General features: G+C 47.6%; 6 protein-coding genes across 18 annotated transcripts; 4 read left to right on the top strand and 2 right to left on the bottom strand.

Annotated features, from left to right (window-relative positions):
- Nucleotides 1–53,330: 53,330 nt before the first annotated feature.
- On the bottom strand, nt 53,331–85,072 carry ABRAXAS2 (abraxas 2, BRISC complex subunit). Its single transcript, XM_053584157.1, has 9 exons — nt 84,962–85,072; nt 80,761–80,851; nt 73,983–74,019; nt 70,577–70,643; nt 64,270–64,460; nt 62,533–62,652; nt 61,364–61,448; nt 59,251–59,365; nt 53,331–55,486 (listed from the first exon to the last, which is right to left on the bottom strand). Exons 1-9 carry the CDS (start codon nt 85,058–85,060, stop codon nt 55,017–55,019), a joined length of 1,275 nt encoding a protein of 424 aa, XP_053440132.1. The 5' UTR covers nt 85,061–85,072; the 3' UTR covers nt 53,331–55,016.
- A 5,536-nt stretch (nt 85,073–90,608) lies between these two features.
- On the top strand, nt 90,609–168,370 carry EEF1AKMT2 (EEF1A lysine methyltransferase 2). 10 transcript variants are annotated; one of them, XR_008378823.1, is made up of 10 exons: nt 90,609–90,739; nt 92,000–92,065; nt 92,850–92,964; nt 104,309–104,416; nt 109,482–109,698; nt 115,789–115,976; nt 124,257–124,412; nt 124,560–124,642; nt 125,995–126,076; nt 126,890–127,226. XR_008378823.1 is itself a non-coding variant. In XM_053584160.1 (6 exons), exons 1-6 carry the CDS (start codon nt 90,630–90,632, stop codon nt 115,881–115,883), a joined length of 711 nt encoding a protein of 236 aa, XP_053440135.1. In that variant the 5' UTR covers nt 90,609–90,629; the 3' UTR covers nt 115,884–118,312. The 10 variants fall into 10 exon arrangements, 5 of the variants coding, with proteins under 5 accessions (XP_053440135.1, XP_053440137.1, XP_053440139.1 ...); XR_008378824.1 differs by lacking the exon at nt 124,257–124,412; XR_008378825.1 differs by lacking the exon at nt 125,995–126,076.
- On the top strand, nt 168,357–244,647 carry FAM53B (family with sequence similarity 53 member B). The gene is made up of 4 exons (XM_053584159.1): nt 168,357–168,495; nt 178,176–178,230; nt 189,882–190,660; nt 240,456–244,647. Exons 1-4 carry the CDS (start codon nt 168,418–168,420, stop codon nt 240,816–240,818), a joined length of 1,275 nt encoding a protein of 424 aa, XP_053440134.1. The 5' UTR covers nt 168,357–168,417; the 3' UTR covers nt 240,819–244,647.
- Nucleotides 244,648–246,653: 2,006 nt separating this feature from the next.
- Nucleotides 246,654–373,950, bottom strand: LHPP (phospholysine phosphohistidine inorganic pyrophosphate phosphatase). Of its 2 annotated transcripts, none has more exons than XM_053584155.1 (7): nt 372,113–373,942; nt 356,146–356,333; nt 352,589–352,742; nt 345,430–345,493; nt 344,509–344,601; nt 330,578–330,669; nt 246,654–249,896 (listed from the first exon to the last, which is right to left on the bottom strand). In XM_053584155.1, the coding sequence occupies exons 1-7, from the start codon at nt 372,235–372,237 to the stop codon at nt 249,800–249,802; spliced, it is 813 nt and encodes a 270-aa protein (XP_053440130.1). In that variant the 5' UTR covers nt 372,238–373,942; the 3' UTR covers nt 246,654–249,799. The 2 variants fall into 2 exon arrangements, with proteins under 2 accessions (XP_053440130.1, XP_053440131.1); XM_053584156.1 differs by lacking the exon at nt 246,654–249,896 and adding an exon at nt 257,212–257,766 and having other exon boundaries at nt 372,113–373,950.
- An 11,674-nt stretch (nt 373,951–385,624) lies between these two features.
- On the top strand, nt 385,625–391,079 carry NKX1-2 (NK1 homeobox 2). Its single transcript, XM_053586539.1, has 2 exons — nt 385,625–386,689; nt 388,218–391,079. The coding sequence occupies exons 1-2, from the start codon at nt 386,476–386,478 to the stop codon at nt 388,874–388,876; spliced, it is 873 nt and encodes a 290-aa protein (XP_053442514.1). The 5' UTR covers nt 385,625–386,475; the 3' UTR covers nt 388,877–391,079.
- A 21,436-nt stretch (nt 391,080–412,515) lies between these two features.
- On the top strand, nt 412,516–439,834 carry OAT (ornithine aminotransferase). Of its 3 annotated transcripts, none has more exons than XM_053584151.1 (11): nt 412,516–412,608; nt 419,235–419,321; nt 421,359–421,586; nt 424,330–424,554; nt 424,658–424,753; nt 427,614–427,741; nt 428,896–429,018; nt 429,329–429,457; nt 431,534–431,647; nt 435,129–435,273; nt 437,656–439,834. In XM_053584151.1, the coding sequence occupies exons 3-11, from the start codon at nt 421,388–421,390 to the stop codon at nt 437,814–437,816; spliced, it is 1,320 nt and encodes a 439-aa protein (XP_053440126.1). In that variant the 5' UTR covers nt 412,516–412,608; nt 419,235–419,321; nt 421,359–421,387; the 3' UTR covers nt 437,817–439,834. The 3 variants fall into 3 exon arrangements, with proteins under 3 accessions (XP_053440126.1, XP_053440128.1, XP_053440127.1); XM_053584152.1 differs by lacking the exon at nt 412,516–412,608 and adding an exon at nt 413,853–414,728; XM_053584153.1 differs by lacking the exon at nt 419,235–419,321 and having other exon boundaries at nt 412,546–412,608.
- The last annotated feature ends 35,791 nt before the right edge of the window (nt 439,835–475,625 follow it).

Genomic DNA, 475,625 nt, shown 5'->3' with positions numbered 1-475,625 from the left:
CTAATGTTCTCACTGAATTGTGATGGTTAATCTAGAAGGATTATTTCATTGAAATTTATTGTATTCTTTTATTAAACATGTTTATTTTAAAAATGAAATAAAAATATAAAAGATGAGGCTGGGTGTGGTGGCTCATGCCTGTAATCCCAGCATTCCAAGAGGCCAAGATGGGTGGATGGCTTGAGCTCCGGACCAGCCTGAGCAAAGTGAGACCCCATCTCTACTAAAAATAGAAAAACTAGCTGGGTGTTGGTGGTGGGCACCTGTAATCCCAGCTACTTGGGAGGATGAGGCCAGGAATTTGAGATTGCTGTAAGCTATAATGGCACAGCACTCTACCCAGGAAAACAAAGTGAGACTTTGTCTCAAAAAAAAGAAAAGGGAAAAAGAAAGAAAAGAAAAAAAGCTCAACTTGGTGGTTCACATCTGTAATCTCAGCACTCTAGAAACCAAGGAAGGCTGAACACCTGAGCCCATGAGTTTGAGACCAGCCTGAGCTAGAGCGAGACCCCACCTCTAGAAATAGCCAAGCATTGTGGTAGTCACCTGTAGTCCCAGCTACTGCGGGGCGGGGGGGGGGGGGCGAGGGTTGAGGCAAGACAATCACTTGAGCCCAGGAGTCTGTGAGCTATGACTCCATGGCACTCTACCCAGGGCTACAAAGTGAAACTCTGTCTCAAAAAAAAAAAAAAAAAGTAGATATATTGATATGACTAACAAAGAAGTTTTTTTTTTTTGAGACAGAGCCTCAAGCTGTCACCCTGGGTAGAGTGCCATGGCATCACAGCTCACAGCAAGCTCCAACTCCTGGGCTCAAGCAATTCTCCTGCTTCCACCTCCCAAGTAGCTGAGACTACAGGTGCCTGCCACAACACCTGGCTATTTTTTGGTTGTAGCTGTCATTGTTGTTTGGTGGACCCGGGCTGGATTCGAACCCGCCAGCTCAGGTGTATGTGACTGGTGCCTTAGCAACTTGAACCACAGGCACCAAGCCAACAAAGAAGTATTAAATAAAGAATTTGTTCTGTAAAATTTGGATTCAGTTAAATGGTTGTACTTTTTTTTTTTTTTAGAGACAGAGTCTCACTTTACCGCCCTCGGGTAGAGTGCCGTGGCGTCACACGGCTCACAGCAACCTCCAGCTCTTGGGCTTTGTGATTCTCTTGCCTCAGCCTCCCGAGCAGCTGGGACTACAGGCGCCCGCCACAACGCCCGGCTATTTTTTTTGTTGCAGTTCGGCCGGGGCTGGGTTTGAACCCACCACCCTCGGTATATGGGGCCGGCGCCCTACTCACTGAGCCATAGGCACCGCCCTACTTTTTTTTTTTTTTTTTTGAGACAGTCTTACTGTGTCACCCTCAGCAGAGTGCTAGAGTGTTACCGTGTCACAGCTCACAACAACCTCCAACTCTTGGGCTTAAGAGATTCTCTTGTCTCAGCCTCCGAAGTAGTTGGGACTACAGGCGCCCGCCACAGCGCCTGGATATTTTTTGGTTGTAGTTGTTATTGTTTGGCAGGCCCGAGTTGGGATCAGACCCGCCAGCTCCAGTGTATGTGGCTGGCACCTTAGCTGCTGAGCTATAGGCACCGAGCCCAAAAGTTTGTACTTAAGGAACTAGAAGGCCACAAGTTCCCACCCCGGAATAGACACAGAAAGTAACAAGAACGAGGAAAAGGTTTTGTTTTGTTTTTTTTTTTGTAGAGACAGAGTCTCACTTTACTGCCCTCAGTAGAGTGCCGTGGCGTCACACAGCTCACAGCAACCTCTAACTCTTGGGCTTATGTGATTCTCTTGCCTCAGCCTCCTGAGCAGCTGGGACTACAGGCGCCCACCACAACGCCCGGCTATTTTTTTTGTTGTTGTTCCAGTTTGGCCGGGGCTGGGTTTGAACCCACCACCCTCGGCATATGGGGCCGGCGCCCTACTCACTGAGCCACAGGCGCCGCCCGAGGAAAAGGTTTTGTTTCCTTTAAGTATTTCTTTTTTTTAATGGACATATCCCAGCACTTGTATAAACAGAGGAGAGAAAATGAAGGCATAGGGGAATGACTCAAATCTAGGAAGAAGGCTCAGTGCCCATAGCACAGTGTTTACGGCGCCAGCCACATGCACTCAGGCTGGCGGGTTTGAGCCCGGCCCGGGCTAGCTAAACAACAATGACAACAAAATATATAGCTGGGTGCTGTGGTGGGCTCCTGTAGGCCCAGCTACTTGGGAGGCTGAGGCAAGAGAATCACTTAAGCTCAAGAGTTTCAGGTTGCTGTGAGCTGTGATGCCACAGCACTCTACCAAGGGTGACATAGTGAGACTCTGTCTCAAAAAAAAAAAAAAATCCAGGAGGGAGGTAAAGTGCACAGTGATTCGTGTTGACAAGCAAGAGCCCTGTCTTTCTCGGAAATGAGGAAAGGAAGCCATGGAAAGCAGATGGGAGAGACAGATGATGGAGTGGCCTTCATGTCCTTCCTTCTCCCTGTACCTCAAGCGCAGGGGTTCCTGCTGGGAAGTGGTGTGAGAACTGGAGAAGGGAGGAGATTTGGGACAGGGAAGCAAACCAAGAGGAGTTTTAAAAAAGATCAACAAGGAACTACTTTCTCCACTAAGATTTGGTTGCCCATAACCACTAAGAACAGGGAGATCTTACTGCAGAGGCTCCCCGAGTGGACCTTCCAGATACGGAATGTTCAAGACCCTCTGCTAAAGGAAATGATAATGGGTCCAGCTACTTAGAGTCTTTGGGTGTTCTGTGCTTTTAAAAAGAACGTGTTATAGAGTGGATGCATTTCCTGCAAAAAAAATGGTAGAAATGTTTAATTGTTAGAAGAACAAATTCTCAGACATGATGCATTGCAGAAAATGTCAGCTGTATAAACTACAAGATATTTCTCACTTACTGTGAATGATCAGCATAATTCCTCAGTGGAAAAAAACTCCTTACTGTAGAAAATGCAACTTAATGATGCTGCCTAGTCCAAACCTATACAGTGAAGAGCACTGGGTTTTTTGGGGTTTTTTTAATTTATTTATTTTTTGAGACTCACTATGTTGCCCTTGGTAGAGTGCCATGGCATCACAGCTCACAGCAACCTCAAACCCTTGGGCTTAAGCGATTCTCTTGCCTCAGCCTCTGGAGAAGCTGGGACTATAGGCACCCGCCACAATGCCTGGCTATTTTTTGGTTGCAATTGTCATTGTAGTTTAGTAGGCCCAGGCCAGGCTTGAACCTGCCAGCTTTGGTGTATGTGGCTCGCGCCCTTACTCACTGAGCTGCAGATGCTGAGCTGAAGAACACTGTTTTTTGGAACATGGTACCAATTTGTGAGCCTCCTGGATACTAACCACAAACCTGCCTGGGAAAAAAATCCTTCATGAAGGGGCAAAATATGCTTATGAAGCATCAGCCAAAATACATCTCATTTGACTTGCCCAAGTCCTAGTTTGTGGTAGGACTGGTCTTATCTCGATGAGTAGTATTATGCTCATAAGAACACAATCACCCTACATCTAGACTAACAAATTTTGATAAATCTTCAACTAAGTACCCCTGTAAACCAGACTCACTCATTTATTGAAGAATTATTGAGGTTTTATGGAGTCTTTTGAGAAGTTTGGAAACATCAAAGTACCTAAAACAACTTCACTTGTGATATTATCTGTACCTCGAAAAGTTTTTAGGAGGCAAAGCTGTGAGCAGAGAGAGCATGGACTTTGGAGTCCAACAGCCCTGAATTTCAATTCTGTTCTGCTCTTGGGGTACCAGTGAAATCAGCAGTTAAGGAGATAAGAAGTGAAAGGCCTGGCAGTTCTCTTAATTGTTTGATAAATGTCAGTTTCCTTGCTTTGTGTTTCATTTAATCCAGATAACATTTATTGAGTAATGACTCCATATCAGGCACTGTGCTGAGTATGGCAATTCAGAGCAGATAGTAGGGGCCAATTCTCTAGGAGTCCATGAACTCAAATGAGAAGAAAATACGTCTGTATTTCTCCTAACCTTTAACTGAAATGGAGAGCTTACGCCAATTAACAAAATACTCAGCAAACCACAATAGTATTAACAGACCTATGGCTTTGGTACCAAATCACAGATTTTTTTTGCCATTAGTGACTCACACCTGTAATCCTAGAAACTCAGGAGGCTGAAGCAGAAGGATCCCTTGATCCCCGGAGTTTGAGAAGTTCAAGGCTATAGTGAGCTATGATTGTGCCCCTGCACTTCAGCCTAGGCAACAATGAGAGACCCTATCTCTAATCTGTTTTTAATTCACAGATTTGTTTTAGATCCTATCACAATTACAGATATCACGATACACATCTATAAACACATAAACAAAATATATAGTTTGTGTTCATCACTACTGCAAAATTGTAGCGGCTATTAGACCTGCCACTGGGTCTTGTTACTTAGTAGGTTATTAAAGAAGTACTTAAATTAATATTACAAATTTGTTAACATTTTGGTAACTGTATTTCAATGTAATTGATTTCTTTATAATTGTGTTTATTTTGTGCATTTAAAATTATTTTGAACTGGCCATGACAAAAAAAGTTTAAGAAACCCTAGTCTAGTTAGTGGAAGGTTGAGTTCTGTTCATTTTCAGGGACCCAGAGGTAAATTCCATATCAATCAATCAAATTACTAATGTTGTAGCATAGCGCACGGAGGAAGCCATGTAACCTTGGAAAGTACATTCCGGCAACAAAGGCTGGTTTACAGGCAAATTCGATTCACTGAGCAGGGAGAGACCAGAGAGGGCCTAAAGGGAGCAGGAAAGGTGAGTGACCCCTTGAAGGACAAGACTTCTCCCAATTAGAAATTCCTGAAAAGGTATAAAGCAAGACTGAGATCTAATCAGCCTCAAATATGCTTTGTTTTAAATTTAACCCACATGAGCAATCCCAAAGGGAATGTCTACCCCGTTTATTGATTTTATAAACAAACCTCTTCTCATTTTTCTCATTTCAGTGCCGACAAGATGGCATTCCCACCATCCCTAACACACAAACGCACACTCACGTACACGTATACCATACACACAGACTACATATAATACATAACACACATTCAGCACACACATGCATATACATACACACACAAAGACATTCTCTCTTACACTGATCTAGAACCTAATGCTTCATTATATGTTACATCATACAATGCTCATGGAATTAAAAATATTCTGCCATTTTGCCAAGGACTAAAGTAATAACTTAGCTAAAAGTAATTCCAAAGTAGTAAAGTTAGGAATGACAAAATATTTCTCCTTCCAGTCATTTCAGGGACCATATAGTCTAAAAATATTTCACATTTTTAATGATGTCATTTGAGTATTTCTTGAAGTGATTCATGCAAATTATTTCATTTGCTTCAAAAACAATCTACTCATTCAAATAGAAAACCAAAGGAAATAATCTGCATGACAGCTTCATAGCTAAGATGGAAACACAAAAATCATAATCTTTAGGGTGGCACCTGTGGCTCAGTGAGTAGGGTACCAGCCTCATATACTGAGGGTGGCTGGTTCAAACCCGGCCGCGGCCAAACTGCAACAAAAAAATAGCTGGGCATTGTGGCGGGCGCCTGTAGTCCCAGCTACTCGGGAGGCTGAGGCAAGAGAATCACCTAAGCCCAAGAGTTTGAGGTTGCTGTGAGCTGTGACGCCATGGCACTCTACTGAGGGCGACAAAGTGAGACTCTGCCTAAAAAAAAAAAAAAGAGTCTCTGTGCCTATTGCTCAGCGGCTAGGACACCAGCCACATACACTGGAGCTAGTGGGTTCAAATCCAGCCTGGGCCTGCCCAACAACAATGACAACTACAACCAAAATATAGCCGGGTGTTCTGTGGGCACCTGAAGTTCCAGCTACTTGGGAGGCTGAGGCAAAAGAAGGCTTAAGCCCAAGAGTTGGAGGTTGCTGTGAGCTGTGACGCTACAGCACTCTACCCAGGGCGACAGCTTAAGACTCTGTCTCAAAAAAATAAAAAAGAAAAAGAAATTGTATAAGAAAATCCTCTGGACAACTTAAACTTTTCTGGAGACAGGCTCTATAGCTGTCATCAATTTGGAAAGGGCATTCACGACCCAAGAAAGGTTAAAAAATCACTGGTTCAGACAGTATTTTATATTTTTAACCAACAACAACTATTTATATTTTTAGGATATTTAAAATAGCTGCTTACCATCCACTATCTCATTTTCTTCTCCTCAGTGTTAATCACGTAGGTGTTATCTCTGAATGATTGATGGGAAAGGCAAGAACAGCAAAGTTACGGGCTTGCTTTCTAGGAATTAGAGCACAGGCCTGCAAGTTCTAACCCAGGACCCTTCTCCCACGCTTTTCCGTCTACATAGCTGGGACCCAAAAGACACATAGCTAACAGACTTATTAAAGAGCTGTGGACTGGCTCGGCGCCTGTAGCTCAAGCAGCTAAGGCGCCAGCTACATACACCAGATCTGGCAGGTTCGAATCCAGCCCGGGCCTGCCAAACAACAACAACAGCTACAACCAAAAAAATGGCCAAGTGTTGTAGCGGGCACCTGTAGTCCCAGCTACTTGGAAGGCAGAGGCAAGAGAATCACTTGAACCCAGGAATTTAAGGTTGCTGTGAGCTGTGATGCCACAGCACTCTACCCAGGACAACAGCTTGAGACTCTGTCTCACAAAATAATAATAATAAATAAAAAATCAATAAAGAGCTGTGGATTAAAACTAAATATTAGTGTCCCATCTCTAATTTTTATTTTTAAGACAGTGTCTCCCTCTGTTGCCCTGGGTAGGGTTCTGTGGTGTCATACCTCACAGCAACCTCAAACTCTTGGACTCAAGTAATCCTCATGGCTCACCTTCCCAAGAAGCTGGGACTACAGGCACCTGCCCAATGCCTATCTAGTTTTGTTTTGTTTTTTTAGTAGAGACAGGGTCTTATTCTTGTTCAAAGCTAATCTCAAACTCCTGACCTCAAGCAATCCACTTGCCTCAGCCTCCCAGAGTGCTAGGATTATAGGTGTGAGCCACCGTGCCTGGCCAGCCCTCTCTAATTTTAAGACTGGCTTTTCAAGAAGCTAGAATTTACCAGAAGATCACAGATTACAGACCTTACTGCACTTTTGAAATAAGAATCATCTCAATGGGGCCTGGCGTGGTGGCTCACGCCTAGGAGGCTTGGTGGTGAATTGCCTAAGCAAATGGATTCGAGACCAACCTGAGCAAGAACAAGACCTCGTCTCTAAAAATAGCTGGGTGTTATGGTGCGTTTCTGTAGTCTCAGCTACTGAGGAGACTGAGGCAAGAGAATCACTTGAGCCCAAGAGTCTGAGGTTGCTGTGAACTATGCCAGGGCACTCTACCCCAGGGCGACTGAGTGAGGTTGCTGTGAACTATGATGCCAGGGCACTCTACCCCAGGGCAACTGAGTGAGACTCTTGTCTCAAAAAAAAAAAAAAAAATCATCCTAATGGTGGAGAAAATAAGAAATAGCATAATCCAAGTTTAAACCAAATTTAACGATTGATAAACTCGAAAAAATAAACTGAACATACTGAGTTTCCCACCCAAACTCTTAGGATAGCCTTACAGCACTTTTTTTTAGGAGCCTGCCATGAGTTCTGTGGAAATGTTAGGCTCAACACATAGTGGGCAGGGTGGTAATTGGGTGAGAAGCCAGTAGATTAACTGGAGCCTGTGCAGAGAGGTGGGGATATAAGATGCTGACAAGATTAGGGCTCACTCAGTACCACGCTCATCTGTCTCACCCTGCGTCACCGTAACGCTGGGCAGAACTCAGTTAACTCAAGTCTGGACGCCCTAGAAGATGTCAGCACCCTGCCTTGAGAACTGGTCGAATTGCACAAATACCTTGCAGAATCATATCCTTCCTCTTTTACATTCTTGTGAAAACGTGAACAGTTTATAACTCTGGTAGGGGTAGGAAAAACAAACAGCTGAGAAAACTTAAATACCCTTAAAATGCCCAGTTCATTGCCTTCAATCCTGTTCATGACAAACATATTTCTAGAAACAAACCATAGGCAAAACAACCACTATCCGCTGTACTTCGAGGTTAACAGAAGATTTGCATATCGGTCAGGGTCTCAGACAGAAACAGGTACCATTCTTCCAGGGAATAATTAGGATTCTTTACAAAGGTGTGGAGCAAATTTGAAGAAAACCAACAGAGATGGTGAAACAGTCCTGAACTGGCAATAATAGGAGCCATCACCAAATCCTACAGAGAGAGCAGCTGGTGTTGGGGAGGGCCACCTGGCAGGAGCAGTGTCCTTCTTAGAGAAGCACAGCAGGGAGAGAGCCAGAGTAAATATCCTGACTCTTTTCTCCTCCCTCCAGTTTCTGCCAGTTCCTCCTGTTGGCCAAACCAAACTGGTGACCACAGGACTCCCTTCGACCTGAGGCAGGTCAGGCTGCCCCAACGAACACAGAGCGGGGAGGGAACAAATCGGGAGGGACAAATGAAGGTTCTCCAGCCAACAGAAACAGCAGAGCAAATGGAAAAGAAAAGAAATTTCTAGGGTTTAACTTGGAGGACACAACTACTGCCATTTCGAATCCCTTCACCTAAGGAAAGAATACTTTACCCAGAGATGATGATGTATTTTGGGGACATCAGAATGTTCCTTTTTCTATGATGGTCATATGCCATAAAATAAGTTATGCTAATTCATTCTATTGATGAAACTCAGAAAAGACAGCTGTCAGAGGTGGTACAGAAACAGAAGAAACACTACAGTGAAATAATGGAGAGTCATCAAGAAATGGCCTCCTGGCTAGGCACCCATAGCACAGTGGTTCCCGTGCTACAGCCACATACGCCGAGGCTGGTGGGTTCAAGCCTGGCCAGGGCCAGCTAAACAACAATGACGATTGCAACAACAAATAGCCAGGAATTGTGGCAGGCGCCTGTAGTCCCAGCTACTCAGAAGGCTGAGACAAGAGAATTGCTAAAGCCCAAGAGTTTGAGGTTGCTGTGAGCTGTGACACCATGGTACTGTACCGAGGGTGATATAGTAATACTCTGTCTCCAAAAAAAAAAGAAAGAAAAGAAAAGAAATGGCTTCCTAAAGCAATAGGAAAAAAGTTTAAGTCCACAAGCAGAGAGGTTATCTATCCAACAGTGTCTCTCTGGAATAAAATTATTCATCACAAAAGGTAAGACTTGTTGAAACCTAGACTGACTTTTTTTTTTTTTTTTTTTTTAGAGACAGAGTCTCACTTTGTTGTCATCAGTAGAGTGCCGTGGCATCACAGCTCAAAACAACCTCCAGCTCTTGGGCTTAGGCGATTCTCTTGCCTCAGCCTCCTGAGTAGCTGGGATTACAGGTACCCACAACAACACCAGGCTATTTTTTTGTTGTTGTTGCAGTTTGGCCGGGGCTGGGTTTGAACCTGCCACCCTCGGTATATGGGGCCGGCACCCTACTCACTGAGCCACAGGCGCCACCCCCTAGACTGACTTTTTATTATACTTTGTCTTCTAATGTAGTTTTGAGTCTGTCTGTGGTACTTCCCACTGAAATCAGGATTAGAGACAAGGAATCTTCCTTATGTTATTAACTAGGAAAGAAACCTTTTAAGAAACCAGCCCCCTAACTCAGAGATAAATATATTTTAATTACACAAAAACATTCATGAATGAGATGTAGATTTGTGTTTATCAGAATATTCCTGATGTTTCTATGATCCTGAGCGGAAAGCCTCCACCAGCAGTTTAATCACTTCATGCCCATACACAAAAGATAACAGGTATCATCATGGCCGCAGTCATCATAACTGAAGCATGATGTTTTCCTTGTGTGGCTATGCTGGCACACAACACCTGTCACTATTAGAAAAAAGAAAACGGATCTTTAAGAGGAAGGCATACAAGACTCTTACTGTATAAAAACTGCCTGTGCAGATCCTGTATTGTGGCATGGGTCAACGAGAGAGAGAAGCTTTCTTTATTGAAGATGATTTTCAACAGAAAAAAAAATTTAAGATGTCCACTTGGAAATGGAAATGCTTGCTTGCTTTCTTGGGTTTTTTTTTTTTGTTTGTTTGTTTGTTTGTTTTTGAGACAAGAGTTTTACTCTGTCACCCTAGGTAGAGTACCATGGCATCATAGCTCACAGTAACCTCGAAATTTCTTGAGCTCCAGAGATCCTCTTCTCTCAGTTTTTCATTTTTAGTAGAGACGGGGTTTTGCTCTTGCTCAGGCTGCTTTTGAACTGATAAGCTTAAGCAATCCACCTGCCTCAGCCCTCCCAGGGTGCTAGGATTACAGGCATGAGCCACCAAGCCCAGCCTTGGAAATGCTTTCTTAAGAACCCAGAAGTGAATCTAATATTGTAATCAACCTATCATTATTATTATTTTCTCAAATGCATGCTCTAAAAGTTATTTTAGGCCTGGCACTGTGGCTCATGCCTGTAATCCTAGCGCTCTGATAATCTGAGGTGAGAGGATTGCTTGAGTTCAGGAGTTCGAGACCAGCTTGAGTAAGAGCAAGACCCTATCTCAATTAAAATAGAAAAATTAACCGAGTATGGTGCTGGGTGCCTATAGCCCCAGCTGTGTGGGAGGCTGAGTGAGGAGGATCACTTGAGCCCAGGAGTTTCAGGCTGCAGTGACCTGTGATGATACCACTGCACTCTAGCCCAGGAGACAGAGAAAGACTCTGCCTCAAAAAAAAAAAAAAAAACACAAATTCTATATGACTATACAGTGAAATCCTTGAATCATTTGACTCTCTACCTATGCAACTCAAGAGTAAGTGAAATCACAAACTACTAAAGTAACGTATACACAGATAATAAAGGTGAGAGAACCTAAATTAGTTTCTCACTGGAGTTTTTCATCTGATTTTTAGAAAACTAGAATGAGAACATTTTAAAATGGAGCTTCTCTTGGCCAGCTGTAGTGGCTCACGCCGGTAATCCTAGCACTCTGGGAGGCCCAGGTGGGTGGATTGCGTTAGCCCATCAGTTCAAGACCAACCTGAGCAAGAATGAGACCACATCTCTACTGAACATAGTATAACTAACCGAGTGTTGTGGCAGGCACCTGTAGTCCCAATTACTCAGGAGGCTAAGGCAGGAGGATCGCTTGAACCCAGGAATTTGAGGTTGCTGTGAGCTATTTCACCAGAGCACTGTAGCCTGGGACCACAGAGTGAGATTCTATATCAAAAAAGTAAAAATAGGCCAGGTGCAGTGGCTCACACCTGTTATCCCAGCACTTGGGAGGCTAAAGCCAGTGGATTGCCTGAGCCCACAGATTCAAGACCAGTCTGAGCCAGAGCAAGACCTCATCTCTAAAATTAGCTGGGCGTTGTTGTAGCGGGCACCTGTAGTGTCAGCTACTTGGGAGGCTGAGACAAGAGAATCACTTGAGCCCAAGAGTTTGAGGTTGTTGTAAGCTGTGACACAACGGCACTCTACCAAAGGTGACAAAGTGAGACTCTGTCTCAAAAAAAAAAAAAGGTAAAAATAAATAAATAAATAAAACGGAGCTTCTCAAGGTCCCAGAAGTTAAGTATTTTCAGCCTCCATAAACTTAAAAAGAGATGAAGTCAGTGACTGTGGTAGAAACTCTTAGAAACTCTTCACAACTCCCATTGTCCTTTCTCTCCATAGTAATGGAACTTCAGTACCTAAGAGTTGTGGCCCAGCTAAATGCTGTTATCAGATTTCTAATTCTCTGTGACAGCTAGGAGTGGCTGTACCTGTGACTAGGTTCTGGCCCATAATGTATAATGTATCTGTGTGTGTGTGTGTGTGTGTGTGTGTGTGAGAGAGAGAGAGAGAGAGTTATTAGAGAGATTTTACTTCTTTTTTTTTTTTTTTTTTATTAGAGAGATTTTATAGAATTTTTCTTTAAAAGAGAGGAAATAGGCCATTCCGTCCACCCCACCTTCCTCCCTGGAATATGGATGTGATGACTGGAGTTCCTGTGGCTATCCTGAACCATGAGGTAGCTTTGTGGATGATAGATTAGAAGGGTGGGAGCCTGGAACCTACTCTGCCTCCTGCAGAAAGTTGTACATGAGAAAGATACATCGACCTTATTTAAGCTACTGTAATTTGGGAATTTTCTTTTTCAGATGGCCTGGTAGAATAATATGACACTTCCTTAGGTGGAGGAATCTCTGTTTTTCCTCATCCTGCAGCTTTCCTGTCTTGTTATTTACCATGACTTTCATTTGTGGAAAGAGCAAGAAGGGGAAAGATCATTGCAGAAAGCATTTCATCATTAGAAGATGTCAAAGATGATGTTCCTGAGTCTCTAAAAATATGACAGTAAATAAAGTATCTGCTTCAAGACAATTGAATCATAAACAGTACAGAAAAGGGGGGGAATCTAACCAGTATATTTTTTATATGCTGTTTCCAAAACTTAAAATAACTTGTAACTCAAAACTGAATGTTGCAAAGGAAAATTCTGACTAGGCAGATATTGATATTGTACAATGCTCACAAACTTGTGATTCTGTAAGGCTATTTGGTAGTATTTATAAGGAAGAGAACAGAGGATAAAAGACCTGATGTACTGCCTGGTGTGCCCCTCCCTAAACTCAGGATTTTGCTCAATATTCCCTCTCCCCATAAAGCCTTCCTAAGCCCCAGTATCTAAAATGTCAGCGTGGGCTGAGCGTGGTGTCTCATGCCTATAATCCTAGCACTCTGGCAGAACGAAGCTGGTGGATTACTTGAGCTCAGGAGTTCAAGACCAGCCTGAAAAAGAGTGAGAACTTGTCTCTTACTAAAAATAGGAAAACTAGCCAGGCATTGTCATGAGTACCCATCGTCCCAGGTACTAGAGAAGCTGAGGCATGAGAATCACTTGAGCTCAAGAATTGGAGGTTGCTATAAGCTAAGACACCAGGGCACTCTAGTCTGGGCAACAGAGGGAGACTCTGTCTCAAAAACAAACAAACAAAAAATCAGATTCACGGAAGGCACCTGTGGCTCAGTCGGTAAGGTGCCGGCCTCATATACCGAGGGTGGCGGGTTCAAACGCGGCCCCAGCTGAACTGCAACAAAAAAATAGCCGGGTGTTGTGGCGGGCGCCTATAGTCCCAGCTACTTGGGAGGCTGAGGCAAGAGAATCGCTTAAACCCAGGAGTTGGAGGTTGCTGTGAGCTATGTGATGCCATGGCACTCTACCTAGGGCCATAAAGTGAAACTCTGTCTCTACAAAAAAAAAAAAAAAAAAATCAGATTCATAAAAAATGTTAAATTTCAAGTTTTGGTGAGACACATAACTGTTGGGAATATAAAACTGTGCAGAGGCAGCGCCTGTGGCTCAGTGAGTAGGGCGCCGGCCCCATACGCTGAGGGTGGCAGGTTCAAACCCAGCCCCGGTCAAACTGCAACAACAACAACAACAAAAATAGCCAGGTGTTGTGGCGGGCGCCTATAGTCCCAGCTGATGGGGAAGCTGAGGCAAGAGAATCGCATAAGCCCAAGAGTTAGAGGTTGCTGTGAGCCGTGTGACGCCAGGGCACTCTACCCGAGGGCGGTACAGTGAGACTCTGTCTCTACAAAAACAAACAAACAAACAAAAAAAAAACTGTGCAGAATAGGATTGCAAACTAGCACAGCCTTTCTGGAAAGAAGTTTGGAGGATCCTCAAAAAGCTCAAAGTAGCCATTCCATTTGATCCCACAATCCCATTACTAGGTATTTACCCGGAAGAAAATAATTATTTTTTCAACCCAAGTGCCCATCAACCCATGGCTGGATTAACAAACTGTGGTATATGTATACTATGGAATACTGTTCAGCTGTGAAAAAAAATGATGGAGACATCTTGTGTATTTACCTGGATGTAGTTGGAGAACATTCTCTTAAGTAAAGTATCACAAGAATAAAAAAACAAGCATTCCGTGTACTCCATGCTAATTTGAAACGTAGCATTTGAAACTACACACCCACATGAGATGAAAAAATACAATTAATGGGCGGCGCCTGTGGCTCAGTGAGTGGGTGGCGGGTTCAAACCCAGCCCCGGCCAAACTGCAACAACAACAACAACAAAAAAAAATAGCCGGGCGTTGCGGTGGGCGCCTGTAGTCCCAGCTACTGGGGAGGCTGAGGCAAGAGAATCGCTTAAGCCCAGGAGCTGGAGGTTGCTGTGAGCTGTGTGACGCCATGGCACTCTACCCGAGGGCGGTACAGTGAGGCTCTGTCTCTACAAAAAAAAAAGAAAAAAGAAAAAAAGAAAAAATACAATTAAATTCAAGAAGTCGGGAGGAAAGGGAGTGAGGAGTTCTGGTAGACTCCCGCCTAGCAGGTATGTAGGGGCATATGACACGCTTCTGGGTGAAGGACTCAACTGTAACTAGGACTTCACCTTACAAATGCAACCAATGTAACCTAAGAGTATATGCCCACTTATTAATCAGAAATTAAAAAAAAAAACTGTGCAACAGTTAGGATTGGTGAACATCCAATAAAATGTAAAATGTGTATCCCCCAGCGGTTCCTTTAGGTGTCTAGCTCAGGGAAATCCCATGTGTGTGAGGACACTAAACTCTTGTGCTATCGCCAGCATTTACAGCCAGGATAAAGCTAGATATTTTGTAGAAATAAATGCTTTTCATTTACCCTCATCAAAAAGATGGGGAGTGTTGGTGACACCCCTCAGTGGGTAGGGCACCGGTTACATACACCGAGTCTGGTGGCTTCGAACCCAGCCAGCTTCAACAACGACCAGCTCCTGGCCAGTCTGGTTTCCATTTGATCCCCATCTGCTTCCCCCATTTCCATATTATTTTGAAGTAAATCTCAGATGTCATTTCAGTCAGAAATATTTCTGTATCTCTGAAAGTAGAAAACAAACAAAAAGCCTAGGCCAGACTTCCGTTGGGTACAGGAGAGAGAAACCAGCAGAGCAGTTAGGGAAGGGCATCCCAGGGGCTGCGGAGCTGGTTAATTTAAGAGTAACATCTCCAGTGCATTCCCTGAGGAAAGTGTCCCTGTCCCCTCTTAGACACAGCAGGCCATATGGACATCCTTCTGTTGCTTGGCAGATTTTGAGGTCAAATCGAATCTGTACTAGGTAATCAGCTTACTGGATCCTAAACTAAGAACTTGCATCTGCATAACACAAATTCCCAACATAGGAGGTTGACTCATATCTCCATAATGTTCCCCTTGAATATGCCTGATTAGATTACCAGTTCATACAAGTACCAAATACATAAATGACCACATGAGTGCTCTTAGAAATGATAATGACTTTAATTGCCAAAATCACCCCCAGGTCTAAAATTTTGCTTTGATGCATTATTTCATATAGAAAAAATTATGCAGCTAGGTGCTGTGGTTCACACCTGTAATCCCAGTACTCTGGGAGGCCAAGACAGGTGGATTGCTTGAGCTCCAGAGTTGGAGACCAGCCTGAGCAAAAGCCAGACTCCATCTCTGACTCCTTTTTTTTTTTTTGGCCAGGGCTGGGTTTGAACCCACCACCTCCGGCATATGGGACCGGCGCCCTACTCCTTGAGCCACAGGAGCCGCCCTCCATCTCTGACTAGGTGTGTGGCGGGCTCCTGTAGTCCCAGCTACTTGGGAGGTTTAGGCAAGAGGATCACTTCAGCCCAAGAAATTGAGGTTGCTAGCCAGGTGCAATGGCTGACGCATATAATCCTAACACTCTGGGAGGCTGAGGCAGGTGGATTGTTTGTGCTCAGGAGTTCAAGACAAGCCTGAGCAAGACCGAGACCCCCATCTCTGTTAAAAATAGAAAAATTAGCCAGTCATCATGATAGGTGCCTGTAGTCCCAGCTACCTGGGAGGCTGAGGCAGGAGGATCACTTGATCCTAGGAGTTTGGGGTTGCTGTGAGGTGGGTTGATTCCATGACACTCAACCCCAGGTGACAGAATGTGACTCTGTCTCAAAAAAGAATAGAAGAGTGGCACCTGTGGCTCAAAGGAGTAGGGCGTTTTATACCAGAGGTGGTGGGTTCAAACCCAGCCCCGGGCAAAAACTGCAAAAAAAAGAAAATGAAGGCTCAGCACCTGTAGCTCAAGCGGCTAGGGCACCAGCCACATACACGGGAGCTGGCAGGTTCAAATCCAGCCCAGGCTTGCCAAACAAGGACAACTACAACCAAAAAATGGCTGGGCGTTGTGGCGGGCCCCTGTAGCCCCAACTACTTGGAAGGCTGAGGCAAGAGAATTGCTTAAGCCCAAGAGTTTGAGGTTGCTGTGAGCTGTGACGCCATGACACTCTACCCAGAGCAACAGCTTGAGACTGTCTCAAAAAAAAAAAGAAAATGAAAAAAAGTTGGGCGGCACTTATGGCTCAAAGGAGTAAGGTGCCAGCCGCATATACCGGAGGTGGGCCCCAGCCAAAAACTGCAAAAAAAAAAAAATGCAAAAAAGTTATGCTAATACAATGACTTTACAGATTATCAACATTAATCAAAATAATTCCTCTTTCCAAATTGCTGCTTTGCTCTGTGCTTTCTGAACAGAACTTTATTTTTTATTTTATTTATTCATTTATTTATTTTTTGCATGTCTGGAAATAGCTTTTGTTTGCATCCTTATACTTGTAGCTTGTCTGGGTTTAGAATTCTGTGGAATTTTTTTTCTTCAGAATTTTGAAGGCCTTGCACCATCGTCTTGGTTGCTGTTGAGAAGTCCTTTGTAATTCTCGATTCTTTATATTTGGCTGTCTTTTTCTCCCCTCTGGAAACTGTCAAGATATGAAAGGAACTTTAGAATTTTATTGTAATCTGAAAACAAATCAACTGGAGATGTTAAAGAATGGAAAAAGAGGTCCAGGCACTGTGGCTCACTCCTGTAATCCCAGCACTCTGGGAGGCCCAGGAGGGTGGATTGCTTGAGCGCCTGAGTTCAAGACCAACCTAAACAAGAGTGAGACCCCATATCTACTAAAAATAGAAAAACTAAGGCAAAGAAATCACTTGAGCACAAGAGTTGGAAGTTGCTGTGAGCTATGATGCCACAGCACTCTACCCAGGGTGAGAGCTTGAGACTCTGTCTCCAAAAAAAAAAAGATACTATATCAAAACCTTAGTAAACTACTTTATATTTGGTTTCCACTTAAGTGCTAGGAAACTTCCAATATACAGCAGAGAAATAATCCCCCAAAAGAAGATGGCTTTTTAATTCCAACTCACTATACATAATTCCCCCAAATTGTTTCCTTACTCACTTTCATTCAGTAAAAATCATTCTGGACTTATTAAATTGTAAACATCAAGCAGTTAGTAAGGTGGGGAGAAGAAAGTGGAAAAGAACTGTAATTTGTTGGAAAAAAATTTCTGAATTCTGATGAAGCCACCCTGAAAACACAAGGCCCAGATTCAGTTTTTAGTAACAATAAATTAGCACCTCACCCCTGGGTCTATGGGACTATCAGACAGAAACTTCTCCTAGAACAATGGTTAACCTGAAATATAGTCACTAGAATGGAGCATTGCTAGGTGATAAGCATCGGCTACTCCAAAAGTAGCAAAGACAGAGCTATGACCTTCACATCCACAGAGCCAGAGGTGTTATCCCCCATGGGTCTCCCCAATTATTCCTCTGTCCCTGAAGCAGCATGACAGCTTTCTTTCCCATACTCTGCAATTCCTGTCCATTTTTCTTTTTGAAATGGGGTCTCACTGTGTTGTCCAGGCTGGAGTGCAGGGGCATGATCATAGTGCTCACTGTAACCTTAAACTCCTTGGCCTCCCAAAGCTCTGGTATTACAAGTGTGAGCCACCACACCTGACTCTGTCCCACTTTTATAAGCCCCCAAATCTTTATTGATTAATTTTGCTTACTTAAGACAGTTAGGCTGGACACAACGGTTGGTGCCTGTAATCCTATCACTCTGGCAGGCCGAGGTGGGAGAACTGCTTGAGGTCACAGGTTCAAGATGAACCTGAGCAAGAGCCATATCATGTCTCTACAAAACATAGAAAAATTAACTGGGTGTGGTGGTCCCTGCCTGTAGACTCAGCTACTCAGGAGGTTGGGGCAAGAGGATCCCTTGACTCTGTCCTTCTCCCTGCAAAAAGACAATTATTTCTTTTTTTTTTTTTTTTTTTTTTTTTTTTTGGCCGGGGCTGGGCTTGAACCCGCCACCTCCGGCATATGGGACCGGCGCCCTACCCGTTGAGCCACAGGCGCTGCCCGACAATTATTTCATTTTAAAATTTCGTCATGGCATTTACAGCCAGCATAAAGGTAGATATTTTGTAGAAATAAATGCTTTTCATTTACCCTCATCAAAAAGATGGGGAGTGTTGGTGACACCCATAGCTCATGGGTAGGGCACCGGTTACATACACTGAGTCTGGCAGGTTCGAACGCAGCCTGGACCAGCTAAACAACAATGACAACTGCAACAAAAAAAATAGCCGGGCGTTGTAGTGGGTGCCTGTAGTCCCAGCTACTTGGAAGGCTGAGGCAAGAGAATTGCTTAAGCCCAAGAGTTTGAGGTTGCTGTGAGCTATGATGCCATAGCACTCTACTGAGGGCAACATAATGAGACTCTGTCTCAAAAAAAAGATAGGGAGTGGAGATGATTCTAATGGATTTTCCCCTTTCAGTGCTTTTTCCTGGGTAGCAGGACAGTGTGATGATTGGGAGCCTACGCCCTGAGATCACCTGAAGAACATCATTGTATGGTATTGAGCAGATACTGTGCCAAGCAGCCTGTTTGCTCATTTGTAAAATGGGGATAGTAATACAGTCCTCCTGAAGGGTTGCTGTGAAGAATAAATAACAGAATGTGTGTCCCGATACCTTAGCAGTGTGATGGAAAAGGCCGAACATAGGACTGAGCCTTGGAGAAACTCCTTTGGTTCCTCTTTCACCCAACCTACTTCCAACTCTTTCTGCTCATGGGCCAACCAGCCACTTCTCTCTAGGTTTCTTTTGTTTACCAACAGCAAAGAAAAGGTGGGGGTGGGGGCAGATGAGATTATGAATAAATTCCATTCCGTGCACAAAGTTCTGCTAACCCCTTTGAAATGATTGACCAGCTGTGAAACAGTATACAAAATCCTATCATACATGACATTGTGACCAAACAGCAGAGCCCTTCCTTCTATAGATTAAGCCTACCCGTGGAAAACTCTTAAGTTAGGCTCTGAAATGAACTAACCCAGAAGGAGCTGCCAGAGCTCCTGACAAAAAATAGAGTTTGTGTTTATGAGGCCAGGAGGAGTTGCCCTTTCCTTTACCCTGTGATAAAGGATTTTTACAGGAAATTGTTGTGACCTGTCAAGCCCACTGTTTGCCCATCTCTGTGTGGAATGGATGACCCTCCATAAGCACAGAAACTGCTGCTTTGCAAAGCATTTCACCACCCTTATCTCACAGCTTTAGCAATCCCATAAAATCCTCTTCATCTTGAGTAAATTCCATAATCTCCCCAAATTCTGGAGAATGTGAGTACCCATCAAACTGGAAGCACCTCAGATGGGGATCCCATCAAAAAGTTATCATGGCAACTTTTTTTTTTTTTTTTGAGACAGAGTCTCATTTTGTCGCCCTCAGCAGAGTGCTGCGGCCTCTCTCGTAGCTCACAGCAGCCTCAAACTCCTGGGCTCAAGGGATCCTCTTGCCTCAGCCTTCCCAGTAGCTGGGACTACAGGCATCCACCACAAGGCCCACCTCATTTTTAGAGATGGAATTTGGCTCTTGCTCAGGCTGGTCTCAAACTCCAGACCTCAAGCAATCCACCCACCTCAGCCTCCCAGAGGGCTGGGATTCTAGGCATGAGCCACCCACCATGCTCAACCCTACCATGACAACTTTTGAGAACAATTTTTTTCACCTACTTTGTTGAATTGTGTGTGTGTATGTATTCTGTTTTTTTTTTAAAGTACTAGCGCCTATTGTATTTTTTTTTAACAATCATATTTATTTATTTATTTATTGCAGTTTGTGGCCGGGGCTGGGTTTGAACCCGTCACCTCCAGCATATGGGGCCCGCGCCCTACTCCTTTGAGCCACAGGCACTGCCCTTGTGTATTCTGTTTACAAGATGCATATTTCGTGGCATTTAAGATGTACATTTGGGGCGGCGCCTGTGGCTCAGTGAGCAGGGCGCTGGCCCCATATACCAAGGGTGGCGGGTTCAAACCCAGCTCTGGCCAAACTGCAACAAAAAAATAGCCGGGCGTTGTGGCGGGCGCCTGTAGTCCCAGCTGCTCAGGAGGCTGAGGCAGGAGAATCGCCTAGGCCCAGGAGTTGGAGGTTGCTGTGAGCTGTGTGATGCCACAGCACTCTACCCGAGGGCGGTACAGTGAGACTCTGTCTCTACAAAAAAAAAAAAAAAGATGTACATTTGTCACATTTGATGTATTTGGATTTGGGATGCATGTCACAATGGAATTGTAGCTTTCTTTCTGTCTTAACTTTGTGTACTTGATTGAATAGTGTCCCCCCAAACTCATGTTCATCAGGAATCTCAGAATGTGACTTTATTTGGATTATAGGTGTAATCAATTAAGGTGAGATCATACTGTTTTAGAGCGGGCCTAAGTCCCACATGACTGGATTCCTTCTATGGAGAGAAAGTCGGATGCAGTGGCTCATGCCTATAATCCCAGCACTCTGAGAGCCAAGGTGGGTGGATTGCTTGAGCTCTGGAGTTTGGGACCAACCTCAGCAAGATTGAGACCCCCACTTCTACTAAAAATAGAAAAACTAGCCAGGTGCTGTATTGGGTGCCTGTAGTCCCGGCTAGTTGGGAGGCTGAGGCACGAGGATTACCTGAGCCCAAGAGTTTGAGGTTGCTGTGAGCTGCGGGGACACCATGGCACGCTACCTAGGATGACAGTAAGACTCTGTCCCAAAGAAAATAAGAAAAAAAAAAAGAAAAGAAAGGGGCACCCAAAGACACTAAGGAGACACAGGGAGGAAGGCCGGGTAACAATGGAGGCAGAGACTCAAGTGGTGGGTCCACAAGCCCAGGGACACCAAGGCTTGCCGGTAAACACTAAAAGCCAGGAGCAGGCAAGGAAAGGGCTTTCCCTGGAGGCTTTGGAGAAAGTGTGGCTGTGCTGACACCTTGATTTCCCTCTTTTAGACTCTAAAACTATGAGAGAATCAATCTATTTCTGTTGTTTTAAGCCCTCTGTTCATGGTAGTTTGTTATGGCAACCCTGGGTAATGAATACACCCTGTAAAGTACACATGTATGTGTGCACACACGCATGCACAATGCGCATGAAGCTTCCGCTGGGTTTCTCTCTCTTCCCTCATTCACAGGGGCAGGAGGAAGGGAGCTAACACCTCCTGCATCGCCAGGCACACACGGCGCTGGCTGCTCTCCCAGAGGTCAGTTCCCGGAATTCCCACCGTGCCCTGCAGTCAGCACCCATTTACATGTGAGGCAGCTGACCAGAGGGAGACTAAGCTGGGCCTGACTGCAGGTCCCACAGGCTTCAGGGGAGGACTCTCCATTAGCTTCTAGCAAGGAAGACATGATTTTTTTTTTTTTTTTTTTGAGACAGAGTCTCACTTTGTCACCCTTGGTAGAGTGCTATGGCATCACAACTCACAGCAATCTCAAACTCTTGGACTTAGCGATTCTCTTGCCTCAGCCTCCCAAGTAGCTGGAACTACAGGTGCCTGCCACAACACCCAGCTATTTTTTGGTTGTAGTTGTCACTATTGTTTGGCAGGCCCAGGCTGGATTCGAACATGCCAGCTCTGGTGTATGTGGCTGGTGCCCTAGTCGCTGAGCTACAGGTGCCAAGCCGAAGACATGACATATTTTGGTTTCTTTTTTTTGTTTGTTTGTTTTGTTTTTTGTTTTTGAGACAGAGCCTCAAGCTGTCACGGTGGGTAGAGTGCCATGGCATCATAGCTCACAGCAACCTCCAACTCCTGGGCTCAAGCAATTCTCCTGCCTCTGCCTCCCAAGTAGCTAGGACTATAAACAACACCTGGCTATGTTTTGGTTGCAGCCATCATTGTTGTTTGGTGGGCCCAGGCTGGATTCGAACCTGCCAGCTCAGTTGTATGTGGCTGGCGCCTTAGCCACTTGAGCCACAGGCGCCGAGCTGACATGACATATTTTGAAAGAAAAGGAACAACTAGGTAACTATGATGTCAGTATCTGCTTGGCACAAGTGGAAGGATCAGAAAGACAGTTTTCTTAAATTCAATTTGTTGAGTGAACTTGTCTTTAAAAGATAATAGGCTGGGTGCAGTGGCTCATGCCTGTAATCCTAGCATTCTGAGAGGCCAAGGCAGGTGGATCCCTTGAGCTCAGCAGTTCAAGACTAACCTGAGCAAGAATGAGACCCTATCTCTACTAAAAATAGAAACATTAGCCTGGTGTCATGGTGGGCACCTGTAGTCCCAGCTACTTGGGAGGCTGAGGCAGAAGGATCGCTTGAACTCAAGAGTATGAGGTTGCTGTGAGCTATGATGACGCCAGGGCAACAGAGTGAGATTCTGTCTCAAAAAAAAAAAAAAAAAATCAAGATAAAAGACAAAGACAAACTTTGCCTCCCTTACCCCAGCAGTCTAGGAGTCAGAGTAGCCCCAGTAGCAATGGGGATAAGCCACCCTGGGAAGGTAACTTCATCCCCTCCATGACTCTCTTTTCAAAGGTCCCAGGAGCCCCAGGTGCTCCCAAAGCCTTCCCTCTGCTCACCCAGGGTAACACCTTCCAGCCTGACCTGGGGGCTTTAGGTGCAGGGGTTGGAATTGGCTACTATTTGTGTGTGGCTCCCTCTCACCAGGAGGGGAGGGAAAGGTGGATTTACATGGTGCCTGGAACTCAGCAGATGCGTTCGAATATTAGTTGGTCGTATGAGTAGTAAGGACATCTTATTCATAAATCCACTATATGAATCCACTATACCACCTGTAGAAACAGCGCTGCTTTATACCACTACCAAAGGGCTCTCACCCTGTACCCCTAGAGGCACGAGAAGTCCCTTCCAGGAGACTCATGCATGACAAACATACACACGAAACACACATGTTAAGAAGCACATGGATAAAATGCAGTGTTTCATAGGGTCCGTCTTTCCTAGTGCATGAGAAGTAAAGATTATTTAAGTAATAAAAAAAAAAAAAAAGGAGCACATGGATGTTTTAGCCATATGGGAGCCTGTGCTCAGTCAGTGTCCGCACAACATAAGTCATAACTGTAAACATCCCTGGCCAGGACCAACACGTGTCAGGCCTTGGGGAGATGCTTCTGCACAAGTCTTGGCTTCCAGCCTCCAACAGACAGTGACCTTGTCTGGTCATCCTGCAGATTTGTGAATTGGACAGCTTTCAGTATCGGACACAGACATTGCTTCAGAGAACAGGGAAGATTTAGCCAAGGCAAGATCTTAGCTCGGATTGATCACTTTGTCAGACCCTCAGATAGTAACTACAAGTCTTGCATAGAAAAGCATTATTTCCCAGTAGTCCTGGGTGCCCTCTTTTTCTTCTCCTTGTTTTCTAATTCAACATTGGAAGGTAGTCACAAATTAGTACAATTTTCACAACAGTTGCACCCAGTAGGAAAGGAACACTGTGCAATATTATGCAATTCATGTCATCCTTAAATGTGTCCATAGTAGGTCCAAAATGGAAAACGTGTGCAGGGTGACCTCAGTCTTTGTGTTACTCTGGTTCTAGCTAGTGTTTAAGTGATGGGGAAGATTGCAGCAGGTGATAGCAGCTCATATGATAAAAATTAAGTATGTTGCAGTATTTTCTACAATAAAGGCAACTTGTCACACACAACCCCATTACAAATGTTTCATTCTGAAGTTCATTGTCCACGGTTCATTTCTGAATGGACTATTCTAGCTGCTGTTGCTTCAATGGAGTGAAGTTTTTCAAATGAAGCTGGTAAGAAAAAACTATCTAAGAACTACAATGACTCGAGAAAAGTTGTCTAACTCAGCATTATAGTCAAGAGAACACAGTACAAATTTTGCCTATAACAACATGAAGAGCAACTTTGCTGAACTACAAGAAAGAAAAATAAATGTTGTGCCCCAAATGTAGACTAATTTATGAATGTCTAATAGATAAGACTAATTTATGTCTTACTACTCATACAAACATCACCATCCCATTAATAAAGCATCTAGACATGTACAATAATAATAAAAATCAAAGTATGAAAGTTGTCTTTGGGGCTGAGGGTGGTGGCTCATGCTTACAACCCTAGCACTCTGAGAGGGTGCACAAGGGTCCCTTGAGCTCAGGAGTTCAAGACCAGCCTGAGCAAGAGCAAGACCCCATCTCTACTAAAAGTAGAAAAATTAGCCAGGTGTTTTGGTGGGCACTTGCAGTCCCAGCTACTCAGGAGGCCGAGACAGGAGGATTGCTTGATCCCAGGAGTTTGAGGTTGCTGTGAGCTAGGGTGACGCCACAGCACTCTACCAAGGCAACAAAGTAAGACTCTGTCTCAAAGATAAAAAATGTCGTCTTTGATACTTTGCTTACTTTCTGAAAATTAAAGCCAAATACAAATATACATAAATATTTCATTGCTTTCTTATCATGAAGATACATAGCATGTATCAAAGTAAGAGGGTAGAACATATTTTATGCAATAAGGTACCTGATTCGTGACTTCTAAACATTTAGACACATGCATATGAGCCTCTATTCCCACTCTTGGGCCCTGGGCCTTGCTGGGGTAAGGGCCAACTGTTCTCCAGCTGTGACCTGTGCACAGCAAGAGTGGTGGGCAGCTCCAGGGGAGGCTGCTGTTTGTCACCAGTAAGTAGAGCTAGGAGAAGAGTGGTGAGTAGAATCCATCCACTCCCCAGCAGGACTCACTCCAAGGCCCTAGTTACTGGCTCTGTTTTTTATATAAAAATAAGGCCAGGAGCAGGCCAGCTGGCCATGGCTGAGATGGGCATCCCAGGCAGATGTTTAGGTGGTATTCTCCCAAGGGGGGCCAAAGTAGAGCAAACAGATGGGGCAAGTGCACGTGAGCTTACACAGGGAGCTGCCTGATCAGATGCTAGAAGGACCTGGGGCAACCTCCAAGCCCAAGAGGCACAAGCCAAGAGTGGCCCCATGTGGAGAGGCTCCACAACAGCTGCTGACCCCCAAACAGCACCGGGGCCATCTGACTCCAGCACTGAGACACTGGGTGCAATGCTGGAGGGTCTGACCGGCACAGCACAGCTGAAGTGTCTCTTTATCCATTGTCCTTGGCTAGGGGCAGAGATCACCTAACGCAAACATGCCTACCTAGTCCCCTCCCTTTACCAGGGCCTTGGGAACATATTTAGAAAAAAAGAGGCACAAGGACATTAGGATGCCACCAGTGTATTTATACTAACAGTGATGACACCCACTGTGCCTCTGACAAATGGTTGTCCAGCTGGCTTAGGGGTGGGGAATGAGAATGTGCTCCCTTCCCGAGGCTGGGGAAGTCTCCCCTGACAAGAAGGTGGCCCAGCCTCCAACCTCAGGGCCAGTGTGGTGAGAGTAGTGATAATGGGGCCAAGAGACTGAGGCTAGGAGGGGCAAAGGAATGAAAGATGATGAGTTTGGAGAGTTACAGTCCCCGGCCCCAAATCCAGAGAGACTTCTTCTTTTCTTTTTTTTTTTGAGACAGTCTCACTCAGTTGCCCGGGGGTTGAGTGCTGTCGCATCATAGCTCACAGCAACCTCAACCTCTTGGGCTCAAGTGATTCTCTTGCCTTAACCTCCTGAGGAGCTGGGACTATAGGTGCCCGCCTGCTGGGACTACAGGTGCCCGCCACAACGCCTGGCTATTTTTTGGGGGGAGACAGGGTCTTACTCTTGCTCAAGCTGGTCTCGAATTCTTGAGCTCAAGCAATCTGCTGCCTCGGCCTCCCAGAGTGCTGGGATTACAGGTTTGAGCCACCGCACCGGGCCTGGAGGGACTTCTTGACTGATAGCAAGAAGCAGTGGCAGAGTTTGTAGGTGTAATGAATGACCTAGGCCAGAAAGAATTTCACTGGGCAGCTTTGAGTTCTGCGTCCTTTTATCAAATGGACAGAGTCAAGAAAATGATCAGATTAGGATCCAGAGATGATGAGAATCACCAAATCACAATTCCAATGTCGCGGAGTGGCTAAATCTACACATGACCCAAATCCCCACATAACATACCCTCCTTTCTCTGTGAGAGGCACCAGCACGGTGGCAGGATTTCAGCACTTACAGGCCGCCTTCAGCACCATGGCAACCCAAACTGCACCCTAAGCCCAGGGCCTAAAGAAAAAGAAGTCACTGTAGCATTTAGATGACAAGCTCATCCACTTGAAGGAATTCAAATTAAGAATTTAAGACACGATGCAGCACTCAGCCCTGCTGGTACCTTTTCTGGATGTTGTAAATTTGGACAGGTGACATGCCGGGTCTCAGTGATGGCGCCGCCTGGTCATTGTATGTCATTTTTTCCACGGTTAGATTTTTCGATTTCTGACTCTACACCAGTTGCCTTAGTGTTGTGGAAGCAAATGATCCAGCGCAATGGAGGAATCCTTACCAACACCCTGAATGTCAGCTGTCTGGCCAAGATCACCGATGGCTTTCCCAAGAGGCACATAGTAGAGGTGGTTAAGGAGGTGCTCATAGACAGGCGAGTCCGGCAGCAAGCTCACAGGCCACTCACCGCAGCTGAGTTCACTTTGGTGATAACCAGCATCAATCCAGTGTTCAGAGAGGAAGAGGAGACCATGAAGAACTGGTATGCCAAAACCCCTCTGGGTAAAAAGAGAGCCTTGGCATTAATGGGAGGTGGACCAGAAAAATCAATGGATAAAGGGAAAAAGAAAAAGAAGAAGGGGAAAAAGAAAAAATAATGCCTTTCTGAGGACCCATCTCTGAGTCTCCTCTGGGGTAGAGATGGCCCCCAGCTCCAGAGAGAAGCTCCCCTTCATCGGTCTGATGAAACCCCCAGAGGAAGACACTTGGAAAGGTGCAGCAGCCCTGGCTCCCCACTGCGCATGCCCAGTTATGCCCGGAGGTGGCCTGATGCCAAGCCGGGTGTCCATAATAATCGTTTCTGTAGCTTAATCTACATTACATTTCTGCATAACTTAAATTCATTCTTCATACACTCCACAATCTTTCCAAGTTGGATGCTTCATCTTGTCAGTTATCAAATTTAAAATTTGATAGATAATGTTCTAATTTGACAGCTAGTCAGTAATGGACAGATAATCATCAGTACACTAGCTTTTTATTAATCCACATATGCTGTACAGTATCTTGCACATATTTTAATACATTAATTATTTGCTCTAGTAACATATTTTATAGAGTGGAATAATGTTCTTGTCCTTGAAAAAAAAAAGGAATTTAAGACACAAAGGTTTGATAAGTTATTGACTTGATGACTATTTTCTTTCACATGATCCAGAAGAGAGAATAAAAGGCAACTAACTGTGCCTCTGATCTTCGTTTTGATAAACAAGAGACGACAAGTGGCAGAGATGAAATAGCATCACTTCAAGAGAGGGCCCACGGGCGGCGCCTGTGGCTCTGTCGGTAAGGCGCTGGCCCCATATACCGAGGGTGGCGGGTTCAAACCCGGCCCCGGCTGAACTGCAACCAAAAAATAGCCGGGCGTTGTGGCGGGCGCCTGTAGTCCCAGCTACTCGGGAGGCTGAGGCAAGAGAATCGCGTAAGCCCAGGAGTTGGAGGTTGCTGTGAGCTGTGTGAGGCCACGGCACTCTACCGAGGGCCATAAAGTGAGACTCTGTCTCTACAAAAAAAAAAAAAAAGAAGAGAGGGCCCAAGATACAAAATCTCAACAACAGACTTAAACATTTATCTTGGACTCTTAAGAAAGCAGCTTTCAAAATGCATAGAGAAAAGGTACATGTGTCTCAAGGATACGGAACATTCTAACAGAGCTTCCAATGAAGAACAGAGTCCAACAGCAATGTAGCCACAGGGGTGAGACGGCACCCACAGATGGAGGGGTCTGGGGAAGGCTGGACGGGGTGTAACAAGGCCCTGTGAGCCTAGGCCTCTTCATGCTGAGGCCTCCTTAATCCTGGGGCCTCCTCTGTCCTCTCGCCTAGAAAACGCTACACTTTCCAGATCATCTCTCCTCCTGGTGGGCCTGGTGGTCCACAGCCATTCCCCAGAAGCCACCACTGCCGCCTTCGTTTCTGCACCTTCACTTGGTGTCCGTCCTTAAGCTTGTGCTTCCTGGATCCTTCCAGGCTGTGGCTCCTGCTATTATCACTCTTGCTGGTGCCAGACGTTGCAGATGGTTTACCAGGATGCTGTGGATAGCCCTGTCCAAGGCAGCAGACAGGGCAGTGGCAGTCTGTGACGCCAGAGAGAATGATGACGCAATACGCACAGGGGAGGAGCCAAGGCAGTACCACGACTACCGTGATCACGTTTGCCACCCTGTATTTTTATGGTTACAAAGGTCGTCCCCATTTAGTTGGTACATGAATGACTCCTTTCCTGCCCAAATATTAGGCTTAGGCACTCTTGAAAAAGCCCTGCAGTTTCTCTCTTATCTGCCCAGGGGCTGTGACACCCTCCCTCCTAACCTGTGGACTTCGTCCTGGTTCTTTAAGCTCTTCACGTTTGCACCTGAACTGTCTCTCTTATCAGTTTACTCAAGCTGATGGTACACTGGACATTTTATCTGGCTTTCTGCTGTGACATTTCCCCACTATCCTGCCTCTCTGATTGTATTTGATGGCCCAAACAAGCAGCCGTCCAACCCTGGCTCCCCAGGGACCATCCCTTTTACTCAAGGCCCAGTGGCCAGATACCTGTTTCTGTTGGAGGAGAAAATCAGACAAGAGTAATACTCATTTCTTAATAGATTTTTGGAAAATATAGAAAGGAACAAAGAAAATGAAAATTACCCATACTCCCCAAACTAAGAAAGAGAATCACAAACCGGATTGTCAGAAATTTCCAAAAATATGGTATTTGAGTCTATTATTATTGGACTCTGTGTGTATATGTATTTCTGTATGTAGTCTGTTATTTTTTAAACTGGAATTTAAGGCTGAATATGGTGGTTCATACCCATAATCCTAGCACTTTGGAAGGCCAAGGCCAGAGGATCGCTTGAGCGCAGGAGTTCAAGACCACCCTGAGCAAGAGCAAGACCTCATCTATACAAAAAATAGAAAAATTAATTAGGCATGGTATTGCATGCCTGTAATCTCAGCTACTCAGGAGGCTGGGTCAGGAGGATCGCTGGAGCCCAGGAGTTTGAGGTCATAGTGAGCTGTGATGATGCCACTGCACTCCAGCCTGGGTGACAATACAAGACCCTGTCTCAAAAAGAAGCGAAGAACCCTAACATTTACCATTTCCCTACATAATTATATGTGGGTGCATATGTACATAAATACACATGCACATGCACACAAACCATATCTTTAACTGTGATATACTACACTGCAGTGAACATGGTTGTACTGACCTCTTTCTCTAGATCTCTGACTATTTTAAACATAGCTTATCAAGATATAAACATGGTATTTACAAATCTGTATGTAAATGCTCCCATTTCTCATCCCCTAGACATTCTGATGTTACAGCAGAATGTTACAGAGATCAATATGGAATCCGGAATCAGAATTCCTGAGACAGTTTAGCAGCATTGCATCCCACTTCCTGCAACTTGGGCAAATTACTTAATCTCTCCGAGAGCTTCAGTTTCCTCCTCCATAAAATTTAAATTGAGGTAATGATAACATCTGCAAAGTCTCTTACTCCTCATGGGTTACAGTGAGAAGCAAAAGAGAGCCCAGATGTGAGAAATTTTGCATGGGTAGGTGATTAGGCAAGCTTGTTATACTTCAAAGCGAGCATTACACACATTGTTCTCTATTTTAGCTCAGACCTTTCCCTCCTGAAGGTGGGAAATGACTAAATACACAGGAAAAGAGGTCCATAAAGCTCAGATGAAGAATTATTTCCCTTTAATTCATGGGGCAATTTGGGACCACTTATTTACATATGAGGACTTTCAATAAACAGAATTTAGGAATGGATTTGAAAACTCTTTCTCTAATCTTTGCAGTAGCTAATCTGCTTTTGGTCTTTTTTTTCTTGAGACAAAGTCTCACTCTGTCACCCAGGCCTGAATGCCAGGGTGACATCTATTTGAGCATATCATTATTAGACTCTGTTTCTCTCAGCTCCCATGCCACCACCCCAGTCTTTCAGGGGTGGCATTCAGCTATGTCATCATAGCTCATAGCAACCTCAAACTCTTGTCTCAAGTGATCCTCATGCCTCAGCTTCCCAAGTAGCTGGGAGTACAGGTGCCTACCACAACACCCAGCTAGTTTATATATATATATATATATATATATTTTTTTTTTTTTTTAAGACAGAGTCTCACTGTATTGCCCTCGGTAGAGTGCCATGGCATCACAGCTCACAGCAACCTCCAGCTCTTGGGTTTCACTGATTCTCTTGCCTCAGCCTCCCGAGCAGCTGGGACTACAGGCGCCCGCCACAATGCCTAGCTATTTTTTGTTGCAGTTTGGCTGGGCCAGGTTTGAACCCACCACCCTCGGTATATGGGGCCAGCACCCTACCCACTGAGCCACAGGTGCTGCCCGAGTTTTTCTATTTTTAATAGAGATGGGGTCTCACTCTTGCTCAGGCTGGCCTCAAACTCTTGAGCTCAAGGGATCCTCCTGCCTCAGCCTCCCAGTAGTGCTAGGATTACAGGCCTGAGCCATGGAGCCTGGCCTAGCCATTCTTTAGTATTGTTTCCATTCAATCATTTGCCACATGAGTTCTTGACTTTGACACACAGGCTATTTAGCATCATTTACTCCTCCCCCTCACACATGAAAATTAGTCAGAGAAATTCTCACTCGCTTAGCCTTGGGTGGGCGGGGCTCCTTCTTCTTCCCTTAAGACTATTTTTTTTTTTTTTTGTAGAGACAGAGTCTCACTTTACCACCTTCAGTAGAGTGCCATGATGTCACAGGACTCACAGCAACCTCTAGCTCTTGGGCTTCCACTATTCTCCTGCCTCAGCCTCCCCAGCAGCTGGGATTACAGGCGCCTGCCACAATGCCCGGCTATTTTTTGGTTGCAGTTCAGCCAGGGCTGGGTTTGAACCCGCCACCCTCGGTATATGGGGCCGGCGCCCTACTCACTGAGCCACAGGCGCCACCCCCTTTAAGACTATTTTGATGGCTTTGTAAAAAGCCGCTGGAGAAGCAAGTATCTGAGGTCGAACGTCAACAACCGATTCTTTTTGCAAATTCAGTTGTGAATGTTTTCTCTAGACGAATGCATTGCCATTGTAGTAGAACTTGTCTTTAGATGGTCCTGTACCAGGGCCTACCAAGATGGGTTCTTTTCATTTATCAATCAACAAACATGATAGAGTGGTCACTACCATGTGACAGGCTCTGTGCTCAGACCTGGGCTAAGGCTCAGCCCTTGCCTTATGACATTTAGGGTCCAGAAGACCCCCTACTGCAGAGCAAATGTGTGCTGTGACCAAAATGGGCAAAGGGTCTAAGTGGCTCTTATCTGGGAAGGTTCCTCAGAATCGGGACAGCTGAGCTGACGTGTGAAGGATAATTGGGAGGAGCTAGAGGCCCTTCTGGCACCTTCCTTATCGTACAGTAAGTGTAACCCATTTCTTGAAGAGCTGGACTGGCTGCCGTCAAGAACCAGCTGTGCTTTCCTCCCACCACTGCGTTGCAAACCTCCTCTGCTGACTCTCCCCTGCCCAGATGACATTTCTGGAAGATCCCCAAATTTCCAGGTGCTGACCAGAGGTCCTCAGTTTGGGACTATGGTCTAATGTAAATCTAGGCTGCAATTTTGCTACCAGTTCAAAGTTTCTCCCAAGGTGAACGTGAAGGAGGTGGCAGTCCATCTTCCCCATCTTTGGCATTCTACTCCCTAACTTGCTGTCTTCTGCTTAGGGCTCCTCCAGGATTGGGGCAGGAAGAAGGGACAGTGAGGAGTAAACATGTATTTTTGTTTAGCTTGTTTTTCTCACATGGTTGTGGAGGGCCTCATGACAGCAGATGTCTAAATGCTGACTCTCTTGGGATGCATTGGTGGGTGGATGTTAGGGACCCACCCACATCTCCAACACCTGCACCCTCCTACATCACACAGGCCCCTGATGTGGGTGGGGCACTGTCAGGATGACTCTCCCTACACCCCTAGCTCCCATGCTACCACTCCACTCTGTCAGGGGTGGCATTCAGCCCATTCTGACCCATCCAAGAGCTTTTCCAAGTTCATTACTAGCACCACTGCAGGGGGAATCTCTGCAGTTCTGCAGCCATCAACCTGCAAGGTGAGCTCCCCTTCTTGCAAGCAACCCATCCCCTAGGTGGTTCTGCCAATGCCCCTCTCCCTCGGCTTGAGGAGGAAGGGTGTAGGGAGATCCACAGCATCCTGTGCCCCCAACCCTCTGGGATGCCAACCCCAATCTGAGATACACATCCCAGATGTGCCTCTCCTCATAGAGCAAGTTTGCAGGACCAGTTTGGCTCCTGCTGCTGCTCTGAGGTGTCCCATTCCTTTCTCTTCCACGGAGGTCGGGGGAGGCTTGTCATTTGCTGACATCTCTTCCCAGACAGAGAACTTACATAAGCAAATGACCCTACATACAGTCAGCTGCTGAGGAGCATTTGACTGTACCCACCACAGAAAGAGGCTTGGTTTTATTGTCATTGTTGAAGTTGCCCTGATAGCTAAACACAGAGGAAACAACGTGAAAGGGGGGCTTCTGTGGTAAGTTCCAGAATTCTGTTCTTAGCATCAAGGCAATGGATGGAGCCAAGGGGCAGAGCTGAGCAGAGACACAAGTGCAGCTGGCCAGTGAGGAGGGGCTGGAAGTGACCAGGGAGCTTCGTGCAGGGTGCTGTGAGAGTCACCTGAGGAGTGACCGGTGGAGGGGCTATGGGAGCTGAGGCCTCACTAAATAATCACAGGTCAGGCATGGTATACAGCAGGAGCTCAATACTTACTGAGTCCCATATTAGCATTGCTATTCAGACAAGAGACATGTCAGTAACATATTATCTTGTTTCCAAGAAATATTATGCAATCTTTATGAAAATAAAGTAAGGTTTTTGGGTGTTTTTTTTTTTTGCAGTTTTTGGCCGGGGTTGGGTTTGAACCCGCCACCTCTGGTATATGGGGCCGGTGCCCTACTCCTTTGAGCCACAGCCACCGCCCCAAGATTTTTTTCAATACTCTGAAAATGCCCAGGCACAGTGGCTCACTCCTGTCATCCTAGCACCCTGGGAGGCTGAGACGGTGGATTGCTTAACTCAGGAGTTTGAGACCAGCCTGAGCCAGAGCAAGACCTTTCTCTAAAAAAATAGCCAGGCATTGTGGTGGGCACCTGTAATCCCAGCTATTTGGGAGGCTGAGGCAAGAGAATCGCTTAAGCCCAAGAGTTTGAGGTTGCTGTGAGCTGTGACACCACAGCACTCTACTGAGGGCAACACAGTAAGACTCTGTCTCAAAAAAAAAAAAAAAAAAGAAAACTCTGAAAATGAATTTACAGTGAATGTGAGAAATTCAGTAATGTTAGGAATAGTATTTTAATTTCAGGGGAGCCCACTCTAATTTTTAAATTTTAAATTGTACTAGATTTACCGTGCAAGAATAGAAGAAGAATCAGGACATGATTTTATTTAGTTCTTTTTTTGAGACAGAGTCTCACTCTGTCACCCAGGTTAAAGTGCCATGGTGTCAGTCTAGCTCACAGCAACCTCAAACTCTTGGGCTCCAGCGATCCTCCTGCCTCAGCCTCCCAAGTAGGTAGAACTACAGGCGCCCACCACCACACCTGGCTAATTTTTCAATTTTTAGTAGAGAAAAGGATCTCATTCTTTCTAGCTTAGGCTGGTCTCAAACTCCTTAGCTCAAGGAATCCTCCCACCTCAACCTCCCAGAATGCTAGTATTATAGCCGTGAGCCCCCTTGCCCAGCCTATTAAGTTCTTTATTAAGCAAGTAAAAGATATTAGAAGGACTTCTGTGTTGAAATGGTGGGTTGAACATATGAGGTTGGACAGTTAAGTTCATCCTGGAAAACTCATCCAGGAAAAAGTGCAACATATCTCATTGCTGAATACCAGCGTGGCCACCTTAGAAATACTCCCCTTGGAAAACCATGTACCCTTGCCAGCGCCTAGTCTATCCTTCAAAGCAATTTTGAAACTCGTTTAGGCTGGGCAAGAAGCTCAGAAGCTCAAGACCAGCCATAGCAAGAGAGAGACGCCATCTCTACTAAAAATGGAAGAGTCATCTTGGCATTGTAGTCACAAGTTTGAGGTTGCTATGAGCTAGGCTGAGGCCATGACATTATAGCCCAGGCAATACAACAAGACTCTCCAAAAAAAAAAAAAAAAGTCATTTTCGGCTTGGCACCTGTAGCTCAGCAGCTAGGGTGCTGGCCACATACACCAGGGCTGGCAGGTTCGAACTTGACGCAGGCCTGCCAAACAATGACAACTACAACAACAACAACAACAAAAGTAGCCAGGCATTGTGGTGGGCACCTGTAGTCCCAGCTACGTGAGAGGCTGAGGCAAGAGAATCACATGAGCCCAAGAGTTTGAGGTTGCTGTGAGCTGTGATGCCACAGCACTCTACCAAGGGCAACATAGTAAGACTCTGTCTCTCAAAAAAAAAAAGTATTGTCTAATTTATCACAAATTTGATTTAGTATTTTGCTGATGTATTTTAATGCAACTGATTTCCTTTGCAATACTATTTATTTTTTATGTTATGCCCCAAGGTTGTATCACCAGTAAGGCATAGTGGCATGGGTTCCCCTGGATAGGGTGAGGAGCAGGAGACCTCAACCCAGGCCATTCTTCCCATTAATGCACAACCTCCCCTGGGAAAACCATGTACCCTCACCAGCGCCTAGTCCAGAGTCGCAAGCTGTCGCCCTGGGTAGAGTGCTGTGGCTTCACAGCTCACAGCAACCTCAAACTCCTGAGCTTAAGCAATTCTCTTGCCTCAGCCTCCCTAGTAGCTCAGACTACAGGCGCCCACCAAAATGCCCGACTATTTTTTGGTTGTAGTTGTCATTGCTGTTTGGCAGGCCTGGGCTAGATTCGAACCTGCCAGCCCTGGTGTATGTGGCTGGCACCCTAGCCGCTGAGCTATAGGCACCGAGCCGCCTAGTCTATCTTGAGACTCATGAGACAATATCTGACAAACCCAGACAGAGGATATTCTACAAAACAACCAATCAGGCAGAGCCTGTGGCTCAACAGAGTAGGGCGCCAGCCCCATATGCTGGAGGTGGTGGGTTCAAACCCATCCCTGGCCAAAAACTGCGCAAAAAAAAAAACAAACAAAAAACCAACCAACCAAACAAACAAACAAAAAAACCCCAACCAATCAGTCCTCTTCAAAAATGTCAAGGGGGTGGGGGACCAGGTACCATATCCCAGCACTCTGGGAGGTCAAGACAGGCGATCCCTTGAGCTCAGGAATTTGAGACCAGCCTGAGCAGGAGCAAAACCTCATCTCCACTAAAAATAGAAAAATCAGTTGGGTATTGTGGCAGGTGCCTATAGTCCCAGCTACTCGGGAGGCTGAGGTAGGAGGATCATTTGAACCCAGGACTTTGAGGTTGCTGTGAGCTAGAATGATGCTCATGCACTCTAGCCTGAGAGACAGAAACTCTGCCTTTTTTTTTTTAGACAGAGTCTCACTTTGTCACCCTTGGTAGTGTGCAATGGTGTCAGAGCTCATAACAACCTCAGACTCTTGGGCTCAAAAGATTATCTTGCCTCAGCCTTCCGAGTAGCTGGGACTACACTCACATGCAAGAACACTCAGCTACTTTTAGAGACTGGGTCTCACTCTTGCTTAGGCTGGTCTCAAACTCCTGAACTCAAACAAACTACCTGCCTCAGCCTCCCAGATGCTAGGATTACAGGTGTGAGCCACCATGCTCGGCCTTGAGACTCTGTCTTAAAAAAATGTATCAAGGGACTGGGGCACAGTGGCTCATAGCTGTAATCCTAGCACTCTGGAAAGGAAAGGCAGGACTGGTTGAGCCTGGGAGCTTGAGCTTGCAGTGAGCTATGATGACATCATCCCACTTTAGCCTGGGCAACAGAGCAAAACAAGACAAGGAAAACTGAAGAGCTGTCCCAGAGGAGAAGAGGCTAAGATGACAAGACAACTAAACACAACGAGGGGTCCTGAACTGGATCCTGGGCAGAAACCCAGCACTAGTGGGAAGACTAGTGAAATACAAATACATTTTTTTTTCCAGTTTTTGGCAGGGACTGGGTTTGAACCAGCCACCTCTGGCATATGGGGCCAGCGCCCTTCTCCTTTGAGCCACAGGCGCTGCCAATACAAATACATTTTGTACTTTAGCTGATAGTATTGCCCCAGAGTCCATCTCTCAGTATTGATCGTAGTCCCGTGGTTATTTATATAAGGGCAGCTGCATAAAGGGTGTGGGGAGCTACCGTCTGAGCAACTCTTCTGTAAGTCCACAATTCCCTCAAAATAAAAAGTCAGAGTTTTTATTTGTTTGGGGCATTTTTTTCCCCTTGAATAAATCAATGAAAAAACTTGTTTGCTTTTTTTAAGTCTAGTCAAGTTAAGCAGTGAGAGAGGAGAAGGAACAAAGGAATCTGTAACTGGTTGTGATCAAGTAGTTGTAAACACCACTGACCATTGGCTTGGATTTTTTTAAAGAAGTATTTGTATTCCCTTTTCTGTGAATTATCGGCTTGTGCGTACGCATTTTTTCTTGTTGAGACGAGAGTACTAGCCTATGCCCTGAGCAGAGGGCATTGGCGTCGCAGCTCACTGCAACCTCAGATTCAGGCTGTGGGCATCCTGCTGCCTCAGCCTCTGAGCATGCATTTTTTTACTTTCACATTTTTGTCTTTTACATAAAGGAGTTATTTTTACATAGGAGTTTTTTACTTTTTCTTACATTCTTTTATTTTTGTACATTGTGTACATTAGGGAACAAGACTGTCAATTGTCTTTTTGTTTCTGATAACTCTCAAGGCAAATAACCAGTTTGCTTTTACTTAGACAAATTAATTGGCTTCTCTTTATGGCTTCTGGGTTATGCCTACAATGTTCTCACTTCACTTGGAAAATTTTCTTCTAATATTTATATATGTATATATATATATATTTTTTTGAGACAGAGTCTCACTATGTGGCCCTGGGTAGAGTGCCGTAGCGTCACAGCTCACAGCAACCTCAAAGTCTTGGGCTAAAGTGATTCTCTTGCCTCAATCTTCCAAGTGGCTGGGACTACAGGCACCCACCACAACACCCAGCTATTTTTTGTTGTTGTTGCAGTTGTCATTGTTGTTTTAGCTGGCCCTGCCTGGGTTCGAACCCGCCAGCCTTGGTGTATGTGGCCAGCGCCCTACTCACTGAGGACGCTGCCTATACTGATTGTTTAAATAAAAAAAGTACTCCTAAGGTTTCTACAAGTACATATTCAAGAATAGTCAGGCATATTTAGGAAAGTAAGTATAATGAGGAAGGAACTAAGCCAACCAGGTGTTCGAGTACATTGTAAAGCTACACATAATTCTGATTGTTTACTAGATAATCAGCAAAGGTTGATTCATCTCTGCATAGAACAGAGACCCGGCTAGAATGGGGAATCCACAAATGTCTGCTGAGTCACTGAGTGAGTGTGCAGATTGGGAGAGGTGAAAAGAACTACGTTCTCAAGAGCTGGTCTCAGGCTTCACATTTATTTTCTTCTTTTGCCTCTATTCTTTCCCCCCATTTTCTCCAGAATGCTGGGGCCAGGATACACAACTTGTGGCAAAGGGTAGGGCTGAGAGTTGGCCTTTGGGATTGCCCACCGCGCCTGCCACGGCCTTGGAAAGGCATCATCTGCAGCTTGCCTAGAGAAGCGGCTTCTTCCAGCCACTCAGGGCTCAGACCTTACAAGACCAGCTCCATTGGGGGCCACATCCTTACCTCCTGGAGTCACTGCCAGGCCTGCTGTAGAGACTGGGTCTCAAAACATGACCTGAAGAGTCTTCTGGCATCTAGAGGCTGCATGGGAGGAGGCATTTGGGCTTCAGATAGGCCAGGGGGCTGCCACTTGAGCTTGTTTGCTGAGCATCTCAGGCAAACCCTTAACCTCTCTGATCCTCATCTATAGAGTGAGGGCTTTTTCTTTATTGAGGTAAAACTGGCAAATGGCAAAATGCATAGCTTTATAGTATACTTTTTAAAATCCCAAATCCCAAATAAGATACAGAGCACTCCAAAACTCCAATGAATTCTCTCAGGCAAGTCTCTGTCCCTTAACCCCTCAGGCCTTAGTCCTCTATAAATGGAACAGTACGGTACCTCCCTTTGTGTGTGGCTGCCTTGAGAATACCGTTGTGAGGTCCTTCCAGACCATTGCATGTAACACTACTTCACGCCTTTTCATTTATACCCATCACTGAATGACCATATCACAGTTCCTTTATTCCTGCACCTGTCTATAGGTTCTGTCCCCCCAAATTCATTTTATTATATTTATAAATTTAATTAATTTTTAATTGATTATATGTTCACAAAGTTCAAACTCAAACTTCAAAATGTACAAAAGGAGGGTAAAGGAGTGTGTCCTTCCGAGGAGCACTACGTACGTGAGTAATCAAACATACATGTTTTCTCTTTTCCCCCATCTAGATGAGAACATTCAAAACACATTTTTTTGCTTCACCCTCTTTTTTTTTCACTTCACAATCTATCTTGTTACAAATCAGTAAATATGTAAATATTAGATATGCCTGGTGCTTTAGAAAGTCAGGACCATATTCCCTGGTATGGCAGAACCATAATTTATTAAGTGTGTCCTGATGGAAAGACATTTTGCTGCAAAGGATTTGCTACTACATTATGGGAGCACCTACCACACATCAACAGATGACCTCTCAGCAATATGCCACCAAAAAGCCTTTGCTGGGGCGGAGCCTGTGGCTCAAAGGAGTAGGGTACCGGCCCCATATGCCGGAGGTGGCAGGTTCAAACCCAGCCGCAGCCAAAAACTGCAAAAAAAGCCTTTGTTGTTATTATTATTATTACTATTATTATTATTTTGAGATAGAATCTCACCATGTCGCCCTTGGTAGAGTGCCATGGCGTCACAGCTCACAGCAACCTCAAACTCTTTGGCTCAAGGGATTCTCTTGCCTCAGCCTCCCAAGTAGCTGGGACTACAGGCACCTGCTATAACGCCCAGCTCTTTCTTGGCAGTTGTCACAGACCACATTTTGGGTCCACTTTCACCACCCTTTGTCCACCAAGCCCAGCCTTGTGCCATCTCTTACCGGATCTTTGAGATCTGTTTTCCAATCTAGCACCACTTTTGAGAAATAAGCTGGCAAGAATAAAAAATTCATCACCTAAGCTTGTAAAGTTTTCTCTTGTTCAATGTTCTGCCTGTGTTTTGACTGTAAAAACTCAACAATGGGGCGGCGCCTGTGGCTCGGTTGGTAAGGCGCCGGCCCCATATACTGAGGGTGGTGGGTTCAAACCTGGCCCTGGCTGAACTGCAACCAAAAATAGCTGGGCATTGTGGTGGGCGCCTGTGGTCCCAGCTGCTTGGGAGGCTGAGGCAGGAGAATCGCTTAGGCCCAGGAGTTGGAGGTTGCTGTGAGCTGTGTGATGCCATGGCACTCTACCGAGGGCCATAAAGTGAGACTCTGTCTCTACAAAAAAAAAACAAAAACTCAACAATGAATAAAATGACCTTGAACAGGGTTGGGGAACATGTGGCCTTAAGGATGTGGCCATCTCGGTCCTTAAGTGTGGTCTTTTACTGAATCCAAAATTATACAGAACATATTTTTATTAATATATTTTTGTTCATCTTTTATATTTTTTTGTGTGTGTATGGGGATCTTTTATATTTTTTATTTTATTTTTGAAATGAATATATTTAAAATACCAAAAATAAAATAAGTTTCAAGTAGGACATTAGTAAGCCATAGGAGTGAACTGATGGCTGGTACACCCAGGATTTAGTTCTAACTTCCTCTGCCTGACAAGTACCAATACTGCATGAGGCTGGTTGGCAAGAGTTCATGGGGATCGAGTATGCCAGTCCGTTATCAGCTTTTGACAGTGGTGCACTGTGTTTCTGTTTGAAGTTGAATTTGTGAATAGTTTTTATTTCAGATTAATATGAGGGAAAAAAATTAGGTTACATTCTTTGTATTTATTAGGTAAAGTCCAAGTTATAGTCGAGCTCTTCACCCGGGAGGTATTACACCTAAGTGTGAGAACACACCAATCCTCCACCCTCTTCCCACCTCTCCCAGACCCCCCTCCCCACTTGAATTTAAGTGTGTATTTTTCTTTTTCTTTTTTTTTTTGTTTTGCAGTTTTTGGCTGGGGCTGGGTTTGAACCCGCCACCTCCAGTATATGGGGCCGGCACCCTACTTCTTTGAGCCTCAGGCGCTGCTTGGTATGTATTTTTCTAGTGTCAGCATGTAGTTTTTTATCTACTGGTTTCATATTAGTATTGAGTACATTGGATACTTGCTTTTTCAAGTGAATAGTATTTTCAAATTCTATCTGCTTAATAGCCCATCATGTCAAAGAAGACTAAGAGAATTTTGAGAATTCTGAAGGAAGAAAACAATCTTTTTTTTTTTTTTTTTTGTAGAGACAGAGTCTCACTTTATGGCCCTCGGTAGAGTGCCGTGGCCTCACACAGCTCACAGCAACCTCCAACTCCTGGGCTTCAGCGATTCTCTTGCCTCAGCCTCCCGAGTAGCTGGGACTACAGGCGCCTGCCACAACGCCCAGCTATTTTTTGGTTGCAGGTTCAGCCGGGGCCGGGTTTGAACCCGCCACCCTCAGTATATGGGGCCAGCGCCTTACCGACTGAGCCATAGGCGCCGCCCACAATCTTTTTTTTTTTTTTTTTTAGAAACAGAGTCTCACTTTATCTCCCTCGGTAGAGTGCTGTGGTGTCACAGCTCACAGCAACCTCCAGCTCTTGGGCTTAGGTGATTCTCTTGCCTTAGCCTCCTGAGTAGCTGGGACTACAGGTGCCCGCCATAATGCCCGGCTATTTTTTTGTTGCAGTTTGGCTGGGGCCAGGTTTGAACCTGTGACCCTCAGTATACGGGGCTGGTGCCCTACTCATTAAGCCACAGACGCCACCCAAGAAAACAAATTTTTAATGAAGATTGGGAATTGCAATATTATCCTATTTCTTCTAAAGATAAAATGATTTGCTTGCTTTGTGATACTGTAATAGTAACACTAAAGAAATTCAATGCTTATCAGAGTTATAACACTTGTAAGGACCACAAATATTTTAAATTTGATGGGATAGGCACAAAAAGATTATATGGCAGAAATTAAAAGATGAAAAACAAAGACAATTCTTCCAAGAAGCAGTAAGACATAGAAATAGGGCGGCGCCTGTGGCTCAGTGAGTAGGGCGCCAGCCCCATATGCCGAGGGTGGCGGGTTCGGACGCAGCCCTGGCCAAACTGCAACAGAAAAATAGCCGGGCGTTGTGGCAGGCGCCTGTAGTCCCAGCTGCTCGGGAGGCTGAGGCAAGAGAATCGCGTAAGCCCAAGAGTTAGAGGTTGCTGTGAGCCGTGTGACGCCACGGCACTCTACCCAAGGGCCGTACAGTGAAACTCTGTCTCTACAAAAAAAAAAAAAAAAGACATAGAAATAATGCCACTGAGATAACTTATAAAGTAGCTTATATACTTGGGGGACAAATGCAGTTGCAGTCAGTTATGTAGAAATGGTGAAGAATACATTGTCAAAGTTGAAGGATGCTTAGACCCTAATACTGTTTCAAAGTACAAACAACTGCCTCTTTCAAGGAGAACCATAACTAATTGGCAGCATGAATTAGCCTCCCACTTAATAGAACACCTTCACACAGCACTTCAAAAGGAAAATACGTTATTCATTCGTGTGGGATGAATCAACTGATACTACTGACTCAGCACAGGTTTTATACTTCATTCAGGTCATAACAGAAGTTTTCTTTGCTATGAACAGTTAGTTGATTTGGGCAACCTTGAGAACAAAACACAAGGAATATCTATCTTGGACAAATTTCAAGATAAATGTTGTGAAGCTGGACTGAATTTGGTAAATTTCCTGAGTGTAGGTACAGAATGTTGCACCTTCCGTGACAGGAAAACATGAAGGGTTTATAAAAAAGGTTATCAAAGTATATGAATAGATCCAGGTGCTGTAATTTCTTTTCATTGTGTCTTACATCAGCAAAATCTCTGTGCTGAAACTACTGTATTTTAAGTGACATTTTGCAACAAGTTGTAAGTATAGTTAGCTATATTCCTGCAAATGCAACACAGCATCATCGGTTACTCAGTATGGATTTGCCATGTTGTTCTAAAGTGTGTTGGGTATCACAGGGACCAGTGTAGCCAAAATTTTATCTTTGTGGGAAAAGACAGTTAAATTTTATGAAGAAGAACATAATCAGCAATGTGAATTATTAAAAAAAGGTTTCTATAGGAATACAGCATTGCTGAGTGCTATTACAAAACAAAACAACCTAAATATTTCTTTGCAAGGTAAAAGTCTATTGATGGTATATAGCAAAAAAAATCCAAGCATTCTTGGAAAAAGCTATTCTTTTTCAAGACACTTTTTTTTTTTTGAGACAGAGTCTCACTTTGTCACCCTCGGTAGAGTGCCGTGGCATCATACCTCACAGCAAGCTCAGTTTCTCAGGCTCAATGATCCTCTCGCCTCAGCCTCCCAAGTAGTTGGGACTACAGGTGCCCACCACAATGCTTGGCTATCTTCAGAGATGGGGTCTTGCTCTTGCTAACGCTGATCTCAAACTCCTAAGCTCCAGGCAATCCACCCACCTCGGCCTCCCCGAGTGCTAGGATTATAGGCGTGAGCCACCTTACCTAGCCCAATACACCTCTTCAAAAGGAAATTTCAGATAAACATCTTGCCCAGCTAGCAAAGGTCATTGATGATCAAGACGATATATGTGAATCATCTGTAGAATACACAGCTGTTCTAGACCTTTTAATTAGAGAATACAATGAAAGTTCCACTGACTTTGAGAATCATGCCATCACACTCAAATTAGCATTTCAGTCTCACTTAGTTGATATCACCAAGGGACCCAAAGAACTATAGATGGAATTGGTTGTGCTCTCAGTACATGATACATTAAAATCATTGTTTGATGCTAAGAAAGATCTAATTGATGGGTGGCGCCTGTGGCTCAGTGGGTAGGGCACCAGCCCCATATACCAAGGGTGGCAGGTTCAAACCCTGCCATTTGACCTTTACAGCCCCATGATCTTTGTTTCACACGAGGGCTCCCTATGGAGAGAACTCCTCTCGTCCTTTGGAGCATTTTTGCTAACCTATAAAGTAGAAGAGCATGTTCCCTGTCAACGTATTTAAACAGTTTTATTTAAAGGAAAGCCAACTTCATCGTGTTCCATTTTAGCTGAATCTGAGTAGACACTTTACTTTAGTCTTGTGGACAGAGGACCCCAGGGGAGGCTGGGTTGAGACCTTTTAAAGCTAGAGGATTCTTTCCCTGCAAATCAGAAAGATAAGTGCTCTGCCATCTGCAGAATTTACTCTTTCAGGAGAAGGTGGCTTGGAAAGGGAAACATATGGGGGCCAAATGACAGTCATTTTTTTTGATGGCAGACATTTAAAAATTTTTAAATTAAATCAAATTAATATGAGGATACAATTTTTAGGTTACATTGTTCTCACTTCCAGGGTAAAGTTCCATATGTAGAAGAGCCCCTCACCCAGGCAGCGTGTTATTCCCTCTCACCATGTGCACATTAGGTGAGATCCCGCCTCCTGCCCTCCCTCCTTCTGGATGGCAGACATTTTTAGTGAATATGTAAGTGTCCAGAGGTGAGGCTGGGAAAGCCGGCCATTGCTGGGCAGGATTTCTTAGAAATACTTTTTGCAGTGAGGACCAGATGGCGTCTGGGTTGCTGGAGACGCTGAGGCACAGAGAGCAGGTCTTTACTTCTGCCTCTCTCTCCTCCTGCCAGCCTGACCTGCAGGCCCAGGGAGGAGTCCCTGCCAGCTGCCCCCCAACTGGTGTCCTCCTCCTCTGAGAAGGAGGGATTGAGAGAGGTGTTAATGGAATACACACAGGCCTCAGACGCAGGCAGCTTTGGGATCACTCCAGGCTGGGCCACTTCTCCTACATGGGCTCGACCAGGTGGGCCCCACTGCCATCCCCACAGTGGTGTGGGTAATGCCACCTGTGTGATGCACGGACCTGCAGGCAGTGGGTGTGCCATGAGTGACAGCAGCTGTGGCCACCCAGGCCCGGACTCCTCCCTCAGCCTGACCTGTTTTGGGGCTGAGATGCTGGCTCATTGCCATGCTGGGCTATAAACAGGGATGTTGTCTCAGGTCACAGGCAGGGCAGAGTGCCCAGGAGTGATGCCATGGCATTCTACCTAGGGCAACAGCTTGAGGCTCTGTCTCAAAAAAAAAAAAAAAAAAAGGGATTAGACAGACAGCAGACTTATGGAGACAGAAGACAGTAGGCTTCCAGACAGAGGAAAGAACACTGTCAACACAGAATTGTAAACCCAGACAAGGTATTTTTTCAAACATGAGAATGAAAATAAGTCATTCAGATAAACAAACTTGGGAGACTTTACTGCCAAAAGAGAGAAGTTTCACTAAAGAAACTTCTAGAGGGCTGGGCTGGATGGCTTATCCCTATAATTCCAGCAGTTGGGAGGCTGAGGTGGGTGGATTGCCTGAGCTCTGGAGTTCAAGAGCAGCCTGAGCTAGAGCGAGAACCCATCTCTAAAAATAACTGGGCGCTGTGATGGGTGCCTGTAGTCCCAGCTACTCAGGAGGCTGAGGCAAGAGAATTGCTTGAGCCCAAGAGTTTGAGGTTGCTGTGAGCTATGATGTTACAGCACTCTACGGAGGGTGACAAAGTGAGACTGTGTCTCAAAAGAAAAAAAACAAAACGAAACTTCTAGAGGCTGTACACAAAGCAGAAGAAGGTGAAGTAGCTGAGATGCCACAGGAATAGGTGGCAAAGAATGATGAATATGACCCTTGAAGTTCCAGGGACCACCTCTTTGGAGTTCACAGCTAGGGGCCGGGTGTGGTGGCTCATGCCTATAATCCCAGCACTCTGGGAGACAGAGGCAGGAGGAGCCCTTGAGCTCAGGAGTTTGAGACCAGCCTGAGCATGAGTGAGACCCCATCTCTACTAATAATAGAAAAACTAGATAGCCATGGTGGCATATGCCTGCAAACCCAGCTACTTGGGAGGCTGAGGCAGGAAGATCACTTGAACCCAGGAGTTTGAGGTTGTTGTGAGCTAGGCTGCCACCAAAGCACTCTAGCCTGGATAATAGTAAAATAGCAACAGAGTAAGACTCTGTCTACAAAAAAAAAAGAGAAAGAAAGAAAAAGAAACTATTAGAGTTGGAAGCTTTATCACCAACTGCTCAACCCTGTCTTGCACATGTGACCTTGCCTTCCATGAGTGGATTTTCATTATAAACCGAGTATTCTCATAAGGACACCGTTTTCTAGAGCAGTAATTCTCAAAATGTAGTTCAAAGACTCCTTGGAGTCCTGGAGACATTTTCAGGGGGTTCCATCCTACCCTAAATATTTTTATGATAATATTAATTCATTTGCCTTTTTGTACTCTCATTCTTTCAAGAGTGGATGGTGGCATTTTCAAGAAGCTACATGACACGTGCTATTGCTATGGATTGAGTATAGAAGCCAGTATGAAAATCATCTGTCTTCCATTCAGCCATATGTAAAGAGATTTATAAAAATGTAAAATAATGCTGCTGGCTCACTAAATATTTGCATTAGAAAATGTACTTACTCTTCATAAAGATGTATTATTTATATTCACATTAGTGAGTTAATCATTAATTTAGAATGAATTAATGAATATTTTTAAATTCCTCAATTTTCTTTTCTTTTCCTTTTTTTTTTTTTTTTGCAGCAGAGTCTGACTCTGTCACCCTGGGTTGAGTGCTGGGGCATCATCATAGCTCAGAACAACCTCAAATTCTTGGACTCAAATGATCCTCTTGCCTCAGCCTCCTAAGTAGCTGGGAATATAAGCACCCACCACAATAGCTACCTGGTTTTTCTATTTTTAGTAGAAATTGGGTCTTGGTTTTGCTCTTACTTAGGCTGGACTCAAACTCCTGAGTTCAAGTAGTCCACCTGCCTCGACTTCCCAGAGCACTAGGATTACAGACAAAAGCTACAGAACCTGGCTTGTTTTTTTTTTTTTTTTTAAGACAGAGTTACTCTGTCACCCAGGCTAGAGTTCCATGAGTGCAAAAAGGTAAAAAGAAAAGTGAAATGTACAAAGACTGAAAAGGAATAAATAAGATTGTGTTTATTCCTAGAAAACATGATGGTATAAAGTCAAAAAGAAAGTCAAAAAGATCTATAAACTCAGAACTAATGCGCTGAATACCAGATCAATATCAACAAAACCCACTTACATTCAATGTTCTCATAATGAGCAAGTAGAGCATGAAATTTTAAAAATACTACTACTTCCAATAATACACATGTACGCACACATACACAGAACACATTAACTGCCTCAGAACAAAACTGCTAAAAGATAGGAAGGAATGCTCTCTTCACAGCCAGGCAAGGTGGCTCACACCTGTAATCCTAGCACTCTGGCAGGCCGAGGTGGGTGGATTGCCTTAGCCTAGGAGTTCCAGACCAGCCTGAGCCAGAGTGAGACCTCATCTCTACAAATAGCTGGGTGATGTGGCAGGCACCTGTAGTCCCAGCTACTTGGGAGGCTGAGGCAAAAGGATCCCTTGAGCCCAAGGGTTTGCGGTTGCTGTGAGCCATGATGGTGCCATGGTACTCAAGCCTGGGTGATAGAGTGAGAGTATTCCTTCCTATCTTTTTAGAGACAGAGTCTCACTTTATCACCCTCAGTAGAGTGCTGTGGCCTTACACAGCTCACAGCAAAAAAAATTTTTTTTAAGTAGCCGGGCATTGTGGTCAGCACCTGTCCCAGCTACTTAGGAGGCTGAGGCAAGAGGATTGCTTTAGCCCAAGAATTTGAGGTTTCTGTGAGCTATGACACATGGTACTCTACACAGGGTGACAGAGTGAGACTCTGGTCTCAAAAAAAAAAAAAGAAGGAAAGAAAGAAAGAAAGAAAATATCTTCACAGAATACAAATCAGTGTAGTGGAAAATTAATAAAGAACTAAATAAGTGGGTTATAAGACTCAATGTTGTAAAGCTGTCATTCTTCCCAACTTATCTATACGTTCAGTGTAATATTTTAAGAAACAGCAAAATTATTTTGGGGGATGAAGTTGACAAGCTGATTATCAAACATACATGAAAACGCAGAACTGGGTGCAGTAGTTTTTGTAATTCCAGTTACTCAGGAAGCTGAGGCAGAAGGATTCCTTGAGGCCAGGAGTTCATGACCAACCTGGCTAACAGCAGTGGGTGTGCCACTCATTAGTGAGGCCCATTCTTAAAAAAATTTTTTTTTAATTAGCTGGGTGTGGTGGCATGCACCTGTAGTCCAAATGACTCAGGAGGCTAAGGCAGCCTCCCAAGAAGCTGGGACTACAGCCATGTGCCACCACACCTGGCTAATTTTTCTATTTATTTTTTAGTAGAGATGGGGTCTCAGGCTGGTCTTGAACTCCTGAGCTCAAGGGATCCTCCTGCCTGGGACTCCCAAAGTGCTAGGATTATAGGTGTGAGCCTCTAGGCCTGGCTGGAAAGGCGTAGAGGCTCACACCATCTTTGCCAACTGGGGCTGAGTCATCAAGATATTCATAAGGAAAAAATTAATGTGGGCCCTTAAATTACATAATATGCCAAATTTTTGACCCTTCTCTCACACCATATACAAAATTGAAATGCGAAAAATTAAAACTATAAAGCTTCTAGAAAAAAACTCAACAGAAAATTTGTATGATCTTGGAATAGGTAAAGATTTCTTTAAACAAGACACAAAACTCTGGGAGGCTGAGGCGGGTGGATTGCCTGAGCTCAATGGTTTGAGACAAGCCTGAGCAAGAGAGAGACCCCATCTCAACAACATGGATGGATCTTACAAACATAACGTTAGTGAAAGAAGTAGATGAGTTTATAAACAGACAAAACAAATCTCTGGCTAGAGCCGTCAGAGGTGGAAGTAAGGTCCGAGAGGGCCGGGAAGGGCATTCTAAGGCACAAGTATGGTCTGTCTCTTGATCTTCCGACGGGTCACATGGGTACGTTCGCTTTGTGAAAATCCAACAAGCTATAAATTCATGATTTGTATTCTTTTCTGTACGTATGTTACACTTTGATAAAAGTTTATGTGAACAATGGAGAAGGCAAGAAAAGGAGCACGGATGGTGGGGAGAAAGAGAGAGAACGGAGGGAGGACAGAAGGCACTAAGGCAGGCGTCCTCAAACTTTCTAAACAGGGGACCAGTTCACTGGACTTGGACTATAGTTTAAAAAAAAAAACTATGAACAAATTCCTGTGCACGCTGCACATATCTTATTTTGAAGTAAAAAAACAAAATGGCAACAAATACAATCACACCGCCTCATGTGGCCCGCAGGCCGCAGTTTGAGGACCCCTGCACTAAGGGAACGGGGCGGCAAATGGGCCCCACCTGGTCTCCAGGTGCTGGGAGCACTACCTCCCAGCGTCCGCTCAGGCAAAGCACACACAGGCCAGATCGGGCTGGGAGCAGATGGCTAGAGAGAGGTGCCATACCCTTGCTCCTGAGGGCTTGGATGTCTCTTAGCCTCACCCGTAAAGCTGTGCCCATTCTCCCCAGGTAGGTGGAGATTTGAGCGCTAGCCTCCGGATAAAGAAGGGGATTAATTTGATCCTCCACCTGGGTACCTCTGACGAGGCAGGTGGAGGGTGTGTGTGAGCTGCAGAAACGTGATTGGCCGCCGCCTAACTCAGCCTTCCCTATCAGAGAGAGCCAGGGCTGGGGGCCTGCGCTAGTCAGGAAAAGGGTCGCTGTGATGGTGACTGCCCCAGGCGGGCCCCCCTCCTTTACCAACCCAGCTTGGGCCCTCCTGTAGCTGAGGTGCCAGGACAGGCTGGCAGAGGACAGAGCCACGCTTCCTGAGTGGGATGCCAAACCCTGTGGGGGCTCCAGAGCAAATGCTCAGGCCTGTTCCCGTTCTTTGTTTACTTCAATCTGGGACAAATGCTGCAGGAGAGGGTCACTATTGTCCTTTCCTGAGCCTGTCATGGTCTGCAGCAGACCAACTGTAAGAGGAGGCAGGAGGCCTGGGCTCTGGGTCTTTCACTGACTTTGTGACCTTGGGCATCCAATATAGTAAGCCCCTGGCCACATGGCATGGAGCTATGTACATCTACACTTAAATTAGTTAAAATTGAATGAAATTAGAAACTCAGTTCTTTAGACTGCCTAAGCATGTTTCAAGTGCCCAGTAGCTACATGTGATTAATGGCTACTTTACTGGACAGTGCAGGTCACAGAAAGTTCTGTGGCGAAGTCCAATCTGGGCTTATGTGACCTTTCCAAATTATACTGAGCAGAGTTTACCCAAATTCCAATCTAGTTCAGAGATGACATGAAGAAGTGGGGCCCGTGGTTCTCTAGGTCCAGTCATGGCCCCCAGGGGCCTCCACTGGGCCTGTCTGGGAGGAAGCACTGAACACCTGTGCATGCTCATCCATGATTAATAAAACTATACCTTCCAGAGGACACTTAGTTCAGGACAACGGCGACCACAATTCATCAGTGCATGTCGTCTTCCAGACTTCATTTTTACCCTATGAAACAGGTGTCATCATTCCTCCAGACCTGTGGGTGAGGCTCAGAGAAGTTGAGCGGCTCACCCCAAGAGCACACAGTCAAGGAAATGGCAGCCTGGAATCTAAACTCTAGGTGAGCTTTGGTGCTTGCCTGAGAGAGCTGGTGCGCTGGCAGGGAGGGAGAGAAGCCAGGGCTGGATAGACAGGGACTCCTTCCACTGGACCAAAGCTGCTGTCCTGCGGATGCAGAGATAATGCCTCTGCTCTGAAAGAAAAGAGAATGGGACGCCACTCTGACAGAATACCCTTTAGCCAGAGAGATGGTCCCACCCTAAGTCTATTTTACAGACAAGATAATGGCGGTCCCCAGAGGCTAAGAGATTTCTCAGGACCACATGGCTAGTATAAGGAAGGTTTCATCCTAAATGAATTTGTTTTTTTTTTTTTTTGAGATAAAGAGTCTCACTCTGGTGCCCAGGCTAGTGTGTCCTGGCATCAGCCTAGTTCATGGCAACTTTTCGAACTTCTGGTTTTAAAGCGATCCTCCTGAGTCCCTCCTGAGTAGCTGGGACTACAGGCACCAGCCGCAAAGCCTGGCTAATCTGTCTAGTTTTACTAGAGACAGGGTCTCTCTTTGCTCAGTCTGGTCTCAAACTCCTGAGCTCGAGTGATGCTTCTGCCTTAGCCTCCCAGAGTGCATAAACTCTGGCAAAGGCCCTAAAAGAAAATCTTCTGACTTGGCACCTGTAGTTCAGTGGTTAGGGCGCCAGCCACATACACTGGGGCTGGTGGGTTTGAACCTGGCCTGGGCCTTCTAAACAACAACTGCAACAAAAAAAAATAGCTAGGCATTGTGTCAGGTGCCTGTAGTCCCAGCTACTTGGGAGGCTGGAGCAAGAGAATCACTTAAGTCCAAGAGTTTGAGGTTGCTGTGAGCTGTGACACTACAGCACTCTACCCAGGACAACACAGTGAGACTCTGTCTCAAAAAAAAAAAAAAAAGGAAACCTTTTGACCCCAACTTGTCTATGTTGCCTCTCCACTTTGCTGAATTTGTGTCACCCCCTACACTGCATAATAATCCCAAGGAAACTTCCAGAAGGTCTGCTGTACAGAAGAACTCAGTAACCTTCCCAGGTGATAGTCTTTGTCTCACCACCTAGTCCTTCAGGAACAAGTAGATCCACAGGGTAATTTTATTTGGGTCCCCCCTTACTACTGTTTCTGTTTGCTTTTAACATTCAAGCAACAAGTATTTACTGATACCCACTCTATGCCAGCTGGGCCCTGGCATTCAAAAGGTCTTCCTTAGTCATTGCCCACACCTTGAAGGCTTCACAAGCTCCTGACAAAGCCAGAAGTACTTAATCTAACTTTTAATCAGGTGCTGAGTGCTAGCTACATCAAGATGCAAGGTGGTTGGGTTACACAAGCTCCCACTGAGTCAGAAAGGCTTTCTAAAGGTGACATTTGAATGCCAGGCATGGTGGCTCATGCCTGTAATCCTAGCACTGTGGGAGGCCAAGGCAGGTGGATTGCTCTGAGCTCACAGGTTCCAGACCAGCCCGAGCAAGAGCGAGACCACGTCTCTAAAAATAGCCGGGAATTGTGGAGGGCGCCTGTAATCCCAGCTACTCGGGAGCCTGAGGCAAGAGAATCACTTGAGCCCAAGAGTTTGAGGTTGCTGTGAGCTATGAGGCCACCGCACTCTACCAAGGATGACAAAGTCAGACTGTCTCAAGAAAAAAAATAATAAAGGTGACATTTGAGCTGGGCCTTATACAATGAGTAAGGATTGTGACAGATTGAGAAGATGGAGAACTCTTTAAGGAGTGAAGTTGCATAAAATGCATCTCTTAACTTCCCATCCCATGTGTGCCAGAGACCTACTCAGTGCTCGTTATTTCTGAAGAGTGGTTCCTTGCTGTTCCCCAATTCCTCCCACATACACTTACGCTAAAACTGTCAAGTCTTTTGGATCATGCACATTCTAGTGTAGGTAACCACAGGTTTGAAATTAGTTAAGACCTAATGCCCCACTCCCAATTCTTTCCATATCAAGAAATCTTTTTGACTTCTACATCAGTGTTGGTAATGGCGGCCCACACTATTTCTTCAGAGGGTGTAGCAGAATGTAACCATTCCACTATCATTAGCAATAATGTTATTTCCAGTTTTTGTTATTAAAAATATGCTAATAAGCTTGAGTGAGCTTCCTTTTCCTAAACGCTACGTTCTGGACCACGTATGACATATGGCATTCAAGGGACATTTCCCTGTAGCAGGCTTTGCTGCTGGAGGGTACCCCTCCCCCAGTCTCTAGGGATCAGAGGAACCCCAGAGGAACCCGGTCTGGACGTACTCTCTGTCTTGACTCTCAGCTTATTTAGGACATTACAAGAATCACTGTAAAAAGGAAGAGTCTCGGGAGGCTGAGGCAAGAGAATCGCTTAAGCCCAGGAGTTGGAGGTTGCTGTGAGCTGTGTGAGGCCACGGCACTCTACTTAGGGCCATAAAGTGAGACTCTGTCTCTACAAAAAAAAAAAAAAAGGAAGAGAGTGAAGCTAAATTGCAAAACTTTCCCCAAAACCTATTTTTCATAAAGTTAAAGAGTAAACATTTTCCATTATTTATTAGCATCACTTTTGTGGAACCATGTGCCTTCAGGCTTCCTGTCTGGCAGAATCTAGGTGTGTTGTGGGATAGGATGAAGCACAATCTTAGAAAAGAAGGAAGATCTTTTAGTAACTGAAATGAAACCTACAGTCAGGCAAGTCAGATCCAGAACATGGTTAATAACCATTGTTTATTTCTACTGTATGGTTATTTAACATTCTCCCAGACTTTTTTTACCTTCTTAAAATATAGATTTATAAGACAATCAATTTAAATCATTTTATTAAAGAAGTTATTGTCAATGCCCCACTATGTCTAGAATTTAAAAATATATATCCTGACTATTTGGGAATGAGATTTGTTTTTGTTTTAATCCCACTCCAGAAAAAAGTAATTACAACACGTAATTAAGCATTTCCAGACTTCTTAGTATGTTAAAAGAATCAAGTCTTTTCTCCAGATAGTTGGAGGAAAGATCAAGTAGAGTCCTAACAGGCTGTAACTCACATTCTGAAATCCTGCCACAGACTCTGGGGCTTGGATTCTGAAAGAGACACATCACTTAACTGGAGTGGCTCCCACAGGATCCAGAACGCACCTGTTAGCCAGCAGATCCTCATTCTAAGATTATTCCGTAACTCTTAAAACACTCTTAAGCACCAAGTTCTACAATATCACAATTGTTAAGAGGATCCAGACAGCAATCATTTCAAACAAGATCAGTTCTGTGAAAGATGCCTTTTGGAGACCTTTCCAAGATTCAAATTTATACTCAATTGATACTTAGTTCTCTAGGTAAACTGAAATCAATGGAAACGTTTAGTAAGTTGTGTTCAGATTTGGACTGACTCAGTCTGACAAAAGTTTGTGGGGAGATGAGTTTTAATGCAATTTGAAAAGCTCAATTAAGTGCACTATGAAGTGGCAGAATGAGGTAAGACCTTGTTGGTGGGTGCACAGACAAACATTAAAACAATGGCAACACGATTAAACGAGTTTTTATTGTCACATGTAACTGCTTTGTCAGATTATACATTGTGGATTCCAGTATGGCATAAAAAAAATATTTTCCTGAATGTCAAAATCTGAACAGAAGAGATGGCAATGGCACTTAAAAAAATTAAATTCACACTGTTGCTGAAGCTGCTTAGTAGGTAGCTGATAAAAATTGGAACACATTTGCAGAAAAAGTGGTCTGCAACATTTTAAATAAAATGGCAGTGGTGTAAGGTCAACAAAACCAGGACAGTAAAATACAGACCCCCATAGAGTGAACGGCAGTTTTAGCATTTCATTTTTCAGTCCATATCTTATCACCTAATTTAGTACTGGAACTGGAGCTCAGTGAATAAATGTCTACACTATAAAATGAAACTACTTTTTCAGAACCTGGATTTTAAGCCACTCTAACAACATCTTTATTCTCACAGGCTTTAATTAGTCCAAAGGAAAGGCAGTTAAACAACACGCATTAACTTCATGGCTGACCTGGTCATAAAATGGTGGGTCTTGCCATTTCCAAACCAGGAGCCCAATATGCTCATGAATGTCTTAAGTGGTTTCACACGTTCTGGGCAAAACTAGAAAATAAGCAGTAATTAAATAAAAACATAAATGCATCCCAAGAGAGTCTCCACAAATTCCACAATTATTCCCCAAATAGCAACTTAAAAAAAAAAGTATAGTTATTCAGATTTAAAATGAATCTTTATTCATCAAGATTCCCAAATACTTTATTAAATGTCTTTCCTCCACAAATAAAACTAACACTAGGATTTGTCAGAAGATCTAAATGAGTTATACCCCTTACATATGAACTCAGCTAAATCCACCATATCTGGAATATGTTCATTCTAAAACTCAGGTGTGGTACATGACTCCTTTCTGTGATCCACTGCTTCTATGTCCTGCAGGACTCCAGAACAGAGACCAGAAACGTGCTAGTGCAACACAGTCGTCACTGTAATCCACCGAGAGAAAAATAATTAATTTATTTTATGACACACTTATTTGATGATTACTTATTGGTAATTAGTATTTCTACGTTTTTTTTTAAAGGCAACCATTTCTGTGACAATACATATCAGGCTAGTAGAAAAAAAGTTGAAACAAAGCCCTCTCTTTAGATCTCACAAAGTCATGCAGATAAGAGAAGGGATATCCAATTTGTTCCAATCAGGCTTCTTGGAATTATCAAAATTTCTTCTCTGGCAAAGATGAATTTGGCTCATCATAGAAAGAAGTTCTTTGAAGGCTGCTGCTAAACTCATTTCCCTTTGAAAAAGTAAATTTCAAGGCATGATAGTGCAAGAGGTAAGTTTTTGATTTATAGAACATTTATAGACTAATTGTGCTTAGTCTCTAAATTTCAATTTGTTTTAAAGAACAGAAACTATGCTAAGTTTCACTTTGCCTAAATTTACCAGTACATCCATGAATCGCACCAGAATTAGGACAATTTGATTATCTTAATGATTCTGTCATGAAACTTGGACGCTGCACCCCAAGGTAAGGACCCTAGATAGAGGCCCCACGAGCTCTGTGCACAAGGACTCTCTTCGTGGGAGTCAGTATATCTGAGAAAACAGTTCTTCCCCGAGATTAAGTCCTCAAATCACTTTCTCATAAGCTATTAAACAGTGCTAAGTGGAGAGTTTCTTTTGTTTAGTTAAATCTGGGAGGTCTGAGTGTTCCTGGGGTCCTCCTCCGGATGTGTCACAGGTCGAGAATCCTTTGAATGTGAGTACTCGCTATTAGAGGGCTCTGTGGGGTCAATTAAATTTTCATAATCACTGTCGTCTGATTCCTCACCACTGTCTCCAGCTGCTCTTTGGGAAGGAGGAAGGTCTGCCCCACTTCCAGGGAGCTTCAGTCCGGCACTGGTGGACGCATAGTTGGAAGAGCCCACGGCTTGGGGTCGAGGCAGAAAGACACTCCTTTCCATGCGAGAATGGCTCAAAGTACTTTCTTGATTGTTTGGATGAAAATCAGAATAAGGGGGAGGGGGATCAGAGACCTCTGTATTTCCAAGTGGACTTCTCCCTTCAGCTGTAAACCCAGAATAGGGCATCCGAGGACTGAACACTGGTTCCAAACTTTCAGATGACATCTGTCTGCTCAACATGGCCTGCTGCAATCCTGGATGAAAGCAGGAAGAATATTTTATATATATTCTATTCTTTTTTTATTCTTATATATATTTTTTTCTTTTCTTTCTTTTTTTTTTTTTTAGAGACAGAGTCTCACTTTGTCACCCTCGGTAGAGTGCTGTTGTGTCACAGCTCACAGCAACCTCCAGCTCTTGGACTTAGGCCATTCTCTTGCCTCAGCTTCCCGAGTAGCTGAGACTACAGGAGCCCACCACAATGCCCAGCTATTTTTTGTTGCAGTTTGCCTGGGGCCAGGTTTGAACCTGCCACACTTGGTATAAGGGGCCGGCGCCCTACTCACTGAGCCACAGGAGCTGCCCATTTTTTTTTTCCCTATATTTTCACAACTTTTCATCTTAATGCATTACGTGGTCAACCTGAATGTTCTGGAAAATAGCAAGGCAGTGAAACTGATTATTATTATGTTACAAGTGCATAGTACTTTGTTATAATTTACAAAGTACTTTCCTAAACATTAATCCACTTAAGCCCTATGACAATTTTCTGAATGTCATTATCACCCTTATTAATAATACTGTCTGCATTATATAGGCAAAAAACTAAAGATCAGAAAGGTGGAGGGATTTGAGAAAGAGAAGAGCTAGAAGGGGCCCTGATCATCAGAATGTAGGTCTCGTCTCTCTAAGTCCTGTGCTATTTCCCCCACCTGAGCTTGCTGAGCTCAAAGACTACGGGCCCAAAGGATGAAACCAAAACAATCCTTACCATGTCCTTCTTTATAGGTCATGGGAACGTGAGATTTTCCTTGAAAGTCTTGCTATCAAAAATATATTTCTCTTTGGGAAACTGAGGTGGGAGGATCGCTTGAGCCCAGGAATTTGACACCTGCCTGAGCAAGAGAGAGACCCTGTCTCTACAAAAAAATAGAAAAAATTAGCTGGGTGTGGTGGCACATGCCTGTAGTCCCAGATGCTTGGGAGGCTGAGACAGGAGGATTGTTTGAGCCCAGGAGTTTGAGGTTTCAATGAGCTATGATGATGCCACTGTATTCTACCCAGGGTGACAGAGTGAGACTCTGTTTCAGAAAAAAGAAAAAAAACAATACATACTCATACAAATTTAGAAAATTTGGAAAGGAACAAAGAAAATAAAAATTGCCCACAGTTCTATCATCCAGATAACACTGTTAAAATTTTGGTGAAAAGAGCATAGGATTTTGAGTTAAAGACCTTAATTTTAACTTCTAGGCCCTACTTCTTTGCTGTGTTACTCAGTCAAGTCACTAATCTTTGCTGAACTACAGTTTAATTATTCAGCTTTGTGTGTATACACGTATTTTAAACAAAGCTGACATTACCGTGCTTATACTGTTTTATATCCTTATTTTTTTTCACTCAAGATTATATACTGGCTGGGGCAGAGCCTGTGGCTCAAAGGAGTAGGGTGCCGGCCCCATATACAGGAGGTGGCAGGTTCAAACTTGGCCCTGGCCAAAAACTGAAAAAAAAAAAAAAAAAACCAAAAAACAAAAGATTATATACCGGGCATTAACTTGCTATCTTAGATATATGTACCATAATCCTTTTCTGCTTTTTTCTGGAGAGTCTCACTCTGTCACCAGGCTGGAGTGCAGTGGTATGATCACAGCTCACTGCAACCTCCAATTCCTGGGTTTAAGCCATTCTCCTGGCTCAGCCTCTTAAGGAGCTTGGGCTACAGGTGCATACCACCAATACCCAGTTAATTAAAAAAAAATATATTTTTTGGAGGCCAGGTGTAGTGGCTCATGCCTATAACCCCAGCACTCTGAGAGGCCAGGCAGGTGGATTGCCTGAATTCAGGAGTTCAAGACCAACCTGAGCCAGAGTGAGACTCTAAAAAAAATTAGCTGTTGTGGTGGGCACCTGTAGTCCCAGCTACTGGGGAGGCTGAGGCAAGAGGACCACTTAAGCTTAAGAGTTTGAGGTTGCTATGAGATGTGATGCCACAGCACTCTACTGAGGGTGACAAAGTGAGACTCTGTCTCAAAATAAATAAATAAAATAAAATAAAACAATTTTTTTTTTTTTTTTTTTTTTTTTGTAGAGATGGATTCTCACTATGTTGCCCAGGCGGGTCCTGAACTCCTGGCTCAAGCTATCTTCCCACTTTGGCCTCCCAAAGTGCTGTGAGCCACCACACCGGCCTATACTGTAATTTAAAAATTTTTATTTTGTAACTGTAAATTGACAAATTATATTTATAGTGAACTGTAATTTACTCAACTATTCTACTATTGCTGATATGACTTCTCTAAATCTCTGTCTGCATTTCTGATAATTTCAAGGAAAATATAACCGTAAAAATAAATTGGACATTGTTTGCCCAGAAATTTAAATTACATCTTAATTGGATTATATATTAGGGCAGATAATTAAGTCTGCAAACACATCCAAGAAAAAGTGCTTTGAAGGGTGAGGTAGGCCCTGGCGTCAGTGCGCAGCTTCCCCAGGGGAGGACTTTGAAGGTGACTGGAGTGATGTTCAGCAATGAGGTCTGCGGCACTTTCTCTAGGATGAGTTTGAGAATTTAATTGTCAGACCTTGTATATATATATATTTTTTTTTTTTTGTAGAGACAGAGTCTCACTTTACTGCCCTCAGTAGAGTGCCATGACGTCACAGGACTCACAGCAACCTCCAGCTCTTGGGCTTCCGCAATTCTCCTGCCTCAGCCTCCCGAGCAGCTGGGACTACAGGCGCCTGCCACAACACCTGGCTATTTTTTCGTTGCAGTTCAGCCTGGGCTGGTTTTGAACCTGCCACCCTCGGTATATGGGGCCGGCGCCCTACTCACTGAGCCACAGGCGCCACCCAAGACCTTGTATATTCTTTTTTTTTTTTTTAAGGTTTTTTTTTTTTTTTTTATTGTTGGGGATTCATTGAGGGTACAATAAGCCAGGGTACATTGATTGCAATTGTTAGGCAAAGTCCCTCTTGCAATCATGTCTTGCCCCGACCTTGTTTTTTTTTTTTTTTTTTTTATTGTTGGGGATTCATTGAGGGTTCAATAAGCCAGGTTACATTGATTGCAATTGTTAGGCAAAGTCCCTCTTGCAATCATGTCTTGCCCCGACCTTGTATATTCTTATTAACCTAGAAAAGTCTGGCCACAACTTTATCTCTTTTACACTTTATATCATTGCCATAGGTTTTATACATTTTACACATAGATGTTAATTCTGAGGGTGTCATACCAAACGTATGCTACCATGCTGGGATTATTAGATTCTTGAGCTTTGTTCTCATTCACTCTGCTCATTCCATAGCTTACAGGTATTCATTCATCCATAGCTACCGACATTTAAAGCCTTTACCATGACACTGCCTATGAATCAAACAGGAAGAATTTTAAGTAGCTCCTTTATGTGGCTAGAATGAACACATGACTCGGTTCCCACTCCTAGCCATGGCAGAGTCAACTTATTAATAACCATCACATTCACTGTAAATATATCACTCTGGTCAACATACACACAGATCCGTACCAGTTACTTCTTAGGATTTATTCTAACTTCTACTTCAGCTTTCCTACCTTTGGGATTCTTTTTCTTTGCGTTTAAGAGAGTTGAGAAGGATACTATGAAAAACAGCATCTCTCTTCTGGGAAAGCTTACCAAGAGAATTTCCCCCCCTCAACCAGGTCAACCCAGGGCTTGATGAGTGTAGAAGGACTCATGTCGTTTACTGTATAATCAGATGTTTAAAATGACATTTCCCTGATAGTGAATGATAAATTTAACAAAAAACTTACTTCTTTCTTGTTCCTTTTCATTTTTCCTCTGAGTGATTTGTCTTCTTAATTTATTCACTTCTGCCTGACAAGATTCAACAACTCGCTCACTTTTTTCAACATCTGCACACACTGCCTGAGGGAAAATATGACAATGAGACAGGTTAGCTTCAAATTCAAGTACAAGGCATTCCATAAATCCAGCACTGATTACAATCCTAGGAAAAGTCCAGATTTATTGAGTTAAAAAGAAGACAAGACACATAAGGTAGAGAAAAACTCTGAAAGCCTAAAAGATCAGTATTGTTACTATTCACTGACTGGCTGCCTCAAGATTATTATGCTATTTAGCTTATAAATTATTATTTTTTTTGTTTTGTTTTAGAAACAGAGTCTCATTTTGTCACCCTCAGTAGAGTGCTGTGGCGTCACAGCTCACAGCAACCTCTAGCTCTTGGGCTTAGGCAATCTCTTGCCTCAGCGTCCCAGGTAACTGGGCCTACAGGCGCCCGCCACAGTGCCCAGCATTTTTTTGTTACAGTTTGGCCGGGGCCAGGTTCAAACCCACCACCCTCAGTATATGGAGCTGGCGCCCTACCCACTGAGCCACAGGCACTGCCCCTGTTAGCTTATAAATTCTTGAAAAATAAGGGTAAGATGGGACGGATTTTATCTTTTCTCTTGATTAATCATTCTTATTGAAATGAAAAGGGAATTTTTGGTTCCAGTTTAGTTTACAAAGGAAGAACAAAAGATAAGAAAGGAATGAGATGCTTTCAACTTTTGTTTATTACCAACAATCAGAAACTAGGTAAGACAGCTTTATTTAGCAGAAAATATGAGGAAAAGTTGAAAAAAATATGTTTTGAAGTCAAGGTTTAATAAAAGATAACTATGTGAGACTGTATTTATGTAATTCAGCCATTTATAATCAGAGTACTCTATATGACACTGGTGTTTTCAGAATAGATTGTATTCAATCAACAATGAAATATAACAGCCACATTGAAGTCTTTTGGCTAGTGCTGATAGTCTGGAAAGGGCATGGTCATGAATTCAGGACAAAAAGCTATTTTCCCCTGCATGTTCCTTCCCTGGCAGAAATACCAGAAACTTCCAGAAAGTGGGCCAGTCACCAGTGAGCCTGTATCAAGTTCCCTATACTGCTCAGTGTACAGTGACCCTGATTTGGACACTAACCTCATGTGCTTTCTCCTTTTGCCCCTGGGTGAATTCAGTCTGTTTTCCTCTTTCTAGTCATTAAAGCCTTCTTTTCCTTAAAGCCAGGCTTCCTCCAGCCTGAAAGAGCTTCTTAACTTTACCACTTTCCTTCCTGTCCTCAAAGGCAAAGTTCAAGAGCTCTTTTTCTCTTAGAGTTTTATAGCAAAGTACTAAGGACACATCAGGGATGATGAAAGGAACATGGGAAAGTACTGTTAGCACCAAGTTCAGTATCTGACTTGTAGGAGATGTTCCCGTAAATACTTCTTGGCCAGGTGTACTGGCTCATGCCTGTAATCCTAGCACTCTGGGAGGCTGAGGCAGGAGGATTGCTTGAAAGCAGGAATTTGAGGTTGCTGTGAGCTTGGCTGACACCAAGGCATCCTAGCCTGGGTGACAGAGTGAGAATGTAAATAAGTAAGTAAATACTTCTTGCGTGAATGACTAGGAATGAACAGGCTCTGCTGCCTTGCCCCACTTGATGGAGGAAGCTGGGGGCAAAGTGAGTAGAACAAAGGAAGCAGAGCTGTGATACGTTATGGGTGTCTTTTGACGCAGTCTGTGCTTAGCATATAACAGGATAACTGTGTTCTTAGCAACCCTTCTTTAAACGTGGAATGCATTTTTCTAGGAAAAAAACATGATTACAAATGGGGCTGCAAGTATCTAAAACGATAGTATTAGTAATATACTTCAGTCTCTACTGTAGGCTGAGTGAGTAGAATGAGTGAGTCGGGCTTTGGCAGGCTGATGTGCGTACCTACTCCAGAGATCTGATACTAATTTGGGAAAGCACTTTTGACTTTTGGACCTTAATTCCTTTGTCAGTTGGAAGATAATTAAAAATTAATGTAGAATTGAAAGCATTTGGGCAATACAAATTAAGATGAAAACCAGTAAGTAAATCAGTTACCTGCACTTTCTCTTGAAGTGCGTTGTAAACCTGATAAATTGCCCTGATGTCTTTCATCACTCCATCTTTGTCAAAAAAGTCAGTACTAGAAGACAGAAAAAAGATGTCACAAAGTCACCATATCTGTGAACCTGAAAGGCATTTTTTCTAACACTTTTATCTTAATCTATTACTTAAATGCTGTGACTCCAAGATGACACTGCTTAAGCAATAATACCCAACACTACTAGGATTAAAGAAGAGAAACTGATAAAACCCACATTACCAAGAAAATTTTCTTTAAAAGATTATATAGTTTCAATAACTATATTGAATCTCAGAATCAACAGCTTTTAGAATCTCAGAAAACCCCTGTAGCTCAGGGGTTAGGGCACTAGCCACATACACCAGGGCTGGTGGGTTTGAACCTGGCCCGGGCCGGCTAAACAACAACAACAACAACAAAAAAAAATAGCCGCGTGCTGTGGCTGGTGCCTGTAGTCCCAGCTACTTGGGAGGCTGAGGCAAGAGAATCACTTAAGCCCAAGAGTTTGAGGTTGCTGTGAGCTGTGACACCACAGCACTCTACTGAGGGCAACACAGTGAGACTCTGTTTCAAAAAAAAAAGGAAAAAATATAGAATATCAGAAATACATACTCTATCCAAACTTTTGTTATCAATTACAAAAACATTTGTGGTAAATGATTAAAAAATTGATAAAACAAGGCGGCGCCTGTGGCTCAGTGAGCAGGGCGCAGGCCCCATATACCGAGGGTGGCGGGTTCAAACCCAGCCCCGGCCAAACTGCAACAAAAAAATAGCCAGGCGTTGTGGCGGGCGCCTGTGGTCCCAGCTACTCGGGAGGCTGAGGCAGGAGAATCGCCTAAGCCCAGGAGTTGGAGGTTGCTGTGAGCTGTGTGACACCACGGCACTCTACCGAGGGCAATAAAGTGAAACTCTGTCTCTACAAAAAAAAAAAAAAAATGATAAAACAAAGTTTATCTTTTCAGTATGAATAAAATTCGGATAGATGCTGGTAGTATCTAGAGAATTACCTTACTGAGTTCCTCAATTTAAATTATGTCAAACTTTATTTTACATTTCTCTATATACCTTTTAAGTATTATTGACAAAAAGAAATACCGTTAACAAAAGGAAGAAAAAACTCTCATTTTACCTTTCTACTTACCCATGTTCTTTAATAACTTTGGCATAACTCTGAGAAGTATTTGGCACTGAAGACACTTTGTATTCTTGCTGGCTGGTATTGCCTAGATTAGGAATAGCAAGTGATATTCTTTGATTATACCTATGGGGAAAATGGAGAAAGAGATTATGTTAAAGTGTTGTTCTACCCTAAGACGAGATCTGCTAATAAGAGCCTTAGTCTGACACTGTAAATTAAAAGAAAAGTCTCACAGAGTTCCTACTTCTACAGAGAACACAAGGATGCATGAATTAGCCATTTTTCTCCTTCCCTTAAACAAGAACCTTTACTGCAAACTCCTTGAAAGCAGAGGTCATGTCTTATACATTCTTACATCATTTGCATGCTTATAAGTGTTCAAGGTGCAGGGGCTCATGTCTGTGATCCCAGCACTCTGGAAGACTGAGGCAGGAGGATCTCTTGAGCTGCAAGAGTGAGACCTTATCTTTAGTAAAAAAAGAAAAATTAGCTGGGCATTGTGGTGAGCTCCTGTAGTCCCAGCTATACTTGAAGGCTGGGAGTTTGTGGTTGCTGTGTGCTAGGCTGACACCATGGCACTCTTACCTGGGCAACAAGAGTGAGACTCTGTCTCAAAAAAAAAAAAAAACAACAACAAAAACCTCACAGATTAATAAAATCATGCAAACAGCTATTTAATAATTAATGATTATTTTCACCAATGTTGATTTAATTTATTCTCCAATAAATACATTTCCCAAGGGAAACCTTTCTTCCTTTTTTTTTTTTTTTTTTGCGCTTTTTGGCAGGGGCCAGGTTTGAACCCACCACCTCCGGTATATGCAGCCGGTGCCCCACTCCTTTGAGCCACAGGTGCCGCCCAAAGGTAAACCTTTCTATTTATAGGCAGACAACATGATCACATAATCATATAAATTTTTTGCTTTAAGTTCACAACGCAAAACCCTCATTAACCAGCAGGTGGATCAACTTTACAATTTTGTCTTTGAAATCTGTTTTAAAATTACAATTAGAGGGCAGTGCCTGTGACTCAAAGGAGTCCAGGTGCCAGCCCCATATGCCAGAGGTAGTGGGTTCAAACACAACCCTGGCCAAAAACTGCAAAAAAAAAAAAAAAAAATTAAATTAGACTTCTGTAGCAATAAAACTGCATTTCTACATAATGGATTATGGAGAAACAAATGATGATTTCTAGCTATGTACTCCTGTAAGAATTTATCCATAAAAATATGTCTTATTAATGCTTCTTGATCCAAAACCAATTTTAATTTATGTAAATAACCAACAAGGAAAATATCTTCTCTGAACTACAAAAAAAAAAACCAGCTAAAGAGAATTACGAAAGCTTTTCTTTACATACGCTACAAAATACACTATAATGTATATTTTCAAAGTCATGAATTTCTTTTTTTTTTTTTTTGTAGAGACAGAGTCTCACTTTATGGCCCTCGGTAGAGTGCCGTGGCCTCACACAGCTCACAGCAACCTCCAACTCCTGGGCTTAAGCGATTCTCTTGCCTCAGCCTCCCGAGTAGCTGGGACTATAGGCGCCCGCCACAATGCCCAGCTATTTTTTTTGATTGCAGTTCAGCCGGGGCCGGGTTTGAACCCGCCACCCTTGGTATATGGGGCCGGCGCCCTACAGACTGAGCCACAGGCACCGCCCCAAAGTCATGAATTTCAATTACTTATATTAATACCTTCCTGCTAATATGAGGCTGGTAGGAAAGCTTTCTTTACCTTCGATTTGGCCTAAAGAGAACATATTCTAAAGCATGAGTAGAATTGTTGGCGGTGGAGATGAAGCTGAAGAGAAGGAAGACGAGGTCGGGCACCCCGAGGATTCGGGTTAGCTGCTTGTGGAGAACCTGTTCTCGGTATGACATCTGCTGCTGTGTATTGCGCCGGAATCGGTACCACCCAATTACTTTCTGCAATAAAGACAGAAAAAACAGTATTTAAAGTTGCAGAAATCTTACAAACTTAACTCTGAATGCATCCATAAAAACACGTGTGCATAAATGTTCACAGCAGCTTTCTGTGCGATAGACCCACACTGAAAACACCCCAACTGTCCACCAGCAGGTCAATGATTAACAAATTGTGGTAACATGGAAGAATCCTGATATAATTATGCTGAGTGAAAGAAGAGAGATAAAAAATGTATGTAAGATTCCATTTACATAAAATTTTAGAAAATGAAAACTAATCTAGAGTGACACAAGGTAGATCAGTGGTTGAGTAGAATGGGGGAGGGGAAGGGTGAAAGGTAGGTTAGAAAAGTGCACAAGGGAACTTCCCCGGTGACAGGTATGCTTGTCACCTTACTCTGGTGGTGGTTTCACGGGCGCACACATACATCAAACTTTGAAGTGTATATTCCAAATATGTGCAGTTTATTATATGTCAATTCTACCTCCAGACAATTATTTTTGAAGTTTAGCTTCTGCCACACTTTGGGAGGCCAAAGCAGAAGGATCACTTGAATCCAGGAGTTGAAGGCCAGCCTGGGCATATAGTGAGCTCTTGTCTCTAAAATAGTTCTTTTTTGTTTTTAGTCAGTCAGGGTGGTAGAGTGTGCCTACAGACCTAGTTATGTGGAAGACTGAGCCAGGAGGATTGTGTGAGCTCAGGAGTTCACGGCTGCAATGAGCTATGATCATGCCACTGCACTTCAGCCTGGATGGTTGAGTCAGACTGTCTCACAAAAAAAAAAGGAAATTTAGTTTTGTCAGCTTAAGCTATACCATAACTAAACTGCTTAAAGTAAATTAAATTGGTACATTCTCTGGAAGAATACATCTCACAGGGCTTGGTGCCTGTAGCTCAGCGGCTACAGTGCCAGCCACATACACTAGAGCTGGCAGATTCGAATCCAGCCCGGGCCTGCCAAACAATGACAACTACCACCAAAATATAGCCTGCTGTTGTGGCGAGTGCCTGTTATTCAGGCACTTGGGAGGCTGAAGCAAGAGAATTGCTTAAGCCCAAGAGTTTGAGGTTGCTGTGAACTGTGAGACACAGCATTCTACTGAGGGCAACAAAGTGAGACTCTGTCTCAAAAAAAAAAAGTATGTCTCACAACGGTTTACCGGACATCTGGAAGACAGATGGCATAAGAGATAGTTGGGAGCTTGCTAAAATGCCAGATTCCTGGCCGCCCTCCTCCACAATCTGCAGAATCAGAGCTTCTAAAGGTAGAGTTAGGACAGGAGTCTGAATTCAAGGTAAGTTTGTGAGTTTTTCTTTTTTCTCACATTCTGAAATTTGAAAACTTCTGTTGTAGGAACAATTTTCTTTTTTGAGACAGAGTGCCTCACTCTGTTGCCCCAGGCTGGAGTGCAGTGGAACAATCCCAGTTTATTAAACCTTCCAACTTCTAGGCTCAAGTGATCTTTCTGCCTCAGCATCTGGAATAGTTAGGACGATAGGGGTGCGCCTATCAAAAAATTGTTTTTGTAGCGATGGGGTCTCACCATGTTCCTCAGGCTGGTCTCCAACTCCTGGCTGTAAGCAGTCTTCCCACCTCAGCCTCCCAAAGTGCTGGGATTTCAGGAGTGAGCCACCATGCCTGGCCACAACTTACTTCTTTTTTCTTCACAAAAATTTTTTTTTTTTTTAAGACAGATCTCACTATGTCGCCCTCAGTAGAGTGCTGTGGCGTCCCTCACAGCTCACTGCAACCTCAAACTCTTGGGCTCAAACGATTCTCTTGTCTCAGCCTCCCAAGTAGCTGGGACTACAGGTGCCGGCCACAATGCTCGGCTAGTTTTTTGTTGCAGTTGCCGTTGTTTAGCAGGCCCTGGCCGGGTTCAAACCCACCAGCCTCGGTGTATGTGGCTGGTGCTGTAACCACTCAGCTACAGGTGTCACCTTTTCTTCACAATTTTGTATTAGAAAATTAGAAAATTTTGTATTAGAAAAACCATCTTCATATAGTTTCCTTCTTTGCAAAACCCTGAGTAAAAATCCTGTTTTGTAAAGTAAAGGTAGTTTAAAACTGTCAGTGTCACATTAAAATCAACAGTAAGTTTAGATTATGATCTAGTAGTTTCATTTGGAGAGTCCTGTGCCAGACCTCCAGCTAGCTGAAATATCTCCACGGATTATGATAATCACTAGGTAAGTAGTGTTTTCTTCACAGTTCATATGATATGCATGGAACTACAGGGAACAAAGAAACAAGCCATGGTTTCACCCCTCACCAATCCTTTCTTTCAGTGCAAGATCTTATAAAACAGATATTCTGTCCAAAATCACACAGCTTGTAAGTGACAGTCAAGATGTGCAACCAGGCTGCCTGTCTCCTTCTGCTGTGCAACATTAACTTCCAAATTCCACATTAGTCACATGATATTGCCCATAAAAAAGTTAAAAGTAATTTTCCTTTTAAGAAAAAGTAGACAGGTGGCACCCATAGCTAAGTGGGTAGGGGGCCAGCCATATACGCCCAGGCTGGCGGGTTCGAACCCTGGCTGGGCCAACTAAAATAACAATGACAACTGCAACAACAACAACAAAATAGCTGGGCGTTGTGACGGGCACCTGTAGTCCCAGCTACTTGGGAGGCTGAGGCAAGAGAATCACTTAAGTCCAAGAGTTTGAGGTTGCTGTGAGCTGTGATGCCATCGCACTCTACTGAGGGTGACAACTCCAAACTGCCTCAAAAAAAAAAAAAAAAAAAAGAAAGAAAAAAGTAGACAGAAAAATTATCAACTGGCTAGAGCTACCAATATATGTGAATACGGCATAGTTCAGTCTCAGACTCAACGCTCCATGCTAAACCCAGGCATTATCACCTCCTCTGTGGGATGGGGGCATGTCTCTGGCTCCCTGCAGACCCCTGGACAGTGCTAGCACATTGGCTGTTTTCATGACATACTCATTGACTAACAAAATCTTGGAAGTGGATACTAGAGAAGTAATAGTGCTTTTCAGTTATGCCAATTCCAACTCTTCTATTCCATTTGTAATTTTTTTCCTAGCTGCTCTGTAAGTAGAAATTCCATTGAAAATGGAAGTAGAACATACTTCTCAGTATTTTCTGAGAAGTGGGAGCCTTATTAATTTATGTCAAATATCAACAGACAGTAATCAATATATTGTTTGATATGTGCCAATAGTTTTAAATAGATTCTCTTCATTCTGATCAATGTAGGATGACATGTCAAATTAATATGTATTGATGATATCTTTGATTCTACCTTTTAGAGTTAACAAGCTAGCTGCGAGGCTACTGAGAAACTATCACTGATGCTGAAAAGCACATTTTGAATAGCTATATTTGGGTCATGATGGAGAATTATGAATATCTTCCCTAAAATCTATGTGGAAGTCTCACAGCCAATTTCTCACAGAGACTTTCTATTTTCTTCTCTATGCCAGACATTTGCTTTCATTTTCTGAAGCCAAAGCAATCACCCTCAAACTGAGCATATTAATTGTCTTTAGCTTGTGTTCTTCCCAGCCTTATGACGATACTAGGACAGCTGTTACAGTTATCGTTATTTCAGAACTTCTGTTTTTTTTATTTTTGAGACAGAGTCTCACCTTCTTGTCCCTGGTATAGTGCTGTGGCATTATAGCTCACAGCAACCTCAAACTCTTGGGCTCAGGTTTTCTTCTTGCCTCAGCTTCCTGAGCAGCTGGGACTACAGGCACTTGTTCCAGCTAGCTTTTCTTTTTCTTTTTTTTTTTTGTTTGAGACAGAGCCTCAAGCTGTTGCCCTGGGTAGAGTGCTGTGGCTTCACAGCTCACAGCAACCTCCAACTCTTGTGCTCAAGTGATTCTCCTGCCTCCGCCTCCCAAGTAGCTGGGACTACAGGTGCCCGCCACAACGCCTGGCTATTTTTTGGTTGCAGCAGTCATTGTTGTTTGGCGGTCCCGGGCTGGATTCGAACCCGCCAGCTCAGGTGTATGTGGCTGGTGCCTTAGCTGCTTGAGCCACCGGCGCTGAGCCCCAGCTAGCTTTTTTATTTTTTAGTAGAGATGGGGTCTTGCTTTTGCTCAGGCTGGTCTCAAACTCCTGAGCTCAAAGGATCCACCTGTCTTGGCCTCCCAGAGTGCTGGGATTACAGGCGTGAGCCACTGCACTTGGCTATTTCAGAGATTCTAGAAGGCGTTAAGTCCGCCTCCTTACTTGCTTTGTTTGGTCCTTGCCTGAAACCTAAGGCCTGTGCAAACTTTGTCAGTACACATGGATTCTGCCAGAATAATAATTTAGCCCAACGACCACACTGTACTTACTGGGGGATTTTTACGCCAAAAGCACTGGCCTCTATCTCAAGCCTAAGATTTTAAATGTACCTTTCAGGTAGTATAACCACCCTTTTGAGGTGAAGATATAATATTGTACCCTTCCTACAGAAAAAAATCCAAACTAGAATCAATTATAAGGAGCTTTTCCGTCATCTAAATATTATATGTCATCTCTGCTCTTGGCCTGGAAATTTGGATTTTTGAAAAAAATCCTTACAGAGTTCATATAAAGAATATGAACTTTATATGTGGTATAAAGTACCACAGGAAATATAATGAAATTAAAACAGTCTCTGCCCTCCACAAATATCATGGAAAATGAAATAACTTCCACGTAAAGCAACAAGTCATATCATTCATGGCAAACAAAACACAAACATCTGTTTTAACACTAACTTTCACGAAATAAAGCAAAACCAAAGCCAACTCTAGATAACAACTTAGAATTGATCTAAAGTGTATCTAAACAGCAAATCCCACTCTAAAACATTAAAATGAATGAGGAGGTAGTTGCTGTCTGGGAGATGAGAACGGACACTTGGGGATTCCAGGATGTATCCAGCACATCACGGCAAGTGCAGACAGGAGCACGGGCGCCTTTCCCACCCAGTGCAGCCTGGTCACTGCCACACACAAAGCCATCTCTCTCCTTTGTTCCCACCCACTGTCCACAATGCCCATTCTGCCTTTTATTCTTACATGTGTTTCTTCTTTTACATGAAATCAGTGGTACTGAGAAGATCCTGTAGGTGAGAAAAGCTGTTGATCCGATCTAACTGCACTTACTTCTCGTTTTGTGAGACACAGTCTCATTCTATTGCCCAGCAAGAATGCTATGCCATCAGCCTAGCTCACAGCAACTTCAGACTCCTGGGTTCAAATGATTCTTGGCCTCAGCTCCCAAGCAGTTGGGACTACAAGCACTGGCCACAATATGTCGCTAATTTTTATTAGAGACGGCGTCTTGCTTTGCTCAGGATGGTCTGGAACTCCTGAACACAGTGATCCTCCCACCCCAGCCTCCCAGAGTGCTGGGATTACAGGTATGAGCCACTGCACTTACTCTTGACACCCTTGAACAAAGGTATTTTGTTTTCTGTTGGCAAGTTGAAAACTTTTACTGGCACTTTTTCCTCAAGTGATGACTAATGACCAATTTTTCTAGAATTAATATCCTCAGACAAAAAAAATAAAACCCATACATGGTGTGTCAGAATAAATTATAAATGAGATTAGTAGACAATACTTCAGCAATAAAACTTTGATACGGTTTTTATTTCATCCAAATGGCTTACCATATACAACCAGAACATCATACGCATATGTTGACAGAAATAATAAACACATGACCTTTTGAAAAAACATCCACGTTCAACTTTCATTGAGCTTGAAAGAGTAATACATCCAAAGAGGTCTGATTTCAATTTACATTTTTTACAAAGTTTTCCTTATTATAAAATTAATGCACGGGCATTAAATATTGCAAAATTATTTTTTAAATTACAAACTACAAAGAATCATACAGAGTCAACTGAATTACTGTTAACTGTCCAGATTATAGTTAATGTTTTTCTTCAGATTTTTACATAATGGAATACTATAAATAGGTATTTAAGTTCTTAAAATTAATATACTATAAACATTGTCTCACATCTGCAATGTACTTTTAAATCTATAGAATTCTCACATATTAATACCAAATATCATTGTTTTATTTTATATTTCTGTCTGGTTTTAAGTGTGTGTAATAAGGAATGATTTCCAAATCTGGGCAAGAAATAGAACATACCTTTCTCCGATCTTTAAGAATCCTGTCCAGACTCTCTTCGTTGACTTTGCTTGCATAATCATAAAAACTATTTAACAGAAAAAAAAAACTTTATTAAAATCACATTGTATTGTGACATGACATGCTTAACTACGTGAGTCTATGGGGCATCTAACCCTAACAAATAAATGCTTGTTTTCAATAGGTATATAAAGAGAACTTAAGTCTAAAATGTGTTCCTGATATGAGGTATCTTTTGCATCACGGAATATCCAAGAGATCGCTACATTCAAAAGATATTACTTCCACATGCGGAAGGTGCTGATAGCAAGTAATTATAAAAATGGGGGGTTTCAAATGGCTGTGACATCCTTGTTTCTAAGTATCAATTACTTTTGAAAAAATACAATGCAGCAGCTCATTTTCTGAGAAATGAAGATGGGAAGAAATATTTGTTGAGTGCCCTTTAATAAGACACTTGGGCTGCATGCTTTCTCATATTATTTCATTTCATTCTCCCTTTAGTGCTGGGAGACGTAAGTTCAGCCCGACAATGTAACATGTTTTATTCATTCTCGGTTCTGTAGATAAAGACACCAAGGTTAAGTGACTTGCCCCAAATCATAGAAGTGGGACACAGAAGGCTGGAATTTGAAGCCAGGTCTGGGTAGCTTCAAATCTAACATAGTCACCTCCAAACAGACCACCGTTACTAGGATCCCTCAGTGTTCAGTCTAGGTGCAGCGATGTGCAGGCCTCCCTGACGGTGGTCCTAAGGATGCTATCCCCTCTCCCATCATCATAAGCCAGGCCTTATAAGGCAGGAAGAAGGGCAAGATACAGCAAAAAACACTGCATCAGAAGCCTGCAAAACCCAGCTCCAGCCCTAGTTCTGCTTCTCATTGTATGAGGTAGGAAAGCCACTTAACCTATCTTGGCTCCATTTCCTTTTTTGCAAAATAAGGAGTTGGGAGTAGAGAGATGATTTCTCAGATTTCTTTCAGCTCTAAAAATTATGAGTCTATAAACAGACAACTAATATTTAAAATAAAAATAGAAGATAATTTCAAAAAACAGATCATCCTAAATTTTATAGACAATAGAAAAAGAAGAAATGGGGCGGCACCTGTGGCTCAGTGGGTAGGGCGCCGGCCCCATATACCGAGGGTGGCGGGTTCAAACCCAGCCCCGGCCAAACTGCAACCAAAAAATAGCCGGGCGTTGTGGCGGGGCCTGTAGTCCCAGCTGCTCGGGAGGCTGAGGCAAGAGAATCATGTAAGCCCAAGAGCTGGAGGTTGCTGTGAGCCGTGTGACGCCACGGCACTCTACCGAGGGCAGTAAAATGAGACTCTGTCTCTACAAAAAAAAAAAAAAAAAAAAGAAAAAGAAGAAATGCTTCAAATTCATTCTACATCTGGATATACCTGATATTAAAATTGGAAAAATATATTATTACAAAGGGAAATTGCAAACGTTATTTCACTCATAAATGAAGATGCAATAGCCTAAACAACATATTAACAGGTTGAATTAAAAATAATTGTTCAAATAATGTACTTTGGTCAAAATTAAATCCAATTTATGTGAGAATTAAAAAAAATTATGAGTCTATGATTTAAACTCAGTTCAATGTTTGTTCTGGTACTACTTTGCTACTTGTATTTTAAGGGATTCCTCAGAAGGGTGAGGGAGGCACACCAATGAAGCTTTGATAGTCAGGACCAGATCAGACACTTTCACCAACCAGACAAACGCCACGTGTGGACCAGGGCCTGAACCACGCTGTGTGCTGAGATTCCTTTCAAATGAACTGCTGCTTACTCATCTTGCTTGCCCATTCCTCCTCCAATTATGTGTAAATCTATGAGACGTGAGGTCCTCAGCTAATCTGAGGCTTCTTTCATAGATAGCCATCCTGCGTGACAAGAACTCTGAAACAATCAATGGTAACGATGAATGTGTCAGGCTGAATGTGATCTAAGTTTCCAGGGCTCTTGGGTGCAAGAGGCTTGGTGTTTGGGCCACCTGACGATGGGAAAGTGGTCCGGACGGAAGTTGAGGGGAACACACAGCAGGAATCGTCAACCAGAAGGCAGTGGAGGTTGTTAGGAAGGAAGTGGTGATCAAGAACACCAAATTGTATTCATGTGGGCAGCATTGGAAGGAAAGGGTTGGCCTGGCTTCTGGAAGGGATAGGAAGTAGGGCCTCATGAAACACAGAGTCAAAATCATCACACCAGCCATTAAGCAGAAGAGTTCGGGGCTGAGAAAGCAGGCAGAGGCCTGTGTGGTGGTTTGGGAGAATCTAGTGAGTGAGAGACACTAGATTCCTGCTCCCCCGGATGTCTCTACGCTATTTGCCTTCGTCTTCCTGAACGCTACTCCTACCGTTTCTCTCTGTCCTTTTTTTGGTCATAATATGGAACTGCTATACACAGGAGTCCCCCGTTACCCATGGTTCCATATTCCACAGTTTCAGTTACCCTTGGTCAACTGGAGTCTAAAGTCTCTTGAAAGAGAGGCCACATTCATGTAACTTTTATTATAGTAATTGTTATAATTGTTCTACTTTATTATTAGTTGTTAATCTCTTCTGCACCTAATTTATAAATAAACTATCATAGGTATGTATATGTGTGAAAAACATAGCATATACAGAGTTTGGTAGTAACTGTGGATTCAGGCATCCACTGAGTTCTTGGTGCATATTCCCACAGTAAAGATGGGACTACTGTATTAACTTAAACACCAAAAAAAAAACAAAAGATTTATGTACCCTTCCCTTACGTTTTAAAATTGAACACTGTATTGCTCTTAAAAACATTCACTAAATTACTGTATCCTGATTAACTCTGGTCTCTCTGGAGGAAGAATCTGAAAGGCTGAAGAGGAATGCTTCCATTCTAAATCACAGAGGTCACAAGGTGCACTTTCCCCTTCTTCTTTTCCTAATCTAACATACTGCTGTACACATAGCATGGAATAATAAATGAATTTGGGTGCTCCAGTTACACTCGTGACTTTATAGACACCATCAGCCTCAGGCCTAAATTTACTAGTTTGTTTTTGTTTTTTGAGACAGTCTCACTCTGTTGTCCTATCTAGAATGCCATGGTGTCATCTTAGCTCACAGCAACCTCAAACTCATGGGTTCAAGTGATACTCCTTGCTCAGCCTCCCAAGTAGGTGGGACTACAGGCACCCACCACTATATCCAGCTAATTTTTCTATTTTTAGTAGAGACAGAATCCTGCTCTTGCCCAGGCTGGACTCAAACTCTTGATCTCAAGTAATTGGCCGGCCTTGGCCTCCCGGCATGTTGGGATTACTTATTGGCATGAGCCACTATGCCCAGCCAATTCACTAGCTTTTATCAGTCAATCCTTTTAATAAAGAGTAAAAGCTAATAGAGAAGGATGAAGCTTACCTAAAAAGTTTTGAACAAGGGTGATGGTTGTGGATTTCTGTAATTAGAAAGAGGAGATACATCTCAGTTAATAATATAAAATACAGGCAATTATAAAATAGCTCAGGATTTATTTATTTACTTATTTTTGTGACAGTCTCATTTTGTTGCCCTTGGTAGAATGCTGTGGTGTCATAGCTCACAGCAACCTCAAACTCTTGGGCTCAAGTCATCCTCTTGCCTCCACCTCCCAAGTAGCTGGGACTATAGGTACCTGCCACAGTACCAACACCTGGCTATTTTTTTTTTAAGAGACAGGAGTCAAGCTCTTGCTCAGTCTGATCTCAACTTCTGAGCTCAAGCAATCCACCTGCCTGGGCCTCCCAGATTGCTAGGATTACAGGTGTGAGCCTCCATACCCAACGAAGAATTATTTTTTAACCCAAATCTCAGATAATAAAAAAAGTCAGTTTTCCTCTCCCAAATGGGTGCTGCCTGCACACAGGTAATGGCCATATGACTTAACATTTACACTCAGGGATATGTTACCAGAACAAAAAAAATCCCTGCAGAATGGAAGTTCAATCTCCATTTGTCTCTGTATAATGAGGACACATCTGAAAGCTTTACATTCAGGTACATGCAGCTATTATGTCCCTTGCTCAATCTCACCTATTTAAACAAAGTGTAATAGGAAAAACTAACCACTTACTGGAAGAATTTAACCAAGTTGCATAAAAGCTGTGACGGCCGCTGAGGGAGAGAAGGACCTTAACCACCCTATCATCAATAACCAACTAACAAGTCATGACAACTTGGGCCAGGTGTTTTGAAGGGGCAAAAACTCTGGAAATCTAGTAACCATTTCAAAAATGGTTAATACCAAGGGAAACCCTCATTTATGAGGCAGATTGTAACTGCTTCTGAAAAGTTGCTGTAATTAAGGAGAATGAACAATTTCTTCAGGCTCATCAGGGGGCTTAGGGTCCGGGCTTCCTTATAAGATCATGAGACTAATTGACCATTCAATTCCATTAATCATGTCCTCCTAGAGGAGGACATCATCGCCTGCTGCTTAAAAAGGCAAAGCCCCAGAGTTGCAGGCTGTAATTTTAACTCAATTAAAATGAAACCACAGCCTAGAAGGACATGGGGCTACGCCCATTAGCTTCTGTATTTGTGTTAATACTGCCCAAACACACACACAAATGCAATATTTCCAAAGAAAAGGAAAGTTCATTTGCCTAACTATGCAAATAAAAAAAACTCATCCAGAAATATTTCCTTCTTTTATCACTAAAAATGATACAGTATACTGTCATTAAGTTATTTCAGAGATACCATTTATAATTAGGATACAGAAAATGTGTAGCAAAAAATATTACCTAGAGTTCCAGCAAAAGAAAGACTCAACTTCTACTCTAAAGGAAAGAATATTTTGAGATTTATTCTTTCTTTTTAAAAAATTTAAAAAATGTGGGGTGGCGCCTGTGGCTCAGTGAGTAGGGCGCCGGCCCCATATGCCGAGGGTGGCGGGTTCAAACCCAGCCCCGGCCAAACTGCAACAAAAAAAATAGCCGGGCGTTGTGGCGGGCGCCTGTAGTCCCAGCTGCTTGGGAGGCTGAGGCAGGAGAATCACATAAGCCCAAGAGTTAGAGGTTGCTGTGAGCCATGTGACGCCACGGCACTCTACCGGAGGGCGGTATAGTGAGACTCTGTCTCCACAAAAAAAAAAAAAAAAAAATTTAAAAAATGCAATCAATATAACCTAATTCTTTGTACCCTCTATGAATCCCAAACAATAAAAAAAGAATGCAAATATGCACCAGATAGGTTATAGCTGGATAAACTGGTCTCATGCATATATATATACACATATATATATATTTTTTTTTTTGCAGTTTTTGGCCGAGGCTGGGTTTGAACGGCCACCTCCGGCATATGGGGCTGGCGCCCTACTCCCTTGAGCCACAGGCACCGCCCAGTCTCATGCATATTTTATTACTGTTTTTGAAATTTATGTAGACACTATTAACAGTAATAAAATATGGTTATCTTAAAAATAAAATAACTAAAAAAAGTTTTCTTAATAGATTTAGGCGATACAAACTGAATTTTGTTACATGTATATCTTGTATAGTGGTGGAGTCTGGGCTTTCAGGGTACCCAGCACCTGAATAGTATACACTCTGCCCCACAGGTAATTTGCCGTCCCTCAGCCCTCCCATCCTCCTCCCTTTTTAGTCTCCAATGTCCATTTTACCATTCTGTGCCCTTGTATAGCCAAAGTTCAGCTCCCACTTGTAAATAAGAACATGCAGCATTTATTTTTCTGTTCAAAGGAAAGAACATCTTGTTTAATGAAATCTCTGAGGTAAGTGCTGAACTCTGAATGCACACACCTGTTACCAATCCACACTGCCAGTTTTCTTCCTAATTTACAACCTGGATTAGAGGCACACTAAAGACATACTCTAGACATCATGCGCTATTTTCTGAACAAAGTTAAACCTTTCTAAGCTTTTTTTGCAAACTAAGTACTCCATGGAAAAAACAGGGTGAAGGCCTCAAACATAAAAAAGCGCAGACTGGAATGAAGCTGGAGGGCACATTAACTGACAGGGGGACATTTGGAAGTAGGCAGAGGCCAGGCACCTCTTCACCTGGGATTTCCGGAGTTTCTCATGCCTCAGTGGCTCATCTACCTGGTAAAAGCATCTTGATGGACATGCGGCCAGCAGGCACACAGTTCTCCCACCATCTCTACCACGTGGTACTGCTTCTCTTCCCCCTGGGTGAGTCCCCTGCTGTTCTTTCCAATGATTGCTACTGCACCTCCTCCTTAACTAAGGACACTTGTCTGTTGCTGCCTCCCCTCACTGCTAGAACTAAGGGGACAGCTTTGCTTAAAGTGAGTTAGCGTAGCATTTTAAATTAGTATGTATTCAAAATGAGATGCAGACATTTTGTATTCAAAATTTGATACTCCATATTAAGTCTTCCCAGTACAGAGAGTAGGGTAAAAACAGAGTCAACTTATTCTACTTAAAATCTCTTATTCTTAGTCCCAGCTACTGGGGAGGCCGATGAGCTGTGTGAGGCCACGGCACTCTACCAAGGGCCATAAAGTGAGACTCTGTCTCTACAAAAAAAAAAAAAAAAATCTCTTATTCTAGGCTAGGCGCCTGTACCTCAGTGGCTAGGGTGCTGGCCACATACAACCGGGCTGGAGGGTTTGAACCCAGCCGGCACCTGCCAAACAACAATGGCAACTACAACAAAAAAATAGCTGGGTGCCTGTAGTCCCAGCTACTTGGGAGGCTGAGGCCAAGCGATTAAGAGTATCACGTAAGCCCAAGAGTTTGAGGTTGCTGTGAGCTGTGACAGAGAACCTCCTCTCTCCACTGACAGTGAATACTGCTCAAGGAAGTTTCCCTTGTGTTTATCCTTTCAACTCACATTTTTCAGAGTCCCTGGTTTACATTTTTGGATGTTTTTATCCTATTTTTATTTTTTGAGATAGAGTCTAATTCTGTCCCCCTGGGTAGAATGCTATGGCATCATAGCTCACAGCAACCTCAAATTCCTGGGTTTGAGCGATCCTCTTGCCTCAGCATCCCTAGTAGCTGGGACTATATGCATGTGCCACCATCCCTAGCTAGTTTTTTATTTTTCTTTTTTTATATTTTTTTATTTTTTTGCAGTTTTTGGCCAGGGCTGGGTTTGAACCCACCACCTCCAGCATATGGGGCCGGTGCCCTACTCCTTTGAGCTACAGGCACCGCCCCAGTTTTTTATTTTTCATAGAGACAGGGGTCTCCCTCTTGCTCAGGCTGGTCTCGAACACCTGAGCTCAAGCAATCCACCTGCCTTGGCCTCCCAGAGTGTTAAGATTACAGGCATGAATCCACCACACCCAGCCTGATGTTTTTACTTTTCAAAGAAAAATGTTACAATGGTGACAAAACACTTACTGTGATATTACCAAACGCTTTGCCCATAAGATGCACAATCATTTCAATGAACTGAATGTTGCTAAAAAATTAAAGACTGTACAGCAAGAGATGTTGTCATGGTACCATATTAACTGGAATGTTCTATTGATTGTTATTTCTTCATGTCTACAATACCATGAAAACTGATATTTACTGCAGTGTATGAATCAAAGGATCAATATATTATGCTACATAGAATTTTATTTTACCATTCTATTTCTTTAAAATGAATTAAACAGCCAGAATATTTATCACAAATGCTATTTTTGTGATCATGCCAGATGAGAGAGCTCTTACTCCATGGTTTCCTATCAGTTAACTGCATCTGGCAATTTAACCTTCATCCGCCAGATTAATTTTATAAACCCAAGTGCAAATAATAAATAACTGAACAGATGTCCTATGAAAGTTTCCAAATTTTAAGGAATTAAGCAAAACAAAAACAAAACCCTCGATGAAAAACTAGCTATACTCTGTACAAATATCAAGTCTTAGTCAATTAATGTGGGGAGTAGGTTGAGTGAGTTTTATGGTTTCAAACTTTTAGGAGATAATTCTGTCTCATTTTTCCCCAACACTAACCCCACCTCAATCCTTACCCTTGTTCCCTAACCCAGGTACTCAAAGGCTATCAGAACAGGCTTGGTTGGAATTGATCACTTGCTTCCAATACAACTTAAGCCACCAGCAATATATATATATATATATATATATATATATTTTTTTTTTTTTTTTTTTTTTGCAGTTTTTGGCCGGGGCTGGGTTTGAACCCGCCACCTCCAGCATATGGGGCCAGCGCCCTACCCCTTTGAGCCATAGGCGCCACCCCCGCCAGCAATATTTTAAACTACAAACTCCTCATCTTCATGCATTCTGTGTTTTAGTCATACAGAATAAGGCCAGATCCCCTGCACGTTTTATACACTTCTGACTCTGTATTACCTTGAATACACTGCCCACTGGCCCGAAGAGCAACTCCTTGCTGATATCTTTATTGAGTTCCCCACTAGCAGTTTCTCTCAACTATGGGCACAGGATTTTCTGTTCCTTTTTTTGTTTGTTTTGAGACAGAGTCTCACTTGGTGGCCCTTGGTAGAGTGCCACGGAGTCTTAGTTCACAGCAACCTTAAACTCGGGCTCAAGTGGTTCTCTTGCCTCAGCCTCCCAAGTAGCTGGGACTATAGGTGCTCACCACAATGCCTGGCTATTTTTTTTTTAGAGATGGGGTCTTACTCTGGCTCAGGCTGGTCTCGAACCTGTGAGCTCAGGCAATCCACTGGCCTCAGCCTCCCAAGTGCGGGTATCACAGGCGTGAGCCACCCAGCCGGGCCTCTCTGTTTTTCTTATACCACTCATCTTGCAGTGTCTGGTATTTCTTCATCTATGTCTTATCTGCCCCACAGTTCTGGAAGGCAGGAATGATTCTGTTTCTTTCACTGCTCAACACGTCTCATGCATGGAAGTTCTTTAATAAAAGTCTGCTGCATAAATAAGTGAAATGTTCCTTGCTTTCTTCTATCAGGATGTGCTGTTTCGTGATCTGCCTGAGGTATACCTAAAAGGACCATGATCACTATTTACCAAAAGGAGGCTGATTGATGATGTAAAGAGAGTAGGTTCATCTACAAAGACTCCTTTCTCTTCTTCAGCAATCTCCCCCCAAATGGCTACCGGCTTATCAGAAGCCTGTGTAGGTTTAGCAAATATCCCATACGAACAAGTGTGAACAATTTAGCTGGATGCCTCTAGGAAGGACTTGCATTCATTCCTGTGAGGTGATACTGGCAATGGAAGGAGCCTAATTTGCAAACTGAAGATTCACTGCTTTTATTTTATTTTATATTTTTAGACCAAGTCTCACTCTTTTCTCCTGAGTAGAGTGCCATGGCATCATCATACCTCACAGTACCCTAAATCTCCTGGGCTCAGGCAATCCTTTTGCCTCAGTCTCAGTCCCAGTAGCAGGTACTGCAGGTGCCTGCCACAGCACCCAGCTAGTTTTTCTATTTTTAGTACAGATGGGGTCTCCCTTTTGTTCAGCTGGTCTCGAACTCCTGAGTTCAAGTAATCTACCTGCCTCAGCCTCCCAGAGTGCTAGGATTACAGACGTGAGCCACTGCACCTGGCCTGGATTTTTTTTGTTTTTTTTTTTTTTTGGAGATAGGGTCTCACTCTGTTGTACAGGTTAAAGCATGGGGACATCATCAATGCTCACTACAAATGCAAACTCCTGTGCTCAAGTGATGTTCCTGCCTCAGCCTTACAAGTAGCTGGGCTATAGGCACCCATCAATGGCTAATTTTTCTATTTTCTGTAGAGACACAGTCTTGCTATATTGCTATTGAACCCTTGGCCTCAAGCAAACTTCCTGCTTTGGCCTCCCAAAGTGCTGGGATTAGAAGCATGACCCACCATGCCCAGCCTTCACTTAGTTTTAAAAAGATTATCAATCAGGGCAGTGCCTATGGCTCAAAGGTGTAGGGTGCCGGCCCCATATGCTGGAGGTGGTGGGTTCAAACCCAGCCCCGGCCAAAAAAAAAAAAAAAAAGACTATCAATCAAATGGTCACACAGCAATTCAGTGAAGTCAGAGCAGCTGGTGAGTCACAGAATACCTACATATACAGCTGTGTATTCTGAGTTTACACGAGTTATAAAAGCATCTCATATCATTTATTAGTGAAAATAATTTTATTTTTTTCTATGTACTCTTTTAGTCCTTTAAAGTTAGTTAAAAGACAAGGAACAAACATTAAGTATATATACAAAAAGGGTATTTCTAAAGTCAACAGTAAATTTACTTACCAATTACTTGCAGAAATTCTGTGTTGCTGATTTGTGAGTCACTGATGCTAAAGGTTTCCTCTTGTCTTACCTCTCCTAGCAAAAATCCTTCCTAAAAGTAACAAAAGAAAATAGTTGCAGACTAAAAATAAAGATGATTTTTTCCTGAAATTAAGAGGAATTAAAGGTATATGATTTTATAACTTCAACGATAATCCAAATAAGCTTGTCATGTGAACCATCACTAGTCTATAGACAAGTAGACTAACGCAATCTGTGGATGTCTATAATTGGATTGTTTGAAAAAAGAATTCTAGGGCGGCGCCTGTGGCTCAAGGAGTAGGGCGCCGGTCCCATATGCCGGAGGTGGTGGGTTCAAACCCAGCCCCGGCCAAAAAAAAAAAAAAAAAAGAAAAGAAGAAAAAAGAATTCTACAACAAGATAAAATATTTTAATCCCTTCAGGTATTTTTTTTTGGAAGTAAAAATGAGTGAATTCATCACCTAAATCCTAAGTCTCATAACTAATGTCAAATTAGCTCAGGAAGCAGAAACATCCCAAAGTTGTTTTCTTGAAACAGCACATAATTTATATAATTTCTAACATCTAGAGTGTCAGAAAACATTCTAATGATGAAGTGTTTTTGAAACAAAAGATAAAGTAGTTAACACAATGACAATTAAGTGTTCTTGTAGAGGCCGGCACAGAAAATTAGGATTTCAGCAAATAAATTTCCTATTATTTATATGAAAATTTTTCTTTAATAAATGCAGAGGTTAATTTATTTATATCTTTGGAGAACACATACCATCATAATCAATTCTGGATTACTAGGCATATTACTTAGCACAAGCATAGTTGGAGAAGATACAAACCAAGTGTTAAAATAACTTTCTTTAGAGAGAGTAAAGTAATAAGCTGTCCTGGAATCTCTCCCCCAAGATACCCAAGTGGCTTAGTCTTTCCCTTCATTTTAGGCCTTTCTCACATGGCACTTATCAGAGAGGTCTTGCTTGACCAACATAACGGGAACAGCATCTGCCAGGCACTCTGTCCTCTTTGCCCTGCATTCTTCTTCTTAGTCTTCTCACTATCCACCATATTACATGTTTATATAAATTAACACATTTACTTATCCCCTGATAAAATGTAAGCTCCATGATAGCAGGGACTTTGTGCTTGTTCATCGCTATACCTCGGCACCCAGCACAGTGTCAAATACATAGTAGGTGCTCAACAAATACTGGATGAATAAATTTGTTGAAACAATGCCCTTATTCTATATCCTTTTATTCTAGCTTCATCATTCAAATCAATTAAGGAAGTTTTCTAATTTAAAGACATTTCCAGTTTAAAGTGAGAATTTATGGGGGTAAGAGAAAGAGATGTTTTAGCGCCTAGTTTTTGTATTTGATTTGGGAAGGAGTGTCCTAAAATACTAAATCATCACATACAGGGCATTTCTCCAACTTGAGAAATATACCAATTCTCTTAAAAAACAAAAACAACTCTCAGACCCCAAAGGAGAACCTATGACTGCTAGTTTGAGAAGTATCAACTAAACAAGCTCGTTTTATGAGGGCAATGCCTGTGGCTCAAGGAGTAGGGCTCTGGCCCCATATGCTGGAGGTGGAGGGTTCATACCCGGTCCCAGACAATAAATAAGCTTGTTTTACCCTCTGAAAAATCTTGCAATTGTGAGTTCTTACCACAAAAGAAGCTTTGTCTTATAACAAGAAAAAAACTTTTTTACTTATTTACTATTTTACTTTTTATTTATTTATTTTAAGACAGAGTCTCACTCTGTCGCCCAGGCTAGAGTGCTGTGGCATCAGCTTAGCACACAGCAACCTCAAACTCCTGGGTTCAAGCAATCCACCCACCTCAGCCTCCCAGAGTGCTAGGATTACAGGTGTGAGCCATCATGCCCAGACAGAAAAAAAAATTTTAAACCAAAATGAAAAAATAATTTAATACTCTCTTAGAACTTTAGACATGAAGAACATAAGTAGATTCCTAGTGTTCTATAGTCCAGGATTGCCAGATTTAAAAAAATATAAAGGACACCTAATTAAATTTGAATTTCAGATAATTTTTATGTAAGACACATGATATACTAAAAATTATTTGCTATTTATCTAAAATTAATACTTAACTGGGTGTCCTGTATTTTACCTGGTAACCCTATAACAATCCTCAGTATGAGAAACAGTGATGTAAGCCAACAGTGTAAAAGTTTGTACCACAAAAGTAAATTGTTTGGTTTCTGAACTTTAAAATTGAAATTATTTTCAGGTTTTCAACATTTGTAATTGTGGTAAGGTTAATATAATTAGGCAGGCTCACATAAAACACAGTTGCAAACTATTGGCACTAGTGAAAATTTCCATGAAGTCTAGCATTATGCCTTAAAACAGAGTGGATATTAAAGGGATATCTCTTTAATTAAGTTAATAACAATCTGAGTCATATAGTTTTCCTAGAAAAATGAAACCCATTTTTCAACAGGTAGCTGCTTACTCTTACAATAAAATCATGCTTTATGCATAAACTATGATAACCCTAGGCACTCTTTTTTTTTTTTTATTGTTGGGGATTCATTGAGGGTACAATAAGCCAGTTACACTGATTACAATTGTTAGGTAAAGTCCCTCTTGCAATCATGTAAAACATTTTTTTTTTTTCTTTTTCTTTTTTTGTTGCAGTTTGGCCGGGGCTGGGCCTGAACCCGCCACCCTTGGCATATGGGGCTGGCGCCCTACTCACTGAGCCACAGGCGCCGCCCTTCTTTTTTTTTTTTTTTTAACAGACAGAGTCTTACTTTATTGCCCTCGGTAGAGTGCCATAGCATCATAGCTCACAGCAACCTCCAATTGCTGGGTTTAGGCGATTCTTTTGCCTCAGGCGCTGGCCAGAATGCTGGGCTATTTTTTGTTGCAGTTTGGCCCCGGCTGGGTTTGAACTGCTCTACCCACTGAGCCACAGGTGCTGCCCAATCCTAGGCACTCTTAACAAATAGGGTAAAGAAGCATCATTGAACCCATATTTAATAGTTCATGGACACTAGGGGTAACACAAACCACCTACTGTATGGAACTGCATTACATTATTAAATAATTGGGTGCAGTACTACAGGCCATAGTGTTCAAAGTTGCATCTGGAAAAGCCCATACCGTACGTATTCCTAACATTAACCTCTACCATCAACAAGGAAGAGATGAAAAGGTACAATAATTTTTTCAATTTACTAATGGAAGCTAAGATCACTAAAATCAAACCAAATCCTGTTCCTCCTTTTGCCGTGTATCATTTTGCCTAGTAATGACAACCACACACACAAACCCCCCCCACAGAAACACATTTAATAAATTAGAATCATTCACTATTAATATCATTTAAAATAATAACCCAACTTGGTGGGCAAATTAAATACCTCTTTCAAGAGAAAAATTATCCAATTTCACAAAGAATTTCCAATTAAAGGCCAGTGACATTAAAAGGCAATTCCAAAGTAAAGACACTGAAACAGACTCAGCTCCCTCTGTGGGCTCCAACGCCCATGCATTTCCGATCACTCTTTCATGGGCCTATCACTTCCTTATTTCACTGTGGTCTTAGAACAATCGCTAAAGAACTAAACAAGCAACTTCAAGGAAATGTAAACAGACCCTACACCTACTGCTCCTATTTACATTCTCTATTTTCCATAGGGGCGAAGAAAACACACAAGCGTGTCTAACAAGTCTGAATAGTGACAGCCGTGGTTTTACTCTATGCACCCGACGTGTGAGACCAGCGGGCGGGGCTGAGTGCCTAGCCTCCAAAACTAAAAGCCCGGCCTCTCGACTCCTTCGCGACCCTGGGCGCCCCTCGAAAATCTAGAAGCCTGATTCTCAGGGAGGGAGGGGCAGGCGCTCAGTTTCCACCAAGTGACTCCTGACACTGCGAGGGGTCAGGCGGGATATCTTCTTTGGACTAGAGACTGCAGTCCCGAAACGGCCACGCGGCTGAGAGGGCCAAGCTAGGGAGCCTGTCCCAGGGGCGAAAGAGCCCAGGGAGGCAAAAGCTCGCCGGGGGTGGGAGCCGCCCCGGTCACCGGCTCCTCCGGCTGGCCCTGGTGCCTGGGGGGCCAGCCCCAGGCGGTCCGGGCGTGGCTGCAAGCGCTGGCCAGATGCGGAGGCTGAAAGCCCCCAGCGGCCACAGCAAGGGGCCCGGCACCTACGTGGTCCGCGTTGCTGTTGGCGCTGTGGAAACACACAGCGCTGAAGGTGTAGCCCGAAATGGAAGCCGCCATGATGGAAATCTCCAGCTCCCCCATCATGCCGCGCGGGGGGCGCACAGCCTTCCGGCCGGGCCGCCCCTCGGCATCCTGGGAAATGGAGTCCGTGGCGGCAGCGACCCAGGGGCCGAGCGCCCTGCGTGAGAGTGAGGCCCGTTTACTCAGTCAGAAGGCACTGTAACTTCCCAAGGGGTGTATGATACCTCCACTGTATAGCCCTTGAAAGTTCGCCCAAGCAGTTGTTTCCTTTTGCAAATGAAACGCTTAGCGTGAAAGCCTACACCTGTCGAGCTCGAAGATGAAAGCCGGGAGATGTTTCGGGCCATTGAAACTGTATTGGGTTTGACATAGGAGTGACATGATGCGATTCCAATTTTAACATGACCACTGGCTGTAAGGTTGAGACTATAGTGTGGGGGCCGAGGTGGGAAGTAAGGGAGGCTGTCAGCACAAGCCAGAGTGTGTAAGGTGAGGCGGGATGGTGGCAGTAGTTGGGGTGGTATGAAACCATTGGACCCTAGGATAGAAAGAGCACAAATTTAATGAAAAAATCATGGAAAGAATATAAAAAACCAACATAAATGGTAAATAACAGTGAAATAAACTATCAACGTTGGGAAAAGAAACACAGGGGTGGAAGTAACATCACTAATCATTATTCTTTCATTTGTTTAATCTTTCCTGTTCAAAACCGAGCTCCTGATTTCCACAGGCGGCACCTGTGGCTCAGTGAGTAGGGCACCAGCTCCATATACCGAGGGTGGCGGGTTCAAATTCGGCCACGGCCAAATTGCAACAACAAAAAAAATAGCCGGGCTTGATGGCGGGCGCCTGTGGTCCCAGCTACTCAGGAGGCTGAGGCAAGAAAATCGTCTAAGCTCAGGAGTTGAAGGTTGCTGTGAGCTGTGATGCCACTCTACTGAGGGCGATAAAGTGAGACTCTGTCTCCACAATAAATAAATAAATAAAAAGCTCTTTCCTTCCCTTTCCCTGCTGGCCAAATAGAACTGTTTCCTGACAGCTGTTCAGACCAAAAACCTTGGAATCATCCTTGACCACCTCCCTTTCTCTCACACCCTACCTTTGATCAGCTAGCACAATCTTAGAAATATACCCAGAACTCTACAATTCACCATGCGCACATCTACCATCCTGGTCCAAGCCACCGCTGCCCTTCTGGATTATTGTAACAGCCTCTAACTCAGATTATCTGAATTGTTGAGAATTTTGCCCCTCAGAGGACCTTTGGCAATGTTTGGAGACATTTTCAGGTATCACAATTTGGGGGAAGGTGCCGTTGGCATCTAGGATGCTAAACTTCCTGCACAGGACAGGACTCACAACAGAGAATTATCAATAGTGATGAGATTGAGAAACCCCGAGTTCCTGCTTTTGCCTTTAACCCCTTCCTTGCCAAATCTATTCCCAACATAGCAGCCCCAATGGTCATACCATTTAAATATAAAATTTATTTATTTATATCGTTTCAGGTTAATTTGAAGGTACAAAGAACTAGGTTACAATATTTGCACTTGTTAGGTAGAGTCTCTCTTATAATTCTGTCCTGCCCCCATTAAATATAAAATTTAAATCATGTTACTACTTGGCCAAATCCCAAACTTTACCCTATTACTTATCTGATTTCATTTCCTGCTAATGCCCCTTTCTTTACTCAGTTTCAACTACATAAGTCTTCCTGCTTCCTGGATATCTATACCTCATTCCACCTAGGGCCTTTGCACCTGCTGTTTCCTTTCCCTGGAATGCTCTTCTCTCAGACAGGTGCATGGATTTCTATCTGTGCTCACCGCCCCCCCCCCCAACTTCCTGCAGGACTGACTGACTTCCTGCTGGGAAGCAGCTCTCAGCTGTTAGCCCTACTAGTGGAATTTATCCCCAGTGGAAGCAAATCTCATTGCTTAAGGCCACACCTCCTTTCCTGGGCAACCACATTCAATGCCTGGACAATGTAGATTCATAAAAGCTCAGCTCCTTCATCCTAACTTGGGACAATTCCAAAAGGTCTTTCTAGCTTTAGAGTGCCCAGGATAGGGGACAGTGCAGAGAAGATTTGCTGAAGTTCTATTGTAATGGTCCCAAACCAAGTGCTTCATCCATTTAATCCTGGTTCTTTTCCTTCCCCAATAGGTGTTGATCCTGAGAGCACAACAAAGAATTATCAATAGTGATAATTCTAACCAACTTCCTTCATGTTCATGTCAGTCTCAGACTCGCCTTTCCCAAGAATACACCTATAACATCTTCTTTTATTAGTTTTTCACTCAGTGCCATGCCCTCAGAGAGCCTTCCCCGGTTAGCCTAACAAGAATTGCAACCTTCACCCCATATTCTTTATATTACTTCCCCACTTTACTTTTCACTTCACCACTTATCACTATCTAGCAGCATCTTTATTTTGTTCATTTTTCGTGTCTATTGTCTATCCTCTTCCACCAGCATGTGCTGAACTTCACAGAGACAGGGATTCATGTTTGATTCGCTTACCATTGCATCTCCATCATCTGGAATAATTTCCGGCATGTAGATGTTACCCAATACATGATTATCGAGTTAACAGTGCATGACAAAGTGGAACGGTCCTAGAGAAGATGGTTGTGTTTGATCAGCTGGATGCTGGAGCAGGACAGGGACAGAAGTAGCTGATAAAAGGTGTAGACGTCCTAATAAGGAAATACTTAGCTTTGCCCGTTGAAGAAACAATTTTGGATGCAGGAGAGAGGAGAGAGCCAGAAGGACTGGTAGAATTTAGGGGGTGAAAGAGAAAGAAGATGATAAGAGATGAGTAGCTACAGTTGAGATTTTGGAATTTTGGGACAGAGTAATCAGGATAATTTTTCATGGCTTGGTGCTTGTAGCTCAGCGGCTAGGGTGCCAGCCACATACACCAGAGCTGGCGGGTTGAGATCCAGTCTGGGCCTGCCAAACAACAGTGACAACTACAACCAAAAAATAGCTGGGTGTTGTGGTGGATGCCTGTAGTCCCAGTTACTTGGGAGGCTGAGGCAAGAGAATCGCTTAAGCCCAAGAGTTTGAGATTGCTGTAAGCTGTGATGCTGCCACTGTCACTCTACCAAGGATGACAAAGTGAGGCTCTGTCTCAAAAAAAAAGAAAGAAAGAAATTTTCAGCTCTGGTATTGTATGTTGTGTGATATAATCTCTCGATTGCCATCCTCATGAAGAACTCAGTGAAACATTAATAGTGATAAAGCATACTCATGTAGTGGGCATGTTTGAAAACTGCATAGTAGATTGTTTGGGTTCCAATCTCAGTTCCAGCACTTCCTGTGTAACCCTGGGGGAACTTCTATGTGCCCCCAAGGTTGCTCATCCATAAAATGAGAACAATACTAGTATCCACCTCATATGGCTATCTTCAGTGGTAACTGGGACAATATATCGGATGTTCTGAACACAGGTCATGGAGCACAATGACAGACCAATGATTGTTAGCCATCATATCTATTATCATTAAGTAGCCCAGAAGTTGGAGGTTGCTGTGAGCTGTGATTTCATAGCACTCTACCCAGGGCGACAGCTTGAGGCTCTGTCTCAAAAAAAAAAAAAAAAAAATAGCCAGGCATTGTGGTGGCTTTAGCACTGAAAGGAAAAGAAAAATACAAGAACTTTAGCACTGACAGGAAAAGACGTCAGAATACAGTATATCACTACAATATTGTTAAATGAAGATGCAAGTTGCAAATATGCAAATAGTAAGATTCCATTTATATGTATCAACAATTGAGTATTTCTGCATGCTTATATACTCATGCAAATACAACATTCTGCTATGATGGGCCTGAAAGTGGGAATAAGAAAGTCCAGTTTCATTTGGATTATGCCCATTTTGTAGCTGAAAAAATTGAGATTTAACAGGTTTAAATTAAGGTACTCGCTGAAGGTCATATCTTATATGGACTAAGGTGTGATTCAAGCTCACGTCTGTTTGACTCCATGGTCCATGGCCAGGCGGGAAAATGCAAAGGAAAGGAGTGAAAGGAACTGAAAGAGAGGAAAACTTGCTGAGTCTTAGAAGACCTGGCAGAAGAGAAGTGAGCAAGCCATAATGGGGCCTGAGAGGGGCCTATTCCCAAATGGCTGCTGGGAAGTTTACTGGGAACCTGCTGCAATGGTCCCAGTGAACAGTTAGCTGTGAGTGTGAGAGGCTGGAGGAAGGTAGAGCAGTGATGACATGCTTGAGAAATGCCTCTGAGCCCAGAGACCAAGAGGAGACCAAAAGCAGCTGTGCAGGGAGGAACAGACAAGGGTGATGCTCTGCTTTGGCTGATGGTGTACATCAGGTGTCCTCAAACTTTTTAAACATGGGGCCAGTTCACTGTCCCTTGGACCGTTGGAGAGCCAGACTATAGTTTAAAAAAAAACAAAAAAAACTATGAACAAATTCCTATGCACACTGCACATATCTTATTTTGAAGTAAAAGATCGAAATAGGAACAAATACAATCACACCGCCTCATGTGGCCTGTGGGCCACAGTTTGAGGACCCTTGGTGTAGATGGTCAGGGACCAACTGATTGGAAGCATATTTGGTTCCAAGCAGGATTTCTGTGAGTTGGAAATGCCCTTGTTAATGCTATTTACCTGTAGGGACTTGTAATTGGGTTTCTGTTTGCAGAGTCAAGAGAAACATGGCCTAGGAAACAACTCCGTTTATTTGGGAGCCAGTCTTGTTAGGGTCTTTTGAGTTTCTTACCCAGGACGTTGTACCACCAGGATTTTCACTGCCGCTCTGGAGAATACCCAAGAGCTTTGGCCATAGATCTCTTGCATTATACAGCATTATATACCAAAGGCAGCGGGCGTCTAAAAGGCAGATGCAATCTCAGGTTCACAGGTTGGGAGCCATCTTGTAGAACAAGAGCGTGCGACAGTCAGGAAACAGAAAGACACAGATTCAGAGACTGAGACAAGGCCATGTTCCTGGTTAGAGGCAGAGCTGAGACTTATGCAAGTATCTCACTTTAGTTAGTGCTCTTTCTTCCCTACCACACAGATCTAGTGGTCGGCATCCTGTGGGGCGTCGTAGGGCATTCTTTTCCCTAGGGATAAATTCCCACGTCCACTGGTGACATCAAGTCAGAAGGGTCAGACTGCTATTTTCAAACAAGAAGACCAGTAACAAATGAGATTAGCTCTCTTGCCGAGAAGCCAAATTATGCGAGGGACTACCCCACCCATTTCCCAGCCCTCTCCACAATATGGAGAGAGCAGGTGACTCGTGCGTTTGGAGCGGCGTGTTCTTTGGGTCTTTGGAGCCACTGCCCCAGCGCCAGCCGTTTTCCAACCTGCAACACCTAGCGCGGTTCCTTACCAACAGCAGTTTCCCCAAATCGGCACGCCGGGGACCGAGGGGATGTGTCTAAGGTAGACGGGAGGGCACAGAGGCAGGCGAGGCTTTGGCCCACGCCTGTGCGGGGCACCTCGGAGGAGGGCAGCCTCTCGCCCGGCCCGCACGGGCCCGAGCAGTGCAGTGGTGGCTTCCCGCCGCCGGGAGGCGCCAGCTCACGCGTCCGCTCTGGCCGCCCCGCGTCTCTATGGCATCCCCAACGGCCGTGCAGAACGCCGAGCGAGATGAGCGCGGGCGCAGACGGCGGTGGTGGCGCTGCAGTGGCGGTGTGGTCTGCTGAGGGCAGTCCCCGGGACGATGGTTTTGTCCCCTCGGCCCTGGGGACCCGCGAGCAGTGAGTGTGGCCCAGGGTAGGGGAGGGTGAGCGGCGCTGCCCAGTCTGGACTCCGGGAAGGGGATGACGAGGAGGGGACTCGGGGGCTGCGGGGAAGGGCGCGCCATGGGGGCGTAACGGGACGCAGCCTGGAGAGCCACCTTGGGGGAGGTGAGAGGGGACTTAGAAGGGTGGAATCCCCGGGGGTCACCTGAGGTGGTTAATTGACCTTTCCAGGGATTGGAGCCTAAAGGGCTCGCAGGGTGCGGGGTGGGCTTTGAAGCTCTTGGGGAGGCCTTTCTGGGGTCCTGAACCTGACGGAGAGGAAAGCAGAGTGGGGGGCAGCCCAGGCGGCGGGTGGGCCGGGAACGGGACTGGGAGCAGGGCCGCCGGGAGCTGAAAAGGCTGCGGGTGGGATGAGAGAAGAGAGGAGGGAGCCAGGACGTAGTGTGGGATACGGGGGTAAGAGCGCGATCTGACCTAACACAGACGCTCAGTCATTATTTAATGAATCGACGGATGGATGAATATTCGAACGACTGTAGGACACGGTTAGGATGAGAGGTAACTTGGAGGGGTGAGAGGGACCCGGATTCAGGAGAGGGAGTTGGAAGAGAAGGCAAATGATAGGGGGGGCTGTCCTTAAAAGGATTAAGAGACTATTTAAGGGCAGGCCTAGAAAATGGGAAGAGGCGGAGACAAATAGCACAAGAAAGAAACTGGTTTAAGACTTAAATCTTAAATTTAACCTGTAAGCAGATTTTTGGTGAGTTCCATTGTGAGCGACCGCTGTACTGGTAGAAAATGAGTGATTAGACTATGCTTGTTTCATTAAGTTTTGGATTTGGGTCTAGGACAGAGAGGTCCTTGGAAAAATGTCAGGGTTTTTTTTTTTTTTTTTTTGCTAAAGTTTATATAGAATTTGTTATGTGTCAGGTTTTGTTCTGAATGCTTTACATGTACAGTATAAAGTTATTATGTTTGCCCACGTCTGTCGTTCTTTTAGCCAAGGATGTTAAAAGATTGAGTCAGGTGAGGTGGCGCCTGTGGCTCAAGGAGTGGGGGGCCTCCCCATATGCTGCAGGTGGTGGGTTCCAACCAAGCCCCAGCCAAAAACTGCAAAAAAAAAAAAAAAGAGATTGATCCATGTGCATTTGTTGCTAATACTACTAATGTTTTAAATCTTTGTCCTAAATGGCTTTGTAATGTATTCGAAATGTACATTTAATTTATAATACAGTTATTTGAAGAATCTTGCTTTGCATTTCATTGTTTATGTAGTTGGGATGCTGTCTATGAGAGAGAACTGCAAACTTTCCGAGAACATGGATATACAGGAGAAATCTGGTGAGTTAGAAAAGTATCAAATTATGATTCAGAAGATTGTATGAGGATGTGTGTATGTTAAGTATATGCATATATGTATATACACACTCACCCACATATTTTTTAAGTGCTTATACCTAGGGAAAGACAGCCTAAAAATCTTGGGAACCCTGGATTAAGTCTGGCATAAGTGGGTAGATTTAAAGTATCTTTTTCTCTTTTAATAAGTCAGATTTAAATTTCATGAGAGTATTAGGAAATCACTTTCATTCTGCAGTTGTCCATTTTCAATAAGCAATATGATTTTAAGTCTCCAACATGTTTAAATGTTAAAGCTGATGTAGAGAAACATTAGTAAGTAACATACTGACTTTGTCTATTCTTTCGTATTCCTGGAGGTATTTTCTCCTTAATAACAGCACAAAGCTAAAGTAGTCAAGACATTTTCACTTTCAAATAAGACTTTGAGGCTTGGCACCTGTGGCTCAAGCAGCTAAGGCGTCAGCCACATACACCTAAGCTGGCGGTTCAAATCCAGACGGGGCCTGCCGAACAACAATGATGACTGCAGCCAAAAATGGCTGGGCGTTGTGGCAGGCAGAGGCAGGAGAATTGCTTGAGCCCAGGAGTTGGAGGCTGGTGTGAGCTGTGATGCCACAGCACTCTATCCAGGGCAACAGCTTGAGGCTCTGTCTCGGAAAAAAAAAAAGACTTTGAGCATATGACGTAAACAGCTTAAATGGAATATGACTGTACTTTTGCTTTGTAACTCTCTGTTATTTGATTAACCGATTTTCTCTAACAGGTTTGGAGAAGAGAGTATGAATCGATTAATAAGATGGATGCGGAAACACAAGATTCCATTGGATGCTTCAGTGCTTGATATTGGAACTGGAAATGGTGTTTTCCTGGTTGAACTTGTTGGTACTTTTAGTATTCATTTATTAGAGACAAAGTTTAAAATGAAATTGAGGGTATTAACCACTAAATATAAAATAGTAAAGCAGTCATACTTCAAGAAGTCACATGATACAAAAGGAAGGCTGCATGGATTGTGAGAAAGCATTAAATGAGAACTCAAGGGATCTGAGTCCTAGTCTTGGCCCTTTTAGTTATAGCTTTGACTTTGAACGAAACACTTAATTTTTCTTGGCTTCATTTCTTTCCTAAGGGATTTTACTAAATGATCTCTATTGTAGTTTCTTCTAGCTCAAAACTCTGGAAATCTGAATGTATAAAAAGAAAATGACCTTTTGGAATTTCAGTAGGACATATATACCTTATCCTCGGTGAGCATATGGTTTAAAAAGAGTATTTTGTTTGTAGAATTTTTTTTTTTTTTTTGTAGAGACAAGAGTCTCACTTTATGGCCCTCTGTAGAGTGCCGTGGCCTCACACAGCTCACAGCAACCTCCAACTCCTGGGCTTAAGTGATTCTCTTGCCTCAGCCTCCTGAGCAGCTGGGACCACAGGCGCCCGCCACAACGCCCGGCCATTTTTTGGTTGCATTTTGGCCGGGGCCGGGTTTGAACCCACCACCCTTGGTATATGGGGCCCGCGCCTTACCGACTGAGCCACAGGCGCCCCCCAGAATTTTTTTTTTTTTTTTGAGACAGCATTTCATTATATCGTCCTCGGTAGAGTGCCGTAGTGTCACAGCTCACAGCAACATCAAATCTTTGGGCTTAAGCAATTCTCTTGCCTCAGCCTCCCAAGTAGCTGGGACTACAGGTGCCTGCCACAATGCCTGGCTATTTTTTTGTTGCAGTTGTCATTGATGTTTAGCTGGCCTGGGCTGGGTTCAAACTCGCCACCCTCGGTGCCATAACCACTGTGCTATGGGTGCTGCCATTGTCCATAGAATTTTTTGTACATGTTCCACTACTAGCTAAACCATCACTATTACGTGATATACTATGGTATAGCACACTTGCCTGTGGTATACTCATTGCTGTGGTATATGCTGTGGAGGAAGTATAAGGCTTGAGCTTTATCTTAGATAGTTTTATAGTTTAATTAGTAAGGAAATATACATAAGATTGAAATTTGTTGAGTGACTACCACGTGCCAAGCCTCATGGTAGGCATTGGCAACATGAAAATTTTGACCTTGTACTTGAGTTGTGTATGGTACAAGAAAGTCTGAATAGGGCGGCGCCTGTGGCTCAGCGGGTAGGGTGCCGGCCCCATATGCCGAGGGTGGTGGGTTCAAACCCAGCCCCGGCCAAACTGCAACAAAAAAATAACCGGGCGTTGTGGCGGGCGCCTGTAGTCCCAGCTACTTGGGAGGCTGAGGCAAGAGAATCACCTAAGCCCAAGGATTTGGAGGTTGCTGTGAGCTGTGTGACGCCACGGCATTCTACCGAGGGCGATAAGGTGAAACTCTGTCTCTACAAAAAAAAAAAAGTCTGAATAGATTGTTAGGGTATAGCTTGATGGATCTGATAGTAGATTTACTGAATATAGAAAGGTGAGTGATTTCTTTTGGGATAGAAGGATACAGCAGGATCCTGGAGGGGTTAATATCTAAGTCAGGTGGAAATTTCAGGGGCAGTGTGTGGGTGGAGTGTAAAGAGGGAGAGAATTTCAGCTAATGGAAACAATATCTAAAGGCAGGAAGGTTGAAGGAGAATATCATGTCCTGGAAGATAAAGAGTATGTGGGGGATGGACAAAGATGAGGATTAAGTTAAAGGTAGGAGTCATATCATGTTTTGCCATGCTTAACAGCTTAGATTTTATTTCACTTTAGCTTATGCAGAACCATTAAAATGTTTTAAGTAGTGGAATATGATTTAAAGATTTTGTAATAAACTCTTGAAACATTGAAGTATAGGATATGTACATGAAAGTCCACAAATCAGAAGTATGCAGCTGAATGAATTATTTATCATACAGTGAGTACACCCACATAACAATCACCCTGGTGAAGATGTAGAATATTACAGAGTTCTAGACATTCTCCCTGAATGCCCTACCAATCATTCTCCCTCCTTCCTCTCTAAAAGTAACCATTATCCACTACCCATGAACCAGGATGAGTCTTAATGTCATAAGTTAATTTCGCTAATTTTATTTATTTATTTGTTTTAGAGACAGAGTCTCACTTTGTTGCCCTCAGTAGAGTGCTATGGCATCATAGCTCACAGCAACCTCCAGCTCTTGGGCTTAGGTGATTCTCTTGCCTTAGCCTCCCAAGTAGCTGGGACTACAGGCGCCCACCACAATGCCCGGCTATTTTTTTGTTGCAGTTTGGCTGGGGCCAGGTTCAAACCTGTCACCCTTGGTATATGGGGCTGGTGTCCTACTCACTGAGCCACAGGTGCCGCCCAATTTGGCTAATTTTAAATGTATGAACAAAACTCTTTGGTGTGTGCTATTTCTGATGTCTTTCCTTCAATATTCTGTGAGATTGACTCAAGTTGTTTGAACTAGTAATTCATTCATTTACGTTGTTGCATAGGGTTCCTTTGTACAATTATACCAATTTTGTTTATTCATTCTGTTATTTACCTGTAGATTCTTTGTTTTTTTTATTTTTTATTTTTTATTTTTGTAGAGACAGAGTCTCACTTTATGGCCCTCGGTAGAGTGCCATGGCATCACACAGCTCACAGCAACCTCCAACTCCTAGGCTTAAGCGATTCTCTTGCCTCAGCCTCCCAAGTAGCTGGGACTACAGGCACCCGCCACAATGCCCAGCTATTTTTTGGTTGCCGTTCAGCCGGGGCCGGGTTTGAACCCGCCACCCTCTGTATATGGGTCCGGCGCCTTACCAACTGAGCCATAGGTGCCGCCCAATTCTTTGGTTTTTAAAAGTTTATTACTTTTAGTCCAGGCACAGTGACTCACACCAATAATTCTAGCATTCTGGGAGGCTGAAGTGGGTGGACCACCTGAGCTCAGGAGTTTGAGACCAGCCTGAGCAAGAAGGAGACCCGGTGACTACTAACAATAGTAAAACAAGCTGGGCATTGTGGCCGTCACCTATAGTCTCAGCTACTCGAGAGTCTGAGGCAGGACGATTATTTGAATCCAGGAGTTTGAGCTATGATGCCACAGCACTCTACCCAAGGTGACTGAGTGAGACTCTGTCTGAAAAAAAATAGTTTTAGAGGCTAGAGGCTAATGATTTATCCTTTGAAACTAATAGTTTGCTGTTTGCCTGTAGATTCTTTTTTTTTTTTTTTTTTTGAGGTAGGTTCTTGCTCTGTTGCCCAGGCTAGAGTGCAGTTGTGTTATCATAAGCTTACTTGCAATCAAACTCCTAGACGAAAGTAATTCTCCTGACCTAGTCTAGAGTAGCTGGAACAACAGGCATGTGCCCCTACGCCTGGCTAATATTTTTATTTTTTGTAGTAATGGGGTGTATGTTCAGGCTGAGTTTTGCTTGTTTGTGACTTGATATAAATGATATTATAGAATCACTAGATATGCATTTAGGTTTTTTTTTATTTTTTGTAGAGACAGAGTCTCACTTTGTGGCCCTCGGTAGAGTGCCGTGGCCTCACACAGCTCATAGCAACCTCCAGCTCCCGGGCTTAAGTGATTCTCTTGCCTCAGCCTCCCGAGTAGCTGGGACTACAGGCGCCCGCCACAACGCCTGGCTATTTTTTTGGTTGCAGTTTGGTCGGGGCCGGGTTTGAACCCGCCACCCTCGGTATATGGGGGGGCCGGCGCCTTACGGACTGAGCCACAGGCGCCGCCCTGCATTCAGGTTTTTGATTCAGCTTCTTTTGCTAAACATGGATTTGTGAGTTTTATCTACATTTGTTTATGTTGTATATAGTGTTAAATTGCTTTGTTTTATTGGGTATAGTATTTGATTATATGAATATATTGCAATTATTTGTCCATTCATTCATTCATTCAGCTGTTGATGGACATTTGGGCTGTTTCTAGTACCGAGTTATTAGGAATACTGCCAGTTTTCCCAAATGATTCCAATAGTTTATATTCCTCTTGGCAGTGTGTGAGAATTCCATTTGTTCTACGTTCTTGCCAACACCAACTTTGATTTCTTTTTCAGTGTTGTCTCAGCTATTAGTAATTAGCTTTTTGCATATTTAAATTATTACTTCCACAAAAAAAAAAACACAACAACTAGGATGTTGATGAGATGTGTTCAATCTATAGATCATTTTGGGGATTTGTATCTTCACAATATTGAGTCTCTGAGTTCATAAACATGCATTTTTCCATTTGTTTAGGTTTTACTTTCAGTAATATTTTACAATTTTTTCTTTAGCCATCTTATGTATCTTTTGTTATTCCTAGATATTTATATATATATTTTTTGGTTGTAGTTGTTATTATACTTTTTTTTTTTTTTTTGTAGAGACAGAGTGTCACTGTACCGCCCTCGGGTAGAGTCCCGTGGCGTCACACGGCTCACAGCAACCTCTAACGCTTGGGCTTCCGCGATTCTCCCGCCTCAGCCTCCCGAGTAGCTGGGACTACAGGCGCCCGCCACAACGCCCGTCTATTTTTTTGTTGCAGTTTGGCCAGGGCTGGGTTTGAACCCGTCACCCTCGGCATATGGGGCCAGCGCCCTATTCACTGAGCCACAGGCGCCGCCCAGTTGTTATTATACTTTTTAAAATTTCACTTTTTAATAGTTTATTGCCAATATGTAGAAATTAAGTATTTTTATATGGATCTTATAGCCAGTTAGTCACACATTAATTCTAATAGTTTATTTGTAGGATTGTGTATTCTTTTTCTTTTTTCCTTTTTGAGATAGAGTCTCACTTTTTTTTTTTTTTTTTTGAGGTAGAGTTTCACTTTGTTGCCCTGGGTAGAGTGACCTGGCGTTATAGCTCACAGCAACCTCAAACTCCTGGGCTCAAGTGATTCACTTGCCTCAGCCTTCTAAGTAGCTGGGATTATAGGCACCCACCACAATGCCCGGCTATTTTTTAGAGATGGGGATCTCGCACTTGCTCAGGCTGGTCTTGAACTTAGGAGCTCAAGCAATTCACCCGCCTCAGCCTCCCAGAGTGCTAGGATTACAGGCCTGAGCCACCATGCCCAGCCCTTAGAGTCTCACTTTGTTGCCCTCTCGGTAGAGTAGTGTGGCATCATAGCTCATAGCAACCTCAAACTCCAGGGTTCAAGTGATCCTCCTGCCTCAGCCTCCCAAGTAGCTGGGACTCTATGTACCCCTACAATACCTGGCTACTTTTTCTTTTTTTTTGCAGTTTTTGGCCAGGGCTGGATTTGAACCCGCCACCTCTGGCATATGGGGCCGGTGCCTTACTCCTTTGAGCCATTGTTGCTGCCGTACCTGACTACTTTTTTAGAGATGAGGTCTTGCTCTTACTCAGGCTGGTCTCGAACTCCTGAGCTCAAGCAAACCCAGAGTTCTGGGTTTACAAGTGTGAGCCACAGTGCCAGGCCTAATAGTTTATTTTAATAGTTTATTTACATATTTATAGGTTCTTTTGGATTTTCTGTATATACAGCAGTATTGTGTGCAAATAATAGTTTTAGTCTATTCTAGTAAAAATCTTGTTTATTAAAATGTTGTGTACTCTCTGAACAATGTTGAATAGAAATTGTGAGGGCAGATAGCATTGTAACGCTGCCTTATATAATGGGAAACCTAATATTTCATCAACGATGTTGTAGGTTTTTCTAGATAGTTTTTATTGGATTGAGGAAGTTTTTTTCTATTCCTAATTTAAGGAAGAGAGGAGGAAATTAAGAGTTTTTAGTGAAAATACGTGGTGAATTTTTTTTTTTTTTTTTTTTTTTGAGATAGAATCTCACCATGTCGGCCCTTGGTAGAGTGCTATGGCATCACAGCTCACAGCAAACTCAAACTCTTGGGCTTAAATGATTCTCTTGCCTCAGCCTCCTGAGTAGCTGGGACTATAGGTGCCTGCCACAATGCCTCGCTACTTTTTTGCTGTAGTTGTCATTGTTGTTTAGCAGGCCTGGGAGCCACATGATGAATTTGATTATTTGCTTTCTTTGCTCTGTATTGAGATAACCGGATGATTTTTCTTGATTCTATTGATGTTGAATTTTTTTTTAAGGGGAGGGTCCTTAATTTTTTTAAAATTGACATTTAAGAATTTTAGCGATTGTCAGGCGCCGTGGCTCTCGCCTATAATCTAGCACTCTGGGAGGCCAAGGCCAGTAGATTTCCTGAGCTCAGAAGTTCTAGACCAGCCTGAGCAAGAGCAAGACCCCGTCCAAAAAAAAATAGCAGGTTGCTGTGGCAGGTGCCTCCCAGTTATTTGGGAGGCTGAGGTAAGTGGATCACTTGAGCCCAAGAGTTAGAGGTTGTTGTGAACTATGACGCCATGGCATTTAATCTCTGGACAACTGAATGAGACTATTGTATTTCCCTCCCTTTTACTTTTTGAAAACATTGGGTAGAATTGGTGTTATTTCTTCTCATATGTTTGGTAGAATTCACAGTGAAACCATTTAGCCTGGAGATTTCTTAATCTCAAGTCGTAAAATATGAATTCAATTTCTTTGATAGTTATAGTACGTTTGTGTTGTCTGTTTCATTTGAGTGAATTTGCATACTTGGTGTTTGAGGAGTTGGTTCATTTTGAATTTATGTGCATATAGTTCTGCAGAGCTACCTTTTACTGTCTGTAGGGTGTGTTAATAGTAATATTGTCTTTTGTTCCTAATAATAATAGTAATTTGTAGCTTTTTTCTTGACAGTGATGCTGGAGATTTATTATTTTCTGTTGACTTTCTCTTTTATTTATTGGAGATAGTACCTTGGTTTGTTGCCCAGGCTGGAGTGTGGTAGCATGATCATAGTTCACTGCAGCTTTGAACTGCTAGGCTCAAGCAATCTTCCTGCCTCAGCCTCCCAAGTAGCTGAGGCTACAGGCACATGCTACCACACCTGGCTCATTATTCTGTTTTTTTGTAGAGACTGGGTCTTGCTATGTTACCCAGGCTGGTCTTAAACTCCTGGGCTCCACCATCTTCCTGCCTTGGCCTCCCCAAGTACGGCGATTATAGGTATGAGCCATCATGCCTGACCTGTTTTTCCTTTTATTTCTGTCAGTTCTTGCTACATGTATTTTGAAGCTCCGTGAGAAGCCTGCACATGTAGGGAGTGTGCATGTGTGCTGATAATTGAACCTTTTATTATTGTGTAATGTTCTTTAACCTTGGTAGTCTTTGGATTTTGCTTCATTGTTAATAATAAGGCCACTTCATCTTTCTTTCTTAAAATGAAGCATGATTCATGTACACTTACCCTTTTAAAGTATGCAGATTGCAGCATGATTCACGAAACACCCTTTTAAAGTATACAAATCAGTGATATTTAGTATATTCACAAAGTTAGGCAACCATCACTGTCATCTCTCTGTTTTTTTTTTTTTTTTTTTTGTAGAGACAGAGTCTCAGTTTATCGCCCTCAGTAGAGTGCTGTGGCGTCACAGCTCACAGCAATCTCCAACTCCTGGGCTTAGGCGATTCTCTTGCTTTAGCCTCCCAAGTAGCTGGGACTACAGGGTCCCCTCACAATGCCAGGCTATTTTTTTGTTGCAGTTTGGCTGGGGCCAGGTTTGAACCCGCTACCCTCGGTATATGGGGCCGGTGCCCTACCCACCGAGACACAGGCGCCACCCCATCATTGGCATCTTAATTCTGTAAGATTTTCATCACCTCATGAAGAAACTTTATCCATTAGCATTCACTCCCCATGCTCCTTTCTCTTTAGACTCTGACAACCAGCTATCTTTTTTTTTTTGTCTCTGGATTTCTATATTCTGGACATTTTTAAAAAACAAAATCATACAGTATGTGGCCTTTTGTGCCTGGCTTCTTTCACTTGTGTATATATATACACACACATCATACACATTTGTGTGTATATAGATAGATGTTAGATTTTACATTCTGTGCCATATTTTATCTTCTATCTTATTTCTTGTTTTTAATACACATACACAAACAAACACATACACAGAGCCCATCTATGAAATCTGAGAGGAGAGGAAATAAGGATGGGACAAAAGGGAAAATGTATGTAAGAATTTTCCAATATTGACCAGGGACCATGAGCCACACATTCAAGAAACACTGTAAACTCAAGGTAGAAGAAAACAAAGAAAATCATACCTAGGAACATCATAGTGTATCTGATGAAAACCAGAAGCAGAAAAATCTCAAAAAGTGAGGGTGGAACTTAAAAGGGACAGATTACCTTTAAAAGGCCAGCAATAAAACTTATAGGTAATAAGTCATAAAGAATGGAAACCAGAAGACAGTAAAAAAAGAATACTAGTCTAAAATTATACAACAAAGACATCCATCACTACTCAGATGCAGTGGAGGTCCTAGAACTAAGCCCTCGAGAATACAGAGGGCTGACTGTGTGTGTGTTAGTGTTTGTGTACAGTCATGTGCTGTGCATAATGATGTTTTAGTCAATCGTGGACCACATATGTGATGGGTAGCCCCATAAGTCTATAATATTGTATTCTTACTGTACCTTTTCTCTATTTAGATATCTTTGTTTTTTTTTTGGTTTTTGGCCTGGGCTAGGTTTGAACCTGCCACCTCCGGCATATGGGACCGGTCGGCACCCTATTCCTTGAGCCACAGGTGCCGCCCTATTTAGATATCTTTGGATATACTTAACCCTTGTGTTACTTACCTACAGCATTCAGTACAGTAACTTGTAGTACAGGTTTGTAGCCTAGGAGTGGTAGACTTATACCCGATATCCTAGCTGAATAGTAGGCTGTACCATCTGGGTTTGTGTAAGTGCACTTGTTCTATGTTGCACGTAGATGAAATCACCTAATGACATGTTTCTCAGAACATATCCCCATTGTTAAACAACACATGATTGTGTGTATGTATATATCACATGCTCAGATGTGTTAGATCTTGTGTATATGCTGGATCTTATATTCTGTGCCTTGTTGTCTTTTATGTTTGTTCATGTTTTAATTTTCCATTCTTTTGTCATTCTGTGTATAATGGGAATATTTTCTTCACTAATTTTTTTTTTGGGGGGCTGCGTTTGAACCCGCCACCTCCGGCATATGGGGCCAGTGCCCTTCTCCATTGAGCCACAGGCGCTGCCCTTTCTTCACTAATTTTTTTAATCCTGTGTATAATCTATGAAGCCCATTCTCAAATTTCTTAATTCAGTCATTGTATTTTTCAATTTTGTTATTTGTTTGGTTCTTTGTTATAGTTTTAAATCCTCTGCCATAATTCTCCAAGTTGTCTTTGTCATTTATTTCAGTTGTTATTTTTTTTTGTTCGTGTGTTGTTATTTTTCTTTTAGAGGCAGGATCTTTCTTGTTGCTTGAGCTAGAGTACAGTCGTGTGATCGTAGATTACTATAACCTTGAGCTTCCTGGGATAAAGTGATCCTCCTGCCTGAGCCTCTCGAGTAGCTGGAAATACAGGTGTATACCACCAAACCTGGCTAATTATTCTGGTTTTTTGTAGAGACGAGATCTCACTATATTATTTAGGCTAGTCTCAAATTCCTGGCCTCAAGCAGTCTTCTGCCTTAGCCTCACTAAGTGCTAGGAATACAGATGAGAGTCACTGCACCTAGCCTTTCTGTTGTTTTAAAATTGGTCTCTGATAATTCTCTTATTTGGATCTCCTGTATTATTTGGCTCTTGTTTTTCACACAATTTTCCTCTTGGATTTTGGTTATTTATTTTTTCCTTAAATGTCTTTTGAATTGAATGTGAAAAACATTGGAGATAGTTTGAGGCTTTGAATGATTATTCTAGAAACCTGAAATATCAATATATGATTTATATAATTTGTACTAGAAGAATAAACAGGCATAGGAGAAGAACATACTGGCAAGAATCAGTTAACAGAATCATCGTGGGGTTTTAGGTCTCATGGAGAAGGAAGTGAGGGAATTGGGGAGAAAATATCTCAAGGAGTGAGAAGGAAAGATAGCTAAAAGGGTAGGAGGTTCATGTCAAATGGGAATATTGGACCTTTTTATTAAACATAAAAATAAAGGGAAAAAAATGCTGTGTAAAAATAATTGTTGAATTTAGGTTAGGAATCAGGCACTTAAGATTGAAAAGTCTAGCTAAGTCTTAATGTATTGATGTGGGAGTAGGTTAAGTTTTCTTTTTTTTTTTTTGAGACAGAGTCTCACAATGTCACCCTTGGTAGAGTGCTGTGGCGTTACAGCTCATAGCAACCTCAGACTCTTGGGCTTAAGTGATTCTCTTGCCTCAGCCTCCCAGTAGCTGGAAGGCTGCCTGCCACAGCACCCAGCAATTTTTTGTTGTAGTTGTCATTTTTGTTTTTGCTGGCCCAGACCAGGCTGGAACTTACCAGCCTTGGTGTATGTGGCTGGCACTGTAACCACTGTGCTACAGGTGCTGAGCCTAGGTTAAGTTTTGAAGGAAGGAACCATTTAGTAAATGGTGAAGTGCACCAAGGGAATTTCAGGCTACACTGAACTTTGCAATTTATTTTATGTTTCTTATTTCCATTGAAATTATTTTTATTCTTATAGATCTAAAAGTGTTCAGCATATGAAATTACACACACACACACAAAAAGATCAATATAGTTAGGGGGTAAAGACAAAAGCTACCACACTTTTGCCATAGGCTCCACATACCCAGATGATTCATGGCTAGTAATCATCAGAACTCTTAAGTCCAGTGAGCTTTTTTTAGATACTTGGGGATATTACTTTCTGCTCAGCCTACCTTAGTAGGTTTTTCATAAAGATTTAATGGAACATGTGAAATATATAAAAAATGAAAAAGTAGTATACAAATGTAAGGTTAATAATCACATGGCTGGTGGAGAGTTGCATAATTTATTATTACATTGAAGGGAAAAATTTAAGATCAGTAACTTGTTAGTACATACACATTTAATGTATTCATGTAACTTACTGGGTGAAGTAAAATTCATGACAAATTGAGAAATGAAAAATATCAGCATCAGAAGTTAATACAACATTTTTCTGCTGAGAGTTCATATTAATACATATATTTTCATTATCTTTGAGGAAAAATGAATTTCCTTTCGAAAAGGAAATAAAATGTAAAGGCAAATGAATAGTCACGTTGTATAAATTTAAACTTTGGTTTCCATTTAGATTTTACAATAAAATTATTTAAACTTTGTGGATTATGAGATTATATGTCATTTGCTCTATTACAAAAATAAAATAACCTCAGTCCTAAAGGAATATTATAATTCATAGGCAAAACATTATATTATGACTTTTTTAAAACTAAAGTATAAAATTATTTTTCTGTCCTTAGGCAAAATTTGGTTTCTCTAATATTACTGGAATTGATTACTGTCCCTCTGCAATTCAACTTTCTGGAAGTATTATAGAAAAAGAAGGTTTATCTAACATTAAATTGAAGGTAACTTATTTATATTGTTATAATATTTTACTTATAATAGAAGTTACAAAGTTTAAGTGTTTTTAAAGTATATTAGCCATCTTTTTGTACTCATGTAATTAGGGATTAATTATAAATAGTAGAAATCAAGACATTTAAAAGTAACTATTAAAAATTTAATCTAAAAATATTTAATCTAGTTAATTTGGGGAAATTATTTTGCCTTACATGTATGTATGTTTATACATTACTGTCCCAATGTTTGCAAATACATATAAATAATATTTAACTATGTGTAGCCAGTACAAAAAGTTTTATTAAATGCAGAGAGTAGTATGATGTCACCAAAAATTATTTAGTTTCTTTTTTTGTGTCCTATGATTTCTGAGATAATAATGCCTAAATTTATATATATATATTTTTTTTTTGCAGTTTTTTTGGCTGGGGTTGGGTTTGAACCCACCACCTCTGACATGGGGCCGGTGCCCCACTCCGTTGCACCACAGGCACTGCCCCTAAATTTGTCTTTCTAGCCCAGGCCTCTCTTCTGAGCTCTAGCATCATATAGAGGCATATCTCACTTTATTGTCCTTTGAAGATAGTGTGTTTTTGAGAAATTGAACGTTTGTGTTGAGCAGCTATTTAGGTGCCGTTTTTCCAACAGGATGTGCTCACTTTGTGTTTGTGTGTTACTTTCTAGCAACTGTCCCAAAATTTCAGAGTTTTTCATTATTATTATTATCTGTTATGGTGATTTGTGGTCAATCTTTGATGTCACTGTTGTCACTGTTTTGGAGTCCCATGTACTGCTTCATGTAAGATGGTGAACTTAATTGATATTTTGTTTGCGTTCTGGCTGCGTTAGCAACTGGCCTTTCCCTCATCTCTCCCCTTTTCTCCTCAAGTCTCTCTATTCTCTGAGACATAGCAATATATTAAAATAAAGCTGTTAATGATCCTACAATGGCCTCTATGTGTTCCAGTGAAAGGAAGAATCACACCTCTTTCATTTTGAATCAAAAGCTAGAAATGTTTAAGCTTAGTGAGGAAGGCATGTTGAAAGCTGAGATAGGCCAAAAGGTAGGTCTCTTGTGCCAAACATTTAGTCAAGTTGTTAGTGCAAAGCAAAAGTTCTTGAAGGAAATTAAAAGTGCTACTCCATTGAACACATGAATGATGAGAAAGTAGAACAGCCTTACTGCTGGTATGGAGAAAATTTTAGTGGTCCAGGTAGGAGATTAGACCACCACAACATTTTCTTAAGCTAAAGTCTAATCCAGAGCAAGGTCCTAATTCTCTTCAGTTTATGAAGGCTGGGAGAGGTAAGGATGCTGCAGAAGAAAAGTTGGAAGCTAGTAGAGATTGTTTCATGAAGTTTAAGGAAAGAAGCTGTCTTTTTTTTTTTTTTTTTTTTTTTTTTTTGAGACAGTCTCACTGTATGTCCTGGTTTGAGTCCTATGGTGTCATAGCTCACAGCAACCTCAAACTCTTGGGCTCGGATGATTGATCCTTTTGCCTCAGCCTTCCAGATAGGTGGGACTATAGGTGCCTGCCACAATAGCCAGTGATTTTTTTTTTTCTATTTTTAGTAGAGATGGGATCTCATTTTTGCTTAGGCTGCCCTTAAAAATTCCTGAGCGCAGGTGATCCACTTGCTTTGGCCTCCCACAGTGCTAGGATTACAGGCATGAGCCACTGCACCCAGCTGAAAGGTTTTAATGACATAAAAGTGCAGGTGAAGCAGCAAGTGCTGATGTAGAAGCTATTGCAGGTTATCCAGATCAAACTGGGATCATTGGTGAAGGTATTAAACGACAGATTTTTGATGTAGACGAAACAGCTTTTTAATGGAAGATGATTTCACCTATGACCTTCATAGCTAGAGAGAAGTTAGTGCCTAGGACAGTCTGACTCTTGTTCAGGGCTAATGCAGCTGGTGACTTTGAAGCCAGTGCTCATTTACCATTTCAAAAATCCAAGGGCCACCCAAGAATTATGCTAAATCTACTCTGGCTGTGCTCTATAAATCGAATAACAAAGCTTAGATGATAGCACAGCTGTTTATAGCATGGTTTACTGAATATTTTAAGCCTATTGTTGAGACTTCTTGAAGTCTTTGTTTCAAAAGAAACAAAAAACAAACACAAAGACTGAGGCAGGAGGATCCCTTGAACTCAAGGAGTTTGAGGTTGCAATGTGCATTCCAGCCTGGGTGATAGAGCAAGACCTTGTCTCAATAAAACAATAGAAAAAGATTCCTTTAAAAATATTACTTTACCTGGGCGTCACCACAATGATCAGCTGATTTTTCTATCTTTGGAAGAGATGGAGTCTTGCTCTTGCTCAGGCTTGTCTGGACCTTCTAAGCTCAAGTGATTCTCCTGCTTCGACTTCCCAGAGTGCCAGGATTACAGGCCTGAGTCTCTGCGCCTGGCTCTTACTGCCCTTCTATCACCAATACTCCTCTTCACAGGGTTGCTTTCCATTCCTAAAACATGTCAAGCTTGTTCTTTTTGAGTCTCTATACCTGCTGCCCTCTGCCTATAATATTCTTGCCCAGATCTTAACATATTTGACTCATTCTCATCATTCTGATCTCTGCTCAAATATCATCTTAGAGCAGACTTTTTAGACTATTTTTTCCAAATATTTTTCTTACCAGTTACTTAATGTTTTTGTTTGTTTGTTTGTTTTTTGTTGGGGGTTCATTGAGGGTTACTGTTTTTATTTTTTTCATGGCACTTTATCTGAAATTATTTGTTTAGCTAATTAAATAAATAATTATTTATTATTTATCTCTCCCTTTATAAAGCATAAGGTATATTCTCATCCAGTGACCTTTTCTGTTTTGTTTACTGCGACATCCAGTGTCTGAAAAGTATTTGCACAATAGGTGTCCACCAAATATTGATGTCTGTTGAATAGATAAGTAATTTTATACAGGCTTTTAGGATGAAAAGCTTCGTCAAAGCTAGCTCTTCTGAGTAGTAGTTTTACTTTGGACATGAGAGAAGGGAAAAAAAACGCATCTTCAAATATAAATAAACATAATATTCACATTTTTAAGTCATATGAATTGTAGATAAAACATTACAATGACTACTAAGTTGTATGAATAATCGTGAACTAATTAGGTAGTTTTTTTTTTTTTTTTGAGAGAGAGTCTCACTTGGTCACCCTTGGTAGAGTGCCATCTTAGTTCACAGCAACCTCAAACTCTTAGGTCCAAGCAGTTCTCTTGCCTCCGTCTCCCAACTAGCTGGGATTATAGGTACCTGCCACAACACCCGGCTATGTTTACAGATGGGGTCTCGCTTTTGCTCGGGTTGTTCTCGAACTCCTGAGTTCAGGTGATTGACCTGCTTTGGCCTCCCAGAGTGCTGGAATTATACACGTGAGCCACCTCCCCAGCTTTATCTAGTTATTTTTTCTTTTTTTTTTTATTTTTATTTTTTGTAGAGACAGAGTCTCACTGTACCGCCCTTGGGTAGAGTGCTGTGGCGTCACACGGCTCACAGCAACCTCTAACTCTTGGGCTTACGCGATTCTCTTGCCTCAGCCTCCCAAGCAGCTGGGACTACAGGCGCCCGCCACAACGCCCAGCTATTTTTTTGTTGCAGTTTGGCCAGGGCTGGGTTTGAACCCGCCACCCTCGGCATAAAGTAACTTTTCAAAATTAATTTAGTTGGCACATTTTTGTAAATATTTTTAAAACTAAGGCAGACTGCTTTTCAAATGCTTATATGTATCAAGATATTGAAAATGAATTAGATATTGATGTATAACTTTAAAATTCTGAAGTACAGGATGTTTACCAAGTTAAGTAATTACAGTTTTTTTTTCCTTTTTTTTATTTTTGAGATAGAGTCTCAGTATGTTGCCCTCGGTAGAGTGCTGTGCTGTCACAGCTCACAGCAACCTCAAACTCTTGGGTTTAAGCAATTCTCTTGCCTTAGCCTCCCAAGTAGCTGGGACTACAGGCACCTGCCACAACATCAAGCTATGTTTTTTGATGAAGTTGTCATTGTTGTTTAGCTGGCCTGGGCTGGGTTTAAAACAACCAGCCTCAGTGTATGTGGCCGGTGCCATAACCACTGTGCTATAGGCGCTGAGCCAAGTAATGACAGTTAAACAGTCATTTAATTTCTTAAGTTTTATGCCATTCATTATTTACATTAGTAGCTTTATAAGTTGATGAGTCAAAACCAAAGAACTTTTGATTTATTATGTTTACTTTAGGTCACATAACTAGGAATGTAAGTTAAAAAACTTATTTTCGAGGCCAGATGCAGTGATGCAGGTCTGTTGTCCCAGTTACTAAGGCCCTAAGGCAGGAGGATCGCTTGAGCCAAGGAGTTTAAGTCTAACCTGGGCAACATAGTGAGACTCTTGTCTCAAAAAAACAAAAACATAAACAAATGTTACTTCCAGGGATCTGAGTTCCAAGTGAGTTTTTTTATTTTGAAGTGTATGTCAAATTTTCTACTTTTCAACAGAAACAACTTTTTTTTTTTTGTAGCGACAGAGTCTCACTTTATGGCCCTTGGTAGAGTGCCGTGGCCTCACACAGCTCACAGCAACCTCCAACTCCTGGGCTTAAGCGATTCTCTTGCCTCAGCCTCCCGAGTACCTGGGACCACAGGCACCCGCCAGAACGCCTGGCTATTTTTTGGTTGCAGTTTGGCCGGGGCCGGGTTTGAACCCGCCACCCTCGGTATATGGGGCCGGCTCCTTACCGACTGAGCCACAGGCGCCGCCCAACAGAAACAACTTTTTCATAAAACAGGCTTGTGAGCTCTAGGATGTGCTGATATTATTGGGCAGCATGCCTAGCTTTGATTTGTTTCTAAATTTGTAGAGATTTGGAATGTCTGGGAAACAATATCAGACTCTCTTACTAATACTGGTTTTAATGATCTTGGAATGGAGCTCATAAAAGCTATAAAGTTGAAAATATGTTTATTATATGTAAGATGCCATCATAATTAATGAGTTCTTTTATCCATAATCTTTTATAGATTGTCACTTACATTCTGTAAAGACAGTGTGTCAATTGTTCTCACATAGACATTGATTTTTAATATAGGTAGAAGACTTCTTGAGTCCTTCCACCAAACTGTCTGGATTTCATATTTGTATTGACAAAGGGACTTTTGATGCCATTAGTCTTAATCCTGACAATGCAGTTGAGAAGAGGAAGCAATATGTGAAATCTCTCTCCAGGGTGTTGAGAGTAAAAGGCTTTTTTCTAATAACCTCATGCAATTGGACCAAGGAAGAGTTGCTTAATGAATTCAGTGAAGGTAAATGTATGGTGTTTCAACATGTGCTTACCTCAGGTTTCATGTACTTAAATACTTCTTTACTCCCTTGGTGTTACCATGTTTTGCTTTTCTGTTTGTGGGAATTGCCTGCTTTTCTTCTCTGTTAATGACCTTAGTAATAACTTTTAGCTGTTTATACAAAGCACAGAGAAATAACATTGGCTGACATCCAGAGACCTTTTGAAATTTTTTTCTAAGAAATTGTCGTAGTTAAGCACTAAAATTTATGAGCCAGTAAAATTTAAGTTATTTAAGCTATACAATCTTTTATGTAAGCTATACACTCTATTATTTAGAGTCTCAAACAAAAAAGTATATGTATTGTGCTTCTCACTTCAGTACATTGATTTACTGGCAAATCTGTAATAATGCAAATGGAGGTAGTACTTTTGAAAATCTTACGTGATAGTTTAAATTTTACAGATAGTTTATCTTGTTCTAGTGGCTAGTTAGGGATGTAGGATTTATCTTCTTGTTTTCACAGTATCTAGAACAATTATTTTTAATATTCCACAGAATCAAAATGTAAGGAATTGATAGAAATACTACCTACTAAATCTTGAGAAAATCCTCTGCCTTTCTCAAGATTTTGGTACCAAGGGAGGATTTTTTTTTGCCCTGTTAACAATGTATAATTAGTACTGTGTGTACTAAGTGGGGATTTTGGGAGAATTGAGAATCTGTAATCTATACACAAAATATTTTGAGTTCTCTGGCAGACTGTTCCTTGCATGCATTAAGGAATATTTGCTCTGCTAGTTTATTCAGGCCATGCACAGGCATTTCTGGGAAAGTGTCTTGAGAATCTATACGTATTTACTTGTTTTTTCTTTACTTTTCCTTATAATTCCTTGCAGATTAGCATTAATTTGTTTTTAAAAGAATGGGAACAATTTCCGGAATGGTGCCTTAAGTAAATGAAAACTTGCTTAAATTTGAGATCTCACTTGTTATTAGGGAAATTAATTACTTCAAGAGTGATTTACTGTGTGCTGTTATTTATAATCATACTGCATATACCTTATTTTAGAGTTTCTTTTCTTTTTGGTATTAACGGAATAGGCTGGGAGAACACTTAACACATATACTTTGTGTGCATTCAGTGGCTTCGATAGATTATAAAATGCAAAACCTGAAGTGTTTGAGGCTTGAAATTTGAGCCTGTGGCTTCATTACCATTGCCTCTGGAAAACAAAAATTATATGTGATTTATTATCTTTTATTTCATGCCATTAATTTTATTATCTTCCATGTTAAATTTGTTTCCTTTAGAACTATTGAGGCATTATACCAATAGCCCTTTTCTCTTCCTGAAACTTGACAGTTTTAATAAGTGCTTAATGTTTCACTGTGTAGGGCAAGTTCCTTTCCTGGTTTTTAAATGCAGGTGTTCTTCTTTACCCCGGGAAGCAGCAGACAAAAACATATTTGTCTGTCGTTGATAATGAGGAACAGACTTTAGCCTGGTATAGAGTGCTTAAAAATGTGTCTGTGTCTGAAAACTATTGAGCAAACTGTTCAGTTTTAGAATTAAATACAGAATTTAAGCAAAATCTTACAATAGGAAATGTTAAATAAATATATACAATTGAAAACATTTTTAGGCATGAATCTTTTAGAAAACGGCATTTGGAGTTAGATACAGGACAGTCACAGAATACACTGCCATGCATCACTGCTGAAGGTCTTGTTTAGCTACTTTCACTGGCTGCCACGTTCTTTTTATGTTGAATAAAGCTCATTTCACTGATCTTTTAAGGTTCTTTCCTTTTTCCCTTATTTCAAACACAAATGTTCATAAAACAGTTGAAATGGATCTTGCATTTATTCTTGACAACCCTATTTATATAAATGTTTTGTGTTACCATTTGTTTTGGTGAGGGTTAACTTGAATCATTTGTCCCAGATATTAGGATGTTCTAAGTTGATGTCCAGGGGACTTGACTTTATTATAATCACTGAATTAAAACAACAACCACTGGCTTGGCACCTGTAGCTCAGTGGCTGGGGAGCCGGCCACGTACACCTGGGCTGGTGGGTTTGAACCCAGCCCGGGCCTGCTAAACAACAATGACAACTACAACAACAACAAAAATAGCTGGGCATTGTGGCAGGCGCCTGTAGTCCCAGCTGCTTGGGAGGCTGAGGCAAGAGAATCACCTAAGTCCAAGAGTTTGAGGTTGCTGTGAGGTGTGACACCACAGCACTCTACCGAGGGTGACATAGTGAGACTGTGTCTCAAAAAAAAAACCAAAAACAAACAACAACAGCCTATCTTAGTATAAAAGTAATTCATTATGAAAAAATATCAATAACCCCAACATATAACCATACAAATTAAGATAATTAAAATAATTTGTTAGCCATGAGGGGAGTGTAACACTGTTAATATTTGGTATATTATATTTTGAAATATAATAACTTCAATCCTGTAGGGTTAGTTCAGGGTGCTAAAATAATTAGTCCTAGAAAATTCACCACATAGCTCCATTTCCCCTTACAAATTTTTATTATGAAATATTTTAGGCCAGATGTGATGGCTCATGCCTATAATCTCAGCATCTTGGGAGGCTAAGGAGGAGAAGATCATTTGAGGATAAGAATTGGAGACAAGCCTGGGCAATATAGTGAGAATCCACCTTTAAAAAAAGAAAAATTAGCCAGGCATAGTGGCTCTTGCCTGAAGTCCTAGCTACTTAGGAGACTGAGGTGGAAGTATCACTTGAGCCCAAGAGTTTGAGACTTGTGAGCTATTACTGGGTCATTCTTGCACGGTAGGCTGGGTGATGGAGCAAAACTATCTCTTAAAAAAAAAAAAAGAATTTAGGCTGGGTGCGGTGGTTCACTCCTGTAATCTTAGCACTCTGGGAGTCTGAGGCAGGCGCATTGCTTGAGCTCAGGAGTTTGAGACGAGCCTGAGCAAAAGTGAGACCCCTGTCTCTACTAAAAATGGAAAAACTGAGGCAAGACGATTGCCTGAGCCCAAGAGTTAGAGGTTGCTGTGAGCTATGATGCTACAGCACTCTACCCAGGGGGACAGCTTGAGACTCTGCCTCAAAAAACAAACAAACAAAAAAAAAATTCTGTGGCTCGGTGCCTGTAGTTCAGTGGTTAGGGAGCCAGCCACATACACTGCCCGGGCCTGTTAAACAACAATGACAACTACAACAAAAAAACAGCCAGGCATTGTGGTAGGTGCCTATAGTCCCAGTTATTTGGGAGGCTGAGGCCAGAGAATCACTTAAGCCCAAGAGTTTGAGGTTGCTGTGAGCTGTGAAGCTGTGGCACTCCACTGAGGGCAACATAAAGAGACTGTGTCTCAAATTTAAAAAACCCATCTGATTGGCCAGGCATGATCCCTCATACATGTAAACCCAGCACTCTGGGAGGTGGAGGCGGGTGGATTGCTTGAGCTCATAGGTTCGAGACCAGCCTGAGCAAAAAAGCAAGAACCCCGTCTACTAAAAATAGAAAAGCTGAGGCAAGAGGATTGTTTAAGCACAAGAGTTGGAGGTTGCTGTGAGCTATGATGCCATAGCACTCTACCCAGGGCAATAGCTTGAGACTGTCTCAAAAAAAACGAAACAACAACAAAAAAAAAACAATAGAATTTAAGTGTATGTAAACGTTTCAAAAACAAACACAGGTGTGTGACCATGTACCCAACACAGTAGCCCCATTTTCCAGCATTAAAATACATCATGCTGGATGGAAAAGTTTTTTTTCTTTTTGATTTTTGAGGTAGAGTCTTGCTCTGTCGCCTGGGGCTCTAGTGTTATGGCCTCAGCCTAGTTCACAGCAACTTGGGCTTAAGCAATTGTTCTGCTTCAGCCTCCTGAATAGCTGGGACTACAGGTGCCCGCTACAATGCCTGCCTAATTTTTTCCCCCTCGTTTTGGTAGTGACAGGGCTTCGCTTTGTTCAGGCTGGTCTTGAAATCCTAAGCTCAAACGATCTTGGTGCCTTGGCTTCCAGAGTGCTGGGATTGCAGCCATGAGCCACCACACTTGGCCAAAAGTTTTGCATTGTCATTTTTAATGAGTGTTTTAATATTTAGTTATCAAGATTTGGTGAAGTTAGATTAAGAATATGAATTGGAGGTTCGGCACCTGTAGCTCAAGTGGCTAAGGTGCCAGCCACATACACCAGAGCTGGCGGGTTCGAATCCAGCCCAGGCCTGCCAAACAACAATGACAACTACAACCAAAAAATAGCGGGGCATTGTGGCGGATCCCTGTAGTCCCAGCTACTTGGGAGACTGAGGCAAGAGAATCGCTTAAGCCCAGAAATTGGAGGTTTCTGTGATCTGTAATGCCAGCACTCTACCCACTCAGGCGACAGCTTGAGGCTCTGTCTCAAAAAAGAAAGAAAAAAAAGAATATGAATTGGAGTATATAAGGAAGGAAAGAATAAAGGACCAATTGATAAATAATACATATCATTTTAAATATCTTTTTTCTATTTCCAAGAGTAATTTAATCTCAAATTCATGGAAATTTAGAAAATGTAGGTCTCACCCCCCATGTCAAGAAAAAGAAAAATCTTCCCATTACTTTATTACTGAGGGACAACCTTGGTTAACATTTTAGTAAAAGACGAAAGATTTACATGATCTGAAGAGAAACCAGAATATTGGTTAACATTTTAGTAAATGGGCTCAGTGCTTGTGGCTCAAGCGGCTAAGGTGTCAGCCACATACACCTGAGCTGGCAAGTTTGAATCCAACCTGGGCCGCTAAACAACAATGATGGCTGCAACCTAAAAATAGTCAGGCACTGTGGCAGGTGCCTGTAGTCCCAGCTACTTGGGAGGTGGAGACAGGAGAATCACTTAAGCCCAGGAGTTGGAGGTTGCTGTGAGCTGTGATGTCACAGCACTCTACCCAGGGTGGCAGCTTGAGGCTCTGTCTCAAAAACGACAACAACAAAAAATAACATTTTAGTAAATGACCTTCCAACATTGTTTTATTTTTTAAGAACAAAATAATTGAACATTACATTTTCATTTCATCTTATAGTTTAAGAAAACACTGTATTATTTTATTTGGATCTTTACAAAATCACCATGAGTTTGATAGGGCATTGGTGTCCATGACCTTTTTGCATGGAACTCAAGATCCTGCTAGAAATAACTTGAGCAGCATCTCTCTCATTTAGTAAGTAGTAAAGCTGGGATTTGAACCCAGAACTTTTGATTTCAGGTAAATTAAAAAAAACAAATACTGTGCTGTTTTGAAAGTTAATAGTTCCTTGTCTTCCCAGAGCCCTTCATTAGTTTGGTTTGGGTCTTGATGTTTTTTTTCTTAAAGAGATGGGGGTCTTACCCTGTTGCCCAGGCTGGTCATGAACTCCTGGATTCAAATAATCCTGCTTCAGCCTGCCTAGTAGCTGGGACTATAGGCATGTGCCACTGTGCCTGGTTAGGTCTTGATGTTTGTCACAAATTCTTTTAATTCTGATAAAATATACAGCATAAAATTTATCATTATAACTTTTTTAATTGTATATTTCTGTAGTATTAAGTATATTCACATTGTTATGCAACCATCTCCGTTATTCACCTCCAGAACTTTTTCATTTTCTACAATTTTTTTTTATTTCCAAGTTACTTAATCTTTCTGTAGTAAGTGCTTTCATATATGTGGTGCAGATTAATTGAGTTATTGCATATAAAGTGCTCAAAACAATGCTTGGCATATGGTAGGAACTCAACAAGTCCTAGCTGCTTCCTACAAGCTATGTGAAGAAGGAGACCAACAGTGGTGAAGAGTTGAAGGGATGGCAAAGTGGAAGTGGAGCAATGGGGGATGGATGGCAGGCTTCTTTTCTTGCAATTTATTTTTGGTCTCGTCTTCCTTATTCAGTTCAAAGTTGTTTGTGTGTGTGTGTGTGTGTTTACACACATGCCATGCATACACAGTAGAACCGAAAAATCATAATATGAAATTTAGTATAGCTAAGTATTTAGAATCATAAAGTTTTATAAAAGGTTTAAAATACAATGTTAATACAAATTTCCCTTCACTATGAGATTCACTCTCTAATAAATTATTTTAATTTCATCTGACAGGATTTGAATTTTTCGAAGAGCTGCCAACACCCAAGTTCAGCTTTGGAGGTAGATCCGGAAACAGTGTAGCAGCCCTGGTTTTCCAGAAAACGTGAGGCTTTTCCTTGGACAAATTCAGATAGATTTTTAAAGAAGCTACACAACAAAGTTGAGCTGACACAGAAAATGCAAGTGCAAATAAATGCTTAGTAAGTACATAGGATGCATGTGTTGAGTAGATATAATGAGTTGGTAAAAAAAAAAAAATTCATAAACATGTAAGTGGCAGGGTTTTCTCCATTAATCAAGAATAATTTTTAATTTTCTTTTGTATTTGAAATATAAATGTCTTTCTCTTTGATTAAAAAAATTTCCTATAATTGCTGAACAGTTAAGCTTTAAAGTAGTAAATGAATTTACAGAAAGCATGTATTCTTCACTTCTGTGTGTTGGTAAAGTTGAATCAAATATAGCTGTTTATGAAAATTTGACCAGTATTATTCTATTTTAGCAGTAGAATAATAAGCGAAACAGCTTTCTTAGTGTTACACTTGGTATTAGACCATTTATGAAATATAAAGAGAAATACTGTTTTGGGTTGAATGGTGGTTATTTTTAAAAGCATTTGATACCTGACAAAAGGGCTCTGGTCTTTACCCTGTATGTAATTAAACAAAAATCAGAGAAATGTGGCAGTTGATGAAGAATTTATTGAGCCTGTTTTGTAGCTGATGGTCTTACACACCCTGTGAGTGATAGCAGGTAGAAGGAAAGAGAACCAAGGGACATTGTTATATGCTAGCACTATGTTATCTTATTAAATCATTGATTCCTTCCAATATCTTCTTGAAACAGAAATATTACAATTAAATACAAGATGGAATAGGATTTTTGTCTGATCTAAAAACACTTTCACTGCTGGTGTATTCTGCCTCCTAGGTGCTAGTCTCTGCTTTTTTTTTTTTTCTCGAGACAGTGTCTCATTATGTCACCCTCGGTAGAGTGCTGTGGCATCACAGCTCACAGGAACCTCAAACTCTTGTGCTTAGGCGATCCTCTTGCTTCAGCCTCCCAGGTAGCTGGAACCATAGGCTCCTGCCATAAAACCTGGCTATTTTTTTGTTGTAGTTGTCGTTGTTTGGCAGGCTTGGGCTGGGTTTGAACCTGTCAGCCTTGGTGTATGTGGCCAGCACCTTAACCTCTGAGCTGTGGGTGCCGAGGTGAGATATGAGGTCTTAAGTTGTAGAAACATGAAGGTTTATAATTTATTGAGGAGATTTGGTCTTTGTTGCTTTTTTCACATTAATGTTCTTTGATTTCAAATATAATAGTAAATAACTACTCTTAGAATTTTGAGTCAAGTATATGCTATTTTAAAGAACCAATCTAAAGGCCACAAGCAGTGGCTCTTAATCCTAGCACTCTGGGAAGCCAAGGTATATTGATTGCTTCAGCTCAAGAGTTTAAGACCAGCCTAAGCAAGAGTGAGACCTTCTCTCTAAAACGAGCCAGGCATCTTGGCAGGTACCCGTAGTCCCAGCCACTTGGGAGGCTGAGGCAAGCGGATCACTGTGGCGCAAGAGTTTGAGGTTGTTGTGAGCTTTGAAGCCACAGCACTCTACCAACAGTGACAAAGTGAGACGCTTGTCTCAAAAAAACAAAAACAAAAAAACTCTAATCCAACAAAACAGGCTTTCAGTGTGACTAGACCGACATATTGAGTTTGATTAACAGAAAGGTTGGAATGGGTCTTTGTTACAAAGGTTTTTGAGTCCTTATGTGGGGCATGCTTGTTACATTTGCAAAGGTGAAGGGGGAAATCTGTGTGTCTGTGTGTGTGTGTGTGTGTGTGTGTGTGCGCGCGCGCGCAAACATGGAGGTGTTGAGAAGGTTAGGAAAAGGAAATTGTCTCTTCTTATCACTTTACTCCTGCTGGAAACCATCCCCTTAGAGATTAAAATCAGAAAAAATGAAAGTAAAAAAATGCCAACAAGAAATTAGTAATTTGAAATAATACCGAACTGCTTGAAAACTAGGCCAGTAAATGTCCCTGAGTTACTGAAACAAGTCGTAAATACATTATTATTGAACTTAGTAATATTAAATCATACAAATATGTGGGTAACTGAAAGAAAATACACAGCAATAAAAAGGAGCAGTAAGCTATGTGTGTGAATACTGTTTTCTGTGGATAAGAAGTGGAATTGTAATTTCATTTCATCAAAAGACACTTATTTTGAAGAAACTTGTTTGAAATGCAAACGAGTTCTCCTTGGGGCCTGCATAGAATTGTTGCTTTTCACTATGATGTTATTGCTGCCTAACAGGCCACTTCTGTGTGTAGGAAGTAAGTCTGCAAGTCCAAAGGGAATTGAGGCCTGAATGGGCTGGTTACACCAATTAACAAATAGAAAGTTTTTAGAACATTTTGTTTTAAGCCAGGTGCACAAGTTAGAGTTGCTTTTTGGGACTGGCATTTATGTATATGAGAATCAAACCTGACATCACTCTCGGCAGCTTGACTAAAGCCATTTTAAAATAAGTACAGATTATCCTTGAAGGATTTTTTTTCCCCATTGTAGTAGCAAGGAGTTTGCCTTTCTTTTTCATCTATGATATGCATGTAGTCTTCTGTTTATTTTTAGGAAATAAGGGAGTTAAGATATATTAAAGACTTTTAATCATTTTATGAATAATGTACTTTATTTACTTATTTTTAAATTCCTGTGATTCTGTAATGTTGTATATTGATTTCAATTAACATTTATCCAGAGTATAATAGAAAACTTAATTTCTGAAGACCCAACATTAGTAATTCATGTGACCTTGAATTAATTTTCTTCAGATTGGTGTACAAAGAAATAGAGTATCCCTGCCAATGTGAATAGACTTTAATTTACATTCTTTTAAATAATTTTATTTTATGTATTTGTGTGTGGGTGTGTGGTTGTGTCTCTTTCTCTGGTGGCCTACAAGGAACATCTGTACAAATGTGAGCAGTTGTCTGCAGGGAAGAGCCCTGGGGTTTGATTTCCTGTTTTTGGCTCTGTGAGCTATAATGTATGTGCTCCAGAAACAGCCCTCTGCTTTTAGAGCAAGAAACCAAGTATCTTGTGTTCCACAGTAGAAAGCTCTTCAGCTAATTGGGGGGGATGTGGATGGGCTCTGAAAGAAAGGAGTCCTGTCTAGTTTACTTCACTGGAAGAAGGTTGCCCATGACCTAGAGCTTGATTGTGGAAGGCAAGGAGCATTTGTGGTTGAAAGACAATTGCATAGTGGGAAAAAATTAGGAAATCCTTATCATTTTCCTTGATTAGGCAGGAAACAGAGATGTCCATAGAAGAAGAAGGAGAGAGCTCATGAACATGTTTTATTAACAGTTAATAGAAGAAAATTAATGCTAATTTATTCTTCATACATACCATGCAATTTGTTAGAAAAGTAAAAGAATAGTTTGAAATTCTTTGCTCACTTGATGGATTCCTATGTTAGGGGCATAGAAATGAAACTCAACATCAAGCAGACAAATACCCAAGCCCACAGGCTACATAAATGCTGAATAAAACCAGCTCTACAATGGAACTCTGAAAAGGGACGGGTAAGAAGCCTAATGAATGATTGAATATGACCTTAGCAAAATCCCTGGAGTGTTGTTGAAAGATCATTCATTTCCAGCTTAGATGTCAAGATGGGCTCCAGTAACCAGAAAAAAAAGAGAGCTTGAGTCAGTATTTACTGAGTTTTAAAAATCTTTACAACACAGTGCATTAGACTCATCATTAAAAGGGCTTCTGTAGCTGAATTTTGATCTGTCAGTAGTTAGGTCCAGGAAAATAAAATTAAAACAATAGGAATAAATTTATCAATATCCTATCCTGCTTTTATGCAGTAGAACTTGGAAAACTGGGGTGTATAGGCTGACAGAATGTACTTTTGTCATGCTGATACCATTCCATTGTAAGAAAGACTTACAACTGAGAGATCAATTGTGCCTTAAAGTATTTGCAGATTACTTGCCTAGTTTATTAGAGGGAGATAGTAAAAAACCAAAATCTACATTTTTTGTTTCTCAAAAAAGATTTCTTCCTTTTCCTGTTATATTTTTACATATGTATTGTTATTACTACATCAGCAAATGGTAAGTATTTTAGTGAGTGATCTTTATTATTCATACTACCTGGAAGCTTCTTAAGAAAAGTGAATCTAATACATCTATTTTCCCAAATATGTAAAAATTTCTACATGATCCGGCAATTAGCATATCCTGTATATTATTTGAGTAGCTTAGAAATATGAAAATATTCTGGCTGAATAAGGGGACTGTAAACTGTATTTCTCACTCTTCATTAGCATACTTACTGATAAAGCAGTTTATCCTCAGCACTGATTGTGGAATACTAACAGTGCTGGGGTAGCTGTGGTTCCCTGCTGTGGTTTGCCTTCCTCCTGCAAAGAGAAGGGACTCGTCAGGAGGAAGAGGCTAAATGTAAGAGGAGTGTGGGTGCTGGCAGCTCACATTTTCTTCCTACCCCCTCTGCTAATAGGAAAACCTCAGGCCTTTGTTCCCATCTAATTTTAGTACATCCTGGCTAAAAAAATGTAGGATGATTTCTAACCATGGAACTTTGAGGGGTAGGACTGGAGGAGGAAATGTATAGGAAAGAGCATTTTATAGTCTGTATCTGTCTGCCTGTCTGCAATGGCATCTAGCTCTACTCTATTGATTTTGGTAATGAAATAAATCTAAATGCATCGAAGCAGTGATAATTAGGTTTTCCTCCCATGTCCTTAATAATAAGTCTAGTTGATGTTTGAAGGGGGGAAATTATAATATAGTATTTAATAAAATATTCTTGGAGGAATTAAAGAGCTATATGCAAGTTTTGGAAAAAAGGCCTGAAATTGTGAGTGAAAATTCTCTAAATATGTTGTGTTATTTATAAATAGAACCTTTGAAGTCCATTTGTATTTCAGTGAAATTGCTTTTATATTGTTGTTTTGAGTGAGAGTATTATTTTGATTTTTGAGAGGCAGTCAGAGACAAGGCATATACATCTAAGCTGTTTTTTCTCCTCTGAAAGGCCCAGCAGTTCTCTTGTATTCTGAGAAGAGAGCCAGTTGGGTCAAACAATTGGTAATATAGTTTGTTCCAGAGGCAGAACATAATTTTACTTGGCTTTATAGTTAGAAGTGCCAGTTATTAGTGGTTATTTAATTAAAATGTAATTAACTGAATTAAACTAAAAGGGCCATTTTGAATTATTGGCGCTCACTATGAAATAACCTCTTTCCCAAAGGTTTGTGTGTTTAGTGAGCTGAGGCTTCCCACTGGAATCTCTGTATGACAAAGACATTATGTAGTAGAAGTAAGCGGGATCATTTCATTATTAAGTCCATTTGATTAATGATATAATTTGTGACAAATAGTTTTCTAAACTCGAAACTTAGTTGAATTTGTTTTGGTTTGTTTTATTTTATAACGATATGTAATTTGTGTTTAAAATCTCTTAGGTAATAGAACAAATATCAAACAGTAATGATCTTAAAAAATTACTAAATTTTGGGGAAAAAATATTTGTACCTAGGCAAGTTACTTTCCTTTTCTAGGCTTTAGTTTTTCTCTCTGTAAAACAAAGGCATTCAGTAGGTGATTGAAGGTTTTCTCTGTCCCAGTTAGCTGTGTTTGCCATAATAAATTACCATAGACTGGGTGACTTAAACAGTAGACGTTTATTTCCTATAGTTCTGGAGGCTAGAATCCCAAGATCATAGTACCGGCAAGGTATATTTTACTTTAAGTCCTCTTCTCTCAGCTTGTAGGTGGCTGCCATCTCTTGTGTGCCTTTGTGACCTCTTTGTTTTTGCTGGGTTGGGGGAAGGAGAGAGAGAGAGTGACTCATTCTTGTAAGGGCACTAACCCCATTCTGAGGGCCTTATCCTGGTGGCCTAATCATCCACCATCACATTGGTGATTAGGGTCTCAACATACAGATTTTGGCAAGAAAACATTCTGTTTGTCTATATAACCTCTGAAGTTGACCTGAGGCTTAGAAAAAGGCCTACGTAGATCATCTATGTTGGTCATGTAGAACCTGGGTATATATGAAAAATTGGTTTTCCCTATCTAAAAGTTTTGCATCACAGTAATACTGTGTTTTCCATCCCAAGTTTAGTGGGAAAAAAGCCAAATATAGTTGGGCTTTCATAGTTCAAACCCATGTGGTTCAAGGGTCAACTGTATGTTTGGGGAGATCAAGGTTCTCTATTTGTGAACTGTCAGGTGTTAAAGGTAACTTGGTAGTCATTTTAAATCAAGGTACCTGTACTCGTGCATATGAAAAAATACATGTATATGTACATATAAGTACTTGAAGCAATCAGATGAGCATCTAGTCAAAAAAAATTCTTTGTGAATACTTTGTTAAACTTTAGATTTGTGTATTACCTCTGATATATATTTTATAATTCAGTTTGTGTTCATTTGAGCACAGAGATGTTTTATCCAAGTAATTCAGAAATTTACTCCTTATCGTTTAGTCTACTTCCATTTTATGTATTGTAAGATTAAGATCAAGACTAGGCCTAAGGAAAATTGTGATAATTTGAGGAATCTCCCTAATTTGCTGCTTTTCTATCCCATACACACACACTATACACAGATGACCTAATTTACCACTCTTAAGTCCCAGGCTTTGACATGTCTGCCTTTTTGTGCCACACAGAGAGCAAGTTTGAATATAGTTCCCAGGTCTGTTCTTCTTATGACCTGTCTTCTCTGAGCTACTGTCAATTTGCCCCTGTAACTGCTTATTTTCCAATAAAATTTAAGTATGTTAAAGGTGTTAGCAAAATGTCTAATGTATAGTGGACAATTATTTAACCTTGATTTCTTGTCATATATTTCTTTGAAACAACTTGATACACCTTTTCTAATAGCGGTCTGAATATTAAGTGAGAAAATCAATGTAAAGCAGCTTAGTGTGCGTTCTAGCATAAACCAATGCCAAAAAAAGTCCTTTTTTTGTAGGACCCTTCTTCCCATTGGAACTAATGTGTTTAATTGTTCAGGTTTTAACCCTCAGTGCCACGGAGTTTAATGTATTCATTTGCATTGTAAGGCATTTTTGTTCTAGGAGTGATTAAATGAGTGAAGAGATGGAAAGAGTGGTAGATAAGTATGAGAGGGAAAATTTGGAATAGCTACGTCTTTCAGGACTTTCTTTCTTTCTTTTTGAGACAGAGTCTCAAGCTGTTGCCTTGGGTAGAGTGGTGGGGCGTCATAGTTCAGCCCCAACTCTTGGGCTCAAGTGATCCTCTTGCCTTAGTTTTTTTTTTCTATTTTTAGTGGAAACAGGGTCTGGCTTTTGCTCAGGCTGGTCTCGAACTTGAGCTCAAGCAATCCACCTGCCTTGGCTTCCCAGAGTGCTGGGATTACAGGTGTGAGCCACTGAGTCCAGCCTTTCAGAACTTCTTAAAAAAATCATAGTATGTAGCTTTTTCTTTCTTAGAAGGAAGAAAAAGAATAAAAAGAGACAGGATCTTGCTGTGTTGCACAGGCTGGCCTGGAACTCCTGCGTTCAAATGATTCTCACCGCCTCAACCTCCTAAATAGCTGAAACTGCAGCCACATTTCACTGTGCCCAACTTGAAGCTCCCTTTTGTTAGTTAAGACATAAGGACCAGATACTAAAATGCTAGATTTTGATGAAATTTTCCTTTAGAATGTGTTTTACTAGGGACTAAGAATACCCGTCACATTTATTACAGCATTATCTGTTTAAGTGGTAATTACGCAGTAATAAATATACCCCGTTTCCCCGAAAATAAGACATCCTCCGAAAATAAGACCTACTTACAGGAAAGATAAGGTGTCCCCTGAAAATAAGACCTAGCACATCTTTGGGAGCACACCTTAAAATAAGACACTGTCTTATTTTCGGGAAAACAGGGTAGGTATAATGGGGAATTTTTTTTTTTTTTATTGTTTCAGGTTAATTGAGGGTACAAAGAGTTAGGTTAAAAATATTTGCATTTGTGGCCAGGCTTGGTGGCTCACACCTAAAACCATAGCACTCTGGGAGGCCGAGGCGGGTGGATTACTTGAGCTCATGAGTTCTCGACTAGCCTGAATAAGATGGAGACCCCGTCTCTACTAAAAATAGAAAAACTGAAGCAAGAAGATCACTTGAGCCCAAGAGTTAGAGGTTATTGTGAGCTATGATGATGCCACGGCACTCTACCCAGGGCAACAGCTTGAGATTCAATCTCAGAAAACAAAACAAAAAGAAAAAGAAAAACTGTGTTTGTTAGGTAAGGTCTCTCTTATAATTATGTACTGGCCCCAAGAGGTGTGCCATCTACCTTAACTTTGTGCCCATTAAGTAGGAGCACACCCATCCCCCTCTCTCCTCCCTTCTCCCTGCTCTCTTATTCCCCTGCCTCTCACCTTGAATTGATTTGAGTTTTTCTCTTATGTGGGTGTGTATTAGATCGTCTCCTGGCTTCATATTAGAATTGAGTACATTAGATTCTTGTTTCTCCATTCTTGTGATACTTTACTAAGAAGAATGTGTTCCAACTCCATCCAGATTAATACAGAAGATGTAAAGTCTCCATCTTTTTTGATGGCTGAACAGTGTTCCAAGGTACACATATGCCACAACTTGTTAATCCATTCCTGGGTTGGTGGGCATTTAGGTTGTTTCCACATGCTGGCGAATGTAAATTGAGTTGCATTAAACAGTCTAATGCAGATGTCCTTATGATAAAATGATTTTTTTTCTTCTGGGTAGGTGCCTGGTAATGCGATCACAGGATCAAATGAGAGGTCTAATTTGAGTTCTTTGAGGATTCTTCATACTTCCTTCCAAAAAAGGTTGTATTAGTTTGCAATCCCAGATGGAGAAAATGTTAATGCGGGTGCATTTGAATGAAAACAAATGGGCAAGGATGTGACACCTTCCCTCATTAGGTCTGAGTGCCAAGGCATTATTCCAAATAACATCAAACAAAGGAAATAAGAGCTTGTCCCCATATGACCATGCATTAGGAAGCTGGTAGCATTGGATTTAATGAAAGTTCTTGAGTTGGATTTGGGTCTCTTTTTTTTTTTTTTTTGTAGACACAGAGTCTTAAACTTTATGGCCCTCAGTAGAGTGCCGTGGCATCACACAGCTCACAGCAACCTCCAACTCCTGGGCTTAAGCGATTCTCTTGCCTCAGCCTCCCGAGTAGCTGGGACTACAGGTGCCCGCCACAACACCCAGCTATGTTTTGGTTGCAGTTCAGCCGGGGCCAGGTTTGAACCCGCCACCCTCGGTATATGGGGCCGGCGCCTTACTGACTGAGCCACAGGTGCCGCCCAGGGTTTGGGTCTTTTACTGACTATTTAGGAAGCAGCGGTCTAATATTTTAGAAGTGATTTCTACCTTTTACCATCCAGATTTGATTTCTTTGATCAGTGAGTCAGGTTTATTTTCTTAGCTGTTAAGAGTGCCCTTCACAGGCATTTTGGTTTGATGTAGAATAATACTTTATTTTATTTGATATGTTGAGTATTATACTGGAAATGACAGTATAGTCTATAAAAGTATAATAAATCCATTATTGATGCTAGTCTAGAAATAGAAACATTTGATTTTCAGATTTACTACTTTAACCATTTTGTTGGTCATTAGGTGACTATGTCAATGTCTAGAGTGCTCAGTGTGACAACAGAAATGTTGGCTAGAGTTATGTTGCTTTCCCTAGTTAATCCCAGAGAGTTTTTTGTCTTTGAACCATTTTAAGAAAGTTCTACAGAGCTATGAGGTCAGTAAGATGTGATGTAAATCTTCAGGACAGAGTTTGAAAGCTTTACTTCTTTAAATTATTACAGGTAGATTACCAGTACAGTGGTTGACTAACCTGGTTTTGATCAAGATTTTTGTTTTTGTTTTTGTTTTTGTTTTTTTTTGTCTCTCAAGCAAGTTAAGTGCACATGTAAACTCTTATTCAAAATAGCAAGCCAACTTCTGATTCATATCAGTTCTTTTATGTTTCAGGTATGGTTAGACTATAGTTGCAGGGTACCTACATACAAAATAGGCAGGACTACTCTCTTATAATGAATATGAATTCAAAGATGTTAGCTTTTGGTTAATATAACAGATCAACAAACTGCTGAGGAAAGTTAAGAAATTCACAGGCTAATATGTAGGGCAAATGTTCTTTTCTTACTGTTTCCAGGAATATTGTTGTACCCCTTGGAACCAGAGACTAATTTCGTTCCTTGATGCTTTAAAGCCAAAGGATTCAGTCTTTAGATCAGGTATTTATATTTAAGCTCTGCAAAATCGGGCGGCGCCTGTGGCTCAAGGGGTAGGGCGCCGGTCCCATATGCTGGAGGTGGCGGGTTCAAACCCAGCCCCGGCCAAAAAAAAAAAAAAAAAGAAAGCTCTGCAAAATCACAAAGTACATCTACTTTTAGTTTCCCCTTTAATGAAAATGAAATTTACTCAGTTTAATTTTTAGGGGGATAGCAGTAGCTTGGAGCATATCACTAGGGATGGATTAAAAATAGATTGTTCTTGAGGCAGTGATTAGTGTAGCAGATAATTGACAAAAATTAAATTTTGAGCTTGTATCTCAAATAATGTGAATTCCACTAAAGAATATTTAAGGAAAAAGGTCAGGTTTTCATTTGAAGATGGTAACATACACATTTAGCCTGGATATATAGTTGAAATATTTTCTAGATTAAATGCAGTGTTATATAGCAATATGAAAATATTATAACTTGTTTTTAGATATGTCTTTTGATGGAACAACTGAGGCAGACTAGGGCACTACCAAAGATCATAAATAGATCAGGGATTATGCTTTTGACCTTTGGTATTAGAATAGTAAAATAGATTTGGTAACTTTCACATAAGCCAGGAACTTTGAATGTGATAGACATTGAAAAGTTTATGCATGGTAAATAATAAAGCAAAATAAAGGTGTAATAAAGGCCTCTCACTGTTTTTCATGGTTGTATTTTCTTGTAGTACATAATACTAATAGCTCCTATTAACTTTGCCAAAAAAAAAAAAAAAGATCATATCATTATAATAAGTTTTAACTGTTGCTCTGTTTCTTTTAGCTTACTTTACCCAGAGCTCTTCCATCCAGTGAGTTGCAAGCGTGACATTTACTGTGTTTTCAGCACCTGCCAACTTGGAAACCAGGGTTTGTGCTCAGGACTTAGGCTTACAACCCATACTTTGTGGTGCACAATGCCGCCCCAGCTGGCATGCTTTCGTACCTCAATGGTGCTAGACATTCAGTTACAAAGCTGTGTGGCTTCACATGCACTGATTTCTATAGACGTTCCTCTTTAGGCTGCCTTCAACTCTTACTTTGTATCAAAGGAGTGAGATTGGTATCGTTAAATTTACTGCTGCGGTTATTTTTCCATGAAAATAAATTTGTTTTATTTAGTTCTTGGCTCAAAAAGTAATTTTGTCTTCAAAGACCCAACTACTTCTTTAAAAACATTAGGAAAAAAAAAAAATTCCAGCCAGAGCTATATAACTCATTTTTATCAGTGGATAAAAAGAACAGAAAGGAAGAAACAGAAGGATTAGTGTGTTATATGTTACCTACATGCTAATGTAGGTAGGAGTAAGTAGCTGGACATAGATATGGAAAAAGTATAGAACTTAATTTTTCTGAATAAGATCCACATATGAAAATTGCTCCCATGATGGGTTTAGAATTTTGGCTTCCATCTATAACCAGAAATTTTCCAAAGAATTATTTTGCTAACTTGTTTTCAGTAGCCAGTATGTTTGAAAAACTTAAGGTAGATTTGGTAATGTCTGTCTTCCCATAATTTATTATAAGCAGTTTTGAAAGGTTCTGCTTTTAAAAAGATGTTGTCAAATGTAGAAAGAACAGTGTGAAATGTGAATGACTGGCTTTTAATACAAGGTTGTGACAAAGAGGCAGTGGCTTTTGGAAGCTGAATAAAGGGGTTAATACACATGCATCTGCATACTGCTGTTGGGTCCAATGTATAACATGTTTGACATTTGTTTAGTTCACTTGTTAGTCTAAAAAGAATAGTATGTTATTCTCTCAAACCAGTTTATAATTTTTTACTAGTGAGCTCTTTGTACAACCATAGGTACAGATAGATAGATTAGATGGGAAAAACTAAACTTTTTCCCGGTACTTGCTCAAACTTCAAAGCTTAGCTCTTTGTTGTTTGAATATCACATTTATCTGGTTCTAAAGGCATAAAAATAAAACACTAACTACCTAGGACACTCCTTCGTGTCTATCAAAACCCAACCTTTACCCTTCTCTGCATGAATGTACTTAGGTGAATACTTTTATTAGCTTGTTGATACAAGTTATAGTTGGTTACACCCTTTCTTAATAAAACACACCCTTATTGTCTCTTGTTGCTTAAGAGCTTTAAACTTGGAATGGGGAACTCTCTAATACAGATTGATCCACAGTTTAAATCTCCTAGGCAGTTTTGAGTGGATATATGATGTATACCATCAAGTGTTCCTCTATTTGGTAGTCTTCCTTTTGGGAAGCAAGGAGATCCAGTGTTGCTGTGTTTCATCTCTGGGTTTTTGTATATTGGTCTTGGAGTAAGAGACTGTAAGTAATCCGTGCATTTTATATTTCCCAGGGTGTTCCATGGCTTAATCAGGTTAGTGTTGGCTGATGATAATGGAAAAGTTGCAAGTGATCGTTTTTTAGATTATTTATGGATTTGTTCTTTAATTGGCCTATGAATTTGTGTTTAGGTGTCTGGTTGTGCTCTAAATCTGGTTCTGATTTGGTTTTGACCCTTTAGGATTGAACAGAAGTAGATAGTTTAGCTCCCCTCCCCCTCATTGCAGTTTAAATAATTTTAAATCCAGAGTTTGAATGAGTTTATATCTATTCTTCTGAATTGAGCAGAACTTTTGGATAGCATTTATTATTTATAATAAAGAACTATAGAGTTAAACATTAAGAAGGGAGAGTGTTTTATAATATGTCTGTGGATATATTATGTCATGTGGGAAGGGTTTATGGTACGAAAGATTAAGTGTGACATAGGCCTTAATGTATATTATTTTTAGCCTTAGGAGATTCAAATTTAGCTAATGGGAAATAGCTATTAATTGGTTAGTGGCACAACTTTTAAGTAGGTATAGTAGTTCTAGACAGTCTTAAGGAAGTCTCAGAACCAGAAAAACAGGCTGCTTTAGGTTCAAAAGGAGGTGTTGCTGGAAAGGAGGTATTGCAGCAAAGGTGGTGACTATAAGCACCATCCTTGGAATTTTATGGGACTAAAATGATCTGGAAAGCAACAAGAATAATGGTTGTAATAATTGTTTCCAGGCTTAGGGCTCCTGCATTTTTTTTTTTTTTTAAGTTGACCTGATGAAGTAGTAATTGCAGGAATAAACTGAATGTTTGCCAGCAGGAGTCACTCTAGGCCTCCTAATAAAAAGTTAGTAAATTATCTTTAAAGCTCTCAAAGCTGAGGTGATTGTGTGGTATCAGATGGCTTTAGTATATCAGATGCTTTTGGTTAAATGTAGCAGCATTCTCACATCATCCCTTGTGCCTGCTTTTATTCACCCTAGGTTCTTGGTTCTTGTTCCTTTCAAATTTGGCCTTTAATGCATTTTGAAAAGCAGTCTATAAGGGTGAAGGATAGCAGTATTTTAGCATCTTGAATATTAACTCATTTTGGGTTTCTTAGGATGAACCGATTATGTCCCACATTATGTGCTTGAAATGAATAGACGCACATCCTTTCCACTGACTGTCCATCCAAATCATGCAGAAGTCACTGGAGTGAGCTGTTGTCAGTGTGAAAGGTGATGTTAGCTCATGCTTTTCTGAAAAGAATGGGTCCAGTGTGATGACAAACTGCAATATTTTAGTAATAGCCATGAAATCTAATAGTTTCCCAAGTTCATACAGGCTCAAGAAGTTAATTGTTCATTTATGTTTGATACTGGGATTGAAACATGGGATTAAAACCAATTAAATGTTCCTAGAAACAACAGAAGAAGTTTCCTGATTTATGAATAGAACCATTCAGTGTTGCAGACACAATCCACGTAAAGTAATGAGGTGTTTTGTTTTTTGGCAAAAGGAGCACACAAAACAAGCATAGGGAGTTCTTTTTTAAAGCTCCTCTTTAAAAATCTCTTTCTGGATACAAGGTCAATAAAATAACATACCGGGATAGGAAGGAGTAATGGGAAATCTAGGGCTTCACTTCACAAGGAAAACAATCCCCTCCCCCAGGTGAGCAGCACAATGAAAATACTCTGCTTATTCTATCAGGGTTACATTCCTGAACTTAAGTCAACATCCTAAGTTACAGAACTAAACATGCTCTGCCCCTGCTTAGCAACCACAAATCCTTCCTTCGCCAGTTGCATGTATTTTGGATGTGGCTACTGAAGTACACATTCCTGTATTTCGATCAGCGCCCCAAGTTAGGAAACTAGTGCTTTATTTTACTAAAGTGTGACAACACTTCAAGGTGCTCCCGCCCCCCCCCCCCCCCCCGCCATCCCGCACGCCACTGAAATGCTTATTTCTTTTAAACCTCAACACCTCTCACAACCCGGAAGCTGGACGTCTGAAGCTCGTGCGGCCCAAGGCTTTCGTCTCAGCTCGTGCGGGGGGTGGGAAGGGAAGCCCGCGGGGGCCCTGGCCCAGCAGCATCAGCGGCGGCTGCGCCCCAAGCCCGGGGCCACTTCCCGCGTCCTGGGGCCTCGCAGGCGCGGGCCCGGCGACCGGCGCGCAGCTCAGCTTGCAGGACGCCCTCTAGCCCCGCCGGCGGCGCGCTGCGACCCCCCCCACTCCCCGCCCACCGGCGGCTGCGCGCACTGCACACTCGCCCGCCGCCGCCGGCGCACGCCGCCAGGCTCCTGCACGCCGCCGCCGCCGCGCCGAGCGTCCGGGCCCCCGACGCCGCCCGCTGAGCGCCGGGCCGAGCTTACGCAGCCGCGGTGGGGCGGCCCAGCGGCGGCGGCGGGCGCTGGCGGCCTGATCCGGGCCGGTTAAAGGGACGAGTTGCAAACACTTCAGGAAGTGACAAGTCGATTTCCTTCTCCCCGAGAGCCGCTCGGTACAAAGCGCTCGGCGCCGGTAGGAGAGCGTGCGCGCGGCGGGCAGCCGGGACGACTTGGCGAGCGCTGGCGGTGACGGCGCGGGGCCGGCGCCCGGAGCGCCCCGCCACGCACAGTAAGCGACCCCGGGCCGGGCGGCGGTGACGGTCGGGGGCTCCGAGCGAAGTCTCTGCCGAGCGCGTCCCGGCCGCCGGCTGGAGGGAGCCTGGCTCGAGTGCGCACTAGGCTTGCCTTTTTTTCCTCTTTTTTCTTAATGTTGCTTGTTTCCTTTTTTTCCTGCCTTGTTTTGCGTTTGCGTTGGGTTGGGTGGCTTCTTCAGGCGCTTAGGCTCGCCCCTGGTGCAGGCGTGTGACTTGTCAGAACGCAGGCAGGAGGATGAGCCAGCCTGGCCGCTGTGGAAAAGTCTGCGCTCCCCCGGCCCGGCAGGCGGGCGGGCGCGGGGACGGCGGCGCCCTGGGTGTCCTCTCGGCGTCTGGTCTGGAGCCCTGGCTCGCCACCGCGGCGTAAGGCGCTGAGCTCCGGGCCCCAGGAACCGGATTGCCCCTCTCGCCCCAAAGTTCTCATTTCGTTTGCAGACAACTCTTTTGTTCACGGAAGTTTGCACCCGCCACCCCCAGGATGCGGACGCTAGCCGGCGGGCTTTGCGGCTGCTGGGCTGGCCGGGGTGGTCGCGATGGGGGTGAGGGGGCGTTCGTTCCCAGGCGGGGGAAGTCCGCGAGGTGGCGCCGGCCGTGGCTTGGGGAGTGGGGGGCGTCCGCGCCGGCGTGTCTTTTGCACATGGCGAGAAGGGCCGTCCAGCACAGGCACACTGGTCGAGTCACATTTTTGCCAGTCCTGCATTTGGAAGCCTGTGGGAGTCGGGTTTCCTGCACAGGGTTTCTCTTGTTGGGGTAGGAATGAAGGCAACGAGGACACCCAGAATCCTGTGAAGGTCTGCGATTCGCATTGCCCAAGTGTCGTCTTAGGCACCCCCACCCCCAGCTCTCCACCCCTGTCCGCGGACTTGGGGAACAATGCTTGTGGTTCGGGACAGGGTCCCTGAGGAGCTACAAATCACGCGGACAGGCTTGCTGGAGTCCCTCGCTTTCGGACGCCCCCTGAAACCGAGCTTCCTCCATCTGACTGCGCGGATTCATTAATACGTACTGTACTTGGTACGGTGGTGAACAAAGAAAAGCTCTTTGCAGCATTTGATGAATGGGATTCTGCCTCCTATAGGCCACACTCCGAGTCTTCTATACGGTACACTCTTCGGACTCGGTGGTGTTGGGGACGTGGTCCCCGCGGTAGGCTGCATTCCGGGTGGGGATCCTGGGCAGGGCATTTGTGCCGCCGCCGCCGAGCTCGCCTTACAAGAGCGAGTGCAGATGGAGCATGCTGACGGTTGTTCAACGGGAACAAATGTTTGTTGAATGTTGGATGGTGGAGAAAAGGCAGTTTCCTACTGACTGCTGCAGGAGTTGGAATGGCATTGTTTATTGGCCTAGGAAGCCAGGCGAGCGTCTTGTGCTGCTTACAACATATTAGCAGACTTCCAAATGACATGCTAGCATATGTGTTCCCAGCAGTCCCTACCGGCTGGCAGGGGGATTCCTTCTTGCTCCAGATCCTGGACTCTGTTAAAAGATGCCACCTGGTTTGAGCACTTGGAAAAGAATGGTGTCAGCAGACCAGGTAAAACTCACTGTTCTTTATTAGGCTTTGTTTTGGTTTCGTTTTAATTTATCCATTTAACAGTAACTTATCTCAGTTACTGTTCTGATACTGAATTGCAGGTTTGCTGGGTTCTTTTTTATTTGTTCCCTCTCCCCTGAGCTATGGACTAGATAAACAACAGCTACTTGTCCCAAGTGATTGGCCCCCTTTTATGGGAAGTTTGGGTCTTAAGTTCGGGATTGGTAACCCTTGACTCTTCACTTGGATCTGGGTCCTGTCACCCATCATGCCTCCTTAGGATTGTACTGATCCAGCTTTCAGGATGCTGGTCCAGGTTAGAAAAGCTAAGGAGAGCCTTGGGGAAGGCCTGCATTTTTCTCCCTATTGCCTTTTCAGAGAACAAGGTGATTTTAAGCTACCAAAAACTTATTTTCCCCTGAGAGAATGTATAGTCATTTTAACATCAAATACACATTTAAAACAAAAGTATCACAGTTGCAGAAGTGGACCTGAATGTTACAATTATTTCAGCACTAAGTATGACATTCCACTGTTTTGACTGATAGTGTTTTAAATCAGTTTCTCCCTTTTTTTCAACTTAGGCTGTTGCACATAGTAGCATTTTGGAAGTTCATCAAGTTCTTTTGCAAAGAACTTTAAGGTACCTATTGTCATCACATGACTACATTTTACAGGAAGCCCCTGCTATTATTTCTTGGGATATTTCCATTCAGTCTTTTTCTTCCCTGCTCTTGATTCCTTCATGTCCTTGGGCCTTCCCATCCCCCAGTTCTGTGGAAGTCTAGTGGGCTGGGTGTCCTTTAAGTGGGTCCAGTGAGCGAGTGCCTGACCCCCCTTGATGGAAGCTGTGGGAAGGCCAGCTAGCTCTCCTGTCAGGAGGCTGCAGAGGACAAGCTGGGTTTAGATACTGGGAGCTGGCAGCAGGGGACGCTGCAGAGCAACTCGGTGTCTGCAGAGCTCTTTGAAGACGCACTAGTCTCACCCACCACTTGATCCCATGGGCACTGAAGACTGAGTGCTGGGCCCCCCTTCATATTGTTCAGTTGATGTTTAATCTGAGCAGTGTGATGTTTTGGAGTTAAATTGCACACTGTATGGAAAACGTTTTGTTCTTTGCCTTAAAAAAAAAAAAAAAAAGCAAATACTCAGATCAGCACAACCCCCATCATTACCACTACCGTGCACACCTCTCTGATGTGTAATAAAAGAAACCTGCAGGCATAATTTGTTATATAATATGCTGATAATACAAGTTTTGGTTTTAGATGGAAACCAGATGTGGAGGGGCTCTAATTGATCCAGCAAAGGGGAGACTTTAATAGATTAGTCCTTACAAACCTCAGTGGTGGTTTGTTTTTGTTTTTAAGTTGAGGGGAGAATCCCAAACTCGGGGCTTCTCTGAGGTTTTTTGCCTCACAGCTTCTGCTTTGCTGCAGCTGTCCTTTTTGTCAGGCTCTTCCTCTCTTGAAAGAACCAGTTTGTTGCCAACACGAAGCACATGGCCAGGTCTGGCATGGGGCTCAGTGAAGCTTAGCTCTGCTGGGCTCCACTCCTCCTCCCGGCCTTGTCCTGCGGCTGCCCTCTCCTCCACCCTACAAAACCAGGCCTGGCCGAAGGACTTGGGTGCTCTGAGGAATGTTGACTGGTCTGCCTCTACTCCTTCCCGAAACCTCCCCTCATCCAGAGTTTTTGTTTAAACTTGTCCAATGAATACACTTTCCAAAATTATTGACTCTACTTCTCTGATTAATTTCTCTGTTTGTTTCCTGCCTGCCTTTATGAGGGTTCTTTCTACATGGCTGAGTCACCTTTATTATGGCCCATGGTTAGGGACTGCACTGTAATAGCTGACCCCATTAACAGCGGTTTCATTGCATGCCGGGATGTGAACTTTGGAAACAAACCCAGAGGCTTAGATATGCTGATGTGCCCTGAGACTTGCTTAGAAAATTTTTGTTTTAGAGCAGTTTACATTAACATGATTAATGGCCAAGCCACTGAAACGTCTATATTCAAAAGCAATTTACCGTTCCCTAGGGTTCTTATGGTGAAGTATTTTTGTTTGCCAAACAACTTTGTTTTAAGGTAACTTCTTTGATGCTTAATCCAAACCTCCTGTGCACAAGGTTTTGGGTCAAGGTTTGGGCTTTGTAAATTGCAGGTTGCAGTTTTGGTAGTGCCTGTCTTAACCTTATCAAACTTGGGTCAGAGGGAACCCAGATTCTTGTCTAGGAAAGTTAACTTTGAGAGTCTGAGCAACAACAAAGTTAGTGCTGTGCTAGTTAGGAAGGGAGGAAATCTTCCAGAGGAAACTTGGCTTCAGAGTTTCTGGAGGGATGCAGGAGGATGGAGCTGAGGACAGAATTTTTACCCTATTGAAGTGATTGGAGATATTTGAGCTGTTCTGAAAAAAATGGAGACTTTTTTTTTTTTTTTTAATGTAGGTTGATTGAGAGGGGGAATGCTGATGGGTGGGTCTCAAAGCAGCCTTAGGAACCCATGAAAATGAAAACACATTTGAAGGACTCTGGAAGATTTTACATTTCAAAGGGTCTACCTTGTAGAATTTCATATCACGTCGGGGGTTACAGAAAAGTGTGACAGGCACCCTGGCTTCTTTAATGCTTCTCCCTCTCTCCTGCTGGGAGGCTGCACAGGGAAGCTGCTTTCTGCATGGGGAATGGAGGGTAGCTTTGCCAGTCCCGGCAGGAATATCATGGAAACCTCAGTGCCTCTTAGGCATCTATGAGTCTCTGGAGGGACTTTTTCTTTTTTTCTTTTCTTTTCTTTTCTTTTCTTTCTTTCTTTATTATTAAATCATAGCTGTGTACATTAATGCGATCATGGGGCACCATACACTGGTTTTATAAACAGTTTGACACATTTTCATTACACTGTCTAACTCCTGACTTCTCCACTCTCTCTTCTTGTTCTCTCATTAAACAAAGAAACAGATTCTTCCCCTACACTGGCATAATGTGTTTCCCCAAGTATTTAGCTGAAGTGGGTGCAGGTTGTTCAAAGAATAATAGCAGCACCCACTGGTTGTTGAAGGCCCACCCTTGGCCAGAGGCTTTATATATACACTAATTCTCAAAGCAATCCTGCAGTTACAGCTGAGGCTCAGAGAGGCCAGGTAACTAGCCCAAAGACCACACAGCTGGAAGGCCCAGAAGCTAGTAGCTCTATCCTGGTCTGTCTAGCTTCAGAGCCTCCTTGCTTTCTGTACACCGGCCTATCAGTCAGTGTGTTCATGAGATAGACACTGGGTTCTGTTTTATCTCAAAGCATAGATTTTGTTTAGTCTTGTTAACACCACAGGGAAACTTAGAAATTTTAACTGCCTTTCCTCTCTTTCCCCCCCCTCCCTTTCCTGTGGCTTTTCTTTTCTTTTTTTCCTCCTGGAGTGATTGAATTCTATACCTACTGTATAGGACCAAAGGCAGTGCCTCAATTGGGGAGACCAAAAGTATTTTGCTTCAGCCTTACAAAAGACAGAGTCACAAGAAAATACAGTTATTTCCAATGACTTTCTCGGGGGAAACAGGAAATAAATCTGGCTCACTAGAGGCATCACCATTTATCCAGATTCCATTTTCCATTCAAGGAGATTGTTAAAGGGTTTCCAAAAAAAATTATTTTTTTGCATTTGTAATTCAGATGCCTCAAAATAAATTACATTCTGCTAGCCACTCCAGGTTCATGCAACATCTTTACGTGCCTAAAGCAGTCAAACAACTAAACACAATTATACGTTCTGTAATGTGGGGGAACTTGGTACACCCCACCCAGGGCTGGACAGAGGCCCTGTGTTCTGTCGCAGACAGATGGCTCTTTGCAGGTTAGTCCTGCTTTTGTGTGCTGGGGGAGTAAGGATGCCCATCTCTAGCAAGGCCTTACCTGGCTGAGTTATGATGTCCCTTCTGTTTCTAAAAAGTTTGTGGGAGAGGCTGGCGTCCCTGTGCTCTGAATTTTTAGAAGCTAGAGTAGTGGTTCTGAACCTTGGCTGCACAGTAAAGTCACCTGGGAAGGTTTAAGAAAAAAAATCAGGGCTTGGCACCTGTGGCTCAAGTGGCTAAGGTGCCAGCCACATACACCTGAGCTGGTGGGTTCGAATCCAACCTGGGCCCGCCAAACAATAATGACAGCTGCAACCAAAAAATAGCTGGGTGTTATGGCAGGTGCCTGTAGTCCCAGCTACTTGGGAGGTGGAGGCAGGAGACTTGCTTGAACCCAAGAGTTGGAGGTTGCTGTGAGCTGTGACGCCACAGCACTCTACCTAGGGCAACAGCTTGAGGCTCTGTCTCAAAAAAAAAAAAAAAAAATCAGATGCTCAGCCTGCATCCAGGACCAATTACAGCACAGTCTTGGAAGGGGACAGGACCTAACAATAGGTGTTTCTGAAGCTCTTCAGTTGATTCTATTGTGCATCCAAGACAGGAATGAGGGCTAGAATAGACTCCACAAATACCTGGCTTCCCTTAGCAGGGGATTAGGGACCTTCCTATTCAGGAGTGGAGCAAGCATATTGGAATCTGCTGCTGCTGTCATGTCTCAGTGAAGGAGGATCTGAAAAGGCACCCACACCCGGGTGAAGTGTCTGCTGTGGATGTTATCCAGGTAATTTCTGTTTCTGCTAGGCCAGGACCTGGGTATACTCCCTGACCAGGATTCAGTACAATCCCTTTAAGCCACTTTCTTTCTGTCGAAGAGGATGGCTATTATTCAGGCTATAGCTTCAGGGTACTTCTCGTGGAAGCCCTGCCGCCACCCTCCTCCCCATGGTCTGTTTCTTCTAGTGATTTGACACATGATATTCCTCTGGGATTCAGGAGAGGGAGATGCTGTTTGGGTCTGGGGCACATTTTGGCAATTCTTAGGGAGCAGTAGGTCTTTTTTACCTGGCTTTGCAGGGGCTGCCACTCTGTTGGCCACCCAATTATACCTGATGATTCCATACTTGGGATGATATCTCATAGACTTGTGTTTATTTTATTTATTTCTTTTTGAGACAGGGCCTCACTCTTTTGCCTAGGCTGGAATGCAGTGGCATAATCATAGTTTACTGTAGTGTTGAACTCCTGGTTCAAGCATTCCTCCTGCCTCAGCCTCCCAGAATGCTGGGATTACAGATGTGAGCCACTATGCCTGGCCAGAATTGTGTTTACAATGGCCAGGTGCCTTGGAGAGAGAGAGCTTCCTTGGCCTGCTGATCTAAGCTTCTGAAAGAGAGATCCAGTCCCAAAGAGGTGAGATGAATCTCTCAGAGTCATATAGCTAGTGCTCAGAGGGACACACACCTGTCCTGGTGCTGCCTTCTCACAGTGTAAGATCTTACTCCTGCTTGTAGGGTGATCTGCATCCATGTAGACCAGCAGGAGAACGTGACCATTGTTTATAGAGTTCTTTGCCAAGTGGAACGTGTTGCCAGTCAATCTTTTTTCCCCTTTGGTCCCAGTGGAAAGTGCTGAAACCTTGTGAAGGTGAGCTTGATGAAAAGGGTTTTGGCTTTTTTGCCAAAAGTTTGTCAGTCTGCTCTCCTATGCCATGGTGATGAGTAAGAGCTCTTTTCCCCTGCTAGGAGTTGGGTTTGTGCCTAGTGAGGGGAGCAGAGAATCGTTATTTTCTCCAGGCCTATTACTTCCACATTTATTCAGGAGACATTGATTTGGCACCTGCTGAGTGTCTGGTATGGAGCTGGACACTTCACTGATTCATTTAATCCTCAGCACAATCTATGGCTAAGGGGACTAGCTTGGTTTTATTGCTAAAGACATTGCTGCTCAGAGAAATTCCTCGCCCTTTGTGAGAGGGGCAGTGGGATTGAACTCGGCCTGGTTGACCTCAGGCTTACATTCCTTCCACCATGCTACCCAGTGGGCATTCCCTGGATGCTGCTGCCTGGGCGCCATGCTACTGCTAGGAAAGGGCTTGGGTGGCTGTGTGGCTGGGCCTGCTGGGTAGACCTTTGAGCTCCTGGAGACTGGGGCCTCTCCGGGGCCTCCCTGTGCCCTGGCAGCTTGAGCAGTGCCCAGCATAGAGGAGTGGCTTGTGCAGGTTCTAGCTGCTGTTGCCTGCTGGGTTTCCTCACTCCATGGAGGCCGCCCTCCTGTCCATGCTGCCCTCTGACTGAAGCATGAAGCACCCTGATAGACAAAGCCCAGCTGGGAGAGGCCTCAGGCCGCGCCTGGAATTCCCCTTGCTGTGGCATTCGCATTGGCTGGGGGCCTGGGAGCAGAGGGAGGTTCTATCTGCCTGCTGTGAGCAGCCTCTCTGCATGTTGGGAGGTGAGAAGACAGCGTCCTCTGCAGCCAGCAGCCTCCATGCTCTGGGTGAGGAGAGGGAGCCTGCTAGGGCTGGAGGAAAGGGGTATCTGTGGTTCCAAGTCTCCAGAGGGGTATAGAATGCATGGGATCCTTTTGTCGTGGGTGCTGGGCCCTGGGAATCTCCTACCTGTGGAATCCATTTGGCTGTCAAATAATTGAATTTCCCAGATAGAAGGTAATGGGCACAGTTCTGCCTACTTGCTGGCCTAATTTGCCCCATTGCTTTCTCTGGGTCTTGGATTTCTTACCTTGCATATCTTGCCTGCCAGCATTTTTAGGAAGTTGTTTTAGGAGCCCTTATAAGGGGCACAGTGCCATGCAGAGGGATGCTAGATAGGAAAAGAGTCTTGACCTGATAGAAGTTCTGCCATGAAGCCCAAGGCAGGCTGCTTGCCAATGAGGGGCTGCTTGTGGGCGCAGGGAGGATGGGGACTGTTTGGCATCACAGAGAAGCTTTGGGCAGAGTGGAGGTGAAACTGAGTTCTGCATCATTGAGGACAAAGGCAGCATTCATCTCTGGAGACAGAGTGATCCCAGGTCTGCCCTTTGTCCACTGTGTGCCTTTGAGCAGAAAACTGCCTCTTCTAACCGAGGGTCCCTCATCTGGAATATGGTAATGCTGACAGCACTCCACCCATGGGTTTGGGGCCCTGGGTGAGACCATGCATGGGTGGGGACACTTAGAACACAGTAAACATCAGTGAGCATCTTATGCAACCTGTGGCAGGCATACGCTATTGGGAGGACAGATGGTGGGCTGGAAGACTGGAGGTTGGGCATTTGCCTTCATGGGCTCCGTGGTAACAGGACCAGAAAAAAGCAGAAGGGATTTAAACTTGAGCTGGGCTTGGGCCAGGTCAGACTCTGGCAGATGGAGCCTTTGCTCACCCAGCATTCTCCATCTTTGTATAGTTAGGATTTTTTCAGGAGGAAGGGTTGAAAGTATGTTATAGTTTCATACTGTTGCAATGTGTCTCTTAACAAGAGTTAAGACTGGCAAAATCTTTTAAGCTTTCTCTTTAGGAAGCTAAATCTCTGTTTACCCTAAGAGATTTAGTTTAGTCCTAAACATAGAAAATTAAATGTATGTGCTATGATGTGGCTTCACGGTTTTGGCTTGTCCTGACCAACACCTTTTGTGAACAAATATTCTGGAAACCTCAGTGGCTGCACCCGTCTGGACTGAGGGGTCCTTTGATCGCCTTCAGAGTCTTTTCAGCTGACATCTTGGTTGTGCCCCTTCTTTCATGTTGGGGAGCTGCTGTGGACAGCTGTAGTCAGCGTCCTCTTAGTGTAGGGTATGTGGCTACCACTGCAGCGCTCGCCCCAGCTTGGCCTGGGGTTTTATTCTGGCTTCTTTTGGACTTTTCTGTCATCTGAACATGACCTTAGTCTCTCTTAGAGTTCACCTAAGCTCAAAGCTTCTGAAATGAGCCCTCAACTGGGACAACAGGGAAGGGCCTGTCCCTTCCCCAGTGGTGTCTGGGCTTCTTGTGGTACAGGCCTGATTCCCCAAGCTTCCATTCCCTGGGTCTTGTGAGAGACACACTCCATTAGCCCCAGGTCAACATCCTGTGGGGTGGTCAGAGTGGACACTCTTGACACATGAGATTTTCTCCAGTACCTTGGGCAGCTTTGAGAACTCTTAGTACAGGGGTTTGAAGACTCGGTGTTATTTACTGAGTTCCAGGAGGGGGCCTAAGTCCAGGCTGTGGCAGACCATTTCCTCAGGGGCCAGCCTCAGAAAACCCTCTCCAGAGGACCTACTAAGGTGACTAGCCCAGTGACCTTGATCCTCTTCTTCGACAATTAGATCATAAAGCTTTGTGGCTGAGAAAGCCACAGGAGGTTGCTGAGATGTCTGGGCTACCTCTGGTCTCGTGGATGGGACAGAACTCCCCTGCCAGGTGGAGTGTGTTTTCCTTGTGTCTGTGCTCTTTTCAGATGTGTCACTGCTTCTGTGAGGAGCACAGAACACACCTCCATGGTTGTGGTTCCTGAGGCTCAGTTCAGTTCAGTCACTATCTAACGAACATCCAAGGAATCCAGAGATGAGTACACCAGATCCTTGTCTTGTCAGAGCCTCAGGGATAATCAGACTGCAGTTTGAGTTCCTACTATGTGCCAGACACAGTGTAGTAGGTTAATGAGATGTTTACACAAGGTACTGGTGAGTCACACAGTCCTGTGGAAGTCATAGGAGGGTCACTTAAATTGATCTGAAGGGAGGAGGGCAGGAAGGCATCCTGGAAGAGGCAGCAGCTGACCTAAGTCTTGAGGAATAAGCAGGATTTTAGACAGATGAAGAATGGGGAGGGGGTGATATTCCAGACCAAGAGATCAGTGTGTGCCAAGGCAAACACAGACTGTCTTGGAGCATTTGGGAGGACATGGGTGCCTGGATGGAAGAGTACAGGTGGGGGCAGCTGGGCTGGCCAAGGTCAGGGTGTCAGTGGAGTGCCAGATGAAGGAGTGTAGGCTTTAACCCTTGAAGGGCTGGGAACTGGGGAATGAGGTGCTGATGACTGCAAGTTTGAAGGCCTTGTGTCTGGGGAGGGGCAGTGCAGATGCCTAGGGTTTGACCTAGGAGAGAGAGTGGCAGGCATGTGCTGGCCAAGGGCTGGGAGTCAGCGGCAGTTGGTCAGTCTTTAGTGGTCCTCACTGGGGTCACCTCTCTGAGGAAATTGCCCATGGGACCAGCCTTTTGACCGTGGAGTGACTTTCTGGGAGAGTCCTGAAACTAGTCCCTGAGAGACGGAATTTTAACTAAGGGCCATCTTGGTCGGAGTGATGTGGTCTTTGTTTACTTTTAGTTCAGCAGGGGCACTTGGGATTTCCAAGAACTTCCAGAATCTCCTGTCTGTTAGGCCTGTACTGGAACTAAAGAAATCAGAGGGAACAAAATGTTTTGGCATTGCATGAGTTGAAAAAATCTGATTCAATGTATAGCTTCCTATTTTTTTTTTTTTTTTTTTTTCAACTTAAAGTGTGAAGAAGCTTGCAACCAGGTTGGTGTGACTGAGAAAGGAGCTTTGGTGCCCCTGGGCTCTGTCATACTGTGTTCTCACCAGTGTTCTCAAAGGCTGGGGGAAGTTGCTGACACACTCGAGAATGGTGGGCCTGAGTCACCTGACTCCTGACAGCCAGTGTGCTGAGGCCTCCACCACCCTCGAATGCCAGCCCAGATTCCAGGACCCACTGACTGTGTGGCATGTGACTTGTGCCCAGAGGAGGAGAATTAAGGAAAATATGAACATAGAAAGGGGCAAGACTGCAGTTCTGCACCCATTTAAGCTTTTTGAGTGTCTTTTCCAAGCCCGGTAGAGTTTTGTTCATCAGCATTTACTCCTAAGGAGAGAAGTAAGTTAGCTGCAGATAGTCTTTTAATTTTGGCAGTAAACTCCCTAGTTCATCTAATTCCCATGGAGGTCAGCAAACGCATTCACCTATAAGAAAAAGAGTAAAAGAGAGATTGAGCCTGGCTGAGTCTAAATAGGCCAAAAGTTGAGTGGCAAACAGGAGTGGAAGAGCAATATAGCCAGAAATAGGTGTGGCGACCATGCGTGGGTCAGAACCCAGGCTGCTGAGAGTGTGTGTGGTCATCCACAGGTGAATAAGTCCTGACTTGCCTTGGGAGGAAAAATGATGGTTTTTTTGGTGTGTGAGGTTTTAGGCAAGTCCTCGTGTGTTACAGAAATGACTTCAGGAAGTCGGTGTTCTGAGGTGTGGCACTGTGGCACAGAGGCCTCATGCTTTGCCATGTGGGAGCAGGACCAGCATGGCGTCTACTCTTCACTGGGCCTGCTGGCTTCTTGCTCAGCCTCACACCAGTGTGAAAATTCCTGGCCAGGGCCTTCCCCTGCACTTGTGAGAGGATGACTTAGCACAGCTGGACCTGCCCAGGGTCTGGGTAGATCACTGGAGCCTGGGGGAGACCAGGCAATGTCTCTCATGGGAGGTAGTTACCACTGTGGCCTGACTTTGGATGCTCTTGGAGACAGAGGACTAAATTTTCAGTCCCAAGCTGCCAGAGAGGTGAGAGCTGGAGGTCAGGTGCTTGGTTCCTGTGTGGCTGGTTGCTCATCTCTGGTTTGCTTTGGCTCAGTTTTTGACCTACCCCCCATTTGCTGCTAATGCCAGCATGGTGACACAGTCAGCGGTGTTCTGGGGTTAGGGAAGGGAAGACAGCAATCTTGAGTGCCATCTTCATTGCTCAGGATGATCCTGTCAGACTCGACTGAGGGGGAGGAAGTTGTAAGGGGGAGCCATCTTCATGCTGAGTGGAGGAAGAAACAAGCCGTCATTCAATCCACTTTTGAGCTGGACTTGCTCGGAACTGCAGAGAGCTTCCCTGTGACCCCATTACCAAGGTAGGGGAAGTGTTTTTTAATTTTGGAGGTGATGCCTGGAGGGGCCGTGGTCAGAATGTCATGAGACTCTCCAGCATGCCAAACCTATTATGCCCCCCCCCGCCCGCCCACTCTGTCCCGGTGGAGGGGAGCCACCTTGTGAGGAGTGCTCCTGTGGTTCCGGGTGATGACATGGGCTCCAGAATAGCATCCAGAACAGGAACTAGAAGGCTCAGTCTATTAGAGCCCTTAAGAAATTGTTGATTTTGTGTTTCTTGATGATTTCCTTCACAAAAGGAGTCTTCTATGATATAAGACAGTACAAATGATCCCACACAGTTGGGCAGAATCTTGGGTAGGGCCAGTGTCAGCTGGACAAGCACGGGAGAAGGGAGAGTAAGGCACAGAACCAGGAAAAAGGAGCCCTGGTTCTAGTCCTGCCACTCAATTGTGTTTGACTATGAACCAACCACTTTACTTCTCTGAGCTGTGATTTTTCTCATCTGTAGACTGGGAATATTAGTGTCTACTTCAGTAGGTAGGAGGAATAAACATGATAGTGTGAGTCAGAGCAACCAGTGCTTTGCAGTTTTTATTCACCAACAGACACTTTTTGAATGCTCACTGTGATTGAGGCTTATTGTTTATTTCTTATAGCCACCCTGAGGAGTGAGTGTTACTACTATTCTCTCTTTTCTTTTTTTTTTTTTTTGCAGTTTTTTGGCCAGGGCCGGGTTTGAACCCACCACCTCTGGTATATGGGCCGGTGCCACCCACTATTCTCTTTTTATAGATGAAGAATTTAAGGTTGGGTAAGGTAAGGGTGCCCCAGGTCATTTGGCTGGTGACCAGTAGTTCTGGGGTTTGAACACCCAACATTATATTCTGTATCCAGAGTTGGCAAATGATAGCCAGATAACCAAAGCTGGCTTATTGCCTACTTTTGTAAAGAAAAGTTTTCTTGGTACATAGTCACTCCCAATTGTGTAGGTACTGTCTATGGCTGCCTTCATGCTACAATAGCAAAGTTTATAGACCATACGGTTTACAAAGCCTAAAACATTTACTACTACCTGGCCCTGTATAGAAAAAAATGTACTGACCCCTTTTCTGTAGGAATGCTCTGTACTCTAGACCTGTTCAAGTATGGGGTGTTAGCCACATAATAGCTATTTAAATTTGAATTAGTTCTTCAGCTGCACTAGCCACATCTCAGATGCTTAATAGCCACATGTGGCTGTTGACCCTCAGGTTGGACAGCACAAGTCCAGAATATTGCTATCATTGCAGAATGTTCCATCTGGTCAAAGTGCGCTGGACTGTCTCCGAAGGTATGGCGAGTCCAAAGGCAGAACCAAAAGTGCAGAGGAAGATTCTGGTGCAAGAAAGGACCTTTTGGGGCCCTCTCCTCCCCCAAACTCAGCATTGAAAAAAAAATTAGTTCAGCAGAAAGAGGGACGGAGGGAGGGGGGTGGGGCCTTGGTGTGTGTCACATTTTATGGAGGCAAGACATGATTGCAAGAGGGACTTTACCTAACAATTGCAATCAGTATAACCTGGCTTATTGTACCCTCAATGAATCACCAACAATAAAAAAAAAAAAAAAAATTAGTTCATTGACTCTGAGGTGGTGGAGAAGCATTGCTGTGGTGGGGAGACCTGGGCCTGTGGTGCAGAGGCTGCCCCCAGAGCCTCTATATGACCAAAGGTAGGCCCAGCACTGCTCCTTCTGCTTGGGACCCCAGATCCCGGTTCTGCCATGTCCAGCCCACGTGTGGGTGTGTGTGCTGAGCTCTGCGGAAATCACTTTCCTGTATTCAGCTTATGCTCTCTTCTGGACCATCTGGACTTGGGGAATTATACTGTTGTTCCTGCTGTGCTGGGATGGGAAAAATCTCTGCTCTGGTGACATAACCATGTTTTCCATGGGCAACAGATAAGAAATAACTTTATTTATTCAAAGTGATGGCTACCATGTGGCATGAAGAAGAAGGATAAATTCCAGGTCCCTTAGCTAGCTGATACCATGTGGCTTTCTCCTTAAAATGCTGTCAACTGTAAGCAGTGCGGTCTGTTTAGTAGCTTGGTGGCTAAACTGTGGTTCTTGTCTTGCTTGGTACAAATATGCTTTGAGTAGGAATCTCATTCGGAAGCTGATTGGGGGCAAAGTCATTCTGAGGTGTGAAGGCAGATATGGAGAGCGTGGATTTCCAGTTTGTTAGACCCAGGTTTATAATAAATGTTATCAGTGCCAGAACCATCTCCCCCCAACTGTGCATGCTGATGGACCTTGAGCAAGGGTGACAAAAGAAGAAAACCAGATAAGTAAGCATGGTAACTTTAGTCCTAGAAGGTTGTTGCATGAAAGATGTGTTTGGTAAGGGGGAAGTTGGGTTTAAGAGGCTATATAAGGAAAATGTTCCCCTGTATGCTTTAAAAGGGAAAAGAATTGGCCCTAAAGGCCACGCTTGATTATGGGTCCCTCTCTTGTCACTGCCGCCTCTGACACTCTGCTTGCCTTTGGTCAGCCACTCCCAGAAGAATCTCCTGTGTCTTCTTCCTTTAGCCTGTGGAGGGATGAGATCACAGAAGATTGGGCTCTACTCCAAATTGTTCACTAGCGTCCCAGCCCTCAGAAAGGAAGACTAACTGCATGTGGCCAGAAAAGAACCTTGGTTCAAATAAGTTTGCAATGGAAACTACCTGTCGTTTACTTAGAGCTGGCATTTGCCGAGCACCTACACGCACCAAGCACCCTGCATACATCCTCTCATCTGATTGTCCTACATTAGGAGTTGGGTAACTAGCCTTCATCATGGGAAGGAACTGAGAGTGTGGGGTGTGTGAGCCGGAGCCTGGCTGGAAACTGATGTTCCTATGCTCCAAAGCTTGTCTCCCCTCAGCTCCCGGTTTTATCCCCAGTCAGGTACCATGCTGCTGTTTGAAAGAGAGAGAGAATATCTAGCTCCTCTGCGTGAGTTCCCTGATTTCATTTTTATCATGGCTTGTGGCAGAGAAGTAGGTTGCTCTCTGTGGGGTGACATTTAAGAAAACCACCTCCATCAAGCTTTCCCTTTGAATGTGTTGTTAGGGTACAAGAAGTCTTCGTTTGTCCTGGACTATTTTGAAATAAAAGACAGGAAACTCCCCTTCGTTTCTATATCTTGCATAGAAGTCATCAAAACAGAACCCTCTGTTCTGTGTGGTAGTCATGATTGAGGAAGCAGCTGTTCTGTTCGTGATGACCCAACCAAAGCCAGCACTCTGGAGGCGGCAGGGATCCAGAATTGTCTGTTCCATCTGCTGGGTTTCCTTGCATTTGTTAAAAATATTTGGCATGGAAACTTCCCTTTCCCCACAGCACCTCGTGGGAGAGGCCAGAAGGGGGTTCTGCTGGTGAGGGCAGGGCATAGCCTGCTCCCGGAGCGGGTGCCCCGTGCTCCCGTGCAGTGAGGTCTACCATCTCTCCGAGCATATGGGTGGAAAGGCAGACCTCCCTGCTTGGCGATTGGGAGTTTTATGGGTTTTTATTATGTGTGGAATTTTACATGGTCTAAACGTTCTAGTCATTTTTAGGCCTGTAGCTAACTCACAGAACGAGCCAGGGAGTGATGCGGATGGGTAAGTGTGACTATGGATCACTGAGGCCCAGTAAGTCCATTTGGCTTTTTAAACCAAGATGAAAATCTGGTCCAGGTTCGGTGCCTGGTGCTCAGTGATTAGGGCACTGGCCACATACTCTGGGGCTGGCGGATTTGAACCCGGCCCCGGCCTGTTAAACGACAATGACAACTACAACAAAAAAATAGCCGGGTATTGTGGTGGGTGTCTGTTGTCCCAGCTACTTTGGAGGCCGAGGCAAGAGAATCACTTAAGCCCGAGAGTCTGAGGTTGCTGTGAGCTGTGACAGTATGGCACTGTACAGAGGGCGACATAGTGAGACTCTGTCTCAAAAAAAAAAAAAATCTGGTTGTCAGGTGTTTTCAGGAGTCTGATAGTCAGCATCATGTAGACCAGAGTTTGCACTCTGGTGGTCTGGGAGCCAGATGTGGTCTTCAGACGTGATATGTTTGGCTCACATGATGCTTTACAAATTTTTGAATTTCTTGACAACACTGGCTGTTGCAGTGAAGTCTGGATTTTTGTTGTAACAAGCCAGAAGATGTTTACTATTAGCTGGGCCATAACAGATAGCTGTAGTCAGAGCCGTCTGCTGCAGGCTGGGTGTGTCTTCTGCACGCCATCACAGTCCCACCCAGTGTGCCCCAGTCGCTTACGTTCTCTGTGTGGCCCTGAAAGGCCTTTGGAGTTTGAGATCCTTGGAATGACAAGACATTTAGAAGACAGACTCAGATTTTCTGGCTTTCTAGGTTATTTGGCTCAGGGTCAGCCAGGGTGAATGGCAGTTATTAGTAGAAATGCCCAGGCTGCTGTTTGTAGTGCTCAAGGTCATTGCCTCCATAATCCTGCTAGCTGTGTCACCTGCAAGTAAATTCAGAGATAAGCCAGTACTCAGAGATGGCACACTGTAACTGCTGATAGGAACTCTGGCAGTACACACGTGCCTCTTAGGTCTTGGAAGCCAGTCTCAGCCCGGGGCCCACCCCGGAGCGCTCTGTGATGCCAGGTGGCCTGGGGCTTCTTTTTGCTGCTGCCTTCTCTCCTCCCCCAAAAGTCACTTAGTGTTTCACTCAGTTTTATCTTCTTATCTAAAAGTGCCTTCCCAATTTTAATAGATGCTGTGTGGTCTTTTTTTAAATAAAGATTTAATCTTCAAATTCTCTTCGATAGGCAGTCTAGCTGTCATTACTGAGTAGATAACTTCTGTTAGTGTTACAATGAAATTTCTTAGGGTAAATGAAAACACGCTTCTCAGAGCCTTCTAGCTTATTCTTTCAACAGAGGCTCAGTAAAGCAAGTGGAAATAAAACAAAGATTCTCTAATAATTTAATAATTTATATTTTTTCAAGAAATGGGTTTTTCTTCTCATATTCTTTTTTTTTTTTTCCTGTTTTTTTTTTTTGTTGTTGTTTTTGGCTGGGGCTGGGTTTGAACCCGCCACCTCCGACATATGGGACCGGCGCCCTACTCCTTGAGCCACAGGTGCCGCCCCCTCTTCTCATATTCTTTAAAAAAATATATAAAATATATATAACATATATATTATATATACATATATATAACATATATTATATATATACATATATATAACATATATATACACACATATATATATATATTTTTTTTTTTGAGACAGAATCTCAAGCTGTTGCCCTGGGTAGAGTGCCGTGGCATCACAGCTCATAGCAACCTCCAACTCCTGGGCTCAAGGGATTCTCCTGCCTCTGCCTCCCAAGTAGCTGGGACTATAGGCGCCTGCCACAGTGCCTGGCTATTTTTTTGGTTGCAGCCATCATTGTTGTTTGGCAGGCTGGGCTAGATTCGAACCTGCCAGCTCAGGTGTATGTGTCTGGCGCCTTAGCCACTTGAGCCACAGGCACCGAGCCAAAAGGTTAGCATTTTTTTTTTTTTTTTTTTTGCAGTTTTTGGGTGAGGTTGGGTTTGAACCCACCACCTCTTGCATATGGGGCCAGCGCCTTACTCCTTTGAGCCACAAGCACCACCCTCTTTAAAATATTTAATAGCAGGCTCTGCGCCTGTGGCTCAAGCAGCTAAAGCGCCAGCCACATACACAGCTGGTGGGTTTGAATCCAGCCGGGTCCGCCGAACAACAATGATGGCTGCAACCAAAAAATAGCTGGGCATTGTAGCGGGTGCCTGTAGTCCCAGCTACTTGGGAGGCAGAGGCAGGAGACTCACTTGAGCCCAGGATTTGGAGGTTGCAGTGAGCTGTGATGTCACAGCACTCTACCCAGAGCAACAGCTCGAGGCTCTGTCTCAAAAAAAAAAAGAAAAAAAGGAAAAGAAATTTAATAGCAGTCACTTCTTTCATTTACCTTTTTCACTCAGCCCTGTTTTTTTCCTCTTGCAGTGAATATTCTGCAACTTTATTTATTTATTTATTTTTTTAGACAGAGTCTCATTTGGTCACCCTTGGTAGAATGCCATGGCGTCCTACCTCACAGCAACCTCAAACTCTTGGGCACAAATGATTCTCTTGCCTCAGCCTCCTCCTAAATAGCTGGGACTACAGGCGCCTGCCACAACACCTGGCTATTTTTTATTTTTTGCAGTTTTTTTTTGGCTGGGGCCAGGTTTGAACCTGCCACCTCCGGTATATGGGGCCAAGCGCCCTACTCCTTTGAGCCACAGGCACTGCTTACGCCTGGCTATTTTTTAGAGATGGAGTCTTGTTCATCCTCAGGCTGAACTCCTGAGCTCAGGCAATCTACCTGCCTTGGCCTCCCAGAGCGCTGGGATTACAGGCATGAGCCACCATGTCCAGTCCTTTTAAAATTATCTTTAATTTAATTTAATTAATTAATTTATTTTTGGAGACAGAGTCTCACTGTGTCACCCTCGGTAGTGTCATAGCTCACAGCAACCTCAGACTCTAAGGCTTAAATGATTCAGTTGCCTCAGCCTCCCAAGTAGCTGGGACTATAGGTGCCCACCACAACACCCGGCTATTTTTTGTTGTTGTTGTTGCAGTTGTCATTGTTGTTTAGTGCATGTGGTTCAGGGCCTAAAATTATTTTTTAATTAAAAAAAATTCTTTTGAGACAAAGTCTTACTCTGTCACCCAGGCTAGGCTGCTGTGGCATCAGCCTACCTCACAGCAATCTCAGACTCCTAGGTTCAAGTTATCCTCCTGCTTCAGCCTCCCAAGTAGCTAGGGCTACAGGTGCCCACTGTAACATCCAGCTCATTTTTCTATTTTTAGTGGAGATGGGACTCGCTTTGTTCAGGCTGGTTTCAAACTCCTTAGCTCAAGTGATGCTCCTGCTTCGGTCTCTCAGAGTACTTGGGTTATAGACATGAGCCATTGTGCCCAACCTGCAACTTTTATCTTTCCTTCTGAATCTTACATATCTGACTGCACGGTCAAACTTTAGGCTTCTTGGTATCATTCTGGATTGTTTGCTGAATTTGAGAAATTTGGGCTATAACTCCCATTGCCTGAGAGCCCTTCCTGCCTCCCCTGATTTGCAGCAGAAACATGGCTTCCTAACCTGCTTTCTTCTGCTCCTCTGGTCCGGCCGTTTTGTGGTTTGGGAGTTGGTCCAACCCCTGATTGTCCTGGGTCAAGGGTCTAGAAAAGAGGCCCAGAGGCCTTCATCATGCCAGTTTTCTCCCTGAGTGCATTCTAGGCACTGCAAGGCCTTGGTGATCTTAATCCAGATCTGGGATTAGATGACCAGACTTCCAGGGCCTGCAGGGTTTAGGGAAAGAGCTGGGGTGGGCTATAGGCTTCCCCTACTTATCAACCTCATGTCTTTTGCAAGAAACTCAACCTTTATGGACCCCAATTTTCTCATCCATAGATTTGTCCTCTCATTTATTTGGATTCTCAGTACTGAATTCATTAAAAGTGTTTTTTTTTTTTCTTAGAGCCTCAAGCTGTCGCCCTGGGTAGAGTAACGCGGCATCACAGCTCACAGCAACCTCCAACTCCTGTGCTTAAGCGATTCTCCTGCCTCAGCCTCCCAAGTAGCTGGGACTACAGGCGCCTGCCACAATGCCCGGCTATTTTTGGTTCCAACCATCATTTATTTATTTATTTATTTATTTTTTAATTTATTCATTTTTATTGTTAAATCATAGCTGTGTACATTAGTGCAATCGAGGGGTACAATGTGCGGGTTTCATATACAATCGGAAATACTCTCATCAAACTGTTCAACCATCATTTAAAACAGTGTGTTTTAAACTTTAAGGAGTATTGGACTCACCTGGAGGGTTAACTGATCACTTGTTGCTGGGCCCAGCTCCTAGAGGTGCAGATTTAGTGGTCTGGGCTATGGACTGAAACTTTGAATTTCTAATGATTTTCCAGATGGTTCTGCTGTGCTGCTGGTCCTGGGACCATACTTTGAAAACCAGTGTTGCACCGTGGAAGCAGATGCTAGAGGCCCCAGTAGTGGTGTGGGTTGGCCTATGAGGCTCTTGGCTGCCTGGCTTGTGGGCTTGATCTTCCCTTTTATTTTCCCACTGTGTAGTGACGTATTAGTACAAAACTTTGCTTCTTATTTTTCTGGGAAACTTGACTGTAGATACCTAGAGATACTTTGTTTTCCAATTAGCCATTTTCATGGAAGCTGTACATCTTCAGGCACTAATTGTGATTGTTGAGTGTATTTCCTACCTTTTAGTAATTCTTTCACTTACATATACTCCCACTGTCTGTTCCTGTCCCATCCACCTAGTCAACCTTTCACCTTCCCCATCTGAGCCCTGGATGCCAAAGGGGCGGCTTTGATCATTTCGAGTTTTGAGTTTTGGTCTCCATCTAAGTGATGTCCTTGTTCTTACCACAGATGGGCTGCAGGGTACACTGGGTTGTGTGCTCCTGCTAACTGCCACTGGGCCCCAGCTGGGCTCCCATTGTCTCAGGGACCCTGAAATCTGTGTCCCCATGCAGTGGTGGGAACTGGGTACCAAACGATGCCCAGAATGAACTGCTTCACTCTTTCTTTCTCTTACCTAACAACAGATGAGCCCAGCCTAGGCTTCTAGAAGTGAGAGAATTTGTGATTACTGGGGAAACTGAGGCCCAGAGCCATGTGCCTAGATCCATAGGAGTTAGCCAGTAGTCATATCTAAGTTGCTAGATGTGTGAGTGTGATGGTGGTGGTGAACTGCCTGCAAAGATTAGTTTCATCTCACTTTTGGTTTTTACTTATCTAGAGTGAATGTGAAATCACTGCTGGTCTTGTGCCTTTAGCTTAAGGCAGCGGGCAGTCACTGTCTTTGCCTAGCTTTGTAGTTTTCTTCACAGTTTTGCCTTGTGAAGGGCTGTCCCCTCTTCCTCTACTACTCCTCAGAAACCCAGGGACACTAATTAGTCGTGGTTTTGAATGAGTGTTTCTGTGCTGTTCTTCTCATTGCCTGGTGCTCTGCTTCCCTCAGCTTCCAGCCCCTGGCAGCTGGAGCACATTGGCCCTTGTGCTTTCATAGCCATGAAAACACGTGGGGAGCGCGTGCATAGCACATGCCTTGATCACATATTTGTGACTTGGGAGTCCGAGACGATCGTGACATTCTCATGGGGGGCTGTGTGTGGCCACTCCCCTTCCACAAGGGAGAACACAATTATTGTATTGTCTCTTGGCATTCTAGGTTAGCTACTTGGGTCAGCCCAGAGAGAGAAATAACTGTTTTGTAGCACTGTACCCTTATGCTGCCATTTTATGAAAGGGAGAAGTTTGGACACTCTATGTCAGGATCCCCTAGGTCACCTGACTTTGCCCAACTTAGTTGAACCACCAACCTGTGCTTCTTGTAGCCCAGCGTGTTTGCCTGGTATTGGGCAGGGCAGGTCTGGTGGAGCAGACTTGGGAGAGCTGGAGAGGAGCAGAGCGATGTAGACGGTGGGGAGGAGGAGTGGTGGCTTGTGGCTGCCCAGTGTGGCAAAAGCCCTATCCTTCAGGGCCTTGCAAAGGCTGCTCGCATTGGTATATCTGTTTGGGTGTCATGGGGCTTCTTCTATCAGAAGCTTGGAAAGGACCCTCCACTCGCAGTCCCCCATAGCCTCCACCTCCAACTTGCTGGAGTATGACATGTTTGTCACCCAGTGACTTCCTCTTAGAATGTCTTCATCCCATCACTGGTTGTTGAACTCCTGTCCATCTATTAAGGCCCAACACTCATGCCACTTCCTCCAGGAAGCCTCCCCAGATGTTTACCTCTCTATTTGGCGTTACACCTCACTTCTCTGTCCTTGTGGCTTTCGTTACACTATGTATTGTGACGTATTATGCCTCCCTGCCCCAGTCCCCAGCACTGCCAGGCCAGTGAGTATTGGACTCAGATACCAGGAGGAAATAATGACAAGAGAAACACAGCACAGGTTGTGCATTAAGATTTGCCTGTTCACCTAAAGTCACTTAGAAAGTACATTCTGTTTCCGTGTAAAAGTCGTTCCAAGTTTCATATATATATTTGACTCCTCTCAGCTGAAGCTTCCCCTTGACCCTTCTTGCTCACTGTGAAGGGTTTCAGGACCTTGGGCCTCCCTGGGCCACCTGGGCTCTTGCAGCAGCCTTAGACTTGTAGGCTCCACCTGGCCTGGCCTGGTGGGGCCCACCCCACTTCAGGCCCTGACTGCAACAAGACTGCATAGAAGATAAAGCTGTCAGGGCAGGACCACGGTGCTCCACTTTCCCACGATTGGGTGTGAGAAGGCTGCTGACCAGCCTCTTGCACCCCAGGCTCTGATGAGTGTTTGCAGGTCTGAGGAGGTGTGGCCACAGATTCTGCCCTCACTAGGCTTTTCTGCTGTGGCACCCAGACAACTTCGAGCCCATCCCCTCTGTGGATTGCGGTGGAGGGGCGGTGCAATTCTCGAATTAGTGTTAACTAATTTTGTGGGATAGCTGTGGGAAACCTGGGCAAGCAAGAGAGAATGTTTTTTGTTCAACAGATATTTCCTGGGCAGCTCTTTGTGCCAGGTACTGGGAGATCAGGTCGGGTCCATGCGCTCTAGGTGCTCACAGTCTGTGGCAGCTGCAGTTCACCAGTCCATTTCATGCTCCTGTGTTTCAGGCTCTGCCTTGTGTGCAGCAGCAGAGGACAGGACTCAGTGTGGGGTGTGGGAGGCCTTCCTGGAGATGGCAACACCTGAGTCTAAAGTATGAGGCTAGACCTAGTCTGCAGGTTGAGGAGGCTAAGAGGACAGAAGGGAGCCGGCAGCAAGCTCTACCCAGAGGGACCAGCATGAGCACAGGTCTGGAGGCCTGACACAGCTTGGGGTATTTGGAGCACTACAAGTAATTTGTGTGTTTAATTTTTTAAGATTAGGCAATGTGTGCGTTGTGGTACAGATGCAACAGGGGAAAGCAGTTCTTCCCTCTCCCATTCCCTAGCTATGTATCTTTTTCCTTGTCTGGAGGAAATCCTGCTGCCACCCTTCCGTTTATCCTTCTAGAGGTATTCTGTGTGTGTGCAAGAATATACAGGACAGCCTCTGACAGCTGACCACCCAAGGCACTGTAACAAATTGGTCAGCATATGGAGGCAGTCAACACAAGGAGCTAGGCCTGTGCTGATATGTACACATGGTGACTGTCCAGTCTATGAAAATAGGTCATCTTGAGCTGGTCAGTGTAAGGAGGTGGTCAATTATGGAGGTTCTGATGTACCAGGCTGTGTATGTATATATATGTAATTTTTATATTTATATTATATATATATATATGTGTGTGTGTATATTCCCCCCCACCCCCCCACCCCCGACAAAGTCTCAAGCTATCACTCTGGGTAGAGTGCTGTGGCATCACAACTCACAGCAACCTCAAATTCCTGGGCTTAAGCAATTCTCTTGTCTCAACCTCCCAAGTAACTGGGACTACAGGCGCCCGCCACAACACCTGGCTATTTATTTTTTTGTTGCAGTTGTAGTCATTTGAGCTGGTCCCACTAAAACCCCGCAGGTTTAGTTTGAACCCGCTAGCCTTGGTGTACATGGCCGGTGCCCTATCACTGAGCCACGGGCGCCGCCATATATTTTTGATTTTAAAACAAATTATATTTGTATAAGTCAATACCTACATGTTCAACATTCAAAACACACTAAAAGGTACTCCTTGAGGTATCGCCTCCTTTCAAGCTTTTGTTTCCAGCCACCTATTTCGTCTCCCTGAAGACAACCGATGTTAAGTTTCTTTTGTATCCTTCCAGAGACTTCTATTTTATTAGAACAATGATTTATTTAGATTCACCCAAATGTGAGGGCCCCTTACCCCTGTTCTGATCTTCACTTTTCCTCTGAGCACTTTGTTGGAAGGCAGCTTTCTGTCCGGCCTCGTGGGCTCTCACAGCCTTTGGAAAGCTGCAGTTGGGCCTTTGCGCACATGTCTCGGCATTTATTCATCTGCCTCCTGCTGGACAGTCAGGCTCTTCTGTTGGCTGTGCTGAGTGGTGTGTGTTACTTGAGCGGGACTGTCTGTAGGGCAGACAGATTTGCATTTGAGGCTTGTGTGGTTCATAGAGTGGCCGAGGATGACAGCAGAATGGCATGAGGACATGGGCAAATTATATTTTAGGCTCTTTACTCTTGAGGTTGACTTGTTCCTTTCTGTGGAAGGCAGGTGAGGTTCCATTGAGTTTTTGGGACAGCTGTTTTATTTCCTCAATGCATCCTATCAGTTACCCCTCTCTGAAAGCAGACAAGCAGTCTGGCCCAGTGTGATCAGTATTGCTCCAAGAGACACCTTTGCAGACTCTGACCTGCAAGCCATGCCCTGTCTGCTGGGGCCTTGTGGATGCTGATGCTACTTTGGAGCACTCACTAGGCTTGTGCCTCATGAACATCACAGTTCTTGTTAATGTTTTGCCTCTGTTAATAATAGAAGTGAGCAAGAGTCTGCCAGGCAGAGAGCCTGCCAGGAGGTAGGAGGGAGAGACGCCAGGATGACTTTGCACCCCCCCCCCCCATGGAGGATGTGGTGCAGATTTCTGAACTTTAGGCCACTTGTTTTTTCATAGTATTTGTTTTTTAAAATGTCTCTGCCTCTGCATTTACATTTTCATTTCACTCATGCATCAATCATTAATAATTTTTACTTCCTTGGGAAGAGGGACTATGGCTTTCTATTTATATGTTTGTGTCTCCAACCTCTGCCATCATCCCTGCAGGCACAAAGTAGTCCCTCAGTAAGTGTTTGTTGAATGCGTGAATACAGCTGCCCAGCACATGAGGGCTGACAATATGCTGTTAACTGTTCATAGTGTGCGGCTGAAACTTGGCTTTGGCGCTCAAATGCCAACCTGACCAGTACCTGTTAAATTTCACCCAGGCCAATCCTGTCTGACAGGCTTTTTTTCTTTTTTAACTTGATTTTTGTTACTTTTGAGTCTGAGAACATCATCCTCTACGCCAGCTCCCAGTCCTGGCTCCTGACTGAGTGGCCAGTCCCAGTGCTATCCTGTGCATTTTCTAACACCTGCGGTGGATGCCAGGGGAGGATGCTTTCCACAGCCAGGTGAAAACCAGTCCACTCCTTGGTGGGAGGTGTGTGGAGGCATGCTCAGAGGCCTGGCTTTGGAGTTTTGCTGCTGAATTAGTGAACATGCTTCCTGAGAGCAGCAAAACCTGGTGAGGGGGACAGTGGCAGCTGGTGTGCTTGGCAGTTTATCAGTGACTTTTGGGGTGTGTTGCAGGCAAACAATAGAATGAATCTCTGTTTTTTTCTGGGGCATAAGCCATTTCTGAAGAGGGAGATGATCTACTCATCTTTGGAAATTGGGTTAACCCCTTTGGGGTCTGCTGAGTCTTGCATAGAGCTATAAAGGTAATCTGTTTAGGTGTCTGGAAGGCTTGCCAAGGTGCCTTTCTTTCAAGCCAGGTGACTCTTGTTGTTTATGTCATTTCCTCTTTCACACCCTCTCCCCTGTGTCTTTGTCTAAGTATAGGAGGCCCAGGTTTCATATCCAGAGTGCTCAGAAGGAAGTAGAGAAGTATTTGCAAATGAAGTGCCTTCTCTTCTGCTGTCCCCATGCCCTACCAAAACATCAAAACGGAGCTCAAGATCAAGGTTGGGGAGCAACTGTTTCCCCAAACTTTTTATATTAATTTCACTGCCAATTCCATGTAGGACTTAGCTTTGAATTAGGATTTAGTGAAGCCCTTCTTAGTAGGAGCTTCTTTCTTAGTCTAAAGAGGCAAAAGTCTGAAGCTGTTTTGGTCTGCCTACAGACAGATGGCCATTTACACAGAGAGGCTCCCCCATTGTGGTGCTCCAGCTAATGGTGGGAGTGGTCTCAGTAGAGTTTATCTTGTCCTTCAGCACTGTCCTGCACAGTAGGTACCAGGTAGATAGTTTTGATGGTTTGACCTGAGACGCGCCATGAACTTTAGGTGTACTTGTCATATGACAGACCTGTGGGGCAGCTTGGATTCTATCTGGTTTTGTTTGAGTAGATAATGATGTTCTTGAATGTGTGGTTGGTAGAGCTTGCATTATGATGTGGGGGTAGAGGGGAGAAGGCAGAAAGTTTAATGTATGATTGGTTATCCTATGTGATTAATTTCTATACCAGACCCTGTAAAATGTGTTGGTAGATATGACTCAGTCAGATCAGGAGGGAGAAGTACTGAAGTGTGAGCTGAGGTCAGGATGTGACCTCTGAGTGGGTGGCATGTGGGCAGCCTGGTAGCTTTCGCATCTCCACTGTTCTTATAGGCCTCCTTGGTCCCCTCTTGCATCACCTCTCATGTTCCAGTGTGATACATTTGATACCGTCTTGGACTATTGTGATGGGGCCACCAGCCCTCAGGCCTCAGAGATAAAGAGCTTGCTGTCTTCCCAGCTGTGTTCTAAGTGCCAGCTGTTAAGATACTACCTTCTTTCCTGCAGCGGCTCTGGAGATTGTGTGAGAGCAGCTCTGGTGTGCAGCAGCCGGCAGGAGTGCTTCTCCCTGCCTGCTAAGGGACTGGAGCACTGGTAGGGAGTCATGCGTGTGGCCTGGGCTGGGGGTGGGTTGTCCTGCAGGAGGAAGGTGATGTTGTTCTCTTAGAGTCCATAAACATTTTGTAAAGGAAAATGAGGTTCTTGTTGTGGGAGGTGGGAGATGAAAGTGGCAAAACTGGGGCAGTGGCTAACTTCTGGGCCTCCAAGAAACTCCACTAATTCAGAATTTTTTTTTTTATAACTCTAATATTTTTTTAAGTATTTTATACATAGATCATAAATATATTTATGCCATTTTCAATGTGTTGATTCTTTGTACAAATTGGAGTGCTTACATCATACTAATCAACATAGCTTTCAGCTCATTTACCCAATTATAGCATTAGGACATTTGTGTTCTACACATGATAGATCCAACTTGTATTTGCAATGTGCTCCATAGGTGTGGTCCCCCTGCTGTCTCCTACTATCCCTGCCACCCCATTGCAAGACACCAGAATGCCCCCCATGGGCTTAAGGGTTAAGCTTGGAAAATACACTAGCTTGTACACCCCCATCCTTACCTTCCCCCTCTCCCCCCAGCCTGCCAACTGCAAGAATGTCAGTGGGGCCTCCCAACTCTGCTCTATGGGAGGTCTGGCTCAGGCACTTGATAGCGTCAGAGAAGGATCTGGCCTTTGCTGTTGTCCAGCTTCCTAGGACTTTGAGCCTCAGATCAGGTTTGAGCAGGACCGGGAAGGCCAGCCTACAAAAAGCCCACCATGGCAGTTGCTCTGGGACAGGCATCATCAATTCTTTCTCATAGTTCACACAGCACCTTCAAATCCACCTTCAAATCCATGCTCTTTAAGGATTCCCATTTGCATGTGACAGGTGAGTAAACAGAAGCTCAGAAAGGTATAAAGACTTGGCTAAGGGCCAGGTATTGTGGCTCATGCCTGTAGTCCTAGCACTCCCTAGCTGAGGTGGGTAGATTGCTTGAACTCAGGAGTTCAAGACCAGCCTGAGCAAGAGTGATCTCTAAAAATAACCAGGTGTTGTGGCAGGCTCCTGTAGTTCCAACTATTTGGGAGCCCAAGAGTTTGAGGTTGCTGTGAACCATGATGCCATGGCACTGTACCCGAGGGTGACAAAGTGAGACTCTGCCTTAAAAAACAAAGCAAAACAAACAAACAAAAAACACCTGCCTAAATACACACAGCTGATATGTGGCTACATTTAGACTCTCACCACTTAGAACGGTGCTCGTCTAGCCCAGCATCCCATTTGACAGGTGAAGGAACTGCAGCCCAGAAAAGGTAGATGACTTGGCAGACTGGACGGAGCTGGTTAGTGGCATTGCCTTAGGCCAGACGCCACATCCCTTAAGTCCTGCTCTATTAACACTGGCCATATGGCCTCTGGTTTGGGCTGCTTTATTTCTGTTTTTGTTTTTAATCTTTTTTAACCCTTCTTGGTTTTTAATCATTGTTTGGATAAATTCAACATATGTATAACTAAGTCTGACTGAAGAACAGGTCACGGTTGTCTTAGGCTAAGTGGCTTACCATTACAGTAGATTATCTTTGGGGCCCCTTGCTGTCCCCTTGTTGTCCTCTGGCTCTGCCTGTTTCCCATTACCCTGCTTTGGAGGAGAAGGCAGTATCCAGCTCTGCCTGCCCAGTAAGTATTAATTTCCTTGCCTTCTTGCCTCCTGTCCTTCCTTTCTTTTCTTTTAAATGTATTCAGCAAGTTCTAGTTTGTAGCAAGCTCTTTTTTCATGGCGTTGGATGGGTAAAAATGACATGAACGGTAGCGAGCATTATGGGAGTGCTTGTAGGAAACTCATCTGTCAGTTATTTTTCATTGATAAACGAGCTCTTGACAAGTCATGCATGCAGTTGGCTTCAGTTTCAAGAAACAACATGGGCTGTCTCGTTCCCATGTTCAGATTTGGTTTGGCTTTGGATCTCAGCACTTTTATGTCCCTGAATAATGTCATTCCTCCCCCTCCTCTTGAAAAGTTATTTGCTTAAAAAGGCAGAAAATCCCTACAACACTGAGAATGACTGAAGAGTCCTGGAGAGCAGAGTTCCAATTTGGTTCAGCAGCTCATTTTACTGTTTTGTTTTTTCTATCTTTGATTAAGAGAGATCCAAGGGCAGCCTGGACCTCTTTGTTCAGCCAGGGCCACAGGTTGAGTCTCTTTCTAGCTATGTAATTAATTGTCAGTCCTTCCCAAATGTGGGTCTTCAGTGACCTTTGATGACTTGAAGGACTAGGTCTGGGGATATATATTAATCCTAACTACTGAAGGAAATACCTCCAAACAGCCTACCTTGCTCTGGAGCAGGAGATAAGGGATGGGGTTAGTATGCTCTCTGAGGACAGCAGGTGCTTTATGCTTGCAGTGAGAAAGTATTGCTTGCCCCACAGACTGTCCTGCAGCCCATTCCCAAGAGTAAGGTGCTCATGGGGACGCTCGAGATACACCTCATGCTGTAGCTGTGAAAACAAGATTTTTTAAAAAGCAAATTTATAAGGATTTAATAGGGGCCTACTCTCTGCTAGGAATTGTGCCCACTTAAGGATTTCATTACTTCTAGAGACATTTTATGGTGACTCCACCCTACGGGGCATTACCTCCTTAATCCTCTTCTACCTGAAGTGGGCAGAACACGGATAACTCCTTGCATATTATGAAGGAAGAAAGTGAGCTCAGCAAAGTTCTGTTGCTTGTGTAGCGTTTTCTGGTACTGAGCTGGGAAGTGTGGCTTCTGGGCTTAGTACTCTACCCTGGCTTTGATAGTAGCTTAGCAGATGGACATCAAGTCAGGGTCCTGCTGTGGGCAGACCCTCTGTGTTGAAGCTAGAGAATGATGAGGCAGGTAAACACCTATGCTGCACATGTGGAAGGGAGGTAGAGGTGAACTTCTAGAGAAGGGCAGGGTGGGCCATGGCAGAGGTGGAGGCAGAGGGCCTGGATTGAGATGGCAAGTGGACCTAGATTTCAGCCAGAGTCACAAGAAGCCAGTGCAACTCTTTCTGGGTCTGGGAGACACTTCACCTTCTCCGTGGCACCCACCTTGGCTGCACATCCAGATAACATAAGATAGAAGGAGATGGCTTTATGTTCCACTAACACCCTCTCCAAGGTACTACCTCGTCTGCCCACACCCTTGCCTGCAATGGAGCCCCTATTGCTGTATTTCAACACTTAAGTTTCAGGAGGTCAGTGGCCTGGGATGCCTCTGGCTGAGCTGTGTTATAGAGCAGGTATATCGCAAACTCCATCTCTGTGCTTCCAAGTTTGATCATTTAACCAAGAAGTCAAGTACTTATAGGATAATTATGCTGAAACTTAGAAATCCTGGAGTACAAGGATCTGGACAAAGATAAAGACTTTAAAGTCCAGCAGATATGGGTTGAGTCTTTTCTTTGTTCACAACCAGGTGAACAGGCTGGGCCCGGTCTACCCTCTGTAAAATGGAATAATGATAGTGCTCTCTTGTAGGGATACTCTGTGGGCATAGTACGCACAGGGCCTGGCACTGTTGGTATGATTATTATTTTATTCATGTTGTGTTAAAAGGCAGACTCTGTCACTCATAATATTTCTGCAAATATAGACCAAGAAGAACAAGGAAAATGTTGTTTTTTTTTTTTTTTAAGTATATTTTTCTCAGGGCAACGCCTGTGGCTCAGAGGAGGACACCAGTCCCATATGCCGGAGGTGGCGGGTTTAAACCCAGCCCCAGCCAAAAACTGCAAAAAAAAAAGTGTATTTTTCTCGATGCCACCTCTGTTGTAGAGTTTCCTTAAATCAGCAATCCTTGCTATTGAGCATGTCCTAAATGTTCAAATATTGACCACAGAGGTTTTATTTGCCTCTCTTCTGCTTGTGTTGGTGGTTGTGATGGTAGATCTGTCTTTCGTGGGTTATCTTTCAGTAGGACCCAAAGACCTGGGAGCCTGGGCTGAAGGGAGAAAGTTGAAATGTTCACTGCGTATGGGAAACACATGCTCAGGTCCTGTCCTCTGGCTGGAACACCAGACTCTTTCCAATATCAGCTTGGTCTAAGAAAGTATAGGCTCTTGATAAAATTCCTAGGCAGCTTTTAACTTTTATCCTTTAAACTCAGATGACTTAGTTATAAAAACATCAAGCAAAAGCATCGGCAGGCAGATTAAATTCCCTCTGTTGGCGGATATGAAGCCTGACTGCCAACCTCAGGGCCCAGGTCCCCTCTAAACCCTTCTTGCGCCTTTGGTTTGTCACAGAATCTTGGCAGAAGACAGCATGACCCGCTAAGAAATGTACTTCCTCAAATGCTCATAAATTTGCGTTTAGATCCTGTCTACAGTTTGCTTTTGTCACACCAACAACTGAAGTTACGAAAGTTTAAAAGTGCACAAGGCCTTCGCAAAGACCTTGTGGAATTGCTGTTTTCCTCCCATTTCCTTTGCTTAATGGGAGGGGGAAATGGAAGCTCTGAGAGCAATGACTTCCACAAGCCATCAGGAAAACCACTGTCAGGGGCCAAGTTCATGTTTAGATTTTGATCTGAGTCCTGTTTTTAAGGCAGTAAAACTGTAAAACTAACTAAAACTAATGTCTGCAAGTAGTAAGGACAGGCTAAATAAAGACACTAAAAGAAGGAAAAATTTGTCTTGATGATTTCCAGGGTTGTTAGTTTCTTTATAAGGCATAGCACTTCAAAATGCATTACAGAGACATTGGGTAAACTCTTCTACTTGATATTTACATAGACTTGTAGGGTTTGCATCTTTTTTTGCATCTATCAGTTCATTTAGTATGCAATCCTCTTTTGGGTTGGATGAACTAGGTGGGACTCCTATTTGCCAGAAGCTGAGAGTCTCAGAGCACGGTGATATCAGACAGCTGTGTTCAAGGGTTGCAAACAAATGAAGGCACATTGAAGATTGCAGAATAAAAGTAAGAAAATTTCATGTTAGGAAGGCATCCACCCCCAACCCCTGTGGTGTCAGGGAGGGTAGTTTGGGGAGGCAGGCCTGGATTGAATTCTGGCCCTGGCCTTGCTAATTGTATGATACTGGGCAAATGACTTAATTTCTTTTCTTGGATCCTCAATCTTATCTGGAAAATGGGAATACTAACAGCAATGCCTGTTCATAGAAATATGAGATGATTAAATGAGATGAGCCCAGCCCGTGTTTGATACTCCAGGAGGTGAGGTGGGAGGTGGAGGTAAGGGTGGAGGGCTGTGGCTGGAAGTGTGTTTATGTGGGAGTACAGGGCGGTGAAGCTGGGCTCTGGGGCAGGTGACCACGGTAGCACCCGCCCACTTGTGTACCCTCCTGCTTTAGGTACATTGCTGGGGAGCTTGAGGTGGTTCTTGGCAATTGCACTTTTGGGGTAGGCTGGGGCCCTCTGTTACGATGCCTGCACCCAGGGAATGTAAGGGTGATCAAGGAAGTGGGGTCAGAGATTAGTGGGAAGTCTGACTTTGCCCTTTGCTTTTGCAGTGGAATTCCTGGTGAAGATGAATCACTGAGTGGCGGCTCCTGGGTCTGGAGCCAGATAGCACTGTGTCCCCATGATTAGGCTGGGGTGCCAGCTGAGGGAAAGCCCTTTTGGCAGACACTGGGCAGCCGCAGGTGTGTGTGGAGGCAGGGCTGCGGGAGGCTCTCTGTCTGCCATGCACACTGCCTAGGGAGTCACAGCAGAGAAGTGGAAGGGAATGTAGGGACAGGGAAGTGACAATACAAGATTTAAATACAGGTCAAGGAAGCTGTAGAAGAGATGCCAGGATGATGGTGACAGAAGTAAAGTGCGACCACAATTGCTACTTGCGTAGAGGGGAGGAGTGGGCACCAGTAACAGCTGCCCCTCCACGTGCTATTCTCTGTACTGAGCTCTCTTACAGGCATTTTCTTACTGAAATCTTCCAGCAGCCCCAGGACAAAGGTATTACCATCCTCATTTTAAAGATGAGGAAACTTTAAGTCTAGTTCCTTGTTTAAGGGGAAACCTGGGGCTGCGAAATCCCACAGCACACTCCCTCCCCCAACACACACCCCCCTCCTTAGTACAATCAGTACAATCATTTTTTTAGTTTTTAGTTCCATGAGTTTTGACAAATGCATAAATCAAGTGGGGTTTATTTATAAATTTTAAGATCATTTTACATTCATGCAGTTCTAGGAAATAACTCAGGGAAATCTTGCGTACCCCTCACTTGGTGTCTTCCGACAGGAACATCTTGCCAGACTAATGCAGTAGCACAAGCAGGAAGTGGTCACTGGGAAGTCAGGATGCAGAATACTGCTATCTCCACATGTGTCCCTCCTGTCACCTGTAATAACTACACTTCCCTCCACCCCCGCTCCTGCACCTCCATCCCAAACCCTTGGGAATCACCAATGTGTTCTCATTCTCTTAATTTTGTCATCTTAAGGATCTTATATAAATGGACTTATACCATAATTAACCTTTGGGCATTGGTTTTTTTCATTCAGCATAATTGTGTGTGTACATGGTTCATTCCTTTTTATGGCTGAATAGTTTTCCTTGGTGTGGCTGTACCACAGTTTGTTTAACCATTCATCTGGTGAGAGGCATCTGGGTTATTTCCTGGTATTGGCTGTTGTGAGTTAAGCTGATGTGAAACGTTTGTGTGAGGGTTTTGGGTGAACATAAGTCTTAATTTCTCTGGGATAAATGCTAAGGAGTGCTGTTGCTGGGTGGGCTATGGAAGGGTGCCTTTGGGTTGGAGAGGCAGGCACTGGTGGGAGATGCAGGCCTGGGAGGTGGGCCACGAGGATTCAAAGCCTAGCTCTGAAAGCAGACTCTGGGCGAGTTGTTTCATACAGCTATAAAACGGGATTAATTGAATCCAGGTGGTAGCTAATGTGTATAAAACACTTGGTACACAGTAGGTGTTTAATAGATGGAAACTGATCTTAATATAGGTTACCAGGAAGCCCACTGCCAGGGTGTCTGGGCTATGTGCAGATTGTGTGAGGTTTTTTTTTGTTTGTTTGTTTGTTTTCTTTTGGTCTATTGTTTCAGGTATCATGAAAATTATGCATGGACCTTGTTTTTGCTCATCATCTTTTGTTAGTGTTTATGTATTTAATGTGTGGCCCAAGACAACTCTTCCTCCAGTGTAAGAAGAAAAAGGGTTGGACACCTCTGCCAAGGTCTATGTCCCACAGGTAGCCTCTAGGAGGGCTTTGTCAGGCTTCTACCTTGCCCCTGTGGGATTGCCCAGTTGTTGTCTGAGACCACACCCCAGCTTCTGAGAAGACCCTGTTCTGTTCTCAGGGCACCAGCATTTCCCAAAGAAGTTGGCCAGGCCCATGCCATGGATCAGAGGAATCCCGGGGATTCCGGATTGTATTGGGCTCTGCAGTCTGATTTGCCTCACAAAGTTTGAGAACATGCCCAGGCCATTTCAGTTGTTACTGTGATTTAGTACAATTCCAGAAATGTGTATTGAATTGTTATGGTATATAAGGCACTGGGCTAGGTGTTACAAAAGGTTCAGAAGCAATTGTTGTCTTCCAGCAGATCAGAGCAGCCAGCTCCAGCCACTGGCCTCCTCAGGGAGCCCCTCATGGCTGCACATAAGGTCTGTGTTCAGTGTGGCAGGCAGAGCCCTGGATCTGGGTTGAGTGCATCTCACCAGCTCCTGCCCTGCTGCCCCTCCACGCGCTGCATGGCAGCCACTAGTGAGGTCACTGTTCCTCGTATGCCAAGTCCAGCCAAGCGCTGTGCACTTGTCCTTCTACCTGAGTGCCCTTCTCTTTCCTGTTGAAATCTTGCCTACTTTTTAAAAAATTAACAAGTACCATGTGCATGGGATGGAATATTCAAACAGCACGCAGGGCTGTACAGTTTGTGCTTTCTCCTCTCCAGAACCATAGTTGCCTCCTCAAGGCAACCATTGTATGGAACCGTACTGGACTCCCTTTATAGAGTGTCTTGGAGATTGTTTTATATCTGTACCATTAGAACTGCCTCATTAAAGTTTTTTGAAGGCCATCCACCATAATAGATAATGGGGCCATTATTTATTTAACCAGTCCCCTGTTACAGGTGTCTAGGCTGTTCCCATTCTTGGTCTCTTACAGACCCAGCAGACAGTGCTACTTGCTTTTGGCCACTGTGTAAATAAGCCTCCTTCAGAACCAACTCCGACGTCCCTCCCCCTTTCTGCCTTTGGTGTGTGTAGTGCCTGGTTCCCAGCACTCTTCTCTGGGACCCCTAGGGTGGAGATTGTGCCATGCCTCTTTTCTCCTTTTAGTGCTTGCCATGCTTGTTGACCACCAGTCACCCAAGAGCTTCCAGGTGCTTCTGCTGCCGCTGGGCCCTTGTAAGGGGTGTGGTGGGAATGGAGCTGGGGAGTCACTGCCCCAGACCAGCTTCCTGCTTTGTTGCGGAGCTGCGTCTGGATGGGCTGACATGTTTCCATGGCAGTAGACTTCCACAGTGTCATTCGTATGGCCTCCTATTTCACCAGAGGGATGGGCCATAATCTAGCCAGCCCCCTTGATGAATTTAGCTTGCTTCCTTTTAAACACAGGAGAGAGAGATGGCTGCTTGGGTGTGCATTGCTCAGAAAAGGATCTGCACTCACAGGATCCTGTGAACCTAATGGCGGTAGCTGATGTTTGTTGGTCTGTTACTCAAATGAGCTTGGCACTGAGCAAAAAGCTTGGGCTTTGTTTTCATAAGATACAATGACTTCATGAGGCAAGCACTGTTGTCCCCTGTTTATAGAAAGGGAAACGGAGGCTGTGAGAGTAACTTGGCAGAGGCCACTCAAATGATGTATTTCCAAAGCTGAGATTGCAACCAGGTATGCTTGATTTAGGACCAGAGCCTATAACCACTCAGCCTACCTGGCTTCTTAGGAAAGAAGTGGAGTAGGGAGGGGACAGGTTGCCCTCCTTCAGCCCTCTGGCCTTGTGCCAGTGGCTGGTTGCCCCAAAGCTGAATTGAGGCTCACACCCAGAGAGGGGATGGCCGCCATCAGGCCTCTGCCGCCAAGGCGGCACAAAGGGCCCCATTGAAGGGTGAGTCCAGGAGCACCCCTCCTGGCCCACTCCTGAGCCAACATCCAGGGGGCCAACGGGCATTTCTGGCTCAGCTGTCTGGCCAGAACTTGGAGGAGTGGTCTGAAATTCTTTCCTTGAACAGATCCCTCTTGGTCAGAATGTGTAGCTCCTAGACTGATGTGGTATTGAAGCTCTGCGTCAGGTCTCAGAGCGCAACCTGGGACTCTTCATACTCCCCTGGGTCTCCCTTCCTGAATAGTCAGGCCTTGAAAATGTATTGATTTCCCTCCTCCCCTTCCCTGGTTTTGCACTTTGGATGAACCTTGTTTTCGAAGAACAGTAGAAGGTAATTTTCCTGTGCTTGCCAGCTGGCCCGTAATTGAACAATTTCAATAACACCCACTGTAAAGTATAATCGAAGTAAACAGGAAAATATGATTTACAATCTGGACAGCAAGTAAATACCAGGGTGCAATTAATTTTTACACAGAGCAGCAGATTCTGAAACATTTTCCTGTGCTGAGCAGTTTGTTTTTAATTACAGATTAGCAGCTTCTTTTCTGTTTATTACTATTATCATTTTTTACTTTTTGTTGGTGATGTTCAGATTCCTTGTATCCATTTGTCTTTCTTTGAAGGTTTAGCCACAGGAGGGTAGGGTGTGGAATAGGACCAGAGACATTAATTTGTAAGGAGTGATTTTAAAAACCTGAACTCTTTCTTCATTTGCTTAGGGAAATGATGGTGGACTAGGGATGGGTGTGGACAGGCTGTGCAGGACAGGGTGTGGAGGGGGTCCTCTCTCTGCTGGAAGCTTGCTCATTCTGGGGAAGAGGACATAGCTACAAAGGCTCCTGATGTTGAAAATACCTCATGTGTGGTGTTGAAATGAGGTACCCCCAACGACGGGAAATGTGTGCCTTTAAACAGACCTTCCTGATTTTCCAGCAGCTTCTGTTCACAACTGAGGGAGAAGGGGTGCCCCTGTGCTGACTGTGATTCCCCAGTGCCAGGGTACCTGAGGGCTGACCCCTTTGGTCCTGGATGCAGGGAAGGAGCCCTTGTTCTGGCCCTCAGTGTACTTTAGCTTGTCCTAGTGTTTGTAGAAGCTGCTTGTCAAGCCAGCTCAGTGGTAAGCTGTCACATGACTAAAGCACACTGCAGGGACGCCAGATTGTTGGCCACGCAAACACGGGTGGACTTAAGTTTGTTGCCCTACCCATCAGGGCATTGGCTTTTAGGGATGGCCCAAGGCTGGCGTGGAGGTTCTGAGAAGATGATTCTGGACCCCAGTGACCCTCCTAGAAATGCATCTCCTTAAACAGGGAGGTTGTTCCATTCCCATGGGGTTTTCGGTGCCAGGGGAGAGGCTGTTCTCCCAGAGCCCTGGTCTTCCTTAGTTTTGAATCTCTTTGCCTTTCTTTTGTCTTTCTAGGGAGTCAACCACACTGGTCCATTTCCCAGAAGGTCCCCACCCCAGAGCGAGTGGCTGATGGGAAGCTGTTTCTACTGACATTGGTCACCTAGGAGGTGTCCAGGCTTCGCCCCTGTCCAAGTCTACCAAACTGAAGATGGCTCGTGCCCGCTCTGGGACAGAGCCCAGCGCCTGAGGTCCTTACCATGGTGATGGTCCTGAGTAAAAGCCTCAGCAACGAGGGAGCTGACTCCATAGTATGCAGAACTTTCAAGCCTGAACTGGTAAGTACCTAGCAGATGTTGTTCCTTTGACCTTTCGTGAGGCCTGATGCCCAGGGTGTGGACTGAGCATTTTAGACCTAGTAAACTAAGTCCAGTGTGCCCAAGGGCAGAGGAGCCCAGAGCTTGGCTAAGTACTTGCAAAAAGAAAGTAGCTTGGCCCAGATTAGAGGTCATCTGGTAAGTGGGGAGGGGAAGGCTGTCGTTCTAAATGATACCAAGCATGGTTCTGCCATCCTGCCAAGCTGAGGCCAACATTCTTTTTGTCTCCACCCAGTAAGGGGAGGTGGTTTCCAGAGGGAAGGGGTACTCTGTGTGGGGGCCAAGATAAGGCCATACCTTCGATGGGTGGTGCTGCGTGAGAGCTGCTGCCTCAGGAATGTCAAGAGTGAGAGATGATGGAGAAAGAAGGCACAGTCTGGCAGGCAAGGTGGCAGCCCGTGGGGACAGCTGCTGTCTGCCAGAGTTGTCCTCTGAGTAAGTGGCGGTGGGATAGGGGAGAGGCAGACCATGAGCAAACAACTTCCGACAGTTGGATCCCATCAGTAGCCCCAACCTTCCTTCCAAGCCCAATTCCTCAGAAGTTGGGGATGGGAGCTCACCCCTCCAGCAGGAATAAGAAGTGACAAGGGGCATAAACACTCTAGTGTTGGAGTTTTACAGATCGATCCATTCCCAGAGCTCTCTGTAGCTTCTGTGGTCTGGAAATAGCTGACCGCCCAAGGTCATGTCACCCAGGGCCACTCCTGGCACCCTTCACAGCCCCTGATGAGAACCCACCCTTAATGGGCTTCCTTCCCCAATCTCATGCCAGTGAAAACCACACCTGGAGCAGAGAGGTGTTGGTCTCTGGCTCTGACAGGGGCTTGGGAAAGCCACTGAGGCCTTCAGAGAGACCTTTTATGCGCTGGATGCTGGGCTGGAGAAATTCAGGAAATAATATGAGCCAGAGATGAGCCTTGCACATCTTGGGTCTTGAGAAGCTCCCGATCTGTAGTGGGATGGTCTAGCCAGATGTGAATACAGTGACACTTCAGGATCCCATTAACAGTCACTACGGCCCATGTAAAGCCCAGGGAACGTGTAGAGTAGGACAGGTGTAGCTAAGCACCTCTGGGAAACATCATGGCTAGATTTGGCCTTGAAGGATTTGTTGAGTCCAACCTCCTCATTTTATAAAGATGACAGCTGTGACCGGAGCAGGGCAGTGACTTCCTCACTAGCTCTGCCTCCTCCCCTCCTGCCAGCCCTACTTCCTAGGCATGTGTTCAGGCCTCTCCTTCTGGCTGGTGTTTGGACTCTAGTCTCAGTGGACTTCCTTGCCTGAAGTGTCTCTGGCCCTCATTAGGCATGGCAACAGTGCCACTCTGCTTGTGGGGTACAGCCTATGAGGCCTGCATGGGGCCTGAGTGCCTGTCCTGACCCAGCCCCAAGGTTAGGGACCCAGCTCAGCTTCTCCTTGTGTCTCCAGCACTGCCAGAGAGAGCAGAGTGCAGACACCTAAGGTGTGTGTGTTTGATGGCAGCCTTAGTCGTTGTAGCATTTCTTTCTAAGGTGCATTTGATACATGTCTGTTAATTGGATTGCTTCTCACCACCCCACTGCTACCACCCTGGTTCCTCCTGCTGTCTTCCTTTACATGGTTTCTGTGGTAGCTGGTCCTTTGCTTCTGGCTCTTCTAACCTGTTCTCTACCCAGCAGCCAGAGGGGACCCCATTCAGATCTGTCACTCCTTTGCTCAGAACCTTCCACTGGCCTCACATCTAATGCTGAGCATATGCCAAGCCCTTGCTAGGACATGGTCTCACCCATGTGACCACTCTGACTGCGTCTCTACCACCCTCCCTACATGCTCTGCTGAGGCCACACTGGCTTCTTGCTCAAATGTGCCAAGAATGAGCCTGCCCCAGGGCGTTTGCACTTCTTCCATGGCTTAGGGCTCTCCCCATAGCAAGACTGTCTCCCTCCATCCCTTCTTTCTCTGGCCACTCAGCCTGAAATTTAATTCTACCACCATCTTTCCCCTTTTGTCTTCTGTCCCTGTCTTTTTCCCTCTTAGGCAATCATCACTTTAACATTTTACCTGTGGATCTTGTTTGTTGAATGACTAGAATGAGAGTTTCAAGAAGGGAGGAAATGTTGTCTCTTTTGCTTGCTGAATACCCAGTGCCTTACACCAGGGCCCAGTGGGTGGCAGGTGCGTGGAGAGTACTTGTGGTGTGAGTGAGTGGACAGGTCCCTGTTGCCTGGTTGCTTCTCACCCACCATTGTTTTAATCCTTTTCTGGGTACTGCTCAAGTTTAAGGTTGCAACTAGAGTAGCTCTGATCAGAAAGGAGCAACCTCAAGGGTGAGGGGCCATCTAGAGGTCCTGAGGGAGAAGCCTTTCCTGAATCTAGTTGTGCTTTTGGCCTCAGTGGCCACTTCTGGGCTCTATCCCTTCTCAGGGTAGGACTGACTGGTGTTTGATGCGGAGCTGATTGCAGGGAACATGGTCCTGAGGTCAGCTAAGTCACTCTTCTAAGAGATAGGGCCTGACCCCTGTCAAGAGGACCATAGCCTCCCAGCCCTACCCAGGGAAGGAAAACTCATCTTCTCAGAAAAAGAAAGCAAGGCAGGGAGATGCTGCCACATGCGGCGGCGTTGCTGCTCGCAGATTAGGGTCTGCGCTGTCTTCCCGAGCGCGCCCTCCCTTGCTTGCAGTCTCCTCCTTTTTGCTGCTGCTTGTTATTGACTGACCCGGAAACCACCTAGCACAGTTCTTTGAGCCCATCTGCCTTCTTCCTCCTTTTTTCTTCCCTTGGCTCCAGATGGGAGGTCAGTTAGGGGAAGTGGCTTCTTGGAGAGGGGCTTTCTCATCAGTCAGTCACTTAGCTGATGCATCCCACAGACATTGACTGAGTGTCAACTGCTGGCCTGGCCCTGCCCTGTGCTGCCTGCAACGTGCCCGAGCAGGAAGGCCTAGAGACCCCAGCTGTGCTGAGTACCTTGGGAAGCCACTTACAGAAATCTGGTTACCTGGAGCCTCATGCCACTTTGCTGAGGAGCAGGGCTATGTCCATTTCTGCCTTGTCATACAGATAGGAAATTGTGGCTCGGAGAACTTGAGGGAGGGGGCGCCAGGGCAGACTTCGGTCTAGGCCCTTGTCTCTGCCCAGTGCCTTCCCACACAGGCCCCAACTCCGGAGGTCTCAGGGAGAGGCACACGCTGTAAATAAGCGAAGAAAGAGCCAAAATAACCTGTTTAGTGTAAGACGTCGTGAAACAGAATGTAAGATAAGCTGATGTTAACATTTGCTTTAAACAGCCTGCAAAGGCTCAGAGGAAGCTGATGGGGCTTTGCTTTAGCTTCCTAAACTGGTAACATCATCCTCGTGTAAATGCCATCAAGATAACAACAGGAAAGATGGAAAATAAGTTTTCTAATCAGACTAAGATGATAACAAGTGGAAGTTTGAGACGAAAAAAGAAAACATGAGCGGGGAGGCTGGGAAATGCATCATCACAGGCTGCTTTGGAATGACAGGAGCAGGTCCCAGAGGTGCACTTCAGTCACAGAGGAGAGAGTCTAAAACCTTAGGGGAAAGGTGCCAGAGTCTCTGGAAGCCCAGGTGTCATGGCACACCAGAGGGGCAGCCCACAGCACTTCCTCTGCGGCCTGCTGAGGAACAAGAAGACTTGGCCTCCCTCATTAACCTCTTGGGGTCTATGTCATGATTCTCAGTGTTTTTGTTTTTGTTTTTTTTTTTTGCAGTTTTTTGGCCGGGGCTGGGTTTGAACCCGTCACCTCCGGCATATGGGGTCGGCGCCCTACTCCTTTGAGCCACAGGTGCTGCCCCGATTCTCTGTTCTTTTTAAACGAACTAAATGCTGGTGACAATGTGATTTTTCTCTTCTCCTGAGAAAGGTGTAAGGAAAAAAGGATACGCCAGGCGTGGTGGCTCATGGCTGTAATCTCAGCACTCTGGGAGGCCAAGGCTGGTGGATTGCCTCAGCTCAGGAGTTCCAGGACCAGCCTGAGGAAGATGAGACCCCCATCTCTAAAAATAGCTGGGTGTTGTGGTAGGCACCTGTAGTCCCAACTACTCGGGAGGCTGAGGCAAGAGAATCGCTTGTGCCCAAGAGTTTGAGGTTGCTGTGAGCTGTGATGCTACAGCATTCTACTGAGGGCAACATAGTGAGACTCTGCTCAAAAAAAAAAAAAAGAAAGAAAGAAAGAAAAGGAAAACAGAACTGACAAATAGCATTTTGCATTTGTCAGCACGGGGGCCCACTTTCTTGGGGAGAGACAGACCGAGAGTGAAGGCCGTGCCCATGGCCATGGCTGACGAGCTCCCCTTTACTCCACTCTGCCCCGTTGCTTTCCTCTGCCGAGTGGGTTCTTCCTTCCAATGTTCTAACATTAGCTGTTCCTCTGGACGGCAGCCCAGACATTTGACCTTGGAGCACTGTGCTCCCTCAGCTCCTTCCCGCATGCCCATGCTCAGGCCAAGGGCCTACTCTCTTGTTTCCAGAGTGACCACCTCCCTTGACCAGGCCTGTCCTTCTTTCCCCAGCCAGCCACCCAGCCCTCTCTAAAGTCTAGAGACCAAAGGGCACTGAGAACGGCCTACTCCTGGGCAGAGTGTGCTGCCTGGCTCCAGGCCACATGACTTTTCCCACAGCAACCATCACTAGCTTTTTGGAGGGACTGGTCTGGTAGATCTGTTAGGATGCCAGGACTAAGTTACTTGTCTGGTTTGAAGAGTTAGTGGCCACCTCAGGTCTTATACCCAGCTGCCTGGGCCCTGGGGGTCTGCATACTGCTGGTTACACTGAGTTAGCACTTTGAGTCCCTGGCAGGACACAGGCTGGCCTGAAGTTAGAACTCAGAGGTACACAGCGAGTCCTTGACTAGGCCTGGTTTCCTCTCCCCAACCAGTCTTCTCGCTCTCTCTAAAGTCTTCAGACCAAAGGGCACTGATGCCTTTCACCCTGGGCAAGCAGAGATAGTAAGGGACCCGCCCATGCTTTGGCTAACCTCAAAGGCTCAGGAGTCAGGGCTGCTGTATCTCTGTCAGCATCTTTGAGAGTCTCCGCCCAAGGGCACTGTTCCCTTCCCAGCTTCTCTTTCTCATCCTGGGCCTGGATCTGCCTTCTGCTTTCTACTGCCACAGTCTCACTGAGTTCCATTTTGGAGGTGTGGGTGCTCTGCTTGTTCCCCTCCAGTGTGTGAGTGTGAGCTTCTTCTTGTTGCATTGTGGTTCCCTGGAACACTGTGTTGAGGGAAGGAAAAACCAACCTAATTGCTTTAGCTGATAATCTGCAGACAAAGCTGTGAAGAACCATGGTTGGTTATGGCCTGGCATTTTCTTCATGGGCTAGTTCCTCATTTGGAGCCTTAATTGTGTCTTTATTTAAGTCAGGGCTTCTTTCTTTAGTCAGACAGATGGCTCTGAAGCCTCAATTTGATTTCCAGCTTTTGCCTTTCCTACGAGGATCTGATTCCAAAAGCCTTCTCATGATCTAAGGAGTCTCACAGTGATGAGGCCTTGCCCTGGGGTGGGCTTGGGAACAGAGACTCCACAGTGGGAGAAATACAAAGGGGAAATGTGCTCTTGTCTTGTTTCACTGCAGAGCTCAGCTGGGGCTCGGGTGCTCACTTCTGTGCAGACACTGAGTGTCTTGTGAAACCTCAGAGGGCCCAGAGTTTCCCTCAGGGCCTGGTGGGCCTCAGTACATAGCAACTTGCATGTTCTTCCCACTGTGGGTGAGAAAGTTCAGATGTTCAGAAAGGCCGATATAAGAATGCTATGTACCAGTGGGAATTTTATCACATGCTGGGTAGACTGAGAATAAAAAGGATCTGGCCAGCTTGGAGCCAAGCGAGACTCTGTTGGTTTGCCCATCTGGAGTCAGACCCAGGGGAAGCTACCAGGGGTCAGGTGTGCTGGGATACTCCGGAATGTGCCATCCTAGCCACATAGATGGGGCTCAGAGAACAAGTCAGGCCCTGATCTGGTCTTGAGGTCAAGCATGAAATCAAGGGTTCCTCATTTGTAAGCAACACAGGCCACCTCCAGCCAACTCACACCGAAAGAGGACTCTCTGGAGCAACGGGAGAGTGCACAGGGCTGGGGAAGGATTGGTGAGTCAGGCCCCAGGAAGGGCGGGCCCCGTGCTTCTGTAAGGACTTTGCAAGCAGGTTCTTGTGGGCAGGCTGCGGGCCTCCCGGCTGTGTGAATCAGCCCAGCATCACTTTGGTTCAGGGGTCAGAGCCTGGAGCCAGCAAGTGGCTGGTCAGCCCAGCTTGAGTTCTAAGCCTCACCCCATGGCTGGGGTGTGGTCCCCCCGAGACATTATCCAGTGAGGAAGGAAGGAGAACTAGCAGAAGGAGGAGAACTGCACCGCTGGGCCATGCAGTTCATTCGCTCAGTGAGAGGCGCAAGGAGCCGCACGTTTAAAATAGGGGGAAATGGAGGAGTTGTTCTTTCAATCTGGAAAACCACGGTATACGTCATTGTCGGTCCATTGACACCTCTGGGTGGGTTGTCAGAGGCTGACGTGAGGAGTCTGGGCCAACTGGACTCGGGGGCAGCCCTAGCTCTCAGGCTGGTGCTCTCACCCCTACCCCATTGAGTTTGATCATTGCATGAGCCCTGCAATTAGGGGAGGCAGTAGGTTCTGCCTGGTAAAAAATCCACTTCCACTGGCCTGGCATCCCCTGGTGAGTGGGCGCAGCGGCCAGACAGGCTGGCGCTGACAGGTGCCGTAGTCATGGTGCCTCTGTGCTGGGCATGCTGGGAACAAGACAGCCCCCTTTCTTTAAAAAGTTGCTTTTCCCATGGAGCAGAGAATAATAAGCAGAGGAACAAATGAACTGATACACGCTGTGTATGTTTGGGTGATGAGGGAGAGAAATGCTAGGATGGGAGGTTCTGCTTCAGCCAGGATGGTCAGAGAAGGCCTCTGAGAAAGCCAAGAGTGGGGGTGAAGCCTCAAGATGGCAGTGACTGAACTGTCCCCCTCCAAGTGGCTTGAGTAAGGAGGGCAGGAACAGAGTGAGGCTGAGGGACCCTGAACAACATAGAAGACCCTTACTCTACAAGAAGAAATTAAAAATTAGCTGAGTATGGTGGTATATGCCTATAGTCCCAGCTCCTTGGGAGGTTGAGGGGGGAATATCCTGTGAGCCTGGAATTTTGAGGCTGCAGTAAACTATGATGATGCCACTGTGCACTAGCAAGGGTAACAGAGTGAGACCCTGTGTCTCAAAAACAAAGACTTTGGGTGGAGGATGGAGAACAGGGGCCCGGGGCCCAGTTTGAGAGAGCAGTTTGGAGGTACGTTCAGTGGGGCTTGGTGGTGGCTCGGAGCAGTGGTAATGCTGGGGGTTGTGAGGGGTGTGTTCCCCATCTTGGGGATGGTGGGCTGCTCTGGGTGTCTGCAGTAAATGCTGACAAGTCCTCGTGGCGCAAATGAGAGAGCAGGGGCTGGGGAGTCCTGTGTGCTGGGCAGCGGTGTCCCTTTGTAAGGCTGACAGGCCGCAGCATCTCTGGCAAGGTGGCTGGTGCCCACTCATGTGTCCATGTTCCCTGGGAGGGCCTTGAGGTGCCTCTCAGTCTGGAACATGCTGGCTTAGTGGGTGACAGACAGTGAGCACAACTCCACTGGCAAGGTGGCGGTCGGCTCACTGCTTGGCATCCTGCTTTTGTGTGGAAAACCCCAAGCCCTCCTTGGTGACATCTATGTGCCAGTGATGTCAGCAAGCCACTTTGGTCTGTCCTCCCTCTTCTGCTTTCCTGGCCCTGTCCTGCTGTGGGCTTCTATGGGCTCCCCAGCCTGGGTTGCCTTACCTGAGGAGCGCAGGGTGGGGGCTGTGGTTCCCAGTGGGCATTTCCCTTGTGCCTGGGTCACCCTAAGTGCTGGAGCTGTCTCCTTTGGTAGGTGAGGCTCCAGGCCTCACTTCTCTCTGCAAACCTGGGAGCTTGCACAGGCTGTGCTCTTGGCTGCACAGGCAGCACGGCTCCAGTGGCAGGGCTCTCAACGTGCTTGTCTCTGTTGGGTGACTTTGCTGTGGGCTTAACAGCTGTGTTGTATCAGCCAGGAGGTAAGCAGGTGCAGCCATCTTTAACTCTTCCCAGATATGTTTGCGGATGGCTGTAGAGTGGATGGTTATGCCACTATAGAATCCGTGTGTGTGTGTGTCCAGCCTGATAGCCCAACAATTGCAGATCATGTGAGGACTTTTTTACCTATCCGTGGTGCCACGTATTATGAAAATTATGCACAGACCTTTTGTTTTGTTCATCAGCTTTCATTAGTGTTTGTGTGTTTAATGTGTAGCCCAAGACAGCTTTTTTTCCATTGTGCAGCAGAGAAGGGAAAAGATTGGACAACCCTGTAAGAAGGAAATGGGGAAGGACCACACCACTCTGCTTTGCACTCTGTAAACTCCTTCTGGTCTTTACAGAGGACCAGTTAAGGTGTTCACCTCAGGAAGCCAGCCCTGACCTCTACTCTTGCCCCAGCACATGTGCTCCTCTCCAGCCCCAGTCTTTCTGTAGTGAATGGTTTGCTCTTTGACTGTGTCCTCTGTGAAATTTGAGCCCTCCTTCACCTCTTTGTTTTCAGGCATGTCAGGCTTAGTATCCCTGTGGGAAGAATGCACTGCTGACCATGTGCAGAGGTCCCTGAATCGGGCAGCTGGTGCCAGGTGCTTGCCATTCTCTTATTGTGGTGGGCAGGTGTTCCTGGTTAGCCCTGCCCTCCTTCCAAGCCTTAAGGAGCCAGGGTGTGGACTCTCACCCACTTCCCAGCACAGAAGCCTTGTGTGTTCCTATCATTTGGGGGTGGGGGTTCAGCTGGGGGCTCCTCTCAGACATTAGAACCTTTTTTAATAACAGGCTGATTTCTTTGGAGCCAAGAGCTTTCACCATTGCACGATCACCTCCTAGCCCAGCCTGCTCATGAAAAATTACCAGCACGTGCTCCCTGCGAAGGAGAGGGAGGAAGGGAGGGAACCTTTGGAATACTTGAGGCAGAACTTCTTGGGGCTCCAGCTGGGCAGTTTCTTCCCCATCAGCAAGCTCTTGACTTGGATGTCTCCTAGCACAAAGAACCCTCAGAATATTCCACGCTCAGTTTACTGTGTAGACATTGAGCAAGAGCCCAGAAATGGGGTTCTTCTAGTGCTCATTGGCCTGTTTTCCACCCAACTGCTAGAACATTCGGCTGAGGCTAGGCATGGGGTGGAGGGGAAGGTGTGGAATGTTTACAGTACAGAGGGAGACCGTTGTGGAAGTATGGTGTACCGTGTACCAAGGAGTTCAAAAGCCGTAGCTGTTAGGTTGAGACCAATTAGAACCCTGAGTTTCTGTTTCAGTTCAGAGAGAATGCCTGGGGGGGTGGGGGGTGGGGGCTTCTTGTAGCCACAGAACAGCCTACAGAGCAGAGGCCACCTCTCCCCAGCTCTCCCTGACACTTCTCTGTAGGGCATACAGAGGGGGTTTGGGACAAAGAGTCTAGGCCTAATTCTGTGTAGATGTTGCCGTGTTGAATACTTTTTACTTCTTTCCCTAATCTGACATTGGCAAAGGGCAGTAACCTCTTTAATTGTGACCTTAGCAAAAGATCAGTGCAGAGTCATTTGCAAATGTGCTTCTTATGACTTGAAGAGTGAACAGCTTTTCTGGTTGTTTTCAGCACACGCCAAAGAAGATGAGTCAAGGACCTACACTATTCTCTTGTGGAATTATGGGTAAGTACCCGAGGCCATCCTGGGAGCCATACTACTGGTCCTTCCAACCAAGGCCTGAGTCCTCCATGTGAGATGCCAAAGGCACTTTCTGGACACAAGTTTACAAAGAGCAGCCCCGAGGACCCCTTCTGTGTGTTTAACTGTGTCTGTGCCCAGTAGTGCTGGAGTGTTCCCGGACTGCTGAGCTGGAGGAGAGGCAGGTACTGGTATATGGTTTAGGAATTTCTGACTGATTGTTAAAGTAATTCATGTTGTTTTTTTCATTCAGTAAATGTACTGTAGTGCAAAATATAAAGTGGCAATCTCTCCTAGCTCATACCCCATGATGGAGACTGGTGATACTTTCGTGTCTGTTTATGTTCTTAGCATTTTTTTTTACGTGGCTCACTCTATAATGAACATATGAAACTATTTTTGTTTGCTTTTTTCACTTGGTAATAGTTGCCATCATGTTCCCACAGCATTAAAATTGTTCATTTCATGCGTTTTAATGGTTTTTAGTATCATGTTGTGTGGCTGTATCAGAATGTCTTTAACATTGTAACTATTTCTTCCATTGTTGGATAAAGGGGATGTTCTATTTGCTGTTGTGATTAGTAGAGAATGAGTGTTTATGTCTTTGTCTATCTTCTAGATTATTCCTCAGGATATTGTAGTTCCCAGGAGTAGAATAGAAAGGTTGGAGGGCAGGGACGTTTGTAAGGCTCTTGATTGACATTGCTGATGCTCATTCTGGAAAGAGCTCCTTCTGGTCTTCTGTTTTTGTGCAGGTTGTGAGTTACTATTTGTTTATAGGGGACAAAAACCATGACTGTATTGATTATATTTGTTGTTGCTCCAGATGTTTGGGCATAGTTTCTCCCTGGGACTCTTCTCCCCTTTGGGGATGTCTTGCCAGATGTAATGTCTGTTGAGTTAGAAACCAGACTCTGATGATGGGTGAGCACTGCGGGCTTTTTAATTCAGAGTTTGTCTTTGTAGGCCATGTGGTATTTTTTTGTCAGCCCTTTCCTTCTGTGTCCAGGGTTTTCTTTTTCCTTAGATGCAATTCCCATGGATATGATGATGAGGATAGAGGGGTGATGGGATAGGCATGTTGACCGCTGTGTTCCTATTCAGGATCCTGTTGACTTCTGCCAGTGGCTTCAAGGGGCAGGACGAGTGCTCATTGACATACAGGGAAATGGAGGCCTGCTTAAGTGACCTTCCCCAAGGTCCCTTGTAAGCAGAGTTGGACTCAAGGAAAAAGGAAGGTCTCAGTCACATGCCACAGCTCTGGGAGAGGTAGATGTCCCTCTTGGTGCTGCCACACAGAGACAATGGAAACAAGAGATTCCCTTGCCTGGGCTGACCATGTGGCACACTTCTGAGGCCTGTCCCTACATGATTGCTTTGTGGCTTATGGCTTCCAACAAATCTTCAGCTTCATCGCCTGCTTCCTGGGACAGTCTGACAATTGAGCTGCCTTCGTTTGTCATGTCCAGGAAAGGGACAGATTTTAGCTGTGAGTAGGCCAGACTAGGCAACCGAGATATGGAGGTGTTGATCTTTTATTTCAAGGCCATTCATGCATAGGGTTCCCTTGACCTAGGTACTTTATAAGTCATAACAACGTGGGACTCTTACGGTTTGTGATGGGCATTGTTGGGACTCATATAGTTGCTTTGAACTTGTTAACTTTTCTGAGTCTCGGTTTCTGGTGATTATGGTAGTACCCACCTTGTAGGCTTGTTCCAAGGCTGTGTGAGGTCATGTTTGTAAAGAGAGCAGCACAGAGTGATTACTCCATAAGTTAATAGGTAAAAAGAGGGCTAAGATCTAAATGGAGAATTGTGCTCCCTGAGAAAGCAGCCCTCACACCCAAACAAAGGAACTACCTTGGTTTTCTTTGCAGAGTGGGTTATAGGTGAAAGAGTCACTCTTTCAGGGGCAGATCTTCAGGCCCTGGGGGAGAGAGGTATATGGGAAGAAGCTCAGATTGCCCAGGGGAATCTCTTTGAGCCTGCAAAGCCCAGCAACTTGATTTCTACTGGGGACGCCCACGTTCTACCATGGAGGCCCATGGTTTCCAGGAGGGATGTGCTGCATCTCTAGGCTCTTGTTTACAGAGTGGCTCTGCAGGAAGTGCTGGCCAGATCCCAGTGCTCTTCCCTACTACAGAGCCCTGTCTTCCTCTTGCTCTTGTAGGCTAGTGCTAGGGCACTGCCAGGTAGCAGAGGGAGAAGCTGGTTGCAGCTGTGCTGTTGGGGGTTGGAGTCCCCTCATCGTTCTCAGCTGCTCTGTCACATAGGCCTCATCTTCTGTTACTCAGCCCCCTCCCTGGTTCAGGAAAACCCTGGCCCACGTGAGCATATATTACCAAAGAGCTTCATATTCATTTTCAGTGGCTTGTTCCAGTAGATATTAATTGAGCACCTACTGTACTCGGTGCAGAGATAGAGTGAATCAGATCCTGCCCCTACTTTCAGGGAGATTTCTGTCTGGCAGTGAGGGAGCAAGATCAACCAACTTCTCCCTGGGTCAGGCCAACTTTGAAGAGACAGTAGAAGTGCTTAGAGCCATGGCAACTCACCTATCTTCCTCAATGGTGCAAGTGTTTGTAGGGTTTTAGAGCGGGCAGCATACCAGAGGTGCCATTTCCATCCTTCCTACTCTGTTCCTTTCCTACACTTGCTGGGGCAGGAGTGTCAGCATTTGGAGTCCTTACCAAGCCAGTGTGCTAGTGGGAGCTGAGCTTATCTCTCCAGCCGACTTAGTTCCAGAGGTGAGGTTTTGTGGCCTCGCCCAGCACTGTGAACTGGGAGCGTACCCCACGTAGTGAGATTTCATCTTAGGTATGACTGCTTTTCAGCACTCTATGGTATTGGCTGGACTTTGCAAGAGGATTTTGAGCCCTTCTAGGGCTGGACAATGCTGAGCAAAGATAAAATGGCAAATTATCATAATCACCAATCCCTAGCCTGTCTCCAAGAGATAAAGGACTTGTGTGTGGCACTGATTAGTGGAATTCTCCCATGAGAGCTGGAGACCGTTGGCCTGGTGACTCAGGGTTTTTCCTTGTAAGCCCCCATGCAAGGGTCCTAGCTGGAAGCCAATGAGTTGGGGTTTCATAAATGTTCTGAAGAAAATCCAGATAGGTGTAGTAGTGGAGGAGCACAGTGCCCTGGTTACTGCTGCCTAAAATGCCACCTTTTCAAGTGGCTTGGCCTCTTCTGGACACCATTAGAGAAAAATGCTCCTGATGGAATCAAGGGCTCACAACAATTCTTTTTTCTTTCATTATACTTCACACTCTGTGATTACGAGCTGGATGCTACGCCCCTGGCCCTTGTGCATCACTCCAGTTTGGGAACTTGATACAAGAAAGTGCTTTTGCGCTTTTCAGAGTAGGGGAGAGAAAAAAGCCAACATGAAGTATGGGTGGGAGAAGCAGAAGAGACTGGGGCCAGGCTGCTGCCCAGTCTGCTCTGCACCAGCCCAGAACCCCCACTAGGGTGCCAGCTCAGTCTGTCCCCACAGGGCCATGTTTGCCTCTTGTTTTCCTTTCTCACCTCCCAAAGCATCCCCGCCCATCCTCTGTGCTGAAGTAGAATTTCCTCTGCAAACAGCTTCTCTGGGGAAGGGCCATTTTATGACTGATTCTTGTGCTCTTGACACAGGCAACATTGGTAAGGTGGCAACTCCATGGGTGTGCCAGGGCCGGGCAGGTGAGCCATCCCCTGCTCCTGGCCCTGATTTCTGGTGGGTGCAGAAAGGGGCCTCAGCACCTGTGTTGGGATGAGAGGCCGAGACTATACGTGTGGCCTCAGTACAGGCTCCATTGGGTCTTCCGCCTGTATAGGGTCACACGTGTAGTAGTTTAATCTTTTTTGGTGAAGCAGGCAGGGCAAGTGGGGTGAGAGCAGTCTCCATTGACCAGCCTTGGCTAATTGCAGCCATTCAATGCTATCTGTATTGCAGGGACAATGGACACCACACATTCCATTTTCCTCACCACTCAGGCAAGGAGAAGACCTGGAAATCACGTAATGTGTGAGAAGTGAAGGCAATACCAATTATTTCAAAAAGGCCGCTAGGAAAAGTCTTGTAAATAGAAGTCAGCGGACAGAGAACAAAACAATTCATAGGCAAAAAAAAAAAAAAAAAAAAAATTGGATGGAAACCCATAATTACTTTAGGAGTTATGGTAATAAATTATTTATTAATGTAAATTATTTCACAGGCAAAGAACATAGAGGAAACTTGAGCAGAAGGATCATACATTATGTATAAAAAGGAATTGTAAAAATATTATAGCAGCCCTACTTGTGCTACTCCAGTTCAGGTTTGTCAGCATTTTAATTATAAGCCCTTACTTTCAGGGTTTAATTACTTGGCTGTTAAAGTCTACTGTGTACATAAAAGGGTTGTTCCCAGGGGCACTCTGTGTATTAATTTCTACAGGGTAAACCAGTTGACTATGTTGAGCTGGGTAGGACTAAGAGATTTTGTTTTGAGATTTAGTAGCTAGTAGCCTTTGGTCTTTTGACTCAGCCACTGTTGTTGGAAGTGGAAAGTGCACCTTGTATGAGAAGACTGGATTTCAGCGTGTGAATGTTGTCAGCTTCTTAGAACAAAAGAGTGAAATGAAATGGAGATCAGTAATAACAAAATCAGAGCTACCTAGTTACAGTTTTTTGTCTCTACCACTTCTTTTGTCTTTCAGGGATATCATTTTGAGTATGATGATTGGGCCAGGGCCTCCTTTAAGACATTGCTTATTAACCAATATAGGCTAGAATGAGATTTCATTAAAAAATTACATCTATGTACAAGTATACATGTATATGATTTTTAAAGATCTACTTTATTTTTATTTATTATTTTTAACTTACTTATTCTCGTCATATGTGTAACTTTTTATTTCTAATATTTTTTAAATTTTTTTTTTTTTTTTTTAGGCAGAGCCTCAAGCTGTCACCCTGGGTAGAGTGCTGTGGCATCACAGCTCACAGCACCTCCAACTCCTGGGCTCAAGCGATTCTCCTGCCTCTGCCTCCCAGGTAGCTGGGAGTACAGGTACCCGCCACAACGCCTGGCTATTTTTTGTTTACAGCCGTCATTTTTGTTTGGCGGGACCAGGCTGGATTTGAACCTGCTAGCTCAGGTGTATGTGGCTGGCGCCTTAGACGCTGAGCCACAGGTACTAAGACATATTTTAAAAATTTTTTTGCCTGTTTTTTTTAATTTTGTGTGATATTTTTGAATCACTAAAATAGTTTAAGATTCACCTGTATAGGATGCTTTGAACTTTTCCTTGTACCATTTATCATTTTCAGATAGTGTTTCTGGAATAAAGTAGATGCAAAATGTAGTTGGCACATGATAACTGTTCACAGTGGCAAATGAAAACAGAGCCTCCTGGAGGTCTTCTTACCCAGACGGGCCCACTTGGGTGGGGGAGGGGAGCCACTATAGTGCTGGGGCCAGGGAATGGCAACTGCCAGACTCTTTTCGCAGCCATGCTTTCCATGTAGAAAGACAGTCAAATTAGAAGGCAACCTAGACAACTGCAAAAGCATGGCCTTGGGATTGCAGGTCCTGTTTAAATTGAGGCTTAGCCGTTTTTCAGGTGTGTGTCCATAGGGGAGATGTACTATTGTTCTGAAGCTTGATTAAGATGGTGATCACCGTGACAACCCAGGAGATGAGGATGATTAATGTGCTTGGGATACACACTCATGCTCTTTCCCCAGTTTAGCCAGGATCCCATTGGGGTGTTAGCTAATTAATAGTAAATATGCATTGACTGACAATTTCCCGAAGAGCTTTACTAGCTGCCGGTTCCCTATCTGTAGATGGCATCCAGCTTTGCAGTTCAGAGACAAGCAGCTGCCTGTTTCACATGTTCCGTGTGTACCCACCTGACATTGCTGTTCCTTCAGAGTTCTTGTTGCTGTTGGAATTACTAGCTTTCCCCACATGTTTGTGAATGCCCCTGGGGTCTGGCAGGTGGAGGAAGAGGTTCCAGTGAGAGCTGAAAGGGCTGTCGCAGGGCCCCAGTCTATCCTGCCTGGCACAGATGCCCAGTTTGTGTGGTTTTTACACCTGGGGATCCCACCCAGAAGCAGTGGCAGCTGCCATGGTCACCCCCTCAACCCTGCTAATGTAGGCAGGGCCTTGGTAAGTTCTCTGAACCTTGCTCTTTGTCCTCACCAGGTTTTATCTTCTCCCAGAGCTGCCCCACAGACCAACCTTCTTGCTTCCCTAGATGGGGCCTCTGGAACATTCTCTCCAGCCATCCAAATCCCTGTCCTTGTGTTTTGTGTGGCGCTTGGTGTGCTATGTTGCTGTCTCTGAGCCCCAAAGACAGCTTCCATTCCATTCCAGGTTGAGAGGGCAGGGCCCGAGGCTAAGGCCAGGGCAGGCAAAGTGTTTTTTCCTGATACAACTCTGAATCGAGTCTCCATTCTGGTAATACAGGGAAGGAAAGAGGCACTCCAGGGGGCACGGGCTCTAAAGTCCATTTGAAAATAGATGACACCTTTGAGGGGGAGCTCATGTCCTTGCCTTGTTTTGTTTCCTTCCTATGTTCTTTCTATAAGATGAGTTTAACAAAGCTGTTTTCAGAAAGACCTCAGTAAGCTTTTCCCCAGATCAAGTCCTCCTAGCTCTGAGGACAAGTTAGCATAACTCAGCCCACGGGGCAAGGGAGAGAGATTCATTGTCAGCACAAAAAGATAGGTGTGAAATCTAAGAATGAATCAGTCAGGCATGATCTGGTTGCAGGCTTGCTACTGGGTCTGGGAGGCTGCAAGAATACTGTTCTTGAGTCTCTACTTAAGGTGCTTAACCTCCGGTAGAAACCACATTCTGCCTGCTGTGTTGCGTCATTGCCAGGCAACATCTAAAACACAGCACAGAGCTCTCAGGGGAATGAAACTCCTCTGTCTTTTTTTTTTTTTTTGAGACAGTTTCATTATGTTGCCCTCGGTAGAGTGCTGTGGAGTCACAGCTCACAGCAACCTCGAACTCTTGGGCTCAAGTGATTCTCTTGCCTCAGCTTCCCAAGTAGCTGGGACTACAGACACTGGCCACAATGCCTGGCTATTGGTTGAAGTTGTCATTGTTGTTTGGGAGGCCCAGGCTGGGTTCAAACCAGCCAACTCCGGTGTATGTGGCTGGCGCCCTAGCCGCTGAGCTATAGGCGCTGAGCCTCCTCTGTCTTTTGAACATAAGAGGGCTTTTAGTCTCCTAAGAATTTAGGGCCCTGGTTATTTCTTTTCAAGTTTAAGAATAGAAATGGAAATTAGACCATTTGGGGTCAAATGCCATTCATATTCTTCTGAGTGTTTTTCTGTAGGGTCTGCGTACCCAGCAGTCTTCTGGCTCCTTGGTCAAGGGGCGGCAGGCCCAGAGCCTTGTGTGTGAACCTGGGGGTTTGTGTCCTTGTCTCTGCACACATGGGCTTTGCCTCCTCCTGTGTCTAACAGGGAAGTCACAAGGCAGAAACTTCAAGCTTAGTCATTAAGCCTCAGCTTTGGAAAAGACCTTGGTCACCTAGTGTGTCTGAGATTGTCTGTTAGAGAACTGAGCCCAAGGGAGTGTGTGCTTCACCCTCCCATGTGCAAGCAGGGCTCAGGAGTATGTGTTTACGCCATGAATGTGTGCATGATCGTTCCGTGTGTAATTTTAGACTTGTGAAGGTAGGTCAGTGGGGATGTGGAGAAACTTGAGATGCTCCTAAAGGTCAGCATCTCTGAGATGCTGAGAACTTACTTGGCTGGTGACTGTGCCCTCAGGCTGCATGCCATGATGCTGTGCTCAGGTCTGCCAGAGTCTTGGTGTGGGGCTCTGGGTGGGGGCAGGGAGCCCGCCTGCAGAGCAGGACACTACTGAGAGGCCACACACTGAGGGAGAAGGTGGGAGGCTTCAGACTCATTCTGCTCACTGGAGTAGTTGGCTTCTCAGGCCTTTGCCAGTGCCTTCCCATCTAGACCTTGTTGTGCAACAGGAGAAGGAAGCCCTGAGGGGTCCCCACCCTGTCTTGTGAAATGTGGGCCTTGAAGTGCTTGAAGGCTGAAGTGATCCTTCGCAGTAGTTCTGCTTCCTATAATTGGCTCGAACCAAAACACAAATACCAACTTTCAGTGATGTTATGAATCCAGATTTATAGCACCCAGAATTGTCAACCTCCAGAAACTTCCTGGGTATGGCGGGATGGTCTGACTGGGCTGCCATTCTTCAGAGTTGTTTGCAGACTGAGACTCCTGTGTAACCTGTAGTCCAGAGCAGTGGTTCTCAATATTTTTGTATTAAAATAGTGTGAGCGGTGCTTATTGAAATGCAGTTGCCTACCCTGAGAGATTCTGATTTACCAAGTCAGGGATGGGCCCAGGAATCTGCATTTTAGCAATTCCCCCCCACACACACACCTGCTAAAAGGATGCTCCTGCAGGTGGTCCAGAATCCACACTTTGAGAAATCCTAGTGCAGAGAGTTCTTATTCTAGCTGATTCCACAGAGATTGGTGCCCAGTTGTAGAAAAGCCAGGCCTCTACTAGAAGAGCATTGTCTGTAATGTTCATTATCCCAGCAACAGCTGCCATTTTTGAGAGCCTGCTCTAGGCACTGGACTAGACAACCCATTTAATTCTCATAATACTCTCAGAGATGGATTAACTTACAGAGCTGAGATTTGAACCCAGGGCTGTTCCCTTTCCACCACACTAAGTGGACATCACTCAGTGGACTCCCCACGTCCATGGCTATTGTGACTTTCCAAGAGTTATAGTTATTTGTATAGAAGTGATATTGAATGGAAGGATGGTGGTATCTTCCTCTCAAGAGCCTCCCGAGGCCCTTTGTACAATGTGATGTTGGGACCTAGTGCCTGTGGAAGTTTGCCATTAAAAATTAGCTTCTAGGGCAGCGCCTGTGGCTCAGCGGGTAGGGCGCCAGCCCCACATGCCGAGGGTGGTGGGTTCAAACCCGGCCCCGGCCAAACTGCAACAAAAAAATAGCCGGGCGTTGTGGCCGGCGCCTGTAATCCCAGCTACTTGGGAGGCTGAGGCAAGAGAATCGCCTAAGCCTAGGAGTTGGAGGTTGCTGTGAGCTGTGTGACGCCACGGCACTCTACCAAGGGTGATAAAGTGAGACTCTGTCTCTACAAAGAAAAAAAAAAATTAGCTTCTATTCCTGTTTCTTTTGTCTGGTGACCTGACCCAACAAATCGCTGTTCTCTGGGCGAAGGCGGAAAACATAGGGCTAAACATAGCCTCCATTGTTTTTACTTTTCTTACATTGTACTTCTCAAAGTGATAAAATTAGAAACAATTAAAATATTATCTGCCTGCAGACAGAACAAGTGGCCACCTGGCTGGCATTGATACACAATATCAGCACTTTGCTTTTTCAGAGTATCTCCAAAGTTACCCATAGCCACGTGGCCCAGGTAGGCAGAGAGTCCTAGGCATAGCCCAGGTTAGACCTGCCTGGCCAAGGAAAGCTCACCTTTGCCAAGGACAAAGGATAGGCAAGACCAAGTGAACACCCACAGCCGTCTCTGCAGTAGATAATTGAAGTTCAGCTAATGTGTGTGCCATATGACCGAAAGCTAGGCAAAGAGCTGTGGGTGCCACAGGGCCATGTGGAGAAGGTGTATTCTCCAAGGAGGTTGAGTTGGCTTTTAAATGAGGATACTGTTGGTGAACAGAGGATAGAGGCAGGAGAACATTACATGCCTTTCCAAAAGTGTTAAGATGTGAAAGAGCTGACATTTGGGGGAAGCTATAGCTTCTCTTTACAGTTGAGAACCGATTCTTTGAACCCTCCATGCAACAAAGAAATTTTCCATATTAAGGTCACAGAGGCTTATTCAACACAATGGAGTAGATCCTGTTGGCATTGGATGCATTAGAGTTAACCATTCAACCTGGTCCTTCTGGAGATGTGATAGGTTTTTTTTGTTTGTTTGTTTGTTTTTGAGACAGAGTCTTACTTTGTTGCCCTTGGTAGAGTGCTGTGACATCATAACTCGTAGCAACCTCAAACTCTTTGAGCTCAAGTGATTCTCTTGCCTCAGCCTCCCAAGTAGCTGGGGCTACAGGCACCCGCCACAATGCCCAGCTATTTTGAGAGATGGGGTCTCACTCTTGCTCAGGCTGGTCTGGAACCCGTGAGCTCAAGCAATCCACCCGCCTCAGCCTCCCAGAGTGCTAGGATGATAGGTGTGAACCACTGCACCCGGCCCTGGGGATGTGATAGTTAACCTCAAGGCCAAGCAAGATTGGACTCCCAGCCCCTCTGCATGTGGATTTTATCTGTGCTCATTCCTATAATCTCCTTATTAATCTTTAGTTTTACAAAGAATTGCTAGAGCATAAGAATTACTCTTCAGGGTTGTCTACACAAATCAGGAGGGGTGATTTTTGGAAATATTTGATTCAGTCCATTCGAAAGAATAAGTAATGAGACTTTACATGGTCAGGCTTAGGAAAATTCAGGGATGAGGTGAACTGGGTTACAAGGAGCCTGCCTGGGCTTGAGGAACATCGCTCTTCTGCATCTCCAGCTTTAGAGGCTCTGGACCATTTCTCCCCATGTCCCTCTGCAGGGTGCCCAAGAGGAAGAAGCACCACATTTATCCTGATTTGGCTTTTCCTCTGGTTCACAGACAGCCTATGAACTGCATTGGTCATCCACCTCGAGCTAGTCCAGGTTCTGTCTCTCAGTGCCCTTTGAGAAGTGGCTGCTGGTAGGGGAGCTAGGTTCGTAGTCCTTGCTGCCTGAGCACTCATGCGGGCTGAATCACAGTTTCCAGAACCTATCTTGCCTGACCTATGAACTCCTTGAGGGCAAGGCCAGTATCAGGTTCACCTGTTGTTACTGTAATCACGATCATATAATAAAAAGAGCTGGACTTTGGGGTCAGACCAGCCTGCGTTTGGAGCCTGTCATGTGTTAGCTGTGTGTGGCTTTGGGCTAGTTGTTCAACCTCTTCTAAGCCTTATTCTCCCCATCTGGGCCATGCTGGTACCTGCACACAGGGTGCAGTGTCTATTACGTGGCCCAGGGTGAATGCTCAATAAAGGATCTGAATTGCTGTGAAAATCGGTGTGTGTTTAAATACCTACTGAATATCATTTCAGGTTTCACTTCTATTCTTGTGCTGACTGATTCAAGCCATTCACATTTGCATGATTTACAAATATATGTTGGTTAGAAAAAGTAGAAAGTGCTCTTTTTTTGATCCCTGACAGCAGAGAACTAAGTAGAGACTTAACTGGAACATTGCCCTGAGTCTGCTACCAGCCAGCACAGATGCAGGGCAAGTCGATTTTCCTTCTGTGAAAAAGCGTTTAGGGTAAAAAAACATGCTGCTTTGAATTTTCCTGGACGGCAGTATGGTATGATAGAAAGAAAACTATATTAGGAGTTCTAGGGGTATGTCTGGATTCTAGGCCTTGCCCTGCTTCTAACTCAAAGCCTTGGGAAGCACTTCCCCTCTCTGGGCCTCAGCGTCTCATGTGTACAGTGAGGCTAGACTGGATGGTTTTAAAGGGCCTTCTGGCCCTTATAGTCTCTGTTTGAAATGGGCTGTTGTGTGGAGATAAAGGCTGAAACGAAAGCCTTCTCAAATCTTTTTTTTTTCTGTATTATTTATGAACCAGAAAATGACAGATGGCGAGACCTGGACAGGAAGTGCCCTCTTCAGATTGACCAACCAACCGCTAGCATCTGGGAATGCCTGCCTGAAAAGTGTCAGGACAGCTCACTGTGGCACCGCGATGCAGTGACTGCCTGTGCTGTGACCAGCCTGATCAAAGACCTCAGCATCAGCGACCACAATGGGAACCCTTCAGCACCCCCCAGCAAACGCCAGTGCCGCTCACTATCCTTCTCCGATGAGATGTCCAGCTGCCGGACATCATGGAGGCCCTTGGGCTCCAAAGTCTGGACTCCTGTGGAGAAGAGACGCTGCTACAGTGGGGGCAGTGTCCAGCGCTACTCCAACGGTGTGGGCACCATGCAGAGGAGCTCCAGCTTCAGCCTCCCCTCCCGGGCCAGTGTGCTATCTTCGCCCTGTGACCAGGTGGCACTTCACCACCGATTTGGAGGGCAGCCCTGTCAAGGGGTACCAGGCTCAGCTCCCTGTGGGCAAGTGGGCGACTCTTGGAGCCCCGACCCACACCCTGTGGGAGGCGGCCGGCTGGACCTGCAGCGGTCCCTTTCCTGCTCACATGACCAGTTTTCCTTTGTGGAATACTGTCCACCCTCAGCCAGCAGCACACCTGCCTCAACACCAGAGCTAGCGAGACGCTCCAGCGGGCTTTCCCGCAGCCGTTCCCAGCCATGTGTCCTTAACGACAAGAAGGTTGGCATTAAACGGCGGCGCCCTGAAGAAGTGCAAGAGCAGAGACCTTCCCTAGACCTTGCCAAAATGGCACAGGTAAGAGCCCCTGTGGCCTGGAGGGCACTGCAAAATCCTCTTGGTGCTCACTGTAGCCTCTGCTGGTCCTGACCCATCCTAGCCAAGAGCATAATGCTGGTTTCAGAACTGGGTTAATTTCCTTATTTTTAAAAATCCTAATCAAAGAAAGATTATTTCATGTTTTTTTTTTTTTTGGTCTGTTTCCCTCCATTTAAAATCAGACCTCATTTCCTGTGACATGCAGTGCTAGTGGTACAAGAGCAGAAGGACCGTGCGAGGCAGAGCACTGGTGTGTAGACCAACGGGACCTGGCACTGGTAGTCAGCTCTCTCCCAGGAAGGCACCCCGCACCCCTGCAGCTGCTGTAAAAAACCCTCGTGCTTACTGGGATTCAGAGACCAGTGACCCTTGGGTTATGCTGCTCCTCAGTCAGGGCTTTGGGTAATGACTTTAGAGGGCAAGAGATGGTGGGCGCAGCCTTCTGATTAAACTGTTGAAATGTTAGACCATCATGAAGTAGTGATCAGGGGCGGCACCTGTGGCTCAACGGAATAGGGCACTGGCCCCATATGCCGGAGGTGGTGGGTTCAAACCCAGCCCCGGCCAAAAACTGCAAAAAGAACCCAAAAAGAAGTAGCGATCAGTATCATCTGTGCCTCATCTGCAGTCATCCTGACTCTTCACTGTAGGAGAAGCCTCTAGCCATGTGCCCGCGTCACTTGGACTTTATCCTCTTTATCTTAGAGCCCTGCCTTATGCAACACTGATCTTGGGTATTGATTTGAATGAGATGAACTTAGCATTGATACATCATCATCAGGACAATCTCTGAGCCTGTGTGTTGGCTTGCATTCTGTATAAGAGTAATGGTGAGGCCCAGAGAGTAAGGTAGGCCGTGACCTCTGACTCAGGCCAGGTGGATGTGATCGGACACAATACTGTTGATTGTGTGTCCATCCAGGAAGCCTTCAGTTGCTTAGTGCCATGGTTTAACCATTATCTTTTCTGGTCTTGTGTGTATAAACATTGATACTTGCTGGGTTGGAGGGGATGAAGATCTTGTTTGTTGGTGAGGACGGTTTCAGAGGGTCTGGCCTTTCTCTTGCAGCACCATGGCCAGACCCAGGCTGGGCAGGCTGCTCGTGCCCACACTGTTTTGAGTGGGCACAGCTGTCTTCTGTCAGTGTCTAGTGTTTTCTTGGTTGGGCTGCCTTTTCTTTTAGAAAGAAAATGCAGTTTCTACTGAGGCAGTTTCTCTTCTTTTTCCTTTAGTTCCTGCTCCCTGCCTAGAGATCCCTGCATAAAAGAAGAGGTGAGGTGTCTAAAATCTAAAGCACACCTGGTTCCAGGGCCCAGATTTTCTGGCTACTTCTGCTTCAGAGCCTAGGCCCTGGCTAGGGCAGCTGTAGGGCAAGGTGCTGGCGTGCTCACGTCTCCCTGAGCCAGTGGGGTCCACTTAAGGCAGCCTGAAGGAATGTCTGGAGAGCTCCTGCCCCTCCCTGTCCAGTTACCATGTCTTCCATCACAGCTCCCAGTGTGTCCCTTTCTTCCTATGTAGTAAACAGTTTTGACCTTCCTTGGTGGACAGTGATTGAACGCATTCACTGAATTCTAGGAGGAATTTTCCTTCTCTAGAGAAATTTAAAAAAGTAAAAAGTCACAGATTAGGGTGACTTCAGGAAACCCAGAGCCCTGAGTTCTGAGCATGGTAATGGCTTCAGTTAAATTTTTAATGCTGAGCTTATTTTATTAGCTAATAAGCTACATAGGTAATAAAAACAACTTACATGTGTTATATTTTACTAGCCACAGTTGGAATAGCACCACTGGCATCACTGGACACACTTCCTGGCCTCAGTTGTGTAGAAAAGTACAGTGTTGGGCAGGGCTCTACCCAGATGTATAGATGGCTTCCCTGGCTCCAGGCAGGCCTCCAGGAGCTGGGAAGGCACACAGAACCTAAGGAGGCTGCCCTAGTTCAGCCTGTCTGTACCTGGCCACCTGTTTAGCAGTAAATCGCAGGTAGGATGGGGGCCTAGGGGAGAAGAGAGGGACCACTGGGAAGCGTTTATGCCAAAAAATCTGTTAGACACAGGGATGAGTCTGTGGACCCTGAGTGACCCCCACCAGTCTCTCTCTATGGGATTCTGTGGTTTAGCTTGTGTGGCTCCCCAGTCAGGTGACTTAGGGCCTCAGGACTTGTATCTTCCTCTTCTAGGAACCAGTGAAAACTAGCTGTGGGGGAATCCCTGCACTTTGTAAAGAGCCCTGAGCTCAGCCTGGGCAATGCAGGGCCCTGTGCCTCGGTACCTAGTCAGCTGGGCATGTCACTAGTGTATGTGCACAGGGACCTGTGTGTTGCTGGTTGGTGATTGATGTGGGACTGAATGCCCCCAGTCTGACACTAACCTCTGTGCACTGTGGCTTTGCTTGGCATTTGTGACTCCCAGGACGTGGGCAGGGTCTGCTCTGAGGCACACAGATGAAGGGCTTATAGTTGGACTTTCCATATACATGGAAGGGTAGGCTTGTACCAAGGGTCACCCCTGCTACCTTATGCTGGGTTTTGGACTCTTGTTCATGGGTCTTTTGATCTTGCTTTATACACTTGCTTTTGGGGGAGGGAGCTCCACTTGGGCCTTCTTGTGAAGGCGCCTTTGTATGCATGGGTTCTGGGGCCAGGTGCATGAGAGCCTCAAATTAAAGGGGCAAAGTGCCTTTTCTGTTAGACCTTTGGAGCAGGTGAGCTGAGAAACCTTGGCTTCCCTGGAGGTGCTGCTTGGGTCTGGGACCTTCAGGGCTCAGCAGATCTCAAGAGTGTCTGTGAGCACATAGGGCTTCCCTCTGGCTGTCTGAGTGACTAGATGGACTGTGGTAGACAGCTCCCAGCAGACGCAGGAGAGGGAGAGAACCCAAGGGTCAGACCAGCATGGGGTGGGGTTGGACAGGAGCTCTGAGGCCAGGGGCACAAGGCCTTACCTCCATCTGCAGTTGGGTTCAGCAGGAGCAAATGCCCTGGGGTGTAGCGTCTGTGCTAAAGGCAGAGGATGTTAGAAGGAGATGGGACTTCAGAGGTTTTCCATTCCAGTCTGTCCTAAGGAAACTGAGGCTCTGCTGTCCTCGGGGTCCACCAGGGCTCTTCTGGACATGGTATTTATTCTTGGATACATATTTAGGGTGAAATATTGACAAACCAGAAGGACTCCAAAGAAGGGGCTGACAGCCCTGGGCAAATTGCGTAACATCTGTGTGCAACCAATGTCACCACCACCATCATCAGACTGTGGGAAGAATAAAGGAAATGATGTGTGTGTTGTGTGTCTGTGTACAAGGATGTGTCTCTCCGTCTGTCAGTATACGTGTGTCTCCATATCTGTGTGAACACACAGGCACCACCCAGTGCACTGGCTGGCACAGGCTGAGGGCTGACAGATACTCATTATCACCATCACAATCACAGAGCTTGGAGGGAAGGTGTGGGCTTCTTCTGGGTGACTCTAGAGGCAGAGCTGGGACCAGAGGGTAGATGTCCTGGGAGGCATGCTCAGTCCACTGTGAAAACTCCCCTTTTTCTTTATTTGCCCCCCTTTCCCTTTTTGTTTCTATCCTCACGTTTCTTTGCCATTTACTTTTTGTTCATCTTGCGCCATCATTTTTCTCTTGTAAATGGGAAGAAGGCCTGCCTTGCTCAGCCTACAGGGAACTTTGTGTTCAGGGCTGAGGGTTATGAAATGGTGACAAAATTGAATCCCCCCCTGACAAAGGAAGTTGGCTGTGTATATGCATTCTCATGTTGTGTCTGTCGCCCTTGAAACCAGGGTGAAACATCTCTGGGTCCTGCCAGCCGTGGCCCCTTTGCAGCCACACCCCTGGGCACAGCTGCCTGGTCAGCCCCCAGCGGTGGCTCTGGTCTCTCTTGGCAGTGAGTGGGGCAGGGAAATTGTGCTCAGATCACCTATGCTCATGTCTTCCTTAAACTCTAATGCCAAGATTGTCGATAGGGCTGCCAAATGAAGCTGCAGGTGACGCGGCCATCTGGCCCCTGAGTGAGGGAGGTTAACAATAGTGAGGAAAGACCCCATGCAGGAAATGACACAAGGGCCTGGTCTAGAAATGTCTGCCCTCCCTGTAATTGTAATTACAACCACTTGGTTTCTCAGAGCACGTTGCTCAAAGGCAGCCCAAGGGACCAAAAGCTTCCATCCCTGCCCTAGTCCAGCTCTGCTGGCCTCCCTCATAGCATTCCTACCCACGTGGTCTTGGAGGCCCTTTCTGCTGGGCTTTTTATGTGAAGCTGCAGCCTTTCTTTTGCAAAGTGACAATGTGTGCCATCCAGGGCAGAGTAGGATCTGCAGCCTTCTGATTTCAAGATCATTCTTTTTTAAATGGCAAAGGAGGTAAGAAACGTTCATGTTTCTCAGCCCTGCCCACTTTAATGAAAGAGTTTGTTATGTAAAATTTGGATTCAGTCAGAAGGGTACATTTAAGGATGGGGAGACCACTGGTTTCCTAAGGCCGCAGGATCCTCAGCTCATGTGAGCACATGAGTTGTTTCTTAGTAGGATTTTTGCTAACATTATTAGTTACTGCTTTTTTTGAGACCTGGTTTGACCACCAAGTGCTTTGAAAAGGCAAGCATTGGTTGACTCCCAGCAAGACCTGAGCCATTTAGACGTGGATCATGGGTGTGAGAGCAAATATTTCGGGAAAACCCAACAATTAAACAATTTGCCCTTTGAATGACATCTCACTGGGTGTCACAGTCCTTGCTGTATTTTTAACTCCAAGTTGGTCAGCTTGAAAGAACAACAAATTGTATCTCTCAACAGTACTTCAAACAAAAGCAAGACATTCGTGGGGAGGGGTTGGGATGCTGAAACAGAGGTGTGATTGATTGCAGCTACCACACACCAAGTCCCCGACCTCCTTGTGCCAGCCTCAGAACAGGCAGCAATTGTTATGTTAGCAGATGTTTGAGGGACCCTGGAAAGCTGGCCACGGGCAGTTTAGAGTACAGAAGCATGAGGTTGAAACTAGTGTGTCAGTACCCCTCTTTGGGAAGGTGCCGAGAGCCCTGTTCCTGTGGATGAGCCTGGGGGAATGGCGCTTGGGGTGGGGGTTCTGCAGTACCTCACCAGCAAATTGTCACAGATGCGCTATGGTAGCTTGTGGCTCTCTGCTGAGCATGAGCAGGTCATCCCCATGATGTTCTGCTGGGAACCTCCTTTAATGAGGAATAGTGCCCCTCCTCAGTTGCCTTGTGGGGTGGCCCTTTACACCACTGGCTGTGTGACTTTTCTCAGGCAGCTCCAGCTGTGCCTTTCCTGTGCTGCAGGCCTGGCTTGTCCAACCCATTATGGCCCTCTTCTGTCTACTTTGCCAGCGGCCAGCCACCTTAATGGTTCAGGTTTCCTGTGGCCTTGTACCCTTCCTGCTGGGGCAGGAAACTGCTGACAGTGAGTAGAAGAATTTAGAGGTGGACCACCCTTTATAACATGGAACACAGGTGGGTGTGAAGATCTAGTGAGAGAGGTAGGCATGGAAAGCCCCAGAATTCCAACTGAAATGAAAGAAATGCTAAATAAAAGTAAAGGCAAAAACCTGTTGACACATGGGACTAGTTGCTTCTGACCTGAAAACAGGACAGGCTTGAACAAAGGAAGAGAGACTTCAACATCTTGACTGTCAGAGTTTGTGGATGCCAATGGGGCTGATAGCTTTGGGCTTTGATCTAGTACGTCTCCTTCCGTGCTCTTGACAGACGTTGCTAATCAATTATGATATTCTTTTCCATGACCTCAGAGGGGGTCTGAGACTCCTTCCTGGGCCATCTTGGCAGCCACTGCTAATTGATGGGTAGTTGAATGTCACCTACCATCTCTGTTCTAGTCCATCTCTTCATTTGAGAATGAAGCCTCCAGAGTCCAGGGAGAGTCCATAACTTTCCCAAAGCCACATGGTTAGTTAGGATCCTCAGATTCAGTGTCCCTTCTGCCATGCTTGGTCCTGAGTGAAGGCCATGCAGCTGGCCTTTCCAGGGAGCTAACACTCAGGGGACATAAGAGTGCATGGTGGTAAGTGGGAACTTTGGGGAGTCGGGGCCCTGTCTCTCCTGCCACGTTGGAGCTGTGTGCCCACAGCAGCCACTTAACCCCTAAGCTTCCATGTCCATGTCTGTGAAGTGGGAATAATAGTTCCTGTTTCTTATGGGTATGGGGGAGAGTCATGTGGGACGGATCCAGCACAGTTGACACTCGACACATGTCAGCTTTGATTAACAAAGATACCAAGGCTTATAGCCTTTCTCCTGTCACTCTCATGGCAGCTTGCTTGGTTGGCTGTTCTAAGCAGTCTGCTGGCCTTGCCACTCTTGGTGGGCCAGGATCCTGCTAGCCATGAAGTGTGTTGGAGTCAGGGGGCCAGGAGACTAGCTTTGGCTCTTTGCCTGCTCTGTCTTTTCTTGCAGAAGTAGTTGTTTTAGTAGCACTGTAGAACCCCTGGTGTGGGTGCCCATAATCCAAGGAAACCCCTGTTCAGATGCCTGGATCATTCCTTGCTGCTCCCAGTTGCAGCCCCCAGATTGTAAAAGTAATCTGCTTAGGGTCACTTGGATCGGGGCTGAGTGTTGACACAATTGCTTTGATCTCCCAGGGAGGAGAAAAATAAGAAGGCATTCAGCTGGGGGCATGCCAGAGAGGCAGCTTTTAGTGCCACTTGGTGATTTTCCATGTTCTGGTTGAGAGCCATTCTGAACCGAGGGCATTTGGGAAGATAGAAGGCAATGAAGCTCTGGGATGCCCAAGGCCTCTGGGCTTGGAGCCTCTTCCTAAGTCACTTGCTGTGATGAGAGCCCTTCAGGGGTGCTTAGAGCACCTTCAGGTTGCCAGGTCCTGCTCTGGTGCTGGCATGGAAGTCTGACAGGTCCCGCCCTGGGGATGCTACATCCTGTGGGCAGGAGAGAGAGCAAGGCCTTTCTAACGAAGCGTTGGCACATCTGAGGACTCCGCCAGTCCTGCTTTATGGCAGCCAGAGTAAGAAAGCCTGTGGGCTGGTTGGCCCTTGCCTCTGACCAGCTCAACTTCAAGGTCCCACAAAACAAGGTTTAGAGACTACCTCCCGTCAGTCCATGCTGCTGAAGAAGCAGAGAGCATGGGCTGGGGCAAAGAAGAGACAAGGCTGGTGGGAGAGCAGGGCCTCATACCAGAGCCCTGCCTCTGGGTTGGGCTCCATCCTTATGTTGGGCAACTTAATGCAACTGCTCCATGCCTCAGTTTCCCCATCCATGAGGCAGGGTGCTGGTGTCTTCTTATGTCACATGCAGTATCAGCAGCACGTGAGCTCATTTGTCTGACATGCTTAGAGCTCAGGACCATGTGCCCAAGGTAAGTGCTCAGTAAGGTCAGCTGCTGTATTGGGAGTTACATTTTAGGAGTAAGGAGAGAAGTTTGTCAAAAGGAGGGACCTGTGCAAAGCTTGGGGAGTGGCAAGAGGGAGACTTGGTGTGACTGGGGCAAGGTAAGGGAGGGGCCCAGGGCCTGAGTACAGCTGGCCTTCTCAGTATGTCCCTGAAAGATGTTTGACTTTTATGCTGAGTGCAGGATGGAAGCATCTTAAAGATTTTAAGCATAGGAGTGATAGCAACCCCAAAAGAGAACCTTTAGGGCTGCATGGACTATGGGGGCTACAGCAGGCAGGGGACCAGTAGGAGGCTATTGGCAGATACAGTGGTGTTCCAGACCAGGAGGAGGATTGGACACATGAATCATTCTGGAGATGAAAACAACAGGACTGGCCAGAGGGTTTCTCTTGTTACTAGTGTCCAACTCACTCTAGTCGTAGACTGTGCTTGGCAGAGTCAGGCATCCTGAGCCCCCAAAATGGTAACTTCCTTTAAGCTACCCTGTTTAGTATTTGCTGATTGTAAACCCCTCTTGTTATCTAAGTTGAACCTTCTCTTTGACTTTATTTCTTCTTGACCAGAAAGGAAATCTTACAGATCGCCTTATTGATTTTCTTGTGCAGTTTGCCTGCCAGGCCAGACTGCCCTTTCCTGTCTGTGAAGGTGCAGTTTCTTACCCTCAAGCTCTTTCACTGAAGATTCTCTGCCCATGTCCATTTGAAACTGGGTGCCCCATTCTGAACTTGGACTGAATGCCCTAGGCTGAGGGCAGCTTAGGGCCACAGGAAGATTCTTTCACGGTTTCAAATGCTGGTCACGCTGGATCTTTTCTCAGCTGTGCCACATCTGGTCAGTTACAACAGCTGGGACGCAGCTCTGGAAAACAAGAGGACTGCAGTGGCCTCTCTGAATTTCCTAATAAAGCCCAGTAATGCCCAGCTGGGCCTTGAAGGATGCAGGGGAGGGAGATGTCTGACTGACCCCGGAAGGATTTTGGCGTTCGTCTTATTCTTGCTTCCTTATTATCAGGATGACACTTCCTGGGAAGGATCTTCAGGCCATTGGTGAGCATGGTATCTGTGGGCCTGTGGGAGCCCCAGCGAGAGTTAGTTACATCAGGAAGTGCAGAGAGGAGTGTCATCAAGATGGACATGTGATTGATGACAGAGCCAGGCCCAGAGCTGAGCATGGCTGACACCTGTCTGTGCCTTTACCCAGGACCATGGCCTTTGTGGGTCCATCACAACATGAAACCTTAATTTAGCCCATTTGCCTTTTGTAGTATGATCCTCTCATTCCATGTACTGCATTGACATCAAATCTCCCCTGTTGACAAGAGCCCATTTATCTATTACATTTTTGTGCTATCAACTATCCTGAATTCCCACCCTTTTTGCAGCTTCAAGCCACAGTCAAGAACTAAAGAAAGCAAATGCCAACAGAAGAACAAATCCTTTGCTGCAGTCCCATGCCGGCAGGAACTTGGTTTGACTAGACTCAGAGTGGGTGTTAATTGCCTATTTATGGCCAAAAGATTAACAATGCCTCCTTTGAAAGTTAGACATAGTAGAGCTCTTGGATAATTCCTTTGAGGAGGGAGAGGAGTGGCTTTTTTTTTTTTCTTTTTTAACTTTTGGAAAACAAAAGAAATGGTTGGTTCCAAAATATAATGCAATCACCAGAAGCTTAATTTATGAGCAGCAGCAGTGAATTTATATCAATGTGTCACTGAGGTCTTCCCTGAAAAGGTGCAGGGCGGCATTATGCATTTGCTTTTCATGGGGCGGGTGGTGTGGGGGCCCCAGCTGTTTCCTTGACAGAGCTCTGGGCCTGAAGACAGTGGCAGGCTTCTGGATCAGCCAGGGCCTGTCAGGAGACAGCAGCCGCCCCCCTCAGGTTCTGGTGAATTCACTGTGAACAACTAGATTTCTGGAGATCTAAACTGCCGGGAAAATACCAAGAAGTATTAGGAGAAGCAATGCAGGAAACTGCTCCCATCCTGGGCTAGGGGACTACAGGGCAGAGGTGGTACTTCTGAAAGCTTGGAGTCCACAGGCCCCGGGGGCTCCAAGGGCACCCTCCCCTTGGAGGAGGGGATGCTGGCTGGCTGAGCCTGAGATGAGGGAGGCTAATGAAATTGGTTCTGTGAATATTGGAAACGCACAAACAGGAACCAGCTCTGAGAATGGAGCAGACTGCTCCTGCAGGTCGGCAGCATGGCTGGGTGGCAGTGACAGCAGAGGAAGCAGACAGAGAGACACACAGCTCCTCCCTTCTCCTGCTCTGTTCAGCATCCCTCTGTTGAACACCATCTAGCATCCTCCAGCATGGCGAGCAACCCTTTCTAGCTCTTGTCATGGCTCCATCCCACTGTCTTCTTCCCTTAGCAGATCCTTATAATATGTCTGCTGGGTGCCTGGCATTCCTAGGCCTGGGGACATTTCTGCCGTGTAGAAAGGGGGATAGATAATATGCAAGCCATCAGAAGGCAAGGTCGTTGCAGATGGCTATACGTGCTATGAAAAAGAGCTACCAGGCCAGTGTGGTTTGTATCCCCAGGCAGGAGGAGATGGAAGTGGCCAGCTTTAGATTGAGGGACAGAGAGGCCTTGTTGAGGGGGTGACATTTGCTCAAAGGCAAAGATGATGAAATGTGTTCAGCTTTACGAAGATGATAAGCAGAGGGACAGCAAATCCACTGGGTAGGAGGCAGGAATGGACAAGGCACAAAGAGGCCGGTGTGACTTGTGGGTCTGGGGCCAGCATGTAGGGGGACTTGAGAGTCAGTAGGGCCACCTCAGTCAGCCTTATGGAAGGGCAAGGAGTTGTCCTAAGCTTAGGGTTGGAATGTCAGCAGGGCTTTGGGGTCAGGATCTGATGGTATGTTCTGAATCAATTGCCTTACTTCACTGCTATGATTATTTTTGATCTTGGGGGTCTGACCTGGGACAGCCCCAAGGAAACCGTATTGTGAAGAGGTCATGGCAAGAATGTTGCTAAACCAGGGCACTGGGCCATGGGAGTCTCCATCATGCAGCACTGTGGCCTCCCTGGGAGAATGAATCAGTTCTACCCCAACACTGTGTTCCCCTGTCCTGTTCCAGGTCCTGTTGTACGAGGCCAGGACATGGGAGAATAGCCCAGAGATCTGGCACTCTGCCATACTGAGCAGAGGTACATGCAGGTCTCGTCCCCCAACTGGATATATCCACAATTTGGAATAATTCTCTTAGTGTCCAAAGTCAGAACCTTTTTAAACCATTTCTGTGATTTTACTAAATGACCTCTGAGCCCTTGGTCACTGCCTTCACCCTCTTTGAGCCCCAAGAACAGCTTGTCCTCTTAATGCGGAGGAGGTCCAAGCCAGAGACTGGCTGGCCTCCTGTCCCTGACCCTTGAGGTTCACTGTGAGGGCAGCTGTGCCAGGCCTGGTCTCACACTCACCCCTGGGCCAGGTCGGCCTCCACAAGGTCCCTTCTTACCTCATTGCCCCAATTCCTTATCTGCTGATTTCTTCCTGTGGGCACCCCAAGAAGATGATAAGGCAAGGAGTAGGACATTGGGGCCTTCTCTTGACATGCCTTACTGGCTCAGCATCTCATGTCCCTTGTGGAAGGAAAGTCCCTGCCCAGGATTCAGTGCTGTGTTCTGGTCCTCCAGAGAGTTGTGACTGAAAGCACACATGCCCTCCATTCGTGGTTGGAACCCAGCTAGAGAATCTTCATCTCACTTTCATCTAGACCAGTCTCACACAATGGAATTTTCCAAGAATTGATGGCAAATACAGTGAATAAATAATCAAGCAGGGGAGGCAGTGACAGGAAAGACCCTGCTTGGGGGTACTGTCCTGCTCAGAAACAGCCCAGGCAAGAGGGGCAAGATGGCCGTGTTCGGGGAGAGCATTTTAGCAGATGTGGGCTGATTATGCAGCATTCACTGTTTGGCAATAAGCGACTTCTCATCAGTAATAGTGTGAGGTTAATTGTCACTCAGGAGAGACACCAGATCTGCAGCTTGATTCACACCAAGAACACTGTGAGCAAATGCACATGCTGGCGTCTACCCCAGACCGAGACAATATGACATGGGAGGCAGGGTTCTGATCTGAGTCCCCCAAGGGAGGAACCCGGGCTCCAGAGTGGGGCAGGGTGTGTGTGTGTGTGTGCGTGCATGCACGGGCGCGTGTGCGTGTGCTGGCCTGAAGTTCTCACATGCTACTCACCATCTGGGCGACTCAGAGCAGGTCACTGCCCCATTCTGAGCAGCAGTGTCCTCTAAGGAATGGGAGAGCACTTAGAGCAGACCAGGGTGTGTGTAGTATGCCCTCAGGAGACATTAGTCCTGGGGTCACTGTTACTGCCACTGTCATTATTTCTTTCCTACTAGTGATCTGGAAGCAGCAGATGTGTTTCTTGTAAAATTTTCCATTTGAGGCATCTTTGGAGGCATCATTATCTTAGCTCTGGGGGCAGCCCAGTGAGGGAGGGAGCCACCCTCTGCCCTTCGGTGAGATGGGACTGGGAGGTTATAGCAGGGAGGGCCGAGTGCTGGACCTTCCCTGAGGACACAGGGTGGCTGGAAGGGTAGCCTCTGACCACCCAAGTGAAGTGAGGCAGGCAAGTGAGTTGGGAGATTTGCAGAAGAATCTCACCTGTTTCATTTTCACCTCAAAATAGCCCCATGGGGGCAAGGCATCTTTGCCTGTGTAGAGCAGCTACTGCATCTCAGAGGAGACGGTCCAGGGGGCACAGGATGTGAGCCACATGTTTAATTTTAAATTTTCTAGTAGCCACAGTTAAAAAGAAGAAATAGGTAAAATAAATTTTAATAATATATTGTATCTAACCCAGTATTTCCAAAAAACTATCATTTCAACATGTAATCAATATAAAAATTATGAATGAGATGTTTTGTATTTTTTAGTGATAAGTGTCTGAGATCCAGTGGGTTATGTTATACTCACAGCAGGTCTTAGTTTGGACTGGCCAATGGCTTCATTGATGTGGCCAGTGGCTTCAGATCTTCGGCCCATAGATACACTGCAGTACATGGCGGAGCTGTCAGACCCAGAGCTCACGCATAGTGGGTAGTGAACCTTGGGGTGTGGCTGTGGGAGGTAGGGTTGGGGCTCAGCCTTGATGCCCAGGTGGCCTTGCCACTCAGACCCCTGTCGTCTGGAGGGTCCCATGCACCAACTGGTAAAGGAGGGGGTTGCACAGAGATTCTTGTTCTGATTTGCTGGGTTCTCCTGGACCGTGACTCTTCATCTTGGGGACAGCACCAGGGGAGAGTGAGCCCCATGAGGACTGAGTGATGGAGCGTTTTTCGAGGGGCTGTTCCATCCCAAGTTGAGGAGAGAGCCATAGGCTCTCCCTTTGTGGACTGTCCAGTCAGAGGGGCCCATGGGCATTAGCCTCTTCTCTGAGCATCCTGCCTACATCTTGGGGTACTCTTCTCCATTCATGTGGCTGTGTCCTTGCAGCAGCCCCCAGGCTGCTGTGCCGGGTATGTGGCCAGGGCAGAGCTGGGGAGGTGACAGTAGGTAGGCCGGTATGAGAAGGGGCTGCTGAGAAGACAGCTTTGCAGCACGGTCAGCCCGGGGCCATCTCTCTGTGCTTGCAGTCTTGCTTCTGCTGACTGGACTGTGCTTTCCTCCCCACACATCCCCCATTTGAGCCACCTGAAAGAGCCAGCTTCCACACTGCTGACCACCTCCACACCCTATTGGCAGTGAGCCCCTTGGGAGTGAGGCCCCACCCACCCACCATCTCTCAGCAGCGACTGAGCCTGGGAGCGAAGCCCAGAGTGAAATGCAGCAAGGGTAGCCACGGAGCAAGCAGCAGGTTCCAGAGCTGTCCTGTCTTTGGGGCTTGGCAACCTTTAACCATAGTTTTCCTGAAAAATTGAATTTGTGGCTCTAGTCTGCCCTGCCCTGCCAGCAGGGATTCATGGGAATGTCAGGCCGACAGCTTCCTCAGCTGGGAGCTTCAGGAACACAGCCCCACCCACCAGGGGAGCTTTCTGGGCCTGCAGCCTAGGCAGCAACAACAGCCATGTAAGCTGCTTCAAATCTGATTGTACTGATTGAGCATTAGCTGTGTACGAGTACCTGGGCCAGGCATACAGGGAGAGTACATGAGATCTTGTCCTTACCTGTGTGGCACTTGCAGGCAACAGAGGGCTGAGGTGTCTATGTAGCCAACTGCAGGCTATGTCGGAGCAAGATTAGCAAGATGTCTCATCCTACCAGGACCTGGATTCAATTCTAGGTACCCCCTTTCTTCAGGCACCATGTGCTTAACAGGCCCTTGTAGGCACCAGGGATGCAGCAGTAGAAAGGATGGTTGGAGCGGTCCCCTTGGAAGTCACAGCAAGCCATCCCTAAGAACATGGGGAGGTGCTGTGCTACCTCTCCATGTGACCAGCGCGGAGGGCTTTGCCCTCTGAGTCTTACCTGTTAAATAGGATGCATAATGGCCAACGCTAGGATGAAATAAGATGACAGGCTTGGCGCCTGTGGCTCAAGCGGCTAAGGTGCCAGCTACTTACACCTGAGCTGGCAGGTTTGAATCCAGCCCGGGCCCGCCAAGCAACAATGTCGGTTGCAACCAAAAAATAGCCAGGTGTTGTGGTAGGCTCCTGTAATCCCAGCTACTTGGGAGGCAGAGGCAGGAGAACTCCTCAAGCGCCCAGGAGTTGGAGGTTGCTGTGAGCTGTGATGCCACAGCACTCTACCCTGGGCAACAGCTTGAGGCTCTGTCTTAAAAAAAGAAAGAAAGGGAGGGAGGGAGGGAGGAGGGGAGGGGAGGGGAAGAAAAGAAAGGAAAGAAAGAAAGATGACAAATGCAGGGCATTCACTTGGCACTTGGTATATCTACAGGAGTGTACTAAGAATCTAGTAGTAGGGACAAGGGCACACTGCCTGTCATGTTCAGGGCCTGGCAAAGAGGTGCTGTGGCTGGGAGATCAGGCAGCCCGTGAGAGAGTGGCGTGCACAGGAGAAACATGGCAGAGAGATTCTTCTCTCCTCTGAGGCTGTTGCTGGTATGGAGAATAGTCGGGCCTTGAGAGCCAGCTGGAGAGTTGGGGCCTTATTCCAGGGACAGTGGGAATCCAAGGACAGCTTTGAGCAGGGTGCCTAGGGATATGAACTTCATTCTGGCTATGGGCAAGTTGGAGCCAGGGAAAGACAGTATTTGGTTTCCATAGGTGGAGAAAGGGGCTGTGGGCACCACACAGAGCTGGAGCCTCGGGATTTCTTGCCTGGTTCTGGTAGTCCTGAGGGTCTAGGGCTGGTACAGACAGGACAGTACTAACCCCCCCACCCCTCCTGGTTGCTGGTTGGGGGGGGTGGTCAACTTCTGCAAAGCCACTCAGATGAGCTCTTCTACTGCTTCAGCAGGAAGAGATAGGAAGTTTATCAGAGAAAAAGTAGCTTCACCAGCTTTGTCCTTGGAGAGCCAGCCTGAATCAGAATGGCTTTCTTTTCCTTTTCGGAGCCCGGAGAGCCAGGGGCAACTAGAGCGGAGAGGGAGAGGCGGCTTGGGATCTCCCTGCCTCAAGCAGGGACATGACAGTCTCTTCTGCCCTATGCAGGTAACTTAACCTCTCTATACCTTGGTTTCTTGTTTGGAAAATTAGGAAGAATTTACTAGGCAAGCATGTAAGAATTTAGCATGTTGGCACCTACCAAATGTGTAGTAAATCATTGTTCTGGGATCCAGGACTGCTGTTCCTTGAGCGGCTGCCATGGCCATGGAAAACAGACACAGAGAACCTGCCCGCCTTTTGTCAGCCTTCTGAGAGACTTGCTGCAGGCCAGGTGGCTGGCTGGTGCCATGCCTTGTGCCCAGAGCTTCACCCTCAGAGCTGCCTCCCTGAGAGTTCCAAAGACTTGGGGAGCTTCATAGCCCCAGGGGAAAAGGTTTTGGACCCAGGTGTCTGCCTTCCTGGCCCAGTGCCCCTCCACTACCAAAGGTTGTCCGGCTTCCTAGAGGTGAGCAGAGTGCCAGGGTGGCCCAAGTGTTGCACCAGCTACCAAAGATGTTCAGCCCCCAAATGCCTTCTTTCGCTGGGGCGTTGTCCACTTCCCATGGACGCCAGACACCTAGCACATGGAGGAACCTGGAAAGGCAGAATAAATATTCTCAAGTGCAATGGGGTCAGTTTTGAGCCTCAGAGAAAATTAGGTGCCCGGGTAAGTGGGGCCCAGCTCTGAAGGGCAACAGAGCCCCAAAGCTCCCTTGGTGGCTTCTGTGCAGGTACTTGAGGCTGCTCCTCGGAAAGTCTTGCACTTGATTTGCTGGTGCCAGGCAGCCCTGGGAGGAGGTGAAAATGTGTTCAAGTCCATCCCTTGTCCATCCCTTGTCTCCCCATGGAGACAAACACCTGTTTTCTGCATCAGTATATTGAGCAGGCAAGGCCTGAGCCTCACCTGCCTCCCACAGCCTGGTGCTGTGTGTAGCCAGGGCTTGTGCTCCAGCTGGAAATGACCCCTGTGCCCAGCACAGTTAGCCCACTTGAACCTCATAGTGTTCACGTGGGCCATGCTTCCCAACAGAGAAATTCGGGCAAGAGATGTTCCACACCTTGCCTGAAGGACCTTGGAAACTTGGCCCGGAGCCTCCTGAGATGGTGAGAGGAGGTGAGTTCAAAGGCTTTTCATCCCCAGCTGTCCTAGAACCGATAGCTCCAGTCTCTGGAGAATCTCGAGGGTAGGAGTTGGGAGTATGTAGCTGCTGGGTGCCCCTAGAAGAGCATGGAGGCCCATGACAAACCCTTGCTCTGGGCCTCAGCATTGCCATGGAAAGCTGACAGCACAGATCATGCAGTCTGCCAGCTAGTACCTGGGCACTGCCTGGCAGTCTGATAAAATTCAGAATCCAGACCTGTCAAAATCTGTATTTTAACAAGGTCACCAGGTAAATTGTATGCACCTTAAATTTTGAAAATGCCTGGAATGTAGGAGATGGGCCCTCTGTGGGAGGCCATCTCTGGTTCATCCTTGGTCCTGGGGAGCCCCTTCTTGCAGCTGGAGATAGGCTTTTCCCTGTTCTATAGGGGGAAGAGGCAGAGCTTTATTTGGCAGCTGCCCCAATACCAGTCTTTCCTTGGCCTTTGGTTTGGGTCATCTGCTGACCAGCCTCTTACCTGCATCATCCCTACTCCCTTGGAATGAGGACAGCATGGTTCATGTTGGAAATGTTTAGCTGGAGCCATGCACCTCATTTGGTCCAGGCCCCATCCCTTGAAACTTTGGTCAGTGCACAGATGGTAACACTGATGTCTTCTGTTGGGCACGCGCACTGTGCTCATACTTTGTGTGTGTGTCCTGTACTCCACTATAGCTCTGTGGGGCAGAGATGAGGCTCCAGGAGGGGATGTAGTGACAGAGCTACCCTTCTTTCTATCTGGTGGTATCCACAGCTTCTGTGCCAGCCTAGTCCCAGATCAGCCGTGGGAGGGAGAAGGCAGGTAGAGACCACACCCTGGATGCCTTGTGATCTTTTGGGGACCATATTCGCATGACAGTCAAGAGATAGGGACAAGAAGGAATGGGCTTACATGTGAGACTTGCCTTGCTGTATGCAAGGGACCCAGTGATGCCTCTTGTTGTTCCCATTCTGTATGAGACCCTTTGGCTGCTACCTGTTTACACATGTGATGTTTATAGCTACTTTTATGCCATAATAGCAGTGTTGAGTCACAGCAGGACTAAGTCCTCATAACATAGCCCTGATGGCCTATAAATCCTGTCTTATTTGCCATCTGGCTCTTTAAGAAAAGTTTGCCAGTACCTGATCTCAATGACCCATACCTCAGTTTCCCCATGTGGAAAGTTAGCTGGATTTGCCTGGCTATTTCTCACCAAAAGCTAGCCCAGGACTCTAATCCTGATGGTCGGGAATGTGGCAGTGATGTAAGGCGGCCCGCCCGATTGTCTCAGGCTCTGTTGAGCCTGGAGTTGGCCTCCTGTGGGCCCTTCCTGTGCTCCTCAAGTACGAGTAAGATGTTGGCAAGGGCTCCAGAAGAGGAGCGCCCAGTGCCTGAGAGTTTTGGCTAACAGGAGTGTTGGCGTCAGAATGAGGGTGTTCAACACATCTGAATGCACAAAAGAGCGATTTTTTTTTTTTTTTTTTATTGTTGGAAAAGTGCGATTTTTTTAAAAATGAAAACCACGTCTTCACAGGGCATTCCTCTGGAAGCATTTACTTCCGGGTTGCTTATCTAGTCCCACTGGTGCTGTCTTTTCCAGACTGCTCTTGAGTTGCTGCCATGCTTGAGAGTGGGCCAGAGTGAGCGAGGACTATTTATTTCCTGGGCATTTACTCACTGCCTCAATTTGCCCCTGCCCCCTGAAGAGCTTCATGGAGCTGTTCTACTCCGTATGGTGGAACGAAACCCAAATGCAAATAGCAAGGGCACCCTTGGGGTTCTCATCATTTAAGACAAACCCCTAGAAGGCTCACCTTGGCTTGGGACACAGAAATCTGTCTGCTGGACAGATATATTCTGGCCCCTGAGGCCGACAACCAGCTCAGAAGTTGCTAGAGGAGAGTAAGTTGTAGCAATGGAATTTGGTGAGGTAGTTTTTTAGCAGCTCTGTGAAAATAGGGTGGCTGTCTCAGAGATTTAAAAGCCTCAGACGGCCACGGGTTTTACCCCACACTTCCCCGAAGTTCAACAGAGGCTGTCCAGAGCTGATGCTGCCCTTGCCATAGCCAGGCCGGAGAGAGGAGGCCGTTGCATGGGCTGAAGCATCTTTAGGGACCCAGGAAGATGTTGGAATGTTCTTACTGCGCTGTAAGCATAGGAGGAAAAGCTGGTAGTGAGGAGCTATGCAGCCCTCTGTTAGACAGAGTTGCTCCCCTATGATCTCTCTTGTCCCCTCCCTTGTCCCTTGGGACAGTGGGCAACTCTGTTAGACTTTAGGTGCTTTACAGTTGACAGCAGGAAGGCCAGAGGTGGAGAGTAGCACAGTTTTCCAGAGGGCGGATGAGCTTCAATGCCACATGGCTCTGCAGGTCTCATGAACTTATATCAACCTCCCACCATGTACAAGTGCTGGGGCTGCAGGTGCGCAGGAGCCACTGTCCCTGCCTTGAAGAGACAGTAAGCTAGGATGCAAAGTGTAAGACACCTACCTTGTAAGACATGCAAGCAGAAAGCTGGAATGAAGGTGACCTGAGGTTCATGCTAAACAGGTTTTAGGACATTCTGGGGTCCCTGGTGAGGGACTGGGTGATGATAATGAAATCACACACCCTCTGTAGCACTCAGTGTGCTCCAGGCTCTCTCTAAATGCTGTCTGCATTTTAACTCATTTAGTCTTCAAGTCAATCTTGTGAGACAGACATGTTCTTGTCATGCCGGGTTACTGCCAAGAACACAGAAGCACATATCTTTGATGATATATCTTGCCCGTAGCCACAGCACAGCACAGCGCAGTCCCTCGTGGGTGTGGCTGGGAGTGCATGTGCTGAGCCATGTGTCACAGCCTCGGGGGGCGCAAAGAGCAGGTCTGACGACTGGGAGATTGGAGAGTGTCTGATGGGCAGAGAGACAGGGAGCATGGGTGCAGACAAGAGTGTGGCCCTGGTGTCCCACCACTGCCAGGCTATAGCCCTTCGGCTCACTGCTCTGCCCTCCTGCCTGGGTTGCTAGGGTGAGTACAGGTTAAGCGTCATGGTGCCTGTCCCACTCCTATGAACCCAGCTCACGTCGATGCTTTGCTTCTCCCACATGCCATGTGCACCCTCACTCCTATCTCCTGAGATGGCTCTGTGGACTGTCCTTCTTCTGGACTTGTGTAGGTGGTTTTCAGAGGTCCAGCATGTTAAACAGGGCTCATTAGGGTGATGCCCCACAGAGCCTGAGTATGTTGGGTCTGACGGAAGGGGTGAAGAGTACCCCTCTTATTCTCTTTTGTATGCATTCATGGGGGGCAAACCCTTGGCAGAGTGGCCTTTAAGAAAACACCAGTTAACATGTTACCAGGGCTGGTCACATGGCAGTGCACAAGAGGGAATGTGGCTTCCACATTTGCCAAGTAGGACCACCATTGGGAAGCACCCCAGTGATTCTAGTTTAACGTCTAGCAAATCTCCCTTTCTGGCTCCCACTGGCTTCCCCTTTCCCTGTGCTGGACTGTTTGCTGAGTGACGCTGAGCACTGACCTGGTTCATTGTGGGAGAGAAGTCACTGGTCATGACCTAGAAGCTGGCAAAGTGCCCACCCAGCTCCATAGTTTCTAATATTTGTGGTTAGCATGACCTACATAGCATCAAAGCTGCTTTCAGTGGCCAAGTAGAAAAAGGGGCAAGTGGAAAAGAACCTTCCTTCCTTGTTGCCGGAAAGCTGGAGTAGATAGACTGGCTGAGAGCAAGGCCTTTGGAACAGATGGACCTGGGTACAGCTCTGTCTGGGATCTTAAGCAAGACACTAGATTTCCCTAGATACCAATTTCCTCATCTATAAAACAGAACAAGAAGAGGGTATTAAGTGAAATAATGTCCCTCACAACTGTTGCCAGTACCTGATCTAGATGGCACTTAATGGCATGTAATGAGTGCTTGATTCATACACAAAGTAGTTTTATATATATATATATTTTTGTTTGTTTGTTTGTTTTTGGTGAGACTGTATCCCTGGGTTAGAGTGCTGTGGTGTCACAGCTCACAGCAACCTCAAACTCTGGGCTTAAGCGATTCTCTTGCCTCAGCCTCAGCCCCCCAAGTAGCTGGGACTACAGGCGCACGCCACAATGCCTGGCTTTTCTCTTTTTTTTTTGGCTGTAGTTGTTTGGCAGGCCCTGGGCTGGATTCAAACCCGCCAGCTTTGGTGTATGTGGCTGGCGCCCTAGCCGCTGAGTTACAGGTGCCAATCCTTTTTTTTTTTTTTTTTTTTCCGAGACAGTGTGGCTTTGTTGTCCCTGCTGGAGTGCTGTGGTCCTAGCCTAGCTCACAGCAGCCTCAAACTCCTGGGCTCAAGCAGTCTTCCTGCTTCAGCCTCCCAAGTAGCTGGGACTACAGCTACTGTCTGGCTAATTTTTCTATTTTTAGAGATGGAGTCTTGCTTTGCTCAGGCTGGTTTCAAACTCCTGAGCTCAAGGGATCCTCCTGCCTCAGGCTCTGAGAGTGCTAGGATTATAGGTGTGAGCCGCCGTGCCCTAGTCAATAGTAGTATTCTTGTTGAAAGAGAGCGCAAACACTTGTATATCAACTCAAGACTAGTTTCCAGATTCACTGACATTTATTGTTTTCTCTGGTTACTAAATTAATGCATAATATAAATAGCTTAAATTTTTTTAAATTTTTTTTGTAGAGACACCCTCGGCAAAGTGCTGTGGCGTCACCGCTCACAGCAACCTCCAACTTCTGGGCTTGGGCAATTCTTCTGCCTCAGCCTCCCCAGTAGCTGGGACCACAAGGCGCCCACCACAACGCCCAGCTATTTTTTTTTTGTTGTTGCAGTTTGACCAGGGCTGGTTTGAACCCATCACCCCTGGTATATGGGGCCAGCACCTTACCCATTGAGCCACAGGCACCGCCCAATAGCTTAAATTTTAGAAGGGAAAAAACATTACAGTTCAAAATCATAAAACCACAGGAAGTGAAGTTCCTCTGAAATTTATTTGTAGAGTTGACCATCTTTGAGTGTTTGATATAGATCCTTGCAGTCCTTTTTCTAACCAATTATCACACTAAATGGAGACTCCACACCCTTTGTAGCCCTAAGAGTCCATTGATTACACAGGTTCATATGCAAATTTTAAATGGTCAGCATATACCATTATGTGGCACCAAAACAGGAAATAAGAGTTTTTTCCCTTAAAAGGGGGAAATGAAAGAAACATGAATTAAAACAAAATATATGGGCTTTAGCACTAGTTTCTTACTATCTTCTTACTCTATGAAAAGCAGTCATAGTTCAAAAAACAAAAAATTCTTAGGCCAGGTTCAGTGGCTCATGCCTATGTCCTAACACTCTGAGAGGCTGAGGCTAGAGAATGGCTTGAGCTCAGGAGTTTGAGACCAGCCTGAGCAAAAGAGTGAGACTCTGTCTCTGCTAAAAATAGAAAAATTAGTCAGCTGTTGTGGTGAGCATTTGTAGTTCCAGCTACATGGAAGGCTGAGGCAGGAGGATCACTTGAACCCAGGAGCTTGAGGTTGCTGTGAGCTGTGACGCCATAGTACTCTACCCAGGGTGACAGAGTGAGACTGTGTCAAAAAACAAACAAACAAACAAACAAAAAAAAAAAACCCAGCAGTTTCGCGCTGTTGCTTAGTGGTTAGGGCACCGGCCACATACACCAGGGCTGGTGGGTTCAAACCCGGCTCAGGTCTGATAAACAACGACAACCTCAACAAAAAAAGAAAAATAGCCAGGCGTTGTGGTGAGCTCCTGTAGTCCCAGCTACTTGGGAGGCTGAGGCAAGAGAATTGCTTAAGCCCAAGAGTTTGAGGTTGCTGTGAGCTGTGACGCCACTGCACTCTACTGAGGGCGACATAGTTAAACTGTCTTCAGAAAAAGAGACTGGGCATTGTGCAAAAGAGAATTGAGCCTTTTAGTTTAAAAGACTGTGGATGCATTGATGCTCTTGTGCTATTTCCTCTTTAATACTAAGGAACAAACTCCATCAGCGGGGTTGGGGGGCGCCTGTCATGTATGATTGATCAGTCTCATCCCTTCAGAAGGTTGTGTTGGTGGCCTTAGATGCTGACCTGGCCTGGGTACACCCAGCACAGTCTGACCAGATGTTTTCCAGCTCATCTGTGAATAGGAGCAGTTTCCCGTATCAGCCTAGCACCATGGGCTTTGGCACAAGGGTGCCAACAGGGCAGCAAACTGCTGTTATTTTGATTTTGTGCTGTGTGTAGTCTGCACATGAGCAGCATTGACCAAGTCATGTTCTCCAAGCCAGCCCTTCTGTTAGGCCCTTAGTTCCCAGGGACACCTGCGCTCTTTCTGCAGCAGGGTTTCCCAGAGCCTTGCTCTCAGTCATTCAGGCCTTGCATATTTGTAAGGCTGATGTGCCTACAGGATGCCCCTGCACCCCTGGAGTGTGTTTTATATGGCAGATCCAGACAAACCTGTGTTGTGTGTGTCTCCCAGGGACTTGGGCTTTGCCCTGCTCCAGGGAGCAGAATCCAGGCTCCCTTCTCATTTCCTTTGTATACACAAAAAACCCATGTTCAGGTCTGTCTTTGTCACCTTCTGTTCAGTCTAGCATGCTGTCTTTCTGGGACCTACTATGTGTTGGGCATTGTGCTGGGTGCAGAGCAGGAAAAAGTAGAAGCAAGACCCTCTTCTGTCCACTAGATGGATCCTGTTCTGTGGGCTGTTGCATCCCCCTGTGTACAGCACTGCTTCTGGCACTGAGGGTTCTCTGTTGAGCAGGATGGGCACAGGCCCTGCTGTCTGTAAGCTTATGTCTAGTGTGGACAGACAGACGATAAGGGGAACAAAAAATGTCATGTTGGACAGAGTGCTGCAAAGACAAGGAATGTGGGCAGTGGGATGAGACAGTGGGCAGAGAAGTAGGAGAACCTTCCAAGAGGAGGGATGGCATAAGTGAGCCCCGAGACTGGCATGTGTAGTAGCTGTGGCCCTGGCAGAAAACAGGCAGCTGGATATTCATTCATGCTTGTTGAACCTCCCCCAGAGTCAGGATATTCACCTTGGCCCAGCCCCAGATCTGCCACCAAGCAGTGCCCTGGCTAACAATGAGCCATTGCCTAGAGTAGCAAAGAGCCCATGACCAGGAGGAATGGTCTCTCAGAATCCCAGCCCTGGGTGCTTTTCTTCATTTATCAGCATCAATGTGTCCTTCTGGCATTACTCTTAGAAAGTCCTTGGGATGAAATGTCCTAGTGGGGAAAGGCAAGGAGGTTTAAGTTCAGTGATCCTCTAGTTTTCCTATTGACATCCAAGAGGGCTGTGGCTTTCAGGCCCTTCACCAGCCCAGCAAGACTGTACTGACCCCAGATTCACGTGGAGATACTGAGCCTCCCAGTGGGCTCTTTGTAGCATGAAAGAGGGGTATCATGGAGGTAGTTCTGGGTGAGATTGTGGACATGGGAGATAACTGTGTTGTGAAGCTAGCCTTCTCACCTAAACATGTCAGGAGGGCATGGGCAGTCCCCCTTTGCAACCAGGAGTGTCCAGTGTGGCAGTACAGTTAGGAATGGGCCCTAGGCTGGGCCTGGGGAGGCCTGTGCCCTGAAGCTCAAATAATGTGTTTCCCAGAAGCCAGTGGCCTGTGTGTACCTGGGACTCCTGTAACCTAGGGGCTATTTGGAACCTGTTTGGAACCCCCATGCCCTAGAGTTTACTGCTTTCTGGCCCAGGCTGCTTGCTCCTGTATGCCTACAGTGTGCAACACTGCCCTGGCCTGGGCAGGGAGGGCTGCCATGAGAGAATCCAAGGTGGATTGTGTCTTCCAGCAAGTTCATTCTGTTTGTTCTGCTCTAAGCAGAAAGTCACCCTTCATCAGCCTGCCGCCACCCTCACACCTCTGCTTCCTTCAGGGAACCGAGAAGTCCCCTCCCTGGGATCTTCCCACCATCCCCAATGTGGCAATGGATCGCAAGTGTCCCTTCTCAGAGCGCATGTCCTAGTGTGGTCTGGTTGGGTATAGGTGTGGAGAGAGGAATGCCATTGCTTCGACCAAGGGTTGGGAGGGCCAGGCCCCAGGATTCAAGTCCTTTGATTAAGATCTGATTATGAACACCACAGTGTTGCGTGACGTTGACAGTCATACTTAGCATGAGCTTGGGGCTTCACCAGAGAATGTCATGAAAGCTTGTAGAGTTCTCTCTAGTCCCTAAGTGGGGAGAGAAATCATAGCAAACTAGTTTTGGAAGAGCAAGACTGTGACAGTGTATTTAGGACATGTGAGCTGTGGGCAGGCAACCCTTGAGGCTCTGTTAGCCGAGGGCTTCTTTGTAGGATCCTTGGGGACCTGACTGAAAAACACTATCCTGGCCTCATGGGTACTTGGGTCTTCCCTCTTAGGGCCTGGCATCAGGGTCTCCTCATGGCCAAGACATTGGCATTTTCCTTAGAAATGTTTGGTTGGCTGAACCCTCCCCACATAGGCCGTCCTCTGCATGTGCAGTTGTTGGCCACAGGAGAGACAAAAGGTGGCTTCTTGTCTTGAGGACAAGCCCAAGTGTTTCAGCCAGAAAGAGACTTTTGCCTTTCTGTGCTTGGCTTGGCTATTTCCCAGGGAGTCTTGCTATTCCCATGTTGAAGGAATTGGGACCCCAAGCTGGAACCAGTGAGGGCAGGGAGTGCTGCTGTTCAGGCCTCCATGATGGTGCCTCTTTGTGGTTATTAAAACAGATGCCATCCTTTCTCACTAGGGCTGGGAATTCTGGTACTTAATACCCCTAAAATGTCAGCATCAGGAAACACAGAATGTCACCCACCTCATTCAACCCCTTGAGTCTGCAGGTGAAGCCATCGAGGTCCATAGGGTAGGTCCAACAGATTGTACCATGGATAATAGGCAGGGACCAAGTCCAAGGGCCAGGCTCCTCCTCTTCAAGGTGGTAGCCACAGCATCCTGTGGCACTTAACAACAGCATGAACTGGGCACATCCTGGTGCCACTCAAGGCCTCTGTTTCCTGATCTATGAATTGGGCCCAAGTTGCTTGCTGCACCCAGCCAGGGCTAGCATGATCATAACCAAATCCTGGCTGCTCTGAGCTCTGTTGTAGCTCCAGCCTGCTGAATAGAAACAGCTAAGGGGATTGGTGATTTTTCCAATGCAGGTTTTTGCAACCGTTGCTGAACATAGGCAAGGACAAACTTGGCAAAGTCTTGGAAAACTAGGAGAAAGAGAGGACTGGAAATGAGGAACCTGAGGGAATAATTCCAGCCTCAAAAAAATTCACTTTGATGAGGCCACACTGCATTGCACTTTGCAGCTGGCTTTGAAATTCTCTAAGCATGCCCTTTGGAGAGGGACTCTGTAAGGCAAGAGACTCACTGGCCCCAGTCCATGTTGCTCAGAGCAGTGCCTGGCACACAATGGGTGCATTTCACAGAGGGTCCTGTGAGCAGAGGCCTCTGGGTTAAGAACAGCCCTTGGCCTCAGGTTGCCCTGCCATGTGCTGCCATGTCCCTGCCATGTGCTGGTGCTGAAGAAGCTGGGCGGTGACTGCCCACCGGGGGTGGGGCCAGTTGTCAACAGGGATGTACATCAGCAGGTTCTGCTCACCTTGACCCTCCAGAGCAGGAAGTCAGCTGACAGTCTCCTCCGTGCTGCCCTGAGGAGGAAATGAGGAGGCTGCTAAGCCTGGGCTCTCATTGCCCAGGTGGCAGCGAAGTGGGGTGCTTAGTTTGGGGCCCTGGTGCCAGCTCCTGGGCTTGTGCCTTCATCCGGCAGCTGGGTTCCTAATTGCAGTGCCTGCAGGCCAGCAGTGAGACTGGCCACTGCGTGCCCTTGCATTTCCTCCCCCTAGTGGCCCTCACCTCTGTCCCTGCCTGCCCCACACAGTTGGGAGATCAAAGCAGGCCCAGGAGGAGGCCAGGCAGCACCCCCACCCAGCTCTGCCCCTCCTGGCCTTCTCCAGTGCCTTTGGTTCTAGATGGAAAGGGAACACGGGACAGGAGTTATGGTGAAAGCTGACAGCAGAGCCATGGCAGAGGCTCTGGGAACACAAGGAAGAGGGGTCACCTCTCCTCACCTCCCCATGGGGCAGAAGGAAAAACTGAGGCAGCAAAGATAAGAGATTAGGCTTTGCCCCAGTGCTGGAATGTAGCAGGCCTGCTACATTGCTGCCGTTGCTGCTGCAACTTTGGCTTTAGGGTGGTTTGAGCAGGAAGCAGCCTCTGCAGGAAGGTTGGGGAGCCCTCGGTATGTGGCGTGGCTGAGCTTGGAGCCCCCCCACTCCCACTGGTTCTGCTTTTCCTCCTTATTCTGAGGAAATTGAGCTTTTGTTTTTGTTGATGAAGGTAAGAGAGAGGTTTAGAATGAGCCCTTTACTTTCAAATAAACCTCTGTGTCAAAACAAGTGTCCCATGCAATGGCTTCTTGGCTTGGAATTTGGGACACTTGTACTGAGGAAAAAGAATCTGAGCATTGATCACCTACAGAAGAATTGGTTTTTCTTCTGGAGTGGGTCACTGGGGGAGACATGAGGTATCAGGGAATCCAGTGGCCAGGATTCAGATCTCAGCCTGGTTGTTCTCTAACCAGGAGACTGCTCTGAGCCTCAGTTTCCTCATTTGTATAATGGAGGTAAGAAAAACCTGCCTCACAGGGCTGGTGTGAGGATCACATAAGCCAAGGAGGCGTAGGACATCTAGCACATCCAGCTCCACTGAGGGTGCTCAGCAGATGGTGGCTGCCGTCATCACCATCTACACCATAACAACCATCACTGTCCCCTTCACTATCGTTATGACTGCTACCATGATCACCCTCTGGGATGGAGGGTCCAACTGGAACACGTAAGCCTGATTCAGAGTGGAAGACACCTGTCATCTCATGGGTTTCATAGTGACCTGAGCTCCTGCCGCCTTCAAAAATGGTCACTTTTACTTTTGGCCTTCTCCTCACTGATACAAAGTTCTTCCTTGTAGGGAGAGGTCTGTCTCCTTAATACTCTGGGAGCAGGGCAGAGCCTACAGTATTGTAAAATTATCCTATACTTAATTACATTGCTAAGAATAAAATATTCTGACTCCATTAGGGAGAGAAGTCGTCTGGTAGATAATTGTGTTGTCTGTACCTGTCACCAGATCATTTTGTTAATGACGTCAGCTCCTAATGCTATAAATATCTAGTAGGTGCCTGAGGATCTGTGATGAAATGGAAAGGGAGAAAGGCAGCACTCACCCTGCCACTCCATCCTGCCCAGTCAGGTGCAGAGGGCGCCAGGCTAGTCCACAGACAGCGTAGGGGCCTCTGCCAGTGTTGGTATGTGGGCATCTCTGAGAGCACAGGACTTTCCATTAGGAAGACATGAAATTTAGAAATAATCTGGGCTTCTTTCCTTGATCCCAGTTCTGAGGTTGAAGAGGTTAGGGCAGGAGGCCTTTGGGCTTGACAGGACCTGTCATTATATATAAGGGGACTGATGCTCAGAGAGGTGAGGCCCCCTTTGCCCAAGGTTACTTAGAGAGTGAGTTGGTGAGCAGATTGTTGCTCTCACTTGCCCTTGGCACTCTCTCCCCATTAGGCCTGCAGCTGTTCTACAGGTTGGTAGAACATGGCTCTTGTCACCCACTGGCTTCTCCCTAGCCCTCGCCCTGAGCCTCCAAGTACTTGCCTGTTGTGGCAAATGCTTTCTGCTGCTGTCTCGCTAGTGACTCTGCACATTCCTTAAGGGTGGGGGTGGTGCTTTTTCTTCTCAGGGCTTCTTCCCAGGACTGCTAATTCTGGCAAGGCCTGTTAGTGGCAAGCGGAGCCCTGAGCAGGCGAGACAGGTGGCCATGCTCTGGTGGTGCAACTTTTCAGCTGTAGGACCTTAGGCAAGTTATTTCACCTAAGACTTGTCTGCTCATCTGCAAAGCATAGAATATCACTCGTCAGGGCTCGTGTGTACAGTGTCTGGCCTGTTGTGAGGGCACAGTCCAGGGCTCTGCTGTTACTGTTTTAGTGGGTTCTCCCTTATGCAGCCTCACAGCAATTGGTCTTGAAGTCTTGCAGCAATCCTACAGGATAGGGTGAACAGAGAACACCATTGCCATTTTACAGAAGGGGGCAAGGAGATGTGTGATGATGTCACAGCAGGCAGTAGAGAGCCAAGCTAGGGCACAGCTGGTGGGAGCCCCTCCTACCCCCAGTGCCCCATGAGGGTATGAAGAACATTCAGTTCAGGATGCTGGACACACTGGTCTGTAGGTGGCTGCTACCCCATCTGGCCCCCTCCATCTTGGAGGTTTCCTACGCAAGGCTTGGCCCTTTGCCGTGTCCTGGCCGGTCTTGAGCTCAGGGCTTCCCAACAGACCATCCCCAAGCTGAGAGCCTTTATCCCCTCCCAGAGGCTTGGGCATGCTCAGTACCCCCAGAGAGCCGCTCTTGAAAAGGCAGAGTGTGCTATTTTGCCTTGCAGAGGCAGGCAGATTTCCAGTGTCTGAGGGAGGACCAAGAATGCAAAAGTCTGAGGCATCGGCCTGGCCACGGTGCGTCCCCAGTGTGTTTCCTGTCGACTCTCTCCTCACCCACACCCACTTCCTTTCCCACCCGTCTCCACCCTGCTCCCCTGCTGGGCAGCGGTGGGCAACAAGCACCACTACTGAGGCTGCTACGGGTTCGCCTCCCCGGCCACCTGGGGCTTAGTAGGGAATTGATAACCCAAGACAGTGCCATTGCTTGAGCCGCAAAGCTCCTACTGTGTGTCTCTGGAGAGGCCAAGCCATTTTCATTGGCTTATCTCAGGCAGGCATCTTGGGTCTGCCTCACCCCAGTGAGGTACAGAGTGTGACCCCAGGGGAGGCACAGGCCCCTCGCGGGGTGACATGGGAAGAGCACAGGCCTTCCTCTACTTCCACTGCTGCTACTTAGTTGTGACATCAGATACATAATCTTCCTCTCCTGAGGTAAAGTCTCAGCTGCCACTTTCATGTGTTGGTGACATTTATTTCTCCTCTCGTGATTGTTATGAGGATGTTTGTGCTTGTGTAAAAGATACAGCTCATGGTGGGCCCTCAGCAAACCATTTCTTTCCCTCTCTTGCCGTCCTGTCTAAAAGGAGCTCCTAGTTAGTTTGGAGTGTATTCAGATCCACACTTACTTGAGGCCCTGCATCCTGCACCTACATGCTGCAGCCTGGAGTGTGGGTTTAGGAGCAGTGTCAGCCAGGGACTGGGGGCTGGGGAAGGCCTTCTTGGAGGTGGGGCTGCAGCCACCTGCCACTAGTCATTCACTCAGTTATTAGGCCAGATTCCCCATTTCAGAAATGGGAATAATAAAATTAAGTCCTTCAGAGAAGTGGTGCGATTTAAATGAGATATTTTTGGAAGTCGTCAGCAGAGCCTGCATAGCCTGATTGCTCAGCAGGCACTGGCCCTGCTTCCTCACTGCGTCTGTCCCCAGGAATGCTGCTCACCACCCTCGCGCCTTCTAGGACTGTGAGCTCCTTGGAGGAGGGGATTGGTCTCCTCTGCTCTGGGATCCTGCTGCTTGGTGCTGGACAGTGGCCCTGCCAGGAGGCTAGCTGTGTCCCCTCTGTCATGATCCCTGGGCTGATTCCGTGGCAGCCTAGCACCTCCAGTGCCATGGATGGGGCCTCACTTTAGACCTGGAGAGAATGGCATCCACATGTCCCGGTTTTGCCCCTGCTTGCCATGGGCTCTTTTGCAGCAGGCAAGAGATGCCAGCCATTGCCCTAGAATCCCTAGGGATCCTTCATGGCTGCTTCCATCCTCCCTTCCCATAAGGTAATAAAATGAATCACCCCAGTATTGCAGTCTCGAGTCCCCGGGCGGTGGTTGGGTGAGGCCTGGGCCTCTCAGCAGCAGGAGGAGCTTGGGAAAAAAGGGCAGCAGAGAGCAGTCATTGGCTCCTGTGACCACTGGGAAAGTGTCCTTTGTCCTCAGCCTAATGGTCCGAAGGCCCAGGGCTAGCTATAAAAGGACTGAAGAGGCTATGGAAGGTGCTGGCAAGACATGGGGAGAGCCTTGATTTGGAGCAGATAGGTAAGCAGTTTAATTTGTTCTAGGATTCCTTATATGTTTTAATGTAGAATTGCATGTTTCTCCTCTACCACTCCCTTCAGGCTTTAGTGGCCTAGCAAAGATGTGTGAGCCCATCCAGAGCAGACATAGCTAGTCTGCACTGATGACAAAATGGGAAAATTCTTCAAGGTACGTAGCAAACACCTAAAAGAAAGCAAGCTGCACCTCCAAAGGTGATCGGAGGGAGAAATGCTATGGGGTTCAGAGTGACAGTTGGGGCTTGTAGTTCTTTATCGGGAAATGGGGTTGTCCTGTGCTGTAGGACTTCTACTGGAAGCCCACAGACCCCCCTCATCGTGCCAGGGAAGAGTCACCTGAGGGGCAACATTGCAGTGGTCGAGGACCACTACTGGAGTGAAACGCCCTGGCCTCTGGTGGCTGGAGTCCTGGGTCCTGTCACTTGTCTGCCCTCAAATAAGATAGCTGATCTTCTGAATTGAGCAGTGGCACAGGAGAGGTGCCTTCTTGGTGCCCTTCAGCTCAAATGCCATGCAGTGTGGGCCAGCACCATGCAGCAGGATATCCTGTTACCTGGGACACAGATGCACTATAGGGCTTGCTGCCCCTAGGACGGGGCATTCACTTTCATTGGCCCCACCTTTTCTGTCTCCTCTATCCCTGAGTCTATGTTTTCAGGAGCTGGGAAAGATGGTGACACTGTCCAATCAATGGCTTCTTAGCCCACTTCTGCTGGCTTCTGGGTGATTCTAGGGTCTCTCCGGGGCCCCTCAAATGAGGCCAGGCAAGTGGGCATCTTGCCAGACAGCCACTGGCAGTGTGCATTGCTGCTTTCCATAAGAAAAGGTGCCTGAGTCTCACTGCCAAAGCCCAGAGCCATCTTGCCCATTAATCAGGATTTCAGGATTATTGGAGTGATCTTAGCAACTGCCTGGCAAGAGTCCTACTCACTTTACCCTAACCTGTCTGCCTTTAGCACTGACTGTATCCTCCCTCCAGGAGGCCAGGAAGGCTTTTGGGAGGCTGGTAGAACTGGTCCAGTGTCAGCCATCTCTGGTCCGTGGAGCCTGTTTTAGGGGCTAGGAGTTTACATCTCTCAGCAAGGCCTGAGGAAGCACTCAGAACTAGTGTTGTTTTTCTTATTGCTTTCAATTTTCAATTTAAAAAAATCAAAGATCTAGACCAATATTCCCAGTTACTCCCTTGAGGAAGAAGTTGAGAGAACAGGCAGGAGATCCGGTCACAGAGTGGAGGTGATGGCACAGCTCACTCTCCTCCTAAGGTCTTCAGGGAGAGCCTGGGCTGTCCTTCGCTGCCTCCAGCTGCACTGGGGCTCAGGACAGCTCTTTGTGGGGAAGACGCAGACACCCTGAGCCTCCTCGCTGGAGACTGAGCCTGGTCATTTACTCTGCTGCTGCCCATATGGCGGGTGCCTACTGCTGGGTGTCATTTCCTTGTGGGCCACACAACACTCTTGTGGCACCTTTTCCTGAGGTTGCAGGCCAGTCAGAACCCTGGGTGTTGCGGGGCCACCCTCACCCACTAGGGGTTAGATGTTCTGGCCGTGCTGGGTCCTGCTGCAGAAGGATTGACACACCATTCCCTCCTGTCTCCAATCTCCCTTCCTGAACAGGCTCTGCTGGAAAAGCAGCCTTCAGTCCCCATTCCCGTCCTGCTGCTCTCTCAGGTCTCCTACCCACATCCATCTGGGAAACCAACTTCCCCAGCCTTTCTGAGCTAGATAGGCCTTCCTGGCCTCCCTCTGTGACAGAAACCTTTGAGTAGAGCATTTCTGGGCTGTTCCTGTCTGGGGGAGGGATATGCACTCTACAACTTGGACACCCTGGTACTCTGGAGAAGGGTTACTGAATGCCAGGCAGGTCAGCCAGAATTAATGTGCATTTTGCTGAAAGAACAGAGTTGCTACCCACATCTTCGTCCATTTTTGGGTTAGGAGCTGCCCTAGAATTCTAAAGGGAAGTGAGGAGGGAGGGCAGTGAGTGGGCCAGTCCCATCTCTGGGGTTCTGATTTACCTGCAAAAAAGTAGAGCTCCTTGGCTTGTTGACAGAGCCTGTGGAAAGGCTATGGCCACTGGTAGCACTAGGGTTAGTGGTCACCATCTTAGCTGTCATCCTTTTGGTGACTTGACTGTACTAGCCCAGCTAATTTGGTGAGCTTGCTTTCTTATCACCGTTTTTCAGGTGAGGAAACAGGCTTAGAGGGGTAGAGAGGCCAGGCCTGGGTGCTTTCTTTCCATGACTGTGACTATCTCAGTAATAACCACTGACCAGCTGGCCTCTGGGTTTGTCCACTGACGGGATGACACATTTGCCTGACTCACATCAACCCTGGAGCAGGGTTGTGAGCTGGTCCTCCCCCACACCCTTCAGGTTTGCCCTGTCTTCCTTTGTGTACCCGGAGAAAACAAGAGTGTTCCAGGGACCAGCATTTAAATTCTGGGGGCAGATGCCTTGGTGGGGCCCTACTCCCTCCGGAGGCCCTGTGCCCCTGAGCATGGAGTGGCAGTCTGACAGGGCCCAGGCTGCGCAGCCCGCCAGCCACCCCCGAGAGCCCAGCGTGCACAGTGCGCCTTGTCTTCTGAGTCTCCTGTCTTCAGTCCTCCCCAAGAGCAGCCTGGAAGGAACCACGCTTTTAATTAGTGCAATTCGGGGATGGCAGCTCTAAAGCTCTGGGCAGCGACACAATGTAGCTGTAGGAATGAAAACGAGAAAGAGAAAGGCCCACAGCCTCAGATTTTTAATTGGCACTGTCCTCCCGGCCCTGTGCCTGCCCGCTGGCCCTCCTGGGGCTCTGTTTGGGCGGCCCGGCCCAGGCGGTAAGAGATGAAGCCTTTCACAGCTTCAGACTGATTTAAGTGGACCTGTATAGACTCCTGCCGCCACTGAAAGAGCCAGCGCAATCACCGTGCGGAGAAACCCTGGGAAATTTACCAGCCACCTGCGAGTCTTGAATAGCGAGAACTGCTGAGAGCCCCGCAAAGCTGCCTGGGCGTCAATGGCCCCACAGCCTTGCCGCAGAAAAAAAGATTTTTCTAAAGCTGCAATTAATTTTTTTCTCCAGTCAATTGAAAGTCGCTTTCTTGCTTTCAGCTGGATGAGTGGGATCCTTGATTCTGTGGTTCTCCGTTAACCTGAGCGCTCCAACAATTGGTGTTTTTCTCAAGAGACAGAGCACCAGCTTTATTTCCCCTTCGCCATCAAGGCAGGGACTTTTTTGTTTGTGTTTTGTGTGTCTTTTTCGCTCTTTCTCTTTTTCTTCCTTTAAGATCATTTCAAGCTAATAGTGAGAAAAAAGGCATATGTGAGCAATTCCTCCTCGACAGGTCCCACAATGCCTTCAGGAATGTCAGTTTTTCTTGCTTTCATGGAAACACTATGAGGTCTCCTTTAGAGGGGACAATGGTGGAACTTAAAGAGGAAAGGAGTGCAGGAAAGATGGAAAGTAAAAAGACAGCCAGCCTGGCCACCAGAGTGCCATGTGCCACAGTTTAGAAGGGTTTCTTCTGGCTCACCCCAACCCTGCCGGGACATTTATGGGGAAAATTCCTGGTTCATATTCAGCTTTGCAGTGAGAACCAATTGTAAGTACACAAGACATTAAGTCCCCCTTTCTTTCTGGAGTCATGGTCTTAAAGCATGTATGTATAGGGGGAGAACTGACTTGCGTACCCAGGGTTGTTGCTACCAAAGTACGAGAACCAGTCTGGCTGCCGTGGCTGAGTGGGACTCCTGCAAGTCATCCTGAGTGCTGTCTGTTGGACCAGGCACCCAGAGCCAGGCAGATTCTCCTGCACAGGGGGAGCCAGGCATGAGAACATGGCATCTGAGCCATCTGGGCTGTGTGCCAGGTTGCCCATCTGTCTTAGTAGTAGTCATCCTGCCCCCCATCCTCTCCCAAACCTGGCCCACTTTCTCCACAGTCACCAGGAGGGGCACGGGCAGAAGAGTGAGACCTTCATTGTAGATATAAAATCCTAGAAGTAGAGGGCAGAGAAGGGTCCCCTTTTTCTGTGGTCCATGAGGATCAAAGAAGGGGTCTCTTACAGGGACAGGGTACCCAGTCTGTTAGGGGTGGTCTGGCCCCAGGGCTGCTTTTCTCTTGAAGCTGTGGTGGTGGCACCTGTGAGGACTTTAGAATCTTAACTTCTGAGTCCTCTTGAGCTTTAGCCTCCCTTTCTCTAGTGAACACAGGCCTCTGTGATGACACACGGTGTCTGCCAGCCCCTTTGGTGGTATCTGCTTGTATGTGGAAAGGCAAGCATGAGATCCATACTTTTTCCAAATCATCAGACTTTCTCACAGGAGAAAAGTAGGCTTGTTTCCTATCTTGGCCTCAGCCAGGGGTGGTCAGGAGTCACACCACTGGGGTTCAGGCCCTCCTACTCATTCCCTCTGTGGCCTCAGCAAGTTCCTGACCCTCTAACAACAGACATGCCTCTCCCAAGGGTGATGTGCGGGTTTAGTGAGGATCCCACGAAGCTCAGGGAAAATGCTTGGTAAACATCAGCTCTACTGTCATTCGAGGGCTGGCAGCTGCTAGAACACAAGAATGAACTCTAGAAATGCCCTGACTTTGTTCCTAGAACAAGACAAAATTCCAGTGGATGATGAATGGGTGGAATTTATGGTAGCTCAACTGTGAGGGTTGATTTCTGCACAGGAAGAAATGTGTGGATTTAAGGGTGATTTAAGGCAGCCCAAGCCCTATGTATTCCTCAGAGGCTATCTTGGTACCCTTGTTGTCCTAGCCACAGCCCATCCTTCCTTGGGCTGAGGCTTGGCTGATGAGGGGACACAGTGCCCTCCCCACCCTCCACCCTCCATTCCACCCATGCATCCTGCTGCAGGAGCAGGCGAGTATCTGCTCCACTTGGTGGGGAAACTGCCGAGGACTTCAGCCTTGTCGTTGGGAATTTTTACCAAGTAACAGGTGAAGATTTCTAGAGGATCTTGGGGAGTGGAGATTGGCTTTCTGCCATCCTGAATTCTGGTGCTTCTGGGTGTGGCTTTGCACAGACAAATCCAGGTTTGAGCCCGGTCCTGTCACTACCTTTTGGTCAGAGTTTACCAGAGCTAACCTTAGTCTCCAGATGGGAGGCTGGCAGAGCCTGTGTGTCATGGTCAGAGGATGAGCTGATGGAGGGGGGAGGATCACCACTTGCTGGTCTCAGGCATCTCTCACGGGTGCATCAACTTAGGCCACAACGTTTTTGGGCCTTTTAGATGCCTTGGGATATAGGTGCTGCCAAACATTTAAATAGTAACGAATAAAAGGGAAAAAATAAACCTATCAGGAAATTCATAGTTATGTTGAGGTGTGTCCCTGGGAAAGTCAAAGGAACAGACCCACCCACCCTGGCCAACCCTTCTGGAGCCTGCTGTTAGGCCTTCTGTGGGAGCCACCTTCTGCTGAGCACATGGCCTTGGGCTGGGGCTTCTGTCTTTTTGTCTCCAATCCACAGCAGCCTGTCAGGGTCAGCAGCATGGTCCCATAATGACCTAGGAGTGGAAATGACTTACCCAAAACCACTTAGCTGGTCAGTCTGTTGACAAAGAGCATGCCTGGGCAAAGAGCATGTGTGGGCTAAGGACAGTTGGGCCCCATCCTTAGCAACCTCTTAGGAATCTCCTGGAACCTCCAGTGCTTTTTAAAGGTGCCTGCCCCTGTCCCAGTAGAGAATACAGACCCCCTTCCACCCACCTCCAAGTCTCTATAACCTGGAAGCCCTGCACTTGTGTCTCCTTGTGAGGGCATCAGATGGGGTTGGAGAGTTGGGACTTAGAGAGGGCAGGCTGCCCTAGGAAGGGTGATTGGTGGGCCTCCCCACCCCACAGCTAAGCAAGTGTTTTGTTTACCTCCAGGTGAGATAACGCTCAGAAAAGGCAGTCTTTTAATAGGTCCTCCAGGGCTCAGGGAGCACCAAGGCCTCACACTCTGTCCTTACTACTCACTCTGGAGCCACGGGTGGGGCTTGTTGAGCCTAGAGAACCAGAATGTGCCCCGGAATGTCTTGCCATGCCCCCCTCCAGCAGGCATGCCCATGGCCACCCACCCTGCCGAGGCATGCTAGGACATGCCGGCCAACACCTCTGGGCTGCCCGTCCTTGGCCCTGTAGGTTCCAGCGGCCAGTGAAGGCCAGCCTGGCCTTGCCTCTCCCCACATGCCTGGGGTTTCTGCTGCCACGACTGTTTGGTGTGATGCAAGGGGAGACGTGGTTGTCTTGTGCTGCACCCGCCTGGGGGGATGTGGGCCTCCCCTGCATCCTGCTGCAGGAGCATCATCTGTGGTGTTTAGACATCGCTGGGGCCAGCACTCTTTGTGATCTCATTCCTGCCCCATTACAGCTCCTCCAGGGCAGTTTTGTTTCCTCATTTTACAGATGGGGAAAGAGAAACCCTGGTTGCACGAAGTGCCCAAGGAAACCTCAGTCCTAGTGTCAGAGGCAGGATTCTACCCCAAGTGGATCATTATTTTCAACCCTTCACTCACTCAGCCACCCGACCCACCCGACCCCGTTCTCCCAGGCATCAGGGCTGCAGCCAGCAGGGACCCTGCTCCTTGGCCAAGGTTCTCAGGAGGTGGGCATGGGCCCAGCCAGCCCAGGGATGTGGGGGCTCCAAGATAGAGCATGTGGGGTTCCCTCTGCCTGGGCAGAGGCTCTGAGGAGGCCTTACGGGATGTAGGGTGGTTTTGCTGGGCTATGAAGTGTGAGGGGGAGTTCTGAAAGGAGAGTGTGATTTATTAAGGGGGTGATCCTGGCTTAGGGAGGTGCCCCCTGGGAGGACTCAGTGTATCTCGGATGTGCAGCAGGCCAGGCCTTCAGCTGGCCCTGGAGTGAGGTATTTGCTTCTTGTCCTGAAGGCTGGGGAGGAAGGTGCTGGATCAGGTTTGTGACACATTGAGCTGAGCAGCCCATGGAACATCGATAGGGACATGGCCATTGGGTCTGAAGCTTGAGATAGGATCTGGCCTACAGATGGCCGTGAGGGCCACTGAAGTTAGTGGTACAGTCTGGTTTGGATTTGGTGTCAGGCCTTATATTGTGTTAGAGCTGGTCTTGGTGCCGTAGTTGCATGGCGCAGGGGGACACAAGAGCTCATGCGGAAGACTATCTTTGTATTGATGGGTACGGAGCAGGACTTTCCCAGCACATGGCAGGCTGGAGCCAGGAGCCAGGCACCCATGTCCCATTGGGCATGCCCTGGTCACTATGCCACACTTGTAGTGTGTTTGGTTGCCCCCTGCTGTCTGCAGACTGCTGTGAGGCCCAGAGCAGCAAAGGCAACGCCAGCGCCTTCTCAGGATGGAGGATGGATGGAGGCCCAGAGAGGAGAGGTTTACCTGAGGCCCCCTGGAGATGCATTAGACCCCCCCCTGTCTGATATGGCCCTCCCAAGTGGGAGGGGAAGCACTTCATCAACTGGAAATGGTAGCCTGTGAAGGATTTTGGTGACTGTTTCCTTCAGGAGTTTTCCGTGCTGAGGCTTGTTTGGACAGATAAATCAGTCAGTTATATTTCCAGTGTCTGCCTTTTCTTTATGATTTATGTCTCATTTGGGGGAAGAAAGAAGAGTTCCCCTCCTCCCCAACTGAAAGGAAATCTAGATGACTTTGACCCTGTGAACTTGGTCTCTGCATCTCATCTGTTCACCAAGTGTAGAAATATGACAGATGGAACTGGGGCTCTGTGTCCATCCTCACAGGCTTCATATCTGTAGGCACTTATCCCCCGTGCCCATCTTTGATATGTGTTGGGATATTCCTGCGGCCACGGAGACGTGATGGGGCATTCCCTGCCCCAGAACTGTTTGCGACAAACCAGCAGCCTCCTCCTCTCACCCTCTCTCTGGACAAAGCAGGACGGGCAGCTGTTCCAAAGGGTCCAGGCTGGACTCTCTGGACAAGGCAGGTGAAGTCTGAGGTTGCAGGCACAAAGCCCCTAGCACAACCGTGGGTCACCCAGAAAGCCTGGGTCATGTTCCTTCATAGGGCAAGAAGCCCCATACCAGCCCCAGGTCAGGCAGCTATTTGAACCTCTGAAGAGCGTAACAGCGGCTTCGGTGATTCCAGGGATTTCTACCTCCTGTGGTCTGTGAAAGCCCCTAACAGCCACGTGAAAGGCCGCCTGGCTTGCGCCCACACGTGGCTGGCTGGCCTGGGTGTGGCCCACTGGCCATGTTGGGTTGGCCCTTCCTGATGTTTCACGTCACACTTGTGTGTGAAACTCAGATTTAATTTACAAATTATTAAGTGCAGGAACTTGGAGCTGGTAGTTGTTGTGTCAACAAGTTTTACAAAGTGCCATTAAAAAATGCATAAGCTGGGCAGCACTGGCCCCATATACCGGAGGTAGCAGGTTCAAACCTAGCCCTGGCCAATAACTGCAAAAAAAAGCATAAGCTTTGTTTCTACCAGTAAGGAGAAAAAGAACATATTCTATTTTTGGATGATATGTTGACGTGTTCAAAAGTGAAAACACTACAGAGCCCTAGCCCTGTCTCTCCAATCCCCCATGCTCTTGAGTTTACTGCTTATTTGTTTCTTATGTTCCTTTATGCAAAATAAGCAAATAGGAATTTCAGTTCTTACTTAGTCTCTATTCTTACATGAAAGATAGCATGCTATGGTTTCTTTCTGCGCCTTACTTTCTTAAACAATCAACCCCGGAGTTGTTTTTGCATCAGGATTGAGCCCCTGCCTCATTTTTGGTACGGATGTACCTGCCTTACCTGGGCTCTGGGCTGTTTCAGTCTCCTTCAGCTGTGAATTCCAAGTGCAAGTGAGTCCTTTTGGATGGGGGCAGTTGTATCTTCCGTGGGGGTACACTCCAACCGGTAGGGTCGCTTGGTCACATGTTGTGTGTGTTTGCTGTCTGGGAAGATGTTGCCACGTGGTCTTTGTAGGTGCAATCCTGCTTCCATCCTGGATGGCTGTGTTTGAGACTGCCCTGGAGAGGCTGGTCAGTCATTGGGTTTTTGCCAACCAGATAGATAAAACTGGTTTCTCAATATCATTTTAATGTGCATTTTTCTAACCACTTGAGCATCTTTTCATATATTTAAAGGCCATTTATATGTCTTTTTCTGTGCTCTTTTCATTTTCCCTTCTAAACAAATTGATTCATTGGTCTTTTTATTATCGATTGTATACTAGGGAGATTAATTTTTGCCTATGATAAGAGTTGCAAATATGGGCGGCGCCTGTGGCTCAGTCGGTAAGGCGCCGGCCCCATATACCGAGGGTGGCGGGTTCAAACCCGGCCCCGGCCAAACTGCAAAACCAAAAAATAGCCGGGCGTTGTGGCAGGCGCCTGTAGTCCCAGCTACTTGGGAGGCTGAGGCAAGAGAATCGCTTAAGCCCAGGAGTTGGAGGTTGCTGTGAGCTGTGTGAGGCCACGGCACTCTACCGAGGGCCATAAAGTGAGACTCTGTCTCTACAAAAAAAAAAAAAAAAGAGTTGCAAATATTTACTTCCAATTTGTTCTTTGTTTTCTGACTTTGCTTTTGGCATTTTTGAGATTTATTGAAATATTCATATACCACATAATTCCCCCATTTAGTGGTTTTTAATATATTCATAGAGTCATATAGCCATCACCACAACCAATTTTAGAATATTTTCATTACCCCAGAAAGAAACTCTATGCCATTAGCAGTCATTACTCATCCCCTGAGCCACCCCGTCCCTCAGACAACTACCAGTCTGCTTTCTGCCTCTGTGGAGCTCCCTACTGTGGAGATTTCATGTAAATGGAATCAAACAGTCTGCACTCTGTGGGCATACGCGTCTGGCTTCCTTCAAGAATCACCCCCACTGTCCTGTAGGGTAGGAGTGCTCCAGGCCTTTTGATGGCCAGTTGATAGTCATTTGGGTTGTTTATACTTTTTGGATGTCATGAATAATACTGATGTAAACATTTGTGTACAAGTTTTTGCATAGACATGTTTTTATTTTTCTTGGGACTATACCTAGAAGTGGAGTTGCTGGGTCTGATGGAAACTGCCAGACTTCTTTCCACAGCGAATGGACCCTTTACATCCCCACCAATGCTTTTGGCATTTTTGACATGTATGTGTTTTTGTTAGATTTATTAACTATGTCCTTTATGGCTCTGGATTTTGAGTTTTTCTTTCTGTCCTAAGATTATAAAGGCGTTATTCTGTGTTTCTTTCCAGTACTTTTATGGGTTTATATTGCAATCTTTTGTATATGTGGATTTTATCCTTATGTAGTGTGAACATGAAGCCAACCTTTTTTCAAAAATGTGGTTCCCTCTCAGTACCATCTGTTGAAAATTCTACCTTTTCCTCCTTTCTTTGAAATTCCTACTTTATCATATACTTTATCTGGATCTATTTCAGAACAGCCTTTTCTTTTTCATTAGTCTTTGTGTGTATGTACTAATATGCTCTTTTAATTATTGAGGCTTTAAAATATGTTGTAGTATATTGGTCTGGGCTAGTCTTTATTGTTCCTTCCAGAGCTTTTCTGACTCATCTCACTTGCCTATTTTTCCATTAAGAACTTGGAAATTGGCTAGTCTTCAGATCATGGTGGTGAGGTTGGCTGTTGATATTTTAGGTTGGGGTCGTGTGATACTTATGAATGAATTTTGGGAGAATTTACACCTTTTCAAGGTTGAATCTTCCAATCCACAACATAGCTTTCTATTTGTTCAGTCCTATTTTTCTGTTCATTAAGGATTTTTTTCCTATCAGTTTTGCTAGTTCGTGTAAGTACGTATATTCCTGGATATTTTATCTCTCATGTTGTTGGTGTGTTGTCTTGCTATTAAAAGCACGTTTTTATTAAAAAGGACAGTTGAGTACCAAAAGCGGACCTCCCAGACCCTTTTGCTGTGGTATTGTTGTGTCCCCAGAGTGAACACCTCCTCTGAGCCCAAGCCTCGCACGATGGGTTGAGAGTAGGAAGAGGGAGCTCGGGTTTGCTCAGCCCCCTCCATGGCCTCCTTGGTGTCTCAATTTATTTTACTCAAACTCCAAGCAATTCTATGGGTTTGCCTAGGGCCCTGATTAGCCTTATACAAATGAGAAACTGAGGCTCAGCTGTTTAACTTTTTTTTTTTTTTTTTTTTTTGAGACAGAGTCTCAAGCTGTCGCCCTGGGTAGAGTGCTGTGGCGTCACAGCTCACAGCAACCTCAAACTCTTGGGCTTAAGCGATTGTCTTGCCTCAGCCTCCCAAATAGCTGGGACTACAGGCGCCCGCCACAATACCTGGCTATTTTTGGTTATAGTTGTCGTTGTTTGGCAGGCCCAGGCTGGATTTGAACCCACCAGCACCGGTGTATGTGGCTGGCGCCCTAGCTGCTTGAGCTACAGGCGCCGAGCCTCAGCCATTTAACAATTTGTTGGGGTCCCTCAGCAGGCTCTCCCCACCCCAGTCTAGGTCTGTGCAGCCTTTTTTCACGCTGCCATCCTGCTGAAGGGCTGTAGTTCTCTGAGCGTGGTGCAGAAGGTGAGAGGTCTGATCGCACATAAACCAGCTGTGCAATTTGGGGCAAGTCCCTTCTGTTTGCCTGGCCTCAGTCTGCCCATCTGCAAAGTGAGGTGGTTAAACCGGTTGGTGATTTGTTCCTTTTTCCTAAAGGCTCCCCTTTGTCCAGTGTGCTCTCCATGGAAGCCAGTATCTGGGAAAGAGATATGGGCCACTGCTCAAAAGTCCTGTCTTCAGCACTCTGATGTGGCTCCCGGGATACCCAGTTCTAGGCAGCTGAATAGGAACCAATGCCCACTAGCTCCTCAGAGAGCTCTGAGCTTCCCTTCTGTGCCCCCAGACCTGCTGCAGAAGCCACCCCCAAAAATGTGTGTATCCTGCTGGCCAGACCTTCCTCAAGGCCTGTGGGCTCAGGAGTGTGTTAGCCTTGGCCCCCTGCCAGAGCCCTGTGTGCTTTGGGAAGGCAAAGAGTTCTCTTCATGCCAGGCTGCGAGTGAGGTGGTTCCACAAGTCCTGTCATGAGTGTGTGCTGGCCGGAACGTACACCACCAAAACAGAATGTTTGCTCATCATGAGAGTACTGGGATGCCATTTGGCGTCGGCTGCCACACCTTCTGTGTTCTGGCAGGCTGTCTGCCATCCAGGGGCCTGGTGCAGAAACAGTATCCGCCACCATGTGGCCTATGGGGCGCCAGCAGAGAGCAGCCATTAGGTTGGCTGCCAGAGGATATGTGTGGCTCTGGGCCTTCAAGGCTTGTTCTTACCATAGCACCCTGGGGTATAGGCTTGAAGACTAGGAGGGCTGACCAGGGTGGGTCCTTCCTTCCACCACCACCACCCCTGGCTGCAAGGAGCACCCAGGGAGCCAGACTGTAGGTGTGGGGTCAGGGTTCCCTACGTGCCTGGTAGGTGGCAAAGTGTACACAGGAGCCTCAGCATCCAGAGGGGATGGTGCAGAGCTAGGTTCAGTGGGTGAGTAAGGGAGGGGCACGACGGGGCGGGGCGCCAGCATGACGCTGACCCAGGGTTGGCAGTAGAGGGAAGTTCACGTGGTTGAGAGGTTTGCTGCAGAAGGAGCCAGAGCATATGTGGGAGCAGAGAGAGGTGGGGAAGCTCAGCCAGCAGAGTCCAGGGCAGTGGCCAGGCTGTGGCCTGCTTGGAAGGTTTGGCCCACTGAGCACCACTCTAATGACCCTTACAACTCCTCAGGCCGGCTGGGTGCCTTTCAAGGTCTCTAATGCAGAGAGCCCCTCCTCCGACAGCTCACTGGATGATCAGGGTCAGCAGGGGAACCTGCTGGAGCCCACTCTTGCCTGCCTTGAGTCTGGCACAGGAGATCACAGCTATTGGGTGCTAGTGCCTGAGGCTGCGCTGTCTCTAAGAATGAATCCTCACCCCACCCCAAGTCTCCAGGGACCATGTGCCATTTCCTCCGTAGGTTTTGTTCCCACCTGGGTCACTGGCCTCTGGAGTTACCAGAGGCAGAGTCACACTGCACACACAACTCCATGGGGGGGGGGGTACCTCCCGCAAGGACAGCAAAGCTACAGACAGCTATGAGAGAGGAGGTCCTGGAGAGAGACTGCCCTTTCCAAGGTGACTCTCAGGGTGGCCTGAAGTGGAAGCCACGCTTTGGTACCATCTAGGCTGCCCAGACCTGGAGGGGGTATGGTAAGTCAGTTATCCTTCTGATCTTCTGTTTCCTTGTCTGCAAAAAAAGGAAAAATGACACTTGCCTCGTGAGCCTGCCCAACCTTAACTGAGACAGTTCCTCTAAAGCCTGTCTGCTGCTGGACTGGCTTTTGGAAAGGAGGGTGGCCACGGTCTATCTGGCACATGGCAGGCACTCAGTAAACATTTATTGGCCTCTGCAGAAGTGAGCTGAAGACACAGTGACATGGGAAGGCAGGAACTTCCCTAGTAACTGACTGGGGCCAGCCTTCTACCCCATAGATACTTACTGCCCCATGGAGCCATTTGTGTCTAAAGCCTGTGATCTGGGAAGAGCCTCCAGTATTTAGTACTAAATCAGTGGGGCTCTCTGACACCAGGAAATTTTATTTCCCCATCGTCAGGCCATGGCAACCCGGCATCCCCATCTGAATTTTATAGCCAGCGTTTACCTGATTCCTGGGGGTAAGGAGGCAGCCCAGACTCAAAGGGCTGCCTTTTGGGGGTCTACTGGTAAGCATTTGTTTACTGTCTCTGGCCTAGCTGCTTTGCTGGACTGTTGGAGGTGCCCTCCCCCAGAGCCCTCAACCCACAGAAGCATGTACTCCCCACTGCCACAGGCTGTGACAGCTCCCTCCCCTCCCCAAAATGTGAGTTGGGCTAAGTGTGATCCGATCTCTTTCTGAGACTGGGTGCTGACATGGGCATAGGAGGTATATGCAGATGAGATGCCTGGGCTGCCCTGCAGAACATGGCAATCAGCCCCTGGGAAAGGGTTGGCTAGACCCATGACATATGAGCCGTTTAAGGCACCTGCCTGATACCAGGCCCACCCGTGGCTCTTACAGGTCAACCTCAGAGAAAAGAAGCTCCTACTACCCAACTCCTCGAGCCCCAGAGATGGAGGCAGTGGCTTTCTGTGAGAAAGAGTACAGCCTTCATGCAAAAGTCAGATTTACCAAAGATGGATGAAAGATAGGCCAAAATATGTTTGTGCCTTTTTTTCTTTTCTGAGATAGTTTTTTAGAAAGACCTAGGAAAGTACATGCCATGCTATCTTGGTTGTTTCTGTGCCAGCTTCCAGTACGAATGAGACTTAGAAGATTTCCAGGCTGTTGTTCATCCATTCCCGTGGCCTGGTGTTTTCTTGATCTTGGAGAATTCTGTTCTCATGCAGGCGACTAGGGAGGAAATGCTTATGCTCAGCGAGACCCCAGGGCCCTGCCATGCCTGCTGGGGACCTGCTTGGCTCATCCTGACTCAGAGTTGACCATGTGGATGCTCCTGTTTCTTACAGAGATTTGAGTTTAGTTCCCTAAAAACATACAACACAGGCTCGGCGCCTGTGGCTCAAGTGGCTAAGTCACCAGCCACATTCACCTGAGCTGGTGGGTTTGAATCCAGCCTGGGCCTGCCAAACAACAATGAGGGCTGCAACCAAAAAATAGCCAGGCATTGTGGCGGCCGCCTGTAATCCCAGCTACTTGGGAGGCGGAGGCAGGAGAATCGCTTGAGCCCAGGAGTTGGAGATTGCTATGAGCTGTAATGCCACGGCATTCTACCCAGAGTGATAGCTTGAGGCTCTATCTCAAAAAAAAAAAAAAAAAGCACAACACAAAGAGATCCATAAAATTGGACTAAAAAGAGAAAAATGTGCCTGCCTTGAGGGGCGGTGGTGCCTCTCATCCAAGAGAGATGCTCATGAGCACCTCGGGAAGATGGGTTTGTTGTGGTCAGGTGCTGGAAAGAAGTATCATGTGGGCATAGGCTTCAGAATAATCAGGATCAAGTGTTCCCAACAACCACTACCTGCTCCCCCGCAAACGTGAGGTGGGCTGGTGCTAGCATTGGGCCTCCTCGCAGGGCCTGGCTGGGATGAACTAGTGCTGCCAAGCAGGTGTGTCCTGTAGGACTGTATTCGCAGCGTGCTCGCCTGCTGCCTGAGCCAGGGCTTCTATGCACATGATGTGTGGAGGAAGGCTCTGGAGGAACTGCCGGGAGGTGGAGGGGCCTAGAGGATGGGGAGAGGTGGAGCTAAGAGGTGGCTCAGCTGAAGTCTGGCCTCAGCCTTTGTCCCCAAGAGCTCTAAAGCGTGAACTAGCACCTGAGATTTGGTCCCGCCCATGGCATGGGGTAGGTCCTGTGCCCCTATTAGTTGGTCGTTAGTTGAGGGCTGCCTCAGTGGGGACTGGTAACCTCCTGTGCTTCCCAGCAGTGAGCTGTCATAGCCCGTGGCAATGGGGAGTAAGGCTTCTGTGGGTTTGAGGGCTCTGGGAGGTTGGGGGGCACCTCCAACAGCCCAGTGAAGCAGCTGGGCCAGAGACAGGAAACAAAGCAAGGCTAGTCCGTCCGACTCCAGACGGACATCTGCATTCCCCACACGTCTGTCGGGGCCCAGGCAGCAAAAGGAACACCCAGTCCTCCTTGGTATAGGTAACCAGGACACAAGGGAGCTACTACTCTCAGACACATCCCACCAGCAGGTCTCATCCTTGTCCCTAGAGGACCACTTCTGTATATGGGGACTGCTAGCCCCCAGACAGCATTCCCAAGAGAAATCCCGCTCTTTCCCCTGCACGCCCTAGGCCTTCCCTTTCATGGTCCAGAGCAGGCTCTAGGTCCCTACCCATAAAGGATGTGGTTTAGTTCAGCTCAGAAGAGGTTTCTGGAGTTCCTCCTACCTATTGGCCTTGCTAGCCCAGGGGAACAGCAGCGCTGGGGGCAGGGAATGAGTGCATTGGCCTGAGGCTTAGCAGGGGAGGGTGGCTGTTGGCCTAGGAAGAATGTGGAGCTAAGGTGTTGAGCTGATGTGTTTCCTGAGTGGTATTTGGATTTTAGCTTGTACCTAGAAGGCTAGTCTACCCCGGGGCCCAGCCAGGGGCTGTCCACTCAGAAGTATAGGAGCAAACCTCTGCACAGAAGGGCCCTACAGAAGAGGGACCATCGCTTCCAGCTAGGAAGTCCAGTGGAGACTAGGTAGGATCTGCTGAGTTGGAAACCAGCCGGGGCCAGTGGGAATGGCCATGGCCTCTGTCATGCCAGCCAGAGCAGAGTTCTGGGGGTCTGATGGAAAAGGTAGACTTTCAGGGGCTCCCTTCCAAAGTCACCTCTACAAAAAGCTAAAGGAATGGAGTCCTAACCTTTGTCTCTGGCCACTAGCCTGAGGCACATAGACAGTTCCCATTGAACCTGGGCAGGCGTGTGCCGTAGTAGACAGCTCATCCCTGGGCCAGGGCTGGACCTCAAGGGAACAGAAATTGGTGGGTGGGACACAGTTTGTCCCAGATGAAACTGGAACAGTTTCATCTTAGAATGATGTATTCATGGCCCCTTTGAACTTAGCCATTTTGCAGCTTTCACCAGACATTGTTGAGTACACCCAGGTTTCCCATGGCCCATGCATTCTTCTCCCGTGGCAGCAGCTGAGCTGCTTGGAGGGCTGGGCAGGACCCTGCCCCAAGGGTATGGTGGGCACAGGGCAGCTACAGGGCTGGGTGTGGCTGTGCCCTGTACTGGATGTCTGTCTGCACAGAACATATACTGCCCCATTATGATGGTCACCTTTCTCCCTGATAGGTGGGGAGTGCCACCAGCAGGGGTGTTCAGTGGGCAGCTCTTGGCTTTTTTTCACTATAGCTGCAATAGCTAAGTTTTGAAACAAGTTCTAAAGGTGACACTGGCTTTATAGCCAAGGACCAAGTGCCTTTGAGGAGTCTTGGGTTCTGTGGCGTGCTATGTTTGCTTGAGGAGTACTAGCCAAACCCGTGTAGCTTCTCACCCTACATCATAGCAAAAAGGGACCATGAAGGACAGAGTCTGGATCTTTCACACCCTGTTTGACCTCAGCCCTTGCCAGGGCACACTTGAGGCAATAGCCATGTCTTTGAAAGGTCTGGCAGACAGCGGTCCCCAGCACTCTGTTGCTGGCTTTAACCAGTGCTTACCATGTGTCTTAGTCCATTCAGGCCTCTGTAGCAAAGGTGCCTTAGAGTGGACAACATACAAACAACAGAAATGCATTTCTCACAGTTCTAGAAGCTGAGAAATCCAAGATCCTGGTGCCAGCAGGTTCCGTGTCTGGTGAGGGCCTGTTCCTCTTAGATAGCCCCTTCTCACCGTGACTTCACATGGTGGAAGGAACAAATGAGCTTCCTCAGGCCTCTGATACAAGGGCACTAATTCCATACAAAAGGGCTCCCCCCTCATGACCTAATCACCTCCGAAAGGCCCTATCTCCTAATACTGTTTATTGCATTGAGGGTTAGATTTCCACATGTGACCTTAGCACCGTGATTAGTGTCCTGACCTGTGCTGTCATACCGGCCATAAAGCTAGGCACTTTACCTACATGGACCCTAGGTAGTCACCAGATAAGATCAGGCGGGAAGATGCTGAGCAGGAACAAGAAGGTAAGTGTGGACTTGTGCAGTGAGCACAGAGCATCTTCTGTTCAGGTTTCCATGAGCTGTATTTCCTGCCCTTTTTCTAGCTCTCAGAAAGAAGTGACAGGTATCCAGGCATTCAGCACACTGGGGTGAATGCACATGGCTAATTCCCAAGGGCTGTCGGTGTCTAGGCCTCATCACCCACCTAGAACCTGTTCACAGCACGTTATATGAGATGCTCAGGCTTAGGCTGGAGGTAACTGCTTATGTTCATTCTTAGCCACCACAACTTGAATGCAAACAAAGAAACAGAGCGTTCAGACAGGGAAAGGGTTGGGTGTGGCTCCCTAGGCCTCCTGTCCCTGGACACATGGGCGGGGGCTGCCCAAGGTGGCTGTCTTCTCTCTGTTTTGTGCCCCCCTACTGAGTTCTCCTTCTGTCCCGGCTCTCAGGTCTAGTCCAGTTGAGGGAGTAGCTGAGAGGCAGAAGGGGTCTCCGAGACCCTTCTATCGCAGGCTTCTGGGGCTTCAGCCTGGTGGGTTTGCTTCACAAATTGCTCATCTTTTGAGTCTGACTGGTGACCTTGCCCTTTCTCCCAGTCCCAGTGCCGAACCCCTCCTCCCGCACCCTGTACCTCAGCCATCACCTTTCTCAGTAAATCAAAAGATTCCAAGAAAAGCAAGCCTATCAGGCCAGTTTCCTTCGTGAGGGTTCAGGAACAATGAGCACACCCACAGCAGGCATGGCCACCGTCCTCCAGAGAGAGCACCTTTTATTTTCCATTTGCTGAGTCTGTTTAAACAGCTTGTTCACTGTGACAGCCGGTGGTCATCTTTATTTCAAAGTGACACACAAACACTGCAGCCTTTGAAAGGATCAGAGCCCTTGGGACAGGTCTGTGATCCAAGCATCGGCAGACGTGTGGCACGGGAGGCAGCAGGGGCTCCAAGTCTCTGCCTTTGTCCGCGGGGCCCCCATCTGTGAGCCAGAATGCCTCTTCAGGGCTGAGAGCACCCTTTACTGTCCTGGCCTCCGTCCCTTCTGCTGCTGGACTGTGCCTCTGTTTCTGGGGGAGAAGGCCTGATTCTGTGCTTGGCTGTGAGAGATGTTGAACTGCACTCACTGGTGCACGGTGTCAGGACGGCCCCCTCTCACTGGCAGGTGGCTCCAAGTAGGACAGGCCTGTGTACCCTCAAAGTCTTCTTCAACTGTGCCTGTGCTAGGGCAGGTCCCAGGCCAGCCCCCACATTGAGGCAGCACTTGGCAGGTGGGGAAGCTCTTAGACAGCCAAGTTCTCTATCTAGGGCCTCAAAGAGCCCTGTGAAGCAAGTAGGGGCCATTACACACCTTCGACAGATGAGGCACCTGAGATCTCCGCCTGAGGTCCCCAGCTCCAGGTCACCCCTGCGCCCAGGGGCACAGGGTCATTCCCCTCTGGAGAGTCAGCGTCCCCAGGTGGGGTCTAGAACTTGGATTCAGACTCCCTCATTGGATGGTTCTGATGTGCCCCAGGCTTGGGATGTCGTCTGAATCCCTCCTGGCCCTGTCTCCTCCTCCCTGCTCACAGGAAGTGGGCGGGGTGGTCACTGTGTCCTGGTGTGCAGAGAGCAGCCTGGCCATGTTTCTGCCCACACCGAGCCCCTCTCCTGGGAACACCTTGTGTGTTCTGCTTCCATGCTGTTTCATGGCCGCTTAAACTGTTCAAAGTCCTCTTCAACTATATTCACACAAGCAGTCCCTTGTGTGAACATAGACTATTCATTTGTCACTATAGGCGGTTTGAACTACTCTCTTCATTTCCATTTGACTTTGTGACTTAGGAATATTTTGCTGAATTTTTTGTATACATTTTCTTAAGGTAAAAATCCTAGTAGTGAAATTATCTAAGCAGGCAATGACATTTTTGCCAGGTCACCTCCGGAAAGGCTGTGCACCTGCTCACTGCAGCCTCACAGATTTGGGAATTTGCCAAGTCTTAGTTCTTTGCTAGCTTGGTGGGTGAATAATTGAATTTTGCATTTCTTCATAAGCACAGAATGCTCATCAGCCAAGGTGTTGCTTCAGGAGTGAGTTGCTGACAGCTCTTAGTCCTTGACCAAATGGTGGAGAAGTATAGTATTTGGGGATTTTGTGACAGCCTGGTGAACCAATTTCTTTGTGGGGCATGCAATCCTGGGGTTCCAGAAAGGAAGGTGGACCCTTAGTAACCTGTATGTCTGCCTCTCTACAGAACTGTCAGACCTTCAGCAGCCTCAGCTGCTTGAGCACGGGGATGGAGGACTGCGGCCCCCAGAGCCCCTTCGCCCTCCATGTCAGCAGCACACGGGCCTGGACCACCTTGCTTTCAGCTTCTGGCCCAGGGGGCAGGACCCCTGCCGGGACCCCAGTCCCTGAGCCTCTTCCTCCTTCCTTTGAGGAGCACCTTGCCTGCCAGGAGGATCTGTCCTGTGAGGAGTCAGATGGCTGCGCTCTAGATGAAGACTACAGCAGGAGAGGGGAACCAGCCACAGCCTGGAGGGACCGCGGGGCCACCGGGAACAGTCTCTGCTCTCTGGATGGCGAGTTGGACATTGAACAGATAGAGAACAACTGAGGGCTGTGGACCCTGGTCCAGGCTGGGGCTGCATTGTAATCGATGGGCCTTCAGTGGCGTTCAAAGGGGGGCCCAACTTCCTGAGGGGTGCTGGGTCCCAGAGAGGAAGCTGCCCACCTCCCAGGGAGAGGCTGTCTGGTGCATGGTGCCCTGGCTCTGTGAATGCTGGCCTGCCACTCCCTGCAATGGGGTGTGTCAGCCTCTCACCAGCTGCCCAAGTGTGGTGGCTGCCAGGTCCACATCACTACCACAGCCCAAAGAGCAGCTCTTCAGTTTGGGTCTTCTCTGCCTTCTTTCTTATAGTGGGGTATTGGGCAGTCTCTGTCATTTCCCCAGCAGAGCTGGGCACCTCACTGAATCCCCTGGGCAAGGTTGGCAAGAGGCCCCGGGCTTGGGGTTAGGCCAGGGGCTGTCCGGCCATGTCAGGCCCTTCTGGCCTCGCTCAGGTTCAGTGCTGGGGAGTTGGCCCCACAGCTTCTTTCACTCAGTTTTATTCCGTGCCTTCTCTCCCAGGCCTCCCTGCTTCCGGCTTGGGAAGGTTCCAGAGATGCTTCCTTCTATAGTGACACCAGAACCATTTGGCCTTAATTCCAAGTGTGGGAGGAAGAGATTCTAGGATGCTAGAGTGGCCCTCCAGAGGTTAAGCCCATGTCTGAACTCTTGGGGCCGAGGGAGCAACTTGGGGGTACTTGGTACAGGCTATCCACATTGGGTAGGAATTTGGTGAAATCTGTTGGCTGGAAAGACAGACTCACTTGGCCTTCCAAAGCATGGAAAAGAGCCTGACCCAAGGCTCTGTCACTTTGGGGGCTGCCTTGATAAGGTTGGCAGATAGCAGCCCCTCTCCATGGCTGACTTGTCACTAAAGGATTAGTTTGGTTGAGTGAGTGTAGGGATGTCACAGCCTCTTGAAAATGTCCTTAGGTGATAAGAGCTATGAACCGGGCCTGGAATGAGGGCCCTCGGAGCCGCCTGCAGCATTCCAAGCACATTCCCATTTGTTCTTGGGGGCTGCTGGCAGTAAGGTGTACCATCTGCCTCAAGACAGGCCCTCACCTTCTCAGCTGAGGGGGGCTCAGTGCTAAATGCCCCCTCCATGCCATAGGCCTTGCCATGGACACAGAGCTCCATTTGCACCCTCTTCCTGGCTTCTCCCAGATGGTGGAGTCTGCAACATGGCCCACAGCATCGTGGTGGGGGATGGGTGTCCCTGACCCCCTGGGGGTTTTCTCTGGGGCATCTCTGCCCCAGCCCTCCTTGCATACGCACCACATGAGCCCTGCTCTCTGGGAATCTGGCTTTTAGCAAACTTGGCATCTTCTGCAGACAATAGCACTGGGCTGGCTTGTGAGTGAGTGGCGTATTTTCCCATAAGGCTAAAAATAACTGGTGTGTTCTCTTGAGTTTGCTGACACGTGATAAAGGCACTTTTGTAGTCACTTTGCTTTTGCTCGTCTTCTGTGGACGAGTGAATGCCTCACTTCTGCAGATTGAGTCCAAGTGGTTCTCACCTCTTTCCTAAAAAAAGACCCTGTTTGGGAAACTATCTAAACCTTCACTTTTTACTACATCAAAAGGGCGGTAGCTCAAGTTCTTATATGTGGGTGGCATTTCTTAAAAATCAGCCATAAGATGCTCGTGGAAAACCCCCGTCCAGTGGCCCAGGTTGCAGAGCTTGGGTGTGCTGGGCGCTAGGCAGGTCCTGGAGGGGCAGCCAGCTCACCCAAGTCTGCTGTGGCTCCTTCCAGAGGCACATCCACTTGGGACCCTGGAAAGCCAAACCCAGGGCTCTGGGTTGACAAAGGGATCTCTCCTGATCCTGCCTCGTGGGTTCTGGGGGCTGAGTCGGAGGCTGGGGCAGTCGTTGGGTGAAATGTAGAGAGCACATGCCAGTGTCTTGTGTCCTCAGAAAGCCCTTGATGGGAGGTCCTGGCACCTGGAGTGGCCACACCAAGAGTGACCACAAGGGGAGCAGGACTCTAAAGCAGACCTTCCTGTGGAAGAAGGAAGGCAGGGCTAGCCAAGGCCAGGCATGGCCCAGGTGCCTCGCTCAGGGCCAAGGGGGTGGCACATGGTGGCTGGTATATCATAGGGCTGTAGCATGACCTGCCCTCACACCCTGCCTGCCAACTCCCCCTCAGGCCTAGGGGCAGGGAAGGACAAGCCAAGTCGCGGCTTTGTCCTCCCCAGGTCCTGCCAGTCAGAAAGCCCAGCCCCAGGCACTTGCAGGCAGAAGTGATCCAGGCCTGTGGCAGGGTTTGGCCCTTTCCAGCCTCCTCAGGGGCCTCTTGGCCATTTCTGCCCCCACCAGTGCTCCTAGCCCAAGCCTGAGTCCATGACAGCAAACAGCAGCCAGCAGCTAGGGGGATAAAACGGTGGTGTCCCCTCTGCTTAGAGAAAAATGGCCTTCAGTTGGTCTTATGTTTGTCTTTTGACTGGCACCTATCTGGAAGGTGCCACCCCCATCACCTACCATAGCCACATGCCATAGAGGCCCATTTCTGTACTCCACTGGCCCCAGGACTTTGGTCTTGGAACTCTGGCTGTCCCCACAGGTGGCCCTAGCTGATGGCAGCTGCAGGGGCCTCACTGTTGTGGCCCTGCCCATGAATCCTGAGGAAGGGTCCCTGAAGAACGAGAGTGGCCTATGGCCAGGAAAGCCCAGCAGGAGAAAGGGCTCACCATCACACAGCATCCCCACTCACTCCGAAGCCACTCAACCATTGGGACCTGTTGTCTGCTGGGGGGGGGGGAGGGGGAGGGCACGGGGTCAGGCTGCAGCCTCACCATTTATGTTAACTGCAAATTCTCTTGCCTTACACTTGGTGGAGGCCCGAGCTGGCCCAAGGCCCCCAGGCAGACCCCATGTAGGCCCACAGGGAGCTCATTCTGACCAGATGTACGGATTTTCACTCTCAGAAAGCCTTACTTTTCAACAGAATTTTGTAGCAGGAAAGTTTTACGAATTTGTACACTGAAAGAAAACTTAAATAAAAGTCCACATTAAAAATAAACCCCAATTTTCCAATGGGTCTCCTGGGTGAGGGGTGTGCAATCAGCCAAGCTCTACTGTGCCATCTGACATGTTTCCCCACAAAGCAACATGGCCCTGGAACCTGTGCCATGGGCTCAGCCTTAGCATCGGCTTGGGCTGCACCCCCGTTTCCACTGAGGAGGTTGTAGTTGCGTGTGCTCTGTGGTCACAGGGCCGGTCTCCTGGACAATGACCACTGTAGACACCAGCCACCTGGGACCAGGCAGCCCCACCTGGCACAGCTGGTGTGGTCCAGGCATTCTGGCTGCATACAGGCAATGATGCCACACCTTGCCACATCCGCACTGTTGATCAAACCCCTCCCGCTGGTGCCATGTTGAGAAAACCATATCTCTAAACAGAAAAGAAAAATTTTTTTTAAAAAATCACAGCCCTAAGGGGAGATCTGTAGCCTAGGTAGGATAGTCTGACCTTCTAGCATAGCGTCTTTGGCAAATGATTTGTGTTTTCAGTGCATGGGGGAGATGTCCTGGAGACTCAGGTGACAGACGGCACATAGACTATTCTAGAGTTGTAGCAAGCTTCCCCAAACCAGACTTTGGTGTTGCAGAGCTTCAGGAAGTGTGGCAACCAGAGGTGTAGTGTTGGGCCAGGCCTGGCCCAGGGGCAAAACGGTCTGCATGCCGAGAGCGCTGGGCCGGTGTCCTGTCCCCCGCCCCCATTGCAGCCTGTCCTCCCTGTACAGGCCATGACTTGCACTAGAGCTGCTCTAGTCTCTCAGGAATCTGCTTGTTACTTTTACTGTGTAAATAAAGCTTCCTGGTTCAATATCCAGCTGCCTGGAGCTGGCTGTGTGATTTCTGTTGTGTGCAGTGAACCAGCAGGTCTCCCGTCTGTCCGTGGGGGCACCAGCTCTGGGCGGGGAGGGGCGCAGACTGCACTCCTCTGTTCCCTCCAGGTCAGGATCCAAAAAATGGGGATAGCAGACATCTCACAGAGCTGTGGGCAGGCTTAGATGCAGAAGGTGGTGTATATGTGGACTTTGGGGTGGAGGAGTCCAGCCCCTTGCTCCAGCCAGGAGCCACGGCCCCTAGGACATCAGAGGGATCCCTCTGTCTGTAGTGGAGAGGAGTCTGCCTTCCCTGGCACAGCCTGCCCTTGTGAGCACATCACTTTCACTCATCAGTGCTGAGAGGCAAGGCTACGGGTAGAGACCCAGGTGGCCACCTGCCACTTGCCCCCCAGAGTAGCCCAGGAGATGGTTCAGAGAGCGCCACTGGCTCAGGGCTTCTGCCCGTGGAGGACAGTGCAGCTCAGACCTCTGCAGCTTGGGCTGTGGGGATATCAGAGCACGCAGCTTAGTCTGGTATGGGATCACAGATCCTGTGTCTGGCCCTCAGGTTAACCAAGCTCAGGCGATGCCAGAGTCAGGGTGTGTTGCAGCCTTGAGAAAAGGCATGAAGAGTTTTGTTTAATTTCTGTAACCCAATGTTTCCTCATAGAGTATGACCGCAGAACTTTTGCCTAGAATGTCTGTTAGGTCCTGAGGATCCCACTCTGGGAATGGGCTCTGCAGCGTGCTTGGTTTTCTTTTTAGCAGCAGATCTTTTCCCAAACAGAACTGTCTATGAACACCTAACTCAAGAAACAGGGAAGCAGCCTGCAGTGGGCAAGATGGCCACCCTTCTCCCAGCAGCCTCACAGGGCTGACCCAGGGCTGCGCGAGTTGACTTTGTCACCAGACCCCACCCCCCTATCCAGGAGAAGCTTTTGTCAAGCATACTGCCTCCCCTGTGTCCCCCACCTGGGAGTGGGACAGGGTGACCCTGGGTGAACCTCTGGTCCCTAACAGCCCTTACCTTTACCCCCACCAGATGAGAGCCCTAGCTGGGCTCCAGCCTCATGCATCTTACTGAACCTCGGGGTTTGCTGAAACTGGGACTCTACTTCCAGGCCCAGGCTCTCTGGACAGCTTTCACCCCCACTGTGCCCAAGCCGGCCAGCTCACAGGTGCACAAGGGGCTCTGGCTGTGGACACTGGGCGCATGCCTCCTCCGAGCAGCTCCTTATCTGTAAATGGGCTGTAACCCTCATGGGCTTCCAGGAGAGAAATGGTGTAGACCCATTGCCACCCTGGACAAACTACAGTCTGTGGAGTGTGCACAGGAAGAGGGCTGAAAGAGAGAAGGCCAAAGGATAGGCATGCCCGACACAGTGACAGTGGTCAGACTCTGAGCGACTTCTGGTTTGTTTTTATTGAATTTTCTGTTAAATTTCCCACAATACTCTAAAAAAGAACCAGAGCTTTAAAAAAAGAGTGCAAAGTACACAGCATATTTGTCCACCTGAACCAGGAAAGTTCTGAGAGGGAAGGCTGGAGTTACTGATGATCATTCTGGGATGGGAGGTGATCCCAAAGTGTGCCACAAACAGGACACGTCCCCTGCCGGTTGCCCACCAGCTTTCCTGAGAGAGATAGTAATCACCCAGTGGGAAGGGCCAGGTCGGGATTCAGCCTTTTTGATCCTTGGAGGGTCTCAGCCTAACTGAAGGAGGGGAGAGAACTGAAGTCACCTGGGCCCGGAGGTGCTCACATTCTGCCTCCCGCAGCCCAGGTCCCAGCCTTACACCCCTGGGAGAGGGTGTGGACGCCCACACGCCTGCTCTCTTGTGGGCGTTTGAGGGGGGTGCACATCGCACCCTTGCCCTGGGTGGGCATGGTCTCTTTAGCGGTCTGAGTCCTCTTGGGCCTCTTCTGCAGGCCCTGGAGTTGCTGAGCAAGCAAGAGGGTAGCTTGGGAGTGAGGGGGGAGGGTGAGGACTTTAGGACAGTGGGGGGGACCCCAGACCCAACCGGGCCTGGCTTGAAAGCCACGTGAGACAATTCTATTGTTGAACTAGCCCAATTGGAATTGCTCTTTCATGAGGAGACACATTCAGCCCGGGCCTAGGGACTGGGTGGGCCCCAGAACTGGGCTATTTAGGGGTGGACGAGGCCCCAAAGGGATGCACTGTCCTGTCTGCTCTCCTCTCAGTCCCTCCCACCCCTGCTCCTGACAGCCACAGGGCAGGCACCCCGGAGCCTGGAACTCTGCTGGGAAATGTGGCTGGGCCCCAGGCCACTGACTCGATCCAGATCTCCACAGCAAAGCCTCCTAGGAGCCCACTAGGAGCTGGTCACCTGGGTTTTGACAGTCTGTTTCATAGTGACAGTTACATGGTACATGTGTTGAACACAGTCCTGTCCTTAGCCCACCACCAGCCCTTAAATCCAGCCTCACCTGTGGTCTCTGACCCAAGGACTCGAGCCCATCTGTCTGGGGATATGGAAGGAGGGTCCACAGCAGGCCAGGGCCAGGCCCCCTCTATATAAAAAGGCTGGCAATTGTCAGGAAGTTGGAAGGACTTGTGGTGAGGGAGGTCACTCCTCACTTCTGGGCAGCAACTCTGCCCCAGGTGAGCAGCAGTGTAGAGTCATTACCCCAGCTAGGGGACAAGGCACCCCAGCAGGGCTTGGGAAATTCCATTAAGGAAATCATCTTATTTTGTAGACAAGGTCACTAAGGTTCAGGGACACAAGACTCCATGGGTAGGGTTGAGCCTCAACCCCAACGAGAACACTCCATCTCTGGAGAGAGGATGCCAGGACGCTGGAGCCAGCACAGACATCCCCACAGGAGGTTTGTCAGCAAGGATGGGGGTAGTATTGTTGGACTTGAACAGGACAGCATGTGGGGTCAGAATTTCACTTCGGCACAGCTCTGCCTTATTCTGTGGGCCCTTGAACTAGTCACTTCATCCCTCTGCACCTCAGATTCTTTATCTGTGAAGTGGGAAGGATGACAATGCTGAGCCCACTGCAGCTCAGAGGGTGGGATAGTTCTTCACTCAGCAATGGTCTGTCCCCTAGGAGCTGTCCCTCTGCACCCCACTCTAGGCTGCAACTTGAAAGAGGAAGACATCAGGCTGCAAGCAGGGGAGCCCATTAAGAACAAAGCAAAAGGAAAACCAAAGACCCCCCCAAACCAACCCAGTAGCATGCTGGGTTGCGCCCCTCCCCAAGCCACTTTGGAACTGCAGCCCACTGCCTGACGTTGCCCCTAGTTGATCTCCTGACAGCTGTCATCAGGGACCTACCCAGGAGAAAGTGATAATCAGCCCAGGTGCCAATGACACTAGTCCAGCTGGTAGCCAGCCTCTCATTCTGATGACAAGACTGAGCCACCATTCCCTCCTAATCCTGATTCAATGGTGGTCAGTCTGGCCAGACACTATACACCCCCCACTGGCTCTTGGCTGCTATACTGGGGACTCAGACTGCAGGGGCCAGCACTTCATCATCATCTGTCTTAACTTAATGGAAATCCTATTACTAGGACCCGTGACTTTTTTTTTTTTTTTCTTTTTGAGACAGAGTCTCACTTTGTCACTCTTGGTAGAGTCCTGTGGCATCCTAGCTCACAGCAACCTCAAACTCTTGGGCTCAAGCGAGTCTCTTGAGCTATAGGCGCCCGCCACAATGCCCAGCTATTTTTAGAGACAAGGTCTTGCTCTTGCTCAGGCTGGTCTCGAATCTGTGAGCTCAGGCAATTCACCGTCTCGGCCTCCGTGACTTCTTTTATGAGAAGTTGTCTCTTAAGATCTATTAGTGCAGTGGTTCTCAACCTTCGTAAGCCACAACGCTTTAATACAGTTCCTCATGTTGTGGTGACTCCCAACCATAAAATTATTGTCATTGCTACTTCATAACTAATTTTGCTACTGTTAGGAATCATAATGTAAATGTCTGATATGCAGATGTATTTAGGCGACCCCTGTGAAAGGGTCATTCAGCCCCGAAAGGGGTTGTGACCCACAGGTTGAGACACGGTATTAGTGGCTTCTGAATTGATTTGGGGAGGAACAAAGCAATCGAGTTAGTGGTTCAGCTGGTCGATTTTGGAGCCTAAAATGGGTTATGAATTGAGTCCCAGAGGACTGGCAGGGAGCATCGCTGACACCCACCACCGCCTGGCCTCAGGCTGCTCTGTTAGGGAAGGCACTGCCAGCCCTAACAAGCCCTGGTCGGCCTTGTCCCAAGGGGCAAGGGCAGCTCACTGTTTCCTCTGGGCTCAGTCTCCCCATCTGTTAAAAACCAGGGTCAGAGTAGGTGAGGTGTCCCACAGTCCTTGTCCTGCTGATGTTCGGTGGCGCAAGCACATGGCAAAGCACAGACAGCCCAGGACTCTTGCTCACGGCCTCCACCATGTGGTCCTTCCCAGCAGTCAAAGCCTGAGTCAAAGGCTGCTGTTCAAGGCAGTTTATTGAATCGTTAGTCTGCTCCTATACGTGCCGGACCCCATGCCTTCCAGGCTCCAGGAAGTGCCCTCTGTGCCTGCCAGCCTGAAAGCAGGGGTTAATCCCTGCTCTGTGGGACCATAGTCTTCACAGTGCCTTAGGAGCTGCCCCTAGTCTTTGTGGGGGGCTGGAGTGGGTAGGGGGCCTGGGCAGTGCCAGGGAGGCTGGCCTGGCTCTGGGCTGCGTATCTGTGCATGGGTGGCCCTGGGTTTTCTCCAGGCTCCTCACTGAAGAGACATTGGGCACAAGGCCTCGGAATCCACTTAGGTGGAGGTGACTGCACTCCAGGATCAGTGCAAATGGGAGTGAATTCAGGGATCCAGCACATTCCCAGGGGTTCCTTCCAGCCCATGCCCAGAGGGTGTCCACCCACCAGAGGCTGACGGGTCTGTCCTATGGTCCTGGACCTCACTACAGGGAGCCATGGTCAGGGTCCAGGCAAGGGAGCAGAGAAGGGGGATAAGCCTCCCTGGGAGGCCTGGGGCCAGCAGAGGGAGGCAGAAGGAGCCAGCTGCTCAGATGAGGGCAAAGCAGCCCAGAAGGGCCCTCACCTGCCCATGTGGGGCAGGGGGCGGGGCTGGCGGGCCCAGGGTGGTTGGGCACTGGGACAGGTGGAGGACAGGCAGGGTAGAAGGAGGGTAAGAGGCCCATCACTTGTCCGTGTGCTGCAGCAGCAGGGCCACGGCCTCTGCGAGGTTGTCCACGTACCCGTCAGCCTTCACTTCCGGATGGTGCTCGTCTGTGGGCCTGGACAATATGGCCGTACGTTAGTCGGTGAGCCCAAGGTGACCCCTCTATAGCCACCCCCTGGGGGCTGCAGGGAAGCTGCCTCCTAGCATCTAGTGCAGACCTGGCCTACATTGAGGAAGCCTCCGGGCATACCCCCTCCTCCCCATCCCTCTCAGTTACACGCTGCTCCCTCCTGATTGTCCTCTCTGCCTGGACACCTCCCCAGATCCGGTTCAGTTCATGACTCCAACAGAAGAATCTTGAACCTGTGAGGGCAGGGCCAGGAGTGCACCTTGCTCGGAGCCCCCTGGGGATCCCCCACAGCCTCAGCCTGGCCTGGGGCCCAGTGAGAAGAGCCTTGTGCGTATGTGCTAGGGACACAGCCAGGATGGACCCCCAGAGCTCTTGCCTCCCTAGATGCTGAGTTCTGGGGTGTCCACAAGAGCACATGCCATCTGCTCTGTGCCCTATGGAGCCATTCCTGCCTGACAGAGGAGGCCCTGGCTCCTGGGAAAGCCACTCTCCAGCTGGGATTCTGGGGCAGAAGTCACTCTAAAGCCTTCCTCTATTTACCAAACATCTCCTGAGGTCTGGCTGGGTGCTGTGGAGCCTGTGGGGCCCTGTCTGAGGACTGTGGACAAGGGGCTATGGGCCAAGGATACTTGGGTGGGGGAGGGGAGTCTTGGACACAGGAAGGGGTCAGTGTGGGCTTGTAGGGACATCCCAGAGGATGTATTTGAGGAAGTGGGACCACAGCCACTTCCGTGGCCATGGGGCTGTGAGCCAGAGCCAGGTCCTGTCCACTGCAGGATACCCCACAACCTTGTACCCAGCTGGAGCTTTACAGGAAGTAGGGTCTGTCCCTCTGCAGACCTACCATTGCTGAAAGACCTGCTGCTCAGATCATCCTAGAGCCTAAACCAAGCTCCCTGAGAAAGCAGGGAGACCGCACTGTCCCAGCAGCCAGTGCCACCTCAGAAGCTCCCACCCTGGTCAGGAAGGAAGTGGTTGAAGTTGGTTCCGACAACATCTAAAAGTCAAGAAGTCCCTTTCAAAGGGTTTGGTTTCTGCATTGGACTTTACCCTAGAATGACTGTCATGGGCAACCCTTTTTCTTTTAAAAGGTTTTCAGCTGAGTGGTCTGAAGGCCACCTCCTGGCAAGGAGAAGCCTCCTCAAGGGCTGCTGAGTCCCCAAACCTGGGTGGAGAGGGCAGTGAGGGTTCTCCTGTGCTGGGAGGGTGCACCGCACCCCTTCAGGATACCCTGCAAGGGGCTGTGCACTCCTAGGAAAGCCACTCTCTGGCTGGGATTCTAGGGGCAGAAGCCACCCCCAAAGCTTCCATTCACCAAACATCTCCCGAGGTCTGGGTGGGTGCGCACACCCCTGGCACAGCAATCACAGGTCTCACATCCATCTCCTCTCACATCCTTGAGTTCAGGAGCCAGAAAAAGTGGGCTCTAGCAAAGAGGTCAGGATAGTGGTTACTTCCTGGGATGTGATCGGGGTGCTGGGAATCTTAGTATCTAGATTTTGACCTGGCTGGGGCTAATGGGTGGATGCATGTGAAATGCATCAGATCCTTTCGGCCGGAGACGCCATCTTCCGGTAATTCACCAAAATGACAAACACAAAGGGAAAGAGGAGAGGCCCCCGATACATGTTCTCTAGGCCTTTTAGAAAACATGGAGTTGTTCCTTTGGCCACATATATGCGAATCTACAAGAAAGATGATATTGTAGACATCAAGGGAATGGGTACTGTTCAAAAAGGCATGCCACACAAATGTTACCCTGGCAAAACTGAAAGAGTCCACAGTGTTACCCAGCATGCTGTTGGCATTGTTGTAAACAAACAAGGGCAAGATCCTCGCGAAGAGGATTAATGTTCGTATTGAGCATATTAAGCACTCTAAGAGCCGAGATAGCTTCCTGAAACGTGTGAAGGAAAATGATCAGGAAAAGAAGGAAGCCAAAGAGAAAGGTACCTGGGTTCAGCTGAAGCGCCAGCCTGCGCCACCCAGAGAAGCCCACTCTGTGAGAACTAACGGAAAGGAGCCTGAGCTCCTGGAACCCATTCCCTATGAATTCATGGCATAATAAGCATACAACATAGCACACAGGAGTACCAGTGGACCCACGTTTTTAGGTGCTGGAACCTATTTATTCCCCATGAGCTTATGGCATAATAGGCATACAGCATAGCACACAGGATAACCGATAGGCCCCATGTAACAGTGATACAAGGTGCTGGGACCTATTTCCCATGAATTCAAAAGTCAATCAACACTTTGTCACATACGATGGCAAGGTGCCTCCCTGAGCCTTTGGAACCTCTTCCCTATGAATTCATGGCATGGTAGATAAAAAGAATAGCCTACTGCTACTGTAAAAATGTTTCTCCTTCATTTACTGAAAGTGTGGTATTATTTTCCCCAAAGAAATATTAAAGCAAATTTTAATGTGTCCTAAACAAAAAAAGGAAAAGAAAAAGGCATCATACTATTCACATTTAGTGCATTTTATGATCTAAACATTTTTTTTTTTTTGTAGAAGGTGCAGTATTTTCTTTTTTTTTTTTTTATTGTTGGGGATTCATTGAGGGTACAATAAGCCAGGTTACTCTGATTGCAATTGTTAGGTAAAGTCCCTCTTGCAATCATGTCTTGCCCTCATAAAGTGTGACACACACCAAGGCCCCACCCCCCTCCCTCCGTCCCTCTTTCTGCTTCCCCCCCCATAACCTTAATTGTCATTAATTGTCCTCATATCAAAATTGAGTACATAGGATTCATGCTTCTCCATTCTTGTGATGCTTTACTAAGAATAATGTCTTCCACGTCCATCCAGGTTAATACGAAGGATGTAAAGTCTCCATTTTTTTTAATGGCTGATTAGTATTCCATGGTGTACATATACCACAGCTTGTTAAACATTTTAATTGAAAAGCCACACATATGTGGATGAGGACCTGCGAACACAAGGCACCTGTGACCACTGCCGGTGATTGTGTGGCTAACTGTGACCCATGGGCCAAATCCTGCCTGCAGCCTGTTTTTGTATTTTTGGAGACAGAGTCACTCTATGTTGCCCTCAGTAGAGTGCTGTGGCGTCACAGCTCACAGCAACCTCAAACTCTTGGGCTTAAGCGATTCTCTTGCCTCAGCCTCCCAAGTAGCTGGGACTACAGGTGCCCGCCACAACACCTGGCTATTTTTTTGTTGCAGTTGCCATTGTTGTTTAGCAGGCCTGGGTGGGGTTCGAACCCACCTCTGTGCGTGTGGCCAGCGCCCTAACCACTGAGCTACGGGCGCTGAGCCTGTTTTTGTATTTTTAAACAGTTGTAGAAAGAAGGATGATCCAACAAAGACTGAAATGTAGCCCTCAAACCTGAGATGGTTACTGTCTGGGCTCCTGAATAAGAGTCTCAGGCCCCTGGCTCTGGCCACTCTGCTGTCCCACAGGGCTCTGTGGACAGCTTTCCCCATAAGTAGGCTCCTCCTGGGGACCCAGCGCTCCTGCTCTGGACTCTGCTGTGGAAGAAGCAGGCAGCTGCAGTGAGCAGAGGCCTTCTGCCCGGTACAGATGAGGGCGGGATAGGAATAAAGCCCCCTGCACTGCTGATGAACCCCTGTGACTTGGGTCCCCGTCAGAGGACGACAGATTTCTGGGGCTTGGGGTAGAGCCCAGTACACCTGAGGCAGGCCAGACAGGTCAGCACAGGTATTCAGGGCTCGTATCGCTATTACTGAGAACTCCACAAGCCTGGTGGGGTCGGGGTGGAGGGTTGCCGGGATATGCGTGTGCCTTGATGGGGCTGGCCAAGAGATGGAGCAGTGACCAGCCTGAACCTCCCCTGGGGATGCAGGCTGGTGAGGGGACAGACAGGCAGACAGATGGACACATGTCGGTAAATGAAGTTATGTCGAAAACAGTGAGTGGGGGGCACACCCAATCCCGCCACAGGCACTGGGGGGAGGGCAGGAAGGCTCAGACCAGGACCTTAGGGGGATGTTCCAACAGTGTCCACACTGGGAGTGGTGCAGCAGAGGGTGCCTGCGGGAAAAGGCCTGTCCTCTGCACCTGCCCAGCATCCTTTCTCCCTGTCCTATATCACCTTAAATGGGCCCTGTCCAGCTTCCCTCAGCTACCATGGGGGCCTGAGGGCAACTCGGAAGCCCCACTGTGTGCTCTGCGCCACAACTCCACTAAGGACGGAGTTGTCAGGGGCAGTGGCCAGTTGGGCAGACTTCAGGCCACAGCCTGAGGGCTAATGCCCTCCTGCTACCCTGGCCGGTTCTTACCTGATGGCTGACTTTTGAGAGGTTAGTGCAGTCCAAAGTGGAAGGGAAGAAGCCCCAGCAAACACTACCACCCCCCAAGATCTCCTCAGGTCCCTGGGCACCGGCTCTCAGACTGCCCTCCTCAGACACCTTCACCAGGTGCCCGTGGGCCAGATTCACTGTCCACACAAATGAAACCAACCCCTTGAGGGAAAAAGAATCTCCCACGAAAGAAGATGCTTTGCCACAAGGCCCCAGCTGGCCGCGCCCCACACACAGTACCTAGCCAAATGGCATACAAGGCTAATTATGTTTAATTACGTATCATTTTACATTCAAGAATCCGCTAAAAGAAAGGGCTGCATTAGCACCCTATCCGTGTTTGCCCACATGCAGCGGAAGTCGTGGCCTTTACGTCTTAATCATGTGACGCGCTGTGGGCTGTGGCTCCCAGGGAGCTGGGGTGGCTGGAGGGCACCCGGTCCACCAGCAGCTCTGCTCGGTCCAATGGATCAGGCAGGAGGGGGACCCTGCTCCTCAGCTGGCAAGTGCCCTGTGACCTATGGGCCTCCCAGATGTCACTGTACAGAAGCTGAACCAAGAAACGCAGCAAAGACACCTCCTTGGCAGTGGGGACAGAAGCAGAGCATGAGAGGCAGGAGGGGCCAAGGAATCACCCTGCTCTGAGTGTTCGTGCAGGGACAGAGCAGGACATGGGTGACCAGGAAGCAGCAAGGGAAGGAAGGGCAGCGGAGAGCACGGCCGGCAGAGGGAGGTGACAACAGCGGGAGGACGGAGGCAGGAAGGGCTGTGAGGCAGACAGCGAGGAGGACACGGAAGGCGGCACCAAGGGAGAGGGTGGCCGCATGGAGCGGGGGAGAAGCACAGGCAGATGGTGTGCGGGGACACGGAGAGGGGTAGAAAGGGACAGAGACAGAGAACATGCAGACTGGGGGTGGGGAATGGACAGCATCACCAGGCAGACAGCCGAGTCCCCAGGGAGACAGGCCATGCAGCCCCTAATAATCCCCTCTGCCCCTTTTCCCTGGACCCTATGGGCTTGGCCAGGGGCTCCTCCACCCTGCCCCAGACCCAGCCCAGGCCCCCATGCAGGATGGCTGCTGGGGACCGTGTGGCTGGGGCAGGTCTCCTCACCTGTATGAGCCTCTGTAAGGGGAGTTGTATGGCCTGGCTCTCAGGGCCACTCTGAGCATGAAGTGAGGTGATTGAAGGTGCACCTGGTATTTTGCCTGCACCTGGGGGACTCTTGAGACAATATTGGTTTCGACCTCTTCCCTATCCCACCTCTGCCCTCTCGGGTCTCACAGTCCAGTTCCATACCCACAGTCTGGGAAGGAAAGAAAAGGGGTCTGAGGGTATTCGTTAGGACCCAGGAACAGAACTGAGGGGGTCAGGTAAAGTTCCAGAAAAATGGACATTCAGGCTGAGCCCAACACCCATCTCCTTATCCCCTACTCCCCCTTCTTGCTGCCGTCCTCCTGAGGATGACATTGAGACACCGTCTTTGCAGGCCATCTTCCTAACTTGGCCCTCAGGTCTTGGCTGGAAGGTAGAGCAGGCTGGATCTCCCCATGTGCTCTGCAGAGGGGGCTGGTGAATTCTCTCCTCTCTTGGGCTCAGCCTCCTCCAGACTATGTTTGGGTGTTCCTGGCTAAGCCCCACACCTGGGGACATACTTTGGTGTGGGGTGGCCTCAAGCCATCCTCCCCTGCTGCACAGCCTGCAGGATGGGTCCCATTGCCCCCTTTTGGAGTTGGAAATCGAGGCACAGCAGTGACGTATCAGGCCACAAGACCAGAAGGTTGGCCAAGAGCCATGTGGCTTCCACCTGCCATGCAGGCCAACCTGGGACCCTTGAGAGGGGGGTGGAGGTGGTCTTCTGCTGAAGCCTGATGCCTTTCCCTCCCCCCGCTTCTGCAGCCAGAATAGCTTCCCAAATGCTAACTTGTTCCTGCCTCTGTCCTGTGCAAACTGCTGGTGCTCCCTATTGCCCGTTACACAGCCCAGTTCCTCAGCAGAGCTGATGAGTGCATCCTGACTGGGCCCCACCAGCTGAGCCCCCTCCATACACCAGCCACCCAGCAGCTACAGCTGCTGCTCTTTAGATATCCCTGGCTCTCCCACACTTCCAGGCCATTGATCATGCTATGCCCTGGAATGCTCTTGAAACCTAGTCCACCTACAAACTTCCTACCCACCCTTCAAGACCCCTGTCACTTGTCCCCATCTCCAATCTATGCTCCCCTCCCCCCTCCACGCCCTAGCAGTGGGTGCTGCATGTGTCACTGCCTGTGCTGACCGTGCTACCCTGAGGAAGGGGCCAGATTTCCTGCCCTCAGTTGTCCCCCACACAGGCCTGGCCCACCAAATGAATGAACAAAAGCCCCCCGCTGGGCAGGGCATAGCATGTCATTAGCAATTCCTCCTCCTCATGCCCTCTGAGCTGAGAGCAAGTGGGCACAGAAAACAAGGCAGAACTGTGCATGTCGCCTGGACAGCTTCGTAGGACAGTCTTTGCATCAGTTGAAGGAACACGGTGACCAGTCGCTTTGGCAAAAGAGCTCAGCAAGGGCCATCTCCCTGCCTCCTCCTCAGCTCTACTGATTGAGGGGAAACAGGTGTGGCCTCTCCCAGCGGAAGTCCTGAGGGGCCAGCACTGCCCTGGGCTCTCTAGCAAATGACCTGCCCTTATCTGCTCCTGGAGGGCAGGACAAAGGCTCCCAGACTGGAGGCCACAGCAGTAACTCACCCTGGGAGGGACACCCATCTTTGTCCCCAGCAGCTTTGGAAGGACAGTGGCTGAGAGCCAGGTGCTGGGGTGGCCACCCAGTGAGTTCTGACATCTGGACGCTGGCATCAGAGAGTGACGCCAACTGACACCAACTATGCTGACGGAGCTGGAGGACAAGGACAGAGGGCATCGATTCATGGAGTTGGCAGTGATAAGGCTGAGCAAAGGGCATCCTTGTATTTGAACCCCCAGAAGTCCAAGACCTCCAGGGCCTGAACAGGTGTTTCTTAAGGGGTATGCGCCAGAGGCTGGCCTCTGCAAATGCCACAGTAGTGTTGCTGGGAGACCTGCCTCTGCCTGCCCTCGGCTGTTCTGAAGGCCAGTATGAGACACCCTGCCACTGGCAGGGCACAAACACTGGGCATGTGCTTCCTGGTGTCTACCTACTGGCCCAGAGCAAACCCTGTAAGATGGCAGACTGCTGGGGTACAGTGGCGCAAGCAGGAGGCCCAGAATGTCACACATCTGGCCAATGATCCTGACCTGAGCTGGCCTGCTGGCAGGGGCTGAGGATCAGTGACTCACAGTGGGCTCTCAGGCGGGCAGCATTGGCCACAGATCTCAGGCAGTTCCTCTGCCCCTGTTCCAACTGTCCAACACTGGGCCTGGGTTCTGGAGGTGGGTCTGGGCAGGATGTGGCCAGACTTGGGTGGACACCCCTGCATGCCTCTGGAAAAATGCTGTGTCCTGCTGCTTAGAAGAAATCCAGGGACGAGCTCCTGCCCCTGGAGCCTGTGCATTCATTCATCCATGGCTTCCGAGGGGCACACAAGGGGACGGGGGTCTGGTTCCTGCCTGCAAAGAGATGACATGGGAACAGGAGCCAGCCCCTGCAGGTATGTGACACAAGTACCAGCCCCTAAACCTCACCTGGGTGTCCGGCGGTCACTGACTCCACCCTCCTCAGGTGCCCGTCCACATGGCAGTGGTCGCTCGGCCCTCAGAACTGTGTCCTCTATGTCCCCTGCCCTGCCTACCAGGCCTGAGGCCTAAACCCTGCCTGGGGTCCGTCTAGCATGCTGGGGCCATGGGGCTGGAGTGGGAGGACACCCATGCATCTGCTCCCCACTCTTCATCAGGCTCGGAGGGACCTGAGGGGCCAGGGCCACATGGCAGCCCCAAGCACACCGCAGTGAGGCTGGCCAGTCCATGGAGACGTGCCTGCCCCTTGCTCTGCCAACTCACACAGATAGGGGCTCCCTAGGCTGCTTTAAAGTCACTTAGGGCAGCGCCTGTGGCTCAAAGGAGTAGGGCGCCTGCCCCATATGCCGGAGGTGGTGGGTTCAAACCCAGCCCTGGCCATAAACTGCAAAAAACAAAACAAACAAACAAATAAAGTCACTTGGCAAAAAAAAAACATCTAAAGGAAAATCTAGGCTTGAAAGAGTCCTTGTCTTGGGCCTCTCTGAGGCCCCTAGCTCCCTGGCTGAGGAGAGAATGTGGACATCCTTCCCCTAGCTGGGATCTCTCCGGGAGTCAGAGCTCCAAGCTCCCTTCCTGAAGGCCCAGCTGTGCAGGAACAGTGGCCAGGGTCAGTTTGGCCACCAGCTCCTCTGCAACATGCAGGGGTGGGGAGGAGAGGAGTTAACCCCTCCCCTGGGCACCCCCCACGATGTATGGAGGCCAGAGGAGGGCCAGGCAAGGGCACTGCAGGGGCCCAGCTGGGCTGTGAACCCAGGCAGTGCTGTGTATGGAAGGCGGTCTGTGCATTCCCCTTGCTGTCCCACCTTGGCTCCGGTACTGGACCCTTCAGGGGCTATGGCTGGCCACCTACCTCTCCCTTCTGCCTGGCAAGCATGTTGCAGAGCTGAGAGTGAGGTGGGGTCCCAAGCCCCCAACCTCCCTGCATGTGCCCGTGTGGGCTGGGGGTGCAGTGTAGAGACAGAGAGGTCGGCATTCTCTGTTTCCCACCCTGGGCCTTAGACCCTGTCCCTATGGTTTGACCCCTATTTGGACACGTGAAGAGCTGGGATGGGGGCAGGGCTGGGCTCACTGACCCACCTTTCCTCCCAAGGGACAGTGCCCCAGGGCCTGGAACCCCCACCCCTGCTGCCCCACCTTCCAGCTGGGGAGGGCAGGGGTCTTTCCAGCGGAAGGAAGTGCTTATGCTAACCAAGGCAGGGGAAGGAATGTGCCCAAAGTCACGACAAGTAAATGGCAGTGTGGGGATTCAATCCTGGTTTGCTGCACTTCCACACAAACCCAAACTCAAGTGCATTTCAGCACCACCTCTCTCTAGGAGTCTGCCAGGCTAGGTGACCTCCGGGTAAGCCTGTAGGCTGGGGCGTGTGTGCCCGTCCAGCACCCCCAAGGACAGAGAGATGTGCTAAGAGGAGACGAGGCAGTGAGGACACGGCGTGTGCAGAAGGCAACAGGGAAATGAGAGAAAAGGAGTAGCTCCTGTTGGAATGGCTTGTGGGCACTGAGAGCCACTCACCCCCTTCCCCAGCTGACTGCCCTTGGATGGGGCCACTGAGACTCTGGGCTCCTTCTTATCTGCAGCCGGTGGCCACCAGGGCCCAGGGTTCCGGGCCTGAGCCAGGGCACATATTGGCCAGGCAGAGAGCAGTGAGGGGCGGGCAGAGCTGGGTATCCCAGGCTTGAGCCCAGCAGGCGAGGGGTTTTGCAGTAGGTAGACCTTGGCACCAACTGGTCCCTATCTGCAGGGAGGAAATGGGGCTTATTTACAACTTGGTTGGGCCAGGTGGCACCTTGTCAACCATAACTGACCCCACGGCGCCAGCTGTTTCCTGCAAGGTTCTCATTGCTCTGTTGATTATAAGCCCCATGAAGTGCTGAGAATAGGGAGGGACACACTGAAAGTGACTGTGGGGATGCATCACTGCCACCTGCATGCTGGTGGAATCCGGAGTTCCCTCACACTGGCAAATGAACCCCTTGACCCTGCCTGCAGTGTGGGGCAGGTACCACCCCCACCCCCAGGCCTTTACTCAATTCACATACACAGAGGAAAGCCCCAGTCAGGCCCGTGCAGAGCTTTTCAAAATCGAAGCTGCAATGACCCACAGATAGTGGGCTGGCATCCCATAGGCAGCAGCACACTGATGTGAAGTGGCAACAGCTCCTAGTTTGCCACACTCCCCACCACTCTCTGTTGCCTCCCTCTTCTTAAATCAAGCATGGTTCCCTCTGGTGTTTCTCACCTGCCTCTACAGGGACACGTGCCTGGTCTCTGGATTCGCTGCCCTGTGGTAAAGGTTTGGCTGTCTGGAACTCATTCTTCCTAAAACAGGAAGTCTTCCCTGAAGCTTTCCTCCCCATAGCCCATCTGTACTCCACGGCTCCCAAGGTGACCTCCCAAGAGGTCACTCTACTACCTATCACTCCACTACAATTGTTTGTTTACCTGTGTGATGCCCTCAAATGCACACTGAGGTGCCAGCGATCAGGGACATTCCCTTGGTGGCTTCATGTTCTTAGCCTAGGCTCCTGGTGGACATAGGAACAGTCAGCCAACTGCCCAAGCAGGTGAGCAGGTGGCCTCTTCCTCCTGACCACAGGGGACTCAGGCACCAGCTCCCTGTGAGCCTGAGGGAGGCTCTAATTTTTTTTTTTTTTTGGGACACAGACCTTCAAGCTGTCGCCCTTGGTAGAGTGCCATGGCATCACAGCTCACAGCAACCTCCAACTCCTGGGCTCAAGGGATTCTCCTGCCTCCGCCTCCCAAGTAACTGGGACTATAGGTGCCTGCCACAATGCCCGGTTTTTGGTTGCAGCCATCATTTTTGTTTGGCAGGCCTGGGCTGGATTCGAACCTGCCAGCTCAGGTGTATGTGGCTGGCGCCTTAGCTGCTTGAGCCACAGGCGCTGAGCCAAGAGCCCTTCTAGAAATCTCGGGAGGTGGGGGAGTCTGGCCCTAAAAGCCAAGGTATGACAGGCAGAAAGGAAGGCGTCTGAGGTTCAGGGCCTTGGTGCCCTGGCCTGGCCTCATTCTCTCTCCTTTTTTTTTTTTTAGGTTGTTGTTGAGACAGTGTCCCACCTTATGCCCTGAGCAGAGTGCAAGGGTGTCATAGCTCCCTGCAACCTCAGACTTGGGCTGTGGGCATCCTGCAGCCTCAACCTCCGGAATCCTCTGGGATTACAGGCGCTCTTCGCAGAGCCCGACTGGGTTTTTCATTTCTTCATGAGTCGGGGTCTCACTCTCGCTTAGGCAAGTCTCCTAGCCTCACTGTCCTATCCTAGGCTCCAGCATGAGGGGCCATGTGCACTCTGAATTTTTCAGTCTCCTTGAGGACTCTGCTGCTCAGGACCCCAGGTGCCCAGGTCACAGCACCCCGACACAGAGGATCTCCCACTACAGAGCCACAGAGCAGGAAGAAATGCCTTCTCCCCAAATCCAGGCTGAGAAGTATGAAAATGCCAACCACCCACCCTAGGTCAATAGCTAGCCTGGGCCAGCCTGGGTTCTGGCCAGTCTAGCTGAACCTAAGGGGTAAATAACCCCTCTTGTCCCCCACCCCCCTCAGCTCTCTGCAACCTTGGGCAAAGCAAGTTTCTGTGCCCCAGGGCAGCAGCCTGGGAGGCAGAAGCACACAGAAGCTGGGGCAGCAGTGACAGCAGCAGCCAGGGCTCTAGCAGGTACCCCCAACCCAGCCTCCCTGACCAGGCCTAGGAGTTGGCCCCAGAGCCAGCCCTGTTCACCCACCCAGACTCCCTAGCACTCACATTCCCCAAGGTGCAAACCTCACACGTTGCCTTTTCTGCACCACCTCTCCCTGGAGCACCTTTTTCCCCACCCCTCTGCCAGGCCTGACTCAGAGAGCCCTGCCCCCGTGGTCTCCAGGGCCTAGCCCACCCACTCTGGGACACAGGCCTGAGGGATCCAGTTGGGATCTTTGAGAATGGGGGCTGATGATGCTGTGGGTGCAGGTGCAACCCCTAGGTAACACCAAGTCAAGCCCCAAGCGGTCATCACAGCCCCCAGGACTCCCACAGGTTATCTAAACAGCAAGGTGGGTTTTTTTCTCTCTGTCTGTTCTGTTTCCAGAAAACATGCTAAGCCTGACTTGCAGGGTCATGCCCCCTGTACCCCAACCTAGGGAGGCCTGGAGCCTCTCACAGCCAGGTCTGGGAACAAGGGGGTACCTGGCAGGGTGTGTGCCCCTCCTGCTATTCCATCTGCAAGCTCTGAGTGCTGGGTGTGGCAGAGAATGCCCGGGCTTCAGGTCACACTGCCATGGGTTTGGACTGGGCTGACTGACCTCTGTGTGACCTTGGTCAGACAGCCACTAAGAGCTTCTCTTCTCTCACTTATAAAGTTCCGGGGCTGTGGTAGAGACCCCCCAAGCTGGTGCAGCTGCTGCAGAGGTGGCCACAACAGGTGTTTGGCCTGGGTGGGCAGCAGCCACTGCACTGGGATGGGTGGGTAAATGCACCTGCTCCCAGCAGATCCTTGTGGCTGGCTCCGATCTCACTGTCTGCAGAGCAGGCACCACCTTCAGATGGTGGGCAGGTTCTGACACTCGACTGTCTGGGGGCCTTTCCCAGTGGTCCTCAATAGAACCTTCAGGCTACATGCCAAGCCAGGCCACCAGAGATGGAGTGATGTGCTGACCTTGTGTGGCTGTGCCAGGGGACAGGCAGCACAGGGCACTCTGGACTCCTCTGAGAAGGGGCAGCCATGGGGGATGCTGACCCCTAAGCCTGCCCTCAGCCCAGTCCTCGAAGCTGAATATAATGTTATTCATTATAGGGACAACTGCTGACAACTCTCCCTCTGGAGGCCAGTGAGGGGCCGCACACGCTCCAGCTCCTCGGGCTTCACAGCAGCCCTGGGAGTTGGTGCCACTACTCCTCTTAAGGCTGACAAAATGAAGGCTCAGAGAGCGTGAGTGTCCTTCTGGGGTCACAGAGCCAGTGCTGGGGTCTGTCTCCTCCCCACTCTAGGCTAGTTTGGTCTGGACCCCACCAGGAGCTAGCAAGGGACAGGCAGGGCTCACCTAAGTGGTTGCTTTAGCCTCTGACAGTTGTTCATAATATTTTGATAAAAGCATGGTAAGCACCTGGTGAGCATTTAGATTAGAAAAAGCTAGCCCAGCCCTGCCAACTTGCACTCCAACCCTGAGAGGTCTGCATGTGCCCTTAGGGCCTCCCCAGAAACACAGCCCCATCCTCTCTCCTAGTCAGCCCACACCATGCAGAGGCAGGGAGGCCCCAGGTCTAGTCTAGGTGGCCAGGAAAGAGCGGGGTGCAGAGAGGTGGTGCCAGCCTGTCCCCACCCCATGCCCCATGTGCCTCTCTGGGGACAGCTGGAGTTGCTCAGACCCACTCTCTGAGGGCCCAGTGATGTCCAACCTGTGCACTGTGTGCCATGAGGGGTGCTTAGGGGTGCTGTGAAATTTTTTAAAAATCATTAATTAAATTACTTTCAAACAAAGTTCAAAACACAGTAAGTATATATATATATACACTTTTTTTTTTTTTTTTTGGAGACAGAGTCTCACTTTGTTGCCCTTGGTACAGTACCGCGGTGTCATAATTCACAGCAACCGCAAACTCTTGGGCTCAAGTAATTCTCTTGCCTCAGCCTCCCAAGTAGCTGGGACTACAGGTGCCCACCACAATGCCTGGCTATTTTTAGAGACAAGGTCTCACTCTGGCTCAGGCTGGTCTTGAATGTGTGAGCTCAGGCATTCCACCTGCCTTGGCCTCCCAGAGTGCTGGGATTACAGCCATGAGCCACTGCGCCTGGCCAGTATATTGTATTTTTTACTCTTTTTTTTTTTTTTAATAACAACATAATTTAAGTGTGCCTGAGTTTAACTGTAGGTTCAAGTGTGTTATGAGATGAAAAAGGTTGAAAAACAATGGTCTAAGGTCACCTCCCCTGCAGCTGCGAGACCCAGTTGCTAGGCTAGGGAATCTTTTTGGCTGGTGGCAGTGGCACTGAGGAGGATTTTTTACCGTGGGAGGTGACATCAGTACTCCTCCTTGAAGGTGAGAAGCTCAAGGACAGGTGAGAGAGTCTTGCCCAGTGCTCCAAGTGATAGAGTTGGGTTCACAGCCAGCCCTGCATCCTGCCTCTGTCTTTTGGGAAGAAGGTCTTTAAAGTCCAGGCCCCCATGCTCCCCAGGGCCAGGCTGCCTGTCTCTGGGTGCTGTGTGGCATCCAGTGTGTGATGCCCTCATTCCACGGCAAGTGTGGCTGGAGCTTAGAGAGGCGGCTACCTGAACTCCTCGGCCGTCCAAGGATTCACACAGGACTTCTCATGAGCCTCTGCCTGCTTTGCACATGTTCTGCTTGGCAAGGATTCACCAGGCACTCAGGAAGGAGGATGTCCCAAGGACCATCAAGCACATGAAAAGGTGCTCTGCCTCCTGGGCCAGCAGGGAGATGCAAATTAAGAGCCCAAGGTGACACCACTGCACACCCAGTGGAAAGGCCAGAGTGGTGAAGTCTGACCACTCCAAGTGCTGACAAGGACGGGCGGTTACAGGAACTCTCACATAACTGGCGGGTGTGCAAAACAGCATGGCAGACATGCTGGGAAAATGTGTAGCATCCCTACAGTTAAACACATGAGCACCACAGGAGTTAGTAGTCCCACTCCTGGGTCACATATATGATCAAGAGAAAAGAGGCTTATGACCACCAATCACCTCTGCTCATAGGACCCCAAACTGGAAACAAGCCAAGTGTCCATGAACAGAAAAATTAATAAATAAACTGTGGTCTAGTCACCACCCACCAATGCCAGGGACAGACTCCTGTGCACAGATCAATATGGAGGCAATAAATGAGGGAAGGAGGCCGAACACATAGGGGACCCGTGTCAGGTCAGCTGCCTCTGAGAAGGATGGGAGAACAGGGTGGCTCCCTCTGGCAGGGCCCTCTGGGTGTTGAAGTGCCCACACCCTGCCTGATCTGGGTGCTTGTACAAAGATAGATATTTGTATATAAAAATTCACCAGCCATGCACTTTTCAGTATACAATTAAGCCTCGATTAAAGAGTTACTTTTTTTTAAGTGTGAGGAAGGCAAACAATGATATTTATACCAGCACAAACTCAGAAGTTAGAGAGGTGCCTCAGAAAATGCACTAAGGAAGAAGCAAAATGCCTGCACCAGAGGCCTGCAAATTTGAGCAAAAAAATGTAGCTTTGAATTCCCTGGCAAAGTCTACAGCCAAAGCAAAGATGGAATCCCTGTAGGTCACACAGAAGCAGATGACTGTTTAGGAGGGACAACCTTCCCAGCAGCACAGACCAGGATGTAAGAGTCATATATAGCTTTTTGTGGCACCCAAGTCTCCAGCCAAGGCTCTGCAGAAGCTCAGAAGTCATTCTTCCTGCCCAAGTAGACCCCTGGCTATCTCTTCCTCATGTGAACACAGAGTTCAGCCAGCCTCCGTTGGAGGACAGCCAGCTTCTAGGACCAGACTAAGCCCAGCCACTTCTCTGAGCTCCCGATCCCTGGCACTGCTGGCCACTTGGCTATCGAGCTGAGCCTTTTCTAAACCAGCCCCACTTTCTACCTTGCTCCAGCCTGGACACCCTGTTCAGAGAAGTCCTTCTTCTACTCATATAACTGAGGGGTGCTCTGGCTGACCCTCTGGGCACCCCCACTCCTGTCTTCCTCCATGGTATGAATGGCCACTTCAGGGGCGGACAGGAGGCAGAGGCAGATGCAGGCCTGGGTTGGGCTGCGTGGGCAGGCCTGGCACAATTCCTAGGAGCCGAGTGGGGTGCCGAGCCTGTGTTCAGTGAGCCCTGTTGCAGGATTTTATTGTTCAGCTCCAACACTGCACATGCTCATCTCCCTGCACACCACCGGGATGAAGTGACGTAGTCCCTCCTCCCCCCAGCAGAGGAAGAGAGCTGAGCTGATGTGTCTCAGTGCCCAGCCCTTGCCCAGCACCCCGTGCTCAAGAAGTCACTCCAAAGGCTGATGTGACAGCCTAGGCCCTCACATGGAGAGGACTCACTCCATCAGAAAGAGACATGCTAATGTACCTGCTGTGAGGTCCTGAGTGAATCACCCGTCACTTACTGACTATAAAGGTGAGTCTCCAGCACCAATATGGCAGAGGAAGAAACAGTACCCAGTTTGCCCACCACCCACCCTCTCCGATGTCTGCTTCCAGCCTGGGAGCTCCTCACACAGAAGGGAAGTGATGTTCCTCCCAGAGGCCTTGCAGAGGCTTGTGGGACCATGGTGTGGAGGGTCTGGCTATGGCATTGGAAAGCACAGGCCCTGGACTGTGCCCCACCCCCTGAGCCAATGACTCCCCTTCTGAGATACATCCGTGTGAGAACTGATTAAATGGCACATAGGAAGCACCCAGTTAAGGGACAGGCTCCTGGTCAAGGATCCGCCAGGGGCCATGCTGGCCTTGTTGCCTGTGATCACATGCCCTGCCCAAGGGGCAGAGTTGCCCTCCATTGCTGACCTCCTCCCCAGTGGTGCCAGCTGACAACATTTCTGTTGGGGGGAATTTGACTGTGAAGGTTAAGGTCCACAGGAAGAATCATGTTCTTCAACCCTATTCCCAGAAATAGATCCCATACACGGTCTGCCATGTGGAAAGGATTCGATAAAATTTTGCTGTAGCAATTATTATTTGTCAATTAAAATTGAGAACCAGGTGTGCCTGTTATCCCAGTGAGTCAGGAGGCTGAGGCAGGAGGGTCGCTTGAGCCTAGGGGTTTGAGACTACAGGGAGCTTTGATGTTGTCACTGTACTCCAGCCTGGGTGATAGAACGAGGCCCTGTCTCTAAAAAAAACCCAAAAACAAAGCAAAAACAAAAAAATTTAAGAGTTTTCTGACTTGAAGGAAGAAAAGCTGTAAGAGTTATAGAGATATTCGTGACATTGCTATTTACAACAGGAAAGGAGTCTGGATGTCCAGCTATGGCTAGCGGACGGCATGTGTGCCGTAAAATACTATCCAGGTATAACTGATGGTGAGGGTGAGGGGAGAAGACAAGAAGGGCATACACATGTGCTCATGGCTCCAGAAGGGGATTAGCAGGGAATCGGAGGAAATAAAGCACTGCCTAAGTGGGTGGGGTGATGGGTAGAACCTTTGTTAGGTTCCCTGGAGGCTGCAGCGAGGCTGCTGTAATAACGCGCATCGTACCATCAGTCCTCTAGTTTGGCCTTGCAACTGCTCCACAGGAGGTACCAATGAGGCTGAAAGGTCAAGGTTATCCTGCAGCACAGACAGACAAGGCAGAGGGCCAAGTGGCTGGACAGCCACAGGAGGGACAATCCAGGTCAGCCCTAGCCTTGGGGCCAAATACCTGGCTGAGCATGGCAAATGCCACCTGTTCTGCAGACCATAACTGTTAATTACAGAGCAGGGTCAGCCGAGGTAACCCTGGGGGACACCGATTCCTCTGGCGTCAAACACATACCAGCTGGAGACCACCCAGGTCTAGTCCTCAGCCTGGGCCTTCTGCTCAGCCAATGGCTTCTGGGGACATTGCACGGTTCCCAAACCACTGCTCTCGGGAGAAAGTGCTCCTGGGATCCGCCAATGACCCATGGTGGCATCTCATTCCTGCGCAGGCGGGAGCTGTGGGGATGCTTCCAGGAGAGGACCTCCCATCACACCCCCCAGACAGGCAGACAAGAGCACAGGGGTTGGCTTCAGCATGTGGCGGGCTGCAGGGTGGATCCTGGTGTGACTCCAAGGCCAGAAACAACCAGAGGGAAAGGAGAATGAGCCCCCCAAACCCAACAGCAGGAGGGTCCTGCCCAAGGCCCAAGGAGGCCACACCCCAGAGGGAATCAGAGCCTGTGCGGTTCCTGAGAGCTAAGCGGATGGGTGATCTGCCTGCACTCGCAGGGCAGCAGGGCCCACGCAGAAAGGGGCCCCGCAGCTTGCTTCCAGTGCTCTGTCCTGCCTGTACTTAACATTATGGGGCCAGGCTAGGGGGTGCAAAAGTCTTTATTGGTTCCTCAATACATATGGAGAAACCAAGGCCCAGAGCAAGGACTCAGAGTGGACCTGTGGGGAGGCCAGCAACCTCCCCCCTGTATTTACCTAGCAACTTCCACCCGGTTCCCCGAAAAGCTGACTGAGGCCACCTCATTAATCACAGCTGAGATGTCGTCACCTCGTAAATCGTCAAAGCGGCCCAGTGAGGGGGCCATTCATCCTGGCCCTGGGGACGCCAGCCTGCGGGGCAGCGTGCCCCACACTGGGCCAATTGTGCCTGCAGGGACCCCATCCAAACTGCCTGGCTCTTGGCGGCCGCCGCGCCCTGGACGATTCCTAGACGGAACCTTGTTTTCTTCTGTCTCCATCTCCAGGCGAGGGAGACGAGCTACTCCCCAGAATATCGGCTCAACACTGCTTTGATTCTCCTCACACCCTGGTCCTGTTCCACCATTTGCTGGGAAATCATGAACCAGGCAAGGCTGCTGGTGGCCTCCGGAAAGGCCTGGAAGCAGCTCCACAGCTCCCGCCGCCTTGCTGCCAGGTGAGGAGGGCCACTGACAGAGGCTCAGGGCTCCTCCCAGGAGGCTGCAGATGGGGAGACTGAGGACCAGAGGGAACCTGGCAATCAGCAACAATTTACACTCTGAGGATTCTGGGGATTCTGAGGATTCTGGGGCTAGGCCTTTTTCCAGGTTTTGCGACTGTCCCTGTGACTTATTTTTCCTATAACCGGTTCCCCGCCAGTGACTGTGGGTCTCACCAAGAAAGCTCAAACTTGAGTCACACATTCAGGATGTGGCAGGGGCTCAGGTACGCTGGGATTTGCAAACCCACAGGGCCAGCCTGGGCTTCCCCCTCAGGGTGCTGACCACTCATGGGGAGCAGAGCCTGGGTGCCATCTGCCACATCGTGCACTCCTCACGCGAGATGTGGGCACAGAGTTGGTAGACCCAGGTGGGCCGCCCCTCAGTGCCCTTCAGCAGCTGCAGGCCAGGACTACATTGTGCCTGTGACTAAGGCTTTGCCCTGCTTAACTTCCACAGGGCCTGTCTCTTCCTTGTGTCCCCCTCCCTAAGATCTTGTTTCCTGACTGAGTTTGCTTGCTTACTTTTCTACATACATCTGAGCATTGACTTGTCCGGGTGTGTTACAAGGTCCAGAGGAGGAGGCAAGTGAATCTGTCTATGTCCTAAATTGTCCCAGAACAAAGTTCTTCAGCAACATCTAATTTGCTCCTCAGAATCCTAGAAAGTGGAATGCAAGGTTAGCATTCCACTTGTTAGCTCCATTTCCTGAAGCTCAAGATCAGAGAGGGGATGAGAATGCCGCTTCTCAAACTTGTCTATCCATTGGAATCACTGGGGCACTTAGAACAACTGTTCCTGAAATATGGGATGCAGCTAAAGCAGAAATGAGAGGGAAATTTATAGCACTGAATACTTGTTAGAAGAGAGGAAAGGTCTCAAATCAATCATCTAAGCTCCCACCTTAAGAAACTAGAAAAGGAGAGCAAAAAAGAAAAATAAATAAATAACTATATAAATAGAAAAGGAGAGCAAAATAAAACAAAGCAGGGGCGGTGCCTGTGGCTCAGCATGTAGGGCACCAGCCCCAGAAACCAAAGGTGGCGGGTTCAAACCCGGCCCCCGCCAGGTAAAACAGCAGTGGCAACTGCAACAAAAAATAGCCAGGTGTTGTGGCAGGCACCTGTCGTCCCAGCTACTTGGGAGGCTGAGGCAAGAGAACTACTTAACGCCAAGAGTTGGAGGTTGCTGTGAGCTGTGATGCCGTAGCACTCTACTGAGAGCGACGGAATGAGACTCTGTCTCAAATAAACCAAAGCAGTCAGAGGAAGGAAATGGTAGAGATACCAGTGCAGAGCCAGCTGCTTGCTGTGTGGTCTGCGGCAAGTCCCTTTTCTGAGCCTCAATGTCCATATCAAATTTGCCCTAGACCGAAGGTCCTCAGTGCTGCTTGGAGCTCTGGCGTACAGAGCCAGGGTGGGCAGCACAGGCCTGGGCTGGGCATCAGTCTGCTGCATCCCCCAGGAGCCCTGCCTGTCCTGCTGCTTCCCGTGGGGAGGCCATGGAGCCTGCTTCCCATCTGCAGCTGTGAATGCGTCCCCACTGCCCCGGCTCTGCACACTTTTAGGAGCACTCGTAGTGGGCAGGTTCCGCCTTTTCTCCCAGTTGCCCCCCTCCCTGGCTGATGCTCAGGACATGTTGCCAGCCACACTAACGGCATGATCACAACAGCGCTGAGGGAAGCAGGAAGAAAGGCTCCTTCTTCATCTCCCTTTACAGATAAGCCTGGACCCCAAAACAGCAGTCGACACCCACCCCTGCCCTCCCCCAGGCTTATGTTCTATACACTCCACACCCCTCAGCGGCCAGCTCTGTGTTCCCCACACAGACAGTCATGGAAACAGGAATTCCTCACACTTGGGTCTGGCGGAAACTTCACAAAGGAATGATGATCTTAGGCCTCGGGACAGCGAGACCTTTTCTATCTGGAGCGGGGATCCTGTTTCCTGTCGAGAAGGCCTGCTACAGTGTTTACTAACAACTGCTGGCCCATCCCTGGAGTTAGAGGGCATGGCCAGGGCTGTGAGCCCATCCTGGCCTTCTGACTGTGTGCTATCATGGTCTGCTCTTTGTTCTTCAAGGAAGCAGGCGCAGGAAGGGGCTGGAACCTCCCTGGGTTGCGGAGCAGCCACGTGGCCATGCTGGGCCTCAAACCAACTGTCTCCTCCTGCAAGGTCTTAGCCGAGCATCACCAGTGCCTCCAAGGGACGGATGAACTGCTGGGATTGGGGGAGCCCTGAGCAGACTGGATGGAAATTCTTCCAACCTCCTGGAGCTCCTGGCATAGTGGTGACAAGTGTAGTCCCAGAACAAGGGGCAGGTGCTGGGTGGGGCTGTGGGATTTCCTGGCAGGGGAACCAAGGCCCCGGATGGGATTGTAGGGAGGCTGTCCTGGGGGCTGGGGACGCTCACCATCACCAATGCCCACAGCAGACCTCAACTCAGAATGTGGGGCAAGAAAAGTCCCTCACTCTGATGGTGGCTTTGGAGTACAAGAAAGGCACCCCCAAACTGCACTTCATCCCCTCGTCCCCAAGAGAAAGAAGGGCAAGGCCAGACATGACACAGCGCTGCCCTCCACCCGGGGGCCAGGCGGCACGTCAACATGGATGGATTGTTGATTGAGTCAGACTTTAAAAACATCACAGCATAAAGTAGAATGTGACCCGGCACAGTCAACTGCTGCAGACCCCTGTGGAAGGTTCCCACACTTCCCTTAGATGCGTGTGGAGCTACTCCCTGGCAGCCAGGGTGCTTTCCTTCGTGGACCTCGGCCAGAACCCGGCGTTGCTCTGCACCCCACCACGTGAGGCTCACCTCCCGCAGTCCCACTTGCAGTCCATCTGTCTCTGGAAGGAGAGAGGCAGGGAGAGGGGACTGTCCCATGGATGAGGGAGTGAACTGCTCACACCACACTCTGGACAGAACGATGGATTAAAACCTCGCAAGCTGGTCAATCACACATCTACTTTTCTAAGGGGGATGGGGTGAGGTGGAGAGAACTTTCCTGAAAGGACTTGGCCTTGAAACATGAAGTCAAACAACTGGATTTGGCAGACGGACAGCCCCAAACCCAGCCAGCCTGCGGCACCAGCCCCGCCAGCTGGGCAGGAATAATGAGCTCATTCAGAGACAGGGCTGCGGCCCCCATGCAGGGGCCCTTCAAACCAGAGGGCCTACAGCTCCAGGGACCTGTGGGTCTCAAGCGACAGCCGACCTCAGCTCTGTAGAAAGACCAACGGGCCTATGGGGAACAGGCAGAAAAAGGTCTTGCTCAGGTCATTAACATGGCAAGAAAGCCCCAGAGAGCAAGGACCACAAGGCCAGTCCCCGGGGGCTGGAAATGGGGAGGGTATCTGCACACTGGCACCTTCTCATCGGGCTACTGCCCACCTCCTCCCCTTGGCGTGCAATCCTGTGTTGCCCATGAGATCCTGAGCTGCGTCTGAGTGACTCCATGGTTGGGCCTATGTCACCTTTTCAAAGCCAAGTTTTCATTTATGTTACTCAGCCTTGCCTCTGGCGGCAACTGGGAGGCCTGAACAGCTCTCCCCAGCCACTGACTGCTTGGTGCCCAGCACAGATAAGAAATCAGGACCTATGAGGCATGCTCCAAGTGGGCCACAGGCCCCATTTGTCAGGCAGTGAGCATGGCCACCCCCAAGGAGGTGCGGGCTTTATGCTCTGAGCTGTGCTTAGAGCTTCTGCACAAGCTGGCAGCTGCAGGAACAGGGTTTCAGGGGGCTCGACTGAAGCACTGGTCCTTGAAGGTGACGGGCCTGTTTTTGCTCTGACAGTGGAGAGAGGAGGCACCTTGAGATCTTCTTAGAGCTCTCGTTAACAGCACTGCTGGGGGATAAGCCTTGATTTATGGACACGCCTCCATGGTTATAAATAACTGCACACAGCTGGTTGAGAAAGTGACGTCTGGTTTTCCCTGACCTTTGCCCTTCCTTCCTCAGCTCCCAGGGCACAGGCGACATGTGGAGAGGGTGGGCCATCCTCCTCCCCAGGACCCTGCTTGACCTCAGTAGCAGAGGTGGGAGAGAGGGAAGGAGACCTGGGCTGGGTGCTTCTCCCCAGAGAAGGCAGCCTTGGGGGAGCTGCGTCCTTGTTGAGCTGTTGTCGTCTCAGGTCCTTAGGAGCCAGACCTCACCAATACAGACATTTAGTGTGGACATTCGTAAAAACTTACAGTTCTTCTTAAATTAAAAAGCATAGATGGCTAGACCATCTGGGGTTCACCTTGGAGGGGGCAGCAGAGCTGGTGGGGCCTGTTTAGTGGGTTGTATCTGCTCAGCCTTTGCTCTCTGTCCACAGCACCTCAGTGGGGTCTACTGGAGAGGGGCAGTGGGCCCTGGTACTGTCCCTCAAAGCTGGCAGGTGAGCAGTGGACAGCACTGCTGGTGGGGCCTATGCTAACCCCGGACACTCGGTCCCAGCTCCAGTTGGTAGGTTTGCGATGCCCTCACTACAGAGGTGGCAGCCCCACCCCCATCCTGTGCCCAGCTTCCGAGTCCTTCTGCAGGAGGCCAGGGTCTCGGAGGCCAGCTGTAAGACAGCTCAGCAGAGATTTTGTGGCTTTTTCTTTGAATCTCAGGGTGGGTTTTTGAAACACTTGAGAATAAAGAACTAGAGCAAAGGCCCTGGAGGTAGAAGCAGAGGGACAGAGGTGTCGGGAAGAAGGAAGCAGGGCAGGGCCCAGCCTCCAAGGTGACGGGGGGAATCAAGATGGCAGAGATGAACACTCAGACTGAAGGTGAAGGTACAGAGGCCAGGGTCAGAGAAAGAAGTGTCACCGGCCAACACGAAGTGGGGGATGCTGAGCCTGCCAGGATGGTTGAGGTGGGCCCTCCCCTGCTGTCCTGGGGCTATGCCCCACCCCAGGGCTCCCACAGCACCTAAGCCGACCTACCTCTTCACCCGGAGGCGTGCCGAGTGGCTGGTGCATAGGAGCACAGAAGCAACCCCCACTTCTGGGAATCCTCAGAAGCACTGCACAGTCATCAACAATGGTCACTCCTGGGCCTTCCACGCCTCGGCCCAAGTAGTGACAGCAAAACTGGCCCTCTGCATGTCAGCTCTGATGCAGGCTCCGGCTGGGGTCACAGAGACCCAGTCCTCAGGGACACTGCTGGCTGGACAGAGATGTCTTATGGGGTACATCTCCTCACCCCAGAAACTTGTGAACTCCTTGGCTGTTCTCCAGATACTGGGCACCCCTTTCAGAGGGATGTGGGGGTCCTTTGGGCAATCCTAAGTGTGTCAGTGTTAGATGGTACCAGGATCACGTCCTAGAGGACGTTCCTGCTAGACGGGCTTTTTTTATAAGATTGGGACATTTTGCTCTTTCTATTTCTTCCTCTTCTCTTCTTTGCCACCCACCCAGAATCCTTTTGCTTCATCCACCCTTGACGACTGAGGGGTCTCTGAAACACTTAGACATCAGTAGTCCCCTTTCTGAGTAACACCCCTATAAACTCTCTCTCAGGGGTCTATCAACATGACCATGAAGAAGCACATGGGATGAAACTAGCTAATATCTACATTGTTAAAAAAACTTTTACTCCAGAAAGAGTCATGAGACCAAGTTTTCCTTATCAGAACATAAATCAAATGGGTCGCCCACTGCAGTGTGCTGGAGCCGGTGTGTACCAGCTGGCAAGTGCTGACTGTGAGCATCTCCCTCCAGCACCACGTTCCACAACACCCACCACACTGGCAGCCTGAAATCAGCTACAGTGGGAGTATTTACACCATGGGAAGTGGCAAGCACTACAATCCGGGCTTCCCCCTCACCCAGAAGGACTTATGTTCCGTTCAAAGCACCACCACTTGAATCCAGTAACCCTCCAAATTCCTCTTAGTTAAAAACAATTCCATGAGATGGTGATTTATATGTCACATATAAATAAGCCTGCACTCACAGTTGCACGGCAAGGCAATTTCCAAAATAATAACAATAAAACTTAATTCCTATGAATCTAGGAAAGGTCTGTTTAAATGAACAAAACTTTAACTTATGAATTTTTTTTTTGTCATTAAAATTAAGAGCAGCAAGGTGGAGGTCCATGGAGAGCTGTGGTGACCTTCCTGTCTGTGCGCCTCTGTGCCTGCCACGTCCTCTACTGGGAGGTATTCCCTTTCCTGTCCGCCAGAGAATCCACCTGTCCATGGAGACTCAGGCCAAACCTCACTTCCTAGCTGCAGCCTCCCTCACAGACACTTCGTAGACACGCTGTTCCTTCACTCGGCAAACTCCGCCTTGGCCAGAGCTGTGTCCCCAGGATGCCTTTCTCAGGTGCTGAGTTGACCTCTCTCCTTGTCTCTGGAGATCCTTCAGGGCCGGACGTATAACTGACCACAGCCCATCTCGAGCAGGTTTGGGTGCAGGGGTTATTTCCCCTGCCTGGAAGGAGGAATACTGGGGCAATACTTCAGGCCTTTCTTCCTACCAGCCCCACCTCTCCAGGGAGGACCAACTAACCTCACTGATCCTCCCGCTTCTCTGCCTGCCTCCCATTTAGACAGAAAGGAAAGAAAGCAGGGCCCTGCCTACAATATCCAACCAGCTACTCGGTAGGCGGGAGAGGGTCCTGTCCTCAGGACTCAACCTGCTTCTCTCCCTGGAATCTTCCTCATGTTAGCCTTGAGCTTGCCTAAGAAAAAAATTACTCTAAAATATTTTTAAAATACACCTACCAGGAATGTAATTCCATTTATAACAGCATCAAAAAGAATAAAATACTTGGTAATAAATTTGACAATAGATGTTCAAAGCTTCTACTCTAAAAACTGTGAAATACAGATTTAGTATCTCTTATCTGAAATGCTTGGGACCAGAAGTGTTTCAGATTTTTATTTTTTTTATTTTGGAATATTTACATATGCATAATGAGATATCTTGGGATCAGACCTAAATCTAAATATAAAATTTAATTATGTTTCATATACACCTTATGCAAATAGCCTGAAGATAACCGTACATAATATTTTGAATAACTTTGTGCATAAAACAAAATTTTGACTCCATTTTGACTGAACTATCATATGAAGTCAGGTGTGGAATTTTCTACTTGTGGCATTATGTCGGTGCTCAGCAAGTTTCAGATTTTGGAGCATTTTGGGTTTCAGAGTTTGGATTAGGGATATTCAGTCTGCATTGCTAAAAGACATGAAAGAAAATCTAAGTAAATGGAAAAATCTCATGTTCATGGATTGAAAAAATATTGTTAAGATGGTAATATTCCCTGCTATGGTCTGAATTTCCTCCAGAATTCATGTGTTGAAACTTAATTGCTAATGGGATAGTACTAAGAGTGGGGGCTTTTAGGAGGTTAGTAGGTCATGAAGGCCACACTCTCAGAAAGGGGATTAGCAATTTTATAAAAGGGCTGATGAAAACATCGTTCACCCCCTTTCTCCCTTCCCCTCCTTCTGCACAGCAAGAGGCGCCATCTTTCAAGCAGAGGCAGCAGCCCCTCACCAGACACCACACCTGCTGGCGCCTTGATCTTGGACTTTCCAGCCTCCAGAACTGTGAGGAAATAAATTTCTGTTCATAAATCACGCAGTCTCAAGTATTTTGTTAACAGCAGCACAGACGGTCTGAGACACTTCCCAAATGGAACTACAGACTGAACACAATCTCTATCAAAATCCCAGCTGATTTCTTTGTAGAAATTGACAAGTTGGTTCTAAAATTCAGACGGAATTGCAAAGGACCCAGAATAACCAAAATAATCTTGCAAAAGAACAAAGTAGGAGGATTAATACTTTCTGGTTTCCAAACTGAATCATGTCAGTGTGGTACTGGCTTAGGGAGACAGACACACAGAGAGAAGGAATAGAGCTGAGAGTTAGAAATAAAACCATGTGTGTGCAGGCAACAGATTTTTGACAAGGGTGCCACATCCACTCAAAAGAGGAAGAGCAGACTTTTCAACAAATGTTGCTGGGGCAACTAGATAGCCACGTGTAAAAGAGAAAACCTATACTCTCACCTCATACCACAAAAAGAAATGAATTCAAAATAGATCAAAGATCTGAATTTAATAGCTAAAAACATAGGATTCTTAGAAGAAAACATAGAGGTAAATGTTTAGAGTCTCAGATTTGTCGAAGGAATCTTAGGACCCCAAAAGCATGAACAACATTAAAGAAATAGATAAAACGGACTTCATTAAAATTAAAAACTTTTGGGGCAGCGCCTGTAGCTCAAAGGGGTAGGGCGCCGGTCCCATATGCTGGAGGTGGCAGGTTCGAACCCAGCCCCGGCCAAAAACCACAAAAAAAAAAATTAAAAACTTTTGTGGTTCAAAGGAACTCATTAAGAAAATGAAAAGACGACTCACAGAATGAGAGAGGTGCAGACGACCCTTGGACGACGTGGGTTGCACTGTGAGGGTCCACTTACGTGTGTATTTTTTTCCACCTCTGCCACCTCAAGAAAGCAACACCACCCCTCCTCTTCCCTTTCCTCAGCCTATTCACCATGAAGACAAGGATGAAGACCTTTATACCAAGCACTTCCACTTAATGAGAAGTCTTTGTCTTTCTTTTCTTTTTTTTTTTTTGTAGTTTTTTGTGGGGGCTGGGTTTGAACCCACCACCTCTGGTATATGGGGCTGGCACCCTACTCCTTGAGCCACCCATCTTTGTCTTTCTTACGGGTCCCTTAATAACACTTTCTTTTCTCTAGCTTACTTTATTGTAAGAATAGAGTGTACATACATATAACAAGTGTAATATGTGTTAATCAACATTTATGTTATTACTAAGGCTTTCAGTCAACACTAGTCTACTAGTAGTTAAGTTTTAGGGGAGTTAAAAGTTATATGTGGATTTTCTACTGTGAGGAGGTTGAGCACCTATAACCCCTGAACTGATCAACTGTATTTGCAAGTCATATATCTGAGGCCTTATGTCCAGACTATAGAAAGAAGCCAGCTATTATTTAATTAAAAAAAAAAAAGAAAGAATCCTTATGAATCAATGATAAAAAGGCAATTAACTCAGTTTAACAATAGACAAAGGATCTGAATGAACATTTCTCCAAAGGAGATATGCATGGTCAATAAACACAAGGAAAGATGGTTGACATCATTGGTGATCAGTGTGGGGAAGGGCAAAGCAAACCCAAAGCAGATGCCACTTCCATCCATCAGAAAATCAGATAAGTGTTAAAGACATAGAGGAATCAGAGCCCTGGTACACTAGTGATGGGAGTGTAAAATGGTGTGAATGCTTTGGAAAACAGTCTGTAAGTTCCTCAAATGATTAAAAATAGATGCCATATGACCCAGCCGCTCCAGCCCTTAGGTATCTACCCCGGAGAAATGAAAACATGTCCACACAGAAACCCGTGTGTGAAGACTTACAGCAGCATTGCTCGTAACAGCCAGAAGGCAGAGACAACCCAATATCCATCAATGAATAAAGAAGGGTGCTTCATCCATACAATGGAATATTACTCAGCCGTAAAAATGTAGCAGTGATACAGGCTACAGCACACATGAACCTGGAAAACACCATGTGAAGTGAAGGCAGCCAGACGCAAAGACCATGTGTCGTATGGTTCCATTCATACGGAACGTCCAGGATAGGGAAATCCACGGACAGGGAAAGCAGAGCTGCAGCTGCTTAGGGCTGGGGAGATGGGGCTGGCAGCTGAAGGGTAAAAGTTTTCTTTTTGAGGTGATGAAAATATTCTAAAAGTAACTGAGGGTGATGGTGTGTGAGTATAATAAAAACATTGAACTAGCCTCGGCACCTGTGGCTCAAGCGGCTAAGGCACCAGCCACATACACCTGAGCTGGTGGGTTCCAATCCAGCCTGGGCCTGCCAAACAACAATGATGGCTGCAACCAAAACAATAGCCGGGCGTTGTGGCAGGTGCCGGTAATCCCAGCTACTTGGGAGACAGAGGCAGGAGAATCGCTTGAGCCCAGGAGTTGGAGGTTGCTATGAGCTGTGATGCCACGGCACTCTACCCAGGTTGACAGCTTAAGGCTCTGTCTCAAAAACATAACAATCAAACAAAAAGACCCCCACTGAACTACACGCTTTAAGTGGGTGCATTATATGATATGTGAGTTATATCTCAATAATATTAGCTTTAAAAAACATTTAATAGGAACTGATAAAAGCAAGTATCGGAAAGGGTGACTATTAAACACTGGTGTTCGAACATCAGGTATCTATATAGGAAATAAAATTAAATCCTTACCTCATACCATACACTCAGGTCAAGTTCAAGTAGATTTAGAGCTGGAATATGTAAAGCTAAACTTTAAAACTTCTAACAAAGAATGTAGAGTATCTTTCTAACTATAACTAGGAGTGCAAAGGATTTCTCTTCTTCTTCTTTTTTTTTTTTTTTTGGAGACAGAGTCTCACTTTGTCGCCCCTGGTTGAGTGCTCTGGTATCATAGCTCACAGCCACCTCAAACTCTCGGGCTCAAGTGATCCTCTTACCTCAGCCTCCTGAGTAGCTGTGACTAGAGATACCCTCCACAGTGCCTGGCTAGTTTTCTATTTTTAGTAGAGATGGGGTCTTGCTCTTGCTCAGGCTGGTCTGGAACTCCCAAGCTCAAGCAATCTACCCATCTCAGCCTTCCAGAGTGCTGGGATTATAAGGCATAAAACATTGAGCCTGGCCCTGAAGGATTTTTTAGGCAAGATAGAAAATGCACAAACAATAACAACATGTTTAACAGATTGGATTATATTTCAGTTTACAGCTTTTGTTAGATAGGATTCTATATTCAAAACAGAAAGACAAACCATAGACGCTATTTGCACCCCTTCTAACTGACAAAGGAGGAGCAGATGACAGATAGTTATAAATCAGTAACATGACAAATACCCAGTGGTGAAATGTACTAAGGATACGAATAGACATTCAAAAACAAAAATTTTTTTTTTTTTTTGAGACAGAGTCTCACTATGTTGCCTTTGGTAGAGTGCTGTGACATCACAGCTCACAGCAACCTCAAACTCTTGGGCTTAAGCGATTCTCTTGCCTCAGCCTCCCAAGTAGTTGGGACTACAGGCACCCGCCACAATGCCGGCTATTTTTTTGTTATTGTTGCCAGTGTTGTTTAGCAGGCCCTAGGCCAGGATCGAACCCACCAGCCCCAGTGCATGTGGCTGGCACCCTCACCACTGAGGTACGGGTGCTGAGCCATAAATAGATACTTCAAAAAACAAAGCTTAAATGATCGTCAAAGTTGAAAAAGTGCTCAAACCCACTAATAATATGGAAATGCAGATTACATTAAAATGAGAGACCATCACACACCCTTCAGAATAGGAAAAGTTTTAAAGGTCTTGCAGGACCAAGAGTGGGCAAGGATGTGGGAGAATGGGATTCTTTCCACTGCTGAAAGGGGTAGAAACGGCACGTCCGTCCACTCTGGCTCATCACAGTTTCTGCCTACTAAGCAAAATGGAAGAGATTTGGTTTAAGCAAGCTCTTCTGCTTGAGCTTCGGGGCCTGCTGCACTACCCTATGCACAGGGACAACTGAAGTATCTGGTAAAAGAAAGGAAAGACTCAAATCTCAGACCCACCAGGGCAGATCTGAATCTGGGACATGTGGGAAAACTGCCCTAAGGAACATTTAGCACATTTGCAGGTGACACATCTAACGTTCACTGTAGCATGAGGTGTTGGGCCGCCTGCTTCAAGGGCACTCAAAACACTGGGCCCATGACATGCTCCTCGAAGGATGGGGCTGTCGTTAAGCTCCTCTGGGGAATTTGAGACATCACATCCCTTCTCAGTTACTCACAATGTTCATCTGTTCACTGTCTATCTGGGAAGACCCACCTCAGCCCCACTCCAGCACCAGCATCTGGAACAGCCTCATAGTCCTTCCAGGGTGCGTCAGCCTAAAGCAGGCATCTCCCAGACTGACTCCCACAGACCTTGCCCTATGCTGTACCCACCACTGGGAGCCCCTTCTGTCCATCCATGGAGGCCTGAGGCCTCCAGGTCACCCAAGACAGCTGAAGCTAAAGGCATGCATGAAGATGTGAAGAACTCTTTTTCCAAAGGTCAAAGTAAAATATGTGAGCCACTGGCCAGGGCCCCCTGATGCCAGGCTGCACTGGGCAGCAGGATCCCAAAGGCGAGGGCAGAAATGCTGCACAGCCTCCCTCACTCCCACCCCCGGCTTCTGGTGCACAGCAGAGTATGAGTGCCTGTAACCAGCAGGGTCCACTGGGCTCTGGGCCACCATGGCCCCTGGCAAACAGATGTGTCCTTCCCAACCACCCTCCTCCCCCACTCCTGCCAAGGCAGGGTTAGATACCATCCTTTGACCTCCTCCAGCCCTCTGTGCCTCTCTGATCTAAACCTGTCTCTCTGGGGGTAACTGTCTGCCTCTTGTGAGTCCTTCAGGGCAGAAGCTCACCTGGCAGATGGCCTGGCACCTAAGGGGGACTCAAGAACCCTTGCTGTGCCTTGGAGCCTGTAGCTCAGCGGCTAGGGAGCTGGCCATATACACTGGGGCTGGTGGGTTTGAACCTGGCCTGGGCCTGCCAAAGAACAATGACAAATACAAAAAAAAAATAGCCAGTGTTGTGGCGTTCAACTGTAGTCCTAGCTACTTGGGAGGCTGAGGCAAGAGAATCGCTTAAGCCCAAGCGTTTGAGGTTACTGTGAGTTGTGACACAACGGCTTTCTACTGAGGGCAACATAAGGAGATTCTGTCTCTCTCTCACACACACACACACACACACACACAAAAAAAAGAACCCCTGCTGAATAAATGAATGAATGAATGATGAATAAATGAATGAAAAGATGAGAAAGATGCTCAGCCTCTGCAAAGGACCCAGACCATGCCTGCACCCTGTGACTCACCTGACAGGTGGGGACTCACAAACCCCCCTCAAGGCAGTGACCAGGTTCAAACTTAGCACACCAGCCGCCTGTATGGGTTTATTCCTCATTCTACTCCCTTGCAAATGCCCTGGGAGCCAGGGCAGGGGAGGCAGGGAGAAATCTGTGAAGGCTTCCTGGAGGTGACACCATCTTCATGGGGCCTAGGAGGGCAGTGGGAACTTGACATATGCTGTGGGAGGAAGAGCAACCCAGGTGTGTGCAGGCTCCTGTTCCAGGGTTTAGAGAACTGGGTCTAGGGAGAGCCCAACCAGGTGAGGCCTCCAGGCCCCTGTGACAGGCACCACTTCCTGGCACTAAGGAAGGTGTCTGTCCAGCCTCTAAAAAGCCTAATCCATAGAATCCTGGTGGCACTGCTATTCCCTCACCAGTATGCCATATGTGCCCAGCTGTGTCAGGGCTGGGACTGATGGTGACCAAGGTGGTGTACCCCTACTCAGGAAGCTCAGAGCCTGGGGGCCAAATGGGGACATGAAGAGTTAGAGCAGCTGAGAAGTTAAAGTAGCTGAGGAGTTAAAGTAGCTAGGGAGTTAGAGTAGTTGAGGAGTAGAGTAGCTGAGGAGTTAGAGTAGCTGAGGAATAGAGTAGCTGAGGAGTTAGAGTAGCTGAGGAATAGAGTAGCTGAGGAGTTAGAGTAGCTGAGGAATAGAGTAGCTGAGGAGTTAAAGTAGTTGAATAGAGTAGCTGAGGAGTAGAGTAGCTAAGGAATTAAAGTAGTTGAGGAGTAGGAGTTGGAGAACCTGAGGAGTAGAGTAGCTTGGAGTTAAACTAGCTGAGTAGAGTATCTGAGGAGTTAGAGGAGTGGATGTGTTATAGTAGCTGAGGAGTAGAGTAGTTGAGGAGTTAGAGTAGTTGAGGGGCACTCAATTGAAGGGGGCACTTCAATACCTAATCTCTGAGGAGTCGAGTAGCTGAGGAGTTAAAGTAGTTGAGTAGAGTAGCTGAGGAGTTAGAGTAAAGCACCTGCTCTTTCTTTTTTATATGTGGTTGTGACTATGGCTATAAGAGTCAAATCCCAGTCTATGAGAGTGGAGACTTTGCCCTGAGGAAGTGCCATCTGTTGAGGAGGGTGTGGGAAGGAGGTGTGTGAATGGGTGTGGGAGCGTAAGTGTATGAGAGCACACGCACATGTAGTAGGGCAGAGCTGAGGAACGTAGGGCCAGGCCAGGCCTCCTTGGCCACCTGGTACATCTGAAGAAGGACCAGCTGGGCCTCAGATTCCCCAAGGGCCCTGAAAGCCAGAAGGGGGTCCTCTAGAGTAAAGCGACAGTTTATGAAGCTAATTAAGTTTTTTCTTTGGATCAATAAAACCTCAGGGTGAGCTCATTCCAGGGATGTCTTGGCTTAAAGAAAAGGTTGGACAGGGGACAAGGCTACAAGGTTCTGAGGACAGGGCATGGCTAAGCCCTCCTCCTCCCCTTGGTCATCAGGTGGTGGTCAGACACATGGAATGTCAGCTCAGACTTGCCCAACAGGTGGTGGAGCCTATCTGGCCTCTGTTTCCCTGGCTCTGAAATGGGGGTGACCATGGAGCCACAGATGCCCAACAATAGTAAGTGCTCAGTAGGCTCTGTTATTGTTATTCAATTTCTTTCTCCTCAAAATGCAAGTTACAGCATGGGTTTTATCCCCTTTGCCAGGCTGTTGGCTGGGACGATGTATCTGAGCGCTCGGGATCATGACATAGGCACACGGAGATTGGCTGTGGTCTAGTGTTCAGCAGCCCACCCTGGGCACTGGCCAGACAATAGAGGCAGAGCCAGGATGGGTGGGGGTGGCAGGCTGTGGATGGGAGGTCGGGGGGCAGAGTGGGGGTCTGGAGGCAGAATGGGATGTCTGAGGGCAGGATGGGTGGCCTAGGGGCAGGATGGGGGTGTCCAGAGCAGGTTGGAGGTGTCGGGAGCAGGATGGAGATGTTGGGGGCAGGATGGAAGTGTCTGGAGGAAGGATGGAGGGGCTGGGGCAGGATGGACCATTGAGGGGCAGGATGGGGGATCTGGGAACAGAATAGAGGTTTCTGGGAACAGAATAGGGGATTCTGGAGATAGGATGGGGGCTTTGGGGGCAGGATAGGGGGTTCTGGGGGCAAGATAGGGGGCTCTGGGGGCAGGATGGGGGTTCTGGGGGCAGGATAAGGGGCTTTGGAGGCAGGATAGGGGGCTTTGGAGGCAGGATAGGGGATTCTGGAGACAGGATAGGGGGCTCTGGGGGCAGGATAGGGGGCTTTGGAGGCAGGATAGGGGATTCTGGAGACAGGATAGGGGGCTCTGGGGGCAGGATAGGGGGCTTTGGAGGCAGGATAGGGGGCTCTGGGGGCAGGATAGGGGATTCTGGAGACAGGATAGGGGGTTCTGGGGGCAGGATAGGGGGTTCTGGGGGCAGGATGGGGGCTAAGGGGGCAGGATAGGGAGTTCTGGGGGCAGGATGGGGGCTCTGGGGGCAGGATAGGGGGTTCTGGGGGCAGGATAGGGGTTCTGGGGCAGGATGGGGATTCTGGAGACAGGATAGGGGGTTCTGGGACAGGATAGGGGGTTCTGGGGGCAGGATGGAGGCTCTGGGAACAGAATAGGGGATTCTGGAGACAGGATGGGGGGCTTTGGAGGCAGGATAGGGGATTCTGGAGACAGGATAGGGGGCTCTGGGGGCAGGATAGGGGGTTCTGGGGGCAGGATAGGGGTTCTGGGGGCAGGATAGGGGGTTCTGGGGGCAGGATAGGGGTTCTGGGGGCAGGATAGGGGATTCTGGAGACAGGATAGGGGGTTCTGGGGGCAGGATAGGGGGCTCTGGGGGCAGTATAGGGGATTCTGGAGACAGGATGGGGGTTCTGGGGGCAGGATAGGGGTTCTGGGGGCAGGATGGCGATTCTGGAGACAGGATAGGGGGTTCTGGGGCAGGATAGGGGGTTCTGGGGGCAGGATGGAGGCTCTGGGAACAGAATAGGGGATTCTGGAGACAGGATTGGGGGCTTTGGGGGCAGGATAGGGGGTTCTGGGGGCATGATGGGGGTTCTGGGCGCAGGATAGGGGATTCTGGAGACAGGATGGGGGTTCTGGGGCAGGATAGGGGGTTCTAGGGGCAGGATAGGGGGTCTGGGGGCAGGATGCGGGTTCTGGGGGCAGGATAGGGGGTTCTTGGGCAGGATAGGGGGTTCTGGGGCCAGGATGGGGGTTCTGGGGCAGGATAGGGGGTTCTGGGGGCAGGACAGGGGGTTCTGGGACAGGATAGGGGGTTCTGGGGGCTGGATAGGGGGTTCTGGGGGCAGGATGGGGGTTCTGGTGCAGGATAGGGGGTTCTGGGGGCAGGATAGGGGTTCTGGGGGCAGGATGGAGGCTCTGGGAACAGAATAGGGGATTCTGGAGACAGGATTGGGGGCTTTGGGGGCAGGATAGGGGGTTCTGGGGGCATGATGGGGGTTCTGGGCGCAGGATAGGGGATTCTGGAGACAGGATGGGGGTTCTGGGGCAGGATAGGGGGTTCTAGGGGCAGGATAGGGGGTCTGGGGGCAGGATGCGGGTTCTGGGGGCAGGATAGGGGGTTCTTGGGCAGGATAGGGGGTTCTGGGGCCAGGATGGGGGTTCTGGGGCAGGATAGGGGGTTCTGGGGGCAGGACAGGGGGTTCTGGGACAGGATAGGGGGTTCTGGGGGCTGGATAGGGGGTTCTGGGGGCAGGATGGGGGTTCTGGTGCAGGATAGGGGGTTCTGGGGGCAGGATAGGGGTTCTGGGGGCAGGATAGGGGGTTCTGGGGCAGGATAGGGGGTTCTGGGGGCAGGATAGGGGTTCTGGGGCAGGATGGGTGTTCTGGGACAGGATAGGGGTTCTGGGGGCAGGATGGGGGTTCTGGGGGCAGGATAGGGGTTTCTGGGGGCAGGATAGGGGTTCTGGGGCAGGATGGGGTTCTGGGGCAGGATAGGGGGCTCTGGGGGCAGGATAGGGAGTTCTGGGGTCAGGATTGGGGGTTCTGGGGGCAGGATAGGGGCTCTGGGGGCAGGATAGGGGGTTCTGGGGGCAGGATGGGGGTTCTGGGGGCAGGATAGGGGTTCTGGGGCAGGATAGGGGGTTCTGGGGGCAGGATAGGGGATTCTGGAGACAGGATAGGGGTTCTGGAGGCAGGATAGGGGTTCTGGGGCAGGATAGGGGGCTCTGGGGGCATGATGGGGGGTTCTGGGGCAGGATAGGGGGTTCTGGGGGCAAGATGGGGGTTCTGGGGCAGGATAGGGGGTTCTGGGGGCAGGATGGGGGTCCTGGGGGCAGGACGGGGGTTCTGGTGGCAGGACGGGCGTTCTGGGGGCAGGATAGGGGGCTCTGGGGGCAGGATAGGGGATTCTGGGGGCAGTATAGGGGTTCTGGGGCAGGATGGGGGTTCTGGGGCAGGATAGGGGTCCTGGGGGCAGGATAGGGGTTCTGGGGCAGGATAGGGTGCTCTGGGGGCAGGATGGGGGTTCTGGGGGCAGGATAGGGGGTTCTGGGGCAGGATGGGGGTTCTGGGGCCAGGACGGGGGTCCTTGGGGCAGGACGTGGGTTCTGGGGGCAGGATGGAGGCTCTGGGAACAGAATAGGGGATTCTGGAGACAGGATGGGGGCTCTGGGGGCAGGATAGGAGGGTTTGGGGGCAGGTTGGGAGTTCTGGGGGCAGGATGGGAGTTCTGGAGAAGGACGGGGCTTCTGGGAGCGGGCCATGGGTGAGTCTGGCTCCAGCTCCACCCCGTGCCCCCCGCCGACTCACATCTCACACTAGTGCTCTGGGTTCTGCGGGGTTCTTAAAGGGTTTTCTTTCTATACATTCCTGGGAAAGCTGTATTCTCACTCTTGTCATGCCAGGGGCTCTTTCTTTTTTATATGTGTACACTCTGTTAGGCAGTTACATCTCCACATGAGGTCATCCTCAGCAGCTAGTAATCAAAAACCTGGGTGTTCGAAGAACAAAATGGTTAAGCAAACCAGGTCTGAGTGCTCCAGACAATGCGGAAAGGACCAATCTGGCGGGACCCCAATTTCTTTTGGCTTTTTCCCTCCCTCCCTTCCTTCTTTATTTTTGGAAACAGAGTCTTACTCTGTCACCCTGGGTAGAGGATCATGGCCTCAGTGTAGCTCAAAGCAACCTCAAATTCTTGAGCTCAAGTGATCCTCTTGCCTCAGCCTCTTAAATAGCTGGGACTACAGGCACCTGCCACCACACCCAGCTAATTTTTCTATTTTTAGTAGAGATGGGGTCTCGCTCTTGTTCAGGCAGTTCGAACTCTTGAGCTCAGACAGTCCACCTGCCTCAGCCTCCCAGAGTGCTGGGATGACAGGCATGAGCCACTGCACCCCTTCATCCTTAGCTTAGTTACATCAACCACTGACACATGTGCACCCCACCAGACTGCAAGGGCTGACACCCTGTCCGTGGGCCAGCAGGTGGGCTGGAGCCCTCAGCCTGGCATGGCCAGTGTGCTCACCTGGACAGTGATAGTGCAGGAGACACAGACTAGGGCAGCGGGTCCAGGGAGGCACTGTGGAGTGGACAGAGGGGCTGGGGATAAGGGGAAAGAGGGGCATGACAGCCAGCCCACTGCACACGTGCCAACTGAGATCTCTGCTCTGAGACAGATCCAGGAACAAACCTGAGGTCCCCCCTCTTTGGGAGCTGCCCGTGGGGCAGAGAAGAGGCAGTAGGAAGTGGGCCCAGGGCACTGTCACAGTCAACCAGGGACCAATAGCCCAGGAAAGACACCAAATGTGCCCCCCAGAGACAGGAACAGGTGCTTCCGCAGGAGACCAAGGGCTGCTCTGAAAGAGGGGCACATTAGGGCCTGACATGTGACCCCCAAACTGCACCGCAGTTTGCTCATGCCTGCCCTCTCCTCACCATCAGCCCGAGGGTGTGCGTTACCAGGAAGGATGTCTCAGGTAAGGTGACCTTCTCAGCATATCGGCGGGAGCCCATGATATCTTATTATTGGTGATGTTAATCTTGATCACTTGACCAAGATTGTGGCTACCAGGATTTTCCACTACAAACTTCCTATTTTTCCCTTTGTAAATTGCTAAATATTTGGGGCTGGAAGGAGACGCTTTCAGGGTACGCAAATACTTGGCTTCTGCTTAAATTTCCAAAGGACTCTGTTTTGATGCTACCAGGTTTGACACAACTGATAAGGGCAGTGGAGGGGGGAGGTCACGCCATTATTGACAGCAGCATCCTGAGCTATTGACAGCAGCATCCTGAGCTTGGGCTGTCGCTGGAGGAGTGTCCCATGGCCAGGTTTAGGGCCATAGCTCAGTGTCCCCTGGGAAGAGAGGGACAAAGACAGCAGCCAGGCCAATCTACTCTGGAACTTGAGACATCAAAGACCAGGAAAATTGGAAGCTGTGAGAAGGTGCCACGACCTGGGCAGGTGCCACATAGAAGCCATTCTTAGTGCTCCCCACTGTGCACATCAGTCCTTGCGCTCCCCTCTACTGGGCCCCATTCCCTCTGTCCCTCCTCTGGTCTACAACCTAGACGTGCCTTCTCCAGGGCCATTTCAGGTGCCTGGTGGGATGTAACCATTCCCCCCCCAGACAACCTCAGGACTGGTAGGACCCTTGGGACAGCACAGGTGCTGGGATGGGTCCCCGTGAGCTCAGAGCCTTGGGCACCTACCACTTCTGCATAAGAAGACCTCGTGGAGATTACAGTCGCACCCAGCACCCACTGACCTCCAGCCCGGCTCTGCATGGATGAAATTCTGGGGATTTGAGGTGACGGCGCCACGGGCCCTCCATCAGAGGCCAGCTTTGGGTCAGCGCATGAATCCCACCAGTGCCTCCACATGGGGGCTGAGCTTGCTGCTGGCGATGTGCCCGGTTCCCACTTCCCAGCAGACCTGCGCCCTCGGCGCTGCGCTGCTTGTTTGCTGTAGCTGCGTGCTGAGAGCCATATGTCAAAACGACATGCGGCAACAAATATTTTGGCAGGCAGGTCTCATCTGCTTGTCTTCCGGGTTTCACACGTGTGCATGTAGACAACACATGTTGTCTGACGGGAGATGTAACTCATGGAGGCATCAGGAGGGACCAGCCTGGGGCACTGCGTCACCTGTGCTGTGCCAGGTGCACCCACAGGCAACTCCTACTACACTGGGCGCTGGGGCTGAGCCTGAGCCCGAGCCTGGCACATTCACGGGTGTTGCCCGCAGAGCAGTACAAAGGCGCCGGGGGAACTTGTGTCCCAGGAGGGGCAGTGGTTTCTCGTTTCCCAGGTCTCAAACACCAACTCGGACCTGAGATTTGGGTAACAGGAATCTCCCAGGTTTCGGAGTCTCTGCAGCTAAGCCTGGCTTGGTACAGGTGAGGTGGGGTCCAGAGTTCTGTTCTCACCCTGGTGACAATGCTGGAGAGGAGGCCATGGCCACCTTTCTGGAGCACAGAGGCAATGGGCCTCAGGGCCTAAACCGCACCATCCCACTGGCCTGGTAATTCTACTTCAAGGAATTCATTGTAAACAAATAATCAAACGTATATACAGAAATACATGTTTGTGGCAAAATCCAAATAAAGCCTGTTGTCTTGTTAATAGTATATGTCCCACTGTTGGTTTTTTGGTTATGACAAAGGAGACTGGTAAGCAGTAGACGGAAACGCTCTGTGCCAACTCAGTAACTTTTCTGTAAATATGAAATTATTCCAAAATAAGCTTATTTTTAAAAACACACGTGTTCACATAAGAATTTCCACTGCACCACCGTGTCAACAGTGAAAATCTAAAGGCAACAATGTCTGCCGATCTGGGAAAGTGTGAGGCCCACGGGGCACGGGGCGTCTCAGTGCCTCACAGCCGAGGAAGGAGAGGCAGCTCTCGGCTACCCAGCGCATGTGAGTAGATGCTGGGGGACTCCAGGGGGGGATTTTATGTCTGAAATGATCCATTGGTGTGCAAAGTACATGAGGAGTGGGGAGGGCTGGCAGATCCACAGCTGTGATCATCTCTGATGCAGTGGGGCGCTGACACCCACTTTCCAGTGTCTGTACTTTTTTTTTTGCAGCTTTGGCCAGGGCCGGGCTTGAACCCGCCACCCCTGGTATATGGGGCCGGTGCCCTACTCCTTGAGCCACAGGTGCCACCTGAGTGTCTGGAGTGTTTTCTTCACAGTGTGTACATTTCTCTGTGTCAGGGACAGCCATCCCTCCATGGGCTACTGCAGAAGCCTCCTGACAGGTCTCCCTGTTCTTGCCTTACCCCACTGTGACCTCTCAAACGGTGGCCAGAGGGACCCTTTAAACCTGAAGGCAGGTCACAGCTGTGTCAGCAATGGCAGGTCTGGCTGAATGTAACGGAACGACCTGGCCCCTCCCCCCCAATGCTTTCCCCATCCCCACTTCAGCCACCCCAGTGCTCTCTGCTGTTTCTCCAACACTTGCTGGGTGCTCCACAGCCAGCACCTCTGTTCTGGGTCAACCCCAGCTCACTGACTCTCCCCTTCCTCCCACAGCCTTGACCAGCAATGCCTGATGCCCAGCCCAGTAGGTGCTTAATAGATTCTGGCTGCACTGCACTCAGTTAGATGGAACCCGATGCTGGGGCATTGGGGGAGATGGTGAACCCATGGCGGCAGCAAGGGCCCCAGAGAAGGGCTAAGAGAGACACTGGGGGGCACCGTGGGGATAGAGGAGGCTCATGGGTGCAGTGACAGCTCACCCGAGACTCAAAGGATAAGTGCCAGTTAGCTCAGGCCCGAGCTGTATCAGGAATTCAGACTTAATCTTGAGTAAATCCTGGAAACCACCAAAGGGATTGAAGTCAGGAAGGTACTTCTTAAGATCTACCTGTTGCAAATAAGTTTAAACCTCAATAATCAAAGTTTTCCTCCAACTAAAAGGCCTTCCTCACCTGCTGCAAGGGACAGAGGAAGGCGTACTGCTGATCCGGGGGCTTGTAGATTGAGCCGTTACCTGGGGTGGGGGTCGCGGGAAGGGGCACAGGGAAACTGCTGGTTCTGGAACGTTCTGCTCTTGATCTGGGTGGTAGTTACACAGGTGAATGTGTATGCAAAAAGTCGCCCAGCTGTACACTTAAGACTGGGAATGTCCTTTACTCTGTGCTGTACCCCACCAAGCAGGTAAGAGAAAGAATAGATAAAATCCATGATGGGCGATATTTGCTCAGCCCTGCTCAGCTCCCTGGTCTTGCTGGTCTTGGTCTCCGCAGCACTGACCACACCTGTGCACACACCTGTCACCCCTCTAGACTGTGCTCCGGGAGGGCGCACAGGTCTGTCCTGGTCACCGGGGTACCCTCAGTGCTGGCTTGGGGCCACAGAGCTCACCAAGCCACTCAGCAAAGACATGTGACGGAATGAATCTCAAGGGAAAGGGTGTGTTTCCGGCTGCCCTGCCCGCCACTCCTGTTTGCTTTTCTGTTCGCTTTGGACATGCCATTGCCCTGACTCTGCCCTTGGACTCTCTGAGATGGAGCCCCACACTGTCCGACGCTGGTCTGTGGACTCCCCGAGGGGCTAATGTGCAGGGCAGCTCAGCAGAGACTAAGGGGTGAAAGGCCTCATTCTTACATTTGTGAACCCCCCAAACCTAACCCAAAATCAGGGAGAGGGAAAAAATCCCAGTACGTGCAAGAGCCTGGGCCTGCCAGCTGCCTGCCTCGCCCCGTCCAACCATAGCAGCACCCTTTGGGCAGAAGAAGGCCAAATGCCCCAGCTAGACCTGCTCACCGGAGCACTGCTGACTGGGGTGGGAATGAGCATCACCCAGGACAAATGTGTGTACGTGCAGGGACAGAACCCGAGAATACAGGCCTGTGGTCTGCCAGACCTGCCTTGAAAACAGGGCATAACTCCACTCAGACTTGTTTTCACGCCCACCCAGGTCCAACTGCCTCGGTTTTGGGAGGGCACCAGGAGGGCAGGGTAAAGCATGCTGGTCACCTGGGCGAGAGCCTCTGTGTCCACAGGTCCCTGCAATCACCTCATTTTCTGTGCCTCAGTTTCCTTTTTACAAAATGGATGACAGGTCCCCGACAGCAGCACTGTTGTTTAAAGATTCAATGAGGTCAAGTGTGTGAAGTGAGTGGCATGAGGCCAAACATACAGTGACTGATGAAAAGGCGGCCTCCTCCTCACGAGGCCCTCAGGACGACAGTGCCCTCCCATGGACCCACAACAAAGAAGAACGTCAGACCGGCAACCAGTGCCAGCCGGACCCACATCAGAATTGCGTCTCCTGGGAGGCACCTGTGGCTCAAAGGAGTAGGGTGCCAGCCCCATATACCGGAGGTGGCAGGTTCAAACTCGGCCCGGCCAAAAACTGCAAAAAAAAAAAAAGAATTACATTTCCTGTACGCACAGGACTTGTGCGGGGATCTTCCAGAGCACCATGCCACGGCGCCTGGGGCCCGATCAGAATCTAGAGGAATAGTGGAACAGTACCTGGTGAGGCATGAACGCCTGCGCCTCCACGCAGCAACACAGAAGCAGCACAGCCTCGGCTGAACGGAAGCCAGACACCAGAGGCCCTCCCCGCGTGGCTTCCTTATACAAAGCAAAGGAACTGATGGGGCGGAGTGCAAAAGCCAGAGGCCGGCGCGCCCCCAGGAGGGGCCACTGGGAAGGGGGCACGATGGGTTGGAAATGTCTCGTTTCTTATCCGGGGCTTGTCACAGGGATTTATTTCACTCTGTGAAAGTAGATCAACATGTACCCTACGACAGGCACACTTCTCTGCAGGTATACTAGTTTTCAGCAAAGTTAATTTAAAGAAATAAAAATGAACCACAGGACATTATATAGCTATTAAAACCACACAGTGGAGCAGATCACAGCAAGCAGTGTGCACCTGCGTGCATGAATGTGTGTGTATGTACATGCGTGTGCACCGTGTGCATGCGTGTGTGTGTATGTGTGCTTGTGCATTGTGTGCACGAGCCCACATGTTAAGCGGTGAGTGTGCATGTGCACACGTGTGTCTGAGGAGAGTAACAACTCGGTCTACCAGAGAAGGTCAAAGCCAGGCTAGGAGCACAGGTGGCCTCCGGAGGGTGGCTGGGATGTTGACCAGCAGATGGTCCCTTGTCAAGCCAGAGTGTTGCTTTGTGGCTATTTGGGCATATTAAGGACTCAAACAGACCACAAAGGACATCTTCATTGATAATACCAGTCATCCGTGTTTACTAAGCATTGCTGTGTACCAGGCAGTAGGCCAAGAACTTTGTGTTTTCTATTCTCTCATGTCTTCCCATCTGTGGGCGGAGGGGACTGAAGCTAAGAGGCTCATCCAGGGCACACAGTGGGCAGTGCGTGGCTGGGCCAGGCGGCGATGCCCCGTGCCTCTGAGCAGCCCACGAGCACACACTCCCCCGACTCCCCAGTTGTGTCTTGCCTCTAACTTAGCAAACGCTTACCACAGCTTGCTCTGCCCAGGCCTGTGGATGCAGAGCTGACCAAGGCAGGACCTAGTCCCTGGAGAGCTGGGGTCAACTGCGTGGACAGATCTAGACGTAATTAGTCACAACTGAGCTCGGGACATAGGCCAGGACATGCAGAGGATGGAGGTGCAGGGGGTCAAGAGCCCCAGTCTGAGCTCGGAGTCCCCAGGACTCCCTTCAGCTCCCCTCCCCTCTGTGGCCCTGGACCACCTGCTCTCCCTCTAGACTGAAGCCCTGCAGGTCCAGCTGGGCTGCCACCGCTGGGTCCTGGCACCTGGGGAGCGCATCTGGAGGGGAGCTCTGCTTCTCCCCTGGAGCGCCGCTGCCACAGGCCTGTGCAAAGGTGCTGGTGTTCCTAGAAATGGGGACCTGGCCTAGGGAGAGAGGGCTCTGCTCCCAGGCAAAGTGCAGGGAAATTCAGCGTAGTGTGTGCACAGCTGAGATGAGGTCCAAACAGCTCTCCCGCCACCACTGCCTCAGACTCAGGCCCTCTTTGTCTCAGCTACCCCACCTCCCATTGGACAACCTCACAGTAACCAGGCCAAGTTTCACATGAGAGCCCACCAATCCTGCAAAAAAGACCCCAAAAAGCAGACGTGTGCTAGTAACTGTCTCCCTGAGGGGGTGGGGGAAACACTGGTTTATAGCATTTGCCATTCCCACGGTGTAAATACTTCCATAGTAGCTGACTTCAAGGTACGGAGATATGTCTGAACAGAGTCAAGAAGAGACGTGTACAGCTGCCTCCAACACCCCAAGGTCGGAATTACAGGCATCCACATGTCGCTTAAGGCCACAGCTTACTGACAGTGCTGGGAAAACCAGAGGAGCTTGGCCAGAAGCCACCGTGGTGGCCAGCACTCATGGTCCCCTAGCTTAGCGGCCCCCAGGGACAAGTAAGCATATATCCCCCAGGGAAGGAGAAAGCGGTATGCCCTTTGGGTACAAGGACAACCCCTACTGAGGTGAGTTTCTCCAGGGGTCCTATAATGCTAACCAGACTCCTGCCATCCGGAGGGTGCCAAGATTTTAGAGCGTATGTGATGACATACCCAGGCTTCAGGATCTGGCCCTATTACAGTAACTGGAGAAGGTACAGCCAGGAGGCCAGGCTGGGCTGGGGATCTCCAGGCTCAGCCACACCTGTCCTCAAGCCTCTCCCGCTGAGACGCCAGAGCGTGGCATGGCAACTGCCCACAACAAACACTGCACAGCAGCCAACCTGCTCTGCAGGCCACCCAGGGACAGAGGGGCCCCTCCCAGCCTGTCTCCCCAGGGCCCTCTGGGATGGCAGGAGGTATTCTCAGCTTTGGTGCCTTCCTTCTCTCAGGTTTCTGAAGGTGTAAAACCCAGTTTTCCCTTAGCTCCCAGGGCGACTGCCCCCCCCACCCCGGGTGTAATCTGATCTGGAGTAGGGAGCTGGCAGCCTTACTCCACAGCACTATCTGCCAACCTCTGCAGCTGTCTCCCTGTGACCTTGATCAAGGCCAAAATGCCCTCTCAGTCTCTGGCTGAGGTTGGGACAATGGGAGCAGTGCTGATTCTGCCCCCCAAAACTGGATGTGCCAAGAAGCGATGCTGGGAAAGACCTTGAAATTCTTGGACAATGGTGACCACCCAGGAAGTGTGACATGGGACTGTGTTTCTTCTTTGTCAGGCTCCTGAGCAGTGCACCCTCCCTAATGCAGTCCGCAAAGAACACAGGATCAGATTGATACTCTAGGGTGGACAACTATTGATTTAAAAATAGTGCCCTTCCTACCATCAGGCACAAAATCTGGAAACCTAGCTCAGTGGGTTCTTATCCCCACAAACTAAACCATAACCCCAAGTATAAACTGCTTCAGAGACACACCAATAAGTGAATTTTTAAGGCCTGTGGCAAAATGTCTGCTTATTCTTTTCAGTCTATATTTTGTCTCTTCTGATTAGGTATTCTCTGTCTTTTTTATGTTCAAGTTCACAGATTCTTTCCTCGGTCTCCTTGGTTCTGCTGTCAAGTCCATCAACTGAGTTTTTTATTTTGGCTTTTGGATTTTTCAGGTCTAAACTTTTCATGTGGCTCTTCCTCATATCTTCTACTTTACTGAGATTTTCTACTTTGTTAATTTATTTTGAGCATATTTGCAATTGCCTGTTGAAGCATTTTTGATAGGAGTGACTAAAAATCTTTGTTCTGACATCTGTGTCGGGTGAGTACTGGTGTCTACTAATAGTCTTTTCTCATTCAAGGTGAGATTGTCTTGGTTCTTAGCATGACAAGTGGTTTTGTATTGAAACCTGGACATTTCGGGTCTGTGGTATGAAACACTATCTTATTTGATCCTTCTGTTTCCTCTGGCTTTTTGTGGACACAGCTGTGGCAGAGGAAGGGGGGTAGTGCTGCCTCATCTCTGCCAGGTAGGGTGAAGTCCAGGTTCCCCACTGAGTGGGACAGATGCTCTCATTACTGCTGGTGAGGGTGGGAGTTCTACCCCGGCTGGGAGGAGCAGGAAACCCTCATTGCTTCCTGTGTAGCCCCCACTGACAATGTGCGTATGTAACAGGGGGTGGGGCAAGGTTACCCTCCTGACTCTCTAATATGACACCGCCTGTCCATGGGGAGCGGAAGGAATGCCGCATTACTGCTGACTGGGGGTGGGAGCACAGGCTGTCCACGTGGTCTCCACTGCCACCCAAGCTGGGGTCTTGCTATTGCCCAGCTCCTGGTCTCCTACCCAGAGTGGGGAGGTCATTACAGCCTGGTAAGTGTGGGAGTCAAGGTTCCTCACTCAGCCCTTGCTGGTGTGGGTGGGTCTGGGGCACAAGTTTTCCTGTGGCATTTGGCTGGATTATAGCAGCTATTGTCTAAAAGTCTGCTGTCTTGCTAGGCCGCCCCTTTCCTGGTGCTTGGGCAGGCACAGGCCTCTGCAGGGACTTTTTTGGTTGGTTCCACCAGTGTTTCTGAGCTGCTATCCTCTTTAGCTCCAAGTCCAAGATGTATAAGGCAGACAGGAGGCCCAGGGAATCCACCTCTCTACTGTTGCTCAGGTCCCGAGACCCCTAGCCAGCCTGCCTTCTTCTCGTCTCCTTTCAGAATCTTCTGTTTGTTTTGTAACTACTGTCCGGGGATTTTACTTGCACTGGGCAGGGAGAACAGTGAAAGGTACTTCTCCCTCCTGCTGGAAGAGGATGTCCATCTGTACAAGTGATTTTCATGGCTTAGATTTTCCTCTTGCAACCAGGGTGGGTCTTGAATGAGGGCACAGCATGTGTCTTTAACAGAAGATGCCTCCAGTTCCCCTTAGTTGTCTGCTTTGCAGAAGACCCTGGAGAACCCTTGAGCCCTCCCCAGGAAGGAGCCGAGCTCCAGGCCCTCCTGTAGCTGGCCAGGCCAGGCTCCAGCCCCTGTGCCCAACAGCTGCTCCCTCATCCTCCAGCTTGCTGTGCAGAGTAGAGGGCACACTTCAGAACATTGACGCCAAGCTCCCGACAGGAGCTCCCCGAGTCTTGGCTAATTTGCTGCACTGACTGGGAGGACAGTGAGCGGCCGTGGCATTCCCTGAGCAAGGCCAAGGTGGAGGGTATTTTTAGATCTCCTCTCACAGCCTTAGCTAAGACTCAGCAATCTGCTCTCTTCCCTGCAGGCCGAAGTGAAACGCAGATGGGTCTATTTTAAAGCTAACAAGTACATGCTATAAAATTGTACATAAAACACTATCTTAATTATGTTTAAAAATTCACAAAAAAGAGGGAGAGAGACTGGAAGGAAATATGCCAAAACATTAACTGATGTTACTGGTGGATTATGAAAGGATTTGTTTTGGCTGCGTCTTTCTAATTGTTTATAATTTCCTAATTTTCCATGTGAATATATTACATTTATAAAATTAAAAACAAAATTTAAACCCCCAAACCTCCTCCATATAACAAAGCAGTGATTGTTTTGAGCCAACACAGGCTGCCCCTCTCACCTGGACCTGGGCTTATTTCTTAGGACCCCAAGTTGTAGCCATGACAGGGCCCTGGTGTCCTTCTACGTGCTGCCGGCCAGACTCAGGGTCATGGAAAGTAGAAATGATGCCCCTTCCTTAGGCTCCTAAGGCTTTACAGCTTGAGTGTCACCTCAGATGGCAACAGTATTACAGAGAGTCACTTTGCAGTTCTATGGAAAATGTGCCTGACCCCCTGGAAGCCACCATCTGGGGGCTGCTGAGCCAGCGGAACGCACCCCAGACATGTGCCCTTGGGCCTTGCAAGAGACTCTCAGGACCACCAAAGGACAAAAGTACAGGGAAACCCAGCATTTCCAAGAAGCAATCTCCCTGGGCCACAGTTTCCTCCAGATGTGCCAAAGATGTCCCCCAAGACCAAGAAAAGAACCCACTTATCATCCTATGTGAAATAATTCCAATGCTGGGCAGCTTCCACTCTGGGGTCCAACTGTAGCATCTTCCCCAGCAGACTCATCTTTGGCCTCACCCTCCAGACCCCCACTTTGGCCTTGGTGGGTGGCCTCTATTTCAACATAGCTTGGGTTGTGACTTTGTTGGAAGGGTGTGGGCCCTGGGGAAGCAGCCAGGCCCCTGGCCAGGAGCCTGGGACCCACATGGGAATGCAGCCGAGGCCAGCTGGTGTGCATCACGGGCAGGTGGCCTCTGAGCCCACCCATATTCCTCCCCCCAGTGGATGGTCAGTGCCACCAGAGGGCCAAAGGGCAGCAAAAAAATGACACTTGCAAAATCCAGCTGAATTCAGCAAACGTTCCTAGGAGTTCAAACTGGTCATCGGTGGCACCATCTTGCTGGAGGTCTCCTCTTGCAGTGTCCTCTGCCTTCCCCTTCTCCTGGGGACTCCCCTTTCCTTGGCTAGCCAGGGGCAGGAAAGCCTTGCTCTTTACACCTCTGCTATCAGGACGTCACTGCTGTCTTCTGCAACCAGCAGCGGGGGCCACCTCTCAGTAACTTCTGTGGAAAGAAACCACCAATGGCTCGTTGGGAAAACAGGGCCAGGGCTGGCCACTGTGGCTGTCCCAGGCACAGGAAGCTGGCTGCATCTTTATTTAAAACTCCTTTTACTTCCAGTGTTAATGCCCCGCAATTCCAACCAAAAAGGTCGAGAGAAAAATTAATGCCTTGACATTTTTTCCAAACATCCTCCCGAAGAGCTCTTGGCAAAGGAGCTTGGTTTTGCTGAGAGCATGAGAATGTCTGTGGCCACAAAGCCGTGCTTGGATTGGTCTATTTTTGTTCGCTAAGACATCTGTGCCCTGCACGACTCGACACATGGGACCATAAAGGAAAAACAAAGCGTGTAAACAGGGACTAAAAGCTCTACCAAAATAGAAGTGGGTCTTTCGCCCTGTTGTTACATGTTTCTTGGATCTTGAGGGGCTGGGCAGAGTGGTGAGTACCCCTGCCTGCTGGCCTCCTGCCCCTAAGAGCTGACCAGGGATTCTACTCCAGTCTTTTCCTGCAAGCCTTTCAGGAAGTTCTGCTTCTGAGCTGAACACGCCAAGTGCATGCACTCATGGGAGAGGTGGGAACTCACCACAGCCAAGAGGGAATGTCCGGGCAGCTCAGAGAATATTTCAGGCTTCCCCCAGGCTGGACACTGAGAATGGAAAAATGAAGACGCCGTGGTAGGTACTCCTGGCTGTTGTAGAGAGGGACCCATCACGAGAGCTGTGACCAGGGCACGAATGAGCTCTTGAGAGGGTAGACAAGAAAAAGCCTAAACCTCCCCAGTGGCATCAGGGAAGGCTTCCTGGAGGAGGCTGCACTCATAGGCAGAGGCAGAATAAGAAGAGAAAGAGAGCATTCCAGGCCTGCAACAGCACAGCATGTGGCCTGCCTGTCTGGAACTAGGAGTGAGGGGCAGAGTGGGCAATGAGAACAGAATGCTTGACGGGGGCAATTCTAGAAGGATCTCAATTGCCATGTACAGGAATTTGACCCTGCCCTTTGAAATGGGGGAGTGGATGCTCAGATGCAGGACAAGTGCCTGCAAAGGTAGTTTCAAACCTGCTCTGAGATCCTCAATGTGTCCTCACATTAAAACAGAATCAAGGCCACCCAGGTGGAGACTACAGCCCCACCTGTTCACTGAGTTGGACTCCACACAGCACCCTGCCCAGTCTCAGAGCTGCCATGGCGCCTTCCTCCCTGTCTAGGCAGGTGGGTCCTGCTGACTAGGAGGCCATGCCACCCCTGACTCCCACCACACACACTACAAACCTGAAAAAGGTGTGAGGGGCGGGGGCGGCGCCTGTGGCTCAGTCGGTAGGGCGCCGGCCCCATATACCGAGGGTTGCGGGTTCAAACCCGGCCCCAGCCAAATTGCAACCAAAAAAAAAAAATAGCTGGGCGTTGTGGCAGGCGCCTGTAGTCCCAGCTGCTTGGGAGGCTGAGGCAAGAGAATTGCTTGAGCCCAGGAGTTGGAGGTTGCTGTGAGCTGTGTGAGGCCACGGCACTCTACCGAGGGCCATAAAGTGAGACTCTGTCTCTACAAAAAAAAAAAAAAAAAGGTGTGAGGGGCCCTCATTGGACACAGATCTCAAAGACCCTTAACACCGGACCAGGCCCAGAAAGCTACGGTCCCGCTCTGCTGCTCTCCAGCTCTGCTTTCTTGGGCAAGTCATTTTAACCCCTGTGCCTTGGTTTCCTCATCTGTAAAATGGGGATAAGACAGAATCTACCTTAATGCTCAGTAAGCATTAGCAATTATGAGAAAGCTGACAGCAAACAAGAGCATCGCTCCTGCCTGTCTCTTCCCCGAGGCACAGACCTTCAACCCTTCTGGGGCCCCTGAAGTTCTCTCATGATTCCCGGTTCAAGGACAGGCGCACACCCCCACTGATGCGGTGCCCCCTGCAATGATGCAGTGCCCCCAGCAGTTTGGAAATATTCAAGCATCTCTTCCTCGACTTCCTTTTATTTGCCTGAGCTCTGGTGGCATCAGGAGCTGGGCACCAGCAACATTAAAAAAACAACTATTTTCACAACTTACTGCAGCGCTTGCTCAGCATAACTAAGATTTTCCTCTCACTGACTGCAGTGTCACGAGCTCCTGGGTATGAGATGGGAGGCTGGTGATAATCCTGGTGAAGTCTTTCTGAATTCCAGGTGCAGAATGATTCACGTCACACCCACCTAAACATCACCCAAACCACACGGCAACATCTCGTTTTAGAGCCTAGAAAGGGAAGGTTCTAGTGGCTGGAGGAAGTGGCCGAGGGAAGTGGCTGAGTGGGAGATCAAACCCTGGTCAGAAGGCCCCACCCCCTTGGGATTAAAATGTGGTTTCCTCAGCCAGGACCCTCACACGCACTGACCACCAGTCTGGCATGCCTGAAATTAATTTGCCAGCATCTCCAGCACGGCATCTGATTGGTTGGAGAATAAAAAAGAAGCATCTTCTCCAGAGAATAAATGAGCCACAGACTCTGCATTCCATCTTTGATGAAATGCAGATTTCTCATTAAAGAAAAGCCTCTGTTTAAAAAACATACAATAAAGCCTGAGAAAGGACATGAACATGAAATTCATAGAAGAAACAAATATTGGCGACTGAGGAAGGTGGAGAAAGCCTCATTTTCAATCAAAGAAGATCTCATTTCTTCCTATCAGTGGAGGCATGCTTTAAAAATGATGCCACTTCTCCTTGGTATCATTTGTTGGTGAGAGCACAAAGAGTCAGGATTGCCCTTTGCAGAGGGGGTGCAGCTTGATGTTTGGAGGGAGAATTTTGCAGAAGTACCAAAAACCTTTGAATTTTGCATGGCCTTTGACCCAGCAGTTACATATGGCAGAATTTATCTCAATGCAAAAGTCACAAATAAGAGTGACAAGAATGCTCAATGCAGCCGTGTTTACAATAAAAAAAGAGCTGGAAACAGATGGAACGTCTGACAACAACACTCCACACAGCGGAGCAGGATGCAGCCACCAGGACGACGACCCAGGAGAATGCGCAATGACGTGGAGCCAGTCGCTGCAAAGAGACGTTTCAGAACAGCACGTGCCCCTGACTTCACCCTGGAGTAGAACAGACGGCACAAGCTGTGCATACAAGTTTGCAAGGTGAACACCAAGATGGTATCAGAAGTCACCTCAAGATGGTGGTTTACTTTCTTTCTTCATTCTCAAGTTTTCAGAAATTTTCAGCAGTGAAGTTTGGAAGCCAGACTGCCTGAATTTGAAACTGGCCTTGGCACTGAAGAGCTGTGGCCTTGAGAGGTTGTAGGGATAAAACAAGCTGATGCATGTAAGCACTCAGTAAACACGGGGTGCTGGGGTCAGCCTGCTAGTGTCCAGCCTGGTCACACTATGTCCTAGCCGTCTGACCTCAGGCCAGCATCTTCAGTTATCTGAAGGAGTAAGGGGCCTGTGGAGACACTGTGTACATGTTCAGTGAAGTAACAAATATGAACAGCTCAGGGCAGGGCTGGGCCCAGATAATGTAAGTGGTTTCATTACCCATAGGAAAAGATGCAAATTAGTATATTGAATATTGAATTCTTTTTTAAATAAAGAGGACTCTATGGCCATGATAGGATGATTTTCCTGCCTTAAAGCAATTAGAACACTGGATAAAATATATAAATGTTGATACTCAGGCCCTGGACAAAAGGGAGTACAGGAGGGACACCAGTGAGGCCAGCTCTACAGCTGCCCTGTGCAGGGAAAGGGGACCTGCCCCATGCTGGCCTCACAGTAGGGGGGACTTCCCCAGGAGAGCAGATAGAGGTAGGAGTTGGGGAGAGGGTGGGGAATGGCCCAAAGTGCTGAGACGCAAGGGCCCTGCAGGGCTTGGCCAGGCTCTGTCAGGCCTCTCTGCAGGTTCCTGCCTCACTGCTGGATCCTCAAGGGAAGAGGTGCCTGGTAGACCCCCCAGCCCACCCCAGTAGCTCCAGACCGTAGTCCCCATGTTCCTTGGAGAGGGTGGCTTCCTTTTGGTCCAGCAAGGGGCTTGTCCCCTAATACCTGGTCTCCTAGAGCCCAGCCCTGTCTGTTCTTCACTATCAAGGCGAGAGGACTGTCGGCATGCTTGCCCCTTACCCAGCAGCCCCACAGGCCCACATATGAAGGGAACCAGAGGCTGGGGGCTCCCCGTGGGAAGTACAGAGCACAGCGGCCTTTAGAATGGCTGGGTTCAAATTCCAGCCCAGCTATCCCCTTGCTGGGCAAATTCGGACCCATGATTTAGCCTCTCTGAGCCTCAGTTTCCTGACCTGTAAAATGGGACTAAAATGCCAGCCTCGTGTAGTCCCGTTGGAAGTCAGCAAATAATGTCTGTGCAGTGTGCAGCTGGAGCCCAGCACACACCAGGTGCTCACCAAGGAAGCTGCTAACATGCACGTGCTCCTCTTAACCAACCACCTGGTTCCCAAGAAGCAACCTCTTGTGCACATCTGCTTCATTCCACCACTAAAGAACCTACACCTTCTGCAAATTCCCACCAGAGCTGCAGTCTTTAAAAAGACCCTGAGGATGGGCGGCGCCTGTGGCTCAGTGAGTAGGGCACCAGCCCCATATACCGAGGGTGGCGGGTTCAAGCTCAGCCCCGGCCAACTGCAACCAAAAAATAGCCGGGCGTTGTGGCGGGCGCCTGTAGTCCCAGCTGCTCGGGAGACTGAGGCAAGAGAATCGCGGAAGCCCAAGAGCTGGAGGTTGCTGTGAGCTGTGTGACGTCATGGCACTCTACCGAGGGCGGTATAGTGAGACTCTGTCTCTACAAAAAAAAAAAAAAAATGACCCTGAGGCCCAGAGATGGGAAAAGTATGTAGAAATAGGGGGTGGGAGGGTGGGAAGCAAGTCCTGTGACCCAGCAGATAGCGCACCGGACTAGGAGTAAATGTTGGTGGAGGCCCCAGGGACAGCGCACCGGGCCCCACCCCCTTCAGCTCCTCATGCCGAGGACTGTAGGCAGCAGTACTGGGCGCTTCCTGTGTACCAGGCACTAAGTACTTTGTACACGTTATTTAATTGCCCATCCTGTTATCGAAGCTGGGTCTTAAAGAGGCTAAAAACCTACCTGACCAAGGTTGCCGCAGGTGCGGGTGGCACAGCAGGGTCTGAAACCAGGCAGCCCCAGCTGACTGTGACCCACCACCCTCCGTCCCCACACAGCCTCAGGTCTCCTACAAAATTTTACAAAGAGGTAGTTAACACACAGAGAATGTTTTGTAAATATTCTGTGAACTTCTGTAATGCATATTTTGCAGTTTTGGGCGGGGGCTGGGTTTGAACCCACCACCTCCGGCCTATGGGGCCGGTGCCCTACCACTTTGAGCCACAGGCGCCGCCAAGTAACACATATTTTGTAAATATAGGCATATTTAGCTGCAATTTCCCATTTTCCCTATGCATGGTGACTTTTTTTTTTTACTGTATGATGACTTTAAAGGCGACTTTTGGGACGCTCTATATCATGCTGAAGTCCTTCACCACTGACCCATGTGGGCTGTCCAAAGGAGCACCTAGTTCCCAGAGGAATTTGCCACAAGGACCATAGGAGGTCCTGGTCCCTCTGGGAGCAGGAAAAAGGCAGACAACGGCTTAGTCTGCAGTGATCCCAACGCCATGAATGCCGCCTACTGTGCTGCCACTTGTCTCTTCCTCTGGAGGGGTAGGGGAGTGCCTGGGGGCCTCTGGGCAGCTCGCAAAGGCGACATTATCACTGGGTGACATTATCACTGCAACATTCAGAGACAGGCACAATCCTGGCACTTTGGTTCAGATGTCCAGGAAGTCCTGGGACAGATGTCCAGGACAGTCCTGGCTGTGGTTGGGTGGAGGGTGGCGGCAGGTAGACAGGGCTGCAGGCGAAGCACTTGAGGCTAGGGGATAAGCTCCACCTTCCCCCAGACAAGAACTCTGCTTTGGTTCACCCTAGATCAGCATGTGGATTTCTTGTTCTTTGCCTCCAAGACCCTGTTTGTCAAACTGAGTCTATTGAGCCAGAAAATCGGCTAAGCACTGGGGACACTGAGTCACAAGGGTCTTGCCTCGTATGGTGCTGCCACTCATCAGCCAGGCCATCTCCAAGCCCCGGGTGCTAATAGCAGGCGTTGACCCCTCCCCCAGTGGAGGTACCCAGAGGCCCCCTTGTGTGGAATAAAGGAGCACCAGGAGGCCACCTCATTATCAGCTCAGAAGGCCAGCTTAAAGGATATTCTAGTAATTGTAAGGTTTTTTTTTTGTAAATGTTAATTACGGTTGCCTTAATTAGTTCTGAACCCATTGATCTATGGATTATATTAGGTTTATAAGTGTAATTACTTTAACAGGCATATGGATTACAATTACGCTCCAATTAAACCCCAAACGTATAGCATATAAATTAGCAAAGGGATTGTCCTGCTTCTCTAGGGTCAGGCTACTGAAATGTTGCCACGCTCAAAGCTTCACGCTGGGCTGGTTCTTCACAGGCTGGGGGGCTATAGGGAGTTTGGAGGGAGGGTGGTCCACATGTTTTCTGGCAGCAGCGGCCCGCCCAGTCCGTCTAGGCCCCATTTGGGAAGGACTATGGGGGCGGAGGCAGAGGGGCAGTGGGCCCAGCCTGGGCACAGCGGCTGGAGGATCAAGAGCGGAGCCCCATCCTGTTCTTACTTCAAAGAAATCAGGACACCCAACAGCCCATTAATTACACTCTCACGTCCTCTCCAGGCAGAGATGGCCTTCTCACCTTGTCTCTGGGGAGGTAGGATCATGAACCCACTTTCCAGGGTGGGGGGAGGCTGGAGGACAGGAGAAACCCCAGCGCCATGCTCCCGGGCCCTCTTCTGAGCAGAGAGGATGGAGTGACAGGAATTTACCAGGTTTGGAGCATGGATGGGTGTCCAGTGGAGCAGGGAGAGGACAGGAATGACTGTGGTCAGGGGAGGGTGGGTATGACAGGCCTAAGGGAGTCCCTGGTGGCACACCATGAATAGGAAGCTGGCCACGCAGTGGGGCCCTGTGGGCACCTGCCTGTGCCTCTGCAGAGGCTGCTACCGGAAAGGAGGGTGGGAGCAGAGGAGGACAGGTCCTCCCTCCCGACAGCCACAGGAGGGGTGAGCCTTGTGTGTAGGGGGGATAATCATGCTCAAGCAAGGGCCAGGTCTGGACAACCAAGCCTGGGTCACCCGTAAGCCCCTGCCCTGCAGCTGCCTGAAGGCAGGGGCCACAAGACAAGGTGCACGGAGGACATGCAGGTGGGCAGAGGCCACAAGACAGAGGTGACTATGCCAACAGCAGTCCAGGCTTCCTTGGCAAAGAGTGAGCCCCTCATCCCCAGAGGCATTCCAGGCCAGCCTGCAGGCACGTAGAGGACAGGGGTCCACTTGCAATGAGGAGCCTGGCTCAGCAGTCTGTGTTTTCCAACTTCAGCCCTCTGAGATGTGTCAGCGGCTGGAAGCCTCACGCATGGGTCTGGCACACCACTGTCAGGGCATCCATGACACCCAGTCCCTGCGAAGCCAGAGTCTTCTTCATGGCCACTGGTTACTGTGCCAGACGCCTCACAGACATTTCATTTAATTTGATCCTCATTTGATGCTCAACAAGGAGCATGACTACCCTCATTTACAAACGAGAAAAGCAAGGCCCTGACAGTCTCACCCCAGAGTGCCCCTGGGGAGCACAGGGCTATATCCTTGGGGGACGCAGGACTGTACCTTGGGTGGGACACGCTGTCCTGCCATGGCCCAGGATTCTACCAACCATGGAGGCTGATGGCCTCTCTGGCCAGTGCTCCCTGCCTAGCCCACTTCCAGGCACTGTTAACACCTTGCACACAGCAGTGCAGCCCCCCAGATTGATTCCCCTGCAGGGCATGGCTGGCAAGACCGCCCCCAAACCGCCAGGACTCCCCCACTCTGAGATGGCCCACATCACCTGGGTCAGGGGCCTCAGGGCCCGGGGGGGCTGTTCCTTACTCACAAAGGCCCCCCCAGGAGACACTGAGAGCTTGGGGGACAGAGCTCAGCCCATTTGTGTGCTCAAAGCTCCCTTGTCAGACATGGGAGGACAATGGCCTATGGACTTCTCTGGAACTTTTCTTTCCTCCACAAAGACATAATACATTAACAGAATCCTTAAGAGTATGAAAAGCATAAATACTTAGGTGAGAAATCAGAAACGTTTTAAAACATACAAGTAAGTTTAAAAAAGCATATGTATGTGTATATGTATATATATATATATATATTTTTTTTTAATAACAAAAAGGAAAAAAGGAAGGAAACCATCTAAATGTCCATTAACAGGAAACTGGAATGTTCACTGAGGACAAGCACGTGGGCAGCCACTTAAAAACCTGAGTTAGTGCTTCTGCCAGAGCCTTGGCGGAGTGTCCCCTTTGTACCACGAAGCAAGACAAGAAGTGAGATAAGCAAGGTGCAAAAAAAACCCCAGGATGACCATTTCTAAAAACACACAAGACAACCCCCCATGTGTGTGTAGAGCCTGGAAGGTTGATGGGGACCAATGTGGGGTGGGAGTGGGGGTGAGAGAGAGGAGGGGCATCAGCATAGAATGAACTAAAAGGCCTTGGTCAAACCGAAGCATGTCCATGGCATGATGTTACGTGAAATGTACAACACAAAATTCTAACTGTACCACTTTTGTATTTATAACAATATGAAACTATATGAAAAAACTAAATACGTGTGGACAAACAGCAAGGTGGAGTGTAGCAAAGTGGGGACCCTTGGGGGAGTGATGCTAAAGACCAGGCAGGTTGGGAGCACAGAGGAAGACCCATCCTCCCCACTGAGACAATTCGCTGTTTTATTATTTAGCTAATAACACGAGTTAATATTGAGCAGGCACATCTCAGAGCCCGCAGGGGCTCAGCACAGGTCTTTGATAAACTTGTGGGTAGCTGCCACCCATCAAATGGCATGATGCACACCACACCCAGCATGGCCCAGGTCACAGCAGGCCCTAAACAACCTACCCGCACTGCCCATCGGCAGCCAGACACCATCATGAATAAGCAGGCGGTCCCTGGGACCTACGGTCCATGGTGCGTCCCTTCCACTCCACGCTGCAGATGACTCTGTTCTACCCTCCTGCATGGAGGGGTCATGTGCACTTTGGCCGAGGACTTTCCCACCAGCTTGGTGGAGGGAGGACAGCAACCCAGTGAGTGCCCAGTCCTGATGTCACACCCGAGGCAGACGCCCCATCAACACCATTCCTCTTGCCTGTCCTCGGCTGCATCACAGCCGTGCCTATCACCGCCCACAGCTGGACTTAATGACAGCAAGGGCGCTGCATTCTCTCCCCAAATGAGCCTCCCTGGCCCTCTCAAGGCAGAATGACAACGTTAGCCCTTACAGATCTGAATTACGCCAGTGGTTTGTTTGTATTGATTTTTGGAAAGATAAAAACATTGAAAACCACAGGAGACACATTAAAAAGCAATCATGTTTATTTCGTCAGTGCAGCACACTGGTACGAACCCATCCCTCCCACACCAGCAGGCCTTTCACTCGAGGGTGGAGCTTGGTCCTTCCCTCCAGCCACCTGAGGGCAGCAGTCCGCCCCAAGGGTGAGGCCAGGGAGGTGGCACCCTTCCCCCCTCAGAGACAGAACCAACTAGAGCCGGGGCTTATGCCCAGAGCTCTACCCATGTTCTTGGCACCCCACACAACCTCCTGGTGACAAAGTATAGAAACAGGGGCCAGGCCTCCTGCAGGAGGGGCTGTTAGCCAAGACCTGGCCTGCCTGACATTAGCCTCCCAAGGGGGTCCTGGGAGGAGGCCGCCAGGATAGCTCCTCAGAGACTTTGAAGGTGATGCCAAGGTTTGGGGTCTCTCCTTCAAAACTCAGGCGATAGTGTAGCGTTGGGGGCAGGTGACAGAGCTGGGAGGTGGGGCCGATAGGAGGGGATTTAGGCGTGAGGCCCCCACAGCACTCGGTTTACTTGCCCTTCTGCCAAATGGGCACAGCAAGATGCCCTCACCAGGAGTAGCCCCTGGATCTTGGAATTCCCAGCCTCCAGAACTGTGAGAAAATAAATTTCTGTTCCTTATAAATTACCCAGCCTCAGAAATTCTGTTATAGCAACACAAATGAACTGAGGCAGGTGGAATCATAAGGGGCCTGGTCTTTCAAGCAAGCATAAAGATCAATGGCCCCTTTAGACTGTGAACCTGCCCTGACTCGGGGGCACTTCTTGGATGTGCCACTGCTGACCCCCCACCCCCCACCTCCAGAGCTGAACCTGTGATTTCAGGTCCCCAGAGAATTTGACAACAGCCCCTCCCCAAACTCCTCCCCCAGAGAGACCTCCTCTCTGCACATGGTTCCCTGGAGCCACGCTGCACCTACACTCCAGCTCTGTCCTCTGCCCTGCCCCTCTGTGCCCAGCCACGTGTGGGCACCAAGCCGTAACTGCAGGACACTACCCTGGACCTCAAGCATTCACTGCAGGGGGTCGACCCTCAGTTACTCATACCATACGTGTAATCGGGAGATGGAAAGAGCCTGGAGGGACCCCAGAGACCCCTCGATCCAACTCCCATGGCACTTTAGAGTGACTGAGCAACCTCCCCTACGGAGTGTTAGTTGGGGTGGATCACTACCTAACACAGACACCAGTATGACAACATGTGGCCTGGCCAATGGCCCAGCAAAAGCCCCTTTAAAAGCAGAGCACGCGCAGTACAATGCCGTTGAAGTTCCCAGCCCGGCAAGCTAGTCTCTGCTGAGGTGTATGATGGGAGCATCTCAGGGGTTGAAGTGAGTGAATGAGGGCTGGGGGCTGGTCATGCTCTGCCCACGTGGGTGGGCTCACTTAATAATAACATGTCCAAATGCATACTTAAGTTCTATACACTTTCCTGTATGTATTTTAAGGATCAATAGATTTTTTTTTTAAATAAAAACAATCTTGACCACAGAAAATGGAATGTTCCTAATCTGAGTCTCCTGCCCTGAAACCCCAGCCCAGATGCTAACAGGAGGCGGGTATATCTAGAGGCCACTTCCCAACCCCCTCCATCAGCAGGACTGACTCTGCAACCTCAGAACAGCCACCTCTTGCCCTCTGCCCATGGGGTGCTGGACGCAAGCCCCCCACGAGGAGGGTGCTGAGGGGAGGGTAAGTCCAGGGGTAGCTGTGCCTTCCAACCAGGGCAAGGGGTGGTGGGGAAGAGGTACACAGGCCCTGCCCCCCGCCCCAGGGTCTGAACCCATACTGGTTGGAAGTGGACATTGGAGTCTGCCTGTCCAGCAACAGCTCTTACACTTGGCTCTCCTAGTCACCATGACTAGGCCCCTGACTGTCTGCTTCTGACCCCAGGGACTCTGGGCTGCAGCCATGGAATATTCAGGACTGGGGGAGACAGTCCTTCCCAGCCCTGTTTCCAGAGAGGGAAGCCCTTCTGCTCCATTCCCCAGAAAACACAGAAGGACCCAGAACTTCTCTGCACCAGGGCCAGAGGGAGCCTTCTCTTGTGATGACATGGGGTGAGGCACACACCTGTCTCCCAGGTCAGCCCTGGGAAGAGGGACCCAGCCCTTCTGGCTCTGCTGGTCTCTCAGCCTTGGCCACCTCAGGGGCCTCAAAGGGTCACCCCACTGCTGTTACCATGCTTGGCTGGGAGGCAGAGGTGCTGCGGTTCTGAGATTCACATCGCCGAGACAGGACTGTGGAAAGATACAAGCAACTCTTTGGGCATGAACTTGACTCTAAAATCACACTTTATAAGTGTAACTGCATTCAGTGTGCCTTTTTTACTCTTTAAAGAAACAGGTAGAACAGAATGCTAACTGGGGTTCCCTCCAGGAGGTGAGATTGTGGATTATTTTCTTTGAGCTTTTCTATATTTTCCAAAGAGGACATGCACTTATTATATAATTAGAAAAAAAATTACTTTTCAAAAGAAAACATTGGAGGTACTGTTAAAAATACAATATACATATACTAGGAGGATTAATGGAATCATAAGGGTAGACAGCAGATGGCCCTTCTGTGGCCTGCTGTGCTGGGCCCAGACAAGACCCAAGGAGCCCTCCACCCAGGGCTGAGAGGCGCAAGGTGAAGACTGGCATGGGCAGCTGAATTCTGAGTGGCTAATGGCCCTGGCAGTCGAGATGCTGCTTTCTCCATTAAGAAATGGAGCTTTGTGGATAGTGAATGGAGCATGCAGACATTGAGCCCAGGACAGACTCTTGTTCTGAGGCTCCAAAGCCTCAGGCCTTGTGGGGCTCCCAGCCTCCACATTCTTGGGGCATCTCTGCAATTCCCAATGGGCAGCATGGTAGCCACCTGGTGCCTGCCTTGTCCCTGCTATAGTGACAACTCTGGGGTGGGCCACACCCAGGTGTGGGGTGATGAGGTCTCTGGCTTACCTGGGCTGGCTGGAGGGTGTCTAGAGCCTGTCTGCACTCAGGAGGGCCACAGACTCCTGTTCCTTGGGGGCATTCCTCCTGCCCACACCAGTCAGGAGCTGCATAGAAAGCAGCGGACATGCACTCAGGACCTTGACCCCAGCGGGCAGAGCAGGGTTTGAGAGGATGGAGCCTTAGACTGCCTGGGCTGGAATGGGGAAGATTTCTCTCCTGGTCATCCTCAGACCAGGGCCTATCTTGACATCTCTCCCCTGACAGTCCTGACTGAGGACTCGCTGTGCTCTATACCCCAAATGGGCACTAGGCAATAGTGATGACTGGCACAGGTGGCCTCTGCTCCCAGGACACACGCAATGCAATGGGGACAACAGACACTGAACCCAGAGTTGCCACACCACCACAGCAGCCACAGTGCTGGGGCAGCAGGGGTCAGGGAGGGCAGTCATATGGGGCAGCTGTACAGACTGCCTCAGCCTTCAGCTGGGGAGGCAGCTGGGCACTAACAGCAAAATGCAGGTGGGAAGTATCCACAGAAACCTCTGTAGGGTAAGAGCGGGTGGTGAGGGCTGTGTGGCCAGGAACGAGAGGCTGACGGCAAAGGAGCGCGCAGATAGCAGGAGCCCAGGAACAAGCCAGGCTGGGAGGCAGGAGTCTGGGAAAGACGGGCCTCTTGGGGCCCCAGGGGCAGAGGTGGGGGTGCAGAAACGTTACAATATGAGGCACAGCAGGGCACAGGCCTGACCAGGAAGGCAGCTCCATTTTCTCAGTATCTGCTGTCTGGTCCGGGGAGACCCTGGATCCCCCACCTGCCAGGAGGCCCCAGGCGCTGGCTGAGAGAAAAGTGTATGCTGCCTGAGCACAGACTGGAAACAGATCGCCAAGGCGCAAATCCCACTGCTGGCTGTGTGCCGTCCAGCAGGTCACCCAACCTCTCTGTGCCTCAGTGTCTTCACCTGTAAAACGGGGACACATCAGTACTCACCGCTTCGGACTGTCATGCGTGTGTTTGTAAATAGATAAGCACTTGATAACTTCAAAGTCAGCCAGTAAATATGTGAGTGGAAATTGCCCCAGGGCTCAGTCCCCCCAGACAGCCCTATTCGGAGTCACAATCTTGTGCCCTGGCATCCACATGCCCTCCCAGGCTTTGGAAGCATCTGCACTGTCCACTAGGCTGGGCACCAGCCCCAGGCCCAGACTGCCTGGGGGCTGCCTACTTAAGTCTGAGAAGAGGCCAGATGCACCATGGTGGTATCCCAGCCACCAGGACCTGCAAGGGCTTTGGCTCCAGACATCTCTGTTGGAGGCATCTCAGGAGAGACCCTCCAACATAGGCCCCTAGCCACTGTCCCCTCTACCTCTGGGCAGGAACAGAGTCAGGGCACAGGGAGTTGTACCCCCAAGTAGACAACAGCCTCCTGCGGACTGGGACTATGGGGGAAGTAGATGGTCAGCCCATCTACTCTGGTCTCAGAAATTCTATCACACATGGCCATTTTGGGCCAAAGGCAATGTTCCCACAAGCTGGAGGGCCCGTTCTCTGCTCTCTCCACAAAGCAGCCCTTGATAACAGTTAACGTGCATTTGATAGCACTGTGCTATGATGTAACTGTCCATCTGGGACTGCAAGCTGGTCAGCCATCCTCACAGCAGAGCACATGGGGCCTAGGGTGGCCCAGTGCCAAGCTGCCGCCTGGCCACTCTCTGTTCTGGGTGGCTCAGAGTACATCACACTGCGGGACTCAGGCATCCTCTCACCTGGCCACCCCAGGTGTCCGAAGCCACTCTGTGCTTTCGGGGGCCCTTCTTCCATATAATAAGTTAAATAATTTAGTAGATTTTCATGGGCCTTAAAAATATTAATTTATTTCTGATGTGAGAAAAAACATTAAAACATTTTCTTTGGCCCTACATTTTCTGGAGAACTTTTCCTTCTAATTTAAAAGAAATTGGGCGGTGCCTGTGGCTCAGTTGGTTAGGCGCTGGCCCCATATACAAGGGTGGCAGGTTCAAACCTGGCCCCTGCTGAACTGCAACCAAAAAAAAAAAATAGCCAGGCGTTGTGGCGGGCGCCTGTAGTCCCAGCTACTCGGGAGGCTGAGGCAAGAGAATCGCTTAAGCCCAGGAGTTGGAGGTTGCTGTGAGCTGTGTGATGCCATGGCACTCTACTGAGGGCCATAAAGTGAGACTCTGTCTCAAAAAAAAAAAAAAAAAAGAAAAAAAGAAATTAAAACATTTTCATGAGCCCCGTAAGGTATCACTGGCCCTGGGTAAGCAAATCAGGCTCCTCTGGCTCCAGCTCCTGGGAGGCCTGGAGCCCAGATCCATGGCCAGAACCTAGCAGGACTCTGACCACTGGTCCTGAGGGCCGCATTGGCACAGCCCAGAGGCCTGCAGCAGCAGAGGCTCATTCTCCCTGCAACCCCCAGGACCCGCCTGCCAGACCCGGGCTCAGGAAGAGCCGCGTAACCCCAACAGCGCTCCAGACAGCAAAGCATGGGTGCGAGACACCAGCCCGAGCCCCAGGTCCCCAGTGGCAGTTTAGCTCAACTGCAAAGGCAAAACAAAGCAGCCTTCAGGAGGACCAGGAGTGCCGGGTGTACAGCACCTGGCGGGAGGAGCCGGCTCTCAGAGGGACTGTGTTTGGTGCCACCAGCTGCTCCCAGAATGCTGGGAGGGCAACTTCAGAGAAATCAATAAAGGAGGGGTCTCCAGACTGTGGTAAAAAGGCCCCCTTATACAATAGTGCCTTGGCCCCAGCCTGGCCATAAGGGGAAAGAAACCAAGCTGGATCCTGGGCCACGAGGTCCTGCCACCACCTATGGGGACCTGCAGCCATGTGGACCTGGAGGGACAGGGTGGGGCCCTGTGTCTGGGCTGCAGGGTGGGAGCCCCCCTTGTCTCCGGAGGGCTGACAACACAAGGCACACCTGTGAAGCAGAGCCCACGCCATGGAAACACCGCAGCACCACCCTCCCCCACCCACCATTATCTGCACCCCAATTTCTGCAAATAGTCATACTGATGAGAAGACCAATAAAAATAACAAAGCTGGTGGCTTGGCACCTGTGGCTCAAGTGGCTAAGGCACCAGCCACATACACCTAAGCTGGTGGGTTCAAATCCAACCCGGACCCACCAAACAACAATGATGGCTGCAACCAAAAAATAGCTGGGCATTGTGGTGGGCGCCTGTACTCCCAGCTACTTGGGAGGCTGTGGCAGGAGAATCGCTTGAGCTCAGGAATTGGAGGTTGCTGTGAGCTGTGATGCCATGGCACTCTACCCAGGGTGACAGCTTGAGGCTCTGTCTCAAAATAATAATAATAACAACAACAACAACAAAGCTGGTATATGCCAAGCCTTTACTATGGAAACGCAGTGAATGCTTTTTGCAAGAAAAGCCATTCTAGGCTCCCCAGCCCTGGGCAGTAGGCCCTCTTACCGTGTCTGCTGCAAGGGTAAGGCAAGTGAGGCCTCAAAGGCCTTGAGCAGGACCTGAACTCAATGCTCGGCTCAGAGCTGTGCCACTGTTACCAATCCACACCTGAAGAACTCAGGCTGGGGAAGAGTCACTTTGCTTCCTGATGGAGGACAAGCCACAGGGAAAAGTTGGGGGTCCCCTAGTATGCCTCAGGGGCACCTCACGTTTCCTCAAGTCACGCAATTCCCCCAGAGAGAGGCCCTGAATAACCACTCTCCATTTGAAGCCCATCTGCCCCAGTTGCTGCAGACTTACTCTCTGATCCCATGAGGCCAGGCTAAAAATAATTCAATGCTCCCAACATGTTGAGAAATGAAGTGCCTTGAAATGTCATGGGAGGCAGCATAAGCGTTCGGGAAGTGCTGCCTTCCTTTGCCATGCCATGGCTGCATGAGCTGAGTGGCGGTGAGAGCCTACCCTGGTGTCACGGGTTTCCAAGCAGCCACATCATCTAGATAAGTAAGAAACCTCTGGTTCCCACTTTTCTGTAAAATGGGGTGGGAAGGAAGAATCTAGATAATACTTCCAGGGGTTCTCCTAGTCATGAGAATCTCTGAACAAACGGAGTACTTGGCAACATAACTTCCACTAGTACCCATCTCTTCCAGCTCTTAGTAGCCCCAATTCAGTAGCAAACTCTTGGTAAGAGCTGCATGGCCCGGGGTTGTGGTGCCCGGCCCTCTGTGTGCAGGGCCGCACCACTCGGGAGGGAGCCTGTCCACGAGGACGGGCTGGACTGGCTCAGAACAAGCAGCTGCCTGCTCTTGAGAAGCTATTGGAAGCCCCATGACATCGGGCCTCTCTTTTCCTCACACGAAACATCCCAGTGGATGGGAAAAGTCACCCTGGAGACCACCCTGCCAGAAGGTGGAAGGACAGCCACAAAGCTGGGAGCTGGCCGGCCCACATAGGCCTACAGACTCCAGGACAGGGCCTCTGTGTGTGCGCAGGTGGGCCCATCAGGAAAGTGGGCAGCTCAGGGAAGGGGAACTGAATGACAGGGCCTCAAAGGATCCATCAGAGTGGAAAGCAAAGGATGGACACTGCCAGGCCATCAGAGGGTCTTCTCGTCCACCATGGTCACTTGGCCACATCCTCACATTTGGGCCCTGCCACACCACCTTTCTCCACTGTCCCTGACCCTGAGAACACTGTAGGCTATGTGGTGGCACACTTCAGAGGCACACACGCATGCACATTTATAATGAAGCAAAAGGGGCCCAGAGGTATTTACTAATGATGCGGCTTAAACTGCTCACCCAATTCCAAAGCTAGAACTCCAAGGTCCAGCTGCAAACTTACTATCTGATCCCATGAAGGATGAGCCCAGCACTGAAAGGGGGCCCATAGGTGCAGGAATTGTCCACCCTGGCTCCTGGGGCCGGCCCTCATGCTGGCCACCTGCCTGTCTGGCCTCAGTTTCCTCATCTGTTAAGTGGGGGCAGTGTAGTGGGTGGGAAGAGGAGTGGAAATGGGGTGCCTTGAATGCACATTACCTGGAGACGGCATCTCTTGATGGGGCTGTAGAAATTTTGCAGTTCTGGGCTCGTGGAATCTGCTGTGGGCTGAGGTTTGGACAGCGAGGCAGAGGCTCCCCTGCTGCCAAGAGCCTTCAACAGGACCCAGCCTCCCTGAGTCACCTGGCTGCCCAACTCACCCAGGTTGGGCCTGCCTATGCCCACTCTGACCCGATTCAAGAAGTGACCAGGAGCTTCCTGCCCAGGCTCCCACTTTGGCAACAAGGAGGAGCCCTGCCACATGGGCACAACTCTGATGTCCCCCACAGCTCACTGGGCCCCCAGAATGCTCACAAACACCATGTTCCCAGGAGCTCCCGTGGCAGCCAGGAGGTGACAGGGCAGGCAGGGAAACTGAGTCTAGGTGAGTAGAGTAGGCTACATGCAGGGACCCTGGAGTCGGTTTGACTCTTGGGTCCACCAGGTTTTTACTGAGTCTCTCTGATGCTCAAATTCCTTATTCTAAACCCAGAGACAACTTTATTTATCTCACAGGCTTGTTGTATAAAGGAGAAAAAGTGCTTGTATCTCTTTAGACACATTCTAAATACTAAGTTATTCTAAAAAGATGGCCATTATTTTTATCTATTCTTTTTATTTATTTATTTTTTGACACAGAGTCTCACTATGTCACCTCTGTCGAGTGTCATGGCATCACAGCTCACAGCAACCTCAAACTCTTGGGCTTAAGTGATCCTCTTGCCTCAGCCTCCCAAGTAGCTGGGACTACAGGCGCCCGCCACAAACAATGCCCGGCTATTTTTTTGTTGTTGTTGCGGTTGTCGTTGTTTAGCTGGCCTGGGCTGGGTTCGAACACTCTGGGTTTGAACACATCAGCCTTGGTGTATGTGCCTTTGTTTGGAATATTTCAGATTCTTTTTTTTTTTCTTTTTGTAGAGATAGAGTCTCACTTTATCACCCTTGGTAGAGTATTGTGGCATCACAGCTCACAGCAACCTCCAGCTCCTGGGCTTAGGTGATTCTCTTGCCTCAGCCTCCCCAGTAGCTGGTACTACAGGCGCCCGCCACAACGCCCGGCTATTTTTGTTGCAGTTTGGCCAGGGCCGAGTTTGAACCCGCCACCCTCGGTATGGGGTTGGCGCCCTACTCACTGAGCCACAGGCACCGCCCTGGAATATCTCATATTCTTAGAGGTCTTCTGCCAACTGGGTCCTGCTTCCTGCCCTCAGGAGGTCGCTCCAAAGTGGCAACAAGCACTCCCTGCCTCAGCCTTGCAGCCCTGCCCTGCCCACCCGGCCTCAACAGCCCTCTTGCTCATAGAACTGTTGGGGAGAGTCTGCTTTGGCTCTGAGACACAGAGCAGGGACATTGGGCCCCACCAGCACAGTCTCCCTGGAGCCCAAAGCCTTGGCCTGCTCATATCCGGCCCCTGCCCGCCAGGCTGGAGGGGACTCTCATAGGCTGCAGGGACAGGAGCCTGGACACAGGCCTAGCCTGGGCGCTCATGTGCTCCCATCCGGCCCTAGCAAGATCTGTCCGGGCTGGCTCAGAGGGGCTGAACAGGAGTTTATTTTAAACTACTGCATGTGGAAACGCTGATGCTTCCTCTGCGCTGGTGGGGTCCAAGTAGGTTAACTCCTTCTTCTCCTCTTTGCTGAACAAAACAAGAAGTGACTTCCAGCCCCTGGAAACAGCATCCCTATAGGCCTCAAGGCCTCTGGGCAGGATTCTCAGGAACAAGCCAAAGGATAGGCCTGAGCCCCTTGGGCTTTGAGGTGGCGCTGCAGGCTTGGGACCGGGTGGGAAGGGCCCGGGGACCTGGTGACAATGCCAGCCTCGAACTCACAGGCCTGCTTCTACACAGCTTCCTCATCTGTGGAAGGGTGGAAGACTAATGCTCCCCAAAGCTATGAAATGCCTTTGGAGCATAGAACCCTTCTCCCCACCCAGTTGAATCTTGCAAGGAACCCCAAAAGAGACAAAAAAGCTGCTCTGGCTGAACTGGGGGCAGGGGTCCAGCAGCACCACTTTGGTCTCTCCAGAGCAGAATTAGGACTCAGGGGCCCATAGCCCAAGGAGCCCTGCAGCAGCCATCTCAGTCCTCAGTGCTGAGGCCTGAGTACCGGGCCCCGGCCCAGTGGGTCTCAGCACACACCTCTCCAGGGCAGCCTGATCCAAACCCACCGGCCAGCACAGACAGCACCCGCTGCCCTTGATGGAGGGTGCGGAGCAATGATGATACAGTCAGACTCCCAGCATTCACAGGCTGTGCAACCTTAAGTGAGTTACGTGGCTCTCTGAAAAGCTAGGAGAATGTCAGTCAACCATCTCGTATGGATGTTTGGAGGGTAAACAAGCTAATGGAACAATCTGGCAGAGAAGGTCCTGTGTCTATGGCTGTTGCAATTAATGTTTTTCCAACAACCTTGGGAAGGAACATGTCACTATTCCCATGTGATGATGCTGAGGCACAGAGAGGTTAGGTAACGAACCCACAGCCACACAGCTGAGCTGGCAGCAGATCCCAGTGCCTATAGGCTTTACAACAGGACCAGAGGAAATGTTTCCTACAGAGAAATCTTGCAGCTGGGGTCAAGGGCACCTTTCCTTTCCAGGCCTGGAACTATTTATAAGGCCTAATTGCTAACTTTACATCATCAGGTCTGTGAGATCTTCTCAGTCCTGTGTCAGCCAAAGCCACGTCACTGATAGCGCCGGCCTGGGGAGGGCTGCCCTCGCTGAAGCACAGTCCCCAAGGCCAAGCCTCCTAGAGTCCTCATGGAACATGCAAGGCACTGGGAGGACCTGCGTTTGTCGCGGGCTCCCCTCTACCCATGGGGCCCTCGCAGCATCCTGCAAAGGCCTTCACATCACCCATTTTTACATAAAGGAAACAGGGCACAGAGAGAGGAGGTGGCCTGCTCAGGTCACAGGCTGGTTGTGTGTGGGTCTGAGATCTCATCCCCTGCCCTGGGCTGGTCAGGCAGCTCTGACAAGCCACTGCTGCCCCCTTCCTGCCATCTGCTCTCTGTACAGTCTCACAGACACAGGAGAATCAAAATGAAAAACTAAAAGGAGAAAGCACCTGTTGGCTGTGATGAGGTTTTCCTTCTGTCTGTGCTCAGCTCCCTATGGCAGAAAAAAAGACAGTGACACCAGCCTCCCACAGGGGCCACCCGGTCTCCCGCGAGAAGTATCCATCCTAAACTGCAAACCGCCCAAACCATGGGCCTCCCTGTCCCACTCTCACTTCTTGTCAGACCCTGGAGTCTCTGAGGGGTCCTGCTGCAGCCAAGGGCTCTGCCCGGCCTAGCTACCTCTACAGGCCTCTCACATCCCCAACCCCAATCCCCAGACCCTGCTGTGAGAGCCACAGTTTGGCCCGCCCTATGTCCACACTGGGTAGGACGTCACCCAGGGCAGGTCTCTGCTGCCCTGGTGAACCCTCATCCCATGCCTCTCTGTGTCTCACCCGAAGGGGCCCTCTGCCTGGGGGTCTTCAGATCACTGTCTCATTCATCTTGTCTCCTACACACTGCTGAGCACACAGCAGGGGCCACCAAGGATGAGCCGTGTTTCAGATGCACTCTGGATGAGGCTGTCAAGGGGGGCCAGGGGACATCATCCCTGCTCTCCCCCTGCAGGCTGGCTATAACCAACTGTGCCTTATTTAAGTGAAAAGTCCACTTTTCCAGTCTAGCACCCATTCTGGGAGAGGCTGGCCTGATAGCGTGCCTCACTCTACCAGGCTATACCAGCTGCCAAGGGGTCATGAGCAGTGAGAGAATCTTCCATGATCTTGTTGGGGGTCAGACTCTCCATTCCCACCCACATATGAGCCTCTGAATGCTGCAGTCCCTTCCCCCACCCCCCCACAGGGATGGCTGGGAACTGGGCTGAGAGCATGGGTTTAGCAAATCAGAGGACATGGCTGTGGAGGTGAATTTTCAAAGTGGTGCCCTTACTATCCCAGTTCATGACCCTGTGATTCTATCTGGAAGTGTGAGTCTGGCTAAATTTGCTCTTAGGAGTGCCCTGGACATCTGGAGAGGCCAGGCCCGCAGTGCAGGCCCAGTGCATCGAGCACGTCTGTTGTTTCACTAAACTATCTCCTATAGGCATCCTGTAACAAAGGTGCTAAGGATACCGAGGGAATAAGCTCCCCAAAGTCTCCATTTTACAGATGAGAAAACTGAGGCTCAGCAGTCTCCCAGCTGACATGTGGTGGGGCCAGGATTTGAGCCTGGGGCTCCTCTCATCTCCAGAGTGCATACCCTCCCAGCAACATGGGCCCAGCCAAGCACCCCGCTGCCAGCAACAAACACCCTTCCCCTGAGCACTTTGCCACCATGTGGCTAAGCTTCCACAGGGCCCATAGGGACAGCTGGGACAGATATACCAACAAGTGTTCTGATGCACCCTTGCCAGTCGGTGGCTCTGGGTGAGTCAGCTGCTTTCCCAGCAGACAGAGACTCTCTCCCTACCCATGAGGCCCAGATGAGAGGCATAAAAGGGGACCAGCCCGGGAAGCTGAACAGGCTCTTCCCACAGGGCAGCAAACACAGTGCCCATCGCGTGCAGGGTCAGAGGTGGGCCGTATATAGGCAGCTGGCAAATAAGCAGAAGGAAGGAAGAACAATGGGAGCCCGGTCCCCCTGCTGGGGAAGGACAGCGCAGATATGCAGAGGCCCGGGCTGGCAGGAAGCCTGTGGGACAGGACTGGACTGGGACAATGCTGTGAGTGTGGCCAGATCCAGAAGGGCGCAGAGATGCATGTGTGTTAACACAGACGTGCACACACACATCTTTCCTACCTCTGTCCACTGGGAGAGACTGAAGCTGCCACAGCCAGCAGCAATGTAAGAACATCTGACACCTGGGCCTAGAGTCTGAACAGCATTTCCCACTGAAAGGACCAGGGCTCCTTAGAGAAATGGCTGATTGCAGGGCTGAGGCAAAGACAGAACAAGATGAGTCTGAAACATCTTTTTGTGCCAGAAAGCAAGGAAGGCCTCAAAGAATGTAGCCCAAAGAATATAGTAAGGAGGTATCCAAGGACACAGAGCCAGCTGAGTGGAGCTGCCAGTGGCCACACAGCGAACTATTCAAGCCCCAAATAATGATGGTAACAGATCCCTGAGTCCGTACTGGTAAAAAGTGGGGAGAAGAAAACATCCTTTGCTGGGCCCAGTGGCTCATGCCTGTAATCCAGCACTCTGGGAGACCAAGTCATGTGGATCACTTGAGCTCATGAGTTTGAGACCAGCCTGAGCAAGAGTGAGACCCTGTCTCTACCAAATGAAAAACTGAGGCAAGAGGATCACGTGAGCCCAAGAGTTTGAGGTTGCTGTGAGCTAGGGCACCATGGGACTCTACCCAGAGTGACAAAGTGAGACTCTGTCTCAAAAACAAAACAAAACAACATTCTTTCTAAAAGTAGACTCCAAATAATGAGTGTGAGGAGGAATGATGGAATTACTTGGCAACCATCACAGAAATTATTAATTCAAATGAGAAATATTGACAGATGCCAAAACTAGTGGATGAAAACAGGATGGAGAACAGGATATCATGCAGTTTCAAAAGTGCCACCCACAAATATTTACCAATGACAAGGAAGAAAAGCAAAAACGTTACGCAGTCACCATGATGTCGTGTGGTCAAAGTCGACACCACCAGTGCTGGGGCGACAGACATCATGTTCCTTCTAATGTGGTGCCCTGAGACACAGCACCACTTCAGTGCAATTCTGGCCCCAAATGCATTCCCTGGGTCACGCATGTATCATGACAAAACACCAGACACAATGACTATCTTGTGATCTTCCAAATGGCCATCTGTGAGTGCCACATGAGGCAGGGAGGGCCCAGAGTAAGTGTAGAGACGACCTCAGAGCTGCCTGACTCTGGAGTGGGTCTTCCCTGCTCCGGAGTTCACAGGATCATTGGTTGGAATGGGGTCATCTCTGGGAGGAGAGCATATGGAATTTCTGTCTATTCTGGAAACTTTAAAAATGGCTTGGAATAAGAAGGCTGTGGGAAGTCTAGGGAGTGCCAGATAATCATCCTGGTAGTGAGAGAATGTTCTGGGCTTGGTGTGGGAGCCAGGCACACCCAGCTTACATGGGATCACCACAGGAGCCGGGGAGCCAGCGGATCTCCTAAGGCCCTTCCGGTTGAGAGGTCTCTGGAATTCCATTGTGGAGAAGGCCTTGAAGACCTGGCAAGACCAGGCAGGCTGAGGAGGGGGAGACAGGGCAGTGTGGGCGCAGGCTCAGAGCAAGGACAGGGGAAGGAAGGCTGTCCTCTCTAGGGACCTGCCTTTCCCAGGCTCACAGGGAATGCCCAGATTTGGGAACCCCTGAGAAAGTGCCACTGGGCAAGAGGAAGGGCTGGCAAGGCTGCCGTGCTGTGCCACGGCTTCAGGCCCGAGGACCCAGAGCTGCAGGAGACTCACCAACCACAGGTGCTGGCCCTGGGCAACAGGTGCTTCCCTTGTCCCCTGGCCCGCACCCACGAGGAGCTGGAAGGAGGTTCGCAGCCCCGAGGGGAGGGCAGGCTGGGGAGGCCTGGCCACAGTGGTTCTAGCAGCCCTGGCTCTCGCAGGTGGAGCCTGCAGGGTCCACTTGCCCAGTCTCGGCTCTCTCATGGCAGGGGTGAGAGAGGTGTGGGGTCTAGGAGGGGGAGTGTCACGTATGGGGCTGGGGTGTGAGTGTGCAAATGCACTGTGGCGCCAGTGTGGGCATGAGCATGTGGGCCAGGCCGCGTGGGGCCTGGCGTGGGCACATGTGAGTACACTGGGGCCTGGCATGAGTCTGGGGGTGGCATTAGTCCCTGGGGCTCTGGCAGCCCTCTGGCCTCTCCCCCGCCTGGCAGCAAAGTGCCCTCTAGTGGCCTGAGCAGGAGTCAGTGGGAGGAAGAGGACAATGAAAGCCGACCCTGAAAGGGCTGGAAAGCCAAGGAGATGCTGGAGAACATGTGGGGTCAGATGCGTGTCCAGGGGTCCGAGGGGAGTGGCTGGTCCTGGCTGACACTGGCCACTGCCCAGCAGCCTCAGGTCTTCACCAGGCTCCTCCATCCCTGGCGTTGGGGGTGTCCTCTCAAATGGCCCCAGGGAGGAGGGCTTGGACTGGCCTCCTGGGACAATTCTGGGCTAGCCTGGACCCTCCAGCAAGGGGAGAAGTCCACCTCCCGAGACCAGCTCTCTCCATCTAGGACCAGTTGGGCCCCACACTGCCAAGGCCCAGAACTCCACCCTCAATGGTCTGGCCTCTGCCCCTGTGCCCCTTGCGTCCTTCAAGGCCAAAGATGACAGCCCAAGCAGCCACTCCCTGCTGGGGCAGTTGGGCTCTCACCCTCCCACAGAATGGGGGTGTGTGGCAGAATCAATGCATGGGACCCATGAAAGGGGGGGAATGCAATGAGGCCAGGGAAAGGGGCTGCTGTGGGGACAAAGGGCAGTTGCAGCCTGTGTCCCTGACCTGTCACAGATAGCAGAGAGTATACTGTGCTCCCGTGGACCAGACTGTGCTTGGCAACTGGGCAGAGGACCCGGGTTGCAGCCAGAGTGCTGTGCCCACTTACGAGCCGCCAGTCTGGGGCTGCTGGGAACTCCCCTCTCCGGGAGGCCTATTTTCAACAATTTCCGCTCCTGTGAGAAGGGGGCCCTGGCTGGCACTGGCGCTCAGGTGGGAGCCGTTTGCAGGCTTGGCAGTGTGGGAGTGCATGGGTTGGTTTCTGTTTCTAAACTAATGAACCTGTACTTTTGGGTGGTTTTCCTTTTTAAGAATCCCCCAAACATACAAACCAGCATAAGGACAAATGTACTATAAAAACAACTCCTGTTCTTATATGGTGGTTTTGAGGCCACTGCTCAGAGACAGTGGACAGAGATCAGTAAGGTGGGGAGGCTGGCCAGACATGAGGAAAGGGGTTTGATCCTCACCCCCTGGAAACTTTGCTCAAGGGTTCATCTGCTTGTTTACTGATGCCTTCTTCCCTGGAAGGAATAGCTGCAGAGGGCAGGGGACTCCACACCCCACATCTGCCTCAGCAGGTGCTCAGGAAATCTCTGTGGGGACAAGTGTGGGCCTCCGCCCCCTGGCAGTGGGACCACTGAGATTTTAAAGGTAGTGGGGAGGGTCAAATCTGTGCTGTGGAAAGCCATAGTGGCCATGTGGGTGGGGGGGGCAGCAGCATCACAAGTTGGATAGCACCCCAAAGGCAGATACGGCCCATCATCCTAGAGCAGCTACACAGAAAAAACGGGTAAAATGCCGCAGGGGAGCCCCCACCTTGGCCATCAACTCCCCTGTTCATCCCACAGCTGGGTGGAGGTTGGGGAAGGGGAGGCTCATGCCCACTAGACACATAAGGAAACTGAGGCCCAAAGAAGGTAAATATTAGGCCAGCTGCAATGGTTCACGTCTATAACACCAGCAATTTGGGAGGCCAAGGTGAGAGGATCACTGGAGGTCAAGAGTTTGAGATCAGCCTGGGCAATATAGTGAGATCCTGTCTCTACAAAAAAACTAAAAAATTAGCCAGGTGTATGGCATGCAACTATAGTCCTAGCTGCTCAGGAGACTGAGGGGGCTGGATCCCCTGAGGCCAGGAGTTGGAGGTGGCACTCACTACAACTCACTATGATTGTGCCACTGCATTCCAGCCTGGGCAACAGGGTGAGACCTGTCTCTAAAACATAATAATAAATAGAAATAAAAAGGTAAATATCACGCCCAAATTGACACAGTTAGCAAGCAGCAGAGTGAATGGGACGTACACCCACCTCCTTGGGACACTCGTGATGCCTGTGGCCAGCTGTACTTGTGCTCTTGGAGGTCAGGGACTGGGCTTTTCTGCCTTCCCACGGCTCTGGCCCCAGCACCAGGACTCATGCAGGAAGTCAGGAGGAGGAACTGCGGGCAGGAGGCAGGGGCCAGCTGCAGGGCACTGGGCACTCCAGCCTGGGGCTGAGTGAGGAGGCCCTTGTTCCTGGTTGCCCCCAACCCGAAGGCCACAATGTGCTGAGGGAACATGCCAGGGTCACATGCTGGATCCTGCCCACGACCCAGAGGAAGCTCAGTGAGAATAAAACCAAACAACGTGTGATGGTGAGAAGGGAGAAAAGCCATAGCCGTAAGACATGTCTGCAAGGACTGGGCGGGGGGGAGGGCCTCTGTGCCCCCTTTTCTTTTCCCGTCTTCATTTTTCTGGGGAAGATGCAGTAATCAGAGACCCCAGCAGAGGATGGAGGCTGCATATTCCCAGGTATGTTTGAAAGCAGCAGCGACAGGGAGTGCTTCAGGAGCTGCACCTTCCCTGAATCCTGGACAGGACGCATCCCTGAGCTGCAAGGCTGCAGAGAAGGCAGAGGCCAGCCCTGTGTAGCAAGAGTAGACTTGAGTGGAACCCTAGGCTCCAGAGGGGCTCCCCGCAGGAGGCTCCAGCAGCCCAGAGGGCATCCAGTGGAGCCCAAGTGGCCAAGGTTCATATTGGGGTTAGAGAATATTCCAGGCAGGCACCCAGCCTAGCACAGGAAGGTGGAGCTGCAGCCTGGCCAGAGCTGCCCAGACTTGCCTGGCACCCTTCTGCCCCCCACATACATACGGGAGGCAAAGGGAGGCCTGGGTTTAGAGGACTTTAATCACAAAGACAGCAAAGATGTGACTTCTGGGGTTGCCACCTGTCACCTCCCCTGACCAGTCCCTCAGGTCAAATGCTGACTTCAGGGACTGGATCAAAAGCCCCCAAGCCAGGACCGTGTAAGCCTGGCTCATTGGCCAGGCTAAGTGCAGGGCCGTATGTGAGTGTGGAGGGGGCTAAGAGAGCAGCACAGGACCTCACCAGTCCTATGAGCCCCATACTGGCTTACTCAGAGCTCCAGCATGACTTAGCTAATGGGAGTTGCATGAGGTGTTCAGGGGCACAGGCCTCACTCAGGCTGAGAGAGATTCAAATCTCACTCCAAAACTGGCAGGCTGTGTGGCCTTGGGCAAGTTACTCCACCTCTCTGAGCTTCCATTTTAACAACTATAATGTGAAAATAAGATGAGGGGCAGTTTCCCCAGGCTTTGTGAGGTTTAGGTGACCTGAAATCAGATGTGTGTAAGCAACCACAGTAGCAACTGCAGTAGCCTGGCACAAGGGACACCCCATCATTACCTCCCTGCAGCTCAGCACAGAGCAGCACTCTGTCTGTGTCAGGAGAAGACCAGATGTGAGTGGCATGCCCAGAGCACACACCACACAATGTTTGTTGAGTGACTGCTAGAACGTACCAGTGGCTCTGATGGGATTGGAGGCCCCTGCTGACCCTCCTTCAATCCCTTTCCCAACACCTTCCAGGACCCCTAAGTTACTTTCAGTTTCCTAAAAGGCAAATTCCCAGGGCTGGGAGACTGCCTATGTGAGTCCTGCCTTCTGGGCCAACCCGCAGACCTCAAGGAGCTGCCTGCCTGCCTCTACCTGGGACCCTTCTTCATCCATCGCCATCAGAGGGCAGGGCACCTGAGCAGATGAGGAGGAAGCTGACTCCACCCAAACCAGACAAACCCAGGGAATGTGGGGCAAAGACAGGGTGTCTGTCCCTGAGTATCCCACCTTCATCCTCTGAGCTGGGTGGGCATCACTGACCTCGTCTGCCCCCAGGGCCCCTTGGGTCTCCTCTCCAATCTCCCGTGAGGCCAGGATTTGGGTGGACTGAACAACCAAGTGCTGACAGTGCCCTGAGACCCTTCAGGACGGTAAGCACAGAAGAGCACAGGCTTCTCTCCCACAATGGCCAGGCAGTGGCTGGGATGGTATACAGCAGGGGTCTGTCCACCGTGGTGGGCGTGTAAACCTGGCTGGCATTGTCCGGTCAAGGTGAACACAGGCATCCTCTGTGACCCAGCCCTGCCACCTGTGAACAGATCTGCCCCAGAAGGACTCATACCATGTGTCCAAGAGACATGAACCACATTGTTCCCGGCAGCCTGTGCAGAATGGCCAACCAGGGCCCCCCATGTGTCCCCTCTGAAGGATAGGCAGAGAGAGGTGTGTTCACAGAGGACACATGGCACCAGGATGAACAAGTCACAGCTCAGTGGTACCTGCACGTGATCTCATTTAGATAAAGGTCAGGTCAGGCAACACCCAGCCCCACTGCTGAAGGAACCAGGTCACATGGGAACAGCACAGCATTCCAAGAAATGACTGTGCCCAAGGTGGGGACCAGAGTCACCCAAGCCCCACCTGCGGTCCGGAGCAAAAGGAGCACCTGAACCCTGGCGAAGAGGGGACTTGCAGGACATCTGCAATCCCAGTCCAGAAAATTTCCCCTCAATAGGGCAAATTGTTTGTCAGGAACATTGTGGGCTCCTAAAACATCTAATCTCAGTGAGTAAACACTGAGATCCACGTGAGCTCCCTGTAGCTGGTCTATTCACACAGAAACTCCCTGCATAGTGTGGGGGCTTTTCAAGCAGGGACACCTTCGATTAGTGCAGCATGGAATGGGAGTGATAGGGGACAGGGAGGGGTGACAATGAGGTTTCTGGCATGTCCCCAGGAGGAGGGGTTCAGGTGGGGATAGAGAGGTAAGAAGGGTCTGTTTCAGGCATGCTGACAGCTATTCCTCTTCCACTGGGAACAGCGGGCACCTTGGAACTGGCAGAACATCCCTTCCCTATATGTGCCAGCATGGGAGGACCCAGGGTCCCAGCTCAGCCCCTGCTCCCTGGAAGGGAGGACACAGCACCCAGCAGTAGCAGGCAGAGGAGCTGTCTGCTGGGCTGAGCCCTGGGCATTCGACCACAGAACTCAGCCCTGGAAGTGGGTCTGGGACTGTGTAGCTGCCCAGAAGGCTCTGCTGAAGAATGTGACCACAAAGGCAGGATGTTCCCAGTAGGAAAAAGTGGAGGGAAAAATACCCACCCAGGAGTGGGCTCAGCTGGCTCCCGTCTGGCCTCTGGGAAACTTTACCCAGTGGCCTTGGGCAAGGCTCTAGCTGGCTCACCTGAAAAAGTCCCTCATAGTAGAGAGGCCGGCACCCTCCAGGTATTCAGGACTCACCGTGTCCAGGAGGATTTGCCATCAGGAGGCACAGGGCCCCCATGGAGGAGACACTCTTGTCCACACCTGAGCTCTGTGGTCAGGTGGCACCTTCAGAACTCTGGAACAGCAGTGGCCTCCTGGCCTCTGGTCTAGAGTTTCTTTTTATTTATTTATTTTTATTTTTTTTGTGGTTTTTTGGCCGGGGCTGGGTTTGAACCCGCCACCTCCGGCATATGGGACCAGCGCCCTACTCCTTGAGCCACAGGCGCCGCCCTGGTCTAGAGTTTCTGCCAGCTGTGCCAAGTGTGCTGGAGACAGGGACCACACCTGCCAGCCAGGTGAAGGCCACGCCCTGGCTGGGCTGGACTTCCAGATGGAGCGGGTATGGAGGAAAGGTCTGCATGCCTCTCCACAGGGAGACTACCAGAGGTCTGAGACTTCCTCGGGGGCAGCCCTTCAAGACCTGGGAAGCCTCTTCCCTAAGTCCAGCCACCCTGCGATCCTGCCCAGCCCTGAGGCTTCACTCTCTTTTCTGTGGCCCATTTTGTGATAAAAGTGGAAGCAAAAGGAATGGACACACCAAAGGCGACAGGGAGAGCTCATAGCCGACCAGCAGCCACACCCCTCACTCCCAGCACCTCCACAGCCTCTCTCACTCCTGACAGCCTCAGAAACACACTTGTGTGTGTGCATGTACGTGCGTGCACGTGTGTGAGTGTGTGTCACTGGGAGGAGGTGCATAATAGAAGGCGTGACAAAAAAGCCCCTGAGCAAAGCCAGTGGGAAGCCCCGGTGGGCCCCCTCTGCTTCCCTCCTTCCTGGGATGCCCCCTACTGCTGTCTGTGCCCCATGACAAGGCCACCCTCCCTTCCCCTCCTTGCTCTCCTGATTCAGCCTAAGCTAGACCAAGGCACTGACAGAGGGTAGGGCCCAGGAGTCCTTCTGCTACCCAGCTGACCCGTCCATGGGCCCTGCTGGCCTCTGCACCCCATTCTGTCTATTCACAGAGGTGTAGTGGCATGTGGAAGGGACAGTCCTGGGAAGGACGAGCTGGGTGGACCTGGATAGAAGCTGGATGGTGGTGCTTAACAGGCTCAGGGTGCCCAGTTGACTCCAGAGGCTGCTTACTGGCCCGGAGCTGGCCACACATCCACCCGGAACACCACTCAGGGACTTCATCCCAACACAGCCCTCTACTCAGCGGCCCGCAGAGCACCAGGTGGCCCGCCCTGTGCCCCTCTGGGCACATCCATGTGCCGAGAGTGCCATCTGGAGGGAAAAAGGGGCGGTGAAGGGACGAGAGTGATCCCGTCCTCAGGGGCACCAACACCAGCCACAGGGACCAGTTAATGTTTTCTAGGCGCCAAGTCAACAAACATTAATATAAATAGATGAAATTAACATGAAATGTCAGCATTTCAAACTATGGTCAATATAAAAAGTGACTCAAACTCTCACATCTGTTCTCCCCACCCAGTCTCTGAAATCTCATGTGTATTTCACTTCTCCGTTCAGACCAGCTGCCTTGCAAGAGGTCAGTCACCACTGGGGCCATAGCCAATGGCTGGGAGATCTCCACCCCTTAATGCCCAGGCCTTGCACACCCAGAGCCCCACCTCCTTTCCTGCCCTGTGGCCTTCCCCACCCACTCCCAGACTCAGTCACCACTTTAACTTACTCACCTTCCTCTGACCTGCATGTTAACAAAGGCAGATTTGATTCCTTACAAACTGAAGGATCTGAAATCTTATTGCCTTCAGGAGCATATAGGCTAAGCCCCACCCTCTCTAACCAGGACAGGTGACTCCATAAATCAGTGCTCAGGAAAAGAGCAAGTTGCAAAATAACATAATCCCATTTTTCTAGAAAGAAAACATTAGCAATAAATTTACACAGAGAAGGTGTCTGGAAGCACTTGGCATATCACTGATAAAGTCCTGGGAGAGAGGGGTGTGGGGATGTCCATTTTACGTTTTTCTTTAAGTGGCTGGAAGGCACTGGGCTCTCAACCCTGGGTGCTGGGTGTGATGAGACTTTTCTACTCACCTGTGCTCACCTATGAGCTCCAAACCCACAGGCCTGTGGGTCACTCACACAGAACAGAAACTTCAGTGACAGCCAAGCTCTCTAATCTCTCTTCTCTGATCCTGTCCAAGCTGATCATTCAGGACAAATGTAACTGGCCTTCCCTCTCCCCCACATCCAAGCACCCCTGGGTAACCTTGTTTTCACTAAGTCTTCCCTACATCCACAAAACCGAATTTTCTCTGAATGGCCACAATCGAAATCCTCTAGAATAAGGCGGGACAACACTCTGATATCTAAGATGCTCGCAACAGCCATGAGAGCCACAGTCCCATCACCAGAGGGCACTTTCAGATGCCCTAAAGTTCTGACACCTGATAGGTGCCCATCAGTGACCTGCTTCAGACCAGGCAGAATTCTGACCCAGCAGGTAAAACCCAAGCTTCTACTTGGCATGGGAGCTCAGTTCCAAAGCGCCCCTCACAGACCCTCTGTCGTCTCTAGGTTCTCTGTGTCTCACAGAATGGAGAAGGGGGAACAAGGAGAGGAAGGCTGACCAGAGAGGATGGGTGCACACACAAACCGTAACCTCCACCGCAGCATCTAACCAAGGCCGAGACTTGGCCTCACTTCCTGGCAGGTGGCTGCCAGGATGGACAGAGCCTCTGCTTATTCATCTCTACACTGCACGCCGTTTCAAAACTTGGACCCTACATGAAAAGCCACTCTAACCTATCACCTTCTCCTACAAAAGACCAGCCAGCCCTACTTTAGAGCTCAGTTACATAAAACTGTGGTCTGTGGCCTGTTAGGAATCGGGGTATATAGCAGGATTGGAGTGGCAGGTGACTGAGCAAAGCTTCGTCTACATTTACAGCTGCTCCCCCATCACTCACATCTCCAGCTGAACTCCACCCCCTGCCGGTTCAGCGGTGGCATTAGATTCTCAGAGATGTTCAAACCCTGCAGTAAAATGTGTGGTGGAGGGATCTAGCTTGCAGGTCCTTGTAAGAATCTAACGCCAATGATGTGAGGTGCAGCTGAGGACATAAGCAACACACTGCAGGTGTCACTGCCTCCCTTCTCTCCCAGAGGGGACCATCCAATTGCAGGAAACAAGCTCAGGGCTCCCATTGATTCTGCATTATGGTGAGTTGTATAGTCATTTCCTTATATATTACAACTTGATAATAATAGAAATAAAGTGCACTATAAATGTAATGCACTTAAATAAGCCTGAAACAATCCCTCCTTCCCCCAGTCTATGGAAAGATAGTCCTCCATGAAACCCATCCCTGCTGCCAAAAAGGTTAGGGCTGCTGGCATACAAGATAGCAAATGCTCACATGCTGCTGTTTGGTTTAGAAAGAACACATACCTTTATTTTGGAAAACTAAACAAAATAAGAACATGATCACCCCCAGGAAGGAAGGCAGGCAAATGAGCCCAGCCCGGCACTGACCTGAACTTCCCGGTCCGCACCTGAAGCGCTCTCATTCCGCACCGCTGGGCACCGCCGACATCACCCACGATATCGTCCCCAATCATGATGGCCTGTCACAGCAGTGAAATATGCTCAGAAATGATGCCAGGGGAATTTTATTCCTGTGCTCTTTCATCTTTTTTGACATAATAAACTGCTTGATTTGATGTTTAAAACCACCGTCATACAAATTAAACAAGATAATATTGTCATCGTATTGATTAAAAGTCAACCTACCTTGAATATATCTCACACTGCCCCCATGGGCCGCGGCTCTGAATGGTATGTATTTGTGCCATTTGAAATCAATCAGCAGACGTCAAAGTGATTTGGGGCCCCAAGGATGTGCAGGGATGTGGACGCTGTCTCATCTCCACTAGACTGTGGGCTAAATTTCACCCAATCCTGAATACTACGCAACCCTTGGTTCTGGGAAAACTAAATAAATCTCTGGCAAATCTCTGCGAGCTTTGATTTATACAGGTTTTGCTTTCAATAGTGAAGGTACTGCCTATAAAAAGAAAAAATAACATACAAACAAAAATACACACAGACGCACACACACACAGCCTGCAGATCATTTTATCATTTTAAAAAGCAGCCTCACATTTGAAATAACCAGAAAACCATACAAATTCTACGAAACAACAGTTTTTAAGACACTGGACCCCATGCAATGAAGGACAATGACAGAGGAAACAAGGTGAGCCTGAGACTGCCCTCGGATCACCACCTTGGAGTTTCCAGACTGGATGCAGGGAGGGTGCTGAGGGCTGACGTGTGTCTTGTCTCTCCAAATTCAAATGTTGAGCCCTAATCCCCAAAGCCATTGTATTTGGTCAAAGGACGAACAGGGAGGTAATTAAGATGAAATGAAGCCACGAGGGTGGGGCCCTGATCTGATGGGACTGGTGTCCTTGTAAGAGGGAGAAACGCCAGAGTCTGCTCTCTCCACAGAGGAATGGCTGTGTGGGGACATGGCAAGGAGGCGGCTGCTCGCAAGCCAGGAAGAGAGCCCTCACCAGAAACTGAATTTCCCAGGACTGTGACTTCAGACTTTAAGTCTCTAGAACTGTAAGAAAGTAAATTTCTGTTGTTTAAGACACCTAGTCTGTGGTATTTTGTATAACCGTCTGGGCTGACTAATACAGAGGGGAAATCCAGGTGGATCTCAGAAGACTCCCTGAGGAGACAGAACTGAGATTCTGAAGAGGCCACAAGACTCTATAGGACAGAGCATGAGAGAGAAGAGGGCCACAGGGGGTCCCCTGGAGTATTCATCAGTCCACTGGCCAGCACCTGTGGAGGAGGAAACTCCCCAAGGCCTAGGAAAGAACCACACTAAAAAATTAGAGAAAACAGGGCCTGTACCTGGCAGGGGCTGGTACACGTTCCCACCAGGCAGACTGGAAACCTCACCACTCCCAGGGCATCGGGTACCACCTCAGCGGCGGCTTGCTCCACGGCAAGGAGTGATTAGTCCTAATGCAGTCCCACTCTGATGCTGCTTCCAAAGTCTTACAAGCAAGATCTGAAGGCTCAAACTGTTTCCAAGTAATTTAACTTACATAAATATAAAAAAATTATCGAGTGTGCAAATTAGGAAAAATCACATATAATAATAAGAAAAATCAGTTAATCAAAACTGATGCAGAACTGACACAGCTCTGAGAATGACAGACAAGAGCATTAAATCAATTCTTTTAATTGCATTTCTATGTTCAAAAGTTAAGTAGAGGCTCGGCACCCATAGCACAGTGGTTACGGCGCCAGCCACATGTACCAAGACTGGTGGGCTGGAACCCGGCCTGGGCCAGCTAAACAACAATGACAACTGCAACAAAACAGCCTGTAGTCCCAGCTACTTGGGAGACTGAGGCAAGAGAATCACTTAAGGCCAAGGGTTGGAGGTTGCTATGAGTTGTGATGCCACAACACTCTACCGAGGGCGACAAAATGAGACTCTGCCTCAAAAATTTAAAAAGAAAAAAAAAAAAGTTAAGTAGAAACATAGAAGATAAATGAAAAAGAGGCAGATCTCTGCTTCAACCTCTAAAGTGGGTGTAAGTGGCGTGGTGTTGGAATGAAATGATCCACATGAAGCGTCTAGCACAGCAACACACAGAATTAGTCATCTGAACATGGTAAGAAGGAAAAAGAAACACTAGGAAATGTTTTGTTGAAGGAACTCCTAACTGACCATGTTGGAGACAGTCCGTGAGATTTACAATAGGTACTCTCTGCCCCAAGTACACGTTGAACGCAGCCCTGCATGGGCCAGGTGCCAGGCCAGGCTCACACATGCTAAGAACATGTTTATCAGGTAATTTCACCTATACAGGAGGCTGTGAGGCCTTGGTGTGGTCAAGGAAGACTTCCTGGAGGAGGTGAAGAAGACCAACAAGGATCCAGCAGGTTGGGGGGTACAGGAGAGGAGGGGAACATCCCCAGCAGGTGACACCACACTTGGGCTACGTACCCATCTACCCACCAGTTACCAGGGAAAGCAAGGCAATGAATTCCAAAAAGCACATGTGAGTAAGTCTAAAGCTACTTGGAAACATCTCCATGAGGATCTGTGGGAAAGGACAACAGAGCTGGTGCCACCCCAGAAGTCAGGGAGGCGGTTTCAGCTAAACACAAAGCTCTTCTCTAATCAGTATGAGTTCTCCACATAATCGTATTCAAGCAAAGGCCCCAGGGGGTTCCATCGGAGTAGCTACAGGGCATGGTGGCACCAGGAGAAAGCTCAGAGGGGGCGACTCACAATGCCAAGGCTTAGAACTCCGCCAGAGGCCACGAGCCCCCCTGCAGGACACGCGGCAGTGGGAATGACACCGCATTGCTTCCAGGTGAGTCGCCTGCACGGCACACTTTTCAAACCACCTTTCTCTGATCTTTCCTCCTGCTACTGCTCTTCCCCAAGGCAAGTCGTATATACTGGTGACACACTATTTGACTCTAGGCAGAACGAGGACATATATTTTAATGTAATCACGTGAAATTTATTTTTAGGTTCACCTATATGGTAAGTGAGGGATTCTGGTTTTCCATTTATGGTAGTGATCAAAAGTTTCTTTCATAATGTACACAGCTTTTTAATTAAGAAAAAAGTTTCCTTCAAAATACACTTACTTAAAAAAAAAATGAGTAGGCTTGGCACCCACAGCACAGTGCTTATGATGCAGCCACATACCCCCAGGCTGCTGGGTTTGTAACTGGCCCGGGCCTGTTGGGCAACAATGACAACTGCAACAACAACAAAAAAAAGGGCGCTGTGGCGGGCACCTGTAGGCCAGCTACTCGGGAGGCTGAGGCAAGAGAATCGCCTAAGCCTAAGAGCTGGAGGTTGCTGTGAGCTGTGATGCCCGGGCACTCTACCAAAGGTGACAGTGAGATTCTGTCTCAAAAAAAAAAAAGAGTCAACTGAAAGAAACATTAAGAAACAGAGCCAGTGGCACATACCCAGATATGGTAAAAACTGAAATTGTTTTTTCCAGAACTAATGTTGGGAAACACTGCCAGATCCAAATAAGCTTTGTGTCTATCAAACTGGCTTTCTGGAAACCATCAGGTCACCAAGGAAGAAACGGCCAACAGCACCATGTGTACCCTGAGGTAGGACCAGCACCAGAGTCTGCTGCACACACACACAGGTGACCCCAAAATCCAGGGTTGCCTGGGCACTTTGCACGGCTCCTGGCCTCAGGTGGCTGTGCTGGCCGGAAGCCCCTTTTCGGGGAAGCTGTCCTGAAACCCTGGGTCGGCCTTGGAACATGCACAGTGTTCCCATTTTGCACAGGTAATTTCACAGATACAGGAGGCTGTGAGGCCTTGGTCTGGTCAAGGAAGACTTCCTGGAGGAGGTGCCCATTTCTGCCCAAGGCTCTGGGGCCATCTTACAAGAAGTTTCTTGGAAATGAAAGAGGTCTTCCAAATACTTCGTGTCATGCCTGGCACCTTCCATGCTTGTGGGGAAAACGAAATTTTGTGTGTGCACACACGCACATACACAGCGAGGCAGCAGGAATTCTTCCTCCTCAGAATAGACACTCTCAGGACTTGCTGGTGGGGCTTTTGTGGAGGTGGCTTGTGGAGATAGAACCAGAGGAGTACATGGGTCACTATGAAAGTTTTGAGACAGACAGACTGTGTTATGGTCCATTATTTCACTTTCAAGAAACACAGTTAACAGCGCCCTTTCGGATTCACCCGTACAGTTTCAACTTGCTCGGCTTATCAGTGTCACCAGGAAGGCTTCATTTGTTTCCATCCACGTGGATTTTATGTTTCTTGCTTTTTGCGTATCTCAAAACTTTCGAAATGACCCATGTATGGTCCCTTGGAGGAGGCGCTCCCATCCAAGGGACAGCAGCTATGGCTCCGCATGACAACCTGATGCCTGCATCAGACAGAGCCCCATAGGGCTGTGTGTGACAAGGCGGCAGCCCGGGGCGCTTGAGCAGCGGTGCCTGTCCGGTCCAGCATGTGGGACCCCGGGGACTTCACAGGGCTACTGTCAGTGAAGGGCAATAAGCGCGAGAAGGAGCAATTATTGCCGAATCATTTAGGATTTAAAAAATCACTGGCAAGAAGATAGAGGTCAAGAGGTGTGCTGTCAGGGGAAATAAAAAACTCTACCTGTCAGGCCTGGGCTTCGCTTCCCTTCTGCCTGCCACATGGTGGGGGGTTGGGGACGCAGCCCAAAAGGTCAGATCCCCTCCACCCTGAACTCAGAGGTCCAGAGAGCCAGAGGGAGGCTCCATAGCCACTGAGGCAGGTTTCTGGTTTGGGCCCCAAAGCAGATTCATTCATCCCTCTTAAACAATGGTCAGCCTTGGGTGGTGCCTGTGGCTCAAGGAGTAGGGCACCAGCGCCATATGCCGGAGGTGGTGGGTTCAAACCCAGCCACGGCCAAAAACTGCAAAAAAAAAAATAAAATAAAACAAGAGAGCCTTTCATGCTCTCCTCTCCACCACCGAGGTGCTGGAGAAGAATCCGGTCTAACAAGAAGTGATGTTTTGGAGTGCAAACTTCCAGTGCCGAACCGCCAGGCTCAGTGTCTGTTCTGCAGCCCAGGGAGGCCCCGAGATGACACCTCCCTCCAGGATGAGCCCTGGACTTTAGGCCCAAAGGAACCCAGCTCCTTCAGAACCCTGGACACAGGGCACTGATGAGTGCTTTCCACACACGCGTGAGGAATATCTACACAGCAAAACTCAAAGGCTGCCTTTTTTCTAAAAAAGCAAGAAACAGTGGCGCGGGCAAAGACATGAGGAAATGGGCGCTGTGCACACGCTGGCGGAGGTGAATGGACACAGCCCTGAAAGACAAATAAGCAAGGTACACCACGGCCTGACAACCACACCCCGAGGGTTTCTGGCAAATAATTAGAAATGTATAACAGGGTGGACATACAAGATTGTTTGCCAGGTTTGGTACGAGGGGGAATGTGGAAGCAACCTAATGTCCAGTAATAGGGGGATGGTAAAGAATGTTCTAGAGGTCCACAGGATGGAGCACTATGCAGCCACAAAAACTACTTTGTAAAAGTGCTTGAATAAGTAGGAAGGATAGTGTTTCCAATAACATATTAAGGGGAAAAATTAAGGTTTCAAAGACCAGAGATAGGATTATCCCAATTTTGCCTGAAAAACGTATACATAGACATAAAAAACTTTTAAAAGATTCAGCATGATTTGTGTTATTCTAGGCTAGTGGAATAATGAACAGTTTTTCTTGTTCTTTTTTGAATTTTGCCTATTTCCTTTAATGAGTTACTTCTCAATCAGATTAAAAAAACAAATTTCTGTTTTGAAGAAAAGAAAATAAAATCTACTAAAAATGGCTCCAGGAGAGAACACGTTTTAAAGAAAACTAAGCTACAGAGTTTCATGAGCACTTTGGTCAAGGCATGTGACAAAGACAACTTCAGAGTAGAAAGTTCCTCAAACTCACATCAGTTTTGGACCCACTACTGCAAGGCTGGGGGCCAGGTGTCTGGGGCAAGAGCTTCCAATTCAAACCAGGGCTGCAGGTGTCCCAACCTACCCTGGGCCCTCCCTCTCTCAAGGCTGGAAGCAGGTACAATCCCAGCAAGCCACTTCCCCATAGAAGTACCAGTTCCCAGTAGGATCACAGGACAAAGTATTCACAGCTGGTGGGCAGGACACCAGCGGGAGGTGGGGAGGGGACAGGCCCTCATTGGAAACACCTGAGGAGGAGGGCGGCCATGGTGGAAATGATTGGCCCTGAGAGGCCCACACACAGTCCTCCCCACCAGGGCTGCAGACTATCTCCAAAGCCCCATAGGCCCGTAGTCAGGACTGATGCCCAGAAAACCAGGGAACAAAATGGTGGGGCACAGTCCACTTTCACAGCCAGCCCTCCTTGGTAAGCCTATAAACCTCAGCTCCACTTTCACAGGCCACCTGGAAGGCATGAGCTCATGGAAATCACCTTGTCTAACTTTGTTTTCTGTAGTTTGTATTCTGCCAACAATACGTATTTTAATATTTTTTGAAACAATTAATATTATACTACTAAATATGCCTTTCAGACTTCATTTATGGGACCTAAGAAACTGATAGGCCACAGGCCGTCCTTGAGATGTGGTACAGCAAAGAGCACTGTGGGGGACTGGAGGGTGAGGGTGTGGGTCCAGCTTCACGCCTCATCAGCAGTGACCTCAGGCTCAATGCAAGACTTTTCCATGACTGTCCCCCCTTTTTTTTTTTGTAGAGACAGAGTCTCACATACCACCCTCAGGTAGAGTGCCGTGGCATCACACAGCTCACAGCAAACTCTAACTCTTGGGCTTACGTGATTCTCTTGCCTCAGGCTTCCGAGCAGCTGGGACTACAGGCACCTGCCACAACGCCCGGCTATTTTTTTGTTGCAATTTGGCCGGGGCTGGGTTTGAACCCGCCACCCTCGGCATATGGGGCCGGCGCCCTACTCACTGAGCCACAGGCGCCGCCCGACTGTCCCCTTAATGTGGTGGCTCTCCCCAGGGGACATTTGGCAAATACCTAGGACATTTTTGGTTTCACAACTTGGGAAGTGAGTGGGTGGAGACCAGGAATGCTGCTGAACAGGCTGCAATGCACAGGACAGACCCCTAACACAGGAAGATCAGAGTGCCAAGGTTGAGAAATGCTGTCTTAACTTCAGGATGTCCACCAAGCACTTGGAGTAAGGATTTCATGACACTACAGGGGTGTGCCTGGCACACAGGGGACTCGGGATAATTCGAGGGCCCATCCTCTCCAGGCCTGGGGCTCCTCACTCACCTGTGAAATGGGCCCCTCCAGCCCCAGGTCCTTTGATAACTAACTGAGCATCTGGTTGGAACTGTCCCTATTTCCATTAAACCTGCACAATTTGCAGTCGATAGAAATTCCTAGGATTATGAGAGGCTGCTAAAACCGTCACATCATTTGGTCTTTCTCATGAAGCTATAAAACCACCTCTTGATTCAGAAGCTTAAAACATGAGAATTAGGTATTTCTAGAAGTAACCTTTAAGGTATGTTATTGTTTGCCTTATTACTGAATCCTAGAAGGGTCCTGGTTACCTCTAAGAGGTTTGAATTTCCAATTTATTAGAGTAATACCAGCAATCTGTTATTTCTAGGCTATTGAGGAAAGGTTAAAATGAAAATTGGATTTGGAGAGCTATATCCATTCTGGGTGCCAAACACTCCTCAGTAGCAAGAAGCCAGTCGGGGTCTCAGGAAGAAGCAGTTATCAAGGGAAATGGCTGGTGATAACTTTATTGATCAAAGCAGCTTGAGAAATTTAAGGCTCACCATAGCCTGACACCCCAGAAGCAAGATAGCTTCTCACAGGCATTTTTCATTAAAAATAAAGAAGCAGGAACAGGGAATTATTGCCCTGTGCATAGGACACAGTTCATTTGAAATGGACTTATTTTGAAATACTGCTTTAAAATGTCTACACATCCTGAGACTCAAATAACATTAATGAACGTTTTAAGAAAATGGCATGCAATTGCCACTCACCTGCCAAAGGGAAAGACAGAAAAGTCATTTCAGGGTGGAAGAGAGAACAGCAGTGTGGGAGGTAAATAAGATAGGGCTTTGCCACATGTGCTGGAGGCCAGCACAGAAAACAAGTCCAAGGGCACAGTGCTCGGCAGGGCCAGCCAGCAGCAGGCTCAAGCAGACACAGTGACCCACCAGGAATTCCCAGAACTCAGTCTCTCCCACACCCCTCTACCCTGCCTCTGAAAATGAGAAAGGAAGATTAACCAGGGCCCCTGAGGGCTCTAGGATGGGGAGCAGCAGGGGAGTTTCTCATTCAGAATGTGAAAGATGCTGACTGTGAAAATAACCGAAAAATGCAGAAAAGAAGAAACAGGCAGGGGACTCACTGGATGTTGAACTATTCAGATAGAACCAACAACGCCACCCGCATACTGAGTTCCTTCTGGGCTTATTTTCTAGACAGGTGGTAGGTATTTTTGCTTTTGGTTTTGGATGGGGTAAAGGGTTGTCTGAGATGGTTCTGAGCACACTGCTTGTATAATTTTAAAGACTGATTTTTAGGCCGGAGCAGTGGCTCACATGTAATCCCAGCACTCTGGAGGCTGAGGCAGATGTATTGCTTGAGCTCAGGAGTTTGAGACCAGCCTGAGTAAAAGCCAGACCCTGTCTCTACTAAAAATAGAAAAACTAGCTTGGTGTTGTGGAGGGTATCTGTAGTCCCAGCTACTCAGGAGGCTGAGGCTAGAGGATCTCTTGATCACAAGAGTTTGAGGTTGCTGTGGGCTGTATAATGCCAAGACACTCAACCCCCAGGGCAACAGAGTGAGACTCTGTCTCAAAAAAAAAACAAAGCAAAACTGATTTTTAAACTCAGATTGTGACATTAGCCTTTCTCCCTTTCCATAACAAACTATCCTACGATTTTGTCACTCTTAAATTCATCCTATGAGTGGGATATAAATATATATAATTGCTTATAGATATATTTTTATTTTATTTTATTTATTATTATTATTGTTTGAGACAGAGTCTTGCTTATTAATCCTCGGTAGAGTGCCGTGGCGTCACAGCTTACAGCAACCTCCAAATCCTTGGGCTTAGGCGATTCTCTTGCCTCAGCCTCCCGAGTAGCTGGGATTACAGGCTACTGTGACGCCCGGCTACTTTTTTGTTGCAGTTTGGCCGGGGCTGAGTTTGAACCCACCACCCTCGGTATATGGGGCTGGCACCCTACCCACTGAACCACAGGTGCTGCCCACTTGCTTATATTTTTAAAACAGAAAGATAAGCCATAATATTTGTAAAAATAGCTACCTACAAGAGACGGGTAGAAACAGAATAAAAAGAAAAGGACAGAAGTTAGGCTCTTTAAATAGGTCTTGCTTTGTGGTTTTTGCTTTGGGACCGTATAAATACCTTACATAACTACAAAACAAACTGAAATGTTGAAAAACCAATTCCCTAAAACTTAAAAGTAAAATGAATTCAAAGAGGATCCAGTTGGGGAAATACCAGCCCCAAAAGGAATTATTCCTAGTAGCTTTAAGATACTATATTTTAGTCCTAAATCTCTAGAGAAATATGCCGTAATAGAAAAAAGAAATCTCGGGCGGCACCTGTGGCTCAGTTGGTAAGGTGCCGGCCCCATATACTGAGGGTGGCGGGTTCAAACCCGGCCCCGGCTGAACTGCAACCAAAAAATAGCCGGGCGTTGTGGCAGGCGCCTGTAGTCCCAGCTACTTGGGAGGCTGAGGCAAGAGAATCGCTTAAGCCCAGGAGTTGGAGGTTGCTGTGAGTGTGTGAGGCCACGGCACTCTACTGAGGGCCATAAAGTGAGACTCTGTCTCTACAAAAAAATAAAAATAAATAAAAAAGAAATCTCAGCTGATACCAATAATCAGTTTTATCATGTTCATTAATTAGTAATTACATTACTGAGTATCAGCGCAAGACACTTGCATGACTGTGTTGGTGAGGGTGGTGGCGATGGAACCTGTGTTGTCTGGCTTTTTTCATAGCATAATGTTCCGGAAATTCAAGCCTCTTTCTGTGTACCATGGGCCAAAGCAAATGAGTATGCCGGTATTCTTGGGATTGATAATGTTGGTTTGGTATTCTTGAGAACCAGGATTTTTGACATAGAAAAAGGAAACATAGTTGATATAAGATTGGGAAGATTAAGTAAAAACTCAAGGCCTGGCTCGGCACCTGTGGCTCAAGCGGCTAAGGCGCCAGCCACATACACCTGAGCTGGCGGGTTTGAATCCAGGCCGGACCTGCCAGACAACGAGAGCTGCAACCAAAAAATACCCAGGCGTTGTGGCAGGCGCCTGTAGTCCCAGCTACTTGGGAGGCAGAGGCAGAAGAACCGTGTGAGCCCAAGAGTTGGAGGTTGCTGTGAGCTGTGATGCCACGGCACTCTACCCAGGGTGACAGCTTAAGGCTCTGCCTCAAACAAACAAACAAAAAAGACTCAAGGCCCGAATCTCAATCAGAAATTTCAGTATAAACTCAGGATGTGTTTCATGTTTAAAATATACCTATGTATTTTTCTAAGCCTTATTAACTAAAAAGTGATGACCAAACCAGTAGCAATGGGAACCATTACCATCTTGATTATAGTTTCTAGATACTATTTTCCACTAAAAGTTAAGCATGACTCCTGAGAAGAAGGGTGGGCTCCAGAGCTAGGGCAGGAAGTCCACAAGGCAGATCCAGAACATTCTGTCATAGCAGGGTGTAAAGAACCTCTTAGGGACCAGGGGGTCAGGTCCAAAGGACTCAAACACTAGCTTGAGGAAGGTCCCATGATCAAGATGAAATAATCTGAATATCAATAAGATAACTCCAGTGGATTGAAGCCCATCAAATGTGTTTAAATCAACTGGTTTATAATGATATGTGAATTTTTATTTTTATTTTGAGACAGACTGTCACTTGGTCACCCTCTGCAGGGTGCCACAGCATCATAGCTCACAGCAACCTCAAACTCTTGGGCTCAAGCTATCCTCCTGCCTCAGTCTCCTGAGTAGCTGGGACTACAGGCACCCACTACAATGCCCAGCTATTTTTAGAGACGGGTCTTGCTCTGGCTCAGGCTGGTCTTGAACTCCTGAGCTCAAGCAATCCACCCACTTCAGCCTCCCAGCACGCTAGGATTACAGGCACAAGTCACCTAGTTCAGCTGATTTGTGAATTTTTACATCTTATTTGTCACCTTAGGAGGATACTAGAGAATCAACTCATCATCTTGAATACAAATAAATAAAGAGAAAGAAACTGGCATTCATCTGTCATTTCCAATATGAATCTCAGGGTAACAAGTAGTTGATGAGGGGAAGTTTTCCCATGTAGAAGTAATCTCGAGACTAAATGAAGGAGGAATGACAGAATTCACATATCACAGTTTTACAATCCCAGTGAATCCATCGTGTTAGGCCCTGATTATGAATAGCTGTTAGCACCACAAAAGAAGACAACCAGGCATTCTGCGCCTTCTGATGGAGCAACACAACATCACCTACAAAGTAATCTTGTCAAAAAATTGACCCTAGGCTGGGTGCAACAGCTCATGCCTATAATCCTAATGCTTTGTGACACTAAGGTGGGAGAACTGCTTGACCCCAGGAGTTTGAGACCAGCCTGAGCAAGAGCAATATCCCCATCTCTACAAAATATAGAAAAATTAGCCAGGTGTGGTGGTACACACTTGTAGTCCCAGCTACCTGAGAGGCTGAGCCAGGAAGATTGCTTGAGCCCAGGAGTTTGAGGTTGTAGTGAGCTATCTAGAGTGAGGCCACATCATTAGGTTTAGTGAAAGAAGCCAAGCAAAGAAAGACAAACCTTTTGTGTTCCCCCTAATGTGTGAGAGTTAACACACAGTATTATTATAAGAACAACTGATCTCATTGGAGACAGAGATGGTTACCAGAGGCTGGGAAGAGTAGTGGGGAGCAGGGATAAAATGGGGATGGTTAAAGGCACAAGCATATCGTTAGATAAGTGAACAATATTTGCTAGCACAACAAACTGACTATAATTAACTGAAGTTAGGGTATACTTTAAAATAACTAAAAGAGTAGAATTAGAATGTTCCAACACAAAGAAAGATAAATGCCTAAGGTGATGGGTAGCCCCATTCCCCCAATCTGATTAATTCACATTGTATGTCTATATTAAAACATCATATGTACCCTATAAAGATATATAACTATTGAGTACCTTAATAATTAAAAATAAAAAAAATTCCCAGTGCATGCTAAAATAGGAGTAATGATCAAAAAGAGGTGATTGATACAATATCAGAGTACTTTCCTCCAAGATACTTATCAAAAGGGACAAAGAGTAACTTTACAGTGGAGAATCCTGGCAGATACCTGCTCAGCTGGTGACCAGAGTTAATATCACCAGGGATGGGACAAAATAATACCATGTGCCTCCCAACAGGGGACGTCATGCACCAGGGGGGACACACATCTTTTCTGTGACTTTCCTGCCAAAAATGCACAACCTAAATTAAAGCATGAGTGAGTACTGTTCAAAAACGCCACGTCATGAAAGACAAAGACAGACCGAGGAAGCATCCCGGGGTAAAGAAGACAAGGGACATGGCTGCTAAATGCAGTGTGTCCCCAAAAAGCCATCAGCCATAATGATGTCTGAACAAGGCGTCTGGTTTAGCTAGCAGCCTGGTTCCACTGTGGACTTCCCAATTTTACAGTTACAATGTAAGTGCCAGCATCTGGGAAACTGGGTGAAGGGCACAGAGGAAAGAAAATTCTTTGAACTACTTTTGCAACTTTTTTAGGAGGGAATTACTAAATTTTTGTAAAGACAGGGTCTTGCTCTATTGCCCAGGTTGGTCTCAAGCGTCTGACCTCAAGCCCTCCTGCTTTAGCCTTACAAAACTTAAAAACGATTTTTAAAGCAGTTACTGGTTAAACACTGAAGCTGAGTGCTGAGTGCCCTGGGGCGCCATGTGCTGCCTTCTCTGCTTGCACAGATATTTCAAACGCTCCATGATGGATGGTTACAAAGAGAGGTGTACGAAACCACCACATGCAAAACACAGACCCTGTTTGATCATCTGTAAAAGAACATTTCTGAGATAGCCAGGAAAATTTAAATATGAGTTGGTATTAATAATACTAAAAAATTACTGTTGGCTTGGCACCTGTGGCTCAGCGGCTAGGGCACCAGCCACATATACCTGGGCTGGCGGGTTCAGGTCCAGGTTTGCCAAAACAACAATGACAACTCCAAAAAAAAAAAAAAAATAGCCAGGCATGTGGCAGGTGCCTGTAGTCCCAGCTACTTGGGAGGTTGAGGCTTAAGCCCAAGAGTTTGAGGTTACTGTGAGCTGAGATGCCCCACACTCTACCAAGGGCAACATAGTAAGACTCTGTCGCAAAAAAAAAAAAAAAAAAAAAAAAAATTACTATTGATTTTTTAAGGTATTTTTTTAAAGTCTATTGTGCTAAAATACACATTTTATAAAATTTATCACTGGAACCATTTTAACATGTTAAATTCTCTGGCATTAAGTATATTCACAATGTTGTACAACAGTCACTACTATCTAGTTCCAGAATGTTTTTATCACCCCCAAATGAGACATCATACCTATGAAGCAAAATGTCACTTAGAAAAAGCCACAGGCGGGGCGGCACCTGTGGCTCAAGGAGGAGGGTGCTGGTCCCATGTGCTGGAGGTGGCGGGTTCAAACCCAGCCCCGGCCAAAAACCAAAACCAAAATAAAACAAAACAAAACAAAGAAAAAGCCACAGGCATTTGTTTCTCACTCTTATACCGAAACCAGTTTAACAGGCTAAAAGCACCCAGTGGACCTTGCTCGGCAGCCCCTACTCTGCCCCCATGCGTATCTCGCAAAGTGCTGACCTACCTGGTGGGCTTCCACCCCAATGGCTCGCAGGGCAGCATTGAAAAACTCAGGAGAAGGTTTCCCCACCACTTCAGCTTCAACACCACAGGCATACTGGGAAAAGAGAGGACATGGTGTGGGTCTGGGATCCAGGAACAGGTGTGTTCCCAACTGAGGACTTTCCCAAATGTGACCCAAGGGCAGGGGCCTTGGAGAGGCCGGGTGCTATGGCCTAAGAAACACATCTCATAGGCAAGGACCTCAAAACTCCACAACAGGCTGCCTGGGATGCTTGGAGCGCCCCCCCTCCCAGTCATAAGGTCAAGAGTTGGCAGAGCCACAAGGCCTCCCGAGGACCAGACCAGTGCTCGTCCGTCCACTCGGCTGCATTTCCATTCTCTTGCCCCTTCTCCCTCTTCTTCCCTGCCCACTCGGGCCCCACCCCACCCTGAGTGCAGGCAGACAGGAGCACCACAGTTGTGAGGATGGAATGTGACTTGAGGCTGACCTGTGGCAGAAGATCTGGGCAGCTGCTGGGACCTGAGTCAGAGTGCAGGGACTGTGGGGAGCTCCATCTGGGGGTCTGGCCACAGATGGCCTTGGAAAAGAGTCCAATTAGGACATATTGAGCTTGAGGTGCTTTGGATACCTCAAGGAGAAGGCCGGGTGATCCGCACAGAACAGAAGCCATGAGTCCCAGAGAAGAGTGGCAGAGCACACTGGGAGAGCTGACAGTGCTGACAGTGGGCAGTGAGGGCTGTGCCACCAGAGGAGAGGGAGGTGGCAGAGTGACGAGGACACTGAGGAGAGCCCTGAAGAGGAGCCCCCCATGAAGCACAAAGGGCCCTTCATGTGATAAGCGCTCCCTCTTCTCCAGAAAGCCTGGAAACATCCCAACGCCCTGAGACCCAAGAGGACTTGGGACAGAAGTGGGGCAGGTACCTCAAGCGCCTTCATGTAGGCACCAACATCCAGCATCAGGCCAGAGGTCTCCTTATAATAGCGTCTAGAAAAAAGCAGAAGGGAAGACAGGGAGCTGAGCTCAGGGGCCTAGTCCTGCTGTCTCCAGAGAGCCAAGCCAGGACTGAGGGGCAGTCCAGAGGCCTTGCTGAGAATGACCGATGGGGCCAGCTCAGTGGCATGCACACACAGTGGCCAGCAGCTTCAGAGACGCCATGGCTTGGTCAGTCTGAACAGGCCCCCACTGCCAGCCTCAGGGGGACGCCAGTGCAATGATTAACAGGGCATCCCAGGGGCAGATGGTTCCAGTTGCTAACACAGAGAAAGACAAGTGACTTGTGTTCTGGGAAGGAACAGCAGGTCCACAGAACATGTGGCAGACCCCTAATTGCTAATAATTAACCCTTGATTGCTGCCTGAAGAAGAGGGCTTCATTAGTTCCACAGCACCCTGCCCCATCCCTATTAGGTAGCTGGGGGTCAAGTGTGGTGCCAGGCTTCTTGGGCGCCAGATGCTTTTGTGAGAAAACAGCTATTTCTCCCCCATCTTGTGGAGGTCAGCACAGGCTCAGCTCACAGAAGCATTCCTTTCTCATGACAGTCTCTTGTTCTTGTGAGTGTCCAATGCCTGGACTTCCCCACGCTTATGTCACGCCGAGCCTCAAGGCACCCGCAGTCAGACACATGGGGACCAAGCCCAGTTCTCTCCAAGCAAAATCATCTGATTGCAAGGGAGAAAAGGGAGTTTAGGGTGGCGCGTGTTAGGGCGCTGGGCCCATATACAGAGGGTGGCAGGTTCGTACCCGGCCCCGGCCAAACTGCAACAAAACATAGCCGGGCGTTGTGGCAGGATCCTGTAGTCCCAGTCGGGAGGCTGAGGCAAGAGAATCACCTAAGCCCAGGAGTTGGAGGTTGCTGTGAGCTGTGACGCGACAGCACTCTACTGAGGGCGACAAAGTGAGACTCTGTCTCTAAAAAAAAAAAAGAAAGAAAGAAAGAAAAGAAAAAAGAAAAGGGATTTTAACCGGTACCACCCTAAAGACAGGATTCACTAAAGCCCAAGAACAAAAACGGAGAGTTGGCTCTCAGAATCACTGAAATGCACTGCCATCCATCACGTCAGTTTTCCTTTTCCTCGTGCCATGCCCTTCAGATCCGGGGGACACTGGAAAAGCACAAAGGCAGAGAACCCAGGGGAAGAACAGAGGAGCATGCCGGCTTCAGCATTCACATCCTCTCTCTCCCTTCTTACTACTTTGGGTGGCTTGAACCTTGTGGGTCTCAGTTTCCTGATCTGTAAAATGGGCAAAATGAATAACAAACCAGACCCGCCTGGTGAGTTCTTGAGAAGCTTGAACAAAGTAACACAACCAAAGCTCCTAAAATGATGCCTTGCATGCAGAAACTGCTTAAAAAAGATTAATAACTGTTCATCCAGGCTGAGATATAGGCAATAAAACAAGAGCCGGTGGAAGAAAAAATAAATACAGACCTTTCCACCTTTGGTGGGGGCTCAGATTCTGTGTCCCCATCCGAAGTGTCAGAACTGAGCTCCTGGGAGCCGCCCCAGGGCCATGCCCTCCCTCTAGCTCTGCCACTCCTGAGGACCCTGCCTATCCTTTCCATTCCTCCTCATGCCTTGAAGCTGTAGGAGCCCCACTGCCCATCCAACTGCTCGGGGGGATCAGCCACTCACTCCACCGCATGTCCTACCGCCCCTCAGCAGCCTCTGGGCGGGACATAGGCTGGGCTGTGGGGCTTTGGCCAAACCTAGGCCTTGCCAAGTGTTTCCCGCCACTCCCCCCTTCTGGGGCCTTTGGAGTCTGGAGTGTATTTGTTGAAGGAGTAGACATCTCCTATGGTGACAGGACTAGACGGTCTCTGAATGAACCCCAGGCCTGTCCCCAAGCCTCTGAGCTCTGTGCTGTAGGGGCAGGCCACAGGGCACAGGCCATCTGGGACACTGCCCATGCTCACAAATTCCAAAGCACAGGCTTAGAGACCCCCAATTTCATGTCTTACATCCAGAATCTAGACCTATATTTTGCATTTATATACCCTCAAAAACATATTTCCTTCTTTTTCCCATTTCAACAAAAAACTCATTTGGTACCGTGATTTCCTCGGCCAGATCTAGAGTTTTATGGAAATATGAGTGAAGTGCAACAAAGTTTGGCCAAGAGGGAGAGGGAGACACCAGGTCCTGTGCTCTGCAAAGGTTGGCGTGAATTTGGTCCCCCATGGACGTTGACAGACACAGCTGCTCCATGGGCCCTTTGCAGGATTTGGGGATACTCTAGGCCCAGGCTGCTCCCCAGGGACTCAGAGTCTAATGGGGTGACTGCAAGCATATACAGGTGACAATAACAGACACCTGTGCTCTGCAGCACGCTGCTTGAGTAGGGTGGGGGACACGCTGGGGACAGGGAGACAGGAGAGGTGTCCCATAGGAGGAAATATAAAGCTGGGACCTGAAGGGTAAGGAGGTTACCCAGCTACAAGGGGAATGGGAGCCTCCAGGCCCAGGGAATCTCTCAGAACCACCTGGAGCTTCCTGCTGAGGACCACAGTGGGCCACACCCCTCTAGGCAAGGCCTCCCACAGGCCTTCAGAGGCTACGACCCTCATTTCCTGGGGCCTGCTGTGCAAGGGGCAGAAGGAAGGCACCAGGGGGCCAGGGAGGGCCCCAAGGACGTGCGCTGTAGCCCAGGATGGAGGACAGATGAAGGAAGAATTTCCCAGCCTAGGAAATGCTTACCCAGAAACAAAAGAAAAACTTAATAAAACAAAACCACTCTGTTCCAACAGGTATGGATCTGTTTGGAGCTGAGGATTCTGGGGGCTTCTGGACCCAGACTCCTGACCCTCAGCTGCCCTGAGAGGACTCAGAGCAAGTGCCTCTCATTGGAAAATCCTCCCAAGGAGACCACAGGCCCCTCTTCTGCTGGCCTTCTGTTCCCCAGAGTCTCTTCTAAAATGAAAGAAACCTGGACTGTCTTACATTTATATTTAGTCCTGAATGGAAGGAAAAAAACTGAATGTGCAACTTAAAATACACAATTAAAACCTTGTCTTTGCTGTGCTAATCTTTAGAGTCCAAAGACAACACTGACTTCCAGAAATCAAACTTAGAAACTTTAGTCTTTCTTTCTTTAACTGAACCTGAGCTTGTTTCTATAGCATCCAGAATTTTTCTTTTTTTCTTACTCATTCAGGAAAACAAAAAGGCATCTTGATGCCAACTGTCAGCTGGAAACATTGTTTGAGATAAATAAACACAACTACAAGCCCTGGTTTCTCTTCAGATTGTAAATGCAAGCACTTAATTTTTTTAAAAATAAAGGCCCAGGTTATTTCTAGGGGTTTGATGTATTTCTCTCTTTTGTTACTGGTGTAACACAACCACTGGAGCCCTGGTTAGCATCTGACCAGTCCAGCCACAAAGAGGAAACTGCGAATGCTGGAAAGAAAGGGAAAGGCCCGGGAGGAGCAGACAGACCCGATTTTATGCTTTATTCTTCTGCCGTTTCCGATTATTCGGCACAGCTTCCCTTCAAAATGACCACTTGACCTTTCCCAGAAGAGCCATTAACCTTCCATAGTCTGTCACGTAAACAGCTTAATTTTCTGAGGGCGGCATGACAGAAGAAATTACAAAGGCAATTCCCACTCTTGGGTCCAAACAGATGCCAAATGTAAATCACTCTATTTACACGAGGACATTCTGCCCTGGCGTCTCTGCCTGCCACTCCAGCCTCATAGGCTGGCACCGCTCAGCCTGCACCCTGTTCTGGGGGAAGACAAACCATCACCAGCGGCAACCTCCAGCCGATGACAGTAGGGTGACAGCAGCTCTTCACAGGTTCTTGGGCTGTTTGGGAAGCTGTAATCTACCCCAAAAGCTGTCAGTTCCTTTCTCTGGTTTCTAAACACACAGAACCCCCATCAGCTAGAGACCCCACTAATCTTTTCTTTTTAAACAAACCCTTGCCTAACCATTGAACTTGCGGCAGGGTTACAAAGCTGGAAGCAACTAATTCCATTTTTTAAATTTTTCAACAACATTCTCTCTTTTTTGAGACAGAAGTCTCACCATGTTGCCCTCGGTAGAGTGCCGTGGCGTCACTGCTCACAGCAACCTCTAACTCTTGGGCTTAAGCGATTCTCTTGCCTTACCTCCCAAGTAGCTGGGGCTTACAGGCACCTGCCACAATGCTCAGCTATTTTTTTGTTGTAGTTGCCATTGTTGTTTAGCAGGCTCAGGCAAGATTCAAACCCACCAGCCCTGGTGTATGTGGCCAGCGCTCTAACCACTGTACTACAGGTGCCGAGCCTCAGCAACATTCTTACATTGACTATTACCTATAATCGGAACAGCACAAGATAAGTGCTCAAACATCATTTTGGATGTTTCTACAAAAGTGTTTCTTGGATGAGATTAACATTTAAATCAGTGGACTATAAGTCCACACTGTGGGTGGGCCTCCTCCAAGCAGTTGAAGGTTTTCAAAGAACAAAGTCTGATCTTCCCTAAGCAAGAAGAAGTCCACAGCAGAAAGCCTTGGGTTTCAACGGCAGCTCTTCCCGAGTCTGCAGTCTGCCTGCCCCACCCTGCAGCTTTTGGACTTACCAAGTCTCGACAATCTCTCTATCTCTCTCTCTTTCTCTCCCTCTCTCTCTCTTTCTCTCTCTCCCCATCCCGTAGGTTCTTGTTTCTCTGGAAAACCCTAAGGACATATTTTATTTGTTTCATAAATATACTAGAAATTTTAGTTCCTAAAAAAGTACATACTCTCCTTTCTTTCTTAAAACATCTTTTACTTGCCTTTTTGATAGAGGCATAGCATGAAGAACTATTTCTGTACTATGAGAAAACAAATGGCATGTGGTAAATGGCAGCTGATTCTGAAACTTGGAGTAGGGACTGGTGGGGTCTGTGGTGACCTGTAACTAAGGAGACAGTAGCTCCCACTGAGGTGCTGTGTATGCGAGGAAGGCAGGGCAATATTGTCAAACGTTCTGATTCCTTAAGAGAATCCAAAAAATCTGGGTATTTTATGTGAAATCTCCTAATTTTAAAACACAGGCTGAAAAAATAAGACTTGAATGAGTTAATCATGTGTACTAGAATGTTGCTTAGTGGTGACAAGCCCAGGCCCTGGGGCCATCCGAGCCACATGGCATTCCTGGTCCTGCCAGCACTCACCGGCTGGGGGACAACAGCTTACTTATGTCCCAGAGTTTCCACACCCCCACTTGAAAAACGGTAATGACCCTGCCTACAGCTCACAAGCTTGGGGTCACAATTAAACAAAATGGAGTATATAAAGTGCTTAGCAATGCCCAGTGGATAAATCAAAAGTCCTTCCTGTGTCTGTTCAATCAGCTGGCCCCATTCAGCAAACAGAGGCAGTCATCAAAAGCAGGAAAATACTTCCTGAGCAATGGCGTCAGAATTCCTGCATTGCATAAGAAACTGAGAGAGGGACTCCACAGTGTCCTTGCAACTTTAAGAGCCTGTAATTCTAAAATTCTAGTGCTGCTTCTGTGGATGACAGAATCAGTCTGCATAACTTTCAGGAAAGCAACTTGGCAATTTGCATCAAGAACCTCAAAATGCTCACTCTAGAAGTGTCTCAGAGGACGTCACCTGAAATGAACAAAGATGCTCATTACAGCTTTCTATGGCAGAAAATCAGAAACCTCCCAAATGTCCACCAATAGAGATCGGATTTAAACAATTACAGGACACCCACACTGCGGGATAACTGTGCCACAGAGATATGCACTGATCGCACGGGAAGCCATTCACAAATAGTGTTTGGTGAACAATAAAAAACAGGCAACAAGACAAGGTCAAGTTTATTACTGATGCTGTGAATACATCCACCTGTAATGATCTATTTGCACAGGAAACCATTTGGAAGGACATATACCAAAATGTTGACAGTTGTGCAGTACTTGTGTAGCACTGAAAATACTTTTTTTTTTTTTTTGCTCATTTGTATTTTCGAATGTATTTGTCAATGAGCATATGATATCTGGTGGTTAAGAAAAGATGTTAAGGAAAATAACCAACACTATTTCTTTAAAGCAGGCGTCCTCAAACTTTTTAAACAGGGGGCTAGTTCACTGTCCCTCAGACCACTGGAGGGCCAGACTATAGTTTAAAAAAAAAAAATTATGAACAAATTCCTATGCACACTGTACGTATCTTATTTTGAAGTAAAAAACCAAAACGGGAACAAATACAATCACACCGCCTCAAGTGGCCCGCGGGCTGCAGTTTGAGGACCCCTGCTTTAAAGAAAAGGATGAGGCACGTGTTAGAGGCCCAGATGAAACTGTTGGTCGCACAAGCACCACTTTCCAGAGCCTGCGTTCTGCAGCCACAGATGTGTAGCACCCAGACCAGAGGCCCTCAAGCCTAATTTTCACTACTTGCGTGTCCCTTGGGACCATTCTTCAACATCCTGTGCTGTATCTTGTGCAAACTCACCTTCTCCTTCTTTGCTCCAAACTTGAGATAATCAACCCTTGGCCTCTGAGACCTCCCATGGGGTCTCCATCTATAGTGACATCCCAGACCCATACTGGCTTCTAGCCCAAGGGCCACATGGAAGCTGGATTCTGACTTCCTAAAGAAATGATAAAAGAGGCTGGGCATGGTGGCTCATGCCTCTAATTGTAGCACTCGGGGAGGCAGAGGCAGGTGGATTGCCTGAGCTCGCAGATTTGAGACCAGCCTGAGCAAGAGTGAGACCCCCATCTCTGAAAATAGCCGGGTGTTGTGGTGGGCACCTCTAGTCCCAGCTACTTGGGAGGCTGAGACAAGAGAATCACTTGATCCCTAGACTCTGAGGTTGCTGTGAGCTGTGATGCCCCAGCACTCTACCAGGAGTGATAAAGTGAGACTCTGTCTCAAAAAAAAGAAAACAAACAAACAAAAAAAATCATTAAAGGAGAGGAGGGAAGAAACGAAGAGAAAAAACAAGAAAAAGAGACAGAGGGAGGCACCTGTGTCCCCTCCACACCCACTTCCTGCCATTCCTGGCCTCCTTCTCTCTTGATTCCCTAAGTCACAGAGAGTCACAAAGCACCAGACAGAGCCATAAGCAGCGACTCTCCTGGAATCCACTTACCCTTTTCCCAGGGATATGAGCACAGGATTTTCCAGTTCCATGAGCACCTGAAAGGCTTTGTTCATGTTTTGATAAGAAAAGCCTTCTCCGGCATCGGCGATTACAACACAGTTTGGGTTGGACGTGTCGATCTCATCAAATTCTGAGCGGACTCCTGGAAAGACAATGAGAGAGTGCGTAAACAAGCCCCGGCACGACATGGCCTACCTCCCAACTCCCACCAGGGACACTTTCCCTTCATCAAGTTTGCTCTTCCACTTTCTTTCCAATCCTCACAGCTGCCATGAGAAGTGGACAAGGAACAGGTACTATTCCCATTTTACAGATGAGGGGATTCCAGCTCCCCACAGTTAGAGAGCTTATCTGTGAAAGACGGACCAACTCCCAGGACCCTCTATCCCAACACCAGCCTTAGCCCCAGTTTAAGACTGCAGGCAGGAAACCCACAGCTTTGCAATGAGAAAGGAAATCTGCACAGAGGACACAGACTCTCCGCAGCAGGATGAAGTGAGGCTGCTTACGACCCTTGGAGGGTCGATACTGCTGGTCCCAAACTGTAAGAGCCATCAACATATTTCAGGTAAAACCTCCTTCATATGTCCTGAAAAAGAGGAGAACCCAACCCCACCAGCCTAGTTCTCTAGCTCCCTTAGGAAAGTCTCTGCTGCCTTCTCTTTCTTTGTCCCGTTCCCCCGTTTTAAATTAAAATAGGAAACGTGGCAAGGACAGAGTCTTTGGTTTTGTGTTATCAGTTCGTAGAAGGAACATTGCTCTCGTGCTCCTTAGTATTAGATGCCGACTTTCATGGATTAAAAAAAGGGAAGTAACCGTGATGAGATACCACTTCACGTCCACCAGAATGGGGAGAATTAAAAAGACTGGTAACACCAAGGGCTGGTGAGGATGCTGAACAGCTGTAACAGATAAAGACGGTGGAGAGCAGTAGAATTCCTCTGGAAAAACGTCTCACAGTGTTTTATAAAACTAAATATACATGACCCTATGAGCCACCAATCCCAGTCCGGGTATTTACCCAAAAGGCTTCTACAGGAATGTTCACAGCAGATTTATTCATAATAACCTGATATTGGAAACAACCCAGAGATGTTTCAACCTATGAATGAATGAATGAACCGTGGCATGTCCACTCAGTGGAGTACTACTCTGTAATAAAAATGAAAAAACCACTGATACATGCAACAGCAAGGGTGAGTCTCAACAACACTGTGTCGGGGGAAGACTACTGTGAAAGAAAGAGTTAATTCAGCCAGCCTGGGTTGCTCAAACCCTGCACATTCCAAAGGCCCATCTTCAGGACTGGCCTTCCACTCCTCCTGAGAGATAACCTCTGAGCCCTGGCAATATCCTGCTTGAGAAGTGGGGTTTTGAATGCCTGAGGCCTTAGGCCAAATGCATCAATTTGACCAGATAGTTCATGCTAACAGTGTGATTCATGGAAAACAGCTATTTTTGTATGCTTGCAGCCTTGGGCCACACTGTCTCAGTTTGAACTCTGGGGGAGGGGCTGGGGAACGAGTAGCTAAGGTCGGTTACACAGGAGCTGCCTGGCTACCTGACCTACGCTTAAGGACGCTTAATGAGACCCTGGACACGGAGGCTTCACTGAACTTCCCTGGTTCCTGTGTGTTGTCACAGCATTTCTGGGAGAATCAGGTATGGCTCAGTCCAAGTCCAGTACCAGGGACAACTGGAAACTCATACCTGGTTCCTCCTGGCCTCTGCTCCCTGCGTCTCCTCCCTGTGCTGAGTTTAACCCTACTCTGTCACTGTTATTAATTGTAACTGTAACAATCATGCTGAGTCCTGTGAGTCCTTCCTAGTGAGTCGCTGAGCCTGGGGGTGGTAGCACTGGGGGCTCCCAGCACAGTGATATACTGTTCATTCTACTTATATAAAAGTCCAGAATAGGCAAACTTATTTATAATGGAAAAAATCAAAGTAACAGTTGCTTTAAGGGTTTCCCAGTGGGCCTGACTAGGAAGGGCACCAGGGAATGATCAGTGATACTGACAGAGATCTGATGGGGGCCGGGCTCCACAGGTGTGTGCATTGGTCAAAACGTGGCAAAAGTACACTTGAGGTCTGTGCATTCCATTCCATGTAAATTTTACAACAACAGGAAAAACTATAAACAAATCTTAAACTCTAGTTAAGAACATGCTGAAGCATTTAGAGAAGTATACCGGTATCTGCAATTTACTTTGAAATATATGCAAAAAACAACAGGGATAGATGGATGAAGGGATGGATGGATACTGAGTGAAGAAAATCACAAAGTGTCATTGACAATTTAGGTGATGAGTATAAAAATATCCCAAGTAAAAATTCTTTGAGTTGTGCTGTATCCTTGGAAATTTTCAAAATAAAATGCTGGGGTGGGGTGGAATCCATCAACAATAACGTTGAAAAAAAATTCCAAGTCTGAAGACACAGGAACATTTGCTGAAAACACAGGTGCAGGATTATAGCGGAGGGAAGGCACCTACCTCCCCCTCCAGCCCTCCCAGGCTTTGCCATCTGCTTGTCTGACTCCCTGACTGATGCCGCCTTCCAGGCAAGTGCTGGCTTCCCTCTCCCGCCTGCTTCTTCTAGCCCACTCCCAGGTCTAGCAACCCTTTTCTGCGAGCTGGGGAGGAGAGAATTTCTTTCTTAAGTCCACTTTCTTTGAAGACCATGTTCTAAAGACATTGGCAGGAATCCTAGATTATAGAGAAAGGATTTTGAGAAACATGATTTCTAAAGACTGGGCATGTCGCCCTCAACTGGCGCCAGGGCTGTGAATTGAACACTTGGGCCTTCCAGAGAACGCCCCCCACCTCTTGTCCCGGGAAGGAAAAAAGCATGCTTGCCTCTACCCGGTGGTTTGTAAAAATAAAAATACCAAGTGCAGAGGAAGGAAGAAGGCTCAAGGGACTGACAGAGAGGTCAGTCCTGAATCCTGACACGCTGCTCAGGTCTCTCCTTTCTAAACATTCAGAAGGCACCAGATAATGCTCCTTCTGCTTTCTTCTCAAAAAAAACCTCCTCACTGAGGGTCAAAGGGGCTCTTTTCTTGCATTCAGACTAAAATCAGGATGCAAACCTTGTTCTCACATGTCATTTGCAAACTGCTCCAAAAAGCAGGGCTGGTTTTCACAAATATATAATTGGAGGCTACAGACTTGTGAAAGCCATGGACCTCCAGATTCTCATTCATATTCCCTCTCTCAAAAGGAGCTAGAACTCCCCCCCTTGACAATTCCCTGGCCCCTTGGTCCATACTAGATCAAGGAAAGCCAGCTTAGGGTTTTCCTCCTAGGAGCCATCTGGAACCTGCTTTATTAACCCTCTTGTGTGAGGCCAGGGGATGGATGGGACTGGATCCTAATTTGTCCCCAGTCCCTAGCAGGAAGTCCCATGAGGCTTCTGCTGCCAATGCCTCCCCCCCCCCCCCCATGAGCGCTGATAGCAGGAGATGTGTCCTTCCCAGCGGGTGACCCAGTCCCCTCCCCAAACCCTACCCTGGAGAAGGAGCTCTCCCAGCCCAGCAGGCCTACCTTCATGGATGAGCAGGTGTGGCCGCAGGCCTCGCTCCTTCAGCACCTGGCAGGTGGCCGGGGCTGGGGAGGTCACCTCATCCTCAGAGATGTCAAATCCTAGCTGCTGAAGCAGCCTCACTAGCTCTCCCCGGGATTTCTGTGACTCGTTGGTACAGAATCTCACCTTCAGGTGCGACCGCTTCAGTCTGTGGGGATGTGACACGAGGGAGTTGTCAGCACATGGACAGCCGGCATCTGGGGAAGAAGCTAGGAACGGATACTCCAGGGCAACCCGGAAGGCCCCAGAGCAGGCCAGGTCACAGTGAGTTCTGAGGGGCCCTAACTGACCCCAGGTGTGTTCATGCCAGCAGTTCTGAGCTGAAGAAGACCCCTCCTCAGGGGATCCCATGCTGTGATCCCACACCCTCCTTTCCATCCTCACTGGACTTGACAGACCTGAGAGCCCCAAACCTCCCCACCTGACCTTCTCTGTCTATGCCTCTCCTTCTACCTGGGAAGCATCTCCACCTCCTCCATTTGTGGCAATTGTATCCACCCTCCAAGAGCCACTCAGTGCCTCCCCTCTACCAACCATCCTTCTTGGCCTGCACCACTGGAGCTATTTCTCTGTCTCTCCCCGCAGTGTCCAATTTCCACTTTGCATCTGGACCCACATGTCCATGCTGCATTAACTCTGGATCCATATTTTCCAAAAACTGCAAAGCACAGGGACACAGCCTAGGTCTGTCACCTCATCGCTGTCCATGAAGAAAGGTCTGCCAAAGTCATCAGGGACATGAACTATTCCGGGATGAGCAGACGAGACACTGTGATATCCAAACGCAGCACAGAGGCGACATGGTCCTGCGATGTTACGGGTTGTCAGCAGCACCAAGTTTCTTCCCACCTGACCTTGGGGAGACCTGCCTCATCCCAGCTGCACTGTGGCAAGTGCTCGGAACACAAAACTACAAAGCAGATGCCCAAGCAGGCCCCAAGTGAAAGAGCGTTCCCCTTCTACAGATTACTACTGAGCACCTACTAAGTGCCTGGCTTGGGGAGGGCATGAATGCAGTCGTGAGCATGGCAAGGCCCCTGTCCTCCAGGCCGCAGTCAGACGGGTGATGAGAGGCAGGCACCAAACGGGAAACCCCACAAAGTCAGGGAAAGGAGAGGGGCACTAGCGGGGTGAAGAGACACAGGGCGACCACGTGGGGGAGGCTGGTGGGGGAGGCCTCCCTGGGGAAGTAGCTCTGGCTCTGAGACCCTCCAAGGGTCTTTCTTGTTCCGGTGGGCAAGAAAGGAGTGTGAAGACGGGCTGATTTCTACTTAGGAACTGTGTTCCCAGAGCTATCCCACGGAGGGGGACGGTCACAACCCAGTTTGGGGTCTTAGAGAGGACTTCCTGGAAGATCCAGGTCCACTGGAGACCTGCGGGCTGGACAAGGAGATGGCAGGAAGAACAGGCCTCCATTGCAGCGGGGCAGGCGTGTACAAGACTGGTCCTCTCGGGCAGAGAGAAGCAGCAGCTTGAGGAATATGGAAGGTGGGCTGGAAGAGAAGGCTGGCTAGCAGGACCAGGGCGAGGCAGGGGTGAGCCAGGCCCCCTGCCCCACTTTGAAGTACAGGGAGGACTCCAGATTTGGCCCTGTGTGGTGACAGCAACTAGGAAGGTGGCAGGTCTCAGGCCAATGTCCCCTCCTCCCACCATCCTGGGTGCCAATGCCCCTGCCCTGTCTGTGTCTCACAGTTTTTCTTTATGACACTAGCCAGTATCTCAAATCACCTGATGTATCCATTTGTTTATTGCTTTTCTCACCGGCCCATGTGCCACAAGTTCGGGGGTTGTCCCTTGAGGTCTGTTCAGTTCTCCACGGCATTGCCAGGGCTTCCCCCAGGGCTCAGTACACCAGGCCCTCGATTAAATGTTTGCTGGATGACTGACTAATGGAAAAGTCTAAACGACCTCATCTGCTACTTCCCCGAGGGTGTGCCTGAGCCTGCAGACCCCTTACAAGCCCCAACAGAAACAGACAGGCTTCAGTGGTAAAAACACGCCTTCCCATGTCGGGAAGAGCCTCTGGGCCTTCCCAGCCCTCCCAGCTGACAGGTGCAGTTCAGCAGATCCACTGACAAGGCACTGACAGTGAGGCTGACAATGTCTTCTTCAATAGCCCAGGTGATTCATTTCTTTCTTATTATTTGTCTTTCCTAATCAGAGGTTTATGCATTATCAATTATACTTAGTGCTTAATTGCCCTTCATAAAGATAGCTTTTTTATTTTTAAATTAGGCAGTTAATATATTGTAACTAATAGCATCACCTTGTACACTATGGCTAGATCTTCATTGATTGGTGCCTGGAAGGTGGGATTCACACCCCAGTTAATGGAGCAGTTGAGTGAAGAAGAGCAGGGGTCCCTGGGGACTAATTATTGCTAATGAATGATGATGTGACCTTCTCAGAACAGTGAACAATTGGTGTGACAGTGAGATGACAGTGCCTCACATCTGTTATTCCAAACACAACTTCAGATGAGAGTGAAAAATAAGTAAATCACAGAACTCACTTTGGTCTCATTTGAAATACCAGCAGACGTGCATCCAAAACATATACTTATAAAACCAAGAAAGAAAGAGTGGTGGGTGAGAGGCAGGCACCAAACGGGAAACCCCACAAAGTCAGGGAAAGGAGAGGGGCAACGCAGGACACTAGCGGGGTGAAGAGACACAGGGTGACCAGGTGGGGGAGGCTGGTGGGGGAGGCCTCCCTGGGGAAGTAGCTCTGGCTCTGAGACCCTCCAAGAGAGAAGGTTCCAGTCAGAGAAAATCTGACCCCGAAAAATCCAGTGGGAGACGGTTGGGCAAGTCCTTTGGGTTCTGCCCCGTTGGAGCCTCCAGACGAAGCCTGCGTTTCATGTGCCACCACAGATGCCCAGGACCGGTCCCAGATCATCTCTTTCTTATTTTAAATCATTGAAAAGAATAAAAGTATTCCACAATTATCATCAAAATGGTAAAATATTAATGCAACATTATATTTAGCCTTGCTCTGCGTGAGCACAGTGCCTTAGTCAGCACCATCTGATTCCGTCCTCAGACCCAAGGTGTTTGTTGTCCCTCACACACCTCCCCGGGGCCAGCTGCCTGGCTCACAGGTGTCCCTCACTAGGTATGTGTGGACAGAGTGAACGAGCCTGCAAGGCAGGAACCATCATCCCTGCTCCAGAGGTAGAAAACAGAGGCTCAGGGAGGCTGAGAACTACCCAAGGTCACACAACTCCCACCTTGGGTAAAGACACTATGCCTTGGCCAAGGGCCAGCAGCCCCAGAAACAGGCCTAGCTGGGCTCCTGGGCATCTTGCTGGAGGGCAAATGAATGAAGACTGCAGCTGGGAGGGCTGCATGTGCACCTGGGTGACAGAAAGTGTGAGGTGGGCTAACGACAACAGGGTGCAATGGCCAATGATACAGACGGAATTGCGTCCCCACAAATTCCCTAGCCCTCGATGTGACTGTATTAATCGAGGTAAATGAAGGGTGAAGCCCTGATATAATAGGATTAGTGCCCTCAGAAGGGACACCAGAGCTCACTCGCTCTCTCCCTCCTCCCCTTTCATGCCTGCACCATGAGGAGGTCATGTGAACACCTGGAAAGAAAGCTGCTTCCATGCCAGGGAGGGAGGCCTCCCCAGAACTCAGCCACACTGAGCCCTGCTCTCAGGCCCGCAGCCTCCAGAACTGTGGAAAACAAATGCCTCTTGTGGAAGCCCCAATGTGGGTCTTGTTATGGCAGCCCAAGCCCACTGGGACAGCCAAGAAACCAAATCCTAGCCTTCTCTCGGCAGGGCGAGGATCTGGGAGCCCCAGATCACTAGAATTCCAGGTCAGGAAGGCCCAAGTCTGCAAGGCTCCAGGACCCAGGCACACCTTGCAGAGAGCTGTCAAGAGCCCTGCCAAGAGGGATTTCAGCAGGGAGCAGGCCAGCTCCGAGGTGGACCGCCTGGATCCCCAGCACCAAGACCCCCAGGGAAAAGGGCTTCTGCAGGGCCCTGCTGCTGGACAGCCACTCTGAGACCACAGCCTGCCTCAGCATGTGGCCCCTGCCCCAGGAACCCTGAGAGTGGGGGTACACTCCCACTTCCGGGGCCCAACTAGATTTCTGCACTGACCTTCACCACCTCCCGGCAGGCCAGGACGAGCCTCTGAGTGACAACGTCGCCCGGTGCAATTACCGTGCACCAGATGAGCTGGTCCCTTACAAATCACCTCGGACTTTACACATCTGCTGGCTGTCGGCATCTGCCAGGAGCACTCACCCGAAAATAATGAAAACCCTCGCATTATTGTTCCATAGCAGGTAAAGTGTTAGGACAATTATTGGACATCCTGAGTGACCTTGGGATAGCTCAGCAGCCTACCCTCTGCAGCTCATCAAAGGCCTGGAAGCTGGAGAGGGCTACGGGCTTCCCTTGGAGGGGCTGGGAAGGGAGGCGGGCAGGAGGCAGGAGGCTGCCAGGCACTAGCACCATAAGACCCCCCAGCGGGGTCTCCCCTCCCCTCCAGGCAGTGGAATTTGTCACCTTTGCCTGGCCCAGACCAGAGGCCCTCTTATCCCCCTGAGCTTTGCATTCACCCTCCCCTACAGCCAAATCTTAGTCATCCTACAAGGGTTCACCTCCCTTCCAACCCAGGCAGAGCCCAAGCCCCACACTAGGTGTGCACAGCCCTCCCTGCTGCTCGCTCTGCTCACGACCACCTTCCTTCTGCCTCCTCCGCCAGCCCAGGGCTCTCAGAGGGTTGGGCTATGTTCTGTCAGCACCCTGCCTGGTGCCCAAGAGCAGCTGAGCTGAGGGTAGCACCTGGGGGCATTCTGGTGCATGACCAGCCACATCCCGAGTGACCAGAGCCCTGCTTTGTCAACATGGGTATCACCTTGGTGTCTTCTAGGTTGGGCTGTGGGGCTCTGGGTGGGCAGCACCCAGGCCCAGGGTCATGGATACAAGAGGGGCCCACCAGGTGCTCAGAGGGCTACAGGGAACTGCTGAGCAGGGCCACAGGGGACCCTGGAGCAGTGTCATCAAAGGGCTCCCGGTGGCGGTTCACTGGACATGCTGCCTGGTTCACAAAGTGAAGCTTGATTTTGGGAAACAGCAGCTCGGAGGCTCACAGGGGCCTGAGACAGGCAGAATATGACTGGCACTCTCCTGTGCTGCGTCCCCGGGATGCTCTCTAAATGTCTACCCAAAATGTATCTGGCACAATACCAGCATGGAGCAGGAGGATGCTCTGCTGAGAGAAGCACCTAAATGACCCGATTCCAGATTGGATGGGCTAGGGAAAGGGGAAGTGGAGGTGGGCAGGGAGGGGCATTCCCCCACCAGGGTCCAGACTCCCTGACCCTCAGCCTGGCCTTGCCTCTTGGGGCCACAACAGAGTTCAGCCAGTGTGGGATGAGGGTTCCTAATGCTGCTGAAACAGCCAGGGCAGGGACATCGTCCCAGGGGACACTCAGCATCTGGAGGTTGCTGTGAAGGAAAAGTAGGCAGCAGAGCCCGCCTGAGGCCACAGCAGAGACCGCCTGAGGCCACAGCAGCCCTGGAGGCGCCAAGAGATTCTCAATGAAAGTCCCGTCACTGTCTGGCTCAGATCTGCAGATGCTTCCCTTTCAGAAGGCAAAGGAGAATGAAGACACATTTGGAGAACTGAGACCTGCAAGGTGCTCATTTCCTGACAGAATCCAATTTTTAAAAATAGAAGGTTAAATGGGCACCCCAGGAGCAGAACAGAGTTATTTTTTTGGTAGAAAAATAGTCATTCACATACACCCAGGGACAGTCACACTGAAGTGGGATGGGCCGGGCCCAGCTCCTGTGTACCCTGAAGTGCTCCAGCCTGGACACAGTGGCAGGAGCAGCAACAGGAAGGCTTCTGTCCCCAGGGGAATAGGGGTCTGGCTTCCTAGCTGGGCATCGCACCTGCCCTTGACATCTGGGTTTCCACAGCCAAACTCTGGGGGTCTTTAAGCTCCAGCCATGAATGGAGTAATGGTGGCCTTCTGCCTCTCTGGGGCTGCCAGGCAGGAGCCAAGTAGACTCTGGGCAAGGAGCCCTGTCAGAATGGGTTATCACCACTAGCTCTAGCTGGGCCCACTGCCACGTCCTCCTCTTTCCTGCTGACCCACAGGCTGGGGACTGGCTGTCCCCTAACCATGGGGCTCTCCCTAATCTGTGCCAGATGCTATGTGGGCAGTGGTTCACATCCTTGTCGTCAGAGTCCAAAATCAGTACGGAGAAAAGAGACACAGTGACGCAGTGGCTGGCCCCTGGCGGGGCCTCTTAGTCCAGGCCAGCCTGCCAGTGACCTCAGGAGAATGGCGATGAGGTCAAGCAGACACAGGCAGGACCCCAGCCAGGGCCTTACAAAACATGCTGGACCTTCCCAGGCCTACACCCTCCTCACCCGCCCACAGAACACCCACGCAGGTGTTCCCTCTCTGATGTGCCGCAGCCACTGGGCCCAGATCACAGGGATACGCTGAGCTCACAGACGTAACAGAAATGAGTAAACACAGTCTAGGATCAAGGGCCCAGGAATCTGCAAGCCACAGGCGACCCTGGAGGTCATCCAACCTAAGTGGCTAATTTCACAGAAGGGGAGGCTGAGGCCCAGTGGAACGTGATGTGCCCTGGGGTATGCCACGGGGAATCTAGGTCCTTTCTGTCACTTCCCAGCCTGAAAGGCTCAGCCAGCAGCCAGTGGCTCCTGAGCATCTTGACAGCTTGTCCAGTGCCCTGCACTGCAGGAACAGAGGCCAGGTATTCCAAAGTAAGGTGGGAGCTTGGCTTAGGAAGCAGACACACGTCCTTCCTGTGTGACTGGAGCCTGCCACCTGCCCTCTCCAACCTCAGTTTCCTCATCTGTAAAGTGAGGCACTAACAGCAGCTACTGGACGGGCCACTATGTGATGACCATATTAAAAAACAAACATATGGGAAGCACCTGCCACATTTCAAATACTCAGTAAGTGGTGATGACTGCAGCAGTGACAATGAAAACCCAGTGTGGGTACTGGGGCATCGCAGCCCTCAAGGCAGGCAGAGTTTCACAGGAGCAGCCAGGTGGGGACCCTGCGGGGAATCCAGGACAGAGGGAGCCCCAGTGCTAGCTAACAGGAGAACGGCCTACTCACCTGTTCATACTGAATCCTGGCGGCAAGCTGAGAAGGGGGTTCATAGTCCCATTTCCAGATAGGGACTGCTGCTTGGAGGGGCAGAGCCTGGACTCATGAATGCTTCTGTTTTAGCTGGCTCAGGCTGGGTTTGAACCTGCCACCCTCTGTATATGTGGCTGGTGCCTTAACCACCATGCTACAGGCTCTGAGCCAATGCTTCTGTTTTAAAGCAAGGTGGTGGCTCGACAACTAAAAGGCTGCTTATTTGCAAAGCAACCCCCTCTTCAAAATTATCTGACCCTTCAAACAAAATGCTCCTTTAGCTCCTATATGTGGTATAAGTAAAATATGGGTTCAAGAGAAAGTATCTTACTTAATTCTCACTCCCTGTGACACAGATACTACAGGTAAGAAACTGAGGCACATAAATGCTAAGGAACTTGCTTGAGACCACAGAGAAACGATGGGGCAGAGCTGGGACTGGAAGCCCAGGCTCTCACCCACCACAGCTGATACCTCCCACTTTTTTTTTTTTTTTTTTTTTTGAGATGAGGTCTTGCTATGCTGCCCGGGCTGGCTTTGCACTCCTGGGTCCAAGCCATCCTCCAGCCTCAGCCTCCCAAGTAGCTGGAACTACAGACATGTACTCTCACTTTTTAGGTGATAGGAAAAGCTCTGTGACAGGTAAGAGGTGGCACCTGCCCTGGCAGGGGCACCAGCCTCTACTCCTTCCCCTCAAGAAGTGTCTTTGAGCAAGCCTGTCACCTGTCCAAACATTAGGCTCCTCCTCTACAAGCTGGGCAGCAACTGCCTGTGCCCAGGGCACAGGAGATCAGCCAGCACACTGCAGCGGGACAGGCACGGGCACTGCTTTGCCAATCCTTATCTCTGTGTGTCGTTGGCATGCCGGGGGCACAGTCACAGCTCCATTTTATAAACTTCAAGAGTGACTTGTGCCCACTCACCTCCCCACTGGTCAAGGGCTTCCTCCCAGAGGCAGCATCTGTCCTAGAATCCCTACCAGCTGCCCTCAACTTTCACAGGGTGACCCCTGCCCACCAAGGCTGAGATCAGAAACTGAGAATCAGCTCTCACTATGGACAGCAATGCCATGGCTGAGCCTCCCACAGCCAGTGTTCCTCACTTTGTTTCCACGCAATACAAGTCTGTGAAGTGTTATCATTCCAACACAGCTACAATGGTGTGGTCATGTTTCCTTTCTTTTTCTTAACAAAAATGGAACTTTATATACATTATTCACTTAGTATATATAACATCCATGTCACATAAACTGACGTCAACGTTGAGCAGAGCTAACTCACTACTTCTCAGCTGTGTACAGTCTGCAGTCTGTACGAGCCTGATGTATCCATCCCACCCCTGCAGACAGCACCTTGCGCAGGCACACGTGCAAAATCACAAATGCTAGTGTCGTGTGGTCCACCACCCCAGACTCCCATGTAGTTACCAAGACGTTGTCATCATTTCATTGAATGACCTCAAAATAACATCATAAATTTAAATACAGAAAACATAAAACTATTCAGACGTTCTTTTATCTGTTTAAAAAATTACTTTTTCTTCTTCTTCTTTTTTTTTTTTTTAGAGACAGGATCTTGCTATGTTGCCCAGCCTAGAGTGCAGTGGCTATTCAGAGGCACAATCCCACTACTGATCAGCATGGGAGTTTTGACCTGCTCCATTTCTAACCTGGGCTGGTTTACCCCTCCTTAGGCAACCTAGTCCCCCTCCCCAGAGGTCAACATATTGATGCCAAACTTACAGCAGACACCCAATTGGCATAGAACACGATAGCCCAGAACTCCTGACTCCAGCGATCCTCCTGTATCAGCCTCCCTAATAGCTTGTCTCAGCCTCCCTAATAGCTGGGACTACAGGTGTGGGCCACCGCATCCAGCTGCTTTTTTTAAATGTTTAAGAGTTCCACACCATAGCAGGGCATTGTGGCGGGCACCTGTAGTCCCAGCTACTCGGGAGGCTAAGGCAAGAGGATCGCTTGAGCCCAAGAGTTTGAGTTTGCTGTGAGCTATGATGCCATAGCACTCTACCGAGGGTGACATAATGAGACTCTGTCTCAAAAAAAGAAGAGTTCTATACCAAATTTGATTTGGGGGATAAATGCTCTGAGGTTATATAGAGTTCAAAACCCCTGGCTTGGGGACCTACCAGGGGTCTCTGGCCTCCAGTGACGTGCACTCACAAAACACAAGTCTGATATGAGGAGGGCAGGGGCAGTGGAGAGTGTGACAGGTGGGTGCCCCCAGGACTGGACTGAACAACAGTCAGGGAAGGGGCGGCTATGTCTCAAAATCCTCTGTGCAAAATCCAAAGGAAAGATCTGGAAGGATCTGCCATTGTCACCCTGGGGAAGTGACTGGGTGGGGCTGATGACAGAGGACTTAGACTTTTCACTCGATATAGTCATGTTCTGGTGGGAACATTTACATAAGGAAGCCATCTGTTTCTCATGAAATGTAAAAAGTCGGAAGTTCAGAGAGAAAACAGAGCTGGGATGAGGACAGCGTGCTCCTCTCACCTTCCCTCACCTCTGAAGACAGTGTGCTTCACCTCCTCACTGTCAATGGCACCACGGATGACATCACACGACAAACACCCTTGTCCAAGGTCCAGGCTGAGTTAGGAAAGCTCAAACAAAACGGCCCTGCCCCTGCAAAATCCTCCAGTGCCCCTCTGGCAGGTGCCATGCCCTGTGCTGGGGGTGGGATGAGGCCCGTGTTGTTGTTGTTGTTATAATTATTACTGCTACTCTCAGGCACCTGAGTCCTGTCTCCCTAGGACAGATGGTGGCAGGGCAGCCAAACACAGAGGAGGAGACCCTAGGGTCCCAGGATAAGTTGGACTTCAAAGTTTGCCTGGTGCTGGACTCTTGCTGCTCCAAGACTTCCTGGGAGCCACCTGTGTTTAAAGAGGGTCCCCAAGGCTGCTGGGGCACACGGAGGATTGACAGGTGCCACTGGAAGGGCTGTGGCCCTGGCTCAGCAGCACCAGGGAGATTGGGCGGTCGTGGGTGGGAATTGCTTTATGAGGCTGCCTTGGGCCAGCCAGGCTTCCTTCCTTCCGCCGGCTCCAAAAAGGCCAGGCTGGACCTGGGCTGGGCCCAGCAGATGTGCTTTAGTGGCCAGGACAGGATGCAGTAAATGCCCACCCCCTTTTCACATGCAGATGCCTCTGGGCTATGGGCTGGGGCCCTAGGCTGGCCTCTGTAGCCCCTGCTGTGCTGAGCCCAACTTCTGAATGGCTCCCCTTGGGGAGCCCAATCTGCCCAAGAATGGGCTTCAATAAAGGGGTTGTTGGGGGGGACTCAGCTGGTCACAGATGTCTCGAGCCTGTGGCCACGCCCACCCACAAGTCCTAGAGCAAAAAGTGCCCCCCTTCCAGCCAGCACCATCACTACAACTGGGGTGGGGGAGAGGGCAGCACCAGCCTGGGCCTCCGTCCCTCCACCTGGGACGCTCTTAGCCCAGGGTCTTCTGATCCCAGCCACTCAGCTCACCAAGAGGACTGCATGGCCAGGGCCACTCCCCCATCCCATCCTGGGCTGCCCATCTCTCGGGCACAGGGCTCCTCTTCTGCAGAGTCCAGCAGCAGGACAGAGGCTGCCATCTTCCTGCGCCCTGTCACAAAGCAGCCACACCCAGGAGGGTGTTCTTAGCATCATGAGGGTGTGAAAGAATGAACATGCAAGTGCACTTTTAATGGGGGCTCAGCTACTTTTTCTCCTTCTGCCAGTTCCTGAATCCCTCTAAGCCTTGATCCTTGCCTGGAAATGGGCACTCCGACCTTAGGGCTGCCATGAAGCGAGGTGGGTGGTAGGTACCTGCCCCGCAGAGGGCAGGCCACCCTCAATGAATGGTGACTACTGTTACTGCAGCAGTGTTATTTTAACAAGTCCAGTTTATACTCTCCTGTGCTCTGTGTCTCTCAATAAAATCTGAGGACACCTGTCACCACACAAAATCCAGGGAGAAGAGTGGCCACAGCGAATCGCCCCTCCCAGGCTCACAGCACGGGGCATGGGGGCGGGGGGGGCTGCCATGCTGCCATGAGGCCTGTGCTCCCTCGGGACCCTAAGCCCCATCATACTCTGGTCTCACCCCAGGAGCTTCCTTTGAGCCCCCCTCCCCAGGACTTCAAAGGAAACTGTGCATATCAAGGTGGCCACACAGTGAAAGGTGGCAGCTGAAGAGGCACACAGTCCCCTGCACGCACAGAGCAATAACAGTGTCCCTATCTCTAGAAAATCTCCATGGAAAACTCCAAAAGCAGGAATATTTTATGGATGGGAAGTTTTCACTACCCCTTAGGCATCTGTCACAGCGCCTAGGGGCACATGGCAGAGAGCTGCAAGGTTTCCCTGCCCTGAGTGTGACGGGTCACCGGAGGAGGCTGGGTTTGAGTGAGGATGCTTTGTCCTTGAAGAACAACAGAAGAGCTGAAGAGAGCAAATGATGTTAGTAAGAACCGAAGGGCACCCCCCGTGTGGGCTGGGAGAGGTGCCACAAAGGTCACTTGAGAAGGGCCTGATGGACCAGGTGGAGGGTGGGATGGGTGTGGAGCATGGAAGCTCAGGGGGTTTCAGAAACCACGCCAAGAGTTCTATGGGTCCCAGGACAGCACAATGATAAACCTCCAAGGACCACAAGTATGCACCAGCACCAAAAACAACCCTGTAGGCCTCTCTCAGCTATGTAACCCACCCACTGTTGTGTATTTTAGCTTGTTATTATATTGTTGTTGTTGTATTTATACAATGTAGCTATTACCAGAGACACCAGCTGATGCAGTCTGAGTCCTTCCAGCATCTTTATGCAAACACCACAGTGTGAATAAGCACTTGCATTTCTGCCTTTCCACACCATGCAGCCTGTGTGTGCCTGCTGTCTCCACTAGCAGTAGACTGTGGAGAGGGGCGCTCCCTCCTTCTCATGCTGCTGGTACTCCCATTTATAGACAGTTGGCCTCCATACTCCCTAGTGATGGGGACCTGACCTGTTTCCAGTCTTTTGCTTATTGCAAAAGGCACTGTTGTGAATGACTGTGCACTTGTGTCATTTCTCATGTACGATTTAGAACAGATTCCCAGAAGTGGAACTGCTGTTAGATAACGTCAAATGTATCTTCAGCAAGCAACACAGAGCTGGGTCTGTTTCCAGACTCGCCAAGAGAACAAGTTTTCAAAGTTTTGGATTTTTGCCAATTTTCTCAAATTGATGACAAATGGTATCTTGGTATAGTTTTAATTTGCATTTCTCTTATCTAAGTAAGGCCAAGCATCTCTCAGGTTCCTCATCTTTCCTTTCATGTCCTTTGTCCATATTCCTATTGGGCTGCTGATTTGCTGTTGCTGATTCTAAATTTTGAGCAATGATGTAAAGACCTTCTCTCAATCCAAGACTTGAAAGGAACTCCCCTCTGTTTTCATTTGTACTCATATGTTTTCACTTTTTACATTTACATTTCTTTTTTTTTTTTTTATTGTTGGGGATTCATTGAGGGTACAATAAGCCAGGTTACACTGATTGCAATTGTTAGGTAAAGTCCCTCTTGCAATCATGTCTTGCCCCCATAAAGTGTGACACACACCAAGGCCCCACCCCCTTCCCTCCGTCCCTTTTTCTGCTTCCCCCCCATAACCTTAATTGTCATTAATTGTCCTCATATCAAAATTGAGTACATAGGATTCATGCTTCTCCATTCTTGTGATGCTTTACTAAGAATAATGTCTTCCACTATATATGTATACCATGGAATACTATTCAGCCATTAAAAAAAATGGAGACTTTACATCCTTCGTATTGACATTTAAATTTCTTTAAAACATAAACTGGATCACATGACATGCCTACCTAAAGTCTTCACTGACTTCCTACCACTCGGGATAAAGTCTGGACACCTCTCCGCAGCCCTCAAGTCCCTGCCTGGTGCATCCACTCCCCTCGACTCCTTCCTGGGGACACAGGGCCCTTCGGCTCCTTGCACGTGCCAAGAGTTCCCTCTTCACAGGCCCTGGAGGCCGCTGTTCCTTCTGCCATGAATGCACTTCCTCTGCCCAGATGGCACTCTCCTAGCCTCTGGTTTGGCACAATGGCTTCTCCTCAGAACTGGGCAGACCCCCTGTCCAGCACAGGCCTCCTCACCCCATCACATTCTCTCAGCACCCTTCTGCCTTCATACTGCTTATGCCAACCTGTGGTGACTTGGTCTACTCATCTGTCTGCAGGCTTACCCTCCATCTCCCCTCCAGACGTGAGCCTCAGGAGGCCCTGTCTGCCTCAAGTCACAGCACGGAGGTGCTGGCTTCCTGTGTCCCCAAATGAGCTCAGTGCCCTCTGCTCCATTCCCACAGGTGCCACCACATAATGCTGTCATCTGTAATGGAGCTAGTCTAAAGGTTTGGGGTTAATGGAGAATAAGGCAGAGTCCAGGAAGCCACTCAAACACCCAGGACTTGGCTGGGCATAGGGCTTACACCTGTAAAACCAGCACTCTGGGAGGCCAAGGCTGAAGGACTACTTGAGCTCAAGAGTTTGAGACCAGCCTAAGCAAGTACAAGATTCCATTTCTACTAAAAAAATAGAAAAATTTGGCTTGGCGCCTGTGGCTCAAGAAGCTAAGATGCCAGCCACATACACCTGAGCTGGCGGGTTCGAATCCAGCCCAAGCCCGCCAAACAATAATAACGGCTGCAATCAAAAAAATAGCCAGGCATTGTGGCCAGGTGCCTGTAGTCCCAGCTACTTGGGAGGAAGAGGCAGGAGAATCACTTGAGCCCAGGAGTTGGAGGTTGCTGTGAGCTGTGATGCCACAGCACTCTACCCAGGGCAAGAGCTTGAGGCTCTGTCTCAAAAAAAAAAAAAAAATAGAAAAATTAGCTCAAGTGGGTGGCACCTGTGGCTCAAAGGAGTAGGGCGCCGGCCCCATATACCGGGAGGTGGTGGGTTCAAACCCAGCCCCAGCCAAAAACTGCAAAAAAAAAAATTAGCTCGGTGTTGGGGTGGATGCCTGTAGTCTCAGCTACTTAGGAGGCTGAAGCAGGAGGATGGCTTGAACCCAGGAGCTTGAGGTTGCTGTGAGTTTGGCTGATACTCAAGTCAAGAGAGTGAGACTCAGTCTCAAAAAAAAAAAAAGCCAGACGTAGTTACTCACACTTATAATCCTAGCACTCTGGAAGGCTGAGATGGGAATATCCCTTGAGCTCAGGAGTTCAAGACCAGCCTGAGGGGCGGTGCCTGTGGCTCAAGGAGTAGGGCGCTGGCCCCATATACCAGAGGTGGTGGGTTCAAACCCGGCCCCAGCCAAAAAAAAATTCAAAAAAAAAAAAGACCAGCCTGAGCAAGAGTGAGACCCCCATCTCCACTAAAAATAGAAAAATTAGTCAGGTATGGTGGCAGGTGCCTATAGTCCCAGCTACTCAGGAGGCTGAGGCAGGAGAATTGCTTGAACCCAGGAGTGTGAGGATACGGTGAGCTAGGCTGATGCCACAGCACTCTAGCCCAGGTGACAGAGGGAGATTTTGTCTCTAAAAACAAACAAGAAACAAAAACAGGCTTGGTACCTGTAGCTCAGTGGTTAGGGCACCAGCCACATACACCAGGGCTGGCGGGTTTGAACCCAGCCCGGGCCTGCTAAACAACAATGACAACTATAACAACAACAAAATAGCTGAGCATTGTGGTGGGCGCCTGTAGTCCCAGCTACTTGGGAGGCTAAGGCAAGAGAATAGCTTAAGCCCAAGAGTTTGAGGTTGCTGTTAGCTGTGAAGCCAAAGCACTTTACCGAGGGCAACATAGTGAGACTCTGTCTCAAAAAAAAAAAAGAAAGAAAGAAAAAAGAAACAAAAACAATGAGACTTAACATGGAGGCCAACCGCAGGACCGAGGGTCTCCCAGGTCTGGGCCGTGTGTGCTCCTGAAGGCAGGACTCCCTTTTCCCAGTTTCCAGACCCCCAAACACATACTGCTTTGCTTCGCAGGACAGTTCCCACACATACAGACCACAGACTGGTAGGGTGGAGTCTCTAAAGAAGCAACAAGAGGCTCACTTAACTGCCATCTACAGGTAGGTAAACAGAGCCAGGAAGGTGAGGCCATCAAGCCACAGTCTCCCAGCTAGTGACTCTGGGAGGCCAAGCCCTGGGCAATTAGCCCTTCCCAACTGCCTATCAACATCATGCAGTCCTGACCAGTGATGCCCAAGTGAGGCCTTATACAAAGTCCGGGTCCAGTTATGGTCCTGGAAGTATCTTCCATGGGCAAGGCTTCTGGGCCAGACCTGCTCCCTCCATTATCTAAACCAATGCAGTCCCCTAAAATTATAATGTAAGCCTCACATGTAATTTAAAGTTTTCTAGTAAGCTAGAAAGTAAAAGAAGTAAAAGAAAAGAAAAAGATGGAATCCATTTAATATTTTATTGAAACGAATGCAGTATATTACAAGTATTATAATTTTCATATAAAATAATTGTAATAAGCTATTTACACTTTCTCACTAAATCTTGTTAATCCGGTGTGTACATTTAGAGCCTATGTAAATTCAGGCCAGCCACACCGCAAGCTCTTGGCAGCTACACGGACCAAGAGGCTGCCCTGCGGCCAGCTGGTAGGGGAAAGGCCGCGTCTCTAAGCACCCGGGGCTGACACCAGGCTAGGACAGCCACTCAGCGCAGGTATGGGGCGGGGCAGGGGCGGGGCCAGGACGGGAGCCCCGCCCCCGGCACCAGACAGAGACCCGGAGCCCAGCGCCCACAGCCCCAACCGGCGATCCACTCACCTCGCCACTGCTTCCACGGAGCCGGCGATCGGCGTGCCACCCCCTGGGCCGAAGTCGCACAGCACGCCCGAGATGTCGAGCAGCACCCCGCGCAAGCCAGCCAGACACTCGCCCCACGCGGCCATTGCACTCCTCGGTGTACCTCAGACTGCGCGTCCCAACCGGCGGCCGGTCCCGGGACCGCCCTGCCGCGCAGGGGCACCTGGGAAATGTAGTCCGGGGGCGCGGGCGCGGCCGGGCGCAAACCTGAAACTGCGGACACTGCCTCCGAGCTTCCGGGTCGCGCGCCTCCAAAGTGCTGTTCTTTTCCGGATCTTTCTTTTCTGGAGAACCGTGGACAAACAGCAGCAAAGGCAGAAAACAAGTCCCAAGGAAACAGTGAAAAGCAATTTGAGACAAGAAGGTACCTGTAAAAATGACAAAACCTAACGCGAACAGGCTGTGCCAGCGCTTCGTTGTGGCCTCATCCTCTGGCGGGGAGTGTCACAACCCTAAAAGCCAGTAGGACCCCCTGATGGACAGTCCCGCGCCTGTTAAGCGACACTAAGGAAATGAGTTCAAAGACGATGACTACAGTGTAAGCGATAATGCCAAAACAAGCTGGAAGAAATTAAAAGTTCAAGGACGAAGACCGTGAAAAATATTATAGCAAGGCTGCTGAAAAAAATACGTTATCCAGGGCAGCGCCTGTGGCTCAGTGGGGAGGGCGCCGGCCCCGTATACCGAGGGTGGAGGGTTCAAACTCGACCCCAGCTAAACTGCTACAAAAAAAATAGCCGGGCGTTGTGGCGGGCGCCTGTAGTCCCAGCTGCTCGGGAGGCTGAGGCAGGAGAATCGCCTAAGCCCAAGGGCTGGAAGCTGCTGTGAGCTGTGACGTCATGGCACCCTACCAAGGGCGACAAAGTGAGACTCTGTCTCCAAAAAAAAAATGACATAAAAAGCCCTCTGACCCTTTCAAGTAATTAAATTGAAAAAAATTTGTTATGATTGAGCTTTAAGGTTTCATAGGAGGAGAACTATATCATTTTGCCACTTCATTTCAGACTCTTCTGTTTTTTGTTTTTTTTTTTAAAGAAACATGGTCTTGTTCTGTCACCCCAGGCTGGAGTGCAGTGGCACAACCACATTGCTATGATGCCCACCCAAGCTGCTCTCAAACTCTGGTCGCAAGTGATCCTCTTACCTGGACCTCCCGAAAGGCTGGGACTACAAATTTGAGTCACCATGCCCCGGCCATTTCAGACTGCTGATTCACAGAAAGGATAAAAAATTCATCAGAATGTTAGAACTTGAACCCAGTTCAATGAATTGTGCATGTTTTATTGATAAACTTATGGGAGGAGCAGTTTACAGTTGTCTACAGAGAAGTGTAAAATGTAGTTCCTGCCCTTGGGGGCTCTACCATGTGGAGAGGGGGAGTATTATACTTTTATGGTATTCTTAGTTGCAGACTATAGAAATCATTCCAACTAGGGTTTTGCTTATATGGGGCATAAAGGTGCTTACAGATTCCTGGGCATTAAGGTGTCAAGCTCAAGTAACCGCACAGCCACAGCCAGAAGCCAGGCATCTACTGCTCCATTGGGACCACTGCCTCCATCACTTGGCTCCTAAGATGCCAGGTCCACTGGCACAGCTGCCCCAAAGAACCCAGCACATCCACCACTGTGTCCTCTGTAGATTCTCTCACCTGTGGCCACCACCTCTCTGTGGCTACTACCTCTCTTTCACTGTCTGGCTTAGTGGAGCCTAGTCCAACCTGCAAAGGGGTCTGGGAAGTGCAGTTTCTTTGAAGTCTTTTTTTTTTTTTTTTTTGAGACAGAGTCTCAATTTATGGCCCTCAATAGAGTGCCATGGCATCACACAGCTCACAGCAACCTCCAACTCCTGGGCTTAAGCGATTGTCTTGCCTCAGCCTCCCCAGTAGCTGGGACTACAGGCGCCTGCCACAACGCCCGGCTATTTTTTTTGGTTGCAGTTCAGCCGGGCCGGGTTTGAACCCGCCACCCTCGGTATATGGGACCGGTGCCTAACCAACTGAGCCACAGGCGCCGCCCCTAGGAAGTGCAGTTTCTAGCCTTCCAGACTGGTACAGGAGCTGAGTGAGTCAGTCTGGAAAATCTACCACAAACATGAGCCACACATATTTGGAGCCTATGTTCTGCACAGCGAGCTCTAGGTGTGAAAGAAAAGGATAGTCCAAGGTGTGATCTTTGCCTTCAAGGGTCAAGACTGGGCAGAAAACAAGGGAACATCTTCAGGATTGCTGACTTAGTAGTGTATGCTGATTGCCAATGAGCAACACAGATGTAGCCAGGAGAATGTACTCCGTGGGCTATGGAGGGCAGAAGTGGCTTCTGGGCAGGGGACAATCTGAAATGGACATTGGAGAATGGTTGGGCTTTGGCTTCATGCCAAGGAGATGGAGAAGGTCACTTCTGCCAGTGGTGTGAGCCTACGTGTAATTCTCTTTTTCAATTAGTTGTGTGTGCCCTTGGACAAATTATTTTCCATCTCTAGATTATAGGAGACAGGATAATGCCCCCTTGAGATGGCCACATCCTGATCTCCAATTGCAGGCTCAGTGCCTTGTAGTTCAGCAGCTAGGGCGTCAGCCATATACACCTGAGCTGGCGGGTGCGAATCTGGGCTGGGCCTGCTAAAATAACAATGGTAGCTGCAACAAAAAATGGCCAGGCATTGTGGCAGGCGCCTGTAGTCCCAGCTGCTTGGGAAGCTGAGGCAAGAGAATGGCTTGAGCCCAGGAGTTGGAGGTTGCCGTGAGCTGTGACGCCACAGCACTCTACCCAGGGAGACATAGTGAAACTCTGTCTCAAACAAACAAAAACAACTTATATTGCAAAAGGGATTTTGCAGATGTAAGTAAGCCTAAAATCTTGTGAAGAGATTATTTTGGGTGAGCCAAGTGGGCACATGTAATCACACAAGTCCTCATAAGAGAAGAGGGGGGGCAGGCGAGGTAGCTTATACCTGTAATCCCAGCACTCTGGGAAGCTGAGACAAGTGGATTGCTTGAGCTCACGAGATTGAGACCAGCCTGAGCCAGAGTGAGACTTTGTCTCTGAAAAATAGCTGGGCGTTGTGGCAGGCACCTGTAGTCCCAGCTACTAGGAAGGCTCAGGCAAGACAATAGGTTGAGCCTAAGAGTTTGAGGTTGCTGAGAGCTCTGATGCCATAGCACTCCATTGGGAGCAAGAAAGTGAGATTCTATCTCAAAAAAAGAGAGAGAGAGAGGAAGAAGGAGGCAGGAAAGCCAGAGTCAGAGAAGGAGATGTAAGAAAGAAGCAGAAGTCAGGGAAAGGAAATGTGAAAATTCTACACTATTGTTCTTGAATATGAAGGTGCCACGAGCCAGGAAATGCAGGCGGCCTTTAGCAGGGGGAAGAGGCAAAGAAAGGGATTCTCCCCTGGTGCCTTCAAGACTGCAGTCCTGCTGACACCCGGATTTTAGGACTTCTTACCTCAAGAACTGTAAGATAATAAATCTGAGGGCCAGGCGCGGTGGCTCATGCCTGTAATCCTAGCACTCTGGGAGGCTGAGGCAGGTGGATTTTCTGAGCTCACAGGTTCGAGACCAGCCTGACCAAGAGTGAGACCCTGCCTGTAGTCCCAGCTACTTGAGAGGCTGAGGCAAGAGAATCTCTTGAGCCCAAGAGTTTGAAGTTGCTGTGAACTATGATGCCACAGCACTCTACTGGTGGCAAGAAAGTGAGACTCTGTCTCAAAAAAAAAAATAATAATAAATATATTGTTTTAAGCCACTGTATTCGTAGTAATTTGTTATAGCAGTGACAGGAAATGAATATATGAACCCAGGCCTCTCACCTGAAAAATGGCAGGTGGGTCCAAGGTGGCAAGTCTCTGAGTGTGGGCCACTGATGAGCTGAGATCTGATAGAAAAATCCAAGACCTTTCTTTGGATGTAACAGGTGAAGGACGTTGTCAAAGTGAGGGTTGCATTTGGCTGCATGTAACAGAAACCAGCAATAGCTGCTTAATGACATAGGGTTATTTTACCTGAAATATCAAAAAGCCAAGAGGAAGGCAACCCTGGACAGGGACAAGAGCCAGCAAGGATAGGCTGCTTCTGTCTTTCTGCTCTGCCACCCTCAGCATGTGGCTTTCACCCTCCCTCCTCTCAAGATGCCAGCTGCACACCCAGGTGTCATGGCTGCATTTCAGGCAGATAGGAGGGAATGGAAAAAAGCCGTGTAACAACGGAGTCTTGCCTTTTATACCAGAGAAACAAAAGCCTCCCTGGGATCCTGATCCAATGGACTCTTTCTTTCTTTCTTTTTTTTGAGATAGAGTCTCACTCAGTCGCCCTGGTGTTGAGTGCCATGATGTCATAGCTCACAACAACCCCAAACTCTTGGGCTCAAGTGATTCTTTTGCCTCAGCTTCCCAAGTAGCTGGGACTACAGGCACCTGCCACAACACTCAGCTAGTTTTTAGAGGCAGGGTCTCCCTCTTGCTCAGGCTGGTCTCAAACTCCTGAGCTTGGGCAATCTACCTGCCTCGGCCTCCCGCAGTGCTAGATTACAGGTGTAAGCCACTGTATCTGGCCCCCAATGGACTCTTATTTGCATATTTTAGGCAGAGCTGGTCAGGTAGCACATCAGCCCCACAGTGTGCAAAGATGTGTGCTTCATCACCTGTGCTTTGGGCCCATTATGTTTCCAAAAACAACTCTTAAAATTCATGGCTGAATTTCAGCTCCAACTATCAATCCATCTATCTCTATTGCTGTGTAGACACATGTATAATCCTTCCAGGTTTACTTATATTAGTTGGGACTCTTTGGTTACCAGTGAAACAAAATATCAAATGGCTTAACTTTTAAAGTAATTTATTGGCTCACACAATCAGATAGTGTAGCAATTGATAACTTCAGGCAGGGCTGATTATCAGCTTCAGGGTTCATGGAGTCACAGATAAACAACCGGTGAAGAATCTTTTCCTCAACTTGACCTGACAGTTTCAGAAAGAAATCTGATTGGCTCTTATGTTAGTGCCCCCCCCCCGCCCATGTCTGTGTTCAGAGGGAAGCGATACTGTGATGGCCAAGCCTAATTCATGTGCCTATACTAGGGCTGAGGGAGAGGCATTTGTATATAGTCCCACTGTGGGCACATGGGACGGGAGAGGAGAACCCTCCCAGCAAAAAGCCAGGCACCACTATAAGAGGGAGAAGGGAGCAAAAGTAGCAGGGACCTTTATTCTTAGGATCAAAGTCTGTCTGCATTGGGAAGTGTCTTCTGTCTTACTGAGACAGGCTGTCATGAAAAAACAAAGTGGAGAGCCATTCATCTAGAAGTGCTTCTCAAGCTTCAGTGTGTGTTAGAATCTCCTGGAAGGCTTCTCATAACACACTTGGATTCAGGAGTTCTGGGATGGCTCTGAGAATCTAGGACGTGGCCATGAGTTGACATTGACTGTTGGCTGGAGCCCCACACATGGCCCCTATGTGTGTCTTGAGTATCTCACAGCATGACAGCCAGCGTTGAAGATGAACTGTCGGGCGGCGCCTGTGGCCCAGTGGGTAGGGCACCGGCCCCATATACTGAGGGTAGCAGGTTCAAACCCGGCCCCGGCCAAACTGCAACAAAAAAAATAGCCAGGCAAGGTGGCGGGTGCCTGTAGTCCCAGCTACTCAGGAGGCTGAGGCAAGAGAATTTCCTAAGCCCAGGAGTTGGAGGTTGCTGCGAGCAGTGTGATGCCATGGCACTCTACTGAGGGTGAAAAAGTGACACTCTGTCTCTACAAAAAGAAAAAGATGAAATGTCTCAGGAGTGAGCATTGAGAGAACAAGGCAGAGGCCCCGGACTTTTCGTGACCAAGCCTTGGAAGTTAGAGTCTGTTTAGCCATGTTCTATGAGTTACCCCAGGCCAGACTTGGCTGAGTATAAGCGTGGACTACACCCAGGCATGAATACCTAGCAGTGTGGTTTATCAGGGGTGGTCATCTTCAGAAACTAGATACCACTACACATTTCTGCCAGGTCAGAAGTGCCACCTGAGTTAAATTCATGGTTCTATTCTTGCATTTTTCTTTTGCAAAGAACATAGTGCCCAGGATAGATGACCTATTTGAAAGCATAAGCATGGCACTTCCCCTGAGTCAGATCCATTATGAACCCATTTCCACGTGTAAACATTTCCTGAGCCTATTTTTATCTTCAGCCTATACCACCTTTTAAGGTGTGGGTTTCTAATCCCTCTTAATCATACTGTAGAGCTTTGGGTTTATGTTACTGGACCAAAATTTATTTCCTTCAGCTCTTCAACCTACTAAATGCCAAGGTGCTAATGGCACAAAGACAGATAGATCTACGTGGACCCAGCTGTTTGAGGGCCATGCAGTCTATACGTGGGTCAATATGAAAGTTTTGAGATACACAAAAATCAAGAAACATAAAATCTATGAGGACAGAACAAATGAAGCCCTCCCAGCAACACCAATAAACCAAACAAGTTGAAACTTGCAGGAATGAATCAGAAGGGACACCGTCGTCTGTGTTTCCTGTAAGTGAAATAATGGACCATAACACAGTCTGTCTCAAAACTTTCGTAGTGACCTATGTATCCCATGCAGTGTGATAAAGGCTTTGCCTGTCAGGATTTTGTGACTCTGGCTAATTCAAGTCCAAAATGTGAGGGATTGGGAGAGAGAAGTTTGGAAGGATGTGGGCAGTTTATTAATATGGAAGCAAATAAAAGGCTGAACAACCAGACTTGGGGAAGTAGCAGAACCATCAGTTTGGGGCTTGGAAAGTAACAGATGATTCATTTGGGCACAACTGCTACAGTGAAGCATCCCCAGCCCACTGTCACTCTGCTTCAAACTCCTAAGGGAGAGAGACAACTCCAACGCCCTGGCCAGGGGAGGGCGGACCCCCTGACTGGCAGTCCCATGACTACCACATGCAAGGGTGGGGTCCAGGGCTTGAAGACATAATCAAACTACTGACACCATCAGCCTGGTGCAATGGCTCACGCCTATACTCCTAGCACTCTGGAGGGCTGAGGTGAGAGGATTGCTTGAGCTCAGGAGTTTGAGACAGGCAAGAGCAAGACCTCCTCTCTACTAAAATCGAAAAACTAGCCAGGCGTTGTGGCAGGCACCTGTAATCCCAGCTACTCGGGAGCCTGAGGCAAGAGAATTGCTTGAACCCACGAATTTGAGGTTACTGTGAGCTATGATCCCTCAGCACTTTACCCAGGGCAATGGAGTGAGACTGTCTCAAAAAAAGAAAGAAAACAAAAGGCCTACTGATACCAGAAAAGGGGGAGCGAATCCCAGAAGACAAACCAAGAGACTGTGATGGAAGAATGCCTTGGAAAGACTGTGGAAGGCACACTCAAGCCAGCATGGGGTAAGGCAGGGAGGCCGCACCTGAACAGGAGACCTGAAGATGTGAAGGACCTTCCTGGCTAGGGACAGGTGAAGACAGGAGTGAGGCCACCAGGGCTCTTCTATTGCGAGGACTGGCACCCCTCTCGGTGGCTCACATTGAAGTGGGATGTGTGTTTCTAGGGATGCGGGGACTCCCAGGGAACCCTGAGGAAGCAGAACAACCAGTGTCAGGAAGAAGCTCCTGAGGCAGCGGCCGGTGGTCTCCGTCCGCTGGTGTCTCTCACAGCTTCTGCTCTGCTCACCTCTTCTCTTCAACTCCCCGCCCCACCCAGAGGAGTCTCTACCTCTTCATAACTTCTACGCTCATGTGACACTCTAGTGGCGACTCTCTATTTTCCTTGCCCATTAAGCTCAAGCCCCCATCAGTGGCAGGGAGCATCCCCTGAGGGCCTCTCCTGGGAGAGGGATCTGGCGGGTGCAGCTCACCTTGTTGAGCTGACTGCACTATTCTGGCTCTTAGGTAGGTCAGGAATAGGCCATCGCTTGAGTTGAGTGTCTCTGACCCGGACACTGCCTGCTCACTGAGGAAGAGCCTCTGAGAAGGCAGCAGGCACAGGCAGGAGACCCACACAGTCCAGGGACCAGAGCTGCACATGGAGTCGGATCAGATCTTGAAGGAGCCTGCATTCCACGCCAAGGCATTTAGTCTTCATCTCACGAACCACAGAAGCCCTCAAAATGCCAGGAACAGTGAATTGGATGAGATCACTTGGCATGGTTTCAGCCAAGGTTGAAAATTTGTGATCCACAGCCCTTCCCTGATGGCCTGTTTTCTGACATCTTGAATTGGTTGTCAATATTTAAAACTTTGCAGATGTCACGTAAAAATAATCCAGATTTCTGTCAAGATTAGGCAATGCAGATGAGCATTCCTACAAAGTCACAAACCATCAAGTAGAGTAGCCACGTCCCCTTGAGTACTCCAGTCTGCCAGGATCCTCATCCAGTCGGCTTTGTACCTGTAAGCCATGGCCTGGCCCTCCCAGGGCTGGAGTTTGCACACCCAAGTGAGCCAAACAGATTGCAGAGGCAGCATGAAGCCGCAGGCAGGGGGACCTGGAGAAGAGGATGAAGTGGGGAAATTTGGGTACTGATTCAGGAAACAGAGGGCTGTGACAGAAAAACCACCTAAAAACGGGGATCATTCTGGTCTCCACTCCACACAGGAGCAGGTGGTTTGTGCTTGCAAACTTCTACTCTGCTGCCTTGTCTTTTTTCTGCAAATACCTCTTTGGTACAGTCAGAGCCTCTTTGGGCTCACTGTCAGAAAGGGCCCAGACTGCTGTGTGTCTCTGCTCTTTCTGGCCCACTTTACCAGGTCTCTCTTCATTTGACCTCAGCTTGTCACTTGACATTTTTTCCCCATTCTCTTTCTCCCAATTACATTTCTCTACTTTTCCAAATGTCCAGAGCAATTTGACTTGCCTGGCAATTCCCTAATTCCCTTCTGTTGGGCTCTCTTTGTAATATCTCTGTCTCTCTCTTTCTTTTGAGACAGGGTCTTGCTATATCGTCCAAGCTGGTAACTCCTGAACTCAAGCAATCCTGCCAACTCAGCCTCTTGCTATGTTGCTGAGGTTGTCCTGGGAATATCTTAAAACATTAGAAAAAATAGCCAGGCATTGTGGTGGGTGCCTGTAGTCCCAGCTACCAGGGAGGCTGATGCAAGAGAATGGCTTTGAGCCCAAGAGTTTGAGCTTGCTGAGAGCTATGATGCCACAGCACTCTACCAAGGGTGACAAAGTGAAACTCTGTCTCACAGAAACTCAAAACATAACAAAAACCAAAAACCACATTAGTAAATGCTGAATGTGAGAGCTTCCAAAACTGGATCCCCCAAGTCTAAGCGCTTCAGACAGCTCTCCGGCTTAGTTATTTTCTTGGAGATCTTGTTGAAATGTGTCCCAACTATGTGTGTTACTTTGGAGGAAAAGCCATATGATAAAAGTTTGCAATTGGATTTCATCCTGGGGCAGGAATTCAGTTTCTCGATAAGAACCTTACTGGACTAGGGTTCTGTAATCTCACTGTGTGGGTTCAAATCTCAGCTCTACCACTTCCAACCGCTGGGTTGTAGGCAAGTTCCTTAACCTAAGCTCATTTTCCCGTTTGTAAATTGGGGATAATGATAGTGCACGCTTTGTGAGGTTTGGGGAGGGTTAATGAAATAACATGTGCAAAAAAGCTTAGCCCAGTGCTTGGTCCAGAACAAATGCTCAAGAAAGAGCAGCTATTATTAGGCAGCACCTGTAGCTGAGTGGGTAGGGCGTTGGCCCTATACACCGAGAGTGGTGGGTTCAAACCCAGCCCCAGCCAAACTGCAACAAAAATATATCCGGGCATTGTGGCAGCTATAGTCCCAGCTATTCGGGAAGCTGAGGCAAGAGAATCGCTTAAGCCCAGGAGTTGGAGGTTGCTGTGAGCTGTGATGCCACAGCACTCTACCGAGGGCCATAAAGTGAGACTCTGTCTCTACAAAAAAATTCAAAAAGCAGCTATTATTGTTACTATTCATTATTATTACCAGGACCAATTAACATGTGTTCTACTTACCAATATAACCACTATTGTTTTATCACTATCTTTGATGTTTTCTCTGTAATTCCACAATAAAGAAGTTGGGTTTTGGATTTGCAAGATAATGTGTACTGGTATTTTAAAGCAAAGTATCTTAAGTAAACATTTTTATTTTGTTTGTATTTTGGGGACAAGTGGGAAGGCTATACTTTGAACTCAGCTTTCATGGATTGAAGTCTCAGAGGTGGGTTTTTGAAAGGAATCCTTGCTCTGCTTGGCGGCCAGAGTTCAAAGCTCTGGTGGGAAATGGGAAATGCTAGCCTTTAATTGTAAATGAACTCTCCAGCTACAAGGGTTGCAGAGGCAAGTAAACAAACAACCGATTCTGCTATCTGCAGTTTCCTTTTAAAACCTAGTCTCTCCCCTCCCATTTTACAGACGGACTTGAGTAGAAGATGCTGGTCTTGGAGAAACCTGGCTGAGGTCCACAAGGTGATCCCACAGTGGAGGTCTCCCTTTTTGGTCAGCAAGCTCTGCCTTATGAAGCTGTCTCTTTGGCATATAAAAAATCCTACCCTTGGGGGCTGGCTCAAACCTTGGGGTTTTACCTAGAGAATTTCAGTTGTATTTTATTTCAGGAACATAAGATGTTATCTAAGGTAACTTTAACGAGGCTCATAATATCACCCTCCTTCCTTCTGCATAAACTGCACATTCTTTCCATTGTTAACACTATTCATGGCACGGGTAGCGGCTCCTCATGGCTGTGCTGGAATCATAGACTACTTTGTTTACAGAATAGCTAGGGAAGCTGGGCACCATTGATTTGCATCAGTGCCTCCGGAATAGCCTTTGCCTTCTCCTTAAAGATACTATCTAAACTGTGAAATTCATTAAATAGCCCCAGAAATGGATAAGGTTATTTAACACAACATCCCTAATGGTGCAATATCTCAGCTGTCTGCACTGATAGTGAACATTGTCTTGGATAGTGTTATCAGCCCAGGACACCCGCTATGAATATTGATCCCAAGCTTGTTACAGGCATCACTTGCCATCAGGACAGGTCAGGGTTGGAACCCACCTAGCATCAAAGCAATTTAAAGACAGCACTCAGGCAGAATGTTAATGCCCACACTGAACACACACACACACACACACACACACCAAATCCATGTGCAGAGGGAAGCTGGCTTACTACATAAGGATATATGTATCACATAGGAACGTCTTGGGTATAAATACTCAAGTGAGGATGTTAAGGCATCAAGTTGAACCCCAAAAGGAGGCCTCACTGCCACCTGGTCTTTTAAAAAGCAGGTGGCCAGAAAAAAATTCCCCTAGGACTTTTCCTTCCACGCTCTCCCAAACTGAAGCATGTATGCTAATCTTTGGGTAGGAGGCTTCTCTTTAAGTTGGACAAGAGAGAGCATTTCTATTCCTCCACCGTGGATGGAGGACACAGCAGTGTGTCCTGTGTGCCACTGTTGCCTGAAGCCAAGTACTAATAGTGAGAGTTCACATAACCTTGCCATGCACAGAACACACAGATCAGAGCTACCAGAGAAATAGAGGGCAAGAAAAATTTAAAAATCCTTAAGAGCAGTTCTTAAAAATTGACAGGTTAGGGTGATGTCTGTGGCTCAGTGGGTAGGGCGCTGGCCCCATATACTGAGGATGGCAAGTTCAAACCCGGCCCCCACCAAACTGCAACAATAACAACAACAAAATAGCTGGGCATTGTGGTGGACACCTGTAGTCCCAGCTACTTGGGAAGCTGAGGCAAGAGAATTGCTTAAGCCCAAGAGTTGGAGGTTGCTGTGAGCTGTGACGCTACAGTACTCTGCTGGGGTGAGAGTCTGTCTCAAAACAAAACAAAACAAAAATTGACAGGTTAAAGCACATGGTCCGCATATGTTCTTGGCTTTCTCCCCAATTTGTTGCTTCTTCCTTTGCGGGGGCCTTTCCCATATTTAACATCGGCAGACCTCAAAGGAAAGATGACTCACATCATTTAAACAAAAACTTTTGAGATCTATAAAGTTCAATGAAAATATTCCAGGTTTGGGCTGCTTGTAACTGGCTGGGCCTTCCTTGTGGCTCTGGTTTGGGGCATGGAGTGTCCTCTAGAATGCCAGCCTGCCATCCTGTGAAAAGCATCTCAAGGCTTCTTTTTTTTTTTTTTTGTAGAGACAGAGTTTCACTTTATTGTCCTCGGTAGAGTGCCGTGGCCTCACACAGCTCACAGCAACCTCCAACTCCTGGGCTTAAGCGATTCTCTTGCCTCAGCCTCCCGAGTAGCTGGGACTACAGGCGCCCGCCACAACGCCCGGCTATTTCCTGGTTGCAGTTTGGCCGGGGTATATGGGGCCGGCACCCTACCGACTGAGCCACAGGCGCCACCCATCTCAAGGCTTCTTAACAGGAGGAGGTATTAAGAGGGACTGTGGGAGGCCATGTATTTCCATTCCGAGCTATCTTAAGGAAATCTATTCCTAACTACCCTGAAGAACCTAAGTACAAACAAATATAAACACGGGTAAAAAAAGGTAAAAGGGACTAGAACGAATAGAGTAAGGGGGGAGAAAGAAAAAGGAAGGTTAAAAAAAATCAAGTGAGAACTGGGTGAGAAAGTTGTCAAAACAGAAAACAAAGTACCCCATCCGTATTTCAGAAAGATCTGTGATTTGGGGTCTAGGTTCCTTCCTGGAGCCACCTTTTAGTTCCAGGACCATCTTTTCCTCGGTTTTCACACAGTATACATTCCCTTTGGAGGGAAGTGGTCCAGTGGACTTGGGCAGGGCACTTCCTTTTCTGAGCTTTAAAAGCACAATCCATCTTCACTTTAGGACTGGAGCTTGAATTTTGGCAGGGCTTTAAAGTCCACAGGGAATATGGTAGCTGCTGCTGGGAGGGGCAGAAAGGTTTGAATGAGAAAAGCTACAAGGAGCTGGCCTCCAAGGATGCCTCTTCAGTAACACATGGGATTAGCAGCCCCTTGCACGCTCGTGGGAAGGGTTCTGCTCCTCTCCCTTCTCCTTACCTGCTTAGACAATATTAATTGCCAAGGCATTGTTTGGCGACTCCATGGGGCTGGGAATAAAGGAACAGCAGACTAAAGAGGTGGTTGTGGGCTAGAAGTCTCGAAATTTGCTTAGTGTTCTCAGGCTGCAATGTGCTCTCCAAGTGAGGCAATGGTAGGATGGGTGTGGTTAGTGGAATCTTCCCCAAACTACTGATGTTTGCTATCCCAGGGGACTTGGCAGGGAAGATGGGAGCCATCAATTGTCTCTCTTCTATCACCTTAAATTCAAACCAGACAAGCATCTTTTAACCTTTTTCTTCTTCTAGGGGCTGGGAGAGGATGGGAGTCAGAGATGCAACCTGATTCCCAGAGACCCAATTTCTATTGCAAATTATGGAATTTCTGACTGTGAAGTGGCCTGACTTTAGGGCATCCAGGGTTGTGCTTGGGGTGACAGTAAACCAAGGTAACCACCTTGAGCCATCTCACGTGGCTCTGGATCCGCACTGATGTTTACAAGGCACAAGGGCACAGTCATCTCTCTAAAACCATTGCTGGCCTCTGACTCAGCTTGAAAGGAAAGACTCCAACACCGTGCGGGATTTTCTTCCTCTATTTCGGAGACAGTAGGATGTACTGAAAAAAAGCATTGGTCCAGTAGAAGATCTGGGTTGGAACCCAGACTTTGTCACCAACCAACAGTAACCTTGGACAAATCCCGTCTCCTCTTTGAACCTCAATTTCCCCATCTTTAAAATGGGAGCCGTGATCTGTGCTTCACCAGACGCCTCCCTCACAAGGATGCTCAGGGAATCAAGAGATCGCGCAAGCCCAAAGGCTTTGCATACTGTAAACGGTGAAAGTAAGAGGCTCGCTTTTTAATCCGAGGGAACCGTGTCTGAGGCTATTACTGTGATTCACTGGCGGGGCAGGAGATGTGCTGAGCATTGCCTTGAAGTATTGAGCCCCCAGTCTTGATTCATCCCCAAATCAAAGACGGAAACACCGGGGACAGAGCAAAAACTCAAGTTAGAGAGGGGCGTGTGTGTAAGGAGGTTCCTCGGGATGGAATCCGCCCCCGCGCACTCCTCGGTTCTGGGGACCGAGGCGAGAGGGGCGGACGGCACCATCCCCACGGGCACGCGCACCGGGCGCGCGGAGGCTCCCCCTAGCCTAGGTAAGCGCCCCCAGCGCGGCGCCGGGTAGTCCCCAGGCCAGTCCGGGCGCGCAAGTGCCAATCCGCGCGCAGTCCCCCGCGGCTCTCTCCCCGCCCCTTCCTCTGTCTCTCTTGGTCTAGCCAGCCTAGCTCTGGGCTCGGCCAAAGGCAAGCCGGACGGCCGTACCGGACCCTGCGCTGCCGGCCCCAGGCCCGCAGTAGCGGGCATGCTGGCATGGCAGGACGGCGGGGCCAAGGCAGCTCCGTCTCACCACAAGATCTCCTTCTCGGTACTGGACATCCTGGACCCGCAGAAATTCACCCGCGCTGCGCTCCCGGCCGTGCGCCTGGCTCCCCGGGAAGCCAAGAAAAGTTTGGCGGAGGTCGAAGTGGCGAAGGACGGCCGCTCCCGGGACATGGGTCGACAGCAGGAGACCCCTGGTAAGAACGCGAGGCGGCCTGTCTGGATGGAGGGCGGAGTGTGTGTGGGGGAAAAGCAAGGGCCCGGTGAGTGGCCCTTAACGGCGTCCTCCCCGAAGGCCCAACTGGACCAGGTACTAAGTGCAGCCCCTGTCTCGGAATTGGATTGAGGTGGAGAGGAGGCTCTGAGCATTCCGGGACAGGGATTTGCCACGGAAGCTCCTTCCCTGCTCACCTGCCTCTGCTCACCGGCGCATCTAACACCCAGCGCCCACTTTGCCGGACTCACTTATTTATCCGGCATTTAAGGCGCTTCCCGCGTGCCAGGACCTGGGCTGGAATAAAGGTGATGAAAAACTTCGGAACCTGCTAGGTAGACAACATGGTTACACCGCCCGCATTTTATGGATGAGAGCGCTGAAGCTGAGGCTTGTGCCCTGGTGTCGATGAGTAGCGAGGTCAGGTGCCTACTTCGAGCCACCCGGAGACACCCCCCGAGACGAGGCTGCCTCACACGCTCACTCCCCCCAGATCCAGCGCTTCATCGAGTTGGGGATCGAGGCGTGGGTGCGGTAATGGGAAACTTTTAGTACTTTCTCCTAGAAACCCTCTGGCTTACAAGCCTCGCGGATACCTGACGAAGGGTCCAGGAAAGTTGTCCTTAAAGGAAGGGTGAAAGCAGAACTTATGCTGCGTGGGCGCGAGGTTCCCTGGTGGGTCAGGAGTTCAGGTCCCCGGGGAGACTGGGCGTCGCACAGTCCCTTGCTCCCCTCTACAAGTTTGGCAGTGATTGCCTGGGGCCCGGGGCGCCTCTGGCGGCCGCGCTGGGACCCGGGCAGGCGGCCTAGTAATTGTGCTGATCTTCTCTCCGAGGGGCCGCGCTCCCCTCCCCCACCCTCGTGATCGATATTCTATTACTGGCGCCTGCATATCTCCTGCCCACAGCTTGCAGGTACCGACTTCAAACCCCCTTTCCCTGTCTGATCCTAATATTGTTCGATTAAAACTTACCTTTAATAGATGACATCTATCGATCCGGCCCCGCACAAATCTGAAACTCTATTAACACGGCGGGAGAGAGAAGATGGGAAAGGGGGAATTTCACTTTAAAGGGCGGGGGGCGGGGTAAGCGGAGGGCCTAATAACTTTTTTTTTTAATTGCTAGGAGCGTTAGACCAAAATAGACTTATGTAGGGACTGGGGAGGTACAACCCTAAACGCGCTTGACTTCTCCATGTCTTAATGTCAGATCGCTGCCCCCCATCTGGCTGCCCAACAAGGTCACTCTTCTTTCTTAATGAGGGGTGTCATTCATTCGCTCCACATATTCTGTTTGGACGCCTAATTGTTGGCAGATTCATAAACAGCTAGAGGACAAAGTACCCCTAAGCGGCTTGCGAAAATGTACTGTCCGGGGTGGGGAAGCGCAGTGTGGGGAGAGGAGCAGAACTGGAGGTTTGACTTGGGGAGACCCGCGAGCTCTGAGATTAGGGGACCCGGACAGCCCGGGTCGCTTCGGGCTTCTGGTCACGGTACCCTTCTCCCCTAGATGCTGCGGGCCGAGGCGCCGGTCCGGAGTTCCCGCTGGAGGGCTCCGAGGCCGAAGAGGAGGACGAGGACGCGGGACCGCCGCGGCGGCGGGAGAGGGCTGCGCGCTCTCCGGAGGCCCGGGCCGGGGCGTTGGTGGCTGGGGAGCGCGGCACGGACGGCGGGGACGGCCCCGCGGAATCCCCGGGCTCGCCCGGCTCCCCGCGACCCCGGCGCCGGCGCGCGGAGCCCAATTGCGCCAAGCCGCGGCGCGCGCGCACCGCCTTCACCTATGAGCAGCTGGTGGCCTTGGAGAACAAGTTCCGGGCCACGCGCTACCTGTCGGTGTGCGAGCGCCTGAACCTCGCGCTGTCGCTCAGCCTCACGGAAACGCAGGTCAAAATCTGGTTCCAGAACCGCAGGACCAAGTGGAAGAAGCAGAACCCGGGCGCCGAAGGCGCGGCGCAGGCGGGAGTGGGCGCGTCCCAGCCCGGGACGCCCAGGGCCGCAGCGGGCAGCCCTGGCGTTCTGCCCTTCCAGACTTTCCCCGCCTACTCGGCAGCCAACGTCCTCTTCCCAGCCACCACCTCCTTCCCGCTGACTGCCGCCTCCGCCGGGAGCCCCTTCGCACCCTTCCTCGGGCCCTCCTACTTGACCCCCTTCTACGCCCCGCACCTATGAACCGCAGCCCCTCCGGACCCCACCTCGCCGGGGTTCACCAGGGCTGGGCGTAATCGTGGGCCCGCTCCTCGAAGGAAGGCGCAGCTGCGCAAGGACCGCCCCCTCCTGGCGCGCGGGTGTCAGCGCGCCCGGGCTCTTCAGCTGCCCGGAGACGCCGCCAGAGGGCGGGGAGAAGCCGGCTGCGGACTCCGCGCGCACCCCCTTCTGCCGGCGCGCGCCCTAGGTCCACGCGGGCCACAAAGGGGTCAGGGACCTATTATCTTCAAAAGCGTCGGGATACGGAGACTGTCCTCAGATCTTTCTGGACCTTGCTCTTCACTTTTGACCAGGTTTAATTCAGTTCAAGGGCTCTTTTTTGAAGGTGTTGGGTGCCCTGCCCGTCAGCTGTGCGCAGTCAGGAGGCACCTGCAAAGGTTCTAACTCGGAGGGTATGGAGCTCTCCCTTTCATAGCCGACTGCGTCCCCTTCATACTTGATTATTGGCCCAAACCCGGGATTCCTTCCAAATACTCAATGAAGCTAGGAGAGCTTGGCCCATGTACAAACTGCCAGTGTGAAATGGACTGTTTTTAAAAATTCATTAGAACTCAACATTTCTAGATGGTTATTTAAGATTTAGATTGGAGAACGATACTCATTCCAAACAGACTCTCCGCAGGTTATTCCTGAGAGAGTGGGTACCTTATTTTTCTGAATAGGCCCCAGGTTTGTTTAGGAAAGGTAACCCAGCTTGGTAGCTAGACTTGGCTGCTAATGTAGACACAGGTCTTCTACACTGCAGGTTTTGAGAACAGCTTGGGTCAAACCTCACAGTGACCCCAAATGCATAAAAATAATAATGAAGGGAGTCATGGCTCAGCTAATATCATGGGGTCTATGCAAACGGCTGCCTATTTTGATTTGAGATATTTGATATTTTAAAACTTCAGTCTTGGCTAATCTATCTGCCCCCAGCAATTCCTGGGCTCTCAAATAGTGAGCCAGGTTGGGAGAGAGCTGGCCCCACCAACACACACTACATATGGACTTTTGGACTAATTTTTAAAAGCACAAACTCAGCATTTTTAGATCTTCATCTAGGATTCTGACTTGAAAGCAATTCTTGTTCTAAACAGACTGTCCTGGTATGGTGCTGTGAAAGTGATGCTTCTTCCTGGGTGTAAGGAGCTACCGTGGAAACCAAACCCCTGTTCCTAACAGATTCAACTGCAAGAACTTACCTGAACACACATTCTAACTGCTACTTTTATTATCTCCCTTAAAAAAATTTAGATCTTCCAAAAAATTTCCTTGCCAGTTTTGTTTGGAATGCTCTTCCTTTAGTTTTCTTTCTTTCTTTCTTTTTTTTTGGCTGGGGCTGGGTTTGAACCCGCCACTGAGCCACAGGCGCCGCCCTAGTTTTCTATATAATAGGATCTTGTAGCCTATGTCTTAGAAACCCAGGGGTCCCCAACTATGTCTTATATGTTTCATCCTCACTTTGGTAACTCGTGGCCAGCTGAGATCTGTATGAATACTATATTCCTGGTAGCCTATGCCGTTAACAATGAAATTTAATGAGCAATGGCTTCAAAGTAAAAGCGCACTGTTTGGTATTGGGAACACATTTGTTATTGTCATTTTGAAATATCTAGTTCTATTATCAGGAATGATGGAAGATACCCACCTTTTTCCTAAAGTAAGACTTCATAATTGAGTCATAAAATTTGAGAGTAAATATTTAATTATGTATTACTTACTAGTTAGACTCCTTCTTTCTATTCTAAAGAAAAATATTCTCCAAACAACACATTATAACCTTCTAAAAGACAACTGGTGCCAGATGAGATTAAGAAGGCAGTTACCGTAATAGAGAATTTGATTTTGTTCACTTTGCATGTTGGTAAACCCTTCTTCAGTAACTGCTTGTTGGTTTCCCAAAGGCACTATTCCAGGCAAGTCAAGTGCACAGGGCAAACTCTGTAACAAAGCTGAATTTCTGCAATAAAGGGCAAATATTTAATTCCAGTCCTCTCAGATGGCAGAATCAAGGACTTCAGTTAAAAAGAAAGCACAGGGAGGGAGGTGGGAGGCTCCCCTGTGGACTGGCATGGCCCTGTAATTCCTGACTCGTTTCCACAAACTGTCATGGACTAATGCTTGAGGCATGTGACTTGGAACTTCTGCTGCTTTAAAAGGCCCAGTGGCTTCCCAACCAAATCCTTAGACTCAATTTATTGGTGTGTTTGTCTAATAAATTCTTTTTGTAATAAATTTTCTTTGATTTCTTGCTTTATTACTCCTTGTTGTCTATTAGCAAAGGTTTTATTATTGGCAAAATAATAAAATTATTAGCAAAATTATTAGCAAAATAATTTTATCTTTATCAGAGTATGTATGTATGTCTCCTTCATAACCCACGCACCCATCAGCTATCACCCCCAAATAGAGCGTGTTTCTACCCTAACACTCCTTTCTTAGGCCATGCTTTCCAGACTCATGCTAGATTTACCCAGAGTGGCTACATTGGCAGGTGGTATATACAGACACAATTAGAGCCTTTTTCATAGCAAAAGAAAAGCAGCTTCATAATTTTAATTAGTGGCTACTAATTAAATCAACACCTACCTATCAGATTTCTGGAATATTAACTTCTTAGCCTTACTTTGCAACCTTTTTTTTTCTTTATGAGTTTTAAAAAAATATCCCAAAGGGAGCCTGATATTCATGGATAACCTTTCAGACTTGTGCCATCATTGGCCATAGGCTTCTTTCCTTTCCTTCCCTTCACCTTCCCCTCCCCGCTTCCCTTTCCACAGTCTCATTCTGTTGCCCTGGGCAGAGTGCCATAGCATCATCATCATAGCTCACAGCAACCTCAAACTCTTGAGATCGAGCGATCCTTTTGCCTTAGCCTCCTGAGTGGCTGGGACTATAGGTGCCTAACACAATACCTCATTTTTCTAATTATAGTAGAGACAGGGTTCTTGATCAGGCTGATCTTGAACTGCTGAGCTCAGGCAGTCCACCTGCCTGGGCCTCCCAGAGTGCTAGGATTACAGGTGTAAGCTACTAGGCCCAGCCTGTCCATAGATTTCTAATGTTAAAAGTGTCCATTTTAGGGCGGTGCCTGTGGCTCAGTCGATAAGGCGCTGGCCCCATATACCGAGGGTGGCGGGTTCAAACCTGGCCCCGGCCAAACTGCAACCAAAAAACAGCCGGGCGTTGTGGTGGGCGCCTGTAGTCCCAGCTACTTGGGAGGCTGAGGCAAGAGAATCGCTTAAGCCCAGGAGCTGGAGGTTGCTGTGAGCTGTGTGAGGCCATGGCACTCTACCGAGGGCCATAAAGTGAGACTCTGTCTCTACAAAAAAAAAAAAAAAAAAGTGTCCATTTTAGATTTCCACTTGAAACTGTGTAACTAGGAAGCCTTATTTAGGGAAGTGGAGAGCTTTTCTCACCCCCATTAATTTGTTATGGAGACACATTAATTTACATGTTTGTCTTTTTAGAAATAACTTTTATGAAGGGATTTAACCAGCTTTTAATATGAGTTGGGTGATATAGGAAATTCTTCAGTCATCGTTAAATACATTTCAAAGTAGAAATTCTCTTGTGTGTGTGTGTGGGGGGGTCAATTGAAGGGAAACATCTAAGACTTAAAAGGGATTCAGGGAAACAAAAACAGAGAAAGAGGAATAAGTGCTCTGGAGCCCAAGGAAGGCTCAGAGGGTGAGAGGACATGGAGACACTCCCTGGGTTCACTGTGGAGATCAGGAGTGTCGCTCAGAGGAAGGCACTCTCTCCACACCTAGTCCTTCCTACTTACCTGTGGCTGTGGCTAGCAAGGAGGACAAGTAAGACGGAACAACACAGTGTGCAAAACACGGGGCTGGCTGCCTTGAAACCACTTCCAGCCTTTAGTAGCTATGTGACCTTAGCAAGTTACTGATGTCTTTGTGTTACAGTTTCTTTACCATAATGCCTACCTCCAAGGATGATGGAGAAGGCAGTTGTATGGAAAGCACTTAGCTTAAGTGAGGTTGTTACTCAAGTTGAAACTGGAAAAGATGTTAAAGATGCTGACCCTAGCCTAACCACTTTATTTAAAAATTATTTTTTGTAATGGCTCATACCTGTAATTAATCCTAGCACTCTGGAAGGCAGAGACAGGAGGATCCCTTGAGCTCAGGAGTTTGAGACCAGCCTGAGCAAAAGGGAGACCTTCTCGTTACTAGAAATAGAAAAATTAGCTGTATATTGTGGTGGGCACCTGTAGTCCCAGCTAATTGGGTGGCCGAGCCAGGAGGATTGCTTGAGTCTGGGAGTTTAAGACTGCTGTGAGCTAGGCTAACGCCACAGCACTCTAGCCTGGGCAACAGAGTGAGACTCTGTCTAAAAAACAAATTTTTTTTTCGTAGCATAATAAACATTCAGAAAACTGAATATATCAGATGTGTGCAGCTTTTGTGAAATTTCAAGAAATGGAACAAGCCTATATAACCAGCACCCAGTTCAAGAAATTATCACCAGCATCTCAGAACCCCCTTGTGTCCCTTCTAGTAATCATCTTCCCCAAGGGAGACCCTTACCCTGGCTTCTAATAGTATGATAGTTGTGTCTGCTCTTTTAATTATAAAAACTGAATCATGGGCAGAGCGTGTGGCTCAGTGAGTAGGGTGCTGGCCCCATATACCAAGGGTGGCAGGTTCGAACCCGGCTCCAGCCAAACTGCAACAAAAAAAATAGCTGGGCATCGTGGAGGGCGCCTGTAGTCCCAGCTACTCGGGAGGCTGAGGCAAGAGAATCGCCTGGAGGTTGCTGTGAGCTGTGATGCCATCGCACTCTACCAAGGGCGATAAAGTGAGACTCTTTCTCTAAAAAAAAAAAAAATAAAATAAAAAAGCCCGAATCATACAATACATAGTCTCTTGTTTCTGTATTTTTTTGCCCAGCATTATGTTTCACCCATGTTGTTTCATACCATTGTAGATTTTTCATTCCTGTTACCACTGGAAATTTTACTGTGCCATGAATGTTGCAACTTATTTATGTATTCTTGTGTTGATAGGTGATTGAATACTTTCCACTTTGGAGCCATTAGGCCATAACTGTCTTGTACATGTCTTTTGGTTAAGGTATCTTCACATTTCCTTTGAGAATAGATCTGGCAGTGGGATTACTGGGTATGCATATGCCCAGTTTAGCAGATATCACCAGTTTTCCAGTGTGGTTGTAGCAATTTACATTGCCACCCGCAACAAATGAGAGTTCCAAGTACTCCACATCCTCACAGTACTTTGGATTAATAACATTTTTCTTTCCAATGATGTTGGCAGGGAAGTAGTAGTATTGAATTGTGATTTTGATTTTTCATTTCCTGATGAATAAAGATGTTGATTATCTCTCCATGTGCCTCTTGGCCATGTGGGTATCTACTTTGGTGAACTGCCTTGTCTGAGTCTTTTGCCCACTGGCTGATCTCCACATTTACTGGTAAAATAAAGCTAAGTCTGAAGAAGTGACTTGCCCAAGGTCACCTCCATTACCTAAAAAGATTTTAGATTACAGGCATGAGATAAAGTAACTTGCCCAAAGTCACACAGCTGGTAAGAGAGAAGAGCTCAAAATCTGTGCCTAATAACTCCAGGATGATTTAAAGTATCCCTAGGGCCACAATCATAAAATATTTGTTAAAGAATTTTTTTATTTTTTGAGACAAAGTCTCACTATGTCGCCCTGGCGTCACAGCTCACAGCAACCTCTAACTCTTGGGCTTAAGTGATTCTCTTGCCTCAGCCTCCTACGTAGCTGGAACTACAGGTGCCCACCATAACGCCCAATTATTTTGTTGTTGTTGTTGTGGTTGTCATTGTTGCTTTAGCTGACCTGGGCAGGGTGCGAACCCACCAGCCTCAGTGTATGTGGCTGGTGCCGCAACCACTGTGCTATGGACACTGAGCCAAGAATATTTTTAAATAATTTGAAAACTGGTTATTTTGTGGCTGTGGATAGAGTGTGGACCCTAGAACGAGGCTGCCTCCCCCTGCTCTTCCTCTCTATCCTCCTGCTTTCCCCCTGGAAACCAACCATCTGCCTTCTGTTTCTATGGGATTTTCTGTTTCCCATATTTCCTATAAATGGAATCATACATTATGTGTCCTTTTGTGCCTGCCTTCTTTCATTTAGCATAATGTTTTCAAGGTTCATTCGTGTTGTAGCATATGTCAGGATGTCAGCTCAAAAGTCACAGCAACTTCAAACTCTTGGGTTCAAGTGATCCTCCTGCTTCAACCCCCCAAGCAGCTGAGACTACAGGCTCTGGTCACATGGCTGGCTAAGTTTTCTATTTTTAGTAGAGATGGGATCTTACTCTTGCTCAAACTGGTGTTGAACTGAGCTCAAGTGATCCTCTAGCCTAGGCCTCCCACAGTGCTGGGATTACAGGTGTGAGGCACTATGGCCAGCCCAGGATGTCATTTTTTTTATGACCAAATGACATTCTTTTATATGGCTGGGCCACATTTTGTTTATTGATTCATCAGTTGATGGACATTTGGATTCTCACCTATCTATTGGGAATAGTGTGGTTATAAATATTCATGAATCAGTGGCTTTTTGAGTCTCTGCTTTAAATTATTTGGGTACATACCTAGAAGTAGAATTACTAGGTCATGGGGTAATCTGGTAATTCCATGTTGAGGAACTGCCAAACTGTTTTCCACGGTGGCTGCACCATTTAACATTCCCATCTGCAATGTATGAAAGTTCCAGTTTCTCCACATCCTGACTAACACTTGTTACTTTCGTTATTCTTTTTCTTTTGTATTTTAATTTAATTTAATTTTATTATTATTTTTGGAGTGCTGTGGTGTCTTAGCTCACAGCAACCTCAAACTCTTGGGTTTAAGTGATCCTCTTGCCTCAGCCTCCCAAGCAGCTGGGACTACAGGTGCCCGCCTCAACGTTCAGCTATTTTTTAGAGATGAGGTCTCACTCTGGCTCAGGCTAGTCTTGAACCTGTGAGCTCAAGCAATCCACCTGCCTCAGCCTCCCAAGTGCTGGGATTATAGATGTGAGCCACTGAGCCCAGATTTGTTTTCTTTTCTATCTTTTTTTTTTTTTGAGACAGAGCCTCAAGCTGTCACCTTGGGTAGAGTGCCATAGCATCACAGCTCACAGCAACCTCCAACTCCTGGACTCAAGAGATTCTCTTGCCTCTGCCTCCCAAGTAGCTGGGATTACAGGCACCCGCCACAACGCCCGGCTATTTTTTTTTTTTGACTGCAGCTGTTGTTGTTTGGCAGGCCCTGGCTGGATTCGAATCCCCCAGCTCAGATGTATGTGGCTGGCGCCTTAGCTGCTTGAGCCACATGCGACGAGCCTTGTTTTCTTTTTTAAAATTAAAACCATCCTAGGTGGGGCATGTGGCTCATATCTGTAATCCCAGAAATTTGGGAGGGCAAAGTAGGGGGAAGGATTGCTTCAATCCAGGAGTTTGAGACCAGCAACATATCAAGATCCTGTCTCTTGGCTCGGTGCCTATAGCTAGGGCACGAGCCACATACAGCAGAGCTGGTGGGTTCGAATCTAGCCTGGGCCTGCCAAACAACAATGACAACTACAACCAAAAAATAGCCAGGCATGTGGTGGGCGCCTGTAGCCCCACCTACTTGGGAGGCTGTGGCAAGAGAATAGCTTAAGCCCAAGAGTTTGAGGTTGCTGTGAGCTGTGACAGCAAAGCACTCTACTAAGGGTGACATGGTGAGACTCTGTCTCTTAAAAAAAAGTTTTAAAACCATCCTAGTAGGTGGGAAGTGATATCCCTTTTAGTTCTGATTTGCATTTCTCTAATGACTAATGAGATTGAGTATCTTTTTGTGTTTTTGTTGGCCATTTTGCCATCTTTCTTCTTTGGATAAATATCCATTCATGTTCTTTATTTTTAATTTGGGTCATTCATCTTTTTGTTGTTGAATTTTGAGCATTCTTTATATATTGAAAACACTTATATCCATCCATTTCTTTTTTTTTTTCCACCCATTTATTTAGTACATTAAAACAAATACAATGGTCTAAAGATTCCCTCCTCCCTTCCTTTGCACAAACATTTTTTGGGCACCCACTGTGTGCTAAGGCTACCCTAGGCTCCTGGAGTGAAACAGAAGGAGCCTGGCTTGGTATTGGTGAGAGGAGCTCAGGTGAATGGAGGTTGCAGACAGGTGCGTGCGTAACTGGTGCAAGGGAGCGTGAAAATGTCATGGCTTCCCTGTCAGCTCTTTCTGTACAAAGAAACACTGTCCTTAGCACTGACGTCATTTGGAATTCAGGTTGGAAATAAATATTAATACATGTGCCACTAATTCCACCTTTGCCAGGCTTATTCCAGACCGATCTGGTTTATGTTTTAGAAAGATCTTGCCAGGTATATAAAACTCCCAGAGTCTGTCAAAGTATTACTAACGAAAAAGTCAATGGTATCACCAAGATAAGATCAAAGGACCAGAGTTATTTGTTTTTCTGAAATGAATCATTTCTCTCCCCTCACCCCCGTAAAGTCATTAGCTTCCATCATGGTATTCTAAAATAAGTTAAATTGTGACTACCTTCAGTGGTTTAGAGAAGTCTTTATTTTCCTGGGAGGATTAATCCGTGTAACTGGATCTTCAACTGATTTCGAATTTCTTTTTCAACTCCAGAAGATGAGAATACTCTGTTGGAATAACAACTCCATGGCAGGACAGACACAGGATGTTTTGTGCTATCCCTCTCTTTAGAAGCTTAAATATTTAGCAACCACACCTGCAGAAGCACTTGGACTATTGATGTAGGTGCTTATTTTTAAGGCTGTAACAGAGCCACATATCTGCTCTTGGGTTACATATCTAGCCCTTTCATCCACTGATGGACACACAGGTTGATTCCATATCAGTTTACTGAGTGTCAGACACTGTGATGGACCCCAGGAATACAACGGTGGTCCCCAGTCCCTGCCCTCCAGTGGCCTTCCAGCTTTTTTTCTTTTTTTTTTAGAAATTAGTTTATTTTAGACCATTTTTTTTTTTTTTTTTGAGACAGAGCCTCAAGTTGTTGCCCTGGGTAGAGTGCCGTGGCATCACAGCTCACAGCAACCTCCAACTCCTGGGCTCAAGTGATTCTCCTGCCTCCGCCTCCCAAGTAGCTGGATTACAGGCACCCACCACAACGTCCTGCTATTTTTTGGCTGCAGCCATCATTGTTGTTTGGCAGGCCCGGGCTGGATTTGAACCCGCTAGCTCAGGTGTATGTAGCTGGCGCCTTAGCCACTTGAGCCACAGGCGCCAAGCCTGGCCTTCCAGCTTAAAAAATTATTTTATTGGGATGGCGCCTGTGGCTCAGTAAGTAGGGCACTGGCCCCATATACTGAGGGTGGCGGGTTCGAACCCGGCCATGACCAAACTGCAACAAAAAAATAGCCGGGCGTTGTGGCGGACGCCTGTAGTCCCAGCTGCTTGGGAGGCTGGGGCAAAAGAATTGCCTAAGCCCAGGAGTTGGAGGTTGCTGTGAGCTGTGACACCACGGCACTCTACCAAGGGCAACAAAATGAGACTCTGTCTCTAAAAAAAACAAATTATTTTATTGATGTGTCATAATAATTGTACATGTTACTGAGATACCTATGATACTTTGATACATGCATACATTGTACACTGGTCAAATCAGGGTACTTAAGGTATCTATCACCTCAAACATTAATCATTTCTTTGTGTTAGGAACACTTCAAATCCTAGTACCTGTGTTGAAATGCACTATGAATTGTTGATATCTATAGTTGTCCTATTGTGCTATTGAACACTAGAACTTACTCCTGTCTTGTGTTTGTACCATTAACCAGCCTCTCTCAACACCCTCCCTTCCCTTTTCCAGGCTCTAGTAAATACATTCTGGTCTCTATCTCCATGAAACCACCTATTTAACTTCCATGTGTGAGTTAGAAGCTGTGATATTTATCTTTCTGTGCCCAGCTTATTCTGATTACCATAATGTCCTCCAGTTTCACTCATGTTGTAGCAAATGACAAGATTTGTGGGTTTTTTATTTTCGTGGCTAGAGAAGCATTCCACTGTGTACATGTACCTCGTTTTCCTTATCCTTTCATCCACTGATGGACACATAGGTTGATTCCATATTAGCTTTTTTCTTCTTCTTCTTCTTTTTTTTTTGTAGAGACAGAGTCTCACTTTATGGCCCTCGGTAGAGTGCTGTGGCCTCACACAGCTCACAGCAACCTCCAACTCCTGGGCTTAAGCGATTCTCTTGCCTCAGCCTCCCGAGTAGCTGGGACTACAGGTGCCCGCCACAACGCCCGGCTATTTTTTGGTTGCAGTTTGGCCGGGGCCGGGCTTGAACCCGCCACCCTCGGTATATGGGGCCAGCGCCCTACTGACTGAGCCACAGGCGCCGTCCCCATATCAGCTTTTTTCATCTTATACCTTTTAGGATAAAAAAGTGACCCTGCCATCATCGAAAATGTGTGTATTTATTTAAATTATAAAAATATAGTGCAGTGATGGGTGGTGCCTGTGGCTCAGTGAGTAGGGCGCCGGCCCTGTATGCCGAGGGTGGCGGGTTCAAACCCAGCCCCAGCCAAACTGCAACCAAAAAATAGCCAGGTGTTGTGGCGGGCGCCTGTAGTCCCAGCTGCTTGGGAGGCTGAGGCAGGAGAACGCGTAAGCCCAAGAGTTGGAGGTTGCTGTGAGCCGTGTGACGCCACAGCACTCTAACCGAGGGCGGTACAGTGAGACTCTGTCTCTACAAAAAAAAAAAATAATAATAATAAAATAAATATAGTGCAGTGCTAACAGGTGATCTACTTTGCAAAGTAAAGGTATATTTAAAAGAATAAGATTATTGACAAAGGTGGCTCCTGCCTGTAGTCCTGGCAATTTGGGAAACTTAGGTGGGAGGATCCCTTGAGGTGAGGAGCTCAAGACCAGCCCGGGCAACATAGCAAGACCTCATCTTTATAAACAAACAAACAAAAAAATATATTCTGATACAGAGTGTCACTCTGTCACCCCAACTAGAGTTCCATGGCCTCAGCCTTGTTCACAGCAACCTCAAAATCTTGGGCTCAAGCAATCCTCCTGCCTCAGCCTCTACAGGTGTGCACCACCACACCTGGCTAATTTTATTTTTAGTAGAGATGGGGTCTTGCTCAGGCTTGAGCTCAAGGGATTCTCCTGCCTCAGCCTCCCAGAGTGCTAGGATTATAGGCATGAGCCACCTGTCTGCTCTACAAAAAAAAAATTTTTTTTTTTAATTAGCTGGGAGCACTCTGGGAATATGAGCACTCTGGAAATATTACCTGAGCTCGTGTGTTTGAGACCAGCCTGAGCAAGAGTGAGACCCCGTCTCTAAAAATAGCTGGGCCTTGTGGTGGGTGCCTGTAGTCCAGCTACTTGGGAGGCTGAAGCAGGAGGATTGCTTAAGCCCAGGAGTTTGAAGTTGCTGTGAGCTGTGATGCCATAGCACCCTACCAAGGGCAACAAAGTAAGACTCTGTCACAAGGAAAAAAAAAATAGCCAGGAATGATGGCATGAGCCTGTAGTCCCAGCTACTCAGGAGACTGAGGGAGTAGGGTCAATTGAGCCTAGGAGTTTGAGACTACTGTGAGCTATGATGTCACTCCACATCAGCCTGGGTGACAAAGCAAGACTCAGTCTCTCTCCCCACCAAAAGGGTAAGACGACAAAACAAATGATAGATTATAGATTTATAGATTTATAGATTATAAAACATAGACTTTCTAACATTTTCTTTTTCTTTTCTTTTTTCTTTCTTTCTTTTTTTTTTTGGATACAGCATCTCTCACACCACAGTATGTTGATATTAAATCAATTGCTCTAGGTGGCACCTGTGGCTCAAGGAGTAGGGTGCCAGCACCATATACCAGAGGTGGCAGGTTCAAACCTGGCCCCAGCCAAAAGTGAAAAAAAAAAAAATCAGTTGCTCTTTTTTTTTTTGTAGAGACAGAGTCTCACTTTATGGCCCTCGGTAGAGTGCCATGGCATCACACAGCTCACAGCAACCTCCAACTCCTGGGCCTAAGTGATCGATTCTCTTGCCTCAGCCTCCCGAGTAGCTGGGACTACAGGCGCCCGCCACAATGCCCAGCTATTTTTTGGTTGCAGTTCAGCCGGGACCAGGCTTGAACCTGCCACCCTCGGCATATGGAGCCGGCGCCTTACCGACTGAGCCACAGGTGCCACCCAGTTGCTCTTAAATTATTAAAATATGTTCTCTCTTTTTGGTTAGTCAAATTATGTTTTGTTCTTTGATGTTTGGGGATGTTTTTCCACAACTTTTCCATAAGTTTAGATAACGAATCTTTCTGAATTTGAAATGATTCAAAAGGAAATCTTGCATTAGATAAGTGCTGTCAATAACTTTGGAAACATTCCTTTTTATTAATAATTTTAGTCATAAGAAGTAATTTTTTCTTTCCAGTTTTCTCAGATGAATACAAATAAAAATGAACTACTTAGAAAAATAATCATGCATTTGGATGACACAACAAGGTCAAGTTGCTCTAAAATATCTAACTCCTATCAGTTTCTGCATTGAGAGAGCAGCACTAGTCCAGGGACCACATATTGAGTAACTATCTTGTTTTATTCTCAACGGAGCCCTGGATTTAGATGTCTTAGCCTTGAAATTGGACTTGTGGGCAAGTTCTTTGACCTAACAATCCCACTTGTAGGACTTTATCCTACCAATGTCTTTTTTTTTTTTTTTTGTAGAGACAGAGTCTCACTTTATGGCCCTCGGTAGAGTGCCGTGGCCTCACACAGCTCACAGCAACCTCCAACTCCTGGGCTTAAGCGATTCTCTTGCCTCAGCCTCCCGAGTAGCTGGGACTACAGGGGCCTGCCACAACACCCGGCTATTTTTTGGTTGCAGTTTGGCCGGGGCCGGGTTTGAACCCGCCACCCTCGGTATATGGGGCTGGCGCCTTACCAACTGAGCCACAGGCGCCGCCCCCCTACCAATGTCTTGCAAAAAATGTCAGAGACAGTTATTCTTTGTGACTTTGGTTGCCATAACAAAAGATTAGAAATAATCCAGCATGAGACTATTCATGTAACTGTAAAAAAGAATGAAGGGGGCGGTGCCTGTGGCTCAGTTGGTAGGGCGCCGGCCCCATATACCGAGGATGGCGGGTTCAAACCCAGCCCCGGCCAAACTGCATCCAGAAAAAAATAGCCGGGCGTTGTGGCGGGTGCCTGTAGTCCCAGCTGCTCGGGAGGCTGAGGCAGGAGAATCACGTAAGCCCAAGAGTTAGAAGTTGCTGTGAGCCGTGTGACGCCACGGCACTCTACCCGAGGGCTGTACAGTGAGACTCTGTCTCTACAAAAAAAAAAAAAAAAAGAAACTTCCTTTAGAAACTCAGCATGTGGGAGGGTGTTACTAAAGCTTGCCTGTTGACCTGAAGAAGAACAGCTCAGAGTGAACTTCCAAGCATGTGATCCAGTCCAAGTTTGTATGTTCCAAACTCCATAGAGTTGCATCGAGAACTCTAGAGTGGCCAGTGTCTGGACTCAGAGTGGCGACGGTTTACTGAGCTATCTGCATGATGCTTCATTTAACAGAGTAAAAAAAAAAGTTGACTTTTCTGAATAAAATTACTTAAGCAGTGGTAAAATATTGTTGCCTTTTTAAATGACACTTTTATTTTAGCTTTCTAAATATATATAATGTATGATTTATTTACATTTTATTTTTTTTTCATTTTATTCATTTATTTTTTGAGACAGAGTCTCAAGCTGTCACCCTGGGTAGAGTGTCATGACGTCATAGCTCACAGCAACCTTCATCTCTTGGTCTCAAGCAATTCTCTTGCCTCAGTTTTTCTATTTTTAGTAGAGATGGGGTCTCACTTTTTGCTCAGGCTGGTCTCAAATTTTTGAGCTCAAGCAATCCACCTGCCTCGACCTCCCAGATGCTGGTGCTAGGATTACAGGCAATTTATTTAAATGTTAATAGCAATCTTTGTAGAAGAGGAAAGATTCACAGCCAGAGGACTTGGAAAAGTCCTTTACTTATTATTATTCAATTGAGCCCCTGGGTGGCTTAGAAGTGACTGAGGTTTTAGAAGTGTCACATCCATCCGTGACCCTGAGAACAACCCATTTTCCTAACCACTCTCTGTTGTGGAAGCTAGGTGCTCTTGAAGTCTGGCTAACACGTTCCTTAGAGCATGGGCCTTTTAGGCAGACTCACACCAGTGTGGCCAAATGCTGTGTTCACCCCTCTCACTCAGAAGCCAGAGCTGCCATTTATTCAATTCCTCTGATTCCTTTCGGAACTGGTGCTGTGTGAATTAGGAGCACTGCATAAATCGTTAGAAATTGAATTAAAAATGAGGAGATGAATGTAGTAATTATGATGCTGCTGCTATAATCCATGTTTAAATTAGTAGATGAAGTCAGACAACAAAAATTAATTCATTTCATCAGTAGAATAAGTCAAACTTGAGGTGGCAGAGAAGAATCTAATTTAAGGATCTCTAATTTAAGGATTTAATTCGTCTTTATCACTAAAATCCTTTTGGGGAGAATCCAGGTTAAAGGAAAGGGATCCTATACCACTGTTCGTGACTTGCCACCACAATGCAAAGTATACTGGTGATCCAAATACCAGGAACCAGCACTGCTGTCTGGGACTCAGTTTTCCAAAATATGAGTAACTCTCAGCAAAGTTCTGAACAAAAAATATTAAATGTTGGCTTGGTGCTCATAGCACAGTGGTTACGGTGCCAGCCACATACACCGAGGCTGGTGGATTTGAACCTGGTCCAGGGCAGCCAAAGCAACAATGACAATGGCAACAACAACAAAAAAATAGCCGGGCGTTGTGGCAGGCGCCTATAGTCCCGGCTGCTTGGGAGGCTGAGGCAAGAGAATCACTTAAGCACAAGACTGTGAGATTGCTGTCAGCTGTGATGCCACGTACTCTACAAAGGGCGACATAGCAAGACTTTGTCTCAAAAAAAAAAAATTAAATGTCTTTAGCAAAGATGAAATGATTTATATACCATATTATATTTATTTATTTATTTATTGTTTTGTAGAGACAGAGTTTCACTTTATTGCCCTTGGTAGAGTGCCGTGGCATCACACAGCTCACAGCAACCTCCAACTCCTGGGCTTAGGCGATTCTCCTGCCTCAGCCTCCTGAGTAGCTGGGACTACAAGGCGCCCGCCACAACGCCTGGCTATTTTTTTTGTTGTTGCAGTTTTGGCCGGGGCTGGGTTTGAACCCGCCACCCTCGGCATATGGGGCTGGTGCCCTGCTCACTGAGCCACAGGCGCCGCCCAACTTATTTATTTTTTGAGACAGTGCCTCAAGCTGTCGCCCTGGGTATATAGAGTGCAGTGGCATCACAGCTCACAGCAATCTCCAACTCCTGGGCTCAAGTGATTCTCCTGCCTCTGCCTCCCAAGTAGCTGGGACTTACAGGTGTTTGCCACAATGCCTGGCTATTTTTTGGTTGCAGCTGTCATTGTTGTTTGGTGGGCTTGGACTGGATTCGAACCTGCCAGCTCAGGTGTATGTGGCTGGAGCCTTAGCTGCTTGAGCCACAGGCACCACGCCATATGTTATATTTATTGAATAGCATTTAATTTTCAAGTTAAAAGAATCTTAAAACTACATTTATTGCGCGGCGCCTGTGGCTCAGTCAGTAAAGCGCCGGCCCCATATACCGAGGGTGACGGGTTTAAACCCGGCCCTGGCCAAACTGCAACTAAAAAATAGCCGGGCGTTGTGGCAGGTGCCTGTAGTCCCAGCTACTCGGGAGGCTGAGGCAAGAGAATCGCTTAAGCCCAGGAGTTGGAGGTTGCTGTGAGCTGTGTGAGGCCATGGCACTCTACCAAGGGCCATAAAGTGAGACTCTGTCTCTACAAAAAAAAAAAAAAAAAAACTACATTTATTTAAATCAACAATGTTAGAGAGGAAGTCAGTTATTTTATTTATTTATTTATTATTATTTTTTTTTTTTTGTAGAGACAGAGTTTCACTTTATGGCCCTCGGTAGAGTGCCGTGGCCTCACACAGCTCACAGCAACCTCCAACTCCTGGGGCTTAAGCGATTCTCTTGCCTCAGCCTCCCGAGTAGCTGGGACTACAGGCGCCCGCCACAATGCCCGACTATTTATTTATTTATTTTTGAGACAGAGTCTCAAGCTGTCGCCCTGGGTAGAGTGTCGTGGTGTCACAGCACACAGTAACCTCCAACTCTTTGGCTTCAGTGATTCTCTTGCCTCAGGCTCCGAAGTTGCTGGGACTACAGGCCCCTGCCACATGCTTGGCTATTTTTTTTTGCTGTTATAGTTGTCATCTTTGTTTGGCAGGCCCGGGCTGGATTTGAACCCGCCAGCTCTGGTGTATGTGGCTGGTGCCTTAGCTGCTTGAACTACAGGTGCCCAGCCAAAAAGTCAGTTATTTTAAATTAATAAATCATGAGGCTTATTATTATTATTACACTCCATTTCTTTTTCTTTTTTTTTTTTGTAGAGACAGAGTCTCACCTTCTGGCCCTCGGTAGAGTGCCGTGGCCTCACACAGCTCACAGCAACCTCCAACTCCTGGGCTTAAGTGATTCTCTTGCCTCAGCCTCCCGAGTAGCTGGGACTACAGGCACCCGCCACAATGCCCGGCTATATACTCCATTTTAAAATGTTCGGAATTAATGTCCTCAAAAGAAAAGTAATCACGGGCAGCACCTGTGGCTCAAAGGAGTAGGGCACCGGCCCCACATGCCGGAGGTGGCGGGTTCAAATCCAGCCCTGGCCAAAAACTGCAAAAAAAAAAAAGAAAAGAAAAGTAATCAGACCACGTAATCCTAGCCCTTTGGAAGGCCGAGGTGGGAGGATCCCTTGAGACTCTGAGTTTGAGACCAGTCTAAGGGAGACCCTGTCTCTTCAAAAAACAGAGAAATTAGGGCAGCACCTGTGGCACAGTGGGTAAGGTGCCGGCCCCATATACTGAGGGTGGCAGGTTCAAACCTGGCCCCGGCCAAACTGCAAAAAAAATAGCTGGGCATTGTGGCAGGTGCCTATACTCCCAGCTACTCATGAGGCGGAGGCAAGAGAATCGCCTAAGCCCAGGAGTTGGAGGTTGTTGTGAGCTGAGAGGCCACAGCACTCTACTAAGGGTGATAAAGACTCTGTCTCTTAAAAAAAAAAAAATAATAATCAAAAAACAGAGAAATTAGCTGGGAATAGTGGCATATGCTTGTAGTCTCAGCAAGTAGGCAGGCGGAGGCAGGAGGATGGTGTGCACCAGGAGTTAGAGGCTATAGTGAGCTGTGATGATGCTATTGCACTCTAGTCCTCGGTGACAGAGCAAGACCCTGTCTCAAAATTAAAAAAAAAAAAAAAGTAATCAAAGAAGTTACAAGCTTTGGCGGCGCCTGTGGCTCAGTGAGTAGGGTGCTGGCCCCATATGTTGAGGGTGGCGGGTTCAAACCCAGCCCTGGCCAAACTGCAATAACAACAACAAAAAAAAATAGCCGGGCGTTGTGGCGGGCGTCTGTAGTCCCAGCTGCTCGGGAGGCTGAGGCAAGAGAATCGTGTAAGCCCAAGAGTTAGAGGTTGCTGTGAGCAAAAAAAAAGAAGTTACAAGCTTTGGCACTCAGAGTTCACCTTCATGGGATCAATAAAAAAAAAAAAATCATTGCAAAATACACTGAGCTTTTTAGTATCTATATAGATAAGGATGTAAATGTTTAACTAGTATTTGAGGTTTATCTTTATTTTTTAATTAATGAGCTCTATAATATTTTCCAAACAAATGCTGTTTCTAACTCTTTATATTTGTGTCAAAATTTTTACTTTAACCTTTTTTAAGGTTAAATTTCGACTTCTGCTTCAAGTCTAAAATCTGACTTCTGACTAAATGTCTCAAACATGGAAAACAAGGGTGGGACACCAGGCTTCTTGGAAGCTTCTGTGACCTATTTCATAATACTGCGGGGTCTTTACCTCGCAGTCTGGGTTTCTCTGTCTTTAAAAGTGTTACATTAGGTCTTTAGGGATCTTTTCAGCTCAAAAGTCTATTCAGTGTTTACGTCTCTGTTTCATATGGTAATAATACATATAAAACATATTATTTTGTTAATATTGAGAATTAACTGACTTTTTCAGCTCCATGAATGGAATCTCTTTCTAAACATTAGCTGTCAAGCCAGTTTAGATAGTCTTAACCTGTGGGTTGGGGAGCTGCATTGGCCTGGTACTTCTCCATGCTTTTTCATTCTGTTCACAAGCACATGATGTCTCTGGCCACAGCCCCATGGCTCCCAAGGTCCTCTGAGAGGCTCTCCCCAAGAGGTCTTAGGCCCCAGCCCAGGTGACATTCCTTTAGCAGGGACGATTACCAAGTGTGTTAACGGACAATAATGCTTTGAAGTATCTTCCTTCAACTCAAGCTTCTGGAGCAGTGATTTTCAACCAGTGAGCCATGTGCCGTGAGAGGATCTTAGGTATGTCGTGAAAAGTTTTAAAGATCATTGATTAAATTATTTTCTAAAGAAGTTCAAAGCACAGTAAGTATATCTCTTTTTTTTTCTCTCTTTTTTAAATCAGCATATTTTAAGTGTGCTGCTGAAGTTTAACTATAGGTTCAAGTGTGCTGTAAGATAAAAAAGGTTGACAAACACTGGTCTTGAGTTTTAATCTGAAAGGCTATTGCTCTTCCAGGGCTGGAGAGGGTTTTTTGGAATCTCAGCACTGTATCTCCTCCCATAAAGGCTGTCTGGTTGGCCTCTAGTTCTTGCCCCAGGGACTAAGGCAAGTGGTGACAAGCAAAAAGTGATATAGAGATGGGTTCTGGGAGACTAAAAATCCTGCAGGACAGATTCTGCATTCAAGAACTTACAGTCTGGGGGCGGCACCTGTGGCTCAGTCGGTAAGGTGCCGGCCCCATATACTGAGGTTGGCGGGTTCAAACCCGGCCCCGGCAGAACTACAACAAAAAAAATAGCCGGGTGTTGTGGCGGGCACCTGTAGTCCCAGCTACTCGGGAGGCTGAGGCAAGAGAATCATTTAAGCCCAGGAGTTGGAGGTTGCTGTGAGCTATGCGATGCCATGGCACTCTACCTAGGGCCATAAAGTGAAACTCTGTCTCTACCAAAAAAAAATAAAAAAGAACTTACAGTCTGGCTGGGAAGATAAGACATAGATACATAAAAAGAGCTGGAGAGAGAGGTCAATTAACTGCAGCCAGGTCATCAGACATGCTCAACAGGAGACATCTGTAGGCTTGGTAGTCAGGGAGGGTCTCACATGGGCAGGGTAGGGGATGCAGCTAGAATTCTCTGCTGGAGTTCAACTAAGGGGGAGAGAAAAATAAATATTCCTGGCAGACACATCCTCATATTAGGACCCATATTTTAACTGCAAAATTTCTGAGTTTCTGCCTAAGGCTCCCAGTCCATACTTAAGTTCAGAACCTCCACTATCCTCACACTTTCCTTCCCACCTCACTTAACTTGCTCCTGCCAAATCCCTGCAATTCTGGACTCGGGTGGTCAGTCTTCTCCAGACGTAAATACCTACCCCAAGTCGGCGTGGTGGCAGCAGGAGGGATGCTGCCCAGTCTTCTGCTGGGAAGATATCTTTTTAGGATGAATGCAGTCTGGAACAAAAAAATGTTTCCTGCTGAGTAAAAATCACAAAACACTTGTTTTCTCAGTTTCAATATCAGTTATTTTCCTTGGCTTTCAGCTTGGATTTTTCTTTTTAATCATTTGCTTGTTTTTTTTTTTTTTTTTTTTGTAGAGACAGAGTTTCACTTTATTGCCCTCGGTAGAGTGCCGGGGCGTCACACAGCTCACAGCAACCCCCAACTCCTGGACTTAGGCGATTCTCCTGCCTCAGCCTCCCGAGTAGCTGGGACTACAGGCGGCCGCCACAACGCCCGGCTATTTTTTTGTTGCAGTTTGGCCGGGGCCGGGTTTGAACCCGCCACCCTCGGTATATGGGGCTGGCGCCCTGCTCACTGAGCCACAGGCGCCGCCCTCTTTTTAATCATTTGAAGCCCCAGTCTGTGTAGGCAATACCAATAACAAGTCATAACAAGTTGGACAATGAAGGAAGTAGCAGAAAGCCGAGAGACCTGTACACCATAAGTTGATTTTCTGGTCACTAAACAATTGAGAACTGCTTGTTCAGGAAAATCAAGCACTCTTCTTTTTTATGTAGTTGTAGCTTTTTTAGGTGGTCAAAGTTGCAAGATTTTTTTTTTTTGCAGTTTTTTTTGGCTGGGGCTGGGTTTGAACCCACCACCTCCGGTATATGGGGCCGGTGCCCTTCTCCGTTGAGCCACAGGCTCAAGATTGCAAGATTCCAGTTGCAAGATTTTTGCAAGTTGCACCCAAAGTTGCAAGATTTTTGTTCATACCTGTTGCAGGAACATTTCCTGAACTTCTCCCTCCTTACAAAAGAGACTCACATGATCTTGCCTGATGTGAAACTCCTTGTGGGGTCGGGCACCTGAGGCACTCAAGGGACATTTGTTGAATGAACTGCTGAAAATTAGGGCATGGATATCTGCTGTGAGGATGAGTCTTTACATCTTCAGCTTTTCTTTCTTTGAGACAGAGTCTTGCTCTGTTACCCTGGCTGGAGGACAGGGGTGTCATTGTAGCTTACAGCACCTCAGACTCCTGGGCTCAAGTGATCCTCCTGTCTCAACCTCTGGAGAAGCTGGGACTACAGGTATGTACCACCACACAGTCTAACTTTTCTTTTTTGTTCCATTTCATTCCATTATTTTATTTTATATTTCATTACATTTCATTTATGACAGAGTCTCACTCTGTTACCCTAGGTAGAGTGCAGTGGCATCATAGATCACAGCAACCTCCAACTCCTGGGCTCAAGTGTCCTCTTGCCTTAATCTCCCAAGTAGCTGGGAATATAGGCATGCCCCACTAGTTGCAGCTAGTTTTTCTATTTTTAGCAGAGAGACAGGGTCTGGTTCTTGCTCAGGCTGGTCTTAAACTTCTAAGCTCAAGCAATCTACTTGCCTTGGTCTCCCAGAGTGCTAGGATTACAAGCGTGAGTCACCAGGCCTGGCCTATATATTCAGGTTTTATGGTTCTGGTATAGTTAACTACTTGAATTATTAATAGTTTTAGAGGCTCAAAAATCTTTTTTTTTTTTAGAGACAGTCTCACTTTGTGGCCCTCAGTAGTGTGCCATAGAGTCACAGCTCACAGCAAACTTCAGCTCTTAGGTGATTGATTCTCTTGCCTCAGCCTCCCGAGCAGCTGGGACTACAGGCACACACCACAACACCCAACTATTTTTTGTTGCATTTTGGTTGGGGCCGGGTTTGAACCTGCCACCCTCAGTATATGGGGCCAGTGCCCTACCCACTGAGCCACAGGCACCGCCCAGAGGCTCAAAAATCTTTGTAATGTATACTCTATCCTTATATATTCTAGATGGTGTAAATAAAATGTATACAAATAAAGCTGCTGTATTTCTTGACTGGAAACAAGCAGCTTTCAAGTTCAGGTCTCCCGGTCAAGGCCATATTGTGCTGAAAAACAAACTGCTAATAAAGAAACCATAAAATATTATCATGCTGTCTGTACCCATTGCATTTTTCTGATAAGAAGAGATAAAGCCCAGACATTCTCAGCAGTTTCTTGCATAAGAAAACTATTTCCTTAAAGAGCACCTTATCTGAGTCCAAAGGCATTGAAACATCCAAGGTCTGACAATTAAGTTCGCAAGCTTGTTCTAGAAAAAGTGCTACATACCCCATTGCTGAATATCACTATGGTCACCAAGTGGCCAAGGGGAGCACTACAAAGGTGACTGAAGTGATATTCAGCAGTGAGGTATGTAGTGCTTTTTCTAGGATGAGTTCTTGAACTTAATTGTCTGACCTCATACAGTAAAACCTCTATAATTGACCACTTCCCTACATTGACCACCTACTTAAGTTGATCTAATTTTCATTGACTGGACATACACCACATGTACTCAATGGAAGTTCCTTATGTGGACCACCTCCATAAGTTGACCAGTTTGTTACAGTCCCTTGGGTGGTCAAGTTATAGTTCTACTTGTTATACAAGAAATAGTTCTACTATTTTGGTGTTATACCTAGATCTTGAGTGTCGTACTCTCCTCCTGATCTTCTGCTCCAACTTGCCAAGGCATAACTAGGGATTCCTGGGTTCTGTAAGAGTTCTAAGAGCTGGGTTTGGCAACACACCCCTACCCAGGTTTGTAGGGAAGAACTATGGAGAAACCACTCCTCTCTAAGCCCTGGGACAGAACCACCTAACACCTAGGAAGATAATCACACTGAACTTGGTGTTGTGGATGGACATCAAAGAAATAAAAGGCAAAGTTTTGCACAGCTATAATAATCTGAGCAGGTGACCTTGGGCTATGGCAGGTTGAGCCTAGGAAGACTGAGTTCCTTTTAGTGTCTCGCTGTATATAGATGTTGGCAGCTCTATCTCATGCCCAGACCAGATGGCGTGGGCTTTACTTTCTGTTCCACTCAGACTTCTCTGAGCCAGTTATGTGTGGTGAATGTCTTCCAATTGTTCCTTCTGATTGCTCAGGGTTCCAGAAGGCTTACCTGTAGAGACTGCCTTAAAGGACCCCCTGGCAGATGCTTACTACCCGGTTCCTTCCCTATGGGGTCACTGATGACTTCAGCCCAAGCAGGTGGCTTCTCCTCACACTCCTCTTTCTGGGTCCTGGAAAGGTCCTCTAGGTCTAGGGTTGGTAACAGCCCTCCGTATTGCATGGCCCCAGGTTACTTCTCCATCTTTTGTGGTTTACCTGCCCGCATTTACATAAATGTCCATATTGGAGTGTGCCATTTGTTTGCAGCTGGGACCCTGACAGATCACTGAGGTCCAATGGAATGTGGTACCTGCAGCTGTCAGCACCTCCACTCTCCCCTTCCTGTGGGATGACTCTGGGTAAGTCACTTTCCCTTTCCGGGTCTCTGATTATCAACATATAACATAAACGTTGTAGACTAGCTGATGGCCAAGTCCCTTCCTATTCTAATGTGAGACTGCCTGGAACATCCATTCTGAGTTCTGACTTTTCCATCTGGATGTGGAAGGCATCGCGGGCTAATCTGTCCTCTGAGTGTGTTGCTGTCGTGTTAAGTGTTTAACAGCAGCGACAGACAGGTGGGCAGTGTATTTTCCAGGTGCAGCAATGTCTTCCGGAGGCGGACTCAGAAGCACAACTAAGCCATGCGCACCTTAGGGCTCAATGGACTGGGGCTCCAGCAGCTGCGTCTGGGCTCTGTGTGGAAGGAACTGGAGGAAGACTGGGAGCGCAGGGCTGGAGGTCGAGACCGCAGTCCAGCCTCAAGTTCCTCTGCCTCTGTCCGCACAGCGAGCCCCCGGAGGTCCAACAGTCAGTCGTTTCTTCTATTCTGGCCTCTGTCCCTTTGCCAGCAAAGGGCGGACAGTGGTCCCTCTACTCCTGCCAGGAAACGCCTGGGGAGGGCCGCCTGACGCCCAGGAGGCGCGCGCCGCTAGAACCCTCCGCTCGGCGGCGGGGGCTCACGCGATTGGCGCGCGGCGGTCCGCCCCAGCCAATGGGCGGCCAGGGCGTCTTGGGGGCGGGGCGGAAGCCGAGCTTTAAGCCTCTGTGACGCGCCACAGTAGCTGTTGAGCTTCGTTGACGCCCTGGGAGTCGTTTGTCTTCCGCACTCGTCAGGTACCGATGCGGGCTCCTCGCTACTGCGGCCCTGGCCCGGGCCGGGCCGTGCCGCCCCGACGGCAGCCGGCAAGGCGGTGGTCGCGGACCGGTCTCGGGCGGGGTTCCAAAGAGCGGGCCTCAGCCGGAGGGCAAGCGCCGCCTCTGCGTTCCGCTTACTCTGCGGGCGGCTCGGACCCGGCCGGCCTGTAACCACCGGCTGGCGCGCGGCCTCGGTGGGCAGAGGCACGGCGCATCCCCTACCCAGAGGCCCAAGTCCTGGGTTCCCGGCTTAAGAGAGGCGGGCGATGGGGGCAGGAAGCAGGGAGAGACTGTGGATGTGGCACCTCCGGCTGCCAGACCGGGTGGAGCCGGCCGGCCCTCTCCTCGTGGCCTGTCGGGGCCGGGCCTGCGCCCCATCGGCCCGCAGCCCCCGAGCCTGCGAAGCCTCTCGCGCCTCGGGGTTTCCAGGAAGAAGGAGGCCTTTGGGGCGCCGGGCACAGCGGGCATCCTCGGTTCCTGGGGTGGGCAAGGAGGGTACGTTCTGGGTCCAGGGGGCTGCACAGTAAACGGGTGGCTTTGGTCAAAGGGCGGAGGCACTAATGGGGAATTTGAGAAGGGGTCCTTCTCCCCCGGGCATCTCAGGGGTCCTGCGGCTAAACCTGTCCATCTCCCCTCCCCCGACCCCTCTTTCCCCGGCCTTTGTCCAAGTAGAAAAATTACACAGCAACATCCAGGTTAATTGGATGGTGTCAAGGAATTGGGACCAACAGGACTTTCAGTATGGAGACCTCATTCTTAGAGTTATTTACACACATTGCTGAACATCAGTAAATTCTTGGAGCTCTTGTCCTCAGTGACCTATGGGCGCCTCCTTTTGTCGCTCTGTATCTTACCTTCCTGGTGTTCCATTTTACCTCAGCTAAATTAAGAGGGAAAGCAAGAGAGACTTTGGAATGAAGTGGCTTTACTTTAAGGAATTATTAGTCTCCCAGTTTTTCTCAATTCTAAAGCTCTCCTGGAGTTGTAAGAGTTCCCGTAGGAAAATTGGTGCCTGTGGTACAAGGAGTAGGGCACTGGTCCCATATACTGGGGTTGGGGTTCAAGCCAGACCCAGGCCAAAACCGAAAAAAAAAAAAAAAAAAAAGATTATTAGTTTTGCCTCCCCTCTGCCAAAGAAAAATCCACTTTAATTAGTAAAAATTCTTTTTTTTTTTTTTTTTGGCCGAGGCTGGGTTTGAACCCACCACCTCCGGCATATGAGACCGGCGCCCTACTCCTTGAGCCACAGGCCCCGCCCAGTAAAAATTCTTAAAAGGCCATTTTTTTTTTTTTCTCAAAGCAACTGTTCCATGTATTTTCCCTGTAGTCTGGCTTCATTACAGTTATTGTGCGCCTATTTTATGCCTTTTACTGTGTTCTTTTGAAGATGGGTCAAATCTCATCCATTTTTAAATAGTGATGAATGTACAAAATTTTGGAGGTGTGTGGAGGGTGCGGTGCAGTTGACCCAATCCTATTTCAGAAGTAATGCTTTAGTTGTTTGCCAATGTTGCACTTGAGTTGTATTTCAGCCAGAATACTGATTACGTTAAAAACAAACAGTTCTTGTTGCCAGAATTAAAAAAAAAGGTCTATATTTGTGAATGGTTACCTCAAGAAAAGTAAATATTTGACCAAAATAGCAAATCAAATTTACTCAAGTTGAATATTTTAAGTGGCTTTTGGATGACTTTACATTGATATTTGTTTAGAGTAATTTAAGTAAATAGTATTTGATAGTTAGTGTAGGCTAACTTACCTCTCTTCAAAATGCAGCCTTTTATCGAAATTGTGCTGATAGGACTGGTAAGATGGGGGAGGCAGTAATGGTAGCCTCAAGGACTGTTAATTACGAGGATTATTAAAAAACTTCAGTGTTAAAATTTCACCTTGTCAATAGTAATTTGTTATCATTTCTAGGACCTAAGTGTGGGCTTCAGTTAAATGTATGACAACAGCCTGGAACATATTATATTGACCTTTAGAGGCCATTAATCTAATGAAGTGAAATTCTGATGAAAAGATTAGTTATTCCAGATGAGGTGAGAGGAATCACTGCCTCTTAATACTTAATAGTTAGACTCAACATGGTTAGAGAGGTGAGTTCACAATCTTTCTTGGTCACTTGCTACTACCTTGACTCCCTCTGAAGTCCTAAGTGTATTTATTTGACAAAGAAAATGTTGGCTGGAACCATCCTTAGGTTCTAGGGATGGAAAGTGAATGTTAAGACACAACTGTCCCTTTTTTTTTTTTGACCGGGGCTGGGTTTGAACCCGCCACTTCCGGCATATGGGACCGGCACCCTACTCCTTGGTACCCTACTCCTTGAGCCACAGGCGCTGCCCACAACTTTCCTTTTAAAAAAAGTTATAGAGTATAGTAGGGGAACAGGCATGAAAACAAGTGTCCTGAAGTGTTAGAACTGGTGACAAAAGTCTGCAAAGTCTGCAGGAGTCTTCAGGAGGGACTCAGGCGGCAAATTCCATAGGGGAAGGTGAAAAAAGCTAGTGTGTATAGCATTTATGCACAGAAAAAAGTCAGTGGTTATGAAATTGCAAGTAATTTTCTTGCCTGTGTTTTCTAATTTTTTATCAACAGAAAAATTTTATTTTTTAAGAAAAACCAGTTTAAAAAAGAAAACATGGCACAGTTGCTTTTTATATTTCAGAAACTGGCTAGTTCGCTTGTGAATTTAAGGGCAGAGGGAAACTAAGGGTGGCCATTTCATGCTGAGTGTGGAAAGTACAATCTACTCCCTTAATCCTAAGTAATGCTTCAACCTCATTTTACAAATGGGGAGACTGTAGCTCAGAAAGAGTTACGAAACCCAGAGATACTCTTTAAGAGGCAGAGACAGAATTTAAATCCTGATCTCCAAGCTCCTTTAGTTTTCCATACTGTTTTAAGAAGAGGAAATTATTGATGTTGGCTATATTTAAGTCAATCTTGTTTCTGTTCTAATATTTCCCATCTAGGGCCAAGCACAGTAACTTGAACACTGGAAGGTTCTGTAATAGAAGTGTGTTTATGGGATTCTGGTACATCATGATGCATCCAATGCTAACCTTTCTCAGTTGAATTAAACATCCAGACTCCATCGTTAATAGCCTTAAGCATGAGAATTAGTAATGTTTTGAGTGTTACTGTTTGTCACTAAGTTATAATTATCTTGCCTGAGTAAATAAATGGATTTTTTGTTTCATTTCTGCTGGGAATTAGCTGAACAAATAACTCTTATATAACCTGAAGAGTGTTGAATTTACTTAATTCAAGGTTCTTTTCACTTGCGGTCTTTCATATTTAACTTAAGATGCTATTCAGAGAGGCGCCTGTGGCTCAAAGGGTTAGGGCTCTGGCCTCATATGCTAGAGGTAGCAGGTTCAAACCTAGCCCTGGCCAAAAAAAAAAAAAAAGATGCTATTCAGAGGATTTTAGTAATTTTTTTTTTTTTTTTGTGGTTTTTGGCCGGGGCTGGGCTTGAACCTGCCACCTCCGGCATATGGGACTGGCGCCCTACCCCTTTGAGCCACAGGCGCCACCCGATTTTAGTAATTTTTTAATATGCCATTTTTTTTAGACAGTCTCAAGCTGTCGCCCTGGGTAAAGTGCCATGGTGTCATAGCTCACCACAACCTCCAACTCTTGGGCTCAAGCAATTCTCTTGCCTCAGTTTTTCTGTTTTTAGAAGAGACTGGGGTCTCCCTTTTTGCTCAGGCTGGTCTCAAACCTGTGAGCTCAGCTATCCACCCACCTCAGCCTCCCAGAGTGCTAGGATTACAGGCATGATGTCATTTTTTTTTTTTTTTCTTAGTCCTGGGTACTGTGAAGTCACAGAGCTGTAGACCTTGATGGCAAAATCATCAGAAACAGAGGAACTTTTGAGTGTGATCAGCATAATCAAGGCCACACTTCCTTTATGGAAATGACTTCTACTTTCCCCTAAACTTACTCTTTATTTTCTCAAAACTTATCAAATCCTTTCTTTTTCTCTTAGTTTTGTTTGTTACCTAAGCTTTCTCTTTGTTTAATGTGACAACCCTGGCAGACATCCAGTTTCATTTTCAATAACTTTTTTTTCTGATTAAAAGTGTAATTCGTGATCTTGTAGAATATGTGGAAAGTATAGAATAGTAGAAATATGTCCACAATGACCTTTTTTGTGCCTTTCCTTACAGTTTTTCCTTATATTTTTGCATAGTTGAACATCCTATATATATGATTTAATTTTCTTCACTTAATTCTATCCTAAAACATATCTCCATGTCATTAAAATTTTATTTTAGGGCGGTACCTGTATCTCAGTGGTTAGAGTGCTAGCCACATACACTGGGGCTAGTGGGTTCGAACCCCGGGCTAGGGCCTGCTAAAACAACAACGACAACTGCAACAACAAAAAATAGCTGAGCATTGTGGAGGGTGCCTGTAGTCCCAGCTACTTGGGAGGCTAAAGCAAGAGAATTGCTTAAGCCCAAGAGTCTGAGGTTGTTGTGAGCTGTGATGCCACAGCACTCTACCCAGGGCAACAGCTTGAGACTGTTGTCTCGGGAAAAAAAAAAAAATTAATAAACATTACAAAATAAATAAAATAAAATTTTATTTTATATCGCACTAGTTATGTCGAGCCATTTCATATTGTTGAACATCTTTTATGGGTGAATGTTTCTCTGTATTCCTGAGTATTTCTTTTTAAAAGAGCTTGGGAGTAAAGTACTGTTTGGGTACAAACATGTGTAAGGCTTTCATATGGCTGTGCAGAGTATTGTCTATGTGATATTGTGGACTATATATTTCATCTTCAATCCTGTTTCTGCCATGCAACTTCTAAAATCCTGAGAATCTCCAAAATGTTGTCTTTTTGTATGCTAATGAATGACTGGTGGCTGGCTGTCCCTTGGCAGTTTAAGAATGGGATCTGGTCTCTGGAAAGATCCGGTCCAGATTAGAGGTTTCGGACTTTCAGCTCCTCCCTCCAACCTCCCTAAAGGGGAGAGGGACTCAAGGTTAAGTTGATCTCCAGGGGCTTAATCGATCTTACCTACATATTGAAACCTTCCTAAGAGGCCCAATGGGACAAGGTTTTGAGAGCTTCCAGATAGCTGAACAGGTGTAGGATCCTGGAAGATAGCACACTCAGGGAGGGCATGAAAGCTCTGGCCCCTTCCCCTATCCCTTTTCCTTTATTTTATTATTATTATTTTTTTTTGTAGAGACAGAGTCTCACCGTACCGCCCTCGGGTAGAGTGCCGTGGCGTCACACGGCTCACAGCAACCTCTAACTCTTGGGCTTACGCGATTCTCTTGCCTCAGTCTCCCGAGCAGCTGGGAGTACAGGCGCCCGCCACAACGCCCCGCTATTTTTTGGTTGTAGTTTGGCCGGGGCTGGGTTTGAACCTGCCACCCTCGGCATATGGGGCCGGCGCCCTACTCACTGAGCCACAGGCACCGCCCTATCCCTTTTCCTTTATAATAAACAGTAAACCAGGTCATGGGAACTGCAACTAGAAGCCAGTTGGTCAGGAGTTCTGAGGCCCACACTTGTAACTGGTGGGAAGAGGGGAGAATGTCTTGTGGGATTGAGCCCTCAGCCTGTGGGATCTGACACTATCTCCAAGTACATAGTGTCAGAATTGAATTGGAAGATACCCAGCTGGGGTCTGCTCAGAATTGATTGGTCCCTTTGGTCACAGAGGTCTTCAGCATGGATTGTTGTGTTGGTGTGAGAGCAAAGGGAAAAAGTTGTTCCACACTCACAGCCCGAGAGTGTTTTATAGCAAAAAAAAAAAAAAAAATTTTTTTTGAGATAAGAGTCTCAAGTTGTCGCCCTGGGTAGAGTGCTGTGGCATCACAGCTCACAGTAACCTCAAACTCTTGGGCTTAAGCGATTCTCTTGCCTCAGCCTCCCAAGTAGCTGGGACTATAGGCGCCGCTACAATGCCGGATTATTTTTTGGTTGTAGTTGTTGTTGTTTGACAGGCCCGGGCTGGATTCAAACCGGCCAGCTCTGGTGTTTGTGGCTGGCACCTAGCTGCTGAGCTACAGGCACCAAGCCTTGATAGCAAAAATTAATGCCATTTTTTAGTTGGTCAAACAGAATTAATTTATACTGAATAGAGCATAAAGAGCCCAAGAAAGAAATCATAGATTAATGTTTCAGATGTAGCAGTAATTTGGGGAAGTTTTGTGTAGAACAATCAGTTTTGCTAGCAGCCACCTTCAGTGTAACGGTTCTTTATATTACTTTTGTTTTGGGTATAGATACCCCTTTGAGATAAAATCTGGTGAAAGTGTTATGGACCTTAGAAAACTATACCTTTGGGCGGTGCCTGTGGCTCAGTGAGCAGGGCGCCGGCCCCATATACCGAGGGTGGCGGCCGAACTGCAATAAAAAAAAAAAAAAAATAGCCGAGCGTTGTGGCGGGGGCCTGTAGTCCCAGCTACTCGGGAGGCTGAGGCAGGAGAATTGCCTAAGCCCAGGAGTTGGAGGTTGCTGTGAGCTGTGTGACGCCACGGCACTCTACCGAGGGCCATAAAGTGAAACTCTGTCTCTACAAAAAAAAAAAGAAAACTATACCTTTACTTTACAGTTCTGCATTTTATTTCAGGGGATATTGAACTCTCTGAATACTGTCCCAGCATCTCTGGATAAAAATCTGTATTCTAGTCTGAGCTGTGGGAAGAAAGGATTGTTGGTAAGTCTTTGGCAAAACTTGTACTGGATTTTGTTTAGTAGTTTCAAATTCCTGAACATATTGGGTAGTGCCAAGTTGAAAGGCAAGTAAGCCAGGCTGCAAGTGTTAGTTTTGCTAGTTTGGCAGCTCACATCAAGAGTGCTGAGAGATCATGCCTGGTTTGACTTGTCATTGAAAGAGTTTTGTTGAAACATGAATTAACTAGCCTATTAAAAAATAAGTATAGATGTACTAAGTATGCCTAGATTTTAGCAACTTTCTCCTTGTCTTAAATTTATCTTTAAACTTTTTTCCCCTCCCAGATGGGATTCCTGTGCTCTCTAATTGCCTTTTTTTTTTTTTTTGTAGAGACAGAGTCTCACTTTATGGCCCTCGGTAGAGTGCCGTGGCCTCACACAGCTCACAGCAACCTCCAACTCCTGGGCTTAAGCGATTCTCTTGCCTCAGCCTCCCGAGTAGCTGGGACTATAGGTGCCCGCCACAACGCCCGGCTATTTTTTGGTTTTGCAGTTTGGCCGGGGCCGGGTTTGAACCCGCCACCCTCAGCATATGGGGCCGGCGCCCTACCGACTGAGCCACAGGCGCCGCCCTAATTGCCTTTTTTATTTAGTTTCTTTCATAGCTTACTTTTATGGCTTATGATTCTTAATGCTAAATTTGATACAAAGAGGTATATGAAACCCTATGGCAGGGGCTGGTTTTAGGGCTGGAGGCAACTGGAGAGTGTCACCAGAACTCTGAAAACATACACAAATATTTGGGAGTACATGCAGGCATGTTTAGTGGTGGTTTTATTGGTAACATTCATACAAGTAACTTATTGTTGTTTGATGCTCTCTAGTTCCCACTTACCTTTTTCTCCTTTAAACAGCTTATCTTGGGGATAAGTTTCATCAAATTATTGTAAACTTTGGGGGATAAAGTTTCATAGAAACAACCATCTAGCAGAATAGGTGTTTCTTTTGGGAATTGCTTTTGGAAATTTTTAAGAAGATATTTTTATGTTTATATGCTTTTTTGTTGAACTTGTTGCTAAAGTTCTTTAAAGCTATTATAAATCATAAAACATTTTCCCCTAATTTTTTTTTGCTTTTCACGTTGGTTATGGTAAATTTGACTCACAGAATGTTTAGATATTTGTGGCTAACAGATTTTACCTTTTTATGGTTTGTCTTTGGTGTTAAACTTTTCCCATCTCCCAAAAGTCAATTTTTTTCCTATCCACAGCTGTTCTTTCTCTTTTAGGATGGTTCATGTTATTTTTGTAGAAACCAAATTCTTAATTGCTTCACTATCCACATACAAGGACTGAATAGTTCTTAGTTCTTGTGTCTCCTACCCTGTGACTAGTCTGTAGTAGCAACTGCCCGCCACCATCATGTTGAGTAGTATTGGACTGTGGTAGATACTCAACAAATACAGTAGAACCTGTAAGTTGACCAACTAAGGGATTGTAACAAACTGGTCAACATGTGGAGGTGGGCTGGGCGCGGTGGTTCACACCTGTAATCCTAGCACTCTGGGAGGCTGAGGCAGGTGGATAGATTGAGCTAATGGGTTTGAGACCAACCTGAGCAAAAAGTGAGACCCTGTCTCTACTAAAAAAATACGAAAAAACTGAGGCAAGAGGATTGCTTGAGCCCAAGACTTGGAGGTTGCTGTGAGCTGTGATTCTACCCAGGGTGATAGCTTGAGACTCTGAAACAAACAAACAAACAAAAAAAGAAACCATACGAAGGTGGTCAACATAAGGAAGTAGGCCTACTGTGCTGATGGCACACATGTGGTGCACATCTGTTCTATGCAAACTAGGATCAATTTAAGGAGGTGGTCAGTCAACTATGGAGGTTCTGCTGTAGTTGGTGTGCCCATCAACTCTGGAGAAACTCTCTTCCTGTTTGATTGAGATAAAATCTTACTCTGGTTCTCAAGGTGGCCTCTCACCTCCGTCTCCCAAGTAGCTAGGGCTGCAGGCACTCACTACTGCACCTGGCTCAAGATTCTCACTCTTAATGCCCTCTCTTTTTTTTTGGACAGATCTGTGGTTTTCCTGCTTGAAGGATACAATGTTTTCCAAACTAGCACATTTGCAGAAGGTTGTTGTGCTTCCTCGTGGAGTTCATTCTTCAGTGGCTTCTGCCACATCTGTTGCAACTAAAAAAACAGTCCAAGGCCCTCCATCCTCTGAGTACATTTTTGAAAGGGAATCTAAATATGGTGCTCATAACTACCATCCTTTACCTGTAGCCCTGGAGAGAGGAAAAGGTATATTTCATATTAATCCACACCCCTTTTTTTGCTTGAAACCTTTCATAAAAATTCGTTGTGTTTTTCCAGAAACATTTAGTATCTGTTAATTCAACCTGTGTGTAGTGTCTTGTGCTGCTGTGTCAGGTGCTGTGGGGGACAACAAAGACAAACTCATTCAGTCTTTGTCATGGTGTGCCTCACTAAGGGAATGTGAGAAAATAAGGAAAGTAATGTTGCTGTCACTTTTCTCTTTTAGCTTTTATTTTTGCTTAAGTTTAGACATAAACAAAGGTTGCAACAGTGGTGCTAAAAATTTCCTCTTGCTCTTCACCCCGCTTTCCCAAGTGCTAACATTCCACAGCCTATTTTTTTTACAGCTTTTTTTTTTTTTTTACCATATCCTCTTTCTGTCTTCTACCACCCCCTCATATGCATTTGTTTTTTGAACTGTTGAGAGGAGGTTGCAGACATGACACCTCTTAACCCATAAATGCGTAGTGTATCTTTCCTAAAACACAAGGACTTTGTCTTTTATAATCATAGTGTAATTATCAAAATTAGGAACTTAACACTTGACAATAGATAGCACCATTATTTAACCTAGATACCCAATCCAGATTTCATTTGTCCTCCCTCCCTCCCTCCCCCGTCCCTCCCTTCCTTCCTTTCTTTCTTTACTTTTCTTTCTTTCTTTTTTTTAAACAATACGAAGCCTTAGATTGTGAGTTGCATTTACTCGTCAGGTTTGATCTTTTTTTTTTGCTTGAAACCTTTCATAAAAAGTAATTGCTTTTGTATTTTCTTTTTTTTGTGGTTTTTGGCTGGGGCTGGGTTTAAACCCGCCACCTCCAGCATGTGGGACCGGCACCCTACTCCTTGAGCCGCCCTATATTTTCTTTTTTTTAGAGACAGAATCTTACTTTGTCACCTTCAGTAGAGTGCTGTCGCATCACAACTCACAGCAACCTCTAGCTCTTGGGCTTAGGCGAGTCTCTTGCCTCAGCCTCCCAAGTAGCTGGGACTACAGGCACCTGCCACATGCCTGGCTATACTTTTGTTGCAGTTTGGCTGGAGCCGGGTTCGAACTGGCCACCCTTGATATATGGGCCCGGCACCCTACTCACTGAGCCACCAGCACCGCTCAGTTTTTTCTTCTTTTTTTTAACAATACAAAGCCTTCAATTGTGAGTTGCATTCTTTGGTAAGAGCTTTCTTTGTCTTTTCAACCTTGAGATTTTTGAACCTATACAGGCCTCTCCATTGTAGAGCTGCTATTTTCAGTTTTGTATTAAGTATCTTGTGGCAACAGAATGTGAAACTCTGCAAATGTTCTGTTAGACATGGAATTCTACTTAACAGTTTTAGCATCCATTAATGATTCTTGCTTGAGTAAATATGGTAGTTGCCAAGTAGTGATTTAATCAGATCTGCAATTTGAAATAACAGCTGTAATCAAATGAAACTAAAGTTTATTACTTAGCTTTATGCTAGAAGATGACAATTCACATATAACAGTATTTATCTTACACAATCATTAATCTGTAATTTATTTGGGCCCAATTTGGGCCCATTTCTTCTTCTTTTTTTTTTTTTTTTTTTAAATTTCGGTTAGAGACAGGACCTTGTTCTGTTGCCCAGGGTAGAGTGCAGTGGCACAGTCATAGTTCTGTAACCTCAAACTCCTGGGCTCAGTTTGAGGTTACAGTGACTCAGCTCTGGAGTAGCTAGGACTTATAGCTACCATACCCAGGTAATTTTTTTAAAGTTTTTTCTAAGGTGTTGCTTATAAATTCATATAAATGGATTCAAATAATTTATGTCTGGCTTCTTTCACTTATCCTCATGTTTTCAGGATTTATTCATTGATGTAGCCTGTGTTAGGACTTCCCTCCTTTTTATGGCTGAATGATATTGTATCATGGGGCCAGAGCACATTTTGTTTACCACAGCCCTCAGAGGGAGCGTGAGATGGTATCTCACTGTGGTTTTAATTTGCATTTTCTTAACACCTAGTGATCTTGAGGGGCTTTTCATGTGCTACTTAGTGATTTGTATGTATCCTCTTCAGAGAAGGATCTATTCCAACCTTTTTTTTGTTTTGTTTTGTAGAGACAGAGTCTCACTGTACCGCCCTCGGGTAGAGTGCCGTGGCCTCACACAGCTCACAGCAACCTCTTAACTCTTGGGCTTATGTGATTCTCTTGCCTCAGCCTCCCGAGCAGCTGGGACTACAGGCGCCCGCCACAACGCCTGGCTATTTTTTGGTTGCAGTTTGGCCGGGGCTGGGTTTGAACCCGCCATCCTGTTTTTTTTAATTGGGTTATTTGTCTTTGTTGATTTGGAAGAGTTCTAGATACTAGATCCTTACCAGATACATGATTTCAATTGTTTTCCCCCATCCCATGGGTTGTTACAGTCTACTACTTGTGATTTTTGTCTGTTGTGTGTAACTAATCTGGCTTTTAAATTCTAATTTTATCTCCTAAATGTTTAGAATTATATAAAAGTTTTACTCCAGAGTTTATAATCCTTTTGTGTTATTTTTATTAAATGTGTATTTGAAGCTGGACACATATAATTCTTAATATTCCTTATAAACCAAAGTTTATTATGCCTGAGCTAAAACAAGCCTTAACTATAAATATGTATCAAGTAGAAGTTCACATATAGGCATTCAGAAGGCTTGCTAACAATCGTAAGCTTTGGGCTTTATGTCATGTAATTTTCTAACATTATTTTCCTTCCTTATATATTTTAGGTGTTTACCTATGGGACGTAGAAGGCAGAAAATATTTTGACTTCCTGAGTTCTTATAGTGCTGTTAACCAAGGGCATTGTCATCCAAAGATTGTGAATGCTCTAAAGAGTCAAGTGGATAAATTGACTTTAACATCTAGGGCTTTCTATAATAATGTACTTGGTGAATATGAGGAGTACATTACTAAACTTTTCAACTATCACAAAGTTCTTCCTATGAATACAGGTAAAGCATTTCCTTTTCTGTTACATACCCAAGAAAATAATCTTTTCATTTTCTGATAATATAAAACATTTTTTAAATATGATGAAAATTTTCCCCCATATAGGAGTAGAGGCTGGAGAGACTGCCTGCAAACTAGCTCGGAGATGGGGCTATTCCGTGAAGGGAATTCAGAAATACAAAGCAAAGATTGTTTTTGCAGGTATGTGAAATGAAACATTAACTGCTATGATTTATTGATGAAACATTTCTAATATGTTTGCCTGCTATGTGGTATGTTATTTCCTGAACATTTCATAAAAATTTATGAGGGATTTCTTTTTCTTGGTTTTATTTGTAAGTTATTTCTTTTTTTTTTTTTTGTAGAGACAGAGTCTCACTTTATGGCCCTCTGTAGAGTGCTGTGGCCTCACACAGCTCACAGCAATCTCCAACTCCTGGGCCTAGGTGATTCTCCTGCCTCAGCCTCCCGAGTAGCTGGGACTACAGGCGCCCGCCACAATGCCCGGCTATTTTTTGCTTGCAGTTCAGCCGGGGCTGGGTTTGAACCAGCCACCCTTGGTATATGGGGCCCGCGCCTTACCGACTGAGCCACAGGCGCCACCCCTAGTTATTTCTTTATGTATGAGATTTTTCCTTAATTCTCTACTCTCTCCTTGAAATGAGTGTCTCTATTGTTTGACTTCTCATCTGGTGATCAGATTTTTTTTTTTTCCATAGCAGGTTTTTAGGTAATTAGGTAGTCTGGTTTGCTAGTCAGGTGGTAGGATCAGGTGAAGTTAGAGTGGGGCCAAATGTGGGATGTGAGGTTTGAGTCTTGCTATCAGATGTGCTCTTTTGCAATGGTCGTCTTATAAGAATTGGGAAGAGGAGGTCTGGCATTGCCTTTGTTATACTTTAGGACTAGTTAAGAAGAATAATTTGAATTCTGATTAGGGAGACTAACAGTTAATTAGGAAGAGGTAATCTGATTTTTGGATTGTTTACGTTCAAATGGTAGTCTCTGACCTTATTTTTAAGCTTTAATTAAAACAATTTTTTTGTGTGGAGAAAATGTTCTCCTTATGTTGCCTGGGTTGGCTGGAACTCTTGGCCTGGGGCCACAAATCAGGTTTGTAATCCCAGGATTTTGGAAGGTCAAACGGAGAGGATTGCTTCAGGCCAAGAATTTGAGACCAGCCTGGGCAACATAAGGAGAGCCTGTTTCTACAAATAATAAAAATTAAAGATAACTAAAAAAACCCCAAAGTATGCATATATTTGCCAGTGTACAGGGTCAGACTTCATTCTTGTTATAGTTAAAATCATTAAATATTCTGCCTTATGAATGAATACAATTATATTATAAACCCCATAGTATACTATAATCCAGAGTTCACCTGATGTCAGAAGTAATTGGCATTTGGGATGACAAATTAGTATTCCCCAAGAAGAAATCTTTGCAGAACTCTGTAACTTGCCATTGTAAAATCTTGCAAACAAAAATGGTATTTTTGGTGATTTTCATTCTTACAAACTGTGTCCAGTCTTTTCCATAGTAGCAAGGGTTGCAAATACGTTATTGCCTGAGTATTGAGAGAAGCTGATGAGTAAGTGGGGTAGAGACAAAGGAAATCCATCCCTGACGGTAAGGGCCTTGTGCCTGCAGGGCGGGCCTTGGAGGAGGAGAGTCTAGAGGTGAGGTAGGGGAGAGTAAATAGGCTCATGGTCTAATCAGTGCATTTTTCTTTTTTTTTTTGAGACAGAATCTGACTTTATCGCCCTCAGTAGAGTGCTGTGGCATCACAGCTCACAGCAACCTCAAACTCCTGGGCTTAAGTGATTCTCTTGCTTCAACTTCCCAAGTAGCTGGGACTACAGGCGCCCACCACAATGCCCGGCTATTTTTTCAGAGGCGAGGTTTCTCTCTCGAATTTTTAGAGGCTCAGGCTGGTCTTGAATTCCTGAGCTCAGGCAATCCACCCTGCCTGGCCTCCCAGAGTGCTAGGATTACAGGCATGAGCCACTGTGATGCTGGCGTAGTGCATTTTTCTTAAACAAGCCTCATCAAATCAATCAATCAATATTCTGTTGTTTGTGGAAGAGTAAAAGGCAAGATTACTCTTAGGTGAGAGATGCAGGTGAAAGAGGCTTTGCAAGATAGTATTTGGAAATGCCATAAAGCTATAAGTACAATAATCTAGTACTGAGTTAATTGAGGTGTGCTAGCAGAGATGGCAAGAAGATAGGAAAACATCTAAAAAAATCCTTATTTAGATGAACCCCTAACCTCTGTTATTCTATATGGCTGCTTCTTGAATTTAATCTAATCTGAAATTATCTAGTACACTTGCTCTACTGTCATTAGCATTAAAAAGAATTATTTTATTAAGGAAGGCAAAATAGAAAGTGTTTGTGTTGCCTGAGGATCTTTTCTCCAAATGTAGGTAGTTAGCTTGCATTGTTGGATATTTTTTTTTTTTTTTTTTTGTAGAGACAGAGTCTCACTGTACCGCCCTCAGGTAGAGTGCCGTGGCATCACACGGCTCACAGCAATCTCTAACTCTTGGGCTTACGCGATTCTCTTGCCTCAGCCTCCTGAGCAGCTGGGACTACAGGCGCCCGCCACAACGCCCGGCTAACATTGTTGGATTTTTAAAAGGAAGACTGATCAATTCTTTATGATATTCTTTTTCTCAGATCACTGTTATAAAAACATGTTCTCTAGAAAACATGCAAGGACACCTCAATTGTTAGGGTTTGGTATTGAGTTGGAATTAGTAAAAGTAAGTTGTCTATCCTCAGGGGCCATATATATTCCCATCAAGAGGCTCAGTAGAGAAGTTCCTAATGTCATAATTGCAAAGCCAGACCTAGTGGTCTTATGTCACATGAACCTTTATGAACCACGGTGTTTAATATCAGATTGTGCTTTAACAATGGAAAGCTCACTTGGAGGTTTACTAAAGCAAACCCTTGATTTGTCTTTAGTCAGACTTCTGCCCGTGGTATTTTTGGGGACACAGTGCTTATTGAATTTGGAGATTTCTTTGAAATAATCACTGTTTGTTTTTCCTTTCTAGCTGGAAACTTTTGGGGTAGGACTTTGTCTGCTATCTCCAGTTCCACGGACCCAACCAGTTATGATGGTTTTGGACCATTTATGCCAGGATTTGAAATCATTCCGTATAACGATCTGTCTGCATTAGAGGTACTTAACTAGTGTCGTGGGACATGGCCCACAGTAAATCAAGTTAACCCTGTTAAGTATATGAATGAAAAATAAATATGCCACATGACAGTAATGAAAATTTATTTCATTTAAGCTGAGCTACGATTTCAGACTTGTTTTTAGTAATGGTCAGTTAGTTTCCAACACAGGAAAAACTGGGTTCTGTGAATGTAATCCTAACGAGTGATCCAGCCACTTTGGATTTCTGTCCCTCGTAATAATAAACTTGAGTATAACCTGTTTAATTACTAGATTAAATTTCTGTTTTCAGGTAGCTTTTTAAAATTATGAAGTGGAAGACTTTGATTAAAAAGTCTTAAAATGGCTTTAAAAGGCCATTTACTTTACATTTTCTTTTCTTTTCTTTTCTTTTTTTTTTTGAGACAGAGCCTCAAAGCTGTCCCCCTGGGTAGAGCGCCATGGCATCACAGCTCACAAGTGATTTTCCCGCCTCTGCCTCCCAAGTAGCTGGGGACTATAGGCGCCTGCCAAAACGCCTGGCTATTTTTTGGTTGCAGCCATCATTGTTGTTTGGCGGGCCCGGGCTGGATTCGAACCCACCAGCTCAGGTGTATATGGCTGGTGCCTTAGCTGCTTGAGCCACAGGCGCCGAGCCAAGTTTTCTTTTTAATACATTTAAGTATTAGAAAATGTAGGATGGGGCCACGCCTGTGGCTCAGTGAGTAGGGCACCGGTCCCATATGCTGAGGGTGGCAGGTTCAAACCTGGCCTCGGCCAAACTGCAACAAAAAATAGCCAGGCATTGTGGCGGGCGCCCATGGTCTCAGCTACTCAGGAGGCTGAGGCAATAGAATCGCCTAAGCCCAAGAGCTGGAGGTTGCTGTGAGCTGTGATGCTATGGCACTCTCCCGAGGGCAATGAACTAAGACTGTCTCTACAAAAAAAAATAGAAAAGAAAACGTAGGATGGTGTAACTTAAACCTGAAGTATTTGGAGCTTCTGGTAGTTTAATGTCCATGAAAGATATAAGACTTCTGAAGTCAGAATATAAGTTAGTGTAAAAAATGAATTTGCATACTTACTCTTAATAGGGAAATATGTGGATATATAATTTCAGATTTCCAAGTGTGGTAGAAAGGGAGTTATTAAAACTTATTCCTCCTTTTTTGTAGCGTGCTCTTCAAGACCCAAATGTTGCTGCGTTTATGGTTGAGCCAATCCAGGGTGAAGCCGGAGTTGTTGTCCCAGATCCAGGCTACCTAATGGGAGTACGGGAACTCTGCACCAGGCACCAGGTTGTCCATGCGCTTGGTGATGAGGCCAAACTGGCTCCTACTTAACTTCTTTAATTTGTTCGAATTCTGCTGACAGGATAAATGCAAAGATTAAATCATTTTTTCCACTAGAGGGAGATGGTATTCTAAGAGCTTAAGAACTTTTTAATGCTTAGAAACCTGCATAGAAGCTGACTTTTTACTGTCTCTGGAACTCTGGCCAATACTGGCTCTAACAAGGTGGGGGTTGAGGAGAGAAATGAAGGTTGCTATTTTTCCTGTGGGAACAAATATGCTAATTAATTAACCTTGTTACATTTTCCCCTAATAGGTTCTGTTTATTGCTGATGAAATACAGACAGGATTGGCCAGAACTGGTAGATGGCTGGCTGTTGATCATGAAAACGTCAGACCTGATATAGTCCTTCTTGGAAAGGCCCTTTCTGGGGGCCTATACCCTGTAAGTTTAATGTCCAGCCTCTCTGTTCCCTGCTCTGCTGAAATATATCCCTCAAGTATTTTGATATCAATTGTTTGTGACAATAATGCTTTTCAGATGAATTGGTATTTCTTTTTTTTTTTTTTTTTTGTAGAGACAGAGTTTCACTTTATTGTCCTTGGTAGAGTGCCGTGGCGTCACACAGCTCACAGCAACCTCCAACTCCTGGGCTTATGTGATTCTCCTGCCTCAGCCTCCCGAGTAGCTGGGACTACAGGTGCCCGCCACAACGCCCAGCTATTTTTTGGTTGCAGTTTGGCCAGGGCTGGGTTTGAACCCTCCACCCTCGGCATATGGGGCCGGCGCCCTACTCACTGAGCCACAGGCGCCGCCCTGAATTGGTATTTCTAAGTCTACTGTAGGTCACCTGGAATTAAATATCTGTAATAAAAACATTTTAGGATTCTAGTATGTGACCCACTTGGTCAGTTTTCACTAAAGAATTGAGTATGCTTTGGTATTCACTATGGCATTTGATTTGGGTAGAAACATTACTTCAAAGGACTCGTGTAGATGCCGTTTTTTTTCCTAGTGTTCATGACTATTGATTGCTTAAGACCATGACCAGTGCCGAGGGTGGCGGGTTCAAACCCAGCCCCGGCCAAACTGCAGCAAAATAATAGCCTGGTGTTGTGGCGGGTGCCTGTAGTCCCAGCTGCTCGGGAGGCTGAGGCAAGAGAATCGCGTAAGCCCAAGAGTTAGAGGTTGCTGTGAGCTGTGTGAGCTTGCTACCGGAGGATGGTACAGTGAGACTCTGTCTCTACAAAAAAAAAAAAGAAACTGCAAAAAAAAAAAGATACTATGTTGCCCTCGGTATAAGTGCTATGGCGTCACAGCTCACAGCAACTTCAAACTCTTGGGCTTAAGGGATTCTCTTGACTCAGTGTCCCAAGTAGCTGAGAGTATAGGCACCTGCCACAATGCCTGGCTATTTTTTGCTGTAGTTGTCGTTGTTTAGCTTGCCTGGGCTGGGTTTGAACACACCACCCTCGGTGTACGTGGCCAGTGCTGTAACCACTGTGCTATGGGTGCTGAGCCGGCATTTGCTTTTATTTAAAAAAAATGTGTCATCTTCTCTCCCTCAACTCACCTCCCTTCCCACCACCTAGATGAGTCCTCCCCCCTCCCCTCCCATGTTTTCTGATTTTTTTTTTTGAGACAGAGTCCCAAGCTGTCACCCTGGGTAGAGGGCTGTGGCATCATAGCTCATAGCAAACTTCAACTCCTGGGCACAAGTGATTCTTTTGCCTCAGCTTCCCAAGTAGTTGGGACTACAGGTGCCTGCCACAATGCCTAATTATTATTATTTTTTTTGTCATTGTTGCTTGGCAGGCCTGGGCTGGATTCAAACCTGCCAGCTCTGGTGTATGTGGCTGGCGCCCTAGCTGCTGAGCCACAGGTGCTGAGCCTTTTTTTTTTTTTTTATTTTGGAGATAGTTTCACTTTGTTACCCTCAGTAGAGTGCCGTGGCGTCATACCTCACAGCATCCTTAAACTCTTGGGCTCAAGGGATTCTCTTGCCTTAGCCTCCCAAGTAGCTGGGACCACAGGCGTCTGCCACAGTGCCCACTATTTTTGGAGGTAGGGTCTTGCTCTGGCTCAGGCTGGTCTCAAACTCCTGAGTTTAGGCAATCTGCCCACCTTGGCCTCCCAGAGTGCTGGGATTACAGGCGTGAGCCACTGTGCTGGCGTGAGCCACTGTGCCTGCGCCAGGGCCCCCACCCTGTTTTCTAAGCATTTAAACAAAGCATTTTACCTTGAAATTGGAAAAGATTATAAATTACACCATTGCAAAAATAGTTTTTCTCTTTTAGTTCCAAAATTGTATTCTATGCTGTTGGAATGTGCCTGATGTGTTTGTAATGTGTTAGGGTATTTCTCAGGTTGTTACTCGTAGTTAGGATGGGAGACATAAGCTCTTGCTCATTGAAGCTTTATGTAAATTTAATATCAGCTTCATATAAATATTTGTGTTGCTGGTGTGCTAAGAATAAAAATGGTTAGGAGAAATGACATGGTGAATTCGCTGTCTTTCAGGTGTCTGCGGTGTTGTGTGATGATGAAATAATGCTGACCATCAAACCAGGGGAACACGGGTCCACGTATGGGGGCAACCCGCTGGGCTGCCGGGTGGCTATTGCAGCCCTTGAGGTAAATATCCGTACAGCCACCAGTATCTATTTCTTTAAGTAGGATTGAAGTGATTTTTTTTTTTTTTTTTAGAGACAGAGTCTCACTTTATCGCCCTTGGTAGAGTGCTGTGGCATCACAGCTCACAGCAACCACCAGCACTTGGGCTTAGGCAATTCTCTTACCTCAGCCTCCTGAGCAGCTGGGACTATAGGCACCTGCCACAACACCCGGAAATTTTTTGTTGCAATTTGTCCGGGACTGGGTTTGAACGTGCCACCCTCGGTATATGGTGCCGGCACCCTACCCACTGAGCAACAGCGCTACCTAGATTGAAGTGATTTTTAATTTGGGTCCACCCACTGGTATAATAAATTTAATAGGATTGTTAAATGTTAGGAGAACATGGTGGAGAGATTCCAGGAAGTTAATGCAGCTTTCACTGAGGAGAGTGCAGTCCAGGGTAGTGGAGCCGCAGTGTGCCAGCTCCTTATTTAGGCTGTTTGCACTTGCCAAGGAACAGGTTAGGAAGCTGCTCTGTAGCCTTGGCTGTAAAGATACCAGAGAACTCTTGGGGAGCCAGAGGTGGCAGTTCACCAAAGTTGAGTTAACCTAATCAGCCACTGTGTGAAATCCCTGGAGAGGTGTGTGGTGACCTGATCAGAGACGTCAAGGAAAAGAATCTTGACGTCAAGGGACCAATTCAAATGCCTAACAAGGCTTCAAGATCTCTATAAGAAACACTCCAACTTGTGCTCAAGGTTTTGAGACATGGGATGGCTTTCAGATGAGAATCCAGAGTGAAAGCCAGTTGTTGACTTGGACAGTCCTGCAGAGATTAAGCAGATTACTCCCACCAGTACTGAGCCCAGGAGTCCATGCTGAAGTCATTATTGCAGATACTTAAGTCAGCTGTTTTAATAAATTGATTACCAGTTGTTCAGGGGGAAAATAAGTAATTTAAATGTGGCTGAGTAGACTGGATCTCTCTTACAGGCTTCCTGAGTTGGCAGTCCCCTGAGGCTGTGGGCCTTTGTGCCTGGGCTGGCCTGAGAACTCTCACCCGGGACTTACTACTATCCTCTTTGCATAGCAAGCAAAACTTTTTTTTTTTTTTTTTTTTGCAGTTGTTTTTGGCCGGGCCGGGTTTGAACCCGCCACCTCCAGTATATGGGGCTGGCGCCCTACTCCTTTGAGCCATAGATGCTGCCCTGAGACCTTTTTTTAATTTATTTTATTTTATTTATTTTTTTCTGGCCGGGCCTGGGTTTGAACCCACCACCTCTGGCAATTGGGGCCGGTGCCTTAGTCCTTTGAGCCATAGGCACCACCCAAGAATTTTTTTTGTAGAGACAGAGTCTCACTTTATGGCCCTCAGTAGAGTGCCGTGGCCTCACACAGCTCTCAGCAGCCTCCAACTCCTGGGCTTAAGCGATTCTCTTGCCTCAGCCTCCCGAGTAGCTGGGACTACAGGCGCCCGCCACAACGCCCGACTATTTTTTGGTTGCAGTTTGGCCGGGGCCAGGTTTGAACCCGCCACCCTCAGTATATGGGGCCGGTGCCTTACCGACTGAGCCACAGGCGCCGCCCAGAATTTTTTTTTTAATGAGAGGCACAGTCTTGGTCTGTCACCCAGGCTGGAGTACAATGGTGCCATCATAGTTGACTATAACCATGAACACCTGGAGCTTTTGTGCCCCTCCCACCTTATACTTCTAGTAGCTGGGACTACAGGTGCACACCCCCATGCCTAGCTAATTTTTCTTATTTTTTTTTCTTTAGTAGATGGGATCTCACTGTGTTACCCAGGCTAGTCTTAAACTCTTAGGCTCAAGTGATCCTCTCTAAGGGGCCAGGATTGTAGGATTGAGTCACCATGCCTGGATTTTTTTTTTCTTCTTCTTTAGGTGTCAGTTTATAATGCTTTCACACTTATTCCTTGAGTGCCTGCCACAGGCAAGGAATTATGTCATCTATGAGGATGAACTTTTTAGGGGAAAAAATAAAGGACACCCTGGCAGTTTAAAAATTATGCTGGACATGGTAGCTTATGTCTGTAATCCTACCACTTTGGGAGCCAAAGCTGGAGGTCACTTGGAGTCAGGAGTTTGAGATCAGTCTGGACAATACAATGAAACTCCAGCTCTAAACCAATAAAAATATCAACCGGGCTTGGTAGTGTGGCCTGTAGTCCCAGCTACTCAGGAGGCTGAAGTGGGAGGATCACTTGAGCCCAGGAACTGAGGCTGCTGTGATTGTGCCACTGCACTCCAGCCTGGGCAACAGATCAAAATCCTGTCTTGTGTAAAAAAAAAAAAAATTTAGTCCATTGTTGTATTCAACCATTGACAGTATGTGAGTTGCATTAAACAAGTTTTAATCTTTATTTTGCCGTGATATCAGATTGATGGTGAATCTGTGACCAAAGCAAGGCTGTTTAAGAACTTCTGATAGCTGGGCATGGTGGCTCATGCCTGTAATCCCAGCACTCTGGGATGCTGAGGCGGGTGGATTGCCTGAGCTCAGGAGTTTGAGACCAGTCTGAGAAAGAAAGAGACCCCTGCCTCTAAAAAATAGCTATACATTATGGTGGCTGCCTGTAGTCCATCTACTTGGGAGGCTAGGGCAAGAGAATTGCTTGAGTCTAAGAGTTTGAGGATGCCATGAGCCATGACACCATGGCACTCGACTGAGGGTGACAAAATGAGACTCTGTCTCAAAAGAAAAAGAAAAAATAGTTGGGTGTTGTGGTGGGCTCCTGTAGTCCCAGCTACTCGGGAGGCTGAGGCAAGAGAATTGTTTGAGCCCAAGAGTCTGAGATTGCTGTGAACTATGACACCACCGCACTCCACCAGGGGTGACAAAGGGAGACTCTGTCTCAAAAAAACAACCCCCAGAACAACTTCTGTAAGTTGACCACCCAAGGGACTATAACAAATTGGTCAATGTGGGCAGCGCCTGTGGCTCAGTGGGTAGGGCGCTGGCCCCATATACTGAGGGTGGCAGGTTCAACCCTGGCCTGGCCAAACTGCAACAAAAAAATAGCGGCGTTGTGGTGGGCACCTGTAGTCCCAGCTACTGGGAGGCTGAGGCAAGAGAATTGCCTAAGCCCAGGAGTTGGAGGTTTCTGTGAGCTGTGACACCATGGCACTCTACCCAGGACAATAAAGTGAGACTGTCTCTACAAAAAAACAAAAAATTGGTCAATATATAGAGGTGGCCGACATAAAGGCATTGGGCTACTGTGCTGGCATGTCTGGTAATTGAAAATTAGGTAATGTGAAAATTTCTGGTAATGTGAAAATTAGGTCAACTTAAGCAGCTGGTTAATGTACGGAGGAGGTCAGCTACGGGACTTCTATTACATATATAGGCTTTGAAAAATAGAAATGAAGTTAAGTTACTCTAGTCTTTATCTAGTTCTGTTTTTCCTTTGCTTATAGTCCATGTTGCCCTCTTCCATGGAAGATCTTAACATTTTATAATTTTTCTTTGAATATAGGTTTTGGAAGAAGAAAACCTTGCAGAAAATGCAGACAAAATGGGTACTATCTTGAGAAACGAACTCATGAAGCTACCCGCTGATGTCGTCACTGCCGTAAGAGGAAAAGGATTATTAAATGCTATTGTTATTAAAGAAACAAAAGGTATGGAGATAAAATATTTTACTCAAGATTTTTTTTTTTTTTTTTTAGGAATGCCTAAAATACACTGAGTGTTTTAATGGGTTACTGCATTCTTCTGTTTGAAGCTGTTGACTGACCTATCTATTGACCGCATCTTTTAGGCAGAGTATTATATGATCTATGGTTATATTAATGGTATCTAAAGTAAAGCTCTTTCCTACATAAAGGCACATTTACCTAATTTGACTTCTTCTGTTCCTTTAAGACATTTGTTTCTCTTCTGTAAGTTAGTCTTGCAGTACTTGGAGATTTGCTATCCTTCTTTCCCTTATTTTGATACTTTATCAGTAGAGATTATAGGAGCTGTATTAATAATGATATGAATGACAGTGATGGTGTTGGTAATAAAAATAATACTAGCTGCCCTTAATTGAGTGTTCTATGTTTTAGTACATTGTTTGTAACCCTTTAAGCGTTCCTTGCTGGATTTTCTTGTGATAATCCTTTCTTTTGAAACAGTGTTTCTCAACCTTTTTCATCTCATGGTACACTTGAACCTATAGTTACAGTTCTATGGAACACTTAAATTACAGTGATCCAAAAAAGAAGTAAAAAAAAGAATATGCTTATTGTGCTTTGAACTTCTTTCCAAAATAATTTATTTATTTTATTTATTTATTTTTTTGAGATAGAGTCTCACTATATCACCATTGGTAGAGTGCTGTGGCGTCTTAGCTCATAGCAACCTCAAACTCTTGGGCTTAAGTGATTCTCTTGCCTCAGTCTCCCAAGTAGCTGGGACTATAAGTGCCTGTCATAACACATATTTTTTTTTGTAGTTTTTGGGTGGGGGCCGGGTTTGAATACACCACCTCCAGTATATGGGGCCGGCACCCTACTCTTTGAGCCACAGGCACCGCCCAGCGCCTGGCTATATTTTTGTGGCAATTGTCATTGTTGTTTAGCAGGCCTGGTCCGAGTTCAAAACTGCCAGACTCGGTGTATGTGGCTGGCACCCTAACCACTGAGCTGCGGGCACTGAGCCTTTCCAAAATAATTAATCTTTAAAAAAATATTTCCAAAATAATTAATCTTTAAAAATTTTCATTGCTAGGTGGTGCCTATGGCTCATCAGTGGGTTGAGTGCCGAGGGTGCTGGGTTCAAACCCAGCCCCGGCCAAACTGCAACAACAAAAAAATAGCTGGGTGTTGTGGCGGGCGCCTGTAGTCCCGGCTGCTTGGGATGCTGAGGCAAGAGAATTGCCTGAGCCCAGGAATTGGAGGTTGCTGTGAGCTGTGTGACACCACGGCACTCTACCGAGGGCGAAAAAGTAAGACTCTGTCTCTAAAAAAAAAAAAAAAAAATTTTTTTTTCACGGCACATCTAAGATCCTTTCACTGCACACCAATGTGCGGTGGCACACTGGTTGAAAATCATTGTTTTAAAAGCAATGATTCCCTTGGTTGCACTTTAGGATCATCTGGGATGCTTTTCAAAAAATAACCAAAGCCTGGTCTCATGGCACAGATTGTGCGTCAGGTCTAGGGTGGGCACAGCATCAGCAGGGGCTCTTACCAGTTTCTTCATAGTTCTGAAGTGCAGGCAGGGTTGAGGATGACTGCTGTTATATGTTGACTCTAGCTGTGTGAGCTCAGGGAGCAGACCCGTTTTAGGAATGTTTAGTGTTCATTGGGTTTTGAAGATTGCTCATTCTGTGTCTCTTGGTTATCTGTGTCATACCCAAGTCCTTGCTTTGCTTGTTCATGTGATTAATAAAGCAGTCTTTGTCTGTCTGTCTATCTGTCATCTTTTGATCTTTTACTTAGTCTTTTTCATTTATGAAAAACCAATAAAAACTATGATGTCTAATCATACTATTGAAACCTAGTTGTGAGGCCAGGTGCCGTGGTTCATGCTTCTAATCCCAGTGCTTTGGGAGTCTGAGGTGGGAGGCCAGAGTCTTGTTTGAGACCAGGAGTTCGAGATTAACCTGAGCAAAAGCGAAACCCCTTCTGTACAAAAAAACCAGTAAAATTAGCCAGGCGTGGCAGCATGAGCCAATTTCCCAGTTGCTTAGGAGGTTGAGACAGGAAGATTGCTTGAGCCTAGGAATTTAAGGTTGCACTGAGCTGTGATGAGCCTCTGCCACTGCACTGTAGCCCTGGTGACAGAGCAACACCCTGTGTTAAAAGAAAAAAAGAAAAAGAATAAGAACAAAGCAAGCTTAAAGCCCCCCGCCCCCCCTTTTTTTGGAAAATGTATGAGGTATATGGGAAATTTTGTTACGTGTATATAATGCAAAGCTTCCTTTCTTGAAGCAAGTACTGGGAATTCTATTTTGCCAGGCAAGGGGATGTTTAAGCATTTATCTTTGCACGTACATGTTTACCATTTTTCTTTAGATTATGATGCTTGGAAGGTGTGTCTACGACTCCGAGATAACGGACTTCTGGCCAAGCCAACCCATGGTGACATCATCAGGTTTGCTCCGCCACTAGTGATCAAGGAGGATGAGATTCGAGAATCCATTGAAATCATTAACAAGACCATCTTGTCTTTCTGAGGGCTCCCGCTGGAGGGAGCCTGCTGGAAATGTGGTCTAAAAGCTCTGCTTCTAATGCAGGCACATTTCACTCCTACATGTCTTCAAAGACTTTTTTGAACTATATATTTTTTTCAGTTGATACATAATAGAATGACATTTATGAGCCTGCAGTTTGCTGTATAACATAAAAGAATGTAATGGCATCTATATTCAGTGTAAGGTTTCTATGTGCATGTAATCTATATATAGACAGCCATTAAAACAAGTCCTTTGGTGTAATTTATATACGTTTTTATAATTTCTTTGCTGATATAAATATTTCATATTTGAAAGTTATCTTTGAGCTATTACATAAAGGGCTTGATCAACCTTATAAAGTTAAATCATTATATTTATTTGAGTGTAAAAGTATAGTTAGAATGAACAATACTTGATAGCACAACAAGGTGACTGTAATCAACAATAAGTTGGGGCATAATTTAAAATAACTAGAAGAGTGGAATTGGAATGTTCTTAACACAAAGGAAAACGTTAAATGCCTGAGATGATGGACATCCTAGTCACCCTGATTTGATTAATACACATGGTGTGCCTGTACCCTGTAAAGATACGCAACAGTTACGTACCCCTAGTAGTTAAAAATTAAAAAGTTGAAATCACCGTAATAATCGGATTTTAGGAAGTGTTAATGGTTAAACGTGGAGGAAATACTAGTCTTAAGTGAACTTCTATTGGCTAACACCAGGTGTGCTCTACGGATAGCATTATTTTGAATTAAGGATTAATGTTTAACCTTTATAAATTATATTCTAAGTGCTAGATTATAATTTGTAAAAAAAGTTTATTTTTAATGTTTCTCTAAATTTAAAATAAAGCTCATATTTTTAATGCCTAATTTTGTCATCAGTGTCAACCTGAAAGGGAAGATCTGAGGCACAATTAATGCGAGAGTTTGTGCCAAGGTTGAGAACCACATCGCCGGTTACCTTGAAGATGCTCCAGAGTAAATGGAGAGACTCCATTTTTTTTTTTTTTTGCTACCCTCGGGTAGAGGGTAGAGTGCTCAGTAGAGGGTAGGTTAGCTCCACTTTGCTACCTTCGGTAGAGTGCAATGATGTCAGAGCTCACAGCAACCTCAAACTTGTGGACTTAAGTAATTCTCTTGCCTCAGCCACCCAAGTAGCTGGGATTACAGGTGCCTGCCACAACGCCCAGCTATTTTTAGAGAGGAGGTCTTGCTCTGGCTTAAGCTGGTCTCCAACCTGTGAGCTCTGGCAATCCACCCGCCTCGGCCTCCCAGAGTGCTAGGATTATAGGGGTGAGCCACTGCACCTGCCGAGAGACTTCATTTTTAAAGAAAAGTTGGACATATCAGAAGGGGCGATTACAGAAGTTTTTCATCGGGAATTCTCATTTGTTTGTAGAAACCACATCACTTTATGCCTCCTCAGAGTCACTCTCATAGCAAGAGGCTTCAGAGGCAGTTATTTAGCTCAAGGGGGAGTGCATTCTGGTGCCTCTCTGGGCCTGATAACTGAAAAGGGCTTAAATTCTTCAGATAAAAAGTTTCCTCTTTCCCCTCCCACATCAGTGTGCTATTACTCCAGTCTGATGGGTTTCCTCACATTTTTGAGCCCTGAAACTGTTCTGACTCTGCATTATTCCATGTATTTTCTAAGAGCATTTCAGCTTGCTGTGTCAACGTCTAGAAAAATTGAAATTACAAATAGAAAATACAAGTCTCAAAATAATAGTCTTTTTTCCTGTGCATATACTCATTTATCATTTTATTACACTTATCCCTTCTATATGTATATGGTGTTTTGCAGCTTCCCCCCCCCCTTTTATTCAAAGAGAATATTTGGGGTGTTTTTCCATGTTGGTGATGTATGTTTTTCATTCTCAAATGACTAGTACTTCATCATTTGTGGGATATATTATAATTTCATCTCATCAGGGGACCATTTGACTTGTTTCAGGGTTTTTCTGCTTCAAATAAAGCTGTGCCTGCTTTATATTTTTGCATAATGGTGTGTGTTTCTGTGGAGTAAATGCCTGGATGTAACTTGCTCTTCAGAAGGAATGAAGCTTTCAATTTAATTGTATCAAATTGTTCCCTGCCTCCCCTCACGGTTGCCGCACCCCCGGCATCAAGCCGTGGCGGGATGGCTCTGTCCGCGTTATAAAAACTGTGGTAAGGCGGTGAGTGCTCCTCGGAGCGTTGCCCCCAGTCCCCCTGGCTTGCGACAGCAGCGCATAAGTTGCCTAGCATGCCTTTTAGTGAACGTAGGAAGTCATGAGGTGCGGCATAAAAGCCTAAGAAACTTTTACCCTGAAACCTGTCTGTTCAGTTGAATGACTGATTATTGCCTGATTGTTTTGAGAAACTAAGAATAAACACAGTGACTTACTGATCCACAATTAAACACAGCAAGTATGGCTGTGCCAGACTCAGTGGCTCCAAGAGAGCCTGTACAACAGCACGTCCCCACCATAAATGTCAGTGAATTGAAATAGTACATCGAGAGAATGCAGGCACGGCAAACAAGATGTTCCAACATGACACCTCCTGCAGTAAAACTTTACTTAGAAAAACATCTGACTTCACTAATTAGTAAAACTTTACTTAGAAAAATGTCTTACTTCACTAATTTTCACATGTAACACAAATCAATAGAGTAGTTTAATGTTTAATAAACAATTAACTATGAATCAAAATATAGTTACTAATTAGAGTAAAAATATATAGTAGTAGTCAAGTATTATACATAAAAGAATATGTTCAGCTGTTTTTAAAAGAGATCATAAGAAACTGAGAACAATTACAGAACTAAGAGAAGTTACAAGCCTTGACATTCCTAGATAAGGGAAAGCAACCAGGTGTTACTAATGAAACCACTTCCTTAGAACAAAAACCTTGAAAAAATAAACCACCTCCCTCCAAAGAGCAAAACCTTGAAAATATACAGTGCATCAAAAGAATGTAAATACCACAAACAAGATGTTTCCAACCTGATATCCACCCACCCTTTCCCCCTATCTCTAACCTTGTCTTTCCTAACCTCACTTTCAATATAGTTTAGTTTTCATACAATATCCTTTTATTTCTCATGTTTCCTTCACACTCTAATCACTTATATGATTCATAATACACCTCTAATCATAACAACTATATATAATCATGAAACTAAAACTATGAAAGAAAGTAGTGTTGTATGTTAAAAAACACATTCAACTTTAGATAAAGGAAGCTGAAAAGTAACTGCTGCTTATCAGCTACCTCACAGCTGCCATTTGTTCCCCCTTGCGGGCAAAACACTGTGTAAGATAGATGGTTGAATGCCTACATTTGTAAGACAAGATAAGAACTTGTGACCACCTGCAAGTCATAAAAATGTCTTTTGTGATTTGTAATGCTTTGTCAAAAATGTATAAAAGACACTCTTAAAATTCAGTAAAGTTGCAGCTACTTTCATCATCACTTGTGGTGTCTAGTAGTCTGTCAAATCATCCTGCGTCGACCTTCCAATCAACCTGTAACGTTCGCCCTGAAAAGCCCTCGGACTGAGACTCATTCGACCGGCGGCCCGCGACAGCTGGCGCCCTCGAACAGGGACCTGAAGGACAGGTGATCTTTCTTTTTCTTTCTTTCCTCTCTTTTCAGATTGAAGGCGACTCTCACCAGGGAGCTCGAGTCCCGCCGGTAAAGGCTGACCGGTTAAGTGTGAGTAATCCGCAGGACAACATGGGGCATACATTAGGAAAAGAGGAACGCATGCTCAGTGTCATGGTACAGCGGCTGTTAGAGAAAAATGGTTTTCATGTGTCTCTCAAACGGTTGGAGGAGCTTATGCATTTCATAAAGTTGGTTAGTCCTTGGTTTCTGGAGGAAGGCTCTCTCTCTCTCTCCGACTGGAAGAGAGTGGGACGCGAGATGCGGAATTACATGCAGGAGCATGGGGAGCAGGTTTTGCCCCCACAGGCTTTTCCTTTGTGGTTACAGGTTAGAGAACTTTTGGCTGACAATACCTTCTTAGAAGCATTTATAAGAGAAACTGATTCGGAGGCTGAAAGCCCTGAAACTAAGGTGGCACCCATTCATGATAAGGTTTCCCCAGAGGCTCTTAAAGATCCTGAGCCGGCATTAAATGCTGAGAGCGCAATTCCCTCGGCACCAACGCTTAAGGACATTCTACCGCCACTCCCGCCGGTTGATAATTCTTCTGACAGTGACGAGTGGGATGTGGTCGATGAATTTACTAAACCAGATGAGAGGGACAGAATGGATGATTGTATTCACCCTCGTCGAGCTTATCCGGCGGCTCGTATTCCTATGACTACATCCAGGCCAACTTTGCGGGCTCCACTTCCCCGTGTGCCTCCTTGTCTCCCCCCGCCGCCTGCAGGCTTTCAAGCGGCGGCGCGAGAAGCCCGTCAACAAGGAGATTTTACTTTCGCTTTCCCGGTGCACTTTCCTACTGAGGAAAGGGCACCACCCACCTGGGAACCTCTGTCGTTAAAGACACTTAAAGAATTGCAACAAGCTGTCCGTACATCGGGAGCTTCTGCCCCCTATACTTTACAAATTGTGGAATCAATTAGTAGCCAGTGGCTCACTCCGTATGATTGGCAACAAACAGCCAAGGCCACACTTTCTCCAGGAGATTATATTTTATGGAGAACGGAGTATGAAGATAGATGCAGAGAAAGCATTAACCGACATGTGGGTAAAAAGGCACACCCCACGCTGTCCATGCTTTTAGGAACAGATGAATTCGCCACCACTGAGAATCAACTTAAACTGCCCCGGCAAATTTTAGAAATAATTAACCACAATGCAGTTTCTGCCTGGCGCAGACTACCTCCCCCAGGAACCAAGGGCACAACTTTAGCAGGCATAAAGCAGGGTATGGAGGAACCGTATCCTGACTTTATTTCCCGCCTGGAAGAAGCTATTAATAGAATGCTCCCGCCATCTGAGGGCACAACATTATTACTCAAGCAGCTAGCTTGGGAAAATGCAAATACGCTGTGTCAGGACTTAATACGTCCACTCAGAAAAACAGGTACCTTACAAGATTATATTAAAGCATGCATGGATGCCTCACCAGCTATAGCCCAGGGTATGGCTTATGCTGCAGCAATGCAAGGGCAGAAATTTAGCTCATATGTGAAAAACTCCTTCAATAAAGGAGGCAAGGGGCCAACAGCTCCTACCAACACTTGCTACAATTGTGGCAAGCCAGGACGCATGCAGAAGGACTGTAAACAGTCCCATGCCAATAAGCCGAGGGGGGACCCACCCGGCTTATGCCCTCGCTGTAAGAAGGGCAGACACTGGAAAAATGAATGTAAATCAAAATTTCATAAGGATGGAACCCCCTTGAATGACAAGGGTGACACTGATCCTGAGGATCAGGACGTACGGAGATCAAAAAACTAGTAAAAGGGGCATTCTCCCAGCCCAGGCCCCAAGGGAGAGCAGGCTGTAGCTTGTAAAACACAGCCCTCATCTACTTTGAATCCTCAAGCCCCTGAATTTACTATTCATGACCTTTCACGGGGCACTCCTGGGAGTGCAGGTTTAAATTTAGCAAGTGAAAAGAATGTCTTATTATCCAAATGGGACGGTGTTACTTTAATCCCCACTGCAGTAAAAGGGCAGCTTTTGCCGGGGACAGTTGGAATTATAATTGGGAGAAGTTCAAATTATACTAAAAACTTTGAAGTTATTCCAGGAGTAGTTAACTCAGATTCAGAAAAGACAACGCAGAAGAAGACGCCAGCGGCTGCTGCAAGATCTCACCCGCCGCTTAGAGAAAATGAAAGTACACTCGCCGATAGCAAACAAAACCACCGGCACCGGACACATTTCCACTGACTCCAAGACGGCTGAAAAGACCCAGCGGGGAAAGAAGCTGAGGGCCCCCCTGCCCTTCGTGGGGCGGGCCTGCCTCCCAAGTGTTACAGCCCCCAGACAGCAGCACTGGCGGAATCCCAAGGGTGAAGTTTAAAACCTTTATTATTAACTCTTTGCCACTAGTAATTTATATAAATAAGAAAAATATTTTTACAAACTGAATCTTTGTCAACGGATAAAATTCTTGTCTTTTAAACCTTCTAATTATCAGTTTAGCTGAGTAAATAAGTAACTTCATGGTAAACTGGAATCCTGTTTGATGGAAAGTGAGTTTTTGAGAGTAAGAGAAATTAAACAGAAAGGAGAATGACATTGTATAAAGAAAGAATCTTGTGTGATAAATTTTGTCCTGAAGCAGAATAGTTATGTAAGAAAGTAAAAGGCAGAACAAAAGTTCAAGAAAGTTTAGAATGTTTGTAGATGGTCTGTGCAAGTTAAATGAAACTTATAAAAAAGAATTTGTGAAAGAATTTACATGTGATCCAGTTGACTATGTATTTCCTTTAAAATCTTTTAACTTGTAAAAATAACCAATTGTATTGCTTCTTCTGGTATATTTCATATAAATAATAGATTGCTGAATGTTATGTTAATTGTAAAAAAAACCTTCTTATGTACTATTACCTGTAGACTTGCAAAATAATCCTTGGTATGATAACTCTGCCTTACAAGTTTTACATACTGTTAATGAATTAATTAGACCTAAGAGATTTATAACAACATTAATTTTAGAAATTTTAGCTCTAATCTCTATAGTCACTACATTTGCGGTGGCTACTACTGCCTTAGTTCAAGAAGTACATACGGCTCACTTTGTCAACTCTTTAAACAATAACATTACTCTAACTTTAATGACTCAGACTAGTATAGATAATAAACTTGAAGCTAAACTCAACATCTTAGAAGAAGTAGTCTTAGCCCTAGGACAAGATATAAAGTTTATACAACATAAACTTCAAACTAGATGTCACTCTGCTTTTCCAGCTATCTGTGTCACTCCTCTACCTTATAACCTCTCCACCTCTTGGAACAAAACAAAGGCACACTTACAAGGTGTGTGGAAGGATAATGATATTACACATGACTTACATACCCTCCAAAAGGATATCACTGCCATCAGTGAAGCTCATCTACCTAGTACATCTCTCGATGCTCTGGCTCAATCACTCTCTGACAATCTTAAGTCTTTAAATCCTATATCTTGGATTCAGTACATTGTGTTTATTGTTATTATTGGATGCCTGATATTCTGTGTTATTTTACTGTTACCTTGTCTCCTTCGTTGTGTCTTTTCCTCCTTAAAGGCTGTTCGCCAAGACCTCTTTGAACTACGTTTCATTAACAAAAAAGGGGGAAATGCCGCACCCCCGGCATCAAGCCGTGGCGGGATGGCTCTGTCCGCGTTATAAAAACTGTGGTAAGGCGGTGAGTGCTCCTCGGAGCGTTGCCCCCAGTCCCCCTGGCTTGCGACAGCAGCGCATAAGTTGCCTAGCATGCCTTTTAGTGAACGTAGGAAGTCATGAGGTGCGGCATAAAAGCCTAAGAAACTTTTACCCTGAAACCTGTCTGTTCAGTTGAATGACTGATTATTGCCTGATTGTTTTGAGAAACTAAGAATAAACACAGTGACTTACTGATCCACAATTAAACACAGCAAGTATGGCTGTGCCAGACTCAGTGGCTCCAAGAGAGCCTGTACAACAGCACGTCCCCACCATAAATGTCAGTGAATTGAAATAGTATATCGAGAGAATGCAGGCACGGCAAACAAGATGTTCCAACATGACACCTCCTGCAGTAAAACTTTACTTAGAAAAACATCTGACTTCACTAATTAGTAAAACTTTACTTAGAAAAATGTCTTACTTCACTAATTTTCACATGTAACACAAATCAATAGAGTAGTTTAATGTTTAATAAACAATTAACTATGAATCAAAATATAGTTACTAATTAGAGTAAAAATATATAGTAGTAGTCAAGTATTATACATAAAAGAATATGTTCAGCTGTTTTTAAAAGAGATCATAAGAAACTGAGAACAATTACAGAACTAAGAGAAGTTACAAGCCTTGACATTCCTAGATAAGGGAAAGCAACCAGGTGTTACTAATGAAACCACTTCCTTAGAACAAAAACCTTGAAAAAATAAACCACCTCCCTCCAAAGAGCAAAACCTTGAAAATATACAGTGCATCAAAAGAATGTAAATACCACAAACAAGATGTTTCCAACCTGATATCCACCCACCCTTTCCCCCTATCTCTAACCTTGTCTTTCCTAACCTCACTTTCAATATAGTTTAGTTTTCATACAATATCCTTTTATTTCTCATGTTTCCTTCACACTCTAATCACTTATATGATTCATAATACACCTCTAATCATAACAACTATATATAATCATGAAACTAAAACTATGAAAGAAAGTAGTGTTGTATGTTAAAAAACACATTCAACTTTAGATAAAGGAAGCTGAAAAGTAACTGCTGCTTATCAGCTACCTCACAGCTGCCATTTGTTCCCCCTTGCGGGCAAAACACTGTGTAAGATAGATGGTTGAATGCCTACATTTGTAAGACAAGATAAGAACTTGTGACCACCTGCAAGTCATAAAAATGTCTTTTGTGATTTGTAATGCTTTGTCAAAAATGTATAAAAGACACTCTTAAAATTCAGTAAAGTTGCAGCTACTTTCATCATCACTTGTGGTGTCTAGTAGTCTGTCAAATCATCCTGCGTCGACCTTCCAATCAACCTGTAACGTTCGCCCTGAAAAGCCCTCGGACTGAGACTCATTCGACTGGCGGTCCGCGGCACACGGTCTAACAAGTTACTCTCTTAACAGCCTGAGAGTTGGGTGTTTGGTACTCCCGTTAAATGTGTGAGCAGTTACCGGAAGGTCATCTCATACCAGTTGCAATTGGCCTGGCACCCAAGCCAGGTAATTTTAAAGCTCTAAAGTTCTCTCAAGGTTGAGAACCTGTCTTAGAAATCTTAGAAAATGTAGATTCTGATTCCTGTGTGAGTGTGTATGTAGGTACCTAGATTCTGCATTTCAAATAATTTCCTAAGGATGTATTAGCGATCAGCTTGTTGGCAAATATGATCCTTACCAGGAGTCAGTTTAATTTACATTCAGTGATTCTCTGGCATTAGGGAGGGCCTAAATCAACAATCTCCCTGCTAGATTCTTTGAAGGCCTTAATGATAGGGAAAGCTCTGTGAAGTGTGAGCAGGTGGGCAGTGATGGAGTGCCTCGGGTTCCAGGCAAGGCACTGGAGCTTACTTGGGTGATCTATAGGGTCTTTGAAGGAAAGGAGTGGAGCAGCAAAGTGGCCTGAGCCTACCTATTAGAAAAACCTGGCAGGGTGAATGTTAGCACGTCAGGATTTAGTCACCTAATATATGGGTCCTGGTTGTGGGGCGATGGGGCTTCATGCAGCAGGGATGGGAAGCCAAAGGCATGCCTGCTTCATTGCAGTGTCATGGGGACCAAGTGGAAGAAGTGAAGGGAAGCAGGGTCGTGGGGAGGCAGGGAAGAGTTACAGACTTTGGAATTGGAGTTGGTGTGGAGTATCAGAGCCATTGCTGTGTTTTAAAGCCTCCCTTTCCTCTCTGTGAGGAAGTGGGGTACTAGTACCTTTTAGGAGAGTTAGGAGGATTGAAAAGATGGGGTAGGCACAGCTCCTGGCACACTGCCTAGGACAGAGTTGTAGATCAGTAATTGAGTTGTTAGCATCCTCCTCCCTACTCTCCACACACAGTTGAGAAGTTGGGGAGGGAAGAAGCTTCCAGGGATAGGATCCTCTAGGTTAGAACAGTATCTAGATAAGAAAGAGATGGGGTGGAATTAAGAGGCCTGGCTGTACCGTGTGAGAAGGAATGGTCCAAAGTACAGGAGAACTCTGGGGGGGGCCAGATACTCAGGCTTTAGGTTAGATCTACCAAAGAAAAGTTGGAATCCTGGTACTATTTTTGCATTTAAAACCATTCCTCTTCACATGCCCTAATGAAGACTTGGCCTTCCAGGATACCTCATCTAAATCATTGAACACACAAGAAAACCGAGGTTGGGACAGGACACCTGATGTACCCAGAATAATAACACAGGACAAAAAGATGACAGGCCTTGGAATTCGAAGCTCCCTGCTTGTTCTGCAGCACGAGGTGGTGGTGGTGGGGGGCGCCCAGAGGTTTGGGTCTCTGCCTTCAACGCTGCTTGCACATCAGGGTCACCTGGCTCACCTAGAAAATTAATATCAAAGCCTGGGCCTCACCTCAAGCCAATTGATTAGAATCTCTGGGGAGGGAGGCCTTGGCATCTGGCTAGTAAATGCTCCCAGAGGATTCTAAGGTGCAGCCTTTGTAAAGTGAGAGTTGAGAGCAAATGCAGGGTGTCATCTTGGCCTCGTGGGAGTTTTTGGTAGGTGCATTTATTAAAAAATGTTTACTGAGTACAATTTGGATGGACCTGGAGGATAGGCAGTGGCTCAAAGAAATGGCATTTATTAAGCTGCTTGTAGTAGGCATGATTCCAAATGACTTAAGTCTCACCATGTGTACCATTTACCCCCATTTACCGAAGAGGAAACCAAGGCTTAGAAACACACATAAACTTGCCTTAGTCATTGAAACAGTAGAAGCAACCAAGACCCCGGTTGGGCAGGAGGAGGCTTCATAGGGAGGCAGCAGGGGGACCCAGGTGCCTCCGCAGCTGCGTATTTTGTGTCTGGAGCTTGGCTGAGAGGGGCCCTTGGTGTGTGTAAAACCATTTCAATCTGTTTCTAACTTGAGGGATGATTTTAAAAATGCTAGCAGGAGCCATCGAAATGAATAATATATACACAGAAGCAGCTTAGTCTGTTTAGGAAATAAACTCCAAAATAAATTTCTGGACTCGCTCCACTGTTCCATGCTTGTGTAATGGCTCAGAGGAGTTTTATTTGCTTCCCAGCCTTTATTTTGATTAACTTGCAAATGAGATTTTTCCCCCCTATGCCTCAGCCTTCAAATTGTTAGTGGAATATCTGAACTAATGTGGCTTTTATAATTTGTATCCCAATACTTAAACACAGAGTGGATGATAGCTACAGATAGGGCCTGGGAGGAAGGCAGGGCAGAACTTGGTGGCTTTCTTGCAGGCCAGTTCCCAAGAGGAGATGGGAAGTGAAGCTACCTAAAACCCACCACAATCTTTCCCATTTTCCTTTTAAAAATCACTTTAATTTAGGGCTCTTGAGTGCCAGACATTGTACCTGTTAACAATCAACAATCTGGAAGTAGAGCCAGTCACCGTGGCTCACACCTGTAATCCCAGCACTCTGGGCACCTCAGGCGGGTGGATTGCCTGAGCTCACAGGTTCAAGACCAGCCTCAGCAAGAGCAAGACCTCATCTGTAAAAATAGCTGAACATTGTGGTGGGTGCCTGTAGTCCCAGGTACTTGGGAGGCTGAGGCAAGAGAATCACTTGAGCTCAAGAGTTTGAGGTTGTTGGTGAGCTCTGATGCCAGGACCCTCTACCAAGGGTGACAGAGTCAGACTCTTATCTCAAAAAAACAAACAAACAACAACAACAACAACAAAATGGCCCTGCGCCTGTGGCTCAAGTGGCTAAGGCGCCAGCCACATACACTTGAGCTGGTGGGTTCAAATCCAGCCCAGGCCCTCCAAACAACAATGACAGCTGCAACCGAAAAATAGCCAGGCATCGTGATGGGCAACTGTAGTCTCAGCTACTTGGGAGGAGGAGGCAGGAGAATCGCTTGAGCCCAGGAGTTGGAGGTTGCTGTGAGCTGTGATGCCACAGCACTCTACCCAGGGCAAGAGCTTGAGGCTCTTTGTCAAAAACAAACAAACAAACAAACAAACAAACAAACAAAACAAACTGGAAATAATTATTCCTGGCAATAATTATTAAGTCTAAGCCCAGGCAAACTTAGAGAGTTTATTTGGGACAAGTTTGAGAACTGCAGCCTGGGAGCATAGATTCAAGTTATCTGGACTATACACTCCAGTTAGCAACAGTTACAGGAGGGTTTTTATTTTATTTTTGGAGACAAAGTCTCACTTTGTTGCCCTTGGTAGAGTGCCAAGGCACCATAGTGATACAGGATTCCCCCACTCAGGGCTGGACAGGGACCTCCCCCCGTTCTCTAGGCCTAGGGGAGCTCAGAAATCAGAACCCCATTTCCAGGCACAAACAGGCTGCCTTTTTGAGGACACACTCTTTGGGCTCTAACAAGATTATGAACAAAGCAGCCTGAGATGGATTTTGGGTGGTTCCACCTTGAGTAGGGAGCACACACTGTAAATCCTTCTGGGAGATAAAAACTGTAAGGACCTAATAACCTTGCCCCAGTGGAGGAGGAACTATTCATTTGTTAATGCACTCATTAACTTTCCACCTACCAAGTCATGGCCAAGTGTAATTCTCAAGACCTAATACCCCTATATAAAGAACCCACAGTAGAGACTCCCCAATTAGTTCTTTCCCCCTCTAGAAGTTCTAGTGCTTTTTACTTCTATATTCCTTTCTGTCTAATAAAAATCCTATCTTACAACTGATCTGTGGTCCGTGGGTTCATTCTTTGAATCCCTGAGACCAAGGACCTACTGAGGAAGAAATTCCAGTATCAATACGTCACAGCAACCGCAAACTCCTGGGCTTAAGCAATCCTCTTGCCTCAGCCTCCCAAGTATCTGGGACTACAGGCACCTGCCACAACACCCGACTATTTTTAGAGATGAGATCTCGCTCTGGCTCAGGCTGGTCTTGAACCTGTGAGTTGAGGCAGTCCACCTGCCTCAGCCTCCCAGAGTGCTAGGATTACAGGCGTGAGCCACCGCACCCAGCCCTTACAAGGTTTTTAAAGGAAAAGAAGAGGCAGTTCCTAAATTGTTTTCCAAGAATCATTGGTTATACATTGTTATTTGTATCACAAATTTTGGGAAGTTGGACATAACAGGTGAGGTAGCTAGTCAGGAGCTAAAAGCTTTAAGCAGTTGCCCCAGGAGAGCGGTTTGAGGGTAGAGCCCTGTCTTTCTTTGCATATCTTTTCTGCTTCTGCCCCAGGAATCCCAGAATCCTAGAGGGTGCACTACCAATGTTTTCTTGTGGGGGGGAAGGCACTTGGTCATCTGGTGGCGTGCTAGCTGGGAGAGGAACCTGGGAAGGTCTCCTGATGCCTGGGTGACCTCAAGCAACTCCTGGCCCTCTGTCCTTTGTTGACCCCAAATAAGAGTTGCCCGAGGTCACCCTCACTGGCCTGATGCCTTAGGCCATTCACTGCCTTAGTCCTTTGTTGGCTAAGGCAAAATCTCAATCAATGGAAGTTTATTAAGCCAAAGTTGAAGACACAGAGGTGGCTGTTTTTCCAATGGAAAATTTGGAATTTTCAGTATTTAAAGGGGAGTAGCACATACAGGAAGCAATAAAAGTGGGGCTGGTAGTGAGACAAAATGGTTATGAGAGAGGATGAGAAAAGTGAGATCTAGGAGAACAAGTCTTCTCAAGGAAATTTGTGATACAAATAACAACGTATAACCAATAATTCTTGGAAAACAATTTAGGAACTGCCTCTTTTTTTCCTTTAAAAACCCTCTTGTAAGGGCTGGGTGCGGTGGCTCACTCCTGTAATCCCAGCACTCTGGGAGGCTGAGGCAGGTGGATTGCCTCAGCTCACAGGTTCAAGACCAGCCTGAGCCAGAAGAACAGGTCTTCTCAAGGATACACCTGCAGGGTCCTCTCCATGGTGACTCAGCTCTTGGGAACCTGGAAATTTCCACTTCAGTGAAATCCTATAGTTCTGTGGAGGCTGGAACCGCTTCTCCCCCTTGATTCAAACTGACCAATGAGAAGGATACCTGTGGGTTGGAACTTTTTGAATGGAGATAAAAAGGGAAAGACCAAGCTAGTTGGGGAGCGTGGCCATTTCGAATTCCTCTATGCTGTAAGCTCCGTCGGCTGAAATAAAGCCCTTTCTCTTATAAACATGGTGTTTGGGTGCTCTTTCTCTCCATTGGGCCTCATCTTCCTGCAACAGTTACATTCTTATATGAGACCTATTTACATTTTACAGAAGATAAGGCTAATGTTAGAAGAGAAAAAGGGAGTGTAGGAAGCATCAATTATACAGATGTCTCTGGGTAGGTGGAGGCATGATCCTGTCTTGTCTCTGTTCTGTGCCTGTGGAGATAAACTTGCAATTCATTATTAGTGTGGAATGGAGCAGACTTTAGATGCAGGTGCTAGACATAGATAGAATGTGCATGTCCATGTGTTACCGGAATTTCTTTCTTCAGTAGGTCCTCTGGTCTTGGGGATTCGAAGAATGAACCCCCAGGCCACAGATCAGTGGTAATATAGGATTTTATTAGCCAGAAAAGAATACAGAAAGAGTAAGAAAACAACAGAGCTTCTGACAAAGGGGAAGACCCAGGTTGGAAGTCTCCCCCTGGGTCCGTTGTCTAGGGGTATATATTGTATGGAGAATTACATTTTGGCCAGGACTTGGTAGGTGGAAAAACATCTTTTCACAGTTAATGAGTGTATTAACGAATGAATGAATGCAGTCCCTCCACTAGGGCGAGGTTATGAGGTCCTTGCAGTTTTTTTTTTGTGTGTGCTCCCTACTCAAGGTGGAACCACCCCAAAATATTTTAGGCTGCTTTGCTCTTGACCTTGCTAGAGCCCAGAGCTTGTGGGTTGGAAAGGGCAGCCTGTTTATGACTAGAAATGGGGGTCTGATTTCTGAGCTCACCTGGGCCTAGAGAATGGGGGTGTCCCTGTCCAGCCCTGGGTGGGGGAACCTTATATCACTTGCTTATGGGAAGTCAGCAATCAGCAAGGAATTTCCTTAATTAATGACCTATGGGGACAGTTCTTGGTGCCTGGGGCCTGTATCTTCCCCTTTGCATAAGGAGTTGGAGAGGGGTGGTGATCTGGAGATGTTATTTTCTTCTTATACCTTTATGAAATGAGGGGGTTGAATGAGGACAGTGCAGTCTTGAATTTCTTAATGATGGGGAGTGGGGGTACATGTTCTGAGAAATGCATCCTTAGGAAATGTTGTCATGGGAACATCACAGGCTGCACTTCCACAAGCCTAGATGGTATGGCTTTCTGCACACCTGGGCTGTGCAGTATAGCCTGCTGTTCCCCACTCCGTATCTGTGCAGCACGTGACTGCACTGAATACTGCAGGCCCTTGTAATACAATAATGAGTATTTGTGTATCTATTGAAACCTGGAAAAGGTGCAGTAAAAATAAGGTATTACAGTCTTCTGGGAGTACAGTCGTATTGTATTTCTTAAAGCCTGGTCCTGGCTGAGTGGTCTCTGGCGGTGCAGCCTGAAGGTTGGCCTGGGACTGATCCAGTGAGTCTGAGTCCCCAGTCTGCCAGCGCTCAGCTCAGGTGTCTCTCAACATAACTTGAGAATTCATAGGGGACCCAGGGTCTGAAGTGGCTGGCCAGTTTGACATAGAGGTGACCAGAAAAGGGCCACCATGTTCTGTGAGGTCATTCCCAGTCTCTGGTTTTAAGATTCCCTTGTGACTTAGTTTCTCCCAAAGTCAGTTTCCCAGAAAAAGAGGACCTTATTTCAGTGGAGAGGGGCTTCGAGCTCTGAGAGGAGGATAGAGGTGTGGCCAGTTCAACCTCACCTCCAAGACCAGCCTCACATATAACAGCGTCAGCAAGCCCAGGGTGGGTTCCTGGGGGTCTGCATTGGAGCAGTTCGCCACCGCTGGGCCCTGGGCGCGTGTGGACCGGCAGGGGGCGCTGTCGGCAAAGCATTGCTCCCGGCCAGATCGCATGCTCACTGCAGCGCGCGTGCGCGGGGAGCTGGGCTAGGGGATGGGAGGGGGTGGGCCTGGATCTGGGCGGGGAGGGGGCAGGGCTACTCGGGACTTGGGAGGGAGGCTGGACCAGGGGCGGGGCCGGGAGCGGGGCGGGAGCGGAGGATGAAGGCGGGGCCAGGGGTCCGGAGCAGGGCTAGGGGGTGCCGAGGGTGGGTTCGGCCTGAAGCCCGGCGGCGGGCTCCTGGGTGTGGGGTGGGGGGCCAAGGCGGGGCCGAGGGCGGGGCTGGGATCTGGGGCCGAAGGCGCGGCCAGGGATCAGTAGCCGGGCTGGGGGGGACGCGGGGTTGGGATTGGAGCTGGAGCTAGGCTGGGGCAGGGTCCGGAGCTGGGGGGCTCGGGGGCTGGGCGGAGGTCTGGGTCGGGGGCGGGGTCTGGGCCGAGGACGGGGTCGGAGCTGGAAAAGGGGCTGGGGGCGCTCCTCCTTGGGGCAGGCATTCTCACTTGTGCATTCTCTCAGCAGTGCACGTTTGTGAGTGCTGTGCATTGTAGCTGTGGGGAAATGTGTTCCTTGTAGACAGCTCAGAAAGTGCGGAAGCCCAGGCCACTGCCTGCAAACACGGGCTCGGCTCCTGTCCCTCTCGCGTGCTCTGGGCGCTGGGTGTCTGGTTTGTTGCACGCTGGTGTGTCGTGTTCACCCCTTCAGCGCCCCGTGGACGCCGCTGCACCCCTTCGAGCCCCTCTTGGCCCACCAAACGGAGGTGCGGGCTCCAGAGCAGGGGAACCCATCCCCCACTCCTCCAGTCCCCCACCCCGCATGCCGCGCCCAATTTGTCGGGTGCCGGTCACCTGCGCGTGATCTGGGCTTGGGGCTGGGGGCGCTCTGACTCTGTGGGAAAGGCCTGGGGGAGTCTGGCCAGCTCTCCCGCCCGACAGTGGCGGGAGGGAACTTATGCAGTGAGTGGGAGGCTGTGGCGACCGCTTCCCACTAGCTGTGGCCTGCCCTTGTCTGTGTGGCCCGGCTGACCACTGTCCACTGGTCACTGAAGTGGGTGACAATCCTGGGCCAGGCCAGTCTGGCAGGCCCTAAGTGCGTGAAAGGAAAAATATGTTTTCTTCACTGTTTTAGGCTCCTGGCTTAGGCCCCTGTGACAAAAGTCAGATTAACAAGAGAAAATCATGCAAATTTATTTAATATAAATTGTATCTGACTCTGGAGCCTTAGTAAGGAAATGAAGACCCAAAGAAAGGGAGTAAACCTGTATGTTTTTGATGCTATGTTTGATGAAGAAGTGCATAGTCTTAAGAAAGTATGATTGGATAGAAAAGTAAGATCTAATGGTAATAAACTGGGGAACCAAGTCAGGCCTGTTGAGATTCTTCTCCGTGTCCTTGGGTCTTGGGAAATAAGGTTGTTGCTTTCCTCTGGGTGTAGGGAGGACCCCTCCAGAAAGAGGCTTTTGTGTCCTGCCTGGGAGGAAGGTTGGCTTAGTTTTAAGTCCTGCTTGGTGGGGGGTGAGAGGTGAAAGTGACCTTCTCCCTTCTTCTGTTTCTTCAAATGTCAAGGTGCCATATTTGGGGGTAGTGCCAAGGGTAAGGCCAGTGCCTTGGGCCCAACCTTGGACTTACCTGGGACTTCCTGGCTGGAAGATTAGGTGGGGCCTGAAGAGGGGCAATTACCCTCACTTCCCCAGGTGGGAGCAGGGTGCTCTTCCCACACTCAGCACACAGAAGCTGGCTTCTGAGTCCTGGGAGGCTGCTAACCAGCTCTGTGGCTTTGGCCAAGCCACGCAGCCTTTGTCCTCTCAGTTTCCTCATGTAGAAGATGAGGTGGCAGGCTGGGTGCAGGGATGTCGGGTCCTGTGTCCCGCTTCTTGCTCCCTCTGCCCTTGTCCTGACCTTTGAAGATTCTCAAACTCTTAAGACACTCTGGGATCAACTGGGCATTGATAAACACACAGCTGCCCTGGCCCTGCTCTGACAGGTGTCTGGGTGGAGAGTGAATCCCACTGGGAACAGCCCTCCTGGGGTCTGGTCCTGGAGCCCCTAGCACTGGGCATTGGGGTGTTGCCTGTCCCAGACCACATCAGTTCCACAGGGCTGTGTTGAAAATGAGGATTTTAATGGTTTGGGTGGGTAACTGTGGGCAGGACTGAGTCGACAGAAGGCTCATTCCAGCTTCACCTGTGTCCTAATTCTGGACTTGCACAGCGCCTGCCTCTCTCTGCTTGGGTCTCAGTCTGATGAGGGAATGACCCATATTAAGTTCCTTTCCTTTAATGAGGGCTGGGTCATGCTTCAGATTCATTATCCTCACAGCAGCCTTGAAAAGTTATAGTTCATGGAACCCAGACCCAGAGAGGTCAGACAGTACTTGCCAGAGTCTTGGCAATCAGGGACCTCGCACCCAGACCGCCCTGACTATACTGTGGAGTTAAGTAAAGCTCCAAACGCAGGCTCATGACAACCGCCAGGGGGAGGGGGGAGGTCAGCTTCTGTCCTGCTTCCCCCATCATCTCACCTGTCCCTGATGAGGTCCACCCTCCCTGCCCTGGGGGTTGCTCTCTCTGCTGGGGTCTGTTCACCTTTAGAATAGCCAGAGTTCTCTCCTGGGGTGGGGAGGGGCTTGTCTCCCTGTGTGGAGGAATGTTAGCTTTGGTGGTGCACGTGGGAGAGGGCAGGCCTCTCCCCCCACTGCACCCCCTCCTTCTTTAGCCTGCTCTACCTTCAGGGTGGAGGTGGCTGTGCATCCTGGGGGCACAGTCTGTCTGGCTGGCAGGAGCTATGCCTAATGCCATTTGTAGGGCTCAGTGCCTCTCCGCCCAGCTGTTGGCACTTCTCACCTCCAGACCTTTAGGTCAACATGCCCCTTGCAACTCCTGCCCGGGCCCAGCCACTTTTCCAGAGGAAATCTCAGCTCCATCAGAGCCCCCACAGCCCTGCCACAGCTTTGAAGGTGGGAGCTGGGAGGCCAAGTTAGAATTACAGGCAGAGTAAACAACTGAGGGCCCAGTTTGGCCTGGTTGGCTGCCGGTGGCTACAAAGGGACACTGTGAGGGGTGCCCTTGGAACAGAAGGGGCCCATTCATTCTCCCAGACGGGATTTGCCCGCTAAGTAGGCAGGGAGGACCCTTGTGCTGTGTGGGCTGCAGGAAGGGGTGGGATGGGGGGAGTTAGTGACTCTGTTGGGAGAAGAGCTGCTAGAACCTTCTGAACCTCCATGTCTGACCTACAGACCGGCTGCTCCAGAGCCGCGGAAGGAGCTCTGTGACCATGGGGATGTGTCAGCTGGATTCAGGCCTCTTGGCTAAGAAGACAGAACCCAGCATGGGGTTGGGAGTGCCTCGTGTGCCAGACCTGTGCTGAGTGCTTTATCCAGCCTTTTCCCTGCTGCCCTCAGCACCTGCTGCCTGAGGGGGATCCCCCGACTCTCTCCCGTGTGGCAGGAGGCAGTGTGCATACAAATGATTCATGTTCTCCACATGCTGTGCTGTGAGAAAGGTGGTGAAGCATCAGAGTTTCTGTGACCTCCCAGCAGGGAGGCACTGTTCCTACCCTCACTCCACAGGTGAGAAAACCGAGCTTCCAGGAGGTTAGCCGGCTTGTGCAATCACACCACGCTAGGCTGGCCTTTTCCCATGATTCCGCCTCCTGCACATGGGGATGTTGTGAAAAGCTCCTTAGTGCTTTGTGTTTGCTCTCTCCGGAGCCACAGGCCCGATAAGCTCTGGCTACCATGTCACATGGTCTCCCTGCATATGGGACACCACGGCTCTGGATGTGGGAGGTGAGGAAGAATCCCCTAAAAGTGCTGATGGATAGCATGGACGCAGGGCTAAGGAGAAACCCACTGTAAGCAGGGTGCCCAGGCACACGTGTGAAATGCTGTTGTCCCTTGTGGTAGCCAAGAGTAATTTCCAGACTCTTCGGGAAATGCTCCTATTCTTGTAACAGCATCACCACTTAAAAGTGGTCGAATGAATCCTGATGGGCATCTGATGGACTTATGTGAGGTCCCCTCACTTTGTGCCCACCTTCTGTGCCTGGATGGGGGCTGGGCCCAGTGGGCATTTGTTCTGGGTTTTCTGGGACTAAACAGATCCCCAAGTGGGCTGGGGATGTGGCCAGCTGTCTGGGGTCCTCAGGTTGAGCAGGGGTTGGCTGTCCTGCCAGAGGCAGGGAGAGCATGACTGGGATCGGACAGGCCAGGCCAGCAGGGTCTTAAGCAAGGGAGCTCCTGGGTGATCCCTGCCTAGCACTGGTATCCTGGGGACAAGGTGCTGGGCAATGATGAGATCCCACAGGCACAGGCTTTGGGGTGTCCCTGCTGCAGGAAGATAATGCTGGTCATCCTCCTGGACAGATGACCCCTTCACAGAAGCCATGGCACAGAGAAGTTCATGAATTAGTCCACAAATAATTCATGAGAGTGAAGGGAGAGCCATCATTCCCATTGGTCCTCTCTCTAGGACCCAGGAGAATGCGCTTGGACAGGTACAAGTGGAGGAAGCTTGCTTAGTGAGCAGATTGTCTGCAAAGTAATTCACAGTTTGGTTTGAAAAAATGGGCTGCTGTTTCTTAGGGTATTCCTTGGGATCCTGCTCTCTGAGGCCTGGCAGGGCTTTCATTCTGTCTTGAGGCCGGAAAGACACCTGGGGTTGGGGGAGGGGGTCCTGTGAGACTGAGCGGAGCCCAGGAGGGCCACCAGTGTATTCTAGTCTCCAGGGACTGACATTTTTGGTGCCCCGCCTCTTCTCTGGTGTTAAGTGAAGGCTCAGTGGGCAGAGAGGATGGAAGATAAGACAATCTGGAAATAAACGTGGCTTCCTCAACCCCTTAAGAGTTAGTTTGGAAATGGGCCACTCATGTCCTTGAAGTCCCTCTTTGCTTATAGGCTGTGGGCTGGGGCTGCTTTCAGCTTCTGGAGGTCCTCTCGGACCCCATGCAGTTGGTGGCTCATTTCTTCAAGGCCAGCTGGAGGATCTCTCCTCCAGTCTGGTAAGTCTGAGTCTTGGACCATGTAATGCAGTCAAGGGACCAAGTGAGTGACTGGCTTTGCCTATTGTCTGGGCTAGAAGCCATAGGTGCCACCTGCAGGCTCAGACCAGGATGTCTCCACTGCAGTAATGGAGATTTACACAAAGCAAACAAAGAGGCAGGTGGGAGAGCCAGGAAGCAAACCTTCCTGATGAGGGGATGCATCTTCTCCTATGCTGCCCGCCACCCCACCTGCCCGGGTTTAAATTGTGCTTAAGACCAACTAACCCACAGCTCAGGGCTGGACCCTTTGGTCAGTACAGATGCCAATATGGCCAATGACTTTGCTGAGACAGGAAATTCGATCTGGCTGCCACAGGAGACTGATAATACTGAAAAACTTGATCTTCACTCTGTCCCTCCTTTTGGAAGCCTAGCTGGGGCTTTGTATTCTGAGCCTCCTTGGCCCAGGAGGGGGAGTAGTGGGTTGTGTTTGCAGGGCTCTGTTTGGGTCAGTGAAGGGCAGACACAGGCATGGGGGAGGGAGGAGGAGGTGCTGGGTGCCTAAGGGGGAGAAGGTCTGGATCTGTGGCTGGCAGGGACTGCTGCTGACAACTCTGAGTAGGAGATTGGCTGCCCAAGTGACCAGCAGGGGCTGGCACACAGGAGCAGCAGTGAGAGGGCCTGAGAGTGAGTCCACGGTGACCATACCAAAGACTCAGTGGGAGTGAGGGTCCCTCTGCCCTGGGCCTGGGTTCATGTACAACTGAGCCTCCGTGGACAGAGGGGGGCCCAGCATTACTAATTTTGGGTGTCTGGTCTGCCCTGGTGAGCAAGACATTGAACAAATCCCTAAGAAACCCAAGATAGCATGCTGAGTGGAAATGTTTCACGTCCAGCATGGAGGGTGACTGAGCCTGGAGACCAAGCTCTGGGTGATGAGGTTTAGGGAAGGAGAAACAAGGTAGGTAGGCCTTCCAAAACCCAGAGGCCTTGCATCAGTTTACTGCAATGTCTCAGAGAGATGCTGTCAGTACCCCAAGCTGGTTGGTGGGCTTGCCTTGCCGCCTGGTTGAGGTACCCACCTGCATCAGCTGGGCATGGAATGTGCTGAGTTGGTTTGATAGCTTCAGCCAGCTCTGCTCTGGTGTCGAGGCTAGTTAATTGGCCAGGAGCTTGTCAGGGGCCTCAAATCAATTTAATTTTACTTAGAAAAATTGACCAAGTGAGATTATTTCTTGAATCTGATTGTTATGGAGAAAATGCATGTTTGGTAACACAAATAGAAATAATATTTGTTTATAAGCTGCTTTGTAAGATCTGCAGAGTGGCTCTGGTAGACCTATGTAATGGTGGGGGGGGGGGCACAAGATTTTATTACACTTGTTTTACAGACAAGGAAGCTGAGGTTCTGCCTAGTAAAGTGACCGGCACCAGCTTCACATGATGTCTATGGCAGAGCCAGGGCAGGGTCCCCACCATTCTGTCCGTCTGCAAGTTCAGTGGTCCTCAGTCTCTGGGGTACATTAGGGACAAGTGGGAACTTTTACAGCATCTATGCCCCGTCTGGGGTGGGTTCATTGGGTGCATATTTTTAACAGACTTGAGACTTTCTGCTGCACAAGCAGGGTTGAAAATCCTTGGAACAAAATTTCAGTGATCAAAGCAAGGTTTGCTCAGTGAGTAGATGAAGACAGGTACCAGCCACTACCTCGATCAACTTACGACTTCCTCTAGTGACAACTGTTGGCTGATTTGATTTCCCAGCACTGAGTCAGATTACACACAGTTGGGATTATGTGTTCGATGCTGACTCACTGTCAGTGTTGGGAGTTTAGGGTCCACAATTCAGCAGATTTTACCAAGTACCTACTGTGTGAGGCTGCAGATGCTGAGCTGGACACTTCAGAGAGAACCCCAGGGCCAGGACACCTGCTTTAGCTTTACATATTCAGCTAAGAGGCACCTATCAGTGGAATAGCCTAGGAAGGGTGGGAACAGAGGCTTCTGGGTGCTTTGATCTCCACAGGGGGGCTTGGTGTCTGTCCTGCCTCAGACAGAGCTGGCCGGGTGGCCTCGGGCACCTGCCTGACGTTCCCCCAGGACTCTCTGGGTCTTCTCCAGTTTGCACAGATCATGGCCTGTACTCTCATGAATGCAGCGTGTCAATTAAACAGTATCCTCATAGGAAAGGCTCTGATTTCCCTCCTCAGCTCCAACGGGCAGCCTTATTGATTTTACTGCTTCTTTCCAACAGTGCTTGTGGGAGCTGTGCCTGGTCTCCACTGGGAGAGTTGTCTCTTGTTTCCAGTGACTTATTACATGTACTACACTGATGTTCAGGAGGAACTTGGAACTTGTGTATTCATTTAAATGCAGAAGCTTGTTTCCCTCGAGTACGTGCGTGAAGGAAAAACAGAGTGTGGAAGGTCTTCCCAGCACGTATGCGGTGTTGGTTTCCTTGGTTTCTCCGGCACATCTGACCCTGCACGACTGGGCATCTTGGATCAATTTACAGACAACGTCCAAGAAAAGCTTGAGGTGGATTAATTTTGGAAATTGATGAACAATTTAAAAGTCAACCAGAGTTGGTAGGGTGCTTAGGAACAGTGCCAGGGAACAGGGCCAGGGGCTCCAGAGCAAAAGGTGAAAAGAGGCAGATGGCATCTCAAGATTATCACCTGAAAGGTACAAGATCATGAGGCTTCTTGGGTAACTGCTGTGTATCTGGCTCTTAGCATCAGGCATGTGCCCGGAGCTATAAGAAACCCCTTTGGTCCCCAAGCCTGGAGGTGCTGGCTGAATGTCCATTGCCCACTCCCACCTCTGAAGTGGGGTGACTGGGTGGGCTTTCTAAGCCCTGTGCTTTGGAATGAATGGCCTGGGGGAGAAGCTGCCACAGGCCCCTTTTGCTGGTGCAAGTGGCCCCCAGGACAAGCCTGTCACCTTCTGCAAGGCCTGCTCAGTAGCCTTCCCTCCTTTGAAAAGTCTGTCTGCTGGGCTAGGACTCCCGGGCCCTCTGAAAGGCCAGGGAGGAGATTGTACACAGGCACATGGGAGTTTTATTTATTTTTATTTTTTTTTCACATGGGAGTTTTAATACTTAAAGGGGGTGAGCCTCTCTCCTCTTATCATTCTTAGCAAATCTTTCCTGACTAAGGAATGCCTGTCTCCCAGCTCCTCACCCTAGATCCCTGCTGAGAGTTGGGGAGCTGCTGGGGGAGGCCAGAGGGCAATGACTAAGGTTTCAGGAGCCCACATTCCTGCTCCATGTCCCAAAGCCAGGAGAAGTGGCCTACGGCTCTCGCCTCCAGAACGCCTCCACCATGCTGCTTTGCTGGGAAGGAGCTCTGCTAGGACCCAGCGGAGAATGGACCATATTGCAAATGGATTATAAATGTTGTTTTCTGATACCAAAGCAATACATGCTCATTGAAAAAGTCTTAACAACATAGAAGGAAGTTCAGGGCAGAAGAATCATCCATCATCGCATGCTCCAGAGAGAACCTCTGCTGACCGGTAAGCATCTTTCCCTCTGGGCTTTCTGCCTGCACTCTCACAGAAGTGTTCCTTCCGAAACTGGCCACTGTGGGTACCAAGTGGCTGGTAAGGCTGAGGCTACTTTATGTTCTGTGTTTACTTGAAGGGTCACATTCATGGTCCACTTTAGTTGCTCAAACTTGGGGTAGGCAGGTGCCTCACTCTGATGGGGAGGCTGGGAAGCTTGGGACCCCAGGGTAGGAGGTGGGCAAGGGGCCAGGGCCTTTGGGAGGAGGGTGGGCCCCAAGTCCCCAGTCTTCACTGTCTAGAGAACTGTTGGGATGGGGTGAAGTGGTCCACTGTGGCTCAGTCTGTCTGTATGGTCTGAGTAGGGTAATAATGTCTCTAAGACTGGAGGAAAGGGGGCATCTGGATTAGAGAGCTGAGCTCCACCTGAGGGCAGAATGTCCCCAGGGTCCACTTCTGGCCACTCTTTGTACATAGGGCAGAGCTGCAGTGTCCCACATGGTCCAAGGCTTCCGAGGTGGTGGCCACCCATGCACAGGCTCACATGGCTGACTTGGGGCCACAGCACCCATCTGCACTCATGACAGCCCTCCTCCTTAGCCCTCCATTCCCAGGCCAGATGCTCTCTCCTCATAGCTGAGGACTTGGAGGGCAATATGGGTGCAGTCCTCCCTGTGGGCTCTGCCATCCTTGTTCTGCTAGCTTCTTCCCCATCACGCGTCCACTTTCCTGTTGCCACTGTAGACTTTAGGCTATGGCACCACATATGGAAGAAACAGCCTCACACTGACTGTTTTTAGCAGCACAATTTGGCAACACCAAATCCCTTTAACAAATCATACGTGTGTACCTACAGGTATATACACACTTAGATGTACACACACGTGCTTTCGTACACACATGGACATCCACATATATTAATGGGGATTAATAATTAATTAATATTAATTGGGGCCTAAGTAATGGGCCCCCAAAGATACTAGGTCCTGATCCCTGGAAACTGTACATGTTTCCTGTACAGAAAAAGGGTCTTGGCAGATGTGATTAAGTTAAGGATCTTGAGATGGGAACCTTGCCCTGGATTTTCCAGGTGGGCCCTAAAAGCAAACACAAGTATCCCTATAAGAGAGGCAAAGGAAGGTGTGTTGGGGTGAAGTGCATCTTCAACCCATCTGGTATGGGGGTCAGAGAAAAAACAGCTCATTGCCAACAGGATGAAGAAAAGATGGGGGTGAGCAGGAAACACACTCACCCTTCCACACATGGCAGGCTCCAGACTCACAGGCCACCACCCCATAGTTCAGGTGACTACGTCAAGAGGAGAGGCAGCCCACCCTCCATCCTCACATGTGGCTCTGCCTCTGAGGAGGCGGCAATGCTGAAGGACTTGCTGTGTGAACCCGAGATCCTACCTTCTCACCGACAGACCGCTTTCTAAATCCCTATCCTGAAAGCCTAGAACCTGGGGCCTCAAACACACACATCCCTTGCTTACAGTCCTTGGGCAGGGGGTGTCCATGGTTCTCACCTGGTCTGGCTAGTGTTCTGTAAGTGGATGGGTCCGACTAAGTTGGTGAGAATACCCAGGAGTAGTGGCAAGAGGTGAGGTCTCACCATCAGCTGATGTAAGCTTGGGAAGCAGCTGGGAGGTGGTGGTGGTTACATGAAGAGGCCTGTTTCCTATCCAGGAAGAAGATGGTAGAAAAACAGTGGTGTGTTAGGACCTGCACTGTTCCAGTAGGGTGAACCCCAGGGCAAGGAGCAATGGATTTGGTTGACAATAATAGCACTGGATGAAGCTCCTCACCTGCCTCCACTGATGAGAAACTCGGGGTCTCACTTCCAGTCAATAATTGTTGCCATCTTCCAGCCAATGAGTGGTTAAGAGACTTGGTCATGGTCTCACAGCCAGTGAGTGCCAAGGCCAGGAGCAAAGGCCAACTACCCAGGGTCTGTCCCAGGCTCTGTCCCCTCAGAACCACCTACTTTGAAAAAACCTTCAGCTGGCTGAGGAAATAGGTTGACTCCAGTGGGGGAAGAAACAGGTGTTTGGACAGCTGACCCCCATCCTGCTCCACAGCACCTAATGTTTCAGGTCCAGCTGCCCTCCCTCTCTCCCCCACCCACAGGTCCCCTTGTCCACCAGGAGACAGTTGTCTTTAGCAACTCAGCACGAAGGTCTTCTCCCTTTCAGAGTCTCTCTTCTGCCAGACTGACTGTAGCACATGACTCGGGCCCCTGCCTTCCCAAATGCGTCTATTTAAGAGTTTCCTGCAGGAAATTCCTGGAAAGCAGGAATAATAAGTCCAGCTCCAAGTCAAGATTCCCCAAACCTCCCTCGGTTCTCAGAGCTATTGTTCTAGTCTGATGTTTCTATATCCTCCAACCCTTTCTGACACAGTTGCTGAAACCTCTAAAGGTCCTTCTCCCTCAGTCCTGAGGGGCTGCGGAGTGAACTCTGCCTACTTAGCACCTGCTCTTCCCTTTGTCACCCTGACCTTGCCCAGGAAGGTACATGATTGTGCCATTGGAAGGAATAGTAAAGAAGTGTCCAGGTTGCTGCCCTGTTGACCAAGGAGGTAATTTGCTTCTTCTTCTTTTTTTTTTTTTTTGAGACAGAGTCTCACTATATTGTCCTTGGTAGAGTGCCGTAGTGTCACAGCAACCTCAAACTCTTGGGCTTAAGTGATTCTCTTGCCTCAGCCTCCCAAGTAGCTGGGACTATAGGCACCCACCACAATTTTGTTGTTGTTGAAGTTGTCATTGTTGTTCAGGTGGCCCGGGCCAGGTTCGAACCTGCCAGCCTCAAAGTATGTGCTGCTGCTGTAACCACTGTGCTTCGGGCGCCAAGCCAGGTAATTTGCTTCTTAAAGACCCTAGACTAAGAGATGCTGCATTTATCAGGCTCCTTGCCTCATAGGTAAATGCACCTATACCTTGCTTAGAAAGGTCCTCCATGCTGCCATTCAATCCTATAATTCCTCTACTAGGTATATACCCAGAAGACCAAAAATCACATTATAACAAAGATATTTGTACCAGAATATTTATTGCAGCCCATTTCATAATTGCTAAGTCATGGAAAAAGCCCAAGTGCCCATCGATCCACGAATGGATTAATAAATTGTGGTATATGTACACCATGGAATATTATGCAGCCTTAAAGAAAGATGGAGACTTTACCTCTTTCATATTTACATGGATGGAGCTGGAACATATTCTTCTTAGTAAAGTATCTCGAGAATGGAATAAAAAGTATCCAATGTACTCAGCCCTACTATGAAACTAATTTATGGCTTTCGTATGAAAGCTATAACCCAGTTATAACCTAAGAATATGGGGAAGGGGTAGAGGCAGGGGAGGGAGCGGGGAAGATTGGTGGAGGGAGGGTGATTGGTGGGATTACACCTGCGGTGCATCTTACAAGGGTACATGCGAAACTTAGTAAATGTAGAATATAAATGTCTTAATGCAATACCTAAGAAAATGCCAGGAAGGCTATGTTAACCAGTGTGATGAAAATGTGTCAAACTGTTTATAAAACCAGTGTATGGTGCCCCATGATCGCATTAATGTACACAGCTATGATTTAATAATAATAAAAGAAAGGTCCTCCATGCAAATAAACAGGATGTGGTTAAAATATAACCTGCATGATCTAGGACCCAAAGTAATTTAGAATGTGCTTCCAGTGGAACATTTCATGGTATTACACAGGAAGTGTCCAGGCACCAGGTGGGGGAATTATTTTCAGGTAGGACTCCCAGTAGGAAGTGATCCGTCCTTCCCAGGAGGATTTCATGGCAGGAAAGTGTAAACAAACCTAGAGCACATCTTGCCTCCACTTGTTCTAGCTGGGCTGCCTTTGGCAAGGTGCAGACTTTCTTTGAGCTTCTACATCTCTAAAGCTGGGCAATAATCTTATCTATGCATTTGGGTTGTTATTAATATAAATAAGAAAAGGCATATAGAATGCTAACCATATCAGCCCACAGCACTAAGTGAATGGCAGCTGGGAAGAATTTCTGGCAGTGAAGAATGGGTAACAGTAGAATAGGGTGTTATACAAGGGTACAGATGCTGTTTCAAAGCTGACTTTCTTGGCCAGGCACAGTGGCTCATGCCTGTAAGCATTTTTTGGAGGCCAAGATGGGAGCATTCCATGTGGCTAGGTGTTCAAGACCAGCCTGGGTGATGTAGTGAGACCGAGTCTGACAAGGGATAGAAAATATAGCTGGGTGTGATCACATACCCCTATAGTCCTAGCTACTCACGAGGCTGAGCTAGGAGAATCACTTGATCCCAGATATTCCAAGTTGCAGAGAGCTGTGATTGTGCCACTGAACTTCAGCCTAGGCAACAAAGCAAGACCTTATCTCCAAAAAGCAGACAAAGCCTGAGCATCCCAACAGGTATTAAGAGTTTTAAAAATTCCCATGACTTATCTAGTCACTCTACTTTTAGAAATCCATCGCAGGAGAATCATTTATGATGCAGTCAAAGGTTTGTGTACAAACGTGCTTTTAGAGCAGAACTTACAATGTAGAAAAAGGCAAACAGCAAAGATGCCAAATAGTAGGAGAATGACTAAAAAAATTTAGGAGGAATCCTCATTTTGGATTGTTAGACATTATAAATCAGGCTTTCAATGAATATTAATGACATGGGAAAATGTCTACAACACATGTGAAGCAAAATACAAAACTGTATGTAGCCAGGCCCCACGCCGGACCTCAGCTTTCTCTAACACCGAGGGCAAGGCCTGGGCGTGCTGGGAGGGGATGGGACCAGTCACTTGGAGTCCACTCACATCCTCACAGAGTTCTGGAAAAGAAAACCTGGCAGATTCTATCCTGGGATCCATGCTCAGCACTTTCTCTGTGTTTTCCCATTTAATCCTACTCAGAGTAGGATTGAACTCAGAGTTCAAATCAGCTGAAGGTAAAAAGGAAACTGCAACTGAAAAGTTCAGCCGTAGATTTAGCTTCAAGCCCAGGTGCAAGGTCTCACTGGATCCCCATCTCCCCAGCAGCATTTAGAGGCTGAGGCCCAGGTCCTCTGTTCCTTTGTTCCTCACCCCAGAGCCACTGCTTATGCCATAGCCAAGAAGGGTTCCTGCAACCAGGATGCACCTCAGCCTTTGCGCAAACCCAGTAAAAACAGATGGCCCCGTTTAACTGGAGAAATCCTGGAAAACTGATGAGTCCCCTGGAGACCCAGGCCCAGCCTTTGACAAGTCACGAATGAATTCACTCCAGAAAGAGAGGCTCTTCCAGGAGGAGGAGGCAGAGTCTTTGGGAAGAAAGCCAAATGTCTATTATAAATTTGTTTTACAGATAGAAATTTAGAGAGGCTAAGTAACTCACCTAAGAATACACAGCTACTAAGGAACCAGGATCCTAACCCAGACCCGTGGCCACCAAAGCCTATATTCCAAACCACTCTCTTACATTGCTCAGGGAAAAGAGGAGAGAGCTGGCAGCTCACCCCTGAAAGTGGCAGATCACCTGGTGATCAGCTCCCGACTCAAAGCCTCTCCCCGTATCCCTAGAGCCAGAGGGACTTGAGGAGAGAGCTGCGTGCACAAAACTGCATGCCAATCAAGGAGCTTAGCTGCGAGCGGTGGAAATTAATTCTGCTTATTAAAGCAAAACAGAAATGTATTAAGGGATATCAAGTGGATCATGGGATGCCTCCATAGTTGGACAATTAAGTTAGCAGGCTACAGAGCCAGGAACAGTGTTCAAAATAACTTCGCAGAAACAACCTGCCTGTGTATTGGTAACCCCACCAACGCGCTGGCCATTACTGCCTGAACCCAACCCTGGGAGCCTCTGGAACAGTGGTTGTCAACCTGTGGGTTGCGACCCACAGGAACTGTATTAAAGGGTCGTGGCATTAGGAAGATTGAGAACCACTGCTCTACAACCAACATGTGGGCATCTCTGCTGACCCAGCCTTGCCAGCCAGGTGCCCACATAGTCCCAGCCTCTGTGTTACTGGATGCCACATGCGTGTAACTGGCAAAACCCTTATCAAATAAATGTCTGTCACCTGTGTGCAAGGGAGGCTGGGAAGCAGGTGTCTGGCATTTAAAGCCCTGTAATGAGACGAGGTTTTTGTCTTTTTCTGAGACGCAGGAAGTAGGGAAGGGGTAGACAAAGATGCTGGGTGGCTAAAGAGAGTGATGTGGCGTTCAGGTTTCAAAAAGAGCAGCAGAACCCTTAGTGTACGCACAGTGTGGGTCTCAGTTCCCTGTGGCGGCCGTAGCCCCAAGCTGGTGGCTCAGAACAACACAAGTGTGGGCTGTGCTGTGTCTCCTGGTTTCAAGTGTGCTGGCACTGCTTGGTGTCCCTTGGCTTGCAGTGGCATCCGGCCAACCTGTGCCTCGGTCATTACATGGCCACTTTCCCTCTGCGTGTGTCTCTTTGCAGATGGACACCAGTTGTGTTGGATTAAGGACTGAACCTTAATCATAGGATCTTAATTTATGACTTAAGGACCTGGAAAGACATAAACTCACACTTACTGCAAAGACCCTATTTCCAAATAAGGTCACATTTACAGGACCAGGGGAGAGCACTTGACGTATCTTTTAGGGGGGACATAATTCAACCCACATCACCCTCTCCCGAGTTTTCATTGTCCCTCGTGCTCCCTGGGACTACCTCCCAAATAAACCACTTGCATCCGGGTTCTCATCTGGTTGTCTTGGGGGAACCCAAATTAGAATGGAAGGTAAACATACTGAAGAGAAAAGGATGCAAAACCCAGGGTCTGAGAGTTAAGAATAAAGTTGCCTGTGGCCCAGTGGTCAAGAGACAAGTTTGAGTTTGGGGAGACCTCCAGGAGATTGCAGAACAAGGAAAGGCTGGAGAAGCTCCAGCAGAAAGAGCTTCTTTGGTCAGAATTCAGGGAACAGGAAGTGGAGAGTGGGAGACCTGACAAAGGCTCTGGGGCCACATCGGGGAGGGGTCAGAGGAGAGGGCCACTCCAGGTGGAGCCAGTCTTGCTCTTGGGGCCCTGGATGAGGGAGTCTAGACCTTTAAGCTGGGTCCCCTTGTCCAGCTGCCTCTGGCTATGGCTGGGGAAACCGAGGCCTAGAGATGGGGAGAAACTTGCCTTGACTCACAGCAGGGACTAGAGTCTCCGTCTTACCACCTCCTGCTTTGGTCTCCTGCACCAAGGGTCTTCCCTGGCAGGGGTATGACCTAGTTGGTGGTGGCAGGGTGTGGGTAGGGGCTATGGAGGCTCTGATTCCCATGTCCATCTACTCTCAGAGCAGGTGGAGAAGGGCAGACCTTGGTCAAGCTCTGCTGGCTGTGCCAGCCGGGGAATGTCCCCGTGGGCTCTGTTTTCTGTTGGGCGGGCCATTTGATAGAGCAGCATCTCCTTGTCTTTCATTACTCCCACCCCCATTACTCCCACCTCCTTACTTTTTCTTTTTAGAAATTACATTTTGCTCTGTCACCCAGGCTATAGCACAGTGGAGTCGTCATAGCTCACTGCAGCCTTGGACTCCTGGGCTCAAGTGATCCTCCCACCTCGGCCTCCCAAAGCCCTGGAATTGCAGGTGTGAGCCACAGATACCTGCTCAAGCCACCATGTCCAGCCCCATGTTATTTTCTTTTTTTTTTGTAGAGACGGAGTCTCACTTCATGGCCCTTGATAGAGTGCCATGGCATCACACAGCTCACAGCAACCTCCAACTCCTGGGCCTAAGCGTTTCTCTTGTTTCAGCCTCCCGAGTAGCTGGGACTACAGGCACCCGCCACAATGCCTGGCTATTTTTTTTTTTTTGGTTTCAGCCAGGGCCGGGCTTGAACCCACCACCCTCGGCATATGGGGCCGGCGCCCTACCGACTGAGCCACAGGCGCCACCCCAGCCCCATGTGTTTTCTTAAGGCTTACTACTATGGCAACACCCCTGTGTGCACAGTCAACTTATTATATTTATAGTTCTTGGGAAACTCCCTGCCCCAATGTCTTGAACCTGCCAAAGCCTGAAGCCCTTTGCCACCAGCCAGTGTCACCCCTTTTCCCAGCACGATTATTTCAATACACCTCTGATCAGCACCAGCATCACAGGCACATCCGGTGGCTTGGTGATGGGCAGTAGCCTCCACCTGAACAGAGCAAGTTTTATCAGAAAACACCTAAAAATCACTCTCCAAGAAGAAAATGTGCTTCATTTGGGGGCAGCTGCCATTTAAAGTAATTGCGTATTTTTCAGCTCCTATTTTTTAAACTCTCTGCAGGAAATAGAATGGAATTATCTGAAGCTTGTTTTCTATACTCAAAGAGTGGAATTTGAAATCATTTTGCCCTGATGAAAGGAGACACTTCTGTAAAATTCACAAGGTTGAGTTGTGGCTGGAATTGCTCCCACAAGACAAGGCTGTTTGAGCTGCTCCTGGAGTCTCCTGTGGCCGCAATAATGAATTACCATGAACTTGGGGGCTTAACACAGGGTGGATTTACTACCTTGCTGCTCTGGAGGTCAGAAGTCCAAAATCAGCCTCCATAGCTGACTTGGGGGTGCTGGCAGAGCTGCTGCCTTCTGGAGGCTTGGGGGGAACCCATTTTCTGACTTTCTTGGTTTCTGGAGGCCCCACACTCCTTCGCTTGTGGCTCATCCTCCCAAATTCACAGCTCCTTCTCCATTATAAGGACCCTTGTGATTCCACTGGGCCCTCCAGATAGTAATCTGGGGTAATTTCTCCATCTCAGCATCCCTAACTTCACCACACCTGCAGAGTCCCTTTCATCACATAAGGTGACATTCACACAGTTCCAGAGGCTGGGGCTGGACATTTCTGGAGCCTCTTCAACTACCACAACCAGCAAGGCACCCCTGGGCATGGCCTCCCTGTCCCACCTGCTGCCCTGGGAGGTGGAGGGACAGGGGCTGTCATCTTGTTTCATGAAGGTGCCCAGAGGTTGCTGAGTATGTGTCAGAGCTGAGAGTAGAAACGGCAGGTGCCTGCTCCCAGCCTAGTGCTGATCTGCCGGCTTACACAAACCCACCTGGCCATAGGTTCCTGCATGGTGACTGGGGTTGCAGTCACTGGCTGCAAGAAACCCATGGTCAAGACCCCGCTCCCTGTTTGCCTGAGCTCATACTGTCAGCCAGTTGCCTAAGCTCCCGAAACTCAGCTTTCTAGAGATAATCCGAGTTCTTCTCTCAGAGGGTCCTTGTGAAGAGAGAATGTGCTTTTTATAAAGTGCTTGGTAAACGTTGAGTATGTTGTAGTTGTCTCTGCTGTTAGTAACAGTAGGGCGGAACCCCAAATCTTAGGGCCTCTGAAGATGTGCACTATGGCACCCGGAAATCCTCAAGCTTGTTCCTGCTGCATTCGGCCCCAATGCATACTCCATTGTCTCTTTGCTCATCATTCTAGGCCTGACGCAGACATCACCGCCTCCCAGAAGACCTCCTTGACTGTGCTGGCTGGAGCCGACCTGGTTGTGTCTTCCCCCTGTTGGCACCTCCCTTGGCCCTCAGGAATTTGCCTGCGTGGACCTGGACATGGTGAGTGGAAGAGCCTGTAACCTACTACTGTGTGTGGCCTTGGGCACTCTGATTCTTTAGCTGTGACTTGGGGTTGATGATGGTGAGCCTACCCCCATGATGCTGTGAGGCTGGAATGAGAGGGTTCAAGTACAGCCCTTACTCTGGGGTCTCTTGAGCACTAGTTCTCATTAAATGGTAGCTACAAACAGTAAAACAGAAATCTCACAGTCACTTGAGACAGATGAATCCAAACACCAATGTCGCTGCTCTTGGCTGGAATTACATCACCATGAGGGTGCATCTCACCATATGGGACCTCGCTTATGGCCACTCTGATGAGCCAAAATGGGAAAACAAATTAAAGGTACATGATGGAGCACAGGGCTGATGGATAAGCAGGCAGTCTGTGGGAGCCCAGGGTATTCTCAGGGTCCTTGGGGGTGCTGGCAGGAGCCCTGCCTTAGGGGCTTTGGGGCTATGTTTAAAAAATTGGTGTTTGGGCTGAGCAAGATGGCTCAAGCCTGTAATCCTAGCACTCTGGGAAGCCAAGGCAGATGGATCGTGTGAGCTCAGGAGTTTGAGACCAGACTGAGCAAGAGTGAGACCCCGTCTCCAAAAATAGCCTGTAGTCCAGCTACGCAGGAGACAGAGGCAAGAGGATTGCTTGAGCCCAAGAGTGAGGTTGCTGTAATACAGCTATGACACCACAGCATTCTACCAAGAGTGACAAAGTGAGACTCTGTCTCAAAAAAAAAAAAATTGGTGTTGGTGTTGGCAGTGGGCTTCTGATCCCTTCCCACCTCCGTGAAGGTCCCTGCGGGGGTGACTGAGCCCATGTAGTCACCTGTTAACAAGGCAGGGGAGGGCCTGGTCCTGCAAAGGGGTAAGTCCTGCCTGCCTTTGTGGCCACATCTCGGGCTCTGTGCTTATCTGCCTCTTTGTGCTGACTGTCTGGGCAGCCAGCCCCTCTAGCCAAATGTTGTCCCAAGGTCCATAAATGCCTTATTAAAGTTGCTAGGAACAAGAATACTTTGTTGGTGGCGACTCCAAGCAAAGCCATTAAGTCTGTCCCGATGCAGGGCTGGGGCTTGTGGTGGCTGTGTGTAATCTGGGGACTAAGCTCCCTGTAAGCCCCTAATTAGGGCTCCTGTGTCTGCAGTCCCCATGGACACCTCCCTCATGGCCCTGTGGGGCTCTGCCCTCATATTCTTGGTTCCGGGCTGGGGACCTGGGGCTTCTGATTCGGAGTGTTTTACATCTCCCACCTTCTGTGAAGGTATCCTCCAGGCAGCTTTGGCACCTTGATTTCTGTCCTCGGAAGCCGCATTCTCCCTTTGCATTCTGCTTTTTTTTTTTTTTTTATTATGGGTTTGTATAAGCATACATTATTTGTGTTTGTAAGGTAAAGTCCAAAGTCTGAGCTGTAGTTGAATCCTTCACCCAGGAGGTGTGCCACACACCCCTACATTGTACCTGATAGGTGGGAACAAACTGAGCCCCTTCCTTCCTCCCTCTTTCTTGAATTTGTTGTGTTTTTCTCTTGTGGGAGCCTGTAGTTGTTGGTCTACTATTTACAGATTAGTACTGAGTATGTGGGTGCTTGCTTTTCCTTCTTGAAATACTTTGTTAAGGAGAATGTTCTCCAATTCTATCTAAGTAAACACAAACGATGCGAAGTCTCCACCTGTTTTTGATGGCTGAAGAGTGTCCCATGGAATACATATGCCACATTTTATTAACCCATTCATGGTTCTGCTTTTTCTGTTTCACCATCTTTCCTGGCCTCATTCCCAGCTGGAATGAAGCCCTAATTCCTAATGAGGAGGGGCTTTGACCAGGCTGCCGGGTGGGGCCCGAGGAGCCTGGTGGGTGGGCTTGGACTTCTGATGCCCCCAGACTAAAGGACAGGGTTAGGGAGGAATTTCCAGGGCTGGAGAGGGAGGAGTGGACTGGACCAGGGAGGGGACTCAGAGTCTCTCTCCTCTCAGGGTTGACCAAGAGATGCAAGGGAAGGGGGTGGCATGGAGGAGAGAATGTAGAGCCTGTGGCTGAGGTCTGGGGTCTAGGGTGACCATCTGCTTTCCAGCCGTGACCCTGGCCAGGCCCTACCCTCTATGAAATAGCCTCCAAAAATTGCTTTGTTATCTGGACATGAGGAAAATAAAAATCTCTGTGTTGCTTGTCTCACAGGGCTGTTCCACGGGCCAGAAGTGACAAGGGGTGTGGGCAGGTGGGGCTTCATGAATGTGCAGGCATGGAGGGTCCCAGTCTCAGAGGGGTGCATGTTAGGTTTTATGTTCTCCTGTAGCTTTCTTGAAATGTTTACTCATTTGGAATAGGGCCTGCATTTTCATTTTGCACTGGGCATCACAAATTATGTAGCCAGTCCTGGGTAAGGAAGTGTTTTGCGACTGCAGGGTGCTCACCAGATGGAAGGCCAGGGAGGCTGAAGTGGAGTGAGCAGGGCCTGTGTAGAGTGTGTAGGGGGTGGATGTAGATGGTGTAGGGCCTGGGGCCAATGCAAGCACTTTGGCTTTTACTCTAGAGAAACACAGGAAGCCTCAGGAAGGTCTGAACAGAACCTTCTGACCGGCTATCTGACCCAAAACATTGAAAAATCAACCCGGGTGCTATGAGGGGAGTAGACTCCAAGGGAAGAAGCTGGGGGACCATTAGAAGGCTGCCAAGGAACCTGGAGGAAGATGCTGGGGACTCAGACTCTCTTGGAGCAGCTTCCCCTTTTGCTTTCTTGTGAGGCAGCTGCTATGCTGTAGGGAAGCAGAGACCTTGTTGGAGGAGAAGCTCCAAGAAAGCTGAGGCCAACAGCACCAACTGCTGCACACAAGAGAAAGAGCTTCTTTGGCATCCTATCCCAGCTGAGTTCCTGGAGGAGTGCACCTGTGAGGGTCACTCTAGCCCTCATCACATGGAGCAGAAGAACCACCCAGATGAGCCCTGCCCAAATTCCTGACCGACAGAACCACAAGAAACAGTTGTTTTTTTTTTTTGTAGAGACAGTGTCTCACTTTACCTCCCTTGCCCTTGGTAGAGTGCCGTGCGTTACACGGCTCACAGCAACCTCCAGCTCTTGGGCTTATGCGATTCTCTTGCCTCAGCCTCCTGAGCAGCTGGGACTATAGGCGCCCACCACAACGCCTGGCTATTTTTTTGTTGCAGTTTGGCAGGGGCTGGGTTTGAACCCGCCACCCTTGGTATATGGGGCTGGCACTCTACTCACTGAGCCACAGGCGCCACCCATAAGAAACAATTCATTATTCTTTGGGGTCTCTAAGTTTTGGGGAGTTTGTTATGTAACAATTGATAACTGACACAGATGTCTATTAGACATCCGAACAGAAACGTGTCAAGCAGGCAACTGGATACATGAGCCTCAGGTTCTGGAGAGCAATCCAGTCTGGAAATGTCAATTTGGAAGTTTTTGACATACAGATAACATTAAGTCTTAAAACTGGAAGGTATCAATGAGGTTGGGTATGGAGAGAGAAGAGAGGACCAAGGCAGAACCCCAGGTTCTTAGGTCTTTAGGTGGTCAGGTGGATGAGGAGAAGCCAGCACAGGGAGGTGCACCAGCTGGTCCACCAGCAGTGGGCACACATGTGCTGGCTCTCCATGCCAAACTAAGCACACCTGGTATCCAGCGTCCCTCTCACTGTCTGTGCTGGTGATGGGTTTTCTAATACAACTTCCCCTTGCTCCTGTCTTATATGAACACAATAGATGGTTAAAAAGTTGAATAAAACTTGCTACCTGTGCTGCTCAACTCAAGCAGCTCAGCATGCTGACTATGCTCTGGGCCACATCTTTTCCCATCTTCTCTGTGTTGGGAGCCTGGGTGAGCACTTTCTCTCATCCTCACTCCTTCAACCCAGGGCTCTCTGAGGACTGCATCCTGAGCTCAAGGCTGAGTCCTCACCCTCTGATGGTCCTGTAGTGGCTGGGAGGGTGTCAAGTCCTTCCAAGGAGCTGGCCTGCTTAGCTGTGCTCTTGCTGGGAACATCAGACTCTCTTCTCAGCCAAGAGAGAGGTTGCCACCAGGCCCCCAAGGGAGGTAGGAGCAAGTTTTCCATTAAGAAACACACTCTCATGTA

Source organism: Nycticebus coucang, chromosome 3 (assembly GCF_027406575.1).
Source record: "Nycticebus coucang isolate mNycCou1 chromosome 3, mNycCou1.pri, whole genome shotgun sequence".
NCBI classification, from domain to species: domain Eukaryota; kingdom Metazoa; phylum Chordata; class Mammalia; order Primates; family Lorisidae; genus Nycticebus; species Nycticebus coucang.
This window is presented reverse-complemented; position numbering and strand designations above follow the sequence as displayed.

What these genes read in the sequence shown, in the direction of transcription:
- LHPP (XM_053584155.1), bottom strand. Translation starts at nt 372,237, where the DNA reads ATGGCCGCGTGGGGCGAGTGTCTGGCTGGCTTGCGCGGGGTGCTGCTC. An exon ending in TCCGTGGAAGCAGTGGCGAG is followed by an intron (nt 356,334 to 372,112) that starts GTGAGTGGATCG and finishes ACATCCCCACAG; the next exon opens with ACTGAAGCGGTCGCACCTGA. An exon ending in CTCATATCCCTGGGAAAAGG is followed by an intron (nt 345,494 to 352,588) that starts GTAAGTGGATTC and finishes GCTTTTTTCTAG; the next exon opens with ACGCTATTATAAGGAGACCT.
- NKX1-2 (XM_053586539.1), top strand. Translation starts at nt 386,476, where the DNA reads ATGCTGGCATGGCAGGACGGCGGGGCCAAGGCAGCTCCGTCTCACCAC. An exon ending in TCGACAGCAGGAGACCCCTG is followed by an intron (nt 386,690 to 388,217) that starts GTAAGAACGCGA and finishes CTTCTCCCCTAG; the next exon opens with ATGCTGCGGGCCGAGGCGCC.
- FAM53B (XM_053584159.1), top strand. Translation starts at nt 168,418, where the DNA reads ATGGTGATGGTCCTGAGTAAAAGCCTCAGCAACGAGGGAGCTGACTCC. An exon ending in GAACTTTCAAGCCTGAACTG is followed by an intron (nt 168,496 to 178,175) that starts GTAAGTACCTAG and finishes GGTTGTTTTCAG; the next exon opens with CACACGCCAAAGAAGATGAG. An exon ending in ACCTTGCCAAAATGGCACAG is followed by an intron (nt 190,661 to 240,455) that starts GTAAGAGCCCCT and finishes GCCTCTCTACAG; the next exon opens with AACTGTCAGACCTTCAGCAG.
- OAT (XM_053584151.1), top strand. Translation starts at nt 421,388, where the DNA reads ATGTTTTCCAAACTAGCACATTTGCAGAAGGTTGTTGTGCTTCCTCGT. An exon ending in AGCAAAGATTGTTTTTGCAG is followed by an intron (nt 424,754 to 427,613) that starts GTATGTGAAATG and finishes TTTCCTTTCTAG; the next exon opens with CTGGAAACTTTTGGGGTAGG. An exon ending in AACTCTGCACCAGGCACCAG is followed by an intron (nt 429,019 to 429,328) that starts GTTGTCCATGCG and finishes TTCCCCTAATAG; the next exon opens with GTTCTGTTTATTGCTGATGA.
- EEF1AKMT2 (XM_053584160.1), top strand. Translation starts at nt 90,630, where the DNA reads ATGAGCGCGGGCGCAGACGGCGGTGGTGGCGCTGCAGTGGCGGTGTGG. An exon ending in GCCCTGGGGACCCGCGAGCA is followed by an intron (nt 90,740 to 91,999) that starts GTGAGTGTGGCC and finishes TTGTTTATGTAG; the next exon opens with TTGGGATGCTGTCTATGAGA. An exon ending in GCTTAATGAATTCAGTGAAG is followed by an intron (nt 109,699 to 115,788) that starts GTAAATGTATGG and finishes TTCATCTGACAG; the next exon opens with GATTTGAATTTTTCGAAGAG.
- ABRAXAS2 (XM_053584157.1), bottom strand. Translation starts at nt 85,060, where the DNA reads ATGATGGGGGAGCTGGAGATTTCCATCATGGCGGCTTCCATTTCGGGC. An exon ending in CCAACAGCAACGCGGACCAC is followed by an intron (nt 80,852 to 84,961) that starts GTAGGTGCCGGG and finishes TGTTACTTTTAG; the next exon opens with GAAGGATTTTTGCTAGGAGA. An exon ending in TGAAAAGGAACAAGAAAGAA is followed by an intron (nt 55,487 to 59,250) that starts GTAAGTTTTTTG and finishes GCTTTCATCCAG; the next exon opens with GATTGCAGCAGGCCATGTTG.